We start from the raw sequence: 576716 nt of genomic DNA, 5'->3' as shown, positions 1-576716 counted from the left end.
AAATTCAAAATTATATAAAATCAAGGATGTTAGTATTAGAAGTTATAATATAAAGATAGTGATAGCCCAATATTCTTAGAATATTTAGTTATTTGTTTGCGAGCTCTTCTAGTTCTAAATATTTCTAAATATATTTCTATCTTTATTCCAAAAGGTCTGTTATTTTTAACTTTCCAATAGTAGCAGTCATGTAAATATATTTCTCTTTATTAGTATTCAACATTTGAAAGTAATGTTAAAACTACTGTGCGTGACATAAACAGAAAAGAGGAAATCACATTCATTTTAAATCATAAAATAAATCCTTTGGTTCAAATCGATGCACTTTTGTCACTAAAAATCAAGATGAAAATCTTGTGGTTTTATTTCGGTAAGGCATGTCTTTCTTTAAAAAAAAAATAAAAAAGGAAATCACTTGGGCGGACTCTTTGTCTAGAACCTCCAGTTTCTATTAGAATTAAGTCCTAATGTTCACATGCAATGAATTCACTTGTGTTCTATGCATTTAGAATGGTACTAGCTATGTACCACCCATGGAAGAATTAAAAATAATCACTCCAATAATATTTCTGATGTATTTAATCGTCTCAAAGTACACCAGTTGAAAAAGACTATTAGTTTTCCCCCTAATAAAATCATGCTTTTCAAAAACCATGTTGCCAGTAAATAAAATAAAGAGATGAATGCAGCAAAAGTGGATGTCAAGTAATATAGAGGAAATAAACTGAGGAAATAAAATCCAAAACATTTACTGTCTCATTAGAAGCCCTCTTTTCCACAAAGGGCACTGACCCTAGGAAAAACAAATGAAATTAAAAGACAGCTTAGAAAGCGACTCCAGTGGCTTTTAGAAGAAAAAAATACAAGAATAGTGCTGGATGTTTCTTCCCTTTCTTAAAGCAATTCTCAATAGTAGTAACACTAAGTAATATATAAAAAGCAACTGTGAACAAGGTAGCAATTAAATACCACTTTCAGCATCTAGCTAACCAAAGATAAAGGAAGAACACAGAAAAATCTCAACAAATTCCTACATATCTAAGCTCTGATTCCCACCCCTTCTCCAATCTGTTGGGCAAAATTATCACCCACCTAAGCACCTAGTTCATAAAAGATACCCTAAGTCTATATTAAGTGTAATATTCTATTCACACTTCCCTTACCTGGAATTATTCCTCAGATACCTCATCCTGATAACCTGCTACATTTGACTCAGAATAAGAAGACCCATGTTCAGGTCCCAGCTACATCATTATTAGAGAAAAGACATCAGCAATTTACTGAAAAGAAACAAAATTGGAAACAGGGCATTCTAGTCAATGGTAGCTCTATGGACAAAGGCACAACCTTTAAAAAATGTATGAAAGTGTAGTCCAGTAGAAATAAATACAGAGGAAGTTGGGTGGGAGGAGGATAAAGAGCCAGATGCTTGTTGAATGGATGGAGAGGAGATGTGAAAGCACAGAAACAGTAAGAGAAACCTAAGCATTATTCACATAAATATTGATTGGCCAACACTACATAATTTTATCATCATATTTTTAAATTCTATTTTTATCAAAACATGTAACTGTAGATCTAGTTCATTATTAAAAAATGATCATCTTATAAATGAATTTGCAAAACCAATCCTAATGGTCAGGTCAACTAAACAATTCAGAACTACTTGTTCTAGAAATATCTCACTTCCTTTTCCTATAGAGTGGATGATTTAGTATGATTCCTTAAAACATCCACCTGTCTACTGATTCTGTTACCTATGTTATTTTGTTTCTAATTGTTTTCCTCATATGGGCCTTAACTTCCTATTTCTTTGCATGTCTATTAATTTTTATGGGATTCCATATATTTGGAATATTGTGTCATTGAGTATTAGATTTTATTTTGTTTGGCATTTTTTAATTTTTTCTCCCGCTGGGGAAAAACTAAGCTATTGGAAACAGTTTGATTTTTCGCAAGACTTGCTTTTAAGTTTTGTTAGGTGACCCCAAACAGTCTTTACTCTAGGGCTAATTTGGCCCCACTACTGAGGCAAAATACTCTTCTGATGACTATTCAACACCGTGTGTGTTAGGAGGCTCTATTTATGTGCCCCCTACATGTCCTGTAGCCTAAAACTCAATCTAAGTAATAAGATAGGCAATTCTATGGTTCAACTCATTTGATTCCTATTCTAAAGAGTAACTATCCTGCACTGACTGTTGTCCAATATACAAAAAACATTGTTTCACACATATTAGTTTTTTTAAAAGGGGGGGGGGCGGTCTGCTTCCTTGTATTCTATCATGGCAAGACATGAAATATTACTTCCCCACTCGAATGTTTCTCAATTCAGAAAATCTAAAATTCAGCCAAAACACTCTGCTTCTAACCACACATCTCATTCTTAGAAAAAATGTATGAGACGGGAAATCATAGCACATATACTTCCCAGGATTTCAAAATTTCTCATTTTTGGACATCCTGATGCTTTTATTCTTGATAATGGTGTGCCATATAAACATTTTGGGTGTTTAAATAGTATTCTGTGTCATTCAGGGTTGAAAGCGCTCTCCTGACTTGCTTAACCGGATTGAATTAAGTGCCCCTCCTCTGGCCTTGCAAAATATTATCTGTTTGTCTCCATCAGCACTTATCAGCTTGTCATTTTCACTACATTATTTTATTGTTGATTACACAGACTATAATTATTAATCTGTTATATCCAATATATAACAAAAAATATAGTTTTGTGTCATAAATAAATGACTAAATGAGACAACTATAGTTAACCAGGAAAGACTTTATAGGAACTTGAAGAACAGTGTTGTAAAAGACATGTGCACAGCAGAGATGTAAAATATACGTTAGACATGATTTGGTGATAGTTAGGGAGGTATGGAAGAGGCAGAATGCAGAAACTTAAATGCTTTCTAATATTTTAGATCATGGATAGGGATAATATTGTTAGAGCTAGTAAATACACGAGAAAGGATGGATTTGAACCTGGAGAATAGCAGAGTACATTGGCTATATATTTTCATGTAAAAAAACACACAACCCAACCAACCAACCAACCAACCAAAACAAACAAACAAACAAACAATGGCTTAAAATAATAGTAGACAAACTTTTCCTGTAAAGGACCAAAGATCAACTATTTTAAACTCTGTGGATGATACCATATATGACACAACTATTCAACTGGTGTTGCAGCACAAAAGCAACAAAGAAAAATGTGTTGTTTTAGCCCATGGGCTGTGGTTTGCCATCCCATGTAGCTCTCGTCATTCTAACAGATAAATTGGAGTGGACAGTACGAATGACTGCAGTTGGTTCTGGCTCTTGTTTGCAGCACCTAGCATCCCCCTATAGGTCTTCTCATTCACCAATAGCCCTGACTGGTTTTTCTTACAAAGTAATATTTCAACAGAATACAAACGTTAACTGCTAGGCCCCTTAAGGTCTAGTGTCATAGTGGCCCAACGTAATTTTCACCACTTTTTTTTAAAATATATTTTTTATTGATTCTCTACAGAGAGGAAGGGAGAGGGAGAGTTACAAACATTGATCAGCTGCCTCCTGCACATCCCCAACTGGGGATATGCCCGCAACCAAGGCACATACCCTTGACCGGAATCGAACCTGGGACCCTGGAGTCCACAGGCCGATGCTCTATCCACTGAGCCAAACAGGCCAGGGCTTCACCACTTTTTTTTTTGTTAACCTTACCCATCGATTATTGCCTCCTGCACACATCCAAACAGGGCTTGGGATTAAACCTGCAACCCAGGTACGTGCCCTTGACTGGGAATTGAACCCAAGACCCTTTGGTATGCTTGCCAATGCTCTACCACTGAATCACACTGGCCAGGGCTCCACCACATTTTATTGGCCAACATGAGTCTCACGGTCAACTCAGATTCAAGGAAGAGGGGAAATACATTCAGCCTCTTGATGGGAGGAGCTGAAAAATATCATGATTATTATGTTACTAGAGAATTAAACTTCCCTGTCACTCATGGGAGCGAGGTTCTTGCAATAAATTTTCTAAGATTCACACGAGAAAATCAGATGTGGAAATGGCTTTATAGGTTCCAGGGTCCCCTGCCCCTTAAGCCAATCCTGGAAAAGGTGCACGTGGGGTTTCAGCAAAAGCAAGGCCAGTGTCCAGAGCTTCCGTTCCATGTTGTAGCTGGGTGTAGTTCAGCATCCAATCTAAGTCAAGTCCATTAGTCTATGTGCTGAGCCACATGGACGCAGCAGACAGTAGCCCCCTGCAACAGGAGAGCCAAGTGGGCCTGGGGTGTGTGTGTGTGTGTGTGTGTGTGTGTGTGTGTGTGTGTGTGTGTAAGAGAGATGGAGAGAAGAGAGAGAGAGAGAGAGAGAGAGAGAGAGAGAGAGAGAGAGAGAGAAATTCCTTTGTTTGGAAGTTTAAATACAGTGGGGCCTTGACTTACGAGTCTCCCGACTAACGAGTTTTTGATATACCAGCTGTCTCTCCGCCGATTTTTTGCATTGGGTTGATAGAGTAATTTGAGTTAACGAGCTCCTTAACGAGCTCTGTCTCAGAACGAGTTAAACTCGTAACTCAAGGCCCCACTGTATTCAGGTTTCCCACGCTTGCAAGTAACCACACTTATTCTGGCCACTCACTTCCAGGTGTGACTGATGGGCAAGCCCCTTCCCACATCACTCAGACCTTACAGGGCATGCGTCTATCTGGTTTTCCCTTTCTACCTTTCCTGTTAAATAATAACCAGATTATTACAACAGCATCAATTATTTCCAATCTATTTGGGGAGGCATACGGATTTTTACTTTAGGAGAAAAATGAAGTTAAAATACATTTTGTAGTTATTAGTACAAATGTTTGAACTGAAATTATGAGAATGAATGAGATTTCTTGAAAGAACTAAATATATATATATATATATATAACCATATAATGATCCACTCTTTAAATATCAACATGGACAGATTATGAAAATATAATATTGACTGAAAAACAAAGTTTCAAAATTTTATGCAAGTATGAGAGCATTTACAAAAACGTAAAATAAGTTAAATCTACATATTGCTATTGCATGATTATAATGACTAACAAATATTGCTTTTATATGCCAGATCTCTTCTAAGCACATTTATATACTAACTATATCATTACCAGAAACTTTTGAGTTCAGTACACTAGTACAATAAATGATAAACTTGATCCAAAGAGAAATCAAGTAACTTGCCAAAGGTCACATAGTTGAGTGGCAAAGCTGGGATTTAAACCCAATTATAAAACATGGGCCTGATACAGATCTTCTGGATAGCTGTTGCCTTAAAGTAGGGGAGTGATGTGAATAGGGCCAGTCCAAAACATAGGGCATTGTAAATTTATCAGTGTTTAGATAGAAACACAGATGAATCATCTAGCTTTTCTAAGGAAAAGGTCCAGAAACCGTTACCGAATGACCTGCTTAGCTGTGATAAATGTCCCTAGTCTCCCCATTGTGACCTCAAAGGCCATGTCCATAAAAATACACAGGGCCTAACAAAACGGGTGACTTCCAATTCCAGGTTTGTGTTGGGAAGTTTATAAGATGAACACGAGATAACTTGATATACCTGATAGCAAGGATAGAAGCAAAGACTGTCAAATAACAACAAAAAAGTGCAAATCCTTCTGGCCACAGGCAGGGAAAGTTGAACTTCAATGAGGATAATCACTGCAATAGACTGAATGACACCGAACGCACTTGGTCCCTGAGTTCACAATGATAGGGACAACTTATTGTGCATCTTTACAGAATGCTAGAGAACGAGGCATTTTCTTGAAAACGAGTAATAACAGGAAATAATGAGGTATTTGTGCTGCCTTTCCTGTACCACCTGCATCTTGTGGTGACCAAATAGCTGACGAGGAGGGGTTTCTTTGTAGAGAAGTGAATCAAATGACAAATGCAAAAGGCAACCGAATACCATCATTTTACAGCCCCAAGTCAATTAATGAGTCTATATAATTATCAATGGCTGCTAATATCACAAAAAAAGAGAGCCATCCAAATGCTATACAGCTCCCTAGAGAACTCCATATTTGTCATTTGTAAGCAATCTTGCCAAAAATATAAAACTGAATGAGATCCTCTACCTGTCATTACCAATTTGCAGAGTACAGAGAAAGACGTTACATGGCACTATAAGGACAGACTCAGCAAAATCCCACAGAATTCACATACATAACCAGAGCCTCCATACAGCAGACTGGGTGAGAAAAAGGAGACGACTAGTTTGGCTCTGGTGTGCCAGAAACAGGAAGTCACTGCAGCATCCTGACAAAGGTAAAAAGCTGAACAAACTGGAAGAACACGACTCTTCTTAGCTTCCTAAAAAAAGTGAGGCCACAGGGCAAACCATGGTCTTCAACATTGTAGAGACCAACAAAGGGATATAGACAATCACCACTTACCAGAGCAGACACCAAGGAGCACAAACCTCTGCAGGAACCAGTTCCAGGAAGAGAAATCAACCTGCAATCGACAAACTGCTGGAGGCTCAGGGTGGACCAGGCTGAGAGGGAAAACAACAGAGAGGCACAGTCGTAGGGGAAACGCCACACTTTGTGAAAGTTATTTCTATAGTTCAACCAGGTTCTCACAGTGGATACTGGAGAAAAAATCACCTCGTGATTCTGGCAAGGGAAGGGAAAATGAACCATTCTGAAAATGCCAGAGCACGGTTCCTGGCAGGGTCTGTCCACAGGTGAAACTGTGTAAGTGGAGCCTGACTGCTGAGGTTTTATCAGAACCTAATTGACTTGGGGGAAGGGAACCAACTCCTGCTGCCTCTATCCTCTCCCAATTAAGGGGGAGAGGTTGGGAAGTGAGAAGCCAGCAGAAAGTTTTCCCCAAATTAATGTCAGACACCAAATCATAGATCCAAGTAAGCTCAGAGAACAAACACCAAGCAAAACAAATGAAAACAAACAAACAAACAAACAAGCAAAAAAAACCTAACCTAGGCATGTCATTTTCAAACTACAGAAAATTGAAGATAAATGAAAAATACTGAAAGAATCCAGAGGAAAAAAAACACCTTATTATATAGAAGACTTCTCAGAAAACATGAAAGCAAGAAGAAAGTGAACTATTTAAAGTCTTGAGAAAAAAACCACCAACCTAAAATTCTGTACTATGTAAAACTATCCTTTAAAAGCAAAGAAGTAAACTTTCTCAAACAAACAAAAATTGAGGGAATTTGTTGTCAGATCTTCCTTTCAAGACATGTTAAAATAAATTCTCACACCTGCCAGAATGGCTATCATCAACAAATCAACAAACGACAAGTGCTGGCGAGGATGCGGAGAAAAAGGAACCCTCCTTCACTGCTGGAGGGAATGCAGACTGGTGCAGCCACTGTGGAAAACAGTATGGCGTTTCCTCAAAAAATTAAAAATGCAACTGCCATTTGACCCAGTAATCCCACTTCTAGGAATATATCCCAAGAAAACAGAAATACCAGTCACAAAGGATATATGCACCCCTATGTTCATAGCAGCACAATTCACCATAGCTAAGATTTAGAAACAGCCTAAATGCCCATCAGCAGATGACTGGATTAGAAAACTGTGGTACAGCTACACAATGGAATACTATGCTGCTATGAAAAAGAAGGAATTCTTACTATTTGCAACAGCATGGATGGACCTGGAGAGCATTATGCTAAGTGAAATAATCCAGTCAGTGAAAGATAAATACCACTTGATCTCACGCATTTGTGGAATATAAAGAACATTACTAACTGATGAGCAAAAATAGATACAGAGGCAAAGAAGCATCAGACTGTTAAACTACAATGGGAAGGCAAGGGAGGGTTGGGGGGTAAGAGACCAACTGGAGGACTTATATGCATGAATATAAGCATAACCAATGGACGAAAAATACTGGGTGGGGGGTGAGGACATGTGCCAGAGGGTAGGCGAGGCTGGGGGGAGGTCAATGAGGAAGAAAAGGAGATATATGTACTACTATTTGTAATACTTCAAACAATAAAATAAAATTTAAAATAAATAAATAAATAAAATAAATTCTTTAGACAGATGGAAAACACTATAAGACAGACTTGGAACCACATAAAAAAAGAAGAGCATCAGAGAAGGAATAAGTGAAGGTAAAATAAAATAAAAGCTTTTATTTTTCTTATTTTAAATTGATCTAATAGATAATTGTTTATTCAAAATAATAATGGCAACAATGTATTCAATTATGCATCTATGTATGTGTATGTATAATGTACCTATTTGCTTATGTATAAGTGAAATGAATGAGAGCAATGATACAGGGACAGGAGGAAGGAATTAGGATTAACTTGTTATTATAAGGAACACTATCTGTGAGCATTTCAATGATACGTTTTTTAGTGGTTGCCCTAGGTGTAATATACATTACAACTAATCCAATCTATTTTCACATAACGCTATACCACTTCACAGGTGATCTAGTTCCTTCATATTTACCCAAAGGATTATGGCAGCTTTGTTCAGAATAGCAGGAACTTAGAAGCAACCAAGATGTCTTTCAATAGGTAAATGGATAAACTGTGGAAAATATAGATAATGGAATTTTATTCAGCGATAAAGAGAAATGACCTATTAAACCAGAAAAAGACATGGAGGAAACTTAAATGCATATTACTAGGTGAAAGAAACCAATCTGAAAAGACTATATACCAATTTCAACTATATAATAATATGAAAAAGGAAAAACCAGAGCTCCAGTAAATATATCACTGGTTGCCCTGGGTTGGGGAAGGGAGGGATGAATATGTTGAGCTCAGAGGACTTTTAGGGCAGTAAAACTATTCTCTATGTTACCATAATGACGGGGATATGCCATTATATATTTTCCCAATTAATAGACTGTGAAACTCCCAGTGTGAACTCTGAGGTAAACTAGGATCAGATGATTGGGATGCGTCCATGTATGTACATCAATTGTAACAAATGTACTTCTCTGGTGGGGGCTGTTGAAAATGGGGCAGAATGCATATGTGGGGGCAGGAAATATATGAGAAATTTTTGTGCCTTCTCAATATTGCTGTAAATCAAAAACAGCTCAAAAATAGTTATTTTTTTAAAAAAAGGAAAATATGAAATAGAACCTACTGATTAAATTTGGTAACTCATGCCCTAACCGGTTTGGCTCAGTGGATAGAGTGTCGGCCTGTGGACTGAAGGGTCCCAGGTTTGATTCCAGTCAAGGGCACATACCTTGGCTGCGGGCACATCCCCAGTAGGGGGTGTGCAGAAGGCAGCTGATCGATGTTTCTGACTCTCTATCCTTCTCCCTTCCTCTCTGTAAAAAATCAATAAAATAATTTAAAAATAAATAAATAAATAAATGTAGTAACTCCTTATTGGATCTTGAGTAATATATATATCTATATCTATACTAATAAAAGAGTAATATGCTAATTAGACCGGGAGACCTTTCGGACATCCTTCCTGACAAAGCCATGATGGTGGGGCCAAAGCAGAGACAGTTAGCGGTGATCAGGCTGGCAAGGGGGGGGGGGGGGCAGTTGGGGGCAACCATGCTGGCAGGGGGGGCAGTTTGGGGCAAGCAGGCCAGTGGGGGGGCATTTGGGGGTGAGCAGGCCAGCAGGGGGGGACAATTGGAGGAGAGCTGGCTGGCAGGGGGGGCAGTTGGAAGTGATCAGGCCAGCGGGGGGGGGGGCAGTTAGGGGCGAGCAGGCAGGTGGGAGGGCAGTTAGGGGCAAGCTGGCTGGTGGGGGGGGGGCAGTTGGGGACAAGCTGGCTGGTGGGGGGAAGTTGGGGGTGAACTAGCTGGCAAGGGGGGCAGTTGGGGGCAATCAGGATGGTGGGGGGGCAGTTAGGGTCAAGCAGGCCAGCAGGGGGGGAAGTTGGGGGTGAGCAGAATGGCTGGGGGGGGTTGCTAGGGGGAGCAGGCTGGCGGGAGGGACGGTGGGGGCGAGAAGGCCGGCAGGGGGGAAGTGGGGGAGATAAGGCCGGCAGGGAGGCAGTTGGGGATGAGCAGGCTGGAGGGGGGCAGTTGGGGGCAAGCAGGATGGTGGTGGGGGCTATTGGGGGCTATCAGGGTGGCGGGGAGGGCAGTTGGTGGTGATCAGGCTGGCAGGGGGGCAGTAGGCAGCGATCAGGCCAGCAGGCAGAGTGGTTAGGGGCAATCAGGCAGGCAGGTGAGCGGTTAGGAGCCAACTGTCCCAAATTGCGAGAGCGATGTCCAACTGCCACAGTCTGACATCCCCCGAGGGGTCCCAGATTGGAGAGGGTGCAGGCCTGGCTAAGGGACACCCTCCCTCCCGTGCATGAATTTCGTGCACTGGGCCACTAGTGTGTATATATATACACTTTTTAAATAATGAAATAACAAAGGAAATTTAAACACTGTATTGAATAATTCTGATGAATTATGCTTAATTTTTTAAAGTAAGATAATGGAATTGTGGTTATTTTTTAATACATTTTTTAGACATACAACCAAAAATTAAACATATGGCATCATATAGTGTCTAAGATTTGCCACCAAAATTTTCAAGGGAATAGATTAAATAAAATTGTCTATAAATTAATTTTTATTGCTGTAGGTAAGGTGAAAGGAACATGAGGTATATTGCACTAGTCTCTCTATCTTTGTATATAATTAAAATTTTCTTCAGTAAAAAGTAAAACAATTCAACAATGTCACACATACACACACATATACACACCAAACACATATTCATAGTGTGAATTATAATAAAATTAACTCATGACTCTATGACCCAGTTTAAGTTATAATATCAATACTGTCACATTTAGCTGGTGTTTCTCTTTGATCTCTTCCCCTTTGGCTCCATCCTAAGTGATAACCATTAACCTGACTTTTTATTAATCCCTAAAGCTTTCATCATCATGATCATGATGATCATCATCATCATTTATTATTGTGTTTCAGAGGTATCCCTAAATAGTTGGTTTTGCTTGCTTTTGAGAATTATAAAAATAGTGTCATAGTTTAAATAATCTTCTGATATTCGCTTTTTCACTCAATATTATGATAATAAACTTCATTCACATGGTTCATTTCCACTCAGTTCATAAAATACACTTTTTAGGCAACTAATTAGAATAGCGGTAGGAAAGCAGAGGTTAAAGCAGTGGTTTCCACCCTATGGGTCGTGACCCCTTTGGAGGTCGAACAACCCTTTCACAGGGGTCACCTAAGACCATCGGAAAACACATATATTATTACATATTGTTTTTGTGATTAATCATTATGCTTTAATTATGTTCAATTTGTAACAATGAAAATACATCCTGCATATCAGATATTTACATTACGATTCATAACAGTAGCAAAATTACAGTTATGAAGTAGCAATGAAAATAATTTTATGGTTGGGGGTCACCACAACATGATGAACTGTATTAAAGGGTGGCGGCATGAGGAAGGTTGAGAACCACTGGGTTAGAGATTCCTGTACTAGATGACATCAAGCATGGACTCTTTAATTCTTTGACTCAAGGTCCACTTCTAAATTATATTATGTAGCATTAAAATGCATATTTTCTCAAAGAATAATCACATTTCTTATGTTTTAATGACAAAAATTTTAAATTCTGCTTTTGACATTCAGTGCAAAAAATAAAGAAACTTATTTCAAGAACTGAATAGTAATAACTATTTTATTTAATTGAACACTGATGGATGTCTGGCACTAAAGTTAATTGATGCCCTGAAGTCAAAGCTGATGCAGGAAAGATTTGTCTTAAAAAATGAGAATGTGACTGAAGTTCAAATATTTCTCTATTTCATTTAGGAAGGATTTTACACTTGGGATAGAGGCCAGTGATTTATTAGGCTAAGTTTCCTTTCAACAGCACCCTGGTAACTCTCAGTATTCAAACACAACAGTTTCATTGTACGAACCCAACCATCATACTTTATTTTCATCACGTTCAGGGGAGTGTGATAGTATTGAATTTAGAAAGGAAGACTAATGTCCTTGTGGACATCATTGTTGACCAAAGCACTTCTTTGCAAGAAGCATGAGTCTTTGCCAACAATGGCTATTGCTACTTTAGATAAAGCCTCATCAAATGTTCAGAAGGGAACTGATGAGCTACAACTTTAATCCAGCAACTGGAAGCATTGCTTAGTATTACTAACAGCTTGAAAATCTCAGTAAATTTTGATTAACCTGAACATAAAACTAGATAAATTTATCTGTTTAATACTGGTAGTCCCAGTCTCCTTTCCAGGTGCTGTTATTCACTGATGCCATACTGTCTGGTTATCCCGCTTATGTTGGAAAGAGAAACTTTCTGCTTTCAATGAATTTAAAAAAAAATCTAAATTTAGAATTTTTTTATTAAATCTATTTTTCATCAGATGTAATCAAGGAGTAAAAAATATGCATGAGTCCCAGAAATTGTAGATCTTGGCCCTTTGATAAAATATGTTTTCTGCCCTTGATAATTAGTAGTATACTAGAGGCCCGGTGCACAAAAGTTTGTGCACTCAGGGGGGGAGAGGGGGGTCCCTCAGCCCGGCCTGTGCCCTCTCGCAGTCTGGGACCCCTCGGGAGATAACGACCTGCTGGCTTAGGCCTGCTCCCGGGTGGCAGAGGGCAGGCCTAATCCCTAGGTGCAGCCCCTGGTCGGGCTCAGAGCAGGGCCGATTGGGGAGTTGGGGCGCCGCCCCCTGTCATGCACAGAGCAGGGCGGATTGGGAGGTTGCGATGCCACCCTCAGTCACGCTCAGGGTAGGGCCGATTGTGGGGTTGGGGCACCGCCCCCGGTACACTCAAGGCAGGGTCGATGGGGAGGTTGCGGCGCCACCCCCTGTCATGCACAAAGCAGGGCCAATCAGGGGGTTGAGGCACTGCCCCCTGTCACGCACAGAGCAGGGCTCATCAGGGGGTTGGGGCGCCGCCCTCTATCACCCACAAGGCAGGGCTGATCAGGGTGTTGGGGCACCACCACTTTCACACTCAGGGCAGGGCCAATGGGAAGGTTAGGGGTTTGGGGAGCTCCCCCCTATCGGGCACAGAGCAGGGCCGATCTGGGGGTTGGGGCGCCTTCCCCTGTCAGGAACAAAGCAGGGCCGATAGGGAGGTTGTGGCCCTGCCCCCTGTCACACACAGAGCTGCAGGGCGATCAGGGGGTTTGGGCGCTGCCCCCTGTCACGCTGATCCCGGTGCTGGGAGGCCTTGCAGCTCCGCTGATCCCGGTGCTGGGAGGCATATTACCCTTTTACTATATAGAATAGAGGCCTGGTACATGGGTGGGGGGCTGGCTGGTTTGCCCTGAAGGGTGTCCTGGATCAGGGTGGGGGTCCCCACTGGGGTGCCTGGCCAACCTGGATGAGGGGATGATGGCTGTTTGCAGCTGGTCACACACTCTTCAGGGTGGGGGTCCCCACTGGGGTGCCTGGCCAGCCTGGATGAGGGGATGATGGCTGTTTGCAGCTGGTCACACACCCTTCAGGGTGGGGGTCCCCACTGGGGTGCCTGGCCAGTCTGGGTGAGGGGCTGAGGGCTGTTTTCAGGCTGGGACTGAAGTTCCCAACTGCTCCTTTTTGTCTTTTTTTTTTTTTTATTCTGGGCCAGCTTTAGCCTGGCTCCAGCTCTGAGGCCTCAGCTGCTGAAAGCAGGTATCTGGTTTGTTTAGGTTATATAATCAAAACTCTGTATCAACTCCAGCTCTGAGATCCCAGCTCGCTGAAAGCAGGTTTCTGGGGTTTTGTTTAGCTTCTATATTTGTTACAATGTTTCAAACTGCAAGCTCAGAAGCCGGCAAGGCAGGCGGGGAACGTTGTAGTCCTCCATCACTGAAGCAAGCAAGCCTCATGTTCAGTTTAAGCTGCCTGGCTGCCGGCTGCCATCTTGGCTGGCAGTTAATTTGCATATTGCCCTGATTAGCCAATGGGAAGGGTAGGGGTCATACGCTAATTACCATGTTTCTCTTTTATTAGATAGAATGGCTACTATTCTTCTATGGTACTTAAAGTTGGAGCCTCATGCATGCCACAGTTTGATAAAAATTGTGTTATAGGTTAGACTTTGCTGCTGTTTATTACCATCCAATATGATAAGAAATGAGAAGGACATGTTAAATGGAGTTAGGATAAGGCTGATGGTCATTGAAATAATCACATGAAATATTGTGGCTTAATGTGGAGTTTCTCAATAAGTCAGAATTATATTAATATTGATACTTATACCCCTTGGAGGATTTTAAAGAGCCAAGGATAGTCAGTGCTCCTAGACCTGTCAGACGCCCTCATTAGTCACACTGATATGATTATATTCTCTGTCTGCCATAATATAAAAATGATTGTAAAGCAACAGCCTAATGCATTAAAAATTAATCTAAGAAATTCTTCCTCAATAATTACATTCTCAAGTTTTCATATGCTCCCATTGGTATTTATTAAATATTATAACTAACATTTTTAAATTCAATGTACTGTCAGTATATAACAATTCTAACAATATTTATAACTCAATAAATATTGATATTAAAATATAAAAAGAATTTATATCAGCTTAAAGAAAGGTATTATATTTCACTATTCTTAGTTACTCTTAGAAGATTAGAGATCTCTTATTTATCTAATTATTTTCTTACATTCTAAATAAAATATGGATCCACAAAAATGAATAAAGAGTACTAGGCATGGCAAATACATGGACAAATAAAAAATAATTTTCATATGGAAATTTCTTTTAAAAAGAACAACTGTTTAAAACAAAATAATAGCAGTGCAGTGTGGGGTTTCTAGCAAATGTAGATTAAGACATGAGACAACAGTAACACAAAGGCACAGAAAAGTGAAATGGAAAAATACTATAACAGCCATTTTCAAATGGTGTGCCACAACACACTGGTGTGCTGCAGGAATTTTTAAAATATGCAATACCTTACTGTTTAATCAGGGGCACTGACCTCTTTTTCTTTAGGTTGTCAAATTAAAAAAAATGATAATAGCCAATATAACAATAGCCAACTGGTGTGAATGAATCAAAATTACACCTATTTTTTTGTCAGATTGGCAAAAAACGTAATATATTTTTGGTGTGTCACAGAATTTTAGTAATTAGTTTATGTGAGCTGTGAGATGTAAAAGGTTAAAAATTGTTGTACTGTAAGATTCTTATACTACTTTAAAGAAGACTACTATGGTCACTCTAAACCTTACAGCAGTCATTAAATAACAAAATAAAGAGTTACAGATAACAAGGCAACAAAAAATTAAATAGAATCAATTAATACTAAATTAATCCAAAAGAAAGAAGAAAAATGAAAAAGGGAGAAAATAACATATGGAATAAATAGAAAACAAATAGCAAGATTACAGATTTAAACTAAACCATATCAATAATTACACTGTAAATGATCAAATCATCTCAACTGAAAAGTATGGCTTATCCAATTGGATTTTTAAAAAAGCAAGACCCATATTATGAATTCAATTATGTCTCCTCAAAAAAAAAAAAAAATTACTTTGAAGTCCTAACGCTCAGCTCCTGAGAGCATGACCTTATTTGGAAAAAGGATCTTTACAGAAGTAATCAAGTTAAAATGAGGTCATCATAAGGGTGGGCTGTAATCCTATATGATTGGTACCCTTCATTATAGAGAAAAATTTAGAGAGAAAGACAAGGGACACACACACACAGGGAAGACAATGTGAAGATACAGAGAGAACACCATGTAAAGACAGAGGATTGGAGTGGCGCATCTATAAGCCAAAGAATGCCTGAGGCTACAGGAATCTAGGCGAGAGGATGGAGCCGTTCCCTCTCTACCACCTTAAGAGGGAGCATGGCTCTGCTGACACCCTTATTTAAGACTTCTGGCTCCAGAACTTTGAAACAATAACTTTCTGTAATTTTAACACTCCCCTCTCAGTAATAGATTAAACAAGTAGAGAGAAAACTATCAAAGACGTAGAAGACTTGAAAATAACATCAAACAACATTACCAAATTGATATTTGTAGACTATTTTAGCCAAAAAGAGCACAATAATTGCTTTTTAAACTGTCCATTGACGATAGATCTTATTTTGAGCCACAAAAACAGTCTCAATAAATTTAAAATGAGTCATGTCATATAATCTATGTTCTCTGACCACAATGAAATTAAATTTGAAATCAGTTAGACAAAGATATCTGAAAAATCTCCAAATATTTGGAAACAAAACAACACAGTCTAAATAAGCCATGAGTTAAAGAAAAAACTCAAATGAGAAATTATCTTGAACTAAATGAAAATGAAAACCCAATCTGTCAAAATTTGGAGCATACACTTAAAACTGTGCTTAGAAATTTAGAGTAGTAACAGCCTATATTAGAGAAGAAAACAGATCTTAAATGAAACACTTATTGAAAAATTGGCATCACTATGTTAGAATTAATTAAAATATATGGTCATTTCAATAGATATAGAAAAAAGATCAAATAAAACCATAATGAGAAGAAAAAAAATAAACATTGGTACATATATCAATGACTCAATGAAATAAAAATAGAAAAACAATATAAAAAAATCAATTAAACCAAACCAAAAACTACTTTTTTGAGAATATCAATAATATTGATAAATATTACTAGGAGGCGGGTGAGGAAAATACAGATTACCAATATTAAGACTGAGGGATATAATAGGGCTAAAAACTCCATAATGTGGAAAGGATGATAAGAAAAATATATGAACAGTTTTTTGTCAATTTGATACACTGGATAAAATAGACAAGTTCTTTGAAACACAATCTACCAAAGCTCACTTTAGAAGTAACAGGTAATCTTCATAACAACATATCTACTAAAGAAAGTAAACTTGTAGTTTACAAACTTCCCACATTAAAAAAAACTCTAATCCCAGATAGTTTCACTAGTAAATTCTACCAATCATTTAGGAATAAATAATACTGACTCTGCACAAACGCATCCAGAATGTAGAATACGAGGAAATCTGATATTACAAACAAATACATTAGCAGGTAAGAAAACAAGAAACTTGTGAAATATGCCCTTGGTATTTTAATGGGGATTACATTGAATCTTTAAATTGCTTTGGGTAGTATGGACATTTTAATGATGTTGATTCTACCAATCCATGAACACGGTATATTCTTCCATTTGTTTATGTCTTCCTCTATCTCTTTTTCCAATGTCCTATAGTTTTCCAAGTACAGCTCTTTTACCTCCTTAGTTAAGTTTATTCCTAGGTATCTTAATTTTTTTGGTGCAATAGTAAATGGGATTGTTTTCTTTCATTTCTCTTTCTGTGAATTCATTATCTATACTAAAAAAAGCCTAGGTGGTGAAAAGCCTAGGTGGTGTCTCGCCCTCGCGTCATCACAAGATGGCTGCCCCCATGTCATCACAAGATGTCCACTCCCATGTTGTCACAAGATGGCCACCACAAATTGGCTGCCACAAGATGGCTGGCAGGGGAGGGCAGTTGTGGACAATCAGGCCAGCAGGGGAGGGCAGTTGGGAGCGATTGGGTCTGCAGGGGAGGGCAGTTAGAGGCTACCAAGCTAGCAGAGGAGGGCAGTTGGGGGCCATCAGGCCGTCAGGGGAGGGAAGTTTGGGGGGACCAGGCCTGCAGGGGATGGCAGTTGGGGGTGACCAGGCCAGCAGGGTAGGGAAGTTGGGGACGATAGGGCTGGCTGGGGAGCAGTTAGGCATCAATCAGGACAGCAGGGGAGCGGTTAGGAGCCAGCAGTCCCGGATTGTGAGAGGGATCCCTGGGGGGTCGGGCCTAAACCAGCCTTCAGATATCCCCCAAGGGGTCCCAGATTGGAAAGGGTATAGGCTGGGCTGAGGGACACCACCCTCCAGTGCACGAATTTCATGCACCGGGCTTTTAGTTGGTGTTTTAAAAAGCCATAGATTTCTAGATGTTAATTTTGTATCCTGCTACTTTGCCAAATTCATTTATTAAGTCTAGTAGTTTTTTGATGGAATTGTTAGGATTTTCTATGTACAATATCATGTCATCTGCAAATAATGACAATTTTACTTCTTTTCCAATTTGAATACCTTTTCTTTCTTCTTATTATTAAAATGCCAATGGCATATTTCACAGACTGAGAACAAACTCTCTAAAAATTCATATGGAATAAAAAAAGACCCTAAATAGCCACAGCAATCCTAAGAAAGAAGAACAATCTGTGTCACTCTGGTTTTCCCCTCTCAGACTGGTCCACCCTAAGCCTCCAGCAATTTGTTGATTACAGTTTGATTTCCCTTCCTGGAACTGGTTCCTGCAGAGTTTTGTGCTCCTTGGTGTCTGCTCTAGTAAGTGGTGATTCTCTATATTCCTTTGTTGGTCTCTACAATTTTGGAGACCATTGTTTACCCTGTGGCCTCACTTCTTTTATGAAGAACAAAGTTGGTGAGATCACAATACCACATATCAAGCTACTGCCTGGTACTGGCACAAGGACAAACATATAGAGCAATGGAACAGAACAGAGAACCCAGAAATCGACCCAAGCCATTTTGCTCAATTAATATTTCACAAAGGAGGCAAGAGCATACAATGGAGTCAACACAGTCTCTTCAATAAATGGTGTTGGGAAAATTGGTCAGATACATGCAAAAAAATGAACCTAGACCACCAATTTACACCATACATAACAATAAACTTAAAATGGAAAAAAGACTTAAATGTTAGGCTGGAAACCATAAAAATCTTAGAAGAATCCACAGGCAGTAAAATATCAGACACATGTAGTAGCAATAACTTTATTGATACAGCTCCTAGGGCAATGGAAACTAAGAAGAAAATAAAAAAATGGGACTACATCAAAATAAAAAGCTTTGCACAGCAAAAGAAACCGTCAGCAAAACAAGAAGAAAGCCCACTGCATGGCAGAACATATTTCCGAATGTTATCTCTGATAAGGGTTTAATCTCCAAAATTTACAGGAAACTCATACAACCTAACAAAAGGAAGATAAACAATCCAATCAAAAAATGGGCAAAGGACCTAAATAGACACTTTTCAAAAGAAGACATACAGAAGACCAGGAGACATATGAAAACATGCTCAAAGTCACTAATCATCCGAGAGATGCAAATCAAAACAACAATGAGGTATCATCTCACACCTGTCAGAATGGCTATCATCAACAAATCAACAAACGACAAGTGCTGGAGAGGATGTGGAGAAAAAGGAACACTTGTGCACTGCTGGTGGGAATGCAGACTGGTGCAGCCACTGTGGAGAACAGTATGGCGTTTCCTCAAAAATTAAAAATGGAACTGCCATTTGACCCAGTAATCCCACTTCTAGGAATATATCCCAAGAAACCAGAAACACCAATCAGAAAAGATATATGCACCCCTATATTCATAGCAGCACAATTTACAATAGCTAAGATTTGGAGACAGCCTACGTGTCCATCAGCAGATGAGTGGATTAAAAGACTGTGGTACATCTACACATGGAATACTACACTGCGGTAAAAAAGAAGAAACTCTTGCCATTTGCAGCAGCATGGATGGACCTGGAGAGCATTATGCTAAGTGAAATAAGCAAGTCGGAGAAAGATAAATATTGCATGATCTCACTCATTTGTGGAATGTAATGAGCAACATAAACTGATGAACAAAAATAGATCCAGAGACAGAGAAGACCATCAAACCTCAGAGGGAAGGTGGGGAGGAGTGGGTGGGAGGCTGGGGAGTGAGGTAAGAGTTCAATCAAAGGACTTGTATGCATACATATAAGCATAACCAATGGACACGGACACTGGGGCAGTGGGGGCATGTCCTGGGGGCGTAGCAAAGGTATGGTCAATTACCATGTTTGTCTATTATTAGATAGGATTTCAATTACAATTGATATTAAATATTATTTTATAATAATTTCAGGTGTACAGCATAGTGGTTAGACATTTACATCATCTACAAAGTAATACCCCTGATAAGTGTAGTACTCACCTGGCACAATACATAGGTATCAAAATATTCTTTTTTTAGCCCTGGCCAGTTTGGCTCAGTGGATAGAGCATCAGCCTGCAGACTCAGGGGCCCCAGGTTCGATTCCGGTCAAGGGCATGTACCTTGGTTGTGGGCACATCCCCAGTGGGGAGTCTGCAGGAGGCAGCTGATCTATGTTTCTCTCTTATCGATGTTTCTAACTCTCTATCCCTCTCCCTTCCTCTCTGTGAAAAATCAATAAAATATATATTTTAAAAAATATATTCTTTTTTTATATATATTGTCATTGATTTCAGAAAGGGAGAGGGAGAGATAGAAACATCAATGATGAGAGAGAATCATCGATTGGCTGCCTCCTGCATGCCCCTCCAGTGGTGATCAGCCCACAACCTGGGCATGTGCCCTGACCAGGAATTGAACGGTGACCTCCTGATTCATAGGTCGATGCTCAGTGGTTGGGCAAAACATTTTAGTTTAATGCAGTCCCATTTGTTTATTTTTTCCTTCTTTCCCCCTTGCCCAAGGAGATATATCAGAAAATATCATACCTAAGAGCAATGTCAGAGGGTTTACTGCCTATGCTTTCTTCCAGAAATTTTATAGTTTAGGGTCTTACATTTAAATCTTTAATCCACTTCAGTTTATGCCTGTATATGGTGTCAGAAGGTGGTCTAATTTCATTTTTTGCATGTATCTGTCCAGTTTTCCCAGCACCATACTGTTTACCCATGATATTCTTGCCTCCTTTGTCATACATTAATTGTCCATATGGGTGTGGGTTACTTCTGGGCTATCTATTCTTTTGCACTGACCTATGTTTATATCAGTGGTTCTCAACTTTGGCTGCACATTAGAATCACCTGGGAATCTTTTTAAAATCCTGATTTCTGGGCCTCATCCTCCGGAAATTCTGTTTCTTTGTTACTAATGTTGTGGCCCCACCCCATAACAAAGAAACAGAATTTCTGGAGGATGGGGCACAGAAATCAGGATTTTAAAAAGATTCCCAGGTGATTCTAAGTGTGCAGCCAAGGTTGAGAACCCCTGGTTTATATGATTACCATGCTGTTTTGATTACTATGGCCTTGTAGCAATCAGGTAGCATGATACCTCCAACTTTGTTCTTTATTTCTTAAGATTGCTGTGGCTATTTAGAGTCTCTTGGGGTTCCATATAAATTTTAGGATTGTTTTAGTTACATAAAAAAATGCCATTGGCATTTTAATAGTGATTGTGTTGAACATATAGATTGCTTTTGATAGTATAGACATTTTAACAATGTTAATTCTTCCTATCCATGAACACAATATATGCTTCCACTTATTTGTATCTTCAGTTTCTCTCTTCAATGTCTTATAGTTTCCAAAGTACAGATCTTTTACCTTCTTGGTTAAATTTATTTCTAGGAATTTTATTTTATTTTTTGATACAATTGTAAATGTGAATAGTTCTTTAGTTTCTTTTTTTGAGAGTTTGTTTTTGGTGTATAAAAATGCAACCAGTTCTGAATATTAATTTTATTTCCTGCTTCCTTACTGAATTCACTTATCAGTTCTAGTAATTTTTTTGTGGAGCTTTTAGGGTTCTTTATATATAGTATCTAAAGGCTAAATCAAAATTAATTCTTGATGTGAATGCAGATGGGAGCAGCCACTGTGGGAAACAGAATGGAGTTTCCTCAAAAAATTAAAAATGGAACTGCCCTTTGAACCAGTGACCCCACTTCTGGAAATATATCCTAAGAATCCCCAAACACCAATAAGAAAGAATATATGCACTCCTTGTTCATAGCAACCTTATTTACAATAGCCAAGATCTGGAAATAGCCCAAGTGCCCATCAATGAATGAGTGGATAAAAAGCTATGGCACATTTACACCATGGAATATACTACACAGCTGTAAAAAAGAAGGAACTCTTACCTTTTGCAACAGCATGGATTGACCTGGAGATTATGATGCTATGCAAAATAAGCCAGTCAGAGAAAGACCAGTATCACATGATCTCACTTATATGTGGAATATAATGAACAAAATAAACTGACAAACAAAATAGATCCAGAGACATGGAAGCATGCAACAGACTGACAACTCTGGATGAAAGCAGGTGAAGAGATTAGCCAAAGGTATGTGCATAACCCATAGACAGAGACTACAGTATGGTGAGGGCCAGAGGGAGGAGAACGTATGGTCTGGTTGGAGGTGAGCAAAGGGAAAGGGGGAGAAACACAGTATATCTGTTGACAGTATAAAATAAAAAAGTAATTTTTTTAAAAAAAGTTTTTCCAAATTCCAGGGATGGGCTTAAAAACATGAAAATGTGTGGAGAGCAGCTACAGAGTTTGGACAGATTCAAGCCTTGGACTGATGAGAGGGCACAGTCCTCTCATGGCCACGTACAAGTCCCAGCTTGGAGGGCAGAGCCCTCTCAGCACAATGATAGCCAACAGCTGTAGTTGTAAGCTTGAACCTATGGTCCGAACACGTGGCCCCACGTGTCTGAGTGATGTAGGCTTGATAGAGTTCAGGTGCATGTAGTTGAGTAGGCTCAAAACCCATGAGAATGTTGTAAACATCTTGATCATGCCCTTACTTTGCCTCCTGGAATCTGGCTATAAAATAAAGACACGGCTTGTAGTCCATGGCGCTGTCTCTCTCCATCCGTGAGGGCAGCGTCTCACTGAGACCCAGCTTTCTTCTCTTGTCTGTCTTTTCTAATCCTTCACCGTCCCCTCTCAGGGTCACTGAACCTGGCTGAGCTGGTGCGGCACATAAGGCAATCTGGGGCTAAGTATGCCATGGCCGTGCCAGCCCGCCACAAAAATGTTTTGTGGACATGTGTGTTTTTCCTGAGAAGTGACACTATAGATATGATGAAAGTATTCAGAGGCTTCATAAGCCAAAATAATTAATGACTACTCAGTGATCTTTATCAAGAAAATATTTATGGCAACATCTAATAAAAAACATTTCAACCCATTTGGTCTTATTAAGATAGTTTTGGTTTTATTAAGATAGTTTTATGACCAACTGGCTGTTTTTTATAAGCTTTACAGCATATTATGTGACAATGTGTCTCTTTCACAATGAAAAATAGGTCCTTGCCAGGGGATGTGGGAGGGTTAGAGAGCAACCAAAGGACTTGTATGCATGCATATTAGCATAACCAATGGACACAGACACTGGGGAAGTGGGGGCTTGCCCAGGGTGGGAATGGCTGGGGCGGGCGGTCAATTGGGGAAAAAGGAGACTTATGTAAAACTTTAGACAATAAAAAAATTATTAAAAAAATAGGTCCTTGCCAAATGCTATCCAAGAGTTTACCATTAAATTCTTATCTTGCTGAACAAAAGAAAACTGAACCAAATCGATCTAATGAGTTCTTTTCTCATCACATATATAGAGTTGTTGCATTTAGTGTAGACCAGTGGTCAGCAAACTCATTAGTTAACAGAGCCAAATATCAACAGTACAATTGAAATTTCTTTTGAGAGCCACATTTTTTAAACTTAAACTATATAGGTAGGTACATTGTTATTAACTTAATTAGGGTACTCCTAAGGCTTAGGAAGTGCCACACTCAAGGGGCCAAAGAGCCACATGTGGCTCACGAGCTGCAGTTTGCCAACCATGGGTGTAGACAATCAATAGTGTAAACTGCAATGTCAACATTTTTATTACAAACTAGAGGCCCAGTGCACAAATTAGTGTATGGGTGGGGTCTCTTGGCCTGGCCAGTGATTGGGGCCGATCAGGGTAGTCTCACCCAGTCCCAATGGGGGCTGATGGGGGCCAATCGGCCAGGGAGAGAACACAGGAGGTTGGCTGGCTGGCCAGGGAGGGACTGCAGGAGGGCTTCAAGGCATGTCTGGCCCATCTCACCCAATCCTGATCTGCCAGACCCCAGCAGCAAGCTAACCTAGGTTGGAGCATATGCCCCCTGGTGGTCAGTGCACATCATAGCAATTGGTCAAGCAGTTGACCAAACAGTTGACCCATCGGTCAGACCCTTAGCATATTAGGCTTTTATATAGAGATTCCCTGTTGGGATCACATTCAGTAAATTAATGGAAGCCAGGCAATTTTATTAAAAGTAGTCAAACAATTTACCTAACTGAACCACCTGCATATGTTTTCATATGTCCTTACAACATTTAACATTTGGCAAAACATTCTTAATTGTAAAAGGCAGATATACTCATGCTATGTGTTAGGAGATACATATCTGAGTAAACTTCATTTCTGTTTCCTCATTTGTCCTCTTTTACATTGTCTTTCTCAATTATTACAGTAATCTGTAGCTTTCATGATCTTGTTTTTCTGACAAAACTTTGTAATGCATTGGTTACTTAAATAATTTATCAAGAAAACAAAATATGTAAAATTAAAACTGTTCTGGAAACTTCAAGTTCCCTCAAATCACTCTTCTTCCATCAATTATGTCTGTAAATATCCAGATGCTAAGAACGTACTCCTTTGTGCGGTGCTACTATTTGCATGTAGATTTCCAGTTATCTCTTCTATCCCAAAATGTTCTAAGTAAACCCTGTCTTCTAAATGAGCTGAAAACCGATTAGAACCCAATTGTATTAGATCTACTTTCAAATATTTATAATCAGTATATTCCTCTCAATATTCCTTGAATTATCCTCTACTCTTACTCTACTAGGTCACTCTTTCTGCAATCCTTTTTCTCACCCAATGGTAACAACATTTTTATATTTTTAAATATTTTTAAGTCAACATCTTGACAACCAGAGTCCTCTGCCACTCTCTCAGCTGTAGTTCGCTCTCAACTATGCTCTTATGCACCTTTGTTTAATACAAGAAACATGTTTGTCTCATTTGTTGTGTTCAACTGCAACCTCCCTACCCTGTCTATTCCACCTTGTGAACCAAGGAATGAGGTTCCACCAGCTGCCGTCTCGTTTGGTGTGACATTAACATGTATTTCTTTTCTATTCTTTATTTGGTTCAAAAATATAACAGCACTGAGGCAATAATTTGTCAAATTATCTCAAAAGAGGGTAAATGTGAAAATTGTAGCAAAAAAGATAACATGTGTGTGTTGCACATAGAGGCACTAACTTAAATTATATTAGTATTAGATGTTGCTTATTATTCTGGTTACTGTTCTATTAGCAGCCTGAGTGTAGCCTGATTTCAATTCCTGTCCTGAAGTCACAGGTGCTTGTTTGTTTATTCATGTTCTGTATTCTGAACAAAGAGAGGATGTTTAATTTATGGTTATTACTCAAAACTTACTCCAGCATGTTTCTAAATGTTTCTCTCTTTTTTATTGATTTTTCCCAGAATGTGATAAGCCTTTTGGACGCACATGTAGATCCTTTTATAGCTCATAAAATTGTTGTTTTTTTATGAAGTAAGCAGAAATTTTATTTCCAAACTCTTCAAAGGTTATTAGAAACACAAATAAAGTATCCTTTTTAAAGTGTCTCAAATTAAATCAAAGACACATGAAAGTAAAACACGTGAATTAAGAATCATTTTAGCTTGTAAGATTTTTCACATTACTTTGTTTTTAATAATTTGCAAAGTTTTGTAAGTCACATTTTGAACATTTTTGAAAGATATGAAATAATGTAATATTTTTTAAAGTATAACCACAACTATAAAGTAGGGGAATTTAAAGATCAGATCTGCTGCCAAGCAGAATGGGGAGATCTAATACATGTCGCATTAGTCTTTCCAAACAAGTTTGCTAAATTGCTTTTTATTAATGTTTCTCACTATTACTTATTCTATTTGGGTTTATCCTGCAAATCTATTATCAATATACTAATTCTTTATTCTTTTAAAAATTTTATTTTATTTTATGTATTTCATCAGTAACATATCCCCTCTTCTTATTTTCTATTGTAATTTCCTTATCTTTGCTCTTTCCCTTACATTCTGGAAAAAGTTTTGGAAGTTTGTTTATGCCATTAACTTAATTCTATGAAATGTCATTTCTGCCTCTTTTCCTTTGCAATGAATTTTGACCATGTTATCATTTTCTTAGTTTCTTGATATTCTTATTTAGCCATCTCCCTTTTTACTTCTTTGTGCTATCCTTTTAACTGATCTACTTGTCAGTTTCTGATCCTGTTTCAAAGAGCCCATGACTTCTTACCTTCTTTTGAGAGTGTCTATTTCATTTTCTAAACCTTAGAATGGATTCCATTTTAGGTTATTTTCAGAAATATTCTCTTCCTATGAGTTTTCAGTTGCTGCTTCTTTTCTCTTGGTTTGCAGTATTTTTCCATTGCTCTCTCTTGCTTCTTTTTCTTTAGCTATCATTGAATGTGGCCAAATCTTTTCAGATTTTATATTTGTCAATAGACAGATTGTGTGGATTGCCCTTGGTCCAATTCATTCTTGGATAATGGTTAAATCTCTCTTTCAAAGCTACAGCTGACGAAAAGGTGGATGGAAATAGCTCCTGAATCAATTCTCATTTTCTTGCAAGGATATGCTTAGTTCAGCTATGTACCATGGACCGTTATATATCCTACAGAAAACTCCCTGTTCTCTTCCCAGTAATAAGCTATGTAAATTACTGCAATTCCCAGGACATAATTCTTTCTAGGAATTTCTGATTGCCTCCAATTTCTACAGTGTTCTATTTGTGGAAACTATACCTCTTAGGTAATAATACTTTATTACTAGACCTTCATTACCCAGCTGACTTTCTGGAATTTTCATACTTTGACTAGATAAACAAAGAATAAGAGTAAGGAGGGAAAAAAAGATAGTATCATAACACCATTCTGGTTGTCCAAAAACATAACAATGCATAATAGAAGGATAGCAGCTTAGTATTATGCTTGCTACTGGTGTCAAGTATCCAATCATTGAACATATGGTGGGACAGGTGCAAAGTATCATCTGTATAAGGTGAAATCTGGGTGAACTGTGAAGTGAACTGTAGTCAGCATTCTCTTACCTAACCACATCAACTCTTATATGCTAAGCTAAGCCTTCTTCCAAAATCAGAATTTAGATTGTGCATGGACTTTAGTGTTCAGTGTTGTTTGTGTAATATTTTCATAGATATTTCAGTTATAAGTAAGGGAAATGGCACTGAGAACAGCAAAATGCCCTTGAAATGAAAAGTCCAGGTGGGAATATTTTGGTTTCACTCATTAATTAATTTTTTTCTTTCTTATTAAGAGATATTTAGAATCAGTTCATTTTTTATTCATTTCATATAGACATCTTCTATAATTTTTTTGATCTTGAAGTTCCCCAGTTTCTTTGGTATCATTCGTATGTTCTTACCATATGTTAATGACAAGAGTTATATTGCAGAAGTAACAAAGAAGAAAAAAATAGAAGTTTAATAGCATATGATCAGCTTGCTTTTGTATAGTTTTCTAATTGAATGAATAATTGTTTATTTTTTTAAAAGATTAGAAAAATAACTAATGCATATTGGACACCTTCTCTGACCAGCACTGTGTTAAGTGCCTTGATGTATCTTTTTCTACTTAAACTTTTGAAAGAGAAGACATCTAACAACCATTAATACTGAAGAGACAAAATGAACCTCAGAGAAGTTAAGTGAGCTGTTCAATGTCATACAACTTGTAAGTGGCCATAAAATAGTAGACTCTAGCTCCCAGCAGGGTTCTCTACTGACCATAAATGCCTGCTGAGAAGGAACTGGGTCAAGTTTGCTGGAGTAGAATTAGTATGAGTATGTGGGAAAACATGGATTAAAGCTACAGCCCTAATGATAAAGAGGAGGCAACAGTGAGGAACAGACCCGATAGATACTCTGTTAGATAAAGTCTATTTATGAGCCAGGTAGAGAGAGCTTATGGGAGACAAAGTGAGTTGCAGAACTGAATCATGCCAAGAATTCTACTTGAAAATGAGACACAGGAGAACAAGGATGGGGTCCAGATCCAGAGAAATAAACATAGGACAGTGTAAATAGACAAAGATTCAAGCCAGCTGGCTAAGCAGACAGTCATGTCTTCCCACCACCAAGTTGGAAAAGCAAAGTAACCCTGGATAGTAAGGTAGCCTGGCACAAGGGAAACTATGTCATCTGCCTCTTCTTACCCCCACCATCACCATCACCATCACTAGCATGCACACATGTACACTGGCAAGCATATTTTGCAAGAATGTGCTTGTCCTTTCACAATTTTAGGGGATGGGTGAAGGAGACACAAACTCATGCACCAGTGGGGGCTCTCGGCCTGGCTTGCAGGATCAGGCCAAAACTGGCTCTCTATAATCCCCCAAGGGGTCCTGGATTGTGAGAAGGCACAAGCCAGGCTGAGGGACCCCACCGGTGCACAATTGGGGCCAGGGAGGGACGCAGAAGGTTGGCCTGCCAGGGAGGGTTTCAGGACGTGTCTGGCCCGTCGCATTCAGGCCCCAGCAGCAAACTAACTTACCAGTCAGTGTGTCTTCCCCCTAGTGATCAGTGCACGTCATAGCAAGTGGTTGAGTGGCCTTAGCATTCATTAGCATATTATGCTTTGATTGGTTGACCAGATGACTGGACAACCGGACCCTTAGCATATTAGGCTTTTATTATATAGGAAGCCAGGTTTCTTACTGCAGTTTGAAAATCTCCCTTGAATCTTTTTATTTGAGTATGTCTCCAAAGCAATAAATAGCTGAAAGAAGATCTTTGCCTTTAGGTTTAACAAAGAGGCAGAGTTTAATGAGTTAAACTGGACAGTGTTGTTCATGGTTGAGCATCGACCTATGAACCAGAAGGTTATAGTTCGATTCTGGTCAGGGCACATACCCAGGTTGTGGGCTTGATCCCTAGTGTGGGGCCTGCAGGAGGCAGCCAATCAAAGATTATCTCTCATCATTGATGTTTATATATCTCCCTCTCCCTCTCTCTTTCTCTCTGAAATCAATAGAAATATATTTTTTAAAAAACAAAAAATATTGTGGTCAGTTTCTTTTACTAGAGGTGATATATAAATCACACCTATTTCTGTCTCAAAGTTAAACATAAGTGTTCAAATTTAAGGCATAAGAACAGCATTCATCAATAGTTCATTTCTTGCTTTAGCTGTGTACTTTTTGCTACAATAGAGATCCTTGCAGATAGAAGATTTCACTAGGTCACTTTCTTCTGAGTCAATTCCTAGAAAATGTCTGCAACAAAATAACATTTTCATGCTTCCCTGGAAGGCTGTTTAAGGACATTTCTTACTATTGATGGAAAGAGAACAAAGGTCAAAATCTATAGAAAAGACTCTCTCTTCTTCGTCCCTAAAACACTTTATAATTACTTAATTTGATTAAGGATTGAGTATATGCTTGATAATTAGTTTTCCAAATCAATCTTGTGATTTTACTGTTTAATAGTTTCATGCACTCTGAATTAACTGTAGGAATTAGGTGATATGGAAATGTATCAACATTTTCCCTTAGAAGTTATTTTACAGAACCACAGGAACGCTGGCTGAGTGGAAGTCCTACAACTAAGAGGAAAGAGAAACGCATACGGACACTCAGAGGAGGCGCAGTGCTGAAGTCAAATTATGAGGTGCGGAGTGCGTGGAGCGGGCTGGCGGCAGAGGGCGAGGTTGGCGTTTTCAATCAGGAGGGAGTCGCAGACTCTGAGCTCCAGATACATGCGAGTCTTTAAGGACCCAGACTCAAACGGGAGAAGCGGGACTGTCTGGCTTCGGTCAGAGCGAGTGCAGCTTTCTCTCCCAGCTTTGCAGCGGGTGCTGGGACTCAGAGAGGCAGAGCCCCTGGGGACAGGACTGAGAGCCGCCATAACTGCTCTCTCCGGCCCACCCTGTTGATCCTGTGCTACCTGCCCCGCCCAAGCCCTGCACAGAGGCATTTGCTGGATAGCCTCAGGCAAAGGCTAGATTAGCACCTCCCTAGAGGACAGAAGTTCTCTCACTGCTGACACAGCTGATTCTCATAGCCACTTGGCCTGGAGGTCAAACCCTCCCTGGGATTAGCTACAACAATCAAGATTTAACTATAAGACTGCGAACAAAGACCACTAGGGGGTGCACTAAGGAAGCATAACAAAATGCGGAGACAAAGAAACAGGACAAAATTGTCAATGGAAGATATAGAGTTCAGAACCACACTTTTAAGGTCTCTCAAGAACTGTTTAGAAGCCGCCGATAAACTTTATGAGATCTACAAGAAAACTAATGAGACCCTCGATGTTATATTGGGGAACCAACTAGAAATTAAGCATACACGGACTGAAATAATGAATATTATACAGACTCATGACAGCAGACCAGAGGAGCGCGAGAATCAAGTCAATGATTTGAAATGCGAGGAAGCAAAAAACACACAACCGGAAAAGCAAAATGAAAAAAGAATCCAAAAATGCTAGGACAGTGTAAGGAGCCTCTGGGACAGCTTCAAGCGTACCAACATCAGAATTATAGGGGTGCCAGAAGATGAGAGAGAGCAAGATATTGAAAACCTATTTGAAGAAATAATGACAGAAAACTTCCCCCACCTGGTGAAAGAAATGGACTTACAGGTCCAAGAAGCGCGGAGAACCCCAAACAAAAGGAATTCAAAGAGGACCACACCAAGACACATCATAATTAAAATGCCAAGAGCAAAAGATAAAGAGAGAATCTTAAAAGCAGCAAGAGAAAGAAACTCAGTTACCTACAAGGGAATACCCATACGACTGTCAGCTGATTTCTCAACAGAAACTTTGCAGGCCAGAAGGGAGTGGCAAGAAATATTCAAAGTGATGAATACCAAGAACCTACAACCAAGATTACTTTATCCAGCAAAGCTATCATTCAGAACTGAAGGTCAGATAAAGAGCTTCACAGATAAGGAAAAGCTAAAGGAGTTTATCACCACCAAACCAGGATTATATGAAATGCTGAAAGGTATCCTTTAAGAAGAGGAAGAGGAAGAAAAAGGTAAAGATACAAATTATGAACAACAAATATGCATCTATCAACAAGTGAATCTAAGAATCAAGTGAATAAATAATCTGATGAACAGAATGAACTGGTGATTATAATAGAATCAGGGACATAGAAAGGGAATGGACTGACTATTCTTGGGGAAAGGGGTGTGGGAGATGCAGGAAGAGACTGGACAAAAATCGTGCACCTATGGATGAGGACAGTGGGTGAGGAGTGAGGGCAGAGGGTGGGGCGGGAACTGGGAGGAGGGGAGTTATGGGGGGGAAAAAAGAGGAACAAATGTAATAATCTGAACAATAAAGATTTAATTTTAAAAAATTAAAAAAAGAAGTTATTTTACAATAGCTATCAAAATTTAATTATACATTTTGAGTTCTATGAATATGTCCTTATATATATATGTACAAGTCCTTAAATGTATACAAACAAGCACATTTGTTTCAGCATAATTGGTATATTAAAGAGAGTTTAAATGCCCATCCATATATACAAAGCCCTAATATACAAATAGACCAAACAGCAGAACAACCGAACCACTGCACAACCAAACAACTGGTCGCTATGACGTGTGCTGACCAGCAGGGGGTGCACGCGGAACATGGCAGGTATCGGCTGCAGCAGGATGGTGGAGCAGGTGAGTGGGAGTGGCAGACCAAGGCAGGGCACTGGTCACTGTCATCAGGGCGAGCTTCTGGTGGTTACTGAAAATTCTTTGCTCCCACACTCAGAGGTTGTGCCAGGCACTCGTACCTGCTGCCAGCACCAGCCCCATTCGCACCCACTGCTGGTGCTGGAGCCACTGCTCGCACCCACTGCCAGTGCCCAGCACTAGCCCCGATCACTCGGCGCTGTCAGTGGGTGCAAGTAGCAACTGCAAGCCCCGATCACCCCTCAGTGCTTCTCCACCTCCCCCTGCTCCTAAGGGGCAATCGGAGCAGCAGTTGCTGCTCCCACCCATTGACAATGCCAGCCCCGGTCGCACCCACTGCTGGCACCAGCCCCAATCACTCTGCGCCATCAGCGGGTGTGAGCGGGGCTGGTGCCATTAGCGCGTGGGAACGGCAGTGGCATGGGGGCTGCCAGAAGACAGGGGACTGAGGGCCATGGTGGGAGGGGCCAGGTGGGGGTGCAGAGGATGGACTGAGACCTGCCCCTGTGCCCACTGCAGCCTTGCAGCCCAAAGTTCCTTTTAAGGTGCACAAATTCGTGCACTGGGCCACTAGTAAATAGATATTTGGTATATTAAGCATTCTTGCAATAGAACACCATGCAATTTTTTAAAAATGAGAGAGATTCCATGAATCACTATAAATGGATACCCAAATCATATTAAAGAAAAAAAGACATAGTTTATTGTGTATATGACAATCACATTTGTGTTTAGACATGTATGCCTTTAAAAATGTGTATCCTATGTAATAAAGAGGTAATATGCAAATTGACCATCATGCCCTTGCACAAGATGGCCGCCCCCATGTGGTCACAAGATGGCCACCACAAGATGGCCTGCAGGGGAGGGCAGTTAAGGGGCGACCAGGCCAGCAGGAGAGGGAAGTTGGGGGCGATTGGGCTAGCAGGGGAGGGCAGTTAGGGGTGAACTGGCCTGCAGGGGAGGGCAGTTAGGGGTGACCAGGCCAGCAGGGCAGGGCAGTTGGGAGTGATTGGGCCTGCAGGGGTGCAGTTAGGCATTGATCAGGCCAGCAGGGGAGCGATTAGGGGGTGATCAAGCAGGCAGGCAGGCGAGCGGTTGGGAACCAGCAGTCCCACAGGGATTGGGCCTAAACCGGCAGTCAGACATCCCCTGAGGGGTCCCAGATTGGAGAGGGTGCAGGCTGGGCTGAGGGACACCCCCTAGTGCACAAATTTTGTGCACCGGGCTTCTAATATGTACATAAAACATTTCTAGGATGACATGAAAGTTATTATTTACAGCAGTGGTTCTCAACCTTCCTAATGCTGCAACCCTTTAATACAGTTCCTCATGTTGCGGTGACCCCCAATTTCATTGTTTCAAACTGAACATAATTAAAGCATAGTGATTAATCACAAAAACAATATGTACTTATATATGTGTTTTCTGATGGTCTTAGGTGACCCCTGTGAAAGGGTCGTTCGACCCGCAAAGGAGTCGCAACCCACAGGTTGAGAACTGCTGGTTTACAGCCTCTCTCTGGAGAATATAGCAGAGAAAAGAGGAGGAAAGGGTGCTTGTCAGGACAATTGACTGCAGAGAAAATCATATATTACTTTTATAATAAGAAGTTCAGTACATATTTCCCACCCTACTGACCAGAGTTTGATAAAAGTAAGCACTCCTAATGCCAAGACCCTAACAAGGGAAAACCGGTCTTTTTAATGGATGTAATAGTCTAAGAAGGAAATACTGATATCATTGCAATTAGCTAATTATTAACAACTAGAGGCCTGGTGCATGAAATTTGTACCTTCTTTTGTGGGTGTGGTCCTTCAGCCTGGCTTGCACCCTATCACAGTCCAGAAGTCCCGCGATCAATCGCCCAACAGAGGGAGGCCCTGCCCACCCAGCCAGGGCTCCACAATGAAGTGCCCCACAAAGGGAGGCCCTGCCCACCCAGTGCAGCACCACCACTGGGTAGCCTGGGCCTCCCTCTTTGGGGCAATCATGGAGCCCCCTGATTGATTGCCCTGCTGGCCAGTGGCCTGGGCCTCCTTCTGCAGGGCAATAATGGGGTGATGTCTGGGCCCCCAACCAATCACATCGCCCCTGCCTTGGCTGACCTGGCACCAGTGGGTGGCATAGCGTGGTCGTCTGGATGGCTGTTCCAATGTCCGGCTGTTCAGTTGATTTGCATATTATGCCTTTATTATTATAGATTAGAGGCCCGGTGCACAAATTCATGCACTGGTGGGGTCCAGCCAACCCACCCCACCATTGGGGGTGGCCCAGCTGGGGCGAGGGGCTGTAGGTGGTTTGCCGGCAGGCCCTGCCCCCCACCCCCCTTTATTATATAGGATAGGAAAGGAGCAAAGGGAAGGACAGACATTATAGGCATGCTCCCTGCAAAACATTGAGGGAAGGGGACTGAACAAAGGGAAGAAAGACACATGTCAAGTGAAGTTGGGTGACAGGGAAGGTGCTTACTGTCAGTCACACCTGGGAGCAGATGGCATTGGCCAGAATGGGCGTGGCCACTGCAAGCCCGGAAAGTTTGGGATACATAACCCCTAAAAAGGAGTTTGCTCTCATGTTCTTGGCTCTCTTGGGACTCTTGCGACTCTGGGCTTGCTAGGCTCTTTTGCTCCTGCTTCCCTGCATTTGCCCACATGGCCTATGGCCATGTGAACCCCACACCCAATCAATTAAAGGACTACAACTAGCCTGATGCTGTACTGAACCAAACTCCAACGTGGAAAAGAAACTCTGGACACTAGCTTTGCTTTTAGCTCTACTGAAACTCCAGCTATACTTCTTCTATGACTGGACTAAAGGAGACAGGACTGTGGAAACACAGGGATGTAATTCCATGGAAATAAAGCTTTCTACCACATCTCCTCCACCTGTGGGGGCCTCCAGAAATGCTTATTCCAGCAGTAGTCCAAGAACCCCACTTCCACCGATAACAATACCAATTTTCCACCCCACTATTCTCTCAATCTTGTTTTGTTGTTGTTTAAAGTATTACAAAGGGTAGTACATATGTCTCCTTTTCCCCCATTGACCTCCTCCTGGCCTCCCCCAACCCCATGTAGGATCCTCTCTTGGTTTAGGCTGTGATTAAAACTGAAGACCATGTCAATATATTTTGAACTTAACTTGTGTCTTCCGTGTCCTAGGGTGCTATAACACATTACTACAAACTGGTGGCTTAAAAAAACAGACATAAATTCTCTCAGCGTTCTGGACATTAGAATTTAAAATGAAGGTGCTGGAAAGGCCATGCTATCTGTGGACGCTTTCGGGAAGATCTTTCTTTGCCTCTTTTTAGCTGCTGGCGATTGTGGGCAATCCTTAGCATTCCTTGGCTGCAGCTGCACCGTTCCAGCCTCTGCCTTGGTCCCTACGTGGTCTTCTCTGTATCTGTCACAGAGTCTCTTCTCTTTTCACAACACTCAGCTAGGATTAGGGCCCATCCGAATCCAGGATGACCTCATCTTAACTTGATTACAACTGTAAAAGCCCTTCATCCAAATGAGGTCACATTCATAGGTATTGGTGGGTTGGGCCTTAACATGTTTCTTTGTGGAACACACTTTAACCCACAGGAACTTGGTGGTGGTTGTTTTTTATATCCTCCATTTTTAATTTCTTATTTCATGGTATAAATCCTAAGGGACTATATAAGGATTGGTGTACCAGATGAGTTAGCGGTGTTGATCCAACAGCAGTCTGAATTTCCGGTTGTGCCTCTCTCCATCTTCCTCAGAAACAAGTCTCGAAATGTAGTTATATCAGAATAAAAAGGCTTATCTTCCCCTGAGCTTGACACCTCCCAAACCCAATATGAAGAGTAAAAGACTTAATTAACCTTGGCTCAACTACTTTATATAATTTAGAATGATAATAGTCAGGAATTAAACATTTTTAGGGCTAAAACTTGCTACACACAACAAATGATCTCTGACGTAGTGTTTATTTCAATATCTGAAACTAAACAGAGTAGAACTCTGTTCTATTAACAAGGGAGAAGAGCATAACACCATACATCAGAAATTTCATGATATATAAAAACCAAATTCTGACTTTTAAGAAGGGATGATTTCAAAGGGCCAGTTGCACATATCTTCAGTAAGCCCTGTGTGAGTTTGCAGTGTGAAAATACTTCTGCTATTTGACTTTTGAGAAATTCCTTTGGCCATTTACTCCTGTGAGTATACTGCAGTGGTTCTCAACCTTGGCTGCACATTAGAATCATCTGGGAATCTTTTTAAAATCCTGATTTCTGGGCCTCATCCTCCAGAAATTCTGTTTCTTTGTTATGGGTTGGGGCCACAACATTGGTAACAAAGAAATAGAATTTCCGGAGGATGAGGCCCAGAAATCAGGATTTTAAAAAGATTCCCAGGTGATTCTAATGTGCAGCCAAGGTTGAGAACCACTGGTATACTGGGCCTCCAGAAATAAGGACACCGACTAATGGGAGCACCCCTTCTGCTGGAAATGCATGATAATGCTGGATAGTACTTTTTCTTTAAGTTTTAAATTTAGAGATACTGTGGGTTCAGTTCTAATCCACTGCAATAAAACAAGTATTATGAAAAAGTGAGGTATAATCATTTTGCTAATGGAGGGTTCTGTCTTCAGTTTGTTAAAAAAATGCAACATCTATGAAGCACAGTAAAGCGAAGTGCAAAAAAACAAGGTATGTCAAACAGCTGAGCTCAAAAGAAAAAAAAAATCTCAAGTGTCAGAAATCAAGAGAGCGTTTAAAGCTAGAGTGATTGCCAAAACCGGTTTGGCTCAGTGGATAGATCGTCGGCCTGCAGACTGAAAGGTCCCAGGTTCGATTCCGGTCAAGGGCATGTATCTGGGTTGCGGGCACATCCCCAGTGGGGGATGTGCAGGAGGCAGCTGATCGATGTTTCTCTCTCATTGATGTTTCTGACCCTCTATCTCTCTCCCTTCCTCTCTGTAAAAAATCAATAAAATATATAAAAAAAAAATAAAAAAAAAAATAAAGCTAGAGTGATAAACACGTGAGTGGCCCAAAGAAATATTTGACTCTAGAGAGGATTTAACTACCCTAGGGGCTAGTGACTTGTTGTTTTATTATATTTTTAATTTTTATTTTTTGATGGGTAATGCATCCACATGGTTCAAAAAAATAACTATAATAAATTTTGCTTTTATCCTGTCCTCCTTCATCAGTTCCCCTTCTTCCTATAAGAAACATGAGTTCATTACAATCCTTCCAGTGCTGTCTAGGCAATAATACACTCATGTCAACACACAATTTATTTTTCCTTTATGCACAAAAGGTAGCCTTTTTCTGCATTCAACCTTGTGAGATCTGATTGTTTTTTCAGGTAACAGTGTATCTTAGAAATATTTCTACATCAGACATTGCAGTCTTCCTTGGTCTTTTAAAGCACTGCATAGTATTCCTTTATGTGAAAATCAATTGTTCATTGATGGACACAGGTTGCTACAGTTTATAAACTTGATCACCATGTATATTTGTAAATATATCTACAGTATTAATTCCTAGAAGTGGAATCCTTGAATCATAGAGTAAATTAATTTTATTTTTGGAGCTATTGCCCTCCATAGACATTGCCCCATATGACAGTCTGACCAGCACTATAAGCAATGCCTCTTCCTCTGCAGATTGACCCACAAAGCACATGTTGAATTTATGGATTTTTTCCAATCTTCAGATGTGAAATGGCACCTTGCATCTCACATCTCACATTTGCAATTATCTATACTAATAAAATGGTAATATGCTAATTAGACCAGACGTCTTCTGGATGTCCTTCCTGACAAAGCCAGAGGCGTGGCCATCCTGCAAACTGCCAGCCCCATCCCAGCAGGGACCCCCAATCTGATTGGGGGCAGGGCCTGCCTTCAAACCTCTGGTGGCCCCTCGCCCAAGCCGGCCCCACCCTCCAGCAAGGACCCCCGCTCCTATCCAGGGCCCCCTTCAGGGAGGGCCAGCCAGCCCCCACCCATGGCACCAGGCCTCTATCCTATATAATAAAAGGATAATATGCAAATTGACCCTAATGGCAGAACAACTGCTGGACCAGACACTATGAGGTGCACTGACCACCTCTTGGTCCCTTTCCCTGGGCATCAGACACTAATCACCCAATGACAAACAGGGAACCAGGGGTGGGTGGTGGCAGGGGGCGGGGCCAGCTGCAAGCAGCTGGGGAAGATGGCCCTGATCACAGGCCAGGCCTAGGGACTGTACCTACGCACGAATTTCACGTACCGGACCTCTAGTTTTATTATGTAAGGCGACAAGTATCTTTTCATACATTTAAGGGCATTTTATATTTCTGTTTCTCTGAACTGTTGATGTCTTTTGCCCATTTTTCTACTGGGCTTTTGATGTTTTTGTTATTAATGTCTTGAAACATGTTATCTAGGGGTTGGTAAATGGGATGATAAACAGTAAATGGAATTGGTGTGTAAAAAGTCATTGATTTTTAGGTGTTGATTTTATATCCTGCTACATTTCCAAATGCATTTATTAAATCTACTAGTTTATGGTAGAGTCTCTAGGGTTTTCTATGTACAATACCATGTTATCTGTGAATAATGAGAGTTTGACTTCCTCCTTTCCAATTTGGATGCCTTTCATTGAGTCTTCTGGTCTCTGATCACTGTGGCTAGGAGTTCCAGTATTATGTTGAATAAGAGTGGGAAAAGCTGGGGCACCAACTTATCCTATCTAATAAAAGAGAAACATGGTAATTAGCATATGACTGCTACCCTTCCCATTGGCTAATCAGGGCAATATGCAAATTTATTGCCAGCCAAGATGGCGGCCGGCAGCCAGGCAGCTTAAAGTGAACATGAGGCTTGCTTGCTTCAGTGACGGAGGACTCAAACGTTCCCCACCTGCCACTGCAGGCCTCTGAGCTGCAACTCTAAGCAACTATGTTACAAATATAGAAGCTAAACAAAACCCCAGAAACCTGCTTTAGTCCCTCGGGCTTCAGCCACAGCAGGATCTCAACATTGTTTCAAATACAGAAGGTAAACAAAGGCCAGAAACCTGCTTTCAGCAGCAGAGGCCTAAGAGCTGGAGTCAAGCCTCAAAGCTAAAGCTGGCCCAGAATAAAAAAAAAGAAAAAAAGGAGCGATTGGGAGCTTCACTCACTCGCCAGCCTGAAAACAGCCCTCAGCCCCTCACCCAGACTGGCCAGGCACCCCAGTGGGGACCCCCACCCTGAAGGATGTGTGACCAGCTGCAAACAGCCATCATCCCCTCATCCAGGCTGGCCAGGCATGCCAGTGGGGACCCCCACCCTGATCCAGGACACCCTTCAGGGCAAACCAGCCGGCCCCAACCCGTGCACCAGGCATCTATCCTATATAGTAAAAGGGTAATATGCCTCCCGGCACCAGGATCAGTGTGACACAGAGCAGCGCCCAAACCCCCTGATCGCCCTGTGGCTCTGTGTGTGACAGGGGGCGGGGCCACAACCTCCCTAACCGCCCTGCTCTGTTCGTGACAGGGGAAGGCACCCCAACCCCCTGATCAGCCCTGCTCTGTGCCTGATAGGGGGAGCTTTCCAACCCCATGATCGCCCTGTGGCTCTGTGTGCGACAGGGGGCAGCACCCCAACCCCTTGATTGGCCCTGCTCTGTGTGTGATGGGGTAGAGCCATAACCTCCCCATCGGCCCTGCCCTGAGTATGAGAGTGGCGGCGCCCCAACCCCCTGATCGACCCTGCTCTGTGGGTGATAGAGGGCGGTGCCCCAACCCCCTGATCGACCCTGCTCTGTGTGTGACAGGGGGCGGTGCCCCAACCCCCCAATCGGCCCTACCCTGAGCGTGACTGAGGATGGCATCACAACCTCCCATCGCCCTGCTCTGTGCATGACAGGGGGCGGCGCCCCAACTCCCCAATCGGCCCTGCTCTGAGCCCGACCAGGGGCTGCGGGGCAGGCACCTAGGGATTGGGCCTGCCCTCTACCACCCGGGAGCAGGCCTAAGCCAGCAGGTCGTTATCTCCCGAGGGGTCCCAGACTGCAAGAGGGCACAGGCCGGGCTGAGGGACCCCTCCTCCCCCGTGAGTGCACAAATTTTTGTGCACCGGGCCTCTAGTCTATATGTATAAAAGCCTAAGTGACCGTTATGATCAAAAGACCAGAACAACCAGTCGACCCGTTGCTATGACGTGCACCGACAAGCAGAGGGCAGATGCTCAATGCAGGAACTGCACCCTGGTGGTCAGTTCACTCCCACAGCTAACCTCCTGTGGCCCCTCCGCTGAGCCAACCCCGCGCTGTGGCCCATCCCCCAGCCATCCAGCGCCCCCAATAGGCCTCGATCACCAGCCAGGCTGAAGGACCCCACCCATGCACGAATTTGTGCACCGGGCCTCTAGTTTCTCTATAAATTGATAATTAATGAAAATTGTTAAGGCTTTTTCCTGCCGTTCTATATGAACTGTATGATAGGCAAAGCAAATAACCCTGGCAGATGAAGGAAATGTTCCTCCATTGAAAAAATTCCAGCAAATATAAGCAGGGAGATGATGCAATAAGAAAATTACCTTTTTGCAATCCTTTAAGAAGTAAATGACTCAGGCAAGGGTTATCATAGCTAAAACAAAAAATAAATAAAAAGTTGATGGGGAAATCTGCAATGAAAGGATCAAGCTTGCACCATTTGAACTGAGTAAACAATCTGAGTGAACAAGCCAGAAGGTAAGTGCTTCCTGCGGTGTGAGGTGATCTGATCAGCATAGATGGACCTTTGAAATGTCCTCATTTTAAAAATAAAGAAGAAAAATCTAAACAGTTTTACTTGATCAGAATTACCCTACTTGCAATATTTCCAGCATGGAAAATAACAAAATATTTGTTGCGAACCACTTCCTAATATTTGGAAAAATTTAGTGATGATAATTTTGGTAATTTCTCTTTAGTCTTGCTCAAGTCAATGTGCCCACAATGCTGAAAAAAAAATGAGGCAGAAAACTCTAGAGAATGAGAATCTAGTATGTGCTGGACTTACAATTTTTAGCATTTTTTCAAATTTAGGAGGATGTGTTTTATTCGCGCTCAGGCATTATGCCTTTATCATAAACATAGGTCATTTCTGGAGGGATAGATTTTAGCTAACTCTGTTTAATGTCCTAAAGAACTAATTGTTTCTAGTAAAAGTATTTGATTTATTGAAGTAATGTGTTTAATGCATTCAGAAAGTTTTTAAATAGTTTTAAGTTTTTAATATACAAATATTTCAACTCATCACTAGTAAATTATATCAAAGTGTTAAGGAACAGAGAGGTTTGATACTATTTAAAATATCTCGTATCAAAGAAAAAGAAAGAAAAATTTTAAAGTCTACATAATGAGTACAAAAAAAGAAAAACTATAGTTCAAATACAATATCTTTCCAAATCTTTTAACTAACATATTAATAGAATTCACCTGCCTACTAGAGGAATAATACAATATAGTACAGAATAATTAATTTCAGAAATAAGGAAAATATTTAATTTTAGGATACCTGTTAATATCGTTTTTGTAATAATAGGTTAAGAATAAAGAAAAAACTTTACTCATCTTCATAGTTGTCGAAAGGCATTTGATATATCTGCCAACCATTACTATTTTTTAAACCTTATTATATTAAGTCTAATATAAAATATCTTTGACTTTATATGTACATATATATCTAATTAAAAAGCCACCATAACACTAAAATTTCAGAAAAGTTGATCATCGTAGTATCTAGAAAAACACAAAGACCCCAAATTTTTCCTCCTTCCTTGTCTGGTTATGGGAAGACCTGAGGGAGACACATTGTACGATATGGGCGACATGAAGGTCTTGGCTATCTGATTGCTCAGAGCTGACCATTTCCGTAGTTTAATGGATCGCTGCTGTGCCTGCTCAACCTTATGAGTATGTGGATCAGATCAGAAGAAGGTACATCATGACTTGGTATCCTATGGTCCCCAGTAGCATGCCAATAGTTACTTTTCAAATGTTGAATAGGCTCTGATTTCTATGCTCTAAAAGGTATTGCCTTGCTCTAAAATTGTAAGGTTTCTATATTCTGTCAGGACATGCCAGAGATTCCTTATCTATCATACTCTTACCTTTCAGAACATGGTACTTATATATTGAAATCTAGAGAAAAATGTTTGAAGAAAAAAAACTTAACAAAATTGACCAGCTGGGAAACATTAATAGGTTAATAGAACATTAATAGAAAACATTAAGAGATAAATCATTAAAAATGGGAGAAGTAGTCAAAAGTTATGTTCAAAAATGCAAATTTTATTCTTTCAAAGAGACTTAGAAATTTCACATTGATTGATTAGATCATGAAGTAAGTTCTAACACTTTTCAAAGTCAAGATATTCTATAGCACCCAATTCTCTGACCATAATTCAATTAAGTTGGAAGTTGAAATTATAAATGAAAAATTTTTTGAACATTTTAAAATATAATTTCAGATAACTCAGGGTTAAAAGGAAAAATCAATCTATAAATTAGAAAAAAATTTGAACTGAATGATTACAAGTTTATTACATATTCAAAATTGTGGAATGTGGAGGGAAATGGTGCTTTAAATGGAATTTATATCTTTCAGTGTTTCTATTAGAAAAAAGGAAAGCCTGAAATGAGCTGAGAATTTAGTTTAGAAATATTTTAAAAGGAACACAAAGAAGGAAAGAGCAAGGCAAGAGATACGAATACTCTGTATGAGGATCAAGAAACAAGTAGATAAGCCTCTGATAGGATTAGTCAAGGAAACAACTAGAAGATACAAATAAATATGTAACTTAAAAACACCAATTAATGCAAAGTTAAGCATGAGAATATTATTTTATCAGCAACTTTAGCCTAATACATGTGAAAACTTGGATGAAATTGACAATTCCCTATAGCAATATATCTTAGAAAAATGAGGTTATGAAAAATCTGAAACAATCACTAAGTTGAGGCCTTTGACAACAAAAATCCCCCATATTAAACTTGCGGAATACAGGGACATGGTGCTGTGTGAGAAGCCTTCTGTAAGGCAGGTGCCTCATTGCACATCACTGGCCTCCTCCAGATTTGTCCCATCTGCTCTCCTGGGGGCGAATCTCAGCACAACCAACTGGGAAATGTTGGGCCTTCTAAATAAAGAATGAATTATACTGTTTCACAGTTTACTTTCTGTGGAAATTCTTCCGAGGAGTTAAAATGCATTTTGGAGGACAACTTCCATCAAATTAATGTTTTAAGTGAAATAAGGTTGACAACATATGCAAGATATAAATAATTCACCACATTTCTTTCCTCAACTGCTGTCCGTGCAGCAGGGATCCCTCTAAGTCAGAGCCCAGTGTGTCTAAGGGACCGGTGACACTTCACAGCTGAGGTTGAGCGGTAAGCCCTGCAGTTAAAATGGAGATTCGCTGGTAACCCCAGATATCTGAAGCAGGTTATTTACAGTGGCACAAGGACTTGTCTGTTGCTGTTTTTTATCACAATGCTTCTATATAATTCTTATTATAGAAGATTGTGTTTTAACTATTGAAGCATATGTTCTTGGCTAAAAAAAGAATAAAGTAAATCAAGGTAAATTAAGTTGATTTCTGCTTGTTTGGGTAGGGAACATAGGATGTTAGAAGTATGAGAAGGGCCCTAACCAGTTTGGCTCAGTGGATAGAGCATTGGCCTGTGGACTGAAGGGTCCCAGGTTCGAGTCCAGTCAAGGGCATGTACCTTGGTTGCAGGCACATCCCCAGTAGGAGATGTGCAGGAGGTGGCTGATGGATGTTTCTCTCTCATCGATGTTTCTAACTCTCTATCCCTCTCCATTCCTCTCTGTAAAAAAAATCAATAAAATATATTTTTAAAAACAAAGAAGTATGAGAAGGAAAAAGATTGAATTTCAATGAATTTAAAAATTACTTGCACAGGAAGATGAGTTGAGTAACTAACTAAATAATTCTGTAAACCAAAACAGAACAAAACTCCACTATCCTATAAAGCAATTATATTGTGAGGATTAAGCATTTATCTTAACTTTGACTAGACATTCAAATTCACTTGTAATTAAAATTATTAAATAGACTAAGTTTGCTTTCAAAGTCTTTCTATTTCTTTTTTTGAGACTCCTGTCTTTGTGTCGTTCTCTTTTTTAGGAGTTGCTCCTAATACTTCCTCTTTGCTCTCTTCTCTGACATTGGACTCATCCAGGCATTGTCCCATGTTCCAAAATAACTTCCATGCTTTCTTCTCAACATTGAAGAATTTCCGCCTGTGACTTACAGCATTGTCATCTGTGACACATCTAACAGTTTTAGTTCACATCTGCAGTGCACTCCCATGGGTATCCCAACTTTGAGAGCTTCAACTCTTGCTTCTTCTCTCAAGAAACAATTACCGGATGCAGAGAACTGAAAGGCATAGTGATCTAAGAGAACAAACAAACAAAAAAGAATCTTTTTTAACATTTTTAAAGTGTATCAGTAGTATTAGTATTAGTATTAGTATTAGTATTAGTATTAGTATTAGTATTAGTATTAGTATTAGTGATATCATCACAAGTAAAAGAGTTGTGATACTTTTTAACTGACCACTACCTCAGTGTGTGAAGACAGCATAGTTAAGCATGGTGACTCAGAGGAAGTAGTTCTGATTAGGGTGACTCACCCTAACGCAAACATTACTGACACTCTCCCTTAAGAAACCTAAAATTCTTTCCAACCATTTTTTCCCCGAATATCAAGTTGCAAACTGAGAAATTCCATGGAAAATGAATGCACATTTTTGTCTCTTTATATTTGTTTATCTTGTTTTTTAAAAAATTCTCACCCAAGGATATTTGCCATTGATGGCTTTTTTTATAGAGAGAGTGGAAGGGAGGTAGGAGAGGGAAAGCGGGGGAGCATCAATTTGAGAGACATCAATTGGTTGTCTCCCTCACATAACCCACATGTAACCGAAGTACCTGCCCTTGATTATGAATCAAACCCATGACCCTTTGGTCTTCAAGCCAATGCTCTAACCACTGAGCCCTGTTGGCCAGGGCTATGTATCTCCCAGAGCCTTGCTTTTTTTTTTTTTTTTTAATATATTTTATTGATTTTTTACAGAGAGGAAGGGAGAGAGATAGAGAGTCAGAAACATCGATGAGAGAGGAACATCGATCAGCCGCCTCCTGCACATCTCCCACTGGGGATGTGCCCGCAACCCAGGTACATGCCCTTGACCGGAATCAAACCTGGGACCTTTCAGTCCGCAGGCCGACGCTCTATCCACTGAGCCAAACCGGTTTTGGCCCAGAGCCTTGCTTTTATCTCCCAGTTTTAGACTCTATTTAATCATAAATAGAGGGAGTCAGCTTTCTTATTGGGACAGGATATTCTAACTTGTCTATAGCACTTGTGGGAAGAAAATCAATTTACCTAGATGATATTTTATTTCCATCAGTGGAACTGAAAAAAAAAAAAAAAAAGCACAGGATTAGATAAAGACCAAAGTAGTGAAAGTTAATTAATCAGATGTTCTAAGGATAAATATATAGTAATTAAAAGTTTTGCTAATTAGAAGAAAAGGAGGAAGAAGAGAGAAGAAAAAAATGGAGAGAGAGAAGGAGGGAGGAAGGCAAGCAGGCAAAGAGGAAAGAAGAGGAGGAGGAGAGAGAAGAGAGGAGAGGAGAGGAGAGGGGAGGGGAGGGGAGGGGAGGGGAGGGGAGGGGAGGGGAGAGGAGGGGAGAGGAGGGGAGGGGAGGGGAGGGGAGGGGAAAGAAAAACGAGAGGAAAGGAGGAAGGGAGGAGAAAGGGGGGGAAATAGCAAGACATTGTGTCTTCAGCTTCCACCGGCTCCTGGAGGAGGTCAGGGACTAAATCTTGCATAGCGTTGCTTTTGAATCATCTACAGCAGTGGGTACATGATAAGCATTCAATAAATCCATGTTGGTTGTTAGAAATAATTAGCCTGCAAATTAGATATATGAGAGATACTTTGTTTTCTTTTAGAAAAATCAAGGGAAACAAAAAGGAAGGAGAAAGTCAACTTCCCAAGCTTTGAAAAAAGAAATGATGAATGTGTTTTTCATAGAATTGCCCAAGCCACAGAAGGGGTCATATTTTTCCTATTTGACGGTTCCATTTGATGCTGCACTGTCAGCATCAGCCCACTGGTACCTGGTCAAGTTCAGGCCCCTCATAGGTCAGACTATTGAGAGGAAGACCTCCAGGAACTAAAACAATTGATGAAAGGAGTGATGTTACTGAGTCAGGGCATTCTTTTCTCCTTTTTCATTGATATGTTTAACCTTTTCTGGGAAAAACAATTGCATTGCCAGGCACTACTTTACTTTCAAGATTAAGTAAGCAGAGAATTTGTTGTGTCTAATGACTCACAAAGTGAATGGAGGGGAGGTGTTTATAATTCTAAGCTAGTGGTTGAGTAAATTAGTGACACCTAAATGACTTTAAAATCAAGAGATTGTCCTTGAGAAAAGACTTAGAAAAATTAATATGTATAAATAATGTAGAGTTGACCAAGTCTAATCAATGAGTTTTTTCATGTCCTTAGCTCCTAAATAACTATCATTATTTCTCTGAAAACTAGCTCAAAGAAATCTATTTAGAATATACCATAGGAAATGAATTAGTTTAATGAGCAAATATGAAGGTACTTTAGTGGCAGGCTGGGGTGGGGAGTGATGACTCCTTCTCTCTCTAGTGACAAATGGAGAGAAGTGACTGGATTCTTTATTCCACAACATATCTGAACATTTATTATGTGCTAAACATACGATCGTTTCTAGAATTAAGCAAATGAAGAAGACAGGTACAGACCCATCCTAAAGAAATTCAGCATCTAGTGGGGACTCAGAGTATAAGAAGTGATTAACTATAGTTGAAGAGACATTAAGAAAGTTTAAAATGTATGCCATAAAAAATAACTGATCATTGAAACAGATCATTTGTAATTCCAAGTTAAGTACAACAATAGAGGTATGAGCCTGTGATGAGGGAGCATCAAGGACTTCAAAACACTGAAGAAGTCAGCAGAAAGCTTCTGGGAGAAAGCGACACTTGAACTGGAGTGGAAAAACTGAGTAGGCTATGAAAGGTGGAACTTTTCAGGTGGGGGTGACAGAGGGAACAACCTATCAGAAGCCATAAATATATCAACAGGCCTGGCTTTAAGAATGATTGTGAGAAGAGCAGTAGGTTACATATTAAGGAGTGATATAAATGACACCAGAACGGGAGATTAGCTACAGAATGTGACGGGTGACTTGGAGTAAGCCAAAAAAGTTTTGCTCCCCCTCCCACATCACCCAGATCTTGCTGGGCATGCACCTGCTGTCCAATCCCTTCCCCCAGGATCTGTGGGGAACAAACCTAGAGACTGTTCAACTGCAGCTTCCTGGCAAAGCTGTACAAATGCCAGGCCTGTATTATTTGGCCTTCCCTTTACTCCTTTCCTGTTAATTAATTAACTACTGGGTTACTACAATGGTATCGCCTCTTCCATTGTTATGTAGAACATAAGCTGGATTGAAAAAAGATACTGATGGGCTCTGGTTTGGTGGCTCAGTTGACTGGCGAATCATCCCATACACCAAAAGGTTGCAGGCTCGATTCCTGGTCAGGGCTTATACCTAGGTTGCAGTTTTGATGCCTGGTTGGGGCATGTAAGAGGCAACCAATTGATGTTTCTCTTTCACATCAATGTTTCTCTCTTATCAATCTCGTTCTCACTCTTTCTCTTTCTCTCTCTCTCCTTCCTTCCTCTCTCTCTAAAAAAAAAAAATCTATAAAAATATATTCTTGGCTGATGATTTAAAAAAAAAAAAAAAGACACTGATAGGAGAAAACTCAGTTAGGAGACAGTTCCTAAAGTTGAAATGAGCAATTATAAACACGTGAGAAAAACAGTGACTAGAAATGAGGAGAAGACAAAATTGAAAAGCATTTCTGAGGTAGAATTCATAGGGTTTGGTTGTTACATGAATGAGTTCGTTTGGAAGGTAAGATAAGAGGGGACAAAAAATAAGATGTAAGACTCTGAAAGACTAAGATTTCCATCATTGACTTAGAAAAGTGATTCAGGGGACAAGTAATATTAGGAGCAAGAAAGTTTTAGAGAAGAAAAAGAGGCCTATTTTGCCAATTAAAATTCCAGGTATCTAGAGATATTAGAGAAGTGAAAGAGAACATTTCAGATGGTTGATTTTTCCAGTGCATGATCCAGTGCACAGGAAGAAACTGATATACACAGAAGCCTAGGGCTGGAGAGTGAGGAGGTTGAGGGAGTTTTCCATTGAACTCTCCTTCCTCTAATAAGAAGAGGCATTGCTACCCACTGAGTTCAGAGTGAGGGCAGGCTGAGCTTAAGGAAAGGGGTTGGAAAGACCATTTGAAATTCGGGAATAACTCATTGTGGTTTTAATTTGCATTTTCCTGATGAGTAGTGACATTGAGCATCCTTTCATATGTCTGTTGGCCACCTCTATGTCCTCTTTGGAGAAATGCCTATTCAGGTCCTTTGCCCACTTCTTCTTTTTTTTTTTTTTTTAATATATTTTATTGATTTTCTACAGAGAGGAAGGGAGAGAGATAGTCAGAAACATCGATGAGAGAGAAACATCGATCAGCTGCCTCCTGCACATCTCCTACTGGGGATGTGCCCGAAACCCAAGTACATGCCCTTGACCGGAATTGAACCTGAGACCTTTCAGTCCGCAGGCAACGCTCTATCCACTGAGCCAAACTGGTTTCGGCATTTGCCCACTTCTTAATTGGATTGTTAGGTAGTGAGTTTTATAAGGTCCTTATAAATTTTGGATATTAAGACCTTATCAGATGTATCCATGAATATGTTCTCACATTCAGTAGGTTGTCTTTCCATTTTGTTGATGGTTTCCTTTGCTGTGCAAAAACTTTTTTATTTTATTTTAAATTTATTTATTTTTCTTTACTGTTGAAAGTATTACAGATGTGCCGTTTGTTTGTTTGTTTGTTTGTTTGTTTGTTTGTTTGTTTGTTTTTCCCATTGGCCCCTTCCATCTCATACCTGCTCCTCCCAGGCCTTCACCACTCTGTTGTCTGTGATGCATATAAGTTCCCTGATTAATCATTCCCCACCCACCCCTGTATTTCCTCTGAAATCCATCAGTCTGTTCCATACTTCTATGTCTCTGGATCTATTTTGTTCATTAGATTCCACATATGAGTGAGATCATGTAATACTTATCTTTCTCTGACTGGCTTATTTCACTTAGCAAAATATTTTTTAGTTTAATATAGTCCCATTTGTTTATTTTCTCTTTTGTTTCCCTTGCCCAAGACCATATATCAGAACAAAATGGAGACAGACTAATGGATACAGAGAATAGACTGACAGTTGTCAGAGGGGAGAGGGTTGGGGGCCGGGTGAAAAGGATGAAGAGATTAAGCAAAGAAATAAAAACAAAAACTCATGGATACAGATAACTGTCTGGTGGTTACTAGAGGTAAGGGGTGGAGGTAGAGGTAGAAGAGGGTAAAATGGAGATAAATAGTAATGAGAAGATCTTGACTTGGGTTGGTAAACACACAATAGAATATAAAGATGATGTATTGTAGAATTAATTGTATACCTGAAAATTCTATAATTGTATTAACCAACGTCACCCCAATAAATCCAATAAAAGAAATTGGGGAATAAGAAGGAAAACTTACCAAATACAAGTGAAACATTTTCCATGGAACCAAAGTCAAGATGAAATTAAAAACCCTAAATTTATACTTTCATAATGGTCTATAGCAGTGGTTCTCAACCTTCTAGCACTTTAAATACAGTTCCTCATATTGTGACCCAACCATAAAATTATTTTCATTGCTACTTCATAACTGTAATGTTGCTACTGTTATGAATCATAATGTAAATATCTGATATGCAGGATGGTCTTAGGCGACCCCTGTGAAAGGGTCATTCGACCGCCAAAGGGGTCGCGACCCACAGGTTGAGAACCACAAAAGAAGAGACAGTAAATGGTTGGGTTAATCTAAAGGGTAGACTCCAGTTCCTTCATGGAAAACCACAATTGGAAAGTTTGTAAAGCTTTGGCACAAGCTAATAATACTGTGCTAACATCCCTGGAACTTGGAAATACATTAGATTTGGTTAAATACCTCATGTGAGAGAAAAGTGCATTTTTGGCTAGAAGGAATGAGAGACTTAAATGAGCTCTACTGGTCATTAAAATACCATTACTGAAAGTTAGCAAACTGCTATCCTAAATAATCTTGCATTTTTTATCATGCTTAGAAAGGTACAATTCATCATAAAATGTATCTCTTTTTTTGTGTAATTTAATAAAAAACCATTACATTTTATTTATTTACTAGCGGCCTGGTGCACAAAAATTTGTGCACTTGAGGGAGTCCCTCAGCCCGGTCTGTGCCCTCTCGCAGTCTGGTACCCCTTGGGGGATGACCACCTGCTGGCTTAGGCCCGCTTCCCGGGGGATTGGACCTAAGCTGGTAGTCAGACATCCCTCTGCAGCCCAGGAGCCCTCGGGGGATGTCCACTTGCCAGTGGGGAGCAGGCCTAAGCTGCAGTCAGGCATCCTTAGTGCTGCTGAGAGGTTGGAGAGGCTCCCACCACCACCACAACTGTACTGGCAGCCATCATCCTGGCTTGTGGCTGAGCAGAGCTCCCCCTGTGGGAGTGCACTAACCACAAGGGGACAGCTCCTGCATTGAGCATCTGGCCCCTGGTGGTCAGTGTGTGTCATAGTAACCAGTCATTCCCAGTCATTCTGCTGTTAGGGTCAATTTGCATATTACCCTTTTATTATATAGGATAGAGGCCTGGTGCATGGGTGGGGACCAGCTGGTTTGCCCTGAAGGGTGTCCTGGATCAGGGTGGGGGTCCCGCTTGGGTGCCTGGCCAGCCTGGGTGAGGGGCTGATGGGTGTTTGCAGGCTGGTCACACCCGCTTCAGGGTGAGGGTCCCCACCGGGGTGCTTGGCCAGCCTGGGTGAGGGGCTGATGGCTGTTTGCAGTTGGTCACACCCCCTTCAGGGTGGGGGTTCCCACTGGGGTGCCTGGCTAGCCTGGGAGAGGGGCTGATGGCTGTTTGCAGGCTGGTCACACCCCCTTCACACCCTGGAGCCCTCCTGAGGTCCCTCCCTGGCTGGCCAACCTCCTGCATCCATCCCCTGCCCCAAATGTGCACCGGTGGGGTCCCTCAGCCTGTCCTGAACCCTCTCACAATCCAGACCCCTTGGGGGATGTCAGAGAGTCAGTTTCAACCCAATCCTGCAGGCCAGGCCAAGGGACCCCACTGGTGCATAAATTCATGCACTGGGCATCTAGTTAAATAATATGATCCATACTGACTGGTTGTTGTTTTCTTTTATTGTCTAAAGTTTTACATATGTCTCCTTTTTTCCCAATCGACCCCACCCTCCAGCCATTCCCACCCCAGGCAAGCCCCCACCACCCCAGTGTCTGTGTCCATTGGTTATGCTAATATGCATGCATACAAGTCCTTTGGTTGCTCTCTAACCTCCACCCTCACCCCTGAATTTGTCTCTGGATCTATTCTTGTTCATCAAATTATGTTGATCATTATATACCACATATGAGTGAGATCAAGTGATATTTATCTTTCTCTGACTGGCTTATTTTGCTTAGCATAATGCTCTCCAGTTCCATCCATACTGTTGCAAATGGTACATGTTCCTTCTTTTTTATAGCAGCATAGTATTCCATCGTGTAGATGTTCCACTGTTTTTTAATCCACTCATCTGCTGATGGGCACTTAGTCTGTTTCCACATCTTAGCTATTGTAAATTGTGCTGCTATGAACATAGAGGTTCATATATCCTTTCTGATTGGTGTTTCTGGTTTCTTGGGATATATTCCTAGAAGTGGGATCACTGAGTCAAATGGGAGTTCCATTTTTAACTTTTTAGGGATACTCCATACTGTCTTCCACAGTGGCTGCACCAGTCTGCATTCCCACCAGCAGTGCACAAGGGTTCGTTTTTCTCCACATCCTCACCAGCAGTTGTTGTTTGTTGATGATAGCCATTCTGACAGGTGTGAGATGGTATCTCATTGTTGTTTTGATTTGCATCTCTCGATCCTACAAGACTTCATAGGCAGCAAAATAGCAGATATTCGTAGTAGCAATATCTTTACCAATACAGGTCCTAGGGCAATGGAGACTAAGGAGAAAATAAACAAGTGGGACTACATCAAAATAAAAAACTTCTGAAAAAACTTCTGCACAGCAAAAGAAACCATCAACAAAACAACAAGAAAGCCCACTGCATGGGAGGACATATTTGCCAATGATATTTCAGATAAGGGTTTAATCTCCAAAATCTACAGAGAACTCATAAAACTTGACAAAAGGAAGAAAAGCAAGCCAATCAAAAAATGGGCAAAGGACGTAAACAGACACTTTTCTAAAGAGGACACACAGAAAGCCGAGAAACATATGAAAACATTCTCAAAGTCACTAGTCATCTGACTGGTTATTGACCTCTTTGTTGACCTGGGTTCAGTGAATATTAAATACAGATGGAGAATCTGAAATGAATTGAGAAACACACAGGCAGCTATTTTTTTCCTTTGCCCCATGATTCTCCAAGCTGAGAGAACTGCCAACAGCAACACAGCAGAGCACAGGCATCACTGCTTGCTTTGCACGTGTTAATCTTGTTGGCTCTGTGTGACATTTTTCTGGGCACAACATGAATTGCTTGAGATACTAAGGCAAAATATCATGCTCCAGTTTGAATCTTCATGCACAGGAATCTCCTTTTATCAGGAAATATTAGATTTACTGTTGGTTTGAAAAAGGATTGGCTCCTTTAAAGGATAAAAGAATCTTCTGTCAAAGAGACAAGTCCAGGATATCATGCTCAAACTTGGAGGCCTGAGGTAGAGGGGCATAATACAGATATCAGATTGACCTACATGACTTCAGCTTTGACGTTATCTAGTTTCCAGAGCTGCTCCCCTTCCTGATTGCAAGCTCAGAATTGCCAGAAAGTTTATATGTATACCCCTCCGGGATCTGTAATGCCACATACACATGTTTACTACTCTTTTCTTGCTTATTCTAGAGATGACAACATGTATTCTGGACTCACCTAATACAAAACATTGACTTTTATATTTCCCCAACAGTTCTGAACTTTAGAACACTTGAATTCCATTTCTTTTACTGGGAAATTGGACTATTTGCCCCAATTCTTCACTCCTTCTCTGTGATAGAAATATATACCCATAATCTTTGCATCTAATGTTGGAGTGCCCCACTAGCTCAAGCAAGATATATTTCCTTGATTTATTGATATTCAGCCTAGCCAAGCAACTTGCTTAGGCCAGTGGCATGTTAGTGGACATAACATGAACATAAGAGGGGTTTTTTAAACATATGTTTTAAATGTGCTTGTATAATTTGACATGTATACTTGCACTTCTGCCATTTCCATGAGAAGAGAATGTCCCCAAGAAGCCCATAGTCCAAAAATAAGACATATAAAGTACACCTGAAGTATACCTGATATCACACTGCAGCCTGCAGCCAAGCCCAACTGAATTAAGGCAAGGTTCAACTGACCCTGAGATCAATGAGTGACCAATATATGTTTATGTATTATGTATGGTTATAAGCCACTAAGATTTGGGGAGTATTTATTATAAAACATTATTATAGCAAGAGCTGAGTAGTAAAACCCCTGCTTCATTTCTTAGTATTTTATTAGAGGATCATTGAAGAAAAATAGAAATACTATAAATTGACTAGTGTTAGCTTTGGCAACCTTTAAAAATATTCACAATACCATAATTGTTTATTGTTCTTTATATCTTCCCAATTGCTTCATTGTAATGTTAACTAAGTACTACTGTTTAAAATATCACTATTTTATAAGTATATCCTTGAATAGTTATTCCATTTTCAAACATTTAAGTTTTTCACAAATTTTCTATGATACCAATAAACATTGTTCATGTAAGTTTCTAGATGTTTTTAATGCTGTAGTCTACAAATTTCCCTCTTATTTTTCCTATCAACTTTGAATTTGCTCTTACTATTGAATGATACTGTCTGAAGTTCACTTAAAATAAAATATATTTTGTAGAAAAGACTTTTTATAGCACACATTTCTCTCAAATCAGATAATTTGTATAGTGTAGAATACAGACTTCACAATTACTTACCTACATCTTGATCCAAAGGGAGGGGATTATTAAATTGCATTAATTCATCCTAATGTAAAGAAACTTAAGAGTCTGAACTGGAGGTAATGTCAGAAATGTTATGAAGAATACAAGCTAAATAGCTAAACATGTTAAAGGAATGTTTGGAAACCAAGCATTCAAGTTTGGAAAAGGATCTATCAATATAGCTTAGATTTAGGTCAGCGGTTCTCAACCTGTGGGTCGCAACCCCTTTGGGGGTCCAAAGACCCTTTCACAGGGGTTGCCTAAGACCATCGGAAAACACATATATAATTACATATTGTTTTTGTGATTAATCACTATGCTTTAATTATGTTCAATTTGTAACAATGAAATTGGGGGTCACCACAACATGAGGAACTGTATTAAAGGGTTGCGGCATTAGGAAGGTTGAGAACCACTGGTTTAGGTGGCTATAAAACTATAATATTTCTCTCTTTTCCGCCTCCAGCACGGCTAGAGAGCGGTCCGGTTCCTGAGTAGGGGTGGCTGGGGATTGAGAAAATGAAAGAAAGAGACAGACACAGAGATAGAAGAAAAAAGCTGGGGCCTGGTGGGACAGCTGTCCTCTGATGGAGAGACAATTACCCAGAGCTGATACACCGAGTTTATTTTATAGTCTGATTATAACAAGATTAACATGTTTACAAATGTTCTTGTTTTGGCAATACTTGCTGCACCTCCCACAGCCCATTAGCTACTTAAGGAGGAATTAGGGAGGGCTACAAGGTCAGGCTTAATTATGCTAGGAGAGCTTTGCCCTCCAGGCTGAAACTTGTTTGTGGCCCTGCCACATGTCAGTCCGAGGTTTAATCCTATAGCCACTTCCTACATAAAACTACTAAAGAAAATTCTACTTCTCTCCATTAAAAAAAAAAGGAAAGCAAATAACAAAGTAGGGATGAAAGGCTAATGGTGGGACTTGACACGGAATGAAGTTAATTCATAGGAACTAAGATCAAGCGACAAAGGATGGAGGTCCTCTGGGGCTGAAAGTGAAACCCTCTTCAATGGAAGAGAGTGTCATGGGTAATCAAGGAGAAATTGGAGAAGTGGTCACAACATGGAATCCCAGCTCCAAAGGAAGAGAAAGCTCTGCTTCAGGAAGTATCCAAGTAAGACTGATCTCACTGGGCCACCGGGCACCTGGCACCTGTACCCTATAGCAAGGTGTGGTGGGAGTCACGGAAACATTGACATCAGTGGGATAAAACAGCAGCTGAGGGGGATCTGCAACCATGTGCAATGGATTGGCAGTAGCAGAACTACCAGCTACAAGTTTTGAAAGACAAGGAGGATCAGGGTCTAGTAGAGACTCTAGAACAGTGGTTCTCAACCTTGGCTGCACATTAGAATCACCTGGAATCTTTTATAAATCCTGATTTCTGGGCCTCATCCTCTGGAAATTCTGTTTCTTTGTTATGGGGTGGGGCCACAACATTAGTAACAAAGAAAGAGAATTTCTGGAGGATGAGGCACAGAAATCAGGATTTTAAAAAGATTCCCAGGTGCGGGGAGGAGAAAATGGCGGAGGTATAAACGGACGTGTCCTGTGCCTTGTCCTGGAGCAGATAAGGGTGAGCAGCTGAAACGGGTAACATACAGCCCGAATAGGCAGAGGATTTTCAGCTGAGAGACTGTCTGAAGCTGGGAAAGACCAAGAACCCCCAGAAAAAAAAGGACGGTTGGAGACTGCGGCTGAAACCTCTCTCGGTGCACCAGCGCAGCAGCGGAGACCGCGCCATCTTGGGTAGCTGTTGCTGGCGTCCAGAGATCAGCTTTTAACCTGGAAACAGGGGATCTCAAGCAGCGTGACTGCGTGAACTCAGGTGAGCACTGCTTCTTCTCACAGAAAGGTTAGACTTCCCTTAAAGGTGCAGTTTGCAGTTCGGGTTGGAGAGAGGACCAGCTCGCCCTCACGCGGGGGGCAGAATCTGCGCCCCACAGAGTCCGCAGCCGATGGGACCAGCGCGACCCGCGAGTGGGGAAGGGGCCCTACAGGGCTGCTGGCAAAAGGGAACACTGGAAATAGGCCCATAGCTGGACTGGATGTAAAAAAGCAGCTTTGGACTTTGCCGGTGTGCAGGCTGCTTGGTGCCAGGGGCGAGTGGGCGCGCGGAGACTGTGCGCAGACCTGGAAGGTGGAGGCTTGCGAATTCACACAACGTAGCAGGCTCTTGTTACAGTTCCCCTTAGATCTGTGCATTTGATTATTAAACCCAGTGCATGGAATTCCCCAGTTGGGGTCATTCGCAGAGCCTGTGGGGGAGGGTTCTTTTTGGGGAGCCTGGGAAACAGAACGGGCAGTGACGATTGAAGAACCAACTCTGGGCAGTGGACTTTCCCAAATCAGTTTCAAGTACCATAGAGAAAAAAAAAAAAAAAACCCTACTGATAGAGAGAACTTTTAGCCTCGGAGGTCAATCCAGACACACTGCCACCCAGAGGCAGAGCCACGAACTGTCTCTTCTGCGATCACAAATAAAGGTAGTCTGGTAAACAAATACAACCTGCCTTAAAATCAGGACTGTGGTTTATGGCACGGAGGGACAGTGTATCGCAGGGAAATTCAACACTCTCCTGAATGCCTGGCAGGACTAAGGCGTGCCAAAAAGAAGAGTAGAAGATCTGAAGCACCTTCACTACTGCATATTTTTATATATTTTTTAAATTCTTTTTTCAACATTTCATTAAGAACCTATTTTATTATTTTTTTTCATCACTTGATTTTACCTTTTTAATTACTACATTTTTTAACCAGTATTATTGCTATCATTTTACCATTTTTTCAAGTGTCATTTTATTTTTTATTTTTTTTATTTTTCTTTATTTTATTTTGGGATTAGTGTTCTACACTCTATTTTCATCATTCCTTTAGCATCATTTCTCTCTATCTCACATTTACCCTTAAGCAAAAACTCTCTTCCTCAGTTTACCCCTTTTGTTGTCCTGTTTCTCTTACCCTATTCCTGCTTTAGATTTTCCCTATTCCTTCTTTTTACCCACTGTCTAAATTTCACCCTACTTATATATCTAATTCCCAATCCCTTGCTCTAAATCCATATACACCTCTCTCTTATCTTTCTTCACTATCCAATTTTTTTTTCTCTCTCTCTCTGTCGTTTTGCTAGTGTTTGCTTGATATTGGGGTTTTTTATGCTTGTTTGGGAGATTGTTTTTGTTTTTCATTTTCATTTTTCTGTTTTGCTTATTTTTTCTTTCTCTGGTTATTTTTGTGCTTCTGTTTTCCCTTGCCTTGCTTGATATTAGTGGTTGTTTGTAGTTTGCATTAATCTCCAGGGATCTGCTGCTGGAATTCATTGAGATTAATTGTGGTTCTCTTAGAGTTTTCTCCCCATACAAATAGCCTCTTCCCCACCTCTATTTCATTCTCTCTCTAACTTTTTTTTTTTTGTCTGTCTGTTTTTTTTCTTCTCTCCCTTTTCCCAATCACAATTCGGCACTCCCTGTTGTTTTTTCTTTTTCTCTTTAATCTTTTCCTCTTTTTTCTTCTTTATCCCCTAATTCTCTTTGCTCGGGTGGTCACCTTTATTGGGTTATTAATATCGTGAATACATTTTGTTCAGTGCCTTGTACACTGTGCCTTGTTGTGTTGTATTTTGTGCCTTTAAATCAACGCAGCAGAGAGAGAACTACATAACCAAATACCTGGAGGAGAGAGATCATGGTGAAACAAAGAACCAACCCACATATGAAAGAAAAACAGGCATCATCAGAAAAGGAAGTAAACGAAATGGAGGCAATGGAGGCAAGCAACCTGTCAGAGAAAGAATTCAGAGAAATGGCCATAAGGTAGATGAAAAGAATGGAAGACAAATTCAACAATATATGTAGGAACAAAGAGGAAATGAAGAGAAACCAAGAAGAAATGAAAAATGACATCACTGATATAAAGAACTCAATAGAAAGCATCAACAGTAGACTAGAAGAAGCAGAGGACCGCATCAGTGAGCTAGAAGACAAGGTAGGAAAAAATACCCAAACAGAACAGCTTCTAGAAAAAAAAATTAAAAAGCAGGAGGAGAGCCTAAGAGAACTCTGGGACAATGCTAAACGAAACAACATCCGAATAATAGGAGTGCCAGAAGGAGAGGAAACTGAGCAAGGAATAGAAAACCTGTTTGAAAAAATAGTGACAGAAAATTTCCCTGATATAGGGAAGAAAAAACTCACACAAATCCAAGAAGCTCACAGAGCCCCAAACAAAATGAACCCGAAAAGACTGACACCAAGGCACATAATAATTAAATTGGCAAACACCAATGACAAAGCAAGAATCTTAAAAGCAGCCAGAGAGAGACAGAAAGTTACCTCCAAAGGATCCCCCATCAGACTAGCGACCGATTTCTCAACAGAAACACATTGGGCAAGAAGGGAATGGAATGAAATATACAAAGTCATGCAGAGGAAGGGTCTGAATCCAAGAATACTGTACCCAGCGAGGCTATCAATCAAAATTGAGGGTCAAATCAGGAGCTTCACAGACAAAAACGGTCTACGGGAGTTTATTACAACCAAGCCAGCAATGCAAGAAATGCTAAAGGGTCTGCTGTAAATAGAAAAAATAGGAAACAAAGAAGGAACGCAGCGGTAAAGAACAAAAATGGAGACTAACAAGTTTCTATCAATAATAACTTTAAATGTAAATGGATTAAATTCCCCAGTCAAAAGGCATAGGGTAAATGAGTGGATAAGAAAACATGACCCATATATCTGCTGTCTACAGGAAACCCACCTCAGAAAAAAAGGCTCACACAGACTGATGGTGAAGGGATGGAAAAAGGTTTTTCAGGCCAATGGAAGTGAAAAAAAAGCCAGGGTAGCAATACTTATATCTGACAAATTAGATCTCAAAGTGAAGGACATAAAAACAGATAAAGAAGGCCACTTCATAATACTAAAGGGAGCAGTCCAACAAGAAGAAATAACTCTGGTAAATATATATGCACCCAATATAGGAGCACCCAAATACGTAAGAAATCTTCTGGAGGAGATCAAGGGAGAGATTGACAGCAATACAATCATAGTAGGGGACCTTAACACCCCATTATCACCACTGGACAAATCCTCTAAATAGAAACTCAGCAAAGAAACATCAATCCTAAATGACTCACTAGATCAGATGGAATTAATTGACATCTTCAGAACATTTCACCCCAAAGCCACAGAATATACATTCTCCTCAAGTGCACATTGGTCATCTTCAAAGATAGACCATATAATGGGTCACAGACAAAGTCTCTTCAAATTCAAGAAAATTGAAATCATATCAAGCATCTTCTCAGACCACAAAGGCATAAAACTGGAAATCAACTACATCAAAAACAATCCAGAAAAATCAAACACATGGAGACTAAATAGCATGCTATTAAACAACGACTGGGTCACCAGTGAGATCAAAGAAGAAATAAAAAACATCATGGCAACAAATGACAATGAAAACACAACAATCCAAAACCTCTGGGACACAGCAAAAGCAGTCTTGAGAGGGAAGTTCATAGCTCTACAAGCCTACTGCAAGAAACAAGAAACAATGAGAATAAATGACCTAACTCTACAACTCGAAGAGTTAGAAAGAGAGCAACAAAAAAAAGACCACTGTTAGCAGAAGGAAGGAAATAACAAAGATCAGAGCAGAGATAAACGACATAGAGACCAAACAAACAATACAAAAGATCAACAAAACCAAGAGCTAGTTCTTTGAAAGGATAAACAAGATTGGTACACCTCTAGCCAGGCTCACCAAGAAACAAAGAGAGAGGACCCAAATAAAAAAAATCAGAAATGAAAGAGGAGAAATAACAACAGAACCCATAGAAATACAAAGGATTGTTAGAAAATACTATGACCAACTCTACTCCAACACACTAGACAACCTGGAGGAAATGGACAAATTCCTAGAAAAATACAACCTTCCAAAACTTAACCAGGAAGAATCTAAAAATCTCAATAGGCCAATAACTATGGAGGAAATCGAAGCAGTAATCAAAAAGCTTCCAACAAACAAAAGCCCGGGGCCAGATGGCTTCACAGGGGAGTTTTACCAAATATTCAAGGAAGACCTAAAACCTATCCTCCTCAGACTATGTAAAAAGATCCAAGAGGAAGGAACACTTCGCAGCTCAATCTATGAAGCCAACGTCACCCTAATCCCAAAACCAGATAAAGACAATACAATGAAAGAGAATTATAGGCCAATATCCCTCATGAACATAGATGCCAAAATCCTCAACAAAATCCTAGCAAATCGGATCCAGCAGTACATCAAAAAGATCATACACCATGACCAAGTAGGATTTATCCCAGGGATGCAGGATGGTACAATATCCGCAAATCAATAAATGTGATACATCACATAAACAAATTGAGAGAAAAAAAACCACATGGTCATATCAATTGATGCGGAAAAAGAATTTGACAAAATCCAACACCCTTTCTTGATAAAAACTCTCAGCAAGATAGGAATTGAGGGATCATATTGCAACATAATAAAAGCCATATATGACAGGCCCCCAGCCAACATCATACTCAATGGGCAAAAACTAAAACCATTCCCCCTAAAAACAGGAACAAGACAGGGATGCCCCCTCACACCACTCCTGTTCAACATAGTACTGGAAGTACTAGCAGTTGCAATCAGACAAGAAGAAGAAATAAAAGGCATCCAGATTGGAAAAGAAGAAGTAAAACTGTCCTTATTTGCAGATGACATGATACTGTACATACAGAACCCTAAAGACTCCATTAAAAAATTATTAGACTTAATAAATGAATTCGGCAATGTAGCAGGATACAAAATTAATGCTAAGAAATCCATGGCATTTCTTTACACCAATAGTGAACTTACAGAAAGTGAAACTACAGAAGCAATCCCATTTACCATTGCACCAAAAAAATTAAAATACCTAGGAATAAATTTAACTAAGGAGGTAAAAGACTTATATGCCAAAAACTACAGGACATTGAAAACACAGATAGAGGAAGACATAAACAGATGGAAGAACATACCGTGTTCATGGATTGGTAGAATCAACATCATCAAAATGTCCATACTACCCAAAGCAATTTATAGATTCAATGCAATCCCCATTAAATTACCAACGGCATATTTCACAAATCTAGAACGAACATTCCAAAAATTCATCTGGAATAAAAAAAGACCCTGAATAGCTGCAGCAATCCTGAGAAAGAACAAAGTAGGTGGGATCTCAATACCAGATATCAAACTGTATTACAAAGGCACTGTTCTTAAAACAGCTTGGTACTGGAAAAAGAACAGACATATAGATCAATGGAATAGAATAGAGACCCCAGAAATCGACCCAAACCACTATGCCCAATTAATATTCGACAAAGGAGGCAAGAGCATACAATGGAGTCAAGACAGTCTCTTCAATAAATGGTGTTGGGAAAATTGGACAGATACAACTCACACCATACACAAAAATAAACTCAAAATGGATAAAAGACTTAAACGTAAGACGGGAAACCATAAAAATACTAGAGGAATCCACAGGCAGCGAAATCGCAAACATATGCCGAAGGAATTTCTTCTCTGATAATGCTCCTAGAGCAATGGAAACTAAAGAGAAAATAAACAAAGTGGGACTACATCAAAATAAAAAGCTTTTGCACAGCAAAGGAAACCATCAACAAAACAACAAGAAGACCCACTACATGGGAGAACATATTTGCCAATGATATCACCGATAAGGGTTTAATTTCCAACATTTACAGGGATCTCATGAAACTTAACAAAAGGAAGATAAACAATCCAATAAAAAAAATGGGCAACGGACCTAGATAGACACTTTTCGAAAGAGGACATACAGAAGGCCGAAAGACATATGAAAACATGCTCAAAGTCACTAATTATATGAGAGATGCAAATCAAAATGATAATGCGTTATCATCTCACACCTGTCAGAATGGCTATCATCAACAAATCAACAAACAACAAGTGTTGGAGAGGATGTGGAGAAAAAGGAACCCTTCTGCACTGCTGGTGAGAATGCAGACTGGTGCAGCCACTGTGGAGAACAGTATGGAGCTACCTCAAAAAACTAAAAATGGAACCCCCATTTGACCCAGTGATCCCACTACTAGGACTATATCCCAAGAAACCAGAAACGCCAATCAGAAAGGATATATGCACCCCTATGTTCATAGCAGCACAATTCACCATAGCTAAGATTTGGAAACAGCCTAAGTGCCCATCAGCAGATGAATGGATTAGAAAACTGTGGTACATCTACACGATGGAATACTATGCTACTGTAAAAAAAAAAAGGAACTCGCCTTTTGCAACAGCATGGATGGAACTGGAGAGCATTATGCTAAGTGAAATAAGCCTGTCAGAGAAAGATAAATACCACATGATCTCACTCATTTGTGGATTATAGAGAACAACATAGACTGATGAAAAGGGACAGACCCACAGACTGAGAAACAGCAATCAGGCTACCAATCCCCAGAAGGAAAGTAGGGGAGGGTGGGGGTAAGGGGAAGAGATCAACCGAAGGACTTGTATACATGTATATAAGCCAAACCAATGGACATGGACAACAGGGAGATAGGAGCATGAGTGTGCGGGGCGGGGGGGGGGGGGGGAGAGGAGGTTGGGGGTTATTGGGGGGGATGAGGACACATTTGTAATACCTTAACTAATAACAATAATAATAATAATAATAATAATAATAAAAAGATTCCCAGGTGCTTCTAATGTGCAGCCAAGGTTGAGAACCACAGAAGGATGTTCTTGGGCCTCATAGTGCCTGGTGGTACTAACAACATAACTGGAGGTCAGAGAGCCAGAACAGTGTCTCTGGGGATTAAAAATAATCAATTTATTTTATGTCTGATTCTAAGATTAATATTAATCCAAGGTAAGTAGATAAATCCTGTCAAAAATGTAGATACCTGAGCTTCCAAGCATGTATTTCACTAAATTGGCTCAATAAAGCTAAAAAGGAGGCATAGCAAACTGAATGAGAGGGAGGGCTCTAACATCAGGCTCCCTGGGTTTGAATCCTATCCTGCCATTCACTATCTGTTTGGCTTTAGTGGCTAAATTTCTCTGTGCCTCAATTTCCTAATTTATAAACTGCAAATAATAATGATAATGTCTTCATGGTATTATGAATAAATTAGTTAACACATATAAAAGACTTGACGAACCTATGACACGCGAACTCATTTTTTTTGGTTGATTTTTCTTTGTTAAATGGCATTTAAATATATAAAATAAATATCAAAAATATACATCTTTGTTTTACTATGGTTGCAAATATCAAAAAATTTCTATATGTGACACGGCACCAGAGTTAAGTTGGGGTTTTTCAAAATGCTGACACGCCGAGCTCAAAAGGTTCGCCATCACTGACTTAGACCAATACCTGGCTTGAAATAAAACTTAAATGCATTCTAGTTATTATTACCCCCTGCTTTACCAAGGAAAGGTTATAAGCCCTCCCTGGTTTTCCTCCCCTTCCTCCCTAACCTAAGGACATAATAAAAGTACCAAGGGGTGGGAGACAGAACTAGATGTGACTCAGTGATAAATTTTCAATACTTTGCCTTTGTTTGTGCTTGTTTGAATGTGTGTGGGGAGTCAGGGAGATCCCTCTCTTCTTCCCTTCTCCTGGCTGCAGCCTGGGAAACGAGCAGACGAGAATACCACCACGTCTTCTATTGTGGAAGAAAGAGGCAGATGACGGAATCACCGTGGTAATGCCCTGGCTCCTGGGTGGGTGGTATGCTTGCCTTCCCCTTTATTCTGACTTCGGGAGGTGGCTGCTCTCATGAGACCGTTCAGATTTAATACATTCATTTTGAAATGATCATTACTAAATTTGGAAGGGGAGCAGTTTGAAACTAATAGAAAGTGGTCAGAGAAAAATGCAAAATCCAAATTATCAATGTTTGTTGCATAGGGAAAAGAAAAAGTATAAAATCAATAGTACTTCATAATGCAATCCTGAAGTGTAATTATGCCTACTCAACTACTCATGGGCTGGGTGAGCTCCTATTAAGTATTAAAAGAGCACCAAAAAAAAAAATTGTAACAGAGATCAAGTCTTAAAAAGAACTACAGGGTACCTGCATGAGATTTCCCAAGAATAAAAGATTCAAGGAAATCTAAGCTTCAGGGTAGTGTGAATAACTTATGGCATAAAATGCAGCCATCAAACAATGCTATAGATCTACATGTTTTGAAATCTAAAAGTGTTCATAATTTATGTTCTGTGATAACAGCTGATTATAGCCCTGGCCAGCTGGCTCAGTTAGTTGGAGCATAGTCTGGGTTGCAGTTGGATTTCCAGTCAAGGCACATACCTGGATTGTGGGGCGTGTGCCAGGGGGCAGCCGATCCATGTTTCTCTCTCTTACATCACTGTGTTGTTGTTGTTTTTTCTCTCTCCCTTAAAACCAATAAATGTTCCCTTGGATGAGGATTTTAAAAAACTGGTTATGAAATGGTTTTGTAGGTTTAAATAATTTTAATTATTTAAATTAAAAGGAAGGAGCAAGATTTTTTATGTCCCTGTATATGTATGTGTATATCTACTAAACATTTTGGAAAGATGTACATCCTATATAATAAAAGCCTAATATGCTAAGTGTCCAACCATTCGTTTGACCGTTTGACCAGTCGCTATGATGCGCACTGACCAGCAGGCAGACACTCTGACTGGTTCGCTTGCTACTGGGGTCCAGCCGATTGGCACTGAGTGAGGCAGGCCAGACACACCCTGGAGCCCTCCCATGCTCCCTCTCTGGCCAGCCAACCTCCTGCCTCCCTCCCGGTCCTGATCATGCACTGGTGTGAGGGACCTCACCAGTGCATGAATCTGTGCACCTGGCCTCTAGTTAAAATATAATACTGGTCATCTTTGGATGAAGGATTAACAATGATATATATATATATTAATCCACACCCGAGGATAGTTTTCCACTAATTTTTAAAGAGAGTGGAAGAAAGAGGGAAAGACAGAGTTATACCCATGTGAGATAAACACATCGATTGCAAACTCCAACCAGGGCCCTGAGCCTGCAACCAAAGTACCCTTGACTAGAATTGAAACCAGGACCCTTAGGTCCGCAGGCTGACACTCCAGCCACTGAACCAAACCAGCCAGGGCTCATGTAAATCATTTTTGAAGAGTAGTTGAATTAGTAATTAAAATAGATGGAAAAGACTTGGGGAATGAGTTTGTCATTCACTTTTTTAATGTGTAGATTTGAATCAAGATAGACTTCCGAGAAAGATGATGGAATGAGTACACATTTGCACAACACACTAACCAAAAAACAAGCACAACAGGAAACAATAAAGGAACCTTTCTTTATAAAGAAATTCAGAAATTGCCAAAAATCCCTCTCTGCAGAATTTATGATCTAAGTAAAAAGAAGATGCTCAGCTTTGACACATACATTCCATAATCAAGAGTGGAATGCTGTTTGTGGGAAGGAAGGAAGGAAGCAGTATCCCTAAGAATCCTATGCTTGGAGATTGGACCCCTTGGAGTTTGAGTGGGTTTTGGAAGTGTGAGTCAGCATGTTAGATCCCCTAAACCACAGCTCTGTGAAGTCAGGAACTGCAGTGTTTTTTTTGTTAACAACCTTATCCTCAGTTTCTGGCATATAGTAAGGGCTGAATAAATATTTGTTGAATAAATGCCTGAAGTTGTTTTACCCTCCCGCATAACGGCAGCAGTGGAAGGAGAAACAAAATGGCAATGTCGTTTTAATTTTACCCAACCCACTTTCATAACCAGAAGGAAACAGCTGCTCGGCCACAGAGCTAAGTTAACCAAACAGACATAAATAAACATTCATCTGTCAAGTAAAAATCCTGTGAGCCTTAGAGTGTTACACTGATGTGGAAATCTGCCAAAATGACCTGAATAGGACGACTCTCTAAAACAAAGGAACAATTAAAATCCAAGACGCTAAGATTCGAAATAATTTGAAATCTCATACTGTTGTATTTTTCTAAGGAGGACACAAGAAATAGTTCCAATAGCTAAATTATACTAATAGACTTATAAGATAACACTAGGCTACAATACGATCTTGCTTTTCTAGGTGACCCTAAATAGAGTCCAAAGAGAACTCCTCTAATGCAGCTTTAATGAAAGACTTGGTGATTGAGACTACCTCCTGGGAGACCACACACAAGCTACATGAGACTCTTAGGAAGTCAGTGTGCACCTTACCAAGATCTGGCCTCAAGCCATATCCTATGAATCAAGAGGTCACAGAATTCCACTGGTTTTAGAATGGACTCAAGATTGTATGGTCTTGCCTTCTAAGAATTTAAGATGAGCTAAACACAGAATTACACAAGTCAATGCAAAATCAGCTCTCATTGCTTATGAATCAATCTTGAGAAAGATGAAGCAAAGAAAACATGGCCACTGTTTCTATCAATAGAAGCTGGAGGAAGAGGAAAGAGGGAAGACTCTAATATTTAATATAAGTCATAAGTGAGGGCTATATGATTTAGCATACTACATTCTGCTTATACGAATCAATTTAAGAAATTGTTCCACATCTTAAATTCTACATTTGTTGTTAAGGTACAAGCTCACCAAAAGTCATAGCAGCATTTAACTTTGGTTAGACATTTGTCAATATCACTTTGACTATAGCTTTTAAAAAAATTGTGGTGAAGAAATAACATGAGATCTACTCTTTCAACAAGCTTTTAAGTGTACAATGCAGTATTGCCAACTTTAGAGACTACAAACAGATCTCAAGGAATTTTTCATCTTGTATGACTGAAATTTTATACCTACTGAACAGCAACTCCCCATTTCTCCCTCCCCAGTCCCTAGTAACCACCATTCTACTTTCTGCTTCTATGAGTTTGACTACTTTAGATACTTCATATAAGCAAAATCATGAAATGTACGTATACAGAGTGTCCTAAAAAATGTATACATACTTAACAGCTGATAGTTCAATTGATGTTTTTTTCTTTTCAGATTTAACCCATTGTAATTAATAATTATTCAAAATGTGTATGCATTTTTGGGACACCCTGTATATTACTCCATTATCTATAATTATGTGTGTATATAAAATTACATCAGGAGTAAAATAAAAATAAATAAGAAAAATAGGTGAAAAAATTGTTAATTGGGACTGTAGAAAAAAATAACCACAAGATACCAAATAGAAATGCCTTCATTATTTATCTGTATAGCCCATATATCCTCATTCTCATCAATCTATGACTATCATAAATTTCTACTTATTTACTTAGTCAAAAAAAATTCATACCTGATTTAGTTATAAAAAATAGTTCATCTTTTTTTTTAACTCATCTATATGGGAAGACTAAATTAGAGACTTGAAACAGCCAAGATCTTAAAGCAGAAGTTTATTTAATACGGATGCAGTGAATAAATAAGAGAGGTCAAGGCATAACTGTTAAATAACTGGAAAGTACCCAAGCAAGGAAGTTAAACTTATGATATTACTAAGATAGCACATAGAACCAAAAAACATATTGAACCATCATACTGCCTTGACAAAGTTCAGAGCAAAAGGTTGCTCTGGGTCTTCAGCATGATAAACTGTTGAATCTTTTCTCAAATATTGATTATAGCTATCCCAGTGCTAATAACCTTCATTCTCTAGGTGCCTCTGTTCAAGTTTCATATTTCCAAGAAATAGAATTAGATTTGCCAAACTTGGATGAGATACCTCTTTCCTTGAAAAATCAGCCAGGCAAGTGTTTTGGGCAGACGGTGGTGACATTGACACAATCGCAGGGTAAAAACTGAAAATTGAACGATTGCCCCAATTTGTATCACTGCAGTGGATAATCCTTGTGATCAGAGCATGTTCTTTTTGGGTAGAAGTGGACGGTGATGTGTAAGAGCCCTTTCAGAAGGTGGCTTGACCATAGTTGGGTTGCTCTAGGACTAAACCAAGAAGTAGAATTATATTTCTTAAATTTATTTGTATAAGCAGAATGTAGTATGCTAAATCCTATAGCCCTCACTTATGACTTATCTATATATATAATAGCCTAAGCGACCATTATGACCAGATGACTGAATGACTGGCTGGTCGCTATGATGCACACTGACCACCAGGGGCAGACTCTCAATGCATGAGCTGCCCCCTGGTGGTCAGTGCGCTCCCACAGGCAACCTCCCATGGCTGGCCAACTTCCCGCTGTCCCCCCTGCCCCCGGCCGGCCGGCCCTGATTGGGACTGGGTGAGATGGCCCCAATTGCCGGCCAGGCCAAGGGACCCCACCCATGCACAAATTTGTGCACCAGGCCTCTAGTATTTAATATTAGAGTCTTCCTTCTTTCCTCTTCCTCCAGCTTCTATTGATAGAAACAGTGGCCATGTTTTCTTTGCTTCATCTTTCTCAAGATTGATTCATAAGCAATGAGAGCTGACTTTGCATTGACTTGTGCAATTCTGTGTTTACCTCATCAGATGTGGGAGGACTATATCCTGTTGCTCAGGGCTTGCACTAGGAATTGGAAAATATTGCAGTAATCATTTGCTAGGAAATGCAAGATTACATCTATTTCTTTTTTTAAAATATATTTTTATTGATTTCAGAGAGGGAGAGAATCATTGACTGGCTGCCTGCTGCACTCTCCAAACTGGGGATCAAGACCACCTCACAACCCAGGCATATGCCCTGACCGGGAATCGAATCATGACCTCCTGGTTCACAGGTCAATGTTCTATCACTGGGCCCACGGTTGGGCCACCTACTTCTTTTAATCTAAGTGGTATATTCTGAACTTAAATATTATTTAACATTTATAATTCTCAAATTATCCCCCTTTTAAAGGTAAAATAACTATAAAAATGTACTAGTATACTCATAAAATTTCACTTATAGAAGAATATGAGAAAAGATATATTGACCAGGTGTTTTAGTTACCTTTTGCCTCATAACATATTATTCCAAAACTTAGAAGCTTAAAAAACAAACATTTATTATCCTCCTGTCTCTGTGGTTCAGAAATCCAAGTGCAGCTTAAGGCAATGCCTGTCTCAAGATTTTTCAATGAGGTTATAGTTAGGATGCTGGCTAAGACTGCAATCTCTCTTGAAGTTCAACTGGTAGAGGATTCACTTCCAAGTGCCCACAACGTGGTTGTTGACAAGGTTTAGTTCCTCATGGGCTGTTGAACCGCTGTCCTCAGTTCTGTACTGACTGACGGCTAGAGTCCGCCCTCTGTCCCTTGCCACATCAGCTTCTCCATAGGGTAGCCCAACACGTGCCATCTGGCAAGCAAGTGAGAAAGTTATGGAGACTGGCAAGCAGAAGCCATAGTCTTTTCGCAACCTAATCTTATTTGAAATATCCCATAATCTCTGCTACATTCTATTTAACAGAGGTGAGAGTTAGGGTGTCCCACCCACACTTACACAAGGGTGCAAATCTCAGGAAGCAAGAATCATTGGGCGCTCTTTTAGAGTTGCTTATGACACCCAGGAAAACTGGATCTGCAGCCCCTTTCATATTAGAACTGCACGTATATTCTCACTTTTAGAAAATAGAAGAAAGTCATACAGTAAAGCACAATAAAGTATTATTAAAACTGAGGAGAGACTTTGGCTAAAAATGAATGGCATTTACTATTATTGTTCTATAAACCCAGAGGGAAAGTGCTTCATTTGCTAAGGCAGATTTTCACTGGCAGGCTTAAAGACTTTTATACCAAACAGTGACCAGGCCACAGATTTCTGTACAAGTTTTAAGACTGTGCTGAGTTACCCTCTATATAATAAGGTGACTTTTGGTTATCAATACAAATTAAGTAAAAATATTGATAATGTAGAAATGCCTTGTAAAAGAAAACCTTGTCGAGACAAGAAAAAGTTGAAAAAGTATCAAATAACTTTAACAAATAAGTTTATTTAGAAAGATTCATAGATCCCTACCTGGATTTGTTCAGAGGTTAGAGCGTCAGCCCACAGACTGAAGGGTCTTGGGTTCAATTCCGGTCAAGGGTTGCAGGTTTGGTCCCCAGCCCCAACTAAGGGGAGGCAACCAACTGATGTGTCTCTTTTACATCAATGTTTCTCTCTCTGTCTCTCCCCCTTCCTTCCACTCTCCCTAAAAATCGATGGAAAAAATATCCTCCCATAAGGATTAAAAACAAAAAGAAGAAGAAAGATTTATAGAAAGAAAAAATGCAACAATTTAAACAATTTGCATTAATACGAAAGCAAACTATTTTGAGGCAAAGGACTTCAAGGGCTTTGGGCATCTTTCAGCTCCTTAGGAAACTGGCCAATTACACTTCCTCACATGAAAAACAAGGAGGATAACCAAATTTCTTAACAACAAAATAAGAATAATTATATTTAGATATATATTACTCTTCTTAATGAACTATCTGATACAGATACCAAGCATGGATGCTGTATGGGATGGGTGGAGTAGCTAAGGAACAAACACAGAAAAAGAAAATTAAGATATTGGAAGAAAAACTTAAAACATCCAATTTAGTTCTGTTAAAACCAAAAAGCATGCTTTTATTAAGAATTGGCAGTTGATCTATCCTACTCCTCACCCTTAAGATTCTTCTCTCAGATAACAGGAGGCTATCTTGTATGTTTTATTTCAAGAAGAATGGATAGGTAAAGCTAATAGTGATGCACTGGTGCCCTGTTTGAAAATACAGAAAAAAAATAATTTATTTTTGTTGTTGACGGTATTACAGATGTCCCCTTTTCCCCCCTCCACCTGGCTCCTGCCCTACCCCTGGCCTTCACTGCACTATTGTCTGTGTCCATGGGCTCTGCATATATGCATATAAGTTCTTTGGTTAATAAAGTAAATATTTTCAGATCAACTCACAAGAGAATTTATAGAAATAGAATGATCAAAAACTTTAAAAAGATGTCAACAAATCAGTGGCCCCAATATTCCTAGCAATTTACCAAAATGTATTGAATATCAGCTATGTGAAGAGCACTGGGCACCAGAGGGAGGAAGCCAATGGACCACAGTTTACATAATTATATTTTTATATTAATATTTTTTCTAATACTTATTATTTGGGAAAAATTGAAAAGTATAAAGAAGAGAATATGAAATCATCCATAATAAGCATAGTTATTATTTAGATATTAAAATTATGTTTTACATATAGATATATTCGTGTAAATTTTAAATATTTCTATATAATTTTATAAACTATTTTGCAACTTTCTTTTTTCCTACCTATGATGTCAGGGCTTGTTATTTTTTCTTAAATCACTGAATATTATTTTTAAAAAATATGACTTTTAGAATATATCTAATATCCCATTTAGAGTTATAACAGAATTCATTAAATCTACTCATATAATGAAGATTGGGTTATTTCCAACCTAGGTGTTTTGTTTATTTTTTATATTCTTGCAGTGATAAGCATCCTAAATCAAAAAATATTCTTGTCATTTATAATGCAGTATACAATCTCTGCTGGGAAATAAAGTTTCTACTCTGGTGGGAAATAAAGAGGTATAAAGAATGACATTGACATATGATAAATTCTAGAAGGCAAATATCATTTGCAATGCAAATAGAGATGATGGAGAACTAAATAAACCAGCGAAGGTCTCACAGAGATCTCACTTGCCTGAACCTTGAAGGAGAAATATCAGCTTGTTAGCTAGACCATGAGCTTAAAGAATTCCAGCAGAGAATACATGTGCAAGGTGGCATTTGAACTGTACTTAACTCTTTTCTCCTTAAAACACTCTCTTTTCTTCATTTCCATGTCTACAAATCTCCCCGTTTTCTTTTTTTATTGGTTTTGTTGTTGTTGTTGTTTTGTTAATCCTCACCCGAGGATATTTTTCCATTGACTTTTAGGGAGAGTGGAAGAGAGGGGGAAAGGCAGAGAGAAACATCAATGTGAGAGAAGCACATCAATTGGTTGCCTCCTGAATGAGCCCTAACCAGGGCCCAGGCAGGGGAGGAGCCTGTAATTGAGGTAGGTGCTCTTGACTGGAATCGAACCCAGGGCCCTTTGGTCCGCAGGCCAAAGTTCTATCCACTGAGCTAAACAGGCTAGGGCTCCTCTTGTAAGAGGAGTACATGTATTTTTCATTTCTCCTCTTTCCAGAGGGTGGATTTTCTTAACTTTAATTCCATGTTCTTGCCTTATTCATCAACCACTTCTCCTGGAGAGAGGATGGCAGGTTCCATTATGATTGAAAGTCATTGGTTCATATTTTATATCAATCATCTGCTATCACTGAGGATTTGAATGTCTTTTCTTCCTTCTCTACCAGATCCATGGGGGGCAGCAATTCAGGCAATATTATAATCTCCAGTTTCTGACACCCTATTTCTCAGTTGGTTCTGCAATGGGGAAAGAAAGGGGTTTCAAATACTCAACCCTGTGACACTTCCTACTCTACCACTCTGACCACTTAAAATCCCAGTAATTTGCAATCTACTTGTAATGTTTGTGTGTGTGCTATAAGAAGTATTGGAGGTTGGTTGGAGGTGAGGGAGAGAGACACTAAAACAACCCCCAGATGCAAGAAGAAAACCTTTAAGCAGCAATGGCAGAATTGGGTACATACAGTGATTCTGTTTTTTTAGCTTAAGGTATCTTTGAGGCACCCTGATGGACAAGTCAAGTAATAAGTTTCCTAAAGTTCATTTCTGAGTGTAGAATTCATCATAAATCAATAAGAAAAGAAGGTTGATTTGCATATTATTAGAGGCAACACGACATAATCATAAATAGCAACAGTATCATAAAAAGACTATCACAGCTCAGAAGGAAACTTTAAGGAATCAGAAATATTGAAATCATTTCCTTAATTTTAAAATCTGAGTAATATGAGAAAAAACATCTATGGCAATTTGCTGATATCTCTATTTCTTTAAAATGCAAGGATGACAGCATATTCCATTTCTCTCTTCTGTCCTAATCACAACAAAAATACTGTTCTATGAGTAACTGGGAAATGTCAATGGCTTAGAAGCCTACATTAAATCTTACCAGGCAAGGTAAAAGAAGTGTTCTAGATTATAATTTAATGTGTAAACTCTGACAGTGGGACGTATTCCAGTTTTTCAAGAATAATTTATGGCTCAAAAGCAAGCAGGGAAGTACCGTGCAGGTATCTGACAGTAGTAGCTACTAAAATAAAATATAGCTTCCAAGTGGGAGAGAACCTTCCTTATCATGTTTCTCTTAATAAATATGTATGTATTGAAAGGCGCGCCGCCCGCCTCTCCGGGCGATCGATGCGGGAGGAGGAGTCTGGCCGCTGGGCTCTGAAATCCCTCCGCGCCCGCCGTAGGGCCTGGCCTCCCTGGAGTGGGTCCGAGTGTCCAGACCGGCCGCATGGCCAGCGCGGGCCGAGGGGTGGGGCCAGGCGGCGACCGACCACGGGGGAGGTCGTGGGAGCAGAAGGCCTCACCGCCTGGCTCTTTCCTCCCTTCCCCCGTGGTTGGCTCCCCGCTTGCCCGCGCTGGGGCCGGGGGTTGTGCGGCCCTCGGGGCCCGGTCAGGGAGGCCTGCGTGGGCCGGCTGCCAGGCCCCATGAGGCATCGGCTCCCCGGCCCACAGCGGGAGCCCAGCGCAGGCTGCCACCCGCCCACTGCCCCCCGGACCGGGCGTGGGGGAGCCGGGCCGCTCCACCCGCTGCACCCTGTGTGCTGGGCCTGTGCCGCCCAGAGCCGCTGCGGGAGTCCCGGTCCGCCTGCAGGCCGGCTGCAGGTGCTGTGCGGGAGGGCCATCCTGCCTTGCGGCGTGTTCCAGCGGCAGCAGCGGGAGCCGGGCGAGGACTGCACCCTCCATCTTGCCTTGGGTCCTCCATTTTGGGACAGAGCCATGTGCTTCTTCGCCAGGGGAAGCCGCTGCTAGCCACACCCAGGATTTCTCTGGACTAACCAATAATAATCAAGGGAAGTGCACGCCATCACTATGACCACATCCTGTACTGACTCGCGCCTGGCCAATTGGCGGGGCACACAGTCCCCTCTCCTGCCCTCACTCCACCCCCCTTTAAAACGTCCTGTCCCATCAGGCCTCACTCTCTCAGCCACTGGACTTTCCGCTGTGTCGCTGGGTCTGGTGAACGGGAGCGCAAGCCGGCTTGCATTAAAAAGGACTCTTTGCTTTTGCATCGGACTGACTGGCTCCCTGGGGGTCTTGGGAACTTTGAAATCTGGGCACAACAGTATGTTGGTAGCACTTTGTCAGTAAACTAGTTCACTGAAAGTTACACACCATGTGTCACATGAAGCAGCATAATATATGTCAACCCAGGCTTCTGTAAGTGTCCCAACCTGAAGGGCCAGTTTGCTATGTCACTGTGCAGACAAACTTGTGTTCTTTACAAATAGCATTAATAAAGTCTCCAGGACTTGAAAGGAGGGAGACAACACATTCCATTGGGGGCACTGCAGATGGTTTCAGAGAGGAGATTAAATGTGAGCCATCAAAAATTTTGACAGATGAGGATGTGAAAAAGAAAAATACTAAAAATGTGGATGTTTTGCAAATCACATTAAACTTTGTAAAATGAGCCCTATCTGGTTTGGCTAAGTGGATAGAGTGTCAGCCTGCAGACTCAAGGGTCCCAGGTTCGATTCTGGTCAAGGGTATGTACCTTGGTTGCGGGCACATCCCCAGTTGGGTATGTGCAGGAGGTAGCTGATCAGTGTTTCTGACTCTCTATCCCTCTCCCTTCCTCTCTGTAAAAAAAATCAATAAAATATGTATTTAAAAAAATTTTTTTAAAAACATCGTAAAATGAAATTGGATATTTTGAATTCAGGATTTTTGTTTTGTTTTCAAATTTCTCCTTGCTACATAAACATTTAAGTCAGTCTAACCTCCTGAGAACCAGTAACCAAATGGAAATTAGCTACAGGCCCTTTTTGAGAATTCATGGCAATCATCAAGGGCCTCAAAAATTTCTTCGTAACTTGCTCCTATTATCAACATTTTTTTTCTTTCTTATTTGGCTTTGCCTCTTGGCTCTCTGGCTCTTACTTGAAGTTACATGTTTTACCTTTTGGATTTGGGTGTTTACATTCAGTCTCCCTGATTTTTGGTTATTAATTGTCCTTAATAATTTTTTTGACAAATAACCTGAGACACTTCCTACTCTGGTATGTCTTTGGTAGGATGGCTTTCCTGTTTTGGGCCTTTGGGCCATGCAGCCAGTGCCAGAACTTGTTGTACCTATGGCTGCCTAACCAGGATCCACATGAGGAAGGATTTGAACAATGTCAACCATGGAAGTTGCTTCTATTTTATTGCTATTTCTTTCTGGCAATAAAACAAACACATGTTCATTGGAGGAAAGTATAAAAGAGAAAAATCACCTCTAGTTCTACTACTGAAGATAAACAATATTAGCCTGTTGACATTTTTATTTCTAGTCTTTTTTCTATGTTATATTTTTTAATCCTCACCCAAGGACATTTTTTTCATTGATTTTTAGGGAGAGTAGAAGAGAGAGGCAAAGACAGAAAGAAACATCGATGTGAGAGAAACACATAGATAGGTTGCCTCCTGCACATGCTCCAACCAGGGCCAGGCTGGGGAGGAGCCTACAACCTAGGTACATGCCCTTGACCAGAATTGACCCCGGGACCCTTTGGTCCACAATCTGATGCTCTATCCACTAAGCCAAACCAGCTATTTTTACATATTTGTTAAAATAAAATTGTGTTTATAGTACATACACAGTTTGTAACTTGCTTTAACATACTTATTTTATCATAATCATTTTCCAGTATCATTAAAGAGCTTTGACAAAAAATGCTTTTAATGGCTATGTATTTAAACATATAAATATAACATGATGAAACTCTCTTATTAGGCATTTGTTATTTTTCACTAGTGTACAAGAAACCCTAATATCAAGTGATCTATAATGTGTAAGTCACAACCAAGGAACTATAGCTACAAAACTAAATATAACTAAAAATAACACAAATTTTATACTTGTATCTTGGAAAAAATTCTTAAGGATCCACTCACAGGCCACAGAAAATTTCTGTAGCATCCCCTAATCACTTGAGTCTATGCAAATACCCTGTTTCTCCTTAAAGTTTTGCCCACTAAGTATATCATTCATTAGTGGGTCTTGTCTACAGCAAGTATTGCTGTGACGTTCTAATGGTGATTTTCTATTTCCATCATTTCTTCTACATCTATTATGTGGAATTCTTCTGTAAGGAAGGTTTATGTCTTTCCTCCATTTATTTGTTTTTATCAGTCACTCACTTATACTAGTATAGACTCTAGTCTTACAGGGGGTTGTTATAATCCAATAATATTGTTATTTATTTTTTTCAAGCTGTTCTAGCATTGGCCACTGGAACTCTTTCAGGTAGATTCCTTTGTCATTTTGATATAATTTTATCACTGCACTAGAGGCCCGATGCATGAATTTGTGCACAGGTGGGGTCCCTCGGCCTGGCCTGTGGAATCGGGCCGAAACTGGCTCTCTGACATCCCCCAAGGGGTCCTGGATTGCAAGAGGGCACAGGCCAGGCCAAGGGACCCTACTGGTACACAATAGGGGCTGAGGAGGGACACAGGAGGTTAGCGAGCTGGGGAGGGACTGCAGGAGGGCTCCAGGGCGTGTCCAGCCCATCTCACTGAGTCCTGATCAACCAGACCCCAGCAGCAAGCTAACCTACCAGTCAGAGCATCTGCCCCCTTGTGGTCAGTGCATGTCATAGCAAGTGGTTGAGCAACCTTAGCATATTATTAGCATACTAGAAGCCAGGAGCATGAAATTCGTGCACAGGTGGGGTCCCTCTGTCTGGCCAGCAATCAGGGCCAATTGGGGCCGGTGGCCAGGGAGGAACCTCGGGAGGGATTGTGGGAGGGCTCCAGGAGTGTCCGGCCCCATCTCACCCAGTCTCAATCAGCCAGACTCCGGCAGCAAGCTAACCTACCGATCGGAGCATCTACCCCCTGGTGGTCAGTGCACGTCATAGTGACTGGTCAGTCAACTGCTTGGTTGGACACTTAGCATATTAGGCTTTTATTATATAGGATACTTTTCTATCTATCATCTATCTGCATTTCCTTGCTTTCTAGAATTACAAAATGCTTTAGTCTTATTTTCCATTTCCCTGACCAGTCCTAACATAAACCATTCCTCTAAAAAGCCCAGGTCCCTTTAATTAGGGAATTGTATTTAGAAACCAAAGTCTCAACATTAGGTATATTTATTGCTGTTAGGATGTCACTGTTTATGGGCCTTCTCAGCAGACAGAAATAGGAAATATGTATTTTTATACTAATTATTCACACACACATATATATTTATTTCTGTATTTATCTTTATGTACATCTATTAAAATAAACACAAGTTTATGTTATAATTTCCAATTCCAATCCAGCACCACAAGGTTCATTCTAGTCTTCCCCCCACTTGCTTATTTGTAAGTTCTTTTTTTGACTGTGAAAACCTTATCGACAACAACAGTACCATATAGAACAGTTCCATCATCCTAAAAATTCCATTGTGTGGCTCCTGCATAGCCATTTCCTCCCTTCTTTTCTAAGTAATTACATAGTTGTAGCCTTTTGGGGGTCTAGTTTCTCTCACTTAGCAATAAGAAGGCAGAGTTTTAAAAGTAATTTCTGCTAAGTCCTAGAGCAGTGATTTTCAACCACTGTGCTGCAAGTATTTTTAAAACATGCAATAGGTGAGTATCTAACCAGGGACACTGACCTCTTTCCCCTTAGGTTGTCAAATAAATAAAGGACAACAGCCAATACAAAAATAGCCATCTGATGTGAATGAATCAAAATTATACCTATTTTTTTGTCAGTTCACCAATAATAATAATATTTTTTTGGTGTGCTGGAGAATTTTAGTAATAGTTTATGTGTGCCATGAGATGAAAAAGGTATAAAATCACTGCCCTCGAGGATACAGAGCTATCACAGAAGTCCCAAAAGGAGATGAGAGGGGAAATGGCGCTTGGAGTCATCTTCTACTCCTGCTTGATCAGAATAAATGTCCTTTTATCTGTTATATACGGGCTTCTATATGCCATTTTTGTTTTCAAAAAATTTCTACTTGTTTGAAAGTATTTTATAAACTTTGTTCATTCTGAATTAAGGCAGTATTAGTAGTATTGGAGAGTTCAAAACACTTGGGAAAGACATTAAAGAGGGAGAATTTTTTAAAACATGAAAACTACAGTTGTCCCTCCATGTCTGCAGGGGGTGGCAGGGATTGGTTCCAGGACCCCCGCAGATCAAAGCAAAACAAAACATAATGCTCCAGGTCCTTATATAAAATGGCATAGTGCTTGCATATAACCCATATGTGTGTACAGGCTACAGGAGGGTAATGACTACACATCACTTCATTAGCATGGATTCAGCATAGTGCCTAGCATGTGGCCAACCCAAGTTTTGCTTTTGGGAACTTCCTGGAATTTTTTTTTTCTGAATATATTTTATCCGTTGTTGGTTGAATCCATGAATGTAAAACCTGCAGATACAGAGGCTCACTGTAGTTTGAATGTATTGAATAAGTGTATTAAGACACTTTCCAGGTATTTAGGTTAACGAGGAGATACATTGGGGATAGTATTCATCAAGATAGATCTAGGAGAATATTTGGAAGAGCTAAATTCTGGTTTGAACATTTCTAAGTGGAGAGATCTACTACTCATTTGGAGCTCAGGAATTAGGTTTGGGTTAAAGATACAGATCTGGTAGTAATTAGCTCATGCATATTTATAAAATATGTGGATGTGAATTACCACACGGAGAGTGTAAAAAAATAATAAAAACAGGATGTTATCATGTGAAATACTGATATTTATTAAGTGAAATATGGAAGACCTCAAAGGAGATAAGAAAGATATGTAGAAGAAATTCCAGCAAAGTATGATATCACAGACTTCAAGAGAATGGATTCAAGAATTAGGGTGGCCAACATTGTCAAAGATGAAAAAAAGAAAAAGTAAAATACACCAACAGAAATGCACCCTTCAGAGTCAACTATTAAAGGTTACTGGTGAGGACAAAAATCTCAGTGTGTCAGAAGTTAAAGGTAGGTAGCTATTGGTTAGTAGTGAAAGAAAATAAAGGTATATTAGAGGGAGTGGGTATAGCCTATTCCCTCTAAAAGTTTGAATTAGAAGAGAAAAAGAATCAGCAGCAATTGAAATGTGATCTGGGGAATTTATAGGATTTGTAGGAGCTTTTTGTACCAGTAAAGCTCTAATTTAAAACATTTAGAACATGGAATAGATATTCAGGTGCTTTAAAAATAATACTATCACTTATTTCTCAAAATTGCTGTTTGGTAAGTGTTCCTCAATGTGCTTTAGTTAAATTTGTACTTGTTATATAAGAGATAATAAAATTACATAAAATTATATCCAGTTAGTAGCAAATCTCTACAATTTCTGGAGTCAGATTATATAAAAGAAAATGATCTTTAGAGGTGTCAAAATTTAGAACTGGCACACTAGTTCTCCTCAAGGTTCTGAATATAAAAACAACAATTTTAAGTATCTTGGATAACAGTTTGTTGCATAAGACTATTTTCATCTCAAAATAAATAACTAAAGTAATCAAACACAAAAAATTAAATTCTGAGCCCTGAACTTTTGGATTCAGGAAGAAAACAAAGCAAAATAAGCAATGTTAAAACTAAGTATGCTTGACATGTAAGTTTAACCATGTCCATTGAAAAACAGAAATATATATAATTCAGAAGTTAAGGGGAGAAAAAAATTGCTTATAAAATATTTGCATTACAGCTCTGATATGAAACACATCAAGGCATTAGGTACCATTAGCTTTGCCCCTTAGGAACTAGGAACTGGAAACTTAATTTCCTGAAGCTTAAATGTCTCCTCTACAAGATTGGAATAATGACCTAGATATGGAATGCTTATGAAGATTAAATGAGTTAATAAAAATGATGCTGTGAGATCTAGGTCTGCACAAAGCAAGTCCTCATCAGAAGGTGATCATGAGCCCTGGACAGTGTTGTTAAGTGGTTAGAGCCTTGGCCCATGCACTAGAGGGTCTTGGGTTCGATTCCTGGTCAAGGGCACATACCTACTCTGGTCAGGGTATGTGTGGGAGGCAGCCAATCCATCTTTCTCTCTCACATCAATGGTTCTCTCTCTCTTCCTCTCTCTCTCTCCTTCCCTCCATCCCTCCCTTCTGCTCTCTCTGAAAAAATCAATTAAAAAAATATCCTCAGGTGAGGATTAACAAAACAACAACAACAAAAAAGATGATCGTGATAATGGTTTCATTTCCTCAGTCCAGTTTCCTAATTCACCCAATATAATACAGCTCCTTTTCAAGTTTACAATGTTTTCTACTAGGATCAGTGAAGTCACTTGAACTGAATTTTCTCATATCTTCAGTACATCTTTAGCCCCCAGATAATCAGATATGTCCGGAAAGTAAAAAAGATGCCAAGTGACAATAATCTTTCTTGCATACATAAAGACATAGTTTAAAAACAAAATCTCTGTAAACTATTAAGAAAAAAAGAAAATCAGAAAACACCATGTTTTAATTATTTTAACTTTATTTGGCATACTTAGCTTGATTCACAGATTTGAATAGTTGACACATATGGTCAAAGCTAAAATTTGTTTTGACATTTTGTTGGCTAAGCTACTGTTTGAGAAGTTTTACAATAATTTTTCATAAAATCTAAAGCAATTGTTTTGGCGAACTGCCTCTTGAAAGCTTAATATTTTTTTCCTCATGAAAGTGCTATCATTCACTGATTAGGTTTTACTGAATTACTTGAACAGGTACACTTACTTTCAGAAACACCTGAAAATATTTATTCTAATTATGTATTAAGAAAAAAATAATTGGAAAAATGACTTGGAAAAAAACAATAAAATATAGAGAATTGTCTCAAAGAAACCTACAGTAAAAATTTTTAAAAATCTAAACTAAATATAGATTTGAAGCTAATAGACAACACCAGTTTTTGGCTTGAGGTATTTATTTTTATTTTTAAAATTACTTTAATCCTCACTCAAGGATATTTTTTCCTTTGATTTTTTAGAGTGTGGAGGGGAGGGAAGGGAGAGAGAGAGAGATCGATTGGTTGCCTCCTGCAGGTGTCTTGACCAGGGCCAGGGATCAAGTCTGTGACTCTTGGTCAGCGGGCCGGCGCTCTAACCACTGAGAAAAACTGCCAGGGTGGCTTGAGGTTTTTAGATGTACACTAAATTAGGATATAGAATAAGGTGGGTGGGCAAATGGCCATGTAATTTCCTGGAAAATCTTCAAAGAAACATGCAATTCTTATGGTAGCTCCTCTTCCACTTTGAAGTACGTTCATAAGACAACAGTTTAGGAATATTATTCCTATTTGAAAAAATTTTAAGTATTATACTGCTACCATTATTTTTAAGTAAAAAGTAAAATAAGAAGAAATATAGAAAAATATAAAGTAATCATTTTTGTCATAAAACACTTTTCTTTTGTATCATTTATAAAATTATGTTACATCTTTAAATATTATTTAATGGAGTTGGGTGGATTTTTCCCAGTGGCAACATTTTTATTTGTCTAATTTTTATTCAATGAGGATGTAGTAATTTATAATAAAACTAGAGGCCCGATGCACAAAATTCATGCAAGAGTAGGCCTTCCTTCCCTCGGCTGCCGGCACCAGCTTCCCTCTGGCCCCTGGGACCTGGGCTTCCCTTGCAGCCCCAGCTTCGTTCAGAAGGACATCCAGAAGATGCCCAGGCTAATTAGCATATTACACTTTTATTATTATAGATTTATTTGTAAATAATTAGGGAATAACAAATATTTTATTAAGTGAGATATAGGTCAATTAGTAAATATAAAAAATTAATTCACTTCACTTAAACATTTTGCTGCCTTACACAGATGATTTTCGCTGTTGAGAGAGGATTGAACCCAGAATAAGTTACAGAGGTTGTCTAGAGACTATAAAGCTTTGAAATATTTATATGTCAATAAGTGGTGATATGATTTTATATATCCTTCACTTAGCTTGTACTATAGACAAGCAAACAAATATTTATTTTTTTAGGTATGTATTTATTTATATCAAGGTATAATTTCTTTATGTTGATGTACTCATTTATTTATTATATGTTTCTCACTTCAGTCAGGCTTTTGCTCAAATATAACCAAAAAGTTTTCCTTGATTATTCTATCTAAAAGAGTCCCTTAAAAAAAAAGTTGTCACATTACCTTACCTTACTTTTGTTTATAGCACTTATCACTATTTAATATTAATATATATATATTAATTTGTATGCTTATCTTGTTTTCTTTTCTTTAATATAAGCTCCATGAGAGTAAGGACTTTGTTTCATTTACTAGTGTATCCCAGAACTTATTAAAATGACTGAAATACAATCACTTCTCGGCCTTTTGGCTAAGATCAAGTGTAGTATCTGTTCTTATCAGTTTAATAAAATGACTGAAATACAAACATGCTCAGTAAAATATATTTAACTAAATTAATTATTGTTTGTCTTACCTAGTGGAGGTTGTTGTGGGAGGCAGTATATGCTCACTCTCCAGAAAACTATTGTTCCTTATGCATGGTTGGCTGATAATCAACACTAATAAAAGAGAAAAATGGTAATTGGCGTACGAGCTACGCTTTTCATTGGCTAATCAGGGCTATATGCAAATTAACTGCCAACTAAGATTGGCAGTTAACTGCCAACAAGATGGTGGTTAATTTGCATATGTAGGCACAATGCAGGGAGGCGAAAGGGAAAGCAGGAAGAAGCCCCCTGCCACTGACAGTGATCAGAAACCCAGGGGGGAGCTAAGAGCTGGGGGGCAGGGCAAAGGCAGCCCTGCCCCCCAGCCATGATGGGAGAATCAGGTGCCTTTTCCGCCCTGGCCAGTGATAGCAGGAAGTAGGGGTGGAGCCAGCAATGGGAGCGGGGCACGGTCGAAGCTGGCAGTCCCAGGAGCTAGGGGTCCCTTGCCTGGGCCTAAAGCGAAGCCCACGATCGTGGGGCCGCTGCAGCTGCGGGTCCCCGCTGCCCGGGCCGGATGCCTCAGCCAGAGGCGTCAGGCCGGGGCAAGGGGCCGATCCTGCGATTGGAGGGTGATGGGGGTCAATGCCTGAGGGCTCCCAGTATGTGAGAGGGGGCAGGCTGGGCTGAGGGACACTCCCCCCCCCTCACACACCCAGTGCACGAATTTCGTGCACCGGGCCCCTAGTAAACTAATAAATTTTATTTAACTGCTAGAAAAATCACTGGAGTGTTCAAGAATAATGCATCATGTAGAAAATATTTAGAGTTCTCGCTCCCTAAAATGTCCCCCATCTAATTTGGGCATGCTATATAACATAACATAATATACCATAACATAACATAATATAACATAACATAACATAACATAACATAACATAACATAACATAACATAACAAACATAACATAACATACTATAATGTTCAAACATGTCCCCCAAGCTTAGATATGCTGGTTTTCCAAAGGATTACCTGCCATAAACAAAACTGTATATATTGTATATATTTCAGTACCTCTGACTGTAACTCCTCCTTAGTGGGATTATCTGCATCTGGTCCCTACTCACTCCCCAACACTACCATCCCCAGAGCCAATTTGGATTATCAGTTTAATCTCTCTGCTAACCTCTTTCCAGTTTTCATTTTGTATTAGGGATCTGATCTATCTGATTCCATATGATACATCTCTTAGAAATGGTAGTTAATATACTAGGACAATACATTTTTAAAAACTTCTATTTAAAACATGTTTCTCAAAATCATTTTAACTTTAAAACAGAAGTCATTTGATTACATATTAAAAGGCAAAAATGATACTCTACTAAAGGCCAGTGTTTATTGACTTACTCACAATTTCTAAATTAAAAAACTACTTGGTTATTACAGCAAAGTTAAATTAGAATTGATGTTACTTTACAACTCGGCTGACTCTTCTAAAAATTTGTATTTGTCTAAATTATATTATAGCATCTTATGATCTAGTATTCTGATTTTCTCTTCCAAACTGAGGTCTATTGATTGCAATAGATACTGCTTTTTATCATACTACCAAATTTATTTTGTCTGTTGTTAAGGCAGAAAGTGTTTTCTCTTACAACTAGTATTACCTGCCAATTGTAAAAAGCAACACTTATTGTGTTTCCTTTTAGTCATCCTATCTAATAATAGACAAACATGGTAATTAACCGTACCTCCGACATGCTTCCCATTGGCTAATCAGGGCTATATGCAAATTAACTGCCAACCAAGATGGCGGCCGGCAGCCAGGTAGCTGAAGCAAACAGGAGGCTTGTTTTCTCCAGTGATGGAGGAAGCCAAGGTTCCCCGCCTGCCGCTGCTGGGCTCTGAGCTTGCCCTCTAAGAAACAATTTTGCAATTATAGAAGCTAAACAAACTCCAGAAACCTGCTTTCAGCCAGCCAGGCCTCAGAGCTGGAGCTGCAACAGTGTTTCAATTATAGAAGCCAAACAAACCCAGATACCTGCTTTCAGCAGCCGCGGTCTCAGAGCTGGAGCCGAGCCTCAGAGCTAAAGCCAGCTCTCAGCTCCAGTGACAGCCATAAAAGGTAAATAAATCTCAGAATAAAAAAAAAAAAAAAAGGAGAGGTTGGAAGCTTCAGTCACCTGCCAGCCTGAAAACAGCCCTAAGCCCCTCACCCAGACTGTCCAGGCACCCCAGTGGGGACCTCCACACTGAAGGATGTGTGACCAGCTGCAAACAGCCATCAGCCCCTCACCCAGACTGGCCAGGCATCCAAGCGGGACCCCCGCCCTGATCCGGGACACCCTTCAGGGCAAACCAGCTGGCCCCCACCTGTGCACCAGGCCTCTATCCTATATAGTAAAAGGGTAATATGAAAACTGACCCTAACAGCAGAAAGACTGGGAATGACTGGTCACTATGACACACACTGACCACCAGGGGGCAGACGCTCAATGCAGGAGCTGCCCTCTGGTGGTCAGGGCGCTCTCACATGGGAGGAGCTCTGCTCAGCCACAAGCCAGGCTGATGGCTGCCAGTACAGTGGTGGTGGTGGGAGCCTCTCCCACCTCCTCAGCAGCACTAAGGATGGCCGGCTGCAGTTTAGGCCTGCTCCCCGCTGGCAAGTGGACATCCCTCAAGGGCTGCCAGGCTGCCAGAGGGATGTCTGATTGCCATCTTAGGCCCAATCCCCTGGGGAACGGGCCTAAGCCAGATGGTGGTCATCCTCTGAAGGGTCCCAGAATGCGATAGGGCACAGGCTGGGCTGAGGGACCCCCCTCTCCCACCCGAGTGCACAAATTTTTGTGCACCGGGCCTCTAGTCCTATCTAATAAAAGAGAAACATGGCAGTTAGCCATACCTCCGCTACCCTTCCCATTGGCTAATCAGGGCGATATTCAAATTAACTGCCAACCAAGATGGTGGCCAGCAGCCAGGCAGCTTGAAGTTAACATGAGGCTTGCTTGCTTCAGTGACGGACGAAGCCAAAGTTCCCTGCCTGCCACTGCCGGCCTCAGAGCTATCAGTTTGAAACATAGTTACAAATATAGAAGCTAAACAAAACCCCAGAAACCTGCTTTCAGCCAGCCGGGATCTCAGAGCTGGAGTTGATACAGTGTTTCAATTATAGAACCCAAACAAACCAGATACCTGCTTTCAGCAGCAGAGGCCTCAGAGCTGGAGCCAGAGCTAAAGCTGGCCCAGAATTAAAACAAAGAAAAAAAGGAGCAGTTGGGAGCTTCAGTCACCCACCAGCCTGAAAACAGTCATCATCCCCTCACTCAGGCTGGCCAGGCACCCCAGTGGGAACCCCCACCCTGATCCAGGACACCCTTCAGGGCAAACCAGCTGGCCCCCACCCATGCACCAGGCCTCTATCCTATATAGTAAAAGGGTAATATGCCTCCCATCACCGGGATTAGCAGAGCCATGAGGCCTCCCGGCACTGGGATCAGCGTGACAAGGGGCAGCGCCCAAACCACCGATCACACTGCAGATCTGTGTGTGACAGGAGGCAGAGCCACAACCTTCCTATCTGCCCTGCTCTGTTCAGGACAGGGGAAGGCGCCCCAACCCCCTTATCAGCCCTGCTCTGTGCCTGATAGGGTGGAGCTCCCCAAGCTCCTGATCGCCCTGCGGCTCTGTGTGTGACAGGGTGCGGCGCCCCAACCCCCTGATCAGCCCTGCTCTGTGCCTGATAGGGTGTGGCGCCCCAACACCCCCCCCCCAAGGGCCCTGCTGTGTGTGTGACGGGGTAGAGCCATAACCTCCCCATTGGCCCTGCCCTGGGTGTGACAGTGGTGGCGCCTCAACCCCCTGATCGGCCCTGCTCTGTGGATGATAGAGGGCAGAGCCCCAAACCCCCCCCCACACACACAGTCCCTGCTCTGCGTGTGACGGGGTAGAGCCATAACCTCCCCATCGGCCCTGCCCTGAGTGTGACAGGGGGCAGCGCCCCCACCCCTTGATTGGCCCTGCTCTGTGGGTGACAGAGGGTGGTGCCGCAACCTCCCTATCGGCCCTGCCCTGAGTGTGACAGGGTGCGGCACCCCAACCCCCTGATCAGCCCTGCTCTGTGTGTGATTTAGTGAAATCAAAGCAACTAATTGTTGAGGATAAGATCATTTTTGAAGCAAACTAACTGAATGAGTTGATAGGTTATTTGAATTTGTCTAACTTTCTAAATGTCACCTACAAACTTAAAAATAAGTGATTGGTGATGTATAGAAATGAGATATATATCATATTCCAAGTGGCAGGGGATTGGATTACTGTTATTATTTCCTTAGAATTGGTGTTTTAAAGATAACTTTTAGATAAATAAGCCTTTATTTGGGTTTAAGTAGACTCTGACCCAGAACCATTCGTAGATTTCCTTATGGAGAACAAAATGAAGCCATGCACCGAAAACATTCCTCTTGCTCTACCAGCAGCGTTGGCGGAAGGACGTCTCACAGGAAGTTTTCCGCTCCCAGGCATAGGTCCCTGGGCTTCTTGCCTCGGAAGTGCAGCAGCCAGCACCACGGAAGATGATGAGTTTCCCCGAGGGTGACTCCCCCAAGCCTGTCCTCCTCACAGCCTTCCTAGGTGGGCTACAAGGCTGGCATGACCCACATCGTGTGGGAGGCCGTAGGCCAGGATCCAAGGTGAACAAGAAGGAATTTGTGGAGGCTGTGACCATTGTGGAGACACCGCCCATGGTGGTTGTGGGCATTGTGGGCTACGTGGAAACTCCCGGAGGCCTCTGTACCTTCAGGAAAACAAAATCAGAAATGAAATAGGTGAAGTAACAACTGATGCCACAGAAATACAAAGCATTATCAAAAAATACTATGAAAAACTCTATTCCAACAAAATGGACAACCTAGATGAAATGGACATATTCTTAGAAAAATACAAGCTCCCAAAACTCAATCAGGAAGAATCAAAAAACCTGAATAGGCTGATAACTACTGAAGAAATTGAAACAGCGATCAAAAATCTTCCAGCAAACAAAAGTCCTGGTCTGGACGGCTTTACAGGGGAGTTCTATCAAGCATTCAAAGAAGAACTAAAACCTATCCTCCTCAGACTATTCCAAAAAATTCAAGGGGAAGGCACACTTCCAAGCTCTTTCTATGAAGCCAGCATTACCGTAATTCCAAAACCAGATAAAGACACCACAAAGAAAGAGAATTACAGGCCAATATCCCTGATGAACATAGATGCTAAAATCCTCAACAAAATTCTAGCAAATCAGATCCAGCAATACTTTAGAAAGATCATACACCATGAACAAGTGGGATTTAGTCCGGTAATGCAGGATGGTACAATATCTGCAAATCAATAAATGTGATACATCACATAAACAAATGAGAGGCAAAAATCACATAATCAAATCAACTGATGCAGAAAAAGCATTTGACAAAACCCAACAGCCTTTCTTGATAAAAACTCTCAGCAAAGTGGGAATAGAGGCATCATATCTCAACATAATAAAAGCCTTATATGACAAACCTACAGCCAACATCATACTCAATGGTCAAAAACTAAACTCATTTCCCCTGAGAACTGGAATGAGACAGGATGCCCACTTTTACCACTTCTATTCGATATAGTACTGGAAGTGCTAGCCATAGCGATCAGACAAGAAGAAATAAAAGGCATCCAAATTGGAAAAGAAGAAGTAATACTGTCCTTATTTGCAGATGACATGATACTATACATAGAAAACCCCAAAGACTCCATCAAAAAAACTACTAAATCTAATAAATGAATTTAGCAATGTAGCAGGATAGAAAATTAACACCCAGAAATCTATGGTCTTTTTATACACCAATAATGAATTCACAGAAAGAGAAATGAAAGAAAACAATCCCATTTACCATTGCAACAAAAAAATTAAGATACCTAGGAATAAACTTAACTACTGAGGTAAAAGAGCTGTACTTGGAAAATTACAGGACATTGAAAAAAGAGATAGAGGAAGGCATTAACAAATGGAAGAACATACCATGTTCATGGATTGGTAGAATCAATATCATTAAAATGTCCATACTACCCAAAGCAATCTACAGATTCAATGCAATCCCCATTAAAATACCAACAGCATACTTCAAAGATTTAGAATAAACTCTCCAAAAATTCATCTGAAATAAAATAAGACCCCGAATAGCTGCAGCAATCCTGAGAAAGAAGAACAAAGTTGGAGGCATCACAATACCAGATATCAAACTATATTACCAAGCAACGGTTCTCAAAACTGCCTGATACTGGCACAAGAACAGACATATAGACCAATGGAACAGAGCATAGAACCCAGAAATTGACCCAAGCCATTATGCTCAATTAATAATTGACAAAGGAGGCAAGAGCATACAATGGAGTCAAAGATAGTCTCTTCAATAAATGATGTTGGGAAATTTGGTCAGATACATGCAAAAAAATGGAACTAGATCACCAACCTACACCAGACACAAAAACGAACTTAAAATGGCTAAAGGACTTAAATATAAGATGGGAAACCATAAAAATACTACAAGACTCCATAGGCAGCAAAATAGCAGACATATGTCATAGCAATATCTTTACTGATATAGCTCCTAGGGCTATATGGAGACTAAGGAGAAAATAGACAAATGGGACTACATCAAAATAAAAAACTTCTGCACAGCAAAAGAAATCATCAACAAAACAACAAGAAAGCCCACTGCATGGGAGAACATATTTGCCAATGATATTTCAGATAAGGGTTTAATCTCCAAAATTTACAGAGAACTCATACAACTTAACAAAAGGAAGATAAACGATCCAATAACAAAATGGGCAAAGGACCTAAATAGACACTTTTCAAAAGAGAAGGCCAAGAGACATATGAAAACATGCTAAAAGTCACTAATCATCCCGGAGATGCAAATCAAAACAACAGTGAAGTACCATCTCACACCTGTCAGAATGGCTATCATCAACAAATCAAATGACTAGTTCTGGCACAAGGATGTGGAAAAAAGGAACCCTCTTGCATTGCTGGTGGGAATGCAGACTGCTGCAGCCACTGAGGAAGACAGTATGGAATATCCCTAAAAAGTTGAAAATGGAATTCCCATTTGACCCAGTGATCCCACTTCTAGAAATACATCCCAAGAAACCAGAAAAACCAATCAGAAAGGATATATGCACCCCTATGTTCATAGCAGCACAATTTACAATAGCTAAGATTTTTTAACAACCTAAGCCCCATCAGCATAAGTAGATTAAAAAACTGTGGTACATGCCCTCGCTTGTTTGGCTCAGTGGATAGAGCATCAGCCTGTGGACTGAAGGGTCCCAGGTTCGATTCCGGTCAAGGGCACATGCCCAGGTTGTGGGCTTGATCCCCAGTGGGGGGTGTGCAGGAGGCAGCCAATCAATGATTCTCTCTCATCATTGATATTTCTATCTATCTCTTCCTCTCTGAAATAAATAAAAAGATATATTAAAAAAAAAAAAAAAAGACTACCAGGACTCTCAACCTACCATCATAATGGTCTCCTGTGCTGTACTGATCAATAAAATCTTTAAAAAAAAACACAAAAAAAACTGTGGTACATCTACACAATGGAATGCTAGCCTATCTAATAAAAGAATAATATACAAATTAACTGTCACTCTGTCACTCCATCACAAAGATGGCCACACCCATAGCCACAAGATGGCGGCGCCCAGTCCTCTCAGCCCTGCCGCTGAAGTGTCCAGGCCTGTTGGCCAGGCAGGTGGTGGGGGAGGCAGGGGGTGTGCCGAGGGGCAGAGTCAGAAATCAGAGGGGGCAGGGGCGGAGTCGGCGATCAGAGGGGGCTGGGGGTCCCCTGCCCAGGCCTCAGGCCTCAGCCAAAGGCCTGAGGCCTGGACAGAGGCAGAGCCATCTCCAAGGGGAGCAGGGAGCTGGCCTAAGCTGTCAGTTGGACATCCCCTGAAGGCTCCCAGTATGTGAGAGGGGGCAGGCTGGGCTGAGGGACCCCCACCCAGTGCACGAATTTCATGCACCGGGCCCCTAGTCCTAATAAAAGAGAAACATGGTAATTGGCGTACAACCGCTACCCTTCCCATTGGCTAATCAGGGCAATATGCAAATTAACTGCCAGCCAAGATGGCGGCCGGCAGCCAGGCAGCTTGAAACTAACATGAGGCTTGCTTGCTTCAGTGACGGAGGACTCCAACGTTCCCCGCCTGCCGCTGCAGGCCTCTGAGCTGCAACTCTAAGCAACTATGTAACAAATATAGAAGCTAAACAAAACCCCAGAAACCTGCTTTAGTCCGCCGAGCTTCAGCCAGCAGGATCGCAACATTGTAAGCAAAGGCCAGAAACCTACTTTCAGCAGTGGAGGCCTAAGAGCTGGAGCCAAGCCTCAAAGCTAAAGCTGGCCCAGAATAAAAAAAAAAAAAAAAAAAAAAAGAAAGAAAGGAGCGGTTGGGAGCTTCAGTCACCTGACAGCCTGAAAACAGCCCTCAGCCCCTCACCCAGACTGGCCAGGCACCCCAGTGGGGACCCCCACCCTGAAGGATGTGTGACCAGCTGCAAACAGCCATCATCCCCTCACCCAGGCTGGCCAGGCACCCCAGTGGGGACCCCCACCCTGATCCAGGACACCCTTAAGGGCAAACCAGCCAGCACCCACCCATGCACCAGGCCTCTACCCTATATAGTAAAAGGGTAATATGCCTCCCAGCACCGGGATCAGCGGAGCCGCGAGGCCTCCCGGCACCAGGATCAGCGTGACAGGGGGCAGCGTCCAAACCCCCTGATCGCCCTGTGGCTCTGTGTGTGACAGGGGGCAGGGCCACAACCTCCCTATCCACCCTGCTCTGTTCGTGACAGGGGAAGGTGCCCCCACCCCCTGATTGGCCCTGCTCTGTGTGTGACAGGGTGCGGCGCCCCAACCCCCCCACCTCCCACGGACCCTGCTCTGTGTGTGAGAGGGTAGAGCCATAACTTCCCCATCGGCCCTGCCCTGAGTGAGAGTGGCGGTGCCCCAACCCCCTGATGGGCCCTGCTCTGTGAGTGACAGGGGTTGGCGCTGCAACCTCCCCATTACCCTGCCTTGAGTGTGACAGGGGATGGTGCCCCAACCCCCCAATCGGCCCTACCCTGAGCGTGACTGAGGGTGGCATCGCAACCTCCCAGTCCTCCCTGCTCTGTGCATGACAGGGGGCGGCACCCCAACTCCCTAATCGGCCCTGCTCTGAGCCCGACCAGGGGCTGCACCTAGGGATTGGGCCTGCCCTCTGCCACCCGGGAGCAGGCCTAAGCCAGCAGGTCGTTATCTCCTGAGGGGTCCCAGACTACAAGAGGGCACAGGCCGGGCTGAGGGACCCCCTCCCCCCCGAGTGCACAAATTTTTGTGCACCGGGCCTCTAGTCCTATATAATAAAAGAGAAACATGCAAATTAGCTTTCCTCCGCTATGCTCAAGCCACACCCAAGCCACACCCAAGCCATGCCCACCAGCCAATGAGAAGTGGGTATGCAAATTAACCCAACAAAGATGGCAGGTAATTTGTATACACAGAGCAGAGTCGGGGAGCTGGCAGCTTGGAGGGATGTGGCTCCCTCGGTTGCTCCCTTGGTCACTCCTTTGGGGGGACATGGATCCCTTGGTTGGAAAAAACCCAGAGTGTGGGGAGCACCAGGAATTCCAGGAATAGTAGTTTTGGTGGCAGATGGCTCTCCTAGACACTAAAGCAAAGTGAGCCTGGAGCACTGTTGCGGTTGGGGATGGAGGGAAAGCAAAAGTGAGAGACATAAGTAAAATCAGAGTGTCTAGAGAAAATTAAAGGGAAGATATCCTAAAACTTCCAGGAAATCTCCACCAATGAAGCAAATAAAAAAAAATGCCTCTATTATTCTGTGAGCAACAAACCAAACTGGGTTGGGGGGGTCTCAGACAAATTCGCTCATATGATTGCAAAGACAAACAGAAACTCCCGGATTGGAGAGGGCTCCCCTGAGGGTTCCCAGATTGAAGAGGGTGCAGGTCGGGCTGAGGGACCACCCCGCCCCCGGCCCAAGTGCACAAATCTTTGTGCACCAGGCCCCTAGTGTCGCTATTAAAAAGCAAGAACTTTTACCATTTGCAACAGCATGCATGGAACTGGAGAGCGTTATGCTAAGTAAAATAAGCCGGTCAGAGAAAGATAAATATCACATGATCTCACTCATATGTAGGATCATTATATATGATCGACATAATTTGATGAAGAATAGATCCAGAGACAAATGGCAGGGGAGGGTGGGGGGTTAGGGAGCAACCAAAGGACTTGTATGCATGCATATTAGCATAACCAATGGACACAGACACTGGGGCGGTGGGGGCTTGCTCAGGGTGGGAATGGCTGGGGGCAAAGGTGGGAGTGAAACGGGGAAGTATTAGGCATGCAGGAAAGTAGAAAAATTGTTTGAAAGCCTGTTTAAGAAGCAATCAGGCATCCTGATTCCATCCTTATCTTTTGCTAGTGTCTATCTTCCTGCATCCTAGTAGTATGAAAGAAATTTGTTCTCTGGAGAGACTGAATCAAACTGGCACTAGACTTAGAGACATTTACTGAAGACTTGATGATTAAGGGAAAGTTAATCCCATTAACATACAGAGTGAACTATGAGACTCCCTCCAATCCTCTTCCCCTATTCAGCTTCCAGAATATAAATAACCAAACCTATTCCATTCATCAAACACATTCCTTAGAAAGAGATTGGAACAGTACTTTCCAGGGGGAATAGACTGGTCCAAGAGGAAAATCCTACAGATTCTAAAATTTTGGGGTCCTAAAATAACTGTGTCCCCTTCCAATCACTACACAGTCATAACACCCCAATCAATACATCCCACCCCTTCACATAGAGTGCCCAGTCAGTATTTTAGTGCCTCTTTCTTAAATATGAATGAATAGCCAAGAAGGAAGATGAGGCAAGGTTTTCTATGAGGCTAAGGCCCCCTTCTCTCCAATCATAGCTTTTACTTTACCAAATTCTCAAAGAAAACAACATTGCATTAAACATACCTAATTCAGATATTGAATGCCTGCCTGGAAGTTGATTATATATCTCATTCTCCACTGTTTTTCAAAGAATTGCTTTTTTTAAAATATATTTTATTGATTTTTTTACAGAGAAGAAGGGAGAGGGATAGAGAGTTAGAAACATCGATGAGAGAGATCGATCAGCTGCCTCCTGCACGCCCCCGACTGGGGATGTGCCCGCAACCAGGGTACATGCCCTTGACCGGAATCGAACCCTGGACCCTTGAGTCCGCAGGCCGACGCTCTATCCACTGAGCCAAACCGGTTCGGCCAAAGAATTGCTTTCTTATCCCTTCCTGCACCAACCAACACCCACTGTCAAGTCTATTCTTCTTCCATTAGTGAATACAATAAATTTTCATTATATTACACTTTATATGCAAATAATACTTATTTTTAGATTGTTATAACTTAGTTATATAAATATTTTCATTGCTCAATCAATAACCTTTTTCATCTGTGGAAAGCATTTATATAGTTTAGATCAGGAAAAAATGCATTATAGTTTTCCCATTAAAACTAAAGGAACTATTTTTTCATTTAACAACTTTTTACTTAGCAACAGAGATCTCAGAAATAAACTAAAACAGTTAATTGATGGATAAGTGTATAATAAAGACATTTTTAGGAGTCCAAGGTCTTAAAAACTTTCCTCCTAAACAACCCTTCTCAGGAAACTACTATGCTTCAGAAAATAGTGAGGATAAAAACAAAGAAATATGGGATTCAAGCAACAGGTGTTCTAACCCAGGGAAGTGGAAGGAATTCCCAAGGTGATGTTGGAAGGGAAGTCCTAGAATAGCTGTGGAGCAGGCCTGACTAGCATCGGTGCCACGGAGAGCAGTGTTCAATGTGCCTGTAGGTAATGTTACTACAAACCAGTGCCTCTTGTCTAGGCCAGATTTTGATGGCATTCCCACAGCTGATTTTATTTTCTGTTGACTGCTGCCCCCAAAAGGCTCTTCCATGTCCAATGACACAGCTTCTGCCAGGGGTCATTGTGACCCTTCCCGAAGGTCCCACTGTAAGCCTCTACTCTCAATGCGCATTCATGTCTTTTAAGTCTGGAAAGCAGCTTGGGAAAGTTAAGGCTAAGGCCCCCATCTCTCCTATCCCATAGAACATCAAGGGAGTGTGGCGAGACCCATGTTGGGGTAAGAGCTTACACAAGGTAATCTCTTTCTACATCTTAAATAGAAATTGGGGGACAGCTAAGATGTTAATAGCTAAGATAGAGTTATCCCGAATGTTACCTTCACTTTTCTAAATCACCCTTTCCTTTCTCTGGAACTAAGCTGGGGGCTAAGAGGTGGGGAAAAGGTTTTCATACATTCATTTCACACTTCCTTTTCCCACTGTTTCTTCCTCTTCTTTTTTGGGATCAGAAAAAGAGGTTTTTGTTCTTATTTTTTTTATCTCCCTTCTGCCTTGGAGCTTGGCTGGTTTTCTGTCATGGGTTAAGAAGTATCTCTTTACTTCAGGAGAGCCCTGTGAGATGGGTCCTTCAAGCCTTTGGTATTTTAATTTAGGTAATGAAGTAACCTGGACGTCTTCTCTCCTACATAGTCTCGCCTCTTGTCTACTTGCTGCATAATTCCATTTTGCATATTAGTAGCTGCATCTGACCCTTCTTATATTTCTCCAGAAAAGGTTATTATTTCTTTCCTGTTAAATGGATACCTTAAGATGTTTTTGAGAGAAAAACTTTGGAAACTACTATGCTTCAGAAAATAGTCAAATGGGGGTGGGGTGGGCTATGAGGGGTCAATGAGGGGGAAGGGGGAACATATGTAGTACTTTCAACAATAAAGATTTTTTTTTAAATATATTTTATTGATTTTTTACAGAGAGGAAGGGAGAGGGATAGAGAGTTAGAAACATCGATGAGCGAGAAACATCGATCAGCTGCCTCCTGCACACTCCCCACTGGGGATGTGCCCGCAACCAAGGTACATGCCCTTGACCGGAATCGAACCTGGGACCTTTCAGTCCGCAGGCCGACGCTCTATCCACTGAGCCAAACCGGTTTCGGCAATAAAGATTTTTTAAAAACTCTGAGCAAAATGGGAATAGAGGGAACATACCTCAACATAATAAAGGCCATGCTAGTATATGATTCCCAGTCGGGGTGCATGCCCTGGTTACAGACTTGATCCCCAGCAGGGGGTGTGCAAGAGGCAGCTGATTAATGTTTCTCTCTCATTGATGTTTCCATCTCTCCCTCTCCCTTCCTCTCTCTCTCTCAAATCAATAAACATTATTTTTAAAGACTTCAAGAAAAAGGGTCGGGCTTGAATTTTCTATCTTCTTAATGCCTGAAATAGATTGAAAGCAGGGTTTTTTTTGTACATTAAGTTATACTTATAAAATGTTCACGTGTATAAATAAGCTTGTGTCATGTAGATTTGGGGGGCTCAATTTAATCACACGAGTTCTTCAGAATGGAAATCCTTTCCTGGCTGTGATAAGAGAGAGGTGCCTCAGACAGAAGGACCCATGAGATGAAGCATGAGAAGGACTTGACCCATGTTGCTGACCTTGGAGATGGAGGAAGGGGAGCACAAGCCAAGGAATGCGGGTGGCCTCTAAAAGCTGGAAAGGACAGAGAAATGAACTCAAACTCAGGAACTCCAGGAAGGCGCACAGCCCTGCCAAACCTTGGTTTTGGCCCAGAGAGACATGGATCTGGCTTCTGACCCACAGAACTTTAAGAGAATAAGTTTCTGTTGTTTTGTCATTAAGTTGGTGTCCTTTTGTTATTGCAGCAATAGAAAACTAACACATAATCATTAATAAATTGTATAGTCTATATATTTCTTTATTGTTCCAACTGTGTTAAAACAGAAATTTATCTTGATGAAAATATTTTCCATAATAGGAAGGGTAATTAAAATTTTGTAGTATTTCATATGGCAATCTAGTAGTCAATAATTTTGTATACACAGTCTTTACTCACAAGAAGGCAAACAGCTGTCTTCATGAAAAGTAAGTTCTAAAATTCAAAAAATACTTCTAGTTATAAGATAAATAAGTTCTGGGGCTATAATGGAGACTATAGTTAATACTGTGTTGTATATTTGAAAGTTGCTAAAAGAGATCTTTAAAGTTCTTATCACAAGAGAAAATGGCATCTATGTGAAGTGATGGGTGCTAACTAAACTTATTGTGGGAATTATTTTGAAATATATACACACATATAAAATCATTATGATGTACACCTTAAACTAATACAATGTTATGTCAATTATATGTCAATGAAACTGGAAAAAATTCCAAATAAAGTGCTTTCATAATACAAAGGAGTTAAACTTATATAATTTTGAAAGTAATACTCAATATCTTTTGTCACAAACCACCTAACTAATTTCTTTTTTAAAATATATATATTTTTTCATTGATTTCAGAGAGAGAGGGAGAGAGAGATAGAAACATCAATTATGAGAGAGAATCATTGATTGGCTGCCTCCTGCACATCCCCTATTGGGGATTGAGCCAGCAACCCAGGCATGTGCCCTCGACTGGAATTGAACCTGGGACCTTTCAGTCATCAGGCTGATGATCTCTCCACTGAGCCAAACCAGCTAGGGTACCACCTAATTAACTGCTTCTTCTAGCTCTCAATGTCTATATTAGTCATAGCTAAGTCTCAAGTGATGAAATAGTCTTATCAAGGCTTTAGGAAGTGATTTAGCCTAGCCTGTGTGGCTCAATGGTTGAGTGTTGACCTATGAACCAGGAAGTCATAGTTTGATTCCTGGTAAGGGCAAATGCCCGTGTTGTGGGCTCCATCCCTAGTAGGGGGTGTGCAGGAAGCAGCTGATCAATGATTCTCTCTCATCATTGATGTTTCCATCTCTCTCTCCCTCTCCCTTTCTCTCTGAAATCAATACAAAATATAGGTATTTTTAAAAAGTGATTTAATTAGAGCTGTTTGCAACATGTACTAAACATATTTCAATTCCAGGACTTTGTATGTGAAGAAAACCAAATATCATGATTCATGAACAGATGTGGAAGAAAACACATCAACATCTGGAAATTTACTTCATGGGAAGAGGCAGTGCACTGTAAACAAAGGAATAAAAGTTAATCTTCTGGGAACGTTTGCTTCCTGGAAACTAAAGGCAACTTTCCTAAAGTAAACCCAGTAGAACAAACAAACAGCCCAACATGCTTAAAATGAAGCCCTGATAACATAGAATAAACTGAATATTTTCTATAATATCATCATTGTTAACATATTTTATTACATCAGAATTAGGGACCAAACTTTTTAATTAATTAATTGATTAATTGATTGATTGATTAATTAACTTATTTATATGTGTTTTTATTGTTGAACATATTACATTGACCCCATCCACCCTAATCCTGCCCCCTCCCCAGGCCTTCACTGCACTATTGTCTGTGTCCATGTGTAATGCATGTAAGTTCTTTAGTTAATCACTTCCTGCCCAACCCCTTTCCTCTGAGATTCATCAGTATGTTGTATGCTTCCATGTCTCTGGATCTATTTTGTTTGTCAGTTTATCTTGTTCATTAGATTCTACTTATAAGTGAGAGTATGTGATGCTTGTCTTTTCTCACTGGCTTATTTTGCTTAGCATAATACTCTGCAGGTCCCTCCATGCTGTCTCAAAGCATAAGAGATCCTTCTTTTTACTACTGCATAGTATTCCATTGTGTAAACATACCACAGCTTTTTTATCCACTCATTTACTGATGGGCACTTAGATCTCCACCTTGTAGAGCAGCGGTTCTCAACCTGTGGGTCGAGACCATTGGCAAACACATATAGCATATCAGATATTTACATTATGATTCATTACAGTAGCAAAATTATTGTTATGAAGTAGCAACGAAAATAATTTTATGGTTGGGTGTCACCACAACATGAGGAACTGTATTAAAGGGTCGCGGCATTAGGAAGGTTGAGAACCACTGGTATAGAGCATTCTGTTTCTGGATCCTAACGGCAGAGGAGAACCAAGATGGCGGCATAGGTTAACGCCGGAGTTTGCTGCTTTGAACAACTACTTCAAAAGTGAAACTAAAAGACTGAACAGACATCACCCAGAACCACAGGAACGCTGGCTGAGTGGAAGTCCTACAACTAGGAGGAAAGAGAAACGCATACTGACACTCAGAGGAGGCGCAGTGCTGAAGTCAAATTCTGAGGTGCGGAGTGCGCGGAGCGGGCTGGCGGCGGAGGGCACGGTTGTTGTTTTCAATCGGGAGGGAGTCGCAGACTCTGAGCTCCAGATATAGGCGAGTCTTTAGGGACCCAGACTCAAACGGGACTGTCTGGCTTCGGTCAGAGTGAGTGCAGCTTTCTCTCCGAGCTTTGCAGCGGGTCCTGGGACTCAGAGAGGCAGAGCCCCTGGGGACAGGACTGAGAGCTGCCGGGGTCCAACCCCAGCAGGTCCAGGGGTTCCCAAAGGCGTAGACGGAGTCGGCGAAGAAGGAATGATACGGAGACAACGTTCAGTTAATCAGCAGCCTAGCCAGGATCTCCAGCCAAGTTCTGGTCTCGATCTCCAGAGAGGTTCTGCTTAGGATCTCCAGCCAGGTTCTGTACAGATTCTCCAGCCAGGTTCAGTCACCAGGTTCTAGTCAGGTTCTCTTGCCAATTTCTGTAGTCAGGTTCAGTCCAGGATCTTTTGCCATGTTCTCTTCAGCGAAGTCCTTCTGTCTCTAGAGAACGTTCTGTGTAGGTTCTGTGCCTAGGTTCTGTCTCTCTTGGTCCTGTCTTCTAAGTCCTGTCTCCTAAGTTCTGTGTTCTTCTGTCTTGTTACATCTGTATATATACCAGTTGATTCAATCCTATCAATCTCTATTACAAAGGTTAGGGCGTTTCTTATCTCCATTCCAGGGAGTAAAGATTATGTAGCTTAAGCATGATTGTTCATAGTTAAAGTGATTAATTACCCGCCTGGCACTTAGTTGAGGGGTTTTATTCCCTCCCTAACTTCAGGGGAAAATCCCTACCTGGGGATTCAACCTTTCTCGGAGAGGTGACCTTGGTTAAAACACAGCGCCAAGAAGGTGAGCAAACATATTAAGAACCGTATGCCATATATGCCAGGTCCCTTGAAACAGCAAGGATGGACCGGCTCCCGGCAGAGAGCCGCCATAACTGCTCTCTCCGGCCCACCCTGTTGATCCTATGCGACCCGCCCTACCCAAGCCCTGCACAGAGGCTAGATTAGCACCTCCCTAGAGGACAGAAGTTCTCTCACTGCTGACACAGCTGCTTCTCATAGCCACTTGGCCTGGAGGTCAAACCCTCCCTGATATTAGCTACAACAATCAAGGTTTAACTATAAGACTGCGAACAAAGACCACTAGGAGGTGCACCAAAGAAGCATAACAAAATGCGGAGACAAAGAAACAGGACAAAATTGTCAATGGAAGATATAGAGTTCAGAACCACACTTTTAAGGTCTCTCAAGAACTGTTTAGAAGCCGCTGATAAACTTAATGAGATCTACAAGAAAACTAATGAGACCCTCGATGTTATATTGGGGAACCAACTAGAAATTAAGCATACACGGACTGAAATAACGAATATTATACAGACTCCCGACAGCAGACCAGAGGAGCGCAAGAATCAAGTCAATGATTTGAAATGCGAGGAAGCAAAAAACACCCAACCGGAAAGGCAAAATGAAAAAAGAATCCAAAAATGTGAGGATAGTGTAAGGAGCCTCTGGGACAGCTTCAAGCGTACCAACATCAGAATTATAGGGGTGCCAGAAGATGAGAGAGAGCAAGATATTGAAAACCTATTTGAAGAAATAATGACAGAAAACTTCCCCCACCTGGTGAAAGAAATAGACTTACAGGTCCAGGAAGTGCAGTGAACCCCAAACAAAAGGAATCCAAAGAGGACCACACCAAGACACATCATAATTAAAATGCCAAGAGCAAAAGATAAAGAGAGAATCTTAAAAACAGCAAGAGAAAGAAACCCAGTTACCTACAAGGGAATACCCATACGACTGTCAGCTGATTTCTCAACAGAAACTTTGCAGGCCAGAAGGGAATGGCAAGAAATATTCAAAGTGATGAATACCAAGAACCTACAACCAAGATTACTTTATCCAGCAAAGCTATCATTCAGAATTGAAGGTCAGATAAAAAGCTTCACAGATAAGGAAAAGCTCAAGGAGTTCATCACCACCAAACCAGGATTATATGAAATGCTGAAAGGTATCCTTTAAGAAGAGGAAGAGGAAGAAAAAGGTAAAGATACAAATTATGAACAACAAATATGCATCTATCAAAAAGTGAATCTAAGAATCAAGTGAATAAATAATCTGATGAACAGAATGAACTGGTGATTATAATAGAATCAGGGACATAGAAAGGGAATGGACTGACTATTCTTGGGGGGGAAAGGGGTGTGGGAGATGTGGGAAGAGACTGGACAAAAATCGTGCACCTATGGATGAGGACAGTGGGTGGGGAGTGAGGGCGGAGGGTGGGGCGGGAACTGGGAGGAGGGGAGTTATGGGGGGGGGAAAAAAGAGGAACAAATGTAATAATCTGAACAATAAAGATTTAATTAAAAAAAAATCTAGTTTCTGACATTCAGAAGTTTATTCTCTTAAGAGTCAAGATAAACACCAGTGGAATGACATAGAATTACCACATGACATTTATCAAGAAGTACACAATAGCCTAGCCAGTGGGGCTCAGTGGTTGAGCACCGACCCACAGACATGATGGTACGATTCCCAGTCAGAGCATTTGCCTGGGTTTTGCACAGGAACCCCAGTAGGGAGTGTGCATGAGGCAGCCTATCAGTGGTTCTCTCTCATCGCTGATGTTTCTATCTCTCCCGCTCCCTTCCTATCTGTGAAATCAGTAAATCTATATTTTAAAAAAGAAGTACATAATATTTAAATGACATAGGAGACTGATAGGATTAAATGTGATTAGTCAGAAAAGACAAGCCATACCTAGAAGTAAATTGGGTTGACAGACGCATCATGCAAATGAAGATGTGCTGAGAAAGCCACTTTCAGAGAAAAAATATATCCCCTAAAAGCCCTCCATGATTATTTAAATTTTCACCATGAATCTAACCTATTAACTATTCATTTAACCAGAATATATTTTCTGAATACCACACACCAAGTTGTATGGGTACCAGTGTAAGTTTTATACTTTCTTCCTCCTTTATTTCAGTTTTGGACCATTTCAAATATGATTATTCTCTGGACAAGGTAACGTCGAAAGTCACAATCAGATGTTAACATGTAATTATGACCCACACCTTCCTTTTCTCCCTCATTCCTAAGTTTACTGAAGACTTAAAATGGCCTTTTGGGTATATTCCAACTATCCATTGTCTGCATTGATCTACCAGAGAAATTTTTAAACATAAATTTCATCATCTTCTCATATTCATTCCTCACCAATCAAAATTTATCTGTGCAGTGGCCTAATTCTTTAGGTCTTGCAAAGAATAGATGAACTTAAAGTTAAACTAAGAAAAGTTATGCAGAGATGGGAGAGATTAGAAAATGACTAGGGCTTAACCACCTATAGTATGAATTCTATAGGTCCTGATAAAAGACCCAAATGAGAGATAATAGGTACTGATACAATCAAGAATGAGTGGATTGGTATATTCTTAGAAGGTATCATTTTCTGGAAAGAAAGGTAAGAGTTTGCTATTTTTATGAGCATGATTGATCTACAATTATCGAAAGTTTGGGACTTAAGGTAAACATTTGGCAATCAATCCATACAAAGTTGGCAAATCATACCATGAGAATGGAGGAGTTTCTGAAAAAGATAAATATCAAGGGAAAGAAACAAACAACAAGGGATTAAACCCTGGAAGTTCCTAAAATGTGGTAGAAAAAGAAAAATTAGAGAAAGAGTGTTAAAGGATATGAATAAGACCAGAGGTGAGGGTGCTTAGAGGACTAGGTGAAAAAGGTAAAGGGATTAAAAAGCACAAATTGTTAGTGACAAAATAGTCATGGGGATGTCAACTACAGCATTGGGATATAGTCAATAATTCTATATAATAAAGAGGTAATATGCAAATTGACCATCATGCCCTCGCACAAGATGGCCACCCCCATGTGGTCCAAAATGGCCACCACAAAATGGCCGTCAGGGGAGGGCAGTTGGGGGCGATCGGACCGGCATAGGAGGTTAGTGGGGGTGATAGGGCCGGCAGGGGAGCAGTTAGGCATTGATCAGGCTGCCAGGGGAGTGGTTAGGGGGTGATTAGGCTGGCAGGCAGGTGAGCGGTTGGGAGCTAGCAGTCCCGGATTGTGAGAGGGATGTCTGACTGCCAGTTTAGGCCCAACCCTACAGGGATCGGGCCTAAACTAGCATTTGGATGTCCCCCGAGGGGTCCCAGATTGGAGAGGGTGCAGGTTGGGCTGAGGGACACCCCCCTCCATGCACAAATTTCATGCACCGGGCCTCTAGTATTCTAATAACTATGTATGATGCCGGGTGGGTACTGGAAATATCAGGAGGATCACTTTGTAAAAAAGTATGTGATTGTCTAACTGCTATGCTGTACACCTGAAACTAATACAAAATAATATTGAATGCAAACTAATTGAAAAATAAAATTTTAAAATGGAGAAACAATAGAATAAATGAATATTATAAAATTTACATTAGGGCTTTTTAAAAAATTCTATTTTATGTGCAGTCATAGAGTTTGTGTATCGAGTGATGTAACTAAAATAAAGAGTTCTGTGAAATTCCTCCTGATTTGCCTTTGGGTCAGGTAGCTTTTGATATTAAGCAGGCTAAATGGTTCCAATTCTTCTTTTCTGGGAATTAAATAAGCCAGAGCTGCCTTTTTGACTGTTTATACAAGAAGAAAATGAGCTGCCAAGACACAGTTAATAATATTGTATAACTTTGAATTTGTTACGGAGGAACTTTTAACAAGCCCTAGCATGACACCTTGTTTTTTTTGCATACCCCAGCCAAATAACTCCTCAAATTTCTTATTCTTCAAATGGCTCATTAGTACAAGCTGGTAGCCAAACCATCAAGAAACATTGCATATTCAGCCACTAGAGCAAACTGAGTTGCTTTAAGTGATTTTACCTACAGACTCATTAAAATGTACCATGTTAATCCTATGTCTTTATTTATGTTGAAGGTTCTAAAGACTAAAGGTATTTTAATTTATCAATGTGAGTTTATATAGAACTTGACTATGAAGAAAAACATCGTTTGGGATACTATCCAAGAACATAGACCCTGTGAGAAGAGATGGGAATCAAGGAATGAGAAAGCAAGAGAAGAAAGTTTATACAGCCCCACAGCTCTTAAATTCCCATTATCGAGGTGTTCTGAAGGTTGACATGCCCAGGGATGGCACATGCTGACACTTACTTCCTTATCCCATGCCTGTTGCCATTGATCATACTCCTTTCTGCTGAATAGGAATGAACCAGCATAGGACTGCAGGTAGCCACTACCAACTGATCGAAGCTAGCATGCTATTTGAAAACAGATTGCCATGCCCAACACATTTAAAAGTTACCCAGGAAAAGAATTTGAAAGAGATTATTTCTTTTAAAGAGATTATTTTCATGTTCATTTAGAACAGTATATGACCATAGTTCCATTAATGCATAATCAAGGAAAACGGCACACTATTATCTATTCACCAGAGGCCTGGTGCACAAAATTCATGTGTGTGTGGAGGGGTCCCCCTCAGCCCAGCCTGCACCCTTGCCAATCCAGGACCCCTTGGGATATGTCCAACTGCCAGTTTAGGCCCGATCCCAGGGACGGCCCTAAACCGGCAGTTGGACATCCCTCTCACAATCCTGGATCGCTAGCTCCTAATTGCTCACCTTCCCGCCTGTCTGCCTGGTTGCTCCTAACTGCCCCCCACCCCCCGCCAGCCTGGTCACCCCCAACTGCCCCACCATGCTAGCCTAGTCACCCCTCACTGCCCTCCCTGCCAGCCTAATTACCCCAAATTACTCCCCCCCTGCCGGCCTGGTTGCCCCACACAGCCTGCTGTTCAGTCATTTGGTTGTCCCTCACTAGCCCCCCTCACTGCCTCTGCGTGTCAGCCTGATCGCCCCTAACTGCCCCCCGCTGTTTGCAGGTTGCTCCTAACTGCCCCTCCCTGCTGGACTTGTCACCCCTAAATGCCCCCCCCCCACCAGCCTGGTCACCCTTAACTACCCCCTCTGCTAGCCTAGTTGCCCCCAACTGCCCCCATCTGCTGGCCTGGTTGCCCCCAACTGCAACCCCTCCACCAACCTGGCCACCCCCAATGTCCCCCCGTCCCGCTGGCCTGTTGGCCTCTTACTGCCACCCTGCCAGCCTGGTCACCCCCAACTGCCACCCCTGCCATCCTGGTCTCCCCTCACAGCCCCCCCCACCAGCCTGGTCACCCCACGCAGCCTGTCATTCAGTTGTTTGGTCGTCCCTCACTAACCCCCCTGCCGACCTAGTTGCCCCACGCAGCCTGCTTGTTCAGTTGCTTGGTCATCCTTCACTCACCCTCCTGCCGGCCTGGTCGTAGGCAGCCATCTTATGAGGGCATGAGGGTTGATTTGCATATTACCTCTTTATAATATAGAGGTCCATCTATTCATCTGTCTGTCCATCTATCCATCTGCTTTTTATGTTTATGTTAAATTTCCCCTTAGCACAGGCTTCTGTGAGCTATTATTTTAGGAGAACTTAAAACAGCCATTCTGAATTTCACTCAAATTATTAATTACTAGAGGCCTGGTGCATGACATTCATGCACGGGGGTGGGGGGAGGATCCCTCAGACCAGCCTGCACTTTCTCACAGTCTGGGACTCCTCGGGGGATGTCCACCTAAGCCAACAGGCAGGCATCCCCCGAGGGGTCCTTAGCACTGCCGTGGAGGTGGGAGAGGCTCCCACCATCACTGCTGCATTCGCCAGCTGTGAGCCCAGCTTCTGGCTGAGAGATGCTCCCGCTGTGGGAGCACACTGACCACCAGGGGGCAGCTCCTTCATTGAGCATCTGTCCCCTGGTGGTCAGTGCATGTCATAGCGACTGGTCGTTCTGCTGTTTGGTCAATTTGCATATTAGGGTTTTATTATATAGGATATCGTATAAACTCTAATTACATGTGAAGGATTTTACATGTGTGATGATCTTCTATTGGTTTTATTGGTTTATTGTGCTGTTTATTTTTTTTGTTTTTCTTTACAAATTTCTGCTTTATTCCATCTAGTTGGTGACAGTATCCATTGCCAACTCTTTGCACTCCTAAAAGACAGGAAGAGCATAGCTGCATGTATGTTACTTGTATTTACCTAGAGTGTTGCAAGCATGAGATTTGCAATGGCAGAAGGTAGGAAGAAAATAGGCAAATCATTTAAAAATATGCTATGAGAGCTAGCTGAGAAACCACTAACTCTTAGGGAGATGGGAAAGCCTGCACAGAAGAGGTAATGTTTTTCAGAGATGTAGGGTTAGAAGTTCTTCAGCAGAGGACCAAAAGGGCTTGGTATTTTCCAAAAGTATTCAGAGGACCCAGGAGATGCAAAGGATAATGAAGTTAATATTGTAAGTAAGACCAGATGTGAACTGACTTTAGATGTAAACACGACCTGCTTTGTGGGGAACTGATATAGGATTAAGCCTGGACTGACCTGTTGACAAAGTCACAAACAAGTCCCAGCTTAGAGGGCACAGTTCTCTTAGCATAATTAGGATTGACCTTATAATGCTCCCTAGATCTTATCTGGGTAGCTAATGGGCAGTGGGAGGTGCAGCAAATGCTGCCAAAACAAGTGAAACTCACAAGAACAGTGTAACTTTGGTAACCACTACCTTGTTTACCTCTGGCTATAAAATACAGTAAAGGCTCAGTTTGCCTCGGGATCTTTCTCTGTGGCCTCAGCCAGGCACAGGAAGATCCACGGAGACTAAAGAGAGCTAGAGAGTTCTGAACACTGTCTCTGTGTAAAACATTCTTTGCCAACTCCATCCACACCTTTGGGAACTCCTGGCCCGCCAGGGCTGGACCCCGGCAATGCTTGGATTTTTATGCAGCAGAGTCAGTCAAAGTTTTTCAAGATGGGCAGCAAAATATAATCAGATTTGAAATGGAGGGGTGATTGTAACCTCATTCTTTTATCAATTTTAATTTTTCTTACTTTTTTATTTTTATCAGAAAAATGTCTATGTTTGACATTATAAAATACTAGGGGCCCGGTGCACGAAATTCGTGCACTGGGGGGGGGGTCCCTCAGCCCAGCCTGCCCCTTCTCACATACTGGGAGCCCTCAGGGGATGTCCTATTGATGGCTTAGGCCCACTCCCAGCTCCCCTTGGGGAGCGGGCCTAAGCCGCAGTCTGGCCTCCCTTTGTGGGAGGTGACCGGGCTGATCAGGGGAAGGCACCAGCCCCATCACCCCGCTGCTGTAGCCACTGCCAGTCACCGCAGCCACAAGGTTTTTTCATCAACACGGAGTCCAGTCCCATCACCATGAAAAAATGACAACTTTTTTTAGGCATTTTCAAGATCTGTCTTTCATATAATAATAATTTCTTTATTATTTTTTTATCCTCACCTGAGGATATGTTTCCATTGATTTTTAGAGAATGTGAAAGAGAAAGGGAAAGAAGAGAGAAACATCAAAATGAGAGGAACACTTTGATTGGTTGCCACCTGCATGAGCCCTGACCTGGGCCCCGGCCAGGAAGGAGCCTGCAACCTAGGTACATGCCCTTAGTCAGAATTGAACCCAGACCCTGCCATCGGCAGGCCAAGGCATTATCCACTGAGCCAAAGTGGCTAGGGCAGGATATGACATTTCTTAGCCCTCCAGCAGCGGACCTTCGTTTTTTTCACCAGGAGTGTGGTGAAAAATCCTAGATCACTGTTTTGGATTCTTATTACCCAAGTTACTAAGAATATTACCAGTGGCATACAGGGAGCTTAACCAATGAGCGGTCAGAAAAGGTGCTTCCTCTGTAGTTCACACCAATCTGTGACTTGGCACCCCACCCACCCCCACCCCAGGCTTGACGCCTCTGGCCCAGGCTTCAGGCCTGGGCAGGGGAACCCCATCTCCCCCAACCACAGGCTCCACCCTTGCCCAGGTCTGACCCCTAGGCCAGAGGCGTTGACCCCCATCACCCTCCAATTGCCAGATTGGCCCCTTGCCCAGGCCTGATGCCTCCGCCAGAGGTGTAAGGCCTGGGCAGGGGACCCCCATCTCCCTCCCATAGCTGGCTCTGCCCCCCGCCCAGGCCTGATGCCTCTGACCCAGGTATCAGGCCTGGGAAGGGGACCCCCAGCTCCCCACGGTTGCAGGCTCCACCCCTGCCCAGCCCTAATGCCTCTGGCCAAGGCATTAGGCCTGGGCAGGGGACCCCCAGCTGCCCAGGATCTCTGACTCCGCCCCACGATGGCTGGTTCTGCCCCTGCCCAGGCCTAACGCCTCTGGCCGAGGCATTAGGCCTGGGCAGGGGACCCCCACCTCCCTGCGATTGCAGGCTCTGCCCCTGCCCAGGCCTAACACCTCTGGCCAAGGCATTAGGCCTGGACAGGGGACCCCCAGCTCCCCACGGTTGCAGGCTCTGCCTCTGCCCAGGCCTAATGCCTCTGACCAAGGCATTAGGCCTGGACAGGGGACCCCCAGCTCCCCGCGATCTCCCGCCCTGCCCCTGCCTAGACCTAATGCCTCTGACCAAGGCCTTAGGCCTGGGCAGGGGACCCCCCGCTGCCCAGGATCGCTGACTCCGCCTTGTGATGGCTGGTTCTGCCCCTGCCCAGGCCTAATGCCTCTGGCCTAGGCGTTAGGCCTTGGCAGGGGACCCCCCAGCTCCCCGCGGTTGCAGGCTCTGCCCCTGCCCCGGCCTAATGCCTCTGGCCGAGGCATTAGGACTGGGCTGGGGACCCCCAGCTGCTCACGATTGCTGACTCTGCCCCTGCCCAGGCCTAATGTCTTTGGCCAAGGTTTTAGGCCTGGGCAAGGGACCCCTAGCTCCCCGGACTGCCGGCTCCGCCCCTGCCCAGCTCCCATCCCGGGCTCCACCCCTGCTTCCTGTGATCACTGGTCGGGGGTGGCAAAGGCGCCTGGTTCTCTGATCACGGCTGGGGGCAGGGCAAAGGCAGCCCCCAGGGCCGCCTTTGCCCTGCCCCTGGCTCTTAGCTCCCCCCTGGGTTTCAGATCACCATCAGTGGCAGGGGGCTTCTTCTGTCCTTTCCCTTTCACCTCCCAGCATTGCGCCTACATATGCAAATTAACCACCATCTTTGTTGGCAGTTAACTGCCATCTTAGTTGGCAGTTAATTTGCATATCTCCCTAATTAGCCAATGGGAAGGGTAGCGGTCGTATGCCAATTACCATGTTTCTCTATTATTAGATAGGATAGATTAGTAAAATCATGAAAAATAAGAATCATTTACAATCTCATTCATTCAGAAATACATCACTGTTAACACTTTGTCAGCTCATATAAAGTACTTTCCCCCATGAACTGGAATAAATGGAAATATGCACATGATGTGGAGAATATTTATTTAGAAGCAATTATACTTACTAAACATAGCTTTTGGTAATTTGCTTTTTAGACCTAATAATATACTGTAAAAATCTTTCCTGTAAATTCACCTCATTTTCAGTATTATAAAAAATGCTGAGATACTGTTTTCTGTATTTTTATTTTTACATATCTATAACTATTTTTTTAAGACAAATTCACAGAAATGTAATTGGTGCATCAAACAGTATGCATATTTTAAACCTTATAAACCCATTTCCTAATTATTCTCTCTAAAAGGCTATCTCGGGAGAAAAAAATGGCGGAGGTATAGACGGACATGTCCCGTGCCTTGTCCCGGAGCTGTTAGGGTGAGCAGCTGAAGGGGGTAACATACAGCCCAAATAAGCAGAGGATATTCAGCTGAGAGACAGTTTGCAGCCGGCGGAGGAATCCTGGAGAAAGCGGATTGAAAGTTGGAGACTGCGGCTGAAATCTCTCCTGGATCGCCAGCTCAGCTGCGGAGACCGGGCCATCTTGAGTGGCTGTTTTTTGGAAACGTATACTGTACATCCAAAGACCCAGCATCCAGAGATTGGCTGCCAACCAGAGACACCGGATCTGGGACAGCACGACTACGTGGAGTCCTGTTTCTCACCGAAAGGTCAGGTCTCACCTGAAGGTGCGGTTGGCAATTCAGGTTGGGGAGAGGAGTGTGTGCGGGAAGGTCTGTGCCCCACAAAGACCGCAGCCTTTGGAGCCAGCATGATCTGCAAGTGTGGAAGAGCTCCCACAGGGCTGCTGGCAGAAGGGAACGCTTAAAATTAGCCCATAGCTGGGCTGGATGCAAAAAGGCAACCTCAGATTTTGCCTGTGTGCAGGCTACTCAATGTAAGGAGAGAGAACGCGTGCAGAAGAGACTGTGTGGGCTGAAAGGTGCAGGGTTGCGAATTCGTGCAACTCCGCAGGCTCTTGTTTTTTTTTCTGTTTTTCTTCTTTCTCTTCTCCTTAAATCTTTGCGTTTGATTATTAAACCCAGTGCATGGGATTTCCCAGTTGGGGACACTGGCAGAGACTGCAGGGGAAAGTTGTTTTTGTGGAATCAGGGAAACAGAGCGGGGTAACTATTAAAGAACCAGCTCTAGGCAGTGGACTTCCTCAAACCAGTTTTAAGTGCAATAGAGAAAATAAACCCCATCTATTGGATAGAGAGGCCATATAGCCTCAGAGATCAATCTAGAAACACTGACACCGAGTGGCTGAGCCACAAACTGACACTTATGTAAACACAAACTAAGGCAGTCTGAGAAACAAATACGGCCTGCTTTAAAATCAGGACTGTGGTTTACAACATGGAGGAACAGTGTATCACAGGGAAATTCAACACTCTCCTGAATACCTGGCAGGACTAAGGCGTGCCAGACTGAAGAGTAGAAGAACCGAAGGACCCTCACTACTGCAAATTTTTATTTATTTTTTTTAATTCTTTTTTCACCTTTTAACTTAGAAACCAATTTTTTTTCTTTTTTCATCACCTGATTTTACCCTTTTAATTACTACATTTTCATTTTTAACCAGTATTATTAAGCGACCATTTTAGCATTTTTTAAAGCATCATTTTATTTTCTCTTTATTTTATTTTGGGATTAGTGTTCTACATTCTATTTTCATTGTTCCTTTAACATCATTTTTCTCTACCTCAATTTTACCTCTATGCTAAAACCCTCTTCCTCACTTTTCCCCTTTTGTTGTCCTGTTTCTCTTACCCTATTCCTGCTTTAGATTTTCCCTATTCCTTCTTTTTACCCCCTGTCAAAATTTCACCCTACTTATATATCCTATTTCCAATCCGCTGCACTAAATCCTTATACACCTCTCCCTTATCTTTCTCCACTATCCAAATTTCTCTCTCTCTCTCTCTCTCTCTCTCTCTCTCTCTCTCTCTCTCTCTATTGTTTTGCTGTTGTTTGCTTGATTGTTGAGTATATTGGGGTTTTTTAGGATTGTTTGTGAGGTTGTTTTGCTTTTTCATTTTATTTTTCTGTTGGTTTTACCCCCTTCCACTCTTGGTTATTTTTGTGCTTCTGCTTTTCCTTGCCTCGCTTGATATTATTGGTTGTTTGTGGTTTGCATTCATCACCAGGGATCTGTTGCTGGAATTTGTTTGGATTAGTGACGGTTCTATTGGAGTTTTCTCCTCATATAAATAGTCTCTTCCCCTCTTCTACTTCATTCTCTCTTTTCTCTCTTAGTTTTTTTTCCCTCCCTTTAACCAATTTCATTTTTTCACTCTGTTTTTTTTTCTTTTTCTTTTTTCTCTTTTCTCTTTTTCTCTTCTTTCTTCCTTATCCCCTAATTATATTATCTCGGGTAGTCACCTTTATTTGGGGTTATTAATATCATGAATACATTTGTGTTCAGTGCCTGGTACGTTGTGCCTTGTTGTGTTGTATTTTGTGCCTTTAAATCAATGCAGCAGATCAAGCAACAGCAGCCTCCTGATCACCACACCCTCTGAGGATCAGCAGTTGTGTGTTAAGCGTCCCCTCACCAGTCAGAAGAGCCACCACAGCTTTGAACAGCACCCACCAGAGGAGCTGCTGCCAACTGAGGAGCAGCTGCTACTGCAACTGCCCGAGGAGCAACCACAGCTCCAGGAGCCACTGCCACCCAGGGAGCAGCCACTAAATGACTCAACATCTAGATATGTTGGTGAGATCAAACATGGGTAGACAAAGAAACCCCCAAAGGAAAGAAAAGGAGAACTCACCAGATGCCGGGAGCCGGTCCATCCTTGCTGTTTCAAGGGACCTGGCATATATGGCATATGGTTCTTAATATGTTTACTCACCTTCTTGGTGCTGTGTTTTAACCAAGGTCACCTCTCCGAGAAAGGTTGAATCCCCAGGTAGGGATTTTCCCCTGAAGTTAGGGAGGGAATAAAACCCCTCAACTAAGTGCCAGGCGGGTAATTAATCACTTTAACTATGAACAATCATGCTTAAGCTACATAATCTTTACTCCCTGGAATGGAGATAAGAAACGCCCTAACCTTTGTAATAGAGATTGATAGGATTGAATCAACTGGTATATATACAGATGTAACAAGACAGAAGAACACAGAACTTAGGAGACAGGACTTAGAAGACAGGACCAAGAGAGACAGAACCTAGGCACAGAACCTACACAGAACGTTCTCTAGAGACAGAAGGACTTCGCTGAAGAGAACATGGCAAAAGATCCTGGACTGAACCTGACTACAGAAATTGCCAAGAGAACCTACCTAGAACCTGGTGACTGAACCTGGCTGGAGCTCCTAGACAGAACTTGGCTGGAGAACCTGAACAGAACCTGGCTGGAGAACCTAGCGAGGGAACATGGCTACAGAACCTCGCTGGAGATCCGAAGCAGAACCTCTCTGGAGATCAAGACCAGAACTTGACTGGAGATCCTGGCTAGGCTGCTGATCAACTGAACGCTGTCTCCCTGTCATTCCTTCTTCGCCGACTCCGTCTACGCCTTTGGGAACCCCTGGACCCGCTGGGGCTGGACCCCGGCAACCAGAAAAGCAACTAAGTGATACAGAGGCACACAACATGACAGAGAAAGAATTCAGATTAAGGGTCCTAGAGTGCATAAACCGGTTGGAGGAAAAAAATCAACAACTTATGCAAGAATCAAGAAGAAACAGATGAAAAAACTTAATACCTTATGTAAGAATCAAAAAGAAATGGATGAAAAAATCAATAACATAGGTACGACCCAAGAAGAAATGAAGAGCGATATAGCTGCAATAAAAAACATCATTGAAAGTTTCAACAGTAGACTAGGAGAAGCGGAGGATTGAATTAGTGAATTAGAAGACACGGAAGCAAAACACACCCAAACTGAACTGCAATTGGAGAAAAAAATTAAAAGACAGGAGGAGAGCCTAAGGGAGCTTTGGGACAACATGAAACAAAGCAACATACAAATAATAGGGGTGCGAGAATAACAGAAAGAGGAACAAGGATTAGAAAACCTATTGGAAGAAATAATATCAGAAAACTTCCCTGAGGTGGGGAAGAAAAAAGTCACACAAGCACAAAGAGTCCCAAACTAGGTGAACCCGAAAAGACCCACACCAAGACACATCATAATTACCATGGCAAATGTTCAGGACAAAGAGAGACTCTTAAAGGCTGCAAGAGAGAGAAGGAAAGTTACATACAAGGGATCTCCCATTAGATTATCAAATGACTTTTCAACAGAAACACATCAGGCCAGAAAGAATGGACGGAAATTTACAAAGTGATGCAAAGCAAAGGTCTGAATCCAAGAATACTCTATCCAGCAAGGCTATCATTCAAAATTGAAGGGGAAATAAGAAGCTTCACAGACAAAAAAAAAGGCTACGGGAGTTTATCACCACCAAGCCAGCAATGCAAGAAATGCTAAAAGGACTGGTGTAAAAAGAAGAAATAAAAAGATCAGAAAGAAAACAGCCACACAAAAAAAAGAAATGGCTACAAACAAGTACCTTTCAATAATAACTTTAGAGACAGAACCAAGATGGCGGCATAGGTTAACGCCGGAGTTTGCTGCTTTGAACAACTACTTCAAAAGTGAAACCAAAAAACGGAAGGGACATCACCCAGAACCACAGGAACGCTGGCTGAGTGGAAGTCCTACAACTAGGAGGAAAGAGAAACGCATACTGACACTCAGAGGAGGCGCAGTGCTGAAGTCAAATTCTGAGGTGCGGAGTGCGCGGAGCGGGCTGGCAGCGGAGGGCACGGTTGTTGTTTTCAATCGGGAGGGAGTCGCAGACTCTGAGCTCCAGATCCGGGCGAGTCTTTAGGGACCCAGACTCAAATGGGAGAAGCAGGACTGTCTGGCTTCGGTCAGAGCGAGTGCAGCTTTCTCTCCGAGCTTTGCAGTGGATGCTGGGACTCAGAGAGGCAGAGCCCCTTGGGACAGGACTGAGAGCCGCCATAACTGCTCTCTCCGGCCCACCCTGTTGATCCTGTGCGACCCGCCCTGCCCAAGCCCTGCACAGAGGCATTTGCCAGATAGCCTCAGGCAAAGGCTAGATTAGCACCTCCCTAGAGGACAGAAGTTCTCTCACTGCTGACACAGCTGATTCTCATAGCCACTTGGCCTGGAGGTCAAACCCTCCCTGGAATTAGCTACAACAATCAAGATTTATCTATAAGACTGCGAACAAAGACCACTAGGGGGTGCACCAAGGAAGCATAACAAAATGCGGAGACAAAGAAACAGGACAAAATTGTCAAAGGAAGATATAGAGTTCAGAACCACACTTTTAAGGTCTCTCAAGAACTGTTTAGAAGCCGCTGATAAACTTAATGAGATCTACAAGAAAACTAATGAGACCCTCGATGTTATATTGGGGAACCAACTAGAAATTAATCATACACGGACTGAAATAACGAATATTATACAGACTCCCGACAGCAGACCAGAGGAGCGCAAGAATCAAGTCAATGATTTGAAATGCGAGGAAGCAAAAAACACCCAACCGGAAAGGCAAAATGAAAAAAGAATCCAAAAATGTGAGGATAGTGTAAGGAGCCTCTGGGACAGCTTCAAGCGTACCAACATCAGAATTATAGGGGTGCCAGAAGATGAGAGAGAGCAAGATATTGAAAACCTATTTGAAGAAATAATGACAGAAAACTTCCCCCACCTGGTGAAAGAAATGGACTTACAGGTCCAAGAAGCGCGGAGAACCCCAAACAAAAGGAATCCAAAGAGGACCACACCAAGACACATCATAATTAAAATGCCAAGAGCAAAAGATAAAGAGAGAATCTTAAAAACAGCAAGAGAAAGAAACTCAGTTACCTACAAGGGAATACCCATACGACTGTCAGCTGATTTCTCAACAGAAACTTTGCAGGCCAGAAGGGAGTGGCAAGAAATATTCAAAGTGATGAATGCCAAGAACCTACAACCAAGATTACTTTATCCAGCAAAGCTATCATTCAGAATTGAAGGTCAGATAAAGAGCTTCACAGATAAGGAAAAGCTAAAGGAGTTTATCACCACCAAACCAGGATTATATGAAATGCTGAAAGGTATCCTTTAAGAAGAGGAAGAGGAAGAAAAAGGTAAAGATACAAATTATGAACAACAATCATGCATCTATCAACAAGTGAATCTAAGAATCAAGTGAATAAATAATCTGATGAACGGAATGAACTGGTGATTATAATAGAATCAGGGACATAGAAAGGGAATGGACTGACTATTCTTGGGGGGGAAAGGGGTGTGGGAGATGTGGGAAGAGACTGGACAAAAATCGTGCACCTATGGATGAGGACAGTGGGTGGAGAGTGAGGGCGGAGGGTGGGGTGGGAACTGGGAGGAGGGGAGTTATGGGGGGGAAAAAAAGGAACAAATGTAATAATCTGAACAATAAAGATTTAATTAAAAAAAACAAAAAAACAACAACAACAAAAAAATAATAATAACTTTAAACGTAAACAGACTAAATGCTCCAACCAAAAGACATCGAGTGGCTGAATGGATAAAAAAACATGACCCATACATTTGCTGTCTGCAAGAGACCCACCTCAGAAGAAGGGACTCACATGGACTGAAAGTGAAGGGATGGAAAAATATCTTTCAGGCAAATGGAAGTGAAAAGAAAGCTGGGATAGCAATACGTATATCGGACAAAATAGACCTCAAAGTGAAGGCCATAATAAGCGATACGGAAGGCCACTTCATAATACTAAAGGGATCAATACAAGAAGAAGATATAACCCTGATAAACATATATGCACCCAATTCAGGAGCACCCAAATACATAAAAAAACTCCTGGAAGGTATCAAATGAGAGATCGACAACAATACAATCATAGTAGGGGTCTTTAATACACCACTGACATCACTGGATAAATCCTCTAGAAAAACAATCAGCAAAGAAACAGCAATCCTAAATGACTCACTAGATCAGATGGACTAAATTGACATCTTCAGAACACTTCACCCCAAAGCCACGGAATATACATTCTTCTCAAGTGCTCATGGGACACATTCAAAAATAGACCACATATTGGGTCACAAACAAAGTCTTCCCAAATTCAAGAAGATTGAAATCATACCAAGCATCTTCTCAGACCACGATGGCATAATATTAGAAATAAACTACAATAAAAACAACCCAAAATACTCAAACACTTGGAAGCTGAATAGCATGTTATTAAATATTCTTTGGGTTAACAATGAGATCAAAGAAGAAATTTAAAACATCCTGGAAACTAATGACGATGAAAACACAACAATCCAAAACCTATGGGACACAATGAAAGCAGTCCTGAGAGGGAAGTTTATAGCTCTGCAGGCCTATCTCAAAAAACAAGAAAAAATGGTAGTAAATCATCTAACTCTACAACTCAAAGAATTAGAAAGAGAGCAACAAGAAAACCCCAGAGTGAGCAGAAGGAAGGAGATAATAAAGATTAGAGCAGAAATAAATGACATCGAGACCAAAAAAACAATACAGAAAATCAATGAAACCAAGAGCTGGTTCTTTGAAAGGATAAACAAGATTGACAAACCTCTAGCCAGGCTCACCAAGAAGCAAAGAGAGAGGACCCAAATAAACAAAATCAGAAATGATAGAGGCGAAATAACAACAGACCCCACAGAAATACAAATGATCGTTAAAAAATACTATGGACAACTCTACTCCAACAAACTGGACAATCTGGAGGAAATGGACAAATTCCTAGAAAAATACAACATTCCAAAACTCAATCAGGAAGAATCTAAAAATCTCAATAGGCCAATAAGTATGGAAGAAATTGAAGCAGTCATCAAAAAGCTTCCAGCAAACAAAAGCCCAGGACCAGACGGCTTCACAGGGGAGTTTTACCAAACATTCAAGGAAGAACTAAAACCTATCCACCTAAGGCTACTACAAAAAATTCAAGAGGAAGGAACACTTCCAAGCTCATTCTATGAAGCCAGCATCACCCCAATACCAAAACCAGGTAAAGACAACACAATGAAAGAGAATTACAGGCCAATATCCCTCATGAACATAGATGCCAAAATCCTCAACAAAATCTTAGCAAATCGGATCCAGCAGTACATCAGAAAGATCATACACCATGACCAAGTAGGATTTATCCCAGGGATGCAAGGATGGTACAATATCTGCAAATCAATAAACATGATACATCACATAAACAAATTGAAAGAAAAATAAACCACATAGTCATATCAATTGATGCAGAAAAAGCATTTGACAAAATCCAACACCCATTTTTGATAAAAACTCTCAGCAAGTTGGGAATAGAAGGATCATACCTCAACATAATAAAAGCCATATATGACAGGCCCACAGCCAACATTATACTCAATGCACAAAAACTAACACCATTTCCCCTAAGAACAGGAACAAGACAGGGATGCCCACTCTCACCACTCTTGTTCAACATAGTACTGGGAGTATTAGCCATTGCAATTAGGCAAGAAGAAGAAATAAAAGGCATTCAAATTGGAAAAGAGAAAGTAAAACTGTCCTTATTTGCAGACAAAATGATATTATACATACAAACCCCTAAAGACTCCATCAAAAAACTACTAGACTTAATACATGAATTTGGCAATGTAGCAGGATACAAAATTAACCCCAAGAAATCTAAGGCATTTCTATACACCAATAGTGAACTTTCAGAAAGAGAGACTAAAAAAACAATCCCATTTACCATCGCACCAAAAAAATTAAGCTACCTAGGAATAAACTTAACTAAAGAGGTAAAAGACCTCTACTCAGAAAACTACAGGACGTTGAAAAAAGATATAGAGGAAGACATAAACAGATGGAAGAACATACCGTGTTCATGGATTGGTAGAATCAACATCATTAAAATGTCCATACTACTCAAAGCAATCTATAAATTCAACGCACTTCCCATTAAAATACCAACGGCATACTTCAGAGATCTAGAACGAACTCTCCAAAAATTCATCTGGAATAAAAAAAGACTTCGAATAGCTGCAGCGATCCTAAGAAAGAACAAAGTAGGTGGGATCTCAATACCATATATCAAGCTGTATTACAAAGCCACTGTTCTCAAAACTGCCTGGTACTGGCACAAGAACAGACATATAGATCAATGGAATAGAATAGAGAGCCCAGAAATCGGCCCGAACCAATATGCTCAATTAATATTTGACAATATGCTCAAATAATATTTGGCAAGAACATACAATGGAGTCAAGATAGTCTCTTCAATAAATGGTGTTGGGAAAATTGGACAGATACATGCAAGAAAATGAAACTAGACCAACAACATACACCATACACAAAAATAAACTCAAAATGGATAAAGGACTTAAATGTACGACAGGAAACCATAAAAATTCTAGAAGAATCCAAAGGCAACAAAATTTCAGACATATGCCAAAGCAATTTCTTCACTGATACAGTGCCGGGAGCCGGTCCATCCTTGCTGTTTCAAGGGACCTGGCATATATGGCATACGGTTCTTAATATGTTTGCTCACCTTCTTGGCGCTGTGTTTTAACCAAGGTCACCTCTCTGAGAAAGGTTGAATCCCCAGGTAGGGATTTTCCCCTGAAGTTAGGGAGGGAATAAAACCCCTCAACTAAGTGCCAGGCGGGTAATTAATCCCTTTAACTAGGAACAATCATGCTTAAGCTACATAATCTTTTCTCCCTGGAATGGAGATAAGAAACGCCCTAACCTTTGTAATAGAGATTGATAGGATTGAATCAACTGGTATAAATACAGTTGTAACAAGACAGAAACTCTCAGAACTCAGAACAAGACAGCAAGAGACAGAACTCAGACAGGGCTTGGAAGACAGGACCAAGAGAGACAGAGCCTAGGCACAGAACCTACTCAGAACCTAGGGACAGAACTTAGAACAGAGAACTTAGAAGAGAGCCAAGAAGACAGAACCTACACAGAACGGTCTCTAGGGACAGAAGAACTTCGCTGGCGAGAGCATGCTGGAGGATCCTGGACAGGGACTGGCCTCGGAGCCTAGAGACAGAGCCTAGCAGGAGAGCATGGCAGGGGATCCTGGACTGAACCTGACTGCGGAGATTGGCAGGAGAGCCTGACTAGAACCTGGTGACTGAACCTGACTGGAGAACCTGAGCAGAACCTCTCTGGAGATCCAGACCAGAATTTGGCTGGAGATCCTGGCTGGAGATCCTGGCTAGGCTGCTGATCAACTGAACGCTGCCTCTGTTTCATTCCTTCTTCGCCGACTCCGTCCACACCTTTGGGGACCCCTGGACCCGCTGGGGTTGGACCCCGGCAATACAGCTCCTAGGGCACTTGAAACTAAAGAGAAATTGAACAAAAGGGACTACATAAAAATAAAAAGCTTCTGCACAGCAAAAGAAACCATCAGCAAAACAACAAGAAAGCCCACTGCGTGGGAAAACATATTTGCCAATGTCATATCTGATAAGGGCCTGATCTCCAAAATTTATAGGGAACTCATACAACTTAACAAAAGGAAGATGAACAATCCAATCAAAAAATGGGCAAAGGATCTAAATAGACACCTTTCAAAAGAGGACATTCAGAAAGCCAAGAGACATATGAAAACATGCTCAAAGTCACTAATCATCCGAGAGATGCAAATCAAAACAGCAATGGGGTACCATCTCACACCTGTCAGACTGGCTATCATCAACAAATCAACAAACGACAAGTGCTGGAGAGGATGTGAAGAAAAAGGAACACTCGTGCACTGCTGGTGGGAATGCAGACTGGTGCGGCCACTATGGAAGACAGTATGGAGTTTCCTCAAAAAACTAAAAATGGAACTCCCATTTGACCCTGTGATCTCACTTCTAGGAATATATCCCAAGAAACCAGAAACACCAATCAGAAAGGATATGTGCACCCATATGTTCATAGAAGCACAATTCACCATAGCTAAGATCTGGAAACAGCCTAAGTGCCCATCAGTAGATGAGTGGATTAGAAAACTGTGGTACATCTACACGATGGAATACTATGCTGCTGTAAAAAAGAAAGAACTCTTACCATTTGCAATGGCATGGATGGAACTGGAGAGCATTATGCTAAGTGAAATAAGCCAGTCAATGAAGGAAAAATACCATATGATCTCACTCATTCATGGATAATAAAGACCATTATAAACTTATGAACAAAAATAGATATAGAGGCAGAGCAGCCTCAAACAGACTGTCAAACTGCAGTGGAAAGGCCGGGGAGGGTCGGGGGACAGAAGGGGGGTGGGTTAAGAGATCAACCGAAGGACTTGTATGCATGCATATAAGCATAACCAATGGACATAAGACACTGGGGGGTAGGGGAGGCCAGGGGATTGTCAAGGGCAGGGGAAAAAAGGAGACATATGTAATACCCTTTGTAATACTTTAAGTAATAAAAAAACAAATAAATAAAAATAAAAGGCTATCTCTATTTATATTCCTGTTAGTTTCCTTGGAAGTGCATGTTCCTGTCATGTGTACAATATTTGGTATTACCGTTTCTTAAATCCTTGCCTATTCAACTGGGAAGAAGACAACCTAATTGCAAAGTTTTTGTACCTGTTGATTACTCATGAAGTTAAACAATTTTTATGTATTTATAGATCATTTTTTTTGCATCTGTGGGGGAACTTTATTTATCTATTACTTCATTTTCTGCTGGAGGAATTATTCTTTTCTTTCTATTTGTGAGTGTACTTTATTTTTTTTTATTAAATCTTTATTGTTCAGATTATTACATTTGTTCCTCTTTTTTCCCCCCATAACTCCCCTCCTCCCAGTTCCCGCCCCACCCTCCGCCCTCACTCCCCACCCACTGTCCTCATCCATAGGTGCACGATTTTTGTCCAGTCTCTTCCCGAATCTCCCACACCCCTTTCCCCCCCAAGAATAGTCAGTCCATTCCCTTTCTATGTCCCTGATTCTATTATGATCACCAGATTATTTATTCACTTGATTCTTAGATTCACTTGTTGATAGATGCATGATTGTTGTTCATAATTTGTATCTTTACCTTTTTCTTCTTCTTCCTCTTCTTAAAGGATACCTTTCAGCATTTCATATAATCCTGGTTTGGTGGTGATGAACTCCTTTAGCTTTTCCTTATCTGTGAAGCTCTTTATCTGACCTTCAATTCTGAATGATAGCTTTGCTGGATAAAGTAATCTCGGTTGTAGGTTCTTGGTGTTCATCACTTTGAATATTTCTTGCCACTCCCTTCTGGCCTGCAAAGTTTCTGTTGAGAAATCAGCTGACAGTCGTAGGGGTATTCCCTTGTAGGTAACTGAGTTTCTTTCTCTTGCTGCTTTTAAGATTCTCTCTTTGTCTTTTGCTCTTGGCATTTTAATTATGATGTGTCTTGGTGTGGTCCTCTTTGGATTCCTTTTGTTTGGGGTTCTCTGCACTTCCTGGACCTGTAAGTCTATTTCTTTCACCAGGTGGGGGAAGTTTTCTGTCATTATTTCTTCAAATAGGTTTTCAATATCTTGCTCTCTCTCATCTTCTGGCACCCCTATAATTCTGATGTTGGTACGCTTGAAGCTGTCCCAGAGGCTCCTTACACTATCTTCGTATTTTCGGATTCTTTTTTCATTTTGCTTTTCCAGTTGGGTGTTTTTTGCTTCTTCGTATTTCAAATCTTTGACTTGATTCTTGCGCTCCTCTGGTCTGCTGTTGGGTGTCTGTATAATATTCTTTATTTCAGTCAGTGTATGCTTAATTTCTAGTTGGTTCTTTATCACAACATTGAGGGTCTCATTAGATTTCTTGAGGATCTCAGTACATTTATCAGCGGCTTCTAGACAGTTCTTAAGAGACCTTAAAAGTGTGGTTCTGAACTCTATATCCTCCATGGACAATTTTGTCCTGTTACTTTGTCTCCGCATTTTTTATGCTTTCTTGGTGCACCTCCTAGTGGTCTTTGTGTGCAGTCTTGTTGTAGTTAAGCCTTGATTGTTGTTGGCAATAGTGGGGGTGATTTGACCTCCAGGCTAACTGGCTATGAGAGTCAGCTGTGTCTGCAGTGGGAGAGCTTCTGTGCTGGATCTCTAGGGTGGTGCTAATCTAGCCTTTGCATGAGGCTATCCTGCAAATGGCTCTGCGCAGGGCCTGGGCGGGGTGGGTCCCCGGGGATCTACAGGGCGGGCCGGAGTGAGCAGTTATGGCTGCTCTCAGTTCCGTCCCTAGGGGCTCTGCCTCACAGAGTCCCAGCAACCGCTGCAAACCTCGAAGAGAAAGCTGCCTTCGAGTTCCGACCGAAGCCAGACAGTCCCGCTTCTCCCGTTTGAGTCTGGGTCCCTAGAGACTCGCCCGGATCTGGAGCTCAGAGTCTGAAACTCCCTCCCAATTGAAAACAACAACCGCGCCCTCCGCCGTCAGCCTGCTCTGCGTGCATTCCGAACCTCAGTATTTCACTTCAGCACTGCGCCTCCTCTGAGTCTGGGTATGATATTCTCTTTCCTCCTAGTTGTAGAATTTCCACTCAGCCAGCCTTCCTGTGGTTCTGGATGATGTCCCTTCCGTCTTTAGTTGTTTTTTTGAAGTGGTTGTTTGAGGCAGCAATTTCCGGCGTTAACCTATGCCGCCATCTTGGTTTTTTTGTGTGTGTGAGTGTACTTTAAATATTAGGAGACTAAACTTCAAATTTATATAATATATCACATATAATATGCAAGGATATTGTATAATATATATTTCAATATTATTCCAAGTTTTATTTTTATTTATGATGCTCTTAAAGTACAAAACTTTAACTTTTTTTAAAAAAATATATTTTATTGATTTTTTACAGAGAGGAAGGGAGAGAGATAGTTAGAAACATTGATGAGAGAGAAACATCGATCAGCTGCCTCCTGCACATCCCCCACTAGGGAAGTGCCTGCAACCCAGGTACATGCCCTTGACCGGAATCGAACCTGGGACCCTTCAGTCCACAGGCCGACGCTCTATCCACTGAGCCAAACCGGCGTTGGCCAAAACTTTAACTTTTGATAACAAAATGCATCAAGCTTTTTTAACTTAGTGATGCTATTACGTCTGAAATAAAATTTAATAAATGACATGACAAAGCCTTTAAACAGTCATCCCACTATATTTAAAATTAATTTTTCTTTATGAAACTAAAAGCCACATTTATCCCTTTTTAAATTATTAAATTTAGCACCACAGAGCAGGTAAACACATAGGACTTGGCATCACAGAAGACCTGTTTTTAGCACTTTGACATCTTTAAGTCTTAGCTTCCTTAAAAGTGAAAAATAAAATAGCAATAGATATTGTATTGAATAAAATAATGCATTTAAAGCATTTATCCCAGAGCTTGGTCTGCAATAAGCATCAGTAGATGATAGTGTTGTTATTTTCATGTTCATAACTTTTTTCTCCTCATTAATTAGTGTATCAATTTTTGCCCCAATGTCATACATAATATTGAATATTTTGTAATTGTAAGAATTTGTACACATCTAATAGAGAAATTTTATTTAATATTTGTTGAGTGCCTTCTACATGCCTCAAACAGCTAGGATCTGAAGCTATATGCGTAAGCAAATCAGCACAGGTTCTGATAATTAAGCCGACAATCATATCCTTCTGCGGATTTGACCAGTTTATCAAGATCAAAGTTTTTAAATTATCTTTACTTTTCATTTGATCCTGAAGACACCTTTGTCTAATAGTAGCATACTTTTAGAAACATATTAAATCTAGTTTATATCTACTGGTGGCTAATTTCATTCACTTTAATGTTGACTTTATCAATTTCAGTCTCAAAAGATAAAGTACTCATATTTTTATGAAAATACTCCTGAGCACATCTTACAAGATCGGAATCCTGTTCTATTCTTGGGCAAATCATGTTGGATATACATACCCACCTGAAGAATATTATACTAACTTGACATAAAATAAATACCTTTGCTGATAGATATTATTTAACTTTATTTTTATTATTGACACTATTCCGGATGTCCGCATTTTCCTGGCCTTTGTTCACTTCTACTCAGCCCCACCCCCCGGCTGATAGATTTTTTAAAAGAGGGATTGAATATTTGGATATGTGAATGTTTACACAGCACTGCCCAAGAGAGACAGATAATACAAGTGGGGGGAAAGCATCATCTTTGGAAAGGAATGGACTCTTAGAAATAAACAGATCTGAATTTTGAACTCCATTCTCAGAAAGAATAGAATAAAATCACTACAAGTTTTCTATTGCTGCTGCAACAAATTACCACAAATTTAGTGGTTTAAACAAATTATTCTCTCACAGTACTGGAGGTCAAAAGTCTAAAATCAAGGTGTTCCTAAGGCTATATTCCTTCTGGAGGCTCTGTGGAAAATCTTAGTCTTTTCTAGCTTTTGGAGGCTGCCCAGTTTCTTGACTCCTGATCCCTTCCTCCATTTGAAAGCATACAGCAGCAAACTCTGCTTCCATTGTTTGTTTATTTATTAACAAATTTTATTTTATTTTATTTTTTTATATATTTTGTTGATTTTACAGAGAGGAAGGGAGAGAGATAGAGTTAGAAACATCGATGAGAGAGAAACATCGATCAGCTGCCTCCTGCACACCTCCTACTGGGGATGTGCCCACAACCAAGGTACATGGCCTTGACCAGAATTGAACCTGGGACCTTCCAGTCTGCAGGCTGACGCTCTATCCACTGAGCCAAACCGGTCAGGACTTATTAACTAATTTTAATGTTGACATTATTGCAGGTGTCCCCCTTCCTCCCACCCCTTTAACCACCTACCCCCTCATCCCCCCAACCCTTCCCCCTCTCTTAGCTTTTACCAAACTAATGTCCATGTCCATTGGATATATATATATATATATTCTTTAGCTAATTCCTTCACCTTCTTTATCCAATCACCCCTACCCCTCCCTTTGGCCACCAGCCAGTCTGTTCTGTCTGCTTCCATTGTTAGTCTCCATTTTGCTTCTGACTCTCCTGTTTCCCTCTTATAAGGATCCCTGTGATCACATTGGATCTACCAAAGTAATCTAGGATAATCTCCCATCTACAGATGCTTAAATCAATCTATAATGATAAAAGCATAATACGAAAATTGACCAAACGGCCATGCGGACATCCTTCCGGACAACCTTCTGGACAAAGCCAGGGCTGCAGCCATGGGATTGAGGCAGCTGCTGTGGCTGCGAAGGAGGGATCCAGGCAGCTGCCACACTGCAAAGGCCTACTCTTGCACAAATTTTGTGCATCGTGCCTCTAGTTACATCTATAAAAGTCCTTTTGCCATATAAGGTAACACATTTACAGATTCCAGGGATTAGGACATGGATATCGTTTGGGGGGCCTTTATTCAGCCTACCACAGTCACTATACTCAGGAACTCATAATTAACTGGAGAAGACACTCAGCTGATTCATAAACTTACTTACTCATATATAACCTGCCACTTTTATAAAAATAGTTCATTGTTTGGACGCATATTTGGTCAAGCACCAGTTCTCTCAACTGTGTGTCCTTCATCTGCAAAATGGATCTAATACCTATTCACATAACCTAAGGAGTAAATGCCATCATGTATAATGGCAGTTTCTACTCTGTCACACAAATTTTGGGCATCATGCTAAAAAATGATTCCTCAATGCAAAAGGGATAAATTCAACATTTTTGTTGCAGTAAATTAGAATTCCATTCTAGTCACCTTGAAATTAGTTGAATGAAATTGCATGCTTCTGATACCATTGTAATTAGCTAGTCATTAATAATAGAAAAGGAGCAAAGGAGAGGCCAGACATTATAAGCATGTCATTTGGGCAGCTTCACCAGGAAGCTGCAATTTCACACTCCCCAGGGAACCACTGGTCCATGTCCCACAGATTACTGGGGGAAGGGGTCCAAAGGGGATTTAGACACATGCACCGTAAAGTTGGGGCAACATAGGGAAGATACTTGCTTATCAATCTAGCCTGGGGAACCATGAGCTGCCCAGAATGGGCAGGGTCACTGCAAGCCCACAAAAATTTTAGAATATGTAATCCTGGAAATAAAGGAGTTCACTCTCTTGGGGTTCTTGGCTTTCTTGCATTCATCCATATGGCCATGGCCATGGCCATGAGGACCCCACACACAATGGACTAATGGACTGCAGGCGGGAACACAAATTAAGCCAACCTAATGCTGAATTGGACTGTCCCAACATGGAACGGGAATTTTGGACACTGGCTCTGATACTATATCTGCTGAAGCCATAGCTAGAGTTCTATGGTGGAACAAAGGGAAATGGGACCTTGGAAACTCAGGGGTTTAATTCCACGAAAGAAAGCTTTCTACTATACCTCCTCCTCCAGAGTGAGTCTCAGAAAATTCCTTTTCTTGGGATATTACACAATGCCCACTCCCACGAGCAACAGGTGGGGATGTGGACCTCTCCCTACCAGTAACACCTCAGGAGAGAAAGAGAAACTAATGTAAATAATATATGTCGCTCTACCTCGCATTCCACCCAATGGGCACATGAGAGAGTGACTATGCGATGGATTATTTGAATCTGCTCTTTCTTAGTCAGACTCAGTTTCTTTTTTTTTTTTTAAATATATTTTTTATTGATTTTTTACAGAGAGGAAGGGAGAGAGATAGACACTCAGAAACATCGATGAGAGAGAAACATCGATCAGCTGCCTCCTGCACATCTCCCACTGGGGATGTGCCCGAAACCCAGGTACATGCCTTGACCGGAATTGAACCTGGGACCCTTCAGTCCGCAGGCCGACGCTCTATCCACTGAGCCAAACCGGTTTTGGCAGACTCAGTTTCTTAATGCATTTCATAGCATGAGCCTCTTGGAATCAACTGCTTAAATATATATATAATTTTTCAGATATTATTGCAATTTTTCGTTTACATGTCTGTTTTTACACCATGAAGTTAATCTGACAAGCTAAACTCAGTGCTCAATATATGACAGCTATTATTATGCAAATAAATATTTGTTTAAAATGAGTGCTCACCAATAAACTGGCAACATGTTATGAGGGAGAATAGTCTAGTGCAGCAGTTCTCAACCTGTGGGTCGCGACCCCTTTGGGGGTCGAACTACCCTTTCACAGGGGTCGCCTAAGACCATCGGAAAACACATATATAATTACATATTGTTTTTGTGATTAATCACTCTGCTTTAATTGTGTTCTATTTGTAACAATGAAATTGGGGGCCACCACAACATGAGGAACTGTATTAAAGGGTCGTGGCATTAGGAAGATTGAGAACCACTAGTCTAGTGGAATAAACAAATTTCATAGTCAGATACATCTGAGCTCAAATTCTGAATTTTTCATTAGCTGCTTCTTCGGATATTTTACTTAACCTCTCTAACTTTAATTTTATCATTTTTAAAATGTAAATTATAACTCGATCCTTTTGATATGGGGATCAATTGAGATTCCTAGTATAGTTTCTGTCATTGAATGATAACTATTATTACTTAAATAAATATTTTCTTCATTTAAATATATTTGGCATGCAATGTTCTGAATATTAAGCATGGATATTAGAGATTAAAAAAACGGAACTAATTAAATTTCATCTAATGACTTAGGTTTCTGAAGTCTATATATTTAAAGGACCTATGACCCATTACAATTGCTTATTACTAAGTAGATTTTCAGTAGTACTAGTATTAGTCAGGCTATTTATAAGGCTCTCATACATGCTCACATGCACAAACACTAATGTACCTTCAGTAATATGGTTTACAAAAATACAAAGAAATACTAGTATCACAGTTAATGTTAGCAGCAGCACAGTCATCCCATGGTTCAGATCTTCTGAGAGCTGAAAAAGTAATAGGCTTTACAGATAAGTGACTTAGTGTCCCCTATTCAACAGCTGTGGCTTGATTGACTCAATTGCTCTATTATCACCAAACATTTAATTTGGTAAACTTGTCAAACCACCACACTAGTACCTGGATTCCCTCTTGCTGAGTCATTTTAAAGTTATATCTGGCTCCTGTTCATCCTTGATTCAATCCACACTAGCCAGGAGTAATCATGATTGACTACAAAGAAGAAAAAAAATCTAACATCAAAATGTGTGTGCGTACTTTAAGGTTTTAAGGACTATGACTCCTGCCTAAACTATGTGTGAGTCTCAAGGGCTTCTTTTTCTTTTTCTAGTTAAAGACACAAGCAGGGACTTCCTGCTCTTCCCCACTTGCTTCTGGATGGACTCTCGTACTACATTTCTATGTCTCACCGTTCTAGCTTTGCTTTAAAGCAGCAATTTTAAACTTTTTTCATCATATATAAACTAATTATTAAAATTCTGTGACGCACCAAAAAATGATTTTTTTTTTTTTTTGGTGATCTGACAAAAGAAAAATGTATCATTTTGATTCATTTACACCAGACCGCTATTGTGTTAGCTGTTGTCATTCTCTTATTTGACAATCGAAGGGAGAAGAGGTCAGTGTCCCTGACTTAAATAGTCAGGTATTGCATGTTTTAAAATTTTTTGTGGTACACAGACTGAAAATCTCTGCTTTAAAAGAATTTAAATGTTAAAAAAAGAAAGAAAAGAATCACTGCTTTAAAGTAATAAAAAAATGTTTACCTCACAGGCACTGTCCTCTGAGCTACATCTCAGTCAAATTGGCTATTTAAGATTTTCAAAGACCTTCTCAAGAGTGTTCCTAGATGTGATCCTATATATAGCCATCCTGGAAGGAAGATAATTAAGAACAGAGTAATAATGATCAAAGAACAGACACCAGAAAGAAGAGAGCACCATGCAGAGAAAAGAATTATGAAAAGAACCTTTTACTCTCTGAAATCTCCACAACCTGCCATAGTTACCCTAGTACAGGGGTGGGCAAACTTTTTGACTCGAGGGCCACAGTGGGTTCTTAAACTGGACCGGAGGGCCGGAACAAAAGCATGGATGGAGTGTTTGTGTGAACTAATATAAATTCAAAGTAAACATCATTACATAAAAGGGTACAGTCTTTTTTTTTTTTAGTTTTATTCATTTCAAATGGGTCGGATCTGGCCCGCGGGCCGTAGTTTGCCCACGGCTGCTAGTATGTGCCAACACTAGGTACATCTATTCTAAGAAGTCAGTGCCCTAAGGCAGTGGACTTGAAGACATGGCCTCCATGGAAATACATTTATTTTCTTTTTAATTTTTATTTATTTAACTAGAGTCCCGGTGCACGAATTCATGCACCAGTGGTGTCCCTCGTCCTGGTCTGCGGGATTGGGCTGAAACTGGCTCTCCAACATCCCTCGAGGGGTCCTGGATTGTGAGATGGTGCAGGCCAGACCAAGGGACCCCACCAGTGCATGGCCAGCGCTGGGGAGGGACCGTGGGAGGGCTCCAGGGAGTGTCCGGCCCATCTCACTCAGTCATGATTGGCTGGACCCCAGCAGCAAGCTAACCTACTGGTTGGAGCGCCTGCCCCTTGGTGATCAGTGCATGCCATAGCGAGTGGTTGAGCAGCCTTAGCATATCATTAGCATATTATGCTTTGATTGGTTGAATGGGTGACTGGATGACCAGATAATTAGCATATTAGGCTTTTATTATATAGGATTGTATTTTTATTTGGTTTAATTATTATCATTTTTTAATCCTCACCTGGGGATATTTTTTCCATTGATTTCCTTAGAGAAAGTGAAGAAGGAGGAAGGGGGGGGAGAGAGAGAGAGAGAGAGAGAGAGAGAGAGAGAGAGAGAGAGAGAGAAATGTGAGAGAGATACATCCATTATCCATTGGTTGCCTTCCACATGAGCTCTGAACTGGGCTGGGGTTGGAGCCTGAAACCCTTGACCAGAAATTGAACTTGTGAAACTTCGGTTCACAGACTGACACTCTAACCACTGAGCGAGCTGGCCAGAGGTCTTTTCATTTTTTAACAATTCTCTTTTAAGAGCTAGTTTTTCATTTATTACTATGTTCTGGCCCATAATCAATTGTTACCTCTTTCACAGCTCTTTACCCTTACATTTTCTTTCTTTCTTTTACTGCATCTAATGTTCAAAGTTGTTTGAGAAGAAATGTAAATGAGTTTAGGAACCCAGGTGGATACCTGCCTGTAGGAAGAGTATTCTAGAGAGAGGGGCAGAGAGAATGGGAAGTGCAAAGCCCCCGAGGTGAAAACTCAGCAAGGAGGCTGGTTTAGCTGGAGTGAAATGGGTGAGGAGGAGAAAGGCGATAAGTGAGAGAAGGATGATGTAGGACCTTGAAAAGCACATTAATCAGGCATTTTATTTTTTCCAGATTTTTGAAAGAGGAACAAACCCCAGAAAATGTGAAAAAAAAAGTCCTGATATTTCCTCCTGTTGTCAAATTTTATCAGTTCCAAACTGTCTTTGATTAATGTCAGACTAGCGCCAAAAAAAACAACATGTTGCTTTGAAAAAAGTTTTTCTTGGATTACAAAGCACTGAAAATGTATTTAAATGTTTAAAACATGTCAGTTTCATTTAATTTCATGTAACAGAAAACACAATCCAAGAGGGTTTAAGAACAAAAAGAATGTAATTCCTTCTGGTATATAAACAATCAAGTTTTTGGCTTCTGCTGCATCTTGCCTGGGGACCAAACAATGTCATTGTGACCCAGATACTTTCTGTTGTTTCTGATCATTCATCATGCTCCTCTCCTGTCAGGTTCCATGTCTTCTCCGCTTTGAAGATGGCTGCTCTAACTCTAGACTCTGATCGTCTTTCAATCAAATATAGTAGAAAAGATCGATAGCTTCTGGTAAATTCCAGCATCTTACTAATTCTAGTCATGTCACATGCAAATTCCTGAACTAGGCTGTAAATGACTACAGCCATGGCAATGGAATATACTTATTTCTATCGGTGTGGATCATGTTTTCCTCCAGTGTAGGTAGCATCGCTAAATAGATCTCCAAAGGTCACTAGAAATAGAGTGAATTAATGTTGGACAGCAATAGACAACATAGAAAATGAACATTTATTTATCTATCCCATCTTACCATCTAATCACCTTCAAAAATACCTCTATCTACATAACAAACTTATGCAATGTCCCAAAGAAAACACACCCAAATGAATACACTCAAAATATCATTCATTTACAGCATGGAGATCAAAGTCCAAAATATTCATTCAGTACACAGTCTCTCATCAGACCCATCTCTAATTCCAGTTGGCCTAGAGAAGAATGCTAGTCTGAAGTAATGCTAAACTAAATAGTTTAATGAATCCCCAAACATCCAATACATATTTTTCTCTAGACTACCATTCAGGAAGGTGAAAAACCATAAAGAGATTTCTGGTACATAACCCATATTATATCATATTATATCATAAAAATTAAATGTAGATGCTTGGTAAAGCATTCTGGCTGTCCTAGCTCTGCTCTCTAGAAGGCTCTTTCTGCCATTGTTGAGAAAAAAATGGTTAATGGCAAGTTAATAAACCACTTTTTTCCTAGTGGGGACAATGGGGAAAGAATGACTTCCACCAGATCTTGCATACAGGGATTCCTTATTTACAAAATGTTATAATAGAATATTTCTAATACACCTATTTTTCTTGCAGGAAAAATAGAAAATTTATTAATTTTAGCTATACTTGGTGTTGGCATGTATTCTTTAAATTATTAGTGAAGTTTGATGTAAGGTAAGATCTATGATTTGTGTGGGTTTGCTTTGACAATTGGGTTAATCTAATTGTTTTCCATAACTATATCTGCGATGTCTCCTGTAATTTTTTTTCATTGTTGTTATGGTTGGTAATCATCACCCAAGGTTATTTTTCCATTGATTTTTAGGGAGAGTAGAAGAGAGAGGGAAAGACAGAAACATCGATGTGAGAGAAACACATAGGTTGATTGCCTCTTGCATGATCCCCGACCAGGTCCTGGACCAGGGAGGAGGCTGCAACCAAGGTATATGCCCTTGACTGGAATTGAACCCTGGACCCCTCAGTCTGCAAGCCAACACTCTATCCATTGAGCCAAACCAGCTAGGGCACTCTTGTAATTTTTTTCAAAAATTTATGAGAGAGAGAGAGAGAGAGAGAGAGAGAGAGACATCAATGTGAGAAAGAAACATTTATTGGTTGCCTCCTACATGTGCCCCAACTTTGGGTTGAACCTGCAGTCTGACTATGTGCCCTGACTGGGAATCAAATCCGAGACCTTTGGGAATGGGACAAAGCTCCAACCAATTGAGCCACACCAGCCAGGGCTCTTGTGATATTTTTCAATTAAAATTTTTGGGCGACATTAGTTAATAAAATTATATAGATTTCAAGTGTACAAATCTATGATACATCATCTGTATGTTGCACTGTGTGTTTACCACCCAAAATGAAATCTTCCATCACCATATATTTGACTCCCTTTACCTCCCCCCCCCCCAGCCCCCCGCCCCCTGGAACTTTCTTCCCATCCACCATTCTGTTGTCTATGTCTATGAGTTTTTTATTTCTTTGTTTTTCTTGTTTGTTCAGTTGTTGCTTTCAGTTTTATATACCACATATGAATGAAATCATATGGTTCTTGACTTTTTCTGTCTGGCTTATTTTGCTTAACCTGATATTCTCATGATCCACCATGCATGTTGTTACAAATGGCAGTATTTCATGTTTTCTTATGGCTGAGTAGTATTCCATTGTACCACATCTTCTTTATTAAATCATCTATTGATCAGTATGCTTTGTTTAAGTCCAGGTTATGGAACCTGGGGATTATTTTAAGGTTTGACCACCTGAGGCTCTTGTTTGTAAGGCTTGGGATTTCTCTAGTGGTAAAATTTATTTAAACTTTCAATGTGCTTTCAATCTATTTCCATTCACTCTATATCAGAGGGAAGTAAACAGACACAGATATCATGAAGAATCAATCCTTAAATCCAGAAATCAACCTTTGATATCCTGTCCTCTAGAAATTGACCATGGCCACTGTTAGGGCTTGAATTTTGTCGCCTTAGATTTATGTGGAAATCCTAACTCTTGTACTTTAGAATGTGACTGTCTATGCAAATGGGGTCATTGCAGACATAATTAGTTAAAATGAGGCTAAACTAGAGTACAGTGGGCCCTTAACCTAATAATTAAGAAGAGAAGAGGAGACATAGACACACACAGATAATGCCCTGTGAATGCAAGCAGAGATTAAAGTGATACATCTGCAAGCCAAAGAACAGGCAAGGACAGCTGACAACTGCCAGAGCTAGGAGGAAGTTAAGGAACAGAGTCTCCCCCAGGGCTTCCAAAAGGAATCAGCCCTGATAAGACCTTGATTTCAGACTTCCAATTTCCAGAACTGTGAGAGAATAGATTTCTGTCTCCCTACCCAACCCCGAATGGGATCAGTGTCCTTACAAGAAGAGGAAGAGATATCAGAGTTCTCCCTTTCCACCAGATGAGGACTCAACAAAAGGTGCTGTCTGCATGCCAAGAAGAGAGTTTTCACCACGGATCAATCCTGGTGACATGGATCTTGGACTTGTTCTCTCACAGTTCTGGAAACTAGAAGCCTGAAATCAAGGTGTTATCAGGGTTGATTCCTTTTGGAAGCCCTGAGGGAGAATCTTTTAAGCCATCCAGGTTTGTGGTACTTGGTTACAGCAGCCTCAGGAAACTAATACAGACAGAATACACTGCCAATTTCTTTAGCCCTGAGCCGAAGGACCCTTTTCTCAGTGTTTTCTTAGTGCTCCCGGATCGCATCTTCCCAATGGGAGTAATCCATCCCCTTCTCAGGCAATGACTGCTTAAATGGAAGAATGTGGTAGGGGCTTGAGATACCAAAATATGATTTTCTCAACTTCCATTCTTGCTAAGTCTCTCACATCTGATTTTGCTTGGGCAGAGGATTGGCTTGCTAACCCTTGCCAACCCTGACACTTTAGTTGCAGCTGTCTCAGACTTATGACAGCGGGTAGATAGCACCCTTATAAACAAAAAAGTCCCTGATCTCTTTGTTTTCAGATCTAGATCAGCGTAATACTTTCCATTCTTGTTTGACCTTACTAAAATTGGATAATTTTTTTCAAAACAAGTTCTTCAGTCCTGTTGCCTTGTTCAGCACAAGACACACAGTAGACATTTTAACCCATTGTTATACCTACACTTAATCAAAATGCCAACTTCCAAGACTGGAATTGAGTTGTCCACACTTTGGCTTTTCAGATGAAGTTTTACCAGGTCTCTAATGATATCACTGTGACCTAATTTCTTGCCTCTATGATCTGTCTACTTTGTATTGTTTCCATTCTTATATAGGATCTCTCTTTATGGTGGAAAGATGGTTCCCCTGTTGTTAAACTTATATTTTCTCTCACTTTAAGTCAGTGAAATGTTAGCAAAATCATGGGTCATTTCATTGGCTTTGATTTGGGCAAGTTCCCATTTCTAAGAGAATGACAGCAGTTGGGTCAATACCAAATGCTGAGTGACTGAATGACTGTGGTCTGAGTCATATGACCTAGCCTCTGTCTATGCCTTCAGAAACACATGGACTGATCTCATGAGGGAGGACTAAATTCTCAAATGGCCATTTGTAGAAGTGGAGTAAATTTTAGGTACACAATCAGAAATGTATGCTACAAACAATAGAATTACAACCATTTTATTGATTAGTATTTAAAAAATATGTAATGAGAAAATAAAAATTACTGCACTGTAGACAAAAAAAAATTGGCATTTGTGTGTTCATCAACAGATGAATGAAGAAAGACTGGCTCTCATAGCCAGTTGGCCTGGAGGTCAAATCACCCCTGGTATTGCCGACAACAATCAAGGCTTAACTACAACAAAACTGTGCACAAAGACCACTAGGGGGGTGCACCAAAAAAGCATAAAAAATGCGGAGACAAAGAAACAGGACAAAACTGTCAATGGAGGATATTGAGTTCAGAACCACACTTTTAAGGTCTCTTAAGAACTGTCTAGAAGCCGCCGATAAACTTAATGAGATCCTCAAGAAATCTAATGAGACCCTCGATGTTATGATAAAGAACCAACTAGAAATTAAGCATACACTGACTGAAATAACGAATACTATACAGACTCCCAACAGCAGACCAGAGGAGCGCAAGGATCAAGGCAAAGATTTGAAATGCGAAGAAGCAAAAACCACCCAACCAGAAAAGCAAAATGAAAAAAGAATCCAAAAATATGAAGATAGTGTAAGGAGCCTCTGGGACAGCTTCAAGCGTACCAACATCAGAATTATAGGGGTGCCAGAAGATGAGAGAGAGCAAGATATTGAAAACCTATTTGAAGAAATAATGACAGAAAACTTCCCCCACCTGGTGAAAGAAATAGACTTACAGGTCCAGGAAGTGCAGAGAACCCCAAACAAAAGGAATCCAAAGAGGACCACACCAAGACACATCATAATTAAAATGCCAAGAGCAAAAGACAAAGAGAGAATCTTAAAAGCAGTAAGAGAAAGAAACTCAGTTACCTACAAGGGAATACCCATACGACTATCAGCTGATTTCTCAACAGAAACTTTGCAGGCCAGAAGGGAATGGCAAGAAATATTCAAAGTGATGAATACCAAGAACCTACAACCAAGATTACTTTATCCAGCAAAGCTATCATTCAGAACGGAAGGTCAGATAAAGAGCTTCACAGATAAGGAAAAGCTAAAGGAGTTCATCACCACCAAACCAGGATTATATGAAATGCTGAAAGGTATCCTTTAAGAAGAGGAAGAGGAAGAAAAAGGTAAAGATACAAATTATGAACAACAAACATGCATCTATCAACAAGTGAATCTAAGAATCAAGTGAACAAATAATCTGGTGATCATAATAGAATCAGGGACATAGAAAGGGAATGGACTGACTATTCTTGGGGGGGAAAGGGGTGTGGGAGATGTGGGAAGAGACTGGACAAAAATCGTGCACCTATGGATGAGGACAGTGGGTGGGGAGTGAGGGCGGAGGGTGGGGCGGGAACTGGGAGGAGGGGAGTTATGGGGGGAAAAAGAGGAACAAATGTAATAATCTGAACAATAAAGATTTAATTTAAGAAAGACTGGTATAAGCATACAATGGAAAGTTACTTCATAATAGGAACTCATACAACTTAACAAAAGAAAGATAAACAATCCAATCAAAAAATAGGCAAAGGACCTAAATAGACACTTTTCAAAATAGGACATACAGAAGGCTAAGAGACATATGAAAACATGCTCAAAGTCACTAATCATCCGAGAGATGCAAATCAAAACAACAATGAGGTACCATCTCACACCTGTCAGAATAGCTATCATCAACAAATTGACAAACAACAAGTGCTGGCGAGGATGTGGAGAAAACAAAACCCTCATGCACTGCTGGTGGGAATGCAGACTGGTGCAGCCACTGTAGAAGACAGTATGGAGTTTCCTCAAAAAATTAAAATGGAACTGCCATTTGACCCAGTAATACCACTTCTAGATATATATCACAAGAAAACAGAAACACTAAGCAGAAAGGATCTATGCACCCCTATGCTCATAGCAGTACAATTTACCATAGCTACTGTAAGATTTGGAAACAGCCTAAATGCCCATCAGAAGATGAGTGGATTAGAAAACTGTGGTACAACTATACAATGGAATACTACATTGCTATAAAAAAGAAGGAATTCTTACCATTTGCAGCAGCATGGATGAAACTGGAGAGCATTTTACTAACCAAAATAATCCAGTCAGAGAAAGATAAATATCACATGATCTCACTCATTTGTGGAATATAATGAACATCATAAACTGACGAACAAAAATAGATACAGGGGCTGAGCAGCGTTGAACAGACTGTCAAACAACAGCAGGAAGGTTGGGGAGGTTGTGGGTGTGGGGTAAGAGATCAACCAAAGGACTTGTATGCATGCATATAAGCATAACCAATGGACACAAGACACTGGGAGGTAGGGGAGGCCAGGGGAAGGTCAAGGGGGAAAATAAAAAGGAGACATATGTACTACTCTTAGTAATATATTTTTTTAAAATATATTTTATTGATTTTTTACAGAGAGGAAGGGAGAGAGATAGAGAGTTAGAAACATTGATGAGAGAGAAACATCCATCAGCCACCTCCTGCACATCTCCTACTGGGGATGTGCCCGCAACCAAGGTCCATGCCCCCAACCAGAATCGAACCTGGGACCTTTCGGTCCGCAGGCCGACGCTCTATCCACTGAGCCAAACTGGTTTCGGCTACGCTTAGTAATATTTTAAGCAATAAAACAAAATTTAATAAATAAATAAATAAATAAATTATCACTAAATATAAAAAAAATAGATACAGAGACAAAGAAGCATTGAATAGACTGTCAAAGTACAGTGGGAAGGCAGGGGAGGTTTGATGGGGGGGTAAGAGATCAACTGAAGGACTTATATGCATGCATATAAGGATAACCAATGGACACAGACACTGGTGGGTGGGGCGACTTGTGCTGGGAGAGGGTTAGGGGAAGCCAGGGGGAGGTCAATGGGAGAAAAAGGAAACATATGTTCTACTATTTGTAATACTTTAAACAAGCGAGCGGTTCTCAATCTGTGGGTCACAACCCCTTTGGGGGTTGAACAACCCTTACACAGTGTTTGCCTAAGACCATCAGAAAACACATATATAATTACATATTGTTTTTGTGATTAATCACTATGCTTTAATTATGTTCAATTTGTAACAATGAAAATACACCTGCATATCAGATATTTACATTATGATTCATAACAGTAGCAAAATTACAGTTATGAAGTAGCAATGAAAATAATTTTATGGCTTGTGGTCACCACAACATGAGGAGCTGTATTAAAGGGTCACGGCATTAGGAAGGTTGAGAACCGCTGCTTTAAACAATAAAAGAAATGAATTATTGATATATATAGCATCAGAGATAAATTTCTAATTATTCTGAGTGTTTCTAAGTCAGCTTGGGCTGCTATAACAGTGCAAAGATTGGGTGGCTTAAACAACAGATGTTTATTTTTGACAGTTCTGGAGGCTAAGACCAAGATTCGTGTCAGCAGGATTGATCCTTGGTGAAAACTCTCTTCCTGGCATGCAGACAGCACCTTTGGTTGCCTCCTCATATAGTAGGAAGAGAGGACTCTGATCTCTCTTCCTCTTCTTGTAAGGACACTGATCCCATTAGGGGTTGGGTGGGGAGACATCACCATGACCTCATCTAAACCTAATCACCTCCCCAAAGCTCCACCTCCAAATACTGACTCATTAAAGGTAGGTCTTCAATATATACATTGTGGAAAGACAAACATTCAGTCTATTGCAGAGTGGAAGAAGCCAGACCCCCTAATCCTCAAAAAAACATCATTCATTATATAAAACTGTAGAAAAGGTAAGCTAACCTAGAGGCAGAAAGCAGATCTGTGATTTAGGGATGGGGCAGGAAGAGAGGAGTGAGACTGGGGGGATTACAGAGGGCAAGGGGAAGTTTTGAGAGGTGATGAATATATTCACTATCAGGACTGTGATGGTTTCATGGGTGTATATGTGTCACAACTGAACAAACTGTACACTTTAAATATAAGCAGTTCACTGTACGTCAATTATATCTGTGAGCCAGTAGCTATCTGCGGGGCTGGCTGCTCTGCGCTCACTGCCTAGAGGCTCTCCGTGGCCCAGAGGCCCATCTGTGGCTAGGCACAGAATGCCTGCGTCATCACCAGGTGACTGTGCAAGTGTCCCAGGCCCCGGCCTGGCCAGAGGCCCATCCATGCCTGGGAAATGCAAACAACTTCCCTCCCTGTTCTCAGGAACTCCAATAAAGGGCTTCCTTCCTCTTTCTCGGCCAGCTTTCACCCTTGTGCCTCCGCCACCAGCCCCTCCTGTCTGTCACACTATCCTCCACCCCATCCACCCTCTGGGTTCCCTGACTTGACCTTGCCTGGGAGTCGGGGGCCACTCAACTCTGCTCAGCTTGCCAGTTCCTTCTCTTCTTACACAAGCATTCCATGCCCCGGCCTGGCCAGAGGCCCATCTGTGGACATGGCAATGAAGCAAGCATTCTGCCAGGCTGCTCACATTGCCTGCTCTCAGTGGCTGCTCCCCCCTGCCCCAGGACTAGCAGGGCTGAGAGGACTGGGCACCGCCATCTTGTGGCTATGGACGTGCCATCTTTGTGACAGAGTGATGGTTAATTTGCATATTACCCTTTTATTAGATAGGTTAAAGCTGTCTTAAAATTTATATTCTATTATACATTCTTCCAGTCATTGCCAATCTTATTTGATATATACTTATTACTAAACTGAGATGGTAGGATTTTTTGGTATATGTTGCACCAAAATTTTTTTCCCATTTCCTTAAATACATCTTTTAATATTATTGAACTTTTTAAAAATGTATTATACATCCACAGAAAAGGCATATTCTGAATGGATTGTCAAGAATTGAACCTGTGTATGCAAACATACCCAGATCAAGAAACAGAACAATACCAGAACATCAATGCTCAGCACCCTCCCAATAAAACTTGTGATGCTCTGGTTCATATTTACAGGTAGATATTTTTTGTTATACTTTTGCTTAACATTTTTTTTAATTAAATCTTTATTGTTCAGATTATTACATTTGTTCCTTTTTTTTCCCCCCCATAACTCTCCTCCTCCCAGTTCCCACCCCACCCTCCGCCCTCACTCCCCACCCACTGTCCTCATCCATAGGTGCACGATTTTTGTCCAGTCTCTTCCCGAATCTCCCACACCCCTTTCCCCCCCAAGAATAGTCAGTCCATTCCCTTTCTATGTCCCTGATTCTATTATAATCAACAGTTCATTCTGTTCATCAGATTATTTATTCACTTGATTCTTAGATTCACTTGTTGATAGATGCATATTTGTTGTTCATAATTTGTATCTTTACCTTTTTCTTCCTCTTCCTCTTCTTAAAGGATACCTTTCAGCATTTCATATAATCCTGGTTTGGTGGTGATGAACTCCTTTAGCTTTTCCTTATCTGTGAAGCTCTTTATCTGACCTTCAATTCTGAATGATAGCTTTGCTGGATAAAGTAATCTTGGTTGTAGGTTCTTGGTATTCATCACTTTGAATATTTCTTGCCACTCCCTTCTGGCCTGCAAAGTTTCTGTTGAGAAATCAGCTGACAGTCATATGGGTATTCCCTTGTAGGTAACTGAGTTTCTTTCTCTTGCTGTTTTTAAGATTCTCTCTTTATCTTTTGCTCTTGGCATTTTAATTATGATGTGTCTTGGTGTGGTCCTCTTTGGATTCCTTTTGTTTGGGGTTCTCCGAGCTTCTTGGACCTGTAAGTCCATTTCTTTCACCAGGTGGGGGAAGTTTTCTGTCATTATTTCTTCAAATAGGTTTTCAATATCTTGCTCTCTCTCATCTTCTGGCACCCCTATAATTCTGATGTTGGTACGCTTGAAGCTGTCCCAGAGGCTCCTTACACTATCCTCGCATTTTTGGATTCTTTTTTCATTTTGCTTTTCCGGTTGGATGTTTTTTGCTTCCTCGCATTTCAAATCATTGACTTGATTCTTGCGCTCCTCTGGTCTGCTGTCGGGCGTCTGTATAATATTCGTTATTTCAGTCTGTGTGTGCTTAATTTCTAGTTGGTTCCCCAATATAAGATCGAGGGTCTTATTAGTTTTCGTGTAGATCTCATTAAGTTTATCGGCAGCTTCTAAACAGTTCTTGAGAGACCTTAAAAGTGTGGTTCTGAACTCTATTTCTTCCATTGACAATTTTGTCCTGTTTCTTTGTCTCCGCATTTTGTTATGCTTCCTTGGTGCACCCCCTAGTCTTTTGCTTAACATTTATATATTTTCAAGTGTATTTTGTAAACAAAATATTGTTGAACCTTGGATTTATAATTCAATATAGTTCAGCGGTTCTCAACCTGTGGGTTGTGAACAATGAAAATACATCCTGCATATCAGATATTTAAATTATGATTCATAACAGTAGCAAAATTACAGTTATGAAGTAGCAACGAAAATAATTTTATGGTTGGGGGTCACCACAACATGAGGAGCTGTATTAAAGGGTCGTGGCATTAGGAAGTTTGAGAACCACTGAATAGTTCAATATATTATATAAAATTTAATTGAAAATAATTCAAATGTGAAAAAAAACTAAAGTTTGTTTTTCATTAGGTTTAACACATTTACATTCATTTTAATTACTGCTGTATTAGTCCGTTAGTCTAACATCTTTTGTTATTGCACTACATTTTTGCCTTGTTTTCCATAACTATATTCCATCAGATAGAATTTTCTTCTGATGGATAAAAAGGAATAAATTCTTTGCATGTATTTGTAGTATTCGTTTTTAACTTAAGCCCCATAATTATGTTTATTTTCCCTATTGATGTCTGTTTTTTTTCTTTATTGATTAAGTTATTACATATGTGTCCTTATCCCCCCATTGCCCCTCCACTCATGCCCTCATTCCCCCTCACCCCCCGTGTCCATTGGTTAGGCTTCTATGCATGCATACAAGTCCTTTGGTTGATCTCTCCCCCTTTCCCCCACCCTTCCCTACCTTCCCTCTGAGGTTTGATGGTCTGATCGATGCGTCTCTGGATCTGTTCATATTCATCAGTTTATGTTGTTCATTATATTCCACAAATGAGTGTGATCATGTGATATTTATCTTTATCTGACTGGCTTATTTCGCTTAGCATAATGCTCTCCAGTTCCATCCATGCTGCTGCAAATGTAAGAATTCCTTCTTTTTTACAGCAGCACAGTATTCCATTGTGTAGATGTACCACAGTTTTTTAATCCACTCATCTGCTGGTGGGCTTTTAAGCTGTTTCCAAAACTTAGCTATTGTAAATTGTGCTGCTATGAACAATCTGGGCTGAAGATTTGGAATCAAATGTAGTTGAAATAATTGTTCCAAGAAGAGGGGTGCATATATCCTTTCTGATTGGTGTTTCTAGTTTCTTGGGATATATTCCTAGAAGTGGGATCACTGGGTCAAATGGGAATTCCATTTTTAGTTTTTTGAGGAAACTCCATACTGTTCTCATAGTGGCTGTACCAGTCTGCATTCTCACCAGCAGTGCACAAGGGTTCCTTTTTCTCCACATCCTCACCAGAATTTGTTGTTTGTTGATGATAGCCAGTCTGACAGGTGTGAGATGGTACCTCATTGTTGTTTTGATTTGCATCTCTCGGATGATTAGTGACTTTGAGCATGTTTTCATATGTCTTTGGCCTTCTGTATGTCCTCTTTTGAAAAGTGTCTATTTAGGTCCTTTACCCATTTTTTGATTAGGTTGTTTATCTTCCTTTTCTTAAGTTGTATGAGTTCTCTAAATGTTGGAGATTAAACCCTTATTGGAGATAACGTTGGCAAATATGTTCTCCCATGCAGTGGGCTTTCTTGTTGTTTTGTTGATGGTTTCTTTTGCTGTGCAAAAGCTTTTTATTTTGATGTAGTCCCATTTATTTATTTTCTCTTTAGCTTCCAGTGCCCCATGCCTCTCAGTAAGAGGCCCCAGGTCTGGCACAAGCACCACCCTGCCTTGCTTCATAGCTTGGCCTTGCCTGGTAGCAGCCCAACACAGGTAGCAGCCATCTATAGATTGCTCTGTAGCAACTGACAGGTGGTTGCAGGCAGGGCACAGGCAGTAGCTGACTTTATACCTCTGGGGCAGTGGTTCTCAACCTGTGGGTCGCGACCCCTTTGGCGGTCAAACGACCCTTTCACAGGGGTTGCCTAAGACCATCCTGCACATCAGATATTTACATTATGATTCATAATAGTAGCAACATTACAGTTATGAAGTAGCAACGAAAATAATTTTATGGTTGGGTCGCAACATGAGGAACTGTATTTAAAAGGCCAGAAGGTTGAGAACCACTGCTCTTGGGAGACCCAAGAGCCATGCATCTGGTGGTTATATTAAGATCATGCCAGATTACAACTCTACCATATCCATGAGTGATACACTCAAGGGGCAGATTCAGTGAGCACCAAAGCCCCACTGAAACAAGTCCTGCTCCATAGGGCTGTCTCATGCACAGAAACTCTGCTGTAGTCACAGCTGGTCCTCACAGCCAACTGGCCTGGTCAATTCCTCCCAGTGACGCCGACAGCAATCAAGGCTCAACTACAAGATAGTGCACACAAACCTCACATGTGTGCACCTGGAGTGCCCAGCTCAGGTGACTGGGGAGGCTGAGCCCCTGGGCTCTATAGGACACCTACAACACAAGGACACTCTATCAATTCCAGAAGAAATAGAAGGTCTACCCAATACATAAAAACAAATACAGGGAAACAGTCAAAATGTGAGACAAAGAAACATGTCACAAATGAAAGAACAGAGGAAATCTCCAGAAAAAGTTTTGGAAGAAAGCAAACTACCGGCTATAGAGTTCAAAACAATGGTTACAAGAATGCTTAAGGAACTGAATGAGAGCTTCAAGGAACTTAGTGACAACTTTAAGGAGCTTAGTGAGAACATCAATGACATAAAAAGGACCAGTCAGAAATAAAGCATACATGATGAAATGAAGAACAGTTTACAGGGAATCAATAGTAGAGGACACTGAGAATCAAATCAGTGATTTGGAATATGAGGAAGCAAAAACACCCAATCAGACGAGCAAAAAGAAAAAATAATCCAAAAATATGAAGATAGTGTAAGGAGTCTCTGGGACAACTTCAAATGTATCAAAATTCACATTATAGGGGTGCCAGAAGAGAAGGAGCAAGAAATTGAAAACCTATTTGAAAAAATGACAGAAAATTTCCCTTCAGGAAGCACAGAGAGTCCTAAACAAGAGGAACCCAAAGAGGCCCACACCAAGACACATCATAATTAAAATGCTAAAGGTTAAAGACAAAGAGAGACTCGTAAAAGCAGCAAGTGAAAAGCAGTTAGTTATCTACAAGGGAATGTCCATACAACTGTTAGTGATTTAACAGAAAATTTGCCAGAAGGGAGTGGCAAGAAATATTCAGTGACGAAAAGGAAGGATCTATACCAGCCGCGGCCCATTTGAAATGAATAAAACTAAAAAAAAAAAGACCGTACCCTTTTATGTAATGATGTTTACTTTGAATTTATATTAGTTCACACAAACACTCCATCCATGCTTTTGTTCCGGCCCTCTGGTCCAGTTTAAGAACCCATTGTGGCCCTCGAGTCAAAAAGTTTGCCCACCCCTGAACTATACCAAGATTACTCTACCCAGCAAATCTATCATTTAGAATTGAAGGTCAGATAAAGAACTTCACAGACAAGAAAAAGCTAAAGTGTCTAAGTCCTTTGCCCATTTTTTGATTTATTTTCCTTTTGTTAAGATGTATGAGTCCCCTGTAAATTTTGGAGATTAGACCCTTATAAGATATAACCTTGGCAAATATGTTCTCCCATGCAGGGCCTTTCTTGTTTTGTTGATGGTTTCTTTTGCTGTGCAGAAGCTTTTTATTTTGATGTAATCCCATTTATTTATTTTCTCCTTAGTTTCCATTGCCCTAGGAGCTATATCCGTAAAGAAATTGCTATGACATATGTCTGATATTTTGCTGCCTATAGAGTCTTCTAAGATTTTTATGGTTTGCTGTCTTATGTTTAAGTCCTTTATCCATTTTGAGTTTATTTTTGTGTATGGTGTAAGTTGGTGGTCTAGTTTCATTTTTTGCATGTATCTGTCCAATTTTCCCAACACCATTTATTGACTCCATTTTATGTTCTTGCCTCCTTTGTCAAATATTATTTGAGCATAATGGCTTGGGTCGATTTCTGGGTTTTCTGTTTTGTTCCATTGGTCTATATGCCTGTTCTTGTGCCAGCACCAGGCAGTTTTGAGGATGTGGCTTTGTAATACAGTTTGATATCTGGTATTGTAATCCCTCCAACTTTGTTCTTCTTTCTCAAGATTGCTGCAGCTATTCGGAGTCTATTTTTATTCCATATGAATTTTTGGAGAGTTTGTTCTAGGTCTTTGAAGTATGCTGTTGGTATTTTAATGGGGAATGCATTAGATAGGTTAAAGCTGTCTTAAAATTTATATTTTATCATTCTTCCAGTCATTGCCAATCTTTGATATATACTTATTACTAAACTAAGATGGTAGGATTGATTGCTTTGGGTAGTATGGACATTTTAATGATGTTGATTCTACCAGTCCATGAACACGGTATATTCTTTTTTCAATGTCCTGCAGTTTTCCAAGTACACGTCTTTTACCTCCTTAGTTAAGTTTATTCCTAGGTACCTTAATTTTTTTGGTGCAATGATAAATGGGATTTTTTTGTTGTTGTTTCTCTTTCTGTGAGTTCATTATTGGTGTATAAAAATGCCATAGATTTCTGGGCGTTAATTTTGTATCTTGCTACATTGCCAAATTCATTTATTAAATCTAGTAGTTTTTGGATAGAGTGTTTATGGTTTTCTATGTACAATATCATGTCATCTTCTTTTTTTTTACTTCTTCTTTTCCAATTTGGATGTCTTTTTCTTCTTCTTGTTAGATCACTATGGCTAGCACTTCCAGTACTATGATGAACAGGAGTGGTGAGAATGGGCATCCCTCTCTTGTTCCTGCTCTTAGGGGAAATGTTTTTAGTTTTTGCCCACTGAGTATGATGTTGGCTGTAGGTTTTCATATTAAGGCTTTTATTATGTTGAGGTATGATCCCTCTATTCCCACTTTGCTGAGAGTTTTTATCAAGAAAGGGTTTTGGTTTTGTCAAATGCCTTTTCTGCATCAATATGATTATGTGATTTTTGTCGCTCAACTTGTTTATGTGATGTATCACGTTTATTGATTTGTGGATATTGTACCATCCTTGCATACAACAAATAAAGCATTACCACCAAACCAGTATTGCATGAAATATTAAAGAGTCTTCTTCAAGGAGAAGACTTAAATTATGAACAATAAAATGGCAAAATGTATATCTATCAACAACTGAATCTGCCCTAGTTGTTTTGCTCAGTGTTTAGAGTGTCAGCTCAAGGACTGAAGTGTCATGGATTTGATTCTGGTCAAGGGCATATACCTTGTTTGCAGTCTCAATTCTCAGTACAGGTCGGGGTGTGTATGGGAGTCAACCAATCGATGTATCTCTCTCACATCTTTGTTTCTCTCTGACTCTAACCCTCTTTTCCACTTTCTAAAAATCAATGGAAAATATATCCGCCAGTGAGGATTAAAAAACAAAGAAACAAACAAATACAAAAAAACAATTGGATCTAAAAATCAAAACAAACGGAGAACCTAATGAACAACAAAAAACTTGATAAAAAAGTAGAACTGGGGCATGGAAACATAAAACAAACTGAAGAATCTCAGAGGGAAGGGGGAATGGGAGCAGGAATGATTAACCAAAGAACTTATATGTATACTAGAGGCATGGTGCACAAAATTCGTGCACAGGGGTAGGAGGGTCCCCCCAGCTCAGCCTGCACCCTCTTCAATCTGGGACCCCTTAGGGGATGTCCGACTGTCAGTTTAGGCCCGATTGGGCTCCTAAATGCTCACCTGCCTGCCTGCCTGGTCACCCCTAACTGGCCCCCCTGCCGGCCTGGTTGCCCCTAACTGCCCCCCAATGCCGGCCAGGTCACCCTCAACTGCCCCCTCCCTGCCAGCCTGGTCGCTCCTGCCACTCCTCCCTGCTGGCCTGGTCATCCCTTACTGCCCGCTCTGCTGGCCTGGTCGCCCCTAACTGCCCTTTCCCGCAGGCCGTTGCCCCTCATTGCCCCCCACTGCCAGCTTAATTGCCCCCAACTGCCCCCATGCCGGCCTGGTCACCCCCAACTTCCCCCCCTGCTGGCCTGGTCGCCCACAACTGCCCCCTCCATGTCGGCCTGGTCACTCCTAACTGCCCCCCCTGCCAGCCTGGTTGCCCCCAGCTGCCCCCTCTGCCAGCCTGGTCACCCCCAACTACCCCTCCTGCCAGCCTAGTCACCAACTGCCCGCCCTGTCGGCCTGGTTGCCCCTCACGGGCCCCCTGCTGTCCTGGTCACCCCACACAGCCTGCTGTTCAGTCGTTTGGTCATCCCTCACTAACCCCCCTGCTGACCTGGTCATAGGCAGCCATCTTGTGAGGGTTAATTTGCATATTACCTCTTTATTATATAGGATATGAATAACCCATGGACACAGACAATAGGGTGGTGAAGGCCGGGGTGGGGTGGGATCTGGGTGGAGGGGGGCAATGAAAGGAAAAAAGAGGGGGACATCTGTAATACTTTCAACAATAAAGATTTTTTAAAACTGTATCACTGTTTGGAGCTAATTTAACACATGCCTTTCTTAGATGACTGCTAATAAAACTATCTGCCAGACTGTCCTTTTCATTTTAACACTAAAAGGCAGTTCAGGTTAAGGTTTTAAAAAGTATCAATTTAATACTGCATATTTAGAAATATGGTACACACAGACACCATAGTCATATAAAATGCATACAATTTTGAATTACTTTCTTATGAACTGTTAACATGGATGGCTGAGTTTCTAATAGATAAAATTTTGGACAAAGTTACCAGACATTTTAAAGGGGTTCATTTTAAATACCATTTAGTCATGCAGACAAATAGAGGTTTTTATAAAAATAAATATGACAAATATGTGGATTTCTAAGTATAAATTGACATACAAATCTATATCTTTTCATAATGCTTTTCATTGAAATATCTTTAAAGCATTCTGTAACATGAAGTTGAAACCTCAACTTAGATGTAATGAAAGCCATGGTTTTATTAAAATTGTGCAAGTCACATACCAAATATTTACATAAAAGTAAACACAAAATTGCAAACATATTTTTGTCCTACAAGCCATCAACCTCATAAAATTACTTACTGAAATAACTGTAAGATAAAGTTCCCAATTTTGAATGTTCATAAGCAAACACATATAGGAACAATATATGAAAAACTTTATTTTTCCTTCTGAGAAGCAGTGACGGATTAACAAACCACCCCTTGGGGATTGTCAAAGCTTTCCTAGAACTCAAGGGGAGTCGATTCTTTTGTAAAACAGAACTAAAATTACATCCTTCACCAGCACACAAACCTTTTATAAATTTTCTTTTCCAAACTCATATATGCTCACAACTCTGAATCACAGGTTAGTGAACTGGGCTAAAATGTCCCTACCCTTTCAAAGGGCAGCTCCAAAGGGGAAAAAACACATTCCCCTTTTCTGACCTAAACAGCTTGAATAAATTTGTATTATGAATAAAAAGACAAGAAATAATCACCTTACACATTAGTGAACTTGATGGAACTTAGATGGAATAAATACAGCCAAGTACTCAAGAAGCACTTTGTTCAACACCATTTTGATGTTATGTTGATGAGGAAAAAAAAAAAATCAATTCCCAGCTTGGGCCATGTCTGCGTAGAATTTGTATGTTCTCCCATGTCTGCCTGGGTTTTCTCCAGATACTCAATATCCTCCCACTTCCCAGTTTTGCACATGAGGTTAATTGGAGTGTCTATATAGTCCCAGTCTGATTGAGTGTGGGTGTGTAGTGTTTCCCGTGATGGGAGGGCATTCTGTCCAGGATGGGTGCCTGCCTTGTTCTCTGAGCTGCTGGGAACAGCTCCAGCCTTTCTTGACATTGAACTGGTATAAATGGGTTGGAAACTAATTCTCTTACTTATTTTTATTAATCTTTCCTAAATGTATGTATAACTCATTTATTTCAATGGTTATTATCAGGAGTTTTGGGTCTTTATTTAGAAGTTTGGTGAGGTTTTCATGACCGGAAATATGCTGTAGAAAAGTAACTGTTATTTATATCAATTAGCCTGTGGCAAAACTGGTTTCATCATATGTTGTTTCACTGAAAGTAGCAGTTTCCAAGAAGCTACTGATGACATCATGTGAAGACATATTGTACTAGTTATCAGAAGAGCGCATTTCTTAATGGAACTTAAAACATCAAAACTTAACTGGAGAACATGGCCAGCATGTCTCAGTGGTTGAGCCTCGACCTATAAACCAGAGGTTGTGGTTCAATTCCTGGTCAAGGCACATGCCTGGGTTGTGGACTTGATTCCCAGTGGGGGGTGGGTAGTAGGCAGCTGATCAATGTTTCTCTCTCCCCCTTTTCTGAAATCAATAAAAATATATATTTTTTAAAAACTTAATTGGGTTATATTACTTATTTAAAAAGTTAATACAGAAGAGATAATAGGATTTTAAAAATTAAGTTAGATCAGTGGTCTTTAACGCTGACCACAACTTAGAATAACTCGGGGAACTTTTAGAAAAACTTAATAGCTCCGACCCTAAAAAATTCAGATTTAACTGTTGTGGGTAGATTCATATTAAGAGCCCTGTAGATGATTGTAATATAAAGTGAGGGTTGCAAAACACTGATTTGGAAAAATTACTAATTTCAGGTTGAATCTGATTTAAATAAATTATTTAAAATTCAAATATATGAGCACTTCGTACATGGTAGGCACTGTTCTAAGAGTTAGTAAAGAGGAAATTCTTTTTTCTACAAAAATCATTGGATAACAATATATCTTTTATCTTTTGAATGTTATATAACTTTACTAAAATATTGCTCAAAGCTTTTATTATGGTCTGCTGTCATGAAACATTTCCTTCTACTTTTCTAAACTATACTCACTTGCTACTGTACCCAAAGAGATCAAACCCAGAAGCTTTCTTTTTAAAGATATGTGGAAAGAAGATAAGAATAACACAGATTTCCTTTTTTCAAGTCATAGCATATGAGGTATTCTCACTATATATCTGGAGTCACAAAGCCATAATTTAAGAACTGAAATTAGGTATTTAATGAATAACAGAATCTCCTGTATCAAGAATGAACTACCATTAGTGTCAGTGCTTGCTTTACATTGCCTAAAAAGTAATCCAGGAGAGAGCCTCAGGGAACCTAGTACAAGTGTGTCCTTAATACAAACCATATTTCTTGTGACCTATTTATAAAACATTTCTTTTAAAAAGTTACAGGGATATGGTTTTTGAAACAATAGGCAATTAGAAATGTTATCTCAAAAAAAGGAAGACAAAAACAATATATAGTTTCTCAAATACTTCATAATTAGAATTTGCTACTATCCCAGGATGTTAGCATTAACATTTTAAGTCAACACCAACTTTATTAAGTATTACGAAATTCATCTGAAATGCATTTAAGTCAAGAAAAATATTAGATTTAAATTAATAAATTTGCTTTGTATTTACTCTAACAGTTTTCAGGTTCAAATATGCTAAAACCAAATGATCAATTTATTAATTCAATTATTGGCTAATTATCTTTTAGAGCTGGACAGTAGGCCAAATGATGAAATTTTGGTTAAAGTGTAATACACGCACACATAGGAAAATGCAATAGCAATTTGTTTTCCATACTTAATAGAATTAAAACAGCTTTAAAAATTTTATGAAAGCTCAGTAGTCAAAATAAATATTTAATAAAAATACACACCATAACACGATATTAAGAACTTAGTGTTTAAAAATAAACATCACATTGTTTGCCTTCAGTTAAACAGAACTCAATTTAGTTGCTTAAGAAATCTAAGAATAACTGAGTTTTTAGAAACAAAATTAAAATTTAAATAACACTAGAGAGATAATACATCTTAAGATGAAAGAGAAACTTACCATGTTTTAAATCAAAAGTTTAAATAAAGTTATAGTTTTTGAGACTTCTTAGTATGACTATGACCCTAAGAAATATGAATGGTTTGGGGAATATAAGTCAAAGATAATCATGATTATGTGGTTCATGCTGTGAAACTCTCAGTATGTTAAGAAAATAAAAATACAGTATATATGAGCACCATTAGAAATGTATTGTATGTACATACATATATTTAAAACTTTACCTGACTGAAATTTGCATTTTAGAGTGAAGGACAGCACACAATTATAAAAATACATTCTTAATCTCACATGTCATGACCTATTTTAAAATGTTTCATCTAGCATTCCTTCTAAAAATCAACAAAAGAATACACATAAAGCCAGTATTCTTTTATAGGCAAAGTCCCTTGATTAAACAGAAAGTCACTATAGAAAAAATAAGTGTTCAATAAGTGTTTTCAATTCATTAGCAAATTTCAACAGGTGAAGGAAAAATAAATTCAGTAATAAATGGGAATTCACAGAATGAAAAAGCAAATATTGGATTTGCCCCCAAAGGATTATCATTCAGGCCTCAGACTATTTTTAATTGATAGTAGTCATGATTATTCTGCTAGAAGAATCATCCTTCTATAATAAAAGGTACAGATTAGCCACATGTAATTTAATATTTCAGCTATATTCACCAAAACTCAGAAAACTATGTGGTATCTTAGAATACATAATCTGGTGTAAGGTAGGTGTTTAAAAATCTTATTTTGATCCTACATAGAGGCAGCTCATGATACTGTTATGAATCCTTGCTATTTTTCAAAGTTGCCATAAGCAATCAATTGATATAGTCTGAAGTTGTTTGAAACCAGTCACATAATAAAGAGTAATGCTATTCACCATTTAAAATACGTTCAATCTCTTCTAGTCTTTTTAAAGCAGCAACTCTTTTCTTCTCAATTTCTTTTATTTCTTTTGTTGTTTTGTGAGGGGTCTCACTGTCTGTATCTTTTCCTAACTGCTTGTTGGCTTTAGATGAACTTTTATTATCACTTGTTTTGATTACCTGTGTGGGTTGGGGTTCACTTCTTATTTCTTTTGGATTTTCAGGTGGAATTTTGTTTCCTGAAGTCTTACTAACTGGGAATATTGGTTGTTCTATTAAACTAGATGCGGAAATTTTATCCCTGACTATATTCAAATGGCGCTGGATATATTCTTCATGTGGTGCTAATGCCAATGTTTCAAGCAGGCATCTTTCAGCTTTTAATAAGTCTTTCTCTTCAAAATAAACAACACAAAGATTGTGCTTTCCTTGCACATTCCTTGGATCCATCTCCAAAATCTTTTCGAAACATTTTTTTGCTCCAAGTATATCTTTCTTTTGATTCATCAGAATGTCTCCCTTTAAAATGAGACCCTTGATATGATCAGGATAGTATTTGAGTAACTCTTCTAAAACTGGCAAAGCCAGTAATTCCTTTGCAGTCTGAGAATACAGCAGAGCCAGATTAAACAAAGCACTTCTGAAGTCAGGTTGTAATTTTATGGCTTTCTTCATCCACATCTCTGCTTCAGAGTCCTTTTTGTCATCCATGGCAAGCATTCCCAGATTGAAATAACCATTAGCATCTAGTGGCTCTTCATTTATATAACTTAAAAGTCGTTTTCTAGCTTCAGGTCTGAGCTTAACCTCACCTATGAGTAATTTAAAAAAAAAACAACAACACAAAAACATTATATTGTTAGCAAATAAATTTAATCTTGAGGAAAAAAGCCACTTTCATATTTTATCTAGTTAGATTACAAAAAGAGAGCATCAAAACAGCTAATTGCTGTACCTAAATCAAAAGCAGAGAGGGAAATCTTAGTCTTCATTGGAAAGAGAGAGTGTGTTTGACACTGAAATGCTCGCAAAATATCTCCTTACAGTTTAGAAGCTAACTGGGAGTAGCAGAGAAAGAATAGAGAATTAAAAGAAAGAGGCGTGCGATTTGCCAACAGACATGCAATCAATCTTGATTCCGTTAACATTGTGACTTTATACATTGAACAAGATATAGGACTTCTCTGGGTTCACTTATGAATTTTCTTGGAACTACATGAGATGGATGTAAAAATGCTTAGTAAACATTAACTATTATTGGGTAACAAAATGTTTCTGTCTTATTAAGATTTTTGTATGTTATTTCAAATTTTTTAGGATGTTTCAAAGGTAAAAATATACCATTAAGTATAGTTTATAAATATATATTTGGATTTAATAAATATTTATTGAGATAACTTTATTGTAAGTAAATACAAATGAATTCAAGGTCTACAACTATAAAACTTAAGGTACAAACTTGTGTTGGATAATGGGCCCTTTCATGATTACTAAAGTTAGCTAACTTCCCCTTAACCGGTTTGGCTCAGTGGATAGAGCTTCAGCCTGTGGACTGAAGGGTCCCAGGTTGGATTCCGGTTAAGGGCATGTACCTTGGTTGCGAGCACATCCCCAGTAGGGGGTGTACAGGAGGCAGCTAATCGATGTTTCTCTCTCATCGATGTTTCCAACTTTCTATCCCTCTCCCTTCCTCTCTGTAAAAAATCCATAAAATAATAAATAAATAAATAAATAAATAAATAAATAAATAAATAAATAAAAAAGTTAGCTGACTTCACAAAAATATTAGCTCTTCTCTAAATTTATACTTTTTTGAATACCAGGCTAAAGCTCTCTTCTATTCTTTTATTTGACAATATGGTAAATAAAGAAAACTTGAAAATAAATCAGTAGGCTTAAGTTCCTATCTTGGACTAATTACTACAGGCAATATAAAGTTATTATATATATTTGGTCCTCACTTTCTAATCCACTTTATAGAAGATTGGTAAAAGTAAACTTGCAAGTCTTGCTCTAAAATAATATGATTTTATGATTCATTCATTTTTTTGTAAAAGTTTTTTTTTTGTTTTTTTTTAAAATATATTTTATTGATTTTTTACAGAGAGGAAGGGAGAGAGATAGAGAGTTAGAAACATCGATGAGAGAGAAACATCGATCAGCTGCCTCCTGCACATCTCCCACTGGGGATATGCCTGCAACCCAGGTACATGCCCCTGACCGGAACCGAACCCGGGACCCCTCAGTCCACAGGCCAACGCTCTATCCACCGAGCCAAACCGGTTTAGGCTTTTGTAAAAGTTTTTTAAAAAATTGACTTAATATGTAACTCTATTTTCCAAATATAGAAGATTATAAATCATACAGTTTTCTTAGTACTAAAATCCCCATATATAAAAAAATCCTGATTTATTATAATTCATAATTTAGTTTTGCTAAATCATAGAAATTATAGGAAATTACAATATTTCAAAAATAGTAAAACTGGATATAAAATAATAACAAAAGTATTTGGTCTTATGAATCAAGAGAAGATAGAATATTGTTTCCTAAAACATACAATGCTATTAGCTTCCTAGAAATAATTATGTAAAAATTTTTACAAATTCAGATTATTTGAGCAATATATATATGAGATTATATTTTCGTGCATAAAGTGACAGGATTAATAAGACATTGCTTAAGAGATTGCTTTAAAACTCAGTCTTAACATATATATACCCGAACAATTAGACTTGTCATATATGTAAGTGTATATTCCTTGAGAAGTTTAAGTATGTTAAAAATTCTACTTATAAATCATTTATACAATTTTGATACAAACTATCCATTCACAAAATGTTTGCTACAGGCAATATATTTTAAATTAAGATTTTATTATATTTCTAATTACAATGTGTTTAAATGTAGAACTATTTTGAGAAAACATACCTGATTCTTGCATTAATATACCAGAATTGAATAATGCTAGCTTATGTTTTGGATTTAGTTCTAAAGCACGATTAAAGTTTTTAAGAGCTTCATTTGGTTCTTTAAGTTCAATTTGAACAATCGCCAAGTTGTACCAAAGATCTGCATTATTTCTGTCCAACTCTAGTGCTTTAAGATATGCTTCTTTTGCTTTGAAAGGTTTATTCATTTTTAAAAGCAATTCTCCTCTGTGGAAAAATCAAGCACAAGCTTTAGTTACAATATTACCATGTCAGTTGGTAGATACTATTTTTCACACATTTTAAGCTTTTCCATATATTCACAGCTTTCTTTTTTCCTTTTAACTGAGGTTCTTAAAGTTTTCTTCCAAAATCATCGACTAGCCAAAGTAATACTGAGAAAAAGAACAAAGCCAGAGGTATCACACTCTCTGATTTAAAACTATACTACAAAACCACAGTAGTCAAAAACATTACACAGAGCTGGCAGAAACGGAATTGACAGTCCAGAAATAAACCATACATATATGGATAACTAATTTTCAACAAAGGAACCAAGAATATACAATGGAGAAAGGAAAGTCTCTTCAATAAATGGTATTGGGAGAATTGAAGAGCCACATGCAAAAGAATGAAATTAGATTACTATCTTACATCATAAACAAAAATTGACTCAAAATGGATTAAAGACTTGAATGTAAGCCCTGAAACAACAAAATACATAGAAGAAAATATAGGTGCTAAACTTATGGACCTTGGTGTCAGAAGGTTTGTGAACTAGACCCTAAACTTAAGGAAAGTAAAAGCAAAAATAAAGGAATGAATCTATAACAAACTAAAAAGCTTCTGCACAGCAAAAGAAAACAAACCCAAAATAAATATCAACAAAACAAAAAGGCAACCAACTGAATGGGAGACGGTATTTGCAAACAACATCTCCAAAAGAGGCTAATATCCAATATATATAAAGAACTTACACAACTTGCCCTAACCGGTTTGGCTCAGTGGATAGAGCGTCGGCCTGCGGACTCAAGGGTCCCAGGTTCGATTCCGGTCAAGGGCATGTATCTTGGTTGCGGGCACATCCCCAGTAGGGAGTGTGCAGGAGGCAGCTGATCGATGTTTCTCTCTCATCGATGTTTCTAACTCTCTATCCCTCTCCCTTTCTCTCTTTAAAAAATCAATAAAATATATATTAAAAAAAAAAGAACTTACACAACTTAACAAAAAACGATCCTATTAATAAATGAACTAGCTATACAGATGGCCAACAGATGTATGAAAAGCTATTCAACATCACTAGTTATTAGGGAAAGGCAAATCAAAACATCACTGAGATACCACCTCAACACCTGTTAGAATGGCTATTATAAAAAGACAAGAAATAACAAGCATTGGAGAGGTGGGAAGAAAAGGGAAACCTTATAGACTGTTTGTGGGAATGTAAATTAGTGCAGCCATATGGAAACCAGTATGGCGGTTTTTCAAAAAATTAAGACTAGAACTACTATATAATCCAGGAATTCCTCTTCTGGATATTTACCCGAAAAATATGAAAAACTTACCATAAAGATATCTATATCTCTATTTACAATAGCCAAGACATGAAAACAATCTCTCTCTCTCTCTCTCTCTCTATATATATATATTACTCATCCATAAAAAGTAACAAATATTGCATTTGTGATGACATGGATGAATCTTGAAAGTATTATGCCAAATAAAATAAGTCAGATGTATGATTTCACTCATACATAGAATTAAAACAAAAAGCAATAAACAAATAACAATACAGAAAAAACTCACAGATACAGACAACAGGATGGTGGTTGCTAGAGGGGGAAGTGGTTGTTGGGGGGAAGGGCAAAGTGGGGAAAGGGGGTTAAATATATAGGGATGGAAGGAAACTAAACTTTGGGTGGGAAACCACACAATGGAGTATATAGATGTCAAATTATAATCTTGTATACCTGAAAATTATATAATGTTATTAACCAATGTTATCCCAATAAGTTTAATAATAATAATAATAATGACAACAGTAAAAAAAAACAAACAACTTTTGGAAACTGTCCTCAAACATGAGTCATAGCTTTGGCAAATATGGCTTGGTATGTTTTCAAATATGATTTAAAAACAAAAGCGTGCCTGACTTTAGAGAGTACAATGTGGGGAGGTATTCACAGAAAAATATATTCTTTGACTATAACTTGAAAGGAAGCAGACTAGATTACTTCAGAAAAATAACAGCTACCAGAGTGAGAGATAATTTGTCAGAAAACCAGGTGATAGTATTTTAAGAAAGAAAAGAAAAACATAGTGATAGGGCATTTTAATATATAAGTCTTACTATCCAAAAAGTAGAACATTAGAAAAATTTTAACCCTTATCTTCTATGCATCCTTTAGACATTTTTTATTTTATTGATTTTTTTTTAGAGAGGAAAGGGGAGGGAGGAAGGAAGGGAGAGGGAGGGAGAGAAACATGGATGTGAAAGAGAAACATGGATCAGCTGACTCCCGCATGGGCCTGACCAAGGCATCGAATGTGCCACCTTTTGGTGTAGGGCAGTGGTTCTCAACCTTCCAGTGCCGTGACCCTTTAATACAGTTCTTCATGTTGTGGTGACCCCAACCATAAAATTATTTTCGTTGCTACTTCATAACTGTAATTTTGCCACTGTTATGAATCGTAATGTAAATATCTGATATGCAGGATGTATTTTCATTGTTATAAATTGAACATAATTAAAGCATAGTGATTAATCACAAAAACAATATGTAATTATTTATGTGTTTTCCAATGGTCTTAGGCAACCTGTGAAAGGGTCATTCAACCCCCATAGGGGGTCGCGACCCACAGGTTGATTACTGCTGGTGTAGGGGATGACACTCCTACCAAGTGAGCCACACAGGCCTGGGTCAGTGTATTCTTATAAAATGACCATTCATTGGGGGTTGGGGGATGGGAGGTAAAGGGAGCTGGGGGAGAATTAAAAAAGCTGATCTGGAAGGGGCATTGGTGCCACCTGCAGATACCTCTGAGAAATATTGCTGAAACTGAGGATCAGAATTTGAAAACTATTTTATAAATCTTTCTAATATGGTTCTATTTCCTGTTAGAGAGTTTAAAACATCATTTTTATTAAGTACATATATGAAAATCAATTTAAGTATGGATGTATTATAATATTCTTTCCTAAAGTATCAGCATAGGAATGAAATCAAATGAATGACTATTAGTATTCTTTTTTTGTTGTTGTTAGAACTCAGCAAAATAATATTCCCATTTATTTTTGGACAACATTGTTTCACACATACATCAAATAGGCAAAAAAATAAAAATAAACAGCAACTTCATAAACAAAAAAAATGGAAAAAAAGAAACCTTTTTATCTTTGGCCTTTTTAATCATTTCATACAAACAGACTACTTATACTATAGTAAGTACATACACAAAAAGTTACTGGAATGCTTGGAATAAGATTGTTTTTTTGTTGTCATTCTTGATTTTTACGAGGTTTTTTTCCTATTAATAATCTTTATTAGGGAAATTTTAAATGAGTGTTTTTCTAAAATGTTATCTTTTTAAGTTGAGAGTGTTAAATAATTCTTTATGTATTAACACAAGAAAGGTTTTATTTATAGATGCAACCCCACTAAACTTAGAGAATTTCAAAAAGCACTGAATAAGGCTGAACAATGATGGCTCCCTAATAATTTCAAGATCAAAAACTTATTAAATTCTGAATGCATTTTCCACATAGAAACAATGTCATAAATTATGCATAGGTTAACATGTGTGATACCAAAAACTTATTTTTAATGACAACTAAATAGTTTCTTTGTGGTAAAGGCATTAATAACCTGTCAACTCTCAGCATTTATTTAAGAAAGCTCTGAGAGTTAGATATTAAAAGTACTAATTATAAAATGTAAGTTTTAGGTGTTTTACATAAAATAAATTTGGTGATAAGAAGCAAATGAAACTAAGGAGCTTCTTTCACATAAAACCTAAAGCTTGCTATTATAAGTTATGGACTCCCCTGTCAATTTCAAATCAAATCAATTTAATTTTGATTGCTAGTCCAAAATGGGCTATGTTTCTATGTTAGTTGCAACTAAGATTGTGGAGGGGGAAAAAGCTAATTTAGTCAAAATAGTCAAAATGTAACATGCAGATAGATGCAGCATCAATTTTCTATAACAATAGCTTAACATGAACTATAATACCTGCTAATGTAAGCCTGTTTGAAGTCGGGCCTCATGCTTATCGCTTGTCGATACAGCTGATCAGCTTCTTCTAGCCGGGACTCATCTGCTCGGATCAGGTTGGCCAGATTAATATAAACGTTTAGGTGGTTAGGGGCAATTCTGGCTGCATATTTTTTACCAGGAATAATCTGTTCAAAAGAAAAGGCATTTCCTTAAGTTGATATTTCATTACCAAATAAAAATCAAAAGTAAGTAAGCCTAGTAGCTTATTTAAAATATACACAGAATGTAAAAAGATAACGCTATTAGTTTTACTGCTACTATATTAAAATAAGTCATAAAAATGTGAAAGCATCTATAGTCAGAGCATGTAAAATAATATCTTCTTGCACTAAAGAATATATTTTTTTCATTTATGCCAGCTTAAGAGAATGAAGTCATATAAATCAGAACTTTTACAGGTTAAGGTATCAGTATATTTATGTCAGACCAGAAATAGAACTTAAGACTCTTTTCTCTGTCTAGTGTATTTGTTAAATCATGTCAACTTTCATGTTGTTAGCAAAATATTTATTTACTGGTTGTGACAATAAGGTAGTTAATTACATTTCATAGTTATACTAAAACCTCGCTTGTCTGGTGGAGTTAAATTATCTTATTAATTGATTATTCATGTTAAATAAACATTATCATAAATAATATATGGACTCAAATTTTCAATGAGCAGAATGAATTATATCTGATAAAAATCCACACTGAACACAATTTAACTTTAGAATCTTAGGAATGAATTCTTAAGGTATTATGTGGTCCAATTTTGTTTTTTAAAACATTTATCAAACTAACCATTCATTTTAATATTACTAATATAATATTACTACTAATATAATATTAATACATACTAAAATCAAGAAAACTGTAGCCAGGGTAAACCATCTTATCCCGATGATGCATAGTTAGGTCAAGGGCAGGATCAGATTTTCCAAAATATCAAGACAATCTTGTATCATTGTAACAACTAATGGACACAATATAGCAACAGAGATGTATCCATTTGTTTTATTCATTTATTTTTTTTTTGGTAGGACTAATGCTAAATTTAGTGCTTAATGTACATACATACAATTCTCTTCATCTAAAGTAATTTAACTCACTGATAATTTGTAATAAAAAATATCAAAAATTCATTAACTATGAATTTAGTTTTTATAGACTATATGAAAATTTTTTTAACTTGAGCTAGAAAAGTAAGTTTATTCCTTTATTATACTTATACTAAATAGATGGTTCATTGGACACCTTACTTTTATATCAATAAATTGAAGGAAAGATAAGGATTTTCCATCTAGATAATTTTATTCAATATGGATATTTAATAGACATGACACAACAGGAATAAATGATAACTTACTTGAGGCATCAGTGACTTGGCCGTCATATAAGATTCTTCAGCTTCTTTGGTTCTATTTAAATTTTTATAAGTTCTTCCTACATTCATGTGGGCACCAATATCATCTAAAATTTTAAAGAAATTATTTGTTGACAAATATGCGAAATAGAATTCAATGTAAACTACTAAGAGGACATGTTTCTTGCAACAAAAACAATAACAAAAAATGCAAAAGCAGGCATTCCTCCTCAAAGTTCTAATACAACTTGTTATGATTTATGATCAATGTAGCAAACTATTAAATAAAGTACTGTAAAGACAGAAAATACACATATAACATGAAAAAACAATCTGAATGTACCGCTGATGGATTAAGACATGAGAAGAAAGAAAAAGAGGCAATGAAGAAATGTGCATCATTTTTCTTCACTGTATTTTAATATACTATACTAAGGCTTGCTTCCATTTCCTAAGCTCAGAGCTTTGGCATTTACTCAAAAAGTGTGGCTCAACTAACTCTAAAAGTAAAAAAGGATATACAAGTAAAAAGGATCATCATAATCTCTAGAATTATTTTCAGTGTTATAACTAACAAATATGCCATAGTGGGACAGGGGCAAAGAGATATGAAAACACTTTGTGACTTTGTTTTATAAAATGTTTGTGAAATGTGAATGCAAGTATAATGGAATGTTAGTATTATATAATACTACTTAATATGCAGCAGCCCATCTCTCTTAAATAATAAATTCCTATATAATTTATTTAAAACTTTTTGAAAGTTTTAAATATCAGAAAATTTTGTCTCATTTTCTGATGCAGAAAATTGAATCCTCAGCAAATTTATTCAGGCGTAGAAAAACGTGCAAATATAATAAAAAAGATATGAAAGTTTAAGATACATTTCCCAGTAAATATTTCAAAGGTCTGGAATAAAGACAGAAAGAAGGGAGATCTTAAATCAGACAAATTTTAGCCAACATGAATCTCTAACAGACACGACAAGGTTTCAAATTGTGATTACTACTTGCCTGTGACACCGATGATTTTGCAATTGTGGAATAGGTCTCTGCCTGCAACTCCCAGGACACATAGGGGCCAAGCATATATATCTTAGGCATTCCCCTAGGAGGAGAGTAACAGTCCTAAGATCTTATTACATTATGTTTCAGGCTGGCAATTGTGTGCACCGCACCAAAATGGTCAGGTGCAGTACAGGTTTGATTAGAGAACTAGGGGACAAGATTGGGAAGGAGGTTGATTTTAGTTTTTAGACGTATTACTGAATCTTATGGGATCTCAGGAGGCGGGGGTAAAAAAAAATGCTTAGGCCAACCATTCCCAATCCTGCTTTTAAAAATTTTATCTTAGCCCCACACAGCTCTATCCAAATAGAATCTTCAGGAATAGAATCTGCAGAAATGTTTTTAAAACGTTTAAAAGGCAATTTTGATGTAGAGCCAAGGTTGAAATTCACTGCATTACCAAGTGCACATAAAATAGGTAGTCTTTGCTTCTAGGTAGCTCAAGTTTTTTAAACATTAGATAAACTTACGCCATTTACTATAGAGATCAGAAATGTAGTCAGGCAAAACTAAGAATATGTAAAACCTGAAAAAAATTAGTGTAAATAAAAATGTAATTGTCAGCTAAGTATTTAAAATGTTACTGAAACCAGTTCTAACCAGTCTTAAAAAAAGCTTATCTATTTGGATGAAAAACTAGGAAAATGGCTACCCACTAGAATCAGATCTCAGAATTATGGAGAGCAGATATTGTCATCAATGACACTAGACACTAGAGTAAGCAGACCCACTTTCTCAAAGAACAAATGATAGCAATTAGATAGCCTTTAGCATCAAAAGGATTACCCAATACAGCTAATAAAATGACAGACATAAGTTACAAAGTTTTAGGATTGCAGAGGAAGAAATAGCATTACTGGTAAGACACATTTAAATTTGGGGGGGGGGGTAAGAAAAGCAAGCAAGATGTAAAATTTGGTGACATTTAAATGACTAAAAAGCTATAAAATTTCAAAGAACAATCTTGTTATTATGAGTGCACTATCCAGGCCAACACCAGCAGTCTGTCTTTAATTCAATGTAAAGGAGGAATGGCAAGTGTCAGGCAGCTCAGTGCCTAATGATTCCTCAGCCAACAATGAAGGTGAGTATTCCCCCATTGAGGGTGAGGCATCTGTGTTGCTTCCCAGTATTTCCTATTCGAAACTTGTCTGTCAATGCATTTATAAAGGTAAATTATAAACATATGGAAACTCCTAAAAACTCTTTAAAAGTCATTTATTTCCATCTTGATGGCATTCAAGTTGAATAACAGGTCCATGATTCTTTTCTAATATAAACAATTTTAAAGATTTGGACTTGGATAAAAACGAAATTATTGATTTTACGGTAAAAACAAACCTTGAAGAATTCTGGTGGTTCTTGAGAAATATCTATCCTTGTCATGTAATGGTGTTTATGGAAACTGTAATTCCAACTGCAAAACTTTTATCCTTGCAATACTTTTATCTTTTTTAAACACTTGTAACCAGCAAAACAAAACAAAAAATGCAAACAGTTGTTCATTTAACATGATATGCATATCTCATGGTCCAAGTCTATTGTATAGTTTATATTCTCATTCTGGCTAAGAAAGAAAAGCCTTTGGACCAGCGGTTCTCAACCTGTGGGTCGCCTAAGACCATCCTGCATATCAGATATTTACATTACGATTCATTACAGTAGCAACGAAAATAATTTTATGGTTGGGTCACAACATGAGGAACTGTATTTAAAGGGCCAGAAGGTTGAGAACCACTTCTTTAGACTGATTTTTTTTTTTAAGTTAACTTTACAATGTTACAGATTCCTACTCCATGCAATGCTATACTGTTCTAGGGCTTAAATAGCATCTTTGTGTTTGCTACTCCAAAGGTTTATATCTAGCCTTGACCATTCCCCCTTATCTCCAGTATTGTAAATCTCTATCAGTATATCTAACAGGGACAAAAAAGGACTTCTGACTCTCCTCCCTATGTGTCATTTCATTTGTCAAATCTATCTAAGAAGAGCATAGCTAGAAAACAAAGACTAATTTGAAAAGCCCCTGAATGACAAATTCAATGTTTCTAAGTATGTGTACTTTTTCATAATAAATTGCAATATACTGGTTTACCTGTTTTCTTAGTCCATGGCTTATTAGAAACAACAATTTTGAGAGTATGGTCGGGAAATCATACTAAAGGAAAGAGGTTTAGCAAGTACCTCAAAATCAGCAAAATAACAACTGACAATGAAAGGAAGTTATTTTAAAACTGAGTGCCTATACCTGGCAACATCCTATAATATGCACTCTACTCACTAAATAGAATTAAACATGCACATAAACATCCACTTACACCATTTAATTTAGTCTTTACAACAATGCAATGAGAAAGAATAACTGTTCTGATTCAGAAATGAGAAAGATAAAGCTGAAGGGGCTTAAATAACATCTTCTAAGTCTCAATGTCCCCTGTTTATCTAACATCAAAGATAACTCTGCTTCTCAAAAAACTCTAAAAGACTTTATGAAGTAATAAATTAAAACTATTACAATTAGTGACCACTGATTGTGGATAAGACCATGCTAGATGATGCAGAGGGTATGAAGATGAGTAAGATGTTCATGCTGACCCAGGGGAGTTCCTCAGTTTAAAATAGATAAATATTTTTCATAAATAAACAGAAATAAATATGATATAGTACTAAATAGGAAATTACAAATATCACAGGAAAGACAGAAGTTGTAAAAAGTTTTAAAGATGAGCAATATTTGCTTCTAACAAAATACAGGGTTTTGTTTTTTGTGTTTTTTTAGAAAAGAAGCCAGGTAAAAAGGGTTGTAAAAGATGGGTAGGATGTGATACAAGGTGGACTGAAAAGAAGGGAGAAGCGAAGAATTTATACTCAAAGAAGCAGAGGTGAGGAAACCTGAGATATGTACCCTATGTTTCAAGAAAAACAAAACTATATAGAGAGCCAGGGGAGATACAACTGGGTAGCTAGACCATCAGTTATATTTTTACAAATTTCTCTTCACCATTCTCTGACTGACATTTGGCTTTGCCTTGGGGACTTGACACTGTGGCTCTTCCAAGCGGTGCCTGTGTTCTATCCTGTGCAGCTCTGGGCCAGGAGGAACGGTAGGTGTCCTCTTTGAGCCTTACCACCCCAGACCATTCCTATTCCTTTTTAAAAATCAATCATCTCTAAATTTCAGGTCACTAAATTGTATTGTCTACTATCCTCCTTGTTGCAGTCACCGATCTTTGGGTCAGGGATCCTGGCTCCTTGTCATTCTCTCCATCATCAAGGTTGTAAAAATTCTTGGTGATTTCAAAATTTACGTTGACAAAATATTCTACTACGTGGCCTTGATGCCTTTTCTCCCGATGATTTTCACCTCCTGCCACTCCCTATGCCTCCAAGAGCATTTAGAAATGTGTGTATGGGGGTACTTTTTGGTCACCATTCTGAATGGGAATTATGGTATTTTGTGTGTGTGGGTCAGGTTTGATACATATCCTGAAAAACAGTTCTGCACACTCGAACAGTATTCCTACTGAAAAATATTTATACTCTAGCTGGATTCTACTCAGACACTAAAACTTTCCAGGCCTATAAACCTATCACCCTCCATTACTTCACCCTCCCTCACATCCTTTCTTAACTATCTTAGATTCTGTGTCCCATTAATATAATCATCATCTTGTGCCTTTCTTGTTTAATAATACATAGGACAAAATCCTAACCCTAGCTAACCAAATTCTCCATGCCTGTACCACTACAGCGGCAAAGTAGTAGGAAACAAACATACAACCACATCAACTGGTTTAATTTTAATTTCAGTATTCCTAACCCAAGTAGGGTATTAGAGCTGCTTGGCAATTGAACCACATTTTCCTAGTCTATACACTTTCTTAGACCTTTGTTTCTCAAAGTGTGATCCACAGGCTAAGCATCACCTGTGAATTTAATAGAAATGCGGAACTTCAGGTTCTACTCTAAACCTTCATTTATCAGAACAAGCACCATAAACAACAATATCTCCAAGTGATTCTTAGGCCCATTAAAATTTGTAAAGTACTACCTAGAAAACTGCTTCACACCTTTTCCTATTCTTAGATGGCCAACACTTCCCCCTCCTTCCTCACTCTCTACTGGTGGTTTATTTCACTGAAAAAACAGCAGCAAAGGGCACCTTCTAGAAACTTCCTGCATGTCATCTATTCACCTGCCCATATCCATGTCCATATACTCAGTCTTCCCTGTTACCAAAGGTTAACTATTGGTTCCACAACTGAATCAAGTCCCCAATCTGTACACCAGATCCTATTTATCTCTTTTCATGTACTCAAGAACATTGACCCTGTAATTCATTCCCTCACCTTGAATTATTACTTTTCCCAGCTTCAATAGATTTAGCTGCACACATGCTCTGCCTCTCCCACCTTGAAAGGAGAAACAAAAACAAACAAACATCCTACCATGGTCTCTTGACCCCATGCCCAGCACCACTGTTTCCGAGTTATCATCATTACCAACTATTTCCAATTATTTCCCCACCATTCTCCTAAACCAGTGATGGCAAACCTTTTGAGCTCGGCGTGTCAGCATTTTGAAAAACCCTAACTTAACTCTGGTGCTGTGTCACATATAGAATTTTTTTTGATATTTGCAACCATAGTAAGAAAAAGATTTATATTTTTGATATTTATTTTATATATTTAAATGCCATTTAACAAAAAAAATCAACCAAAAAAATGAGTTCGCGTGTCACCTCTGACACACGTCATAGGTTCACCATCACTGTCCTAAACTCACTTCTATCAGGCTTTTGTATCTACTACTCTACCAACAACTCCACTGTCTTTAAAAAATTCCATTTTTTGGTGTCTTCTTCAATGTTTTTAAATGTCTTCCAGTTATCAGTGTATAGGTCCTCCACACCCTTTGCTAGGTTAGTTCTGAGATATTTCATTCTTTTTGTTGGAATTGCAAAATAAATTGTATTTTTTTTTCTTTTCTGAAATTTCATAGGTAGTATATAGGAATGCAATGGATTTTTGTGCATTAATTTTGTATCCTGCAGCCTTACTGTATTTGTTTATTGTTTCTAATAGTTTTTTAGTGGAGTCTTTAGGGTTTTCTATATAAAGAATCATGTATGCAAAAAGCGACAATTTTATTTCTTCATTCCAATTTGGATGCCGTTTCTTTCTCTTGCCTGATTGCTCTGCTTGGATTTATGGTACTATGCTGAATAACAGTGATAAGAATGAATTTCCTTGTCTTGTTCCTAATCTTGCAGGAAAAGCTTTTGTTTCTCACCACTGAGTATGATAATGGTTTAGGGTTTGTCATATATGGCCTTTATTATGTGGTACTTTCCTTCTATACCTATGTTGGAGAGGTTGTGGGGGAAAAGGAACCCTCATTCACTAGGAATGTAAATTGGTACAGACACTATAAAAACAGGATGGAGGTGTCTCAAGAAATTAAGACTATAACTACTATATGACCCAATAACCCCTTTTTTGGGTATCTTCTGAAAAATGTGAAAACATTTATTTGTAAAGTTATATACACCCCTATGTTCACTGCAACATTATTCATGATGGCCAAGACATGGAAATAATCAAAGTGTCCCTCAGTAAATGACTGGATAAAGATATGGTACATACACACAGTGGAATACTACTCAATCATTTGCCATTCGCGACAACATCAATGGATCTTGAGTGTATCATACTAAGCAAAATAAGTCAGACAGAAAAAGCCAGAGTCATATGAATTCACTTATATGTGAGATATAAAACTGAGAGCAATAAACCATCTTTTTCTTAGGGTTGTCTTACTGTCCAATGTGTAAAAGAAAATCAAAACTGAAAGCAACACATGAACATGACAAACAAACAAACACTCATAAACAGAGACAACAGTATAGTGGTTGCAAGAGGGAAGGGAGGGGAGGTAATAATGATTAAAAGATGTCAAATATTCGGTGATGGAAGGAGATTTGGCTTTGGGTAGTAAATACACAATGCAACATACAGATGATATAGAAATATACACTTGAAACCTATATAATTTTATTAACCAATGTCATCCTAATAAATTTAATAATAAAAATTTCTTAAATATCTTACCTATTTCTAACAATTAATCAAATTCAAAATAAGCCAGTATTAAACACTGGTAGTATTCAAATCACAGGAAATAAAGATTGAAAATAAACTCGACTCTATTTTCCTCAAACATAACTGAGCTTTTAAACACAAAATAAACTATTCAAATCGTTTTATTAATAATGCTTACCTGGCTGAACATGGGTAGCCTGTAGAAAGTATTTCAAAGCTCTCTCAAAGTTCTTTTCATTTTCCAGAGCATGACCCACATTATTCCATAATTTGGCATTATTTTTATTTACCTTAAACATACAAATACAGTTAGAAATTAATTACAATTAAACTATGACTCCAATTAACACAGCTATTTGTTTGATATACTATTAGAAATGGAGCGGTCCATAGAGATGTCCAGAAATGGGTGAAGGTGGTCCAAAGGTACATACTTCCAATTATAAGGTAAGTTAGTTTGGGGGATGTAATGTGCAACATGGAGACTATAGCCAACAACACTGTAATGTATATTTGGAAATTGGTAAGAGAGAAGATCTTAAAGGTTTTCATCAAGAGGAAAAAAAATGTGTAAATGTGTAAGATGATATATATTAACTAAACTTTTAATTATTTCATAATATATACATGTTATATATCTTAAAAAGTTTATGTCAATTATATCTCAAACAGGAAAAAAAATCATTTTGATTTTCTCCCAGAAATAAAAATAATGACTTCAATTAACGAAGATATTCATTTAGTATACTATTGGAATACAGTGTTCCACTGAGATGCCCTGGAGATGAGGAAGAAGCCAATGAACACTTCTTCACTCAATTTACCCTCTCTCTCCTTTCAACATCAACATACTAAAACCACAGCAGTTTAAGTTCATCTATTTTATATATTAGAATTTTACTAAAAATTTTATTTAATCAAAGCATAGTGCTATTTGAAAACTCTACTTGTATTCTTTTGGAAGAAGAGGTCTTTGATTATGAGAATACATTTAAACATTGCACTAATTACTTACTTTTAGGCTGGACTTACTTATGTAGTTTATTATTGAAAGGGAACCTCAAGACTAAAGTTCTAAGTGATCTGTACTTTCAGAGTTAACAGATGGGCATGGTGTTATGCAGGTAGAGGAGGGTATCTAGCTAGCCAAGGTATTAGCTACAGTGATTGAGGCTGTCGTTTTGAGCATTGTCCTGTGAGTAAAGACAAGCAAAGTTCCTGAAAACCATGGGGCTCCACTGGTAATCTGAAAGGGGAATTAATAATAATGGAAATGAGGTCTCATCTGTCTGCAGATTTCTGAGCTAGGGGAGACAGCAGAGTTACTAAGCAGTAAAGAGGACAGTCATTTGACCTTAAATAGATGTCAAATCAAGAAATGAGGCAGTGATCCAATAAAGTTAGGCAATGGAGAGTACTAAAATAGCCAAAAGAAAGTTAAGAATTTACTGATCTGAAGAGAGGCATTGGCAAGGGAGCACCTGAAAAAAAAAATTTTTGCTTGTAACTTTTATAGAAAACAAATTTTATGATTTTTTAAAAGACCTTATCCGAAAGAAGGCAAAAGCTGCTAAGGTAATAAAAGCATAAGAGGGGGGAAAAAATAACAACAACAACCCCCCCTCCCCCCACAAAAGGCCTTATCCTATTTATATTGTTCATCCATAGGAATGCTCTATCAATCCTTTCTGCCAGTTCCTATCCTTCCTATAGGATTTAAAAAAAATTATCTTTATTGTTAGAAGTATTACAGATGTTTTAACCATTGGTTGGTTATCTTCCACATAGTAGGATGCCATTTTTTTGGTCATGTATGTAATTTCATTGAATGTAACACGGCATCAATTTTATAAGAAACAAGGTAACAAATTAATTGTAAGATACCTTTCACTGTAAGATTTATTCTAATTTCAGGTATTAAAAGGTTAAAAAATGTGTACCTTAAGAACCAATGAACACAGCATTCTTATTTAAACATGTCTCATTTGAGTTTCTAATGACTGTATAGAGTTTAAGGAATTATTCATATGTGTTGTGGACATACAGGTCAGTACTATTAAATGCACTGGTTAAGGTATCCTATAAAAGAGAAACATGGTAATTAGCTGTACCTCTGCTACCCTTCCCATTGGCTAATCAGGGTGATATGCAAATTAACTGCCGGCCAAGATGGCGGCCGGCAGCCAGGCAGCTTGAAGCGAACATGAGGCTTGCTTGCTTCAGTGACGGAGGAAGCCAAAGTTCCCCGCCTGCCGCTGCCGGACTCTGAGCTTGCAGTTTGAAACATTGTTACAAATATAGAAGCTAAACAAACTCCAGAAACCTGCTTTCAGCCAGCCGGGATCTCAGAGCTGAAGTTGAAACAGTGTTTCTATTATAGAACCCAAACAAACCAGATACCTGCTTTCAGCAGCTGAGGCCTCAGAGCTGGAGCCAAGCCTCAGAGCTAAAGCTGGCCCAGAATAAAAAAGAAAAAGAAAAAAAGGAGCGGTTGGGAGCTTCAGTCACCCGCCAGCCTGAAACAGCCCTCAGCCCCTCACCCAGACTGGCCAGGCACCCCAGTGGGGACCCCCACCCTGAAGGGTGTGTGACCAGCTGCAAACAGCCATCAGCCCCTCACCCAGGCTGGCCAGGCACCCAAGCGGGACCCCGACCCTGATCCAGGACACCCTTCAGGGCAAACCAGCCGGCCCCCACCTGTGCACCAGGCCTCTATCCTATATAGTAAAAGGGTAATATGCCTCCCAGCACCGGGATCAGCGTGACAGGTGGCAGCGCCCAAACCCCCTGATCGCCCTGCGGCTCTGTGTGTGATGGGGTGGGGCCACAACCTCCCTATCTGCCCTGCTCTGTTCGTGACAGGGGAAGGCGCCTCAATACCTTGATCAGCCCTGCTCTGTGCCTGATAGTGGGGAGCTCCCCAACCCCCTGATCGCCCTGCGGCTCTGTGTGTGACAGGGTGCGGCACCCCAACCCCCTGATCGGCCCTGCTCTGTGTGTGACAGGGTGTGGCATGCTACCCCCCCCCACCCCCCCACCGGCCCTGCTCTGTGTGTGACGGGGTAGAGCCATAACCTCCCCATCGGCCCTGCCCTGAGTGTGACAGGGTGCGGCGCCCCAACCCCCTGATCCGCCCTGCTTTGTGTGTGACAGGGGGCGGTGCCCCAATTCTCCTATCGGCCCTACTCTGTGACAGGGGTAAGCTCCTCAACCCCCTGATGGGCCCTGCTCTGTGTGTGACGGGGGGAGCTCCCCAACCTCCTGATGGGCCCTGCTCTGTGCGTGACAGGGTATGGAGCCCCAACCCCCAATGGGCCCTGCTCTGTGAGTGACAGGGGGCAGCACCCCAACCCCCTGATTGGCCCTGCTCTGTGCGTGACAGGAGACGGCGCCCCAACCCCCCAATCGGCCCTACCCTGAACGTGACTGAGGGTGGTATCGCAACCTCCCAATCCGCCCTGCTCTGTGCATGACGGGGCGGCACCCCAACTCCCTAATCAGCTCTGCTCTGAGCCCAACCAGGGGCTGTACCTAGGGATTGGGCCTGCTCTCTGCCACCTGGGAGCGGGCCTAAGCCAGCAGGTCGTTATCTCCCGAGGGGTCCCAGACTGCGAGAGGGCACAGGCCGGGCTGAGGGACCCCCCCAACCCCCCCCCACCGAGTGCACAAATTTTTGTGCACCTGGCCTTGAGTATTATATAAAGAACAAACTATATTTTTTTAGTGAAGTAATTAATATTGATAGTTAAATGTCTAATTAAAAGCAAAGGTACAGCATCTTAGACATGGCTATAAAAAGTAATTGATGACACACTTTCCTGTCATTCTTGGATAATACTTTACCTTCAAGGCTGACATAAACAACGTATATTCAGACTCCCAATCCCAATTTCTGTGGATTGTTTTTAAGGCATGAGTGAATACCACCAAAGACAGACAAACCCAGGATAACTTTTTAAATGCACTGTTTAAGAGAATAAAAGAAAAAAACATGAAAAATTCTTATCAGCCAAAGCAGTTTATCTTTTAGAACAGAAGAAATATGTAAAATATCCCCAATGTCATGTCTGAATTTATTCTAAGAATAGAGATTGTTCTAATAATCATCCTACTTCAGAGGGACCAACGTCAAAAACTTAAATAGCTGAATACTACCTTCCACTTCACTCTTCAATTACATTAAATACTCCAATATTTACCTCTATTTCTAAAGCATTGTTTAGGTTTAATAAAAAGTTGATGAAACCAGCTTTTAATTATGAATTTTTATATTTAGAGTCCTTTGTACCATTACCTACAACATGAATATTCTTACTTGCATTTAAAAAGGGTGAATCTTGCCAGAACTGATTTGGCTCAGTGGATAGAGCGTCAGCCTGCGGACTCAAGGGTCCCGGGTTTGATTCCAGTCAAGGGTATGTACCTTGGCTGCGGGCACATCCCCAGTGGGGGGCGTGCAGGAGGCAGCTGATCAGTGTTTCTCTCTCATTGATGTTTCTGGCTCTCTATCTCTCTCCCTTCCTCTCTGTAAAAAATCAATAAAAAAAAAATAAATAAATAAAAAGGGTGAATCTTATCACTGGCTACATTTAAAAACATTTCTGCTTACAATTAATATACCATAGGTTATCATGACATTCTTGGAATAATTTTACATTTTAAAACTAGAACTGTTTATTAAAAGTCATAGTAAACTTAACTCTTTATAAAATAGATGCACATTACTTATATACTCTAGGCTAATTATTTGGGACTCAATTCCTCTATAAAAAAGATGATTATACTTCAATAATCCCTATGATCTCATTTAGTACTAATGTTCTTTAACTCTGTGTTTTTGCCCTGGTAACACAGTTCAATTTATTTCATTTTGATAGACACACTTAACCAGAATATGAGTGCATGCATCAGAAAGAACATGGACTAGGAAATAGATGTACATTTGAAGACTCTGCTATTTACTAGCTGTGTGATCCTTCATAATACAGGTAACCTGTATGATCTTTAATTTTAAATATGTACAAAACAGAATTAAGGAGTATCAAGAATGAAATGAGAAAATAAATCCAAACAGTCTATCAGGGCATCTGATACATGGTAGGCACTAAAAAATTGATATTGATTATAATAGAATATTTGGGTCAAAGCTAAGGGAAAAGGTTTGGCAGATAGTAATGAAAATTGTAGACACAGAAGAGATCATACAGGGAAAATATGCAGTGTGAAAAAAAATGGCTACGGTAAAACCCCGAGAAATAATAAATATTTAAAGAGCAGGCAGAGGAAGAAGAAATCAGAGAAAAGAGAGAGCAGAAATAAAAAGATATAAAAGAGAATCAAGAGAGAAAGACTTTTTATAGATGCCTGGGAAATAAATTTTAAATACAAGCACTGACCAAATTTAGCTACCAGGAGGCAATTTATTATCTGTGTTAGTAGATGACACAGAGAGAAGTCAGAATTCTATGTGCTGAATGGTGACTGGAAGTGAGAAAGAAGAGACAGTGCTCATTTCTTGTATACATACAGCTAACTATTCTGTCCCTTAACTGTTAGTTTAAGGCAATTACGACATGGTGGTTATGAAGATAGTAATGACAGCATGAAATTATAGTACTCACAGTTGTGAGTACACAAAACAGAGTTTATTCCAGTATTATTTATTGTTATATTATTTTCCATGTGAATAATTGTAAACCTACTTTTTATATATAACTGTACATTTTATATATGACTCACTTAAGAAGATTATATTTTAGTTCATTGCATATAAAGTGGCAAGGGTCATTTTTAACTTTAGTTTCAATAATATCCTTGTTTTCATTTGGGTCTGACTCAAAGTTTATGTCTCAGCCTGCAAAATAAAATTATATCAATATGGAGAACATAAGATGCAGTAGGTGCTATGGAGCTTTCCTAACTTGAATTACACAAAAATGACACTATCAAGATGAAAAATAGAAATGTATAAAAGTATGACTTATAAAACTGAATTAAAATAAACTTATTTAAATGCATCACATTTGATTTTATAGTTAGTCGCATGAAATAAATTAATATTTAAATTCACCTTTTGTTTGATATTTTGTGCCATCCATGGGCTACCAAAATACAGAATCCCATGCTAGGGACATATAATACTCGTTCAGCAACAACAAATCCAACTGGAAAAAAAAGGTTCGATGCAGGAATAAATGGTAATGCCATTAAACAAAGCGCCTACAAAGAAAAAGAAGATATTTTATTAAATTAAACATATATGAACACTCAAGAGTCAAATCCAAATATTTTGTCATTTAATCTGGAAATGTACTGGTGGTCAAAAAAGAAGAACTATTTTTAAAAGCCAGTTTTTATGTTACTACTAGAGGCCAGGTGCACAAAATTTGTGCGGGAGGGGTGGAGGGTGGAGTTCCCCCTCAGCCCAGCCTGCTCCCTCTCCAATCCAGGAACCCTCGGGTGATGTCCAACTGCCGGTTTATGTTCTCAGGACCGGCAGTTGGACATCCCTCTCACAATGCGGGGCCACTGGCTCCTAACTGCTCACCTGCCTGCCTGATCGCCCCTAACTGCCCCCTCCCACTGCCAGCCTAGTCGCCCCCAACTGCACTCCTGCTGGCCTGGCCACCCCATGCAGCCTGCTGCTCAGTTGTTTGGTCGGCCCTCACTAACCCCCCTGCCGTGTCCTGGTTGCCCCACGCAGCCTGCTTGTTCAGTCATTTCGTTGTCCCCCACTAACCCCCCTGCCGGCCTAGCTGCCCCACACAGCCTGTTCGGTCGTTCATTCGGTTGGAATGGTTGCTTAGGCTTTTATTATTTTAGATTATAAGTAACCACATCATCTTGGAAATTAATAAGGTGTGTTTCAGACAAGCAGACTATTACTTTAATACCTCAGCATTACTTTGCATTATATTCTGATGAGTCACATACATGTAACATAAGCTTAGTGTATGTTTAAGAATAAAACTGCCTTCCTTTAAAACAATAGTCTTTTAGTCTTTTTTTCTAAGACTTTGTAGAAATACTATGCTTGAAGCCACTGCCTGAATGGCAGTCTTTTCTTACTTAGGCAGGCAATAATTCCAAGCTTGTTTTATCCTCTGAAATATTCGGTTAAATTAAATGACCCCAACAGATTATCTACACTAGCAATCTTCACTTCCTCATCTCCTAATCAAATCACTCCACAGAAATAAATTTCACTAAAGTAACTAACACACCTAAAAGAGGTCAACTCCAACTTTTCTACCTGACAGCACTGTTAGTGTTTGGCATTCTGTCTTTCTTGAAACCTTCCTACTCTTCTGTCCATTTATTTGGTCTAGCTACTATTTAGGTTTATTGTCCTCTGCAATTCTAAATGATGGAAATTTTTCAGAACCTAGTAGTAGGCTTCTTCTCTTTCACTTTATTCAGGCCCTTCAGCTATTTTCTGAGAGAGAATTGTGACCAAATACTCTAAGGCAGTGGTTCTCAACCTTCTGGCCCTTTAAATACAGTTCCTCATGTTGTGACCCAACCATAAAATTATTTTCGTTGCTACTTCATAACTGTAATGTTGCTACTGTTATGAATCATAATGTAAATATCTGATATGTAGTTTTAGGCCACCCCTGTGAAAGGGTCGTTCAAACACCAAAGGAGTTGTGACCCACAGGTTGAGAACCGCTGCTCTAAGGCATCAACACTAATAAAAGAGAAAAATGGTAATTGGCGTATGAGCTACCCTTTTCATTGGCTAATCAGGGCTATATGCAAATTAACTGCCAACTAAGATTGGCAGTTAACTGCCAACAAGATGGCGGTTAATTTGCATATGTAGGCACAATGCAGGGAGGCGAAAGGGAAAGCAGGAAGAAGCCCCCTGCCACTGAGAGTGATCGGAAACCCAGGGGCGAGCTAAGAGCTGGGGGGCAGGGCAAAGGCGGCCCCAGGGCCGCCTTTGCCCTGCCCCCCAGCCATGATCGGAGAATCAGGCGCCTTTGCCGCCCTGGCCAGTGATAGCAGGAAGTAGGGGTGGAGCCAGCGATGGGAGCTGGGCACGGTTGAAGCTGGCAGTCCCAGGAGCTAGGGGTCCCTTGCCTGGGCCTAAAGCGGAGCCCACGATCGCGGGGCCGCTGCAGCTGCGGTGCTGGGAGCCGGTCCATGCTTGCTGTTTCAAGGGACCTGGCGTATATGGCATACTGTTCTTTATATGTTTGCTCACCTTCTTGGCGCTGTGTTTTAACCAAGGTCACCTCTCCTAGAAAGGTTGTTTCCCCAGGTAGGAATTTTTCCCTGAAGTCAGGGAGGGGATGAAACTCCTTAACTAAGTGCCAGGCGGGTAGTTAATCACTACAAACAATCATGCTTAAGCTACATAATCTTTACTCCCTGGAATGGAGATAAGAAACGCCCTAACCTTTGTAATAGAGATTGATAGGATTGAATCAACTGGTATAAATACAGATGTAACAAGACAGAAAGAGACAGAACTTAGGAGACAGGGCTTGGAAGACAGGACCAAGAGAGACAGAGCCTAGGCACAGAACCTACACAGAACGTTCTCTAGAGACAGAAGAACTTCGCTGGAGAGAGCATGCCGGAGGATCCTGGAGAGTGACTGGCCTGGGAGCCTGGAGGCGGAGCCTGGAGGCGGAGCCTGGCGAGAGAGCATGGCAGGGGATCCTGGACTGAACCTGACTGCGGAGATTGACAGGAGAGCCTGACTGGAACCTGGTGACTGAGCCTGGCTGGAGAGCCTGGACGGAACCTGTCTGGAGATCTGAAGCAGAACCTCTCTGGAGATAGAATCCAGAACTTGGCTGGAGATCCTGGCTAGGCTGCTGATCAACTGAACGCTGTCTCTGTGTCATTCCTTCTTCGCCGACTCTGTCCACGCCTTTGGGGACCCCTGGACCTGCTGGGGTTGGACGCCGGCACTGCGGGTCCCCGCTGCCCGGGCCGGACGCATAGGCCAGAGGCGTCAGGCCTGGGCAAGGGGCCGATCCTGCGATTGGAGGGTGATGGGGGTCAACGCCTGAGGGCTCCCAGTATGTGAGAGGGGGCAGGCTGGGCTGAGGGACACTCCAACCCCCCCACACACACACCCAGTGCACGAATTTCGTGCACCGGGCCCCTAGTTCATTATAAGTATGAATGAACCATTCTATGAATCTAGAATCTACTAGCTAGTTACCATCTTTTAGAAATGTGAAAAAACCCCAGTTGAGAAAGGCTGCTCAAAAATCTCTCTACAGGCCTTTTTATCCACATTCTGGTTTCAATTTCTATCTCTATGCCAACTGATCAAATTTTTATCAGTAGCTTAGGTTTCTCTGAGCTCTAGGTACAAAGTGATATTCAAAATCTTCACTACACTCGGATGTTTCAAGGGTACCTAAACTCAGTAGGTCTGAAGATAATAGTAAATATAATCTTTCCCCTAAACCCTATATTCAATCAGTCTTCTCTTTATCTCAGAAATAGGCTTTAAATTTTTCTAGAATAAAATTTCCCTGGAAATGAAGACTCGGAATTTATTTTTATTATCATATCATTAGTGTCCAAATGCTGCCTGGTATATAGGTTGCAATAAAAAATTTTAATTTATTCAATAAATCTAGTGGCTGCAGATTGAAAAGATATAGTTGCAAATCATTAAAAACACTTTTGAGTAAATGCTCATGAAAGAATTAAAGACTATTAACATCTTCAATAATTTGAAAGAAGGGAATTATAACTATTATGAGTAAGAAGTGAGGGCAGAATAGCCCTAGCTGGCTAGGCTCACTGGATAGAGCGTTGGCCTGGGGACTGAAAGTCCCAGGTTCAATTCCAGTGAAGGCAGATGCCTGCGTTGCAGGCTTGATCCCCAGTAGGTGATGTGCAGAAGGCAGCCAATCAACGATTCTCTCTCATCACTGATGTTTCTCTCTCTCTCCCTTCCTCCCTAAAATCAATTTTATTTATATATATATATATATATATATATATATATATATACACACACACACACACACACACACACACACACACACACACACACACTAGAGGCATGGAGCACAAAAATTTGTGCACTCGGGTGGGAGAGGGGGGTCCCTCAGCCCAGCCTGTGCCCTATCGCATTCTGGGACCCTTCAGAGGATGACCACCATCTGGCTTAGGCCCGCTCCCCAGGGGATTGGGCCTAAGATGGCAATCAGATATCCCTCTGGCAGCCCGGCAGCCCTTGGGGGATGTCCATTTGCCAGCGGGGAGCAGACCTAAGCTGCAGTCAGACATCCTTAGCACTGCTGAGGTGGCAGGAAAGGCTCCCACCACCACTGCTGTACTGGCAGCCATCAGCCAGGCTTGTGGCTGAGCAGAGCTCCCCACTGTGAGAGCGCACTGACCACCAGAGGGCAGCTCCTGCATTGAGCGTCTGCCCCCTGGTGGTCAGTGTGTGTCATAGTGACCAGTCATTCCCAGTCTTTCTGCTGTTAGGGTCAGTTTTCATATTACCCTTTTACTATATAGGATAGAGGCCTGGTGCACGGGTGGTGCCGGCTGGTTTGTCCTGAAGGGTGTCCCGGATCAGGGAGGGGGTCCCGCTTGGGTGCCTGGCCAGCCTGGGTGAGGGGCTGATGGCTGTTTGCAGCTGGTCACACCCCCTTCAGGGTGGGGGTCCCCACTGGGGTGCCTGGCCAGTCTGGGTGAGGGGCTGAGGGCCGTTTTTAGGCTGGTGGGCGACTGAACCTCCCAGCCTCTTTTTTTTTTCCTTTTCTTTTTTTTCTGGGATTTATTTACCTTCTATGGCTGTCATTGGAGCTGAGAGCCGGCTCCAGCTCTGAGGCCCAGCTCCAGCTCTGAGGCCGTGGCTGGCTGAAAGCAGGTATCTGGGTTTGTTTAGCTTCTATAATTGAAACTCTGTTGCCATCACTGGCGCTCTAAGTTCTGAGGCTCCGGCTGGCTGAAAGCAGGTATCTGGGGTTTGTTTAGCTTCTATAATTGAAACATTGTTGCTTTCAGGCTCAGAGCTGGGTTGCGGCAGGCGGGGAAACTTGGCTTCCTCCATCACTGGAGCAAGCAAACCTCCTGCTCGCTTCAGCTGCGTGGCTGCCGGCTGCCATCTTTGTTGGCAGTTAATTTGCATATCCTGCTGATTAGCCAATGGGAAGCATAGCAGAGGTATGGTCAATTACCATGCTTGTCTATTATTAGATAGGGGAGATATATATATATATAAATATATATATGAAGTGAGGGCAGAATAAGAAATTTACAAAGAACTGGACTTCAGAAAAACAACAAAAAGACTTCCAGAGTTCTCTGAACAGACTAAGAAATACCTTAGGGAGTAATGATAATCTTGCTAATGAGAATTAAAGTGCTATATGTTTCTAGCTGCACATCTTAGATGACACTCTTCTCTGTGCCAAAAAAACAAAGAAACATACAATATGATCTATTTCTTCAAAAAGTATATAATCTAGTTATGTAAAAAGGTAAAAAATTTAAGAAAATGATGCCAAAAGAGATGCCTCATGATTTCAGAGTTCCTACCAAATTAGGAAAATTTATATATTTTTTAACATTCTAAATACATTTCAAATTATATCTGCATATCAAATTCTGATATATAATTTTAGGATAACCCAAAATGAGTTCACAAATTAAAAAAATGAAGAATGTTCCTTACCATTAAAACAGTTTTGGAGGAATCACTGGGATATCTGAGACTGAATACTCCCAAAGCTCCCAAAAAACAAAAGAAAGTAAATGTGGCAACATTTCGAATATCTAGAAATGACTCTATAAGTGGTATTGTTCCCATGGTCCAGTCACAGCAGAGCTCTGAAGGATTTAATAGAAGCCAAGCATTGACAGGAAGGAGGTAGTTGAAAGTTAGCTGCCTCGTAGGAGTTGGGCTTACAGCAGCTGGGTTATCAAACCTGTTTAAAGAACAACAACAACAAAAAAATTATTCAAACTAAACCACTTTCTAAACATAAAATTAATATATAACTAAAGCACTAAATAATAATAAAAGCAATAAAACAGAAGACATAAGTATTTTTTATGAATACCTAAGATTTCTGCCAGAAGTTAAAGTGTTTAATCTTTATGGAATGTGATTAAAGGGCAAGAAGGTTATCTATTTCTAGTTTTTTTTATTAGAATAATTCATTCAGAAATGCATACTACAATATTATGATACTATAGAAGCACTATTATTAAATTATGACCTTCTGATTAAAAATAGTAAGAAAAGTTGGGTCAGATTCATTATTGCATGTGATGTATGAATGCTCCTGGAAAGTTTCTTTCAGCACTAAATGCTAAAAAATTACACTCCTAGAAAAAATTACTATGTTTTTCTCTTGTCATAGGCAGAGACCCTATATCACTTATGAGCTTTTCGTGTATGTTTAGACTTCTATAATGCTAAAAACCAAATTTCCAGCAGAGTACTAACTATATAGGACTATGTAACATTTTATTTGTGTTCTACTTTTTCTCCTAGTATCTATAATAATAAAAGCATAATATTCTAATTATACCAGACGTCCTTCTGGATGACGTTCCGGATGAAGTTGGGGCTGCCAGGAAAGCCCGGGTCCCGGGTACCAGAGGGAAGCTGGGTGCTGGCAGCTGGGGGAAGGCCTACTCTTGCATGAATATCATGCATTAGGCCTCTAGTATATTAATATAAGCTTATGTCCTAGTTTATATTTCCCCAGGCCATGATATATGTACATTTTATTAAGATAGTCTACTTCTTGAAAACCAAGTCAAATCATTTTTTAAAAGTACATTTCAAAAGAATGACTTCCTTTTATTTATGCTATGTTCTAAATTTTATTGACTATATTAATATACATAGTCCTGTTAAAAAATAATTTCTCATTTTAAAATGAGTAAGTTAATGAAAAATCAACCTCTACCATTTGTTTGACTTGGTCTTCTTAAAAATATCTAATGATTGAGAAAAGTAGATAATATTTAAACAAATATTTTTTTAAAAAATTTAAATTTATCATTTAAATTTTTTTAAAAAATATTTTAATATCGATATATATGAAAAGTAATAAATCTTGAGAATTAGGGCTTGAATTCTTAAATAACCAACAGAACTGAATACAAAACTGTGTTTTTTTTCCTGTAATCCACTATTCAGAGTTCATTTATTATAACGAATAACTTATTTAGGATAGCTGATTTAATAATTGAACTGTAGAGAAAGAGAGCATGTCAAAGCAAATTAAATCATATTATAATCAACTTCATAGGGGAAGATAGAAGAATAACATTTACATATACACACACAAATATATACTTATATTTAACATACCCCATACACTCAGCCACACATATATACACACACAAAATAAATACATTCAGACATTTTTATGCTGTAGAGTTAGAAACAAGATATCCAATTTTCTAAAAGAAATGATAAACGGAATAAAAGCATTGAAACTAAGGGGTGAAGAAGAAAACATAATCTATCTATCTACAATTCAATCTATTTCCCATACTTTAATACTTAAATGAGTTGTTCACTTTTGCATGGCTAGACCTGAAGGTAAATATTCAAGAAGTTAAAAAATAATTATCCTTTAATGAAAAAGATAGTGTTGGACATAAGAGAATTATCTGAGTAAAATTTATTCTGAAAAGAAATGCACTTTATCATGGATAGCAACAAGAACACTATTTTGGCCTTTTGTTAAAATAAATAAATAAATAAAAAAGTTCTTGCTTATAATGTCAGCCATGTAAATAAAATTCATTTAAATTTTAGCCAAGTAAGGTGAAATGGAAAAAAAATGTTAAATGTTACAACAGTAAAAAATGACATGTAGATTATTAAAATTCAGTGCAAATTTTGCTTGTAGCCTTCAACAACTGAAAAACTGGACTTAACATATAAAGCTTTTTTTTTTTTTTAAATCCTCACCCGAGGATATTTTTCCATTGACTTTTAGGGAGAGTGGAAGAGAGAGGGAAAGACAGAGAGAAACATGGATGTGAGAGAAACACATTGATTGGTTGCCTCCTGCATAAGCCCTGAGCAAGGGCCTTGGCTGGGGAGAGCCTGCAACCAAGTATGTGCCCTTGACCAGAATCCAAGCGGGATCCTTTGTTCCATCGGCCAATGCTCTATCCACTGAGCCGAACTTGCTAGGGCTATAAAGCTTTTTTTTTTTTTTAAATGCACTGAATATCAAGTAAAGGACAGTAATATCTGGGAGAAAAAATACAGCCCTACCGGGAGAGGTTAGTACCTGGATAGAGTTTTTTTAGTCTGTGGAGCTGTGAGGGAGAACCCAGGCAGAGTCCAGGGATCTAGAGTTAGTGAGCAGAATATCATCAAGAATAAATGTGCTGAGAAAGACGACTCAGGAGATCTATAGTCTCTCTCCAGTTTTCAATACTGATGAGAACTTGAAGAAATACTCAAGGTTAGTGTCGTGGGTTGAATCGTGTCTCTCACAAATTCATGACTACCCAGCACCCCAGAATGTGACTTAATTTGGAAATAGGGTTTTTAGTTAATATGAGGTAATACTAGGTTAGGCTGGACGATGAATCCAGTGACTGCTATTGTTATACAAGAAGCAGAGAATACAGAGAAACACACAGGTAAAGAAGATTGAAGTGATGCAGCAACATGCCAAGGAATGCCAAAGATTGTCAACAACCACCAGAAGCTTGCAAAGAGGCATGGAACAGATTCTTCCTCAGAGATCTCAGAAGGAAATCACTCTGGCCCGACACCCTGATTTTGGACTTCTGACCTCCAGCATGGCGAGAATAATTTCTGATGCTTTAAACCACCCAATTTCTGGTAATTTGTTATAGCAGCTCTAGGAAAACTAATACAAATAGGACAGTACTTCCTGAAAGGATGACAGAAAAATCCCCAAATATCATACAGAGTTGGGAACAGTTTCTCAGCAGCAGCCAGAGTGGAAATCCTTACAATTCACAGTTCATATGGTAGTCAGAGGGTCATGTGTCAGAAGTGGAGCAATATTAGCCCTAAGGAAACGCTACTGTTATCTCACGAAACAAAACTTAAAAAAGCAAGGTTAGCCCTGGCTGGTCTGGCTCACTGGACAGAGCATTGGCCTATGGACGAAAGGGGCCTGGGTTTGATTCTGGTCAAGAACACATGCCCGGGTTGCGGGCTTGATCCCCAGTGTGGGGCATGCAGGAGGCAGTTGATCAATGTTTCTCTCTCATCCTGGATGTTTCTATCTCTCTCTCCCTTTCCCTTCTTTTCTGAAATCAAAAATATATTTTAAAAAACGTCTGAGTCTATTCCTTTAAAAGAATAAATAAATAAAGAGCAGCCCTAGGCGGTTTGTCTCAGTGGATAGAGCATCAGCCTACGGACTGGGACTTGGCTTGATCCAGGTTGTGGGCTTGATCCCCAGTTTGGGGTGTGGGCTTAATCCCCTGTGTGGGGTGTGCAGGAGGCAGCCAATCAATGATTCTCTCTCATCATTGATGTTTCTATCTCCTTCTACCTTCCTCTCTAAAATCAATTTTAAAAAAAAGCAAGGCTAGAAGATGAAACTTTATATATATATAAAACAAGGTATATGCTATTTATAGAAAAACATTAAGGTAAATTTCACATATGGTATCTATTAAAAAATTACCAGGCACGTGAAGAAGTTGAAAAATATAATCTATGAGGAGAAAATTCATTTAATCTAAATTGAATAAGAAATGACACATGATAAAATTAGTGGACAGGAACATTAAACATGTAGAGACATGGAACACACAAAAAAGGCTCAAGTAGAAGTTCTACTTGAACAAGATGGTAGATTTACATCAAATTATATCAATAATCATATTAAAGGTAAGTAACTGAAAAACTTCATTTAAAAGACAGATAATCTGACCAAACAAAAAAGAAAGACCCAACTCTATGCAGACTACAAGAAATCCACTTTAAATATAAAAATATAGATGGATTAAAAAGTAACAGGATGGAAAAAGTTAAACTATGTGACACTAAAAGAAGCTCATTTAATAATTATAAAGGGATCAATTCACTAAAAGAAAATTACAACCCAAAATATTTATGCACATTAATAGAGCTTTTAAACACACACACACACACAAAAAGATTAAACTGAAAGGGAAAACAGACAAACCTACAATCATAGTCTGAGATTTTTAACATCCTTCTCTCAATAATTAATAGAACAAGTAGACAAAAATCATTAAGAATACAGAAGACTTCATACTTTACCAATTTGAGGGTCATTGTATCTTGACTGTGCTGGTTTCATTAGTGTATACGTATCTCAAAATTTATTAATTTCTACATTTTAAATATATGCAGGTTTAAAAAATTAATGACAACTTAAGAAAGCTGTTAAAAACCTCAATGTAAACTGAAGACTTGGGTGGTGAAGGCCTGGGGTGGAGGGCGAGGGCAGGCTGGAGGGGGCCAATAGGGGAAAAAGGGGACATATGTAATACTTTCAACAATAAAGGTTTATAAAATTAAAAAACAAAAGATTTATAAAACAAAAAAGGTGCAATGAGAAAAAAAAAACACCTTGAAGACTTTCTGGAATATTTGCAATCACTTAAAATCCAAAGTTAATTTTAAAAGGATAGAAAAACAACAACAACGACACAGAAATTCATACCTGGTGAACACTGGAAGTTGAGACTGAATAATCTGGACTCTAATCACAACCAGTAATAATGTACTGAACATCAAAACAATGAGTTTTACTAATGTCTGCAGCATAGAAAATGGAATACTACTCTTGCCACGGACAAACTGTCCAGCAGTAGTACATAATAATGGTAAAGTATACTGGAAAAGAAAAAAAATGTTTTAAATAAATAACCATGTACAACAATGTTTTCAACAATGTAGTACTTTCTAAATGCAAGATTAAATAGAAACTGACTGTAATTATAAAATCGATACGGAAAAATTTGTGGAACTGTAAAGTATTATTGTAAAGTATTCCAAATTGCTTACAATTCCATTATTTAAACTTTAAAAGCAGCCTTTAAAAAGCTGAAGGTGTTAAAATGTTAATAATTTTCAGTGGTGTGAGGGAAAGCATGCTTGTTTCTTGAAAAAATTTGGTATTATTATTATTATTATTGGTCAACAGATTTATTTGCATAATGATACATTTAGAAAGTAAGTTTATTATAATCAGATCCAAATGGGATAAAAGAGAGCATCAAGAAAATTTATATTTCTCCTTACCCCCTGAGCAATAAATACTTCATACACACAGCAAATTCCCACAACTGTTATTCCTTGTTCTTTACACAGTGTTGCAACAGCCACTAAAAACACTGTCAATGCAATTGGAGTCCATACTGCAATTTAAGAACAGAAAAATATAAATCGACACAAAAAATTTTATAATATCACAAAAGGGTATTTAAAGTTACAACTATTAGACATTATTCAAAAACTTTACTTGTGATTCTATATTCACATTTGTGCTATTTCCCAATGACTTACACTTTATATTTTAAAATGTACCAGTATAAGTAATTTATGTTTTGAACATTAAAAATAAAACATCAAGTTATATAATTTAAACTAAAATGTTTTTGTGGAGATAAAGATTATCTAACCAAATACTAACTTTTAAAAACAAATGTAGGGTGGCCAATTTGGAGAAGAGAAACTTACAAGCTTGAATGTCATGATTAATGATCAATTTGAAATAAAGACAAATACCTAAAGTTAACACACAGATATAAACATACTTCATTTACTAAAAACCTGAAACTAAAAACTACTAGGAAAGGGAGAATACCATTCTTACTAAAAAGACTAGAAAAACTGAAACAGGTTAATAGTAAGAATATAAATCAATACTGTCCTTTTAAAAATTCACAATAAAATATTCACAAGTTCTATTTAAATGAAAAATCGACATCAAGTTTAAGTAAATGTTTACTACTCAGTAATTTAATTAAAGAACAATGACTTGTGAGATTAATTCTGGATCTACTAATAACTTGCTTTGTGACACTGGGCAACTGTTCTGAGCTTCAGTTTTCTTACTGGAAATATGACTTTCATTTTATCCAGTTAAAAAAAAGTGGTAGTATGATATGTGACCTCATTTTTTACTCATTAAAAATACTAATCAAAGCAAAAACTCAAATAAATGACTTATAACCAGGAGGAAATAAGAACACAACTTATGTATCTATTTTCTTTAGACTTAGGCTTAATATAGAAATTCATCTATTTTTGAAATTGTTTTTAATATTAATGTATATTCTATAGATTAAAATTACTGAAAGTAAAAACAACTTAAAAAAAAAACACTGTTGGGGATACTAAGTATAACAGTATTTGTTCCTTGAAAAAATTGTCTGAATACTTTACAATACAGGCCAAGACCATCAATATTGGTAAACGTTCCTAGCTGGTTTGGTTCAGTGGATAGAGCGTTGGGTCCCGGCTTCAATTCCGGTCAAGGGCACATTGCCTGGGTTGCGGGCCCGGCCCCCAGTAGGGGGGTGTGCAAGAGACAGCCAATCAATGATTCTCTCATCATTGATGTTTCTATCTCTCTTTTCCTCTCCCTTCCTTTCTGAAATCAATAAAAATATTTAAAAAAATATTGGTAAACAAATTATACCAAGGACTGAAATATCATGCTAAATTCAACAAGAAATTCATAAAGGAAAAAATCAGTAGATAATTATTTACAAAACAAGCTGAACCTAAATTTGGACTGTGAAGAATATATAAGACATGGGAAAATTGGGACATGGGTATGTATGAATAAAGGAGTAAGGAAAGAATGGAATAAAGAATAGTATGACCGGATGCATATACATATAAAAAATTACTGGAAAATTATGGCCTTGAAAACAGATATTTTAAAAACATATTAAGCAGTTTATAAGACCAGTTTAGCATATATTATTTCACTGGGTCTCAAAAATCACCCTATGGCATAAGAAGGCAGATGTAATTGTACCCATTTTTAAGCTGAGGAAGAATTTTGGAGTTTTTAAAAGGTAATGCACAACAAGGAGCCAATGACTTTAACTTGCTTCTTTTAACATTAAATTCAGAACTTTTTACTAATTTGTATTTTCACTCCAAGGAAGAGAAAGCAAACAGTTGTCTTCCACAATGTTGGATTCAGTCTCAGCAACTAATAGCTCTAAAAGAGGCAAAAGCTTTACTAAAACCAGTTACTTCAGTTCTTTAAACTTCGGTGACTAAATTGCTGTATGAACAGATACATTTTGAATTTTATAGTCAGGTATCTGTAGCCAAAATTACCATGTATGATTCTGTCCAAAACAAGTACCTCTACTAAGTAAGTTAACAACACATTAAAAGAAAGAATTGTAAGTATCAAATATGAAGAGATATACACTTTCAGCTGTCATGTATTCAACTAGTTATTTTAAGTATCTAGTCATTTTGTGAGGGAGCATGATAACAATCAAATAAACAAGTAAAGATATATTTTATCAAATGCTGACCGGTGACCAGAGTGTTATAGAGAAAAATAGAAGGTGAAGGGAAATAAAAAGGAGTGGGGAAGATGAGTAGTAAAGTAATGGAAAAGCAAGTGCAAAGGCCTTGGGATGGATCATGCTTATAAAAAGGGTGTGGGGTGCAAATAACTTAGAAATGAAAATCTTTGCATAGGAAAACAAACATTAGATAGAATGGAGGACACAAAGGGTGATGACACAACTCTGTAGTCTCACATGTAAAATTATGTAACGTAGAGTGAGAAGTACCACAGGGTTTAAAAGGACAGAGTGAGGTCCACACAGGTTTTAGCATCTTATCCATTAGATTTTAAAATACAATATATTTAGGCCAGCCAGTGTGACTCAAAGATTGAGCATCGACCCAGGCACCAAGGCACTGGTTCAATTCTGGTCAGGGCACAGGCTCGGGCTGTGGGCTCAATCCCCAGCAAGGGGCGCGCAGGAGGCAGCGGATCAATGTTGATGTTTCTATCATCATTGATGTTTCTTCCTCTCTCTCTAAAATCAATGAAAAACATATTAAAACTATACAATACACTTATTCACTTGACTATTTCCTCAGTAAATACCTGTATATACTGAATACCTACTGTGTACCAGGAACCACTCTAGGAAACGGAGATAGAAAAGGAGATAAAGATATCTACCTTAATAAATGCTACATTTTACTGTGAGAGAACAAGCAATGAAGAAGTAAAAGAAAAACGCAAAATATGTATTTTCAGGTTAGAAATGACCCTTATGAGTAGTGCGGGATAAAGGGATAAAAAGCAACATAATTTCATTTTTGTTTTGGTCAAGTGATAAACTAGCATAACCTGTTGACCTGTTGGCCTCTTCTGCAAAAACCCTAGAAAAAAATTAAGTGAGAGGAGCTAAGGCTTCTAAGCTATTTAAAAGCAAAAACAAAACAAACAACCCTAAAAAAACTAACTCCTGGGGACTGAAGGTTCTCCCTAACATGTCTGTGGGGTGCTAGGAGGGACTGAATCTAAAGCACAAGAGGAAAAAAACACCTTTAATAACTTCTGCTGTAGCCAATCCTGACTGTTTTGGGCAGATCCTTCTGTGCTCCTTTACTGTAGAAATCTGCAGGTTGTGGGCATCCCCAGGATTAAATCAGAGCATTTCAGAAGTCTTGCTGGATTAAAGGGTAGATTTTATTTTAAAAGGTATAAGTTTGGGAGATGGAAGGAGAGGGAGGCTGGGTGGAGGATAAAAATGAAGAAGAGGTGGAAGAAGGGAGGAAGAGGAAGGAGGTCAAGTCTATAAGATAGTTTGATATTTTCTCAGACCAAAAGGAAATTTCCAGAAAATACTCCAGAACCTTATTGGACTGTTCCCTGGTTGTCAGCTGTTCTCTGATTATCTGGCAGGATCTCAAAGTGTCTTTGTGGTACTGGGAGGGTCTTAGCATTCTGAAATTTGTCAAACAGTTTGATAAACCAAATGTGCAACAGCAACACATCTGAAGGGAACATTAGCTGGAATAAGGGGAATATTATCAGTAACTATTAAACTCACAACTGGAGGGGACCCTCACACACTTTGGCCCCAAGAAATCAGATTCTGCCCTCGTGGCTGAAAAAGATGAAAGTTAATGGGGCAGATTAAATTTCCCATTCCTCTCTTGGAATAAATGCTTAAACTCAAGATCAATTTGACTTATCAAAATTATCAGAAAGAACTATTTCTTGCTAAAATTCACAGCAGTTTCATTAACTGCTTCCATTCTAAGTACTGAGTCATAGAAGTGGAAAAAAGTAGAATTGGAGATATACTGGCATAAAATGACTCAATTTTTAATACATATTGAGCTAATTTGCTTCAACCTCTGCTGTGACTGCAGTGAAGAATGGAATTAAAGATTGCTAACTGAACCATGTCTGTAAGTCATGACTAAATGGTTTCAGTAAAGATATAGGAAGTGTTGTAAAATAATAGTAAGGAGATATGGGTGTACAGTGGGGCCTTGACTTACAAGTATCCTGACTAATGAGTTTTTTGAGATACCAGCTGTCTCTCGCCGATTTTTTGCATTGAGTTGATAGAGTAATTTGAGTTAACTAGCTCCTTAACAAGCTCGGTCTCCGAATGAATTAAACTCGTAAGTCAAGGCCCCACTGTATTTTATCTTGTCCTTTATGTTTTTATTTATTTATTTTATAATATTAAATGAAAAGTAGGGGAAGTACGGCTGTAAAAAAAAAAAGGTATAAGTTGACCAACCACCCCTAGGCAGTCACTTCCACACATCTCCCATCTAAATGCAGAAGAAGGGTAGACTGGCCTCTTCTCAGTGCTGATTCTTTTTAAGAGACCATTTGGTAGAATGGTAACAACAATAGAGAGCAACAAAGGCCCTGGGGAACCTGAAGCTCTCCACCCTGGGTTTTCATGAATTGACAGGATGGAAAGAGTGACCCTTTCTCCTTAACAGACACAGTGATCAGTAACTTTAGGACATCATGTGGCTTGAGCTCGCAAGCCAAAGTAAGTAGATATCTGGAGGATACAACAGTCGTAAAAGAGAGATAGCAAACATAGTAACATATACTACTACAGCAGAATTACTTGAAAAGATAGACCAAGAATTTAAAGTAAGTAATTCTAAAGGAAACAAGGGAAGATACAGGAGTTATGAAGGATAGGAAATCATTAAAAAGAACCAAGTAAAATTATGAGGAATACAAAATATAATACAGTGGAACCTTCATTCTCAAACTTAATTCTGGAAGGCTGTTCAAAAAACAAAGCATATTTTCCCATTAGAAACCATGTAAATTGAATTAATCTGATCCAGACCCCCAAATGATTCCATTTTAACCTTTCTTATATACCATAGATGTCTAATTTACTGTTTAATCTACAAGTAAACACTTAAAAAACAAAAAGAATATAATTTAACAAAAAGGAAGTGAAATGTACAGTAAAAAATGCAACTTTTATAATAAGTAGCAACAAAAGCAAAAAAAAAAAAAAAAAGAGAGAGAGAAAATATTCACAGCACAATATCCTGAGATGTTAATAGTGGTAAACTGACTGTACTCTCGCATTCTCTCCTTTGTTGCCTGAGGGACTCGTGACTGATCACTCAGGGATCAGCATGCAAGATTTGCCGGTTGAGATCTAACTGTTCAAAGATGGGAGATGTTTGAGAAACAAAGGAGGTTTGACTGAAAGTGAAAGTTTATTTTAGTTAGACTAGGAAAGGTTTCCTTAAGAGGGAAACAGCTGAGCTGAGGCCTGATGATATAAAGAAAAAAAAATAATTAAGACAATTATGTGAAGATCTAAGGGACGAAAATTCAAAAAAGAGAGAATAATAGCAAGTATAAAAAGGTGCTTCACCTATGTGAGGAAGAGAAAGGTCTCTTTGGTTATAGTGAAGGTAGGCAGGGCAATATGGCAGGGAAATAGGGTTAAAGAGGCAGGCAGGAGCCTGATCATGGTCTTGTAGGTCACAGTATTTTCTAAGTTTATTGTTCATGCTTTACTTAGGAAATTCTATATTAGTTACTGTACTACCTCTGACTGCATGAAGGCCAATAGGGAAAATAGGTACACTGCTTACTATGAGCCATGTACTAAATGCCTTACACGTTTAACTCATCCTGAGGCAGGAAAAGTGAGAACAAGTAACAGAGGCCTAAAGCTCTGCCCCTCCCCTTTTCCATCTTGGCTGGAATATCATAGATGTAATCTTCACTGACCACCTGTTACCCTGCTTCCCTCTCCTCAATATCCTGTAATTAAGACAAACAAAATGGTCTTACCGAAATTTGGCAGCCTATTGACCTAAAAGTGACCAATAGGGCCATTGTAATATTTTTATCATAAATCTGCATTATGGTTTTGGGGCCCTCTCTCCTTACCCCTCGAATTGCCATGACAGTATTAGGAGGACCAAAAAAAGAAATTGCTACCTGGAGAAGAGGGATGAAGATGAGCCATTTCGGCAGGCACCCCATCAGTGCCAGAAATCAAGCCACCCTATGCCCATCTTGCCCTCATTTAATAAAACCCTTCCAGACCCCCACTGGGGCATCTTGTTCTCTGAGGTTGCCCAACTCTCACTTGAGTGGGTACTATCACTTTAAGAAATCTAATGTGCTTTGCTAAATCTTCCTATCACACTCTCAAATCCCTTTATTGGGCCGTGATAAGATCCTGGACCTTGGTATTAGATTGAGGCCTCCCTTGGCCTCCTCAGATGCTGTCTGGCATCAATCTAACCCTCACAACAGGTAAGAAAGGTTATTATTTACACTTTCTAGACAAAGAAACTAAAGCACAGAGAGGTTAAGTAATTTACTCAAAGAAGTAAATGGAGGTAGGAAATGGTGGATCTGGAATGTGAAACTAGACTCTGGAGTCCATGCTCTTAATCTCCATGCTATGTTGCCACCCAAACTGTTTTAAGAAGGTATTGTGCATAGCAGTGGAGGCAAACTCATTTATACAAATCTGAGAAGACATTAAAGCTGTTCTACTAAGTCACTTATTTCCTGAGCCTTAGTTTTAGTTTCTATACACAGAATATTAGGCTTCTTATCACAGGTACTTTGGTCTATAGTCAGAAAATTCTCTAAGAATGCGGGGGAAAAAAACTCAGCGCTAAATTTTAAGAACAATCAAATACAGATTGAGGACATTATGCACCCCGACCACCTGTTACCCTGCTTCCTTCTCCTCAATATCCTGTAATTAAGGCCCCTTTCACGCCACTGTGTTCACACTCATAAAAAGTCACTTTTATTGCTTGGAACTTGTTTTCTGACAATGCCAGGCATTATCAGCACTAATGAGCTACTGCATACAAAGCATTTTCCAGGGGTAGGCCACATGGTAAGGACTCAATAAACAGCTGAATTATGATCAACACATAATAAAAGTTACACTCTAATAGGCTTTTAACTTTGCCTAATAATATAATTTACAGTCTTCAGAGGTGTTTATTTATTTACAGAAAGACAACTGAAATATTGGTACACACATATCATTTATAGGAAAAAACAGACAGAACTAAAAATAATCCTAAAACTCCTATATTCTAGAATAAATTTTTAAAAATTAGATCATACAGAATCTGTTAGTCATGAGAAAATATAAACTACATGCAAGAAACTTTATTATTAACAATGTTGCATACTTTCATATATCCATAATGCTAAAGTAGAATAATATATAATGATAAGCCCCTTTAGTGCTGCTTATATGTTTTATAAGCAGCACTAAAGTAGATAAAAATTACCTGATCAAGTTTTATAGCTACAGAAAAAAACTGAATGTTAAGACATTTACCTATGGAATTGTTCGGTCCTTTAGATTTGGTATATGACAAAAATGCAGCTAGAAAAAAGATAGACGACAAAAGTTCTGCTCTTCCTACAACACCTGTTACCTATAAAGGGAAGGGGGGGGGGTCATATTAATGAAGAGCATCTTGAAAACTTAAAGGTACATAACAGCAACAGCACTCTAACGAGAAACTAAATTGCCACAACTTTTCAAGTGAAAATTTCATTTAGGCATTCTTTGAGTGCCCTCATGTGGTGAATTTGTATATCTTCCATAAAAATAAATTTATCAGTGACTCCAAAGTCCTTTTATCATTAACTAGTGACCCAGTGCATGGATTCGTGCACATTGACAGGAAATTAGTTAGAAGGTGGCCGGCAGGGCGGGACTGGGTGAGACAGGCTGGACACATCCTGGAGCCAACCTCCTGCGGTCTCTCCCCAGCCAGCAGCACCTGGGGTGACACTGTGGCTTGAAGGGCATTTGCGAAGTGAATGGGGTCCCTCTGGCAAGTGGAGTCCCTCGGCCTGGCCTGTGGGGATCAGGCCAAAACTGGCTCTCCGACATCTCCCGAGGGATCCCAGAGTGTGAAAGGGCACTCTGCAAAGTTTTTGTTATACAGGGTGTGGAACACAAACCCAAGTGTGCAGTAAACCAGATTCGGGGTTGACAGTGCCCCAGCAACAACATAACCCATGGCTGACAGTAGAATTGTGCGGTCCCGCAAGGAATTGGCTCCCTCCTTTCTGATTTCAGGGTGCATCACCCAAGAACTGCCACTGCCAACTCACTGCAGCTCCTGCATTGAGCATCCGCCTCCTCGTGGTCAGTGTGCATCATAGATAGCTACCAGTTGGAGGACACGTAGCATATTAGCCTTTTATTATGTAGGATAATATTTTGAAGTAATTATAAACACACAGAAAGTTACAAAAATAGTAGGTAGAGGTCCCATGTACCCTTTACCCAGCTTCCCTCAATGGTAACATTTAAGGAATTCTTATTTTCTTAAAATATAAGTGTTCTAAAAAAAAGTATCGTAACTTCAACGAGTTATATCTCACAATAAGCCAGCAAATTAAAGTTTAAAAAGACAATCAACTTTAAAGTCCTTTTAAATTCTAAAAATTTAAATATAAAACACAAGCCTCTCTCCCTTTAAAATATTCTGAACTCACTCTAAAATTTAAAACAACCTATCATTTTTGTAAATGTATGGAAAACTGCTAGACTCCAAAAAGTTCAAGATAGTGGGAGACACAAGTCCCCTGCAACACATACACAGAATTTAAACATGATTTTTTGCTTAGAATCAAAACAAAGCAATTGAACAGAGTCCTCTTTACTCTGCTGAGAGGCAATTTTGGAGTTTTAAGGTTAACAACAAAAAAATTTATCATTTGAAGTATGTCTTGGTAGGTAGGGGCTGATGGACATATTGGCAATAGCAAGAACAGCCCACAGTTTTGAAATACATGGCAACAGACAACTTGAAACTACTGAGTATCATCCCTTGTTAGGATGTCTGTTCATGTTTGCATATATTTTAATATATTTTCATCCCTTATTTAAATTTGCCTTATTATTTTCTGTCCTTTGAAAAGAAAACAATACCAAATTTAAAAAATATTTTACATTTATATTTATAAAACATTTAGCAAAGAATAAAATTGTATTCATTTACATATTATATTACTAAGACTGAACGATTAGATCTTGTTTTTGAATAATAAATGTTTATGTTTCAAAAACTGCTTTAAATTTTAAAATTTTATGTAGTACAAAGTTAGATTCTGTGCAGTGGGGAATTAGGACTTATTGCAGTAATTTAAGATTCTACAATAAAGTCATGGTTAAATATTATTCTTAAAAATATATACCATATAATCACAGTGTAGACTTTATAAAAAATAATGAAATAAATATTAATTTACAGTGTACTTACTGCTTCTGTGTGTATTGGGTGTACTGCAAAGAGTAAAGAAGCAATCACACTACTTCTGCTGTCCAGAAAAAGTTTGCAGACTTTAAGAAATATTATAGTGACCACAGCATGTAAAATCATATTTAGGAGATGATATGACATCGGTTTCAGTTCACTAAACAGATAATTTAGGCGAAATGTCAAGACTGTTAAGGGACGGTAAGACTTGTGACTTCTCTCCTAAAAGGAAAAAACAATCACTGATTACTAAGTACCCTGGTTCTTTGGGGTATATGAACTAAGCATTTAATTTACTTAAAAAAAAATCTTTATTGTTCAAAGCATTACAGATGTTCCTTTTTCTTCCCCCATTGTCCATAATGTATAAACCTCAATTATATTACACTGAAAATCTCCAAATACTACACAGAGAGTAATGTAAGAGCAAAACCTTCTTAGAATAAGACAATAGACACCTTTGCTATGGCAGTCTCCAACAGCAATACATCCAATTTTATATGAAGTACTAAATTTCTTTATAAATGACAAGTCACATTTAACCAGAAATATTTTTGCTCTAAGACAAAATCAAGTCAGATTTAAGAATAAAACACACAGATGAAAACTATATAAAATATTATCTTAGTTATTTCTTGTAATTTTATATAAGGGAATGCACACTCAGCATCTTTGCTCTCCTGCCCCTTACATAGTTTGGTGTGAGGGACAGACTTCAGCCTGTTCATACCTACTGGAGAACATATGGAAGCACAAGAAACAAACACTGCCCATTTTGAACCAGGAACATGTTAATCTCTCTGTCTGTATTGACTACACACACCATGCATGATGTCTACCTAGAATGTTCTATCCTGCTAGGCTAATAATTATACATCCTTTTTATTTCAGCTCAGGCATACAACTTTTATTTTAAGGCACTATATCAAACTGACATGATTTGTACCAGAAAGCAGAAAAAGGTTCTAGAAACACTGTGCGTGCCTGAAATGTTACTGTGGCTCCACTGGAACATATTTGCCAGTTGAAAGGATGAAGCAAGAAAGGGGCAGGGAATAGGTATTTTAAATTGCAGTATACATAACTGCTTTGTTACGTTTATTAGATGTATATATGCCATAGGTAATAACAACTAAAAACAGATTAATTGTTAATATAACTAATTATTCACAGAAATCATTAACATTCTATTTAATAAGACTCCACTGTTGTAGATAATCATCAGTTCATATATCAAATTTACTCTGAAAATCTAGTAAAACAGCTAGTTTCATTATAAACAAGACAATTCTGATCATTATTATATTCAACTATATTAAAGAAAAAATTACTCATGAAGTAGTTGGCAATAGAAACATAAGCACAAATATAATGAAAAAATAAGCAGTTAATGTAAATCTACATATATGGATGGCAAAACAAAGTAAGAAAGGATACCTGCAGAAGTTACCTTAACACAGGTGGCTTTACAGCTCAGTGGTTCTCAACCATGGCTGCACCTAACTTACACAGTCCCTTCTTGCCCCCACCCCAACCCCACAAAAACAAGAAAGCAAACACACAAACGAAACAGGACAAAAAATACTGATGCCAGCATCCTACTCTGAGATAACTGTAATTAATACTTTTGGGTAGATCCTTGGTAATATATATTTTTAAAGTGACCCAGGCAGATTTTATGTGCAGCCAGGGTTGCAATATAAGAAAACATCAATAAACAGAGTGTTACATATTAAAAAAAAAAGGGCTTACTAAAGAGATTCATCTAAACAACGAGAGCACCAGAGGAGTCTAATGATTCCCTAATGTGGTAGTATTCATGTAGCTCAGGAGAATGTGTCTCTAAGATCTACACTGGTACAAATATCATTATAAAGATTGTGCATGTGCAAGCTTCCAGGTTACCATTACTTGATAACATCAATCATTAAGTCTTTGAAAGTGCTAATTCCAGGCTTGTCAAAAAACCTTATGACAACTAAATACTAGTTAGAATAATTTTTCCATAGTAGCACAGTTCCCTACAGGGAGAGAACATGTTTATCAGAAAATAAGAGGAAGCAACACTCTTCACTATAAATTGTTATTCTAATTTGTTTATACATTTTGGGTTTATTGTTTCTTAGGATAGTCTCTTACAGGTGCTCCGCACAAAATCAAATTTTCATCTGCAAAGCTGAGAAAATCATAAAATATAGCATTAATACCACGGTATAACTTTTATGAGCCCTTTAATCTGATCATCTAACTTTTCAGGTTAAAAATCTCAATGTCATGATTAAATCACAAAAGACACTACCATAAGATAGGCAAATGGACACTTACTTATAAGGGTCTCTGTGGATTAAATGATAGAGGTCAAGGGGAAATAAACTTTTCCCTTCTTAACAAAAAACTTACTTTTTAAAGGCTATAATTGGGTAAGAATAGCAAGGTTGCAAGAAAATAGAGACTGCTTATTTTATTTATTACTAGAGGCCTGGTGCACGAGATTTGTGCACTTGGGAAAGGGTTGAGAGGGGGGGTTGGTCCCTCAGCCCGGCCTGCGCCCTCTCGCAGTCTGGGAGCCCTCAGGCCTAAGCCATCAGTCGGACATCCTTAGCGCTGCCTTGTTGTTGAATCATTAGACTCAACAACTGTGCTTGCCAGCAGTGAGCCCGGCTTCTGGCTGAGCGGTGCTGTGGGAGCGCACTGACTACCAGGGGGCAGCTCCTGCATTGAGCGTTTGCCCCTTGGTGGTCAATGCATGTCATAGCGACTGGTCGGTCTGCCATTCAGTTGATTTGTATATTAGCTTTTTATTATATAGGACTGTCTTTTAGTCCTCACCCGGGAATATATTTTTATCGATTTTTAGAGGGAGAGGGAGACACAGAGAGAAACATCGATGTAAGAGAGAAACATTTATGGGTTGCCTCCTATACACACCCTGACCGGGGATTGAACCCGAAACCTAGGCATGTGCCCTGATGGGGAATTGAACTCATAGCCTTTTTAGTGTGTGAGATGACACTCCAACCAACTGAGCCACTCATTCAGGGCTAGTGTCTGCCTATCTGTATTAATAAAAGCCTAGGTGGCCCTCATGCGCGACGTCATCACAAGATGGCTACGTGCACAGTGGAAGCGGGGCCCAGTGGCTGCTTCACACAGTGAGGCCGGGAGATCCTGTGGCTCTGCGTGGCATGGAGGAGTCCGGTCACGGCGACTCCACTGCCTCGCGCAGAGGAGGCAGGTCGCGGCAGGGGTGGGCAGTTGTGGGCGATCAGGTCGGCAGGGGAGGGAAGTTGTGGGCAATCAGACTGGCAGGGGAGGGCAACTGGGGGCGATTGGGACAGCAGGGGAGGGCAGTTGGGGCAATCGGGCTGGGAGAGGAGGGCAGTTGTGGGCAATTGGGCTGGTGGGGGAGGGCAGGTGTGGGCGATTGGGCTGGCAGGGGAGGGCAGTTGAGGGAGATCAGGCTGGCAGGGGAGGGCAGGTGTGGGCAATTGGGCAGGCAGGCAGGCACGCGGTTAGTAGTTAGTCATCCCGGATTGTGAGAGGGATGTCCAACTGCCAGTTTAGGCCCAATCCTGCAGCAGTCGGACATCCCCCGAGGGGTCCCAGATTGGAGAGGGTGCAGGCCGGGTTGAGGGACATCCCCCACCCCATGCACAAATTTCGTGCACTGAGCCTCTAGTTTCATAAGAAAAAAATACTTATTATGTGCTAGTGATGAGAGAAAGGAAAGAGTCCATCCATCCCCTATGCTTGTGAAACTTCCAAATGTAGAACTGTGGGATAGGACATGAATAATGACTGACAAACTATAACTGTAACAAAATGTTATATATTATATTTCAACAACTATGTGCCAGGTAATGTAGATATATCAATTCATTTATTTATCCTCAAGATATAGAGTAGTAGGAAACTGACTTACCATCTAAAAGCTGCTTTCCCACCTATTTCACACAGCTATTACATCCTATCTAATAAAAGAGAAACATGGTAATTGGGATACGACCGCTACCCTTCCCATTGGCTAATCAGGGTGATATGCAAATTAACTGCCAGCCAAGATGGCGGCCAGCAGCCAGGCAGCTTCAAACTAACATGAGGCTTGCTTGCTTCAGTGACGGAGGACTCCAACGTTCCCCGCCTGCCGCTGCAGGCCTCTGAGCTGGCAGTTTGAAACATAGTTACAAAAATAGAAGCTAAACAAAACCCCAGAAACCAGCTTTCAGCTAGCCGGGATCTCAGACCTGGAGTTGATACAGAGTTTCGATTGTAGAACCTAAACAAACCAGATACCTGCTTTCAGGAGCGGAGGCCTAAGAGCTGGAGCCTCAGAGCTAAAGCTGGCTCAGAATAAAAAAAAAAAAGAAAAAAAGGAGCAGTTGGGAGCTTCAGTCCCAGCCTGAAAACAGCCCTCAGCCCCTCACCCAGACTGGCCAGGCACCCCAGTGGGGACCCCCACCCGGAAGGGTGTGTGAACAGCTGCAAACAGCCATCATTCCCTCATCCAGGCTGGCCAGACACCCCCAGTGGGGACCCCCACCGTGATCCAGGACACCCTTCAGGGCAAACCAGCCAGCCCCCACCCATGCACCAGGCCTCTATTCTATATAGTAAAAGGGTAATATGCCTCCCAGCACCGGGATCAGCGGAGCAGCAAGGTCTCCCGGCACCGGGATCAGCATGACAGGGGGTAGCCCCCAAACCCCCTGATCGCCCTGTGGTTCTGTGTGTGACAGGGGGCGGGGCCACAACCTCCCTATTGGACCTGCTCTGTTCCTGACAGGGGAAGGCGCCCCAACCCCCTGATTAGCCCTGCTCTGTGCCTGATAGGGGGGAGCTCCCCAACCTCCTGATCGCCCTGCGGCTGTGTGTGTGACAGGGTGCAGCGCCCCAACCCCCCCACCGCATGGGCCCTGCTCTGTGTGTGACAGGGTGCAGCGCCCCAACCCCCCGACCCCACGGGCCCTGCTCTGTGTGTGACGGGGTAGAGCCATAACCTCCCCATCGGCCCTGCCCTGAGTGTGAGAGTGGCGGCCCCCCAACCCCGATTGGCCCTGCTCTGTGGGTGATGAGGTAGAGCCATAACCTCCCCATCGGCCCTGCCCTGAGTGTGACAGTGGCGGCACCCCAATTCCCCAATCGGCCCTGCTCTGAGCCGGACCAGGGGCTGCACCTAGGGATTAGACCTGCCCTCTGCCACCCAGGAGCAGGCCTAAGCCAGCAGGTCGTTATCTCCCGAGGGGTCCCAGACTGTGAGAGGGCACAGGCCGGGCTGAAGGACCCCCCCTCCCCCCCAAGTGCACAAATTTTTGTGCACCGGACCTCTAGTAATATAATAAAAGGCTAATATGCAAATCGACCAAACAGCAGAAGGACCAGTTGCTATGATGCGCACTGACCACCAAGGGGCTGACACTCACCGCAGGAACTACCCCCTAGTGGTCAGTGCACTCCCACAGGGGGAGCTCCGCTCAGCCAGAAGCCGGGCTCACGGCTGGCGAGCACAGCAGCAATGACCAGCCTTTCCCGCCTCTGCGGGAGTGCTAAGCCGTCACCCGGACATCCCCTGAGGGCTCCTGAACTGTGAAAGGGCACAGGCCAGGCTGAGGGATCCCTTCTCAAGTGCACAAATCTTGTGCACCAGGCCTCTAGTTACATAATAATACTAAAATTAGAATCAAATCTATATAATCCCAAACTGACAAGGGTTTAATCCAGCCGTGGGCAAACTACGGCCCGCGGGCCGGATCTGGCCCGTTTGAAATGAATAAAACTAAAAAAAAAAAAAGACCGTACCCTTTTATGTAATGACTAGGGGCCCGGTGCATGAAATTCGTGCACTGGGTGGTGGGGGGGGGAGTGTCCCTCAGCCCAGCCTGCCCCCTCTCACATACTGGGAGCCCTCAGGCGTTGACCCCCATCACCCTCCAATCGCAGGATCGGCCCCTTGCCCAGGCCTGATGCCTCTGGCCTAGGCGTCCGGCCCGGGCAGCAGGGACCTGCAGTGGCAGCGGGGGGGTGCCACGATCGGCGGGCTCCGCCCCTGCCCCTGCAGGACGCCTCTGGCCTAGGCGTCCGGCCCGGGCAGCGGGGACCCGCAGCTGCAGCAGCCCCACGATCGTGGGCTTCGCTTTAGGCCCAGGCAAGGGACCCCTAGCTCCTGGGACTGCCAGCTTCGACCATGCCCAGCTCCCAATGCTGGCTCCACCCCTACTTCCTGATATCACTGGCCAGGGCAGAAAAGGCACCTGATTCTCCGATCATGGCTGCCCCCCGGCTCTTAGCTACCCCCTGGGTTTCTGATCACTGTCAGTGGCAGGGGGCTTCTTCCTGCTTTCCCTTTCGACTTCCTGCATTGTGCCTACATATGCAAATTAACCGCCATCTTGTTGGCAGTTAACTGCCAATCTTAGTTGGCAGTTAATTTGCATATAGCCCTGATTAGCCAATGAAAAGGGTAGCTCGTACGCCAATTACCATTTTTCTCTTTTATTAGTGTTGATGTTTACTTTGAATTTATATTAGTTCACACAAACACTCCATCCATGCTTTTGTTCCGGCCCTCCGGTCCAGTTTAAGAACCCATTGTGGCCCTTGAGTCAAAAAGTTTGCCCACCCCTGGTTTAATCCCAACTTAACATTGACCTTCAAAATAAAATTTCTGGCAAAGTAAAATTACCCTCATAAGAATGAAATGAGCTTTTGGGTTCTCAAATAATAATAAAAAAAACCCTATTAGATAAGAGAGATGATATTTAATGTTTTTAATAAATCACTTTTTTTTCTGCAGAAAAATTGGCAATATATATGTGTACTTACTATTTTTTCACTTAAGGTCTAAATTATATTAAAGTTGCATGCATTTTTAAATAAATATATCACAAGTAGTCATCTCTTTTGCCTCATTCAGAAGAGAGGGAAAAAAAAGAAAGCCAGTGAGCAAGAAACAGACTGGCATTACATTTACTGTTTTGCTAACACATTTGCTTTTCATACACATACATTATTTTTTAAAAGACTAAGCTAAGGTACACAACCAAGAAAGGAAACAAGTAATGCTTTAAAAAGATAAACACATCTTTAATTTCCTACCCATTTTTTTATAAACATGCTATGCCTAAAATTTGGGGGTAAAAAAATCTACTAATTGCTATGATGACAATGCTTGTAAAGAAAGAAATAGGGCCTGGCTAGTGTGCTCAGTGGTTGATCTGTGACCTATGAACCAAGAGGTCACAGTTCAATTCCCAGTCAGGGAACATGCCTGGGTTGCAGGCTCAATCACTGGAAGGGGTGTGCAGGAGGCAGCCAATTGATGATTCTCTCATTATTATTGCTTCTAGCTCTCCCTCTCCCTTCCTCTCTGAAATCAATAAAAAAGAAATAGGAGTAATAAACTACCAAAATATTTTAAAATCTGAGATTCTTATAATATGTAATTACTTACCTCAGACATAGGGGTTCCCCAGAAGTCATTCTGAAATAAAGTTTTTAAAGGTGTAGATGGATGCAGGTCTTTATTATCCAGTATTGCTGACACATCATCAAAAACAAAACCACAAAAGAGGCTGTTCCAATAGCAGGCAGTAACCACACCTACTATTAAGGTTATTTCCTTGAGGTTAATATCAGCCATCTTTTCCAAAGCACTTGTACACAAAATCTGGGGGGTGGGGGGAGAGAGATTATAAAGATAAAATGAAATAAGCAACGTGTGTTTATTTTTCAAATAAGTATAACTTTAATAGATGGAGAGTAAGCAAATGAAGACTGAATGCTAATTATCTCAGAGAATTCATTCTTCAAAGCTCAGCTTAAATGTCATCCATCTCTAAAAAAAAAGAAAAGCATTAGCTGATTACCTCTCTATATTCCTAATATAAGACAGAATTGCTCCTTTATATGTGTTTTCAATCCTCTATTAGAGTCCTTTATTACACCACTTAATCTTTAGACTTATCTTTCTAGCAAGCTAGATAGTGAACTCCTTATCAATTGTCACAGGTCAGGTTACCTGGGAAATAAATAAATAAATAGATATGATAACTTTTAAAAACTAGTAGGAAGTTCTACTATTTTATTATTTTACTAGAGGCCCGGTGCACAAACATTTGTGCACTTGGGGGGGGGGGGTTCCCTCAGCCCAGCCTGTGCCCTCTCGCAGTCTGGGACCCCTTGGGGGATGTCCACCTGCTGGCTTAGGCCCGCTCCCTGGGGGGAGCGGGTCTAAGCTGGCAGTCAGACATCCCCCTGGCAGTGCAGGAGCCCTTGGGGGATGTCCACTTGCCAGCGGGGAGCAGGCCTAAGCTGCAGTCAGACATCCTTAGCGCTGCTGAGGAGGCGGGAGAGGCTCCTACCACCATTGCTGTGCTGGCAGCCATGAGCCTGGATTGTGGCTGAGCAGAGCTCCCCCTGTGGGAGCTCACTGACCACCAGGGAGCAGCTCCTGCATTGAGCATCTGCCCCCTAGTGGTCAGTGTGTGTCACAGTGACCAGTCATTCCCAGTGGTTCTGCTGTTAGGGTCATTTTGCATATTACCCTTTTATTATATAGGATAGAGGCCTGGTGCATGGGTGGGGGCAAGCTGGTTTGCCCTGAAAGGTGTCCTGGATCAGGGTGGGGTCCCACTGGGGTAACTGGCCAGCCTGGATGAGGGCCGTTTTCAGGCTGGCCACACCCCCTTCAGGATGGGGGTCCCCACTGGGGTGCCTGGGCAGCCTGGGTGAGGAGCTGATAGCTGTTTGCAGGCTGGTCAAGCCCCCCAGTGGGGACCCTCACCCCATGGGGGTTTGGCCAGCCTGGGTGAGGGGCTGAGGGCCGTTTTCAGGCTGGCCACGGCCGTGGGCTGGAAGCAAATATCTGGGATTTATTTATCTTCTATAATTGAAACTGTGTAGCCTTGAGTGGAGCCCAAGTCCTGGAAGCCGGGGTTGCCCCTTGGCAACCCAGGCTCCCAGCCACTCCTTGAGCGGAGGCCATGGCAGCTGGAAGCAGGTATCAGGGATTTATTTGACTTCTATAATAGAAACTTTGTAGCCTTGAGCAGAGCTCAAGGCCCGCAGGGCAGGCAAGCTTGGCTTCCTCTATTGCCGGGGGCAACCCAAGCCTCCTGCTTGCTCCAGCTCTGTGGCTGCTGTCATCTTAGTTGGGTTAATTTGCATATTCGTCCCTGATTGGCTTGTGGACGTGGCTTGTGTGTGTAGCAGAGGCATGGTCAATTTGCATATTTCTCTTTTATTAGATTAGATGGATTTAAAGATCAACTATTACCTAAATCAGGGGTCCAAACTTGTAGCCTGAAGCCCTGTTTAGTTTGATCAAAAGGTTTTAAAAAATGTGTCTTGAATGCTATTATGCTGTTAACAACAGTTCCATTCTCTTTACTCAGACTGATTTGATTGATTTATGCTATCTACCTGACCCCTGGGGCATATGAGTTTATAACCTAGGTCTAAATCATGGCTTTTCTTTTTCCCATTACAACACTTTTAATCTAGAGAACGAACTTTATATGTGATAATATATAATTAAATCATTGCGTAGGAAGGATTCATTGAGAGAATGGTTTAGAATAGAAAGGACTACATGAACTGGAAGATACTGAAGAATCCACCCTATAATAAAAATAAGGTTGAGAGGTATTCTTACAAGCTGATGATATACTTTTCCAGTCAGAGTAGTGTCATTAATATCATTTTAGTGTTATCACTTGTGGATGGCTCCCCAAATTGTCCATATCCAAATCGCATTATCCTGTGAATATGTTACCTTACATGGCAAATGAGACTTTGCAGGTGTGTTTAAATTGAGGATTCTGAGATTAAGGAGATTATCCTGGATTATCTGGGTAAACCAATTCAATGGGAAGAGACCTTACAAGTGAAGAGTTAAAAGGAGTCTAAAAGCAGAGGTCAGACTGATATGATGGCTGGCTGGAGGCCACAAGCTAAGAAGTCAGGGCAGACTCTAGTAGCTGGAAAAGACAAAGAAACACATTTGTCATTAGAGCTTCAAAAAGAACCACAACCCCATTGACATCTCAATTTTATTCCAGGGAGACCTATTCTGAACTTGATTTATAGAACTGGAAAATAATAAATTTGTGTTATTTTAAGCTACTACATTTGTGGTCATTTGTTAGAGCAGCAATAGGAAACTAATAATCACTCACAGAGCCAGATGATCTGAGATCTGAGGTATACATGTATAAGAGTTCTGGTTAGATCAGAGAGAAAGAATAGGGTAGAAAGGGTAGGCAAAGATTTAAAATCATAAGTAAGATTTGGGGGATGAAAAAGGGAGTATGTACAAGCTCAGTGATCAAAAGTAATCTCACAGGGTGATCTGACATAAATTCCTAACTAGGAAAGTCATGATAGGTATTAACCTCCAGGCCTAAAACGTTTATCTTACCCTTATTGTTTCTGTGCATCTAGGTCAACACACCTTTGAAGTGCCTCTTTTTCAGATCCCTCAGAGGCATAAACACCCTCAAGTGAGCACATAATATAGTTTACTATCATGTACCTTGCTTTCTTTCACTTTGATGTCAATCTTCTTCCTTACATTCCCTCCTTAATTACAAATGTAGAAAAGAAACTGAAAAACAGTCATCCTTTGGGGTATTTGAGATCTTGATTCCCAGCAATGTCATCAGTGTGGCTCAAATAAACTTATAAAAAAATTCTCTACAGGTTTGGATGTTTCTTACATTGATAATTTACATAGAGATATACAAAAGCCTATGGGAAAACATTAACTTATCTTTAGAACCAGAAAGAAAACCTTAGAAAGAAATGAAACCTTTTCATTAAAACATTTTTCATTTCTTTAAAAACGTTTTAATTTTTATTTATTTTTTAAAAATGTTTTTAAAGAAATGAAAAACCCAATCCAACAAATCAGGAGTGGAAATTAGCTGTATCTTTTGAAGAAATATAGCTTTCAATGAAAAGAAAGGGCTTTTTCCATTATGTAAGGGTTCCTTCCTTCCTTCCCTTCTTCCTTCCCCCCTTCCTTCCTTCCTTCCTTCCTTCCTTATAAGAGAAAGTTTATTTAGAAAGGTATAAAGGTAGTAGGAGTGAGCCAGCTGGGCTACTTAGGCTCAGGAAACAAGTTAGAGGCAAAAGAGGGCTCTGGGAGCTCAGGAGTGAGAAGGGCAAAGGTAATATGCCTTGGGGGAAGGAGTAGGGGAAGGGCAAGGTGTAGGCATCAGGCATGCTCCCAGAGAGAGCTCTGTAGGGCTTCTATTGAATCCCAAAGTGATTTACCATCTCTAAATGGTACAGACTTGTACTTACACACCTTTTATCACACAAAAAAGTTAATGGTGCTTGTTTAAAGACTGAACAGGTATTTGTTTGCCTCAGCTCCTTCCCAAACATGCTAACATGACACTAAAGGTGTTAATTAAAAAAGAAAGAAAAAAAAAGGATATAAATTCACAAGAATGAAGACAATTGTGTAAATGAAAGAGGAGTTCCATGGAAAGTAATCTCACAGGGTTACTGATCATAAATTCCTAATTGGGAGGGTCATACTGGGTAGTTATGCCCCAGGTATATAGCATTTTACTAAAAGAATTATCTTTGCTATAAGCAGGCTGTGTCCATTGTTCCTGTGCATCTAAGTTAACGTATCTTTGAAATAAACTGTAATTATCCTCAAGAAAGCACACACAGTGGAACCTTGGCTTTCCAACTTAATTCACTCTGGAAGGCAATTTGAGAAGTGATTTGTTTGAAAACGGAATCATTTTTCCCCATTAGAAATGATATAATGAATTAATTCATTCCAGACCCACCAATGATTCCGTTTTTACCTTTCTTACTATATACAGTAAATGTTTAATCTATAAATAAACATCTCTTGCTTATATTTATCAAACCACCCCCTTCTAGCCTAAACAAGTTGATATTGTTGTAATAACCTGGTTATTAATTAAGAGGAAAGGAGTAGCTGAAACCGGTTTGGCTCAGTGGATAGAGCGTCGGCCTGCGGACTGAAGGGTCCTAGGTTCGATTCCGGTCAAGGGCATGTACCTGGGTTGCGGGCACATCCCCAGTGGGAGATGTGCAGGAGGCGGCTGATCGATGTATCTCTCTCATTGATGTTTCTGGCTCTCTATCGCTCTCCTTTCCTCTCTGTAAAAAATCAATAAAATATATTTAAAAAAAAAAAAAAGAGGAAAGGAGTAAAGAGAAGGCCAGATAATATAGGCATGGCATTTATGCCAGGAAGCTGCAATTTAACATTCTGGTCTGTTCCCCACATGGGGGAAGGGACTGGATAATAGATGCATGTCCACTAAGGTCTGGATGACCTGGGAAAGCGCTTGTCTGTCAATCACACCTGGGAGGGAATCACTATCTAGAATGGGCATGGCCACCGCAAAGGTACAAAATCTGAGATACATAGGCACCTGAACAAAGGGAGTGCCCTCTCTTGCACACTGGGTTCTTGGTTCACTTGTTGCTCACATGGACTAAAGTCAGCCTGATGCTGTGGTGGACTCAACTCCACCATGACAGAAACTTTGGACACTGGCTTTGCTTCTAGCTCTGCTGAAGCCCCCAGCTGCACCTTTTCCAGGACTTGTTTAAGGGAAATAGGACTTTGGAAACCGAGCGATATAATTACACACAAATAAAAATCACTCATTCTTCCTGAGATTCTTAGAAAATTCTTTTTCTCAAGATATCATAAGAACTCCACTCCTACTAGCAACAGTAATTCCACCCAAGCAATTCTCCAATAACAGAATCACTTTCAGCCCTGGTTCCAGGGGTAACTTTCAGGAAGTCCACATGTAGCATCTTCGCTTTTTCACATATCACTGCTTCAGAAATGCTGTCACTAGCTAACTGCTTTCCTTTATCCAAATCAACAATTTTGCTACCTCTTTAATTGCCTGTGATTACTGTTTTGTGTGCACTTTCACATCCTTAACATTAGCATTCTTGATGGCCTCTTTATGTTTTAAAATTGTACAAATAATCAATTTTGCCAGCAACAAAAGCATTCTCGCCTTTCTTTGTGCTGGAGAGATGCTTTTCGTCATGCTGAGGTATCAGCATGAAAGGGCCGCCAGGTCCAAAACTGAGTTTTTTTCTATAAACAACTTGGGCAAAAACCGAAGTGTTCGAGATGGGATACCCTGGTCATGGATCAAATCTGCAACCTTGACATATAAGGACAATGCTCTAACCAACTGGGCCACCTGGCCAGGGACCCAATGTTCATTTTTAAATCAGAACCTATTCCCTTTCAACTAGGGAATGTTACAGGGCAACATATATTTTTGCTAGTCAAATCTGACCCAATTCCCAGTTGGAGAATTCCCTCTGAGTTATGCAGTAACTGAGGGACTCCTTTCATTGGGCAAATAATGCAATCGATTATAACATTTTGCCTATTCTACAGCATTTTCATTGTGCTTATCACACCCCCAGTCCTCTGGAATGGTGGGTCTTACAAATGGTACAATTAAAACTCAACAAGTTAAATTTTCAGAAGCTTTTAGTCTCCCTTGACCAAAAGGTCTCCCTATAGTGCTTCTCAACCTGAGAGCTACTCCTTGAAAATACCACCTTTCTCCTTATGAAATAGTCACTGGTTGCTCTATGCGTCTGGAAGAAAGGGCATGTGAACCAATTTTACTCAGAGGAGACTTTATGCATTATTATCAAGGACTTATTAATTGGCTAAAATAAATTGATAAATTAGCGACTGATCCATTTTTTAGTGTGCTGAAAGGAGATACAAAGACTTCAAAGACTAGCTTACAACCAGGAGATTTCGTCTGCTGCAGCAATTTTCAACCTTTTTCATTTCATGGCACACATAAACTAATTACTAAAATTCTGCAGCACACCAAAAAATATTACTATATTTTTGGCCTATCTGACAAAAAATATATATATAATTTTGATTCATTCACACTGGTTGGTTATTGTATTAGCTGTTGTCATTTTTTCTTATGACAATTGAAGGGACAAGAGGTCAGTGCCCTGACTGAATAGTCAGGTATTTCATGTTTTAAAAATTCTTGTGGCTCACCAATGAAAATTGCTGGCTTACATAATACTAGAAAAATGACACAGAAGGCAATAGTTCATAGGATAGAAATAATCCAGACTGTTTTTTTTGTTTGTTTGTTTTTTTCATAATATATATAATGCTTGATGGCCTTCCCTTTACCTGCCCTTCCCATTTTGGGAAAATTCAGCCTCAATTCAAATCTCATGGGTTACAGTATTGCCCCATCCCCAAAAAATCAATAAGACAATGAGGATACTGAGAATTCCTAGAAATGAGCCTGCTGGGAGCTGTGAGACCACACTATCTATCTACCAAAAGGCTGGACATCAGTGCATCCTTTGGATTGATTTATGACCAAAAGGGGGACCTGTGGACAAAAAGTGTGCTTCTATGGAAAGTAACCTCACAAGGTGATCTGATCATAAATTCCTAACTGGGTAGGTCATGGTGGATAGTAATGCCCCAGGCATGTAACTTTTTAGTAAAAGTTTACCTTTGCCTTAAGCAAGCCCCCTCCATTGTTTCTGTGCATCCAGGTTAACACATTTTTTAAACTCTCAAGAAAGACATAATTTTATTATCTATCCTGTAATCCCATCCCGCCTTACTTTCTCTCACCTCCAAGTAATTTTCCTTCCATTCCCTCCTCCCTCTTTAATTTCAAATGTATGAAAATCTGCAAAATTGTTGTTCTCCAGAACATTTGAGATCTTATTTCCTCTCCAGCACATATTGTTTAAAAAAATAAAAGTAAAAGGACTTAGCCAAGTTTACATTTAGTATTGGAATTTTTATAGAATTTGAGTTGCTTTAGTGTTAAATGTAATCTACAAGCATTATTGTTTTGTTTTGTTGTTCTTTTTTGTCTGTTGTTTTTATTTCATTTCAATATATTAGCTTTATAAAAGTTTTTTAAGTATTGAGAACATTTGGCTTGTTAAGTCTAGCATCTAAAGTCCTTGAATACAAATAAACGTATTAAAATTACAAATGCAGTTTTAAATTAAGTCAACTTAACCAAGTTCTAAATGTAAATGATTAAGGTAATTTAGTTCTTTCAATTGGAGTTATCTGTTATTTTAAAAAATGATACTTTACAAACAATAATATTTTTAGGCTGAATTTAAAGGCTTAAAAACCACAAAGTTATAAAAATGTTACTTTAAGAAACTTGAATACCATGATTTCTAAATACAGTTAGGTAATTAAAAGTTATGTAGTCACTTTAAGTTGTAAAACAGTTTCATTCAGTAATTGAAATGCTCAGTGCCAACATAATAATCAAAAGTCTAAACTTCATTTAACTTTTGGGCTTATCCTCTATCCCAGGCTTGGGCTCATTGTAAATGAGAAGCCTGTTGTAATGAAATAGGGATTGTGGTTCCTTTTTCTTTCTTTTTTTTTTTTTCAACCTACATTCTTAAGATAAACCTTACATTCTTGTTAAACATAGTTTTTGAACACTATAAAGTTAAAGCAGAATGGAGAGGGAAAAAAAAGAAAGAAAAGCAAAAGGGCTTACTTGACCACTTGATTAACCAACAATGAGACTATCAGGTGGTTAAGGGTTCTTTGGGACAAAACCCCACATCATTGGTGACTATCACCTAAAGTTCCCTTTATATCAATTTCTTCTTCCTTCACTAGAAGGAAGCTCTCTGCTCCCTCCTTAGAAACTGGTGATATCCAGCTTTTCTTTGTTGAGGTTCCACCCCTACCTCCAACCACTCCTTCCACAGGTGGCTTTTTTGGGCAGAACCTCAGGTAAGTCCACAACTGGGCTCACAAGCATGCACTAGAACTACCTCTCTTTTTCACCTTATTAAGCAACCTTGGGTAATCTTTAAAAATTCCATTATCAGCCCTGGAAAGTGTGGCTCAGTTGGCTGGAGCATCGTCCCATGCACTGAAGCTTGATTCCTGGTCAGAACACATATCTAGGTGTGGTTTGGTCCCAATTGGGGTACGTTCAAGAGGCAGCTGATCATTATTTCTCTGGAACATCAATGTTTCTCTCTCTCTCTCTCTCCCTCTCCCTTCCTCACTCTTAAACTTGGTATAGATAGGGGTTTAACGATGAGGTGATAATGTTTACTGAGTGGATAGCATTAAAAAATGTTTATTAGTTGGATATGTGAACTTGGCTAGGCAACAGTAGTAACACTAGTATTCTAAAACTAACCTAGGAGTTGCTATGAAGGTATTTTGTAAATGTGGTTAACGTCTACAACCAGGTGACTTTAAGTAGCCCTGGCTGGGTAACTCTGTTGCTTGGAGTGTTATCCAGATACATCAAGGTTGTGGGTTTGATCCCATCAGGGCACACAGAAGAATCAACCAATGAATGCATAAATAAGTGGACAGCAAATAGATGTTTTTCTCTCTAAAATCAATAAATGTTTAAAAAATTTTTTTAAAGATGAATTTAAGTAAAGGAGATTACACTCCATAATGTGGCTAGACCTCATCTAATCAGCTGAATCACCTTAAAAGCAAAACTGAAGTTACCTACCCTAAGAAAAAAATTCCACCTCAAGACTATAGCATTAGGTCCTCCTGGAGAGTTTCTAGCCTGCCAGCCTACTCTACAATTTCAAACTAAGAGACCCATAATATTGTAACTCCATTGTCTTTATTTGATGCATACATATGTACATATGTACAAATGTGTGTGTGTGTGTGTGTGTGTGTATATCCACCCACACATTTCTTCTGCTGGTTGTGCCTGGGGACACTCCTGCCTATGGTTATCCTGCTTGATTAAGACTAGATATCTAGCCTGGCTGGCATGGCTCAGTGGCTGACCATTGATCGGTTCGATTCCCGGTCAGGGCACATGCCTGGGTTGTGGGCTCGATCCCCCAGTGTGGGGGGTGCAGGAGGCAGCTGATCAATGATTCTCTCTCATCATTGATGTTTCTAGCTCACTCTCCCTTCCTTTCTGAATTCAGTAAAAATATATTAAAAAAAAAAAAAAAGACCGGATATCTAAAAGGTAGGGGGGGAGGTGGGTCTCAGCTTAAAAAGCTAGTCTAGTACTTGTGGCCATATCATCTAGTAGGTTAGCCTGAACGTCTTAAATGGTGACTTTAGGAGAGCAGGAAGGCAAGTCCCAGTGTGCAAGCTCTTTTCAAGTCTCTGCTTACTGCATTTATACTTTTAAACATCAACAAGCAATGTAAACCCAGAATAAATGTGAGAGAGGTTATAAATGGGCCAAAATTATAGATTTTTTGAAGGTTCTTCAAGGGAGGGAGAGAGAGCTAGTTCTCATGCAGGTCATAAGCTCAGTTGTGGAGTCATCTTAGATTTTGTCCAAAAGAGCTATCTTCAAGGGTAGAGGTTAGGGCAGCCGTGGGCAAACTACGGCCTACGGGCCGGAATCCGGCCCGTTTGAAATGAATAAAACTAAAAAAAAAAAAAAAAGACCGTACCCTTTTATGTAATGATGTTTACTTTGAATTTATATTAGTTCACACAAACACTCCATCCAAGCTTTTGTTCTGGCCCTCCGGTCCAGTTTAAGAACCCATTGTGGCCCTCGAGTCAAAAAGTTTGCCCACCCCTGGGTTAGGGGAAAGAGGGTAGAGGTTAGGGGAAAGGGCATAGACAGGGGGAGACATAATTCACTGGAGGCCATTACCATAACAATGTAACACATTACTGTTACATGTTAGCTGTGGGAATGCTACAAACTAGATGCTGATGTCCCCCCCCCCCCCCAATCAAGTTAAATCCTAAGGCAACGCCCAATATGATGGCATTTGGAGGTGGGGCCTGTAGGATGTGATTACATTGTGGGGGTGGGGCCCTCATAAATGTGATTAGTGTCCTTATAAAAGAGATCCCTTGCCCCTTCTGCCATGAGAGGGTACAGAAAAGACCCCCTCAATGAATCAGGAAGTGGGTCTGCACCAGACACTGACTGAATCTGCTGATGCTTTGATCTTGGACTTAACCGGACTCCAGAACCGGGAGAAATAAATCCCTGTTGTTTATAAATCACCGAATCTCCAGTACCGTGTTAAAAGCAGCATGAACAGACTAAGGCAGGCACACAAGCATATTCACACAGATGCATATGATCTGAGTGGATGGGATGACTGATTTATGCTTGCTTGCAAAAACAGAATGTCACGACATATGTGCAAAAAGTTCAACTGCAAATGAAGACCACTCATGAGCTACATTACAGACATACAAAACAATATAATTCCTTCAACAAAATTGTACTGATTGTTCACTTTTTCTAATAATACAACATTTTAACTGTAGAAAAAAACTTAACCTGCAGGAAAATTTTATATAGATCTGGGAAAATTTAGCTTGAAAAGGAAAGTCTTCTCAGTTCAATAATTTCATGATTATACCTTTTTCAATAGGAATAATCGACTATATTTTATCAATATTTTATAGCTCATAAAACTTGGCCTGTTAAGTTTGCAAAGTCTGCATTCACTATGACTCCCACTAATCTTTCCAGTCTCCTCAAGTTGAGAGAAGACAAGTACCTGCTTGGTGCATAGATTCCTCTCCATGACAACAAGGCAAAACAAAACATTTATTATAGACAAGTGGATATTAAATTGCTCATGGCCTTGCCTTATTTCAGAAGCTGGAAAAGCTACAACTCATTTTCTTGATAAGGCAGCAAAACGGCAATGGGAGTAACATCTAAGGAATGAACATAGGTTGATTGATAAAGAGAACAGAGGTAGCAATTACTAAAAGCAAGTCTTTCTTGTGAAATGAATTTGGTCAGATAAAACTACTCATAAAACCACAGAGAAGAAAGAAGGCAAGTCCAGGCAAGTGTTCCTGTAGTAAAGCCATTTATAAAATTGTCACATAAACCTTTTCTCTTGAAAAGGTGAAAACTGACTAATGAAGAAAATATGCTAAAAAAATAATGGTGAGTTTTAGCAATTTTCCTCAAAATTATAGAAAGTGACAGAACTAGAACTTGAGTTAAATTTCTTGATTCTGAGTTAGTTACAAACATACTATAGTGCATTATGACCTAGATCAGTGGTCGGCAAACTGCGGCTCTTTGGCCCCTTGAGTGTGGCCACGAAGTTTCAATCGCACTGTACCACTGTATGTGCGCTCCCGCACGTGGTATTTTGTGGAAGAGCCACACTTAAGGGGCCGCAGTTTGCCGACCACTGACCTAGACCATAGATAACGCATTTTAGCTCAAAATTATTTTTAGAATGAGTAAAATAATAAAATTTAAGCAAGATTTTGCATTTAGCCAGGACTGTAATTGAGATCTAGGTTGCAATCTTAGCTTCCTTAAGTATTAGGGAATTATTTAGTTTCTCTGAACCTGTTTTCACTATTAAAAAATGAGAATAAAACATATTATTAAAAAGAAAACAAACGAACAACAAAAATTTACCATTAGACCAGATACCTTGAGTTGTTGGGAATATAAATACGAACAACAGGGTGAGGGAAATAAAGGGTAGAAAAAAACAATACAGACAAAATAAAACTAGTAAAAGAATAAAAAGGGCCCTGGCTCATGTGTCTCAGTGGTTGAGTGTCGTCCCTTGCAGGTTTACTGAAAGGTTGCATGTTTGCTTGTCAGTCAGGGCACATACCCAGGTTTCAGGGTTGATCCCCAGTTGGGGGGTGCAGGAGGCAGCCGTTTGATATTTTGCTCTCACATCAATGTTTCTCCCTCTTCCTTCCTCTCTAAAAATCAATACAAAAAATAAAAACAAATAGGAACTAATAGCTACAATGAATGAAAAAAACAAGAAAAGTAAGGTTCTAATATGTGCTTAAGAAATACTATTCCATTTCATACCTATCTTCCCTTGCTAAATTATGACTTAAAAACACTGAACATGAACAGTATTTAATTTGCCCTGGCCAAATGGCTCAGTTGGTTGGAGCATTGTCCTGCAGACCAAAGGGTTGCTGGTTGAATTCTGGATTGAGGGTTCAATCACTGATCTGAGCACAAATGGGAGGCAACTTAAGGAATATTTCTTTCTCCCTTCCTTTCTAAAAGTCAATAAAAATAATATCCTCAGGTGAGGATAAAAAAAAAAAAGGCTTATTACTGGGAAAAGAAGATTATTTAATTCACCTTCTTGAGTAAACAAAGTTATATAATTAGAATATGAAATATTTACTATAAATTGCAAGATTGAAGTACAAGCACTTTATGAATATTAGTTAACAGCATGCCTGAGGAGGCAGTATAGCAGATTCAAGCAGGTACTCCAGCCAGAAAGACTGTGTTCAATCACATAATTTAAGATTGATTGAGCAGAATACTTAACCCCGCCAAGTCTAGTTGGAAAATGAGAACAATATAAGCACCCATTTCACTGGATTGCTATGAAGATTTAATGACAAAGTTGTAATACTCAGATCAGTACGGTATTGGTATAAAAACAAGCACATAGATCAACAAACAGAATAGAGAGCCCAGAAATAAAGAAACCAGGAGTATACACTGAGGAAAGGATAACCTCTTCAATAAATGGTGCTGGGAAAACTGGAGAGCCACCAGAGGCAGAAAAATGAAAGTGGACCGCTACCTTACACTGCTCACAAAAATCAACTCAAAATGAATTAAAGATTTGAACATAAGTCCGGAAATAATAAAAATCCTAGAAGACAACAGGGGGTAACCCCTTGACATTGCTCTCTTGGCAATGGATTTTTTGGATTTAAAACCAAAAGCAAAGGCAACCAAAGTCAAAATAAACAAGTGGGACTAGATCAAACTAAAAAGCTTCTGAACAGCAAAGGTAATCATCAACAAAATGAAAACAAAACCTATGGAACAGGAGAAAATATTTGCAAATATATATCTGTATAAAGCATTCATATAACTCAATAGCAAAAAAACAAACAAACCCCTCCCCCCCCCCCCCCAAATAATCAGATTAAAAATGGGCCGAGGAACTTTTCCCAAAGACACAAATGGCCAACAGGTAAATGAAAAGCTGCTCATCACCAATCATCAGAGAAATGCAAATGAAAACCACAATGAGATATCACCTTACACCTGTCAGAATGGCTGTCATCAAAAAACAAGAGATAAGTTTTGTCAAGGATGTGGAGACAAGAACCCTGTGCACTGCTGGTGGGAATGTAAACTGGTGCAGCCACTGTGGAAAACTGTATGGAGGTTCCTCAAAATTTAAACATAAAACTACCATATTATCCCTAATTCTACCCCGAATATCAGAAGGAAACAAAACCATTCTCGAAGAAATATCTGCACCCCCATATTTATTGCAGACTGTTTACAACAGCCAAGTCATGGAAACAAAGTGTCCATGGAGAGATGAATGGATACAAAAAATGTGGTGTATATACACGATGAAATATTAATCAGCCATAAAAACGAAGAAAATCCTGTCATTTGCATGAATGGACCTTGAGGGTATTAAGTGAAATAAAGTCAGATAGAGAAAGAGAAATATCGTACTCTCACATTTGGAATCTTAAAAAAAAAAAAAAAATGAACACATAGAAAAGACTGATCAAAAGTTACAAATTTCCAGTTATAAGTTCTGCAGATATAATGTAGAACATAGCTTTTAGGTGTTTTTTTTAAAATAATGAATAGTATTTGACATATTTCAGTAAAGGATTAGGAAAAATGATAAATCTGATGTCTTTAAACAGCTCTCTCAAAAGTTATTTGTTTTTATTTTTTACTAAGCTATTTCTACTGAACCATGTGTTTTGTAAAGAAACCTATCCTTTACTTTAATAGAAAAATTTATTATCAATTATAGTAAGGAAAAAAAAGTGCTTTTAAAAAAAAGATCGATGAAAGACACGAGTCCAAACAGTTGAAAATGCCTTTTAGAGTTCAAATCTATTTTTTTCAACTTTAAAATTATTTTTATCTTTATTGTTTAAAGTATTACAGTTGTAAAAATGAGGTCAGCATTTTTATTTTTCCAAAACATGCTGCTATATAATATTAGAGCCCCGACAACAGAGATGGGAGGAAATAGAGTTAAGACATATTTAGATGTTAAAATCTACTCCAGTTGTTAATGACTTGAACATGACCGCTAAGAGTTGAAAGATAAGGGGAAGGAAGGCATCATGGATGGCATTCAGGTGTCGGAGGAGTTTTTGTAATAATCCAGAGGAAATTTGAAATGAGTAGGTATTGGGGACCCTATGAAAACTATGGCTTCTTGAGAACGTATCATACTCCAGAATGGCCGAGAGAAGAGGGAAGAGCCAGACTTGCACCAACAAGAGTTGTAAACACCACAGGTGCTTTCTGAGAAGGGCACCTGCGTGCCCAGGTGAATGACGGGAACCGTGAGAGCCGGGCCCCTTGCCCCTGCCCCCCCGCAGTGGCCGCACCAGTTCCAGCCTCCCCTCCGGAGCCTGCACTCCCCGCTGACTCCTCCGGCGCAAAGGTCCCGGCGCGCAGGTGAGGCGGCGGGTGCGCGGGGGCGGGGTCCTCGCCGATCCTTCACTCGCGCCCAGAGGAGGATCGCGACCGCGCGCCCCTCGCTCCACTGCACACAGATTCTGAAACCAAAAAAAGGCTAAAACTTTTTTCTCCCTAGTCTTCCTACAGAGAGCGGCACCCGGGCCGCAGCTAGCAAACGCCTGAGGAGAAGGCGGGGTCTCCCCACCTCTTCAGACTCGCACCGGGCCCTTCCTCCCCAATGGAAAGAGCTCCCCTAAGCCGGGACAGCTCCCCTAAACTCCTCCCCGGCCGCTGACCGCCCGCCCGCCCATACCTGCGAGCGGTTCCACCAGGGGGGTGGCTTAGGGAAACCTCAGGAAAAGCGGGCCAGCGAGCAACGCCACCAAAGAGACAGTCATGGTCTACCTCGTCCAGGTCAGTAGCGCAGACGCGCCCCGGCCGCGGCTGCGCCTCCCGCCTCCGGGTGGATCCCCACCGCCCCAGTTCGCTCGCAGCCTCGCACTGCACGCCGGGAAAGGCCTCCCTCCACTGTTCCGATACTTCAGTTCCCAGGATGCACAAGTTTCCAAGAAGAACTGCACCCTGGGATTTGGAGTCCTAATCCTACGCCTTGTCCTTGTCCTTAACGCAGAGTCCTGGGAACCTGCTGGGGGATCTAAACGTAAAGCATCACCCACGGTCGTGAAATGTAGGCTCTTTTTGCATCCGGGACCTTGTCCCAGTCTTGGCTGGGTGGAGAATGGTGTCGCCTAGCAGCCGCCGCCGCTATTGCTTGCTGTGCTTGCTGGGAACCAGTTGGCGGGATTCAGTGTCCGCTTGGAACCGCGCTGGGGAGCGGTCGGGCGTAGCTGTGGGCCCGGCTTGGTGGATGCGGTAGATAAGAAACCTCCGCTGGTTGCCAGGCGTGCTGGGTGGATCCTGGTGAGCAGGAGCTGCGAACCTCTTCCCACGCAGGTTCTTTAAGCCTCAGGGCCCGTGTGCAATAGCCCAGCTTCTCCGCCCCTTAGTCTTTGCTTCGAAATCCGTCTGCCTTCTTGCTTCAGCCCTGTTTACTCCGACCCCGATGCACTCCTTTCAGTCGTTTATTTCTGCACTCCACCTCACGCCCGCCCCCTCTCCCCCCCCCCAGCTCCTCCGAATCAGGGGTCAGCCTTCCAAGCACCCCCGCGCTTGGCACCCTTAGATGTTCGCGCGCCTTTGGTGGTAAAGGGCTTGGAGAAGGTTACTCGAAACCTTAGTTCTGACCTAAATTAGTTTTAGCAAGAGAGTTGTCATAGTTTATTTAGCCGGTACAATAATTGATGGTTTGTACCAACTGCTCTAATTTTGAGGAAGTCTGTTTTACTCACATATTTGTTACACAATTAAGGAGCCATAGCATAGCTCTTTGCTAACACCAGAGTTATAATAACGTTACCTATAAAAAGTGTAAATTACTGTAAAAACAGTAATGCTGTTTACCTTGAAAATGCTAATATCCACCTGTTTTGTTTCAGACGTTAAAGCATTGCTAAAGAATTCAAGATGCCACCTAATATAAACTGGAAAGAAATAATAAAAGTTGACCCAGATGACCTGCCTCGTCAAGAAAAATTGGCAGATAATTTATTGGTTTCTTTATCCAAGGTGCTTAATTGACAAATAATGCGTAGATATAAACATATAACTATGCTGAACCTAAGTTGTCCGTGAAGTCATGAGTGGTTTAACTGGAAGAATTTTTATATTTTGCTTGAGGGTTATAAAATATAAAATAGTTGCTTTTCTGTTTACTTAGGTGGAAGTAAATGAGCTAAAAAATGAAAGTCAAGAAAACGTGATACACCTTTTCAGAATTACTCAGTCACTAATGAAGGTTTGTATGTAGTAGGTTTTAAAAACAGCTTTGACTATTAGAAAAATTTAATGATCTGTTCTTAAATAAGTTAATCTTTGTGAAAGTACCTAAATCACCACTAAAAAATGAGATATCATCACATGTGATTGAGAATTTTAGTGTGTAAAACATTGCTAGTTTTTGCTCTAAAGTTCCCAAAAGAATATGTAGGGGAAACAGAATGGGTATGCTTAAAAATAACATAGGGAGGTCCTCTGTTAATTATAATAACATAATCCTGAGGTAGAAATGAAAAATGCAGATGACTGCTATAGGGATTTGTTAGAAGGGGAAGAGAGTTAAGTGTGAGAAGACCTCATAAAGGTCAAAGACTGATGTTGTTTTAGATAAGTGGAAGGCAGTGGGAAAATGTTAAGGAGCTTTTAGGGCTGGAGGCTACCATAAATAAAAACTGGGAATTGAGAATGTGTATATTCTTTACAGTTGAGGAGACACGTGCAAAAAGTTTATAGCAGCTTACAGAGGAAACATGGTGGGTATTTGTATAGTTTGACAGCCTTGTTATTTTATGTTGTCAGCAGTGAGGACTCATTAAAGGGTTTTGAGCCACAATTGATAGATACAAAACTATGCATTAGGAAGGCTAACGTGGATATGTTAATAGGACAAATTGAAGGATATAACATAAAGAAGGAGACTAAACATAAAATTATGGACTTAGAGTAATGACAGAATTGAAAAAAGAAATAGAAAAGAGAAAAAAAGATATTGGAAAATATTACAAAAGGAAACATTAGCGATACTTGATATATAAGACTTGAGAGAAAAAGAGGAAACAAAGATGTTTTAAACTGTTAAGAATCTAGAAATTATAGCCTTAAGAAGGAAATCATGTAGTATTCATGTAACAAATATTTATTGAATGTCACTGTGTGACAAGCACTGCAGACACTAAGTATTGGGAGAGCAAATAAAATTCTCATTTTCAGTTCTTACATTCTAGTTTAAAGGCATATTAATGTTACCTTTTTTTTTTTTTTAAATACTTAGATGAAAGCTCAAGAAGCAGAGCTAGCTTTGGAAGAAATTGATAAAGCTGGAGAAGAACAAGCAAAAGTTGGTAAATACCTTGAGAAAAGTTTATGGTATTAAGAGATTAGCTAAAGAACATATGTGCAAATTCCATGGACACAGACAACAATGTGGTGAAGACCAGAGGGAGGTGGGGTTGGGTGCAGCGTGGAGGTGGGCAACGGGAGGGAAAAGAGGAGACATCTCTAATAGCATCAACGATAATTTTTAGAAAATTTATGCTGTTAGATAGTGGAATCCATTTATTCACTAAACAATAGAGAATTAGCTTTAATATAGTCTATAAAATTTGTATATTCTATTTTGAAAGATCACTCCAACTTTATGGGTCTGGTATAAAATAGTTTTTCCTCTTACATAACAACCATATAAAATCATAATATAATCTTTAAAAAGAATTAATTTTATTGAAATTTATTTAAAAGCTTGATAAATCTGACCATTTGAAACACTTATTTATTTATTTATTTTAAACAGAAAATAAATTCCAAACTGAATTAATGAGACTGGAAAGTGAACTGGAGGTATGTCCTTTTGTATTCTCTAAGGTATAATTGTTGTTACTTTTATTATTTGGAATTGTTGTTTTTATATTTTTATTTTTATTGGTTGGAAAAATTGCAAGAATGATATTATATTCATACTTATTTGTTCAATATTTATTTCACATGCCTATTATGTTCCTTAAATTCTATTAAGAATTGAGCATTCAATTGTGAACAAAATAAAAACATTCAATAATCCTATAGAGGCTATGGTTTAGAGAGGTATACAAAGGATTACTAATAACTGGTAGAGTGAGGCATGTGGAAATTTGAGGAATAGTGACAGAAGGTATAATAGAAGCATCTTTTGAGAAAGCCAAGCAAGAGTAAAAATAAAGTTATTGTTAAGGAGCTGAATATATTGAGATTCCTGAGAATATGGAATGGGATGTGATACAAATGGGTTAGATTTTAAAAGGAGGAAGGGAGCATGAATGGATGTGTACAGAAGCCTTTAGTTTGTAGGTTTTGTGCCTGGAAATTGAGAGAATGCAGAGAATCTGCTAAAATTAAGAGTAGGAGATGTGTAGTCCAGTTTTAAGGAAGTCAGATAAAGCAGGACATATAGAGATTACTAGATCTGGAGTAAGACTATGTGAGTTCAAGTCCTGATTCTTTTATATGTTAACTCAGTGAATTTTGTTTTTTATTTCCTATTGTATATTCTGCTTCTAGGATAATACCAACTATTCTCAGTACTTACTAAGTAAATTAAAAAGTTTGATCCATTCTGTGTTAGTGTATGGCCTGAGAGTTGCTGTTAGAATAGAAGAATAGAGCTATTGGAGATGTTGGTAAGAAAGTGGTTGAAGTGATGATTATGAAATCCTAGCTGAATAGGCAAGTAAATCAAGATTAGAGTGGTATGAGAAGTTAGGGAGAAGAGGAGTCAAGGGATTAAAGGGTCTCATGAGGTCAAAGGCAGATATCTACACTAATAAAAGAGAAACATGCAAATTGGTGTCACTCCACTACACCTGCCAGCCAATCAGGGCGAGTATGCAAATTAACCCAATAAAGTTTGCGGCCGGCTACGGAGCTGGAGGCTTGGGTTGCCCCCGGTGATGGAGGAAGCGAAGCTTCCCGCAGCTCTGGCCACTGCTCAAGGAGTGGCTGGGGGCCTGGCTCACCAAGGGCGACCTGCCCTGGCCGCCGCTCAAGGGAGAGAATAACACACAGGCGCTGCCAGGAGCCTGAGAGATCAATACAGAGGGGCGCCTGTTCCAAGACTCCACGGTGCAGCTGGGGCAAGCCCCCAGCAGACACACACACACACACACGGGGCGCCTGCTCCGAGCCTCTTCTGCCAGACTGTATGACATCTACTGAGGGCTCCTGGACTATGAGAGGGGGCAGGCTGGGCTGAGGGACCCCCACCCCCAGTGCACAAATTTCGTGCACCAGGCCTCCAGTCCTGGAAATAAAGCAGAGAAAGCTCCTTCCTGAACAAGGTCCTGGTGTGGGTGTGGGAGTGGGAATTAATAATGAATTCTAGAAGCAAGTTAAAAAAAAAAGGCCAAGAATGAAAGTTATCTAATCTAATAAAAGACAAACATGCAAATTGACCATACCTTCACTACACCTTAAGCCACGCCCACCAGTCAGTCAGAGCAACTATATGCAAATTAACCCAACCAAGATGGCAGCTGGCAGCCACGGAGCTGGAGCAAGCAGGAGGCTTGGTTGCTCCAGTGATGGAGGAAGCCAAGCTTCCTGCCTGCCGTGGCCGGTTCTTAGCTCCACTGAAGGCAACAAAGTTTTAATTATAGAAGATAAATAAACCCCAGATACCTGCTTTCAGCCAGCCATGGAGCTGGAGTGAGCAGGAGCTGGCTCTGAGCTCCACTGAAGGCAACAAAGTTTCAATTATAGAAGGTAAATAAATCCCAGAATAATAAAAGAAACGAGGCTGGGAGATTCCGTCGCTGGGGGGGCTTGGCCAGCCTGAAAACGGCCCACAGCCTCTCACCCAGGCGGGCCAGGCAACCCAGTGGGGAACCCCCACCCTAAAGGGGGTGTGGCCAGCCTGAAAACAGCCATCAGCCCCTCACCCAGGCTGGCCAACCTCCATGGGGTGAGGGTCCCCACTTGGGGGGGCTTGACCAGCCTGCAAACAGCCATCAGCCCCTCACCCAGGCTGGCCAGGCACCCCAGTGGACCCCCACCCTGATTCAGGACACCCTTCAGGGCAAACCAGCTGGCCCCCACCTATGCACCAGGCCTCTATCCTATATAATAAAAGGGTAAAATGCAAACTGACCCTAACAGCAGAACAACTAGGAATGACTGGTCACTATGGCACACTCTGACCAGCAGGGGGCAGACACAAAATGCAGGAGCTGTCCCCTGGTGGTCGTGCACTCCCACAGGGGGAGCTCTGCTTAGCCACAAGCAAGGCTGACGGCTGCCAGCACAGTGATGGTGGTGGGAACCTCTCCCTCCTCAGCAGCACGAAGGATGTCCGACTGCAGCTTAGGCCTGGTCCCTGCTGGCAAGTGGACATCCCCCGAGGGCTCCCGGGCTGCCAGAAGGATGTCTGATTGCCAGCTTAGGCCCAATCCCCTGGGGAGCTGGCCTAAGCCAGCAGGTGGTCATCCCCCGAGGGTTCAAGACTGCAAGAGGGCATAGGCCATGCTGAGGGACTCCCCCCCTAGTGCACAAATTTTTGTGCACCGGGCCTCTAGTCCTATTAATAAAAGCCCAGCAACCGAACAGCAGAATGACCAGAATGATCGATCAACCAGTTGCTATGATGCACACTGACCTCCAGAGGGCAGATGCTCAATGCAGGATAAGCAGCACTTCTACAGCAGGCAGATCCCCACAGGCCACGCCTTCCACCAGTGCACGAATCCCATACACCAGGCCTCTAGTATAGATATAAATATTGCTTAGAGCAGTGGTTCTCAAACTGTGGATCGCGACCCCTTTGGGGGTTGAACGACCCTTTCACAGGGGTCACCTAAGACCATCAGAGAACACATATATAATTACATATATTGTTTTTGTGATTAATCACTATGCTTTATGTTCAATTTGTAACAATGAAAATACATCCTGCATATCAGATATTTACATTACTATTCATAACAGTAGCAAAATTACAGTTATGACGTAGCAACGAAAATAATTTTATGGTTGAGGGTCACCACAACATGAGGAACTGTGTTAAAGGGTCGCGGCATTAGGAAGGTTGAGAACTACTGGCTTAGAGAGTCTTTTGATGGAAGACTATGACCATGTGCCAAAAATTCTCAATGAATTTTTTGAGTGATTGGGAAGTTGGTAGTTTGCTTCTGTCCTGAGTAGGTAGAGATCTGTAGCTGGGTGTATTGAGGTTTTGCAGAATAGTGCAGGGATGATAGCTTGGAAGTTGCATAAGTAAATCATCACCTCTTGACCCTGAAATATGTGGATGTAAATGAGCATTTTCCGATTGACAGAGTTTCAAAGCAACTTAGTATACTAAAGGAGCCAATTGCAACTACGGCAAGGATTTGGAAAGGATCTTTCGGTAAAAAAGATTGAGGATGTAAAATATTACCTTATCTTGAAGAGGATTTTCAATAGCATGAAGGAAAATTTTTGAAGCATGGGGAAAAGGAGGAAAATTTAGTTAAGGTAGGGTAACAGAATCTGGTGAAGTGATGAATGTAAGACAGATTAGATGACCAAAGGATTCGAAGTTTTGGATCATGACCCAAAATAACAGGAATGTGAAGTGAAATGGATTTAGTCTGCTGCAATATTTTAAAGATAATCAGATGAATAACTAAATTCATTGTAATTAAAATTAAGCATTCAGTTCTTTAGTTGCACTAGCCACATTTCAAGTGCTCGTTAGGTACATGTGGATAGTGGCTCCTATGCTGAACAGTGCAGAGAACATTCTATTCTAGAAAGTCCTATTGGATAACACTGGTCTAAATAGTTTGTGATATAATAGTAAGGGCAGGTTCAGTCAGAAAAAGACAAGTATCACATTTTCTCACTTATATGTGGAATCTGATGAACAAAATAAACTGATGAACAAAATAGATCCAGAGGCCTTAAAGCATGAAACAAACTGATGAATTTCAGAGGGAAGGGGATAGGGGGGATGGATAGAGATTAACCAAAGAATTTATATGCATATACACATAACCCATGGACAGACAATAGTTTGATGAAGGGCTGGGGAGGGGGCAGGAGCAGGGTGGAGGGGGGTCAATGGGGAAAAAAGGTGACATTTGTAACACTTCCAACAATAAAATAAAATTTAAAAAAAAGAGTAAGGGCAGGTTAACACCAGGGTTCAGTGGCTGGGATGAAGGTTCTGGTAGTTTCAGAGCTCTGTTATTCAGGGGAAACCTAGATAGTTCATCTGTTTTCTGTGCGTTGGCAGTTTAGTTTGGCTCAGAAGCTATAACAGAGCCTGAGTAATTCACCGTCTGTTCTTCATAGGTCTGGGTGGCTCAGGAAGAGCTTAGAGGGTTGTCATCCTATGAACTAAATCTTAAATAAGCTAAATTTTAAAATATGTTTCTTTAAGGTAATGTGACTTTAAATATTATAATATACATTTAAAGTCAAGATAGTTGTTTGTTGTTGATTTATTTTAATCTCTGAATATGGGATTAATTTATATTTCTGGTTTATTTAAGATGGCACAACAGTCTACGGGTGGACGTGACACTCGGTTTTTACGTGATGAAATTCACCAGCTTGAAAAACAATTGGAACAAAAAGATAGAGAATTGGAGGACACGGAAAAGGAGTTGGAGAAAGAGAAGAAAGTTAATGAACAAGTAAGGCACAGTTTTTCAGTGAATCTTAACTGTTTAAGTTATCTAAAATACACCTGTTTATGCTTTTTATAGTTATTCATAACTATCAGTTTTTATGGTTGTATTTTTATGTGAAAATTGATGTAAACTTATCTCTAAGGTTTTATATTATAACTAGAGGCCCGATGCACGAAAATTCGTGCAAGAGTAGGCCTTCCTTCCTCCAGCTGCCAGTACCAGCTTCCCTCCTGCACCCGGGTCCCAGTTTTCCCTCCTCCAGCCTCCGGCAGGCACCTGGGACCTGGGCTGGCTTCCCCCGGGCTGTCCGCGGGCACCCAGGACCCGGACTGGCTTCCCTCTGGCCTCGGCTTCATCAGGTAGGAAGTCTGGAATGAGGCCCGGGAGACGTTGGTCTAATTAGCATATTACCTTTTTATTATTATAGATTTGTGTGGTCATCACATCTTCATAATGGATCGGGTACTTCTAGTGAATATGACTTGGAGATTAATTCTTTATATTTGGAGGTACATTTTTCTCAGGATTACAATAGTTTTACATAAAATTTATTAATTGGTCTGGAAAATTGGTATTGAGAAATTAATAGACATTTGAAATATTGTTTTTTATATCTGCCATAGTTTATTTTGGGAAAAAAGGTATTTTTTATAATCCATTTATATTAGTAATAGACTTAGAAATTAATCCTTTAATGATTTATTCATAATGATTAATAAGATTTCTTGTTTTGAGGTGTACTTCACATTAGGTAATATATAGGTTCTTAAAAAGTTGTGCTAATGCCAGCATTTTGTAAATCAATGCATACTTTATTTATTTATTTATTTATTTTTCCAATGCATACTTTAAATCATGACATTTCATCTTTTATATGAGCATAATTTCCTATTACCTCTTACTTTAGTCCTTATAAAATAATTTATGCTGTGTTCACTTAAGTTTTGTTTGAGGAAAACATTTTTTTGTAGATAAGTTCGTATTTCCTGTCAGAAAATAACATGTTTTTTTTTTAATTGCTTAAAGTATTACAAAGGGTATTACATATGTGTCCATTTTTTCCCCCCTGCCCTAGACAGTCCCCTAGCCTCCCCTATCCCCCAGTGTCCTATGTCCATTGGTTATGCTTATATGCATGCATACATGTCCTTTGGTTGATCTCTTACCCCCCTACCTCCTGCCCCCCAACCTCCCCGGCCTTCCCGCTGCAGTTTGACAATCTGTTTGAGGCAGCTCTGCCTCTGTATCTATTATTGTTCAAAAGTTTATAATGGTCTCTATTATCCATGAATGAGTGAGATCATGTGGTATTTTTCCTTTATTGACTGGCTTATTTCACTTAGCATAATGCTCTCCAGTTCCATCCATGACGTTGCAAATGGTAAGAGTTCCTTCCTTTTTAGAGCAGCATAGTATTCCATCGTGTAGATGTACCACAGTTTTCTAATCCATTCATCTACTGATGGGCACTTAGGCTGTTTCCAGATCTTAGCTATGGTGAATTGTGCTGCTATGAACATAGGGGTGCATATATCCTTTCTGATTGGTGTTTCTGGTTTCTTGGGATATATTCCTAGAAGTGGGATCACAGGGTCAAATGGGAGTTCCATTTTCAGTTTTTTGAGGAAACTCCGTACTGTCTTCCATAGTGGCTGCACTATTCTGCATTCCCACCAGCAGTGCACGAGTGTTCCTTTTTCTCCACATCCTCTCCAGCACTTGTTGTTTGTGGATTTGTTGATGATAGCCATTCTGACAGGTGTGAGATGGTACCTCATTGTTGTTTTGATTTGCATCTCTTCGATGATTAGTGACTTTGAGCATGTTTTCATATGTCTCTTGGCTTTCTGAATGTCCTCTTTTGAAAGGTGTCTATTTAGGTCCTTTGCCCATTTTTTGATTAGATTGTTTATCTTCCTTTTGTTAAGTTGTATGAGTTCCCTATAAATTTTGGAGATTAGGCCCTTATCAGATATGACATTGGCAAATATGTCTTCCCACACAGTGGGTTTTCTTGTTGTTTTGTTGATGGTTTCTTTTGCTGTGCAGAAGCTTTTTATTTTGTTGTAGTCCCATTTGTTCAATTTCTCTTTAGTTTCAAGTGCCCTAGGAGCTGTATCAGTGAAGAAATTGCTTTGGCATATGTCTGAGATTTTGTTGCCTTTGGATTCTTCTAGAATTTTTATGGTTTCCTGTCGTACATTTAAGTCCCTTATCCATTTTGAGTTTATTTTTGTGTATGGTGTAAGTTGGTGGTCTAGTTTCATTTTCTTGCATATATCTGTCCAATTTTCCCAACACCATTTATTGAAGAGACTATCTTGGCTCCATTGTATGTTCTTGCCTCCTTTGTCAAATATTAATTGAGCATATTGGTTCGGGCCGATTTCTGGGCTCTCTATTCTATTCCATTGATCTATATGCCTATTCTTGTGCCAGTACCAGGCAGTTTTGAGAACAGTGGCTTTGTAATACATCTTGATATCTGGTATTGAGATCCCACCTACTTTGTTCTTTTTCAGGATTGCTGCAGCTATTCGGGGTCTTTTTTTATTCCAGATGAATTTTTGGAGAGTTCGTTCTAGATCTCTGAAGTATGCCGTTGGTATTTTAATGGGAAGTGCGTTGAATTTATAGTTTGCTTTGGGTAGTATGGACTTTTTAATGATGTTGATTCTACCAATCCATGAACATGGTATGTTCTCCCATCTGTTTATGTCTTCCTCTATCTCTTTTTTCAATGTCCTGTAGTTTTCTGAGTAGAGGTCTTTTACCTCTTTAGTTAAGTTTATTCCTAGGTAGCTTAATATTTTTGGTGCGATGGTAAACGGGATTGTTTTTATAATCTCTCTTTCTGAAAGTTCACTATTGGTATATAGAAATGCCTCAGATTTCTTGGGGTTAATTTTGTATCCTGCTACATTGCCAAATTCATGTATTAAGTCTAGTAGCTTTTTGATGGAGTCTCTAGGGTTTTGTATGTATAATATCATGTCGTCTGCAAAGAAGGACAGTTTTACTTCCTCTTTTCCAATTTGGATGCTTTTTATTTCTTCTTCTTGCCTAATTGCAATGGCTAACACTTCCAGTATATGTTGAACAGGAATGGTGAGAGGGGGCATCCCTGTCTTGTTCCTGTTCTTAGGGGAAATGGTGTTAGTTTTTGTCCATTGAGTATGATGTTGGCTGTGGGCCTGTCATATATGGCTTTTATTATGTTGAGGTATGATCCTTCTACTCCCGCCTTACTGAGAGTTTTTATCAAAAATGGGTGTTGAATTTTGTCAAATGCTTTTTCTGCATCAATTGATATGACCATGTGGTTTTTTTCTTTCAATTTGTTTATGTGATGTATCACGTTTATTGATTTGCAGATGTTGTACCATCCTTGCATCCCTGGGATAAATCCTACTTGGTCATGGTGTATGATCTTTCTGATGTACTGCTGGATCCGATTTGCTAAGATTTTGTTGAGGATTTTGGCATCTATGTTCATGAGGGATATTGGCCTGTAATTCTCTTTCATTGCGTTTTCTTTACCTGGTTTTGGTATTAGGGTGATGCTGGCTTCATAGAATGAGCTTGGAAGTGTTCCTTCCTCTTGAATTTTTTGTAGTAGTCTGAGGAGGATAGGTTTTAGTTCTTCCTTGAATGTTTGGTAAAACTCCCCTGTGAAGCCGTCTGGTCCTGGCTTTTGTTTGATGGAAGCTTTTTGATGACTGCTTCAATTTCTTCCATAGTTATTGGCCTGTTGAGATTTTTAGATTCTTCCTGATTGAGTTTTGGAATGTTGTATTTTTCTAGGAATTTGTCCATTTCCTCCAGGTTGTCTAGTTTGTTGGAGTAAAGCTGTCCATAGTATTTTTTAACAATCATTTGTATTTCTATGGGGTCTGTTGTTATTTCGCCTCTATCGTTTCTGATTTTGTTTATTTGGGTCCTCTCTCTTTGCTTCTTGGTGAGTCTGGCTAGAGGTTTGTCAATCTTGTTTATCCTTTCAAAGAACCAGCTCTTGGTTTCATTGATTTTCTGTATTGTTTTTTTGGTCTCTATGTCATTTAAGAAAATAACATGTTTTAATTTTGGCTCAGCTGTCAGTAAAATTAGTACAGAATTGGATGCCTACCTGTGGTAACTGTTCCATACCTGATGCCCAGAAGCTTTTCCTACATTTGTGTCCTTTAGAAGGTCAATGTTGTATTACACCTTGATAATCTTCTTCCATCCATTGGTTATACATTTTAAGTAAACAACAGAGATTTTTAGGTGATTTGCTATTTAAAGAGAATCCATCATAAATTAATTTGTAAGAAAAAGTATCCCCATTCTTGATATGTCTATTTTACTATGTAATTTTGAAAAATCATGCAGTGTAAAAAGTATGGATTGATGCCATCTAAAGGTTAGGATTAAACTCTTAGAGCATTATCTGTTTTGTTGACTGAGTAAAACATAACAGACCTGTGGATTTCTTAATAATCATAACGGATCCAACATATGCTATACAGTAATACAGTTGCTTAGGGGGATGTCTGGTTGTGTGGTTTTCTGTCTGGCCCATATATTAGTCAGCTTCTTACTACTCATATCACACACCCTTAGCTAATCATAGCTACCTGTTCATTCAGATCTTAGACTACTATCTTTATTCATAGGCACACACACAGAAAACGTGAATCAGGCCTTCGTACTTTGCAGCTGTTAGGTTCCTTAATATGCCTATGTGTTGCTCTGACAATTTCTTTTTTGTTCATAACCAGTCATTCGGTTTTACTGAGTATTTACAGCATGCCAGATAATATGCTAAGTACTAGGGATATAGTGGGCAACTAATTGTATTCTGTTTCTCTATGATATTCGCTGTCAATAATAATTGTAACATGGAGATAATATAATACTTTGGGGGTACATATGTATATAAGAATATTTTGGGATACTCTGGGGAGTAATACCTAAATCAGTTTTGATATTCAGGAAGTGATCTGTAAACTGAGACCTGAAGTAGGAGGTAGCCTGGCAAAGACAATGGGATGTACATGGTGGTTAAGAAAAGCGCATCTGAGTAGAAGATAAAGCACTTGCTAAGACCTAGAATATTTATTTTGGCTTGAATGTAGATAAAAATAGCTAGTGTAGAGTTCTTACTATGTGCCAGACACTACATATACATTAGTTGATTATTCCTTATTTGATACTTATATGAAATAGGTGACATTTCTTTCATGCTACAGATGAAGAAACAGACACAGAAAGGGTAATTGCCTATAGTTACACAACTAAGAAGTTATAAAGCCATGATTTGAATCCAAACTTACTCAAGAATTTGTGCTCTTAATCAATGCACTATATCCTGCCTTCCTGTTTTGTTTTTTAATTAAAAAAAAAATGATTTTGGAGAGGAAGAAAGAGAGAGAGAGAGAGACAGAGATATCGATCATCAATGTGAGAGAGATACATTGATTGGGTGCCTCCTTACGAGCCCTGGCAGGGGGTTGAACCTCCAGCCTTCTGGTGCACAGGATGACACTCCAACCGAGTCACATGGTCCAGGGTCTGCCCTTCACTTTTAACATTCATAATCCTCTGGAGAGATAAGCAAAGGCCTGTTCCTGAGAAATTTGGTCTTTTTTTGAAAGGAGCCAATGAAGAATTTTGAACACATGGATATCATGATCAATTCTATGCTTTTAAAGTTTACTTTGTAGAGAGTGGATTGACAGGGATAAAGACTAATTAAGAGACATTTCAGGCAAGTGTTGAAGTAATGACTGAGTGGGGGGGGTTAGGGACATAAATACATTTGAGTGATGTAGATGTAATTGGACATGATGAAGGATTGCTTGTTGGTGAGGAGGGAGGAATGGGGAGTCCACCTAATTTTCTGGGTTGGGCCACTGGATAGATGGAGTACACGAGAAACACTGGATAGATGATAAGGATTTGTAGGTTATCAGTCTAGATATTGAAGCCATAGAAATTCTTGTTAGGCAGATCTCTGAGACATAGAAATGTCTAATGAAGTAGGAAGAGATGCTTCAAGGAACAGCTCAAGGAAGGACAACTAACAAGAGTGTGATGCTTCAAAAACCAAGGGGAAAAAAGGGCGTAGGTGGTGGTAAATGCTTTAGCCTTAAGTTCTTGACATCTCTCTACTTGTTAACACGTTTCAATTCAAAACAGCAAGACTGTTTCTTAGCTCCCATATAATAATAACTAGAGGCCCGATGCACGAAATTTGTGTGTGTGGGGGGAGTGGGGAGGGGGGTCCCTCAGCCCGGCCTGTGCCCTCTTGCAATCTGGGACCCCTCACTCCTAACCTCCCGCCTGCTAGCTTCTTACCACTTGTCTTGCTACTCATTAGCACTGCCACGGAGCCGGGAGAGGCTCCTGTCTCCGCTGCTGCGCTCATCAGCCATGAGCCTGATTTCTGGCTAAGTAGCGCTCCAGCTGTGGGAGTGAACTGACCACTAGTGGGCAGCTCCTGCATTGAGTGTCTGCTCCCTGGTGGTCAGTGCACCTCATAGTGACTGGTTGTTCCAGTCATTCCGCCATAATGGTCGCTGGGCTTTTATTATATAGACTAGAGGCCTGATGCACGAAAATCGTGCAAGAGTAGGCCTTCTTTCCCCTGGCTGCCGGCACCAGCCTCCCTCCGGCACCCAGCACCAGGGCTTCCCTCTAGCCATTGGCAGGCACCCGGGACCCGGGCTTCCCTAGCAACCCTGGCTTCGTCCAGAAGGTTGTCGGAAGGACATCCAGGAAGACATCTGGTCTAATTAGCATATTATACTTCTATTATTATAGATAATAATAAGAAGAAGTAATTTTTAAGATTTATATAGCACATTGCATTTTATTATGAATTTTCTTTAAATTTTAAAAACCTGCATATCGTCATAACGATTGCAAGAAAAATAATACTCTTATACTGTTCATATAGGCTCAGAAGTTAACATTGTGCCACATTCTGTGTGTCTTTATACACAGAAACTTATTTCTCTCTCATTGCTGAGCCATTGATAATTGATTTCAGATCTTATGATACTTCATATTAAATATGCAGATATCATGATACTTCATACTTAAATATTCAGTATGTTTCACTTGACAAATGAGGTATTTTCTAACATAACTGCTCTATAATTAGCATAGTAGGGAAATATAATATATTTTATCTATTGACTCAATAATGCCCATCATAGTCTCCCTGCCCACTATCCAAGGTTCAATCAGGGATCTCATATTGTGATTAGTTATGTATTACAGACTTTTAAATATATTATAGTTGGCACACATTGTGATTCTGTCTTCTTCTTGAGATAAGGAGGAAAAGCAGAAAAGTGAAAGGTCATAAGAGAGATTGGATTTGACCATAGGTGAAAAAAATCCACAATAGTGGTAATACTATGTGCCTGTTTAGAGAAACTAAAGAAAAGAGTCACAAATGAAATCATATACATGTGGAGAAGAGAACAACACTTCAAAATTTTTTGATATTCCATGCATTGAATATTGTGCTAAGGACTTTATATGCATCATACTTAATTCTATGTCAACATATGAGATGAGAAAACTGAATTTCAGAGATGTTAACTGACTTGTTCACACTTAATTAGAAAGTGTTGAACAAGGTATATAAACCTAGGCCAGTCTGATTTCAAATTTCTTCTTTTTAACCATTATGTTTTACTACCTTATATTTATAAATAATTTAATGTTCACTGGGAGCAAAGAGTATTCTAGCCCTGACATAGTACAACTGTGAAATGATAAAGAGCTTGGACAGAACACTATTCATTATTAGGATATATGGGTAGAGGAAGGAATAATGTTTTTTGCTTTCTGTATCCTTGGTTAGAATTTTTTGCCTTTTTATTTTTATAATTTTTGAACTCAACCTGTTTTACTTCCTAATTTTTAGTTTTCAAAAATTTTGTCTTATTATTTATGTCTTGGGTTGATATGAAGTCCTTAGTAATTAAATATACTTTCCTTTATTGGAGAGGATTTAAAATTTAAATTTATTAGATGCAAATCTGGCATATTAAATTACTGCTGAATTTTATTTATTCATTTGCTCTTTCAGTTGGCTCTTCGAAATGAGGAAGCAGAAAATGAAAACAGCAAATTAAGAAGAGAGGTTGGTAAAAAAAATTTTAGTATCTGTGGATACTTTTAAAAAAATTTTAGATACTTTTAAAAAAATTTTTTAAAAATTTATGCTGTAACCAGAACTGGAATCATCTAAGTAAGTGATGTTTTCAAACTGGCTGATTTTATGACATGACTTTGTGTCAGGGAAGTAGAAAATGAATCTAGAAGTGAGTCCATTAAGTACTACATTCATCTCTTATGCCTATTTGGATAAATCTTGCTTCCTGTTGTATAAACTATTCTTTGTTAGTTTCCTAACTGAATATATGACTGGATTTCTGTCTTATTTTCTTATATTTATCCAGCATCCTTTTAAGATTTTTGTTGATGAAATCTTGTCAGTTCTAATTATTATTTGGTTTTTCTGAGCCAAATAATGTTTGTACATTGTTTATCTTGATAAGAATTTTTGTCTTTTTAACACAATCAAGATGTTTTTTTGTTGATAATTAATATTCTTGCTTTCTTTGCTTATCCAAAATAATATCTCATCCTTTTAGAATTTCCCTTTATTTTTTTTTAATTTCTGATTATTATTTTTAATTATATTGCCTTTCTCATTTCTAATTACTCTTTCCTGTCCTTTTCTGGAGAACAAACGTCTAAAGAAAAAGGTGAGGCTTTAGGGGTGGTGAAATCTGGGAATTTTAAAGATATGTTTTGAGATCACTTTTTAGAGGATAACATTTTCTTTTTCTGGATAGTTTCTTAATAGAATTTTGTATTTGGTCTACCATCAGAATGAACAGCTTCGTCAAGATGTTATTGACTATCAGAAACAAATAGATTCACAAAAAGAAACACTGTTATCAAGAAGAGGAGAAGACAGTGACTATCGATCACAATTGTCCAAAAAAAACTATGAACTTGTTCAATATCTGGATGAAATTCAGGTAAAATAGATACAAGTCAGTTCAAGGCAGTGCTTCTTATAAAACTTTAATTTCATTATAGTATTAAACTATTTAGCCCTACATTTAAATTCTTTTGTATAAATCTATAACTGTGTATTTGTAAAACATGAAATAAATTGTATCTTGGAAGGTGCAAATCTTGCAAATCATTCTTTTTATATGCCTATCTTGGGCATTGTTTAAGAAGAAGTAAGATCCTTAGGTAAAGTGTTCTTGATATTAATTTGATTTAATTGGTCAACAACAGTTGATACTAAAGATCTATGAAGAATTCTCTTTTCTCCAGCAGATACTTATGATGCCATTTAATTTTAATTTAGCTTAAATTTCAGTTTCTTAAATTGTTTTTAATCAGAATATCTTTAACTTTCTTAGACTTTAACAGAAGCTAATGAGAAAATTGAAGTTCAGAATCAAGAAATGAGAAAAAATCTAGAAGAGTCTGTACAGGAAATGGAGAAGATGACTGATGAATATAATAGAATGAAAGCTATTGTGCATCAGACAGATAATATAATGGACCAATTAAAAAAAGAAAATGAGCATTATCGGCTTCAAGTAAGAATTTCTGTTGAACTAACTTATTTTTACAGACCTCATAATGCCTTGTTACTAATTATTTGAAACTAGATAGTACTTTAACGTTCTAGGATATGAATTTTTGTTTTATGCTGCAGTATGTCATTTTATACTGTAATACGTTGCCTTGCTGATATATCTTCTTTATATATAAAAGGCTAATGTGCTAAGTGTCCCCTTGGGACTGGGAGTTCAATTGCTTGCTATGACATGCACTGACCACCAGGAGGTGGCACGAAATGAAGGGATGCCCTAGTCAGCAGCCTGCAGCTGGGGAAGGGAGGCCCCAGCTGGCAGCTGGAAGGAAGGCCCTGGCCGGCAGCCGGAAGGGCACGATCAGCCCTGATCGCCGGCCAGGCTTAGGGACCCTACCCATACAGAATTTCATGCACCAGGCCTCTAGTTTATCCATATCTAGTTCTCTAATTTTCTTACATGTACCTCATAATTCTTGCCATGTAGGACGTATAGGTGATACGTAACGAATGTGTAGATCAGTGGTTCTCAACCTGTGGATCGCTACCCCTTTGGCAGTCGAACGACCCTTTCACAGGGGTTGCCTAAGACCATCCTGCATATCAGATATTTACATTACGATTCATAACAGTAGCAACGTTATAGCTATGAAGTAGCAATGAAAATAATTTTATGGTTGGGTCACAACATGACGAACTGTATTTAAAGGGCCAGAAGGTTGAGAACCACTGGTGTAGATAGTAGTCCTACAAAGCTAATAATTATGGGAATTTTCTACAAAGACTCTTAGGAGTACTGTGAAACATAAAGTTTAATTTTACATCATAAATATACAATAAAAGTCAAACCAATATGTTGTTCACACATGGGTTTAAACTTTATGTAAGAAAATATATTAATACTTAAAAATATAATTTTCTAGTAATGAAAAATAATTATACAACTCTAAAGATGCAGTAACCATTAAATGTCAACTCTAACTAGATAACTGCTCCAATACTCTATACTAATAAAAGGGTAATATGCTAATTAGACAGGGAGACCTTCCAGGAGACCTTCTGGATGTCCTTCTGGACAAAGCCATGGTGGCAGGGCCGAGGCAGAGGCGGTTAGGGGCGATCAGGCTGGCACAGGGGGGTATTTGGGGTAGTCAGGCGAGCAGGGGAGGGCAGTTGGGGGCATGCAGGCTGGCAGTGGGGGCAGTTGGGGGCTATCAGGCCGGCAGGGAGGCAGTTGGAGGCAATCAGGCCGGTGGGGGGGGCATCTGGGGGCGATCAAGCTGGCGGGGGGGGACAGTTGGGGGTGATCAGGCCGGCAGGGGGGGCATTTAGGGGTGATCAGGCCGGAAGGGGGGACAGTTGGAGGCGATCAGGCCGGCAGGCAGAGTGGTTAGGGGCGATCAGGAAGTAAGGCAGGTGAGCGGTTAGGAGCCAGTGATCCCACATTGTGAGAGGGATGTCCGACTGCTGAGGGGTCCCAGATTGGAGAGTGTGCAGGCCGTGCTGAGGGACCCCCCTCACCCCATGTACGAATTTCATGCACTGAGCCACTAGTGAATATACATTAATAATGTACATGTGTATATGTGTATGTAAATGCAGATTGTGTGTGTAATATACTTATAAGTATTCATGTATAATAAATGTATTTATATTACACTAATTTGCAGTAATTCTAGAGATGATTGTTGCCTTCTAGGTGCAGGAGCTTACAGATCTTCTAAAAGCAAAAAATGAAGAAGATGATCCAATCATGGTAGCTGTTAATGCAAAAGTAGAAGAATGGAAGGTGCCTTTTTCAATTGACATAATGGTTTTTTCATTTGCAGTTTAGATTTCAATTTTTAGTCCTGTTTTCTTTAAAGGCCTTATAACAGTTAATGACATATTTATTAGGCATTTAAAAAAGTGTATTAAATGCCCTAGCTAGAAAAACTCCTTTGTCCTGCATAGTCCTCTAGCTTATTTGTTGTTGAATGAGCTCTTCCACATTCAGTGAGTTCAACTTGTAACGAAAATTTTTGATAGAAATCTAAGTCCAAACTATAATGTATTTGTCATCTAAAATAGACAGTTCTAAATAGACTTAATTACTTTAACATAAATCATAGTTACCTTAAATACGTTAGATATGTAGTTCCAGGTTACATTTTAGTGTAGCCAGTTTTTCTGCCTCTCCTTCCATGTCAGAGTAATTAAGCTTTTGGCATTCAGTGGGAATGGGAGTAAGGAAAGGGATCTTTCAGAATCATCTGTGATGTCTTTTCAAAAATGTCTTCCTCCTCACTGCTCTCCAACCACAGCATATCCCCATCCTTACCATATCAGAAGTAGGATCCTAACAGTTACATATTTTCAAAAAGTCTGAAATGATTCTGAATAAATTATATTTATATTTATAAAAGCCTAAGCAACCCTTATGACCAAATGACCGGAATGACCAGCCAACCAATTGCTATGACCTGCACTGACCACCAGGGGTCAGACGCTCAACACAGGAGCTACCCCCTGGTGATCAGTGCACTCCCACAGCCAATCTCTTGCAGCCCCTCCCCCTGGCCAGCCCCCTGATGGCCCCGATCAGGGGGCGCCATCCGGCCAACCTCCCACAGTCCTGCTCCGCCCCGCGCCCCCTCTCCCCCCCCCCCCCCCCCAACCAGCCAACCTCCTGCAGTCCTTCAGTCCGGCCAACCTCCCGGGGTCCCTTCCCCCAGCCAGCCGGCCTCCCACAATAGGCCTCAGTTGCGGGCCCACCCGTGCATGAATTTGTGCACCGGGCTTCTAGGCTATATATATAAAAGCCTAAGTGACTGACCATTCAACCAGTAGCTATGATGCACACTGACCACCAGGTGGCAGACACTCAATGCACAGGCATGGAAACATGGAACAGACTGATGAATCGCAGAGGGGTGGGGGAAGGGGGAAGGGTGGGAAGAGATTAACCAAAGTTCTTATATGCATACTAGAGGCCTGGTGCATGGATTCGTGCACCAGTGGGGTCCCTCGGCCTGGCCTGCAGGGATTGGGCCAAATCTGTGCACTGGGCCCCCAACATCCCCCGAGGGGTCCCGGATTGTGAGAGAGCTCAGGCCAGGCCTAGAGGCCCACCAGTGCACAAATCTGTGTACTGGGCCTCTGGTTTTAATTATAAAAGCCATCACTTTAGTCAGTGTTTCTAACAGGGTTCACATAAATCTTACTGGTTATTTGGAATTGGTTATCACTTGGGAAGCTCAGATAATCTATAGTTTAAACAAAGGCAAATGAGTCCTATAGAATCAATTTGAGGACAATAAACCTGTAAAAGACCAGGGAATAAATATTTTAGACCATTTGGTCTTTGGTATCATTACTCAACTCTTCTATTATAGCGTGAAAGCAATTGTAGACAATACATAAATGAATGAGCAAAGTACTAACACATCTTTACAAAAATAGGTAGCAGGCCAGATTTGACTTGTGAGGCATAATTTACCAATCCCTAGGGAAAAAAAGTTGTTTTTACCATATTTAATTTTGGGAGGAGAGATGGTAGCATATGTATTCTTTTGTACTTTGTTTTTCCTTAGTATCTTTTTTTTGTTCAAATATTTCTTTTTTAAAATCTTTATTGTTAAAAGTATTACATACATCCGCTTTTTCCCCATTGACTCTTTCTAGCCCACCCTCTTAGTATCTATCTTTTTGCTTAGTATTTTTAAAAATTTTTATAAATAGGTTTTTTAATGTTTTTTTTTTAATTGATTTCAGAAAGAGGAAGGAAGAGGGAGAGAGAAAGAAAAACATTAATGATGAGAGAGAATCATTGATTGGCTGCACGCCCCCCAGCAAGGATCAAGCCCACAACCCAGGCATGTGCCCTGACTGGGAATTGAACTGTGACCTCCTGGTTCATGGGTCTACTCAACCACTGAGCAACACAGGCCAGGCTGCTTTTTAAGAAACATTATATCAGTGCATATAATATTGCATTGTTCTTTTTAATGGCTGTGTAATTTTTCTTAGTGTAATATTTAGGAGGTTTCCAATTTTTACTGGAAACTATTTTAATGAAATATCTTTGTATATTCATTATTTTGAAAATCTATATCTATAGAATAAATTGATACAAGTATAATTGTGATACACTTTGCAACTATATTCTTTCAGTTTGTCATTTGTGTTTTGGCTTATGGTATTTTTTTTTTTTTGGCATCCCTGGGTGGGCTTATGGTATTTTTTTGCTATGAAATATTTTTTATGCATTATATAGTTGTATATTTTATGGCTTTTGGCCATTATATCATAATTAGAAAGGATTCTGAATATAAAATTATTTCCTCGTATTCTAGTATCTTTTACTTCCATTTTTTACATTTAGATCTTTTTTTTGTTTGTTTGTTTGTTTTTAATTAAATCTTTATTGTTCAGATTATTACATTTGTTCCTCTTTTTTCCCCCCCATAACTCCCCTCTTCCCAGCTCCCGCCCCACCCTCCGCCCTCACTCCCCACCCACTGTCCTCATCCATAGGTGCACGATTTTTGTCCAGTCTCTTCCTGCATCTCCCACACCCCTCCCCCCCCCCAAGAATAGTCAGTCCATTCCCTTTCTATGTCCCTGATTCTATTATGATCACCAGATTGATTATTCACTTGATTCTTAGATTCACTTGTTGATAGATGCATATTTGTTGTTCATACTTTGTATTTTTACCTTTTTCTTCTTCTTCCTCTTCTTAAAGGATACCTTTCAGCATTTCATATAATACTGGTTTGGTGGTGATGAACTCCTTTAGCTTTTCCTTATCTGTGAAGCTCTTTATCTGACCTTCCGTTCTGAATGATAGCTTTGCTGGATAAAGTAATCTTGGTTGTAGGTTCTTGGTATTCATCACTTTGAATATTTCTTGCCGTTCCCTTCTGGCCTGCAAAGTTTCTGTTGAGAAATCAGCTGACAGTCATATGGGTATTCCCTTGTAGGTAACTGGGTTTCTTTCTCTTGCGGCTTTTAAGATTCTCTCTTTGTCTTTTGCTCTTGGCATTTTAATTATGATGTGTCTTGGTGTGGTCCTCTTCGGATTATTTTTGTTTGGGGTTCTCTGCGCTTCCTGGACCTGTAAGTCTATTTCTTTCACCAGGTGGGGGAAGTTTTCTGTCATTATTTCTTCAAGTAGGTTTTCAATATCTTTCTCTCTCTCATCTTCTGGCACCCCTATAATTCTGATGTTGGTGCGCTTGAAGCTGTCCCAGAGGCTCCTTACACTATCTTCATATTTTCGGATTCTTTTTTCATTTTGCTTTTCCGTTGGGTGTTTTTTGCTTCTTCGCATTTCGAATCTTTGACTTGATTCTTGCGCTCCTCTGGTCTGCTGTTGGGTGTCTGTATAATATTCTTTATTTCAGTCAGTGTATGCTTAATTTCTAGTTGGTTCTTTATCACAACATCGAGGGTCTCATTAGATTTCTTGAGGATCTCACTACATTTATCGGCGGTCTCACCAGTCTTTTCGAGGGCCTTACTAAGTTTATCGGCAGCTTCTAGACAGTTCTTAAGAGACCTTAAAAGTGTGGTTCTGAACTCAATATCCTCCATTGACAGTTTTGTCCTGTTTCTTTGTCTCCGCATTTTTTATGCTTTCTTGGCACACTCCCTAGTGGTCTTTGTGCGCAGTCTTGTTGCCTTTAAGCCTTGATTGATGTCGGCAATACCGGGGGTGATTTGACCTCCAGGCTAACTGGCTATGAGAGCACATTTAGATCTTTGAAGTATATGTAATTCATTTTGGTATAAAAAATGAGATATGTATGCACTTAGAGCTAGTGTTGTCCAAACATAATTTATTGAATATTTTATCATTCTCCTACTAAAATATGGTCCCATTTTTATTACAACAAACTCCTGTTCAATTTGAATTTATATTAGTACTTCCTTTTTTTATATCGATTGATCTATTTTTAACCATGTACACTTGTTTTAATTATTGTTATGTGTAAATATTTGGAAAAAGCTGTTCTCATTTTTCTATTTTTAGACTCTTCCCTATAAATGTGTTTTTTAATACAAATTTTATATATATGTGTGTATATACATATATTTTTTTTGGTTAATCCTCACCCAAGAATATTTTTCCATTGATTTTTAGAGATAGTGGAAAGGAGGGGGAGAGACACAGAGAGAGAAACATTGATGTGAGAGAGACACATTGATTAGTTGCTTCCTGCACACGCCCCAACCAGGGCCAGGGATCGAGCCTGCAACCGGGCGATGTGCCCTTGACCAGAATCAAATTCAGATCCTTCAGTCTATGGGCCGATGCTCTATTCACTGAGCCAAACTGGCTAGGCTAGAAATAGTTTTAAAAAATATTTGTTATTTTATTGTGTATGTATTCAATTTATAAATGAATTTATAGATTGCTGTTGATATTTGGTCCTACTAGCAAAGAACACAAGATTCTTTTTTTTAAATTGAGGTGTAATTGACATAACATAACATTATTTCAAGTGCACAGTGTAATGATTTCATATTTGTATATATAGGAAAATGATCATCACTGCAATAAATTCAGTTAACATCCATCACTATATAGTTACAGTTTTTTTGTATGATGAAAACTTTCAAGATCCACTCTCCTAACTATTTTCAAATACGCAATACAATATTAAAAAACAAAGGTTAGCTGCTGTGAAGTAGGTGGCAATGCCTTAATCCTATGCATGTTGTCATGCCCGAGCATCTTTTCCATCCTTGTCATGGGGAGGGCTAACCTCTCCTTTCATACAACACTATAAGATACCTTTCATTCATTCAAGGTATTTTATGCTTCTCAGTGGTACTTTAATGTTTCCTTCATAAAGATTAGTTATACTGCCTGGCTGGTGTGGCAGTGGTTAAGTGTCGACCTATGAACCAGGAGATCACTGTCAATTCCCTGTCAGGGCCCATGCCCGGGTTGCAGGCTCAATCCCCAGTGTGGGGCATGCAGAAGGCAGCCAATTAGTGATTCTCTCTCGTCATTAATGCTTCTATCTCCCTCTCCTTCTCCCTTCCTCTCTGAAATCAATAAAATATATATGTAAAAAAAAAGATTAGTTGTACAAAACTTTTTGTAATACATGGAAGTATTTGTAACTTCTTGTTTTAGGAATGGGTTTTGAAAGTTTGAGATTGTTTAGAGAATCAATTTCTAGAATAGCAAAAACCACAGTATGTATTTTTGAATCATTTCCTATTTGAAATTCAAGTTGTACACACAAAAGGAACAATGATTACTCAACAGTTGTTACTTTTTCACTTCAAAGAATTGTATTTCCTGTATTTTTTTTAAATCTCCTGATGGTATATATTAGAGTATTTATCACAATTGAGGAATGGTTTGTTCGTTTTTCTCTTACGTAACAGGTCCTTTTTCATTTATTTCCAGTTAATTTTGTCTTCTAAAGATGATGAAATTATTGAATATCAGCAAATGTTACATAACCTAAGGGAGAAACTGAAAAATGCCCAGCTTGATGCTGATAAAAGTAATGTTATGGCTCTACAACAGGTAAAATTTGGTTTATCAATCTGTTTTATTAAAGTTGGCTATGAAACCTTGCACTGTCATTATATCACCAGTGCCAATTATAGTGGCTTGCACTATTGGATATATAATAAAGTCTCTTGAAGTTTCTTATACCATCCAGTCCCACAAAAAAATTAGAATTAAGTTTTGAGTTGGGAATATAATTATTTTGTGTACTTTTCTGCATTGATATAGATAATATATTCATTGTTTTGATTTTGGAATTATTTAATATGAAACTATTAAAAACTTTTAGAAGTTTAAAACATCTTAATACTCTGTTATTAAAGTTTATTATATTGTATTTTAGTGCTGAAATATCCTGTACAATGTGAAATAGGCTAAAAGTGTGGTTATAAGACTGTACTACATAAGCATTTCTAGTTTTAGTACAAATGTATTTGTAGAGAAAGAATTCACACTTTCATTTTCAGTGCTCTATAGTCATAATTCAAAAGAGAAGGAAATTTTGGAAGTATTTGGTGAATAACAATTTCAGGGGACAATGATTTTGAGTTCTGCAGGGTTAAAAGCTAAGTTAAGTAAGTGAGGATGCACAGGGCTAAACACAAACATACAAAATGGTAAAAAAGATGGAATTGGGTGGATGATGGGAAAAAGTAACATAAAAGGAACCCTAAGAAGCTACAAATATTAGAGTTCTAGAATTCCTGTTTGCTGGAGTGTTAGTCATTAAATCGTCTTTAAGTTATTAGAATGACAGCATTGTACTTAATGTTGTATAGTGCAATTGAGATATATAAGATAGTAAAAGGCATGTTTTGACCCATAAAAAATACATTCTAGTCTTAATAAAAAAACAAGACCTACCTTTTTATTTTAAGGATTTCTTTTTAAAAATATGTTTTATTGACTTTTAGAGAAAGAGGAAGGGAGAGGGAGAGAAATAGAAACATGGTTAAGCTGCCTATTGCACACATGCCCCTACTGGGGATCAAGCGCTCAACCCGGGCATGTGCCGTGACCTGGAATCAATCTGGTGACTTCTTGGTTCATGGGTCAATACTCAACCACCGAGCCCATTGGCTGGCAAGACCTACTTTTTTTCTTACTTTAAAAATGTGTGTTAATATTGATGAAAAGATAATATGTAATATTAAAAAATATTTTATAGGGTATACAAGAACGAGACAGCCATATTAAGATGCTCACTGAGCAAGTAGAACAATATACAAAGGAAATGGAAAAAAATACGTTTATTATTGAAGATTTGAAAAATGAGCTCCAAAGAAACAAAGGTAATTTAATATTTTATAAGTATATCATTATTTTATATACCATCACATTTTAAAATATTTTTAAAAAATAAAATCATGTCATGTCAATAGATATATTATTGCTTTTTCTCTATATGAATTTTATTATATTTTCAAAAAATTGTATGGGATATCATTAAGTACTTTACATATCCTCCTAGTGTTTCAATTCGTAAATCATGCAGATGTTTTCTATAATTTTTCTCCAATGAAAATCACATTAACCTTTATTACTAGGTTGGCTGAATGAAAGAAATGAAAATGATGATATAATTGATTTTTTTTTATTTAAAACCCCTTTTAATAATTAATATAAAATGGAAAACAATAAAGTTTTGATCAATGTAGCAGCATTGCACCTAGTTTTCAGGGTAATTTGACTTGTCAACATTTGAATTAATCTTACCCAACTTAATGTCTTATCATATTCTTCCTATCCTGGGTCATACTACCTTGTTTAACACATTAAGACCTCTGAACATAAGCCTGTAAAACATCAGTGGTCTTCTACTTCCACAGTACTGCATACCATAGATATATCAGAGCACAGTAATGCAAACTATTCACAGTAAGTTTATGATATATTTATCTATATAAAAGCCTAAGTGACCGGTATGACCAGTCGAACGAATGACTGGTCACTATGATGATGCACTGACCACCACCAGCGGGCAGATGCTCAATGCAGGAGCTGCCCCCTGGAGATCAGTGTGCTTCCACAGCCAAACTCCCACGGCCCGGCCAACCTCCCACAGTCCCTCCCCCCTGGCTGGCCGGCCCCGATCAGCCCCGATTGGCCCGATCAGCAGCCAGGCCGAGGGATCCCACCAGTGCACGAATTCGTGCACTGGGCCTCTAGTTTATTATAATCCTGAAGATAAAAGAAATAGGCACAAAGGAGAGCTAATGGGTGAGCCTATGTGTGTGTATGTAACTGTCAGTGATAGCATGGTGATTGTGGTTGGTGGTGTGGTTGGTGTGATATCTGAACAAAAACTTAAAGGGAGTGAGGAAGTGAGCTATGTAAATGTCACCTAAGTAGTGGATATAAGTGCAAAGGTGCTGAAGCAGGAGTGTACCAGGTATGTTTGAGGAACAACAAGCTTTTGTGACTGGAGCAGAGTGCCAAGTGGGCAGTGGTTGGTGAAGAGATCAGAAATCAATAGTCAGGAGTCATATCATATGGAGCCTTAAAGTTCATTGTAAAGACTTTGGCTTTTTTTTAAGTGAGAAGGGACACTAAAGAAAGTTTCTGAAGACAGAAGTGATATAATTTGACTTAGGCTGTGTCTGCCATAGAGTATAGGAGGGGTAAGGACAGAATCAGGGAGACCTGTTATAAAACTATTGCAATAATCCTATATAATAAAAGGCTAATATGCAAATTGTCCCCTTGCCTGGGAGTTCCACCAGGTGGTGGGGCCGGCCAGCCTACTGCCCCGCCTGTGGCCCCTCCCCCTGGCCCGCACCACCCCTGATTGGCCTTGATGGTGATGAAAAGGGTCAACTAGCTTAAGACAAGAAGGGGGGCAGGGTCCAAGAAGGATGGAGGCATTTCTGGCCTGAACAACTAAAACAGCCATAAGTTAGATCTAAAACAGCCCTGACCTAAGGGGTAATAAAACATCTCTGGCTAGGACAACTAAAAGGAAGCCATAGGGTGGTCTAAAATAACTCCAACCGGAACAAATAAAATAACCAAAAAAACAACAACATGAAAATGGGTATCGTGAAAACTTATTACAAGACTAAGGTTCCATGGTGGAAGAGACACAATAAGGAAAAGAATGGTCTTCAGAATACATAATAAATACCTCAGACAAAAAACTACAGCCTATAGGAACTCAGAGACAAAAAGACTCAACAAATTACAAATTACAGATTCAAATTTTGGATTTTTTCCCATGAAAGAGGAAGAAAGCAAGCCTTTCCCATTTGGAGTTTGTATCTGCTTCCAATAAACTTCTACGTTTTTTATTAAAGAAGCGTTTTTGTACACAAATTTATTCAAACTTTGTAGGGCAGAAACTGACAGAAGAAGTCTGCACCCCGAACTCCACGTTTCAGTGAGAACTTGCAGAATTTCTCTGATTGCTTCTGTTTTCTCAGTAAACAGGAAGCAAGGTTTTCAGCTGAAAGTGGGGATAGGGGAATATGTTTTAGAAGTTTGAGGAGAGAATAGAAAAGAGGAAATATGAAGTGGTCATGTGGAAGAATGAACAGACTAGGAAAATGTAGTGTGATTGTTGAGCAACATCAAGACCCACTTGTATACATATTTCTATATGTGTGTGTATTATGTATGTATTAGAATTATACTTTGACGGTAGTTTAAAGTGTTTTAAAAGGATGACTGATATTATGGGTGTTACATACTCCAGCCAACAGGAGAAAGTGGCAATTAATCTCTGCTGTTGAATAAGGAAGAGATCTTATCTAATGACACCTCAGTCAGTCACAGCATTTGACCTCTAAAGCCCACAGATGTGTGTATTGGAGTATACTCTATATCTTGATCAACTTGTAAATATGACAGCTAATGGTCTTTCCCCTTTCATTGGTTAGGATTAGGTTTAGCTGTCAGAAACAGATCAGAAAAAATAGTAACAAAATCAAGATAGAAATGTATTCCTCATTTGTGCATTGGAATTAGGAAATACCTAAATCAAGACCATTGCACAGGGGCGTTGCCCTCATCTGACTTATTTGAAATGGAGCTTTAGTGTCACATCCACGTTTCAGGCAGCAAGATGAAGGAAGAAGGGGAAAGAGGCAAAGAGCACATACTGAAGTATAGGCAGGTAAATGTTATGGAGGGCCATGTGGAAGAAAGGGAGAATGGATATTGGGGACCACTCAGCCTCTGTCACATTCTCCATCTAAGGCTAGGCTATTCACTCCAGAGAACAGGGCTCCTTTTTTTTTTTTTTTTAATCTATTTTATTGATTTTTTAACAGAGAGGAAGGAAGAGAGATAGAGAGTTAGAAACATTGATGAGAGAGAAACATTGATCAGCTGCCTCCTGCACACACACTACTGGGAATGTGCCCGCACCAAGGTACATGCCCTTGACCGGAATCGAACCTGGGACCCTTCAATCCGCAGGCCGACGCTCTATCCACTGAGCCAAACTGGTTAGGGTAGGGCTCATTTCTTATACAAAAGTGATCTCCCACACTAGTCCAATACCAATACGTAAGTATATACCCAATAAATCAGTAGATGTTTATTATGGATGAGTATAAGAATTATTTGTGTCAATAAATTTTACAATGATAGGAATACTATATTTTGGTCTAGTTTGTTAAGATAATAAAGTAGTGATTTTTTTTAGCTATTAGTTAGGTTTAAGTTTAGCTGCAGGTGACAGAAATATCAAATGTAACAATGGTTTAAGCAGGATAGAAATCTCTGTTTTCATGATATAAACAAAATTGAGACAACTAGTTGAGGGTTAGTGTGATAACTGCACAAATCAGATATCAGATAGTCTATATACTCTGCCTATCTTGAAATCTGGTTTCCATCTCCTGTCCTAAGAAGACCATGGGAGTTCCAGCCTCAATGCATATATTCCAGCTGCCAGGAGGGAGGAAAGAGAAAAGAAAGATTCACTTCTTTCCTTTAAAAGCATTTCTTGGCCAGCATCCAGGAACAGAATGAATGGAGACCAGAAGTTGGATGTTTATGACCAAAAAAAGCAGAATTTCATCCAGCACTTATCCCAGATTGTCAGGGTATTAACTGAGGGTGACATGGGGCACCCAGATACAAGGATGCTATTGTCTGGCTCAAGGAGGTCCTGGAGTACAATGTAATTGAGGGTAAGTACCAGCGGGATGTGAAGGTACTCATAACACTCCAGGACCTGGTGGAACCCAGAAAGCAGGATGCTCATGGTCTCCAGGAGGCATAATTGTGGGCTGGTGTGTGGAACTGCTCCAGGCTTTCTTTCTGGTGTCAGACAACATTGTGGATTCATCCCTCACCTGACAGGGGCTAGATCTGCTGGTATCAGAAGCCAGGCATAGGTTTGGATGTCATCCGTCATGCTATGCTTATGGAAGCATGTATCTACCAACTGCTGAAGTTCTGCTGGGAGCAGCCTATTAGTCGAACCTAATCAAGCTCTTTCTGCAGAGTTCCTATCAAGCTGAGATTGGACAGAGCCTGGACTTCATCACAGCACTGCAGGGCAACATGGGTATTGGCATATTCACTGAAAGGAGCTACAAATCTGTTGTTAAGTATAAGTTAGCTTTCTACTCTGCCTTCTTGTAGTGGCTGCCATGTATATGGTGGGCATTGAGAAGAGAAGGAACATGCCAATGCCAAGAAGTTCCTGCTGGAGATGGGAGAGCTCTTTCACATTAAGGATGACTACCTTGACCTCTTTGGGGACTCTAGTGTGACACACAAGATTGGCATTGACATCCAGGACAACAGATGCAGCTGGCTGCGGTTCAGTGTCTGCGACGGGCCTCTTTGGAACAGCGCCAGATCCTGCAGCGGAATTATGGGCAGAAAGAGGCTGAGAAGGTGGCCCAGATGAAGGCACTCTATGAGGAGCTGCAATCTGCAGGCTCTGTTCATGCAGTTACAGCCACTTTGTGGGTCTCATCAAGCAGTGCTCTGCAACCCTGCCCCCAGCCGTCTTTCTGAGGCTAAAACACAGGATCTATAAGAGGAAAGAGTGGTCTAGAGACTGCAAAGGCGGGGAGGGGATGCTCTCAATAAAAGACAGTAAATCCTAAAAAACCCACCCATTTCTTGAAATGTGCACATGGCTTTTCTGTCTGTATCGCATTAGTTATGTGGTCATATGTCCAGCTAAAATTCCATACAGTGGACAAAGGTTAAATATTAGAAAAATGTTAGCAGTCTTTGCATAGTGATCATTCTTTGTATAGCAGTGTTTTGCAATCTTTTACAATCCATAACCCTTCAGCTGAGATTTTGTTGAACTTTATTTTTTTAGTTTGTTTTATTAATACAACCAAATTAAAGCTTTATTTTGTAAATAAGAAATTGTGATATTAAAAGGGCTTTTTTAGTAATATATCACTTTTTCTGCACCTGTATTGGAATCAGTGATTTAAAGGAATGAGTAATCAATTCAACTCATTTATGATTTTCACTTGTACCTTGTAGGTGCTTCAACACTTTCTCAACAGACTCATTATATGAAAATGCAATCTAAGGTTCAAATTTTAGAAGAGAAGACTAAAGAGGCTGAGAGAACAGCTGAACTGGCTGAGGCTGATGCTAAGGAAAAGGATAAGGAACTAGTTGAGACTCTGAAGCGATTAAAAGATTATGAATCTGTACGTATTCTTATCTTGTCAATCAAGTTTAGAATTTTTCTTGACACAGTTAAACTGTCCTATGCCAATTACTGCATACCATCTAAAAGCATTTCAGAAATATAATAAAGATTATCCTGCCCTGACAGGTTTGGCTCAGTGGATAGAGCATCGGCCTGTGGACTCAGGGGTCCCGGGTTCGATTCTGGTCAAGGGCATGTACCTTGGTTGCAGGCACATCCCCAGTGGGGAGTGTGCAGGAGGCAGCTGATCGATGTTTCTCATCTATGTTTCTGGCTCTCTATCCTTCTCCCTTCCTCTCTGTAGAAAATCAATAAAATATATATTTTTTAAAAAAGATTATCCTAATCAATTTATATTAAAGTATTCAAACTTTTGAGTAGCATTTACTTTTTGGCAGGAGAATTATTTTCAAACCATCTGCCAGATAATCAGCTTTGGTGAGGCAGCAAGGTTAGGTTCTTTGTAATCTGTGTCAGTATGCCACTATGTAGATGTGACACCTGGTTAGTTTGATAAAAGTTATAACAAGGACTGTTTTATTGCCTACCATGGCAACACAGCCTGACTTTGTACTTTTTTTTAATATTTTAAAATCTGATTACCACTAAGTAAGGCAAGAAATGATTTACATATTGTAATGGTATTGCTGATTGACCCTTAGTATTTATTTTTTATGTTTTGTGAATCCTTTTAATGTAATATTCTGAGTCACTTTGCCATTAGGGTGCTGTTTTGAGAAGTTTCAAATCTTCCATTTTCTGTCATCATTATTGGACTTTTTTTAAAAAGCACAATAAAAAACACAGTTTAATGATGCAAACCTTAGGTATATGTGCACTTTCCCACAGACTTAATAAGAAAATAAATTCATGAGTTTAATAATTTATTCCAAATAAATCATGTTATATTTAAATTAGATGGATATTTTTTAGGGAGTATATGGTTTAGAAGATGCTGTTATTGAAATAAAGAATTGTAAAAACCAAATTAAAATAAGAGATCGAGAGATTGAAGGATTGACAAAGGAAATCAATAAACTTGAGATGAAGATCAATGATTTCCTCGATGAAAATGAGGCACTTAGAGAGCGTGTGGGTGAGTCATCTTTTAAGATATGTATTTTGCTCAATCCTAATTGTCAAGTCATTTTCAGTTTTCCTTTTTGATTGTTTATTATTTTTAAATAGTTGTCTTAAAAAAAATACATTCTTTTATAAAAATGTTTAAAACAAATAAAAGTGGAGTTACTCTGATTGACGTGGGATTGGGGATTTGGTAGGGTTGGGATGGCGGGGGGCAGGCCTGGAGCACTGCTCTGTGCAGGCCAGGATCTCCTCAGTAGTAACTGCTGGTCTAAAAATGAAAGTCTGCTAAGTTAATACCACATATTAAAAGTGAACCCTTTAATTTTTTTCAATCAGAGTAATGTCTATGTGACCCATGTCAGTTTGTAAGATGCCTTTGTTTCATAAGAATTCTTGAGGACATTTAGAAATACTATATAAACCTTTTTAAGACTTTTAAGTACTTAACTTTTATAATTTAGACTGCTTAAGTTTTTCTTCGGTTGAGTATTTTAAGGTTACTATTGATTCTAAGAAGAAATATAGCTTGAGAAGTTATATATTGATTTCAATAAATACCTTATTAGTGAATATTACCAGTTTTAATGTTTTGCCATTCCAATCTAAATTGCTACTTTAAACTGAAAATAAAGATCTAAATAATGATTTTATTTTACTTGGTAAATACCAGTTAATGCTTTCTTAGAATTAATGTGATCATCTGTAAAAAACTGTTATCTAGAGGAAAGAAAAGTAAATATTTTATACAGACGATTTATCTGTAAAAATGTGTCTGACTAGGACCCAGAGTTGTGCTAGGACCTCAAGTTACACTTCTGATAGATGACTTATCACTTGATAGCCAGCTTCGATCTGGAAGTTCCTAAAGTTGACTGAGCCATCCAGATAGCTGTCAAAACAGCAGATTTTCTGTACTGTAAAGGCTGCAAAACTTGGTTATAATTATTTGAGACAGTCTTAATGTCTAGTTTTCAGAACATAGCTGCTTAAGTAATAGAAAGTTATGAGACATGCACACTGGAAGCACCAGATTAGTCATGATAATATACGAAAGAGAGTGTATTAGTGAAGCACTGAGACAGAGAGTGGCTACTCCACAAGCAGAGCAGCCAATATTCTTGATATTAATATTAAATAATGACTACTATGTGCCAGGCACTGCACTAACTCTTTATTCGGGTTGATTTTAATATATCCCTGACAACAAGCCAAAATATATATAGTTATAGGGTTTTATCCCTATGACTTAATTATGTTAATTACTACATTTATAGTACCTCACTGACAGGCAAACATAGACAAGATAGATCCTAAATATTTTTTGTCAGGATTTTCATCAATAATTGTGACAAAATTTAAACTTGGAGGGTTATAGTTCAAACATCAGGAAAGTTCTTCCACAAAATATACCCTCTTCTGTAGTGATGCTGACTTAATAAATTATAATGAGTTGCTTTATGATAACTAGCTGCTATATGAATCTTTTGTAGTTCATTTGAATGTTGATAAGGTTTTAATCACATTACTTTCTATTTTAGGCCTTGAACCGAAGACAATGATTGATTTAACTGAATTTAGAAATAGCAAAAGTTTAAAACAGCATCAGTACCGAGCCGAAAACCAGATTCTTTTGAAAGAGGCAAGTGCAGTAGTCAATTGGTTATTTTTCTTGTTGAGCTAAAGAAAAATACTAATCATTTTTACTTTATAGATTGAAAGTTTAGAGGAAGAACGACTTGACCTGAAAAAAAAAATCCGCCAAATGGCTCAAGAAAAAGGAAAAAGAACTGCAACTTCAGGTATACTCAGTTATTTCAAACCTTTAAAAAAATCATTGGAAAATGAATCGTCTGTATCTGAAATTTTCTGTATGTTAAAAATGTCATCTCTATATTACTGTGGTTCTGCTACAAGTTTAGTAAATGAAAATAATGGCCTGATGAAGATTATATAAATGAGTGTCATTGGGTTCAGTCCTAAGTATGGAACTGGTAAACAAATAAACAAAACAAAAACCAACAAAACAAGTGAATAAAAAACAAACTTACAGCATCGTGAACTTCTGAAAGTTTACAGTGAAGTTTGTATTAATTTGTAGACAATGCCAGTAAGTTGTGATTAGTAATGATAAAACAGTAATTTTTATGTTAATATGTTACTGATAATATTTTTTCTTTTCTTGAGAGTTATGTATTGAAAACTTTTTAGACATTATTTACTGTATAATGTTTTGTTGAATAAAAATTAGCATTTTTTGTTTGTTTATCTTACATGATATAAAGAGAACAGTTGGTTAAGTGTCTTATAGCTGTTCTTGACCACAGAAAAGAAATTTGTTTTTAACTAAGTTCATAAATACCTATGAGTAATACATTTTTTTGTTTTGTATTTTTTTTTTTAGCATTTTAGTTCCTATAGTACATCAAAAAATTTCTAGAAGGGCAAAACTTCATAATTTATTAGTATATTAACCAGTTTTCTCATTATTCAAGATTTTTGTCTACTTTCTTTTTTTTTAAATTTTGTTTTATTGCTTAAAGTATTACAAAGAATTATATGTGTTTTTAACTATATATAGAACGGATAGGAATGATAGAGAGGATACAGTATATATTAGTTTCTCATACTAATATCTTGTTAAAAGTGAATTAAATGAGAAGGTTGTATAGGCTACATGTTTATCAGGGATTTTAGAAATAATTATTCTATCATTTTTGAGTTAAAACTTGATTCTAGTTTTAAAGAGTGAAAGTATTAAAATAATAGGAGAGTTACTTCTATGTCTAATTTGTTATCTTTTTTATATGTAGGCTTAATAGTTGAGGACATGAACCTAACAGAAAACTTTTCTCAAGAAAATAGAATGGGAGAAAGAAAATTTGATTTCATGAGCCTTGATAATATGAATGCAGCACATTCAAAGGTAAACAGTATTTGCTATGACAGAGAAAATAAAGAAAATTGTCAGTTCTTTAATTTTTGCTCTATTATCTCATTTTAGACATTGCTATTTTTTTATAGTTGTTAAATTAAAAAATGTTTTCTTAAATAATCTGTTGATTCAAAGGTTGATTAATGAGACATTATTTATTCTGAATACAGATTAGGAGTTCAGATAAAGTAGAGCTGCTGCATAGGAGAGCATCAATCAATATTCCAGAATCTTACCAGAAAGAGTCAGAAGAGAACATGACTGTAGGATCCTTACCAAGAATGTTATCAGAAGTTCATCATAGTGTAGCGAGTGAAGTGGATCCTTTTGTCTCTTTAACTAGACATTCTTCATCTACACAAGTAAATGATAATACACCTCCAGAGTCTATTACAATAAGGGAGATTTTTAAAGCACCATGTCTACAATCGTTAGTCAGTGCCTTTAGTAGAGAGAGTCATGAAGAAATAAACAACTTCTTATACTCTTCTTCTGATGACTCTCTGAAGAAAGTGTCAGAAAGCCATCAAGCACCTGAGAAGACAAGTTTCACACAAGAAAGCAATTTGTCTTTACAAGCCTTATCAACAGCTTCTGACTTAATGTGGAAGTTATCACTTAGGCAAAAATCTGCAATATTTTGTCCACAAATTCATGATAATAAAGCTGACATGGATAATTCACGAGTAGCAACACCAGAAGATGAGTGGGTTCATTCCCAAATAAAATGTGCTGATAGTTTGAAAGAAGATAAAAGAAAAAGTGAAGTACCCTTACAGGCAGAGATTTTGAAAAGTAAACTTGAAGTTAATCTTCCAGATCCTGTGCGTATTACTGCACAATCAGAATTATCTCAGGTAGATCCAGTTGAAAATGTTACAGAACAGCTATGGAGAGAACTAATATTTCTTAGATCTGAGGTGAGCTTTCCTCCAAATTGCATTCCTGGATTGCTTTTTTATTAACTCTTTTTTTTTTAAATTTCTTTTCTAACAAAGTTCTATAAGTAGTAATTACAATAAGATTTTTTTAATGTTGGAACATTAGCATTAATTTATGCACGTTCTATTTTTTTAAAATCTAAAAATACAGTACATTTGATATGAACTTATCAACTTGCCTAATTTATTAAATATTTCTTTAGAATGAAGTCATAGCACAGGATTTATTGATCAAGGAAGCACAGAGTAGAAATGCAGAAATAGAGCTTGAACGTCATAGAAGCCAGGCAAAACAGGTAGTGTGAATATTAAAACAGTTGATTGTGGTACTAAAGACAAAAACCTTCATTATATCTGTTTGCTTTTTGCCATGGGTATGGGTGGGGAGGGCAGGGAAGGGAGAAGATGGGAAGAGGATCACCATCTGTTTTATCATTTAGATTTTACTATTATGACTGCTATTATGTCTCTATAACTTGTATTTGGTGTGTTAAACCTCAACCAAACTTTGTTAAAAGTTCAGAACTAAACTATTGTGATATTTTGTAAAAAAAAATAATTTTATTTATGTTTTGTTCAGTGTGAATTTCTTTCAAGAGAACTAATTGAAAAAGAAAGAGATTTAGAAAGAAGTAAAACAATAATAGCCAAATTTCAGAGTAAATGTAAGTTACTATTATCTCTTATTTTTCTTTACCTATTTATCTTATACTGAAAATCATGGATCTGAAAGGACTTTAATACATTCTGTTTTCTAATCTGTTTTAGTCTTAATTACCTCTATAAGGTATAGACCAGCCGTGGGCAAACTACGGCCCGTGGGCCGGAATCCGGCCCGTTTGAAATGAATAAAACTAAAAAAAAAAAGAAGACCGTACCCTTTTATGTAATGATGTTTACTTTGAATTTATATTAGTTCACACAAACACTCCATCCATGGTTTTGTTCCGGCCCTCCAGTCCAGTTTAAGAACCCATTGTGGCCCTCGAGTCAAAAAGTTTGCCCATCCCTGGTATAGACGTTAGTTTCTCTCTTTCATCCATTTGGTTTGCTCTGCTATATTCATAGTCTGAGAATGTTCTTAGTCTGAATATTTTTGTGATTATAAATAACTAATTTTTCTGTTTTATTCTTTAATGAAAGTAAACAAATTTTTAAAAAATTTAATAAAGTGAAGGCAAATATGCTTATGATTTATTTCTTTGAGCTATGAGATATGTATATGTATATAATTTCAATATGTATATCATTTAGCTCAACTATTCACACATTGGATTTATAGTTGAACTTTTTTTGTATATTTATTTGCATTTTACAAATTAGTTATTTTCCTATACGTGAACTACTTGTCATCGATATAGAATAGTGCAAATGGTGTAAAATTTATTCATTCAATGAGAAACATATGTCATTATAGTAAAAGAATTAGTTGAAGAAAATAAACAACTTGAAGGAGGTATGAGAGAAATATTGCAAGCTATTAAGGAAATGCAGAAAGATCCTGATGTTAATGGAGGAGAAACATCTCTAATAATTCCGAGTCTTGAAAGACTAGTTAATGTAAGTTATGTTTTTATATTAATGGTTTCATTTTGTTGTTTCATCAACTTTAATGATATTGTTCACTGTCTACTAGTCTAGACAGTTTCTGATAACATTTGCTGTCAGCTGAGTCATTGTTGCCTGTATGTAATGTGTATTTTTTTTCTCAGGCTGCTTTCAAAACTTTCTCTTTATATTTGTTTTTTACCAGTTTGACTATAATGTGCCTGTGTGTATGCACACACATTTGTATATATGTATATGTATCTTGTTCGGTGTTCTTCTTGAATCTGTTTTCTTAATGTTATTCACCACAATTAGGAAGTTTTCTACCACTAATTTCTTTAATTACTTTTTTCTGTATGATTCTCTCTGGAATTCCAGTGAAACACTTTATATTTTACATAAGAGAGAGTATGTTCTTTAATTTAAAAAAAAATTATTTTAGAGAGGAAAGGAGAAAGAAACAAAGAAACATCGATTGGCTACCTCCTGAATGTGCCTGGACCAGGGATCGAACCCTCACCTCAGCTTGGGTATATGCCCTGACTAGAAATAGAACCCGTCACTTTTTGGTGTCTGGGACGACATTCCCACCAACTGAGCCACACCATCCAGAGCCCCAGTGAAACATTTTAGACCTTTTGATGTCCAGAGGTCCCTGAAGCTGGTTCATTTTTTTCCTAATTTGCTATTTTTTTCTTCTCCCAGTTGTGTAGTTGCTATTGCTTTTTCTTTAGGTTCACTGATACTTGCCTCTGTCAACTCCATTCTTTTGCCTCAACAGTCAACCTTAGACCTGGCATAGTTTTTACACAGAATTTGAAAATCCCTTTTGCTAGCTTTTTTCTTTCGTGTGGCTTTAGGCTGGCTCTGACCTCTGGTTTTCTAGGCCAGAAAGTAACTGCAGGCTGCCCTCAGAGGAAAGCTTTAAAAATGGCAAATCACTCCTGGCTATTGCCATTTTTAAAGTAACAAGTCCTCTCCAAAATCTGTTTGCTTTTGTTTATTTTCTAGAACCTTTAAGTAATCGTTTTTGTATTTACTTGTTAAATGTGGGAGGGTAGGTCTGTTAGGATCTTATGCCACAAAACTTGAAGTGTAATAGATTGTAGTAAGAATATTTTAAATATATAAAGAATTAAGCATTGCTACAGGAAATATTTTAGCCATCAAGTAATATTCTATTTATATTTACCATATAAGGACTTAAAAAGTTTCACAGTATTAATGATATTAGATAAACTTTAATAAAATATGCATTTTATATTTAGATTTTTACTATGTTGTTTATGTAATCTGACCACATTTATGTTGTTTCCCAAATTTGTGGTTGATTTAAATATTAAAAACATCTCATTATTCATTGAATTGTTTTTTTAATAATGACCAGTCAATAGTTGAATACTTTTTTTAATGACATTATATTATTAGCAGAGAGAGATAGATGATGAAAACTACCTGAGGCAAGAAAACCATTTGACATAAGTTATGAGGACAATTTGATTCCTTCTATGTGTTACTCATTCTGACTTTTCTTTTGCCTCTGCTATTTTGAATGTCTAAAATGATTCTATCTTTTGTCTATTATGCTGCCCACTACTAGTATTATATCTCAGATCAAACTTTATTCTCCAAGGGAAACTATTTAGTAAATGAATAGACTAGCAAATTTTTACTTCTATCTCAATTCATAGTCCCTGGCCTTCCTACAGCCACTGCTTCCCTAGGTTTTTATCTGCATTTATTCTGAGTTGTCATTCTTTTTTTCTGAAATATATCCCTGTCTAAAACTCACAAATAACCTAATAATACCTCCTTGTAAGAAATCTTCAGAATCTTGAGATCAGATAATTCTGGTTTATGCACTTCAGTTCATTTTCTATTGTGACAGGCTTTTGTTTTGTTTTTTTTCAGTGCCCTGAGTCACTATCTAATTTAGTATTATTTTACCAAAAGACCATGTAGACGGCATGGTGCTATTTCTTAGCAACAGAACTAACTAGACTTACTTTGTTGTCTGTCAGAAATCCCCTTCTGCCTATTTCTGTCTTCCTGGTATCCCTTTGAATTAGTATATCTTGTTACTTTACATGTCCTTCTCTGAGCTCTTAGTGTAAAGGCTTCCTTTTATAAATCTGCTGCCCAGAGTTCAACACTAGTTCACCTTCCTGAGTATAAGATTACATTTGGTTTTACTCATCCTACCACTTTGTTTTCAGCCTTCACTTTTGAAGCTTTACTTTGCATTTAACAGGTTTCTTCCATATAGTTCTTTTAAAGTCATAATGTTTGTGTGTGTGTGTGTGCGTGCATGTGTGTGTGTGTGTGTGTGTGTATGTTTAGATTTATGATAGTTGGAGAATTAGGACAGTGAAGGCGCTTTGATATTCTAATATTTTGACATATTACTTTTGCTTACCTAGCACTCTTGGATAATACTATGTTATCATACTTTGCCTTTGTTACCATGTGTACTTCAACTGTGGAGAGAAAGCAATGGATAATTCACTTAATTGGATGTAGTAACTTTCATTTCTTTGCTCATGCTTTAAATTCAGGTGCTCCATAGTTTCAAAGTATTTTCATGTATATCTCATTATGACTGCCAATATTGTGAAGTTGACAGAGCTAATATTATTTACTCTTCTTTAGAGATAAGGAAACTAAAGTATAAAGAATTTAAGTCACTTGCCAAGCTAGTAAGAGATTGGTTAAGATATGAACCCTTGTCATCCTGTTCCTATTCAGTTGATTTACTAGGCTACCAATCTCCTAAAGTTAGCTAGATGTTTGCTAATTTTTATAATAAAGTAGTTACTAAACTTGGTAATACCGTTGTAAGTTAAAATAGTTTTATAAACTTAAATTCATTAATAAGAAATAGATTTGGCTTATTTTGTTATACATGGCAGTGGGAATAGTAAAATGCTTAAATGTGAATTTTATTTAAAAGTATATTTTTAAACTATGATTTTAATTTTTTTTTCACATTTCTGAAATATAATCTAAATCTATTAGGCAATGGAATCAAAGAATGCAGAAGGAATCTTTGATGCCAATCTCCATTTGAAAACCCAAGTTGACCAATTTACTGGGAGAAATGAAGAATTAAGACAGGAGCTCAGGGAAGCTCGGAAGGAGGCTATAAATTATTCTCAGCAGTTGGCAAAAGCAAATTTAAAGGTGAGAATTTTATCAAATAAAAGATAATGTTAAGCACTGAACATAGGTCTAATATGAAACTTTTAATTTTTAAAAAAATGACTACTTTATTAGAAAATGCCCCTTGAATTAATTATTTCATCATTAAGAAAACACCTGTTTGGGTTTTTCTTATAAAATTAAGTGGAAAAATAAGTGTCTTATAATATAACAAGGTATTCATATATCTACTTTAAAAAAATATTCAGTTACTGCTTTTAAATTTGTCTTCCTTTTGGTATAAGAGATGTGATTCTCATTCCTGAACTCTTGGTTTCCAGATTGATCATCTTGAAAAAGAAACCAGTCTTTTACGGAAATCAGAAGGATCAAATGTTGTTTTTAAAGGAGTAGACTTACCTGATGGAATAGCACCATCTAGTGCCAATATTATTAATTCTCTGAATGAATATTTAATACATATTTTACAGGTACTGAAATTTTTATATCTGAATAACAATTGATAGTATGTTTTTCAATTTAGTCTTCACATATTTTTTGAGTTCTTAACATATTAATAGAGATATATTTTAATGGATTTTGATGTTAGATGGAATGTTATGGATAAAATTAATTTATTCCATTTATCTGCATGAGAAGCATACTGACACACCTTGTTCACTGGATATTATTTATATAAAATATATGATTGACAGTTGGAATAATATACAGCTGCTCTAACCTAGTAATGTATAAATGAAGTGAGCACTTTTATTTATGTATTTATTTTATTTTATTTTTATCCTCACCTAAGGATATGTTTTTTAAAAGAGAGGAAGGAAGAGAGAGAGACAGAGAGACAGAGAGACACAGAGAGAGACATCAATTGGTTGCCTCCTGTATACACCCCAACCTGGGATCAAACACTCAACATAGATATGTGCCCTGACTGGAAAACGAACCCACAATCTTTTGATATATGGGATAATGCTCCAACCAAAAGAGCCATCTGGCCAGGGCTAACATGGGCACTTTTGTTTATTGCTGGTTAGAAAAGCAATTGAAGTGAATAAAGTCTGACACTGCTTTTTAGTATTATGGTTAAAATTACTCCTTTTTTTTTTTAACTGCAAGAAGAAGAAAAATAAATTCTCTTTTATTTATTTTTTTTCATTTACTCTGTAAAGTGTTAGTTAATCCATCAGCAAATTAGATTGTGGACTGCTTGCCCTCTGTTTCTCAGTTTTGCCATCTATATTGTGGTCATTATGAATGGCCTCACGAAGGATGCTTTTCATTATTTCATTTGAAGTGTGATGACCCATAACATTACATACATTACAGTATAATTACAAAAATGAGTTCAAAATAAGTGAAAATATATTTTTTTATTATAAGCACTTCTGTTTTCCTTTCCTAGATAATCCATTTCTGAATATACTTGAGTTAAGATTATCAAATTCTTATTTTTATATTTGGAAGTTACATTAATGAATCTTTTTCTGGATATTGGAATTTATATGTTACCTTAGGGAGCAACAACCTCAACTACTTTGAACATCACTGTATATTTAGTATTATACATTACTTTTAATGTAGGCCCCGGCCAGCAGCCAGCAGCCGGAGAAGGAAGGCCCCGATCGGCCATGATCACTGGCCAGGCCTAGGGTTCCTACCTGTGCATGAATTTCGTTCACTGAGCCTCTAGTGTTTATATAAAAAAACATGAGAAGCACTGTGGTAGCATAGAGAGAGACCTCTGATTGGGAATCTGAAAACCTTTTCAGAGTGGTAAAACAGGTAATTGGACTTAAATCCTAAAACAGCATAGAGTGAGGGAAGTAGCAAGGCCTTTGGAGTCAGACAGACATGACCTACAGTGTTGCATGTACATATATTTAAGGTACCTGGCACCAAACTCAGCATTAATGCTTAGGAAATGGTTGCTAAAGGTACTGATGATGAGTTTTAATGTTGAGTAAGTTACTTAATCTTCTCAGTCTCAGTTTCTTCATCTTTGAAAAGAATTAGTTAGGATAATTCAAGTGGAGAAACATATATGTACATACATATATATATATATATATATATACACACACACACACACACACACACACACACTAGAGGAGGCCCAGTGCACAACATTTGTGCACTAAGGGGTTGGGGGGTCCTTCCCAGCCTGTGCCCTCTCGCAGTCTGGGACCCCTAGGGGGATGTCCACCTGCCAGTTTACGCCCGCTCACCTGGCTTCTGGCTGAGCGGCACTCTCCCGTGGGAGAGCACTGACTACCAGGGGACAGATCCTGTGTTGAGTGTCTGCCTCCTGATGGTCAATGTGTGTCATAGCATCTGGTCGTTCCGCCGTTCAGTTGATTTGCATATTAGGGTTTTGTTATATAGAATACTAGAGGCCCGGTGCATGAAATTGTGCACGGGAAGGGTTTCTAGGCCTGGCCAGCGATCTGGGCCAATCGGGCCCCTCTGGCTGTTGGCTGGGACCTTTATTCTGCGCTGTCCACTGGTGGTCAGCCCATGTCATAGCGAGCAGTCAAACTCCCAAGGGGACAATTTGCATATTAGCCTTTTATTATATAGGATGTTCATGAAAGGGTATGTGGGACTGAGTGACTAAAGGTAAGTATACAACTACTGCATCTGATAATTTGTGTGGTTACTGTAACTATCATATATGATAAAATTAATTTTACCTGTTTTATAGTACTTCTCTTTTACATATATTATCTCATTCCATATGCCTTAAACAAAGATATTCAAAATAATCATAGAAATGATCTGTGTTACTTAAGGTGATTTTTCTCCTTTATATAGTTCTCTGTACTCTTGCCAGAATATAAATTTCTATCTTCAGATTTAAAATGTATTCTGATGTTTTTCACATTCTTATTTCTAAACCCATTTTTAGGAACTAGAATATAAAGAAAATAAGTTAAAGGATTTAGAAGATTCTCTTGAAGAGTATAACAGAAAATTTGCAGTAATTCGTCATCAACAAAGCTTATTATATAAAGAATATCTAAGGTATAAGTGTTGGCAACATTTTATAAATGTAATTGCAGCATATTCATGTTAATAATGAACAGAATATAAGAAATTTACATATTTTGTTTACCCTTCCCTCCTGCCTCTCGCACTCCACTTTATCTGTGTCAGTTTAGTATCTGTAAAATTCTGTGATAATAATACCTTTTTCATGGAGTGTTCTGAAACAGGTGAGTTATATGAAAATGGTCAGATATGAGATTTTTGTAAATGTCATGGCACATATGAACATTTTGTGTCAGCTGTTGGCATCATTTTTTATCATCACCATCATCATTCATATTTTCATAGGGGACTAATGTGTTTCTTCTTATCTCTGCAAACCCATTTATATCAATAGAAAAAAAAATTTTAGTAGTAATTAGAATACTTGATGAAAGGTGATTTAAACTCTAAGGGTGATTATTATCTGGTCTAATAAGAAACCCATAGCTAATTATAGATAGGTCATATTCTCTCCTACTGACGTTATAAAATAGATACAGGAGTACAAGGAAGATAGAACTGTTTCGCCCATTGAAGAAGAGGGGCATTTTTTCCACACAACTTTTTATTTTTTGATAAAATTTTTTTTCCAGAGACTCTTGCAGACTGTGATTTAGATCTCATTAGCCAGAATTGGGCTAATGAGCTAAGTCTTAAACATGTCAGTGTCAGACAGAATGACAGCATAATTAGTTTATGCCAAGCTGATTGCAGGTGACTTTGGAATATCTCTTGGTTATGCAACAGTGTCTAACACATCTTTTTTATTTTTTAAAATTTATCTTTATTGTTGAAAGTATTGCAGATGTCCCCTTTTCTCCACCCATTAACTGCCTCCACCCTACACCCACCCCCTCCCCAGGCCTTCCCTGTACTATTATCTGTCCATGAGCTATGCATATATGCATATAAGTTCTTTGGTTAATCTCTTCCCAACCCTCACCCCCTTCCCTCTGAAATTGGTCAGTCTGTTGCAGGCGTTAATGTCTCTGGGTCTATTTTGTTCAGAAGATTCCACATATAAGTGAGATCACATGGTACTTGTTTTTCTCTGGCTGGCTTATTTTGCTTAGCATAATACTTTCCAGGTTCTTCCATGCTGTCTCAAAGGGAAAGAGAGCCTTCTTTTTTACAGATGCATATTGTTCCATGGTGTAAATGTACCACAGCATTTTTATCCTTTCATCTACTGATGGGCACTTGGGCTGTTTCCAGAGCTATCTATCTATCTAACAGGAGAAGGCTGTGCACGCAGCATCGGGGGTGGGGTGGCAGGGGCCTGCACTGGAGGAGGGTCTGGTCAGCAGCCGCTGAGGCTGCTTCAAGGGCTGGAGAGAGAGGCGGGGTTGGACCCGCAGTGGCTGCGGCTGCTGCAGGGCCCGGGGAGCCAGGCAGGGCCCGGGGAGCCAGGCAGGGCCAGACTGGCAACTCCAGGGTGGGTGGCGCAGCCGACCTGCCCCGAGGCGGGTCTGGCCGTGCAGCTTGACAGACAGTAGGGCCTGCTTGGCTGTAGCCGCAGTGACCCGTGAGCAGGCAAGCATGGCCCAGAGGCAGCATTCAGCAGGGCCTGCTTGGCTGTTGCCATGGCGACGTGCGCGCAGGCAAGCATGGCATGCAGGCAGCACCCAGCAGGGCCTGCTTGCCTATCACTGTGGTGTGGAGCAGGCAAGCCCTGCAGAGAGCAGAGAACCATGGGGAGCGGGCCTAAGCCATCAGTAGGACATCCCCTGAGGGCTCCCAGATTGGAGAGGGTGCGGGTTGAGCTGAGGGACCACCCCCCTGCCTGCATGAATTTCGTGCAGTGGGCCTCTAGTTGTAAATAATACTGCTATGAACATAGGGGTGCATGCATTCTTTCTGATTGGTGTTTCTGGCTTCTTAAGGATAGATTCCTAGACGTGGAATTATTGGGTCAAATGGCAGTTCCATTTTTAATTTTTTGAGGAAACTCCATACTGTTTTCAATAGTGGTTGTACCAGTTTGCATTCCCACTAGCAGTGTACTAGGGTTCCTTTTTTTCCACATCCTCGCCAGCACTTGTGTTAATGTGTTGATGATAGTCGTTATGGCAGGTGTAAGATGGTACCTCATTGTCATTTTAATGTGCATCTCTCTACTAATTAGTGACGTTGGACATTTTTCATATGTCTCTTTGCCATTTATATGTCCTCTTTAGAGAAGTGTTTATTCTCAGGTCCTCTGCTTATTTTTTAATTGGGTTGTTTATCTTCCTTTTTTGAGTTGTATGAGTGCTTTATAAATTTTGGAAATTAACCCCTTATCAGATACATCATTGGAAAATATGTTCTCCCATACAGTGGTTTCCGTTTTTATTTTGATGCTTGTTTCTTTTGCTGTGCAGAAGCTTTTTAGTTTGATGTAGTCCCATTTGTTTATTTTTTCCTTTGTTTCTTTTGCCCTACTCATTGTATCAGTGAAAATTCTGCTATTTGAGATGTTTGTTATTTTGCTGCTTATATTTTCTTCTAGAATTTTTATGGTTTCATGATTTACATTTAAGTATTTTATCCAATTTGAATTTATTATTGTGTATGGTGTAAGTTGGTGGTCTAGTTTAATTTTTTTTGCAGGTATCTGTCCAGTTTTTCCAACACCATTTATTGAAAGAGACTGTCTTTACTCCATTTTATGCTCTTGCCTCCTTTGTCAAATATTAACTGAGCATAATGGCTTGGGTCAATTTCTGGGATCTCTGTTCTGTTCCATTGATCTATATGCCTTTTCTTACTCCAGTTCCAGGCTGTTTTGATTACAGTGGCTTTTTAGTATAATGTGATATCTGGTATTGTGATCCCTTCAACGTTGTTCCTCTTTCTCAAGATTGCTGTGGCTATTTTTTGTTTCCATATAAATATTTGGAGTATTTGTTCTAGATCTGTGAAATATGTCATTGGTATTTTGATAGGAATTTCATTGGATCTATAGATTGCTTTGGGAAGTATGGACATTTTAATGATACTAATTCTACCAGTCTCTGAACACAGTATATTCTTCCACTTGTTTATGTCTTCTTCCATTTTTTTTAAACAATCTATAGTTTTCTTACTAGAGGTGTTTTACCTCCTAGTTAAGTTTATTACTAAGTATCTTAATTTTTTTTTTTACAATGGTAAATGGGATTTTTTTTAGTTTCTGTTTCTGAAAGTTCATTATTGGTGTATAAAAATGCCATCGATTTCTGGATGTTAAATTTGTATCTGCTACATTACCGAATTCATTTATTAAATCTAGTAATTTTTGATGGAGTTTCTAAGGTTTTCTATGTATAATATCATGTCATCTATGAATAATGACAGTTTTACACCACCTTTCTAGTTTGGATGTCTTTTCTTTTTTTTCTTTTCTTTTCTGATTAGTGTGTGTAGGACTTTCGGTACGATGTCAAATAAAAGTGGTAAAAGTGGACATCTCTGTCTTGTTCCTGTTCTTAGGGGAAATGGTTTTAGTTTTTGTCCATTGAGTATGACGTTGGCTGTAGGTTTGTCATATATGACCTTTATTATGTTGAGGTATGATCCCTCTATTCTTACTTTGCTGAGAGTTTTTATCAACAACTAGAGGCCCAGTTCACAAAATTCATGCACTGGTGTGGTCCCTAGGCCTGGCTGGCAATTGAAGTGGGAGCGTGTGGTGTGGAAGGGCAGGTCCCAGCTGACCTTTGGGTCCTGGGCAGCACTTGGGCCCTACCCCCCCCCCCTCGCCACCACCACTGGTCGCTGTCTGCAGGGCTATTGGCAGGGCGCTCGGTCACCTGCTCCACCATCCCACCATGGTCCTGGTCTCATTGGGGCCCATTGGGGCCAGCAGAGTATCCACTGCCACCTGCTGCCAGCTCCACAGCTCCACATTGCCGATGCCCGCCATGTTCCATGCCGCTCCCTGGTGGTCAGCACATGTCATAGCGAGCAAACTCCCAGTTGAGGGGACAGTTTGCATATTAGGCTTTCATTATATTGAATGGGTGTTGGATTTTGTCAAATGCATTTTCTGGGTCTATTGATGTGATGATGTGATTTTTGTCTTTTAATTTGTTTATGTAATGTATCACATTTATTCATTTGAGAATATTGTACCAGCCTTACATCCCTGAAATAAATTCCACTTGATCATGGTGTATGATCTTTTTAATATATTGCTGAATCTGATTTGGTAATATTTTTTTGAGGATTTTAGTGTCTATGTTCATCAGGGATATTGGCCTGTAATTCTTTTTCTTTGTAGTGTCTTTAGTTTTAGATTTAGGATAATGCTTGCCTCATGGAAAGTGCTTGAAAGTATTCCTTCCTCTCGGATTTTTGGACTAGTTTGAGGAGCATATGTATTATTTCTTCTTTAATTATTTGGTAGAACTTCCTGTTGAAGCTATCTGTACCAGGGCTTTTGTTTGCTGGGAGTTTTTTTTTTTTTTTTCCTCATTATTGCTTCAATTTCATGGTTGTTATCACTCTATTCAAATTTCCTGATGCTTGATTAAACTTTGGAAGATTATAGTTTTCGAGGAATCTTTTCATTTTGTCCAAGTTTCTAACTTATTGGCAAACAGATGTTTAGTATTTTCTTACAATCCTTTGTATTTCTGTGGTGTCAGTTGTTACATCACCTCTTTCATTTCTGATTCTATTTATTTGGGTCCTCTCTCATTGTTTCTTGATGATTCTGGCTAAAGGTTCATCAATCTTGTTTATTTTTTAAAGAACCAGCTCTTGGTTTCATTGATCTTTAGTATTGTTTTTTAGTCTTTGTCATTTATTTCCCTTCTGATCTTTATTATTTTCTTCCTTCTACTTACTCTGGGCTTTTCTTGTTGTTCTTTTTCTAATTCTTTAAGTTGTGGGATTAGATTGTTTATTGGAAATTTTTCTTATTTCTTGAGATAGGCCTGTAGTGCTATGAACTTTGCTATCTGTACTGCTTTTGCTGTGGCCCATAGATTTTGGATTGTTGGGTGTTCATTTTCATTTGTTTCCAGGAAGTTTTTTATTTCTTCTTTGATCTCATTGGTAACCCATTCATTCTTTAATAACATACCATTTAACCTCCGTGTGTTTGACTTTTTTTGGATGCTTTTATTGCAGGTGATTTTTAGTGTAGGCCATTGTGATCTGAGAAGATGCTTGATATGATTCAATCTTCTTGAACTTGTAGAGACTTAGTATGGTCCTAACATGTGGTCTGTCTTTGAGAATGCCCCATGTGCACTTGAGAAGAATGTATGCTTTCTAACTTTGGGTGAAAATGTTCTGTAAATGCCAATTGAATTCATTTAATCTAGTATGTTGTTTAGGGTCACTGTTTCCTTGTTGGTTTTTTGTCTAGAAGATATATCCAATGATCTAGTGGTTTATTAAAGTCCCTTACTATAATTGTATTCTTGTCAATCTCTCACCTAAAATCCTCCAGAACTTTTTTTTATATATTTGGGTGCTCCTGTATTGGGTGCATATATGTTTATCAGGGTTATGTCATCTTTTTGGATCCATCTCTTTAGTATTATGAAGTAGCCTTCATTGTCTCTTACTATGGCATTTTTTGAAGTCTATTTTGTCAGATCTGAATATTGTTACCCCTGCTTTTTTCATTTCCATTTGCATGGACAATTTTTTTTCTATTTTTTCACTTTCATCCTGTGTGAGTCTTTTGTTCCAAAGTTGGTCTATATAGACAGCATATAAATGGGTCATGTTTTCTTATCCATTCAGCTACCCTATGTCTTTTTAAAAATAATTTTATTGATTTCAGAGAGGAAGAGAAAGGGAGAGAGAGATAGAAACATCAATGATGAGAGAGAATCATTGATCAGGTGCCTTCTGCACGCCCCCTCCTGGGATTGAGCCCACAACCTGGATATTGCCCTTAACTGTAATTGAACCAGGGCGCCTTCAATCTGCAGGCCAGCACTCTGTCCACTGAGCCAAACTGGCTAGGGCTACTCTATGTTTTTTGATTGGAGCATTTAAGTCATTTACATTTAAGGTTATTATTGATAGGTACCTATTTGTTGCCATTTTTATTCTTTATGTCTGTGACACATCTTTTTTTCTATTGTTTAACATTGTACATATGTCTCCTTTTTCCCGATTGACTCCCCAGCCACTCCCACCCCCGAGGGTAAGCCCCAACTACCCCAGTGTCTGTGTCCATTGGTTATGCAAATATGCATGCATACAAGTCCTTTGGTTGATCTCTAACCTCCCCCCCCTCCCCCCCCCCCCCCCGCCATTTGTCTCTGGCTCTATTTTTGTTCATCAGTTTATGTTGATCATTATATCCCATATATGAGTGAGATTATGTGATATTTATCTTTATCTGACTGGCTCATTTTGCTTAGCATAATGCTCTCCAATTCCATCCATGCTGTTGCAAATGGTAAAAGTTCCTTCTTTTCTATAGTGGCATACTATTCCATTGTGTAGATATACCAAAAGTTTCTTAATTTACTCATCTGCTGATGGGCACTTAGGTTGTTTCTAAATCTTAGCTATTGTAAAATGTGCTGCTATGAACATAGGAGTGCATATATTCTTTCTGATTGGTGTTTCTGGTTTCTTGGGATATAGTCCTAGATATGAGATTACTGGGTCAAATGGGAGTTTCATTTTTAATTTTTTGAGGAAACTCCATACTGTCTTCTTTTACGTCCTATGATTTCTAATTTGATTTATATTCTAAATATTTTGCAAATATTTAACACTCAAGTTTAAGAGTAGGGTCAGAATATTGAGACTTGATTTCCAGAATTAGTTTGAGGGATTGTCTATTTTCCTAATGATTTTCTATTTTTAATAAAATGTTTCTAAGATTCAGCAGCAATTGTTATATTGGTACACTTGTAGGGTGATGATTCATGGTATAATGAAAATTATTGATAAAATAATTTTTTTTACCTTTCATTTACTACATAAAAATGTCACTTTCAGGCTAAATCTTTTTTTGAAGAGAATTTTGATACTCTTATCTTATTAGGTACTGAGTAGCTACAGTGACTCTTTAAAAATACGTTTTAATTGATTTCAGAGAGAGGAAGGGAGAGAAAAATAGAAACACTAATTATGAGAGTGAATCATTGATTGGATGCCTCCTGGACGTCCCCTACTAGGGATCGAGCCTGCAACCCACGCGCGTGCCCTGATGGAATCGAACTGTGACATGGTTTATAGGCGACGCTCAACCACTGAGACTAGGGACTCTTGTTTTATGAGACATTTTTTCTTCCTGCGGTAAACATTTTATTAGGTTTAGCATATTGTCACTTTTATTTTTATTTTTTTAGTGAAAAGGAGACCTGGAAAACAGAATCTGAAACAATGAAAGAAGAAAAGAAAAAACTTGATAGTCAAATTCAACAAGATGCTATAAAAGTAAAAGAATATAATGTAAGTAAAACATTTTTGAAGTCAATGGTATGATATTGCAGCCTGGCCTGAGTTGCTCAGTGGTTGAGCGTCTACCCATGAACCCGGAGGTCACATTTCAATTCCAGGTCAGTGCACATGCGGGCTCGATCCTCTGTAGGTGGTGTCCAGAAGGCAGCAGATCAATGATTCTTTCACATGAGGAAATATATATGATAGTGTGTAAACTAAGATAGCTAAAATTAACAAGTAATGTAAACGTGTCTTTGTGCAGAACTTGCTCAGTACTCTTCAGATGGATTCAGATGAAATGAAAAGAACACTTTCCGATTATAGTAGAAAAATCACTGTCTTGCAAGTCAATGAAAAGTCACTCATAAGACAATATACTACTTTAATAGAAATGGAGCACCAACTTAGAAAAGAAAATGACAAACAGAAGAATGAATTGATATCAATGGAAGCTGAAGTTGGTGAAAAAATTGGACGTTTACAACGATTTAAGGTATATCTGAATATTTATCTTTGAAAATTTTCAAACATGAAGAAGAAAGGATAGTATAATGAACACCTAATATCTGGATTAATAGCTAACATTTATTACCACTGTGCCATAATTGCTTCTATTTTTTGTAGGAGTATTTAAATTACAGACATTGCTCTCCTAAGTATTTTAGCACGCATCTCTAAAATCAAAACTTTTTTGACATAACCACTATAACTTTATTACACCTATTAAAATTGATAAGAATTTCTTATATCATCTAATGTCCAGACAATATTTGTATTTACTTAGTTGTCCTAGGATTCAGTTAAGGACCTTGCATTTTTTTTTTAATGTTACATGTCTTTTTAATATAGAATCCCATAGTTTTTTTCTCTCTGAAAAATGTTGATGATTTATTCTATCTAATAAAGAGAGAACATGCTATTGAACCTCACACCATTGCAAAGATGGTGGCGCCCACAGCCAATAAGGAGTAAATATGCTAATTGACTGTCCCACCCTCAAAGAGGGCGGCGCCCACAGCCAATAAGGAGGGAATATGCTCATTGACTGCCATGCCCTCAAAGATGGTGGCGCCCAGTCCCCTCAGCCCTGCTGGGGTGGCAGGCGCGCACCAAGGCTAGGCCTACCCCCAGGCGGGCCTGGCTGCTCCGCTGCCTGCCTCCAAAGTCCCCCAGTCCCCTCAGCCCCCCAGCCACCCAGGGCTGGCCTGAGGCACAGGTAACCAGGGCCGGCCGAGACTTGCACTGCCGGCAGGGGCAGCAGCAGAGGTGTGATGGGGCATCACCTTCCCCTGATCCCCAGGTCTCTTCCCGCCCCTGAGGGCTCCCAGACTGTGAGAGGGGGCAGGCCGGGCTGAGGGACCTCCCCCCCCCCTTCCAGTGCATGACTTTTCATGCACCAGGCCTCTAGTATGATAATAATTATTTTCTGTTTTTGCATAATTCTACTTGTTTCTCTATCCATTGCATTTGCTAAAGTTACCCTGAAAGCCTTGGTTATATGCAGGTTAAATATTTTTGACAAAAATACTTTATAAGTAATGTTTTTTGCTTTATAAGTGACTAGAGGCCTGGTGCACAAAAATTTGAGCACCCGGGGGTGGGGGGGCGGTTCCCTCAGCCCGGCCTGTGCCCTCTCACAGTCTGGGACCCCTCGGGGGATGTCCAACTGCTGGCTTAGGCCCGCTCCCCGGGGGATCGGGCCTAAGCCGGCAGTCAGACATCCCTCTGGCAGCCTGGGAGCCCTTGGGGGATGTCCACTTGCCAGTGGGGAGCAGACCTAAGCTGGAGAGGGTACAGAATTTTGTGCATTGGGCCTCTAGTTTAATATATATTGAAGCTCATTTGTTTTTAATTTCAGGGATTGCTTTTTTCCTTTTTTTTTTAGTTGAATTTGAATATAGATGTATTTGCATATTCAAAAAAAGTCAGAGAAATCTTCTTACCCTGTACCTTTTACCCCCTATATGTAACTGATTATCCTTCTAATGTTTCAGTTTGCTAATGTTAACAAAGACACAAAATGTTACCTGCTTATATGTACTCCTCTGCACCTTGTTTTAAATCTGATCTTATTATATAGCTTCTTTAAAAAATATATTTTTATTGATTTCAGAGAGGAAGAGAAAGGGAGAGAGAGATAGAAACATCAGTGATGAGAGAGAATCATTGATCGGCTGCCTCCTGCATGTCCCCCATTGGGGATCGAGCCCACAACCTGGGTGTGTGCCCTTCACTGAAATCGAACCTGGGACCCTTCAGTCCACAGGCCGATGTTCTATCCACTGAGCCAAACCAGCTAGGGCAATATAGCTTATTTTAAGCATGTGTATGCTCAGTTGACATGTCTAAATTTACATAGCATCATATAAACAGAAGAATTCAAAGTAAAATTAAAATGAATTTGAGCCCTAACCGGTTTGGCTCAGTGGCTAGAGCGTCGGCCTGCGGACTGAAGGGTCCCAAGTTCGATTCCGGTCAAGGGCATGTACCTTGGTTGCGGGCACATCCCCAGTGGGAGGTGTGCAAGAGGCAGCTGATCGATGTTTCTCTCCCATTGGTGTTTCTAACTCTCTATCCCTCTCCCTTCCTCTCTGTAAAAAATCAATAAAATATATTTAAAATAAATAAATAAATAAAATGAATTTGAGTTCCTTATCATCCCCTTTTAAATATAGTAATGGGTGAAATTACTATGCTAAGAACCCTATTTTCAAAGTAATCTTAAAGCTGAATCATGATGCAACAAAAAACCTGTTGAAAATAAAAGCTATTTTTACTTGGGCATATTATAAGAAAATATTAGCACTTAAATATTCTTGTTTTTATTTGCGCATTAGATTTTGTAGAATATACTTTTCTTGAGGTATTACAAATACAGCTGGTGTATAAGATAGAAGGGAAAAAAGAACTAGAATTTTATTCCTCTTCAACCTGATTGTTCAACCTGGATTTTTTTTTTCAACAATTAAAAAAAACAAAATAAAACAAAACAAAAAAGGGACTTTAAAAGGGATCAGAAGCATAACTTCCCTCACCCTCCACAAAGAAAAAGTGAAAACAAATCTCAAGGGTATTGTATTATTTACATGGAAAAGAAAGGTTGTCAAAATAAGATCTGAAGCACCGTTACAAATATTTGATTTCCTTACTACTCTACTTCAGAATGAATTATAACTATAAATTCTTTATCTTTTTCACTTCATAAAATTGGTTGTTCTTTGCCCTACTTCTTTATCAACTTACTTTGAAGAAAGCTGAAAGTTTAGATATTTTTTTTTTTGGTGTTAAACTATGTATTTGAATAGTGACTTTTTTAGCTATGTAATGAGTAGAACATGAGCCAAGTAACTTAAAAATTTTAATATTATTTATTATAGATAGATATGATAAAGATAACTCTTTTCTCTTAATTAATGTTTCCTTTCTGTGAACAAAAAAATATTTTATTACAGTTAGTCTTTGTAACTATGATAACCGGAAATAGCTAAGCTGTAAAGGTTATTTGTGGCAATGCTAATTTTGCCATCCAGTTATCAAAAGAGAAGTTATTTTTTTAATTTTATGAAATTTAGAGAAGCCAGCGAAAGATAGTCTAAATTATGTATTTTCCTGCTGCTTTTATTTTGCTCAAATTAACTGAATTTTATTTTATTATGATAAGAGTTATAAAAGGATTCACTTTATTTTTATTATGATTAAAAATTCCAAATAAGATGATTTGTTATATGAAAAAAATTAATTATTATTGCAATATTTTTCTTATATGAGAAATCTATTCTTTTTCTTTTTTGAGAAATCTTATTTTTCAAATTATTCTCAAAGCCTCTTTTGTTTTTGATTGTATTATCTTATCTTTCTCAAAAGTGGCTAGTGCCTCACCAGAAGAAACAGTACAGTAATTTAACTGATTATATCCTTATTTACATAGGAAATGGCCATTTACAAGATTGCTGCTCTCCAAAAAGTTATGGATAATAGTGTTTCTCTGTCTGAACTAGAATTGGCCAATAAACAATACAATGAATTGACTGCTAAGTACAGGGACATCTTGCAAAAAGATAATGTGCTTGTTCAAAGAACAAACAACTTGGAACACCTAGAGGTAAGTTTGTGTGATCTGAGAACCCTGTGGTATCAGCCGTTTTTCTTTGGTCATATGTATCTGTAAGTGCAGAATGCCTTCTGGTCATCCAGGTCATCCTCCGTGGCCAACTTGCATGATATTGCTGAATCAAACCTCTTTCCATCAGGAAATTAAGAAAGAAATAGGAACATGGAACAGATAGAATATTATAATCAAAAGAAGAAGCAGCATTAAGTACCCATCCCTTTTTCTTACCTTTGTTCCTGGAACAAATTATTCCTCATGGCCCCTGGCTTTTCTATTCCTTGTGGTGGTTGTAACTGAGAGTGGGTGAGATATTAATGGCTCTTCCCCAGCCATGGATGAGCTTGGCAAATTCCCATTCTTTCTTATGGTAGAGATACAGAAGAGCAGGATGAAGTAGCATAAGTTTAAATCTGTTAGTGAATATGGCACAGAGCCTTTGTGTGGCCACTTAACTCTTCTAGCCACTTAACCTCTATACCGTTTATGGTAGGCAAATTAAGCTTCTGATTTGTTCATCTACCTTATCAGAAACTAGAGGCCCATTGCATGAAATTTTGTGCACTGCGGGGGAGAGGGGATTCCCTCAGCCCAGCCTGCATCCTCTCGCAGTCCAGGACCCCTTGCTCCTTACTGCCTGCCTGCAGCAGAGGCGGGAGAGGCTCCCACCACCGCCGCTGTGCTCATCAGTCATGAGCCCAGCTTTTGCCTAGACAGTGCTCCCCCTGTGGGAGTGCACTGACTACCAGGAGGCAGCTCCTACGTTGAGCCCCTGCCCCCTGGTGGTCAGTGCGTGTCATAGCGACCAGTTGTTCCACCATTCGGTCACTTTGCCTATGAGGGTTTTATTATATAGGATACGATTATATGTCTTTTGGCTTACTATTTATTCTGTTTTATGATCCTCTAATGGGGTGGAATGCCAGAGAATTCTATTGGCTCAAAAGCCTTTACTTGCTTAGGGGAACCCAGTCAATAGCTTTCAATGACTCCTACAAAATTAACATGATTTATTAATACTAACTAGAAATAATGTTAGTTTAATTTTGTTTTTTTGCCAAGGAGAGATAATTATGTTACTTTTTATGAAAATTGTGATTATTTAGATGTAAAAGTAATTCATTTATTTTTATTAACCTTCACTTGGATGTTTTTTTCATTAATTTTGAGAGAGAGAGAGAGAGAAACATTGATGTGAGAGACACATCGATTGGGTGCCTCCCACATGTGCCTACAAGGCCAGGGATCAAACCTGCAACCCAGGTATGTGCCCTTGACCAGGAATCCAACCAAGATCCCCTTGATGCATAGGCCCATACTCTAACCATTGAGCAACTGGCCACGGCTTTTTTTTTTTTTTTCATGTCCTCTGTCCTCTTTGTCATTAGAAAATTAGGTAAGCAGTCTTCTGTAGATAACATATCAATGAGAAATTTTAACTTTATTTTATCTGTTTTTTTAAAAATATATTTTCATTGATTTTAGGGAGGGAGAGAAACATTAATGATGAAATCATTGATCAGCTGCCTCCTGCATGCCCTCTATTAGGGATTGAGCCCACAACTTGGCATGTGCCCTTGACTGGAATCGAACCTGGGAACCTTCAATGTGCAAATCCACTGAACCTTTCTCAAAATTTAAAATAAAATTTTATTTGTATTATATCCCTTTCCTCATATCTCAGTTATAATTCTGAACATATATTTATCCTTATTGGTGATGTCTTTTTTTCTTTATTATCTTTATTGTGGTAGTCATTACTCATATCCCTGTCTCCAGTGTTACATCCTTCCTTCTGTCACTAGAATGATAATTCTCAACATGAATCTATGTCACTCCCTTGCTTAAAACCTTTCAAAAGCTGCCACTCACATAAAGAATAAAAGTCAACCTCCTTTTGTGATTAGCCTTCATTTAATTCTCTTCATCTCTTATAACACTCTAAGGCAGCGGTTCTCAACCTGTGGGTCGTGACCCCTTTAGCGGTTGAACGACCCTTTCACAGGGGTCGCCTAAGACCATCCTGCATATCAGATATTTACATTACGATTCATAACAGTAGCAACATTACAGTTATGAAGTAGCAACGAAAATAATTTTATGGTTGGGTCGCAACATGAATTGTATTTAAAGGGCCAGAAGGTTGAAAACCACTGCTCTAAGGAATTTCATTATGTATGCTTTAGAAACTGAACTACCAGTTTTTTGTAACACGGTGTTTTTCTTACATATATTCTTTTGTATATGCTCTTACCTTTATCTAGAAACCCCTTCCCCTCTCCCAGTTCATCTGCTCAGTGTATTTCTATTCATGTTTCAAAACTTTTTTCAGACTCCTTTTCTCTGAAGTATTCTTCATAGAACAAATTCCTTCCCCCTGTCTATATTAGTTCTATATCTTGTACCTAGTTCTGCTGTTTATCACTCATATTATATGTATTTCTATGCCTGCCTCCCTCTTGGAATAGTAGCCTCTTAATATCAGAATCTCTGCTTAATTCATGTGTGTATTTAGTATTTCGTATTTGGCACAGAGTTAGAGCTAGTAAATGTTGACCTCAGACGGTAATTAATAGTATAGAGCCATGGTGCAAAGATCATCATATATGGTGACTAGGAAATCACCTTTGCCTTTTAAGGGTAAAGATACATGAAAGTAAAGGTAATTAAAATTGAATTTCCAAATTTTAAACAAAAGGGTAGGTGATTAGAAAGTACAAAAACTGAATTACGCAATAGAAGAATTGGAAGTCTGATAATAGAAGAGAAATAAATATGTATTGAATTAGAATCAAGAGGAGGATTTGTTTTATCAATTTTTTTTTTAGTGAGACCAGTGAAGTTTGAAGGGAGAGGGAAAGAAACTTTAGAGCCAATAAGGAGAGAATGATTAATGACCAGATTAGAGATTGGAATGGTAATAAGTGAAGTTGCAATACCAGGGAGGGGTGAAAATGGGCTCTGGAGCAAGACCAGAGTTTTACTTTGAAAGAGTATGGAAATAAAAGGGTAGAATTTAGCCAAAGCCGGTTTGGCTCAGTGGATGGAGCGTTGGCCTGCGGACTGAAGGGTCCCAGGTTCGATTCCGGTCAAGGACATGTACCTTGGTTGCGGGCATATCCCCAGTGGGAGGTGTGCAGGAGGCAGCTGATCGATGTTTCTCTCTCATCGATGTTTCTGACTATCTATCTCTCTCCCTTCCTCTCTGTGGGAAGTCGATGAAATATATTTTTTTTTAAAAAAGGGTAGAATTTAAAATACCCTAAGCCCTTGTTTGTTTTTCTCCTATGTATTTACAGTATCTAGAATAGGGTTTTAATTGTGCATGTTACCCAAAGGCAAGTTTATTCTTTTATCTTGCTTTTCTTTTTATCATAACATCCCCTTTTTTAAAAAATCTCATTATTCTACTTTAATGTTCTTCATAAATCTTTTGACCTGACATCTATAATAACTAAAGTATAATATCCTAATTAGACTGGACAGGCAAATGACCTTCCAGACGTCCTTCTGGACAAAGCTGGGGCTGCGAGGGCGAGCCCCTTGCACGAATTTCGTGCATCGGGCCTCTAGTAGTGTTATATGTTAGCTTATTGTCCAACTGCTTCACTGAAATGCAAATTCTAGGATGGGATTTGTTTACCATTGATGTCTAGTGTGTAAAATACCTGGCATATAGTAGGCATTTTATCTGTTAAAAGAAAGAATAAATGAGCTTAAAATAGACTATGAGCCAACTTCTACTTTTATGTCTCCAGCCTGACTTCAAAGCTGTCTTCTACTGTGTGAAATTACCACTTTACAACTAATATTTCAAGGGGGTCTCACATTTAGTATATCCAAAATGAACTCCTGATGTCTATTTTTCTCATAGTCATTCCTGTTTCAATATGTAGATGCCATATTAGGAGCTCAGTTAGTTAAAGGCAGATACCTTACAGTTGTTCTCTAGTCACTGTTTTTGCTATCATTTTTATTTCCCAAATGTAATTAATTCATGTATGTCCTCTTTTCTCCTTTTTTACTGCTATTACCCTAGTCTAAACCAGCATCATCACTCATCTGGACTTTATAGTATCTTCCTGACTAATTTCTGATTTTTCTGTTTACCCCTTAATTCTCTACATTGCATCCGGAATTGTTTAAAACTTCCTCCTTAACATTTTAAATGATTCCCTTTTATTTATTAAGTTAAATTCCAGTTCGTCATCTTGACATATCATGTTGTTGTTCTTTTCTTTTATTTGTTTTATTTTGATTGTTTTAAAGTATATTTTTATTGATTTTAGAGAGAGAGGAAGAGAGAGGGATAGAGAGAGAGAAACTTCGATGACAGAGAAACGTAAGTCATCTGCCTCATGTGCTCCCCCTACTGGGGATTGAGACCACATGTGCCCTGACCAGGAATTAATCCAGTGACTGATTCATGGGTTGATGCTCAACCACTGAGCCACAAGGGCTGGGCTATTTATTTTTATTTTTTCTCTTTATTTTTTGTGTGTATATCCCCCTGTTATTTTTCCAACTTAATCTTATTCCACTCTTCACTCTTATTTTTTTCTCACTATGCTCAAGTCCTCTGGCACTTCAACATCTTTCTTTCCTGCTTTAGAGCACTTGGGTTCACCAGTATATCATTTCATTCTATGGCTGCTTTCTTGTCAAGACTGGCCCCTTCTCATGTCTTCGGTTTCAACTTAAAAACCACCTCTTCCGTGGTTAATACCTTCTTTATCCACTCTGTCTAGACATGCCTCCTTTTATTATTCCCTGGGTCCATACTTTGTTTCTTTCTAGATTTTGACATTTTAAATGATTTGTTGTTAGTTTGCTTACCTGTTTACTGTCTGCCATCTTACACATCCTTCCCAATTCCTGCCATACATACATATCCACAGACACCAAAGGTCAGGCCTTTGAAGGACAAAATGTTTTTTGTTTCTGTTCACCATTAACATATAGTACCTGTCACTGATAACATGCTAGGGATGTTCGGTGACTATTTGTGTGAATGAGGGAAGAAAGCTCTAGTGTGTGAAGGTTTTGAAGCTGTGAGTATTGTAGCTTAACCAAAGGTACATGGCAGCCTCTAGGGCCACATATTTGATATACAAGATTTTGATTATTTTAAAATAATGTTTTATATTATACTAGAGGCCCGGTGCACAAAATTTCATGCACTGGGGGGGTCCCTCAGCCATCCTGCACCCTCTCGCAGTTCAGGACCCCTCGCTCCTTACCGCTCCCCTGCAGCAGAATCACCACTGCTGTGCTTGCCAACTGTGAGCCCGGCTTCGAGCTGAGTGGTGCTCCCCCTGTGGGAGCGCACTGACCACCAGCGGGCAGCTCCTGCATTAAGCATCTGCCCCTGGTGGTCAGTGCACATCATAGCGACTGGTTGTTCCGCCCTTTGGTCCTTTTGCATATTAGGGTTTTATTATGTAGAATATGTATAAACCTAATGTGTGAGAACTTCTAATTTTATTAAAAAAAAAAAACTGGATTGTAAGTTTTAGGAGATATTATATAAAGTTGAGATAATGTCATTTTTGTGGTAGTAGTCTGAATTATAATGTATTTTCTCAATGATGTTTCTGTTTTATTCAGTGTGAAAATGCATCTCTAAAAGAGCAAATAGAGTCTATAAATAAAGAACTAGAGATTACTAAGGAAAAACTTCACACTATTGAACAAGCCTGGGAAAAAGAAACTAAATTAGGTAAGTGCTATGACTCTAATAATATAAAATGATTTAAGATCTAATAGAGAATATTTTGCACTTAAAGCTCTTTTTCTATACCACATGGAAAGGAAGTATTTTGATAAAAGTGAATTCTCTATGTTACAGTTTAATTTAGCAGGCAGTTGAATAATATCTTGGACTAAACTCTACCAAAGTTTGGTTTTTAGTTATAAAATTAGATTTGTTCCAAATAAAATCGTATGTTAAAAAACAGCATTTTCTGTTTTGAACCATTTAACAGTGAATACTGGTGATAATTTTGAAATACCTGTATTTTAATGAGAGTAATATGAGTTCTTTCACTATGTATAAAATTTTATTAGGAATAGATCATTTGATATTTTTAAGATAAAAGTTTACTATTTAGCATCAAAAAATTAAATTTATATTACCCATAGTTCCACTACTATATTGTAATTTTTTGTATAACCTTGTGTACACTTAAATATTGCACATTAAATTATAATTATAATAAACATACACTATATTTATTTAGTAGATGTCAAACTATTGCTATGTTTTATTCATTATACTTATAAATGTTTATGTAGTACCTTTCTGTGTTCGAGTGATTACATCACTAGCTTTTCTCATTTCTGTTATTGCTTGTAGTGCTACAGTGAACATTCATGTATATCTAGCAGATATTATTGTCTCAGAGGGTATTAAAATATTTGTTGCTCCTGCTAGGGTTTCCATATTAGTTTTCAATAGGTTATCTTAGATTATAGCATTTAAATCATTTTATCTCACTAACATTATGATTTATAATTTTCAAATAAATTTGCTGCTTTGGTTAAGGTCTTTTCATGTTTTTGTTTTCTAGACCTTAGAGCTCTAAGCTGTTCAAACTTTCTGTTACTAAATACTAGAAGAGCTGTGTTATTATATTGGTAACTGAGATATATAGTTTACAGAGACCTAACAATGGGAAGTCTAAAATAAGCTACTTTTAGAAATGTAAATTTTAGTTCATTAAGAGATTTAAAGCGAATTGATTTCCATGTAGCTTCTACATGACAGAAGATACCATTTAAGATATAAAAAGTGTATTACATAAAATATTAGTAAATTTTCTGTTTATTTTACCCTATCTCTTTTTAATAAGGTCTGAATATCTTTAGAAATTTCTTAATTTTCAAATACCTTCATCTTTCCCATACATGGCTTTATGTCATGGAAGTTTAAAAGCTTTTCTTAATTTCTGTTGTTATATCTTTGTTCAAAAGTGTCACTTTATTAGGTTTTATTATCCAGGAGTTTGTTGATGATGGGTTGTTATGGACTACCCCCTCTCTCTAAGACAACTCCAAACACAAGAATGTACACATGGCTAATCTGCTGCAGCCCCGGTGATCTGCCTCTCTTCATTAGCATAGTTTAGCACAGAAATGAATGATGAAGGGGTTTTATTTTCTTTGTATACTTATATTTAGAGCATTTTTTTCTTTCATTCATGGTGTTAAGGGTTGCCTGGACTGATTTACTAACACTTTTAGCTTCTTCAGTAACTGTTACTTTTAGTTATTTGATAACTGCGTACAGTAGCTATTCTAAATTCATTTGTTTAAAGATACATACAGAACAAAATGAAGTACTTTTTAAAAACTGAGGCAGACATCAAAACTGTTTTTTTTTTAATAATATATGTCCTGCCGAAACCGGTTTGGCTCAGTGGATAGAGCGTCGGCCTGCGGACTGAAAGGTCCCAGGTTCGATTCCGGTCAGGGGCATGTACCTGGGTTGCGGGCACATCCCCAGTGGGAGATGTGCAGGAGGCAGCTGATCGATGTTTCTCTCTCATCGATGTTTCTAACTCTCTATCTCTCTCCCTTCCTCTCTGTAAAAAATCAATAAAATATATTTTTAAAAAAAATAATATATGTCTTTGTGCAAATTCATTTCTAAAACTCAAGCTTATTATTAGTGTTATGAATTACTACTTAGTTTCTTAAAATAATTGATTTCCCTGAATATATTATTAATTGATTCTCCAAAAATATAAAACACTGTACCAAATTTGTTTTTTTTTCTCCTGGAGTATGTGGGTTATGCAAATCAAAAGTATTAGTTTTCTCCTTTTCAGAAAACAACTAAGTAACTAATGGTAATCCTGTGTGATGACTTCTCATGGTAAATTTTTTTTTATTTTGTTCTCATTTGATTTAACCACAGACTTTTATGTCCAAAGACAAGCCATATCATATATGTATTATATAATCTTAGATATACAAATATGCATATATGTATCTATAATATTGATGAGATTAATAACCAGTACAATAATTTAAAATATTTGATATTCAATGTTTACAAAGGCCAAGTAATACTCATAGTTAAAGAAGATATTTGGTGAGATCCCTAAATTATATGGCTTCATATTTTACTTTCAGTTTGACTCCATGAGACTTTAATATAAAGTCACTGCATTTATATTCACAAAATAGTGTTGTTTTATTGAGTTGCTTCTTGTACAGTTTTTCTCCTTTTAGTTACAAAATACACATATTTTCCCTTTTTTGATTCTCTGCCTGTGACACCATCTACAGTATACCTTTTACATTTCAATAATTCCATGAGGAATTTTTTCTCTTATTAATGCTCACTTGAGAATATTTTTCTATTGATTTTAGAGAGTATGAGAGAGGGAGAGAGACAGAGAAAGAAACATTGATGGCAGAGACACATCAATTGGTTGCCTCCCACAAGCACCCCAGCCAGGGCTAAGGATTGAACCTGCAACTAATGTATGTGCCCTTCTTTGGAATCTAACCTGGGACCTTTCAGTCCTTGGTTGAAACTCTATCACCTGAGCCAAACCGGTTAGGGCGAGGAATAGTTTTTGTTATCATTTGAATGATGAAGAACCTAAATTCCAGAGAGATTAAATGGGATAGGCAGCAGGTAGAGAGAAAATAATAGAGCTATGACTGGAATTTGGATCGGTCATAATTTAAAAGCCTCGTGTTATCCCTTGAACATAATGTCAAAAATATTTAGAATATAATTTTGATAAGAACAGCATAAGAGTAACTTAAATATTGTTGTATACAGGAAATGAATCTAACATGGATAAGACAAAGAAATCAATAACCAACAGTGAGATTGCTTCTATTTCAAAAAAAATCACTATGCTAGAGATGAAGGAATTAAATGAAAGGCAGCGGGCTGAACATTCTCAGAAAATGTATGAACACATAAAGACTTCATTAAAACAAATGGAAGAACGTAATTTTGAATTGGAAACCAAATTTGCTGAGGTTCGATGTTATCATTTTTATCATGTAATTGGAAAATAAGGAATTAGTCATGGTAGACATTGTATTATGTAAGAGGTTTGTTTGTATCTCTGAAGTAGCATATTCATATAGTGCTTGTGTTTTATGTAATGGATAAAAATAAAAGATGTTTTTAAATGTTTATAAAGAAAGCAAATATTTTTGTGAATGAGTTTTTATTTCTCACTAGCATTACATGATTAGATTTAATATGCAGAAAAGTTTATTTGCTTAATAATGAAATGCCTTTCCACCCATTCATTTAACAAATATTTATTGAGTGCCTATTTCATTCCAGACACTGCATAAGGAGTTATAGCAGGAAACAAAATACCGCAAACAGCAATCCATGCTCTCAGAGACTTTATATTCTAATACAAGGTTTTAGACTTTTTTGACATGTTCAGAATAATTAAAGTGGATGGCAATAAATAGAGTTTACAAAAATTCAGCAATTTATGATGAAGTAGCATTCATGGAACATTTGTTTTACCTTGAGAATTAGTATAATTTTTAAAGCATGGTGTTGTTTATTTTACTGTCACTAAATATATATTAAGACTTTAACTCATTTAGATTATTTATAGGTTATATAATTAAAGTAAAATATAATAAGTGTACTGCATTCCTAGCAAATTAAGAATATCAGAAATTCTGATATCATTGGGTTGTGAGCTGCCTAACATAAATGACTTTATGTGGGTTGGTATATAATCAGAGTTTGCATAATTTGTTTCTGACTCTTTCCCTCTTTACCCTTTTCAATCTATTCTTAATACCTCACACTCAGTTTAGTATCTGGATTAATGCAAAGCAAAGAGGACTGCAGTATGCTAAAGCTAAATTAAAAGGAAAACCTTTTTGGGGTCAGGGTGGGTGCACGATGGAGGAGGTCAATGGGGAAAAAGAGGCATCTGTAATACTTTTAACAATAAAGATAAATTTAAAAAATAACAATAAAGGGAGATCTCTTCAAAAGCTGATATATCTGAATATTTTTTTTTGTTATTTTTTTCTTAGCTTACCAAAATAAACTTGGAAGCCCAGAAGGTGGAACAGATGTTAAGAGATGAACTAGCTGGTAGTGTGAGCAAGACAGTAAGTGATGCTGATAGACAACGGATTCTAGAATTAGAGAAGAATGAAATGGAACTAAAAGTGGAAGTGTCAAAGTGAGTGCATGTAACTTTTTGTTCATTTGATTAGATGTGTCTATTCTAATTTGTCTTTAAGAAACCTAATTACAGTGATACAAGAGTAATATTCTTAGTGGCAATTAATACTGGTTTCCTTTTAAAAGAATATGGTTAAATAATATTAAGTAGTTCTTCTGCATATTAAATAATTTGGGGGGAGGACCATTAATTTATTTAAACTTAAGTTTTTTCACTTTATTAAGGAAGAAATAATATGTCTTTTATCTGTATAGAAGGTTACTGTGGAAATATAATAAAACATTTCAGATTTTGGTTCCATTTTGGGTATCTACTATATATACTGTGCTAGGTATTGAACAGATGTTAACTCATACAATTACACTTACTAACCCTGAAGTAACATTGTTATTTTCATTTTACGTGTGGAAACAGTTTATTTGCTTAGAACACAAAATATATGTAAGGTGTAAATACTATGTGCCAGTAAATACTATGTAATCACTCTCCTTTATAATCATGCGTTACTTCAGTGGAAAAGTGTGAGGATCCCAGTTGGGGTGGTGAACACACAATACAACATACAGATGATGTCTTGCATAATTGTGCACCTGAAACCTATATAATCTTGTTAACCAGTGTCATCCCAACAAATTAAATTAATAAGTAAGTAAATAAATAAATAAATAAATAAATAAATAAATAAATAGAAAAGTGTAAGGATCTCTGAGTTGATCTGTCAAGTACAAATAATTAGTGAAAAAGGTTTTATGGCCTTTTGTAGTTATAGCCATTTTTTGGAGCTTTGATATCCTTTTGGGAATATCAGTCATTTCTAACCATTTTCACTGTGAAGAATACTTCTTTTTAATTCTTCCTTTCATCTCATGCACCTTACCTTTTGAAATAAACTTATATTATTCATTTTAATTAATTATATTGTAATTCATTATTATATTTTAATTAATCAAAACTTATAGAATTGTTATTGAGAACTTCTAATCAATATGAGGAAACCTAAGTTATCTGTCACACGGAACTAAATTATTTCAGCCTACATTAAAATGTATTTTACTTTATCTATGTAGTCTTCTCATAGTAGTCATAGGAAATCTAATAAATTACCATAAAGCCCCCCCTTTTATTGGCCACATACATTTGGAAAATGCTATATATGTGTAGTTTCAGGTAATTTTCACTTTAAAACTTCTCAGAATATTTAATACGATACTGTGTATTATGAATTTTCAAGGGAGGACGGGTGTTGAAAATGGAGTTTTTCCATGAAACATATGTTAACCTCTCAGGGCATTATGTTTCATGAAACAACTTAGGAAACTTTGCTTTAGCATTTCATATGAAGAAGAGATGATGGAATCTAATGGCTTTTCCAAGGCTCTAAAAATTTGAAATCCTGGTATTTATTTCCTTAAAAAATGTACCTAATTGTTTCTGAAATATTACTTCCTAGACTGAGAGAGATTTCTGACATTGCCAAAAGGCAAGTTGAAATTTTGAATGTACAACAACAGTCCAGGGAAAAGGAAGTAGAGTCCATCAGAATGCAACTGTTAGACTATCAGGTATGCACAGCGTTGGCTCTTCTATATAGATTTTTTCTTTTTTCTAAATTCACATTAGATATTGGGATGATTTTATAGTTTTAACTAAAGAATATATCAAGGAGGCTCATATTCTTGTTAATTATAGTCTGATTAGGTTACAACTTAATGTGAAAAACCATAATACAGAAAAGCATTTAAATGCCTATAAATGCATTGTGCTGACTGCTGATCAGAGTTAAGACAGTGAAGAGAAATAGTAAGCCTTTCATAACAATATTTTCTCTTATAGCTTTTCACATATTCTCACATTATTTTTTTAAGAATTAATAAAAAAGAAAAAGAAATGTGTGAGGATCCCTGAGTTGATCTGTCAAGTACTAATAATTAGTGAAAAACACTGTACACATCAGTATTATAGTTTACATATGGAAGTTTAAAAAAAGCCACCGTAATATCCCAACTGTTACTTAGCCAGTTGACAGATTTGGATTTTACACATATTTGATTCTGTTTTTCTGCTGTTTTTGCTTTTTAATTTTTTGGTAATTTGTATTAAAGCAAGGTTAGATTTTTATAGGATCTCATGTAGCACACTTTTAAATGTTTAGTAAATTTTGATATTAAATTCATGATAAATTTCACAGGAAAAACTTGAAACTTGGAACAAATATATGCATTTTTTATATTAGGCACAGTCGGACGAAAAGGCACTAATTGCCAAGTTGCACCAACACCTTGTCTCTCTTCAAATTAGTGAGGTTACTGCTCTTGGTAAGTTGGAGTCAGTCACATCAAAACTGCAGAAGATGGAGGCCTATAATTTGCGTTTAGAACAAAAACTGGATGAAAAAGAACAGGCTCTCTATTATGCCCGTTTGGAGGGTAGAAACAGAGCAAAACATCTGCGCCAAACAATTCAGTCCCTGCGACGCCAGTTCAGCGGAGCTTTGCCCTTGGCACAGCAGGAGAAGTTCTCTAAGACAATGATTCAGTTACAAAATGACAAACTGAAGATAATGCAAGAAATGAAAAATTCTCTACAAGAACATAGAAATATGGAGAACAAAACAATGGAGATGGAATTAAAGTTAAAGGGGTTAGAAGAGTTAGTAAGCACTTTAAAGGATGCCCGGGGAGCCCAAAAGGTAAAACAGTGATTTTTAACTTAAGTATTTCCAGAAGAGTTACATAATTTTAAGTTCTTAATATGTACCTATATGAGAAACATTTAACGTATATTTTAATTTATTTAGAATTTATAAATTAGGGTTTTGCCTATTTGAATGTCTGTTTGTGAAAATTAAATGAGATTCATCTAAGCAATGGTTTTAGTAGAAGTACTTAGGTTTTAAAATAACAGAATTTTAAATACTCTTAAGAAGTTTATATATTAATAAAATACTAATTATAATTTTAAACATTATAGTGCTTATCAATTCAATTCTACTCTTTGTAATCATTATTTGTTTAAAATTTACAAGTAGTAGGCCTGCATGTATTTTTAATATAATTTTGTTTTAACCTTTTTTTGAAGCAATTAAGTGAAAAATAATTATCTTGCAACTAAACTTTATTCTCTAGGCTAGAAATATAGGGTGCCCCAAAAAATGTATACACAATCTTTGAATCATTATAAAGACATTGTTTATTAAAATACATTTCATTTTCAAAATTGAGCTATCAGCTGTTAAAGTGTATATACATTTGTTGGGGGACACCAAAATAATTTTATATTTTATTTTATTATAGTGTCTATTAATTTGAATTAAAATCATTAGGATATGGAGAAATATTTATTTATATAGCATTGACATTTGTATGTATAATTTATAAATCTTTAGGTAATCAGTTGGCATATGAAAATAGAAGAACTCCGTCTTCAAGAGCTTAAATTAAATCGAGAATTAGTCAAGGATAAAGAAGAAATAAAATATTTGAATAATATAATTTCTGAATATGAGCATACAATCAGCAGTCTAGAGGAAGAAATTGTACAGCAGAACAAGGTTTCATTTTATATTTATTTTGATGTTTTGCTGCTAAGATTTTCTTTTTAAAAAATTTTTTTATTGATTTCAGAGAGGGAGGGAGAGATAGAAACATCAATGATGAGCGAGAATTGGCTGCCTCCAACAACCCTGGGCGTGTGCTCTGACTGGGAATCAAACCATGGCCTGCTAATTCATAGGTCAGCAGGAGGCAGCTGATCGATGTTTCTCTCTCATCGATGTTTCTTAACTCTCTATCCCTCTCCCTTCCTCTCTGTAAAGAAATCAATAATATATATATGTATATAAAAAAAAAAGAACATTGTATAAGTGACTACATCATTCTCTTACTTGAATTTAGCTTCCATTATTATGGTATAAAATATTCCAATTTCTGTTTTCTAAACCATTATACAAATGAATATTTATTTATGTTGAAACTATGAAACTAGAAGCCTAGTACATTAATTCATGCATGGGCGGGGGGAGGGGGGGTGGGGGGTTGGTTTCAGCTGGCCTGGTCCCAGTTGGGGTTGATCAGGGCCAGGCCTGCTGGGGGGAGGGGCTGTGGATGGTTGGCTGGTGGGCCCCACCCCAATTGGGGTGGGGGGCCAATCAAAGGTCAGCGGCCAGGGTAGGGGCCATGGAAGGTTGGCCAACTAGCCCTACCCTTGATAGGTGTGGGGGGGCTGGTTGGGGGTGGAGCTGGCTGGAGGGAGGGGCTGTGGGCCAATTGGGGTGTTGGGGGCTGATGGGGGCTGGGGGAGGCCATGGGGAGGGACAGTGGGCCGGCCAACCCTGCCCTTCAATGGGTGTGGGGGGCCGATTGGGGGCCAGTGGCCTGGGGGAGGGGCCATGGGTGGTTGGCCAGCCGGCCCTGACCCTGATCAGAGTCAGGGGCCAATCTGGGGTGTGACCGGGTGGGGGAGAGGGGCTGCAGGAAGTTGGCAGGCCAGCCCCGCCCACCCCATTGTGGGGTGGGCGGGGCTGGCCAGGGGAAGGGGCTGCAGGCTGATCGGAAGTGGGGCTGGTTGGGGGGAGGGGCCATGGGGGGTTGGCCAGCGCCCCGCCCTCCATGGGGGTGGGAGAGGCCGATCAGGGGCGGGGCCAGCTGGGGTGAGGGGCTGCGGGACTTGGCTTTGTTTACTGTTATGCTTGCATCGCCTAGAATAGTGAATGTCATATAGTACATGCCATTAAATATATTTTGGATAGATAGGTGGATAGATGGATGAATAGATGAATGCATGGATGGATTAAAATCCTTACTCCATATCTGCCTATCTCTTTGATGGAAAGATACTTTACCTCTCTTGAGTTTACTTCCTTTCCCCATAAAATAATAGTAGTGACCTCAAAGGGTTGTTGTGAGAATTAAATAAGAAAATGTATGTAAAAATTTCTGTTGTTTGCTTGGTGAGTGTTTCTATGTATGTCTGATGCAAAATATCTTTTTTCAGTTTCATGAAGAAAGGGAAATGGCCTGGGATCAAAGAGAAGTTGAGCTGGAACGTCAACTAGACATTTTTGACCGTCAGCAAAATGAAATACTAAATGCAGCACAAAAGGTCTGAGTGATTAATTCTATTTGATGCTCTGTAGCATGGCCTATAATGTTAGCCATAGTAATGTTTTCTAATGTCAGAGATGGAATTTTAACTTTCTTTTTATATTTCAAATATAAGTGGGCTTTAACCATGTCTTGTCATATAGTTGTAAAATTTAATGTTCTTTCCTTCAATGCTACAACTGTTTTTTTTAATGCTATTTTTAATAGTTTGAAGATGTTATAGGATCAATGCCAGACCCGAGCTTGCCCCTTCCAAATCAACTTGAGATTGCTCTAAGAAAAATTAAGGAGAATGTTCGAATAATTCTAGAAACACGGGCAACTTGTAAATCACTAGAGGAGGTAATTAGAAAAATTTGCATTTTGATTAGTATATTATTGGGTATGTAGAATTTTTTAAATGCGTAATATATTTTAATGAGGACGATGTATAGAATGATGAATCTGTTGCTAGTTTTACCCTCCTTTTCTACTCTTCCCATAATGCTTGTAATAGGCAATAAAGAAAAAGAGATATGGCTAATTAGAATTAATTATTCATTTAATTACTACTTGTTACTTTGGGGCACTAATAGTTGTATTGAAACAAAAAGAACATTTGATTGTAGTTTTATGAGCAATATATTACCTTCTTTTGTATGATCAAGAATTGTTTTCAGCCTTGTTTATTTGAAGTGTATGTTGTATACTCTGAATCAGCTTCAGTTAATTCCTTTTGTGGGTGGTTAAAGGGTTTGAAGGAGAGCTAGAAATTAGTACTTGTTTCTTTAATCTAGGCCAGTGGCTCTCAACCTGTGGGCCACGACCCCTTTGGGAGTCGAACGAACCTTTCACAGGGGTCGCCTAAGACCATTGGAAAACACGTATATAATTACATATTGTTTTTGTGATTAATCACTATGCTTTAATTATGTTCAATTTGTAACAATGAAAATACATCCTGCATATCAGATATTTACATTACAATTCATAATAGTAGCAAAATTACAGTTATGAAGTAGAAACGAAAATAATTTTATGGTTGGGAGTCAACACAGCATGAGGAACTGTATTAAAGGGTCGTGGCATTAGGAAGGTTGAGAACCACTCATCTAGGCCTACAACTTGATTAAGAAGATCAAATATCGCCTTTATTTAATTATATGGAAAGTAATTTAAACTGAATATGATTTTCATCTTAGTTTACATCTAAATCTATTGTAAATACATTTAAAAATAATTTTGCTAGTAAAATTGTATATTTTTAGTCGATTGAGGACACTTAGATTTTCTTCAGTAATTGTAAGATTTATCATTTATGTGAATTTTCATTGAGTTACTGCATTTAAAATATCTGCCTTAATCCTATTGAATAGGCAACAATTTTTTTTCTATTTTGTTTTCATAATCCACAGATTTTATAATAGTGATTTATTGACTTGAGCCAGTAAAGTTCCAATTTTTATACCCAGCTGATTTATGAATTACTCTTCTAGTGCTTTGATAGTCAATGGGCTGAAGTAAGAGGAACAATTTATTACAGTTTTTTTCCAAATTTAGCACCACCTCACATTTCTAGTTCTAAAACTATAACATCTAAATAAAGTACCTTAAATTTCATTTTCATAATAATTGTTTCTTAACACATGCAATAGTCTTACAAATAAAATATGCATCCAGATAACTTAGCTGTCACATAAAAATATCAGTTTAACTTTATTAATATCTTTTGGCTATTTTAAGTATGTTGTGAAAAATAAAGGGAAACTCCTCTCTAAACTTGTAACTAATTTAAAATTCAGATGAAACATTTTAAAAGAAAAAATATACTTTAATAATATGATTTGATCATTGCAGAAGCTAAAAGAAAAAGAATCTGCTTTACGGTTAGCAGAGCAAAATATTTTGTCAAGAGACAAAGTAATCAATGAACTCAGGCTTCGTTTACCTGCCACCGCAGAACGAGAAAAGCTTATAGCTGAACTAGGCAGAAAGGAGGTAGAACCACAGTTCTATCACACATTGAAAATTGCTCAGCAGACTATTGCAAACATGCAAGCAAGGCTGAATCAGAAGGAAGACATGTTAAAGAAGTATCAGCGTCTTCTGGAAAAAGCCAGAGAGGTAATTTATTTGTTTGTTTGTTTGTTTAATCTATCTATCTATCTACCTACCTACCTACCTATTTAATGCAAATATTATTCTGCCCTGAAGTGGTAGTGCATTTCTTGCCTTTCAAATGATTCTGTTTAGGAATTATCACTTTCATGTGATTAGATTACAGATCTGTCAGAAAAGCTGGCAGTGTATATATGTGAATCTTTCCCGTATGGATTGACTAAATCAGGAATAGCTGTCACAGAGAAACCATGATAATGAAAAATACCAGCTGAGTTTATGATATTGAAAAATACCAGTTGAGTTTATAGCTCAGAAAGTTAGAAATCTGTCTCACTAGTAGTAGTAAGTGAAATCAGATTTGCTAGAACTTTGGTGGTGGTGGACAGGGGAAATCTGCATTTAAAATTTTTTTTTAGAAACAAGTTAAAAGATGATAGGTACATATTATTCTAATATTAAGATTAAATTATGGTCTAAGGCTGGACTTGTCAACTTGAAGTGTGTACTAGTGAAAATGCATACTGGTGTAAATATATGCATGCAGATATTGTTCTTTCCCTGTCTCAGGGATTTTGGAAGATTAAAGATAACAGATATTTAAGATTCTAATGTGAATTTATTTAAATCACTATTTAAGATATAGTTTTGATTTTCTATAAAACAGGAGCAAAGAGAAATTGTTAAGAAACATGAAGAAGATCTTCATATTCTTCATCATAAATTAGAACTACAAGCTGATAGTTCACTCAATAAATTCAAACAAACAGCTTGGGTAAGAGTCTAAGAACTTTGTTCTATTCTTTACAGATTTTTGAGATCGTATACTTGAAAATTTAGCTCTCTTTTTTTGGGGGGTGAGGGAATAGAAGCCACCCTATTTTTTATTTTTTGCCAGAATAATCTTATGAAAACACAACTCTGATCATTCTTCTCCCTAGACTGATGCTTATAAAATCTTGTTTATCTGTAGCCATGTACTAAAAGCCTTCCATGATCTGACCTCAGTTTTTGTTTTTGTTTTCAAATTTTGCTCATTATAACTGATTTTCATGTTCTGAATTCAGCTTATACTTGGTGCTGATCTTGTCTTCTGTATGTGTGAAATGACCTTTCATCTCCTAATATGCAAACCTTATCATCCTTGAGCCTTAACTCATTAATTCAAAACACATTTCTTGATACATCACTACATGTAGGGACTTCGCTAGATACTGAGAATACAAAGAACCCGATCTCTATTAACTGTTTTCTTTAAGCTTTCATTGCTTATTAAATTTTAGATTAGATATTATTTTTGATTATTTGAGTAATGCATTAAAATTATGGAATAAGCATTGCATTGAATTATACATGTTTATAGCTAATTTATTCATATTTCATAGGATTTACTAAAACAGTCTCCTACTCCAGTTCCTACCAACAAGCATTTTATTCGTTTGGCTGAGATGGAACAGACAGTAGCAGAACAAGATGACTCTCTTGCTTCACTTTTGATAAAACTAAAAAAAGTGTCTCAAGAATTGGAGAGACAAAAAGAAATCACTGAGTTAAAAATCAAAGATTTTGAAAATACCAAATTACGGTAAGCCTTAGAAATGTATTATAACAATAGGCAAATAGTAATAATGATATAATGAGGATAAACCTGTTTTCTATGTGCACTGTTCTGAAAACTTTATGTATATTATCTTGTTTTATCCTCAGGACACTTATGACATAGATCATATTCTCCCCATTCTTCACATAGGAAACTAGGCTACAGGGAGGCTCAGTTACAGGCCTGGGAGCAGGTGAAAAAGTCAAAATTTGAAACTAGTCAGTCTAGTTTCAAGCACCAACCCAGAATCTTGTCCAGAATCTTGTTTTTAACCTCTATGCTTCTGTTTCATCATCTGTAATATGGAAATGACAATATTTAACCTGGCTCCTTCAGGATGATTATTTGAAGGCCAGATGCTCTTGTATAAGAAAGTAACTTCAAAATTGTAAATTAACAAATAAATATAAAATTTTTGTTATGTGTCTATAACAGTTCCTGGCACACAGTAGAGGTTCAGTAAATATTTGTTGTATGAAAAATTAACTATTTTTTTTATTATAGTGACAGTAGAGGGTTCACGGCATTCATTCTCTGCATTAGAGATTTTAAACATTGCTCAATTAATTTATCAGAATATAGATTTTTAAACCTAAAATAGATTTATAGTTATGTATTTTATAATCATTGTAGAACTAACTCTCTGCACCTTGATTTCTTATCTGAATAAATGAGAGAGCTGAACAACTTATAGTTGCATTCCAGCTCTGAAACTCTTACTAGAACCTTTTTGACTCACTTATCCAAGATGCGTCTAACAAAATAAACATTATTTTTGCTTTAGTAAGAAGCTACCACTTTAAAGAGATTATTCTCTAAAAGAGAATTAGCAATAGCATATGGTGTCCTTTAAATCAAATTTTCCCCATTCTATTAAATTTTATAACTGAGATGTTATTTTGATAAAGTAAGTCTCTGTCATGTTTTAGAGTATAAAGTTGCTTCTGCTTTTCAACCCAATCCCTGGGTACAGAAAATAATGATCTTTTGAAATTACCTTGTATATATAATTTCTTTTGCCAGTTGAAATACTTGAGTTAGTTTTTTTAGTCATGTCATTTTAGTGTAAAATTATACTTTTATCCTCTGTGTGCAAATTGGTATTATTGACAGAGAACATTAAATCTGTAGAAAAATTTTATAAGAGTTGATTAGAGTTTAATTTGAACCGAACATATGCCTGGAAGCAAGATCTCTATAGACAGAACAATGCTTCCCAGGACAGTTTGCGGTTTCTTTTTTGCATTTGGAATGAAGGAAAGAACGGCAAGGAAGATTACATGAAGGTGGGAGAAAGCAAGGCAGGGATTACGGAATAATAACAAGATTGTGTGCTCTCTTCCAGGGGTCTAAAAAATAGGCATTTCAAAGGTGCCTGAACTTAGATGTACAAAAACAATGGGCAGAGCTCGCTTGGAGCAAAGATAAACCTTTTACTAAAGAAGTTAAAGTCTCTGGAGCATGGCTACCTACCATGACCTGCTCAGTTAAGAATTTATAATCAGAGCATCCTGAGGTTATTTTCCATTAGATTTATTACAGTATCCCTTTTTTATCCACAGTATGCATATTTTAATGTCTTAGAAGTGTATAGAAAATTATAGATTCTTGTGTTTTCTTATGTAAAATCTTATAGTTTCACAATTTGATGATTAAAGTGACAAGTTTTTCTGCTGAAAACAACAAGCCTCAGAGTGTTTAACACTTGTTCATAATTTAATACAATCTTCTCTTTGGTCAAAGTTTAATTTATTTGTATCTCCATATTGCTGACACTATTAATGCAGTGTTTAAATGCAAAGTGAACTGGATATAATTTAGTATGACTTATTAAAGATGAATGAACTATAGGATTAATCACATTAACTAAGTCTGCTGATAGTATCTATTTTCATGTCTATAGATATAGGTATTATAGATGTAATACTAGTGACTTTGTAACCATAAACAATAATACATGTAATTTCTGTGAAAGTGTACATTTTGTCTTTGAAAAATGACAATATAGAGCAGTGATTCTCAGCTGAGGTAATTATTGCTGTCCTCCTTCCTCCGGGGACATTTGGTAATGTCTGGAGACATTTTCCATTGTCACAACTAGGAGGTACTATTAGCACCTACTGTGTAGAAGCAAAGGATACTATTAAACACCTTGCCATCAATGCAGAGGACAGTTCATAAAGAATTTCAGTCAAGCAGTCAATAGTGCCATGATCGATAAACCCTGATAAGAGGAAAGTCACATCTTGCCTGGCACATGGTATTTAAAGTGCTGTATGTTCATTTTCTGTATTATTTGTCTAGAGCAGCGGTTCTCAACCTGTGGGTTGCAACCCCTTTGGGGGTCGAACGACCCTTTCACAGGGGTCGCCTAAGACCATCAGAAAACATATATAATTACATATTGTTTTTGTGATTAATCACTATCCTTTAATTACGTTCAATTTGTAACAATGAAATTGGGGGTCACCACAACATGAAGAACTGTATTAAAGGGTCACGGAATTAAAAAGGTTGAGAACCACTGGGCTAGAGTCACAAAATTGCTTGATGCAATCATTACCAAAAATAGTAGACAGAAACTAGAAAGAAAAAGTATGTTAAGTTTAAGAGTGGTCAAGTGGAATAAAGATTTGTATTTATTTGGCCCCAGTCAGTGTTGTTCAATAGCTGAGTGCCAACCAGGAGGTCACAGTTCGATTTTTGGTCAGGGCACATGCCCACGTTGTGGGCTCGATCTCCTGATCCCCAGGGATGGATGTACAGGGGGCAGCCGATCAGTGATTCTCTCTCATCATTGATGTTTCTATCTCTCCCTTTCCTTCCTCTCTGAAATCAATAAAAATATATATTTTTTAAAAAAGATTAGGTTGTGCCCTGACCAGTTTGGCTCAGTGGATAGAGCATCAGCCTACAGACTCAAGGGTCCCAGGTTCGATTCCGGTCAGGGGCGTGTGCCTTGGTTGCAGGCACATCCCCAGTGGGGAGTATGCGGGTGGTGGCTGATGGATGTTTCGGTCAATGTTTCTAACTCTCTGTCCCTCTCCCTTCCTCTTGGTGAAAAATCAATAAAATATATTTTTTAAAAAAAGATTAGGTTGTAAGAATATTTAGGACAAACGTTTGCTTTTATATAAAATTTTTGTCAATCAAAGTGTTAATTGCAGCAACCACTTTACTGAATACATATGTTTGCTGATATTAGGCTCCAAGAAAATCATGCAGCTGAAGTGAAAAAAGTGAAAGCACAAGTAGAGGATTTAAGGTGCCTTCTGGCCCAGTCCCAAAATGACTTACAGAGTTTAAAATCTGAACTTCAGGCTCAAAAAGAAGCAAATTCAAGAGCTCCAACAAGGACAATGAAAAATCTAGTGGAAAGATTAAAGAGCCAATTATCCCTTAAAGAGAAACAGCAAAAAGTAAGTAACAACATTGTCAACATTCAGGAAATACATGTGGTAGATTGCTTTTAGAGTAGAGTTGTAAGAGATGATGTTATCTCTCTCTCTGTTGTAGGAAAGAGTTTGAGCCTCATTTTATGCTATGAAGTAGGGTTTGTTAAGATAATTGTTTTAAACAGCCTGATTTGTGGGTTATTTGTAGAAAATAAGAGGAGATATTATTTTATTATTTCCTTTCCTTTTCTACTGGGATTTTATGCTACTGTGAGGCTATTTTGAACAATTTAAATAACTGAACAATTTTGAAAAATTTGGGGATTAGTTGGGGGATATGACAGTGAATAAGAAAGGCTACAGAAGAAGGTTACAGAGATACTTTTATGAAAAGAAGTTGGTCACTGGGTTATCTGATTTATTAGTTTTTTAATTTATCAGATTTGATATATTCAAATGTCTTAGAAGTTACTGTTGTTTTTCTGTGCTAGCTCAAGTAATTTATTGGCAAATTCTAAGCCCTTTTTTAATCTTGTGACTTTCCTAATGTACTTAAATTCAATTAATTTCATATGGAAGTTTGACTTGAGTAATTTGGATAAATACCTAAATTTGGATATTTGGAACCAAAACATACCTGGTTTTTATAATAAAAGTTTCCTGATTTAATGCTCTGTTCCCAAACTTATTAATGTCAAGATTTTGAACTCTCATACTCAATTTTAAAATAATTGAATTCAGTTACTAAAGGAAATTTATTTGAAAAAGTTGGGTTATTAGTTTGTGATTATGTTTGCTTAAACATATGGCATTTTAGGAAAATAGTTGAAAGTAATAAAGCCTACTTATATTTAGTATTATATATTGCTCATATAAAATATCAGATTTTCCAAAAAAAAAAGTGGTATATCTGTTATAATTTTTAGGCACTTAGTCGAGCACTTTTGGAACTCAGAGCGGAAATGACAGCAGCGGCTGAAGAACGTATTATTTCTGCAACCTCTCAGAAAGAGGCGAATCTCAATGTTCAACAGATTGTTGATCGACATACCAAAGAGCTAAAGGTGAACATCAACACATTTATTAATATTAAAAAATCCTGATAATTCCATTAGAAGAGAATCCACCTTTTTTGTTAATAATAAGTATCTTTATTATACTTATGTACTGATTATCACCTTGGAATTAGCAAAATATAGGCTATTATATGCTACTCTTCCTAATAGAATTAAATTTAAGAAACATTTACATATGATTTTTAGTGTGTATATTTTTTTTTTCTTTCTTTTGCTATATCAGAATTTTCTATCTGGTTTTTGCTAGTTTATGAGTTAATTAGCTTTCCTTTTTTATCCCCTGAAATAGTTTATGAGAATCATGTAGTTCTTGACTTTTAATCTGTAGAGCTACTTGGCTCTGAAAACTATTTTTGAAATTATTATTTTGGGGCAATGTATTTTATTATTTTATTACCTGACTGTTAGGTTTGGTAGTTTAAACTTTTTTCCCCCCAAAATATATATATTTCATAATGATTTTTAAATTTCTTTACGCAAGTTTCATATACTATATTCTAAGTAAAATGAAAAATCTTTTTATATGTTGTTTTTGTTTATAATTTTGACTTGCTCTTTGTTTATATGTATATGCACTTCATTACCATTAAACTGTATAATGATTAGATTTTACTCAGACTTTTTAAAATAAATTTTTAATATATTATTGACTAGGGGCCCAGTGCACGAATTTGTGCACCTCGAAAGGAACTGTGGGCTGCGAGGCTGCGGTGGGCACAGGGCGGGTCTCGGCCCATCCTCTGCGCCCCCGCCAGCCCCTCCCAACGTGACCCCTGGTCTCCTATCTGCTGGCAGCCCTGCTCCCACCGCTGCTGCTCCCACATGCTGACAGCACCAGCCTCACTCGCACCTTCTGATGATGTGGAACAATTGGGGCCGGTACCAGCAACATGTGCAAGCGGGACCAGTGCCATCAGCAGGTGCGAGCGGCGGCTGCCAGCCCCGATTGCTCCTCAGGAGCAGGGGGAGGTGGAGAAGTCCTCAGGAGCAATCAGGGCCTACAGCCGCTGTTTGCACTTGCTGACGGCGCTGAGTGATTGGGGCCGGCGCCAGGTGCCGGCAGCAGGTATGAGCGGCGGCTCCGGCAGCCAGTGCAAGTGGAGCCAGCACCAACAGCAGGTGTGAGTGTCCAATGGGACTGTGGCATGTGGGAGCAAAGAATTTTCCGTAACGACCAGAGGCTCGCCCCAATGACAGCCACCGGCGCCCCGCCTTGGTCTGGCGCCCCTGCTCACCTGCTACACCATCCACTGCGGCCGACGCCCGCCATGTTCCGCGTGTGCCCCCGGTGGTCAGCGCACATCATAGCGACTGGTTGTTCGGTTGTTCCGCTGTTTGGTCTATTTGCATATTAGCCTTTTATTATGTAGGATTTCAGAGAGGAAGGGAGAAGGAGAGAGAAATAGAAACATCAATGATGAGAGAGAATCATTGACTGCGTCCTGCATGCCCCCCACTGAAGATCAAGCCCACAACCCAGGCATGTGCTCTGACAGGGAATTGAACGGTGACCTCTTGGTTTATAGGTCAATGCTCAAGCACTAAGCAACACCGGCTGGGCTTACTCAGATTTTTTCAATCTTCCATTGCACCTATCAAGATTATGAGCATAGTCAACAGTAAAAATCCATTATTTAATAATTATAAATAAGTAATAACCCTGTGTTAATGTCTTCTTTAATACCTTTCTCTTTTCCTGTAATGGCTTCTCAGAATTCTTCATCTTCTTCAACTCCTTTTCCTCAAAGCCTTGTCTAATTTCTCCAGGAAAATTTATGTTTTTCTCCTAGCAGCATTATATACTACTCATTTCTATGATTATTAGTACTAGCAATACTTTTTGCCTGCATTAATTTACTCAAAACATTTTTTAAAATATTTTTTTATTGATTTCAGAGATGAAGGGAGAGGGAGAGAGAGATAGAAATATCAATGATGAGAGAGAATCATTGATTGGCTGCCTCCTGCATGTCCCCCACTGGGGATGGAGCCCGCAACCTGGGCATGTGCCCTGACTGGGAATAGAATTATGACCTCCTGGCTCATGGGTCAATGCTCAACCACTGAACCATGCTGGCCAGGCTCAACAAAATATATTTTAAGTACCAGTATTTCCATCACTGTTAATGTATAGGACAGCAAAGACCTCCTTCCTATGTGTACTTTCTTAAGCATATTGTCTAGTATTGTCAGTTACCCTTTTATATCTTGTCTTTACAAAGTAAATTAGAAATTAATTCAAGTCAGAGATTTCATTTATACTATTCTGAAGTTTCATAGTGTTTAAAACACTGCTGTATACATTCTACATTGTACTTGTTTCTTTAATAAATTTGTTCAGCCACAGTGAAACATTTACTTATCCATATTTGATAAAATTTTGGCCCGAGGTATTTGTTGAAGATGAATTGCTTTAGATTGTTTCTTCATGTTTTGTTTTATATTTTTTTCTCAAAGTAGACTTGATTAATTGTAATGAAGATGGAAGAATATATATAGTTTGTGGTTGATTTTTTTCCATTATATTTAAACATTTAGATTAAAACTTTTTTCTTAAGTCTTAATGGTGTAATTTCATATTATATTGCTTTTATCATTAACATTTGGTGAAGATTCATGAATTAAATTTTTCTTTATTTTATATATTAGTCACAAATTGAAGATTTAAGTGAAAATCTTTTAACATTGAAAGAAGCTCTTAAAACAAGTAAAAACAGAGAAAATTCACTAACTGATAATTTGAATGACTTAACTAATGAACTACAAAAAAACCAAAAAGCCTATAATAAAGTGCTTAGAGAGAAAGATGAAATTGAACAAGAGAATGATGAACTGAAAAGGCAAATAAAAAGACTAACCAGTGGATTACAGGTAATTTTATATTGTGATAATATCTTTGATTTATATGTAGATAGCAGTTCATTCCCACTTTTTAATTTCACATATATTTGCTGGAACTAGCTTGCATGTCCCCTTGATTAATTTAGCTAATTCCTTCAGTGATCTCCACTGTATTTATAATTTTAAAGAAGTATATCTTATTGAAATGCAGAAACAATTACCATGTTATATATCAGTAGTGTCATTTAGAATGTTTGGTAAACTATAGTCTCAGAAAATTTCTGTAGTTGGAATATTTGGTGTGTATTTTGTTTGATACTTTTTTACTTATAAAATGTTAAAATGCATATTATTTTTCAGGGCAAAACTCTGATAGATAATAAACAAAGTTTAATTGAAGAACTCCAAAAGAGAATTAAAAAGCTAGAAAGCCAACTAGAAAGAAAAGTGGATGAGGTAGAAATAAAGCCTATGAAAGAAAAGGTATGTGGAGAAACATACTGATCTACTTAAGGTGGTGCAAGACTGAGTTAAATAAGTAATTGATGAATAGCTAATATACTATATTAATTTGAGGACCTAACATATTTTAAGTGATACTGAATAATGTAAAGAAGTCTAAGACAAGTGTACTTGAGGAGACCCCTATAATGTCACTCTTACTTGAAAATTACTACATCATGTCCATGTCATCTTCCTGACATCCAAAAATCTCTGCACATTTTGCTTATTTATTTATCACTTCTCCCAATGTAGTTGTTGACATTTGGTGATTTGACCTTTGGGGGAAAAGCTGGGCATTTTTCTCCTCTACCTTGACCCAAATGTGTCCTTTTATCCTTCAGTAGGCAGCACTGTTCTTTCAGGGTAAACAATGTGACTTGGAATATAGTCAGTATTTACAGCAATATTAAAGTAACCAACCCACTCTTAAATTGATTCTATAATGTAAGAAAAATTGCTTAAAATTTTCATACAATTTAAGTAAACTATCCTATCTAATAATAGACAAAATGGTAATAGACTGCACCTTTACTACACCTCCCATTAGCTAATCAGCGCGATATGCAAAATAACTGACAACAAAGATGACAGCTAATTTGCATACTGCAGGCAGGGCGGGACAGTGCGAGCCGCCATCTGGGCCCCATGTGCAGACCTGGGCAGCGGGGCTTAGGGGAGCAGGCCTAAGCCACAGTCAGACATCCCCCCAAGAGCTCCCCATCTGCCAGAGGGATATCTGACTGCCAGCTTAGTCCCGATCCTCTGGGGAGCAGGCCTAAGTTGACAGGTGGACATCACCTGAGGGGTCCTGGACTGTGAGAGTGCACAGGCTGGGCTGAGGGACCTCCCCCCCCCCCCCCGAGTGTACGAATTTTCGTGCACCAGGCCTCTAGTTTTATAATAAAAATTACTGATAGAGCCCTGGCCAGATGGCTCAGTTGGTTGGAGCATCATCCTGGTCAGGCACATGCTAAGGTTGCAGATTGATCCCTGATCAGGGAGCAACCAATCAATGTTTCTCTCTCACAGCGATACCTCTCTCTGTGTCTCACTCTTTCTTCCTTCCCCTCTCCAAAATCAGTAAACATGCCCTCGGCTGAGGATTAAAAATAGAATTAATCAATCCAAAGAAAAACTAACATTAGCTAAAATATATGTAATTAATTTTGGATAAATGATAAACTGAAGACTTTTATCTTGTTGGTAGCATTGAAAATATCAAAAGTGCCCTGGGAAATATTGATGCTAGTAGTAATGTTTGCCCCTGAAGAAAATCACAGTGGAGGAACTATGGTTAGGAAAAATTTATCCAGAAAATATTCGGTACTTATAAAATAAATTTTCATAACATGAAAACTACATATTTTAATGACTCTGTATAGAAAATAGGTAATGGGACTAAATGTTTTAACAGAGTATATTACAAAAAGTGTCAAAATTGACCAATGTCAGTATAATTTTGATGAAAATGCTTGCATTTATATACATGGAACCACAACATACTTGCTGTCAGAAGCTTTATTGGTGAAAACTGGAAGATCAAAATGTCTTTACCCTTCTAGATTGCTCTCTTTGCTCTCTCCTTCCTGGGGAAAAGGTCTAAATAATCCTTGGATACCAGTTCCTCATCTGATTGCCATCAGAATACCTCAATAGCCTTGTGGCTTCCCCTGGACTCCTAATCTGTTTCAGTTTATTACTCCTTAAATTAGATAATACTATTTCTATTAGCAATTTCTCAAGATTATTTTGACAGTGAAATAATTTGTGAAAGTTTTTTGTAAGCCATCAAGTTCATCCCAGTGTACGACGTTATTACTAACTAGAAATAGAAAGAGAACACAGAAAGTTACACTAATAGTAAAATTTATACCTAGGAGTCTAGTGAGAATGTTCTTTCAGATTACACAGTGCTGGGCATTCCTAATTCATGAATGTTGTTATACTCAAGGAATCCTTTCATTGAGTATAAAAACAAATTTCAACACCTTTTCCTCTGTAAACAGTGTTTATAGCCTGTCTGTATTTAAAAAACCCACCCCGATGCCTTGCAGTCCTATTTTTCTTATGATACTTTACTTTTCTCCATAGGACTTATTACTGTCTGACAGACTAGAGATTTCCTTAGCTATGTGTTCATCTTTTGGTCTGAAAGCTTTGATGGCAAGAAATGGCCTGTTTGGTTTATTGTTGTCTCCTTAGCACCTAGAAGAGTCCCTGACACATAGTAGATGCTCAGTATTTGATGAATGAATGGAAAAATTTAAATGCAATAACATTATTCTGAAATCTACATGTAAGAAGCTGTTGGAACAGAAAATATGAAAGGATTACTTCTCTCTCCGTCCTCTCTTCTTGCCTTCTCTTCCCCAGTCTAGAACAGACCCTTGGTGACATTTGCCTTTGTTGTTTTTATTGTTGTTATTGTTCATTTTTAAATTTTTTTCTTTCCTAAATCTTACTTAAGAGGGTAATGTCAGATGGGATAGAATTACTCAATCCCTACAAAGCAATATATGATGCAGAAAAATTTACCTACATACGTTATGCCCCCAACTAATATTTATATTTCTGGAGGTACATAAAATTCCTGGTTATATTTCAGGGGAAAAAAAATAAGAAGTTAATGATTATCAAACACTTAGTGAAGTTTTTACATTTTTTTAAAGGATAATTTTTAGCTGAACTAAATAAAAGAGATTAAAAACTTAGCCAGTATGAGAAAGGTTAGTTTTGAGAGGGCAACGTTTTAAAAATGTTTTTTATTAATTTTTAAAGAGAAAGGAAGGGAGAGATAAAAACATTGATGAGGGAGAAACATCATTGATTGGCTGCCTTTGCATGCCCCCCTACTGGGATCCAGCCCACAACCAGGGCGTGTACCCTGACCGGGAATCGAACCACCAACCTCTTGATTCATGGATTGACACTCAATCATTGAGCCACACCAGCTGGGCAACTTATGTTAGTTGGGCATTTGACTTTCAGCTGGGTGTTTGACTTAAAGTTATGGTTGTTAACCCTTTCAACCCCAACATTCTTTTTTTATAGTAAATACAATGTTTCATAATGTCTTCTTTACTATTCCAAATGAAATTCCTTGTTAATATAAACTAGTACCTACATGCTTAATTTCAAATTTATCATCATAAATGTCTTAAATAAAAGATAAAGGAAAAGCATAAAAGAAAAATTTATGAAAATAGTATATTTATATATTTTTCATATTTCAGCACATGTAAATGCTCTGGCATGACTGCCCTAAAAGTCATAATGGGGTAGTCTTGTCCTTGCATCTCTAGGTGGTGTTAATGTGAATTCAGAGCTATGAATGCAGACTAATACTAGTACAGTATATTCTATTGGCAGCTCATATGTCACAGTGGCATTTCCATTTATAATCTCATTTCTAAAATGATACACAATTGTTGGTACAGTTTTTAGCAAAATTATATGTACAGATTTTCCTTTTATAAGTCTGTTGGCATTCCTAGAAAGTTTATTACATAGTAAAATAATTAAAAATTGCTTGGTAGAATGAAGATATAAGTTCTTAGCTCAGATAGTTGTGAACAGAATTTTTAACTATATGAGTGCCCAGTAGGACATCTGAAACTTGTGCAATACATGGATTGTTTTGCTCTTTTCTTGGACACTTTATCTTAATTATCACAAAGCATGACACCTATCCCTAAAAGCCCTAATTCCTTCCCTGTCCCCCAGCCATTTTAGCACTTATCACACTAACATAACTACAATTTTTCTTTTCTTGTTTTTTGTTTGTTTTTTTTCTATATTTTGCTCCATTTCCCTAATCCATACACTAAACCAACATAAACTGGACTCTAATATTCATGAAGCTAGGTTTTTTTTGTTAGATTTATTCATTGCTTCTATTCTTAGGTAGTACTTGGTACATATCTAGCACTAAATAAATAATTTGTTGAATCAGAAAAGTAACGTTCATTGAAGATTTGAAGGGGCCATGATGCTAGGATATTGCTATGGGGTGACAGAATTGGGTTGATCATTTACACGTATAGATTCTTTGATACAAGCTTACTGTAGTCATGATTGTCCATATTAAAAATCTTCATGTAAAGACTCTGTAAGGGTGTTATTATTAATTCAAACTGTTCTCCAGAATTGTAATTGTCAAGTTATAAAATACAGGCTACTTAAACTGAAGGTCATTTTTGCTAATAGCTTGGCATGTCTAACAATTGTAGAAGTTAGAACCTATTTACTTTTTTTCTAAGAATTATTTTACCATTGTTCTAGTAAGTTGTAACTGATAACTCTTAAAATTGAAAACAATACTGGTAATTTTCTTCCTCCTTTATTATTGTTTATAGAGTGCTAGAGAAGAATTAATTAAGTGGGAAGAAGGTAAAAAATGGCAAAGCAAAATAGAGGGAATGCGAAACAAGTTAAAAGAGAAAGAAAGGGAAATCTATATTCTAACAAAGCAGTTGAATACTGTGAAGGATCTTTTTGCCAAGTGAGTGTAAAGTAAACCTAATTAATTATGTGTAAAGTCTTTAATTGACCTGGAAGTTATATAGTTTTATTGTTCTTGATACTATAAGAAATCCTCTAATTTTAATTATGAATTATTATCTATTATTTTTTATTTTCTTTCTTTAAAATGTGTTTTGAATATATTTTAACAACTTATAAATGGGGTTTCCTATAATTTAAAAATAAGTTAGCTCCTAGGAAATGCAGAACAATCTGATTTTTGTATATTGGTCTTGTAATGAGTAAGCTGCAGTTCAATAAATTGAACAAGCCACACAGTGGATGGTATGTTTTCATGTTTCTTATTTAATCCCACAGAGTTGATAAAGAGAAACTAACTTTGCAGAGGAAACTAAAAACAACTGGCATGACTGTTAATCAAGTTATGGGAGTGCAAGCTTTGGAGTCAGAAAAAGAGTTGGAAGAATTAAAAAAGAGAAATCTTGACTTAGAAAATGAGATATCATATATGAGGTACACTATTACTTGGAAATGTGCTATCTATACTAATAAAAGGGTAATATGCTAATTAGTCCAGATAGACTGTATGTTTTCCAGACATCATTCCAGACATCCCTCCTGACAAAACTGGGGGCATGGCAGGCCTGAAAACTGCCCGTGGCCCCTTGCCCAGGCTGGCCCCGCCCCAGCAGGGACTGCCACCCCAATCAGGGGCATGGCCAACCTGCAAACCGCTAGCAGCCCCTCACCCAGGCCGGCCCTGTCCCTAGCATGGACTTCCACCCCAATCCGGGGCCCCCTTAAGGGCAGGCCAGCTGGCCCCATCCGTGCACCAGGTCTCTATCCTGTGTAATTTGCAAATTGACCCTAATGACAGAACAACCGCTGGACCAGTCACTATGAGGTACACTGACCACCTCTTGGTTCCTTTCCCCGGCCGGCAGGCTCCAATCGCCTGATGGTGAACAGCGAACCAGGGGTGGGTGGTGGCAGGGGGCAGGGCCAGCTTCGGGCAGCTTGGGAAGATGGCCCTGATCACAGGCCAGGCCTAGGGACCATACCGGCGCATGAATTTTGTGCACCGGGCCTCTAGTTCATTATAATGAAGGAAACTGGTTGACTCATAGAAACTGATAAAATACTAGTAAACATGTTATGTATTTTAAAGTTGGGTTCTGTTGATGGCTTTTCTGAATTGAGATATTCCTTTTTTATATGCCATGTAATTTTGAATTGTATTCTTGAAATTTTGAATAATACAGGACGCTGGATTTTGGTTAAATGCTCGGAAAATTCTATTATAATAAAAATAGCTACATAGCAGGTAGTTGGTCTGGATAGGTTCAGGCCCAAAATTCCCACCTGTTTTCTGTGGGCTGTGATTCCATTATCAGTGCTATTGGCATCTGTCCTGCCTGTGTACCTCCCAGTTGACAGTCTGGTACGTGTCTTCTCTCTGTTAGTTCAGTCCTCAGAGTCTTCAGTGTTCACAATAGGATCAGATCCATGCATGTACAGCTCAAGGGTGAGCCCAGAAGTCATAAACAACTTTATAATTGTTGAAGCTCCTCCCTTTCTGTTTCCCTACAGCCCCTTTAGGTACTTTCAACCAAATAGGCACTTTAGTTACCCTGTTATCCTGTGTACTTCAGCAGTTGTGTACATTTGCAGCCAGGCAAACAACAGAAGGGCAGGAAGTAGGTGAGGGTAGGTGGGGGAACTACTTTCTTCCTACCACCTTACCAATCACAGCTAATTGGAGGAAATGATTTCCCTCCATAAAATTTTGCCACCTCTGGATTCCCATTGCTGTCTCTGCCACCACTGCCTATGGTATTGCTTGAGGGTTGAGGCATGAAAGACCAGACAGAAGAAAGAAAGAATGAGGGATTCTTGTACTCTTCGCACTAGAACTTGAAGGCTTCCCCAGAACACTCTCCCTCAATGTTAATACTCACTTTAATGTTTCAAGTAATGTGTTTGAGCTAGTAAATATCAGAGGAAAAGAAAACGTAAATTCATCACCTGTTTGCTAATACTTCAAAGTCTGGAATTTTGTCCCAATCTGTAAACTATTTAACTTTTCAAGTTCTTAAGTAGATGCTCCATGCATTTGGGAGACAGGATTGGGTGTGTTTACTCCACTTTACCTAGAACCAGAACCCTGAACGCCACTTTTTAGTAAATACTTTGAGATTTTCCTGGTTTGCTGTCTCTTTCCAAGCTTTGTCTTGGTAGTACAAAGAAAAATAAAATCATATCCTAACAACAGCAGTTAAAACCGTTTATAGATTTCTGTTTCACTCTTTTCTTCCAAGATGAAGATAGATTCGCTTTACCTAATTCATTTCTTCCTCTTCAAGGTGTTTATAAATGATCTGGAATCATGTTAAATGATCATTGTAAAGTTGGGTACCTACCTATAATATTTGGATATGAGGATACATAACATTCTTCAATTTATTCTACTTCGTTTTTCTTTCTATTAATCTTCAAAAATCACCATTAGTGTTTCTTCATTAACATGTCCTGTTGTGTCAGTATTAATGTAGTGTGAGCATGTGAAGTTGAACTCCTTTATAGGAATACTCATGAGCTTCTAACTTACATACCATCTGCTTTTCTTCTAAGTCAGCGGTTCTCAACCTGTGGGTCGTGAACAATGAAAATACATCCTGCATATTAGATATTTACATTACGATTCATAACAGTAGCAAAATTACAATTACGAAATAGCAACAAAAATAATTTTATGGTTGGGGGTCACCACAACATGAGGAACTGTATTAAAGGGTTAGGCATTAGGAAGGTTGAGAACCACTGTTAAGTCATTGTTTCCTTAATCCTTCAGAATTTCACTTGATGGAGAAGGAAAATGTGGTTGAAGAATTCTTCTTTCCTTTGACACCTATTTATAGTTACTATATGGTCTTGGCAGTGGCATCTTCCCTCTTATTTTTTTTTCTTAGTCAACCTATATATTCAGAGGAAAACTAAATCCTTTTATTCTCCTTTTCGGTTTTTACAGGAATCAAAATATTTTAGATTGAAAACTTCAAATACTTTAGAGGTTTAATTGCTCTTTTTTTCCTTAATGATGTGAATCTGTGTGGGCTGAAGTATTTGGAAAAGATTTTTTGTGGTCTATCCTTTGTCCTAACATGTGGTCTATCTTTGTGAATGATCCATGTGCACTTGAGAAGAATGTATATTCTGTTGCGTTGGGGTGAAATGTTCTATAAATGTCTATTAAATCCATCTGTCCCTCACAGTTTTGGTCTGGAAGATCTGTCCAGTGAAGTCAGAAGGGTGTTAAAGTCCCCTACTGTGACTGTATTGTTATCAATCTCTTCACTAAAGCCCTCTAGAAGTTTTTTTATATATTTAAGTGCACCTATATTGGGTACATATATGTTTACCAGGGTTATATTCTCTTGTTGGATCTATCCCTTTAGGATTATGTAGTGACTTTTGTTGTCTCGTGATGGCCTTAATTTTAAAGTCTATTATGTTAGATATGAGTATTGCTACTCCAGCTTTTTTTCTTTTCCATTTGCAAGGAAAAATTTTTTCTAGCCCTTCACTTCCATCCAGTGTGTGTCCTTTGTTTTGAGGTGGGTCTCTTGTAGACAGCATATAGTTGGATCATGTTTTTGTATCCATTCAGTTACCCAACGCCTTTTGATTGGAGCATTTAATCCATTTACATTTAGGGTTATTATTGAGAGGAACTTATTTATAGTCATTTTAATTCTGTATGGCTAGGTTTTCTCTCTCTGTTTCTTCTTCTCAGGAATCCCTTACAGCAATACCTTTAGCATGTCTTGTAATGCTGGCTTGGTGGTGATGAATTCCTTTAGCCTTTTTTTGTCTGGGAAGCTCTTTATTTGACCATCTATCTTTGAATGATAGCCTTGCTGGATATAGTAATATTGGTCTCAGGTCCTTGCTTTCCATTACCTTGAGTACTTCATGTCATTCCCTTCTGGCCTGTAGAGTTTCTGATGAGAAACCAGGTGTCAGCCTTATGGGAACTCCTTTGTGGGTAACAGTTTTCTTTTCTCTTGCTGCCTTTGAGATTCTCTCTTTGTCTTTAATTTTTGGCATTTTAATTATGATGTGTCTTGGCTGGGATCTGTTTGGGTTCTTCTTGTTTAGGGTTCTCTGTGCCTCCTGAACTTTTATGACTTTTTCCTTTACCAGGTTAGGAAAGTTTTCTACCTTATTTCTTCAAACACCTTCTCTATTCCTTTCTCCCTTTCTGTCCCCCCGGCACACCTGCTATTCTAATATTGGTATGTTTCACGTTGTCCTACAGCTCCCTTAAGCTGTCCTCCTGTTTTTTTAATTGCTTTTTCATTTTAGTTCTCTGATTAAGTCATATTTTCAATTCTGTCTTCTAATTCACTGGTTTGATCCTCAGCTTCCCCCATTCTGCTGTGTATTCCTTCCAATGTGTTCTTTAGTTGTGTTATGTCATTCTTTATCTCAGACTGTTCTTTTTTCATAGTTACTATATCTTTTTTCACACTGTTTAACATTTTTACCATCATTACTCTGCTGCCATATTTAATCTGAGGATCATTTTATAATGTAAATAGTCATGTCCTAATTTAATTTTATAAAGTTTATAAGTTTTTTAGAATTTAAAATAAGTACAGTGTAAATAAATATGTTATATATTTTCATTCTCTCCTGTATAGTTTAATATAAAAAACACTGTGAGAAGTTGAAGTTTGATAGTAAAGAGACTGTGGTGGTTGTTTTTAGGACCCATCAGGCTCTTCCTCGAGATTCTGTTATAGAAGATTTACGTTTACAAAACAGATACCTCCAAGAAAAACTTCATGCTTTGGAGAAACAGTCTTCAAAGGATGCCTCTTCTAGGCCTTCTGTAAGTGCTTTTCTTTTCATATTTTTAATGGTCAACTTTGGAAGTAAAATCAATTTTTACCTTTATCTGGGCAAAACCAGTATATCTCTGTGCTTAATATGTATTAATACAATAAATTCAACTTTTATTTTTAGTAGTTACTGATATATATTAACTTCTTTAATCCTTCTTATATAATAACTGTAAAATTAAGATTCTTATGATGCTTGTATAACTTCATTACAAATGATTTCTAGAGACTTTAAATGTAGTTGTTATGAGTTTGCTGTGGCAAGACTATGCAATTAAGTAAAGTAAGAAAATATGTTATTGCATTATTATCCATCAAGCATGTGACAGTGTTTTTAGTGTTCTTTATAAAGACTCATTAATGAAAAATTGTTAGACTCTTACTTTAAATCACTCAGTGTGTACCCTTTTATTATTGTTTTTCTTTTCTTTTCATGTTTTTTCTCTTTCTTCCTGAAGCAGAATCTGTTACATAACACAAGTACTCTTTCTATCCTTTCTAACAGTGTTAATAAATACAGGCACAATATTTTTCACAAAAAGAACACTTTATACAGGAATAACAACAACAACAACAAAACCCTAAGAGTGCTCAGAATTAAAAATGGGAAGGGAGCCCTGACTGGTTTTGCTCAGTGGATAGAGCGTTGGCCTGCGGACCGAAGGGTCCCGGGTTCAATTCCGGTCAAGGGCATGTACCTTGGTTGTGGGCACATCCCCAGTGTGGGGTGTGCAGGAGGCAGCTTATTGATGTTCCTCTCTCATCAATGTTTCTAACTCTTTATCCCTCTCCCTTCCTCGCTGTAAAAAATCAATAAAATATATTTAATAAAAATAAAAATGGGAAGGGAATAGTTACCAATGACAACTTATATCATCAGGAATTGAGAAATACGCTACAGCAGTGGTTCTCAACCTGTGGGTCGCGACCCCTTTGGGGGTCGAATGACCCTTTCACAGGGGTCACCTAAGACCATCGGAAAACACATATATAATTACATATTGTTTTTGTGATTATACACTATGCTTTAATTATGTTCAATTTGTAACAATGAAATTGGGGTCACCACAACATGAGGAACTGTATTAAAGGGTCGTGGCATTAGAAAAGTTGAGAACCACTGCTCTACAGTATCATAGTAAGAAGAGAAAACACAAAGCAGACTATGTTGTAGATCCTACTGAGTTAAATATATCTGAGGCAAGGCCAAACAATAAATCAGGTCTACTTAGGCTAAATGATGATACCTTGGCAGATTTTAACTCCAGTTTAGAAAATGATCCAGATCCTGAAATTGAGAAAATTAATCAAGACTGTTGTGAAAATAATAAGCAGGAATATAAAGTCAAAGAAGAGAATGAACTAGTGAAGAATGGGAAAGGAAAGGAACACATAGCTGAAGACCTCAGTCACAGCAGCTGCACAGACCCAGAAGAATCTCCCGGGGAGGACCAGGCTCCTGCCGCAGTTGCTGCTGCAGTGGATCAGTGTGCTGAGGAGGCTAACTCTGAGACTGACGTACCAGTCCAGCCAGGAAATGGCGGGCCCCAGGTTTGAGTACATGGCAGTCCTTTATTTCTTTGGTAGCTGAATTTTCTTATAGCAAGTAGTATGCATATGTAGTACAAATGAGAAAGTTGTGTAGGATTTGTAAAAAATATTAATTATTAGTAAACGTCTCCTTAAACTAACATTTGACTAGTTCTTACAAAATTAATGATTATGCATTTCCTAAATCATTTTAGTACTCCCTGTTTTACCATTGGTGCTCACTTGAAATGATTAGATTAGGTAACAGAGTAACAAAAGTAAGGCACTTTAGAGGTGTTTGTTTTGCCTTAGAAATTTCTAATTCAGCATGCTATAAAATCTCAATACAAGTAAAATTTCATACAGTGAAAATATCAATAAAAATTTGTTGTGAGGCTGTGTGACATTCTAACATACATAGCAAGTTCCTTCAGTGGTTTTTTTTTCCAGGTATTATAAAGATACTTTTTTATAATGAAAAAAGGGAACTTACATGTATTGCTATCTATGTTGTGTTAGACTCTCTATCTGCGTTTAATATCCACAATACTTTGCAGATTATTATTGGTGATTTACATGGGAAGCTTAGAGAATAACATCTCTAGTGATTGATGCAGAACACTTCCTCTCTCTGTAACCAATCAAAATATGTTTAAAACAAAAGAATTACTTATAAAAAAAGAATTACTTATAAAAAAAAAGATGCAGAACAGAATTTCATTGCAGGTCTAACAGCCTAACTCTACAGTTTATGAACTTTTTGTGTACACATACTTTTGGGCAGTTTACACAATATGGAATAAGACAAGTTTTTTCCCAATTGAAGTCAAATAGCATTTCTTTTTTTTTTCTTTATCCTTTCCACCTTAGATATTTCAGTCACCTAAGTTCTCAAAACACTTAATAAATCACACCTTTAAATGTTCAGAGAAAATGGATGAAAGTTAATTCTCATTTCTTTTGTCAGGTTCATAATGGTTCCCTTTCCCCCCCCCTACATAAGTAACTGAGAATTTGAGACTTTCCACTTTATAGAAAAAAGTAATCGAGCACAGATTTCTCTTTCAAATAACCTGTGGTTTAGAATGAGATTAAAAATGAACATAAGTAAAACCCAAGGAGGATTTATGCCAAGAGAAATGCAAATACAGTATTCCTGATGAGGGAGTGATTGCTTCATCTCAAGGAATGAGGAAAGCTTTCAAAAGGAGGAAGGAATTGACGCACTTATTTTTGTAGGCTTGTGTGTATTGGTTTGCTATGGCTACCATAACAAAGTACCACAGATATAATGGCTGAAATAACACGAATGCATTCTCACAGTTCTGGAAGCCAGAGATCCAAAATTAAGGTATTAGCAGGGTTAATTCCTTCTTCAGGCTGTGAGGGAGTATCTGTCCAGCCCTCTCTCATTATCTGTTACATGGCAGTCTTCTCCCTGTGTCTTCACATGTCATTCTTTGTTATATGTCTGAGTGCAAATTTCCTTTTTGTATAAGAACACTAGTCATTGGAGTAGGGCCCAACCTAATGACCTTATTTTAACTTGATTTTCTCTGCAAAGGCCCTATCTCCAAATAAGGTCCTGAGGTACTGAGAGTTAGGATTTCAGCATATGAATTTGGGAGTGGGGTGCAGGTAGAGTATAATACAGTCATACTTTATTATTGGACTGAAAATAAAAACATTAAAGTTTAGTTGTTATGAGAGTATTTATGGAAGCATTCATTATATGTGTAGACGCTGTTAAGTGATACTTGACTTTTCTTTCAATATTAATTAAAATATATGACCTTTTCTCCTGCAAATTTTATATTCTTACTTATTTTTGGTTGTTTTCGCCAGAGCTCTCCATATTCTTTTGAGGAAAATGTTCCATTTTAGCATTGTGTTTTCTGATTCAGTATGTCTTATGCAGGTTTTATTTATTAAACCTTAAAAGTATTTCTAACTGTGTTTTCCTGAAGACTTCAGAAATAGAGTCAGATGATCATTGGCAAAGAGAACAGGAGCTTCAGAGGGAAAACTTGAAGTTGTCATCTGAAAATATTGAACTAAAATTTCAGCTTGAACAAGCAAATAAAGATTTGCCAAGATTGAAGGTAAATTTAGTATTCTTTATTACAGTTAGGAAATCTAATGCCTGAAAACCTTTTTCTTCCTATTTAATTGTTATGCTTACCATATTCATTTATGAAGAAGTAAAAAACTCATATTCATAAAAATGTTATACTTTCTACATTTATTCTATTAACAATTATTTGTTGAGGGCCTACTTTGTTGGTTTTTTTTTTTTTTTTTAATATATATATTTTACTGATTTTTTACAGAGAGGAAAGGAGAGGGATAGAGAGTTAGAAACATTGATGAGAGAGAAACATGATCAGCTGCCTCCTGCACACCCCCTACTGGGGATATGCCCGCAACCAAGGTACATGCCCTTGACTGGAATCAAACCTGGGACCCCTCAGTCTGCAGGCCAACGCTCTATCCACTGAGCAAAACCAGTCAGGGGAGGGCCTACTTTGTGTCAAGCACTCTTCTAGATGCTGAGAAACAGCAATGAAAAAAATTCTTGCACTCAAGGAATGTACATTCTAGTGGGGAAGGCTGATAAACAAGTAAACAGGTCAATATCTATAATAATAAAAGTGTAATATGCAAATCAACCAAATGGCCGAGCAGTGGAAGGACTGTCCAGACGACCTTCTGGACAAAGCCTGGGCTGCGAGGGCAGCCCTGCTCTTCGCCCTGCGAGGGCAAAGGCCTACTCTTGCATGAATTTTGTGCACTGGGCCTCTGGTAGGATGATAAGAGGATAATATGCAAATCCACTGAACAGTGGAAGGACCGGTTGCTATGACGCACACTGACCACCAGGGGTCAAACGCTTAATACAGGAGCTGCCCCTTGGTGGCACAGTGGGAGCGCTGCTCCTCCAGAAGCCCTGACCCGGGCTCATAGCTGGCGAGCGCAGTGGTGGTGGCGGGAGCCTCTCCCACCTCCGTGGCAGCACTAAGGATATCAGACTGACGGCTTAGGGCAGTAGGCCTAAGCCATCAGTCAGACATCACCCAAGGACTCCGGGATTGCGAGAGGGAGCAGGTTGGGCTGAGAGATGCCTCCAAGTGCACGAATTTCATGCACCAGGCCTCTAGTCCTATATAATAAAAGGCTAATATGCAAATAGACCAAATAGCAGAACAACTGGTCACTATGACATGCGCTGACCACGAGGGAGCATGCGCAGAACATGGCAGGCGTCGGCCATGGTGGGATGGTGGAGCAGGTGAGCGGGGGTGCCAGACCAAGGCGGGGCACTGTTCACTGTAATCGGGGTGAGCCTCTGGTGGTTACTGAAAATTGTTTGCTCTCGTGTGCCGTGGACCCACCGGCGCTCACACCTGCTGCCGACACTGGCCCTGCTCACACCCGCTGTCGGCACCAGAGCTGCCACTTGCACCCACTACTGGCGCTGGAGCCACAGGTCATACACACTGCTGGTGATGGCCCTGCTCGCACCCACTGCCAGCACCGGAGCCGCCGCTTACACCCACTGACAGCACCTGGCACTGATCCCGATCGCTTGGTGCCATCAGCGGGTGGGAGTGGTGGCTGCCAGCCCCAAATGCCCCTGAGGGCTTCTCCACCTCCCACTACTCCTGAAGGGCAATCGGGGCAGCAGCCACCACTTGCACCCACTGTTGGTTCCAGCCCTGCTCCCACCGTTGTTGTCGCCAGCCCCAATCGCTCCATGCCGTTAGCATGTAGGAATGGTGGCAGTGGGAGTGGGGCTGCTGGCAGACAGGGGAACAAGGGCCGCAGTGGGAGGGGCCGGGCAGGGGCATGGAGGATGGGCCGAGACCCGCTGTTGTGCCCACTGTAGCCTCATAGCCCACAGTTCCTTTTGAGGTGCACAAATTCATGCACTGGGCCCCTAGTCTATCCTATCTAATAAAAGAGAAACATGGTAATTAGCATACGTCCGCTACCCTTCCGATTGGCTAATCAGTGAGATATGCAAATTAACTGCCAGCCAAGATGGCGGCCGGAGGCCAGGCAGCTTGAAGCTAACATGAGGCTTGCTTGCTTCAGTTACAGAGGACTCCAACGTTCCCGCCTGCCTTGCCGGTCTCTGAGCTTGCAGTTTAAAATATTGTTACAAATATAGAAGCTAAACAAAACCCCAGAAACCTGCTTTCAGCCCCCCGGGAACTCAGAGCTGGAGTTGATGCAGTGTTTTGATTATAGAACCCAAACAAACCAGATACCAGCTTTCAGCAGCAGAGGCCTCAGAGCTGGAGCCAGAGCTAAAGCTGGCCCAGAATAAAAAAAGAAAAAGAAAAAAAGGAGCGGTTGGGAGCTTCAGTCACCCGCCAGCCTGAAAACAGCCCTCAGCCCCTCACCCAGACTGGCCAAGCACCCCAGTGGGGACCCCCACCCTGAAGGGTGTGTGACCAGCTGCAAACAGCCATCATCCCCTCACCCAGGCTGGCCAGGCACCCCAGTGGGGACCCCCACCCTGATCCAGGACACCCTTCAGGGCAAACCAGCCGGCCCCCACCTGTGCACCAGGCCTCTATCCTATATAGTAAAAGGGTAATATGCCTCCCAGCACCGGGATCAGTGTGACAGGGGTCAGCGCCCAAACCCCCTGATCGCCCTGTGGCTCTGTGTGTGACGGGGGTGGGGCCACAACCTTTCTATCTGCCCTGCTCTGTTCATGACAGGGGAAGGCGCCCCAACCCCCTGATCAGCTCTGCTCTGTGCCTGATAGGGGGGAGCTCCCCAACCCCCTGATCTCCCTGCGACTCTGTGTGTGACAGGGTGCGACGCCCCAACCCCCTGATAGGCCCTGCTCTGTGCGTGACAGGGTACGGAGCCCCAACCCCCCTCATGGGCCCTGCTCTGTGCGTGACAGGGGGCAGTTCCCCAACCCCCTGATTGGCCCTGCTCTGTGCGTGACAAGGTACGGAGCCCCAACCCCCCTGATGGGCCCTGCTCTGTGCGTGACAGGGGGCAGCGCCGCAACCTCACCATTGACCCTGCCTTGAGTGTGACAGGGGGCGGTGCCCCAACCCCCCAGTCGGCCCTACCCTGAGCGTGACTGAGGGTGGCATCACAACCTCCCGATCCGCCCTGCTCTGTGCATGACAGGGGGTGGCGCCCCAACTCCCCAATCGGCCCTGCTCTGAGCCCGACCAGGGGCTGCACCTAGGGATTGGGCCTGCCCTCTGCCTCCCGGGAGCAGGCCTAAGCCAGCAGGTCGTTATCTCCCGAAGGGTTCCAGTCTACGAGAGGGCACAGGCCGGGCTGAGGGACACCCCCCCCCGAGTGCACAAATTTTCGTGCACCGGGCCTCTAGTATATATATAAAAGCCAAGCAACTGGAACGACCGGTCGCTATGACAGGCAGTGTGGCCAGCCAACTGGCCCAATGGGGGTGGTCCCGGCCGGCCAACCTCCCACAGCCCCTCCCCTGGCCAGCCGGCCCTGATCTGCCTGATCAGGGTGGGCTGGCCAGACCCCATCCGTGCACGATTTCATGCACATGCCTCTAGTATAGTATGTCAGCTTATGTTAAGTGCTAAGGAGAAACAGCATGGTTGATGTGAATGTGGTGTGTGAGGGGGAGGTGGGGGGTTGAGGAATTGCTATTTAAAATATCGTATTTCCCTGGCCGGTGTGACTCAGTTGGTTGAGCATCGTCCCATGCACTAAAATGATTCCTGATCATGGTACATGGCTGGGATGTGGGCTTGATTCCAAGTAGGTGGCATATAGCGGGTAGCCAATTGACATTTTGCTCTCACATCGATGTTTCTCTTTCCCTCTCCCTCTCTCTCTAAAACAAACATGTCAAACTCAAAGGCTAACATGAACCAAATAAAGTTTAAGTTTATGTGGGCCACAAAAAAACAAAAGCTTCAATTTTCATAGAAACGTAGGTTTATTTCGATAGAGACATGCTGAATACAAAGGGCTAAAATAAATGAGACATAGTTAACATAAAATAATAGAATATTTTGCCGAAACCGGTTTGGCTCAGTGGATAGAGCGTCAGCCTGTGGACTGAAAGGTCCCAGGTTCGATTCCGGTCAAGGGCATGTACCTGGGTTGCGGGCACATCCCCAGTAGGAGATGTGCAGGCGGCAACTGACCAATGTTTCTCTCTCATCGATGTTTCTAGCTCTCTATCTCTCTCCCTTCCTCTCTGTAAAAAATCAATAAAATATATTTTAAAAAAAATAATAGAATATTTTAATAAAATTAATATTTTTTCTTGTACATTAACTTACCAGACACTGAATAACTGCACAAATTAATAAATGTAGCTCAAATAAACCTATTTTTCTTGTTCTCTGAAAGCACAATATTTCCCATTGCGCACATCAAACAAGTCAGTCTAAGACTAATGACGTGGCAGTCGGCTGCTAAAATATTCGCTGCTAGTATTAGTGGAGAGAAATGGTACACCTGTATGTAAGGCGCATAAGGAAATGAATGCAACATGATTATAGTAATAAGTCATTAGCAAACGTTATAATTCGTTATTAATAACTAGAGGCCCGGTGCATAGATTCATGCACTGTTGGGGGGTCCCTTGGCATGGCTTGCGGGGATCAGGCCAAAACAAGCAGTCCAACACCGCCTGCCACTCCTGCCTGCTGCTCTTGCTCATCCTGGCCCCACTGTGCCTGCCACCACCGCCACTCAGTAGGCTTGCCGCTACTCCGCTGTGGTGTCCACGCGCCCATCCTAGTATGATACTGGCGTGCCCATGACCAGGAAGCAGCCGTGGGTTCGCACCCAGCCGGTCGAATCCTGGTCCTGGTCCTGGTCCAAATGGGGGAGGGGTGCGCAGGGGGAGTTTCCACAAGAGAGGCTCATGCCACCGCAAATGCACTCACCAGCCGTGAGCCCAGTGTCTGGTGCCTATCAATCAGCTGAGCAGCGCTCCTGCTGTGGGAGCGCATTGACTACCGGGGGCAGCTCCTGCATTGAGAGTCTGCCTTCTGGTGGTCAGTGCACATCATAGTGACCAGTCGACCAGTTGCTTATGATTTTGTATACATAGATTATGTATAACAGGATATTTTAGAAATTAAGTTACAAAATTTTTATTAAAATATTTCTTACAGACCGTTCCATTGGTTGGGCTGCAGAATACTCGTTGTGGGCCACATGTGGACCATGGGCCACAAGTTTGACATGCTTGCTCTAAAAATAATAATATAATAATAATAATAATAAATAAAAATTTTTAAAATACCCTAGTAAGGAAGCTCTGCCCAGTAGCTCAGTTGGTTAGAGCATTGTGCCAATACACCAAGGTTGCAGGTTCGATCCCTGTTCAGGGCACATACAAGAATCAACCAAAAAATGCATACATAGTGGAACAACAAAGCAATGTTTTCTCTTTCTCTCTCAAATCAATCAATTTAAAAAATATATGGTAGTTAGCAAAATATGATATTTTAGCAGAGAGCTAGGGACAAATAAAGAAGTGGGTCATGCAAATAATTGAAAAAGAGTTCCAGACAACAAATAGCAAGTTCAAATGCCCAGCACTAAGAGGATTCCTGGTGTACTTCATTAACAGTTTCACACTTTAAGATATTAGGATATCTCTAAAAAAATTAAATCTTTAAATTAAAAATATATTAGGTTAATTGTCTCTCTTAGAAATGTTATTTATTTTGATGTTTGTATAAAGTTTATCTTTGGTTTTTCAAATCTTATGCTATTTATGGGAATCTTCTTTTTCTCTTGGCTGGTTAATTGTTTCAGTTCTGTTTCTAAACCTAAAATATTAGCAATCTGTTAGTTCCACTGGTAATCATATACTTTATCTATTTCTTGCTTCACAGTGTGATTTTTACACTGTTAGAGCCAGTGTTAGAAGTTCAGTTGTCTGTTTCTCTATACCAGGGGTTCTCAACCTTCCTAATGCTGCGACCCTTTAATACAGTTTCTCATGTTGTAGTGACCCCCAACCATAAAATTATTTTCGTTGCTACTTCATAACTGTAATTTTGCCACTGTAATGAATCATAATGTAAATATCTGATATGTAGGATGTATGTTCATTGTTACAAATTGAACATAATTAAAGCATAGTGATTAATCACAAAAACAATATGTAATTATATATGTGTATTCCAATGGTCTTAGGCGACCCCTGTGAAAGGGTTGTTCGACCTCCAAAGAGGTTGCGACCCACAGGTTGAGAACCGCTGCTCTATACCAAATGGGTTTACATATGTAATTTATGGGACATTTAAAATCTGGGTCCTAAACTCAAATTTATATTGCACATTAAGGCAAAAATAGTTCTTGAAATTTATATACATAATACGCTGTATTTATACACTTTAATTCAACATGTGTATTAGTTCAAAATCCTTTTTATTGCTAGAGATCCACTAGTTGAGTTTGGCTATTCATTTATAGCGATTGCTAGTTCAGATGCATGGTTTATCTTTTCTTTCCTATTGCGGTAGCTGTGTTCAATTGTTATATGTTTGCTTTTAATCTTACAGAATCAAGTAAGAGATTTGAAGGAAATGTGTGAATTTCTTAAAAAAGAAAAAGCAGAAGTTGAGCGGAAACTTGGCCATGTTAGAGGGGTAAGTTTGGGAGAATATGCCATATATTTGTTTTGGTTTCAGAAGTGGAAATGAAAAAGTAAGTATGGGTATGTCCTAACAGCAGTGATATGCCTTTACTGTTTACAGTTTCAGTTTTTATTCTGCTGCATCTACAATATAAAACATTATTAAGCTTTTCTGTGTTTCAAGTTAATGTTTTATCATCTGTCACACCTACATGCATTTTATTTCACTTGTACTCCACTTCATCTCTTTTTTTGTTGCATATCTTTCCACACCTAGAAAACATTTAACTTTCAGGAATCATCCTTTTGTTCATTAAGGTAACTACTAAGTGCTCCTTGGTCCAATTCTAACATTTTGTAATTATTTTATGATGTCCACGGCAACTTCTTAGTATAATGCTCTGTAAACATGTTTCCCAATTTTTTTTTATTATTGCTTTTTTCTTTCCATGTATTTTGTATTCACCTTTTACAATAAATAAATGTTGCCTACGAGGTCAAGACCAAATATTTAACCCCCTGTTGATATATTGTTAACTGGTACAAGTGGAAGCAATCATAATGGACAAAAGCTTTGTCAAGTAATAATATTAAATATATGATAGATTTGATAAAAATATTTAATGTCATTACAAAAGTATTCAGACAAATATCTGTTGGCAGTCAGCAACATTCATTTCATCAATAAAAATCTATTTGTTAATTTAACCTTTTCTAAGGTAATTATGAAAGTATTATTGAAATTATGTAAAAGTTTATATTTTAGGGTTATTTATTACAGTGTGAATACTGCATAAAATGCCAAACAAGTAAGCAGATTATTTTACTTGACTATTAAAAAACTTTTTACTTTAAATTATAAGCAGTTAAACTTATTAAGTGCTCACCCAGCTCTTTTGATAACTTTACACCAGGTTTTTAATTTCAGCTATCTCTTCTATTAGTCAGAAACTGAATTTCTAGTCAATGGTTATTCTTAAAGAAAATCATCTTTGTTATGCTGCAATTCAAATTTGATAACTTATGAGCTCTTTAAAGACAATGTGTGTGGGGGTTTAGGGGGTTATCAAATATAAAGAAAACTGGTATATTGTAATGAACATTAGCTAAATAGAATATTTAGGTTCTTATGTTTATTTATTTGGAACAGACATCAAGGATAGAGTATTTAAGCTGTTACTTAACAGCTGCATGACTTTAGGAATATCAAATCTTTGACTCTTAATTTTCTTATATGTAAAATGAGAATTATAATTCTCAGAGGGTTATTATAATGATAAATTGAAATAATATAAGCTCTGGCTTCAAATGTTAGAAATCAATAATATGAGTATAATAATGAGTTTGGTATGTTATTATTACTTTATATTATATTCTCTAAAATATTTAACTTAATTGAAAGTTAATATATTCTTTTGTAGTCCGGCAGAAGTGGAAAGACAATCCCAGAACTAGAAAAAACCATTGGTTTAATGAAAAAAGTAGTTGAAAAAGTCCAAAGAGAAAATGAACAGTTGAAAAAAGCATCAGGAATACTGACCAGTGAAAAAATGGCTAATATTGAGCTGGAAAATGAAAAGTTGAAGGTAATATTTTAAATATGATTATTTGTATGGAATATTTTACTATTATAATTTTTATTAATTTTTAAAGGAAAATTTTAAATATCCATCTACATAAATGGCTTTAATGACTGCAGGAGATACTTTGCACATACAGAAAAGCTTACTGGAAACAAGACTAGGGGTAGTTAGAATAACTATTTGATCTTTTTATTATTTCAAGACCAATGGTTCTTATTCTGGCAGCATAAAATTAATTACTTGTATCTATTTTCAAAAATATAGATGCTTAAGTCCCCATTCTGGGATTGATTAGATTCCTCTGGGGTGGGTGCTATCATAGGTATTGTGATTTAAAATTTTTCAAGTCATCAGTTCATTCTAGTGTGTATAAGCAGGGTTGGGAACCTATGCTGTAGATGACTAGTATTAGATAGAAGACTTTAATTATAATTACGTCAAATATTATCTTTGCAACTACTTTGAATTAAGTTTGATAAGTTTATAAGATCATCTTTTACTGTATTTCATTGTTTTAATAATGTACAGTTAATTTTTTATTGCTAGGCTGAATTAGAAAAACTTAAAGCTCATCTCGGACGACAGTTGAGCATGCACTATGAATCCAAGACCAAAGGCACAGAGAAAATTGTTGCTGAAAATGAACGTCTTCGTAAAGAACTTAAAAAAGTATGACTTTCATTAGGGATTATAATTTTATGTTAATTAACTAATACATCTTGGAAAAACTGAATGAAAAAAGTTGATGGCACGTTTATTCAAAGTAGTTACTAAGGCTTCTGTGAATTATGTTTTTATTTTTGCCATCCTTTCACCATGAGGAATGTTGAAAATAAAAACTTAATAAATTAAGAGGCAGTATAATGTAGAAGCTGGGATTTAAATCTTAGCTCTGTCATTTATTAGCCATGGTAACTAGGTGAAACTACTAACCTATATCCCTAGTTTCCTCATCTGTAAAGTTGGGAATAATAAGTATATCTGTTTTACAGAGCTGCTGTAGGGTTTAAGTGAGTGACTTTTTGTACACATGACTTAGAACAATGCCTACTATGCAGTAAGATGTATATGAAACTGTTTTGTTAAATGAGCAGTAAGATTCCTTTCGAAGTAGCAAAATATATTCTTTGCCCAAACAAGTAGGTATTATTATTTATATGGATGATCTAGTGAATAAATTGAAATTAGTATTTTTTTTTAAATATATTTTATTGATTTTTCACAGAGAGGAAAGGAGAGAGATAGAGAGTCAGAAACATCGATGAGAGAGATACATCGATCAGCTGCCTCCTGCACATCCCCCACTGGGGATGTGCCCGCAACCCAGGTACATGCCCCTGACCGGAATCGAACCCGGGACCCCCTCAGTCCGCAGGCCGATGCTCTATCCACTGAGCCAAACCGGATTCGGCTGAAATTAGTATTTTTAATGTTTCCCTTTTTTATTAAATTTATTGGGGTGATATTGGTTAACATGATCATATAAGTTTCAGGTGTGGGTTTCTATGTTACTAAGATCTGTATATTGCACTGTGTATCTACCACCCAAAGTCGAATCTTCAGAGTGATGTTGTTCTTTGAACATGGGTGTTTAATAGTGGAAATAATCTGTGGTACTTATACATAATATAGGCGTATGGGTAGGTCTCTCAATTAGAGTTAAAACAAAACATATTTTTAATGTGTAAAGGCATAAACTACCCATTATTCTGTAAGTATTATAGACAACGATGACAAACTTAAAGTAACCAAACAAAATGACAAATTTAGAGTAACCACTAGAATTAAATACTTGTAAATATATTTTTCTAACCCCATTTAAGTGATCTGTTGTTCTAATTATTCTGATTATATTGCTGTTTTAGAGTAAAGAAACATGGGATTTTTATTGGAATTTTAATCAGCATTTAGAACTCCAGATTATTTTTATTTTCTAATTTATAGTGATCATTTTGAATATATTGCATCTGTGACAACAGTGTGACATTTTGTCATAATATACTAATTAGCTCTTAATGACAGGAAACTGAAGCTGCAGAGAAATTGCGGATAGCCAAGAATAACTTAGAGATATTGAATGAGAAGATGACAGTTCAGCTAGAAGAGATGGGAAAGAGGTTACAGTTGGCGGAAAGTAGAGGTCCACAGCTCGAGGGTGCTGACAGCAAGAGCTGGAAATCAATTGTTGTTACAAGGTACGAATAAGTAGTCTAAAACTAACACAATTGAATTAGTTCTAATTCTGCCATTTTAAAAGAATATGACACTCTTCTGATTCACTTAGTTCTTTCCTGATGAACTGCTCGGTGGTTTGTTTTAACATGATACTTATTCTTTTTTGATCCTAGCATTGCCAGAGTCTTTTTCTTCCTTCAACTAATTTGGGTGACAGGGCCTGGGACAGAGCAGAGCTAAGCTGGGCTGAGCTCCTGGAGCTGGATGGGCATCTGGAAGCTGCTGTCAGCCAGGTGCCTAGACTGCTGTGCCATCTCCTCCTGGGCACTGCTTTTGTCCAGCTTACTCAAGTATAAGCCAGGCATAATTGAGCCGTTTTGTCACAACCTGTGGCACACTGGTTCTGGCCCGGGCTGTCATTTTGGCATTGTATTCTGTGCAACTTGTTCTTCAAATAACCCCAACAGATGAATTCAGCAACCACTGTAGTGTCTCACTGGCCTCTGCTTCCCTTCACTTGCTTTTCTCCTACTCCGTGAACCTTTTCTACAAGTATGTGTGGTGCCTGACTGTCAAATAAACCTTGTGGCTATGAAAGAGGTGGTGGGAATTCACAAGGAAACATTCCTGTGTGCATTGCCACTGTCACCTCAGTCGTTCATCATGACTGATGAGTCAATAAAAGGCTTTGATGTCAATCTCATTTCCAACCATAAGCAGCTGCTTATCCTATATAATAAAAGCACAGTATGCAAATTGTCCCCTCAACTGGGAGTTTGTCCGGGAGTTCAACGAGGTGGCGGGGCCAGCCAGGCGAAGGGAGGGAGTACCTGGCCAGCAGCCGGCAGCCACTAGGGACCCTACCAGTGTACAAATTTCGTGCACTGGGCCTTTAGTAATAGTACAAAAGCCTATTTAGTAATAGTACAAAAGAATGGGCAATGAAATCTTGCCCATTCTTTTCCCATTAAAGCCATGCTGTATTATTTGTGTTCTTTATTTCTGCTGGCCCCATTTCAAAGGCAAACACATCTTTATCTTCCCATATTCATAGGGTTCTTTATGTCCATGCATCCCTGCCCCAACCCGCGGGACAACACCGGGGGAACGAAGAGACACCCTAGGAGAATGAGACAAACAAGGGACACGAAAGAATGGAGGCAAGACAGTGCTCTGATCAAGCCTCCAAATTTTATTCTCACAGCGGCAGGATATATACTGTTTTAGGGACGGGTGGGTAAAGGGGTCTATGGGCAGTAACCTATTACTAGAGATTTATTAGGCTCTGGATGGCTGTGCTTATCAGCGGAGATGTGTGATTTAGCAGGCTCCGGATGGCTGTGCTTATCAGTGGAGATGTGTGATTTAGCGGCTGTGTGAGGGTAGTTTATCTTTAACTGCTGGCCAATTTGCAAGACACAGGTGGTTTCTGATAATTAGGAGTTTCTGGAGGAACCAGAAACTTACAGTTCTTAAGATGGCTTTGTCTAAGCCAATATCTCTAATGGCTCCCAACACATCCCTAGTTTCACTTTCATTGTTTACCTGCTATTTAGGATGGACTTGATGAAGTATGGGATGGCAATCACCACTCCTACAACTAGGATGGAAGCCTTAGCATTGTGAGGCTACAAGTCCCTTAGTGGACCTGAGGGACTAGACTAGACTTCCTTGTCAGCCAAGTCTAAGGAAAAAAGAAGGTTATGCAGGTAATTAGAGGGCAGCCCAGGTGGCCAGGCGGTCCTGGTGAGGGGTCCTTGGTTCCTGTCCTAATATACTGAGAAATCAAAGCCACTGTTCCCCATTCTAGCCTTCTCTTACTCCCGTCAGAGGGCAAGTGTAGGAGCTAAGTGAAATAACGTGTAACAGGATAAAGGGGAGAAGGTGTTTCTTCTTTTGTCTGCTTGGACCCCAGCAGAGGCTCTCAATCAGCAACAGTGTCAGTTGATTTTTTTGGTCCTTTATTTTATTCTGTAATAATGTATGGGCTCAAGGGATTTTGAGTTGCTTTAAGATGTATTTATTCAGCACCTGCTGCATGCCAGACTGTGTGCTTTTTGTTTTCCTAACAGGCCTACTTTGCTTAGCTTCCTTCAGAGAGCCAGGTAGCTTCATGGAGAAACACCTAATTTCACTGTGACCTTAACTACATTACATCTCTTCTCTGTGAGATCAAGTTTTGTATCTATGAAAATGATAACCCCTGTCCTTCCTTTTCTAAAAAGGGCTCTGTGAGCCTTAAGAGAAGATTATTAATGTGAAAAGGGTTTCTGAAGTTCATAAATATTTGAGAGGGGTGGTAATATTTAACTGAAGATGACTTTGACTTTTAGACTGCGTGTTTAATCTGAGAACAGTACAGGTAACTGAGCATACTCTAGGCCAGTGGTCGACAAACTCATTAGTCAACAGAGCCAAATATCAACAGTACAACGATTGAAATTTCTTTTGAGAGCCAAATCTTTTAAACTTAAACTATATAGGTAGGTACATTGTTACTAACTTAATTAGAGTACTCCTAAGCTGGCCTTTGCTAAAAATGTCCTCAATCTGATTGAGGTATGTTCGCTGAGGTCGACCCCTTCCAACTCTCCCATCCACACTCATCTTGTGTACTTATTTCGTCTGTCTCCTTTTGTTCATCCTCTCAATATGTCCAAACCATCTCAACATACAGGGCACCTAAAAAAATGTTTCATTTTATAATAATAAAGCCACCAACACAAAATAATTACAATTCTTAAATTGATGACAAAAATACCTGTAGGATTTGCAGCTGGTTGGAAAAATACAGGTAACTTTATGCTTCGAGTAGGTACTTTTGTCACCCATGCACGATTTGCAGACGCGACTAGCACTAACCACTGCACAATGAGGCTGCTGACTGACTGGCTTACTCAACTCGTGTATGAATCGCGGGCGCCTCCCCCGTGCTGCATATCCTGCAGCCTGCCTGCACCGCATCTCCGGTTGCCTGACCCACCGACCGACACCCCCCACTTCTTCTAACGCCACTTCTTCAAAATAGACTCGCCCAGGCCAAAAACCAACTTCTGCTCATGGGCCACGAAGTTTCAATCGCACTGTACGTGCGCGCCCGCACATGGTACTTTGTGGAAGAGCCACACTCAAGGGGTCATAGAGCTGCGTGTGGCTCGCGAGCCACGGTTTGCCGACCATTGCACTAGTCATTCAGTAAACCCTCTTGAAAACTACATAGTAGAATCCACTTGACAGAAAACTCATTTTGATCCTTGGCCTCCAGCCCCTCTAAATACACCAAAGAAATTGCTACAGTCTGTAGCTGGGATCCATGTCAGGCCTTATACTGACTGCTGAGACAGGCTGGGTGATGCAGTCCTAGGCGATCAGAGAAGGCCCCTCTGATTGGGTGGCATTTCAGCCAGAAAATTGAATGAAATGAAGAAGTGAGCTTCTAAAATTTTACCACTTTGGTTGATAGTCTTTGTTAAGGTAAGAACATTGCCTTCTAATCTGAGTTTCTAAGATTTATCGAAAGCTTTTGGAATGTATTGAGATAGTAATTTTTCTTGCTTGTACTGGCCTTACCTGATTTTGTTACCATAAAATTCCTTCTTTTCTCTGGAAAAGTTATAATATTATAAGCATTGTCTTCCTTTAAGGTGTTATGATGTGCTTGTAAAACCATTTTGGCTCAATGTTTTAAAATTTTTTATTGGCATTTGAGTTTGTTATGTGTTTTTTTCTAAACTATTTATCATTTCTCTAAAGGTTATGTATCTATTCAGATTTTTATAAGCTTCCTCCCTCCCCATCATAGGCCATTTCACTCATCCATGCTTTTGCACATTCTCTCTCTTCTCCCAGCAGTGTACTGTGTCCTTTTGATTTTGTTCTCCCTGGATACCTTTTTGGTGTCTGTGTGTGTGTGTGTGTGTGTGTGTGTGTGTGTGTGTATGAAATGCTTTAACTGGTGATCTTTAACTATATTCATAATATTATCCAACAGCCCAGCCTGTACAGCTCAGTGGATTGAGTGTAGTCCCATGCACCCAGAGGTTGCTGGTTCGATTCCCGATCAAGGCATATGCCTGGGCTGCAGGCTGAATCCCTAGTAGGGAGTGTTAAGGAGGCAGCTAATCTATGTTTCTCTTTCATCAATGTGTCTGTCTTTCTCGCACTTTCCCTTTCTTTCTCTGAAATCAATAAAAACATATTTTTTAAAAAAGAATATCCAAGAATATAGAATTTGATATTCTAATGAATTTTACTTTTAATTTTTTGTTTTGCGACTGAAAAATACATTTAATATTTTACATTGATCAAATTCAGGCTCCACCCTTATTTATAACCTTGGGAAACACCTAACTTCTCTTTTTTAATTGGCCTGTCTGTTAGTTATGAGTACTTACTGTCAGCTAATGCTAAATAAATAGGTAGCAAAAGGTTTGACTTAAAGAAACAGTATAATAAGATATTCTTTGTTATTTTTAGTGCAATAATTTGAACTGTCTTAAATCAATGAAATTATTTTCCATGTTTACACTTATTATTTTCCTTGTGAAGCTTCTTATTTCCCCTTCAAGTTTGAATGATAGCCTTGCTGGATAGAGTATTCTTGGATTCAGTCCTTTGCTTTGCATCACTTTGTAAATTTCTGTCCATTCTTTTCTGGCCTGATGTGTTTCTGTTGAGAAATCATTTGACAATCTAATGGGAGATCCCTTGTATGTAACTTTCCGTCTCTCTCTTGCAGCCTGTAAGATTCTCTCTTTGTCCTGAACATTTGCCATGGTAATTATGATGTGTCTTGGTGTGGGTCTTTTCGGGTTCACCTTGTTTGGGACTCTCTGGGCTTGTGTGACTTTTTTCTTCCCCACCTGAGGGAAGTTTTCTGATATTATTTCTTCGAATAGGTTTTCTAATCCTTGTTCATCTTTCTGTTGTTCTGGTACCCCTATTATTCGTATGTTGTTTCGTTTCATGTTGTCCCAAAGCTCCCTTAGGCTCTCCTCCTGTCTTTTAATTTTTTTCTCTAATTGCAGTACATTTTGGGTGTGTTTTGCTTCCTTGTCTTCTAATTCACTAATTCGGCCCTCCGCTTCTCCTAGTCTACTGTTGATACTTTCAATGGTGTTTTTCATTGCAGCTATATCACTCTTTGTTTCTTCTTGGGTCTTACTTAAGTTGTTGATTTTTTCATCTGTTTCTTCTAGCTTCTTCCATATGTTATTGATTTTTTTCATCTGTTTCTTCTTGCTTCTTGCAGAGGTTGTCGATTTTTTTCCTCCATCCGGTTTATGCACTCTAGGACCCTTATTCTGAATTCTTTTTCTGTCATGTTGCATGCCTCTGTATTACTTAGCTGCTTTTCTGGAGCGTCCTCCTTCTCTTTCCTTTGGGGGTTTCTTTGTCTACCCATGTTTGATCTCACTGACATATCTAGACATTGACTCATTCAGTGGTTGCTCCCTTGGTGGCAGTGACTCCTTGGTCTGTGGTTGCTCTTCGGGCGGTTGCGGTAGCAGCTGCTCTTCAGTTGGCAGCAGCTCCTCTGGTGGGTGCTGTTCACAGCTGTGGTGGCTCTTCTGGCTGGTGGGGCGAGGTTTCATGTACAGCTGCTGTTCCTCAGCAGAGGGTGTGGTGCTCAGGAGGTTGCTGTTGCTTGGATCTGCTGCATTGATGTAAAGGCACAAAATACAACACAACAAGGCACCAGGTACCAGGCACTATACACAAATATATTCACGATATTAATAACCCCAAATAAAGGTGACCACCCGAATTAAGAGAATTAGGGGATAAGGAAGAAGGAAGAGAAAAAGATAAAAGAGAAAAAAGAAAAGAAAAGTAGGGACCAAAAAAAGGAGTGCAAAAATGAAATTGGGAAAAAGGAGGGGGGAAAATAAAAGCGAGAAAAGAAAAGAAAAGAAAAAAAAAAAGAGCGAAAAGAGAGAATGAAGTGGAAGAGGGGAAGAGACTTTTTATATGAGGAGAATACTCCTATAGAACCACCACTAATCCCAACAAATTCCAGCAACAGCTCCCTGGAGATGAATGCAAACTAGAAACAACCAATAATATAACGATGAAAATAGAATGGAGAACACTAATCCCAAAATAAAATAAAGAGAAAATAAAATGGCACTTTAAAAAATGGTAAAATGGTAGCAGTAATAATACTGGTTAAAAATAAGAAGGTAGTAATTAAAAGGGTAAAATCAGGTGATGGAAAAAGAAGAAAAAAAAGAAAAAAAGAAGAAAAAAAAAAGAAAAAAAAATTGGTTTCTTAGTTAAAGGGTGAAAAAAGAAAACAAAAAATTGCAGTAGTAAAGGTCCTTCGGTTCTTCTATTCTTCAGTGTGGCTCGCCTTAGACCTGCCAGGTATTCAGGAGAGTGTTGAGTTTCCCTGCGATACACTGTTCCTCTGTGTTGTAAACCACAGTCCTTATTTTAAAGCAGGCCGTATTTGTTTCCCAGACTGCCTTATTTTGTGTTTAGCAAAGAGTCAGTTTGTGGGTCAGCCTCTGGGTGGCAGTGTTCTGGGGTTGGCCTCTGAGGCTATAGGGCCTCTCTGTCCAGTGGAAGTTCACTGCCCAGAGCTGGCTGCGTAATAGTTAGTTACCGGCCGCTGTGTTGTTGCTGGGATTGAAAATCCCTCTATAGGCCAGACCCTGTTAACTCCCAGGGACTGATCAGGTTATTTTAATCCTTGATCTCCTTCAGGGTGGAATCTGGGTGTGGCTGTGCTCCTTGCCTGGGGGCTGGGGGGAGGAGTCTCACTCTCTGGAGAGAATGGCTGCCCCAGTCCTGGGCTCAGGGGTGTCTCAGCACTCAATTCACTGCCACCTCTCCCGGCCGCCCTTCTCTCCTCAGTCTCTCCCCAGATTCCACTCCTCCGCACACTCTCCCTCTCTTCAGCACAGGTGAGTGTCTGTATCCAAAATGTCCCATGAACAGGATTCAGTGAAAACAAACAGACAAATGCTGGCCGCGGAAACGGGGAATGCTTGGTTTCTGTAAGCTTCTTCTCTTATCGGGACTGCATGGTCTGGTCAGCTCTTCTGGCTGTCCCCTTTAGGCTCAGTCCTCCGTGATCACAGAACCCAGCTCTCAATTTCCCTGGCGGCGCCAGGAATCCTGCGGTTCTCCTTTCCCCCATCAGGGGCTGTGCCTGTCCCAGGGGACGCGGCTGTCTGCCACGCGGTCTCCTTCCAACTCTCTGGGCTCAGAGGTCTGGCAAACTTTCCTGCCCAAATCCCTGTTTTTTTTTACCTTTCCAGGGGAGTTCTTCTCTTCCCGGCTGCAAACCGTCTCACCAGCTGAGCAATTTCGCCAATTCGGGGTGGGTGTTATTACTTTCAGCTGCTCACTCCATTTGCTCCAGGACACGACCTGGGACGCGTCTGCCTATATCGCCGCCATCTTCCGTCTGACACCTATTATTTTCCTTAATACTTTTAGAATGTATGAAACCAAATTGAAAGAATTGGAAACTGATATTGCCAAAAAAGCACAAAGTCTTACTGATCTTAAACAGCTTGTAAGACAAGCAACAAAGAGGGAACAAAAAGTTAAGAAATACACCGAAGACCTTGAGCAACAGGCAAGTAATGTAATTTTTATTTACATGATAAAATAATGTATTATATCTCAAGCCCCATCCTTGGTATTGTCTAATATAGCTAAAAATGAACTCCTGACTAATTTCTACCCTGGAAGGCCCATCTAAGAGAATGACACCATCATTCACCCATTTGTTTAAGCCCCAAACCTTAGATCATCAGCTCCTTTTTTTCCCACACACCTCATATCTTTTTCATAAATCATGTTAGCTCAGTTTTCAAAGTCTACCCCAAATCTGACAATGTCTCAACACCTCTAACACTGCCAGGCTAGTCCAAGCTGTTCTATCACACTTGAACTATTCTCATTATCTCCTAACTCAGTGATGGCAAACCTATGACACGCATGTCAGAGGTGACAAGCGAACTCATTTTTTTGGTTGATTTTTCTTTGTTAAATGGCATTTAAATATATAATATAAATATCAAAAATATGTCTTTGTTTTACTATGGTTGCAAATATCAAAAAATTTCTATATGTGACACGGCACCAGAGTTAAGTTAGGGTTTTTCAAAATGCTGACATGCCGAGCTCAAAAAGTTCGCCATCACTGTCCTAACTGGTCTCCCTGCTTCTACTCTTGCCTTGTTTCGCCTTCTCCCTTCCCTGGTCTGTTTTTTCCACATAGTTTCCCAGTAATCCTTTTGAAGCATAAAGCAAATATAGCGGTCCCATCCGTAGAATCTTCCAATGGTTCCATTATCCTAGAGTAAAACTAAAGTTCTTCTCATACCTGTAAGGACCCACATGGTCTGGCATCTGCTTTCCTCTTTAGCCTCCTCTTTACCTTCCCTTCATCCACAGTGTTCTAGCCACATTGACCTTTCAGTCCTTTGAACAAACCAAATTCATTCAAGCTTCAGGGCCTAGCTCTTGTTTCAAGTAAGATTTACCCAAATATTCCTATAGCTCACTTCCTCACTTTACATCTCTGTTAAAATGGAGGCTTAGATCTTCCCTAACCCTATAGTACCTTCCATCACTCTTTATTCTCTTACCCTGGGTTATTTTCCATCTGGTACTGTTATCACCTCACAGTACACACTCATTGTCTTTCCTCACTAAAAATATAAGGACCATGGGACCAGGGAGCAAGGGACTGTGCCTGCTTTTTTCACTCTGTGTCCTCTATGCCTTGGACAGTGCTTGGCATGTACTAGTTAATAAGTAATTGTTGAATGAACACTGAGTAGAACATGATGGATGCATGCTCATCTGTGCCTTTAAAAACCCAACTTTTAATAGTATGCTTTATTGAAAATATATCTTTATAAACTCTCATTTTCATGTCTAACTTTGTTTTCTAATTTTTCATTATGCCCAAAGATTGAGATTCTCAAACATATTCCTGAAGGTGCTGAAACAAAGCAAGGCCTTCAAAGGGAGCTTCAAGTTCTTAGGTACGTTTTCTCTTCATATGACAACTCTTTTCTTTTTTTACCTTTTTCTTTAACCAGGTTTACTATATCTAGAGAGTTAAGATTTTTCAACCTTGCTATCTAAGAGGCTTATCAGCCTTATTTTATCCTCCTAATTCCAACCATTCTATCTTTTATATAATAGATGCTGGGAGAAAAATCACGGTAAACCAGGTCCTAATATAAGTATCGTTTGTAATGTAGTTTAAACTTTCTTAGTAGCACAGACCTTAATTTTTCAGAGGCAAATACGAACGAAAGGGGGGTGGGGGGGAGCCTTTACTTCCCGGGTTCTGAGTAGCCTGCTCTCAGGAGCTCTTCCAGTAGGAAAACATCTCTTGAAAATAACATCAGGTCAGATGTTAAGAAAAACATGAAGGCTTTTAATTCCATGATCTTTCTTTAAGAATGGTAATATTGCAGCAGGGAAAGTAAATGAATACCTTTATAAATATCAGTGAGTTCTAAGCACTGTACATTATAGTTCATAGGAAATGCCATATATTTTGTGGAACAGTGGTTTTGGTTTGTTTAATAACATTACCATTGTGCTCTAGATTAGCGAATAGTAAGCTGGAAAAAGAAAAAGAAGAATTAATCCATCAGACAGAAGTACACAAAGACCAAGGTGGAGCTGAGAGCACCTTAAAGCATGGTAATGTATTTTATAGCATACTTATAGCATGTTAGGCAGCTGACGTTTTGAATTAGGGTTTGCATTTTTTGTTTGTTCACAGGTTTCTGATAACTTTCTTCCTATAAAGTCAAATCCCAGTGTAAGTTTTGTGGAGCTATCTCTTCCTCCGTGTAATATTATTCCCAACAAGCCCTTATCAAGTACTTAAATGTTTTTTTCATTATGTTCCATTTGGTGTTACAGATTTAATCAGGATACAGTGCTGAGTGATGATTGTTGATTCCAGTTTTTAAATATAGGTCGTTTTAAACCCTCTGACATGTTTTTCTAAATGTTATTGTAATCTTGTTAATTTAAAAACTACATAAACTGCATGTATAAGTAAAAATATTTTTTCCTTTAACAAAGTAATGTCTATCCTTCTACCCCCTTCTTTTCTCATTCAAAAGTGACTACTAGTCATTCCCCTATTCTTTTGTGCTTATGTATATATGCACATACACACACAGTGAATAGTTGATACTTATTTGCAGATTCTGTATTTGAGTTCACTTACTCACTAAAATGTATTTGTAACCCCAAAATCAGTACTCAAGGTATGTTGTGAAAATAGAGTAGTAAAAAATGTCAGACCCACACTTTCCCAGATGAGATCCAACAAGGTGATGCTCTGCATTCTTATTCAGCTTTCATACAGAGATGACCAGAGAATGGAGACAGTAGGGGGCAGTGCAATTTAGGGCCAGAAGCTAAGGTTCTGGGGCCAGCTGGACTAGGTTTGAATCCCAACTCTCACACTGGCTAGTGGGGCAGCCTCAGGAAAGCCACTTGGCACTCCTAAACCTTTTCTCTTTTGCAAAAAGAATCTACCAGAATGTTCCCAGGATTTAAGATTATAATCTGAGATATATGTATATGTTTAGATATAGGTGTAGATTATATATCTACTATATATATATAAAATTTTCCCTTAAGAGCAATGGTTCAATATTCACTAATTCATTGTGTTGACTTTATAGACCATAACTACTGTAAATAATGAGAATCCATTATTTGAGCTGTATGTTTGATGCTTGATGGAAATGGCAAATTCTGTGCCAAAGAATTATACCAATTAATATCTGAACCACATGATTACTTCATATAGCTTATTCACATAGTCTTCTTGTTACTTTGTATTAAAGCTATCATGTGGTATGAGTTGTACCAGACACTATGCTAAATCCTTTATGACCATTTTATAATTTATAATCCTGTATGGTGGGTACTATTGTCTCCCTTTTCCTGTGATAAAACAAATTTGAAGAGGTTAAGTTACCTGTCCCCAGGGTCACAACAGGTAGAAAGTGGCAGGGGCAGGATGAAACCTGAATCCAGGAAACTCCAAAGCTCCTCTTTATTTCCTGCCATTGACCAGTATGCTGCATTGCCACTCGGTGACTAAAAGTACATATAGCCTCTCTCTCAATGGTCTCTCTCAAAGCAGCTAGCTTGGTGTAGTGGACTAGACACAGTAGACCAAAGACCTGGGAATGCTGTTAACAGGCAAGTTCTAAACCTGTTTCCTGAAAGGGAATTTCTGAACCCCCATATTGTATTTCAAAGATTAAGGCTCAAAATCAACCCTTAACTGTTATGGAAATTATATTTTAATATAAGTGGTCATTAAACTAACTTTTGAAAAGTGCTACACATTACCAATCAATGGAATATATAGCAGCACACTGATTAAGACAATCTTCTCAATACAGCATCCCAGTGATTAAGAATCAATTCTGTAAAAAATCATTAGCACTTTCTGCAAAGGTGAGGGAAGCTTTGAAAAGTACGATTTTGCTCTGCCTTCCAAAGGAAGATGGGTTCTGCTATTTCCATGAAAAGGGTGAGGAAAATATTTCCTGTCTCCAACTTACAATTAGAGGACCCTTTCATAGGCACCTTATTAGAATATACTTCTTATCCCATTCATAAAAATGTGTTTACTACCCATTATTTTCCTAAACTTTATTGCTTTTTTAATTATACCCTTCAATGGTTGCAAAATGACCACATGACACCATATAGGAAGTGTTTAAAGAAAATGTTTTCAGAAGACAGCAATTACATCAAAAATACCATTTGCCCATTGATTCTCATTATAAAATTAGACATTAATTCTGGGGAGGAAATCCATAAATTAAAACCCTTATGCTGTTTTTGTACTTACCTTTTCCACCTAAGTATCAGGACTTATTCATGTTTGTGTTACCCATCCTGCCTAGCACGTTTTCTTATGGCGATTACACAGTAATTGAGTAATGACCTACATGGACAAGCCAATGCTGCTACGTAACAGGGGCAATTTGAGCGGCTTATGGTTGTAGCTCTTTACCCAACGGTCTACTTATTCTTCTGTTGTACTTTTAGTACTTAACTTTTCTTGGCTTTAGAATTTTTTTTTGGAAAATAAGTTTCTTCCATGTAAAAAGTTAACCTCACTCTTTACATCGAATATATAGCAAATGTATTTTCTCTTTGCCATAAAATTATATTACCTAATAGAGGTAAAATATAGTATTCACAGCTTAAAGTGTTTAATCCATAAAATGCAACATTTCCGGGCTCTACTTTCATAAGTTTTCTCCTTATTCTCTAAAACAAATCCCTTTATCTTAAAGGGATTAATCCCTTTATCTTAGAGTAGAAAAAAGCTGGGTCTAGTTAATTTTTATATATATATATATATATATATATGTTATGTATAAATTAGAGGCCCAGTGCATGAAATTCGTGCATGGATAGGGTCTCTAGGCCTGGCTGGCGATCAGGGCCTATTGGGGCCTTCTGACTGCTGGCCAGGGCCTCCCTTCATTCCGCGCCACCTCCTGGTGGGCAGAACACATCATAGTGAGTGATCAAACACCCAAGGGGACACTTTGCATATTAGCCTTTTATATATATAGATTTTTTTTGGCAGATCATGATCAACTAAAGGAAAAGATAAAGGATCTAGAGAGACAGCTGAAGACTTCAGATCTAGAAAAGCAGCATTTGAAGGTAATATATCTAATTATAGTATTACTAGGGGCCCGGTGCACGAAATTCGTGCACTGGGTGTGTGTGTGTGTTGGGGGGGGGGGGGAGTGTCTCTCAGCCCAGCCTGCCCCCTCTCACATACTGGGAGCCCTCAGGCGTTGACTCCCATCACCCTCCAATCGCAGGATCGGCCCCTTGCCCAGGCCTGACGCCTCTGGCCCAGGCATCAGGCCTGGGCAGGGGACCCCCAGACCCTCCGATTGCTGGCTCTGCCCCTTGCCCAGGCCTGATGCCTCGGCCAGAGGCGTAGACCCCCATCACCCTCTGATCGCTTGATCGGCCCCTTGCCCAGGCCTGACGCCTCCGCCAGAGGTGTCAGGCTTGGACAGGGGACCCCCATCTCCCCCCGATCACTGGCTCTGGCCCCCGCCCAGGCCTGAGGCCTCTGGCCCAGGAATCATGCCTGGGCAGGGGACCCCCATCTCCCTCTGATCGCTTGCTCCACACCCCGCCCAAGCCTGACGCCTCTGACCCAGGCTTCAGGCCTAGGCAAGGGGACCATCATATCCCCCCAATCCCCGGCTCCGCCCCCCGCCCAGGCCTGATGCCTCGGCCAGAGGAGTTGACCCTCATCACCCTCCGATCACCAATCACCAGATCGGCCCCTTGACCAGGCCTGAGGCCTCCGGCAGAGGTGTCAGGCCTGGGCAGGGGACCCCCAGCTCCCCGCGGTTGCAGGCTCCGCCCCTGCCCAGGCCTAACGCCTCTGGCTGAGGCGTCCGGCCCGGGCAGCGGGGACCCGCAGCTGCAGCGGCCCTGCGATCGTGGGCTCCGCTTTAGGCCCAGGCAAGGGACCCCTAGCTTCCGGGACTGCCAGCTTCGACCGTGCCCAGCTCCCATCGCTGGCTCCACCCCTACTTCCTGCTGTCACTGGCCAGGGCGGCAAAGGCGCCTGATTCTCCAATCATGGCTGGGCCGCCTTTGCCCTGCCCCCCAGCTCTTAGCTCCCCCCTGGGTTTCCGATCACTGTCAGTGGCAGGGGGCTTCTTCCTGCTTTCCCTTTCGCCTCCCTGCATTGTGCCTACATATGCAAATTAACTGCCATCTTATTGGCAGTTAACTGCCAATCTTAGTTGGCAGTTAATTTGCATATAGCCCTGATTAGCCAATGAAAAGGGTATTGTCGTACGCCAATTACCATTTTTCTCTTTTATTAGTGTAGACTAGAGGCCCGGTGCATGAATTCGTGCACCAGTGTCCCTCAGCCTGGCCTGCGGGATTCGGCCCAAACTGACTCTCCGACATCCCCCAAGGGGTCCTAGATTGCAGGAGGGTGCAGGCCAGGCCAAGGGACCCCACCGATGCACAATCAGAGCCGGGGAGGGACATAGGAGGTTGGCCAGCCAGGGAGGGACCATGGGAGGGCTCCAGGGCATGTCCGGCCCACCTCGGGTCAGTCCTGATGGGCCAGACCCCAGTAGCAATCTAACCAACCGGTTGGAGCATCTGCCCCCTGGTCGTCAGTGCACATCATAGCGACTAGTCGACTGTCTGCCCCCTGGTGGTAAGTGCACATCATAGTGAGTGGTTGAATGGCAATAACATCATTAGCATATTACGCTTTAATTGGTTGAACGGATGACTGGACGACCTGACACTTAGCATGTTAGGCTTGCATTATATAGGGTTTTAGGAAAACAGCTGCTGAAAAGTTTTATGGTCACCATGTTTGAATTTTAAGTATGTATCATAAAAATTCCTGGGACTACATTTTATATTTGACCTTGACATTGCAAAGTCCAGTATATTCAACTGTTAAAAAATATATAAGAGCTACCAAAAAAACTGAGATAAAACAAATAGGATTAAAGAATAAATTTATTTTTTAATTGTCACAAATATAGAGCTCATTTTAATATTTTCGGTCACATTGCGAACAGTGTCTTTTATTTCCTTTTGAAAATCTTTTCAGGAATAGTTCCCCTCCCTTAAAAAAGATATTTGCTATGCTTTATGTCTTTCAAGAATCTGTAACTAGAATAAAAAGAACATGATATGAAAGTTCACTAGTGATTATTGGCTATTCTAAAGCTCAAATTGCCTCTTCACCAGATGCATAGCTCTTAGCCAGGCAAGAAGCCCTAGAATTTCCCTGATCATAAATATATTTATAAGAAATTGACCATTATTCATTACAAATTACATATTTGTAAAGAAAATATAAATGAAGCCTAAGCTAAAGAATATTAACCAAAACAACCTTAATGCTGTGAATAGCCATGTCTTTTTGCTTGCCTCACTGCGTATCTGAGAGTATGCTTTTGGAGAAAGATGAAATCCCCCTCTAATTTAAGAGCTAATAAATTTTAGACAAAGACCAGGACATAACTTACATAACAGGCCATTTGATTTGGCATTTAACAAGTTAGTTACTTATACTGCACAATAAAATCTTATTAACAAAATCTTAATACTTCAGTCTTTATATTTGCTATTCAGGTTACTTTGGTGCTCATGTTTATAATTAAATCTCTTTAAGTATATTATATACTTATTGATGTCTTTTAAAGACAATATATTTCTATTAGGAGGAAATAAAAAAGCTGAAGAAAGAACTGGAAAATGTTGATCCGTCGTTTTTTGAAGAAATCGAAGATCTGAAGTATAACTACAAAGAAGAAGTGAAAAAAAATATTCTTTTAGAAGAGAAGTTAAAAAAACTTTCTGAACAATTTGGAGTTGAATTAACTAGTCCTGTTGCTGCTTCTGAACAGTTTGAAGACGAAGAGGGAAGTCCTGTCAATTTCCCTACTTATTAAGGGCCAGCTATAATTACAGTTTTTATTTAACTATTTACAAGTCTCTGTACTACATGATATCCTTTCCAATACCCTGTACCTTTACCTGAATTTGAAATTTTAGTAAATAAAGTTGTATGAAATTTTTAACACATTAGAAAAGTATATATTTGAAGATTTTTTAAAGTTATGACTATCAAGTAGGCAATGAGCTATAGTGAACTTCTGTACATTCATAATGTTTTAAGTTTTTAAATATGAGAGTAACAATTTTAACTTTTAAAATTGGGGTTTTATATTCTTACCTATTTATATATGTGTCATGGTTCTTAAATTTTATATGTATTTATAACTTGTATATATATATATATAGTAGGTCTGAGCCATATGTCTTGTTAAATGTCAAGCAAGGTTAAATTAAACTCAGCTTAAAGTATTTCATTTTGAAAGTAAATGATCCAAAATTGTTGGTTTCCATGTTGTCTTTAAATTACTACTCAGTTACAGTGGACAGAATCCAACCCTTTGTACAAGCTGGGGAGCTTACTATTACTTACATTTTTAAATCCAGAGGTTAAAATTCATTTGCTGATTCTAAATAAGACTTTGACTAGATATTTCCAACTGGAAAATTCATTTCTTCAAATGCTAGAAGACTTATTTCTCCATTAGTCACTGAACAATAAATAGGAACCTTGAGATATTTTCACCTTTTACACATGGCAGAATATTCAAGATTCAAGATAACACAATAAAGCTAGTTTTTAATTACATTTCCAGTCTACTCATCAAGTATTATATCTTTGAGCCTACGAAATTTCTGATGATCTATTTTTGAAAAATGATTAAATAGACACTTAGTATCAAAAGCATAGTCACGTTTGTTCAAGTTCATGTTAATAATAACAGGTTTTGAATTCATATAAGTATCTGGAATTGGCCAGCATAAACCAAGATGATGGCGATGGACCTAGAAAGAGAAAGGAAGGTATTAGCTTTAACCTGCACTTTCTTCATTACTTAAAAATATTTATTTTGTGTGCCTACCATCTTCCAGGCACTATTTAAGGCTCCACTTTATCTTACCCTTTATGTTTTTCATAGCTGCTTCTCCCCCTGACATATTACATATCTGTTTATTATCTATCTGCCTGATTAAAATGTGAGCTTCATGAAAGCAGACATTGTTCAGCTGGAATTCGTATTTCTAGTACCTGGAAACATGCCAGGAACATAAATGAGGGGCTCCAAAAAACTTAATAATAGAGTCTGTTAATAAGTTCAGAAGCTGACCAACTGTGGGTAGGGAGACAGTCTAACCAAAGGGACTATCATGTGACAAATTGTGTATATTTTCTCTGTAATTATTTAAGTATGGTTAGAACAGATACAATGTGGATATGTTTGGGATATGGGGGTGAAGGCAGTTCCAGAAAGTTGAGTAGGGGCCAGATCATGAAAAATCTTAATGTCATTAAACAGTTTTATGCAGGAAGTAACATTCTCATTAATTTATAAAGAATGAACAGGACAGGAATAACACTGAAAGTTAATGTTTAAGAGGGTGATATAACAACTCAAGTTATGAATCTTGGCTTAAATCCAAATTAACAACTAATTGGTTGGAGAGAAAGATACAGATTCAATAGATCAGAGTCTTTAAGAACTGATAATTGTATGTATGAAGTAATGGAGAGTGGGGTTAAAAATGTATCTTAAGTTTTTGGCTTCAGTGAATTGTTGGAGTCAGGGGGTTGATATTACTAGGTCCAGTTTTGAACATGAATTTTAAGAACCTGTGAGAAATCAAATAATCAAGTCCAGGAGACAGACCCAAAGGGCACAAAGTATAAGATAATTCATTCTGTATATATTAACTGACCCGTGGCACTTTCTAACCAACAAACTCTATAACCAAGTAAGTTTGGGAAATGCTGGATTAAACAGGATTAAATGCTGTCATTAAAGAATGTCTCATGCGTTGGTGGTATAGTGGTGAGCATAGCTGCCTTCCAAGAATGTCAGAGCACTAAAATGCAACATGAATTTCCAAGAAGGGAATATGTTGTATGCAGGGTTTTCCAGACATTTCTATCACTTTAGTTCTGAAGCACATCTAGAACAACCGATGCCCCACAGAACAAGTACACTGGAAAACACTATCATATAAGAATGGTGGCATGTGAGATGAACAAATTAAATTTCTTGAGTGCACCATCAGAATTACTGCAATTGGTAGAAAGCATTTTAGTGCCACTTTTACTTTGAGGAATATAAGAGGACATAATTCCACAAGCTGTTTTCTGCCATTACCTTGATTAAACAGCCATCATTGCAATGCCATACTATTCCTTCAATTTTACCCTCTCTGCAACCTTCAAACCAGGACAACAGATCACTGTGCTTCAAGGTAGGTAGATTTCTTATTTGAAATGCTCCATGTGGTATAAGAAGATGTAATGGATGCTTCTTGCTTCCTAACCCTAAATGATAAAATCGTGCCATTAGCTATACAAAGGTTTCAAGAAGAATGAGAACATTTACCTTTCCAAATAAAAAAGCCTTTTAAAATATCTAAGAATAGATTTACCAACAAGTTTAGTTGGTTTCCTTGCAGAGATATATGCTAAAAGCACTTTCACTCAAAAGTGGCACTATATCCCATTAAATTTAAATTCTACCTTTGTGTACTCTATATCAGGAGTCCACAGACTATGACCTGTGGGCAAAATCTAGCCAGATGCCTGTTTTTTTTTATAAATAATGTTAATGGAACACAACCATACCTATTCATTTAAGTACTATCTATGGCCTGTTTCAGAGGTATGGCCCATAAAACCTAAATCTTTCCTATCTGGCCTTTTATAAAAAAGTCCACCAACCCCTGCTCTAGGCTCTACATCATTTGCCACATTCAACTATTATTCAGTACTTGCCAAACAGCCATGCCAAATGACTTTCTTAGCTTCTTTCTGCCAATCAGTCTGCTTCTGATCTTTATATAGGATTTTGCCATTCAAGTTGCACTGTTCTTGGGTCTGTCTTCATCCATCCCCCTGTCAACAATGTACTCCATAGTGCCCTTGGGACTTTTACTCAACTCATCATTCACTGCCAATTCTTTATTCACTTTATACTCAGCTATTAATTAATGCTACACTAATTACCTAGTCATGAAAAGCATACCATGATTTTCATTCAGCTCAGTTCACCTAAATTTTAAAAGTAATGAAAAGTTACACTTGAGGAATTACCTTTCATACATAGTTTTATAATGTTAATATAGGAAAGAACAAGAGGCTAAACATCAACATTTTGTACTAATAAAACTATTAGGTAAATTTCTCCATGGACATAAAATTAAAATAAATAGCCATTATCCCTAGGCCAGCGGTCGGCAAACTTGTTAGTCAACAGAGCCAAGTATCAACAGTACAACGATTGAAGTTTCTTTTGAGAGCCAAATTTTTTAAACTTAATATAGGTAGGTACATTGTTATTAACTTAATTAGGGTACTCCTAAGGCTTAGGAAGAGCCACACTCAAAGGGCCAAAGAGCCGCATGTGGCTCGCGAGCTGCAGTTTGCCAACCACGGGTCTGGGCTACTTAACTCAAGTTTATTAGTAATGTCTCTCTGTGTGTAAGTTGAACCTCGGTTCTCCTTATAAATGAATTACTATAACTACAACTGAACAGAAAAAGGCTTTACTCACCATATGGGTTTCCATTAATATTCGTTCCTATGAGCTCCAGCGTCTGTTCTAAGAGGTCTGATAGTGGCACCGCAGTTATTTCCAAAAGACCAAAATCATCAGGGTGATGCTTCAGTACCAGGGCTATTTCAAATTCATAATTAACTACAGAGGAATGCCAGCAATACTGCTTGTTGTTTTTCTCCACTGGTACCCACCCTATCATTTAAAGAAAAAAAGTGGGGGTTTTTGGCATTGTCTTTCTCTGCATTGAGACAAGGTAATTTTTTTTGTTGTTGTAAATTTTCCGTATTTTCTGGATATTGTATTACAGAGTCACTTTTAAATTCAGTAGAAATAACAGTTTTACTACTTTTTAAATCAATAATTTTTTAAATTATAAAGTTTCATTTTGATTCTGTTGAGAAATTAACTTGATTATTCACTATAGAGCACTCAGCATTTTTACTAGAAAACTTTTTAATAAGAATTGAGCACCATTTTAAGACACAGAATTAAAATCCTTTTTTTAAAATTAAGTTTTCTCTCTACCTTCTCTCATTTCAGGGAGAACAGACATATGCACTTAACTGTTGTACAATTTATTGTACTGTCTCCATATTTACTGAAAAATGTTTGGTTCACACTTATTGACTGTTACTACTTTTCCCATCCTAACTTCAGTTGCTAGAATAGACTTCCTCATTATACCTGCTATGACATACACCATTGTGGCCATCATATCTGTGGCTGTCGTTACCCAAGGTTACTATAATAACCTATTTCTTGGTATACTAGTCTCCAGGAAACCAACCACCCTCCATTTTTATCTTAGTTCCATTAAAAAAAAAATAAATAAATTTATAATCTTCATGACAAACTTCAAATTCCTTTAGAAGGAATACAAACCTTTTAAGATCTGAGCCCATTCCACATCTCCAGCCTCAAATTTTAAAACTGCCTCAAATGTCATACACTCAAACATTCCAGCCAAAATAAAGTGTTAAATAAAATTTCCAAAAGACTCCAGGGGAGTTTGCCTAAGTAGACCCTCCCCCTTCCTTTCAGCTAACGTTCTGGTTCTTAAGCTTCAGTACAGATGTCACTCCCCTTACTAGTAAACCTCCTCTAGCCACCACACATTGGAATATGAATTCTTCCTCTTTCTCCAACTGTAACCTGTATACCTTTTCCTTTTGATTCTTAAATCATACTGTTATTGATGGATTTCCCCTCATGTCTACAAGATCTTTGAGGATCAGGGTTCTGATCCTCATTTTGTATTACCAGAACCTAAGAGTACTTTGCACCTTACAGATACTCGAGATATGCCTGTTAACCTGAACCTTAATCTGGGGTATCTTTCTACTCAGCACACTTCTGCAAAAATTTTCCCTCCTATAGTAAAACTATTTGTGGGATATTTATTTTCATCTCCCTTAATTAAAATAGTCTTCTAGGACCTTTGCAAAAAATATAGACATTATTATCCCCAATTAAAAAAATAAAGGCTTAATATCTCATTTCAGAAAAGATCAATTATATCATCTATCCTGACAACGTCAGGGCTATTTCCACTCAACACTTCATTTTCACAGACTACAGGTAGTAAACTGTCCATCTTAGGATTCTAATCCTGAGAGGACATTCTCTATATGAAACATCTTTGGTATAACTTACTTAACATAAATTAGACTCAAATTTTGTGCTGAACAGATAAATACTATGAAAAAACAGATTAAAGTTAGATTCCATAATTTCTGATCAAATGGATCTTTTGTTCTTTATACTAGTAAACACAAAACTGCATTTTAGAAGAGATTTCATGATACCAGGAATGTGTCCATTTTCATCAGGCATCGGATTTCCATTTAATTGTTCAATTTCCTTCGCTGGTATCCAGCACTCTGGAACAGGTTTGAAGTCCTCCTCGACATTCCAAAAAAATTCTAAAAGAATCAGATAATCTTATATGTGGCAGTACTTTTAAAAATATAAAATGCCGCAAAATTTGAAGTGGGGATAGCTAATAAACCCCATAATATCAGGTATCATATAATTATTCTCCATTCATTATCATCACAATCTGACTATACTTCTCAGGGTTAGGGTACTAACACTTCTGCTGTACAATTTTGGATACACCACCATTTGCAGATACAGGATAACAGTCTAACTCAGTGGTTCTCAACCTTCCTAATGCCGCGACCCTTTAATACAGTTCCTCATGTTGTGGTGACCCCCAATTTCATTGTTACAAATTGAACATAATTAAAGCAGAGTGATTAATCACAAAAACAATATGTAATTATATATGTGTTTTCTGATGGTCTTAGGCGACCCCTGTGAAAGGGTCGTTCGACCCCCAAAGGGGTCGCAACCCACAGGTTGAGAACCGCTGCTCTAACTAAAGTAACCAATGTTCCTGTATGTGTAGATTTATGATGAATTTTTAATGCACTATGAGTACATATATAGGTAGGTTATAGATATGAGTGAGTAGATATGCAGTGATGGGTACCTATCAACTTATATATTTAGAGGCATTTTAATTTAATAATTAAAAATATTAATAATCCTTTGAGATGTTTTCCTGATTTATAAAATTACATGGTTGTCTCTTAGGCAGACAAAATCAAAATGTATTTCTCATTATAATATATATAGTAATTTGTATGTTTTAATAAAATGGACTTATGATAATGAAGAGTCACAGAAATGTTAGAAAGACATTTAAAAATACTTTTCCAGGAAATTCTTTTACATAGAACAATATTTAATTCTAATTTTCTTTTTCCCCCCAAAGTACTTAAATTGTATATAAGGCTACAATGTATAGAAACAATACAGCAAAAAATAACTCACACATTTCAGCTAATTAAATCATGAAAGGCTGAAGAAAAAAAAGACCTACTAACCTTTTGAGTTCTGTTTTGAATGTAGAAAATTTTTAAACCTTTTTTCAGCTAGTTTGTTAGGTTTTCTATCTAATCGAGCCCACAGATATGGCTGACCTAAATAAATAATAAAAGGAAAAGAAAAATATTAGGAGGAAAACTTACCTTAAAAGAAATTTCAGAATAAAATTTTCAATAAATAGTAGGGTCACCCTCTCCAAGAGAAGCAACCCTAGAAGACAAACTGAAATAAGCAGACCAGACAGACACATCCTACCTAGCGATACCTGATATTGTAAGAAGACTCAAGTTTTGGTTAAAGAATGATGGGAAAGCCCAGCAAGCATGGCTCCATGGTTGGACGGTGACCTATGAACCAGGAGGTCACGGTGGATTCCCAGTCAGGACACATGCCCTGGTAGTGGGCTAGATCCCCAGGGTGTGGCGTGCAAGAAGCGGCTGATCAGTGATTCTCTCTCATCATTGATGTTCCCATCTCTCTCTCCCTCTCCCTTCCTCTCTGAAATCAATAAGAATATATTTAAAAAAAAATGATGGGGATGAGATAAAAAGTAAGTATGTGACCCTTTTATAAGGCCATATTTTATTTTATTATAACTAGCATTTGTGAGAAACTGAAGCTACCTCTATACTAAATAGAGATATGACAGGGAGACTAATGAGTTGCACCGGGTCTCAGTGAGACTCCTAGAGGACTCTGCTACTGAGGCTGCTCAGTTAGCAGGATGATGCTTTTGTGACCAGCAAAACACAGAAATCCCCAGCTGGGACTCTATTTTGGATTCCCTGTTTTAAAGTTGTTCCCTGTACACATCAGGGATTCCTGATTTGAGAGTGTGTCCTGATGGAGCCTGGGGTAGGTGGGTGGGGGTGGGACAACAGTTTTCACCTGACCTCTCCTGACCCTTTGCTGTAAGAAGGTTGGGTTGTGAGGCACATCCTTACTTTTAATTTTTAATACCCTTGCTATATTATGGACCCTCCACCTGTAATAAACTGTGAGCTGTAAGCACTGTCATTACTAAGTTTTCTTTAGCAAACCTTATTCAACTGCTACCATTATACATAATCCCACATAATGATGCACAGTGAAGTTTCTTAATATTAATAGAGAACTTGATTAAAATTATATTGTCATTTCTGGTTGAATGGACCTTTGTTCTTTTTACTAGTAAACACACAAAAAAATTGTTCTTTAAGATCATTACTATAAAAACAAACAAACAGAAAATAACAAGTATTGGTGAGGATGTGGAAAAATCGGAAATGTGCATTGGTAGGAATACAATTGGTGCAATTTCTATGGAAAACAGTATGAAAGTTCCTCAAAAAAATTAAAAATAGAATTATATGATTTAACAATTCCACTTCTGGATATATACACAACAGAACTGGACGCAGGGTCTGAAAGAGGTATTTTTTACACCATGTTCAGAACAGCACTGTTCGTAAGAGCCAAAAGGTGGAAGCTGCCCAAGTGTACATTGATGGATGAGTGGATGGATGTGGTATATACATATAATGGGATACTATCCAGTCTTCAAAAAGGAAATTCTGACATATACTATACAACACAGGTGAACTTCAAGGTGTTATGCTAAGTGAAATAAGTCAGTCACAAAAAAGACAAAAAACTGTACGATTCCAGTATTTGTACTGGAGGTACCCACAGTAGTCAAAATCATACAAAATAGAATGTTGGTTGGCAAGGACTAGAGCGAGAGGAAATGGTGAGATGTTTAATGGGTACAAATTTTCAGTTCTGGAAGATGATAAGAGTTCTGGTGAAAATAGTATCACAAGGCAAACTGTATACTACTGAAGTGTATACTTGAAAATGGTTAAGGTGGTAAAATTTTATGTTATGTGTATTTTACCATAATTAAAAATGAAAAAAAAAATTTCAGAAGGGATTTCCTGATACCAGAAATATAATCAATTTTCATTTAACTGTTCTATCTCTCTTGCTTGAATTGAGAGGTAATTTTACCATCCAAAAGAAATTAAAAAAATTATTTCTCTTTCAATTTGAATTTCTACTTTTTTCCAAGTACATTAAAATAAAATAAATCATAGACATTGTCAATATTAGTGAAAACAATGAATCAGCACTGGGATCAGCTTTAAGGTCAGACAAACCTAGGTTATATTAGCAGTTCATCCATTCATTAATTATATGGTACTAGAGGCCCGATGCATGAAATTCATGCGGGGCAGCGGGAATCCCTCAAACTGGCCTGCACCCTCTCGCAATCCGGGACCCTTTGGGGGATGTCCAACTGCTGGTTTAGGCCCGATCAGTTCTAAACTGGCAGTCAGACATCCCTCTCGCAATCTGGGACCGCTTGCTCCTAACTGCCCGCCTGCTTGCTCCTTACCACTTGGTTCGCAGCTCCTTAGCGCTGCTATGGAGGCAGGAGAGATTCCTGCCACTGCTGCTGCACTTGCCAGCCGTGAGCGGCGCTCCCGCTGTGGGAATGCACTGACCACCGGGGACAGTTCCTGCATTGAGCATCTGCCCCCTGGTGGTCAGTGCGCATCATAGTGACTGGTCATTCTGGCCATTCCACCATAATGGTCGCTGGGCTTTTATATATATACTAGGGGCCCGGTGCACGAAATTCGTGCACTGGGTGTGTGTGGGGGGTGGAGTGTCCCTCAGCCCAGCCTGCCCCCTCTCACATACTGGGAGCCCTCAGGCGTTGACCCCCATCGCCCTCCAATCGCAGGATCGGCCCCTTGCCCAGGCCTGACGCCTCTGACAGAGGCGTCAGGCCTGGGCAGGGGACCCTCATTTCCCCCCATCACTGGTTCTGCCCCCAGCCCCTCCGATTGCTGGCTCTGCCCCTTGCCCAGGCCTGATGCCTTGGCCAGAGGCATAGACCCCCATCACCCTCCGATCGCCTGATCGGCCCCTTGCCCAGGCCTGACGCCTCCGCCAGAGGTGTCAGGCTTGGACAGGGAACCCCCATCTCCCCCCAATTACTGGCTCTGGCCCCCGCCCAGGCCTGAGGCCTCTGGCCCAGGAATCATGCCTGGGCAGGGGACCCCCATCTCTCTCTGATCGCTCGCTCCACCCCCCACCCAAGCCTGACGCCTCTGACCCAGGCTTCAGGACTGGGCAAGGGGACCATCATATCCCCCCAATCCCCGGCTCCACCCCCCGCCCAGGCCTGATGCCTTGGCCAGAGGAGTTGACCCTCATCACCCTCCGATCACCAATCACCAGATCGGCCCCTTGACCAGGCCTGAGGCCTCCGGCAGAGGTGTCAGGCCTGGGCAGGGGACCCCCAGCTCCCCGTGGTTGCAGGCTCTGCCCCTGCCCAGGCCTAACGCCTCTGGCCTAGGTGTCCGGCCCGGGCAGCGGGGACCTGCAGGGGCAGCGGGGGGCGCCGCGATCGCGCAGGCTCCGCCCCTGCCCCTGCAGGACCCCTCTGGCTGAGGCGTCCGGCCCGGGCAGCGGGGACCCACAGCTGCAGCGGCCCCGCGATCATGGGCTTCGCTTTAGGCCCAGGCAAGGGCCCCTTAGCTCCTGGGACTGCCAGCTTCGACCGTGCCCAGCTCCCGTCGCTGGCTCCACCCCTACTTCCTGCTATCACTGGCCAGGGCAGCAAAGGCGCCTGATTCTCCGATCATGGCTGGGGGCCAGGGCAAAGGCGGCCCCAGGGCCGCCTTTGCCCTGGCCCCCAGCTCTTAGCTCCCCCGTGGGTTTCCGATCACTGTCAGTGGCAGGGGGCTTCTTCCTGCTTTCCCTTTCGCCTCCCTGCATTGTGCCTACATATGCAAATTAACCGCCATCTTGTTGGCAGTTAACTGCCAATCTTAGTTGGCAGTTAACTGCCAATCTTAGTTGGCAGTTAATTTGTATATAGCCCTGATTAGCCAATGAAAAGGGTATCGTCGTACGCCAATTACCATTTTTCTCTTTTATTAGTGTAGATAGATTGGATAAATTACTTAAGTTCTCTGAGCCTCAGTTTTCATACCTGTGAAATGGAGAGCTTATTGTATAAATTAGAGATAATATGTATAAAGCAATTATCAAACTGGATGGCCCTTAGTGAGTATTAAGTAATAAATATTTGTAGAAGTTTTATTTTACCTTTGTAAGTAGTAACATAACAACATGTTCCATCCACTTTTTCTGTTGGAATTGCACTGTATATATCTGCATCTAATGCCTTGTGACTTACAGTTTCAGTTGCCAAAACTTTAAATGTCTTAAAAAAGAGAGAGAGAAAACTGGTTTAACAGACAGCATCTACACCCTCATACATACTCTCACCTGGAATGTCCTTATAATTTCACTAGTTCTAAGGAGCAGTCTGTTTATCCTTAAGACAATTTAAAAATATTTTGTCCATGAGGTTCTTAGGAATCATTCCCTCCTTTCTGATATCACAGCAATACCTGTTTTTCTTTTTTTGGTTAATAAAACCAAAGGTTATTTTTTCCAGTGCTTTTTAGAGCAAGTGAAAGGGAGGGAGGAAGGGAAGGGGAGAAAGAGAGAAGCATCAATCCGTTGTCTCCCATACCCATCTGACCCCGGCTGAGATGGAATCTGCAAACCAGGTAAGTGCCCTTGACTGGGAATCGAACCAAAGACCCTTTGGTGTGCAGGCCAACCCTCTAACCAAGGAGTCACGCCAGTCTGGGCAATACCTGGCCTCCCACACAGATTATTAATTGTTCACGTTTCTTTATCCACCATAATGAGCTAGACACCAGGAACTATGTCCTATGCAGGGCTGCATTCTTAGCAAAGGTGTTCAGTATGTTTAATCACTTGACAATTACAGTGGGGCCTTGACTTACAAGTGTCCCGACTAATGAGTTTTTCGAGATACGAGCCATCTCTAGGCCAATTTTTTGCTTTGAGTTGCGAGCTAAAATTCGGGTTACGAGCCAGCTTCAGACACCCCACCGCTAGTTGGCGCAGCAAACATCACAGTGAACGCCACATCAGCCCAGCATCACGTCTCACTCGTTCACAACTGATTTGACATACAAATAATTTGAGTTACGAGCTCCATCACGGAACAAATTAAACTCGTAAGTCAAGGCCCCACTGTATTTGCTAAATACCTCCTGAGGGCTAAGTATTGTTTTTGGCCCTGGGAAATATAGAGGTGAACAAAAAAGTACCTGTCTTTGGTAGAACTTCATTTTAAGGAGGGAGACAACAGTAATAAAATGCAAAACACAATGCTAGGTCTGATTAAGTGCTAAAGAGAAAAACAAACAGGGGACCTTTCAGCATTATTAGGAGTAAACTGCACATTTATGACTTTTCTACTATCAGGAAGACTAGCCAAGAGCATCAAGAATGGAGGAAAAAAACTGTTTCTAGGGTTCCTACCAACTCTTCATGTGTCATTTTTCATTTCTGAGAAAGGTTTATGCCACTGTTTCAGTCTAAATTATTTGATGTAACTTCCATCTTACATAATGTGAAAAAACACTGCACAATGTAAACACTGCATTCATGTGTGACAGACATCAATTTGTTGTTCCACCCATCTATGCTTTCATTGGTTGGTTCTTGTATGTGCATATGTGCTCTGACGGGGGAATCAAACCTGCATCTCTGGTGTAAGACACTCTAACCAACTAAGAAGCTACCTGGCCAGGGCCTGATTCAGTTCTCCTAAGATAAAAGTAAAAGGGGAGTTTATTACTAATTTATGACATAAGTATCAGAGGATGTCGATCTAACCTGTGGTGGCAGAACCGAGGTCTGGCCCAGTCATGTGCATTTATGTCTACATTTATCAAAGATCCTACAGAAGAGATCACTGTGCCGGTGGAGCTCGATTACAAACATCCCTTCCATAATACAGTACCTGCCACCGTAGACATCTCCGAAGGACCAATAGGAGAAAAAGGGGTACACAAAACTCTCCTTCTTTACTGCCATTAAAGACTGTAAGCTAACTAGAAAAACAAGGCATGTGTGGATAAGAACTAAGTCAGTAGAGTGATCCTCTACAATTCTGGGGTAGGGTTAATGTCACAGAGAAGATCTCATTCAAAAAATTAAAAATTCTGGAGGTTATCTCGGTAGAGTACACAGCAAAACTAGAGACAGAATTGTGCCTGGAGTGCTCGCAGGATAAAATATAGACTTTGCTAGAACAGAGACTTCACTTTAGGTGATGAGAGAGTAGACTGACAGGGCCGGATGAACAGGAAGCCTTGAATTATAGTTAAGGATTTGTATACTATGCTGTAATTAATACTGTAAGCAATGCTATAAACTACTCTTAATTGCAGACGGAAGAAGGGGCTCATTTTTCTTGGTGGAGGAAACTCTCACAAACTACACTCCCCGCCCCACCTACCAAGTTGAGAATCACAGCTAGAATGAACCATTATTCAGGATGACAATGTTTCGCATAGATTGGGTTTGTTAGGAGTTAAAGAATAAAAGCTTGACAACCCCTGCTACAGACATTTAGTAGTAACGGTGAGATCTGAACTAGAAAAAAAGCGTAATGATGATCATTCCTGGGGCAAGAACAATTAGGTAGTTCATAATACATAAACAAGTGATGACAGTGGAAAGCAGACTAGAAAGAGAGGTTATACGTAAAAAGCATCAAGGTGAATGGAAAACTGGCACAAAATGACTCCAGGGTTCATTCTTCAATTCAACAGATGTTTATCCAGTGCCCACCATGGGACCGGAAATAACAAGGCAGTGTCGGCCTCAAAGGTCCTTTAGTCTGGAACACAGGAAGGCTGTGAGAATACTGTCAGGGGGCTGGCGGGCGGTCCATGAGCAGGCAGCGCCCAACTGATACCTGGGGGTTCTGCTACCAAGGCTCTGCTATACACGAAGGATGATCCTCATACAGATGAAGCATGGCAGCAACCATCACGGGTAAAAACTGCTGTTTGATATTTTAACCCTGGTGTTCTGGCTTCTGTAATTATTCGCTTGCTAAAATAGTAGAAAAGTTATTTTGATTTTCTGAACTCATATAAGTTATCCCATTTGATTGAATACTCCATTGATTGTGGTTTGAATACCCCAATGATTGTAGTCTTACTGGTCTTTCAAAACACATTCCTCTGCACCTGGAGACCAGGACAGCACAATTACTCTAAATGGCCTCAGTGGCTCCAGATAATGCGTTTTCCTAACTCGGTGGTCCCAAGACCTGAAACTATAATTAATCTTTGTGGATAACTAACTTGCTCAATCCAAGCTTCTGTAACAAACTGCTTTTTGCAAACCAGGTTCCTCATTCCAAACCTAGAGATGTAATCGATACCTTTGTGACATTTGCCTACATAAGTCCGATGTTGCGGCCAAGGGGGCACTGCGAGATTTGGAGCTGCTTCTCCCTCGCAGTCGCCGACTTTATTGATTGATCAACGACGCATTGATTTGATACTGCACCTGGGCGTCACTGGTGGGGGCATTACCGCACAGGTTACTCACCGGATACATTTACTGAAAACGCTCTAGGTGTCAAACTCGGTGCTGAGACAATAGCAAACCTTGATATGGGAACCCCAAAACTGGAATTAAGTAGGTAATTGCTGGGACAAGAGTCTGATCTTTAGTGACCAAACTAGACTGGTTAGACCCGGTAAAATAAAGCAAGTCTTCTAAAAACGCCACGCGGTCACCATCCTCTTGAAAAGAGGTAAGGCTTGCACCGCGGTGATTCTGTAAAACACTGAAGGAGTTTTCCCGAAAGTAGTAACCTGCGAAGGAAGGAGTATGATTAAGATGTGGGGTTCCCACTCACACGCGAGGGCAAGTGTGAATCGCCTGACCAGAAAAACTCCCTTGCAGGGTCCCCCCTTGCAACACACAGAAGGTCCAAAGACCTGGAGCTCGGACCCGACTCCTCCCCAGGGAAACGTGCAGGAAGACGCCAGCCCACAGGGCGGCTCCACTGCGTCCGAGCGCCTCCCGCTCCCGGGCAGAAACGCAGCCGCGCCGCGGGGAGAAGCGCGCCGCCGCCCCCGCTACCTGATGCTCCCTTTTGGTGGAGGGCTCCTCTTTCACCTCCGTCACAAACACGCACGGCATTTTCCGCTGCACGGAGCCCAGGCGCCTCATGGCGGGCACGACGCGCAATGCGAGTGGAAAGCGTGCCTCGGAACAGCGACGGGTCCCCGCGGGGAGAGGCGGCAGCAATCGCGCTCACGCCACACACTCCTCACGCCCAGGCGCAGCGGCGGCGGCCGTGACCACCTACTGAGCGTGGGGCGGGGACGTGCGCCGGAAGCGTACCTGGCCGCGTTGCCTTCTGGGAGTTGTAGTGCTGGAGCCGAGACACCGCCCCCTGCTCTCCCACGTGTTTCTCCCCGGGTTCTTGAAAAAACAAAGATCCGTTTGTGGGATGTGTGTACTTAACTACACAAAGTAACCGACGATATTTATGATAATTAAATAATATCAAGTTTATAAGTAATGAATCGTTTCAATGGCGATTTAACACCGTTCTGATGAAACCTACTTGCCTGTTCTCTTTAATAAGTTCCTGGGGGAAGCACTGTAGAAGACTAGAAATATCCAGAGACATCCCAAAGCCGAACGAAAACTGATTTCCCAGTAAGAACGTTAAAAAAAATGCTATAATTTAAATACCTGGGGCAAAATAAATAATTACCATTTGGATTACCCCTCGATTTGAACCGTAATGTGGTCAGAATTGGTTCTGATGTTCTTTACAGAGTGCAAACCCAAACCACAGGATTACCTGCAAGCAGATTTCAATCTCAATTTTTTGTTATGGGAATTTCGTTTATCTTAATATGAGCTCCAACGGAGTCCAAATGGCTTGAGTCGTTGTAGCCAGTCAACTGCAGAACTAAAAACAGCTTGGACGATTTCTCAAAAGAACAGTGAGGATTGGGGTGGGGGCGTCACCTGATGCCGGCTGCAAGAACTTGGGACCAGAGCCTTCTTAGCATTTTATAGTCAAGAATTAGTGACATTTTTGTTCCTCCAAAGGAATCCTGGAAAACAGCTTCCTTCATAAGTCTCAAGGGGACAACAAATAACCCTCACAACCATCAACTGCCATTTCCCAAACTGCCACAGAATCTTCTAGGTCCGACATTCTATCATTTTTTGAGAAAGGATTATCTTAAAACACATTCCACTTGCTTTTTTAATAATACCAATAAAGCTAACCCATTCCTCAAGAAAGCACTCTTTATTTCCAGTGCTTTTGTTTTGTTAGTGCCTGAGGCAAAGCCTGTTACAGAAAGGGGTGTCAAGTCAGGAAACTACCATAGGACCAATCCAGGCTTGGAAACTGGACTCCTAGTTTGATGGGTGGTAGCTAGCAGTTTTGCCTGATCCTCAGGAGCCTGAAAAGCCATCAGGGATTACTACCTGCCCCCATACTTAAAGTGGTATTACTGGATTACAAACTGAAAAAAAGACTTTCTTCTGTGACTGATGTGCTAGTGTTCTAACATGCACCTATCATGAAAGACACAATTTGAGTCTACCTTGACCAACACAAAATATTCACAGAATTTTGGGGCCTACCCCCAGCTGCAGAGGCAAATTTCTCATCACTTCATTACTAGGAGTAAAAATCCTCATTGATATGGTCATAGCTTTCCCTTGAAGATGAGAATGAATTTAATAATAGGAAAAAAATGAATAAGGAAAAGAAAAAAAAAGAAAGAGAAAAGAAATGTTAAAAAGATAGAGATTAGAGTTCCAGGCATTTTAAAGACTACCAAAATGTACGGATCTATTTGCTGTTCTTTGCAATGACAATTTTTTTTTTTAATTCCACATTTTGGCTTTTGCTGTGTTTAATGGAATATAGTTGTTCACAACAAACTTCAAGAGGTAAAAACATTATTTTAGCCTTTCCCAGGTGTAAAACATATTTTTCACAATGGCTTTAATCAGGGTGTTACATGTAATCATGCAATAATGGTGTTTGGTAACAGTAATTGCAAATAGTCCAATGCAGCTAAAACTTGTTAAGTGGAGAAGGAGTTTATCTGGAGGTAAAGACCACTTAAATATATTTATTAGGGGTGTTTTCCCCAGTAACTTATTTGCCTAAAATGGATACTTTTTTGTAGAGTTAGTAGGGCGAAGTAAAAGGCAAGATATTAGGTTTTTCCATAAATCTTTGCTAATATATTTAAGGGTTCAGCCAAATATTTATTCTCTACTTCATAACTTACTTTGAATACTGCCCAGTTCTTTTTATTATACTCTCTCACTTAAAGTTATAGGCAACCAATTCTCTCCTAAATATTAGTTTCTTGTTTTATTTCCTAGATTTTTAGTCCAAAGTATTTTATTCAACAAGTTCATACTAAGTAGATCTGTTTTACTTAGACAATGGGAATCCATATGTCGATCTATTACATTTCCAAATATGTGCATTTCAATTTAAAACTACATTTTAATCTAGTGTAATCTGTCATTTCTATGGCATCTTCTAAGTCACCTACTCTGAATATTTATGTTCATTTCTGCTAGGTTCTAGCACTTTTAGTAAAGATAATAAGATGAGGAAACACTCAACTGCGGATTGAAATGTCTCATTCTACAATCAAAGAATATCACATGGCTTTCAACACAGTCTCAAAATTTGCAAGTGCTCTGGACCCTTCCTACCTTAGGAAGAAGCGCTTTCTCCTTTTATGATGGCTGAGTAATGAATGGAATATAGCTACAAGATGAATAAGTAATCCCATTTATTTTCAGGTACCTATTAAAATATTGCAATCGGAATGATTTTTTTTCTTCAAAATCAGTGGATAGTAGTGAGTATATATTTTAATAATTCATTATCTTAAAATATAGATAAGATATTTACCTATCTAAAACTTCAGTTTTGTTTTCAAACCATATGTAGAGATAAGGTTTAGGAAAATAGCCATTTACTTTGAAATACTTAATACTTTTGAGTTATACAATTATGAGCTAGTTTATGTTCATATTCAATCAGAACATTGAAAGAAAATATACTATTTTATTTTTACTAGCTGTTTTGGTTAATATACAAGAATTGAGTAAGAGAAATACTGCATGGTATTCAGTAAGGCAAATTAACCTACAGTTATAAGTGAGGTCATTTATGATGACCAAACAATGGATTTGATAACAGTGAGGAAAATTCTGGAAGTTTGAGTTTGTGTGCTTACTAGCAACCACTTTCAACATTTCTGCAAAGCTAGAGAAGGTATCTTCTAATTTAAATTTCTTTAAGAAGTATCTATTGTGTAATATACTGTCAACAGGAGGTCAGTTTTAAAGGACTAATACTGATAGCCTGAAAGACTGTGGAAAAGAAATTATTTTTCCCCTTACACACTGATAGTTCTTATATTTGTATTTCTGCAATTTTTATATTAAAAAACATTGGATTAGCAGCAAGAAAGTTGCAAATGGCAGAAGTTGGGAATGACTGCTATTTCTTTTTTAATTCCACATGCATAAAGGTAAATATACAATTTATAGTACTTCACATGTTAAAGATTTCTAGAATGAAGGCAGATGTGGCAATAATTTGTATTGCTGAATCAAAATTTACTATTTTTATGTAAAATATTTTATGTATTTAAAAGCTGAAGTAAAAAATTATCATGTATTATTGATATATTGAATTTCTCTGAGGAAATCTGTGATAATTTAAAATATTAGTTTAAACTGCCCTTATATACGCCAGTTACATGCCAATGGCTCTTTTCATCTTGATGTGGCACTTTGCCTATATTATGGTTCTTTGAAATATCAAATTTCTAATATGGAAACATAATATGACACATCATAATGTTTTGGTGAATGTGGTTTCAGTCATATAAAAATTCAAATAAATTCAGGTCATTATCAAACTTAGTTTAATAAATCAAATTGATTCCTTATTTGAAATTCATTAACCCAAGTAATGAATTTTCCCCTGTCAAAAATCTAAGTAACAACAAACATTTTATATCATGGAAAAAGGAAAAGAAGTAATATAAACAAATTAGCCAGATATTAATTAGGTTTATAAAGTTAATTGGGGGAAAATATTTAAGAGATTAGGATTAATGGATCACAGTGAAACCAAATAAATGTAGAAACTCAATGTTTGGAGCTTTATGTTCATGCCAGAATGAACCCAATGAAAGGCATGATGTATCTAGTTTAAGGTGTTTTATCTCTGCTAGGAAACCTGAATATAATCAACCTCTTTGACTGTTAGAATTGATTCACTTCTAGTGCCTGTTACATTATGGTTAAAAATCTATAATAATAAAAGGGTAATATGCTAATTAGACCAGACATCTTCCAGATGTCCTTCCTAACGAAGCCAGGGCTGGAGGGAAGCCAGCCTGGGTTCTGGGTGCCTGTGGGTGGCCCAAGGGAAGGCAGCCCAGGTCTTGGGTGCCTGAGGGAAGCCAGTGCCGGCAGCCAGGGGAAGGAAGGCCTACTCTTGCATGAGTTTTCATGCATCGGGCCTCTAGTAATAATATAATTTATGTTCTATATGGGCAGAGAGTTTTGTCTGTTTCACAGTATGTCTCCAAGTACTTAGCACAGTGATTGATGTGATAGTAAGTTCTCAATCAATCAATAAAATGATAGCAACCACAATACAGTATCTCACATAACCTTTAAAACAATCTGTGAGGAAGTCATATTATCCTTTTCACATATGAGGAAACTGAAGCACAAAGAAGATGAATAATGCATTGACCATGATTATCAACAAGTAATGGAGCCAACAGTTCAAATACTGACTTATCTAGCCTCTCTGCACAGTATTGTACTATGAGATCCACAGATCCACTTTTAAAAGGGTGGGAGCCCAGCCCTGATTCCAACACTGTGGCTCAGTGGTTGAGCATCCACCTATGAACCAGGAGGTCACAGTTCAATTTCCTGCCAGGACACATGTCTGGGTTGTGAACTTGATCCCCAGTAGTGGTTGTGCAGGAGGCAGGCAATAAATGATTCCTCTCATCATTGATATTTCTATCTCTCTCTCCCTCTCCTTTTCTCTCTGAAATAAAAAATATATCTATAGTTTTTCTTAAAAAAGGGAGTAGAGAGTGAAGACCAGAGTAAAAGGGTGGTCAAAGATAAGAAACAGTCATGAAATATGTGTCAAAATAGAGAAGAACTTAATGGAATACTTTTATTGTAAGTTATCTATCTCTCTGCCTAAAATAAATTCCTTACAGTTTTTTTTTCACTATGGATCTATGTATAAAAGACAAAGAATAAAAAAATGTATAATAGTCCATTAAAATAATCCACATCTGCTTTTATTAGTATAAAAAAGTATTGGTATGTACATGTATCGGCACAATTGTTTGATCTGTGTAAAACGAGGGCATACAGCATATTTAATGTACCATAATGTAATAATTACTTAAAATTCCATAACAATTTAAAATGTAAGCTCCATTCACTTTCCTTATATAAACACACTTAACAGTATCTTCATAGACTGAGAAAACATTATATGATAAGAAGGTTGAGTAATAGAGGGCATCTCCGTAAGTAGAATATGGCTGGAGAGAATATAAAAACACACACTGGCTTTCTTCATTATGCTGTGATCAAAAGTATCACTGGTCTCATATTTATTCTGAGTGAGCCATACGGATTCAATGATAATAAAAGAATAGTGTTTAATCACCGACTTGTGACATGATGTGTTATTGAATTAGGTTATATTGTCAATCTCTCACTAAAAAATAGACTAATTTGTCAAATTTTAAATTGATGGCCTTATATTTGTAGTATTTTTTAAATTATAATTTGATCTCATATTTTCTTTAATTAATTAGCAGCCTGCTGTTGTTGAACACTAACGCTAATATATTGAATTTTCTACACTGTTTACTTTTTTTTCTTTCAGGGTTCCCAGTGCCGATTCCGACACTGTGAAAAGGCCCTTGGCAGTGACACTGTGTGCTCATTATGGAGAGAGGGAAAATGTCTAAATCCACTTTGCAGATTTAGACACATGGAAATGCAGGTAGAATTACTCAGCATCATTGTTTGTTAAAAAGATTTCCCTTCAATAATATTTATACTCTTATAAAACAATAGAAAATACATATTTTTTCCACTACTTAATTTTAGGCATTTTGCATTTCGCTCAATTTAAAATCATAGAAAAATGGGGTAGTATGTTTTAGGAATATTCATTGCATCTTTTATTTTTTAAATATATTTTTATTGCTCTCAGAGAGGAAGGGAGAGGGAGAGAGATAGAGCATCAATGATGAGAGAGAATCATTAATCGGCTGTGACCAAGAATTGAATCATGACCTCCTGGTTCATAGGTCCACGCTCAACCACTGAGCCATGCCAGTTGGGCCCCATTGCATCTTTTAAAGAGCAGAGCTTAAAAACAATGAAAGCCAGGAAACACACACAGTATCCTATATCAGTAATTGCAATAGTTTTTCTCATATTGTATTGTAGCTTATGGTATTTTTTATGACATCTGATCATTACATTTCTCCACCTCTTTTTGTTTAGCAAAACTGCAGTATTTCATGCTTCTGGGAAACTCAGCCTCTTGGCTGTGTGAAGATCAGTTGTATCTTTTATCACAGCAAACCTCGAAATATCAATGGATTATTTTTGCCACCTAGTAGCAGTGAGTATATGTTTTGAATAACATAAACATATCATACTATCATCTGGTTTTAGAGTAGCAGCAGAGAATAACACATTAAGTAAAGTATGACAATTTGAGTAATGTGGTTTAATAGCCAATGGATGATTTGGGAGGATTCTATCAAGAATCATGAGATGAAGTTAGAATGAGTCATCAAGTAGCTAACACGATAAAGGAAGTGAACAAAGCAAGTTAAACTTTCTGTGACTGTGTATCTAAAGTGGATTTTATTCATCTGAAAAGTGAGATGACTACTGACCCCACTAGGCAGAAGGAAACGGTGTCTCTGCAAGCATCACACAACTGGAGTCAAGCTCCGAGGTCATAGCCTCACCGCTGTCCCTTCGAATGTGTAGGAACCTCTGATAGGTAGGGAGAGCAAGGGCATGCTCTGTTTTGCACACTTCCGCTTCCAGAAGAGCAGCTATACTTGTGGTTCTTCCTAAGACTTCAGTGGTAGAGGAAATGCTGCAAAACCTGTAGCACAATTTAATCCAACCAAATGATACTGAGGTTCTATTATGTGGTGAACCTTGCTCTACTTTCAGGGGATGGGGAAGATTCAGAAGACGCCAGGCCCTAAAACAGTGAATGGCAAGAACCTTGCTAAAGACATTGGGGGTGGCAGGTTTCCCTGATGTTGCTCTCTTGCTGTGACCATGACATTCTCCTGATGGAATAGTTCTAGAAATAAGCCTACAGGGTATCAGTCCTTGTGATGTGAAAATTTGGCTTCAGATAACCCTTGGCAAATGGATAACAAGAAATTAAGTCTCCCTGTTATAGTCTTCTGGAAAATTCTCATAATTTTCATCATACATGTAATAGCTTGACCAGTGTTTCTCTTACTAAACTGTAAACATTACAAGGATGGGGATCATAACTAGTTCCCTTACCAATGCTTTGCACATTATCTTGAGCACAGATGCTCAGTAAAACTGGATATATAGATAGATAGACGGATGGGGGATGAATGGATCACTGCTGAAAGGTAATCTACTGGGATGGTAGTTTTGCATCTACAAAGTGATTGGCCCCATTTTTGTCAGTTTGTCTAGGGGGAAAAAAGCACGTCTGTGTTTTTCCTTCACTCTTACCCTACTGGCATACTCACAACACTTCTAACACCAGACGGGTGTTTGCCCCCGCTACACCAAACAATTCTCTGTGACATCAGCTGAGTATCCTACAATTCAATTTTATTTTGACCATAATCAGAATTAGCAAAGACCCCAAACACAGGTCTTAATGAGCTAACTTTATTTTAACTTTGTTTTTTTTTAAATATATTTTTATTGATTTCAGAGAAGAAGGAAGAGGAAGAGAGAGATAGAAACATCATTGATGAGAGAAAATCATTGATTCGCTGCCTCTTGCATGTCCCCTACTGGGGATCCAGCCAGCAACTGGGGCATGTGCCCTGACCTGGAATCGAACTGTGACCTCCTGGTTCATAGGGCGATGTTCAACCACTGACCCACACTGGCCCAGAGAGTACCCCCAACTTTAGATATCAAATGCAAGTAGTAGACCCCTAGGTTACCTGCAACTAACTTGGCTACAACTTGGAGGCTCCCATGATCTCACTCCTTGAATTGAGTCACTTGCTAGAATAGCTCACAGAACTCAGAAACTCCTACTTACATTACCAGTTTATTATATAATGAGAGGCCCAGTGCACAAAATTCGTGCATGGGAGGGGGGTTTTCTCAGCCCGGCCTGCACCCTCTTGCAATCCGGGACCACTGGCTTCTAACTACTCGCCTGCCTGCCTGCCTGATTGCCCCTAACCACCTCTACCTCAGCCCCACACCCGAGCGAGTGGCTTCAGCTTCGCTTCTCCTGGGCCGCAGCCACAGGCACTGGCACCAGGGACCGCGGGCGGGCGGCTTCTCCCAGGCCTGGCTTTGTCAGGAAGGACGTCTGGAAGACGTCTGGTCTAATTAGCATATTACCCTTTTATTAGTATAGATAGAGGATATTATAAAGGATACAGATAAACAGCTAGGTGGAGAGATACATAAGGCAAGGTCTGAAAAGGTGGGAGCACAGGAACTTCTGTTCCTGTGGGGTGGGGGTATGCCACTTTCCTGGTACGTGGACATGTTCACCAACCTTAAAGCTCTCTGAATTCTGTACTTTGGGAATTTCTTAAGGAGGCTTAAATGACTCTACTTGATCTAGTGCTCTGTTACCTCTTTGAATTTATCTCCCACAACTCTTCTACTTGCTCACTCTGCTCCAACCACCCTAGCTTCCTTGCTTTTTTCTAGAGCATGTTAGCATGCTCCTGCTTTAGGGTCTTTGCATGAAATCCTCTTCTATCAATATCTTTATGGTTAATTCCTTTACCTCTTCAAAGCCTTAGTCAAATATAACCTTTTAATAGGTGTATTCTGGACACTCTTTTTGAAATGTAATCAGCCTTCCTACTTCTTCCCTATACATTTCCAATCTTCCTGGCCTTGCTGCACTTTATTTTTGCCATATTCCTTATAATTTTTTTCAGATACAATATAATATACCTGTATTCTATGTCTAATGTTTGTTGTCTGACTCCTCCCTTTAGAATGAATGTTCCTTAACAGCCAACGTCTTCCTTTGGTTCACTGATGAATCCCAGCACCTACTATAGGAACTTCAAATTACCTATCACAGAGTGGCCGATTCTTCCCTAGAAAGTTCTGAACAGTATGTACAGAGGTGGGCAAAAGTAGGTTTACAGTTGTGGGTTTGCAAAACATAGAGTTTATTCTTGTATTATTATTTACTCATTTTTCTATCATGTATTTGTATTACAACTGTAAAACTACTGTTGCCCATCTCTGTATTTGTGTTAGGCAGCCAGCTATTTTCCCTCTGTCGCAACACATTCCTGCGCTCTAGGAAAGCAGGTTCAATTCCTAGACTGGAGGAAAACTACCTAGCTGATAGAATTATGTATTGAATGACCATATCATCAGTTCATTTTGGAAATATTTTAATACCTCAAAAATTATAGTTTGATCTTTTGTAGACCTAATATTTCCCATAGTATTTCCAGGGGCACCTATTCACCAAGGTCCATGTTAATCAAAACTGAGACCATATATCTTCTGACCTCAAAGATTACTTTATAAAACTGTACATTTGTTGAAATCTACCTTTTTATGTTTTAGTAAATGCATGTGATTGATAAACTTAGGGTAGGATTATGACAACAATAATAAAGTATCGATTCACATTGCATAGCTCAATTTATGTGTAATTTTGTCAGGTTAAAATAGGATAAAATTTAGACATTTAAATGTGTAACTTGTGATAATTTCTAAGGCCTCTGGCCAATGAATTAAGACTCATCACGTGGTCCATACTAAGTGGGTGAGTTGGAGCCCCAGCAATGCTATCTAAGCCACCAGCTGTGCTCGTGCAGAAGGAGGTGTTTGCCAAAAGCAATTTTTCATTCGTTGATTTGCTGTTGTATGCTGTCTTTAAACACCAACTGCAATTATCAAGAGTTCTGCATTTTTTGTTTAAAAGTATAAAACTGCCTGTCAGTCTTTTTGCAATTTAAACTTTAACCTGCTAGCAAATTAAAAAAAGTTTGCGATGCTTTTGAAAGAGACTTCATTTAAATGTTGCTAAACCAGACATTTAAAAAAGAAGCCTAATCCCTCTGGTTATCATCTACAAGTTTAAAAGAAAATAGCAGCTAAACCAAATGATAGTGCTAAGAAAACATAAATCAGCTGATATTTGCTATAATTATGAAAAGTAGGTAGGTATTTCTGAGTACATTTTATATTTTCTTTGCAAGTATGGTAGGTACTTTTTATCTCTGCCATGACATATGTTAGAGGTTAGTGTACTCAGAATAACTGTTCCTCTTAATGAACTTTCCAAATTTTGCTAGGGGATAGTTTGTTCAAAACACAGTAGCTGACACATTAGAGCAATTATTCATCTCCTTGGTTAATTGCCATGTTATTCTATCATGAACAACTGAATGGGCTATTTGATTCTCATTTATTCTAAGTCAGTGTCTTAGAGAGATGCCTTGGCCAACTATATGGCTACTTTATTTTATTTTTTTATATTTTTATTGATTTTAGAGAGGAAGGAAGAGGGGGAGAAAAATAGTAAGTGAAATAAGCCAGTCAGAGGAAGACAGATATCACATGATCTCAATTATATGTGGAATCTAATGAATATGATGAATGGAAAAGCAAAATAGCTCCAGAAACAAAAGATGTATGGAACAGGCTGACAGATCTCAGAGGGAAGAGGGATATGAGGGACTGGAAGAGATTAACCAAAGAACATATATGCATACATGCACAGCCCAGGACATAGTCAATAGTATGATGAAGGCCTGGGGTGGAACAAGGGTTGGGTAGAGGAGGCAAATGGGGGAAGTTGGGGGGCATCTGTAATACTTTCAGTAATCTACACTAATAAAAGAGAAACATGCAAATTGATGTCACTCTGCTATGCCCACCAGCCAATCAGGATGAGTATGCAAATTAACCCAACAAAATGGTGGTTAATTTGCATATGCAGGCGTGGAGCAAAGACTGAAGATGACTGAAGACTGAAGACTACTGAAGACTGAAGAGGCTTGGCTTCTCCACTGCAGCTGGAGTGGAGAAGCCAAGCCGTGCTGCTGCAGCTGGACCAAAGACCTGGGTTCCAGGTGCCTGAGGAAAATTGGTGCCAGCCACCAGGGGAAGGAAGGCCTATTGCATGAATCTTTGTGCAACGGGCCTCTAGTAATAATAATTGACACTAAGAAAAGACAAACATGCAAATTGACTGTACTTTTGCTATGCCTTAAGCCACGCCCACCAGCCAATCAGAGTGACTATATGCAAATTAACCCAACCAAAATGGCGGCCGGCAGCCACAGAGCTGGAGCAAGCAGGAGGCTTGGTTGCCCAGTGATGGAGGAAGCCAAGCTTCCCGCCTGCCACAGCAGGCTCTGAGCTTCACTCAAGGCAACAAAGTTTCAATTATAGAAGGTAAATAAATCCCAGAATTTAAAAAAAAGAAAAAAAGGAGAAGCTGGGAGCTTCCATCGCCAGGGAGCTTGGCCAGCCTGAAAACGACCCTCAGCCCCTCACCCAGACTGGCCAGGCACCCCAGTGGGGACCCCCCACCCTAAAGGAGGTGTGGCCAGCCTGAACATGGCCATCAGCCCCTCACTCAGGCTGGCCAAGCCTCCATGGGGTGAGGGTCCCCACTGGGGGGGGCTTCACCAGCCTGAAAACAGCCATTAGCCCCTCACCCAGGCTGGCCAGGCATCCCAGTGGGGACCCCCACCCTGAAGGGGGTGTGGCCAGCCTGCAAACACCCATTAGCCCCTCATCCAGGCTAGCCAGGCACCCCAGCGGGACCCTACCCTGATCCGGGAAACCTTTCAGGGCAAACCAGCCAGCCCCCACCCGTGCACCAGGCCTCTATCCTATATAATAAAAGGGTAATATGCAAACTGACCCTAACAGCAGAACGACTGGGAATGACTGGTCACTATGGTACACACTGACTACTAGGGGGCAGATGCTCAATGCAGAAGCTGTCCCCTGGTGGTCAGTGCGCTCCCACAGGGGGAGCTCTGCTCAGCCACAAGCCAGGCTGATGGCTGCCAGCACAGCGGTGGTGGTGGGAGCCTCTCCCGCCTCTTCAGCAGCACTAAGGATGTCTGACTGCAGCGTAGGTCTGCTCCCTGCTGGTAAGTGGACATCCCCTGAGGGCTGCCAGGCTGTCAGAGGGATGTCTGACTGCCAGCTTGGGCCTGATCCCCCAGGGAGCGGGCCTAAGCCAGCAGGTGGGCAATCCTCGAGGGGTCCCAGACTGCAAGAGGGCATAGGCTGGGCTGAGGGATGCCCTCCCCCCACCCGAGTGCACAAATTTTTGTGCACTGGGCCTCCAGTAATAGTAATAAAGGCAGGTACTCAAATATTAGTTCTCTAGTCCTACCATTTGTTAATTGCATCTGTGGCCTCCACAGACTTGCTTTTTGGAACAATCTTGATTAAAATTTTAATTATGATTTAAAAAAAAAAAGTAGCATTATCAGAAATGGGAAAACCTCATATTTAGTGTTTTCAAATAATATCCTGTATTAAGCATTTTCTATGTGGCAGCACTATTGTGGACACTTTGCATGCCTAATTTTATTACTCATTACAAAACCCTGCAAAATAGTTAGTGTTCCCATTATAAATGGGTAAACTGAGACTAAAGAAGCTAAATATCTCATGCAAAATAACATATCTCATAACTGGCAGTTCCTCAATTAAAATACATTACTGTCTGACTCTAAAACTGTCTCACAAAACAAAACAAACAAATGATGCAAAGATCATTGGTATTTAAGGTCTTATGGAAAAGTTACCACAAATCAACAAAGGTATAAAAATATGTATCAAAACTGTTAGCACATCACTGTTTTAACCATTATGGAGAGGTAAAACTTAACTGCTGTGTGAGGAAAATTTTTTTTGCATTATTTGATTACCAAGTAATTCACCTGAATTAATCTATTTCATATTTCTAACTGGATAGTTTCTGGTCATAAATGTGTTGTCTTTTTCATCCTATAACATTCTCCTTCTGACAAATATTTTAATACACTGAATGGAAAGGTGTAATCATCAGTGGTCTTTATATTTTTTATTTTTTTAAATATATCTTATTGAGTTTTCACAGAGAGGAAGGGAGAGAGTTAGAGAGTTAGAAACATTGATGAGAGAGGAACATTGATCAGCTGCCTCCTGCATACCTTCTATTGGGGATGTGCCTGCAACCAAGGTTCATGCCCTTGGCCAGAATCGAACCTGGGACCCTTCAGTCCACAGGCCGACGATGCTCTATCCACTGAGCCAAATCGGTTAGGGCAGTGATCTTTATTTTTGATGATCTATCTTCTAAAACATTTTTGATTAAACCATTTCATCATAAATTTGAATAGTTGCAAAGGATGTACTTCCCAACATTTTATCAATCCTAAAATTTAAAAATAAAATTTTTATTACTTTTTAAAATACATCCAATAACCTGTGAATTACCATAATGATTTGATGCCCATCATCTATTTAAAAAATATAAGAACAACAATCTCAAATTCAAACAGGTTCTAAAATTTATCTGGAAATTCAAAAAGCCAAGAATAGTCAAGACTTGCTGGAAGAAACCAAAATTATAGGACTTGTTCAACCAGATACCAAGGCCTCTAAAGTGATAAAGATTATGACAGTGTAGTGCTGGCTGAGTCAAACAAACTGACAAATGGAACAGAATGAAAATCTGGAACCATCCTTGCAGAGACGGACACTTGATTTGTAACAGTTAGCCTGACTGAGCAAGGGGGAAAGGATGGTCTTTTCAGTTAAGGAGGGAAAAATGAAATTCTCTCACACCATACATAAAAATCAATTCTAGGTACATCATAGACCAAAAGGTAAAAGGTCAACCTTTAAAGGTTTCAGAAGGCAATCAGACACAAAAAATATTGTCTATTCAAGAAAGGATGCATGAATTGGATCCATTAATATAAAAATTTGTTTTCGTTAAAAGGGTGTAAAGATAAGCCACAGAATGGGAGAAGATATTGTAGTACATGCCGTTTATATGACCCCCCAAAAGACTTGGACTCAATATTTGATGAAAAATCAAAAGGAAAGGCACTATTGACATTTTGTGCTGGATAATACTTTGTTGTGGGGGTGTCTAGCCTATGCATCGTAGGATGTTTAGCAGCATCTTTGGCATCTACCCCTAGATACCAACTCTTTGCAGTTGTGACAACCAAAAATACATCCAACCATTCCCAATTTTCCTTAGGGGAAGCAGATTAAAATTATCTCTGGTTGAGAACCACTGTGATAGAACAATGAGCAGAAAGCAGACAGAAGGTTGAAAATTAGGAGATCCAATGTCAGTCAACAAATGAAAATGTGATCATTTATTAGTAATTACAGAAATTAAAATTGAAAACCACTGATATATATCATTATGCACCCATTACTAGCAAAAACAATTAAATCTGCCAGCTGTTGGTAAAGACAAAGAACATTGGGAATTCTTGTGCACTGTAGTTAGTTATATAGGTTGAAACAAGCAGTTTGGAAAACAATCTAAAATTATTTCATCAAGATAAAGTTATCCATAACTTAGGGCTAGGATGCAGCTCAGAGTTATAATGTTGACTACATGAAGACAAAGAAGAAGATACTGTTTGTTTCCATTTTTAGAAAAATGTTCAAAACGAAGCAAAATTAAACTTTAATTTTTTATAGATGCATACCTACTAATAAAACTAGAAGAAAAATCACAAAGTGATTACCTATAATAGGTATGGAGAAGGAAAGTGGTATAAACTGGCCCTACCTGGTTTGGCTCAGTGGATGGAGTGTCGGCCTGCAGACTGAAGGGTCCTGGGTTTGATTTCAGTCAAGGGCACATGCCCAGGTTTTGGGCTCAATCCCCAGTAGGGGGCGTGCAGGAGGCAGCCAAACAATGATTCTCTTTCATCATTGATGTTTCTATTTCTCTCTCCCTCTCCCTTCCTCTCTGAAATCAATAAAAATATTTTTTTAAAAAAGTAAATGGTATAAACTGGAGAGGACACAGGCTATTTCTTGACTTAGGTGTTAGCTTTGTGATGTTTGTTACATTATACCTTTTATGATTTGTGTACTGTCCTGTATATGTGCTATATTTCACAATTTAAAAAGGATAATAAATATTTTAATAAACAATTTTAAAAATTAATATTTTTCCTTCTCCTAAAACTATTTCCACTTCCTTCCTTCACATATTTTTTTATTGATTTTTAGAGAGAGTGGAAAGGAGGCAGGGGGGAGAGAGAGAAACATGGATGTGTGAGAGACATTAATTGGTTGTCTCTCCACATGAGCCTGATCTGGGCCCCGGGATTGAACCCACAGCCCAAGTATGAGACCTTGACCAGAAATCAAACCCGCAACCCTTTGGTGCATGGGCTAATGCTCCTAATCACTGAGCCACACTGGCCAGGGCAATCCATAACTTTTAAATTGTATGCTGTTCTGAGTAACGTGATCAAATCTCACATGGTCCTGCTCAGTCCTGCCCTGCACATGAATCATTCCTTCTAGTATATTCAAGGTGTATATATTACCCACCTATTAATCACTTAGTAGCCCTCTCAGTTATCAGATTGTTATGGTATAGTAGTGCTTGTGCTCAAACAACCCTTGTTTTACTCAATAAAATTGTAGCAAACTCTATTAAAGAACATTAAAAAAGGATTGTAGTACATAACCAAGTAGGACTTATCCCAGACATACAGATTGGTCTAACTTCAAAAAGTCAATGTAATATACCAAATCAATAAAATAAAGGGCAAAAAACACATGTTAATGATAATAGATGAAGAAAAAGCATTTGACAAAGCCATTGTCTCATGATAATAAAAACACTAAACAAGTTCTGAATAGGAAGGAACTTGCTCAACCTGATAGCTGTGGATTTTTTGTATATATCCTGTAGTATACTTAATACTGAAGACTGAAAGCTTTTTCCCTAAGATCAGCAAGATGAGGATGATCATGCTTGCCAGTTATATTCAATCCAGAAGACTTGGACAATTGACAATTAAACCAATTAAAGGCATTCATATTGAAAAGGAAGAAGTAAAACTATCTTTATGGCATGATCTTTTATTTAGAAAATTATAAAGATTGCAGGCTACAAGATTAATATACAATAATTATATTTCTATATACAATCAATAAATAAACTAAGTGAAAAAGTTCACTTACAATAAAAGAAAATATTTATAAATTATTTTAACAAAGAAATGCAAAAATTATAAAACATTTTGAAAGAAATTAATGAAACTTAAAAAAATTAAATGCTTACCATTGTTTATTAATTGGCTTTATTGTTAATATGAAAATACTGACTTGACCTATAGACCTATAGATTAACTTGACCTATAGATTCAATGCCACCCTTATTAAAATCCCAACTTATTTACAGAAATTGATAAGCTGATTCTGAAATATATATGGAAGTTCATGGGACACAGAATAGTAAAAGCAATATAGAAAATAAAGAATAACATTGAAAAACTCACACTTGATTTAAAAATCTAGAAATTACTACAAAGCTACAGTAATCATGATCATTTAATTCTGGCATAAAAATAGATATGTAAGCCTTCTCATGACCCAGGACCCCAGTTAGAAGATCATTGATTTGGAGCAGTGGTTTCCAAACTTGGCTGCCTTTATAATTTCCATGAGATATTGAAACAACAGTATCAGATTTCCCAGCTTAATCCAGACCTCCTGAACCAGAAGTTTAGAAAGCAGAGATCCAAAAGATGCTTTGAAAATTTTCTTTAGTTGACTCTGATAATTAGCCAGATTAGATAAATATTGGTGTAGAAAACAAAGAAAGTTGATTTAGTAATTATAAAAAGTACATGTATTCACTAGCCACTTCCATTAATTGCTGGTTAGTTATGAAGGTCAGAGAACATTTAAATATGACCTAGAGCTTTGGCTAGTCTAACTCCTGTGTAGCCAATAGAGAAATCTGAAGGCATCGTTTTTTCTTACTTCCAAATAAGACACACAAACTCTGCCAGCATAAGTTATGCCTTAAGTGAGCTTGACTTTGTTAATTTGTCATAATGTGATTAATTAAGTTATAGCCTTATCCTGCAGATCTAATGTAAGAATATGGTAATGCTTGTGATCACTTTTGACTTATACCAAAAGTGTGTGATATACCAATTTTTGGTTAAATTACTATCTAATATGTATGAATTAATATACTTTCCACACAATCTAGGCTGTTGATTTTTTATGTTAGTTTAATAACCTTTTCATAAATATACAGTTAATCAGGAGAACAATGGTTGATCATTATATATTTTGATAAGACTGAAATGTTGCATTTTCTCTGTAGATATTACACTACAAAAAGATACTCAGGAAGGAACTCCACCCCCGACCCAGAGTCAGGAGCCCCTGAAACCTCAGGAGAATATATCACGACCCATTCAACATCCTTTAGTTTTAAAAACCAACTTTGAGGAAGAAGAGGAGGAAGGAAATGAGCAGAATGGTTAGTAAACTTTTTCTCAGATTTACAATGCACATTCAAAAACCTCATAATATTTTCCACATATTTTTTTACTTCTGGAGTTTTATAATGTAATATATAAGGCATATTTTGATGAGGAAATAGCTTTAAATTTAATAAGTATGCTGAATTCATTATGTTCTAATTTGCTCTATGCCTATACATGCTTATTATTTGGATTAGAAGGTTTTTGTTGTATGAGGGGTGGGAGACAGTTTTCCTGTTTAAATATGTAAAGTTGCTTGTAGGGATATTAATCTCTTATTTTTAAAAGAGTTTTCACTGCTCATTTGCTTAATAAACTCTTTTTATTTATCTTTTATATATTTTTATTGATTTCAGAGAGGAAGGGAGAGGGAGAGAGAGATAGAAATATAAGTGATAAGAGAGAATCACTGATTGGCTGCTTCCTGCATGCCCTGCACTGGGGATCAAGCCCACAACCTGGGCATATGTCCTGACCAGAAATCAAACCATGACTTCCTGGTTCATGAGTCAATGCTCAACCACTGAGCCATGCAGGCCAGGCTCACTTATTTTGCTTATATGTAATTTAGCATTGATATGCCTGTGTCCATCTATTTATTGCATTACATCTATCGGTCTCACATTTAATCCTTAACATTATAGAGATCCATAGAACAGTTTAATCTAATAAAAGAGAAACATGCAAATTGACCGTAACTTCGCTATGCCCCAAAGCCACGCCCACTGGCCAATCAGAGCAACTATATGCAAATTAAACCAACCAAGATGGTGGCCGGCAGCCATGGAGCTGGAGCAAGCAGGAGACTGGTTGCCCCAGTGATGGAGGAAGCCAAGCTTCCCGCCTGCCCTGGCTAGCTGTGGCCTCTGCTAAAGGCAACAAATTTTCAATTATAGAAGATAATAAATCCCAGATACCTGCTTCCAGCCAGCCTCCACTGGGAACTTGGGTAGCTGGGAGTTGTGGCCAGCCTGAAAACAGCCATCAGCCCCTCGCCCAGGCTGGCCACACCCTCAAGGGGTGGGAGTCCCTGCTGGGGGGCTTGGCCAGCCTGCAAACAGCCCTCAGCCTCTCACCCAGGCTGGCCAGACACCCCAGCAGTGACCCCCACCCTGAAGGGGCTGTGGCCAGCCTGCAAACAGCCATTAGCCACTCCCCAGGCTGGCCAGGTATCCCAGCAGAAGAACCCCCCTCCCTGAAGGGGGTGTGGCCAACCTGCAAACGGCCCTCAGCCCCTAACCCATCCTTGCCAGGCACCCCAGAGGGACCCCCACCCTGATCCGAGACACACTTCAGGGCAAACCAGCCAGCCCCCACCCGTGCACCAGGCCTCTATCCTATATAATAAAAGGGTAATATGCAAATTGACCCTAACAGCAGAACGACTGGGAATGACTGGTCACTATGACACACACTGACTACCAGGGGGCAGACGCTCAATGCAGAAGTTTCCCCCTGGTGGTCAGTGCGCTCCCACAGTGGGAGCTCTGCTCAGCTACAAGATAGGCTGCTAGCTGCCAGCACAGCAGTGATGGCAGGAGCCTCTCCCACCTCCTCAGCAGCACTAAGGATGTCCAACTGCAGCTTAGGCCTGGTCCCCGCTGGCAAGTGGATATCCCCCGAGGGCTCCTGGGCTGCCAGAGGGATATCCGACTGCCAGCTTAGGCTCAGTCCCCCGGGGAGCAGGCCTAAGCCAACAGGTGGACATCCCCCAAGTGTTCCCAGACTGTGAGAGGGCACAGGCCGGGCTGAGGGACCTCCCCAAGGGCACAAATTTTTGTGCACTGGGCCTCTAGTAATTTATAAAGCCCTATCTTTTGCATTATCCCAAGTAATCCTTGCAAAGGTATAAACAAGGTTAGAACTCAGTTCCTTTTCATCCTAGTCTATCCTGCTCCTTCCATATTATCACAACACTGTGCTGCCAATATATACGCACAAACAAGATAAATATGCTGAAAAATAAACTCCCACTGTCTTTGCTTGGACTGTGTCTTTCTGTGAGCTACAGGCCACCCCAGTGAATATTCTGTTTTTGTCCGCTGTAGCTCCATGTTTCCCTTACCCACATCTTCCTCTAAACCAGTGGTTCTCAACCTTCCTAATGCCGCGACCCTTTAATACAGTTCCTCATGTTGTGGTGACCCCCAACCATAAAATTATTTTCATTGCTACTTCATAACTGTAATTTTGCTACTGTTATGAATCGTAATGTAAATATTTGATCTGCAGGATGTATTTTCATTGTTACAAATTGAACATAATTAAAGCATAGTGATTAATCACAAAAAAATATGTAATTATGTATGTGTTTTCTGATGGTCTTAGGCGACTCCTGTGAAAGGGTCGTTCGACCCCCAAAGGGGTCTCGAACCACAGGTTGAGAACCACTGCTCTAAACAAACAAAAATGATCTCAGCATGTGAATCTGTAGCTCCAGCTTAAGACACATAATGTATAATTAGTCATTTCTTTTCTCTTGACTGATTCTAATATGTGAAATATAGAAATTAGAAATATTTTCCAGTCTACAAATTATTGATTTAAAAAATTAAAATAGCAAAATAGTAATCTATCCATGAGAACAATGGGATTTTTCATTTTGGTTAATACATTTTTAGATTATTTGGCGTTGGGACGATTTAATTTTAAAATTATATATCTTATAGATGCTTCAAGTTTATGGACAAAGACTCCTGAAGAAATTGAAGAAAAAAGAGCTATAAAGGAGATGTGTTATAAATCTGGTAAGAAATCAAACATTTGTGAATTTTCTAGTACTTGATGTGACAAATATACTAACCATTACTTTTCTTGTGGGAGATTAGGTGAATATTACAGGGTACATACACCTCCAGATATTTCATCATCGAAAAGCACAGCCTCTACACCAGAAAAAGAGGTAGAAAAGCCTTTGGAAAATGGCAGTGAATTACAAGAAGGTAAGAAATTAAATGGCAGCATTTCAAGGTAATGCTTTGGAGATACTTGGTATGATAGGCTGTGAATTAGTTAGTAAGATATACTATAGAGTTAAGTGATAAATGGTACATCAAGATTGAGAGTGATAAGGAAGTTTTTTTATTGTGTGACCTAAATTTGATATAAAAAGCTGCTATTAATATAATTAAGCTTTCCCAGAAGAGCACAAAATGAAGACTTCATGAATACATGGTGACACTATATAAACACTTTACAGTATTTCTGTAAATAGTTTGCTTTTATCATTTTATTTCTCTATAAAAATAAATCTCCATGTGAACAAGGAAATTTGTGAATAGAAAAGGCAACCTTGCCCTAAAGGAGATCCATATAATGACATTAGTGACAGACAAGGGTACATTTGTTCACTGGATGAGTGCCTCTGTGTATCAGACAATTACAGGGGTGATTTAGGAAGATAATTCCAGGGCTGTGACTTTCATGGATCTTTGGTGAATCTGATTTTGGAGACTCTGATTTTGGTGAGTCTGATTTTGCTGTTGGTGAACATGTTTCTTTTGGCAAGATAAGAACATTGTTTTCTGGCTATAAAACCAAGAACTCAGAGAAAATCTATAGATGCCATACGTTTATATAAATTTTTTTGCCACTAGGATGAGCTAAAAAAACAGTTTTGCAGCAGTAGGAGAGATCTGAATCTCTTCCTACCTAAAAAAATAAAATGAAATTTTTAAAAAGTTGGGAGTCTCCCAGGATCAAGATGAGTATAGAATAAAGATTAAAGTGCCTATCCTGGCCCTAGCCGGTTTTGCTCAGTGGATAGAGCCCTGGCCTGCGGACCGAAGTATCCCAGGTTCCTTTTTGGTCAGGGGCACTATCTCTTGGCAGGGGCTCTGGTCAGGGGCGTGCAGGAGGCAACCAATCGATGTGTTTCTCTCAATCGATATTTCTCTCTGTCTTTCCCTATCTCTTCCACTCTCTCTAAAAATTAGTGGAAAAATATCTCCCGGTGAGGATTAAAAAATAATGAATGAATGAATGAATGAATGAATGAATGAATGAATGAGTAAATAAATAAAAATAAAGTGTCTTGCAAACCATTTAAATACATGGCGCTAGGTGGCAGCAGCACACCATCAGATGGTAGAACAATTAGCAAGAACTAGTTGAGGTAGAAATCATGTAGGAAACAACAGGATTGCTCACATTACAGATTACCCAGACAAAAAGAATCCCTAAAAACCCCCAAACAATAAAAAAACAAAAACAAAGAAACCAAGCTAGCAATGCATATTAAAAATGGTAGATAATAAAGACAATTATATGCACTTTGGCTTTATATTATGTTTTAAGAAGCTTTTCTTGCTCTTCCCTGGTAGCTCAATTTGCAGGTTGCAGACATGCCAAGATTGCAGGTTCCATGTCCTGTCAGGACACATTCAAGAAGCAACCAGTGATGCACAAAATAAGTGGAACAACAAAGCAATGTTTCTTTCTCTCTCTCTCTCTCTTAAATCAATCAATAAAAAAAGAAACAAAAAGCTTTTTACCTTAAAATAATTTCAGTTAATTCATGAACACTCTTTACCCAGATTTCCCCAAATGTTAACATTTCAAACATGTGATTTTCACTTTCTCTGTAAATATACACATTGTTATTATTATTTTTGAATTGTTAGTAAGTTTCATACATGATGCTCATACATATATCTTACATAACTGGAGTATAAATAGCAAATTCAGGAAAAATTTCCTGAACTGTTCCATTGATATCTTTTATAGCAAAATGAAGATTTTTTTTCCTGGTTTAGATTCCAATCACGTGTTTTATTAGATTGTCATATTTCTTTTATTCTGCTTTTAATGGTTTATTTGAGAAGAAAATTGGACATGTATAAGGGAAATGGTGAGAATTGTTTATCACAGTATAATTAGCATTTTTGTCAATAGTGAGTAATACTTTTTACTCAATTTGTTCATAATGAATAGATATAAACAAATATAACAAAATTCATTATATAAGAAAAATTAAATAATCTAAATACATTATGTACACATGATAATGTTAGATTGCTTAATTTTTTTAAATTGTCATTATTAATTATCCACATAGGAAAATAAATTTGCTTGACACTTTCCTGATAATTATAAAATGTGCTTAAAATTCATGTAATTTATTGTTCATCATGTCATTATATAAACAATTCTTTCATTAATTTTTAGGTTTTTTGCTATCATTATGAATTCTATCATAAACTTATGTAAGCACTCAATGGTTCCTGGGGTAATTATATTTTTTTAATTTCAAGGGGATGGTCTTACAGTTCCAACAAAATTTAGCCTAATTGAAAGGCACGGTGAGGTCAAAGCATCATTGGATAGGAAACCAAGGACTGACATTGTTGCTTTTGAAAATGGAGGTGAGTTATTTTATTACTGGTTGATCCTCAATATATCTTTATATAATAAATGAGTCTGAATTTTCTCTTATAACTAATTTTGTCTCATCAAAATCATTTGCCATGTTTATTGTTGGCTTTTGGTAAGCTCTTTAAGGCCAGGAACTGCACATAATCAGTTGCCCCAGATGAATCCCTGTAGTAGAATATCTGGCAATTGCTGTGTTCTCTGTAAATATTTGTAAAATAATTGCCTTTATTATGTTTAGACAATTAAATGAGTGGGTGAATGGAGACGTGTTTATAAAATTTACATGTGACTGGAAGTTAATATATTGGAACAATGAGCCAAGTTTAACAAGGTAAACTCAAACTAGGATCAGCAAGGTCTTGCATTTTAACTCAAAATGGATTAAAGACCTAAAGCAATACATTACATAGAAGAAAACATCGATAGTAAGCTTAAGGACCTCAGTCTTAAAGAATATTTTATGAATTTGACCACAAAGGCAAGGGAAGTAAAGGCAAAAAATAAATGAATGGGACTATATCAAACTAAAAAGCTTCTGCACAGCAAAGGAAGCAGCCAACAAAACAAAAAGGCAGCCGACCAAATGGAAGAAGACATTTGCAAACAACAGGTCCAGCAAGGAGTTAATATCCAAAATATATAAAGAACTTATACTACTCAACACCAAACAAACATTCAATCCAATTAAAAAATGAGCAGAGGACCTGAACAGACACTTCTCCCAAGAAGAGATGCATACCCATGTCCGAGAGAGATATGGAAAGATGCTTAACTTCACTAGCTATTCAAATGTAAATCAAACTACAATGAGATACCACCTCATACCTCTTAGAATGGCTATTATCAAGAAGACAAGTAATAGCAAGTGTTAGAGAGGTTGTGGAAGAAAAGGAAACCTCATTCCCACATTCACTGCTGCCAGAAAAGTATACTGGTACATCCACTATGGAAAACAGTATGGTGGTTCCTCAAAATATTAAGAGTAGAGCTACCATATGACCCAGCAACCCATCTTCTGATTCCAAAACATTTATTCAGAGAGATATACGTGCCCCTATGTTCATTGCAATATTATTCGCAGTGGCCAAGACATGGAAACAACCAAAGTGTCCACTAGATGATTGGATAAAGAAAATGTGATACATATATATACAATGGAATACTACTCAGCCATAAGAAAAAGATTAAGTACTTCCATTTGCAATAACATGGATGGATATTGAGAATATCATGCTAAGCAAAATAAGCCAGACAGAAAAAATTAAGAAGAATCGTATGATTCCACTTATATCTGGGATGTAAAAAAAGCAACAAATGAAAAAAACAAGAAAAACACACAAAAACTCATAGACACAGAGAATGGTAGGGTGGTTACCAGAGGGAAGAAGGGGCGGGTGTGTAATGGGTAAAAGGGGTCAAATAAATGGTGAGAGAAGAAGATTTGACTTCGAGAGGTGGGCGCACAATGCAATATACAGATGATGTATCAGAATTGTACACTTGATATCTGAATAATCTTATTAATCAATGTCACCCCAGGGAATTTAATTCTAAAAATGCCTTATTAAAGATAAGGAAAAAAAGATCAAGACATTAATAGTAGGTTTTCTTCAATTTGGAAAAGACCTGACATGGTACAGATTGTAAGGGAATAATAAATGTTTGTTGCCCACAAGATTTCAAAATGATTCAGTAACATGTGTCATCTAGCAAATAGCTAAGGAAAAACTCACATTGAATTATTAGGAGGAGTATAGGAAGATAAGTATATGTGATAAGTCATTTAAAGTACTCAGACAAGTGTCTGACATATAAAAGAAGGCTCCATAAATGTCAAATATTATTATACTAGTTTCACTGATTTCTGTACAGGGCAGCTCACATTTGGGTGTCACCTTTAAAAAAGGTCATTTAAAACACTTATTGTATGTTGAGAAAGGGTGACTTGTGTGGTGAAGCACCTGAACATTAAGTACATAAGCAATATTTAATGCAACTGTGGATATTTATCCTGAAAAATAGAAGACCTTTAAGGAAAAAAACCCTGAATTCATATATCTGATGATATATGGAAGATAAATTATATTTACTCTATTTCTAAATGGCGAAAGATTATTTTACGTTAAAGGCAAATTAATTGTGTTGACTATGTAAATTTTCTTGCAATCAGTATGTAAGTGTTCATACTATGTATTCATATACACATATATTTATATATATTAATCTAAATATATATGATATATATTGAGGTGGGGTTGGTATCATTAAGAACTGTGTAAAAAGAAGTGGACAAAAGAGATGTTATAGAAGTGATAATCCTGTATTGAAAGGTAGTTTTGTAAAGCTTTCTGCCATCATTGCCACTAACAGTAAGGTACTGTCATAGGAGGTGATTGCTACATTCCACAGAGGATCATATTTCTCGGAGTAGATGAAAAGAAAGAGAAAGAAATCACCATGTCGAAATGTTCAAATACTAAAGGTAATAAACCATTTATTATTTTAATCAATTTTAATTCAAATAGATGCGTTAAACATAAAGCTTAATTTTTGTGGAAATACATAATTGGCAAAGTAATAAATATAGCTTTTGGCTAAATACACTAAATAGGAGTCAAGAGACCTAAGGTTCCAGTCCTGGCTCTGTCCCTACTTGTTTGAACATGGCGCTTTATCTGATTAGCCTGAAAAATTAGCCTGTAGGGCTACATAATTTCTAGGAGTCTTGCTAGCTCTAAAGTTATTGGTTCTCTTAAATGGTAGTACTAAGTCATTTTTAGTTTCTTTTCCAACTTCAAGCACTCAGTATGATTGCATTTTCCTAGAAAGCTTTGTTTCTGACCACTGTGAAGAGTTTTAATCTCATGATGACTTCCTCATTTAATAATTATTACTAACTATAGTCTGTAAATAATCAAGATATAAGATAATAAAATACTCCCTCAATGTTTTATGATGCCCTTACCATGCTTAAAATCTCCCAACTGGCACCTCTCTGTGGGGCAGCTCTCCCAGTCACATTACATATTCTCCATCTAAATATTAAACAACCTCATCTACTGTTTTCTTCCACTAATAAATGTTCTCAAGAATAGGAAAAGGCACTTGTAATCAAATTCAAGGATTGTTAATGAAAAATTTATGTAAATCTCTCTTCCTTTCTCTCTCAGAGATAAAAAAAATTTTGCCTAATCCACACACAAAAAAACAAAACACCCTACTCAAAAAATACACTAATTACAGTAGCTATTACTCATTTAAATTGGCATATTTTATGTCAAATTGATAATGGCTGTTTAAGTTAATTAAAATGAGCCCTGGCTGGTGGTGCCCAGTAGTTGGAGAGTGGGCCCCGAGCACTGAAGGGTCCTGGATTTGATATCAGGTCCAGGGCGTATACCTGTGTTGCAGGTTCCATCCCTGGCCAGGGCACGTGCAGGAGGCAACCGGATCAATGTGTCTGATTTCTCTCTCTCTCTCTCTCTCTCTCTCTCTCTCTCTCTCTCTCTCTCTCCTATTCCCTCCCTTCCTTCCACTCTATCTAAAAATAAATGGAAAAATATCCTTGGGCAAGGATTAACAACAACAACAAAATCTAATAAAACAAAAAAACCCAGCTCTTCAGTTGCACTAGCCATAGTCCAAGTATTCATTATCCACAAGAGACTAGTTAGTGGTTTAGACTATTTTCGTCACTGAAGAGAGCTCTGTTGGGTAGTCCTGCTCCAAAGCATAGAACAAGTGAAAGTTGCTACATTAGAAATATTTTTGGCTGCCCTGACTGGTTTGGCTCAGTGGATAGAGCGTCGGCCTGTGGACTGAAAGGTCCCAGGTTCGATTCTGGTCAAGGGCATGTACCTTGGTTGTGGGCACATCCCCAGGAGGAGGTATGCAGGAGGCAGCTGATTGATGTTTCTTTCTCATAGATATTTCTAACTCTCTATCCCTCTCCCTTCCTCTCTGTAAAAAATCAATAAAGTATATATTTTTTAAAAAAAGAAATATTTTGGGGATCTCAATTTAAATTGGCACATTTTATGTCAAATTGATAACCTTTTAATTCTTTATGGAGTTATTAAAAATAAAGTTATTAAAAATACTGCCACAAATATGTAATTTACATATTGAAATTAATGGCTGTATTACTGGATTTTTAACGTTTTGTTAATGACAAATTTGGGGGACTCTAGGCAGTGATTAGGAAATTTCAATAATGCATTCTAAAAATTAGCATACATATGTATATTTTTAAAAGTAGTATGCCCATCATATAATGTTTGAAAAGTGAAATACCAACCGAGACACATCTTTTACTAATACTGACGTTTTATTTTTTTAATTTGCTTTAAAAGACAACAAAGACAGTCCTCATCCAAAGCGTTCCCTAGCTACCCGACTAGCACCTACAGCGCATGTATTAAATGCTACTGAGAATATCAGTTTGAAGTGCAGAGAGGACCCCTCTTCAAGTGAGAGCTCTCTTTTTGGCCTTAGATATATTTGTCTTACCATGGATTTGTTTTGCTTACTTGAAATTGAATCTTAAAAAAGAAATTTAAAAAGGATGGTTTAAAAATTATTCAAGATTAAGAATTAAAGACAACATTATTTTACTAGCTTTGGCAATGAATTGTGATGTAGGTCCTAGTAAATAATATACTTTCCCACTATTTTAATTTAAGTATTAAAATTAATAGTATACAACCCCTTCTCAGAAGATTCATTAGTGTTTCCCTTTTAATGTAACCCATACTAGAATACAATGATAGGTTTTTATTATGTTTTGGATTATTTTTCTTGATTTGGCTTCTCCTTGCCATTCAGTACTCTAAGCTACTTTTTGAGAGACAATTAAGACCCATGACTCTTCCTCTCTGTTTTCTTCCATCCTTTCTCCTTTCCCTTATTTCATTTATTGAACCCATATATCATCCTTGGATCCCAGATAAGCGCTAAGGGAACTATGATGCTTTACCCTCAAGAAGCTCAGTTTAGTGGCATTTGTTAAAAATATGGTTTCCAAAACCTAGGAGCAGGAGCTTGAGAATAAGGGTGGAGCATGATATTTGCACAGGAGGCGGAGAATCTGTCTCATTGAAGGCCTAATGGTTAAGCTGAGGTTGAGAGCAAAAGCAAAGACATTTATCGGTCCACTATAGAGAGCCAATGCAATCCACACAGTGCATTTCTTACGTGCGAATAGTCAGGACCCCTCTGCAGTGGTTCTCAACCTTCTGGCCCTTTAAATACAGTTCCTCATGTTGTGGCCCAACCATAAAATTATTTTCGTTGCTACTTCATAACTGTAATGTTGCTACTGTTTTATGAATTGTAATGTAAATATCCGATATGCAGGATGGTCTTAGGCGACCCCTGTGAAAGGGTCGTTCGACTACCAAAGGGGTGGCGACCCACAGGTTGAGAACCGCTGCTCTACCGAGAAGTAACAAAGAATGCTCCTCTCTACTAAATTATTTTAAGAGTGTCTGGAGAAATATACCTTAAAAATTTCTGGAAAATTTAGCATGCATATAAACTTTTGATGAAAAACTATGCAAGTAAGAAGTGAATAATCTAGTAATATTAACACATAAATTCTGATTACTTGGTCTTGTTTTACTAAACTATCTATACTCAAAACCTCTTAAGATCTTAAAAGGAAAAGGTAAAATTCTCTAAAAGTGTTTTACATTAATCCAACTTCCTCAGAAGTCATAGTTTTGACTAAAAATGTATAAAAAGTTTTATGTTCAAAATAACAATTCCAAAACTACTTGTAATAACATTGTAATGAGACACGCATAATTATGTCTGGAATGCAATTTTATGTTCTTTAAAAGGAATCCACACAGTCCTTTGAAGACAAGCATTTTTTTCTGAGGAATGCTAATTATTGAACGTTTTCTCATGTATTTTCAAGATAGATTTTTTGGGGTGTATTTAAAAATAAGTCACCCTTTGTTCTGGAAAGTATTAGGATGGTGAATTATTTTTTTCCTCTTGAGTGGCATGTGAATGCACAGATATGTAATTATCACCTACACTAATTTTCAGACGAAAGCATCTTTTAAAAAACTGTAAAAATTTGTATTTCCTCTAAGTGAATGATGTCCAGCCAGTGAGGAAGCCTCATTTTAAAGGCGTGAAAAAAAGAAAATGGGTTTATGATGAACCAAAGAACTTTCCTGGCCAAGGAGTGCGGAGAGGTAGAGTGTCTCTATATTTGATATTTCTAAATTGTAATTTGAAAATATATTAACTATCAAACAATATTTTATACCTGAAAATCAAATTGTGCAATGTGTTATTTTAGGTGTCAACCCAACTCCAATAAACTTAGTTCTTTTAGCTTGCATTGTCTTCCAATGTTATTAATTGGTATGAAACCAGCTCTTTCTTTTCTCCTCACTCCCCCTCCTCCTTTTTTATTACAGCACTACAGACCCCAAATCCAAAAAATAAAACCAGTTACCATCGCAGTAATAAAGACAGAAATGCTGAGAATGCATCCTATATCCACGTTCAGAGGGATGCTGCTGTCAGGACTGTCTCATTAAATGCACCTCCCTGCAGCAGGCCCACACCTGGCTTCTACAATAAAGTCAACGCTAACAAGGAACCCAAACTCAATCTCTGTCCAGGTGGGGCTCTTTATTTACTGGTCTGTGGTTTGCTTTCCCGTGGAATTTCCTGGTGGCTCAATGAATCTTCGCTGCTACCTACTCCCCTTTTCCTTTTCCAGGCCATCACCACCAGCTGAGAAAGCCAGTGGAAGGGATTCTTCCATATGCCGGAGTGCACGTGACTCAAGGGCTGTGGAAAAAAATATGTTGGTGCAGATGACTTGGCACTGAAGCTTCCTAGCACTGTGTCTCAGAGCACTGCACTTTGCTCCCCATGGATAGCTTTATTTCCCTCGTGAGGGCTGTTGGCAGATGCTTGACATTTCCTTGTTGCACTAACTGCATTGTTCAAGGATCATTTCAGGCCCACGCCTTGCCTTTTCTCTAGACCTTCATGATTACTTTCTGAAAGGGTTAGTTTGAGGGTTAACTGCAATATTTTTGACAAGCCCTTGTCTCTGCCACCATGCCCAGATTGCTTCTAAATCATTTCATCACGTAATAGGCAAAATCATGGTATATGTCAGGAAGTACAAGGCCACAAGGGAGGAGGGAAGAAATCGCTTTTTCTTCCTGTCTCAGACGAATTTTGCTTTTTCAAAGTTGGGTTTAACTTTTCTCAACTAAGAAAAGGCCACTCAATTCCCTGTAACTGCATGCTTATATTTTCCTCTGTTCACAGCCTGATCAGTGGCGTTCTGAATGTTGTGTACTTTGTGAAACATGAGTGAAAACTCTATGTCTCACTTAGGATCTTTGTTTTACAATTTAAATTGAATTTCATTTAAATTGTTTTTCTTCTGTTTTCAAACAGAATGATGTAAAAATAAGGATACTCTTAGGTTAATAAAAAGGCTTTTAATTTTATTTCTTACTGTCATCACATTATTACTAATTTTGTTATATTTCCCTGTTCGTAAGTGGCTGTGAAGAATACAGTGACTTCCAGAATAGTTTTGTGCCATTGTCTATATTTGTGTTAAGGTGGCCACTGTTATACTCACTATTCCCTTTGCATCATTAGTGCAAATGTCAACAAGAGAAAGAGCAAATCCATTTTTAGTATTTTAGACCAGGCATTGAGAATCACAGTTGCATGGTCATACTTGGAAATGCAAATGCAACATTGCTAGATGAGAGTTAAATATAGAGCTCTCAATAGATATTTTAAGACCAAGTTAGTATATACATGCTTTGGTTTCCTGGAACAATAAGTTCTCTATGGTAGAGCAATCTGCTATCATGGGAGTCACTTCATGGAGGGAAAAGGGAGTAGAGCTGTATCTCCTACTTCATTCTTCCTTCCTTCCTACCTTTGGGCGCCACCTCCCCTGCTGGCCTGGTCCTTCCTTCCTTTCTCCCTCCCTGCCACCCTCCCTCTCTTCCTTCCTTCCTTCCTTCCTTCCTTCCTTCCTTCCTTCCTTCCTTCCTTCCTTCCTTCCTTCCTTCCTTCTATAAATATTAGCAGAATTGCATGAAAAATCATAGTTAAACAAGGCAAAGAAATATTTTTTATCTCATTCAGATACTATTTTCTCCTCTAGCTTAGTCTCAAGGCAGACAGTCTTATTTGAGGACCTGGACAGCCAATTAAGAGAATGTGTACCTATGTTCATTGATAACTTAAATAGTCTTAATAAGCTCATTTTTGTCACTGATCCCTTAGCTTTAAATGGTAACATGAATTAGAGAATTACATCTCTGAGATGTTTATAAATTTGAAAAACTCCTAGAATATGATTTTAAAGTTATACAATATTTAACTCAGTCTTCTTTTTTTTCTTCTTCTCTCAGATAAATATATGTCAACACCATATAATGGTTCAGCTTGGCGAAAAAGAATTCCTTTTTCAAAAGCATATTCAAAAACTCAAAAGATATATACAGGTAAACTTTTACTAATATTTAATACATTATACAATCCTAAAAATGAGTGACAACTTTTTAAGCTAAAGGAACATAATTTAGGAAATTTGAACAATTTCATGATATATATGAACATAATTACTTGGAGTTTCATAGATCTTTTTCTACTAGCAATTTAATTTTGCTTTGTTTTACTGTGTTCTACTTTGCCTACTTTTATGTGTTACCAAAAATCCTTTGACATATTTCTCTCCTTAGCTACAAGCATAGCAGCTGCAGGATTATATAACATGTTAAGATGCATTCTTTGTTGAACCACAAAGCAAATATATAAAACCACATTTTTGAAACAAAGTATTAAAGCCCTACTCTGTTCACCACCGGCAAACACTGGCTGGTGGAGACTTATAGGCCCCCTAAGATACAGTTTTCAGGTCAGGAGGTTCATAATGACTGTGGTTTCCCTTTGTTGTGTTCTTTCTCTGGGAAGGGGGTGGGACCCTTGGAATCTCCCAGGGTAGAGGCTTATAGACCCAACCTCAGAGGGTCTTTTTGCTAAAAATCTTGATGTCTTCTCCTGGCTTATTCTGGGGCTGGCTGAGTAGGTTTGGAAAACCACACAAGGTAAAATGGTTTCAGTTTACTTCTCAGAAAATTGAACGTTTCAGGAAAAGTTATAGAGAGGGAATTCCTAGATCAGTAGCCTAGAATTTTCAGAATCATCTGAAATTCATACGCTTTTATACAAGAGCTTTCCAGAATGAACTAGAACATATCCAGACTAGAAACTGTCCCCTTCCCAAAGTAAATAGCTAGGATTTTCTAAAGCAGTATTTCTCTAAACTCCTTTGAGTGCAGCAATGACATAGTACGCAGACTTGCTTGTATATTTATGTACTGGAGTCAATTGTTTTTTCCTTTTACCCATTTCTTCCCCAAACATATTGCATGGCAAGAAAATTCTGTTGCAGCACAATTTAATTGACTATATTTTCTCTTAATTTTGTATCGGTTTTTACATATGATGGCACTTAATTTTAGGGGGAAGGAAGTGAAAAGTCAGTGGAAATCCCGGATAAAACCACAGATTGTTGAGTCACACATTTATCTCCCATGGCTTCCTTGTGGGTGGGAGTTATTTGGAGCACTAAGGGATGTACTTTTCACCCATGCACCGTCCCAGTAACTGCTCTTTTATTCCAGCAGCCTTCTCCCTCCCATCCCAGATAGTTAAACACGAATTACAGAAGGATTTTGGAGGGGGGGGAGGATGACTTTAAGTTTAGACCATGAAACATGCACCACCCATGCACAGCAGAGGAAAGGGGATGTGATGGGATGCGAACTGACAAACCACTCTTTTTCTTTCAACCCTGGAGAGTGATAAGGAGGGTCTGGAGAAGCAGCAGGAGACTAGATACAATGTGAAGCCACTCGCTTGTCCCTTTCTTCTTTTCTCTCACCACCTCAGCTATGCCAAGACCCAAGTGTAGAAAGACCAATGATAGAATTTCCCTTGAAGTTTATAAGACCCTGAGCATAAAGCGGATCTGCAGTGCACTTCCCAGAGGCAACCTAGCCGGGTGCGGTGGGGAGGGGCGGGGGTGGGGGAAGCTTTGAGGAGAATTTCTCAATGCCATCTGGTGGTGGGTTGGGTGCAGGGCCAGCCATGTCTAAGATGAAAGGGTTGGAGACTACTTGAAATTTCCCAACTCCAGGTCTGCTTAGGAGAGCATCACCTATGCCTGTGAGTTTCAATGAGAGTGAGTTTCTTGGAGAGAGGACAAGTGGGTCTACACAAAGCCTCCTGGCTGGGACTGATAGCAGCAGGAAGATACCTTTTTGGTTAGGTCCTATTGGAGGGGAGAGCTCAGCTGGAACCTCAACAGATTGCTCTGCTGTTATTCACCAATCAAACCCTTGTTCCTTGAAGTATGACTTGAGGACCTCCAGCAATGACATCACCTAGAACAGTGATGGCGAATCTTTTGAGCTCGGAGTGTGAGCATTTTGAAAAACCCTAATTTAACTCTGGTGCCATGTCACGTATAGAAATTGTTTGATATTTGCAACCATAGTAAAACAAAGATTTGTATTTTTGATATTTATTTTATATATTTAAATGCCATTTAACAAAGAAAAATCAACCAAAAAATGAGTTTGCGTGTCACCTCTGACACGCGTGTCATAGGTTCGCCATCACTGGCCTAGAAACTTGTTAGAAATGTGGAATCTCCATCTCACACCTGCTGAATCAGAATCTGCATTTAACAAAATCCCCAGGATGCACATTCAAGATTGAGAAACCTTCGTCTGTGTATTTGGGCCACCATTCACCAGCACATGGTCCAAATCTTATTGAGACACGAGAGTTTTGAAATAGTGTTTCTCTTCCCAGTTGTCACAGAACAGCAAACATTATTCCCTGTCCCAACCCTAGGAATTAGGATAAGCAGCAGGGAGATGTGGGAGGGAGAAAAACCCTGAGAAAGAATTTCAAATATGAATGTGATTGAAATATAAATATGAATCAACTAAGAAATCACTGAATTTGATAAAGTTTTTATGCCAAGTACCAATAAGTTTTACATCAGACAAAATGGGGACTTACAGTCAAAAAATCAGAACCCAAGCTTTTGACTGGGGAATTTGTGATCCTTAAACTCTTATCCATTCCAGTTGTTTTCATCACCAGAGTAAGAGAGAAAGGGAATTTGTGATCCTTAAACTCTTATCCATTCCAGTTGTTTTCATCACCAGAGTAAGAGAGAAAGATTAGCTGGTATTTCCTCCCCTGCACCTCCTACTAGGGCACAGAGGAGCGATTTCAGCATTTCCCAGTGGGCAGATGGACTGCTAGAAACAGGCAGCAGAACACACCAGCTGCCACTAGTCTATTCTTCTAAAAAAAATCTGCGAGCCAAGGCCACAGAAATATAAATGGGCAAGAGGAGCCTTTTGGGAAAAATGTCATTGGCTGCTATGAAGATAATGCAATAGGAGAGGAAAATGTGTGTTAGGAATTGAGGAAAGTTGCTGAAGGCAATCAGAGATGTCTTTCTCATTGCCAACCTTCCTTGAGGCCACATGTCCTTTCTGATAGAGACATAGCTGGTGTGGGTAGCGGTACTGACTCCATAGGATAGAACATTCATTCTGCTCATTCTGGCTGCTCCATGGTGTGTAGCCTTATATATAGTATTTTTCCATTCCTTCCCAGTCCTCCATCCAAATCCAAAACGCAGTAAACTTCAGAAAGAAGGTGGAATTAGTTTGAATGGTCTTCAGACAATTTATGAATTAAAACAATAGTTTCATTTTTGTTTTGCATTTAGATTTATGATAATTAGCAAAAGACATGCAACATGTCAGTACTTTAAAGATTGCTGAAAAAAAAAAATTGAAATATTTTTTGTGTTTTACTAGAGCCAAGAAGAAATGGGAGCAAGTAAACCTGCAGGTTGAGAGAAGAGAAAAATGAAAAAGAAAAGTCCCAGACATCATTTGATTTATAATCAAAAATGAAAATTCAAAGAATGAGATATTCAAGTACTCCCTACTGTATACTGGGTAGCCAAAGATGATAAATGCAAATTCTGAAAATAAGATGCAGGAAGTACATTGTACTCTTTCACAACTGATAAAAATGCAAATTGCAAACAGCTGCCTGCGTATTTATATAGGTCTGGAATTCATTTGATGCATTGCCACAACATTTAATAAAATTTAAAAGTTTGACAATTAAAATCATTCTTTAACTGTAAACTAAGTTAGATTGAACAGATTGAGGAGCAAAATTGTGCCTTTGATGTCTGTTTTGCAATATTCTTTACAGGAGAAACCTCACATTTTCTTTCTCTACCTAGATTTTAAGCTTGGCCTTCAGCTATAATAACAGATATAAAGTGTAAACAAATTCAGTGGAGTCCCAGGGTAACAATTTGGTGATGAGTATGTTAGAGGAATTCTAATAGAAATACACTTTGATGTGCTATAGAAAGAGAAGGATTGTTTATCATGCAGGGCAGTTGCTGAACAATGTCTTTTAATTGGCAACTACAAAATCTATCTGCTATGTGCTACATTTAGTGCTGAAAAATAAACATTTTTCTTACTATGAAAACAAAAATTATATGATCTTATTGGAGAAAAGGACTTGATAAAGGGGGAAAAAAGTGAATTAATAACTTGGTGTCCCAAAAGTTTTTGTGAGGTATTTGAGGCTTTTATAACTCCAGGAATACAAATGTTTACAAATGTAAGAGAGATACCATTTGAAACGTATTTCCATTTCTTTTGTACTTGTTTAGAATTGTGTATCTGGAATAATAATTATGTAATTTAAAAAATTAAATTACACTCTGCAGCGTGACTGAAATGAAAAATTTGTTCTTCACAAAATAAACTGATAAATAAAATAGATCCAGAGACATAGAAGCATGGAACAGACTGTAGAATCTCAGAGGAAAGGCAGGGGTGGGTGAGTGGGTGGGAAGAGATGAACCAAAGAACTTGTATGCATGTATGCATAACCCATGTACACAGACAATAGGGTGATGAAGGCCTTGGGGTGGGGGAAGGGACTAGAAGGGGTCAATAGGAGGGAAAAAGGGGATATATATAATGCTTTCAATAATAAAGATTAAACAAATAAAAATTTGTTCTGCAAACTTAAAAACAAATATGAAAGCAATATAAGTAATTAATTTTTCAAATGATGTTTTTATAAGTTTGTAACTTTTATGCTTCTGAGTTCATTAAAGCTCAGAACTTCACTAAAACTTGGGAGCCTGTATTTTTATTTACATGCATTTTATGGTTTTTGGTAGCCTTTTGTTCAATATCTATTCGGAAGTGGAGATCAGTGTTCTTAGAAATATTTTGTAAAACATTTTATAAGATGTGATTCCAGCTTGTGGATTAATACATCTTAGTTTCTGACTTCTAATGGTGCTCTGTTACCCACTTTCAAACACATGAGGATATAATCATTTTGTTTTCACAAATAGAGTAGATATAAATTAACACTCTGCCAGCAGAATATCTTGGTTTGACAGGCCTGAGAAGGATATAAGAGCTGGGCTGAAAAGCTGTCTAGAAGGCGGCTCAGAGGAAACATCCTATAATTGCACTTAAGCAGATTGTGTCCTTCCAAAGCTTCAACTAATGATGAAGAACGAAGGGTTCTAAGAAGGCAATTCAAGATGTCTTTCTTGAAGTACAGATTCTCAGTGTGTATCTTTATTACATTCGAAATGCTGAAGAATTAGTAAGAAATGAGAAGAATGTGAAGGAGGACTTGAATGTCATTCTTTCCAATGTGTGCATGTATTATTCCTGAATAGGTGGAAATTTTTATTATGAAAAACTTTGTCTAAAGAACCAAGTATATGTTGGAATTAACCAACCCTCTTTTTATTGTGATTTTTGGAAAATAAAATTAGTTTAAGTGGGGTAAACTTGAAACCAAACAGAAAAAAGATAGCAAACCCTATCTAAAATAAGAGATTATAGAAGATGACAGAGGTAAGTGGACAACCAAAAAATTTAGGAAGCCCGCAGGAAGCTCTCCTTGCTTATTCCTGAATATAAAAGTAGTGCATCTATGATATCAGTGGTGGGCAGCTGCTTTTCTAGCACCTACAAAAGCTTTCAATGCATTTGACAGGTATTCAATGATTCTATTCTTTTCAAAATGCAGCAGTACTAAAAATAGCATTTTTTGGATGCTTGGTATATTAGTTTTCTAGAGTTACTGTAACAAAGCCCCACAAAATGAGTGGCGCAAACAACAGAAATTCATTGTCTGGCAGTTGTGAGTCTGAAATCAAGGTGTCGGCAGAGCTGGTACTTTCTGAGGACTATGAGGGAGAATCTGTGTCAGGCCTGTCTCCTTAGTTTGTAGATCACCATCTTCTCCTTGTGTCTCTTCACATCATATTTTCTCTCTGTGTGTGCTATGTCCAAATTTCCTCTTTTCTAAAGACCTGAGTCATATCAGATTAGGACCCACCCTAATCATTTTAGCTTGATTATCTCTGTAAGAATCCAATCTCCATGTAAGGTCACTGGGAGTTAGAACTTCAACATATAAATTTTAGGGCGGGGGCAGGGGGGACACAAATGTGATTTAGGGCTTGAATGTCATTCCTGGATCCTCTGAAGGTAGGTGAGTAGGTCTTAAATGAAATGACAAATTCACTCTAACATTTCAATCTCCCTAAACCTTTGAATTCTTTCCTCTACAGTAATCCAATGCAGATCTGGCACTTCTAGCTAATTCACTGGCCACCTTCTCACCCTTATTTAATCCAACCAACCAAACTGTTAAAGCCTTTCTAATTCCCTGAGAATTGCAACTGTAAATGCAGAATATCTTCTTAGTGGGTTCATATCAACAAATTTGGCCTGATATAACTTTATGTTCCTTTCACCATTTTCCTAAATTTTTAGTATCCCTGCACGTATTCCCAGGAATTCTGTCTGTATAAATTGGAAAACTAAAGTAGTTCTTTTGGAGTGTAGTGTATGTCCTCATGGGTCATGCTTTGTACTGCACCTTTAGTGGCCTTGAGTCTGGTTATAAATGTAGTAGCAAAGAGTGGTAGTGGGGGGGAATCAACATTGTCATGCATGGAGACTACCTCAGGGTTAATCTCAGAGGAGATCTGATAGAACTACCCTCTTGGCTTCCAGCAAACACAACTCCAGGTTCTGGATGCCCCAACTGCTTGATTCCTAGTGACTTTGCTCTACTAAGGGACACACTGAATTGTGTAGCTCTGGGGAACCACACCCATCACCTTCCCTGAAGCCTGACCAGCATTTCCCTCTATGGGAGAGCTCCATCAGCCGAATTCTCACTACTTTGACAGAGGCTGTTTCAGTTACTGAGCCTAACAGGCAGAGGCTGTTTCTGTTACTGAGCCTAACAGGCAGAGGCTGTTTCAGTTACCGAGCCTAACAGGCAGCCAGCGGGCAGAGATAGGTGGAGGTGGATCTCAGGGTCACTTGGGACATTTGTTGACCTGCCCCTGGACCCAGTGCAGGAAAAACCATGTGCACTCAAGCCCTGCAGAGGCAGCCACAACTGTGAATAGCTTGTAGTTCCAAACAGGCAGCTGAGTGCCAGACACAGACTTTGTCTGACATTGACCTGTACCAGAGTCCTTCCCAAAAGGCCCAGAACCAACACACACAGTGGCCAGCTTCAGCCAATATCAGAACAGGAGCCAATAAGCTTTACAAAGAGCATATACAAAAAGAGGTCTTGGCAGGCACCAAACCCTGCTGAAGTGAAATCTGTTTCATGTGGTCAGCACCCACTTAACAGCTCCCAAGCCATGGGTTCAGCCTCATAGTTAGCCAGTCAGAGGGTTGATCTCAGGCACTAATGGGCCAATAGCAATCAAGACTCAATTACAATAGGACAGCTCACATAACACACACAAGGGACATTCCTAGAGCATAAAGCTCATGTGATCAAGAAGATTGCACCACTAGATCCCACAGAACACTTACAACATAAGGCCACCCCACTGAGCACTAAGACTGGGAATCATATCTATCATATACATAGAAACACAAAGAGTTGATCAAAATGAGGAGACAAAGAAACAGACTCCAAATAAAAGAACAAGAAATCTTCAGTGAAAGAGCTAAAGGAGATGGAGTTAAATATTTTATCAGATAGAGCTCAAAGTAATGATTATGAGGATTCTCAAGAACTCAGTGATAATTACACCACCAACTGAGTATTATAAGAAATGTTAAAGGGCCTGCTTGAACAAGAAGAAAAAGGAAGAAGAAGAAGAAGGAGAAGAAGAAGAAGAAGGAGAAGAAGAAGAAGAAGGAGAAGAAGAAGAAGAAGGAGAAGAAGAAGAAGAAGGAGAAGAAGAAGAAGAAGAAGAAGAAGAAGAAGAAGAAGAAGAAGAAGAAGAAGAAGAGGAACCATCACTACCATTACTACCACCACCAGAGGAACATAGTTAAAAAATTAAGATGGCAATAAATACATATATCAGTAATCACTTTAAATGTAAATGCTTCAATCAAAAGATATAAAGTAGTTGAATGGATAAGAAAGCAAACCCACATAGATGCTATCTACAAAAGACCCATGTCAGAAAGAAAGATACACACAGACTAAAAGTAAAGGGATGGCAAAAGATATGTGATACAAATAGAAATGAAAAAAAAAAAAAGCTGGTGTAGCAATACCTATATCTGACAAAATAGACATGAAAACAAAGGTTTTAGCCCTAGCTGGTGTGGATCAGTTGATTGGGCATTGTCCTGTGCACCCAAAGGATGCTGGTTCAATTCTTGGTCAGGCCACATGCCCGGGTTGCATGCTTGATCCCCAGTAGGGGGCATGCAAGAGGCAGCAATTGATGTTTCTCTCTCACATTAATGATTCTCACTCCCTCTCCTTTCCTTTCTCTCTCTAAAGAATCAATAAAAAATATTTAAAAAATAAAACAAAGGCTATAGTAAAAGACAAAGAAGGACACTACATATTGATATAGGGAAAAATCCAACAAGAGGATATAACCCTTGATAAACATTTATGCACCCAACATAGGAGCACAGAAATATGTAAAGCTAATCTGGATGGACATAAAGGGAGAAATGAACAGTAATACAGTCATAGTAGAAGATTTAACACCCCATTGACAGCAATGGATAGATCTTTCAGACAGAAAATCAACAAGGGGAGAGTGGCCTTAAATGACACACTAGATTAAATGTATTTAATTGATACCTTTAGAGCATTTCACTTCAAAGCAGCAGAATATACATTCTTTCAAGTGTACATGGAACATTTTTTAGGATAGACCACATGTTAGGACACATAACAAGTCTCAGTAAATTTAAGAATATTGAAATCATATCAAGCATCTTCTCAGATCATAATGGTATGAAACTAGAAATCAAGCACAAGAAAAAACTGAAAAACACACAAAGACATTGAGGATAAATAACTTATTACTAAACAATGAATGAGTTAATAATGGGATTAAGGAAGAAATCAAAAGATATCTTGAAACTAATGAAAATGAGAACACAGCAATTCAAAATCTCTGGGACACAGTGAAAGCAGACCTAAGAGGGAAATTCACAGGCCTACCTCAAGAAACAAGAAATCGAACTTTATACTAAAAGGAACTGGAAAAAGAACAACAAACGAAGCCTAAAGTGAGTAGAAGACAGGAAATAATAATTAGAGATGAAATAAAGTAAAAAAAAACCCCACAATATAAAAGATCAACCAAACTAAGAGCTGATTTTTTTTTTTTGAAAAGATAAACAAGATTGACAATCCTATAATCAGACTCATCAGGCAAAAAGGAGAGAAGGACCCAAAGAAATAAAATCAGAAATAAAAGAAGAGAAGTAACAACTGACACCAAAGAAATAAAAGAATTGTAGGAAAATATTAAAGGCAACTGTATGTCAACAAATTGGACAATTTGGAAGAAATAAATAAATCCATAGAAACATCCAATCTTCTGAAACTTTATCAGAAAGAATAAGAGATTTTGAATAGACAGGTTACAACTAGTGAAAATGAAACAGTAAAAAACAAAACAAAACAAAAACAAACAAACAAAAAAACTCCCAACAAACAAAAGTCCTGGACCATATGGCTTCACTGATGAATTTTACCAAACATTCAAATAAGAACCAACACCTATTCTTCTCAAATTATTCCAAAAAATTCAGAGGAGGGAAGACTCCCAAGCTCATTTTATGAGTCCAACATTATCCTAATTTCAAAACCAGATAGAGACACTACAAGGAAAGAAAATCATAGGCCAATATCCCTGATGCACATAAATGCTAAAATCCACAACAAATATTAGCTGGATACAACAATACAATAAAAAGATCATACACCATAATCAAGTGGAATTTATTCTGGAGATGCAAGGTTGGTACAATGTCCAAAAATCAATAAATGTGACATACCAAATAAGCCAAATAAAGGATTAAAACTACATGATCACATCAATAAATGCAGAAAAAGCATTTAATAAAATCCAGCAACCATTTATGATAAAAACTCTTAGCAAGATGGGTAGAGGTATCATACCTCAATGTAATGAAGGCCACATATGAAGAACCTGCAGCCAACATCCTTGCCATAGCAATCAGACAAGAAGATAGAAAAGGCATTGAGATTGGAAAGGAAGAAGGAAAACTGTCATTATTTGCTGATGACATGATACTGTATATAGAATACCCTCAATATTCCACCAAAACCCCACTGGAACTGATAAATGAATTTAGTAAAGTAGCAGGATACATAGTAAATATCCAGAAATCAGCTGCATTTTTACACCCTAATAATTAACTATTAGAAAAGTAAACTAAGAAAACAATCCCATTTACAACTGCTTAAAAACACACACACACACCTAGGAATACATTTAATCAAGGATGTCAAAGACATATTCTCAGAAAGTTATAAGACACTGAAGACAGATATCAAAGAATATTCAAATAAGTGGAAGCATATACCATGTTCATGGATAGGAAGCATTAACATTATTAAAATATTCATACCACCCAAAGCAATTTATATATTCAATGCAAATCGTAGCAAGATACTAATGGTGTATTTCACAGAATGAGAATAGATATCCCCAAAATTTATATGAAACCACAAAAGACTCCAAATAGTCATAGCAATCTTTAGGAAGAAGAAAAGTTGGAATAATCACACTACCTGATATCAAACTACAAGGCACTAAGTAGTTAAAACAGCATGGTACTGACATAAAAACAGACATATAGATCAATGGAACAGGAAGGTTTGTGTTTTTTAAAAATATTTTTTTATTGACTTTAGAGAAAGGAAGAGAGAGGGAGAGAAAGACAGAAACATCAATGAAAGAGAAACATCAACCAGCTGCCTTCTGCACGCCCCCTACTGGAGCATGTGCCCTGACCAGAATCCAACAGGCAACCTCCTGGTGCATGGGACAATGCTCAACCTACTGAGCAACACTGGCCAGGTGAGAGAGAAAGATTTAAAAGAATTGACTCATGATTGTTGAGGCGTGGCAAGTCCAAATCTGATGAGGAAGGCCAGAAGGCTGGAGACTTGAAAAAGTGTTACTGTTTGATTTCAAAGACAGTCATTTGGAAAACCAGGAAGAGCTGATATTAAAGATGGAGTGAAGGCAGTCTGATGGAGTGGACAAGGTCAGTCTGATGGAGTGACCTTGGACAAGGTCAGCCTTTGATTCTATTCAGGCCTTCACTGACTGGCGAGGCCCACTTACATTATGGAGGGCAATCTGCTTTACTCAAAGTCCACCTGTTAAAATGTGAATCTTATACAAAAACACCCTTAAGAAACAGCCAGAATAACATTTGACTAAATATTTGGGCAATATGGCTCAGCCAAGGTGGCACATAAAATGAATCTACCTAGATAATCTAGGATTGTCTCACTGTTTTAAGGTCAGGCAAGTAGCAACCTTAATTCCTTTTTGTCATATAATCTAACATATTCACAGGTATAGAAGGAATCTCTTTAAACTGATGAAGGATATGCCCTAGCTGGTTTGGCTTAGTGGATAGAGTGTTGGTCTGTGGACCACAGGGTCCCCAGTTAGATTCTGGTCAAGGGCATGTACCTGGGTTGCAGGCTCCCCACTGGCCTGGGCCCTGGTTAGGGCTCGTGAAGGAGGCAACCAATTGATGTGTTTCTCTCACATCGACGTTTCTTTCTATCTTTCCCTCTCTCTTCCATTCTCCCTAAAAATCAATGAAAAAATATCCTTGGGTGAGGATTAAAAATAATAATAATAATAATAAAAATATAAACTGATGAAGGATATCTATAAGATCCTACAATGTACATTTAATTGTGAATGCTAAATAATTTCTTTAAATTAGAAGAACAAAACAAGTGTGCCTACGACCACTGCTTCAGTTTGCCATTTTCTCAGAGGTCTTAGTAAGCATAGTGAAGATGAAAAAAGGGAAATAAACCCTATAACAATTGGAATTAAAGGAAGAAGTCATTATTCCTATATGATATTTTATTTATACAGAAATTGCCAAATTATTAGAATTATCGAGAGAGATTAGCTAATTTGGAATATAAGATTGTTATACAAAGTCAATTATACTTTATATACTAACTGAGATATCCTATCTAATAAAGAGGGAATATGCTAATTGACCCTCACACCATTGCAAAGATGGCAGTGCCCACAGCCAATAAGGAGGGAACATGCTAATTGGCTGCCCCACCCTTAAAGATGGTGGCGCTCACAGCCACAAGATGGTGGTGCCCAGTCCCCTCAGCCCCCCAGCCGCCCAGGGCTGGCCCGAGGCTCAGGTAACCAGGGCCGGCTGAGGCTTGCACTGTTGGCAGTGGCAGCAGCAAAGGTGCAATGAGGGCATTGCCTTCTCCTGATCACCAGGTTGCCTCCCACCCCTGAGGGCTCCCGGACTGTGAGAGGGGGCAGGCTGGGTTGAGGGAGCCCCCCTCCAGTGCATTAATTTTCATGCACCGGTCCTCTATTTAGAGTAATATATGTGAGTGAGAAGAGATATATTTATAAAAACAGCAAAACTATAAGATGTGTAGCAGTAAAACAAACAAATAGGCAAGACTTTTGTGCAGAAATTTGTAAAACGTGCATGAAAGTTATTAACAAAACCTAAATATATGAAATGGCATACCACCATACCATGTTCATAGACACGATATATATTAAAAATATCACCCTAGCTGGTTTGGCTCAGTGGATAGAGTGTTGGACTGCGGACCAAAGGGTCCTAGGCTCTATTCAGGTCAAGGGCACATACCTGGATTGCAGGCTGATCACCTCTCTGTCTTTCCCTCCCCCTTCTACCCTCTCTCTGAATAAAACAAAAAACAAATATAAAATCAATTGTCTTCAAATAGACCTCTTCAATATTATGTCATTCAAAATTTTAGCAGGTTATTTTCATGAAACTTGACAAACTTATGCTAAAATTGATATAAAATTTGAAAGCCTCAAGAATAGCCAAGACACTACTAACAGAGAAGAGTAAAGTGTAGAGAGTTTTCCCTGTCAGATATCGACTTATTCTTTTTGTGTGTGTGTGTGTCCTTATCCCCACATTACCCCCTATCCCTCACTCATGCCCTCACTGCCCTGTTGTCTGTGTCCATTGGTTAGGCCTATATGCTTGCATATAAGTCCTTTGGATGATCTCTCCCCCTCACTCCCACCCTCCCCTACCTTCCCTCTGAGGTTTGACGGTCTGATCAATGCTTCTCTGTCTCTGGATCTGTTTTTGTTCATCGGTTTATGTTGTTCATTATATTCCATAAATGAGTGAGATCATGTGATATTTGTCTTTCTCTGACTGACTTATTTCACTTAGCATAATGCTCTCCAGTGCAATCCATGCTGTTGCAAATAGAAAGAACTCCTTTTTCACTACAGAGTAGTATTCCATTGTGTAGATGTACTACAGTTTTCTAATTCACTCATCTACTGATGGGCACTTAGGCTCTTTCCAAATCTTAGCTATGGTGAATTGTGCTGCTATGAACATAGGGGTGCATATATCATTTCTAATTGGTGTTTTTAGTTTCTTGGGATATATTCCTAGAAGTGGGATCACTGGGCCAAATGGGAATTCCATTTTCAGTTTTTTGAAGAAACTCCACACTGTCTTCCATAGTGGCTGCACCAGTCTGCATTCCCACCAGCAGTGCACGAGGGTTCCTTTTTTTCCACATCCTCGCCAGCACTTGTCATTTGTTGATTTGTTGATGATAGTCGACTTATTCTAAAGTCATTTAATATTATAGTTATGTTTTATATTTGTTACAACATAGTGTTGACATTGTTATATTTGAGATAGAAATAAAAGAGAACAGAGAGCTCACCAGACTTTATCTATGTAAATCTTATATATGGCAAGTGGTACTGCGGATCATTGGAGAAAGATGCTATTAAATAAGTGTTTTGGGAGGTTGAGTATCCCCAAAAAGGCAATGGATCCTTAATCTCATGCACAAAATACATTTCAGATGAATCAAACACCGGACTGTTACAGTGAATACTTTAAAATTCACAGAACTATATGTTGTGTGTCTATGTAATTCATAGCATACTTAGAAATGTACCACTAAATGAAAAGTTTGATAAGCCTCAAATGACTGCTCTGCTTGCCAATATTTGGGTAAAAGAAAGAAGGCAAGAAGAGAGATAAGCAAGCATTTCTACTTCTACAGTCTCATAGAACCCCTGAAATATACTTTCCAAATGAAGAAGGGCACATTTATAAGAAATTAGGCACTAGTTCTCTGACATTTATCATTTCTGGGGCTGTGTGTTTCATGGCATTTCTCTAATCTAATTCATTATTCTTGGATGTACATAAATTCTTACCTCACAATAAAACTATTATACATTTTGACCTAAATTTTCTTTTTCTAGATTCACTTGTAAGACACCCCCCACTTTTCCAACCCAAAATTAAGAAATCAATATTTTAAACATTTTGCTGGTTTTCCTCTTAAGGCCTTCATCTTTTTTGGCATCTTAAGGAGTTGTTCTTCCTGTTTTCTCCACTGTCTGATCATACACTCAGTGGGAGGAGGTCCAAATTGTCTCTCTGCAGGTCTATTTCCATGCTCTTTTGCAGAGCTGATTACATTCAGTTTGAATTTTGCAGAGTAAGACAAATGCTTACCAGTATGTATCTTTTTTGTGTGTGACATCTTTATGGGCTCAGAACGCTCCAGTTCTTGGTTGCATCTGTTCACTCTCCACCTCCAATTAGGGCATCAGCTGACATCAGTAACAATAAGGCTCATGACTGGAGGAAGCCTGTTTAACAAGTTATGGGCAGCTATACACCTTCCTGACTCCCTCTTTGGCTAACTTCCGTGTATAAGATGCCCCTTGATTTTCATTCTAAGGATTTTAGAAAAAAATAGCATGTTATACATGAAAAAATACAGTAGTTTGTCTTCAATGCTAATCTTAGGATATGTCTTTGCTATCTTTTTAAAAATTAATTAGTTAATATTTTTACAATATACAACATAAATCTATTACCAGATTGTAGATAAAAAATAATTAGCCATTTACATGCAATAAACATTAATATTTCAAGATGTCTTTGCTATCTTTAAGAAAATTTTACTATAGATAACCTTCCCTTTGAAAATGATTGTTGATTCCTTTTACCAGAGGCTGCCATATTATCTGGAAATAAAAGATTTTGCTAGGCAGTTTCTTTTTACTTACAACGTTTTTGTCAAAAATTGAAGTCTAAACTTCCTAGTAAAAATAAGAGCCACAACTTCTACTTTGCTCCTGGCATAAACTCAAAAGGACAATTTGTACCGCTTGTAAGCTAATTAAAACATAGCATCAAAAATAAAGCTGGGGGAAAACTTTTGGTTTCAATTCAATCTGCTTTGACTTGGCTTTGGATGGTAGTGTTAGTGGAGATAATTGCCCCTATTGCCAAGTTGACGCTTATGTTCTTTCCCCCAAGGAAAAGAACGCCATAGAACAAATTAAGGGTGATTAGCAGTAAAAGTAAGTAATTGCCAATGATTTCAATAAATTTACATGGGCTTTTGAGAAAAGGGGCTTTTTTTTTGGGGGGGGGGCAGGTCCTGGTTTTGCCACTTGCTAGTTGTTGGACCTAGGAGGGCACCGTTTCTCTGCACATAAATTTCTTCATTTGTAATACTTTACTGATAAGGTTGTTATGGGCATTAGAGATAATATATGAAGTGCCAACCATTGTGTCCAGGATAGGGGTGGTTTTGGATAACTGATACCCATTTATTATTATTAAAAAATATTTGACAGGCGATGGCCACTTGCCGATCATTATAATTGAAATAATGTAACCATTCTCTTAGGACTTAATCTGACATTTAATTTGCATGATATTAAACTGCGACTAAGTATAATAAGATTGAATGTTCTGGCAGGGGCATAGGCTAGAAATAGTGTGAAGTTGTTTTTGAGAACAGATTGATAATTCTCAGGCTCACTTTGCTTCTTATTTATGAGCTCTCCTGGTAACTAAGAATGCACAAATGTTGCCCTTTCTTACATTTTAAATTCAGAAACAAATCTGTATCTAATACTTTAATAAGAATATATATCTGAAACATAAGAACAAAATAAATTTGATACATTATACCACTAAAAATTAAACAATAAGTCACATGTTGTAGCAGAATTTGAAATGCTTTTCAGTTTTCTTTTTTAAATTATGATTTAATAATTTATGATCCCTAGGTATGTAGCCCTGGGAAATTTCTACCCAGGGCCTTTTAGCTCTGCATAAAGTTAACTAAATGATTTTTTTTTTAAAATTTTTTTTTAATATATTTTATTGATTTTTCACAGAGAGGAAGGGAGAGAGATAGAGAGAGTTAGAAACATCGATGAGAGAGAAACATCGATCAGCTGCCTCTTGCACATCCCTCACCGGGGATGTGCCCGCAACCCAGGTACATGCCCTTCACCGGAATCGAACCCGGGACCTCTCAGTCCGCAGGCCGACGCTCTATCCACTGAGCCAAACCGGTTTCGGCAACTAAATGATTTTCATGAAATTTTCCACAGGGAAATAACTTCAAATTTGCTTCCTCCTGACACTCAGAAGCTTCTCCTTTTCTTCCATAGCTAGTGAGTTATTATGTTTAAAACATATAAAATTACATAACATTACATAAATTATTTCATCAAAATAGTACATTTAAAATTAAATAGAAAACATGTAGTAATTGGTTGATTTTGTGGGTTATCAACATCATGCTTCTTCCATGGGCCTGAATAATGAAGCAATAGTAACTCAGTATTGGGAGAAAAAAATTATATATATAAGGTTCAGACTAACACTGCATTACATAATTTGTAAGTGTGACTCTAAAATATATTGATGTGCTATTATATACACTAAGGGTTTTTTTTATTATCAGAAGTGCACAAAATTCAGATTTCATACTTTGTCAGCATTTATCCAGTGGAGTGCTGATAAATGTTTAACCACTGGTTCTCAGGAAAAATAGCTGCTGTTTGTAGCATTGATGTTTTCTGTTGTGTAAAAACTCTTACCATTGCTGACTTAAAGTTATTAAAGTGAATTTGCAGAATTGAACACCAGATTAGGAAGACATGCAGAGAACTGGCTTTCCTGAGCTAGAAAGAATGCACTCAAGCACATCTCTACAGATTTTCCATTTTATATCGACATAATTAAAAACAATGAAATTAAATCAAATTTATATGAATTGAGTGCCTATTATAAACCAGATCTATTTAAGATAATTGATGATATCCCTCTAACTATACAGTATATGTGCTATATGTTCATTTGTTTGTTTATTACCAGTCTTTATCTTTTTTTAATAAAAGGCCTCATGAAATTAAGGACTTTTTCTTTTTGGTTTATTTTGATTTATTTGGGCCTAGAATGATAGCTGACACATTGCAGGTGATGGATGAATAAAGATTCATTGACTTAAATGAAGGAGTCTATCAGAAAAGGAAACAAAATGTTATTTAAGATAAAAACAAATTAGAGTATATTATAATCATAAGCTTTAGTATTTGTCTAAAGTTGGAAATTACATTGTAATAAATTCCATAGTAATATAATTTATATCTCTAACAAAATTTGTATTTTATTGAAGTATTATATGTTGACTGTGACGATAGGGTGCTTGTTTCATGGTAGTCATATGCTGTGAATTACATGTGTTCCTGCATTTATTTATCTTTATATTATTTTAAAAATGTACTGATTTTACCTTTCCACTTTATAAATGAGAAAACTGCAGTCCCAAATAATTCAGTAAGTTGCTGAAGTCAACAACCAATACCTGTCAGCCTCCGTTTTGAACCCAAGCTTCTCTGATTATGCAATCTATGCTCTTAATCTCTAGTCATCCTTTTAAACACACGTTTTCCTCTTTGTTGTTTGAAAATAGTCTTGGAGAGGCCACATTTTCATTGTGATGTTTCTCACTGTGCCGATGCAAGATCACTAATTAGGATTGTTTTTAAAAGTTAATGATGCTCTACTATTGGCGACAGGGTCTCTACAAAGTGCTGCAAATTGGCCACAGGATTTCAATGCATGCACTGCAAGTTGTGAAAGGAGGAAGTCATTAACAATCTTTTCTTGAGGTTGGGGATCCCACTGGCAAGCTGTGTAGACATTAATGATGCAGTTCCCTTTAGGTGTTTTAGGACCTGCGGTAGAAAATAGGGTAATTATACATTTCTTATGCCAACTACTGCTTATTCTCTTGTCTAGTACCTACACAATTTTCATACGATAATTTATCCAACGTCTTCACCTGATTTTCATAGCCTTCCTGATTCTGCTGCTCACTGGTGTATCACTTTTGGCAAGTAAATGGTGATATTAAGAATACAGCCTCATAGAGTTGAGAGAAGTATATAAGATGATCCATGTAAAGTATTTTAAATAATATCGGGAACATGGTAAATGCTTTTATATATTAGTTTTTATTGTTATTTTGAAGAGTATTGGAGAGACCTAAGTTAAAGAAGAACAACTATTTAACATTTCATAAGTTAGGTGACAGATTGCTATTTTTTTTGTTCTGAAGTATAATGTTATTTTAGGGCTTGGGGTACAACAATGAATGAGATGTAGACCAGGGTACAGTAAAACTTCTTCCCCCTCTAATATCTTCTCCCAAGTATAACAATTAACCAGCAGTTCACAAGTTGCTCTTTTAAAATATACCCCTACTTTCCTTCAGATGTTTAATTACTATCATACATTAGCTCTCTTCCTAATTTTCATTCCAAACTGTTTTATTTCTTAGTAGAACATTATCTTTTGCAATAGCACATAAACAAAATGAAGGATAAAAATCATATTATCATGTCTTCTAAAATATTATTTAATAGATTCTTCTAAAGTTGCTGAATCAGAAATTCAAAGGAAGCAAAGGGAAGCGGTAGACCTATGAAGTATGTTTTTTTTGATGGAACCTAGTTTTTAACTATTACCTTTCCTTATTTTACTTCATATCTGTCTAGGCCCTAGGTAAACTCCCATTGGCAATGCATTTACATATTTTATAGAGTATATTAATGAAGGTGCTCAACTCTTAAAGTCAGGCATTACTAAGTTTTGGATAACTAAATTTCAAATAGGTTTTGCTTTAGAGACACAAAAAGGCACTCTATAGCCATTGATTTCTAAATTCATTTTTATTCTTTCATACAGCGAATATTTAGTTGAGTAGTTCCTCAATACCTTTATCAAAATACCAGGGTTTTAGCTGTAAACAAACCAGAAAAAAAGTCTTGCCTCCACCCTCCATGGAGTTTATATTGTATTGGGAAGAGACAGACAACAAATATATAATTAATTTAGATAGTGATAAATTCATTGAATAATAACGAAGCAAGTTAAGATAGATTGATGGTGTAGAATTTGCTGTTTTATATAAAGCAGGAAAGCTCATGGATAGACTGGCATCTATAATAATAAAAGTGTAATATGCAAATTGATCAAATGACCGAACAGCAGAACGACCGTCCGGATGACCTTCCGGACGACCACGCTATGACACCCACTGGTGCCAGGCTGGCCAAGATGGGTGCGATGCGATTGGTTGGGGGCCCGGCCATCGCCCCATGATCACCCTGCAGAGGCAGGCCCAGGCCACTGGCTGGTGGGGCGATTGATCAACTGGGGGCTCCACGATTGCCCCAAAGAGGGAGGCTCAGGCTACCCCATGGTGGCACTGTGTTGGGTGGGCGGGACCTCTCTCTATGGGGGTGATCCATCGCGGAGCCCCGGCCAGGTGGGTGGGGCCTACCTCTTTGGGGCAATGGATCGCAGGGCTCCTGGACTGTGAGAGGGCACAGGCCAGGCTGAGGGACCCTGCCCCAGGGAACGAATTTTGTGCAAATGGCTTCTAGTTTTGAATAAAAATCTAAAGGCAATGAGGAGCAAGTCATACCTACATTTCAGACTTTAAGGAACTAGTGTGCTTGATGCTGTCAAAGAATAATTGCACCTGAAAAAGTTAAACAAAGAATATATATCTTATTTAAGACTACTGTAATAGGTGAGACACACTGGACTCAGGTCTACAAACAAAGGGCTAGATATTTTTAAGAGCTGTTTTTGGTGGAGGAATCAAAGGCCACCTGTGTCTATTAATTGGTATTACTCAGAGGAAAAGCAAACTTCATAGCTTCACAGACAGGAACTGGTGTTACCATGTAGTATAGGGCAGTTAGACTCTAACTAGTCCATAAATACTGGGAGATAGGGGTACTATGTTTCTTAATGGTTACATTTTAAAGCATTTTATCTCAGGTCCTTGAGAAAGACATTTCTAAATTTTAAATTTGTGTCCAAAAGGGGCAGAGAAAGAATACACAGTTAAAAGTTTATAAAGTAAATGCTCTAATAAAAGGAAAGTCAGGGACCTAGAGGCAGGATGAACCCTTTATTAAAAGAATTAATACCTATCGTTTATAATTGAGCAATTACAAAAAATTTAAGAGGTGAGCAGGCTCCCAAACTCATTTTATGAGGTCAAGATTACCCTGATACCTAAACCAGACAAAGGAGCTACATAAAAAGAAAATTATAAGCCAATGTTCCCAGAGAACATAGAAGCAAAAATCTTCAACAAAATTAGCAAACCAAATATGCAATACATTAAAAATTCATACACCATGATCAAGTGGGGCTTATTCCAGAGGTACAAAGCTGTTTCAATATCTGCAAATCAATTAACATGATACACCACATAAATAAAATGAAGGATAAAAATCATATCATCATATCAATAGATGCAGAAAAAGCGTTTGGCAAAATCCCACATCCATTTATGATAACACTCAATAAAGTGGGATTAGAGGAAATTTACCTCAACATAATAAAGGGCATATATGAAAAACACACAACTAACATGATATTCAATGAAGAAAAGCCAAAATCTTTTTCTTCAAGATAAAAATAAGACAAGGATATCATCACCAACTTTATTCAACATAGTATTGGAAGTCCTAGCCATAACAATTCAACAAGAAATAATAAATAAAAGTTCTTCAATTTGAAAACTAAAAAGTAAAACTGTCATTTTCAGATGACATGATACTATGTATAGAGAGAATCCTAAAGAATTCATTAAAAACCTAATATAAGTGATAAATGAATTCAATAAAGTAGCAGGATGCAAAATTAAAATTTAGAAATAGTTTGAATTTTCATATTTCAATTAAAAATTATCAGAAGTGAAATTAGAAAAATAGTCTCGTTTTCAATTGCATCAAAAAGAATAACATACCAAGGAATACATTTAACCAATAAGGTAAAAACCTTTACTCAGAAAACTATAAGACATTGAATAAAGATATTGAAGATATAAATATATAGAAGAATACACCATACTCACAGATAGGAAGAATTAATCTCATTAAAGTGTCCATGCTACCAAAACAATCTACAGATTCATGCAATGCCTATATAAATACTAATGGCATCTTTCAAAGAACTAACACAAATAATTCTAAAATTTATATTGAACCATTAAAGATTTCAAATAGCAAACTGAATCCTGAGGAAGAACAAAGTTGGAGGCATCATGCTACCTGATATCAAACTACACGGCTATAGTAATCAAAACAGCATTTTACTGGTATAAAAACAGACACATAGACCAATGGAACAGAATAGAACCCAGAAATAAACCTATGCATATTTGGTCAATTAATCTATGACAAAAGAAGCAAGAATATATAATGCAGCAAAGATGGTTTCTTCAATAAATGGTGTTAGGGAAACTGGATTGACACACAAAAAAAGAAAATTTCTTACACCATATTTAAGAATAAACTCAAAATGGATTAAAGATTTAAATGTAAGATCTGAAACCGTAAAACTTTTAGAAGAAAATATACTGTAAAGTCTTCAACATCGCTCTTAGTAATATGTCTTTAGTTATGTCTCCTGTAGCAAGGGAAAAAAAGAAGAAAAAATAAACAAATGGAATTACATCAAACTAAAGATTTTTTTGCACAGTGAAGCAAATTATTTTAAAAATTACTATAAAGACAACTTACTGAATGGGAGAAGATATTAGCTAACAGCACATCTGATAAGAGGTTAATATCCAAAATATATAAGGAACTCATATCACTTAACACTAAAACTACAAATAACCTGATTAAAAAATGGGCAGAGGACCTGAATCAACACTTCTCTAAAGAGAACAGACAGATGGCCAGTAGACGTATGAAAAGATGCTCAACATCAGTAATTATCAGTGAAATGCAAATTAAACTACAGTGAGATATTACCTCTCATCTGTGAGAATGGTTATTATAAATAAATCAACAAACAAGTACTCTGCGGATGTGGGGAAAAGGTAACCCTCATGCACTGTTAGTGGAATTATAAATTGGTGCAGCCACTATGGAAAAGAATATGTAGTTTCCTCAAAAAATAAAATATAAAATATTGAACTATCATATGACCCAGCAATTATACTTCTGAGTACTTATCTAAAGAAACCAAAAACACTAATTCAAAAAGATACATGTGCCTCCTGTATTCATTGAAGCATTATTTATGATAGCCATAATATGGAAGCAATTTAAGTGTCCCTCAATCTATGAATGGATAAAGAAGTGGTACATATATACAATGGAATATTACTCAATGATTGAAATCTTGCCATTTGAAACAACATGAATAGACCTTGAGCATATTATGCTGAGTGAAATAAGTCATACAGAGAACGACAAATACCATTGATTTCACTTATATGTGCAATCTAAGCAAACAAACAACAAACTCATAGATACAGAGACCAAATTGATTTTTATCAAACAGTGTTGGGGGGAAGGGTGCAAAAGTAGGGGTAATTAAGACATACAAACCATCCTTTATAAAAATAGTCATGGGGATGTAAAGTGCAACAGGGAATATAGTCAATGATATTATAATAACCATCTATAGATGTCAGATGTGTACTAGATTTTTTAAAACATATTTTTATTGATTTCAGAGAGGAAGGGAGAGGGAGAGAGAAACATTAATGATGAGAGAGAATCATTGATCGGCTGCCTCCTGCACACCCCCTACTGGGGATTGAGCCCACAACCTGGGCATGTGCCCTTGGTCAGAATCAAACTCGGGACCCTTCCGTCCACAGGCCAATGCTCTATCCACTGAGCCAAACCAGCAAAGGCAGATGTGTACTAGGTTCAGTGGGGTGATGACAAGTTATATAAATGTCTAATCACTGTTGTACATCTGAGACTAATATAATATTGAATGGCAACAGTAATTGAAAATTAAAAACAAGCTCTACCTGGTTTGGTTCGGTGGATAGAGTGTCGGCCTGCGAACTGAAGGGTCCCAGGTTCGATTCCGGTCAAGGGCATGTACCTTGGTTGCGGGCACATTCCCAGAAGGGAGTGTGCAGGAAGCAGCTGATCGATGTTTCTCTTTCATCGATGTTTCTCTCTATCCCTCTCCCTTCCTCTCTGTAAAAAAATCAATAAAATATATTTAAAAAAAGAAAATTAAAAACAAAAATGGTCTCATTAGTATTTTTATATTGATTGCATGTTTAAGTAAAATATATCTAGAATATATTGGGTTTAATAAAACATATTACTAAAATTAAAAAGGAGAGAAATAGCCCAGAGGTTTGTGTGGCAGGATCAGAGACGCACACTCAGAGAGGAGTGCTTGAAAGATGATGTTAGGGATGTGAGGTGTGGAGGCAGGTCAGCTGGGGATCTGTTGGCATCGCCAGTCCTTTCTCTGAGAGCCATGGAAGCCATCTGAAGATTTTGAGAAGAGGAGTGCCGCAATCTGCTTTCCATTTCTAAAGGGCCTTGGTGACAGTAAAGCTAGTGGACTCTGTAGCCTTAGGGAGACCAGTCAGAAGGTCATCACCTAATCCCAAGGGGAGAGCATGTGGCTTGGGACAGAGTCGTGGTGGCAAGAGTGTGAAAAGTGGCTGGATTCTGATGTGCGCAGCAGTAGAACCCACTGCATTTCTCACGGATTTGTAGGGTGAGAGAAGTTTTTAGTGTCAACAAAGGGAAAGCTGGATACCATAAGAGAACTACGGAATTTTGTATTGGACTATGTTAAGTTTGAGATGCCTCAAAGGGAGTGCTATGATGAATTAAAAATGTTTATATCTCTTTCCATCACCACTGATTCCCGCTTTGCCCTCGTCTATGTCCCCCACCTCCCTATCCCTCTTGTAATCACCATAATGTTATCTCTGACTATGAGGTTTTTTCTTTGCTTAATCCCTTCTCTATTTTTTCACCCAGCCCCCCACCCCCTCTACTCTGACAACTGTCAGTCTGTTTTTGTACCTATGAGTCTGTTTTTATTTTGTTTGTGATCTAATATATTATGTTCATTAGGTTCCTCAGGGAGTAAAGGGGGGGATAAATGGTGATGGAAGAAGACCTGACTTGTGGTCGTGAACACAAAGTACAACATATGGATGATGTGTCATAGAAGCATACATCTGAAACCTAAGTAATTTTATTAACCAATTTCACCACAATAAATTCAATACTATTAAAAAATTAAAATGTTTATATCTTTTCTAAACATTCATATTTTAAGTCCCTAAACCTTAATTATCAGTGTCAGTTCTTATATTTAAAGGCAATTGTTTATTATTGAACTTAGAATTTTTAAAAAAATCAGATTCCATTAATAGAAGAGACAAACCCACGAACCTTGAAAATAACAAGAATCAGTGAAGTTACAGAAAGTATTGGTGTTTGGAACGCTAGAGGGCAGCAGTACCACAGAAATACAAAATGAATCTAGGAAGCATTCTCAGTAAGACATTTTGTTTGGGTGTATTTGTCTCCAACTCACTGATGCTGGCAATAAGAGTCTCCAGAAATAAAAATAAACAAGGCATAACCTTTTCATTGAAGACACTTTCTATAAAAATAATTTATTTCAGTTTATGAAGATATAGAGAAGATATAATGTGGCTTAGGGGTTTCTCTAGTATTTGAAAATAAAAGTATAAAGACAGATGTATCAGGGATCAACTCTGGGGCATATTTTTCTCTGGATGCCTTTGCGGAAATCATGCTGGCAACGATGAATTGCATCAGGATAGAGAGGAGAGAAGCCCAGGTCACCCAGTTCAAATTTGATATTCCTCCCAAGTGCCAGCTGCAGCTTTGGTATATGTGCCTCCTAAGAAAGGTGACATTGCTGCTTGAGGCCCTACTTAAATCAGTCGTAGCAGTGGGGCCTGTAAGGTCATGAGTGATTGAGTCTGGAATGGCAATCTTCCTTTCATCAGGGAATAGAGCAGGATGCAAGAAGTAAAACAAGCAATAAATAGTGCATAAAGGAAGAAAGTGCAGAGTTGAAGTAAAACTAATAATGCTTTAGAGTCTGCCAAAAGGGATAAGAAAAAAGAACAATTTACTTATTTTAATACTAGTGAAAGAGGCACACTAACTGATATAAAATAGGCAGTATATCTATTTTTGTTAGAAAAAGGAATAGGTGGTGATATGGATAAGTGAACTGTCAGGAGCTAACATACTAGATTTAGGTTTCGGGGGAGGGTGGTTATCTCTTGGAGAAATTCATTACCTATTACCACAAAAGGTGATGTGATAAATTAAAAAGTGTATGTGTATGAGAGAGGGACAGACACACACACACACACACACACACACACACACAGAGAGAGAGAGAGAGAGAGAGAGAGAGAGAGAGAGAGAGAGAGAGAATATCTATTTCAGGTACTTTTTTATCCTCTGTTAAAATGCTGTTTATAGCTAAAAATACAGTCAATCAGGGTATGTTTCTTGACAATGGTATTTAAAAATATGATGCGCATAGAATAACATTATTATGTGTCAAAATTGCTGCCTCATTTTCTCTGTGGAATAGAGAAGGATATAAATGTTTATATCTTTTTATAGAGATACAAGGCAAATGCATTATAATTTATTTCTTCAAAACTCTGAATGACAATGGGTTAAATCAGTGGTTCTCAACCTTGGCTGCACATTAGAATCACCTGGGAATCTTTTTAAAATCCTGATTTCTGGGCCTCACTCTGAAATCAGGATTTTAAAAAGATTCCCAGGTGATTCTAATGTGCAGCCAAAGTTGAGAACCACTGGGTTAAATGGACTAAAAAACTATTAAGGTCAATTAGGCACATGCTTACAAAGTACTATAAATACAACTCATTGTTGGCACCTACATCAAGTTCTTCTTTCATCATTACTTCATTCACCTGTGAGGTCAGTCTTTGTTTGCTCCTTTCAGCCACAGTCTCCTATCTCTTGTAGATAAAGGACTTTGTAACGTCAGTTATTGATGCATTTGGTTCCACTCTTTTTTTCTTGGATCACTGAAGACATCCTTTCATCTTTACTTCCACCCTTTATTTAATTCCTCCTTCCCTCCTTCTGTCTTTTCCCTCTTACCTCATTCCCTCCTTCCTTCCTTTTTTCTTTCCTTACACTCTCCCTCCCTTCCTCTTGTCTTCTTGGATTCAGTGAGTATGTGTTAAGCTCAGTCTATGGCAGGCACTATCCTAGATGGTAACATTAGAGAGCTGAAGAAGACACATAGGACCTACCACCAAGAAACTCAGGTTCAGTGAGATAAATATGAGAACAAATAAAGTGCTATTCAATAAATGTTGTATCTAAGGAATTTGTTTTTTTTTTCAATTTTAAAGCTCATAACTCACAAAAGTAGAATATCTAATACCATTTTCACTTTACATATATGATAAAAGGATTAGAAGAGTGAAATGATACACATGAAAATTCATAATTATTAAATAAATAGTGAATAGGTTGCATGAAGTATTTATGTTGCTGTATCCAAAATTGCCATGCTACCACTTTATTCCCACTCTTCATTATATCTTTTTCATGTCCTTATAGAACACTTACATTAGATCTTTCCTTATGAATCTTATTTCACTTCTAGTTCCTTTGTGTCACCTTCATTACTAGATCTCTTTCTCAACTAATATAGCTTTTTTTTTAGTGAATAATTGAGTGATTGTTCTCCCCTTTCTATTTTCCTACTAGTCAATACAATATAGAATGCTTTCAGTGTTACTACTTAGCTACAATAGGAGGTTATAATATATAGAATTTCTTAAAATAATTTAAGCACCAATTTTTCTTTTTTTTTTTTTTTTTTTTCTTTTTTTTTTTTTTTTTTTTTATTTTATTGCTTAAAGTATTACAAAGGGTATTACATATGTATCCATTTTATCCCCCCGCCCTAGACAGTCCCCTAGCCTCCCCTATCACCCAGTGTCTTATGTCCATTGGTTATGCTTATATGCATGCATACAAGTCCTTTAGTTGATCTCTTACCCCCCTACCTCCTGCCCCCCAACCCTCCCCGGCCTTCCCGCTGCAGCTCGACAATCTGTTTGAGGCAGCTCTGCCTCTGTATCTATTATTGTTCAAAAGTTTATAATGGTCTCTATTGTCCACGAATGAGTGAGATCATGTGGTATTTTTCCTTTATTGACTGGCTTATTTCACTTAGCATAATGCTCTCCAGTTCCATCCATGACGTTGCAAATGGTAAGAGTTCCTTCCTTTTTAGAGCAGCATAGTATTCCATCGTGTAGATGTACCACAGTTTTCTAATCCATTCATCTACTGATGGGCACTTAGGCTGTTTCCAGATCTTAGCTATGGTTAATTGTGCTGCTATGAACATAGGGGTGCATATATCCTTTCTGATTGGTGTTTCTGGTTTCTTGGGATATATTCCTAGAAGTGGGATCACAGGGTCAAATGGGAGTTCCATTTTCAGTTTTTTAAGGAAACTCCATACTGTCTTCCATAGTGGCTGCACCAGTCTGCATTCCCACCAGCAGTGCACAAGTGTTCCTTTTTCTCCACATCCTCTCCAGCACTTGTCGTTTGTTGATTTGTTGATGATAGCCAGTCTGACAGGTGTGAGATGGTACCTCATTGCTGTTTTGATTTGCATCTCTCGGATGATTAGTGACTTTGAGCATGTTTTCATATGTCTCTTGGCTTTCTGGATGTCCTCTTTTGAAAGGTGTCTATTTAGGTCCTTTGCCCATTTTTTGATTGGATTGTTTTTCTTTCTTTTGTTAAGTTGTATGAGTTCCCTATAAATTTTGGAGATTAGGCCCTTATCAGATATGTCATTGGCAAATATGTTTTCCCACACAGTGGGTTTTCTCGTTGTTTTGTTGATGGTTTCTTTTGCTGTGCAGAAGCTTTTTATTTTGATGTAGTCCCATTTGTTCATTTTTTCTTTAGTTTCAAGTGCCCTAGGAGCTGTATCAGTGAAGAAATTGCTTCGGCATATGTCTGAGATTTTCTTGCCTTTGGATTCTTCTAGAATTTTTATGGTATCCTGTCGTACATTTAAGTCCTTTATCCATTTTGAGTTTATTTTTGTGTATGGTGTAAGTTGGTGGTCTAGTTTCATTTTCTTGCATATATCTGTCCAATTTTCCCAACACCATTTATTGAAGAGACTATCTTGGCTCCATTGTATGTTCTTGCCTCCTTTGTCAAATATTAATTGAGCATATTGGTTCGGGCCGATTTCTGGGGTCTCTATTCTATTCCATTGATCTATATGCCTATTCTTGTGCCAGTACCAGGCAGTTTTGAGAACAGTGGCTTTGTAATACAACTTGATATCTGGTATTGAGATCCCACCTACTTTGTTCTTTTTCAGGATTGCTGCAGCTATTCGGGGTCTTTTTTTATTCCAGATGAATTTTTGGAAAGTTCGTTCTAGATCTCTGAAGTATGCTGTTGGTACTTTAATGGGAAGTGCGTTGAATTTATAGATTGTTTTGGGTAGTATGGACATTTTGATGATGTTGATTCTACCAATCCATGAACACGGTATGTTCTTCCATCTGTTTATGTCTTCCTCTACGTCTTTTTTCAACGTCCTGTAGTTTTCTGAGTAGAGGTCTTTTACCTCTTTAGTTAAGTTTATTCCTAGGTAGCTTAGTTTTTTCGGTGCAATGGTAAACGGGATTGTTTTTATAATCTCTCTTTCTGAAAGTTCACTATTGGTGTATAGAAATGCCTCAGATTTCTTGGGGTTAATTTTGTATCCTGCTACATTGCCAAATTCATGTATTAAGTCTAGTAGCTTTTTGATGGAATCTCTAGGGTTTTGTATGTATAATATCATGTCGTCTGCAAATAAGGACAGTTTTACTTCCTCTTTTCCAATTTGGATGCCTTTTATTTCTTCTTCTTGCCGAATTGCAATGGCTAACACTTCCAGTACTATGTTGAACAGGAGTGGTGAGAGGGGGCATCCCTGTCTTGTTCCTGTTCTTAGGGGAAATGGTGTTAGTTTTTGTCCGTTGAGTATGATGTTGGCTGTGGGCCTGTCATATATGGCTTTTATTATGTTGAGGTATGATCCTTCTACTCCCACCTTGCTGAGAGTTTTTATCAAAAATGGGTGTTGAATTTTGTCAAATGCTTTTTCTGCATCAATTGATATGACCATGTGGTTTTTTTCTTTCAATTTGTTTATGTGATGTATCACGTTTATTGATTTGCGGATATTGTACCATCCTTGCATCCCTGGGATAAATCCTACTTGGTCATGGTGTATGATCTTTCTGATGTACTGCTGGATCCGATTTGCTAAGATTTTGTTGAGGATTTTGGCATCTATGTTCATGAGGGATATTGGCCTGTAATTCTCTTTCATTGTGTTGTCTTTACCTGGTTTTGGTATTAGGGTGATGCTGGCTTCATAGAATGAGCTTGGAAGTGTTCCTTCCTCTTGAATTTTTTGTAGTAGTCTGAGGAGGATAGGTTTTAGTTCTTCCTTGAATGTTTGGTAAAACTCCCCTGTGAAGCCGTCTGGTCCTGGGCTTTTGTTTGATGGAAGCTTTTTGATGACTGCTTCAATTTCTTCCATAGTTATTGGCCTGTTGAGATTTTTAGATTCTTCCTGATTGAGTTTTGGAATGCTGTATTTTTCTAGGAATTTGTCCATTTCCTCCAGGTTGTCTAGTTTGTTGGAGTAAAGCTGTCCATAGTATTTTTTAACAATCATTTGTATTTCTGTGGGGTCTGTTGTTATTTCGCCTCTATCGTTTCTGATTTTATTTATTTGGGTCCTCTCTCTCTGCTTCTTGGTGAGTCTGGCTAGAGGTTTATCAATCTTGTTTATCCTTTCAAAGAACCAGCTCTTGGTTTCATTGATTTTCTGTATTGTTTTTTTGGTCTCTATGTCATTTATTTCTGCTCTAATCTTTATTATCTCCTTCCTTCTGCTCACTCTGGGGTTTTCTTGTTGCTCTCTTTCTAATTCTTTGAGTTGTAGAGTTAGATGATTTACTACCATTTTTTCTTGTTTTTTGAGATAGGCCTGTAGAGCTATAAACTTCCCTCTCAGGACTGCTTTCAATGTGTCCCATAGGTTTTGGATTGTTGTGTTTTCATTGTCATTAGTTTCCAGGATGTTTTTAATTTCTTCTTTGATCTCATTGGTAACCCAATCAATATTTAATAGCATGCTATTCAGCTTCCAGGTGTTTGAGTATTTTGGGTTGTTTTTATTGTAGTTTATTTCTAATATTATGCCATCGTGGTCTGCGAAGACGCTTTTTATGATTTCAATCTTCTTGAATTTGGGGATACTTTGCTTGTGACCCAATATGTGGTCTATTTTTGAATATGTCCCATGAGCACCTGAGAAGAACGTATATTCTCTGGCTTTGGGGTGAAGTGTTCTGAAGATGTCTATTAAGTCCATCTGATCTAGTGAGTCATTTAGGATTGCTGTATCTTTGCTGATTGTTTGTCTATAGGACTTATCCAGTGCTGTCAATGGTGTATTAAAGTCCCCTACTATGATTGTATTGTTGTCGATCTCTCCTTTGATATTTTCCAGGAGTTTTTTTATGAATTTGGGTGCTCCTACATTGGGTGCATATATGTTTACCAGGGTTATATCTTCTTGTTGTATTGATCCCTTTAGTATTATGAAGTGGCCTTCCTTATCTCTTGTTAAGGCCTTCACTTTGAGGTCTATTTTGTCCGATATAAGTATTGCTACCCCAGCTTTCTTTTCCTTTCCATTTGCCTGAAAGATATTTTTCCATCCTTTCACTTTCAGTCTGTGTGAGTCCCTTCTAATGAGGTGGGTTTCTTGTAGACAGCAGATGTATGGGTCATGTTTTTTTATCCATTCAGCCACTCGATGTCTTTTGGTTGGAGCATTTAGTCCGTTTACGTTTAAAGTTATTATTGAAAGGTACTTGTTTGTAGCCATTTCTTTTTGTGTGTGTGTGTGGCTGTTTTCTTTCTGAGCTTTTTATTTCTTCTTTTTATACCAGTCCCTTTAGCATTCCTTGCATTGCTGGCTTGGTGGTGACAAACTCCCTTAGTCTTTTTTTGTCTGTGAAGCTTCTTATTTCCCCTTCAAGTTTGAATGATAGCCTTGCTGGATAGAGTATTCTTGGATTCAGTCCTTTGCTTTGCATCACTTTGTAAATTTCAGTCCATTCTTTTCTGGCCTGATGTGTTTCTGTTGAGAAGTCATTTGACAATCTAATGGGAGATCCCTTGTATGTAACTTTCCGTCTCTCTCTTGCAGCCTGTAAGATTCTCTCTTTGTCCTGAACATTTGCCATGGTGATTATGATGTGTCTTGGTGTGGGTCTTTTCGGGTTCACCTTGTTTGGGACTCTCTGGGCTTGTGTGACTTTTTTCTTCCCCACCTCAGGAAAGTTTTCTGATATTATTTCTTCGAGTAGGTTTTCTAATCCTTGTTCATCTTTCTGTTGTTCTGGTACTCCTATTATTCGTATGTTGTTTCGTTTCATGTTGTCCCAAAGCTCCCTTAGGCTCTCCTCCTGTCTTTTAATTTTTTTCTCCAATTGCAGTACATTTTGGGTGTGTTTTGCTTCCTTGTCTTCTAATTCACTTATTCGGTCCTCCGCTTCTCCTAGTCTACTGTTGATACTTTCAATGGAGTTTTTCATTGCAGCTATATCACTCTTCATTTCTTCTTGGGTCTTACTTAGGTTGTTGATTTTTTCATCTGTTTCTTCTAGCTTCTTCCATATGTTATCGATTTTTTCATCTGTTTCTTCTAGCTTCTTCCATATGTTATCGATTTTTTCATCTGTTTCTTCTTGCTTCTTGAAGAGGTTGTCGATTTTTTCCTCCATCCGGTTTATGCACTCTAGGATCCTTATTCTGAATTCTTTATCTGTCATGTTGCATGCCTCTGTATTACTTAGCTGCTTTTCTGGAGAGTCCCCCTTCTCTTTCCTTTGGGGGTTTCTTTGTCTACCCATGTTTGATCTCACTGACATATCTAGACGTTGAGTTGTTCAGTGGTTGCTCCCTTGGTGGCAGTGACTCCTTGGTCTGTGGTTGCTCTTCGGGCGGTTGCGGTAGCAGCTGCTCTTCAGTTGGCAGCAGCTCCTCTGGTGGGTGCTGTTCACAGCTGTGGTGGCTCTTCCGGCTGGTGGGGCGAGGTTTCACGTACAGCTGCTGTTCCTCAGCAGAGGATGAGGTGCTCAGGAGGTTGCTGTTGCTTGGATCAGGGGAGTTCTGCTCTTCCCGGCTGTAAACCCTCTCACCAGCTGAGCAATTTCGCCAATACGGTGTGAGTGTTACTAGCTTCAGCTGCTCGTTCCATTTGCTCCGGGACACGACCTGGGACACGTCTGCCTATATCGCCGCCATCTTGGTTCCCCCACCAATTTTTCAATATAATATTTTTTAGACCTTTGTTCCATTTTGGGAATATATTTTCAATATTTAAAATAATAATAATTTACTCACTCTCTGATGGGAAAACTGGACCATTATAACTAAGAATGTGAATCCAGTATAAAATATCTTCTTAATGTTACCTATCCCACTACAATTAACATTGTGTTCCATCATTATTAAAATTAGTATAAAATATCTTCAAGTTTCCAGTCTGGCATGTAAAGAGCTTATTAATTGCCACTTCATCCTAACAACAAGAAATGTTGAAAAAATGGAAAATATCAACAACCTCCTTAAATTCATCAGAGAAGTGAAGTCACAAGGCAAACTGCTGCCCCCAGATTGGAAAGACAGGCAGGCAGATACAGAAAATCACAACTTACCAGAATAGAAACTCACTAGCAGAATTGTTGTTATTGCTATTGATACCGTAGATCTGAAATATTTCTGCACTCACACACGATTAACAGGAATCAGAGATCTTGCCTGATGTCAATGTTCCCTACACAATAATGAGGATGACGGCCACGAGAAGGCTTGGATGAGGTAGAGAGGGGGCTGAGACATCAAGCATCGTTCACACGGCTCTTCCTTCCCACGTCAGATACGCCCCTCTGGCCCAGGAAGGTGAAGTCTCTAAGTGTGCGCTTCAAGCTCTTCATACTGGTGGGAGTACCACGATTGTGAAATATCTTCATTTTATAGCCCAGAGAATTGCATAGTTCACACGACATCCTTCGGGGAGTTATGTCTCCTAGATCCCAAGTCTTATTCACTACAGGTAATCCTTAGTCAGGGATATCAGGGAAATCTATAAAGTGTAAGGACATTTCAGAGATTAAGTATTTTCTTTCTAGTACATATTAATAGTCTATTTACCCAGATGCCCAACTGACAAGGAGTTTAAATTTATTGGTTCTCCTGCTTCTTTTCTTTTCCCCAATAGTATGTCCTCCATGAAGGAGGCAAAAGGATCCCAGTTTACTCGGTTTTTTTTTATTTTTTTTTATTTTTTATTTTTTTATTTATTTTTTGTTTTTTTAATTAAATCTTTATTGTTCAGATTATTACATTTGTTCCTCTTTTTTCCCCCCATAACTCCCCTCCTCCCAGTTCCCGCCCCACCCTCCACCCTCACTCCCCACCCACTGTCCTCATCCATAGGTGCACGATTTTTGTCCAGTCTCTTCCTGCATCTCCCACACCCCTTCCCCCTCCCAAGAATAGTCAGTCCATTCCCTTTCTATGTCCCTGATTCTATTATGATCACCAGATTATTTATTCACTTGATTCTTAGATTCACTTGTTGATAGATGCATATTTGTTGTTCATAATATGTATCTTTACCTTTTTCTTCTTCTTCCTCTTCTTAAAGGATACCTTTCAGCATTTCATATAATACTGGTTTGGTGGTGATGAACTCTTTTAGCTTTTCCTTATCTGTGAAGCTCTTTATCTGACCTTCAATTCTGAATGATAGCTTTGCTGGATAAAGTAATCTTGGTTGTAGGTTCTTGGTATTCATCACTTTGAATATTTCTTGCCACTCCCTCCTGGCCTGCAAAGTTTCTGTTGAGAAATCAGCTGACAGTCATATGGGTATTCCCTTGTAGGTAACTGGGTTTCTTTCTCTTGCTGCTTTTAAGATTCTCTCTTTGTCTTTTGCTCTTGGCACTTTAATTATGATGTGTCTTGGTGTGGTCCTCTTTGGATTCCTTTTGTTTGGGGTTCTCTGTGCTTCCTGGACCTGTAAGTCTATTTCTTTCACCAGGTTGGGGAAGTTTTCTGTCATTATTTCTTCAAATAGGTTTTCAATATCTTGCTCTCTCTTATCTTCTGGCACCCCTATAATTCTGATGTTGGCACGCTTAAAGTTGTCCCAGAGGCTCCTTACACTATCTTCGTATTTTCGGATTCTTTTTTCATTTTGCTTTTCCAGTTGGGTGTTTTTTGCTTCTTCGCATTTCAAATCTTTGACTTGATTCTTGCGCTCCTCTGGTCTGCTGTTGGGTGTCTGTATAATATTCTTTATTTCAGTCAGTGTATGCTTAATTTCTAGTTGGTTCTTTATCACAACATTGAGGGTCTCATTAGATTTCTTGAGGATCTCACTACATTTATCGGCGGTCTCACCAGTCTTTTTGAGGGACTTACTAAGTTTATTGGCAGCTTCTAGACAGTTCTTGAGAGACCTTAAAAGTGTGGTTTTGAGCTCTATATCTTCCATTTCTGACATTTGCGTCCTGTTTCTTTGTCTCCGCATTTTTTTATCTTTTCTTGGTGCACCCCCTAGTGGTCTTTGTGGGCAGTCTTGTTGTAGTTAAGCCTTGATTGTCGGCAATACCAGGGGTGATTTGACCTCCAGGCTAACTGGCTATGAGAGTCAGCTGTGTCTGCAGTGGGAGAGCTTCTGTGCTCTACTCTGGTTTTTTAAACATGTTTTATTGATTTCAGAAAGAAAAAGAGAGAAGGGGAGAGAGCTATAAACATCAATGATGAGAGAGAACATTGATCGGCTACCTCCTGCACACCCTCTACTGGAGACTGAGCCCGCTACCCAGGCATCTGCCCTGACTGGGAATCGAACAATGACCTCTTGGTTCACTGGTCGATGCTCAACTACTGAGCCACACCAGCCAGGTTTAGTTTACTCTTTTAACTTCTGCACAATTTTATAGCTACATTGTAAGAGAAACACATAGACCAATGTATCTTATGTGCATTACTAAAGATTGCTTTGGATAAGGCTGAATGAGAGTAGTAGCTCATTTGTGCTTCACAGCAGCCATGTGCTCATTAAGCTGTCTTCTTTACACTAAGGAAACTGAGGCTTGGAGAAAATTTAGAGACTAATGAATTTATACAGCTCATGAGCAGCCAAGGAGCCACTGGGCTAGGACCTAAGTCTTGTGTCTCTGTGTCCAAAGTTATTTTGTTTTTCTAGCTCGAGCTACCTCACCAGTCAGTGAAGTGTGGTTCTTTCCTGAGATCCATTTGCTTCTGCTGATTGTGTGTTTGTGACAAAAGGTGATGTGATGGCTGGTAAAACAATCACAGAAATTTTTTTTTTTTAAATTCCTCTTCAAATTCCCAGTCTTACATTTCACTATGGCAATCTCAATTGGCTTTGGGGAGAATAAGGTGAAGATTAAAGAAATGAGAATTCTTTGAAGAGTTTATAAAATTAGAGTAGAAGAAATTCATTTTATTTGACTCATTGTTATGAACTCCTTCCCAAACTTACCATCTTATTAAACAAACTGGTATCCATATGGATTGAAAACTGAACAATAAATAAAAGGAACAGCCACTGTTTCCTGATATGACTGCCAAGTTTGACATTCAAAAACAATAGGGATGAGTGTACGTATGAACAACATCAAAGTGTTAAGGGTTATCCTCTCTGTAAAAAAATCAATAAAATATATTTTTAAAAAAAGTGTTAAGGGTTAACTAACTAGCTTAATTAGATAGACAGGAATGGGGGCGGGGTCCAGGAAGGATGGAGGCATTTCTGGCCTGAGTACTTAAAATAGCCTTAAACCAAGGACATAGGTATCTCTGACCTGAGCAGCTGGGAGAGCCATAAGGGGGAATAAAGCATCTCTGGCCAGGACTACTGGGAGAGGGCCCATGGGAGAGGAAGGCATAGATGGGGGCTTGGAGATGCCAAAACGCTTATCTTACTGGTACAGAGGATAGAGAAATGCCACAGGATAAGGGGGGAGGAAGACATACATTCACAGAGGATAAAGAAAAGTCACAGGACATTGGGAAGAAAGAAGCATATTTTCATAGAGGATAGATGAATGTTGCAAGATAAGGAGAGAGAAAGAGGGAGATCTAGTGGGCTTTGAGCACTGAAACTAATACTATGTAGCAGAGTGACCAATGAGGAAAGCACGAAGCTCCCAAATTAAGGAAAGGGACCAATTAGAAAAGGTACTGCCCAGTCAAAGAGCAGCCTTTATAAACTGGAGACAAAGAGACTCAGTAGATTTAGATTTTTTTCCCATTAGGGAGAGCGAGAGCAGGCTTTTCTCTTTTGGGGGCCCCTACCCAGGGGGGTCCCCTTTGGGGACATTTCTGCCCAGGTGGAGTTTGCATATGCTTTCATAAATGTCTACTTTTTTTATTAAAGAAATCTGTTAGTCCATGAATTTATTCTTCAACTTCATCAGACAAGTACCCACAAGAAATAAAGTCTGCACCCTGAACCCCACATTTAAAAAGTCAATCTTTAAAATTTGGGAAAAGCAATAGGAATTGCAACAATCAAGTCATATTCTACAAGGATTAAAAAGATACACAATCCTAGATTAAGGGAGGATAAAAATGCATGGAATTGTCTCCAAATTTTCTACACTGTAATTTTTTTTTTTTTAGGATAATGTTCCATCTTACTCATTTTTATGTTCCTAATACCTGTATAATGTCTGGCCTATGGCAGACTGTCAATCAGATTTTGTAGTACTGGAATCTTCTTAGCAGTTGTGTATTCATCTGGGTTTTCTCTCATAGGAGCAGGCACAAGCCAGCCAACAGCCTTCTGCGATTATTTTTTTTTTAATTAAATCTTTATTGTTCAGATTATTACATTTGTTCCTCTTTTTTTTTTTCCCCCATAACTCCCCTCCTCCCAGTTCCCACCCCACCCTCCACCCTCACTCCCCACCCACTGTCCTCATCCATAGGTGCACGATTTTTGTCCAGTCTCTTCCCACATCTCCCACACCCCTTTCCCCCCCAAGAATAGTCAGTCCATTCCCTTTCTATGTCCCTGATTCTATTATAATCAACAGTTCATTCTGTTCATCAGATTATTTATTCACTTGATTCTTAGATTCACTTGTTGATAGATGCATATTTGTTGTTCATAATTTGTATCTTTACCTTTTTCTTCCTCTTCCTCTTCTTAAAGGATACCTTTCAGCATTTCATATAATCCTGGTTTGGTGGTGATGAACTCCTTTAGCTTTTCCTTATCTGTGAAGCTCTTTATCTGACCTTCAATTCTGAATGATAGCTTTGCTGGATAAAGTAATCTTGGTTGTAGGTTCTTGGTATTCATCACTTTGAATATTTCTTGCCACTCCCTTCTGGCCTGCAAAGTTTCTGTTGAGAAATCAGCTGACAGTCGTATGGGTATTCCCTTGTAGGTAACTGAGTTTCTTTCTCTTGCTGTTTTTAAGATTCTCTCTTTATCTTTTGCTCTTGGCATTTTAATTATGATGTGTCTTGGTGTGGTCCTCTTTGGATTCCTTTTGTTTGGGGTTCTCCGCGCTTCTTGGACCTGTAAGTCCATTTCTTTCACCAGGTGGGGGAAGTTTTCTGTCATTATTTCTTCAAATAGGTTTTCAATATCTTGCTCTCTCTTATCTTCTGGCACCCCTATAATTCTGATGTTGGTACGCTTGAAGCTGTCCCAGAGGCTCCTTACACTATCCTCGCATTTTTGGATTCTTTTTTCATTTTGCTTTTCCGGTTGGATGTTTTTTGCTTCCTCGCATTTCAAATCATTGACTTGATTCTTGCACTCCTCTGTTCTGCTGTCAGGCGTCTGTATAATATTCATTATTTCAGTCCGTGTATGCTTAATTTCTAGTTGGTTCCCCAATATAAGATCGAGGGTCTTATTAGTTTTCGTGTAGATCTCATTAAGTTTATCGGCAGCTTCTAAACAGTTCTTGAGAGACCTTAAAAGTGTGGTTCTGAACTCTATATCTTCCTTTGACAATTTTGTCCTGTTTCTTTGTCTCCGCATTTTGTTATGCTTCCTTGGTGCACCCCCTAGTGGTCTTTGTTCGCAGTCTTATAGTTAAATCTTGATTGTTGTAGCTAATTCCAGGGAGGGTTTGACCTCCAGGCCAAGTGGCTATGAGAATCAGCTGTGTCAGCAGTGAGAGAACTTCTGTCCTCTAGGGAGGTGCTAATCTAGCCTTTGCCTGAGGCTATCTGGCAAATGCCTCTGTGCAGGGCTTGGGCAGGGCAGGTCGCACAGGATCAACAGGGTGGGCCGGAGAGAGCAGTTATGGCGGCTCTCAGTCCTGTCCCCAGGGGCTCTGCCTCTCTGAGTCCCAGCACCCGCTGCAAAGCTGGGAGAGAAAGCTGCACTCGCTCTGACCGAAGCCAGACAGTCCCGCTTCTCCAGTTTGAGTCTGGGTCCCTAAAGACTTGCCCGGATCTGGTGCTCAGAGTCTGCAACTCCCTCCCGATTGAAAACAGCAACCGCGCCCTCCGCCGCCAGCCCGCTCTGCGCACTCCGCACCTCAGAATTTGACTTCAGCACTGCGCCTCCTCTGAGTGTCCGTGTGCATTTCTCTTTCCTCCTAGTTGTAGGACTTCCACTCAGCCAGCGTTCCTGTGGTTCTGGGTGATCCTTCTGTGATTATTCACAAAGAAAGTGAAGGTACAATGGTTTAATAAGCATTTAAATCACCTTCCTAGCTGCAAGTTTTGTTCACTTTCCCCTTAATGTCCTAAGTACAAATGAACACCTTGCGTTTCCAAAAATATTACCTTATATACCTTTTAAACCTAATAAAACAATCAATGAAATTTCTTACATTTGTATAGTACATTACATTATAAATGGTTTCCTTTAATTTCTACAAGCAACTGAGGTAGAGATAGTATTCCTTTTTTCGATACCAGGAAACCAAGGTTTTGATATGCTAGTTGACTTGCCTCATACTATGGAGTTCTAGCACTCAAATACAGGTTTTATACATTATTATAAGTAAGATACTGAAGGCAGTTTTATTGTTAAAATTAAAAGTTATACTTGCTTATTGTATTGGAAATTATACAAAAATATAAAGATAATTAAAGTTATTTATAATCTCACAGTTTGAGATGACTGCTAACATCTTTATATACTCCTTCCAGCATGTTTCCTATGCGTATGTATAAAATTTTACAGTTAAAGATCATACAATATGTTCTGTGCTTAGCCTCTTTATGTCTGTATCAGTTCAGTTTGGAACCTTTGACTAAACCTCTGTAGGCAATTTTTTATTACTATGGGGCCTAGAATAACAAAGCCTTGATTATTATACAAAAGAGATGAGCCGGAAGGCTTTGCATTTCAGAGCTAAATGCCATCACTATATAGTGTAACTTTCTATGTGCCAGGCATTATTCCGGGTGCTTTACATGCATAATTAATTTAACCCTTACATCAACACTATAAGGTAGGCACTGTTGTTATTACCATTTTGCACAGGCAAAAACAGGCACAGATTGGTTAAGTAGCTCCCACCAGTCACATAGCTAGTAAGTAAAAGAGTTGGAAGTTGAATCTGAGCTAAATGCCAAGTCCCATGTTGCCTCTCAGAGTCTTGACTCTCTCTTCTCCGATAATCCTCTGAGGAAGTGAGTAACTGTGTGGAGGACTAACAGCTTTGTGGGTTTTCAATGAGGGTCGCCTGTGGCCTAGTCTAAACTAGAGAGAGTGGAATATCTGGCAGAGTGGTCCTCCTTCAAAAAATTGTGGCTAGGGAGCTCAGCAAGAGAGAGTTGGATAGGCCTGTGGCATGAGCCAGCAGGGTTGAGGTAACACATTTTGCACAGTGTATCCGTGATGTTGGGAGGACAGGCGTCAGTGATGACAACTGCAGACAGGTAGGCACCTGATCTCTTTCCAGCCTGGGAAAGAAAGCCTGGCCCACTTCTCTTTCGTTGGGATAAGCCCTTATGGCTTTTGGATGATGGGTGAGGTGCATGGGGTGGTGGGAAGAGGAGGAATCCCAAGAGTATGATAATAAACCTTTTGCCAATTAGAGGGTGGCGCAAGTCAATTCTAATATGATTTGAGTTATAAATAAATACAATGGTCACCAAAATATGTATCACACTTCTGTAACCATTGCCCTATCACGAATATTTAGTATTGACATAAATAATTCTGTAATAAACATGTTTGAAACTTCACTTTTTAGAGCAAGAATCTTATAGAGTGATAAATAATTCCTTAGTCATAATGTTGAGACACAGAAACATCACACAACAAACTATAAACTGCCAACTCTATTTATATGACATTTAAGAATAAGAATTATCAATTTATATTGATAAAGTAAAAATAGGGGTTACTTATGTGGATAATTGCTTGGAAGGGAGGTAAGAGAGTCTTTTAAGGATGTTGAAATATTCTATATCATGACCTGGGTTGTGTTGATGGGGGTATATTCATATATTAAAACATATCAAGTTACACACTTGGGATATACACTTGTAATTTTTGGAATATAATACATAAAAAAGATGATTAATCAAATAGAGGCTGGGTATTCAGAGTCTCTCTCTCCCCTCTCACCGACCAGCTTAAAGGAGTTTCTTCTTTCTGTCTTGCTTTTCCATCTCATGGTCCAATCATTTAGATAAAGTTAAGAGTCGTAAACTTTGACCCGTGGGCCAAACGCGGCCCACTGTCAGTATAAGTAAATAAAATGTTATTGGAACACAGCCATACTTATACGTCCATGTATTGCAGACACTGCTTTCATGCCACAAAGGCAGAGTTGAACAGTAAGAAAGAGAGTATGTGGTTCACGTGGCCTAAAATACTCAGCATCTGGCCATTTACAGAAAGAATTTGCTGATTCCTGGTCTAGATGACCTTTTGGTTCCCTTCTAACACTGAGATTCTGATGTACGATTCTTGAGTCCAAGATATAGTCCTCTGAACTTCGCCAGTCCTAATGCCAGTATCTCTTAAGATTTATTATTTGTAAAGAGTAAGTAAACAATAGGACCATAGCCCTTCTTTTTTGTCTTGATCTCTACCTTATACTTTTATTACAAAAAAGAAAGAAGTGTTTTGCACATAAACACTTCCAGGATACTTACATGGGTGGTTTGAACCACAACTTAAGCTATGACTCCTATGAAAAGTGTCCCTTTTGTACAGGAAATAAGATAATGAAATCCACAACAACAGAGGGACATGGAACTGAAATTTTATTCCTAGCAATTTTTAGAATATGAAGGTAAAAAAATAGGGGAGGGGGAATTGAGAGAGAAGCCACCCTGAGAAATCTCCCAGCTCCACCTCTGCAATGTTTCACGTCTGACCATTGGCTAATGCTTAATATTTCTTTGAGGCTGTAGATACCTGCTGTTTGATTTAAGGCATTGGAAAGGCGATCAGCTTGCTCTGGCCAAAACCGCTGCAGAATAGGCAGCCTCATAAGGCTAGCACGTCTGTGCTTTTATTGTATTATTCAACCCCTCAGTTTCTCTCCACTCTCTGTAGCTTCACAGGATTTCAGAGTATCTAGTCCTAGCCTATATTAGTTTGCCAATAGGCAACCCCAGAGACTGCTGTTTTAAGAAAGCATTACTGGAGCAATCGTAATATAACTCTTCTGAGTTTCTTGGGGTTTCATTTTTAGTTTTGTTTTGCTTATTTATTTATTTTTTTTGGTTTGGCTCTTTTCCCCTTTGCTCTGTAGAAGCTGTAATTTGCCATTTCTTGCTGCCACTTACATTTTCTCCCCTGCTGACACTTTGAATTAAGGTTTTATAAAGTTACCATTCTATTTGAGGGGGGGGGGCAACCCTATCTCTACAGACCATGTAGCTAGAGACTTTCTGGCAACCTGCTGTTCACAACACACGAATCAAGAGCTACAACAAAGGCCATACAATTCCTTTGTTGTTGTCATTTCAGACATAATGAGCACTGCCAATGTATTGAGCATACAGAACAGACTTCTCACTCTCTATAAGCTTTCACATTGGCCTTCAAAAATATATAAACTCTTAGGGAAAACAAAGCAATTAAAATTAGTGAAAGCAGTGATAGTAACAAGCTCAAAAAACAGAGCCCACGAATGCCCATGTACTAGTAAGAGCATCTGAGAAATTGATTCTCCCACTCTAAAGCCATGACCTGTAACTCCCGTTTGCTCGAGGACACCTCTCAAAAGCTTGCGTTCTTCACATTTTCCACAGAGACAGCCTGATAATTTGTCCTTCAGTCATGTTTCTCTTGGTCCTTGGCAAGACAGAATCTAGCATGCCACACTCTCAGAAGGGGGGCTGCTGCTCAGCTGTGCTGCCATCTCTGAGGTCAGAGGAGGGGTCCCATGGGGCTGTCGCCCAGGCTTTGAGAGGGCCAGTCCGAGTAGATGATATCAGTGAAGCTGGTTGTGCAAGTGCTGGGAAAACTGAGCACCGGATTCCGTTGCTGCTGTGGGAATACTTCTGCCAGGGTGGAGCTGTATTGTTGAGTTGATGCTCCCGGCATCTCAGAGGAAGCGCATAAGGAATGCATGGGAAGGAGCATGTCTCCTTTTTGGTCTCTAGTTTCTCAGTCTTCCTCTATCTTCCTGTGGAAAGGAAGTCCAGGGTAAAGGAGCCTTGCTGATTTGATGCTCATAAAACCACTGCAGTTGGGAAGTCTACCAGCAGCCACCAGAGAACAGGAAAGAGCAAGCCCCTGCCTCTTCCTCTAACCTAGCACTCTCCTTCCAGCTCCCGTCATGATCTAAGCCAGGGATGGCGAACCTGTGACACGCGTGTCAGAGGTGACACGTGAACTCATTTTTTTGGTTGATGTTTCTTTGTTAAATGGCATTTAAATATATAAAATAAATATCAAAAATATAAGTCTTTGTTTTACTATGGTTGCAAATATCAAAAAATTTCTGCATGTGACACGGCACCAAAGTTAAGTTAGGCTTTTTCAAAATGCTGACACGCCGAGCTCAAAAGGTTCGCCATCACTGGAGGCAGCCGTCTGTGTACAAGAAAAGTGGGTTGCATTGTCCCATCACAAAGAGCAAGAGAAGGTAGGTGCAGAGCTAAGAGATGGTAACTTAATAAATGGCATAATTATTCTTCCCACACTTTCATTGATTGTATTGAAGTCATGGTGGGTATTAAGAAGTACAGAGTGAAATAGAAAAGGGGGAAAGAAGAAGAACGGCTTTGAGGAGGGAGCTGTGGATAATGTGGTAGGTGTTGACTTCACTTTCCATTTGAGACACTATTGCAGAGAAGTTGTCCCCACCTCCCAAACATCGTATAGTTTCTCTATACTATTCATCCTGCTCCTCAAACCCTCTGCAATGCTCTGGGCTGGGACATGATACACAGAATACCTAGAGCAAGCTACGTACTACTGATTAAGAAAGGCAAGGTGAGCATATGCTTGCAATTCTCCCCCATGCATGGAAGCCTCAATGTGGTTTCTGTTGGTTTTGCTGGCTAAGTGCTAAGCAGCTGGCTGTCATCTGGTATGCCAGTTGGTATAGCACACAAATGGCTCTACTTCCTCATTTCCCACAGGCAGTATTTGTAATGGCATGATTATGTGTCCAGAATTCAAGCTGAGGGAAAAAGAAAAGAAATCCATGAGCTGAGTGGTACTTTATTGAGATGAGGAGATAATGGTTTCACTGGCAACACTTGTGTGCTATTCTGCAGGTGAAAATAAAGAGGAGTAAGGTTCAATTAAATCAATGGACCAAACATTTTTAAACCCTGGGAAATACGCAATCTCAAACACTGAAAGGAAATAAAGCACCTTAGGAAAATAAAAAGAATTAAATAAGCGAATTAAAGTCATAGAATGCCAGATCCATTTGTCAGCATTAAGAAATGGGTGATTGCACTCTTGTGTTAATGATAACTTCTAGAAAAGTCAGTACCATGTTTTGTAATAGCATAATATACTTTGAGACATGGTCAGTAATAACTGATCCTTAAAATATATTTTTCTTCAAAAATTTTTCTCTTTTATTTTAACTTGTAACAATTTATGGATATTGTTGTTTTATTTTCACATCCTTGGATAAAGTTGGCTATATTGTATATCTTTAAGCACTTCAAAGAAAATACAACTGAGTGTGAATCTTGTCTCAGACACTTAATGAGTGAGATACCTTGCTTAAAACATATGAGTAGGTCCAAAGTTCTTTTTCCTTTTTTTATTCGGGGATAAGAATAAGCTTAGGCTGATTAACTAATTTAACACCCTGACTTGCCCATATGTACCACCAAAATATTAGTTTTATTCTTGTTAGCTTGTATAATGTAATAAGTATATTATTATTATTATTATTATTATTATATTTCTCACTATTAGTATTATCCTATATAATAAAATCCTAATATGCTAAGTGTCCGACCGTTTGTTCAACTGTCTGGCCAGTCACTATATGTGCACTGACCACCAGGGGGCAGACGCTCTGACTGGTAGGTTAGCTTGCTACTGGGGTCCAGCTGATCAGGACTGGGTGAGATGGGCCCTACATGCCCTGGAGCCCTCCTGCGGTTCCTCCCCAGCCCTGATCATGCATTGATGGGGTCCCCCTGCCTGGCCTGCACCCGCTCACTCGCAATTTTTGGCCCAAACCCCATAGGCCAGGCCGAAGGATCCCACCGGTGCACAGATCCGTGAACCGGGCCTCTGGTAATTTATATATATAAAAGACTAATATGCTAAGTGTCCCTCCCTTCATCCAACCGGTAGCTATGATGCGCACTGACCACCAGGGGGAAGACGCTCAATGCAGGAGCTGCCGAGCTGCAGTGACTTGGCAGTGGCTGTTCTCAGGTGATGCACCCCAAAATCAGAGAGGAAGGAGCCCGATTCCTCGCGGGGCCAAGCGATTCCACCTATTGCCGTGGGTTATGTTGTTGCTGGGGCATTGTGGGCCCCGAATCTGGTTTACTGCACACTTGCATTTATGTTCCACACCCTGTATGACAGCAACTTTGCAGAGTGCCCTCTCACACTCCAGCACCCCTTGAGGAATGTCGGAGAGCCGTTTTCGGCCCCACCCCCCCATGCCAGGCTGAGGGACCCCACCTGTTGGAGGGACCCCACTCACTCCGCAGATACCTTTTGAGCCATGGCACCACCCCAGGTGTGGCCAGCCGGGAGGGACTGCAGGAGGTTGGCTCCAGGGCGTGTCCGGCCCATCTCATCTAGTTTCACCCCGCTGGCCACCTTCTAATTAATTTCCTTTCAATGTGCAAGAATCTGTGCACTGGGTCACTAGTAAATAATATAAAGCATTGTTATGGTTATTTTGTTACCTATGTTTATTATTTCTTAAAATCTAATTTATACTTGTAGACTAAAAGCATGGCTTGCTTTTCTTACCCATGTGTCTTGCCTGAAGGAGCAGCAAGCCAGAGAAAACAAAACTCTTTTTTTAAATTTCTTTATTGATTAAGGTGTTACATATGTGTCCTTATTCTCCCATTGTCCCCCACCCCCCTTGATAAGGGAAACGAGCATGAGGCTATTCCACAGATGCTCCGTAGGATATTCCACAGATGCTCCGTAAAATGCCAACACACCAGCGGGCGACATTCTGTCTCCAGTTTGAACTTACCTGCTGAGGTGGTGCTCACTGTGAGCAAATTCAGTTTGCATGTCTGATTTAATACCTTGGTGATCAAAAAGGCATTTAAAATTCAAATTGACATCATCTAGCAGTACCAATACTAATGAAACAAATTTGCATTCCTATAAACTAACAATGACATGGGAAATGATATAAAAATTATACTTGATTGGTATGACTGTGGAGGGACTCTGTAGTCTATTGTTAGACCAACACTCAAGAATTTGAACTTTTAGCACTGAAGATAAATGAAAGATTCCTAATTTAGTCCTATTAACTGCCCAGAATACTACTACAGCTAATGGGATTTCCGTGAACGATTTGAACAGGCTTTTGATCTCTCTGAATAATAACACACTTGGGACTATATAGGAGAAGTAGAATTTGAAGACACATACTGTAAGGTTACAAGGTGAAAATAATTTGGAAAAATGTCCTAAGGTTTTGGTGAAACTGAACTAATCTCTTTCCTGAAATGTCAAATAACTGTGACATGTTGAAATGATGTGCTTCATTTTAACTACTTGCAAGTGAAGCTCCGGACTCCAGCATCTGCTCATGTGCCCAACCTGTGACGAATGCCTGCTGTTAGTGTTGCTGGGAAAGAATGTCATTCTTTGGGCGTCTTTTCTTGGTGATAAAAGAATGTCTTTGAATTTACTGTCCATAGGTAGTAATTTCCTTTCCAAGTCTATTTCTCTACATAGATCAAATACCTTATTTATAATAAATGCATGGTAGTGAAGAAAGTTATTTTCTAACCCCAATATTCACATCTAAAAGCAAATTATCCCTCCTGAAGGATAGGTTCAAATGTTTAACAAATTGTAACAGTAATTGATGTAAACAATGGAATCTTTGAAAGATGATCTAATATAGCTGTACCTTATCTATTTCTTTCTATCCCTAGTGACTTTTTATTAACTCAGGTGGGGTGGACAGATTCCTGCACCACCCAAGCCATGTTGGGGGACTCCACATGGCAAAGAACTGCTGGTAGCTTCTGGGAGCTGAGGGTAGACTCTGGCCAAGTGTCAGCAAAACCTGATGTTGTTAGTTCTACAGACACAAGGAACTGAGTGTTGTCAGAATCCATCAAAGTGGGGAAATAGATGATTTCTTAGTCTCCAAATGAGAACACAGCCCTGGCCAACACGTTCCAACAATATAAGATCTTAAGCCAGATTGAATTCCCATTCCACAGGAACAAAAATGTGTTGTCTGAAGCCACTAAGTTTGTGATATTATTATGTAGCAATTATTGTAACCTAGTAGTGATAAGAGTACATAAGTTGCTTAGGTTCTCTACTGTGGTTTGAGACATTGCTAATATTACTGTGGCTTTTTGTCTACATTAATAATTATAGAAAATTACAAGTCTCAGAATTTAATAATAATAAAAATATAAGCATTTCCCCACCTTAGTCCATGAACCTCCTTGTATTCATGGACCTCTTGGAATTTCACTGACCTCCAGATTAAGAATAATCTGTCCTATCTCCCTCCAAACTAATCTTAGGCATGGCAGTTCTTTAATAAACTGTGTTAATGGGTATACAAAGAAAATGCATCAACCTAGTTGTCACTTTCACCTGGAATCTTCTTGGCACCCCAAAGCACAGGTTAGGGTTCCTTGATCACAAGCAATAGCCACTAATTTTGGCTAATGTAAGCACAACGTAATTTATGGCTTGACTATTAGGGCTCTCAGAACTGATCATTAGGGAGAGAGTGTTGAAGGCCATGGAGGCAGGAAGCACAGTAAATATCTTGTAGCAGGAATAATTTACTTTGGCTCCTTCAATGGGGATGAATAATGAATTTCAGACATTTCTTCTGTATTTGTGATACTAACTTGAGATGTATGTTCTGGCAGAGTAGCTGGTTAGTTGAGCTAAGCTAATACCCTCATGCCCTGAATTACCTGGGCTGTGAAAAGAAAGAACTTGAATGGTTTTAATTTTGTACTATGAGTCAGGGATCTGAATTTACCATGCCGCCAATACTCAGTGGGAAGGTAATTCTCCAAAAGAAAATCCAGGAGCTTCAGTAAGGGAAAATAAAGTGAGAGTCTCCCCAAAATACCAATGTCCACTATGTTATGGCTTCTAATTGTTCCCGTGGTATTCTGTGCTTCCCTTGTGATCTTGCTTATTCTGTAGATACTTCACTGGGTTCTAAATTCTTGGAGGACAAAGACTGTTTATTTTGTTTATCAGATCATGAATCTTCTGGAACATAGATTGGATGTAATAAATTAATGCTAAATAAATAATAAGAAATTTTTGATAGATTTGATTAAAGTCATTATATTATCTCATTATACTTCTGTGGCAATAGCAGAAAACCTACCTCAAATACACTTAGTCAATAATGAAAATGTATTAAGTCATCCACTTAAAAGATCAGAGACAGAGCAGGTTTCAGGATCAGTTTCTCTCAGCCCAGCCTTATGCATGGTCAACATTTCCTCTGGAATATGGTTTTTGTTTTTGCTTTTTAAATGTTCACCTGACAAGAGACAGGTTTGTATCCAGAATTCCTGGAACAGGGCTGAGGAGAGTCATTCCTGGACTAAATCCTTTGCCCAGTAGGAGGAAATGAGCTTATTTTTTTGACTGACACCAGGCTTGGAGTTTATTTCATTAGGAAATGGTAGGAAGGGAAGGTTTCTGGTGGGAAGGTTTTTGGTGAGGCTACTAACAAATATCCATATCACCAGTCAGGCTTTCTGACCCACCTACAGACTGTGCTGTCATTCTGCTTAGTCTGATGTTCTTCTCTTTCGGGATCCTAGAAGAGCTTATTAACAAAACGCTTCTGTATGATCAAGAAGGCTTTTATTCTGGAAAAGCAGATCTTTTCTGTAAGTTTGCTGTTTGCCCCTTCCATTCTTTCTTCTTTGCCATGTCTGGCTGATGGAGATGACAAGCCAATGTCTACTCCTATCAGAGGTTGTCCAGAGACAGAAAAGTCTCTCTGTCTTAGTGCTTTGTAAAGCCCTGTACTCCCATTCTTTAATTCCCACAACTGCAATTTGTTTTGCTGACACAATTATGGACAGTGATGTACTAAGCCTGGGAAAAGAAAAAGACAGCTGAAATAGCTTTTTTCCTAATCCCCAGAAGCCTTTATATATTTCTCTTCAAGTAGGAAAAAATCCAGAGGGAGGCTTTCTGGAAGATGTTCCAACAGCAACATTTATCAAAGTACAATATAATGTATTGGTCTTTCAAGGATGTTAATGGAGAGCAGTATTCAACCAATTCACCATCCTCATTTTCACTTTTTAGCATCTGATCTATTAACAACACTGTGTTATTATTAAGCGTCTGTTTATTTAAATGTTGCTGGTTTTTTAAAAATGTATTTTATTGATTTTTTATAGAGAGGAAGGGAGAGGGATAGAGAATTAGAAACATCGATAAGAGAGAAACATTGATCAGCTGCCTCCTGCACATTCCCCTACTGTGGATGTGCCCGTAACCAAGGTACATGCCCTTGACTGGAATCAACCTGGGGCCCTTCAGTCGGCAGGCCGACACTCTATCCACTGAGCCAAATCAGTTAGGGCGCGTCTGTTTATTTTTAAAACACTAAGCTAGGCACTGGCCACATTGGTAAAGAACCTGCTCCTTGCTGTTCTCTGAGAACATCTAGGATGCAATTTCTTATCAATAGGATATCATGTGTGAGAGATATGCGATCTTAGTATTACCCTAATTAAATACAAAATACTTGAAAGCCAAGTCATGACTAAAGTAAGGTATCATAAAAACTTTTAGTACTTGATATGAGTGAATGCCACCTCCCACAAGCCCACTAGTTTTCAAATCTTCCCGTTGCGAAGGATGAACTGTACTTCCTTTCTTTTTGACTCAGTGTAACATCCTGCCACAGCCTTTAATCTGTTTTTAACTAATGAACTGTTGTTAATTGACGTTCAAAGGTGTTTTGCCCTAGAACTGATATTTTACCAGATCGAAATTTACTTACAAAGGTTAAGGAGTGACTTTTAACCTGCCATTTATCCAGACATCTACTTTAACACTTAAATAAGAAAAGTTAAAAACCATGTCATAACTTTAAAATAGTCAATAAATTTCAGAATGTAGCTCATGGCAAGTAAAAGGCTGGATTTTGGTCTGTGAGAAAATAAGAATTTATTGAAAAACCATGTGACATTTTAGCCTCAAGAGGTTGATTTTCTGAGGATAAACAAGCATTTTCTACCTGCTAACAATGTTCAACATCTGTTTCCAGGCTTTAATTTTCTTTAGCCTTCCTGTTTTCTTTTTCTTTTTTTTTCCACCTAAAAATCAATGATCCCTAAGAATTTGTTAATGGATTTCTCTCTTCCTTTAGGCCAAAAGGAGCCTTTAATCAGATTTGCTTTTGTCCTTGTTTACTCTATCTTTCATAGAGACAGCCAGATTTCTGCAACAATTGTCAGCTAGCAGGGATAGAGTGTGGTCATAAGCAGAGTCTGTGAACATTCTCAGAAAGCAGAGTGTTCTAAGTCAAAAAATAATTATATCTTGGAGATGAAAGGGAAATACTTCTTAAGGCAGTAAAATGTCTTGCAATGTGTCCATTCCATTATATATTTAAAAAAGATATGTTTCATGAACTCTGATGGCATCTGAGTGCAAATATCCTGTGAATTCTGAGGGATGTCTTCTGCCTTTATAATGGTTCACTAGGAACATTTCGAAGTATCAACACTAATAAAAGAGAAAAATGGTAATTGGCGTACGACGATACCCTTTTCATTGGCTAATCAGGGCTATATGCAAATTAACTGCCAACTAAGATGGCAGTTAACTGCCAACAAGGTGGTGGTTAATTTGCATATGTAGGCACAATGCAGGGAGGCAAAAGGGAAAGCAGGAAGAAGCCCCCTGCCACTGACAGTGATCGGAAACCCAGGGGGGAGCTAAGAGCTGGGGGGCAGGGCAAAGGCGGCCCTGGGGCCGCCTTTGCCCTGCCCCCCAGCCATGATCAGAGAATCAGGTGCCTTTTCCGCCCTGGCCAGTGATAGCAGGAAGTAGGGGTGGAGCCAGCGATGGGAGCTGGGCACGGTCGAAGCTGGCAGTCCCAGGAGCTAGGGGTCCCTTGCCTGGCCCTAAAGCGAAGCCCACGATCGTGGGGCCGCTGCAGCTGCGGGTCCCGCTGCCCGGGCCGGACGCCTCGGCCAGAGGCGTTAGGCCTGGGCAGGGGCGGAGCCTGCAACTGTGGGGAGCTGGGGGTCTCCTGCCCAGGCCTGACACCTCTGCCGGAGGCCTCAGGCCTGGTCAAGGGGCCGATCCGGTGATTGGTGATCGGAGGGTGATGAGGGTCAACTCCTCTGGCCGAGGCATCAGGCCTGGGCGGGGGGCGGAGCCGGGGATTGGGGGGATATGATGGTCCCCTTGCCCAGGCCTGAAGCCTGGGTCAGAGGCATCAGGCTTGGGCGGGGGGTGGAGCAAGTGATCAGAGGGAGATGGGGGTCCCCTGCCCAGGCATGATTCCTGGGCCAGAGGCCTCAGGCCTGGGCGGGGGTCAGAGCCAGTGATCGGGGGGAGATGGGGGTCCCCTGTCCAAGCCTGACACCTCTGGCGGAGGCGTCTGGCCTGGGCAAGGGGCCGATCAGGCGATCGGAGGGTGATGGGGGTCTACGCCTCTGGCCGAGGCATCAGGCTTGGGCAAGGGGCAGAGCCAGCAATCGGAGGGGTTTGGGGGTCCCCTGCCCAGGCCTGATGCCTGGGCCAGAGGCATCAGGCCTGGGATGGGGGCAGAACCAGTGATGGGGGGAAATGAGGGTCCCCTGCCCAGGCCTGACACCTCTGTCAGAGGCGTCAGGCCTGGGCAAGGGGCAGATCCTGCGATTGGAGGGTGATGGGGGTCAATGCCTGAGGGCTCCCAATATGTGAGAGGGGGCAGGCTGGGCTGAGGGACACTCCCCCCGCCCCCCACACACACACCCAGTGCACGAATTTCGTGCACCGGGCCCCTAGTTTATTTATAACCATACTAATAAGTGAGATGCAGCTTTAAAAGATATTCTTGATATCTGGCTGGTGTTTCTCAGTGGTTGAGCATTCACCTATGAACCAGAAGGTCAGGGATTGATCCCCTGTTAGGACACATGCCCAAGTTTCAGGCTCCATCCCCAGGGTGGGGTGTGCAGGAGGCAGCTGATCAATGATTCTCTCTCATCATTGATGTTTCTTTCTCCCTCTCCCTTCCTCTCTGAAATCAATAAAATATATTTAAAAAATAAATAAAATATATCCTTGATAAATGATGAGATGGACCATTATATTCAACTTTCTGCAAAAAAGCATTTTTTTTAATGTCTGTGTAACTTCCCGTTCTTTCCAGATATATGTCTTACAGGGCTTTTTATTTACCTTTATTGTAATATTGCTGTTTGTGGTTGCTCACAAAACATGAGCACAGGATTGATCCCCCCACCCAAAATTGTGTTTGTTTATTTGTTTGCTTTTAAATGCGGAGACTGAAGGTGCCACACATGTACCAAGAGAGTATGAAAAAGTTTATTACTCACATAATGAGGCTTTCTGAGGAGAACAGGGCAGGCACCCAAGCCAATCTGGGTTGGATGTTGACCGGTTTTTATTGTGTTTAGGGTAGAGCCAAGGTGAGTTCTGTGCATGGCTCTGAGTTTGTGTGCCTTGAACTTCCCTAATGACACCACAGGAAGGAGTGCCTGGGCCTCCTTATTGGCTTTCCCAGATGGAAGGAGAGAAAGGAAGGTGCAGGGAGGGGCCTGAAAGATTTCAGTGTTCAATCATAAAAAATGGAGGGAGACTCTTTATTGGTCTAAATGAAAATCTATTTTCATAGATTTTTAAAGAAGGAATTACAAACATTGAAGAGGTTAAAAACCAAATGTATTATGGGGAACTTGCTTAGGTTTTTAAAACGTTTGTAACATTTAAAAACTTAATTTCAGACTTACAGAAAGGCTGACTACCAGGAAGCCCAGGCTTTATCTCACATCATTCTCCCCAGTTCTGTTTCCTATAAGAGTCCTTAGATAAAGGTGTGTTTGAGAGTCAGAGCTGGCACTTTTTGCTCTGTTGTTCCTCTTTCTAGTTCTACCTCTCTACCTCTTCTTCTGCTCCATGACATCTGCTGTTCTCTCTCTTATGGTGTCAGCCTGTACTGCGGCTGTGGGGTGAAGGGAACGGAACCAAATGGGGTGTGGGTCAGATCATAGTTAGGTAGCACCTCATATTGGATGTGGAATCAATCCCTCTTTTGCATTATATTCCTTGATACCCAATGTCACCTGTTTTGCCAGACTTTTTCACTCTTGTACCCTTTTTCTTTACTGAGCTCTTATCTTTGCTTTCCTTCCAAATAAGCTTCCATTGGGATTCCCAGTCCATTTGGCAGGTATTTACCTACCTACATTTCATTTATGAGCTGTGTTTAATGTTCTTATCCATAGGGCTCCTGGGCCCCAAACAAGTCAAGGATTTGACTGCAAAATTTATTTTCATGTCCCTAACATTCTGTGACATAAAAAGGAGAAACTGTTAAAATAGACTGAGATGGGAAAATAACCAAGAGGGTGGTATTGTAGAAGTTAAGTGAAAATGTGTTTAAAAGGGACTGATAAACTATGTCATATGTACTGATGGATCAAATAAAACGAGGCCTGAGCATTGAGAAAGGCAAAGTAAAGGTCATTGATAACCTTGAATGTCAGCATTTTATGTGTGTTTTGAGAATAAATCCTTATGGAAAGTATTCCAGTGAGAACAGGAAGACAGAGAGTGGAGACTATTGAATGTGAACAATAATTTTAAGAATTTGTGCTGTGTGAGGAGGAGGGAGAGAGATCAGTGCAATGCAAGGGCAATGGCTGTGAGTAGTAAAAAGGGAATATGATTGATGAGATTGAGGACATAGGCGAAGGGGGTTGGCCTTAGAGAGGAGCATGAATTATTTATCCATTGTAACCAGAGGGAAAGCAGAGAAAACAGAGAAATAGGAACAGATGTTGGCAGTTTGGTCGTAAACACTAAAAGGATTCTCTACTGATTACTTCCATTTCACAGTGAAATAAAAAGCAAGTGACTAGCACATACTTATGCTTAGGTTGAAAGTATATGGTTGATGACATCATTTGAGTTAAAATCTTCAAAATTTTTCCCTTTTAAAGGAAATTTCCCCTCAGAACTTTTAGTATAAAAGACTACTTTTTATTGGGGGGGGGGGTGGCGAGCAATTCCACCAGGATTTATTTAAACATTCTTCTATTAAGATTCTTACATTTTTTTGTTACTATAAATAATGTCATGATTAGTGTTTTTATACATATCCTTATATATAAATCTTTTCACCTCTGTTTTTTTTAAGACTAATTTCTAGAAGTAGAGGTGCTGGGTCAAAGGGTCTGGAAGTTCTTATTTAATTTAAGTATAGTTGGTATACAATATTATACTAGTTATATTATTTTCAGGTGTACAATAATATGAGGGGCATACATTTGAATAAGGTGGGCTCAGATCAGAAAGATTGCAAATTGGTGATGAAGCACCTAAAGTACTCCTGTAGATGGCTTTTTATTTTCAGTTTTCACACAGTTTAAACATTTCAAAATTGTTTTATTTAAATACCAGAGGATTTTATGTTTAAACCAAATTTCACACTTATCAAATGAAATGGATTGCCTAGTAGCCCTGGGACTATATTTCCTGCATGGAAATATCAGGATGGAGTTGAATATTACTAAGCCTTTAGACAGGGCACCCAAGTTTTCTCTAATCTCCAACACTCAGAGTTGGTTTGATTCATTCCTTCAGATTACCTTTCTGGCCCTGCAAAAGGTTTGAAATTGAGGGTGCAATTCCAGGGGCACCATTCATATTGCAGGGTCTATGAATGATACCCCTGGAGCTGTGAGGATCCCTAGACAAATAAATATCTGCAGTTCCTCTCTTTTATTAATATTATGAATATACTACAATTTATTGATATATTTACTACTGAGGAGTATTTGGCATTTTCTTTTTTTTTAAATTTCTTTATTGATTAAGTTATTACATATGTGTCCTTATCCCCACATTACCCCTATCCCCCCACTCATGCCCTTAGCCCCCTGTTGTCTGTGTCCATTGATTAGGCCTATATGCATGCATATAAGTCCTTTGGTTGATCTCTCCCCGATACCCCCACCCTCCCCTACCTTCCCTCTGAGGTTTGATGGTCTGATCAATGCTTTTCTGTCTCTGGATCTGTTTTTGTTCATCAGTTTATGTTGCTCATTATATTCCATAAATGAGTGAGATCATGTGATATTTATCTTTCTCTGACTGGCTTATTTCACTTAGCATAATGCTCTCCAGGTCCATCCATGCTGTTACAAATGGTAAGAATTCCTTCTTTTTTAATGCAGCATAGTATTCCATTGTGTAGATGTACCACAGTTTTTTTTAATCCACTCATCTGCTGATGGGCACTTAGGCCGTTTCCAAATCTTAGCTATGGTAAATTGTGCTGCTATGAACATAGGTGTGCATATATCCTTTCTAATTGGTGTTTCTAGTTTCTTGGGATATATTCCTAGAAGTGGGATCACTGGGTCAAATGGCAGTTCCATTTTTAGTTTTTTTAGGAAACTCCATACTGTTCTCCACAGTGGCTGCACCAGTCTGCATTCCCACCAGCAGTGCACGAGGGTTCCTTTTCCTCCGCATCCTCTCCAGCACTTGTCCTTTGTTGATTTGTTGATGATAGTCATTCTGACAGGTGTGAGATGGTACCTCATTTTTTTTTTGATTTGCATCTCTCAGATGATTAGTGACTTTGAGCATGTTTTCATATGCCTTTTGGCCTTTCTTCTGTCTTCTTTTGAAAAGTATCTATTTAGGTCCATTGCCCATTTTTTGATTGGGTTGTTTATCTTCCTTTTGTTAAGTTGTATGAGTTCCCTGTAAATGTTGGAGATTAAACCCTTATCGGTGATAACATTTGCAAAGATGTCCATATTGAATTATGCAGCTGAAGAGCAGTCCTGACAGACTGGTTCTCAAACTTAAGTCTATTTCTATTGGTTATGTCATATTTTTAAAAGAAAAAGCTCTGCCATGTTATTTTCCTTCAGTGAGTGTAATAAGTTGAATTGCATTCTTCCAAAAGGTATGTGTGTTCAAGTCCTAATCCTCAGTATCTGTGAATGTGTCTCATTTAGAAATAGGATCTTAGAGAGGAAGGGAGTGGGGAAGACCGGAAGTGGTTAACCAAAGAATATGTATGCATATATGCATAGCCCATGGACCCAGACAATAATGTGGTAAAAGTCTGGGGTGGGGCAGGGGCTGGGTGAATGGGGGAGGGGGGATGGCAAAGAGTAGAAAATGGGGGACATCTGTAATACTGTAAGATGAAAGTCTCCCATTCAAATTAATGACTCCATTGCAACATTTAATAATCTGTATCTCATTGAAATAAATTCCACTGTTTAAAATAATCTAATTATTCTAGTGGTTACGAAATTAGTTTTTTCTATGATTTTCTTAAATATATACATTAAATTAAGTGCTATATTTGTAAGTGTAGAAATGTCTAACCATAATGGAGAAATGATTTCCAGAATCCGGAGTCAGTTGTCTTAGCAAAGGTGATCAAATTATGGGTATATTATGATTGGTAATAACAAGTATAGTTACTTTATAGAGATATGTTAATATTCAGTCTAAGGTAATAGTATTAGTATAGTACAAAACTAAATCCTTTTATATTTAAAAAACTGTTAATTTTTTTTACTATAATAGGGAGACTTTTTTAAAAGTCTCACATAGACTCTATTTGCTGCTGACTTTCCATGGAGGAAGCAGCAACTGAAGAGCTGGAGAAATATTTTCCTGCATATAGTCTTATTGCTGTTATCAACAACCCTAACAATACCACACTGTCTAGATGTGAATGCACAGATAATCATAATACACAATAACTAATCTGTCTCCATGGTATCACTGTATGGCTCAGAACCAGTCTAATTTCATTTGATCAATTCAGTTATGATATATTAGAACTTTAATATGCCATGCCATGAACACAAAGGCAATATTTAATGGGAAATTATTTATTTTTTATTTACCAAATATTAACTAAAGGCCTATTTCCTAATATCAGGGATATATATAACTGTAAAAACAGACCTAGAGCTTTATGAAGCTTATCATCTATGCAAAAATAAATATTTCTGTAAATAGGATTTTGTTTTCTAAGTTTTTATTGTACACATTAAGTGAGTGGCATAGACTGACTATGTCCCCTTGTCCCCTCACAAGTGCATATGTTGCAACTTAGTCCCCAATGTGCTGGCATTTGGATGTGAGATCTTGGGGATGATTAGGTCACAGGCCTCCTGAGTGAGATTAGGGCCTTAGTAAAAGGGACTCCAGATTGTCCCCGAGTCTCTTTGCCAAGTGAGGACACAGCAGAAGACAACCATCTGTGAACTAGGAGTTAGGAAGTCACCAGACACCAAATCTTCAGTTGCCTGGCTCTTGGACTTCCCAGCCTCCAGAATTGTGAGAAAGAAATGTCTGTTGTTTGTAAACCAACAAGTCTATGATATTCTGCAACAGCAAACTGAATGGACTAAGACAGTGGGGCACATGTAAATGCCTGGTCAAGTCAAGACACTTTGTGTTCTTTGCTTCTATTGGATTTAACAGGTTAATAATTTTGCCCTTGTATCAAATATTTTCTTCACAAAACCACACTAGTATTTTTACAAAACCTTACTCCCCCCAATCCCAGGTGATGACAACAGTACAGTTGGTTTCTGCATACCTTTTACCTAGTTTCCCCTGATGCTACCATTTACATAAACATATTTGTCAAAACTAAGAAGTTGACCTTTATATGTATTTAACTATTAATTAAATTTCTAACTTTAATATGATTTCATCAGTTTTTCAATTCATGTCTTTTTTCTGTTCCAGGATCTGGTCCAGAATACCACATTGCATTTAGAGGGGCATCGATTTTGGGATTTTCTTCATTTTAAATCATATGTGTTGACTAGAGATAAGGCAAATTTGCTACTTCCCCCTCTTCATACTCCCTGCTCTTATTCATTTTAATTATTGTATTTTTAGAAATATTCTTTATGTTTGTTGAACCATTCCCTAAATTTACAACTCTGCTGTGTTTTAGGAGGTAGGTTTAAATGCAGTCTCAGAAAACTTTTTAGGAAGGAAGAATACAATAAACTCTTCTAAAGTTCAAAAGACAATTGAACATCATAAGACCCAGTAGAAGAAATGATTTTTCCTCTCAAATTACAGAAAAATGTTTTGTACTTCAGAGTTAGAAATAAATTGATCTGATTGCTGCCTGACCTACAAATTTACAGTCTTCACAGAGATTGAATTCCTGTTTGTACAAAATCAAACTGAAATAACTTAAGAACTATAAGATTGGAGTTAGAGAGAGGTCACAGTAAAAATGTCAGCAAGAGCACTCAGAAATTTTTTATAGGATTCCTTGTATTACTTCAATCTCCTGACAACTGTGAACACCATAATGATTAGGAAGTTGTTGAGAGGCACTCTCTGTTTTATTTTTCCAATCTTCCTTGGGCATCACTAGTAGCTCATTGACAAGTAAGTGTCTTTTTATTTACTTTAACTATGAAAATTTATTTATGATCTATAAAGAATGTCTAATAAAAGGAGTAGTTCAGATTAATTTCACTATCCCTAGGATGAACAATTTTTGTTTTATTTTAAACTTAAACACAATAATTTTCCTTCATTCATTTGTCATCACTGTGTTTAAAAATCATAAAATTATGGATATGGTAAAAAGAATTACATTTTATAATGGAGCTTATTAGAATAATAACAGGTACCTTCCCCTCTTTGTAAGCCTTTACCCTAGAGCTGGGGGGCGGGGGAGGGGTGACATTATTTGGTCTGGCCCTGACAAGGCAATTAGTGGGTGAGTTAATTAAATGTTTGACCAAGTATAGAAGGATAATTTTTAAGTTGATAATTTTGTATGGCCTGAGAATGATGTTATAAATATAAATATCCAAATGGCCCTTAGCAGAAAAAAGGTTCTCTACCCCTGCCTTAGAGGGAAACTCTTTTATCCATTTCTTTTTTGGTTCTTATGGTGGTGACATTTGAAAATTAAATAATATGTTTATACTACTTTTTAAAATATATTTTTATTGATTTCAGAGAGGAAGGAAGAGGAAGAGATAGAAACATCAATGATGAAAGAGAATCATTGATCTGCTGTCTCCCGCATACCCCCTACAGGGGATTGAGCCCCCAACCTGGGTACGTGCCCTGACCTCCTGGTTCATAGTCCACACTCAATCACTGAGCCACACCAGCCAGGCTGTTTATTCTACTTTATTAGCAACTTTTCAACTTCTTTGTGCAAAATATGGAAATTTACTATGTATTCAGGCATCTTCTTTTTCTATTCTAACTTGGCCTTCACTATCCTCCAAGGTTTAGATGGTTATTATTTTCCACAAGTCACTCTTCCCACAAATCACTTGTATAATTTAATACTATATTTCACTTCTTGTTTCACTGGTTTTAGACAGTGCTTTTGCTTTTCTTTCTCCATAATGCATAATAAGGTTATTGTTAATTCTTTTTCTAATATCTAATAGGAGTCTTCTATTTTTATATTGCTGAGGTTAATAACATTTGCATGTCATTTCATAATTGTTTTGTACAATGTATCTATAGAATAACTAAAAACATGAAAATGAGGACATAACATTCACATTATATTTACAAAGTAAATCTTACTCCCTGTCGGTCCCCATAGTGGATGCAAAGATGGCAATTCCATCTTCATAGTCCAAAGAAATGATCCCTGTTGCACTCAAAGGTAAATCTTCTTAGAATTGACATTTTGCTACTTATGCCCCATCATTTCATTCATTGATTTAGTTAACATATATTTTTGAGTGCCCACGATGTAATAGGTAGAGTTGAAGGCACCAAGGAAACAGTAGTGAATACAGTAAATAGAAACCCATCTCTGTGAAGTAGAGAGGGATGTAAGAGGGTGGTGGTGATTGTGTTCGGAGTTTCAAGTAGAGTAGTTAATAAAAACAACACCCTTAACTGGGAGGTATTTAAGCAAGTGATGAAGGAGGAGCAGGGATGAATGGTGAGTTTGTGGACAAAATATGTCGAGAACTGTTTCTGTTTTCCTGATGGATACTTGGACTTGTTTCTTTAAGTGTTCCTTTCTTGCAACGTTAATCCAGTCAGGAGGAAAGGCAGGCAAATGCTCTCAATCTGTTGTCTTGAAGTGGAAACCATTTCCGTATCTTTCTTTATCCATGTTTTGCTCAGTTGTTTGAGTTTTTATTCAATATACTTTCCCAAGTAAAATTATGACATACTGAAAGGAATAAAAAGAGAATTTTTTACATTTTTAAAAGAACCTTAATCAGGTGCCTCACGGTAGTTCTGATAGCAGCCCTCCTGGTAGGGCACTTTCTTCCCCTGTAATAGACAAGGTTTTTGTCAGCGTAGTTGGCCACAGACCCCAGGTATTCAGTCAAACACTAATCTAGATGTTGCTATGAAGGCCTTTTGTAGATGTAATAACAGTCCCTTGTCAGTTGACTTTATTATTTTTTGGGGGGAGGGGTGGTTTGCTTTGTTAATCCTCACCCAAGGGTATTTTTTCATTGATTTTTAGGGAGAGTAGAAGGGAGAGGGAAAGGCAGAGAGAAACATTGATATAGAGAAACACATCAATTGGTTGCCTCCTGCACGAGCCCCAACCAGGTCTGGGGCAAGAAGGAGCCTGCAAACAAGGTACGTGCCTTTGACCGGAATCGAATTGGAACTGTTTGGTCTGCAGGCCAATGCCCTATCCACTGAGCCAAACCAGCTAGGGCAGTTGACTTTAAGTAAAGGAGTCTATCCTCAGTAATCTGGATGGGCTTGAAACCGTGAATCAAAAGACCTTACAAGAAGAAATGGGTCTTCCTGAAGGAGAAATTGCACCTGTGGACTGCAGCTTCGGTTCCTGCCTGAGATTTCTTCCAGCATGCCTTTCCTGGTGGACTGTTCCTCCAGACTGTGGTTTTACCTAGCCTGTCTCCCACACCCCACCATTGTGTAAGCCAACTCCTTCCAATAAATCTAGGTATGGATGTGATGACACGTGGTAGGTGGTGTCAGGAGCAGCACCAGGTGTTAGACCAGTGGGGTCAGACCAGACCTGGGTTCAGAAACCTGGATACTTGAGTTCTGGCTAGGAAAGAACTCAGAGCCAAGATTCAAACTATAAGAGAATATTTATTTGGAAAAATCACAGAGTTAGGATAAGTAATCTGTAGAAGAAATGGGCTTAGGAAACAAATCTAGAGGTAAAGAAAGGGCCCTTGGAGCTTGGGAGTGAGAAAACTAATGGTAACACGCTGGGCAGAGGCAGAGGGGGAGGGAGAAGGTAGAGGGAAAGGGGCTGGTGTGCTCCCAGGAGGGACATTGCACTGGGACCTGTCATAAAAGTTTTAAGGGTGGAGATTTTAGGAGAAGTCCCAGGGGAAGATCTTAATAGAATCCTTAGCAGCTATCCATGTGTGTCCTTTCAGGATTGTGGTCTCCACTGATTGATTGGTGGATGCCAGGGCAGGGGGTCATTATTCAATGCTGCTGGTCTTGAGGTCAGCCATGGAGTTGTTTGCCTGGTTTTGCTGCTTTGTGGGCCTGGAGCTGAAATACAACGGAGGCCTATATGTTATCTCTATGGAGGAAAGGTCAGGGGGTCCAAACCACATGTCCAGAAATATGCTAGGAGAGGAAAGGTTATGGGGGAGGGGGGAGGTCCCATCCTACAGGTGTCCTTTGCTAGGCACCCAGGACTTTCCACCTGGGTGACCTCCTGTACCTGGCCCATCGTCCTTGCTCTGCTCATGTCTGTCTAATGCTTACCACATATATATGTATACATCTAGCTATCTAGGTTTTCTCTCCCTAATGGTACCTTGCTTATTTCAACCTCCAAGCCCCAAATGTGTAAAGTCGTTATCTCATATCCCAAACATACAAGGGGATTTTTGTAAAGTTTTGTATTTTTCCCATTTGTTCTATAGATTTTTCATGGTTTTATTCTTATTCTTAAATCTTTTCTCTTTAATCAGGGGTAGAGTATGAGGTAAAGATCCAACTTAAACTGTCTCAATGTCACTACTCAATCTATAACAATGAAAGCATAATATGCTAATTAGACTGGACAGCCGAATGACCTTTTGGACATCATTCTGGACGTCCTTCCATACAAAGCCACGGCAGTGGGGGCTGAGGTAGAGGTGGTTAAGGGCAACCAGGCAAACAGGCAAGCAGTTAGGGGTGATCAAGCAAGGCAAGCGAGCAGTTAGGGGCAATCAGGTAGGCAGGTGAGTGGTTAGGGGTGATCAGGCAGGCAGGCAAGCAGCTAGGGGTGATGAGGCAGGCAGTTGAGTGGTTAGGGGTGATGAGGCAGGCAGTTGAGTGGCTTGGGGTGATCAGGCAGGCAGTTGAGTGGTTAGGGGTGATCAGGCAGGCAGGCAGGCCAGCGGTTAGGAACCAGCAGTCCTGGATTGCGAGAGGAATGTCTGACTTCCAGTTTAGTGTGGGATCGGGCCTAAACTGGCAGTCAGTCATTTCCTGAGAGGTCCCGGATTGCAAGAGGGTGCAGGCTGGGCTGAGGGACAGGTCCCCTCCCCCCACCCTCCGTGTACAAATTTTGTGTACCGGGCCTCTAGTTGTCTAATAACACTCATTAATATCTTAAATTCCTGGTATATTTCTGGACTTTTTAAAAATATATTTTATTGATTTTTTACAGAGAGGAAGGGAGAGAGATAGTTAGAAACATCGATGAGAGAGAAACATTGATCAGCTGCCTCCGGCACACTCCCTACTGGGGATGTGCCCACAACCAAGGTACATGCCCTTGACTGGAATCGAACTTGGGACCCTTGAGTCCGCAGGCCGATGCTCTATCCACTGAGCCAAACCAGTTAGGGCTATTTCTGGACTTTTTAAAAATCACACTTTTTAAAAATTTGAGGCTTTATAATATGCTAATATCCAATAGAGCTGTGCCTGCCTACCTTGTTCCTCTCCTATTTTAGATTTGCTAATTTTGCTTTGTAGTTTTTTCTATGTAACCTTTAGGTTGTACAGTCACATTAAAATGTAATTGTCCTTTTATTGGGGTCACATTAAATTTATAAATGTTGAAATGTCATTATGAAGTTCAGTTTTCCTAATTAAAAATATGGAAAATCTCACCATTTATTTAAATCTATGTTTGTTTCCCTTTAGTTTTTCTCATATAGGTTTTGTGTATTTCTTATTAGATTTATCCCTAGGTATTTTATCATTTGCTGCTATTATAACTCTAATCTTCACTTCCTTTACAATTTTGCTTCTTAATGGTTATTCTTCTTATATAGTAGAAGCAATTGCTTTCTAAGTACCCAGGTACTACACTAAATTTTCTTGTTTTTATAGAATTTTTATAATGGATTCTTTTCTGTTTCCAGATACATAATAATTTTAGCTGCCAGTAGTTATAGTTTAATCTTTTCTATTTTTTTATATCTTTAATTTTCTTCTTTTATTTCAATGCATTGGCTAATACCTTTAATAGACTGTTACATTAGATTATATCAGAGAACCTATTTACCATATTAGTTTCTTCAGTTTTAAAAGCCTGCAGTGTATCTCCATTCAGTATAATGCTGGGTTACTGTTGTAAGGAAGTATCTATCAGTTCTTATTTTAATGAAGCTTTTTGAAAATAAAAATCTTTTAGCTTTTCTTTCAAATGTGTTTTTAGTGTCTATGAACTTGATGATATTTTCTTCTAAATGCATTAATAAGATTAATTTTATTAATAGTTTCCTACTGTTAAATTATCTTTAAATACCTGAAATAAATCCCACTTGTTTACAGAGTAATAAACTTTAAATAGTCTTTCTAGTTATATTACATCAATATTCATAAGTGAGAAATAACTGTATATTTTTATTTCTTTTTAAATCAGGTTTGTTATTAGGGTTTCAATTAACTAATTCATGTGATAGATTTTGTTGTTGTTGTACCAATCATTTACTACCCATCCTAGTGAAGGATTATAATTTCTCATTCCATTAATATCAGTTTTGGCTTCATTACTTGCTTTGGCCATGTGGACAGTTGCGACATGTGCTACTCATTGACAGAAAGTTTAATAACCATCAGTCTTTCCTTTGCCATGAAGCCAACATGTTCTTGATAACTGATGCTCCTTCAACTTGAGTGCCAAAATGAAAGTATGGAAAATATAAGCAAGCAGCTCTCCAAGGACATGGAATAAAGAATAAACCTTTGTTCTTGCCTTGGCCGGTTGGCTCAGTTGGTTGAGCATATAACTGGAGTTTGTCAAATAGACAGCCATTTGCATTGTGAAGTTGGTGAGATCTATAAACAATGTCATGAGAAGTACTGGGAGCATCTACAATTTTGATTGTGAAGAATAAACTACTGAAGGAAATTTCTCCTCTAGGAAGCCTTCCATGAATCTCTGTGCTTGTCCAAGTGCCCGTCTTCTGTGCCTCTTTCACATATGGTACATTCATTCGCTCCTTCCACTAAGAATTGTATGGAATGACTGCTATATGCCAAGAGCTGTTCTACACTCTGGGACACATAGTGGTGAAGAAAGATTCCTGCTCTCATAGAACTACTCTGTCGGAGTCATAGACATTAATCAAGCACTTAGTGAGAAGTGTCATGAGAAAGGAAAACAGGGCCCTGTAATAAAGAATAATTAGAGAAGGGGTGCTTTTTATATCTTGGTTATGGAAGGCTTCTCTGAGGAGGTGACATTTGACATGAAATGAATTAGAGTAAGAAATCAGCCAAGATCTAGCATTGGCATCTTTCTTGCAGAGGGATTAGTGAGGGCAAAGGTCTTCTGTTGTTGGAATGAGCTTGGCTTGTAGCAGGAGCAAGGGATAAAATTGTAAGAGATGAAATTAGGAACATAGCAGGGCCATTTCTTGTAGAAAGTTCAGACTGTGATAAAGAGTTTAAATTTTCTTCACAGTGCATGATAAACTGGGAAATTCTATCATCAGATTTGTAAGCTATGAGGTGTATCAATTGAAGGAGGAAGTATGGAAGAAAAGGAAACACTTAAGAAGCACTTTATTTTAGCACTTTCCATATTTTGTAGACATTATTTGCTTATCCATATTTATTTTCCTCTAAAGTGCAGCTTCCTCAAGAGCAATAATTATATCTTATTTTTGTGTCTCTCACACCCAGAAAAGTACCTGGAACTCAATAAGTACTCAGTAAATTTCTTGAAGATTCCAATTTTATTCTGTCTGATCTCTTAACTGGAAGAAATAACCTCTGGAAGCTGTTGATTATTTCTGCCACGAGGAAAGGAAGCAAAGAAAGCTGGTTTGCAACAACAGCAGGATGAAGCAGACATGTAGAGAGAAGTAAAGAATGAGACATTTCTTTGTCACCTATAGTAGTCCAGCATCTTTTTTCAGATTAATCCTGATTATATTCTGACTTTGAGTGTCAGAATAGACAATACCTAGATCCTGATAATAAACTAGTTTTCATATTTTTGTGTTTTATTAACTAGTGTTGATTTCTATTACTCTCAAGGAAAATAGTCCTAGAATTCTCAATTTTTACTTGCTGAATGATTTTGGGTAAGTTACTTAAGAGGTTTGATAGAATTTGGTGGTAATACAAATTCAGATAATGCAATTAGCATTGGGGTCTTCTCCGTTGAGCTTCTATGAATCATATTACACATGGAGGGTAGCCATAATGAGACTTGGATGGGAACAAAAGGCCAGGAGACTGAATGTCAGGCTAGTCCATTTTGGGAAGAGGAAAGGTGGGTGAGTCCCCAAGTCCTCGTATTTTTTCAGCCCAATCACTGCACATCTGATTGACAAAATGGGCATTAAAAAATTCCTGGAACCGCTGCTTATGACCTAGAAGTCTTAATCACCATTGTCAAGACACATGGGATATGTAAGCCAGAACTGACAACTATTATTGGGGCCATCTTGAAAGTTAGTTAACATAGCACCCAAATCTTTAAAGTGCTCATCTTTGTGTGGTAGGACTGTGAGTGACTTTTTAAAAAATATATGTTATATTGATTTTTTTACATAGAGGAAAGGAGAGGGATAGGTAGAAACACCAATAAGAGAGACACATTGATCAGCTGCCTCCTGCACACCCCCTACTGGGACCCTTCAGTCTGCAGGGTGACACTCTAACCACTGAGCCAAACCAGTTAGGGCTGTGAGTGACTTTCTATCCTTTTTATGCTTGTTAGTATTTTCTGGAATAAGAATTTACATTTATATCATGGTATATACACATTAACTTTTATGTAATGCAAAAAAAAAACCCACACAAAACAAAACCACAATGTATCAAATCAACCCCCCCCCCCAAAAAAAAAAAGAACTGACACCTGTCACTAGATGACACCATGCTACAGTTGGGATCAGGAGGCTACATCTTTGCATCTCCATAAGCCCTGTCCCCCTAAATCTTGTGCAGATTCAACCTAATCATTTAATTATACTTATAATTACATTATTTCATATATTATGCACTTGATAGTTTTATACATCACTTATTACATTATGGTGGGGTTTTGCCATAACAAAATCTACTAATAAGTTGATAAAAGATTTAAATGAGATTGTATATGTAAAGTTCTTGATATAGGGCATTGTGTACCCAATAAATGTGAAGCCACTATTAATCATTATGATTATTAATATAACCCTAAAAGCTGTGGCTATTACAGTTGGACGACAAGCATATACAGAAATTGAAACTCAATGTGGTTAATTATAACATTTCATAAATTTAGAGAATAGGGCTAATACAAATGGCTGCAGTGATAATCTGTGAATTTAATCTGGATATTTTATTTCTTCCTCCTCTATCCAGACTAATTCTGAGATGGATAGGTATTTAATATTTTCAAAAGAGGAACTGGCAGTGAGTTTGCTATGTGGGCATTTTTGCTCATACATATGCTCTATCTATGCTTAGAAATTGTATTATTTTTATTTTCCTTTCGTCCCACTGATCTCTTTTATAAAAAGCAAACATTTCAAAATATGAACATTTGAGATTTAGCTTATTCATTTTAAAACACCCATCTTTTAAACATAGATCCATTTCCATTGATATATTAAGCCTGTAGATTCTATGCTACATAGGATTTATAAAGCAATATTATAAAATATATGAAGCTTTCAGAGTGATTAATTATTGATTACACAAATGAATCAACCTATCAAGCCATAATAAATATTTAATATTTTCTTGGAGTGAAGTGATGCATTTCATGACGTTTTAAAAACTATATTATTCTCCTGTATGTTTAAATTTCTAGTGTTCTGTATTGCAATTAAAGCTAATCTACTTTTAGTAAATACATTTTTGGTCTTATATTTATTATGTTGTTTAAATGAACTAAGCATATAATATAGTTAATAACTACATGTTTCAAATGTAGATAACTTTAAATTTATTTTTCTTTGGAACTTGTGGGGTCTGGTATTCTTTATTTTTATTAATTTAAATTCTTTATTGTTTAAAATATTACATAAGCCTCCTTTCCCCCCTATTGACCACTTCCTAGTCGCCCTTACCTCCCAGCACATGCCCTCAACCCACACTCCCCCCTCCCCCGTTTGTGTCCATTGGTTATGCTCATATGCATGCAAACAAGTCCTTTGGTTGATCTCTACACCTCCCCTGCCTTCTCCCTGAGGTTGGATGGTGTGCTCAGTGCCACCTTGTCTCTGGATCCATTTTTATTCATCAGTTTATGTTGATCATTATATTCCACATATGAGTGAGATCATGTGATATTTATCTTTCTCCAACTGGCTTATTTCACTTAGCACAATGCTCTCCAGGTCCATCCATACTGTCATAAATGGTAAGAATTCCTTCTTTTTTACAACAGCGTAGTATTCCATTGTGTAGATGTACCACAGTTTTCTAATCCACTTATCTGCTGATGGGCTCTTAGGTTGTTTCCAAATCTTAGCTATTGTATATTGTGTTGCTATGAACTTAAGGGTGCATATGTCCTTTCTGATTGGTGTTTATGGTTTCTTGGGATATAGTCCTAGAAGTGGGATTACTGGGTCAAATGGCAGTTCCATTTTTAATATTTTGAGGAAACTCCATACTATTTTCCACAGTGGCTGCACTAGACTGCAATCCCACCAGCAATGCAAGAAGGTTCCTTTTTCTCTGCATCCTCTCCAGCACTTGTCATTTGTTGATTTGTTGATGATAGCCATTCTAACAGGGGTGAGATGGTACTTTGCTGTTGTTTTCATTTACATCTCTCAGATGATTAGTGACTTTGAGCTTGTTTTCATATGTCGCTCAGCCTTCTGTATGTCCTCTTTTGAAAAGTGTCTATTTAGGTTCTTTGCCCATTTTTTTGTTTGGATTGTTTACCTTCCTTTTGTTAAGTTGTACGTGTTCCCTATAAATTTTGGAGATTAAACCCTTATCAGAGTTAACATTGGCAAATATGTTCTCCCATGCAGTGGGCTTTCTTGTTGTTTTGTTGATGGTTTCCTTTGCTGTGCAGAAGCTTTTTATTTTTATGTAGTCCCATTTGTTTATTTTCTCCTTAGTTTCCATTGCCCTAGGAGCTGTATAGGTAAAGATACTGCTATGACAAATGTCTTCTCTTTTGCTGCTTATGGCTTCTTATAGAATTTTTATGGTTTCCCATCTTACTTTTAAGTCCTTTAACCATTTTGAGTTTGTTTTGTGTATTGTATAAGTTGGTGGTCTAGTTTCATTTTTTTGCATGTATCTGTCCAATTTTCCCAACACCACTTATTGAAGAGACTGTCTTGACTCCATTGTATGCTCTTGCCTCCTTCGTCAAATATTAATTGAGCATAGTGGTTTGGGTCTATTTCTGGGTTCTCTGTTCTGTTCCATTGGTCTATATGTATATTCTTGTGCCAGTACCAGGCAGTTTTGAGAACTGTGGCTTTGTAGTATAGCTTGATATCTGGTATTGCGATCCCTCCAACTTTGTTCTTTCTCAAGATTGCTGCAGCTATTTGGGGTATTTTTTAAAATTCCATATGAATTTTTGGAGAGTTTGTTCTAGGTCTTTGAAGTATGCCATTGTTATTTTAATGGGGATTGCATTGAATCTATAGATTGCTTTGGGTAGTATGGACATTTTAATGATGTTGATTCTTCTAATACATGAACTTAGTATATTCTTCCATTTATTTATGTCTTCCTCTATCTCTTTTTTCAACGTCCTGTAATTTTCTGAGTATAGGTCCTTTACCTCCTTGCTTAAATTTATTCCTAGGTATATTAATTTTTTTGTTGTAATGGTAAATAGCATTGTTTTTTTAGTTTCTCTTTCTGTGAGTTCATTATGGTATATAAAAAAGCCATAGATTTCTGGGTGTTAATTTTGTATCCTGCTACATTGCCAAATTCATTTAATAAGTCTAGAATTTTTTGTTTGTTTTGTTTTATTTAAATATATTTTATTGATTTTTTACAGAGAGGAAGGGAGAGGGATAGATAGAAACATCGATGAGAGAGAAACATCGATCAGCTGCCTCCTGCATACCTGCTACTGGGGATGTGCCCACAACCAAGGTACATGCCCTTGACCAGAACCAAACCTGGGACCTTTCAGTCCACAGGCTGATGCTCTATCCACTGAGCCAAACCCGTTGGGGCTAAGTCTAGTAGTTTTTTGATGGCTTCTTTAGGGTGTTCCATGTACAATATCATGTCATCTGTGAATAATGACAATTTTACTTCTTTTCTAATTTGGAAGCCTTTTATTTCTTCTTTTTGTCTGATCACTATGGCGAGCACTTCCAGTACTATGTCGAACACGAGTGGTGAAGGTGGGCATCCCTGTCTTGTTCCTGTTCTTAGGGGAAATGGTTTTAGTTTTTGCCCATTGAGTATGATGTTGGCTGTAGGTTTGTCATACGTTGAGGTATTATCCCTCTATCCCCACTTTGCTGAGAGTTTTTAACATGAAAGGGTGTTGGATTTTGTCAAATGCCCTTTCTGCATCAATTTATATGATTATGTGATTTTTATCTCTCAATTTGTTTATGTGATGTATCACATTTATTGATTGGCAGAGATTGTACCAGCCTTTCATCCCTGGAATAAATTCAACTTGGTCATGGTGTATGATCTTTCTAATGTAATGCTGGATCCAATCTGCTAGAATTTTGTTGAGGATTTTAGCATCTATGTTCATCAGGGATATTGGACTGTAATTCTCTTTCTTTGTGGTGTCTTTATCTGGTTTTGGGATTAGGGTAATGTTGGCTTAATAGAAAGAGCTTGGAAGTGTGCTTTCCTCTTGAATTTTTTGGAATAGTCTGAGAAGAGTAGGTTTTATTTCTTCTTTGAATGTTTGGTATAACTCCCCTGTGAAGACTTCTGGCCCTGGACATTTGTTTGCTGAAAGTTTTCTGATGACTGCTTAAATTTCCTACTTAGTTATTGGCCTGTTGAGATTTTTTGATTCTTCTTGATTGAGTTTTGGAAGGTCGAATTTTCCAAGAATATGTCTATTTCCTCTAGGTTGTTAAGTTTGTTGGAGTGGAGTTGTTCATAGTATTTTTTATTTTTTTACAATCTTTTGTATGTCTGTGAGGTCTATTGTTATTTTGCCTCTTTCATTTCTGACTAGAGGCTCGCTGCACAAAATTCGTGCATGGGGAGGGGTCTCTCAGCCCGGTCTGCACCCTCTCCAATCCGGGACCCCTCAGGGGATGTCCGACTGCCTCTTGCAATCCGGGACTACTGGCTCCTAACAGCTCGCCTGCCTGCCTGCATGATCACCCCTAATCTCTCTGCCTGCCTGCCTAATCACCCCTAACTGCTCCCCAACTAGCCTGATTGCCCCTAATTGCTCCCCTGCTGGCCTCATTGCCCTTAACTGCCTCTGCCTTGCCCTGCACCAGAGACTCAGGATTCCCTCCTCTGGCCAGCTGCAGGCACCTGGGACCCAGGTCAGCTTTGCCTGGGCCGTCTGCAGCTGCAGGGGACCATGGGCAGGCGGCTTTTCCTGGGCCGCAGCTGCAGGCACCCGGGACCTGTGGGGTGGGCAGCTTGTCCCTCTCCTGGGCCACAGGTTCAGGTGTTGGTGCCTGGGACTCTGTGGGGCGGGCAGCTTGACCCTCTCCTGGGCCCCAGCCCAGCCCCAGCCCCAGCCGCTGGTACCTGGGACCGTGGGGCGGGCAGCTTTTCCCTCTCCCGGGCCACAGGCTCAGGTGCAGGCATAGGCGCAAGCACAGCTGCTAGGGCCCGGGATCCCAGGGTGGGCAGCTTGTCCCTCTCCCAGGCTGCAGCCTTGCTGGTCCCCATTCTTCTCTTGTGAGCTCATTTGTGCCTGGCTGGTCCCTGTTCCTCTCTCGCGAGCTCATTTGTGCCTGGTTGGTTCCCATTCCTCTCTCCCCGGTGTTGAGTGTCTGAGCCATTACAGTGTGACAGAGTGAGGGCATGATGACCATTTGCATATTAGCTCTTTATTATATAGGATTATGTTTATTTGGGTCCTCTCTCTTTGCTTCTTGCTGAGCCTGGCTAGAGGTTTGTCAATCTTGTTTATCCGTTCAAAGAACCAGCTCTTGGTTTCATTGATTTTCTGTATTGTTTTTTTGGTCTCTATGTCATTTATTTCTGCTCTGATCTTTATTGTCTCCTTCCTTCTGCTCACTCTGGGGTTTTCTTGTTGCTCTCTTCCTAATTCGTTGAGTTGTAGAGTTAGATAGTTTATTACCATTTTTTCTTGTTTTTTGAGGTAGGCCTGTAATTCTATGAATTTCCCTCTCAGGACTGCTTGGTATTCTTTATTAACAAGGAAAACATTTCTTTCTTTTCTCTTTTTAAATAAAAACAGTTTTGGATGTTTTTACTGTTCTGATGTCAATCAGTACAAAGTCACTTCACAAAAATTGATCGGTTCAGATTAATATGTGTAAAGAATTTTTTATACTCAACTATTAAGTGCTACTTATTATCTGTCTCCATGTAATCAATGGTCTCCATAAAACAAAATTCTATTCAATCAAGAAAAATACTGACCTACTCAAAAATGAAAGCTTTATAACAGCAACTGCTTTCAAACAATGATATATTTATGATATACTCTATGTAAATATGTTCAAGAGTCTTAAAGTATATAGTCATGTTAACAGCATTACCCAGTTATTCATTTATTCATTGAACAATTAAACATTGTAGCAATACTCTGTTCACTATAGTAGATTCTACCTCTCTGAGCTTGTAGAGTGAGAGATAAATGCAAGGACAATTACATTAAAGTGCTATCATAATCACAACAGTCAGAACTAAGGTAGCACATCCTATCTAATAATAAACAAACATGGGAAATTAACCGTACCTTCGCTATGCATCCCATTGGATAATCAGCACAATATGCAAATTAACCCAACCAAGATGGCGGCTGGCAGCCACGCAGCTGAAGCGAGGAGGAGGCTTGCTTGCTCCAGTGATGGAGGAAACCAAGGTTCCCGCCTGCTGCGGCCCAGCTCTGAGCTCTGAAAGCAACAAAGTTTCAATTATAGAACCTAAACAAACCCCAGATACCTGCTTTCAGCAGGCTGTGGCCTCAGAGCTAGAGCGAGTAGGAACTGGCTCTCAGCTCCAGTGATGGCAACAAAGTTTCAATTATAGAAGGTAAATAAATCCCAGAATAAAAAAAAGTAAAAAAGGAGAGGTTGGGAGCTTCAGTCACAGGCCAGTCTGAAAACGGCCTTCAGCCCCTCACCCAGACTGGCCATGTACCCCAGTGGGGATCCCCACTCTGAAGGGGGTGTCACCAATGCAAACAGCCATCAGCCCCTCACCCAGGCTGGCCAGGCACCCAAGCGGGACCCCCACCCTGATCCAGGACACCCTTCAGGGCAAACCAGCCAGCCCCCACCCGTGCACCAGGCCTCTATCCTATATAGTAAAAGGGTAATATGCAAACTGACCCTAACAGCAGAAAGACTGGGAATGACTGGTCACTATGACACACACTGACCACCAGGAGGCAGACACTCAATGCAGGAGCTGCCCTCTGGTGGTCAGTGAGCTCTCACAGGGGGAGCTCTGCTCAGCCACAAGCCAGGCTGATGGCTGCCAATACAGCGGTGGTGGTGGGAGCCTCTCCTGCCTCCTCAGCAGCGCTAAGGATGTCCAACTGCAGCTTAGGTCTGCTTCCCGTTGGCAAGTGGACATCCCCCGAGGGCTGCCGGGCTGCCAGAGGGATGTCTGATTGCCAGCTTAGGCCCAATCCCCTGGGGAGCAGTCCTCTGCCAGCAGGTGGTCATCCCCCGAGGGGTCCCAGACTGTGAGAGGGCAAGGCCGGGCTGAGAGACCGCCCCCCCCCCCGAGTGCACAAATTTTTGTGCACCGGGCCTCTAGTCCTATATAATAAAAGAGAAACATGCAAATTAGCATTCCTCCGCTACGCTCAAGCCATGCCCAAGCAACACCCACTAGCCAATGAGGAGTGGGTATGCAAATTAACCCAACAAAGATGGCATGTTATTTGCATACACAGAGCAGAGTGGGAGAACCAGCAGCTTGGGAGGACGTGGCTCCCTCAGTCGCTCCCTTGGTTGCTTCTTTTGGGGGATGTGGCTCCTTCAGTCACCAGACGGAGAGCAGAGCAGGAGAGCCGGAGGCTTGGGGGGATGTGGGTCCCTCAGTTAGAAAAACCCAGAGCGTGAGGAACACCAGGAATTTTGGGAATAGTAGTTTTGGTGGCAGCCCCAAGACTGGAAGCGGAAGCCCAGAGTGCAGGGAGCACCAGGAATGCTGGGAATCGTAGTTATGGTGGCAGACGGCTCTCGTAGACACTAAAGCAAAGTGAGCCTGGAGCACTGTTGTGGTTGGTGATTTAGGGAAAGCAAAGATGAGAGACATAGTAAAATCAGAGTGTCTAGGAAAAATTTAAGGGAAGATATCCTAAAACTTCCAGGAAATCTCCACCAATGGAGCAAAGGGAAAAAAAATGCCTCTTTTATTCTGTGAGCAACAAACCAAACTAGGTTGGGGGTCTCAGACAATTCGCTCATATGATTGCAAAGACAGACAGAAACTTCCAGATTGGAGAGGGCTCCCCTGAGGGCTCCCAGATTGGAGAGGGCTCCCCTGAGGGCTCCCAGATTGGAGAGGGTACAGGTAGGGCTGAGGGACCCCCCTCCACCCCACACTCCCCCAGTGCATGAATCTTCATGCACCGGGTCCCTAGTAGTGAATATACCTCATCCTGTGTGTGTGTGTACATGTGGGGGCAGAGTATAAGTAGGGATTTACAGAATGAAGAAGTTGGGGGGAAATAATTAAAACAAATGGAAGGGTCAATGAAAATGATCAGGGTGTTTTAAAAAGGCAATTAGTAACAAAGTAAAGAATGAAGAGGAATGAGAAATATGTTAAAAGAAACTTAGTCCTGGCCAGGTGGTTCAGTTGGTTGGAGCATCCTCCTATCAAAAAGGTTGCGGTTTCAATTCCCAGTCAGGGCACATACCTAAGGTGCAGGTTCAATCTCCGTAGCTGGGTAAATGGATACACCCGATCAATGTTTCTCTCTCCCTTCCTCTCTCTCTAAAATTCAATAAAATAATATCTTTGGATGAATACTAAAAAACGAAAAGAAAATCAACAGTCTAGGTATTTAAAATAAGCATTAATGAATATATAAATAAGTGAAATAGTTAAAGATGTGAGAGCAAGTGGAAGAATAAAGAACATGGGAAATAATGGAAAAAATGCAAAAATTAAAAAGAATGGGAGGAAATTTCAGAAAAATATAACATTGAAAATTAGAACATTTACAAATTTAATGTTTAAAAGGTGTGATGATTAAAGGTAGGGGTTGGACAATGTGTTTCTGTGCATTCTGTTGAATATTACTTTAAATTTTCATTGAAAGATAAATTTAGGAAAAAATGGACAGATTTATTTACCACAGGACTTCTCAGAGCCTTTAATATTCTAATGCACCTTTGCAGATTTTTGCTGAAAATAATACTGTGTAGTTTTCCCCATATTTCTTGACCGTAATTTTTTTTTCTTACTAGTAATTCCAGAACTTAAGCTTCTGAGAAACAAAATGGGAAATATTATGTTAACAGAAATGTACCAAAAGTGGAGGAGAAATGGGGAGGGGTGGAGAAATCTTACTTATTTTTCTGAATTTGACATTGATCCTCCTTGCTCAAACGCTTTCTTTTCTCAGTCATATCTCTTCCTAACCAGTATTCAGTCCGCCAAAATTTATTTTATTTTTTGAGCATAAATTCCATGATGCCCTATATGTATGTTGTAGGTATGTATGTATACATATATGTATATACTAGGGGCCCGGTGCACGAAATTCATGCACTGGGGAGTGTCCCTCAGCCCAGCCTGCCCCCTCTCACATACTGTGAGCCCTCAGGCATTGACTCCCATCACCCTCCAATCGCAGGATCGGCTCCTTGCCCAGGCCTGACGCCTCTGGCCTAGGCATTCGGCCCGGGCAGCGGGGACCCACAGCTGCAGCGGCCCCGCGATTGTGGGCTTCGCTTTAGGCCCAGGCAAGGGGCCCCTAGCTCCTGGGACTGCCAGCTTCGACCTTGCCCAGCTCCCATCGCTGGCTCCACCCCTACTTCCTGCTATCACTGGCCAGGGTGGCAAAGGCGCCTGATTCTCCGATCATGGCTTGGGGGCAGGGCAAAGGCAGCCCCAGGGCCGCCTTTGCCCTGCCCCCCAGCTCTTAGCTCCCCCCCTGGGTTTCCGATCACTGTCAGTGGCAGGGGCCTTCTTCCTGCTTTCCCTTTTGCCTCCCTGCATGGTGCCTACATATGCAAATTAACCACCATCTTGTTGGCAGTTAACTGCCAATCTTATTTGGCAGTTAATTTGCATATAGCCCTGATTAGCCAATGAAAAGGGTATCGTCGTACGCCAATTACTATTTTTCTCTTTTATTAGTGTAGATATGCACACATTCATACCATATCTGTCTCTCTCTCCCTAATCTTTATATAGTATCTATCTATCTATCTATCTATCTATCTATCTATCTATCTATCTATCTATCTATCATCATCTATCTATCATCTACCTACCTACCTAGCTTTGGTTTTCCTTATATCAGTTTGCTAGGTTCAAAGGTAAATAGCACAAACTAACCAAAAAAATATTCAACATTTTGATAGAGTATTATATGACATAAAAAGTAATAATGCAAACCTCTGATGATTTAAAGTAAAAATTAAAAAATTATAATAATAGGAAAAAAATTCCATGATGTGAGAAACATTTCCCCAGTCTTCAAACTTATTATAGTACAAAAACTCTTAAGGGATCAATAACTGTAATGTTTATACATGCCATATGGAAATATTTCTTCCGCAGTGCGCCTGCATTGCTATTTAAATGGAAAATAAATGTTATGTTAGCAATATTTTTATATAGCCTGGCATTTTTATTTTTAATTTTTTTCTCCACTGTATCTGGATGGTAAATAAAATATAAAATTCGGCTAGAGAAGTAGTTATTTTTATAATCTTACACAGTAATAAGATTTAAAATGAAACTTTTACAATTTTATTTTGAAAGAAATAAGGTTTACCTTTTATAAAAATAATAAGTTCAATTATTAAATAAAGGATGCTATGGACTGTTATTCTATAACTTTAAGCCAACACTGGATATGGCAATGAACGTTATGCACTAAATTTTCCTTATTTTCAAATAGGAAAATTTAGTGACTTTGAAATTTCTAAAGCTATTGTTTCTAGATGTCTATTCAAAGACTTTGATAATGCACCAATTACTTTTCATTATTTTTATTACTAAATAAAAGTATAGATGAAAATCATATTAACATTGTTAACTTCATATGTAAATCACTTCATATTATAAAGCATACTTCTTAATCATAAGAAAATTGGAAAACAGAACACTATAGAAATAATATTAGAAGTGTACATATCCAATCATCAGTGTGAACAACCACTCTTACCATTTACCATATTTTTGTACATATGGAACCTATATGCTCTTCTCTATTTATGTTGCATAATAGATACATAGTTTTACTTTTCAACATAGCATCACACACTATGTATATTTCAAGCCATACATCATTATCATTTCCCCCCAACTGCACTGTAGGGAGATTCTCATGTTTATTCAGATGCCAAGTTCTATAGTTTACTATGTGGTATCTACAACTTGTTTCCTTTTCTGAGCTGTAGAAGCTTTTTTTGAATTATCTGTTACTATAATTTCTCATAGATTTTATTGCATATTGCACTGTAGTCTCACAACAAACTCTCTTCCCTCCTCCACAGGGCCCTGAGTAGAGCTGATTTCTCTGTTACTCCTGAAGCATGAACATCTCTCTATAATTTGGACAGAAAGGAAGGGAAGAACTTTCTCCAAGCCCCTAAAATTACGTTTTCCTCAGTGGACTAACGCTGTGAATTTTGGGCTCTAATATTATGCAGCTTTTTTTTAGACAAAACCTTTTTTATTGTTTACTTATTGTTACCACTTCTCTCCATGAGATGGGAGGTAGGGCAAGAGCTACATCTAATTGACAATTGTCATTGTGTATTGAGAATGACTTCTCACACCACTAAAGCTTTGTGACTTGCCCAAACTGATGATACTCTGGTGTATGTCAGGTCTGTACCTCCAGGGCTGACTTTATCATATTTGGCACCTGTTAAACCCTTAAAATGTGTTTTGCTTATATGTGTGTGTGTGTGTGTGTGTGTGTGTGTGTGTGTGTGAAGAGGAGGAGGAGCATTTGTGTATATGTATGTATTGTGTATTGTTTTATTATTGCTGATGATTGGTGGTTGTTTTCGCCTGAATAAATGTAGGTTATATTGGAAAAATGCAAAGAGAAATATATATCTTATTTTAGTATGAAGAAGCATTCACTGTTGCTAGATGTAACCCTGCATTTTTCCCCAGGAAATTCCCATATATATTAAGATGCTAAGACACTCATATCATGGAGAAAAACCAGCCATTGTTTATCTGAAACACAGAGCTATACTATAGTGCAGGTGCAAAGCAATACCTTGATAAGAAACATCTATACTAATAAAAGGGTAATATGCTAATTAGGGTGGACATCTTCCCGATATACTTCCAGACAAAGCCACAGTGGCTGCCTGAGGCTCAGGCAGGCTGCAGATGGCAGCTGCCACTGCGAGGGCTGGCCCTAGGCTCAGGAAGGCTGTGATGGCTGCAAGGGCCGAGGCTTAGGCAGCTGCGGCAGCTGGTAGCGGCAGCAGCAGAGGCATGATGGGGGCATCGCCTTCCCCTCATAAGCCGGTTGCCTCCTGCAGAGGGAGGCCAGACTGCGGCTTAGGACATCCCCTGAGGGCTCCCGGACTGTGAGAGGGGGCAGGCCGGGCTGAGGGACCCCCTCTAGTGCACAAATTTTTGTGCACCTGGCCTCTACTCTATCCTATCTAATAATAGACAAACATGGTAATTAACCATACCTCCGCTATGCTTCCCATAGGCTAATCAGGGTGATATGCAAATTAACTGCCAACCAAGATGGCGACTGGCAGCCAGGCAGCTGAAGCGAACAGGAGGCTTGCTTGCTCCAGTGATGGAGGAAGCCAAGGTTCCCCACCTGCCGCAGCCCGGCTCTGAGCTGCACTCTAAGAAACAATGTTGCAATTATAGAAGCTAAACAAACCCCAGATACCTGCTTTCAGCCAGCCAGCCTCGGAGCTGGAGCTGCAACAGTGTTTCATTATAGAAGCCAAACAAACCCAGATACCTGCTTTCAGCAGCCGAGGCCTCAAGCTGGAGCCAGCCTCAGAGCTAAAGCCAGCTCTCAGCTCCAGTGACAGCCATAGAAGGAAAATAAATAAATAAATCCCAGAATAAAAAAAGAAAAAGAGAAAAAGGAGAGGTTGGGAGCTTCAGTTGCCCACCAGCCTGAAAACTGCCCACAGCCCCTCACCCAGACTGGCCAGGTACCCCAGTGAGGACCCCCACTCTGAAGGGGGTATGACCAGCTGTAAACAGCCATCATCCCCTCATCCAGGCTGGCCAGGCACCCAAGCGGGATCTCCACCCTGATCTGGGACACCCTTCAGAGCAAACCAGCCGGCCCTCACCCATGCACCAGGACTCTATCCTATATAATAAAAGGGTAATATGCAAACTGACCCTAACAGCAGAAGGACTGGGAATGACTGGTCACTATGACACACACTGACCACCAGGGAGCAGACACTCAATGCAGGAGCTGCCCTCTGGTGGTCAGGGCGCTCTCACATGGGAGGAGCTCTGCTCAGCCACAAGCCAGGCTGATGGCTGCCAGTACAGTGGTGGTGGTGGGAGCCTCTCCTGCCTCCTCAGCAGCACTAAGGATGTCCAACTGCAGCTTAGGCCTGCTCCCCGCTGGCAAGTGGACATCCTCCGAGGGCTTCCGGGCTGCCAGAGGGATGTCTGATTGCCATCTTAGGCCCAATCCCCTGGGGAGCAGTCCTCTGCCAGCAGGTGGTCATCCCCTGAGGGGTCCCAGACTGTGAGAGGGCACAGGCCGGGCTGAGGGACCCTCTTCCCCCCGAGTGCACAAATTTTTTTGCACCGGGCCTCTAGTATATATATAAAAGCCTAAGCAATCATTACAACTGAACAACTGGAATGACCAGACGATTAGTCACTATGATGTGCACTGACCATCAGGGGCAGACGCTCAATGCAGGAGCTTACCCCTGGTGGTCAGTGTGCTCCCACAGCCAACAGCCTGTAGTCCCTCTCCCTGGCAAGCCAACCTCCTGCAGTCCCTCCCCACAGCTGGCCAGCCCCCATCGGCCCCTGGTGCTAAACCATTTGGAGACTACCTGCTTCTGGGTTGGGGTTTTATACGTAGCAGAGCAGCTCCCTCACTGTATTCTATTGAAAGTCAGCTCTCAACACAAGGGTTTGTCTCACTCCCATCCTCTCCCTTCCCTGGGGGCTGCCTGCCTACTGTGGTGGCAACAGACAGTAGGACCCAAAGTGCAAATGGAGTTTGACCAACATTTCTGTCCTCCCCTGTTGGCCATCTTGTGGCTGTGGGTGCCACAAATTTGAGGGCGTGGCAATCAATTAGCATATATCCTCCTTATTGAGTGTGGGTGCCTCCATCTTTGAGCAGTCAATTAACATATTCTCTCCTTATTGGCTGTGGGCTCTGCTATCTTTGCAGCTTGCTGCTTGGTTGTTTGGTCACCACTCACTAACACCCCTGCCAGCCTGGTTGCCCCACGCAGCCTGCTTGGTCTTTCGTTCAGTTGCGATGGTTGCTTAGGCTTTTATATAGATAGATTGATCTATTTTGTGTTTCTCAAATTTTCCCCCCTTTCATTAGAGAAGATATACTCTCAGCCAAAATTATTGGAAAGAGCATTTTCTCTGTTAATTAAAAAAAAAACTGGTTAGAGTGGAAAATTTTAAAAAAATAATAGCCTAAATATTTTAATTAAAATCATATCAATGCACATTTATCTGGTATTCTTTTGAATTAGGGCTCAGAATTTTTTTTTTTACTATGTTTCTGTTAATTTTTGTGTTATCAAGTTAGCATTAATGATACTTATATATTTTTTTAAGTGGAGCAAGGTCTTAAAGAAATATATTTATGAGTAATCGGTGTATTCTTCTAGCTTTGTATGTTTTTTTCTTAATTTGCTACAGTTTTCTCATCCACAGTAGTTCAAAGGATTTCTTTCAGCAATTTACTTGTATTATATTTTTCTAAAACATTTAACTTAGTTTTAATGAAACAACCTTCTTTTTGAACACTCATTTCATGGGTTTATGAATTTTCAATTAAATTAGGTAAATATTTGGAATCAGCAGGCATGAACAGTTCTGAGTTTTTAGTTTTATCTGAGAAAGAACACAATAGACTCAACCATGGGAACAAGTTTGTGCAAATGCAAAAGTTTAGTCCATTTGTTGTGTAGGCAGAGGGCATTGGATGTTTCACCATTATTCATAGTAAAGATAGAGTTAAATTGATAGCTTTGTAAAGGAAAGGATAATTGTACTTGTGTTACAATCATCTGGGAATCTTGTTATAAAAAATGAGTATTTCCACACTCCAACCCTGACCTAGAAAAATCAGAATTTTTAATGTTTGACCCACAGTAAAATTTCAGAGTTATTATCATCCTAGGTGACTCTTCTGCATTATTGGAGGGCCATGGGTGTATTACATTGCTTCTACCATGCTACTCTAATTTATGTAACTCTATTATATATATATACTAGAGTCCCATTGCAGGAAGATTCCTGCAAGAATAGGGCTTCCTTGGGCCTATTCCTACAAGAATAGGGCTTCCTACGGCCGGAGCAAAGCAGAGAAGGGAGGGAAGCCTGCCTTGGTGGGCTTCGCTCCCTTCTGCACTGCCTGGCTCCGCTCCTGTGTCCGCTGCCTAGGCTCCATTTGCGTCTCTGCAGCCTCGGCTCCCTCCCTTCTCCGCCACTTCGCTCCCTTCTGCAGTGCTTAGCTTCCTTCTAACTGTCTTCAGTCTTTGATCCACGCCTGCATATGCAAATTAACCACCATCTTTGTTGGGTTGATTTGCATAATCACTCTGATTGGCTGGTGGGTGTGGCCGAGTGACACCAATTTGCATGTTTCTCTTTTATTAGTGTACTAGAGGCCCGGTGCACAAAATTTTTTTTTTGTATTTTTTTTGTTTATTGCTTAAAGTATTACAAAGGGTATTACATATGTGTCCATTTTTTCCCCCAGCCCTAGACAGTCCCCTAGCTTCCCCTATCCCCCAGTGTCTTATGTCCATTGGTTATGCTTATATGCATGCATACAAGTCCTTTGGTTGATCTCTTACCCCCCTACCTCCTGCCCCCCAACCCTCCCCGGCCTTCCCGCTGCAGTTTGACAATCTGTTTGAGGCAGCTCTGCCTCTGTATCTATTATTGTTCAAAAGTTTATAATGATCTCTATTATCCATGAATGAGTGAGATCATGTGGTATTTTTCCTTCATTGACTGGCTTATTTCACTTACCATAATGCTCTCCAGTTCCATCCATGCCGTTGCAAATGGTAAGAGTTCCTTCCTTTTTACAGCAGCATAGTATTCCATCGTGTAGATGTACCACAGTTTTCTAATCCATTCATCTACTGATGGGCACTTAGGCTGTTTCCAGATCTTAGCTATGGTGAATTGTGCTGCTATGAACATAGGGGTGCATATATCCTTTCTGATTGGTGTTTCTGGTTTCTTGGGATATATTCCTAGAAGTGGGATCACAGGGTCAAATGGGAGTTCCAATTTCAGTTTTTTGAGGAAACTGCATACTGTCTTCCATAGTGGCTGCACCAGTCTGCATTCCCACCAGCAGTGCACAAGTGTTCTGCCGGGGTCCTGCCCCAGCAGGTCTAGGGGTCCCCAAAGGTGTGGACGGAGTCGGCGAAGAAGGAATGACACGGAGACAGAGTTCAGTTGATCAGCAGCCTAGCCAGGTTCTGTAGCCACAGTCTCCAGCCAGGTTCTGTCCAGGATCTCCAGCGAGGTTCAGTCACCATGTTCCCTCGCTAGGTTCTCCAGCCAGGTTCTGTCTGAAATCTCCAGCCAGGTTCAGTCACCAGGTTCTAGTCAGGCTCTCCTGCCAATCTCCGCAGTCAGGTTCAGTCCAGGATCCCCTGCCATGCTCTCTCGCCAGGCTCTGCCTCCAGGCTCCGAGGCCAGTCCCGGTCCAGGATCCTCCGGCATGCTCTCGCCAGCGAAGTTCTTCTGTCTCTAGAGAATGTTCTGTGTAGGTTCTGTGCCTAGGCTCTGTCTCTCTTGGTCCTGTCTTCCAAGCCCTGTGTCTGAAGTTCTGTCTTATAAGTTCTGTGTTCTAAGTTCTGTGTTCTTCTGTCTTCTTAATTCTGTCTTGTTACAACTGTATTTATACCAGTTGATTCAATCCTATCAATCTCTATTACAAAGGTTAGGGCGTTTCTTATCTCCATTCCAGGGAGTAAAGATTATGTAGCTTAAGCATGCTTGTTCATAGTTAAAGTGATTAATTACCCGCCTGGCACTTAGTTGAGGGATTTTATTCCCTCCCTAACTTCAGGGGAAAATCCCTACCTGGGGATTCAACCTTTCTCGGAGAGGTGACCTTGGTTAAAACACAGCGCCAAGAAGGTGAGCAAACATATTAAGAACCGTATGCCATATATGCCAGGTCCCTTGAAACAGCAAGGATGGACCGGCTCCCGGCAGTGTTCCTTTTTCTCCACATCCTCTCCAGCACTTGTCGTTTGTTGATTTGTTGATGATAGCCAGTCTGACAGGTGTGAGATGGTACCTCATTGTTGTTTTGATTTGCATCTCTCGGATGATTAGTGACTTTGAGCATGTTTTCATATGTCTCTTGGCTTTCTGAATGTCCTCTTTTGAAAGTTGTCTATTTAGGTCCTTTGCCCATTTTTTGATTGGATTGTTTATCTTCCTTTTGTTAAGTTGTATGAGTTCCCTGTAGATTTTGGAGATTAGGCCCTTATCAGATATTACATTGGCAAATATGTTTTCCCACACAGTGGGCTTTCTCATTGTTTTGTTGATGATTTCTTTTGCTGTGCAGAAGCTTTTTATTTTGATGTAGTCCCATTTGTTCATTTTTTCTTTAGTTTCAAGTGCCCTAGGAGCTGTATCAGTGAAGAAATTGCTTTGGCATATGTCTGAGATTTTGTTGCCTTTGGATTCTTCTAGAATTTTTATGGTTTCCTGTCATACATTTAAGTCCTTTATCCATTTTGAGTTTATTTTTGTGTATGGTGTAAGTTGGTGGTCTAGTTTCATTTTCTTGCATATATCTGTCCAATTTTCCCAACACCATTTATTGAAGAGACTATCTTGGCTCCATTGTATGTTCTTGCCTCCTTTGTCAAATATTAATTGAGCATATTGGTTCGGGCCGATTTCTGGGCTCTCTATTCTATTCCATTGATCTATATGCCTATTCTTGTGCCAGTACCAGGTAGTTTTGAGGACAGTTTGCATGTTTCTCTTTTATTAGTGTACTAGAGGCCCGGTGCACAAAAATTTGTGCACTGTGGGGGAGGGGGGGTCCCTCAGCCCGGCCTGTGCCCTCTCTCAGTCTGGGACCCCTCAGGAGATGATGACCTGCTGGCTTAGGCCTGCTCCCGGGTGGCAGAGGGCAGGCCCAATCCCTAGGTGCAGCCTCAGAACAGAGCGAATCGGGAGGTTGCAATGCCACCCTCAGTCACGCTCAGGGTACTGCCTATTGGGGGGTTGGGGTACCGCCCCCTGTCACACTCAAGGCAGAGTAGATGGGGAGGTTGTGGCACCACCCCCTGTCACTCACAGAGCAGGGCCAATCAGGGGGTTGGGGCGCTGCCCCCTGTCAAGCACAGAGCAGGGCCCATCAGGTGGTTGAGGAGCTCCCCCCTGTCACCCACAGAGTAGGGCTGATAGGGGAGTTGGGGCACCACACCCCATCACACACAGAGCAGGGCGGATCAGGGGGTTTGGGCGCTTCCCCCTGTCACACTGATCCCAGTGCTGGGAGGCCTCTCAGCTCTGCTGATCCCAGTGCTGGGAAGCATATTACCCTTTTACTATATAGGATAGAGGCCTGGTGCATGGGTGGGTGCCGGCTGGTTTGCCCTGAAGGGTGTCCTGGATCAGGGTGGGGGTCCCCACTGGGGTGCCTTGCCAACCAGGGTGAGGGGATGATGGCTGTTTGCAGCTGGTCACACACTCTTCAGGGTGGGGGTCCCCACTGGAGTACCTGGCCAGTCTGGGTGAGGGGCTGAGGGCTGTTTTCAGGCTGGGGGTGACTTAAGCTCCCAACTGCTCCTCTTTTTCTTTCTTTTTTTTTTTTTATTCTGAGTCAGCTTTAGCTTTGAGGCTTGGCTCCGGCTCTTAGGCCTCCATTGCTGAAAGTAGGTTTCTGGCCTTTGCTTACAATGTTGCAATCCTGCTGGCTGAAGCCCGGCGGACTAAAGCAGGTTTCTGGGGTTTTGTTTAGCTTCTATATTTGTAACATAGTTGCTTAGAGTTGCAGCTCAGAGGCCTGAAGTGGCAGGCGGGGAACGTTGGAGTCCTCCGTCACTGAAGCAAGCAAGCCTCATGTTAGTTTGAAGCTGCCTGGCTGTTGGCCGCCATCTTGGCTGGCAGTTAATTTGCATATTGCCCTGATTAGCCAATGGGAAGGGTAGCGGTCATACACTAATTACCATGTTTCTCTTTTATTAGATAGGGTATATATATATATATATATATTAGTATATTTTTAAAAATATATTCTTTTATTGATTTCAGAGAGGAAGGGAGAGGGAGAAAGATATAGAAATGATGAGAGAGAATCACTGATGGGCTGCCTTCTGCATGCCCCAACTGGGGATCAAGCCTGCAACCCGAGTATGTGCCTTTGAATGGAATCAAACCTGGGACCCTTCAGTCCACAGGCCAACGCTCTACCCACTGAGCCAAACCAGCTAGGTCAACTCTATAATATTTTAACATTTTGAGCTCCTTCATCAATTATTTTCTTAATTTTCTTGACTAGTTTTACATGTTTATTTTAACATATCAAAATTATTTTTTTCTGTTAAACTATTTTGTTTCAGTTTCTTATTGATTCAGAGTGAATCAATTTAGAGTGAATTAACATCTTTACATTGTAAAATTTTGGTTTCCACAAATAAGCCATGTGTTTCCATTTATTCAAGGCTTTTTAACATGCCTCAATAGGGTTTTAAAGTTTTCTTTGTATAAGCCTTACACCATCCTTGTTAAGTTTCTTCCTAAATGTTTTGTCTTATTTTGTTAGATCTATTTTTTAATTAAATTTTCTAACTCACTTTGGTTTATATATTGAAAAGCTGTTGCTTTTTTATTTTGATTTTGTAATCAGTCTTCTGATTCACTATTTTTCATTGTTTCTAATAGTTTTTTAGTTCATTTCTTTTTGTGTTTTCTAAATATGTCTTATCTACTGCAAATAGTAATTATTTTGTCTTTTTCTTGTCATTGTATTTCTTGCTCTCTTTTCAAGTGCACTGACTTTTAGAATGGCACTCTTCTGTTCTGCAGTATGGAATTTGGTCCCCATGGGAACCTATTTATTCTTCCTGTCCCTGGCTCATGTACACACTCTTACCAGTCTAAGAAAATGATGCCAGGACCTAATAGAGCTACACCATTTACTTCTTAAATATTCTTCTTTGAAGTGTGGGAAGTTGTATCCTCCTCCCTTCTCTCCAAAGTACACACTGTTTGGAAAATATTTTTCTTCATGTTTTAAACTTGTAGCTGTTTTTCTAATTTATTTGAAGATGCTGGAATTTTTATTAGTTTTTGTTGTATTTCACATAAAGTATAATATTTATGTTTATCTAGCTAGCTATCATCAGACACCGTCTCCACCAGCTTTTCAAAAATCTGCTAAAAATATGTCATTTTGATTTTAATTTCTTTTTTATTTTGTTCATAAATTTACATAATAAAATCTGTAGACAATTTCCTATATAGTTTGGTCCATCAGTGTCACAGACAGTTGCAGAACTTAGTTAATTGTGGAATTTGGATAATGGGAACACAGGAATTCATCGTGCTATTCTCACTAATTTTTGTATGTTTATGAATTTTTAAAATAAAAAAATTGAGGACATTTACTATAAAAAGGTATTTTTCTGCCTTGAGACCTGACATTTACCAAATAATTTCTCTTTTTATGATTTTTATTTGCTTTGATTGATTTAGAATTATGATTTTTGTATATTATTAGGTGAGTATATGATATTTACTTCCACAAAGAAGTAACCTATTGTTTCAGCATTATTTATTAAATAAACATTCCTTTCTTTCTGTCCTCCTCCCCCCCACCACTATTTTTATTGTTGTCTAACATCAGTGCAAAAGTCTATTTCTAGAACATTTATTTCATTCCATTTATCTGTTTGTCATAGCTAATCTCCCTCATTTCTTTTTTTTCTTAAAGGTTTTCTTGGGTCTTTTAATGCATTCACTCTCCTTGATAAACGGAAATCATTCCCTCAATTTCCAGAAAACAATCACTTTGGGATGTGACTTGGATAACATTAAACTTAAATCATAATTGGAGAAGCTCTTAACGTCTTTCCATCTGAGCTGGCTGCACAGGGTGGTTTTTCAATTATTACAGTACTAGGGGCCCGGTGCACGAAATTCGTGCACTGGGTGTGTGTGGGGGGGGAGTATCCCTCAGCCCAGCCTGCCCCCTCTCACATACTGGGAGCCCTCAGGCATTGACCCCCATCACCCTCCAATCGCAGGATCGGCCCCTTGCCCAGGCCTGATGCCTCTGGCTGAGGAGTCCAGCCCGGGCAGCGGGGACCCGCAGCTGCAGCGGCCCCGCGATCGTGGGCTCTGCTTTAGGCCCAGGCAAGGGAGCCCTAGCTCCTGGGACTGCCAGCTTCGCCCGTGCCCAGCTCCCATTGCTGGCTCCACCCCTACTTCCTGCTATCACTGGCCAGGGCGGAAAAGGCACCTGATTCTCCGAACATGGCTGGGGGGCAGGGCAAAGGTGGCCCCAGGGCCGCCTTTGCCCTGCCCCCCAGCTCTTAGCTCCCCCCTGGGTTTCCGATCACTGTCAGTGGCAGGGGGCTTCTTCCTGCTTTCCCTTTCACCTCCCTGCATTGTGCCTACATATGCAAATTAACCGCCATCTTGTTGGCAGTTAACTGCCAATCTTAGTTGGCAGTTAATTTGCATATAGCCCTGATTAGCCAATGAAAAGGGTATCGTCGTACGCCAATTACCATTTTTCTCTTTTATTAGTGTAGATTGCTTTAAAATTCTCAATGAAATTTTATAGATTTTTTTATATATGTTCAGCATATTTCTTCTTAAGATTACTATTATGTATTTTATACTTCTTGTTAGCAATATTGAATTGTTATATTCTAATTAAAATGTCTATTTAGTTTGTTATTCCTAGGTTTTATAGTACTAATGAGTTTTTATGCTTATTTAGTATATACATTTTTATTAACTCATATTAATTTTACAAATTTTCTAGAAGATTTTTTTGCATTTGTTGATATAATAACCATTATTAAAAAATAATTGAACTGGATTTTCATTTCTTATATTATTCATTGGGCTAAAGTCCCAAAATGTCACATTATAGTGGTGATACTGGGTAAACTTTCTCTTCTTCTGATTTTAGTGGGCTTTTATCTAATGTTTTACTGTTAATTATGAGGTTGTAGGTTTTTTGAATGATTCTCTTTTTAACATTTTGTGTTGAGCACATTAATACCTGCTTTCATTTCTTTTCATTTAACCATGGAAATACTTCCTATTATTAAAATTTTTAGCATAATTCTGGCCATCAACCATATACCTTGGTAGTTAATCTACCAGCTACTATTTATTTAGCCAAGAATTAAAAAACAAACAAACCTGGCAAATAATATTTTATTTAAAGAAATCTCTATTTTTAACTCTTTATTATTTGTTTTTTTCTCCCTGAATGTTATTATCACTTAATAATGATAATGTTGAGTAAAGATCAAAACAAAACAAAATAATAATGGTAACATTATCATTAACATACACCAGATATTGAGTTTTTTGCCCACCTACATAGAGAAAATACCTTCTACTCCTTTGCACCCATAGTTAGAAAAAGTATTGCTCTGAAATACTGCACATTGATCAAGTGTAAATTCTTATGATTTTCAATATAGAGATTTATTTCTCACCCAGGACTTAGAAAGTCACCCAGAGCAGTTTTGCTATAGGTTCTATGTCAAGATCAGATCTCTGGTCATAATGGCATAGTGTCACTGCTCAAATTCCACTGATCAAAGCAGGTCCTATGACTAAGCCCATATGGGGTTGAAAAGTATACTCTGTCAACAGGGAAATTATGGCAAGGATAAGAAAGGGAGGAAGAATTTTGAAACACTTATATAATTGAACCTAAACATGATAATGGAACAAATGCTTTACTTAGATTTTTCTTTCCGGATTTTTTTTGTAATTGCAAAGGTATGAGACCAATTTATTTTTATAAGTTAAATTATCTTAATTTCTGAGTCCCTAGGCCACTTTGAGATTTACATCAGAATCACATTCCAGGTTTTCCCCACTCCCTCACTGAAGATTATAAACAATCTGGGAGGGTCTGGGATTACCAGGCCATCAAAATTGCTCTAGCTATCCTTTTCTTTCACAAGCACAGAAAAGAGTCAGGAAGGATATACAACCTAATGCAATGTAAATGCTATGTAAATAGTTGTTATGCTGTATTGTTTAGGGATCAGCTTCCTGGAATGTCTTTCACTGGAATATTTTTGACCTGCAGTTGGTTGAATCCACAGTTGTAGAGTCCATGGATACAGAGGGTTGACAGTAGTTACAATTATAGAGGAGGTGCACAGGAGGACGGTGGGATTGGAGGCGGTAGTGCCATTGTAATAACCTGGTTATCATTTAACAGGAGAGGAGGAAAGAGAAAATGAAATATAGGCATGCCATTTACAGAGCTTTGCCAAAAGCTGCATTTAACATTCTGCAAGTCTGTTTCCTGCTGATCGATGTGGGAAGGGACTGGACAAAGACAGCTTAGATGCATGCCCTGTAAGGGCTGAGTGCCATGGAAAGGTGTCTATCTGTCTGCCAGTCATATCTGGGAACAAATGGGTGGCCAGGATGGGCATGGCCACTGCAAATGTGTGAAGCCTAAATATTTAAACTTCTTTTTTTTTAAATTAAATCTTTATTGTTCAGATTATTACATTTGTTCCTCTTTTTTTTTCCCCCCCATAACTCCCCTCCTCCCAGTTCCCGCCCCACCCTCCGCCCTCACTCCCCACCCACTGTCCTCATCCATAGGTGCACGATTTTTGTCCAGTCTCTTCCCACATCTCCCACACCCCTTTCCCCCCCAAGAATAGTCAGTCCATTCCCTTTCTATGTCCCTGATTCTATTATAATCAACAGTTCATTCTGTTCATCAGATTATTTATTCACTTGATTCTTAGATTCACTTGTTGATAGATGCATATTTGTTGTTCATAATTTGTATCTTTACCTTTTTCTTCCTCTTCCTCTTCTTAAAGGATACCTTTCAGCATTTCATATAATCCTGGTTTGGTGGTGATGAACTCCTTCAGCTTTTCCTTATCTGTGAAGCTCTTTATCTGACCTTCAATTCTGAATGATAGCTTTGCTGGATAAAGTAATCTTGGTTGTAGGTTCTTGGTATTCATCACTTTGAATATTTCTTGCCACTCCCTTCTGGCCTGCAAAGTTTCTGTTGAGAAATCAGCTGACAGTCGTATGGGTATTCCCTTGTAGGTAACTGAGTTTCTTTCTCTTGCTGTTTTTAAGATTCTCTCTTTATCTTTTGCTCTTGGCATTTTAATGATGATGTGTCTTGGTGTGGTCCTCTTTGGATTCCTTTTGTTTGGGGTTCTCCGCGCTTCTTGGACCTGTAAGTCCATTTCTTTCACCAGGTGGGGGAAGTTTTCTGTCATTATTTCTTCAAATAGGTTTTCAATATCTTGCTCTCTCTCATCTTCTGGCACCCCTATAATTCTGATGTTGGTACGCTTGAAGCTGTCCCAGAGGCTCCTTACACTATCCTCGCATTTTTGGATTCTTTTTTCATTTTGCTTTTCCGGTTGGATGTTTTTTGCTTCCTCGCATTTCAAATCATTGACTTGGTTCTTGCGCTCCTCTGGTCTGCTGTCGGGCGTCTGTATAATATTCGTTATTTCAGTCCGTGTATGCTTAATTTCTAGTTGGTTCCCCAATATAAGATTGAGGGTCTTATTAGTTTTCGTGTAGATCTCATTAAGTTTATCGGCAGTTTCTAAACAGTTCTTGAGAGACCTTAAAAGTGTGGTTCTGAACTCTATATCTTCCTTTGACAATTTTGTCCTGTTTCTTTGTCTCCGCATTTTATTATGCTTCCTTGGTGCACCCCCTAGTGGTTTTTGTTTGCAGTCTTATAGTTAAATCTTGATTGTTGTAGCTAATTCCAGGGAGGGTTTGACCTCCATGCCTAGTGGCTATGAGAATCAGCTGTGTCAGCAGTGAGAGAACTTCTGTCCTCTAGGGAGGTGCTAATCTAGCCTTTGCCTGAGGCTATCTGGCAAATGCCTCTGTGCACGGCTTGGGTAGGGCAGGGCGGGTCGCACAGGATCAACAGGGTGGGCCGGAGAGAGCAGTTATGGCGGCTCTCAGTCCTGTCCCCAGGGGCTCTGCCTCTCTGAGTCCCAGCACCCGCTGCAAAGCTGGGAGAGAAAGCTGCACTCGCTCTGACCGAAGCCAGACAGTCCCGCTTCTCCCGTTTGAGTCTGGGTCCCTAAAGACTCGCCCAGATCTGGTGCTCAGAGTCTGCGACTCCGTCCCGATTGAAAACAACAACCGCGCCCTCCGCCGCCAGCCCGCTCCGCACACTCCGCACCTCAGAATTTGACTTCAGCACTGCGCCTCCTCTGAGTGTCCGTATGCGTTTCTCTTTCCTCCTAGTTGTAGGACTTCCACTCAGCCAGCGTTCCTGTGGTTCTGGGTGATGTCCCTTCCGTTTTTTGGTTTCACTTTTGAAGTAGTTGTTCAAAGCAGCAAACTCCGGCATTAACCTATGCCACCATCTTGGTTCTCCTCCAGATCTTTTCTTGAGAGTAGGTGTTGGGGTCCGGCCCCAGCAGGTCCAGGGGTTCCCAAAGGTGTGGACGGAGTCAGGGAAGAAGGAAGGACACGGAGGCAGCGTTTAGTTGATCAGCATAGCGAGCTTCTCCTAAGTTGTTTTTTTCTATTTAAACTTCTAAACAAAGGAAGTTCCTGCCTTCTCTTCTCTTCCCTTCTCTTCCCTTCTCTCTTCCCTTCTCTTCCCTTCTCTTCCCTTCTCTTCCCTTCTCCTCTCCTCTCCTCTCCTCTCCTCTCCTCTCCTCTCCTCTCCTCTCCTCCCCTCCCCTCCCCTCCCCTCCCCTCCCCTCCCCTCCCCTCTCCTCCCCTCCCCTCCCCTCCCCTCCCTTCCCCTCCCCTCTCCTCCCCTCTCCTCCCCTCTCCTCCCCTCTCCTCCCCTCTCCTCCCCTCTCCTCTCCTCTCCTCTCCTCTCCTCTCCTCTCCTCTCTCGCGGTTCCTGGCTCTCCTTGTCAGGGAATGTGCTCCCCAGTGCCCACATGGTGCATGGCCACGTTGGACTCCACACATGGACTAATAGACTGTAATTAGTTTGGCTGCTGAGCCACACCGGCTGCAACATGGGACGGAAGCTCTGGACAGTGACCCTGCTTTGACTCTGCTGAACTCCCAATGCCCTTCTTTTAGGACTGGCTTAAGGGGCTGGGGACTTCGGATCTTCATGTAAATAAAGCTTTCTACCACATCCCATCCTCCCAATACAAATTTTAGAAAATTCATTTTCTGAATCTATTGCAAGAACCCCAAAGGGAGGGGACATCTTTTCTTTTTCTACATTTGTATGTATAAGTGGTGGATTTATGGTTCATTTTATTACCATTTTTGTGCTTTTGATATTTTTCAGGTAAAAAAAAAAACAAAGAAAAAAATAGCACTAATTACATAAGGTTGTTATAAAGGTTTTAGTACAGTGTCTGCCTTATCATAAACTTAACCTAATATGTGAGGTTATTCTATTGTTAACATGGTTATACTAGAAACTATTTCCTACACTGTCTTCGCTTGTGTTCTATCAGATCAGAGTTGGGTAAGAGTGAAATTTCATGATATTTGAGAGGCAAAAGTGAAGCTGCCTCTATGCCAGTGATGTTGAACCTATGACACACGTGTCAGAGGTGACACACGTGTCAGAGGTGACACACAAACTCATTTTTTTGGTTGATTTTTCTTTGTTAAATGGCATTTAAATATGTAAAATAAATATCAAAAATATAAATCTTTGTTTTACTATGGTTGCAAATATCAAAAAATTTCTATATGTGACACGGCACCAGAGTTAAGTTAGGGTTTTTCAAAATGCTGACACGCCGAGCTCAAAAGGTTCGCCATCACTGCTCTATGCTCTGGAGGTCATTGTCGGTTAGAGATTATATTGACTCGATTGTGTGGATTCATTTGCCCTTGCTCTTGCCCACACCATATGTAGAATCTCTCCAATGGTCCCCCTTCCTTGCCTGCAACAGCTAGGCCCATCACAATAGGATTGCTTATGAACTCACAAAGGTGGTAATCACTGAAAGTCAAGGTCTTTTGAAAGGCTTGTACTAGCTTCCCTTTTTGGTACTTTTCCAGGAGCCAGATGTCTCAGGCTCCCATATTTCTCTCTAAGCTCTAACTCATTTAATTGTGTCAGGACTTGTTAGTGAACATACCTTGATTATTCATCTTTTCAGACTTTAATTTCCATAGCCTCTCTCACAGTTATGTAAACTGTAATTTTTATAAAAATTTTCTAATTCCATAATGTTCATTGTGGACCCCTGTATCTGATTAAACCATAACTGATATAGTTATTGGTATCAGAAATGGTTTTATGGTTGTAAAACTTTAAGATTGAGAGTCTGGAATTGTTCTCTGGAATAATCAGATTAAAAGCATTAATGAACCCTTTACCAATGGTAAAAGATCATTGGTGTTCCATGGCATATGGTAACAAAGTAGTTACTTAAATTATCATCTGTGAGCACCCATAACCTGCTGACTATAGAAGTTTTGTCTTCGTGTGGCCAAGTAGTTGACACAATAGGAGTTTTTAGTGTAAATAAGGAATATAGTTGGGTTAGTTGATTTCTTCTAAGTATGCTGAAGAACTTGTAAAAAAAATAAAAGGTGCCCTCAGAGCTGTAAATTTCCAGATCAAGAGAATATAGAACCAGACAATTTCTATGGTTCCCCTAAAAGAATCCCTTATCTCCTATAGCTGTGGTGATGGTATTTTTAAAAAGAAAACCCAAATCTAATTATGTGTGTGGTTGAATTATACAAATTCAATGTACAGTCTCATGGAGTATCTTTTATTATATTTATAGAAGTAGTTGAGAAAGAGTGGAACACTGAAAATTAAGTTAGGGATTTATGTCAGAGTCCAGTGAAATAGGTTACTTTGAACCCATAAAGTATGTTGAACTTTCTTCTTTAATAAAAGTACCTCTTCCTCCCTGGTCTGTGGAGTTTAATCTCTCTCTCCTTTAAAAACTAAGAGTCTGCTTGGTTATAGTTGCCTTGTAGGAGATTGTTGATCCTTTCAAGGATCTACCCCTACCACCTCTCATTGCTTCTCGACCTCTGACCAAGCTCAAGTTCTGGCAGGCTCCTTGGGTCAGACACAAACTGTCAACTATGAGAAGGTATCATGAACGCCTAAAGACTTGCAAGTTTTTGCCAATTTACATGAACAAATGCCTGAGGAATATGTATGGGAATGGATCCCAAGGGAATGTGAGAATGGAAGGAATGTACTATTAAATTTGGCATAATAAGTTGATATGGGTATTCTCAGCAGAGATTCTGGATTCACTGTGTTAGCTTGAGCATATAGGAATAGCTTTAAGAGTTTGTCTTGTTGAGTGTCTGATATCTGGACCCAAAATTGGACTATATTGAAATAAACTTAAAATACCAGCATTTCCTTAGAATAATGTGGAGAAAATTATCAAGAGGCTCAGAGAGATCAGAGAACTACATGGATTTATATAAAACCTGCTCAACAACTTCTTAACTATAACCTTTGGGAAGGTCATGTAGACCTCTGTTCTCCTAGACTTTGAGAAATATATAGATGAAAGGAGCACTGACATCTTTTATGAGCTCAGTAGTGGTGTTCTCTGTATGCATGGAATGACCGTATGCTGCCCTTGAACTGAGCTCTATGAATTAAATGGAGAAGATGGTATCTTACTAGGTCAAGGACAAGGCAGTGGCACTTATTGGCCAAAAATGATAGAGAGAGGTAAGGTTACCATAATGGGTCGAAGCGGCCTGTTTTTCCCTACTGAGGTCTTTGGCATTGGCTAAAAGACACACTAGGCAACTGGTACACTCCCCAAATTGGTTCCCTGCTCTGTAGAATATGAATGTTCTTAATGGTGCAGTAAAATGAGGTATGCCTGTAATAGTAGCACTTAATTGCCCATTTCCTAAAATCATTGCAATTTTGCTTACAGCTTCATAGCACAAAGCAAAAGATTCTTCCTGTTTTGAAAAGAAATCAAAGCATTCACATCAGGCATTCAAAACTCGAGAAGTTGCAGTGAGAGAATCACATCAACTGTAATAAGAAAATATCCTCTGACAAGTAAGATTTCACCCACATAATTGAAAGACTATGACAAGCTGTGATCAGTAATACCAAATTTACCGAACACTGTTTCTTATCTATTGTTATCTTTCTGAAAAATGATTTATAATTCAGAATTTACTGACTTCAAAAGCCCATTTGACAGACTTGAAAAAGCAAGAGATGGATTTACTAATGTTTTCGGGGAATTAAGGCTTAAATATAATCCTTACAGAATTTGATATTAGTGTGGACATCAATATGTACTTAGCAGACACTGGATATATAATTAATGTGGCTATTCTATTATTATTCATTTAATGCATACTGCAAATTTAGAGTGAGAAAATCAAAGAAAAACTATTCATAGTATTTGAAACACACTAGCTCTGTAAGCTATGTATCTTCAGTGCTAACATTAAAAAATGCCATTGGCATAAGAAAAACTTATACCACCACTTGAAAAAAAATTAAACGACACCAATATAAATTATTTGTAATAGTTCTATAAGTAAATGCAGGGAAATACAGTCATTAAATATATAATATTACAATAAAATATATTAAGGCATATGAAGATTTCAGTCACTAAAGTATTAGTTTCACATGGAGTCATAATTAATTCACATTCTGTCTCTTCTGTGCACAGAGAAAAGTACACAAACAAGAGTCGTTTTCATTCACAACTCCTCTTCTGCCAAATTCCAAATGAAATGAAACCAAAGCAAGCACACTACAAAATTTGATTCAAAAGAAACTTCAGACACTGAAGCCATTAAGCACACATTTCCTGGATAAAAAATTGAGTTGTCTGCAAGCTGTCTTGACACAGTCTGCAAAGTCTCACTGCATAAAACAGCAGTTCAGCAGATTGTCAGAGAGCTCCTGAGATAAACAAAAACCAAGTCAAACTTTCCCCTTCCTGTCTTTCCATTTTAGCTTCATCTTGACAGAAGGAAACTGCTTCCCTGCTCCAGGAGAGATGCCTAAATATGGCCAGGGCCTTGTGATTTGGAGTAGGTTTTTAAAAACTGGCAAGTAGTGCAGTGACTGTCTGCAGTAGATGCATGATTAATCATTCACTTAGGAATTTAAAAATCAATTACTTTGATTAGATAGATCAACTCCTGGAAATTTTGAAACTTAAATTTCAGAAAACATTTTAAAACAATTACGGTAGTTAAGAGCAAAGAATAAGGAATCAAACAATTGGGTTTGAATTCTATTTATGCATACACTATCTTCAACTTTGAATGATAGACTTGAACTGTCTGGGCCTCAGTTTCCTTATTTTTAATGGGAATAATAGAAGTACTTACCTCATAAAGCTGTATTATTAAGAGTCAAATTATATAATATATATTTTAGACCAGCAGTTCATGCCATGTAGCAAATTTTATGTGCTAGCTCTAACATAGTAGTTATTATTATAGTTTTGCTTACTTTCCAATTCCCAAGTATTTTCTGTAACTCCTGCTACTATACATTTTGTATAAATCTCTTTCTGGATTTCTGGACCTCTGATATGCAACTGTGTATCTCCAGAGAGATGGGATGGGATAGAGAGTGAGTAACAGTGGGCTCCCCTAGCTTTTAGAAAGCATTAAAAAAGAAAAAACAATGTTCTCTTTTTGGTTCTTAAGACTGCTCATACACAAAACTGTGATAATAGCTGATTGTTTTGGATTTTCTTTCTTTTAATTAAAAATATATTTTTATTGATTTCAGAGAGAAAGGCCGAGGGAGAGAGAGATAGAAACATCAATGTTGAGAGAGAATCATTGTTCAGCTGCCTTCTGCACGCCCCACACTGGGGATTAAGCATGCAACCTGGGCATGTGCCCTGACTGGGAATGGAACTATGACCTGCTGGTTCATAGGTCAACATTCAACCACTGAGCCGCACTGGCTAGACTGTTTTAGATTTTCTTATGTTGGTTGCTGCTCCTTGCCATACCCTTGCAGACAGGGTTTGAGAAGTACTCCAGCCTTCACAGAGCCTGTTATGATGGGTTCAACATCTTGATGAAATGGTCCATGCTCTGCACCTTTCCATTATTCTTTAATTTATTTCCTACCATTCCAATCCTAATGAAAAAAGCCCAAGTTCCCAATATCTCATAATCTTGCTGTCTATCAGGTAATGCCGGGTTATAGTGTGCTCATCAAAAAATGGCAAATGGAACATTAACTAATGTGCTACTCTTTTTAAAAACTGCCTCAGTCTCTCCCCTTTTGCATTGGTTCTCTTACACATAAGAATCATTTATTAGTAATTTTTAATATTCATTTCACATTAATTTTAAGGCCCAGTATGATTCACATGTAAAAGGTAACACTTCATCATGTATTTTTTGAATAAATGCCTGAGTTTGGCTTAGATGTTGTTTGGAGTATTTTATTAATTCTTGAACCTGAAGGTTTAATGTCTGTGGCAGGAATGAAAGAGAGGCCTGACACATTCTCATATATTTTAAGGTAAAGTTTTTTTAAATTAGATCCACATTTCTTAGTACCTGATTGGTGGTCATTGATAAAAAGAGGATACCTTTGCCAAGTTAAGTTGAGGAACATTACTTACTCCACAGTACTCTTAGAGATTAATATATAATATCATATTAAAAGCTATGAACATTTTTATTGCCGGGAGCCGGTCCATCCTTGCTGTTTCAAAGGACCTGGCATATATGGCATACTGTTCTTAATATGTTTACTCACCTTCTTGGCACCATGTGTTTTAACCAAGGTCTCCTCTCTGAGAAAGGTTGTTTCCCCAGGTAGGGATTTTCCCCTGAAGTTAGGGAGGGAATAAAACCCTTTAACTAAGTGCCAGGCGGGTAATTAATCACTTTAACTACGAACAATCATGCTTAAGCTACATAATCTTTACTCCCTGGAATGGAGATAAGAAACGCCCTAACCTTTGTAATAGAGATTGATAGGATTGAATCAACTGGTATAAATACAGATGTAACAAGACAGCAAGACACAGAACTTAGAACACAGAACTTAGACACAGAACCTACACATAGAACCTACACAGAACCTACACAGAACCTAGAGACAGAAGAATTTCGCTGGAGAGAACATGGCAAAAGATCCTGGACAGAAACTGGCCACAGAACCTAGAGACAGAACCTAGCGAGAGAACATGGCAAAAGATCCTGGACTGAACCTGACTATAGAACATGGCAAGAGAACCTGACTAGAACCTAGTGACTGAACCTGGCTGGAGAACCTGGTCAGAACCTGGCTGGAGAACCTGGAGAGCCTGGCTGGAGAACCTAGCAAGAGAACATGGACACCAGAACTTCCTGGAGATCCTGAACAGAACTTGTCTGGAGATCCAGACCAGAACTTGGCGGGAGATCCTGGCTAGAGGTCCTGGCTAGGCTGCTGATCAACTGAACGCTGCCTCTGTGTCATTCCTTCTTCGCCGACTCCGTCCACACCTTTGGGGGCCCCTGGACCCGCTGGGGCTGGACCCCGGCATTTTATGAAGGAGAGGCATATTTTTTTACTTAATATATAATTTCCTTTGTGCTTTGCATTAATATCCATTAACATATATGGAAAAAGTGTTTCTTGGAATAACCTTTGGAAAAGACTCTTTTAGATGGGAAATATTGGAACATACATGATTTAAGTGATTATTCTTACAGAAGAACTTGACATAAATAAACAAACAGACATGAAGCTAGAGTTATACTTACCCCATCAATTGTTTAAAAATATTTGCACTTAGGTTTTATCAAACTTTTCACCTTCTAATTAGAACATGTGACATTATAAGCAGGCAGACCCTGATATTTTAAAACTGATAAAATTAGCAGCCTGACAGAGGTCAGGGGAGAGGGGGAGAGATGAAAGAAGGTGAAGAGATTAGCCAAAGAACATGTATGTTGCCCTGCCAGATGGCAGAGTTGGTTGGAATGTAGTCCCGTACACCAAAAGGGTTTCTGGTTTGATTCCTGTTCAGGGCATATATCTAGGTTGGGGTTCAATCCCTGGTCAGGGATGTGTATGGAAGGAAACTGATCGATGTTTCTCTGTCTTCCTCTCTCTCTAAAAATCAATAAAAAGCCCATAACCTCAGGGGAGGATTAAAAAACATACAACAAGAACAAAGAACATATATGCATAGCCCATGGACACAGACAACAGAGTGGTGATGGCCAGAGAGAGGAGGTCATGGGCTGAGTGGAGGTGCATAAAGCGGGGAGAAATGGAGGACATCTGTAATAGTGTCAGCAATTTTAAAAAATCCTTTTAAATTAAGATCTACACAGTAAGAGAATGGCAAATGGCACAGCCTCTGTGTAGCTAACTGCATGAAGTGAGAAAATTAGGTTGTCTTATTTCATTGACTGTACAGTAGCTCACACTGTGCTGGGAATTGGCCTAAATTAAATGTAGATCACAGAAAGCTTTTGTGCTATTAGCAAAACTGTAGTTATCAATCCTCTCTCTAATGAGAAGTCTGAATAATTGAAACTGAACTGGACTAATGTATCTCCAACTCTTAGTGCAATTGGTGAACATAGAAGCAGAAAGTCTACAATGACTATTATTTTTATAGTTTGGCGACTATGTCAAATGTGCATTATCTTGGGGAAAATTGAATCCTTAGCTCCCCTTTAGAGGCTGGAAGAATGTTAAATTATCTTTTTATTAATGCAGGACCATAATTACTCAGCATGAATCAAGTAGAAATGAACTTTCCCCACATACCAATACCTACTGGGAAAATCCTCATACTTCCTTTCATTCCTCTCCGAGAACACTTAAGGGCATCTCATGTTTAAATTGAGTGATGTAATTACAGTGACCAAGCATGCTTTTACATTTCCCCAAGTAATCATTTGTCAGTTTTACATGTCTTCTAATCTCAGAGTGCCAGGTGGAATTGTGCCTCTACTGTCTTCCCAACTTGTTAGCCTTGGTGCTCTCATCTCTCTCACTCTTAGTCTAAGTGACTAAAATCTAGCAAATTACTCTGGTGTTGATATTCATCCCAGACCCCCCAAGACTTGAAACCATATTTTTCTTTCTTCCTCTTGAATATATTCTCATGGCATAGGAGATATTAGAGAATAGAAGTTTATTGATCAAGGAGCTTTCTATTCATCCTTACTAATATTCTTTTATCTTTCTACTATAGTTGTTAAAATGAGCATTGAAATATGGAAAGCTTGAAGAAATTTATGATGAGAATAAAAAGAGAACCTAACAGATGTGAGTAGTGTGTAGCAACAGGGAAGACAAGGATGAGTAGGAATTTCCTCAGTTATAAATGTGCTTTCAGGAACTTTTTCAGCATATGAAACATTTCTGATTAAACTTGGCCATTTTAAAAAAACAGTGATATAGGAAAAACTGAGAAGAAAATCCTTGTCTCTAAATTGTGAAAAAACACTCAGATATTAAAATAGACATAGATGGCTTGGCTGGTGTGGCTCAGTGGTTGTGCTTGGACATATGAACCAGGAGGTCACAGTTCCATTCCCAGTCAGGACATATGCCCAGGTTGCAGGCTTGATCCCCAGTGTGCGGTGTGCAGGAGGCAGCTGATCAATATTCTATCTCATCATTGATGTTTCTATCTCTCCCGCTCCCTTCCTCTCAGAATTCAATAATAATAAAAAATAAACACAAATGGATGCAAGAATAAAGTGAGTGCATATAAGAATGGAGTAGATGGAGTAATAATGAGTACCAATAGGGAAGGTTGAAAATATACTCACTTTTTTTCCAACATAAAATTGAGCAGAGGTATTTCAAGTTGATGGTCTTAGAGTTTGAGGAACTATGTTTCAGCTGAAGTTTAAAAATACTTGAGATGAAGATGTCCATGTGTAAGACATGAGAGTGAAAAAATAAGTAACCAGGACTACAAATTCATATAAACTTGCTATATAACCTTGAAATAACTGAGACCTAAATAAATTCCTTCTATGATAAAATAGGGTTAATAATAGAATATGATTCTATTCTCTTTACAAAGCACTTTTACTTTAAAAGTCCTTATGTAATATAATTTATTTTTTAAGCTTTCAAACAATACAGAGGAATATGAAGTGTTAAGGAAGTGTGTAGACTTTCTCAAGTATTTGAGGGATAAACTGAAGGGCAGAGCTTCAAGAACAAGTGAAACAAGTCAAAACAAATTAGGATCATGATGGAAAGATATGCTCAGGGAAAAATGCTAATGGAACACTTAGAATTAAAGGGCTGAGGAAATCAGTAAGAGCCAAGAAAATCAGTAACAGATGAGCTTTGGGCCAATGCATACCAGATGGGAACCATAAGCCATGTTATAGTTACAAATATTTTATTGAAGAAGGACCAATCTCTAGACTTCTGAATCAGTTATTTTCCTTAATATTATATCTGTCCTATCTAGTAATTACAAGGAATAAGAAATGATGACTATGAATTCCAGCTACCTATAGGTATAGGCAGTAGTCTAAATAAAAATTTCTAAATATCTCCCCAAAAGCCATCCAAGTCAATAAGAAGAGAAAATAAAATTAGCTATAATTGATACCTATGGCATAATTAGAACACCAAGAGTACTACAGATTCCAAATTATGTATAGGTAGTTAAATAAACATACAGATTAAACACATTCATTCTCAGAATGTATGGCTGTGTAGGGAGTCAGTCAGAGACTCAGCAGAAAACAGGAAAAGTGATAGGAACCAAATAGTGATAAACACTAATAAAATAACACACAGTAAGAGTCAACATGCTTAATGAAGAAATACTGAGAGCCTGTCAGAGACTTTGCTGGTCAGAGCCCTGGTTACTGGAAGATAGAAGGGAAAAGGTATGAAGGTACATAGAACCAGTGGTGAAAGTTCAGGGAAAGCATCTCTTTTGAGGTAGTGTGGGGAGACTTGGAGTCAGGACCTTCCCTTGGAGTTCTGTTGGTGAAAGAAGAAGGAAACAGGCAGTGAAATTAAATATTCTACAGAAATAAAGAAGAAATTAAAATAGCAGAACAATTCTAACCATTCTGTGAGTCAACCAAACTTTGGAAAGAAATAGAGGAAAGAGGCAAATGTCTCTATATATGAAAGCCTAAGCTACTGGAACAACCTGAACGACTGGAATGACCAGAACGACTGGAACAACTGGTCACTATGACGTTCACTGACCACCAAGGGGCAGATGCACAATGCAGGAACTTCCCCCTGGTGGTCAGTGTGCTCCCACAGCCAACCTCCCCTGGCCGGCCAACCTCCCGTGGTCCTGCCCCCTGGCCGGCAGGCCCCTGGGCTGGGAGGGAGAACCGGGCATGGGTGGTGGTGGATGTGGCCCCTTTCCTAGGGGGGCCAGTGGCCAACCTCCCATGCCCCGTCCCTCCCCTCAGCCAGCAGGCCCCAATTGGTCTGCCACCTGCCCGCTGTGGTGGAGGTGTGGTGGCAAGGGAATGAGGAGGGGGGAGGTGAGGAACTGCACAGTGGCAGAGCACCAGCGATAGCAGCATTAGCATCCAGCATCTGTTCCTTTCGCGCCTGGACTGGCGACCATCGCCTCTCTCTGGCCCGCCCCCGATCAGCCTGGCCCTGATCGGCCCTGATTGCCGGCCAGGCCTAGGGACCCCACCCATGCATGAATTTTGTGCACCAGGACTCTAGTTTTAGAAATAAAAATAAAAGAATCAATTCATCTCAGAATAATTTGTGAAAAGCTCCAGGAAAATTGAACACTAAAGGTGTTGATTTGACTGAAATAGGTGTTATTTAAGAAACTTGAAAATATTTCTCACCCTTGTGATAAAAAAAAAAAAATGCAAGCAAAACAAAACAAAAAACTCCAAACAAACCCTGTACTTCACCTCATAGGTTTGTTGTTGTTGATAATAATATTGGTTTAATAGTTCTGGAATTATTTTGTGTGTCCTGAAGGATAAAACAAATGAATAAATCTATTGATGCTTTTGGGAATCAGGGTTCTTGTGTGGGTAGGTGAAATCTGCAAGTAAAGAAAATCCTTGTGGATTATAAATATATGTTTATTTCCTAGCTCTGTCCATGGAACTGGGCCAGAATCAATGATAAGTCATTGGCAATGAGAATATTTGGTGCCTATATATGAGTTTCTAAGTAATATTTAACATGAAAAGAAACCAGGGTTTTATGGAGGAATGGGTGATTCTAGTTTTGTGGTAGGAAAATATTTGTAACTAGAGCATTTTGCTGCATTAATGTACTTTTAAAGATTGATTTATTGATTAAAATGGGAAAATATTTAAAAATCTTTTACAGATAAATTGTGCAAACCACATACTAACCAGAGTTGAACAATAATCTCACTTCCTTTAAAATGAAAATTTTGGAAAACTCAATGAGCAAATTAGTTCAATCACTTAATAATTATCAAAATTATAACAATGAAACCTATATATTATTAACCAATTTAACCACAATAAATTCAATAAAATAAAAGCTAACAATGGGTACTTAGAATGCACTTTTAGCACTGTTCTAAGCACTTTTACATGTTTTATCTGATTTATATTTTTCTAATTCCCCTGAGAGGTTAGCTTTGTTTTATAGATGGCAAACCTGATTTGGAGAATTTAAGAAACTATCCCAGAGTCACATGAAAGAGCCAGGGTTTTAGCACAGGCCAATGTATCTCTAAAGTTTACATCACTGTTCTTTGACTTGCCATTTGTCTAAGTTAATTAGTTTTAAAGGACCATTCAAGTCACCAACCCATTTGGTCATCCTAACATTCTGTGAGCTAATTAAGTGTGAACTATTTCTTACCTCTTTTTTTTTTTTTAATAAACATAGAAATTGAGGTTTACAAGTGTTAAATATCTTGACCAAATTAGTGGGATAGCCAGGAGTTGGATTTAAGCTTTTTGAATCCTACTCAATACTTTTTCACAATAGCATGGTGCCAATAAACTACAACCTTGGAAAAGTTTTGAAAAATGAAGTGAAATCGGGTCCTGATGAATAAAGGTTGCATTTATATGAGTTTTCAAGATGAAATTTTGGAAGAACTTTTAGAGACTGTAGTAGGCAGAATAATGGCCTTAGGGGATGATCAAATTTGAATTCCTAGAACTTATGAGTATGTTAAGTTGCATGGCAGAGGGCATTTAAAATTCAAGATGGGTTTAAGATCAACTGACATTAAAATAAGGATTATCCTGGATTTTCCCCTGTGGGTGCTATGAAATCATAGGATTTTTAAATATGGAAGAGAGAGATATGAGAGAGTTAGATACAGGATGATGGAAACAAGATCAGAGTGATGCCAGCTGAGAAAGACTTGCTGGCTTTAAAAATGTTTTAAGGTGGCCATGAGTCAAGAAATACACGTCTCTAGAATCTAGTTAAAGCAAGGAAATGGATTGTCCTATAGAGCTTTCAAAAGGACTCCTTCCAAAAACTTGATTTGAGCCAGGGAGATCTTGCATTAGGTTTCAAACCTCTAGAATTGGAAGATAATAAATTGGTGTTGTTTGTAGCCACTACATTTGTAATAATTTGTTGCAGTAGCAACAGAAAACTAACACAGACAAAAAAATTTGAACAGGAAGAAGGGAAGTAGATAAATAGTAGTAGGTGTTTTTTGAATCAGTCCTCTTGAGATGAAAATTAATGAATATACTGATATCATCAATTCTGAGAAGGCTAGAAAGTTATAGCATGTTTGAGGTTAGGTGTTAGGATATCTGACTGGGGAATTATAAAATATATCCAGGCTAGAAAGGATCATAACTCTTCCTCAGTTTCAATAACTTTTTCATTTGCTCTCTCATCTTTGGAGAAGAATCAAAGCCTTTGTAAAGAAATGTTACTGTGTTGAGAAGAAAAACATGGGAGCGAAATTCTGTTTAAATTAAAATTAACTGAGAGAAATTGTAAAAAGGTACATAGAAGAGCAAGGGGCTTAGTCTCATCTCATGTTTCTTTTCAGCCCTCTGACCTGCTGTGCCTACTGGGTCATAGAAGGCTACTTAGCATTCTCTTTTGTGAATCGGTTTGAAAGCGAGTAAGAATAAATGAATGCTGTGCCCCCAGTTTAGCTAAATCTTTTAGAAAAACTTCAGAGGCATATACACAAGAGAAATGGATAAATTTTAAGATTTAAAATAAATCCATTCATTTTCAGACTGCCAGGTAAGATTACATTAGGCTGACCTGCATGGTTCCAGTATGACTAAAGAGAGTTACTTGAAAATGAGTAGGCGATTGATTCAAAAGTCTCATTTCATTTTCATATCATAATATATATATATATATATATATATATATATATATATATATATATATATATATATCTGTTAAGGGGCCATAGTTCTACAGAAAATTGACATTGAAGCCTTAGTGACTATCAATCTCAGGTGATTTTAGTTAACTTACATTTACTCTATATTCTTAAATCATAGCTTCATTACAAGGTTGATTTCTCCATCATTATTCAACAGTCATCATTTTTAATATTAATATGGTGGTTATAATGTATTTCCATTTTCAAATACTTGTGAAAATATATATCAAGTGTTTGTTTCTCTAAAGTTGGAAGAATTATAGTATTTTACTCATGCTTACATCTAGATAATATTTTCTTTAGGACTGCTTTTAGACTTCTAAACCCTAATTATTGCTATGAATAAATCTATAATGATTCAGTATTGCCATAATGTGGATCCATCAGAGACATTAAGGCAACTTAAACATTGAGCTCATCATTTTTATGGAAAAAGAACAACTGCCCCAAACTCAGCAGGATGATCCAGGAAATAATTTGATCTGCCAAGTAGACAAGACAACAATAGATTGTCTTGAGTTTTAATTTATGTAAATCAAGCTGTGTTGTGGTTGATCCTGATGTTAGAATGAGAAATTTTATCTTAACTGTATAATAGTAGTGAACCATCTAGTATATGCATTTTTATTTGGAGGGGCCTGGATGATATACCAAACCCATCAGAGGTTCAGTTTATGGCATTTCCAGAGCCTAGCCCCGTCTTTAGAATCATGCCACTGTCATCAACTTTTTCTAACTAGTTCATATGAAACTGCAACTCAGGTAATATACTTTGTGGTTTCACTTGGCCCCAGTACATCAACCAGAACAAAAATAAATTTTAACTTCATGAGAAGGGTATGTATGTGTAAAAAAAGACTCCCAGGCAAGGCTGGGAAATGGATCATTTTGTGCTGTAGCAGTCTTGACTTACAGACTCTTTGGATTTATACAAACATGTTTTCTCCAGTCCTTTACATGAGGGCACAGCACAGCAGCAAAGGACTGCTGGGTATAATTCATCAGAAACACAAAAACATGAGCTATGCTTGGGGCCTCCCAGGAAACCGAATACTAGTTTCTTGGTATAACTGAAAATGTTGGGGCTTTTATTTTTTAATTGCCAAATTCTATTTAAGGCTACAATGAAGCCTTAGTAATTAGCTAGCTCAGGTGAGGTTAGTTAACTTACATTTACTATCATATTCTTAAATCATAGCTTCGTTATATATAGAGCTGGGTTCACTGGAGGCATCCTTCCTCTCATCCAAGGTGGATTTCTCCATCATTGTTCTACATCACATCCCTCTCACAGTTTGACTTTGCTTCAATAATTATGCTCTTGCTTCTAGTTAGCATACAGATAGTCTCAAGCTCATATCATCTTTAAAAAGAACAGTAAAGTCAAAACTTTCACTGGACCAAGTCATTTGATATAAATAGTTTTTTTTTCTTCCTTCTAGAACTCGATGTTATAACTGGGTCTCACACTCAGATGTCTGCAGAGACCACTGGCTGTTGATGGAAATGAGAAGCGAAGCCTAGGGCAGACAATGGAAAATTGCAGAGCCCTGGAGGGGTTGATCCCTGCCATGCACACATGCAGAGGTCAGAATGTCTGATTTTTAAAGAAAACCCGGAAATCTGGAGTTTATCTAAAATGTCTTCAATGTGAAATGCTACTGACTAACTAATAAAACCAAACCAAACCAAAGCAAAAACTGTGAAGGTCGGTTAAGAGATTTCTATGGGCTGAATTCAGCTTGTCACTTGCTGGTTTGGGCTAGTTTTCACTCTTTGAAATATTCTTATTGGCTTCACTTCCTCTCTTCTTACTAAGTCTTCAAACCATTATAAAACAGAGCTACATAAATTAAACTGTAAATAAGTTTCCACAAAAATAAAAATGCTCCTACTACACTCACTTATGATCTTCTAAATGTCAAAATCATTGGCTACCTCTCTGCAGCCGTTGATTTTCTGGTCCACATGATATTCTGGACCACTCCTTTTCCCAGGTATTATCACTTGCACCGACATCTCTGTCAGTCTTCTCAGTGTCTTCATCATTGAAATGCCTTCTTATTCTCCTTTGCAGATGCCTTTTCTTATATATTTCCTTAAATATTGATATTCATTAACATTTCCTCCTCCTCTCCCCTTCCTTCTTCTCCTCTTTATTCTTATTGTTATTTTATGCAATTTATTCTGACTTGTGTCACCTAATTTTTTAAAAAAATGATTGATTTTTAGAGAAAGAAAGGAAGGGATGGAGGGAGGGGGGAGAGAGAGAGAGAGAAAGAGAGAGAGAGAGAGAGAGAGAGAGAGAGAGAGAGAGAGAGAGAGAGAGAGAGACATTGATTTGTTATTCCACTTACCTATACATTCATTGGTTGATTCTTACATGTGCTCTGACTGGGAATTGAATCCTCAACCTTGGCATATTGGGTCAGTGCTCTAACCAACTGAGCTACTCAGCCAGGGCTGGTGTCACCTAGTTTTATTACTTAAATTTCTACCTTTATAGTAGTGACTTCTAAATGTGTATTTCCAGTTCATATCTCTTTTCTTGGTTTCTAAATTTATAATTGCCTATTTAATATCTATAGTTAGACTTTCTCCAAACTGCTCTTGCTCAACTAAATACATTTTTCTCTTCAAATTTTGGGTTATCCCTGGTTTTTCCCTGGGCTGAGGGATTTCTCAGAATGGAGTACTTTCAGTGCTAATACTGGTACAGCCCCAGGCAAAATAAATTGGGCACTCTACCTCTTTTCTACCTTTTCCCTTTTCCTCTACTTTTAATCTTGGTTCATGTAACTACCCCAAAACTCAGTTTTACCCAAGCCAGATCAATCAGAATGATTCTAGACCTGCATTCTTAAGATATGGTCCTCAGCCCTAGTTAGTTTGGCTCAGTGGCTAGAGCATCCACCTGAGGACTGAAGGGTCCCAGATTCGATTCCAGTCAAGGGCACATGCCTGGGTTGTGGGCTCAATTCCCAGCAGGGGGAGTGCAGGAGGCAGCCAATCAATGATTCTCTCTCATCATTGATGTTTCTATCTCTTTCTCCTTCTCCCTCCTTTCTCTGAAACTAATAAAAACATATTTTAAAAAATGAAAGTTTCAAATAAATTCCCATCCTATACCAGATTTAAACAAAATATCTGAGGATGGGTAATTTGGACTTGTATTTTAATAAGTCTCCCAAGAAACGGTTAAACTCACTTAGGTTTTAAAATCCCTTTTCTTGATCTTTTTCTCTCTTGTTCTTCCCTACACATTCAGTTAGTAGGCAGTGCCATTGCTCTGACTATAATTCTCTTTTTTCCTCATTCTTACACATGCCTCCTAGATAAGGTTCTCAATCCTTTTAATTTTATAGTAGTGGAATTATCTAATATAACCTAGCTCATTGTCCTGATTCTAGTGTAATTCTTTGGAAATATCCTTCACAATGCTATTGCAATAATTATTCTAAAATGGCAATTTGAAACCTGTTCAAAATTTCTCAATGGTTTCTTATCTTCTACAGCTAAAGTAAAAAACTATTTTTCATGGCATATACACTTGTTTTGGAGCTAGTTTCTCATCTACATCCATCACATGTATAGCTGGGTACACTATCAATCTAAATGCTTTGGGTAGAATTAGATGGAATTAAATGGCTCTACCTTTTGAGTCCTAGGCATGGCAAATCAAATAATAACTTGCTCAAAGCAACATGATTGGAAAGACATGTCACATGATCCAAGTCAGTCTGGCCTAACCAATACCAATCACAGAATACTGCATGAAAGAAACCAATACGGAGGAGAGAAAAGTCAAAGGATGGCTCATGATGACATCCTCTAAGTTCCTGGTTCAATTCTTGACAGCTGTGCTGGTGATTCACCTGATGTCTCTTAGCTCTAAAATCAGACTTCTAAGTTTAGGAGACTGGGTCTCTGGAAACTAACTGCACAGTCTGTTGATACCAGCTCCCTCCTAGGTTCTGCCACTGGGAGGTGTTACAGTGAAAAAGGAAGGAGGGAGGAGGACAGAGGGACACATTCCTGCTCCTGGCTCCTGACAGCATGGCTCCAGCAACTGAAGACAATTCCAGCTCTAGCCTCTAACTTATTTATTTGTTTTTATAACAGACTTTTTATTGTGGTAAACTATTCTTACAAACATTACCATTTTAACCATTTTTAATTTTATTGTTCAATAGGTGTTTTAAAACGATAATTTTAGTTTTATAGAAAAATGGAGATGGTAGCACCAAAGAAATTATATGTACTCCTCACCTGTCTCTTCTTTCTTATTTATTGGCTTATTCAGTCATTTATATCAATATGGGCTCATAAATATTTACTTTATACTGTGGACGAAAGGGGCCACATGCTGACCTGACAAGCTCAGGGGAGGCCTGCATGGCAGCCTTGCGGACTCAGAGACCTAAAGTAACCACAAAGGATAGTCTGAAATTAAACTAACTAAAAGCGGTTATGGTGGGCAGTTACGTCCTAGGCCGGTATCTTCACTGACAAGGTCAACCTTTACCTTAACTGAGCCTATCTGTCTTTTTGCATCTATGATAACATACCCTTGAAATGTCTGGGTAACTTGTAACTTCCCTTTTTCTGGAGCCCCTAGGGCACAACCAAATGTGCTGGGCGCCAGGACAGATACCACAAATTCCTTCATTATCATGTTAATTGTTCCTGCACCCACCTAAGTATGTGTCCATCATTTTGATAATTTTTTTTTAATTTTATTGATTTTTTACAGAGAGGAAGGGAGAGGGATAGAGAGTTGGAAACATCGATGAGAGAGAAACATTGATCAGCTGCCTCCTGCACACCTCCCAGTGGGGATGTGCCTGCAACCAAGGTACATGCCCTTGGCCGAATCGAACCTGGGGCCTTTCAGTCCTCAGGCCATATGTGTCCATCATTTTACTTTTTATCCAATCCCAGGGTTCCCCCCGCCCCCCAACGCCGCAACCCGCTTTGCTTTATCTGACCTCCTCAATCTATCACCAATGAATTTCATGTAACCCACCTACGTCCCTCCTTTGATTGTAATGTATAAATACAAATGTAACCCGCCATTCTCAGGAGCATTATCTCAATTCATTGAGGTTCTGCTTCCTGGCATATGTCGACAGTTTGGCTCAAATAAACTCACAAAAATTCTTTACAGGTTTCAATATTTTGGTTTTTTTGTTTGTTTTTGTTTCATGTTAACAATACCATGGATTATAACCTGGTACTACTTTATTCGTTGCTCAACTTGTTCCCTCTTTGTCCATTGGGAGCCCTTTCCGATGACTCATGTACTTTTAACATACTCCTGTCAGTTGGGGTTTTCTGTTGTTGAACACTTCCTTACTTTCTGACACTACAAGGTGCTTCAGGCTCATCTTATATATTTCTGCCCTGGCTCCCTTTATTACAGAATAGTAACAGAAACCACATCTGCATACTTCTAGACCCTCTCAGATAACAGAGCACAGAAATGTATGTGTATATAGTAACTTGTGAATATACACAAATCTAGTTATTCCTATATACAGTTGACCTTTGAATAATATGGGTTTGAACTACATGGGTCAACTTAAATGTGGATTTTTTCAATAAATAATGTGTATGTATTTTTTCTTCATTATGACTTTTTTAATAACATTTTGTTTTCTCTAGCTTACTTTCTTGTAAGAATACAGTATATAATATGTAAAACACAAAATATATGGTCATTGACTGCTTAATGTTGTCAGAAAGGCTTCTAGTCAACAGTAGACTGTAAGTAGTTAAGTTTTGGAGGAGGTAAAAGTTATACATGGATTTTTGACTGCATGGATGTTGGGAGGTGTTGTCTCTAACCCTCTGCATTGTTAAAAAATCAACTGTATAACCATTTGTATCTGCATTAAGGTAATCACGGGTTCTTACTGATGCTGCTAACGCTAATCCATTACTACATTGATCATTCTAGCCTTCTCCTCTTGCTTATATGTGAATTCCCACTCCAATGGTGAGAGGCCTGGCTCCTACCAGTGTACATGTAAAGCATCTCAAAATTGTTTACTTGTATTCCAGTTTGTTTCTAACTCCAGCTGCTCTGTGCCCAATTCAGAGGTCTGAGTAGCAAACCTATTGGAGCCCTTCCTTCAAGATCCTAGGTTTGTTTTTGTTCTATCAACTTTAAGAATGGTAGATTTATACTGAGGTTACTATCTTTGTTAACTCAGCAATCCCTTTTGCATCCAATGTCAGATAATCAATTCCCTATAGTAAATATTTTCAGTTTGAAATGCCTAACATGTTTTCTGTTTTTATGTCTGGATTTTGACTAATCTCTGAGCCAAACATCACTCTGTTTTTATTTTTATTTTTATTTTACTTTTTGGCTTAAACCAATTTGAGTGGTGTTTCTTGCCTCCTGTGGTCAAAAGGGTATTAAATAGTATGCCATACTATTGCTTCTGCTACTCTATCTGTCTAGAATGTTTTTGCTCTCATTACTTATGTGGAAAATAATCAATAATTCTTTGAGATTCAGTTAAGTTTTTTTTTTTTAAAGAACAAAGACAGTTTTATTTTATTACTCTTAGGGACACACAGTAACCTGTTAAGTTGGGGAAGAAGCAGGAACCTGGTCTTGTAAATACTACAGCAAATGGCTTATTCTTTGCTATTGTTTAACATGCAAACACAACTGCTAAAGGCCTTTGTTCTCAAATGGACCAGCATCTTCCTTATTTATGCAATTCTTTTTTTCTTTCTTTATTGATTGAGGTATTAGTATGTGTCCTTATTCTCCCATTGCCGCCCCCCCCCCCCCGCCCCCCAGTATGATGTTTATTTGAATCCCTCTAGTTATGCCTATCCCCTGGCCTCACACCAATGCCTCTGCACCCTTTCAGCCTTAATCATCTTCTTAGGAAGTCTTCTGAATGTTGAATTTTCTTATTGTATGGAAGTGCATCAGACATCAGAGGAATTTTATAATAACTTACAGAATCCTATTTCTATATGCAGTCCCTTAATGGCTCTAATGATTGTAATTGTAAAAGGACCTGAGGCACTGAGACATTTATGTATTTCATTTGGTAGAGGTATTGTTCTCATAAACATATTTTGTTAAGCATATTCCACTCATTGCTGAGTTGAAAAAAAATGTTTCTAGTGCATCTTTTTCAGTCAGAGAAAGCTGCAGTGTCCTAATCATTGATACCGAAAATTTTTCATGCTTTGGAGGTATTTATCATATCATAGTTTAGAATTCTGCCTTGTGGTATATTGCAGCTTATTTCCTTGTCCCCAGGACTTCTGCTAATCTAATCATGAGAACACGATTTAACTCGCTTTGACTTAACCTATATGGATTTTTGTATGCCATTTTAATTTACATTTCATTTCAAAGAACCCCTCAAATATTTCTAGATTTTCTGTTTATAATTCCCTCTGGGGGAAAAATTTCTGTTGAAAGTACATACTATATTCATATGAGCTCTCAACTACTCTGATAACTTTATGTTTGCTTTAAAGTTGTCAAAAATAATAACATGAATTTTATCCTGCATTGTGGATATATTTAGTGCCAGTTTATTAAAATCTTGATTACACATGTTGAAAGTATTTCAGATGCCTCTTTTCCCCTCCCAGTGACCCCTCCAAACTATTGTTTGTCCAAGGGCTATGCATATATGCATATACTTTCCTTGGTTAATCTCTCCCCACCTCCCATTCCCTCTGAAATACATCAGCCTGTTGCATGCTTCAGTTCTTTACATCATCAAGGAAACCTACTGAAGGATCTATTGTTAAAGGTATGTCAAATGAGATATTTCTTTTCTTTTTTTAAAAAAAAGACGTTTTTATTGATTTTAGAAAGAAAGAGAGAGAGAGATGGAAACATCTACTAGTATGGGAGAGAAACATTGATTGGCTGCCTCCTGCACGCCCCCTCCTGGGGATGGAGCTTGTAATCCAGGCATGTGCCTTGAGTGGGAATGAAACCTATGACCTCTTAGTGCATGGGACAATGCTCAACCAACTGAGCCACATGGGCTGGGCATAAGATATTTCTTTATTCTTCCTTTTTATTGCAAGATTATATAATTATAAAACCAGTGGCATCATGCATCAATAAAAGATCACTTGAATTTTATAAATGTAGACGAAATTTTAAAAATGGGTGTTCAAATCTTGATAGTGTTTCAGGGGCTCTGCAGTTCTGCTGAAATGTCTGGGGGGACTATCCAGGAGTGCATCACTAGACCTCATCTCTCCATAGAGAGAAGCCACTAAAATTGCTCCGAATGTACCTGTACTAGAGACCCCATTAATTAGATAATTCTTTCATTCATCCGTTCACTTTCTGAATGCCAGGTACCTTGCAGGCACTGTTAGTACAGACAATAAAAAGTGAATTGCATTGTAGGATGCAAGTGCAATGAGAATGATAGAGGCATTGTTTCAGGGCAAGCCGGCCTTGTTTTGGGGGGAGATGGGAAGACAGCATTCATATGAATGTGGTAATACAAGGCTACTAAATCTCAAATTCTTTCAACATTACATTGCCCAGCTAGATAATTCAAGGATGTAGCCAAAAATGAATGAGAAAGGAGGATTTCAGATTATAAAAAAATAAATTGATGCCATAACTGATTTGGCTCAGTGGATAGAGTGTCAGCTTGTGGACTGAAGGGTCCCAGGTTTGATTTCAGTCGAGGGCACATGCCCGGGTTGTGGCCTCGATCCCCAATAGGGGGTGTGACAGCAAATCAGTGATTCTATTTCATCTTTGATGTTTCTATCTCTCTCTCTCCCTCTTTGTTCCTCTCTGAAATCAATAAAAATATATTAAAAAATAAAAAATAAATTGACATGTAGAAAAAAATCTAGAAAACCAGAGCAGTACAATGTTAGTGTCCTACTAACCCTAATGTCATCAGTGTGATTACTCTGAAGACCCTGGCTCTTCACTGCAGAGAGTCATGTGAACACTGCTGTCCCATGCTAGCTGTGCTTCCACGGGCACTGCCAGGCAGGGGCCTGGTAAGAGGCAACCACAGTCACCGGAGTCTCTTCTATCCTATGTATATGTAGCTTGCTACTAGGGAATAATTTGACACTGCCAAACTTCACAGTTGTGCTGAAACTGCCACCATTGTAATCCATTAAAAACTTTAAAATGTCTTTTTTGGAGCTTTTAGTCTCTATATGATAAGAATAGAGATTACCCACATCATCCTATTGCATTCCCTGGAGCCCGCTTTATTTGGAAGTCTCATGTTCTTTCAGTGCAATCTCATTTTTTTTATTACTAGTGAGAGTAATAAAGTAGCACGCTATAGCGTATATTTCTACACTTCCACATTTCATAGTCCAGTAAAATTTTAAAAAATGGAGACATATAGCCTTGACAACATTTAATTTTATATAAAACATGAGAAATATCTACCTTCTCCTCTCACTACTGCTTTAAAATAAAAAGAATAAATATTTTATCCTTAAAAAGGGCATATCCTCTGAAATTAAAAATATGAATATATCCTGCTATTGAAAAGCTCCCTAATTATACCAATTTTCCTAAATGTTCTACTGTTTACAGAGATTTTTGTACCACTGAGCACTGATGTGTAGGCATGGGTTTGGAAACCATTGATCTAGGAGGTTGGGAATAGTTTTAAAATCAGACAGATATGGGTTTATACCTCACTTATGTCATTTGTAGTTGTGTGAACATGGTTAATTTATTTAACTTCCCTGAACTTGTTTATTTACCCATCAAAAAGGAATAGTTATCTGCTTTGCCCCAGCACAAGATTATTGGAAACATTAAAAGAGCTAATGCAGCCATGGCCTGTTTGGCTCAGTGGTTAAAGTGTTAGCCCGCAGACTGAAGGGTCTCTGATTTGATTCAGGTCAAGGGCACATACCTTGGTTGCAGGCTCAGTCCGGGTGCATGCAGGAGGCAATCAATCAATGTATCTCTCACATCGATCTCTCTCTCTCTCTCTCTCTCTCTCTCTCTTTCTCTCTCTTTATCCCTCTCACTCTCTTCCATTCTATTAAGAAAATCAATGGAAAAAATATCCTCAGGTGAGGATAAATAAATAAATAAAAGAGATAATGCATGTGAAAAATTAACTAATAAATCTTAGAATATATAATTTTAAAAATTCTATTGAGGGACCTGAGGTATCCTATATAATAAAAGGGTAATATGCAAATTGTCCCCTCTACTCGGAGTTTGACCAGGGGGTGGAGCTGGCCCGCTAACCACTTGGGGCCCCTCCCCCAGCTGGCACCACCCCTGATCAGCCCTCCCCACCCCAATAGGGGGCAGGGCTGGCCAGCCAACCTCCTATGTCTCCTCCCCCAAGCAGGCCCAGCCCAATCAGCCCCGATGGGGGAGGGCAGGCCAGACCCCACATGTGTATGAATTCATGCACCAGGCCTCTAGTTACAAATATTCCCCTCCTCCCATTATGAAGAGAGAGGAAGAAAGGAAGGGAGCCAATAGTTATTGAGTACTTTTTTTGAGTTCCATTTCTCTTACTCATCACAACAAAGCCAAAAATTGCATATCTTAATCAACATTTTACAGCTGGAAAAAAATCATTAAGCTCAGGGAGTTAAACAATTTGCCCCAATAACACAACTGATGAAAGGTGAAATTAGGAATTCAGTACAAAACATGTTCAACTTTCACTATTTCATGCTCCTCTCCAAGATAAAAATCAGCATACTCTATGCTGTCAAAAAACAATCACTCTTTTTAGCTATTGAAAGTGTGAAATGTTAATTTTGGGGTTAGCATACAGCATTGAGGTCATTAATCAAGAACAAATTCTGTTAGTGTAGTTCATTCTTTAGTCATTAAAGCCCTGGATTACATTCAGAAAACCCTCTCGTTTATTATAATTAACTGTCAATTTAACTTTCATGATGAATAATTTAATACAATTATTCACATGCACTTTAGGAAGGCTCTTTTTTAAAAAATTAGACAATGCCATGACATTTAAAATAAAGTTTCCACAACTTATTTTGGGGTCTAAAACAAAGTGATAACACTAATAATATAATTTTAAATTTTGAAACCATTTTTTAAAATGGCACTGTATTATCAAGCATAAGAATGGCATATAAAGCTAATTATTGAATTGTTTAAGTGCATTCATATATTGTTATTTCATATTTTTAATTATAGAGATAATATATTTAAGGTCAATTTCAAAAAGTCTTGTGATATTTCCAAATGATTTCCATCCTTGCAATATATAAAAAATTTTAATTTATAAGAAAATATGATTTGCTTCTATATACCTGGTGTTCCCCCAAATGTATACACACTTTAACAGCTGGTAGGTAAATTTTGAAAATGAAATGTATTTCAATAAACACTGCCTTTATAATTATTCAAAGTGTGTGTGTATATTTTGGGGGCACCCTGTATTTAAGAAATACAACTTAATTTTATCCAGTTTTAATACATTTTGTAAAACTTATAAATCAGTTGTGTTAGTGTCAGGTGAGCCTTCAAACTATGGATACATTCGGTGGGGCTCAGATTTTCAACACACTGTTCATATTTATGCTATGCTGAAACTTAACATAAAATGAAAAGTAGATGAAAATTGAGAGGTGAAACCAAATACCTGGACTCACTGTGAAAATATTGTGCATTGTGCCCCTTGTGTACTTCTGGTAAATATCACAGTTAGAGAAATTTCCTCAATTCTTTCACATCCATTTCCTAGTAACTGGTGTACAGTGTAGTACAGAGTGAACACTAGGTAACTAGCCTCATCTGGAAGTATCTTGGTAGTATTTGGCACAGTAGAAAAATACTTTTCTATGATTAACTGAAGTTTCTATTTTGTGAAAGTTCAGCTTTTACAGAAATCAGCTATATGGAGTTGAAAAGAAAAGAAAGGTTTTGTAAGTGAAAAGGTGAATTGCCAGTGGTTTAGGCTTTACAGGAGAATGCTCAGATACACATTAGATATTCAACTTATGAGGTATATGCTGTGGCCTCAGGAGCACCACTGGCAATATTAGGCTGAGACACCCCCTTGTGTAAACTACTGGGATGCACCTTTACTTTGTAAAAATTGCAGATGTCCATGTGCTCCTTTTCTTACCTGTCTTACCTTTCCTGTGTTGACTCTAAAAATCATTACTAAGTTAATACTTCAACCCTTGAACATTCTGGTTAATTTTGATATATGAATGAATATACGCAAGTGTTATTGACTAAGCACTCCTCTCTCCTCTATTTTTTTCAGTTTAAATAAAATTTTCTCTGTGCATGAGTGCTATATTAAAGCAGCATTGCTTCAATTTCTTCATTTGTTTCTGCAAATAATTTATTTATGGTTAGCCAAACAAGTCAGAACACTTAATTAGGTGAACTTGGCTTATATTTTATCACGTGAGATCCTTGATGATAAGAAGCATGTGCTCATCATTAGTAATGTCCACAGACTTTGCATTATATTTTGTCCTTTTTAGGTACTTGTAAAATATCAGGAAGATAATTGTTTGGTTTTTACTTCTCTGTATTTACATGCATTCCGAATAACATCCTCTATTCCATGCAATAATATTTACATATCTTATTATGAATAAATAAGAGATAATAGTTTCTGATCATATGCTTTACATGAAACACTGTTTATGTGCACATGCAACACCTGGGGATTGGGATTTGTTAAAATGCCAATTATTTTTTATTGAACTTATTGGGGTTAGATTGGTCAATAAAATTGTATAGGTTTCAGGTGTACAATTCTGCAATACATCATCTTCTGCATATTGCATTGTGTGTTCACCATCTAAAATCTAGTTTCCTTCAGCCACCATTTATCCCGTTTACCCTCTTTCACCAGCCCCCACCAGCCTTTCCCTCTGGTAATCACCATACTGTTGTCTGTGTCCATGAGATTTATTTATTTATTTATTTAATCTTAATCCTTTCACTTATTTCACCTAGCACCTCAGACTCCCTCCCCTCTGACAGCTGTCTGTCTGCTTTCTGTATCAATGAGTCTATTTTGTTTATTTATTTTGTTCATTAAATTCCACATATAGCCCTAACTGGTTTGGCTCAGTGGATAGAGCATCGGCCTGTGGATTGAAGGGTCCCAGGTTCGATTCCGGTCAAGGGCATGTGCCTTGGTTGCAGGCACATCCCCAGTAGGGGGTGTGCAGGAGGCAGCTGATCGATGTTTCTTTCTCATCGATGTTTCTAGCTCTCTATCCTTTTCCCTTCCTCTCTGTGAAAAATCAATAAAATATATATAAAAAAATTCCACATATAAGTGAAATCATATGGTATTTGTCTTTCTCTGACTGGCTTATTTCACTTAGTATAACTTCTAGATCCATCCATGCTGTTGCAAAAGCTAAGATTTCCTTCTTTTTAACAGCTGCATAGTATTTCATTGTGTAAATGTACCATAGCTGCTTTATCCATTCATCTGATGGGCACTTGTGCTGCTTCCAAATCTTGGCTATTCTAAATAGTGCTGCAATGAACATAGGGGTGCATATAGTCTTGAATCAGTGTTTCAGGATTCTTTGGATATATTCCCAGAAGTGGCTTTGTTGCATCAAACAGCAGTTTCTTTTTTAATTTTTTGAGGAAACAGCATACTGTTTTCCACAGTGGCTGGACCAATCTGTATTCCCACCAACAGTACACGAGGATTCCCTTTTTGCCAACACTTATTGTTGTGATTTATTGACAATAGTCATTCTGATAGGCTTGAAGTGATATCTCATGTGGTTGAAATTACATCTCTCTGATGATTAGTGATGTTGGGCTCATGTGTATATTGGCCATCTCTATGTTCTCTGTGGAAAAGTGTCTATTCAGGTCCTTTGCCCAATTTTAAATTGGATTGTTCTTTTAAATGTGTATTAAGTTGAGTTTTTTATAAATTTTGGATATTAACCCCTTATTAGATGTATCATTGGTGAGTATATTCTCCCATTCAGTGGGTTGTTTTTCATTTTGTTGATGGTTTCCTTTGCTCTGTAAAAGCTCTTTAGTTTGATGTAGTCCCATTTATTTATTTTTTATTTTGTTCCTCTTGCCCACAAAATATATCAGAAAAAATATTGCTATAAGAAATGTTCAAGATTTTATTGCCTAAGTTTCCTTCTAGGATCTTTATGGTTTTGAGTTTTACTTTTTTAAATATAATGCCCTTGACCAGAATTAAACCTAGGATCCTTCAGTCCACAGGCCGATGCTCTATCCACTGAGCCAAACTGGTTAGGGCTTGAGTTTTACTTTTAAGTTTTTAATTCATTTTGAGTTTATTCTTGTGTATGGTGTAAGGAAGTGATCTAATTTTATTTTATTTTTTGCATGTATCTGTCCAACTTTCCCAACACCATTTATTTGAATAGACTGTCCTTACTCCCATTGTATGTTTTTGCCTCCTTTGTCAAATATTAATTGACCATAAAGGTGTTGGTTTATTTCTCAGCTACTAGTATATTCTGTTCCATTGATCTATATGTCTGTTTTCATGTCAGTATCATGTTGGTTTGATTTCTATAGACTTGTAAGTATAGTCTGATATCAGGTAGTGTGATTCATCCAACTTGGTTCTTCTTCCTCAAGATTACTGTGGGTATTCAGGGTCTTTTGTAGTTCCATATAAATGTTTGGACTATCTGTGAAATATGCCATTGGTATTTTGATAGAAGTTGTGTTAAATCTATAGATTTCTTTGGATAGTATGAATATTTTTATACACCAATAATGAACTATCAGAAAGAGAAACTAGAAATACAATACCACCCAGCCAGTGTGGCTCAGCAGTTGAACATCAACCCAGGAACCAAGAGGTCACAGGTATGATTCCTGATCAGGGCACATGCCTGGGTTTCGAGCTGGATCCCCAGTAGGGGGTGTGCAGGAGGCAGCCCATCAATGATATTTCTCTCTCATTTCATCTATGTTTCTATCTTTTTATCCCTCTCCATTCCTCTCTCTGTAAAAATCAATAAAAACATATTTAAAAATAAAATAAAAAGAAAACAATCCCATCTACAATTGCATAAAAAAATAAGGTACCTAGGAATAAATTTAACCAAGGAGATAAAAAAAACCTTTATTTGGAAAATGATAAGATCCTTAAGGCGATATTGAGGAAGATAGAAATACGTGGAAGCATATACCTTGTTCATATACTATGTTCATGAATAGGGGGAATTAAAATGCCAATTCTGATCCAGTAGGTATGAGAAAATCCTGAGAATCTGCATTTATAACAAACACCTGAATGACCTTGATGTTTCTGGCTAAGGACCACACAACACTATCAAGTAGCTACTCATTACATATGAGGAAATCGAAACCTAGAGAGATGAAGTAACTTACCCAACATCATACAGTTAGAATTTAGCAGAGCTGGGACTCAAAGACACCTTCTATTTGTTGCCAAAGCTCATCCTAACCAGTGCTTCTAAAACTTACCTGGTGGGAAATACCATTTTTCTTTCTCCAAACTATTGCCAACCAAAGATTTTAAAAAGTACAATATAAATGTATTTCTAGAGAAATGAAATGCAAGCTCATATATTTTTATTTTTAGATTCAACAGATATAAAATTATACTGTTACCATAAAAATGTCTAACACTCACTCCCAATTTTCATGTCATTGTATTGCAGATCATTAACAAAAAATTCAAAGACCAGTGGTGGTCCACAGACTACACCTTGAGTAGCATTGCTCTGAAACACTATGACATTCAGGAATCCAGGATTTTTTAATGCACCTGTCAACTCAATGAGAAATGACAATGGTAAATTTTTAAATTAAAAAATTACATTGATTCCCAGACAGTGTGGCTTAGTGGATTCAGCATCATCCCATGCACCAAGAGGTCGCTGGTTCAATTCCCGGTAGGGGCATATTCCTGGGTTGTGGGCTTGAACCCCACTAGCGGGTGTGCAGGAGGCAGCCAATTGATGTGTCTCTCTCAATGATGTTTCTATCTATCTAGCTCTCTCCCTTCCTCTCTCTATAAGTCAATAAAAACATTAAAACAATTTTAAAAATATATAACATTGTTTGCATTTAATAATAGATTTGGTAAAAATAAATGCCAATAATAGAAACTAAAACTTGTTTTTGCCTCATGGATTTTTAAGTAAAATCTTACAGTTGAGTCTTAGGATGTTTGAAGATTTTGCTTTAATATGCAAAATAAATTGATTTTTTCATCTTGTCTCCAATTATTTAGAGATACTGTGAGTTTCTTTTTTTTTTCCTAAAAGAATTTCTATTTAGTTCTGAGTTTAATTGAATTTTTATACCTTTTAGTTTCTGTGTTACTATGTAGTGGTATTAGATACCTCATTCCTAATTCAGAATGCAGAATCAGGTAGAGGTTATATCATTACTAGAGGCCCGATGCATGAAATTCGTGCAAGAGAAGGCCTTTGCAGCCCCAGCTGCCTTGGCCCTGGCAGCCCCAGCTTTGTCCAGAAGGTCATCCCACCAGTATTTCTGCTATTTGGCCATTTGGTCAATTTGCATATTATGCTTTTATTATTATAGATTTTTTTATTATTACATAAGAAAAATAACACTGCTATTGATCAATGTTAAATATTCCTCCCTTTTTCAGTAACTCAAGAATCCTATCTAATAAAAGAGAAAAATGGTAATTGGCGTATGACGATACCCTTTTCATTGGCTAATCAGGGCTATATGCAAATTAACTGCCAACTAAGATTGGCAGTTAACTGCCAACTAAGATTGGCAGTTAACTGCCAACAAGATGGCGGTTAATTTGCATATGTAGGCACAATGCAGGGAGGCGAAAGGGAAAGCAGGAAGAAGCCCCCTGCCACTGACAGTGATCGGAAACCCAGGGGGGAGCTAAGAGCTGGGGGGCAGGGCAAAGGCGGCCCTGGGGCTGCCTTTGCCCTGCCCCCCAGCCATGATCGGAGAATCAGGTGCCTTTTCCGCCCTGGCCAGTGATAGCAGGAAGTAGGGGTGGAGCCAGCGATGGGAGCTGGGCATGGTCGAAGCTGGCAGTCCCGGGAGCTAGGGGTCCCTTGCCTGGGCCTAAAGCGGAGCCCACAATCGCGGGGCTGCTGCAGCTGTGGGTCCCCGCTGCCCGGGCCGGATGCCTAGGCCAGAGGCATTAGGCCTGGGCAGGGGCGGAGCCTGCAACCGCGGGGAGCTGGGGGTCCCCTGCCCAGGCCTGACACCTCTGCCAGAGGCCTCAGGCCTGGTCAAGGGGCCGATCCGGTGATTGGTGATCGGAGGGTGATGAGGGTCAACTCCTCTGGCTGAGGCATCAGGCCTGGGTGGCGGGCGGAGCCGGGGATTGGGGGGATATGATGGTCCCCTTACCCAGGCCTGAAGTCTGGGTCAGAGGCGTCAGGCTTGGGCGGGGGGTGGAGCAAGCGATCAGAGGGAGATGGGGGTCCCCTGCCCAGGCATGATTCCTGGGCCAGAGGCCTCAGGCCTGGGCGGGGGCCAGAGCCAGTGATCAGGGGGAGATGGGGGTCCCCTGTCCAAGCCTGACACCTCTGGCGGAGGCGTCAGGCCTGGGCAAGGGGCCGATCAGGCAATCGGAGGGTGATGGGGGTCTACACCTCTGGCCGAGGCATCAGGCCTGGGCTGGGGGCAGAACCAGTGATGGGGGGAAATGAGGGTCCCCTGCCCAGGCCTGACGCCGCTGTCAGAGGCATCAGGCCTGGGCAAGGGGCTGATCCTGTGATTGGAGGGTGATGGGGGTCAACGCCTGAGGGCTCCCAGTATGTGAGAGGGGGCAGGCTGGGCTGAGGGACACTCAACCCCCCCCCCCCCCCCCCCCACACACACACACCCAGTGCACGAATTTCGTGCACCGGGCCCCTAGTATATAAAATAAAGCAGCACTACTTGTGTTCACATTATCTTCCTCATAGATCAGTACGAGGAATGTCTGGTCTTTCTCCTTTTATATCATTATTCTGGATTGTTTACATATCTTTTTTTAGAAGAGAATCTGCCACAATGTTCTTACTCCAGAATCATTTAAAATCAATCTCTTTTAGAAAGAATGATTAGCTTCATTTCCTATATTTAGGCTTCTATTGAAGTGCTCAGTTGTTTTGTGTTGACTATTGATGTAGTACCTAAAATCTAATATTTTATGTTTGATATACTATTAATATCTCTGCCTACCTGCTGAATATAATCTAATTCCAATATTAAGCAACTTAAAACTTTGTTTTTTTGTTAAGAATGTTTTTTTCATACTATGTACATATTTCAGTACACTTGCTCTGTATCTCCAGAAAGGGCACAGGAATTATAAATCCCTAAAAGTTTGCAACAATATTGTTTAGGAAAAGAAAATATAATAAGTTGGCTAATTTATGATGTTGCACCATGATATTCCAAGGGAATCTATATATCAGAGTCCCAAAAAAGGAGTTCTTTAATTTTCCTAAAATCTTTCTTTTGGGGAGTTAATTTCAGATAACAAATCCAGTAAAATCGGTTACATTTTGGTCCTGTTATTGGAAGCTCCCTGACCTTAAATAAGTTGCTTAACTTCTTTAACTTTATTTTTGTATTCTCAACTATAAAATAGGACTAATAAAATTTCCACCTCATAGTTGTTTCAGAATTACATGAGATAGCATATGGAAAGAAGGTAGCGTGTTTAAAATATTCAATAGTATTGATTTCCTTCCTTTAAACTTTACTCTTGAGGGGGCACATGTGTGGAGAAGTCATTTTGATAGTTTTGTATTCATGAACAGTACCTGTGAAATAAAAATTTTATACAAAACTATTCATTGTTTTTTTGTGTGGGATATGTTATATCTATCTCTCTATCTCTATCTCTAATCTCTATATCTATATATATATATATCAACTCTATTTTTTTACTTTATACATTTATTGATCAGCTATACCTATATGTTGGATATATTTATCTGCCTGTATCAATCTAGTTACCTATCATCATCTATAAATCCATCTATATTTTGATTACTTTTCTATCAGTAGTGAGGTGGTAACAATTACATTACTAGCCAAATGTGCAAAAAGAACATTTTTTTTTTTTTGCCTCTATAACAGAGCTAATTCTCTTCTCTCACTTTTGACCCTACAGGGTATGAAATTGGAAGAGGAACTTCAAACATGTCAATTAAGTGTCATCTTTCTTCTGATTGAAATAGTGTCTTGTGGATGACTTGATCTCTTCTAGGCAAATGCTTGGCTTTTCATATTTTCTCCTCCAACAATTGGCTTCTATACAAGATGACATCTGGGTACAGTGGGACCAATATGATTTGCGGTAGTGTTCCCAGAATCCGTGGACTCTGTTGTGGGTTGCCATGAGGAGTCAGTGTACAGTCTGGGCTCTTTTTCCTGATGATTATTTTCTGCCAAAGGTGCATTATTTATATATTATGATGGCTGTAACAATGAGCTGGTGGCTAGACTTTTTCTAGAGGCCTTCATTCTCCCTATATCTGTAATTGGGTAAAAACACCACCCATGTGCAACTTAGTTATGAGAAGTATAAAAAATGAGAACCCTGAAATCTGACTTTTGTCCTCCTTCACTCTCTCTTATTCTTCCATACTACAGGCCTGATGCACGACATTCATGCAAGGGGCTTGGCCCTTGCAGCCCCGGCTTCTTCTGAAAGGTCATCCTAAAGGACGTCCAGAAGGTCGTTCGGCTGTTCGGTCTAATTAACATATGAGCTCTTTATTATATAGGATTTCCACTGAATGAGACAGAGAAAGGAAGCAGCTTTCTATTTACATTATAATCCAACTACCCCCATGTTATATCCCATGTTTCTTTTCTTGGATCCAGGGAAGAGATATCATGATATAAATTTGATATATATTAAATACTAGAGGCCCGATGCACAAAATTCATGCAAGAGTAGGCCCTCCTTCCTCTGGCTGTCAGCACCAGCTTCCCTCTGGCACCTGGGACCCATGCTTTCCTTGCAGCCCCGGCTTTGTACGGAAGGTTGTCCGGAAGGATGTCCGATCTAATCAGCATATTTTGCTTTTTTTTATTATAGACTAGAGGCCTGGTGCATGTGGGGTCCCTCGGCCTGGCCTGTGGTATTGGACAGATACCAGCTTTCTGACATCCCCCAAGGGGTCCCAGATTGCAAGAGGGTGCAGGCCAGGCTGAGAGACCCCACCAGTGCATGATCAGGGTTGGGGAGGAACGAGGGAGGTTGGGGAGGGGCCACAGGAAGGCTCCATGGTGTGTCTGACCCATCTTGCTCAGTCCCGATCAGCCTGACCCCAGCAGCAAACTAACCTACTGGTCGGAATGTCTGGCCCCTGGTGGTCAGTGCACATCACAGCGAGTGGTTGAGCAGCCTTAGCATATCATTAGCATATTATACTTTGATTGGTTGAACAGCTGGCAGGACGACCAAACACTTAGCATATTAGGCTTTTATTATATAAGATTATTCCAAAAATATTGGGATAGATACTCATATGGCCATCACTCTCCTTTAAAAAAGAAAAAATATAACAAAAATTAAAAGTATTTATTTAGCCCCCTTTCTATTACTTCAGAACATTTAATGACGTAGGCATTACTTATAAGTAAATATATCACCACAACGAAGTTTATCTCTAGGTATTACTTTAATTCTCTGGCAAAACAGTAAGGATTATAGCTTTCTCAGTTCGTAAGTGGCCTTCTCATACTTGACTTTGCCAGTATTGTAATGAATGTAACCCTCAAATGCCTGAAACGACTTTCAGCTTAAAAATTAAATCAATGCTATCAATGTATTTTTCTCACAGATTTCTTTTTTTTTAATTTATCTTTATTTTTAAAAGCATTGCAGATGTCCCCTTTTCCTCTCCATTGACCGTCTCCCCACTTCCATCCCCTCCCAAGACTTTACCACACTATTGTCTGTCCAAGGCTTATGCATACATACTGTCTTCCCATGCCTCCCCCGACACACCCTTCCCTCTGAAATTTGTCAGTATATTGCATGCTTCAATGTCTTTGGATCTTTTTTGTTCATCAGTTTTATTTTGTTCATTAAATTCCACATATAAGTGAGATCATGTCCTACTTGTATTTTTAAAAATATATATATATTTTTATTTATTTTAGAGAGGAAGGAATAGGGAGAGATAGAAACATTAATGATGAGAGAGAATCATTGATCAGCTGCCTCCTGCACGCCCCCTACTGGGAATCAAGCCCACAACCCAGGCATGTGCCCTTGACCAGAATCAAACCTGGGACCCTTCAGTCCACAGGCCAATGCTCTATCCACTGAGCAAAACCAGCCAGAACACCTACTTGTCTTTTTTACTCCAACATTCAATAATTGAAACAGATTCATACTTTTTCACAGTGATGAGACTCAGTTAAGACCACTATTTCATCTGGGAGTAGCCATATTGTGTGTATATCATTTAGTGTATTTACTCTTTCCTTCATTATGCATAATTAATATGCATACATATTTTTCCCAAAGACATGAAAATACATAGTCAGAGTTATTTATTTTATTTATTCAATAAAAGATCTATTGAAGGACAAGGCAATGGACTTATTCTGTGGATGCATAGATAAATTTAAAAATCCCCTACCCTTAGCTTGAATATTCATCCACACCAGATAATTAAGTATGTAAATAAATAATTTAGTAGGATTTCTTTCTGTAATATATCTTTAATATGCTTACTAGTTTTGTTTTTAAGCCCCTCTCCAATAATTCCAACAATTGATTTATCTCTGGTTCTGTTTCTATTGGCTATTTCTTTTCTTCACAATGAGTAACATCTTCTTATATCTTGTGATTTTTATTTTAAGCTTGATACTATGGGGTAAAAGAATAGTAGCTGAAATAAATAGTATTACCCCAGAAGAATAAATGCCTCTTCTTTTGTCACGTTGCTAGTATGGGAAGGGGATGAACCAATATAATATGTGTTTAGCTGTATTAAAAATTTGCTTTGCCTTTAGTTAAATTTAGTTCACCACTAGTTTCAAATATTTTGGGGGCAAAATTGAGATTTTTCTTTAATCAGGGGTTGGAATGTGATGACTTGATTTCTTTATTACTACCCAGGCCACTTCTCTTACCATAGTGATGGGGAAAATAAGACATTTTTGGGGGGTGGGGGCTAGCAATCTGAATTTGTGCCAGTAACCTAATGTATATTCTTGATAAGCCACAATGAAGTCACTGCCCCTTTCCCAGAATCTGGTCTTGCAAGACCTGAGGCCATAAATCATGAACAGCACACAGCCCCCGGAGGGGGATTATTAGCGCTGGCACCAGGCCCGGCCCTTAGGTATGGTCTCAAGACCCCCAACACCTGAGGCTTTTTGCAAAGCCCACAAAAGGTCCAGAAGTATCAGCCATATTTGGGGGACAAAGACACAAAAGGGGGATAAAAGAGGGGCTTCCACCATATTGGTTTGCTCAGAATTTGAAAGGCAACCTCCTCTGAGTCCGCCAGCGTAATAAAGCTGTGTAACTCCATTTCTCTAAGTGTTGCTTGGTTTTTCTTCTACAACAATAAGAGTTCCTTCCCTGTTTTGTTGACCATCTCTCAACCTTGGGGATGTGTTTGAAAACTAGCAGGCATTTCTCTCCCAGGCATTTTTTCCCCAGCCTCATGCCCAGCCCTTAGTTTTAAGATGGCTGCTGCGGAGCACTCAACAATGAAGGAGAAGTGATTTGTGAGATTTCTGTGAACTCTCTAGCCTTGCTCTCAGTTTTTAATGAGCAATAATAAACATTTTTATTTTTAAAAGTAGTGATGGGCATAAAAGACCTTGGTGTGACACTTGAATTGATCCTTGAATGATAAACAGGATTTAGCCTGATAGAAATGGAAATGTTATTGGTGGAAGTGGAGTTTTTGGGGTGCCACAGGGAAGGGGTTTCCTGAGGTCCCCAGGGGAGGATGGAATTTCATGGAAAGCTTTATTGATGAAGTAAAATTAAGGGAGTTCCCCTCCAAGGTCCCATCTCTGTCCATCTCACCATGGAAGAACTCCAGCCATGTCTCCAGCAGGGCCAGAATAAAGGCCACTGCCAAGAGTTTTTGCTGCATATTAAAGTCCAGTCCAGTCCCAGCATCTGGCTACCTTAGCTTGTGTTGCCAGCTTCAGTTCTTTGTATGTGGGGTCTACATGGCCCATGCTGCTTTAGACCGCATGGTGGGTGACGTGGGTCACCAGGCAGGAGAGAAAGGGGAAACAAGGAGCTCAAGAGAGAGGGAACTCTGTCTGGGGATTGACCCTTCTAAGATTTTGCACTTGCAATGGCTTTATCCTCCTAGCCAATGATCTTTTTCAGAGGCTATCCTGACAGGCAAATACCTTCCATATGTCACCCCAACTTCACTGCATATGTGCCCATCTTCCCCTTTGCTTGACCCCTTTCCTCAGTGATCTATAGGGAATGAATGGACCAGTGGTTTCCTGGGGATTGTGGAGCTGTAGCTTCCTGGTGAAGCTGCCATGCTTATAATGTCTGGCCTCCCCTTTGCTCTCTTCCTATTATTAATATTAACTAGCTAACAATGGCACAGAAATACAAGGACCACAAATCATGTGCTTTAATCTTTAGAATTATAAGGATAGATCTACTTTACCTTATAACATTCCTAGGAAAACTGATCCTTAGCTTGTGATTTTCTTCTACTTTATTTATATTTTACGGTTAAAATTGCTGGTCGGTGTAAAGCTGGAAGATTATGTATTTACTCTTCACCTGTTGTTGATTTTGATAGGGTGCCATCTGTGTCTACCTGAGTGATTTCTTTATATGATTTTGAACCCTACACATACACTGAAGTCAGAGTTACTTTAAACATGTAAACCAGGGCCCTGGCTGGGTAGCTCAGTTGGTTAGAGTGTCATCTGGATATGCCAAGGTTGTGGTTTAAATCTCCAGTCAGGGCACAGGAAGAATCAACCAACAAATATATAAATAAGTGGGACAAGAAACCAATCTCTCTCTCTCTCTCTCTCTCTCTCTCTCTCTCTCTCTCTCTCTTAAATCAATGAAAAATATTAAACCAGGTCATATTGTTTTCCTGTTTTCAACATTTTAATAGTTTCCCATCATGTTTACCATATTTTCCAAAGTCTTTACCTATAAGGACTTATGTCAGTTGGCCTCTCTGAACTTATTTCTGACCCCTTTCTTCCTGATTCACTCCAGCCAACTGGTCTGCTTGTTGTTACTTAAAAATTATAAGAAAGATTGAACATGAGAACAGTGTAGATTTTTTTCATTGTGGTGGAATGCTCGTCTCCCAGACTATCACATAGTTTGTATCTTGATTTCCTTCTAGTCTCTGCTGAAATATTGTCTCTTCCTTGGGGTCTTTTATGAACACTCATATGAAGTAGCATCTGCTTTATTTTCTGTCTTTTCATACTGCTCCTACAGTGTGGGCCCATCCTTTATTTAGAAGTCTTAGCTCTTTGGAACTTCTACTAACTAGGATACTCCTTCCCCTTTAAAATCAAAGTTCCTTATATATCCAAGGAGTCTGGTTCACTACAGTCATTGCTGGAAGATCAGTGCTTACTGCACATGTTCTCTCTCCCTTATGGTATGAAAGCTGAAGGGAGCACTGCAATACAATGTGCTGGAAATAGAGGAGGCGCTTTCCATATAAGGTTGAGAATGGCTACATATTAACAGGCTGAGGAAAACATAGAAACAGATTTCAAGAAACTCAACCAAAGCTGGGAGACAACACCAGCAGCAGCAGCAACAAAGCAGATATCAAGACAAGAGTACAACGATATAAAAATAAAAACTAGGTAGGTAAGCATGAGAACAGAAAATTGAGCGTTAGGGGAGTAGAGTCTGGGGGAAATGCCTAGAACAGTGATTTTGAGCCTTTTCATCTCATGGCACACATAGACTAATGTAAATTTTATGGCATTAAAACAAAGTATACTTTGGATTCATTCACACCAGATGGCTATTGTTGTGCCGACTGTTGTCTTTTTTGTTGTTGTTGTTTTTTAACTTGACAACCTAAGGGAAAAGAGGTTGGTGGCCCTGACTGAATAGTCAGGTATTGCATATTTTTAAAATTCTTGCGGCACACCAGTGTACTGTGGCATAACGGTTGAAAATCACTGGCTTAGAGATTCATACAGGTTTGCTGATGCATTTATGTATCAGTTATGGTGTCTTGGACCCTAAGACAAAAAGTCTAGAAATATATATTATCAGATGCAGTGTTAGGTCTATAAAACATTTTCCTCATAATGATGTATATTTTATAGACAAAGGAAGTATACCTCAGAAAAGCACACCCAATTCCATCTAATTTCAACGCTTATGGACATAATGTTATGCTTCCTTGGTGAGGTGTGTTATGAGTGGTTTGCGGGGCTTTGAGTGTTGGATAGTAATTGTAGTCAAAAGTGGGTGGTGAGATAGGAAAATATGTACACAGGGGCCCGAAAGAATGTCACCAAAGGCTGCAAGATAGGACTTGAGGGCCATATTAGAGGAATTAAGAGAGACCTTTCATTCTAACTTTTTAATATCAGATTCAACATGTATAAAATTAAACAAAAAAGTCTTGACTGTATTTCTGGGGCGGGGGGGGGGGGGGGCTGTATTCTAGGCCATATATAAAGTTTGATATTAGATATAAAACTTGAATACCCACTTTCGTAGATTACTGAATTATCAAGAGGAAAAAAATCTTAAGGATTTCTGAATCTAATCACCAGTTCAATAAGCACTTAAGTGTAGTTTATTTGGGCAAACACTTATTGAACCCATATGTGACAGATAGTATGTTCAATGATGGGGTTACGACAGAGTCCCCTCAAGGGACTTAGAGTAGTGGGAGAGACAGATCGGTAGGTAGTTAAAATCAACTTTCTACATGAACTGGTAGAAGCATATTATTCCCAATATTGATAGATTCCTTACAGCTGCAATTATTCTTAAAACCCTTAAGGAATTGCCTCTGATTTCTGGGGATGTTTTTGTTGTTGTTTTTTATTTGGTTTGAGCAAGAAAATACACTTTCTTTGTTTACATTATACATAACTTTAGACTTTAAAATAATTTATAGATACTATTAAGGGATATTTTATGAATTGGGCAGTAAATATATTTTAAGTCAGAGAGAAATAAAATTAATCATAATAGAATATGCTGTTGGATATAAATAAGGATGTCTTTAGCTGAATTCATATCTTTTGTCTTACATCTTCATAGTCTAAGTTTTCTCTTCGCATCTCTCAGTTTCACAAGCTTTCTTTCCTATACTGGTATCTCTTAGAAACAACAATTTATTTATTTATTTTTGTGGTTGTCCCTGGTTGATGCCAGGGTGTTTGCCTGCCATTTCATGTGTGTTTGAGTTGGCATAAAAGGAACAATTCGTTCTAGACATAAGTAACTTACAGGTCAGTATTTCCGAGTGGCATCAAAAGCACAAAAATGAACAGTAGTTTGAGCCTATCAAAGAACTTTAATATTTATGAGAAGCCAATATCTTTAGAAGACTCTGAATTGAATGAATTAATATTTTTATGTAAGGTAGGAATATGGTCTCAGGAACAACACTGATGAAAACCAGAAACCATTGTTCTCTAACAATAATTTGAATGTAGCAATAATAAAGATGGGATGCCAAGTCCTTCAGCTGGTTGACAAAGACATATATATTTGAAGTTAATGAGGAATAGGATGTAGGCATAAGCATGGCTAACATTCTGTAGGAGAAACCACAAAATGGAAATCAAAATTTCTATCACTGTTTTATCTTCATATATATATATATATATATATATATATATATATATATATATATATATAAACCATCAGGGAATATGAAGCTCATGCTTTTTCGCAGGGTAATTCATTACTTGCCACATTTACTGAGGTACTTTGCTAAAGTCTTACTTGATGGATTATAAAAATGAGGACGATTTACTCTTAATATTGATCTAATGAAGCAATAATAATTGCAAGCCATATATACAGATAGATCTGTTCTCTTCTGGTGAGCATATCTCAAATTGGCATGAGGGAGAAAAGTTTAGCAATGCAGTTAAGATGGGGGGGGGCACACAATAATTATTGAGTAAGTCTAATGTGTTTGTGCTGTACTAAGTACTGTATACTGGGGGGAAAGAGCTAGGTGAGAATTTAGAAAAGTATCAGAGGGGAGATCAATAGTGCTAAAACTCTAAGAGGAGAAGGCTGAAGGCAAACCACACATCTATGGTGTTTGGTTGTAATTATCAAAAAGCCCATACCCAAAGAAGGTAGACTCACTGTTATGGAGTAGAGAGATTGCTAGGTTTTAAATCAGCTTCTAGAAGCTAATCCTTTTCTGGCATTAATTTGCTCTTTTAATTTAGGCAATTGACTTAAAAATTGAGCTTCTGTAAAGTGGCCTACTTTATCTGTAACAGTTCTTTCAGCTCTAACTAGATGATCCATAAATTCTTTCTCTAGTTCTGCTGTGGAAGGAACAAGAGAAGAAGAATTTAGATGACAACATGTGGGGTTTTAGTGAGAACTAAAGACACATTTCCTGGCAGTCAGAGGGAGATGCAGTATTGGGAAGTGTTTCTAAGAGAAGCCAAGAAGTCACTTTCAGCAAATAAGTGGAAATGTTTAACTTTCTACACTGACCAAATCAAATCACTGCCTGAAGGCAGTGTGGACAGATGATTTCCATGGGCTTCTGTCAGCCTCCGGAATTACCTCCAGGATTGCCAGCTTTGAAGTGTCAACGAGAAACAAAAATGGACTTTGTTAAAGGTGGAAAGAGATTTTATTGAGACAACTGCAGTGGGGAAGAGAGACCTCAATATAAACTGAGCTGAAATCCCCTCAAACGAAAGGTGGGATGTATTTTAAGTGCTGGGAGGCTAAGGGAGAAGAGCGGAAGGATGTTAATGCAGGCGGCTGGTCAGGGTGATGAGGCCACCTGTGTCTGCTATGTAGCGATTATTTAAGTTAGGCTCCTACCCTTGGATCCTAGCCTTCTTGATGCTTACATTTCAAGTGGATGGCTCCCAGGCCCTTGAGAAAGACATTCCTGGCTTGTAGAAGGTACATCACACAAAAACAGAGGATTTACAGTTGTCTGCTTTCTCAAGTAAATGCTCCAAGGAAAAGGAGGTTAGCAGCGATAGTCCGATTTGGAACAAACAATAAATCTTTTGGCAATGCTGAGCTTTCTCAGCCGGGCATTTTAAGGGGCCTGGCATAGTCAAGTTAGGGGCAGGACCTGGAGCCCAGGGAAGCTATGCTAAAGCTTGATCGGGTATCATCCTCTCTATGGGAAGAGAGCGGACGAAGTGGTCTGTGCTGAGAATCTTTGCCCTGAAGGTCTGCAGTTTTCAGAAGTCAAACTGTAAAATTATCCCAAATAGCTTTCAGGATGAATATATTTTTCCAGAAGCTCCCTCATCAGAATTACAATTTTCTCATATTTTAGTCTTATTTCTTATAATTCAGTTACAAGAAAGATAGAAAGGGAACTGCTAAAACGCACCTGGTTTAATATATTTACCACTAGGTGGAACTCTCATCATATAAGAAATAATGTTTTAAAAATCAATAATATTGACTTTATATATGAAAAATTATACTTACTTTCTCTCTTAAAATTGTTTCCCCCTTACCACTCAAATGAAAAGCCTGGCTGGCTCTCAGAACCCTGGGTTTTTTTTACATGTTGTGTTTCAATAATTTATATGGCTTTTTTATACATCATATAACAAGAAGCAAAATTCAATAAATACATGGTTGGTGTAAAATATTAGTTTATGTTTAGTTGGTTCGATTTGTTTCTGGTAAAGCGAATTGCACATTTAAACTCTACAATGTAATGAGGTAATGTAAAAAGTTTTAAAGTGTTTCAAAAATGTAAGGGAGGTATGAAGAAAAATGTTTTTGCTGCGAAGTGAGGTAGAAAAAGAGCACTTTTGCATCTCCATTTTTACGTCTTAATGTATTTGTTACTTATAACTATGGGTATGTTTAGTGGAAATAAAAGGGTTTTAACACACTTTCTGCAAAAATGCCTTTTAAAGATCTTACTGGTGAACAATGACAGTAGCCCCCCTTATCCACTGTTCCACATTCTGCAAGTTCAGTTACCCACAGTTAACTGTGGTCTGAAAATATTAAATGGAAAATGCCAGAAATAAACAATTCTCAAGTTTTAAGTTGTACATTGTTCTCCGTAGCTTGGTGAAATCTCACACCGTCCTGCTCCAGCTCACCCAGGATGTGAACCATCCCTTTATCCAGTGTATCTAGGCTGTATATGCTATGTGCCCATTGGTAGCCATATATTTTTTTTTAAGTTTAGTTTCTAATTACAATTTACATTCAATATTATTTTGTATTAGTTGCAGGTGTACATATAGGGGTTAGAGAATCATATACTTTACAAAGTGTTTCCCCTGGTATTTTCATAGTCAACACAATGCTGCGCCTATATTCCCTGCGCTGCACTCCACATCCCCGTGACCACTCTGAAACCAACCACCTGCACTTCTCACCCCTTCATCTCCCTCACCCAGTCTACCAGCCCCCCTGCCTATGGCAACCGTCAGTCTTTCTCTGTATCTAGGAGCCCATCTGAATCCTGTTTGTTCATTCATTTTGTTCTCTAGATTACACAGATAAGCAAAATCCCATAGTATTTATCTTTCTCTGACTGACTTATTTTACTTAGCATAATACCCTCTAGGTCCATCTATGCTGTCACAAATGGTAAGATTTCATTCTTTTTTGTGGCTAATTAATAATATATATATATATATATATATATATATATATATATATATATATAATTTTTTTATCCAACTGTGTATTGATGGGCACTTGGGTTACATATCTCAGCTATTGTAAATAACACTGCAATGAACATAGGGGTGCATATATTCTTTCAAATTCGTGTTTTGGGTTTCTTTAGATCATTAGCAGCCATTTTAATTATCAGATTGACTATTGCAGTAATGGTATTTTACTTAATAATGGTTCCAAAGTGCAAGAGGTGATGCTGGCAATTCAGATATGCCAAAAAAAAAAAAAAAGCTGTAAAGTGCTTCCTTTATTTTTAAAATATATTTTTATTTATTTCAGAGTGGAAGGGAGAGGAAGAGATAGAAACATCAATGATGAGAGAGAATGATCGCCCCCTACTGGGGATCAAGACCATAACCCAGGCATGTGCCCTTGACCAGAATCAAACCAGGGACCCTTCAGTCCACAGGCCAACGCTCTATCACCGAGCCAAACCAGCTAGTGCTAAAATGTTTGCTTTAAATAAATAGTTGAAAGTTCTTGACAATATGGTAAAAAAAATAATCATATGCTGAGGTTGCTAAGATCTATGGTAAGAAGGAATCTTCTCTCTATGAAATTGTGAGGGCGAAAGAAATTTGTACTAGTTTGATGAGAGAGCGAGAGAACCCCCATTCATATAACTTTCATTATAGTATACTGTTATAATTGGTCTATTTTATTATTAGTTACTGTTGTCAATATCTTACTGTGTCTAATTTATAAATTAAACTTTATCATAGGCATATGTGTATAGGAGAAAGCAGTATACGTAGGGTTTGGTACTATTCATGGTTTCAGGCACCCATTGGGGGTCTTGGAACATATCCCCAGCAGATAAGAGGGGATTACTTTGTTCATTAGTCAATAGCTGGAAGCTTTTAAATTCACAGTGGCATTACCATCCTATATAAGAAAGAGCTAATATGCTAATTAGACCGAACAGCAGAACGACCATCCGGATGACCGGATGACTGTCTGGACAACCTACCGGGTGAAGCCGGGGCTGTGAGGGACGGCTGAGGCTGCAAGGAGCTGCGAGGGCCAAGCCCCTTGCATGAATTTCATGCATCGGGGCTCTAGTCCTTAGAATAACCAAGGAGTCCTGAAACAAAAACCAAATCCACCTGTGGTTTAGCATAGTTGAGGTAGGAGGAAAAAATAAGATGTATAGATAAAAAGACTATGCATTAAAAATGTGATTCCTTTTCCAGGGATAAAACTAAGGACATAGCCAAATAGCAAACAAGCCAATACTTTGGGTTGGTTTTCAGCAGCAACTGCAATCCAAATTAAGAACAGAACAGAATAAAAAGTAAAATAATGTACAACCTGAAAAATATGACTTTCTATACATTGATAAATTCTATAAGGTTTTTTTTTTTTTAGAAAATCAGAATATGAATGCATCCAAAGAAACTTATTTAATTTTAAAATGCAGATAATTTAGAAAAAAGTATATGCTTTGTGAAAGGGTTAATTTTAGTTCTCTTTTTAGTGAATTGTATCAAATCATTAAAAATATGACTGCTTATTAAAATTAAATATATTTACAAGAATACATTCATTGGCACCTATATTTTCTGACCTTTTTTTTTTTTTTATTGCTAAAAGTATTACAAAAGGTATTACATATGTGTCCTTTTTTTTCCCCCCCGCCCTTAACAATCCCCTGGCCTTTTTGGAGTAATTTATTTTCTCCTTCCTTTTTGTTTTGTTAATATTTTAAATTTCTTATTTAAGTTTACAATCATTCTAAGTCCAGTGTTTGCCAGGTAGTGGATATCTGATAAATGTGTAAATAAATTGATGAATAAATACTGTATGAAGAGACATTAGTTTACACAGCTAAGAAAACAAGCAATTAAAATTACATAGTTGAAAGGATAAAAATTTATTTTTCAAGTGACCAAAACAGCCTTAATATTTTCCTCAGCTTGCCTAGAGAGATTTCTTCTTGACTTTAGGTTTCTGCCTTTCTTTTTCTTCGAGCATTTACTTGCATTGTAAATTCTTTCTCTCTGTCTTAGATTTAAGTCTTCCAGCCTCTAGCCAGTTTTACAACACACAAGTGCATTTCTCTTGGACCTGGAAGCCATCCCTTTGAAATGTGATCATCCAAAAAGATAGCACCCCTATCTGCCACTCAGTCCCTATGGGAGGATAGAAACCTAACTTTATTTTTTTAATCCCTACCCAAGGACATGCTTATTGATTTTAGAGAGAGGGAAAGGAACATCAATGTGAGAAACATCTATTGGTTGTCTCCCATACATACCCCACAAAGGTATGGAATCTGCAACCTTTTGGTGTATGGGATGATGCTCCAACCAAATGAGCCACACCGGCTAGGGATAGAAGTCTAACTTTAGATAAGTGCCAATTAGCAGACACTGATGGCCTGATTGCATTCACTAACCTCTTCCCTAAAGTCTTCTCTTCAGTGCTTAAAACTAGCTTACCCCAGTTCTTTAAATCTCTCTTGTTTTTCTTCAGAGTCAATTCAATCTCTCTACCCTATTTCAATAGCTTGAATGTTTAAATTGTCTGGTAAAATTTTCTTTGACACTAATTTCATTTTTAAGACTCAATCAGTAGATATTGAAGCATAAGATATATTCCAGTAGGTCACACTGATGGTCATTTTGGCCAGTGTTAAATCACTAATAGCATCACCAAGGATATTTGTGTGTTTTTTCTTTGGAATATTAACTTCAAATGTTTAGGACAGGTTTCAACAATTTCTGTAATTATTAATGTTTTATCTTCTCTCTAAAGAGAGGTTATCAAAACTATTATAATAATCTAGAGTCCTGATTCATGAAATTCGTGCAAGGGGCTTGGCCCCCGCTGCTGTGGCTTCGTCGGGAAGGTCATCCGGAAGGACGTCTGGTCTAATTAGCATATTACACTTTTATTATTATTATAGATAATATCTGGTGTGTGTGTGTGTGTGTGTGTGTGTGTGTGTGTGTGTGAAATGGGGGCATAGATGGCAGCTGGGAGGTGAACCAGAATTAGAGGAGCATTTCTCCAGAGTTCCCATGTGACAGTATAAGCACATATCCCATTTGCAGTCAATAGGCTTGAAATTAAACGGGACGTGTTGACTGTAGATCTGCAATTGATACATTGGAGACTCAGATTTAGGAATTCCCAGTACTTTATGGACATAGTTTTTTGTAGTATTACTTCATTGTCTTCTAAAAATCTTTCTCTGAATCTTCAAGGGATAACTTTAAAAAGGCGAAAGATTTATGCGATCTGAAGAGAAACCAGAGTATAAGGGGTAATTTTAATTCTCTGTTTCTAGTATTTGTTAAAGGTTGATATATCATGACATAGAGTTTGATCAAATACTCTTTTTAATTTCTTTATTGATTAAGGTATTACATATTGATAAAATACTCTTAAGATTCTGCCTTAATGTAGCTTCACAATTATAAAGGGAAGATCAGATAACTATGTTCATAGAGCAAATGACTATGAACTTTAATTCTGAAAGATAAGAAACTTCTCCATTCCCCTGAACTCAGTAGTCAAGATTATAATGTAGTTTTTTGTTAGTTTTTTTTTAAATTAAATCTTTATTGTTCAGATTATTACATTTGTTCCTTTTTCCCCCCCCCATAACTCCCCTCCTCCCAGTTCCCGCCCCACCCTCCGCCCTCACTCCCCACCCACTGTCCTCATCCATAGGTGCTCGATTTTTGTCCAGTCTCTTCCCGCATCTCCCACACCCCTTTCCCCCCCAAGAATAGTCAGTCCATTCCCTTTCTATGTCCCTGATTCTATTATAATCAACAGTTCATTCTGTTCATCAGATTATTTATTCACTTGATTCTTAGATTCACTTCTTGATAGATGCATATTTGTTGTTCATAATGTGTATCTTTACCTTTTTCTTCCTCTTCCTCTTCTTAAAGGATACCTTTCAGCATTTCATATAATCCTGGTTTGGTGGTGATGAACTCCTTTAGCTTTTCCTTATCTGTGAAGCTCTTTATCTGACCTTCAATTCTGAATGATAGCTTTGCTGGATAAAGTAATCTTGGTTGTAGGTTCTTGGCATTCATCACTTTGAATATTTCTTGCCACTCCCTTCTGGCCTGCAAAGTTTCTGTTGAGAAATCAGCTGACAGTCGTATGGGTATTCCCTTGTAGGTAACTGAATTTCTTTCTCTTGCTGTTTTTAAGATTCTCTCTTTATCTTTTGCTCTTGGCAATTTAATTATGATGTGTCTTGGTGTGGTCCTCTTTGGATTCCTTTTGTTTGGGGTTCTCCGCGCTTCTTGGACCTGTAAGTCCATTTCTTTCACCAGGTGGGGGAAGTTTTCTGTCATTATTTCTTCAAATAGGTTTTCAATATCTTGCTCTCTCTCATCTTCTGGCACCCCTATAATTCTGATGTTGGTACGCTTGAAGCTGTCCCAGAGGCTCCTTACACTATCCTCGCATTTTTGGATTCTTTTTTCATTTTGCTTTTCCGGTTGGATGTTTTTTGCTTCCTCGCATTTCAAATCATTGACTTGATTCTTGCGCTCCTCTGGTCTGCTGTCGGGCGTCTGTATAATATTCGTTATTTCAGTCCGTGTGTGCTTAATTTCTAGTTGGTTCCCCAATATAAGATCGAGGGTCTTATTAGTTTTCGTGTAGATCTCATTAAGTTTATCGGCAGCTTCTAAACAGTTCTTGAGAGACCTTAAAAGTGTGGTTCTGAACTCTATTTCTTCCATTGACAATTTTGTCCTGTTTCTTTGTCTCCGCATTTTGTTATGCTTCCTTGGTGCACCCCCTAGTGGTCTTTGTTCGCAGTCTTATAGATAAATCTTGATTGTTGTAGCTAATTCCAGGGAGGGTTTGACCTCCAGGCCAAGTGGCTATGAGAATCAGCTGTGTCAGCAGTGAGAGAACTTCTGTCCTCTAGGGAGGTGCTAATCTAGCCTTTGCCTGAGGCTATCCGGCAAATGCCTTTGCCTGAGGCTATCCGGCAAATGCCTCTGTGCAGGGCTTGGGCGGGGCGGGTCGCACAGGATCAACAGGGTGGGCTGGAGAGAGCAGTTATGGCGGCTCTCAGTCCTGTCCCAAGGGGCTCTGCCTCTCTGAGTCCCAGCACCCGCTGCAAAGCTCGGAGAGAAAGCTGCACTCGCTCTGACCGAAGCCAGACAGTCCCGCTTCTCCCGTTTGAGTCTGGGTCCCTAAAGACTCGCCCGGATCTGGTGCTCAGAGTTTGCAACTCCCTCCTGATTGAAAACAACAACCGCGCCCTCCGCCGCCAGCCCGCTCCGCACACTCCGCACCTCAGAATTTGACTTCAGCACTGCGCCTCCTCTGAGTGTCCGTATGTGTTTCTCTTTCCTCCTAGTTGTAGGACTTCCACTCAGCCAGCGTTCCTGTGGTTCTGGGTGATGTCCCTTCCGTTTTTTGGTTTCACTTTTGAAGTAGTTGTTCAAAGCAGCAAACTCTGGCGTTAACCTATGCCGCCATCTTGGTTCTCCAGTTTTTTGTTAGTTTTTTAAAAGCTGTATTGACCTAAAAGTGGTCAGTACTCAATTATCTGATTAAGTCCACACCACATCCCAACCACTTCTTTTATTGGTCTCTCATACTCCAAGACCTTTTACACTCCCCATATCCTAGCTGCTCCAGGGCAGGTACTGACAAATGGAGCAGAGTCCATGCCCTGAAATTGAAATTAAGCAAAATAACTAATCCACAAGGAGTCCTGGAAACCTAAATTGCTCTATCATACATAAGCTGCCTCCTACAGCCTCAGCTTGCAGTTATGCTTTCCTGTTGTGTGGCCTGGACAGACAGCCTTCTCTAAGTAACTAAGAGCTCTGTGTTGCATATATCAGTGTATTGTATCCTGCCATAAAAACATCTTCAAATCTTATAAAACAAAGTGAAGTCAATAAATTTCATGCTCTGTTGACACTTCCAGACCATCACTGACCAGTCCCTCTTTCTTTATGGTCCATGCTGAGTGATTATGCCACTTTCCCCTTTTGGAATCTACATTTTATCCTTACCTTATTTCAATAAATTAAACACTCATTGTTACCATGTTACCCCAACCTTGGACATCATTGGAGTGATCAAGAATCCTTAAAAATAATCAAATCTTGTAATACCTTGTTTGTTGAGTTCCTCAGGCTCCCCAAACACACTCATTGTCACAAATCAGTCACTTACTTTCATCACCATCCTTTCATTTTAATCAGTTCGTGGGATGTCTATGCTTTTAAGATCTGACTCCAAAATTTTCTCTCTACCCTCAATCTTATGTTTGTTTAATTAAACTCAGTCAACATTGTGTACATTTTTAAAAATGGAGGGTGAAAAGATAAATAGGAAAATGTTCTCATCTCCAAATACTTTATAATTTGGAAGAAGAGATCAGTGCACAAATAAACTTACCATCAGGCAGATCTTATCCAAGCTGTAATAGAAATAAAAGCCAAGCACTCAAGAGATTAACTGTAGTTATTAGAGAAAGTATACTATCATGCCCTCACTCTTTTTTACCTTCCATATCTTGTCTTTTTTACTTACTTACTCTACCACTTAGCAGTTTATATTTCTCTATTTTTCTAATTCATTTATTTTTCACTTGTCTCCTTAACAAATTGGAACTCATATATTTCAATAACACACTGGCTAACACACTTTATTAATGGGTGGGCTGGGGGGAAATTGCCTGTGATGTCAATCAATAAAGATCATTCATGTGTCATTGGAATGCCACGGTACTATTGGAAATGTAAGGAGATCGAAAGTTATAGTTAATGAAATTCTCTCAGGAAGCATGTTATTTATGGCTGAAGGAATACTTGATAAAGCCCTTTACATTCCTGCGTTTTTGCTTGAGTGAAATAGATGGTGGCCATTCTGACAGGATAATTGGTCCAATGAACTACAGACTTCTTTCCTCTTGGTGGGGAATGCAAGTTTTGGGCCTGAGCTTAAATGATTTCTTGATGCAATAAACAATAGTTTTTCTCTTATTTCTTCCTTGTCTAACTGTGGCAATCAACCTTTCTTCTGAGCACAGATTGAAAATTTTTTTAAAAAAATAATCTGCCTGAAGCCTTCCTGAGGTACCAACATGCTTCATCCTAGCCCAGAGCACCCAAAACTTCCTGTCTCTTTAACCTTCAGTTATGCTTGTGCTATCATTCCTCCAAAGACTGAGCCATAGATACTAAATTATTTAATCAGAGATGAAATGAATCATCCTGACTGGACTGAGCTCTTTTGAAACAAATGAACTTTTGGGAGGATTATAAACATGAAAAAATAGTCTGGTTTTATAAAAATTACATTTTTCATTAAAGTATACACAGAGACTATCTATCATCTATCTATCTATCTATCTATCTATCTATCTATCTATCTATCTAGTTTAATTGAATTTAGATTATATGTCTTCCTAAGCCTCCCTATCCCAAGTTAATGATTGTACACTTAAAGCTTTCTAATTGTCTATGAGTCTTACATAAATCATTTCTGTATAAATTATATGTGCTACCTGACCAGGATTATATTGAATTATCCCTAATATGTATATGTTTCAGCTCTAAGCCTCTTTGTTTAATATGTCATATTTAATTATTTAACATTTCTTTTGTTGGCTGTTCACATTGCCTGTAATGGGAATGTAAAAATATGTGGCTGTATCCATAGAAACAGGTGGTCAGCTTACATGAGTGTTTTATCATACAGTCAGACAGCAATTCCAGTGATTACATTTCCTTTAGCCAACCTGATCATAAGTGTACAAAGGATTATTGAGGGATTTCATGTTTTCTTTTCTTAAAAATGAAAATAGCAAAATATTGAAAGAAAAAGAAAAATACCTACCCGTACTTATGAGATGTTTTTAGGTGTGAGAATTTACAGTAGCTTTCAGGTTTACAACATCAGAAGTTTCCTGCCCTGAGACACTTTTACACATTCTGCTCATAGTGGTTAAAACTTTTTCCTTTAAAATAAAAATTAAACAAATAACATTATAACCTTGGAAAACTTATTCAGTTAAAACTTTTTCCTTTAAGATAAAAATTAAACAAATAACATTATAACCTTGGAAAACTTATTCAGAACACTGATAAAACAGTTAAAATATCAAAAAGAAAGTTTCTGTGGCTCAGCACAATCAAATATTTATCACTCAGATAAATGTCACATGCAGTTGCTTCTGGTTGGTGGGCAGCTTCTGGGAATTCACTGCCACTTTCTTAGAAACTGTGGCCCCAGAAGTACAAGCATCACTGTTGCTCATATTCTGTGGGTGAAACCCACTCATGTGTCTACACCTCAGTTCAAGGAAAGGTGGGTAATATAGTCTATGCTTAGGTTCTGCCTCCTTTGATGGGAGAATCTCCAATTTTTGATGGACAGCTAGCCATCTTTCACACAGCCTGTACTTAAACCAAATGTTTGAAGCAGTGGTTCTACATTCCATGTGACAAGGTGATTCATGATTATGGCATTTTGGCTAGATCTACATGAAAATAAACTACTTTTTTTTCTCTCTCAGAATCTTTTGCATTTGGTGACACACCTGACTTTTGAGAATAATTTCTGAATAATTGATTCTTTCTTGAAAACAGATTTGATAAACTGTGGAGGCAATAAATGGGTGTCTCTATTGAATTAAGAAAAGGAAGCAGAGGGAGCAAGGGCTCCTGACTGGCTTCTCATTGTGGCTGAGACTAAATTATTTGCCCACATTTGTGATAAAACTGCACCTCTCCAAATGAATCCCCCTTATGTTCATTGGATTTCACACAACTCATGTCTGTAGAGAAGATTATAGTCTGTTGCTCTGATAGAGGCATAGTAATTGACAACCTCTTCTGACATGCTAAGATCCCGAACAACATTCACTTTATCTATGTAGAAATACATAGAATGATTCTGACTCGGCACCATATAAGTGGGTTTATTTTTAGAGCTTATTCTTGAAACAGATTGATTTAGCTTTGATTTGACAGAGGAAGCTCTCTCTTCTAAACAAATAAAAGCTTTTCCTCATTTCATTTCTGTTGCATTCCACACACAGCCTCTCACTAGCCCACTCTCATCTACATTATTATCTCTTGTCACTCTCTTTGTCCAGCTCCTTTATGTACTTGGATAGCCATTTATTAAAGTCATATTCCTGAAGGAGAGATCACCACCATATAGTATGAGGAGTGTGGACATGCTCAAATCCTTCTCATCTGAAGATACTCCCTTCCTTGATTTTCCAGGTAAAACTGAGGTACTGCCCACCTGTGCTTGACTATATCCATTTGTTGAATTTTCTTGGCCAATTGACTCTCAAAGCCAGCAGCACAATACATAACACAAACTGAGTGGCACATAATCATATATTCTACTTATAGCTCAGAAAGATAATAATATCAACAGCTATAAAAAGTTACCATGTAAGTTTCAATTTTCTCATCAGTAAAATCTTAACAATAGTGTCTACCAAATATGGTTCTTGATAGAAATAAGGAGAAATGAAAGGGGTAGTTAGCTCAGTGCCTGGCACAAAAATTGTTATTATTGTTACTATAAATGTTACTTTAATTTTAATTTCTTGCATTATTATTTGTCACGTTGACTGTACCTCTTTGCTCTCCCATACATTTTATTCACACCGCTTCAGATCCCATGTATGTGTCCATGGCTTCCAAAGGTGTTCATCAGGCCTGGCAATGCTTGTGAGCTTCTTTCAGGTCTGTCTTTTCATCTGTATTTTCAAACAATGGACTTCTTCAGTGAGATTTTCGGTAGGTATCGCCACACCCCATTTCAACATCCCACACCACATTTATTTTCGCACTGCTTTCTTAATACAATGCTATGTTATATGCTATTATTGTTTCCATTTTTATCAAGGAGGAAATAAAACTTGTTAATTTGAACCCACCAAAACACCCACTCTGCAGGCATTTAGGATTGCTCTTCCTCCTTTATGTCAAGTAATGATTTCTTCTCCATATTCTTTCCATCTTCATACTTTGTGATTTGTGGTCACAAATGCCATCTAGGGTTTTTTTCAAAAATGGATTTGCATTTCTGTCTTAGATCATGGATTTTTGGTGACTTTTTAGAGGAGAAGGAGGATAGTTTTCTATTATTCAATCATGAATCTGGAAGCTTTATAGGTGTACTTTCAAAAGATGGTTACAATTATTGGGGGAACAAGAATGGTAGACTATCTGAACAAGGTAGAAGGGAGAAGTGAGTCAAGATTCAAGAAGAGATATGTCAAAGTAGATTTAATCTGCTCTGTACAAAGACAAGACATGGTAAGGAAGTAGAGAAAGTGTGAACTTTGGTGTCAGACTGACTTAGGTTAAAACCCCAGCTATCACAGTCTTTTGTGATGTGGAGTAAGTTATCTTATCTCAGAGCCTTGGTTCAATAAAGGTTCGTTTCATTTCCTTCTATCCTCATGTACCTACTTAATACCTTGGATGTAGCCATCTGCACCTGCACATAATTAAGGTTCTTGCTGAAAGTTATTTAGCTGGTTATAGAGGTTGCTTAGTAGATTAGTTGTTAAGTGTTCTTCAGGCCACCTGCTAGATTTTATGGGTTGAATGGAGTGGTAATTTAATTTTGATAGATTTATGTGCAATTTGCACACATAACCCATGATTAGTTATATTCATTTAATAGGCACTTAGCAAATGCCCTTGTAAAAGTGAGAAAATGTGGGCAATTGCTTGGTGTATTTCATACTTTGTAAAATATTGGCTATGGTTATGAATAATTAATCAACTAATTGTTGTCCTATTCAGTGTTCTCCTTTTGGAAGTGAGATATGTTCCTTTATACATGGTGATAGACATTTAAAATCCTATTTCAGTTTAGGAGTGTACATGTGAATTGCTTTTATTCTATAGCATAAGGGTAAAAGTTGCTTGTACAGAATTTCCGACCCCTAAAAAACATATATTCTCTTTTACATGAAAACTTTTTGGATTTACATTTACATTCTATACATTTCGTATTGTGCGTGCATCTTGGTTAGTCCAGTTAAATTTACTAATTTTGAATGTACTCATTATTATAGTTATGCTTCATCTTTAACATTCTGATATTTTTATTTTGTCTAAAATACACTCCAGACTGATGAATTTCAGAGGGAAGGCAGGGGTGGGAGTGGGTGGAGGAGGAGAGATTAACCTGGGAATTTACATGCACATATGCATAGCCCAGGACACAAGCAATAGTGTGGGGAAGGCTTGGGAGGGGCGGATGTGGGGTGGAGGGGGACAATGGGAAAAACAAACAAACCCCAAAACAAAGGGGACATCTGTGATACTTTCAACAATAAAGACAAATTTTTAAAAAATACCAAAAGCCCTGAAAAAAATATACATTGAACACACTCACAGGCTTAATCTTTAGTAAGCTTTTCTTTCTGATACATTTTCCAGATTCAAGCATTGGAGTTTTGTTTTTTATTTTCACAAATTGCTTAGGCGTGATCCCCTTTTTGATAAACCTGTACAGGAGATTTGTGTGGGATAACATTTGCAACACACATATGGATCTACCCAAGTGAAACCAATTTAAACTTATTGAACTGCTGCAGCATTCCAGGAGCCCTGATTAAGAGCTTCTCCAGTCCAGGACTTGAATAATTTCAGTGCCACTTCAGGCCATTGGAGGTTTTACATTATCTCTAGTGGTGTGCTTTCAGATTAAACATAATCCCATTAAGCAATGCTGCTGGCTTTTGAGGCTGTATAAACTGGGTTGAGTAATGCTCTGCTGTTATTTGGGACTGTGTTTCTTAATTCCTTATCTGGATGGTTGGCACACTCTGGCAGTATGGATGAATAGAATCTTCACTAGTAGTATTAAACTGTCATAAAATATCTATGTCCCAAATGTCCTCAGACCACATAATACTTAAATCTAAATTTCTTTGGTTCTAATTCCATTGAAAAAAGTACACATTCCCTATTCCTAGCCACTACTAAGTTCTTGAGGAGTCCCAAATTGGTCTCTTACATATACTGACAAATCAATTCTGATTTACATTTTCCACAGTGGTTCGCTCATGATGACTATAAACTCTGCTCTGCCAACTTCTAGTGTTGCTACTGATAAAGTTAGGTGAGAAGGGAATTTTTCCTTATCGTTATTGTCATTTCTGGTAGGCCTTGTCTTCAGTAGAAATAAAGATCTGTTGACACTCTCAGTGACCACTGCTCTCAACTCTGCCAGCATTACCACAATTATAATACGGTGCCAGGCACTGTTCTAGTAGTTTGAGTATATATGAAGAAGCTATGTAATTATTCCTATTTTGCAGCTGGGGAGACTTGAGGTATAGAGTGATTAAGTAGTTTACATAGAATCAGATGGATTCAATTTATATCCAGGTCATACATATATATATACTTGCAAACTCTGTGACTTAGAGATTTCTTTTGTAGTCTTCAAATTGTCCTCATCTTACAGTGCAGTTACTGAGAGTACTTGTTTCCTTCCCGTTGTGAAGCTTAAGTGAGATAAATTATGTCAAGTGCATACCAAATGGCAGCTACACAAATGTTAGCTCCTATTATAATTTGTTTCTATTAAAATGCATTTAACTTGATTGTAGAAGACTGTTTTTTCCAAATTATTATATTTACTAGCTGAACTTTCTGCAGTATTACAAAAGTGAATCAGAAATATCTTTCAAGTCTTTCTAAATTTTTATTATAGTGGCTCAATATTTCTCACTTTGTGAAATGAGGTTAAGGTTAAAAGCTCAGAACACGTTAACAACGTGTTTATAATTCATCTCAATTATGAGTAAAGAACTGCTCAGACAAAGGACAGTTAACTTATTGTACCCAACATGTGCACTGAATGCTTTCTGCAGGTATGTGCCCACATCTGTGGTAAACGCTTACATGTATTATTTCCTTGAATCCTTATGACTTTGTATAAGATAGATGTTATTATTCCTATTTTATAGAAGAGCAAGCCGAGGCCTGTGGAAATTAAGCAATTTGCCCCAAAGTTGCCTAGTTGTTGAATGATGGAGCCAGGATCCTAACCCAGGCAATCTGATTCCAGATGCTGATAGCTTAACCACTACTGTTTTTCACACTCTATATTCCCAAGCATTGCAAAAATGTTCCATAGGCTAGAATTAATTATGTGTCCTCACTTTTGGGACTCCTGAGAGAATGATATAATCACTCTTAAAGTTACTATGACTCCTGGGACTAGTGTGGCTAATGGCTGTGAGCAAGAAAGAAATAATGCATTATTATTGGCCAAAAATCATATGAGGAACTTATTGGTGTCCAAGAGAAAGAAAGTAAAAGAATATTTTCTTGGTTTTAGTTTAACATGTCTGGAGAACCCAATGGCACTATGCATTTACCACATTTAAGGGGGAAAATACCACTTTTCTCAGCTATGAGCATTTGAGGCATTTGTGTGCTTATAACAATGGAAGCCCCAGACATTAGGACTTATTGAGTGGTATATATACTATATTCAAACCCTTTTGTTCACATTGCTTCTTTGAGTTTTGCATTATTGACACCCCAAAGTTCCATCTGATTTCCACATCGGTTGCATGTACAATGGCTGCTATCATTCATTATCTCTTGCTCTGCAATTGCTTGTATATAGAAACATATCTCGTAGGAAAGGCTTTCTCCTCATTCCTCTATCTTATTTTTTAACCTGAAAATCACCATCAGCAGGTTTCTAAGCTGAAGCTGCTGCTGATGTTTTTGAAAACTATACACCAAGCAGACCCAAGTGAGAACTATAAATTTGCCATTTACCCTCAAGATTATTTCTCCTCAACTTTTGAACTTCTAGGCTGTGATAAACATTTCTTTCTCCTATATCTTTGTCCAGTGTGATACAACTAGTATTTCATTTTCTTTGTTTTTCTCCTTTTTGAAAAAGGATCAATTGTATTTCTCTTTTTCTCCTGGCCTCCAAGGTTTTATTTTTCTCTTCATGTATATGTAGCCTTTCTTCTGAGATCTCAACATTTAAGGAAGTATTTTTTTTGTCCATCCCAATTAACTTGTGCTCCATCACTTTTCTTTTATGCTGATTTTGTTCCAATAGTAAGAGAGAAGCATATTTAAAAAACTAATTAGGTTCCTTTAGGACATTTTTGACTGATGAGAACTTTATAATTTTCTTAAGTTCTTATTAAAATTAAGGTAAGATGTACAAATATTGAGATGAACAAATCTTACTTATGCACATAAATGAATTTTAATAAAAGATTAAACCATGAATATAACATTAACATATAGATTTCCAATATCCCCCAAAATTTACTAGTGTTTCCTTTCCAGGCAAGTCCCACAACCATAGATTAGAGAGGTTATGATTTCTGTGTCATTGATTAATTTTGTCTATTCTTGAACTTCATAAATGTAGAATAACATAGTATGCACTCATGTCTAGCTTCTTTTGCTCAATGTAAGTTTTGAGATTAATTTTGTTTCATGTATCAGTAGTTTTTTTTTTTTTATCAATTAGAGAAGTAGGGTAGCTGAGCTATCAGATGGGTATACATTTACTTTATAGAAAATGCTAAATGGTTTCCAAAGTGGTTGTTCCATTTTTTCTTCCCATGAGCAATGTCTGAGAGCTTCCGTTGCTACATATCCTTTCTAGTATTTGTTTTTGAGTTATTTTATATTTAGCTATTTCAGTGAGTGAAGAGCTAGCTTAGGATTTTTAATTTACATCCTCTGATAACTAATAATAAAAAATACTTTTGATCTAGGTAGATTTGGTTTATTTTTTATTAGAGCTGAACTATTTTGGTTTTGAACTTTGTCCTATGTGTGGTCCTTACCCTCAGTCTTGAGCCTTTCTTCTAAAATATAACCTTCCAAAGATCTAGAAAGAATGCCCAAAGTGCTTTGTGAGGATTCTTCATTTTGCATGGCTGGAGCTATATCTCCCAGAGCTATATCTCTGATATCTTTACTCAGTTAACAACCCTGTAAGTAACAGATACTCTCCACTAGACCATGTGGATTATTATTATGTTTCACATCCCCTCACTCCTCTCCCTATGGCAACCATTAGCTTGTTCTTTACATCTATGGGTCAGTTTCTGTTTTGTTTTATTTATACTTTAAATTATATATATATATATATATATATAATTGATTTCAGAGAGGAAGGGAGAGGTAGAGAGATAGAAACATCAATGATGAGAGAGAATCATTGATTGGCTGCCTCCTACATGATTGGGGGTCAAACCTGCAATCTGAGCATGTGCCCTAACCTGGAATTGAACCCTGAACTCCTGGTTCATAGGTTGATGTATACATTTTTTAAAAAATTCCACATATAAGTGAAATCATATGGTATTTGTCTTTCTCTGTCTGACTTATTTCACTTAGCATCATGCCCTATAGGTTTATTTATGTTGTCACAAATGAAAATATTTCATTCTTTCTTATGGCCAAGTAATATTCCATTGTGTATACATAGCATATTTTCTTTATTCTTTCACCTACTGATGGACATCCTTGATAGGTTACTTCCACATCATGGCTATTACTAGTAATGCTACAATAAATATAAGGGTGCATATATATTTTCAAATTAGTGTTTTTAGTAGAATTTCTGCTTGATATGGCAGCCCTATTTTTAATTTTTTGAGGAATCTTCATACTTTTTTTCATAGTGGTTGCACTAACTTACAATCCCACCAACAGTGTATGAGTGTTCCTTTTTCTCCACATCCTCACCAGCACTTTCTATTTGTTGATTTATGATGATAGCCATTCTAACAGGTGTGGCTTTTATTTGCATTTCCATGATGATTAGTGATGTTGAGCATCCTTTCATATGTTTATTGACCATTTGTATCTCCTCTTCAGAGAAATATTTATTCAGATCCTCTGCCCATTTTATGATTAGATTTTTTGGTGTTTAGTTGTATGAGTTCTTTATATATTTTGGACATTAGTCCCTTATCAGATGTACAAATCACTTGTGAATAGCTTCATATATACTGTAGGTTGTCTTTTCATTCTGTTAATGATTTCCTTCATTGTAGAAAAACTTTTTAGTTTGATATAGTCCAACTTGCTTATTTTTGTTTTTGTTGCCTTTGCCCGAGGAGATATATCCAAAAATATATTGCTAAGAATGATGTCAAAGAATTTACAGCCTATGTTTTTTTTATAGGAGTTTTATGGTTTCAGGTCTTACATTGATGTCTTTAATGTATTTTGAGTTTATGTTTGTCTGTGGTATAAGGAAGTGGTCCAATTTTTTTCTTCCTTTCTTTTTCTTTCTTTCTTTTTTTTGCATGCGTCTCTCCAGTATTCCCAGAAGCATTTATTGAGGAGATGATCTTTACCCCATTCTACATTCTTGCCTTTATTATCATAGACTATTTGACCATATAAGCAAGTGTTTATTTATGAGCCCTCTATTTCATTAATCTATATAGTTTTTATGCCAGTACCAGACCATTTTGAGTATCATAGCCTTGGAGTATAGTTTGATATCAGGGAGCATGATACCTCCGACTTTGCTCTTTCTCAAGATTTCTTTGGCTATTCAGGATCTTTTGTGGCTCCACATAGATTTTAGGATTAGTTGCTTTAATTCTGAGAAAAGTGCCATTGATATTTTAATAGGGATTTCACTGAGTTTGTATATTGCTTTAGGTAGTAAGGGCATTTTAACAATATCAGTCCTTCCAATCCATGAGCAAGGTAGATCCTTCCAATTATTTGTATTTTCCTCAATTTCTTTCTTCAGTTAGATGTGGGTTTTTGCCCTGCACTTATTCAGCCAATCTCTGGTTCAATAACCAATAAGGAAACCCCATGTAGGTATTTTTGTTCCCCACTCTGCCACTTTGATATTCTCCAGGACCCTGATCCACAATTTCCCATTCCTGCAGCAGCCCAAACTTCTGTCTTTGTCTTCTTACCTGAGCTAAACTCACATACCCTGCTTGGACTCTCTTTCTACACTATGGTCCAGAAAATGCTCCTGTTAAAATGCTGGGTCAAAACACAGCTCTTCTCCTGCGTTTCTCTACTCTCAGTGGTCACAGTTCTGCAATGGCTTATTTCCAATGCCTAAAAATAGTTGTCTCATATAATTTCTCCACTTGGGAAATCTGGTACTACTTTCTTTACCATGGCTAGAAGCAAGAATTCCTCCTTGTTATTTATCCATTTCCTCCTCTAAGGTAAATACTTAAGTATTTAACACTAATCTCATTTTATAGTTATGTTTTCTATTTTCTCTACACAAATTACTATCATTCTAGATTATAATTATCTATTTATATGTGACAAATATCCTGGGATATCACAATCAGTATGTGGTGTATTGAAAAATTTTTTGTAACCAACAATAAAGTATGGATTTTAGTGAGTAATGTTTTTCTTTTAATGCATTAAAAGGGATTTAAGTTTGTTTGTTTAACAATATCACTCTCAATCACTTGCATTCTTATGTGCTTTCTTGAGTTGATGAGAGAAAGGTAAATTATGACAGTAAATTTTGTATAACCCTGTATATAACTGAGGGGATTATGTCTATCATGTTAATATTGGTTATGCATAGCAGGAAAAAAAGGGGTCGAATCAATAATTAAGAATGGTCTAAAGAGGGTTAGAAAGTGACATGTCATTTTTAGCTTATATTCTATTTCTGCATATTAAAGACAACAAGCTAATTTTAATGTTTAAATCACTTGTAACAATCATTAATCTTAGAAGTGATTTGTTATTGTAATCATGAAAATCCATTGAAAATGTGTAGTTCTGATGGAGATATCAAATTGGATTCAAAGCCTCTGGGAAAGAATGTATTTCAATGAGCTTTTAATACATTTTAAAAAAATATTAGGTACTTTATTTATTTATTTTATTGATTTCAGAGGGAAACAGAAACATCAATGATGAGAGAGAATCATTGATCAGCTGCCTCCTGCCTCCTACTGGGGATTGAGCCCATGACCTGGAAGTGAACCATGACCTCCTGGTTCCTGGGTGGACCCTCAGCCACTAAGCTACACTAGCCAGCAAACTTCTAATAATTTTTAATCCTGAGGTGAAAAGGGAAAAAATAATATGAAAGAAATGGTTATCAAAATAAATTAACCAATTTAGAAAAAATACAACATAGTTTGTTCTTCAGATAAAGAAATGAAAATACTACCTTAGTCTGTAGGACACTTTTTAAATAAATTATATTATCAAGTGTTAATACTTCAAACAATAAAAACAAACAAAAGTTGAGGCAGCAAATTGTAATGGAAACAGCATTGGATTTAAAAGAAAAGATGTGATTCTTAGACCTGGCTTTCTACAGTACGTCTGCTGAGTTATCAGTTCAGTCTGGGTTAGTTTTCCCCACTGTCTGTAAAATGAACAGATATACTAGATAATTTTTATGTTCTTTTTACTCATAATTTTAGGTTTTATTATTGTAAATTGGGAAAAATCTGACTTAAATTAAAGAAAACTATACTCTGTTTTAAGAAACTTTATTTTAATTAGATTTACCATTGGGGGAAAGTTTAAATAAATCTTATTATAGAGAAAATGAGTTATCCACAGTGTTGAGTATCTCCATATATCTATATATGTGATTAGAAATTTTATTTTATATTAGTTGATAACTACTATGAATTTGACAATCTTACTTAACACTATCTTCCATATGAAATATTCAGTCAGTCTAACAGGCATTAGATTCATAAAATAACTTGATGATTATCAGATATGTTTTAATCTTATAAGTAAATTGTCCTGGACAATAAGAGATGTTGATGTTTATAATCTTTCATATCAGTTACTCACACAATTTTACACTTACAAGTGCCAAAGGCTTATGGTCCTGTCTTGCAATCATATCCATAAATATGCTTTGGAATTTGTTTTAGCAGTTTAACTTCTCTTACGTTGTTATTCTGTTTTCTGAGGTTCTCATGGGGTCTTCTTATTACTGGTCTAATAAAATATTTCTACTTGCAAGCAATTTTAATTTTGATAGCTTTATTAAAAAATATATGAAACAATGATGTTAAGTCTGTATGCATTCATCGAGTTTATATTTGCTAATTCAAAGTTTATGTAAGTTTCATTAGAGCAACCAAGAATTACTTTTGTGCTATAAACCAATTAACATCCATCCCACTGGCCTTTTTTTAGTTATACCATTTAAAATATTCCCACATATTCTGTTTCCCTAATAATTTAGAGTTTATTTTGCTGAAGCAGAATGGAATAAAGAGAAATGTTAAAAGGAAGTCTCCAAGATTCTACTATACATAAGTTTGAGGTTCTTTTCATAGGTGAGTTAGTTAAAAAGAAGAGTCATTGAAAATGCAATATTTTGGATTGGCTTTTAAAAAAAAATTATTTTATAAAAAAATCTTTTTATTATTGAAAGTATTACATATGTTCCCTTTACCCCCCATTAGCCTCTTCTAGCCTGCCCCTGCCCCAGACCTTCACCACCCTATTGTCTGTGTCCACAGGTTATGCACATATGCATACAAGTTCTTTGGTTCATCTCTTCTCTTCCATCCACCCTCCCCTGTCTTCCCTCTGGGGTTTGACAGTCTGTTCCATGCTTCTATGTCTCTGAATATATTTTGTTCATCATTTTATTTTGCTCATTAGATTCCACATATGAATGAGATCATGTGGTAGTTATCTTTCTCTTGACTTATTTCACTTAGCATAATACTCTCCAGGTTCATCTACGCTGTTGCAAATGGTAGGAGTTATTTCTTTTTTACAGCAACATAGTATTCCATTGTGTATATGTACCACAGATTTTTTTATCCACTCATCTGCTGATAGGCACTTGGGTGTTTCCCAAATCTGAGCTATTGTAGATTATGCTGCTATGAACATAGGAGTGCATATATTCTTTTTTTTTTTAATATATTTTATTGATTTTTTACAGAGAGGAAGGGAGAGAGATAGAGAGTTAGAAACATCGATGAGAGAGAAACATCGATCAGCTGCCTCCTGCACATCCCCCACTGGGGATATGCCCGCAACCCAGGTACATGCCCTTGACCGGAATCGAACCTGGGACCCCTCAGTCCGCAGGCCGACGCTCTATCCACTGAGCCAAACCGGTTTCGGCCATATATTCTTTTTGATTGGTATTTCTTAGGATATGCTCCTAGAAGTGGGATCGCGGAGTTAAATGGGAGTTTCATTTTTTTTTTTTTTTGAGGAAACTCCATAGTGTTTTCCACAGTGGCTGCATCAGTCTGCATTCCCACCAGCAGTGCACGAGGGTTCCATCTTCTTCACATCCTTGCCACCACTTGTCATTTGTTGATGATAGCCATTCTGATAGGTTTGAGATGGTACCTCATTGTCGTTTTGATTTGTATCTTTCAGAGATGTGAATATATTCTTGTTTTTTTAAAAGGTGGATTAGTGACCTTTGTTAAATGTTGGAGGGTGTCTCTTGTTTACATTTATTTAAAAAAAATTGAATTCACTCAGTGTGAATTGAACTCCCATTATCTTTGTAACCAAGACAGTAAAATTAAGCAAGGAAAGATAAATTAAAGTATGCATGATTAGTGTCCTGGGAAACTTTGGAAGATATGATTTAATGGTTACACATAAATATTTCAGTTATGTTTAGAAGACAAAATTTGATATGGCAACTCATTTTATATCAGCTCTTTAACATATGTACTTTAGTTATAATTAATATATGCTCCTAATAAAGGGGGTGTTTTCTTCAAATTTCTGTTTACCTAGCAAGTGAAGAGATACTGGTAACAAGTGTGAACTGCTAAGATTTTTTAATTGCTGATATTCTAGGATAATGCTCTTGCTTACTATATATGCTTATGATTCCTTGGGTCTTTTCCCTAGGCTCCAACTCCAATTTTCTGACAGGTGTTGAGAGCAACTACATCAATTTATCATTTTCTATGTTCTCACAGAAAGGGGTAGGATTTTTCCAAAGTGTGTGTAATAGGTCTAGCAGCATGAAAGCATATATTCCTGTTAGAGGCCCGATGCACGAAATTCATGCAAGGGGCTCATCCCTTGCAGCCATGGCTTCATCTGGAAGGTCATTCGGTTGTCTGGTCTAATTAGCATCTGGATTAGTTTCCTTGTTGGTGTAGTGTTTCTCTATGTACGTTTTATTAATTGAAGCAGAAAAGTATGGATTATATTTAAAAAGGATATTTAGGGCAAAAACTTTGGTAATTAGAACTCATATATACTTAAAATTTTAAAATTGACATATGCTTATTTTAGAAAATAAGAATTTAATATAATGATCACATAATAAAATTATTTTTATTTATAACTAGAGGCCTGGTGCATGAAAATTCATGCACTGGAGGGGGGATGTCTCTCAGCCCAGCCTGCCCCCTCTCACAGTCAGGGGCGGGAGGCGATCCAGTGATCAGGGGAAGGCAATGCCCCATCACACCTCTGCTGCTGCCACTGCTGGCAGCACAAGCCTCAGCTGGCCCTGGTTACCTGAGCCTCGGCAGGCCCTGGGCAGCTGGGCAGCCACCATCTGAGGCTTGCCTGTGCCTCGGGGTGGCCCTGGGGGACTGGGGGGCTGAAGGGACTGGGGGACTCCGGAGGCAGGCGCAAAGTGGCTGGGCCTGCCCCCAGGTGTGCCTGCCACCCCGGCGGGGCTGAGGGGATGCTGCCATCTTGTAGCTCTGGGCGCTGCCATCTTTGAGGGCGCAGCAGTCAATTAGCATATTCCCTCTTTATTGGGTGTGGGCGCCACCATCTGTGCTACAGTGTGAGGGTCAATTAGCATATTCCCTCTTTATTAGATAGGATGTGATTAGCAATCTTTCCTTTCTATTTTATGTTTCTTACTACAGAGATGGGAAAATAATAATATATTCCTGGATTTCTGTGCTAGAAATATTACCAGTTCCTTTTATGCTCTTTATTCAACACTAAAATTAGATTTCTTATTATCTTTAAAAATATGTTTTAAAAGTCTGATATTTCATGAAATCTCCCAAGCATTCTCAGATGGTATAGGACATATCAGAATTGGATCTGTATAAAAAAAAGCCTCAACATATATGAATATTAAAAGCTATTGCAATAAATCTACTAAATTATTTTGTCTTTGGGGTTTAGCTAACTATTACTCTTTTTGGTAAGAATTCAAGAGATGGTTTATAAATACTGGCCCAAGACACATTACTTCTTCATTTAAAATGTATAAGCATGCGATTTCTCTCTCTTGAGCAAAGCTTTCCCCACCCCCATTTTTCATCAGATTCTCTCTCTCTCTCTCTCTCTCTCTCTCTCTCTCTCTCTCTCTCTCTCTCTCTCTCTCCACTGTCTTGCCTGAGCTTTTCCTCCCCCTTTCTTCCTTCAAGTTTGTACCTTTGCTTTCTTTCTCCTAAACTCCAAGGGCCCTTCTTTTGCCTCTGTAACTTGTTTTCTGAGTCCACACAGCCAGCTGGCTCACTTCTTCCACACTTCACTTCTTCTACCTCTCTGACTTTTAAAACAAATTTGCTTGTGTTTGAAAAAATAAAATGTATGATAACAAGAAAGCAAATTGCCATAATACTAGTCAAATCTCTTTTCATTATAGATTTTACATCACTATTTTATGGTTTTTTATTCTCAAGCTGTAGATTAAGAGTAAGAAAACACTATGAAATATAATGTTTGATGGTTTGGATTTGAATTTTAATGCACTAAAAAAGCTCTTGAAAAGGTTTTGAATTGAAAGTAGCAACATAACAGATTGGGTACGTAGGGTAGTAACATAGCATCACTTAGTATTTAACATGGGTTAATGCTTATATTATTGGTTGTGCCCAGAGCCCTGGGAAAACCAAATCTTGTTCTTAATTTCCTCTTAATTGCATTTGGGAGTTGAAATATAATTTAAATGAAAGGTGCACTACTATAGGTTTCTAAGAGTGTCTTAGAGACTAAAATCAAATAGTATAGATAGATTGGAAGTGAAATATAGAATATACGAATATATATAGTATATAATAATTTTATTTTACTGTCAGATATTAGTTACTTAATTTAAATAGCACTTATATAATAAAAGAGTGTGAAAATAAAATAGACACGATTTCATAAGGAATGGGAAGAAATAAACATTTCATTGTGCTATCTTCAGCTAACCTACAAATAGCATAATTAGGACAGTTTAGAGAGCTATCTCCAAAGAATTAAAAATAATTATATATGTTTTGTTTTTGTTTTTAAATTTCCCCTGTACTATAAATCCTGGGAGTTCAGAGACTATGTGTGCCTTCTTCGTGGTTGTATCTTCAATAAGTGTGTACCGAAGTCACTCAAACATTCATTTACTCCTGTCATATAATGCTTGCTGTAAACTCACCAAACTAGGAGCCAGGTAATTCATATTTTTAACATTATTATCCAAATTACTGTGATAGGGATCATGAGAGTTAAAAAATATAGTCCTATAATATTTTAGTCATTCTTGAATTTAGCGACTATTCTTTTTAGTGGCAACATGAGGCGGACAGATATGCTCAAGTAGACAATATATAAACCCATTATACAAAAATCAGAGATAAAAGCTCACAGTGTAAACAAAAAATATGCATATTTTTTGCATAATGTAGAAATAAAATCTTTTTTAAGGAAACAAACTGCCTTGAAAATATTGATATAGGGCTTATTAAAAAATTAGACTGTATTAAATGCTGAAAAAAGCAGCCAGCATACACTTGAGTGAAATATTAGAAAAAGAGCTGATTTTTATGCAAATTGGAGAAAGCATACATCTCCTAATTATGTTAATTATGTAAAGAAAATGCGAACTGATTCTGGTCTCCAGATTCCAAATCAAATAAGCACTATATTCCAGAGAGAGATTATAGGGCTGCTCCTCTCTCTCTCTCTCTCTCTCTCTCTCTCTCTCTCTCTCTCTCTTCTCTCTCTCTCTCTCTCTCTCTCTCTCTCTCTCTCTCTCTCTCTCTCATTCCTGCTCATTTTAATGCTTTGGTTTCACTTGATAGCAATCATGGCAAATAATAATTTGTTTATTTAAGTCTAGGTATTGTGATATCAAAACCAGCTACACTATTAGGGAAACCATGTGGGCTTGGAGGAAATTTAAGCATGAAAATTCTAGCTTTCATAATATCATGACTAGTTATTATGGATTTCAGAATTACACATGCATCTGTATAGATACACTAAAATGATGTATTTAATTGTAGTTATGAACACAGAGCACATCATCACAAGACATTGTTGGAATGAATTAGACCCATAGAGTTACTACACAAATAGCTGTCATAGCAGTACTTCAGAGATAATGCCTGAGTATACATCAGTCTTGCAGTAGCCCATTTCAGTGATTTTTCTTCCACATAACTAGATATGCCACAAATCTCAGAAGCTAACACTGAAAGAAATGAGTTCAAAATAAGATGCAGCAAAGAGCAATAATCATGCTTCAAAAGTGGTTGCATTTGCAAAGTGAAATTAAATATTAATGTCAATAAATTGATGTAATAAAAATTTCAGTGTTTTGTGGTTCCTTTCTAGTTCATTACAAACATTAAGAGGAAAGTATTCCTAGAAAAGCAAAATATTCTGAAAACATTCTGGAAATGGCATGATTGTATCTATTGCTGGAAGGTTGCAACTTTAATAGAGAATAAATAATTCTTCATAAGAAGACAGGTGGTATCTTACAGAGTTTAAACGTATTTTTAATGGAAGAAATAATTTAAGTACTTCACTTCCATCTTCCCATTGACCTGACTTTTATTACAACCTACTTTTGGCATCCCACTTAGCTATTAGTGAAATTGTTCAATGGTGACTTTGGCACAGAAATTCTTGACATTTTTATAAATGGTTAACTGTAATTCTTACTCCCCAGCTCCCAACTCAATATGCCTAACCATTTGAACACTAGTGAAGAAGTAAAAATACAAGAAAATGTACAGACGATTAATGCTATTCTAATTGTTCTTAGCTTTCCAGGAGACTTCAAATTCTTCATGAATTTCCAGAGTTCCAGAGCAAATACTTTAATAGAATCTATATAACAAAAGCACAATATGCTAATTAGACTGGGCAATCTTCCAGATGACCTTCCGGATGAAGCCGTGGCAGCGGGGGCTGGGCCTCTTGCACGAATTTTGTGCATTGGGCCTCTAGTATTAACACAAGGAGGGAAGACTGATCCTTTGGTTGATCATTAAATGGTGCCCTCTTACGTTTAAGTAATTCAGTGTTATATATTTTAGGACTGTTTCATCAAGAAGAATATCCTAAACTAGAGGCCTGGTGCACGAAAATTTGTGCACTCAGGGGGGTCCCTCAGCCTGGCCTGCACCGTCTCACAGTCTGGGACTCCTCAGGGGATGTCCACATGCTAGTTTAGGCCCGCTCCCCAGGGGACTGGACCTAAGTTGGCAGTCAGACATCCTTCTAGCAGCCCGGAAGCCCTCGGGGGATGTCTGACTACCGAGGAGGCAGGAGAGGCTCCCATCACTGCTGCTGTGCTTGCAGCCATCAGCCCGGCTTGTGGCTGAGCAGAGCTCCCCCTGTGGGAGCGTACTTACCACCAGGGGGCAGCTCCTGCGTTAAGCACTGCCCCCTGGTGGTCAGTGCACATCATAGCGACCAGTCATTCAGCTGTTAAGGTCAATTTGCATATTACCCTTTTATTATATAGGATTATTAAATAGGATTGTTAAAATAAGGCCTAGCTTCTGAGAGGAGTTGGTGTGAAAATGTTTCTGCAGGACCAGAGGAGAAGGGATTGGACTCTCTACTGACCACCTTGCTTTAGGGGTGGTATATTAGTTTTCTAGGGCTAGCATAACAAATTAGCACAAACTACATGGCCTAAAATAACAGAAATTTATTTTATAACAATTCTGGAGGCTAGAAGTCTGAACTGAAGGTGTTGGCAGGACTGGTCCCCTGTAGAAGCTCTGAGGAAGAATCTGTTCCAGGCCTAGTTTCTGGTGACTGCTGGCAACCCATGGCATTCCTTGGCTTGCAAATGCATCACTCCAAGCTACAGTGAGGGGTGGCCTAAGTCAAATCTGTCTTACTTTGATGGGGTTTTGAGGCTGACATTCTTAGTGTTTACCAGTGTCACCAATTCTCTTCACCATTTCGTGCTTACGGAAAGCAACATTTCCTGGTTCCTTTGTAGTGGGTGGGACTATGCCACTAGTCTTTCCCAGTAGCCTGTGACTGGTAGTGATAGGAATTACTTTGCCATCTTATATAATAAAAGGGTAATATGCAAATTGACGCTAACAGAGGAATGACTGGGAATGACCAGTCGCTATGATGCACACTGACCACCAGTGGGCAGACTCTCAACACAGAAGCTGCCCCTTGGTGGTCAGTGCACTCCCGCAGGGGAAGCGCTACTCAGCTACAAGCCAGGCTGATGGCTGAGAGCTCAGCAGTGGTGGTGGGAGCCTCTCCCTCCTCCTCGGCAGTGCTAAGGATGTCTAACTGCCAGCTTAGGCCCAATACTCCAGGATGCAGGCCTAAGCTGGCAGGTGGACATTCCCCAAGGGCTCCCAGACTATGAGAGGGTGCAGGCCAGGCCAAGGGAACCCCCCAAGTGCACATATTTTCGTGCACCAGGACTCTAATTTAACTAAATAAAAGCTGGAGTGGGAATTGTTTTTTCTCACCTCTATCCAGTAAAGCATGAAATCTGGAATTGAGAAGGAAATACAGAACATGCAGGTTGCCTGGACAGTGGACCTTATCTGAGTGAGAAGTAAAGTTTGGTTATATTTATGCCACTGTGATTTTAGTGGCATATGTTATCAAAGCAAATATAGGCAATTTTGACTAATATAAATTTCTTCAACTCCTAAAGCATCTTTGAATATGATTATATAGGTGGCAGATTAATCATAGTCTGAACTTGAAACATATATGGTCTTAACCCAAAGTTTTTATTTCAGACATGTTTCTCCTTCCTTCCTTAAAATCCAAGTCCATAACAAAAATTAGTTGAATACACTTACATTGAGGACTATCTACTCATGTATATTTAGAAAATGTTTGATTTATGTTATCTTTGACACTGCAATATGGGCAAATAAAGCCAAAGACTGGTACTGAACTCTTTAAAAAACCTATTTGTGCTCAGAGAGTTATGACATATATTTTTTGTCATTTAACTATTATAAAATTCCCCGTGGTACCACTTTGGCAGGAAATAAGACTTTGAAAAATAGTGTTTCTATATCAAACACAAATTTGTTGAGCTATGCTTTAAATCCTAGAAGTTAGCTTCAGAGAAAAAGCTTTTATTGTTGAAAATAAAAATGGTAATCTATAGACAATCTTCCATTGGCTGCCAAAAATGCTGTGACATTTCAGACATATGTTCAACTTTCAACTCCATAATGAGTTTATTTTGAGTCTATTTATACACAGTTCAGTTGAAGGGCAAAAATGAGAAGTTATACATAAATGGCAGGGGCCCAAAACCAATGTCAGTTAAGCAATGATTTTGTGTGTAATACAACACCCTGCTGAGATGTCTGCAGCTCTTTCTAGAATGCTACATAAAAACTCAGCACTAGGAGACAATGAAAAAATAAATTTAAAATGGAAAGAATTCATTTATTCCCCAGTAATATTGGATTATAAAATGTTTCAAAGGTTGAAGGGTAGTTTTCATTGACTAGGATATGCTGATCTGTGGACGAGCTGAATCTGACACAGGATAGAAAATAGTCTGGACTGAGCACCCTCTACAAAACCTGCTAGTTAAATGGCTTTGTTACTGTGTCACGAGGCAGAATGTCAAGGGTGCCTGCCTGCTCTCAAAAGTGTTCTTTATCCCAAAGGTCCTTCAGAAAATGCCTCTATGCTTACTGGCATGCGTGACCTGGAAAAGATTAAGGCCTTTTAGTGGCCTGGAAACCATTCTAGTCTCTCGACATCTCTCAAAGTGAAAATGGTCTGGAGCTCAGTAAGATATTGCATTGCCCTTTACACAATCCCAACTACTATAGGTTTGGAGAACTTATTGGAACTTACTTCATAGCATACACAGAGTTCTAAAATTTGGCCCAAATTCTGTTTGTTCAAAAAATGTTTACTGACTATATCCCATGTTTGAGATTTTTGCAGAATTGAGTGTGTGATGATGAATCTCACCAATGTGGTCCCTATGCTCATGGAGCTCACAGTCAGATGGGAAAAGCAGGCATGTGTAAACATTCAAACAGATAAAGTTATAATTATGTTTTATGAAAGCTTAAAAAAGATAAATATAATAAATGACATCCTCCCTCTATCTCCTCAGCTCACATAAAGGACTCATGCTGATGATACCTTGGCATTGGGAAGACCCCATTTTGAACTGCAAATAGATTTTTTTCTTCTATGTATTGACTCTACCTTTTCCTGTGAACATATAGTTCTGACCCTCTGAAATTTAATTGCTACTATTGAGGACGCATGATTTTTTTTATTCAAACCGTTAATCCTGGCAAATGTCTGCTTTTCAAAAAAAAAAAAAGGAATTTAGCAACATCACTATTTATTTCTCTCTCATCTCCAAATATATTTATTCCAAAGTGCTGAGGACATGGATTATATGTCATATATCTTACATCCGTCCCAGCACAGAGCTGAATGCTTGTCAAGAGGAGGTTTAAGAGACGTTGGTTGATGAAGGGGGCATTAAATACCATATTTTATATTAAATGATAGCTTAAGGCAAGAAAAAGTAACAAGTATGTAGAAGATGGGATCTGATTTCATATCTTTGACTGTAACAGAAAAACAGTGGCATTTACATAAATGTTGAAACACTTCAGCACACTTAAAAAGTGTCTATTAAGAACTCACTTCCTGCTAACTTGAGGAATTTCAAGTGCTTGTAGATGGCTTCTGAATTCACATTGACTATCACTGAAAGGAGTTTAATCAGTAAGATTGAGAGATTCAAACTGGAAAATGACTAGACAAATGAAACCTGTTCTACCTTCCTATCACGTAGAATTGGGACTTGCACCATTTTAAAAAATATACTTTCTAGTTCTCTAAATAAAAAATAACCTGATGAATATTATAAATCTCTTTGTACTAGGGCCACTTAGGGATTTCTTGCTGGTCTCTCTGGAATCCCAGTTCCCACTGCTTCAGCATGAACGCTGTCCAGTTTACATCCTGTTTGACCCACTCGTGTATCTTACATCTGATCCGCAGGCAACTCACAGGTTGCATTTAATGTTACAGACAATCATCCAAGATCCCTCATGCTCTGCTGAATTTTGATCACATCTCTACCCCTCCGTTTAAAGTACTGTCATGCCAACAGTCATCCCCATGTGAAGTCACTCTGGAATCTCCATTTTGTTGTGTTCTTGTTGTTGTTGTTTGTTCCTCAAGTCTAGCCTTATTCACCCAGTTAGATGTCAGACTCTCCAGTTACTGTGTGAGGCGAATGTCAGCAGTAGCCTCAGCCATAAGAAAAATGACCATTGCCTCTCAGCGGTCTATTTATCACCAGTTCTTGTGAGAGAGAGAGAGAGAGAAAAAAAAAAGGATTAGAGTATCAATCCTAAATCCTTATTTTATACCCAATGGTTTCTTAAAACTAATTTGCCCTCATGCCTGGTGGCCTTTAGCAGCTTTTGTCTCTCTGCCAGTCTGGACATATCCTACCTGCTTTTAGTGAACAGTCTGTTGTGTCTCCTGCTTCCTGTGGCTCTGACTTTTTGCTGTTGTAGTCCTAGCTCTGGTTTGCAGTGACCTTGGTATCTAAGACATATCTGACTCTTGGCTGTGTAGTCTGATTATCTTATTTCTCTTCTATGGTCCCTCCCTTAACTTTTCAAGGTTTGATGACCTGTTTGTGAATGTTCTACACTGATATTGACAGTGCTGACACAATGAATAATTACCACTGTTAAATTAAGGTGGGTTCTGGGACCTAAAAATTATGGTTGGGTATATCAAATTCTTATCATATTTTCCAAGAACCAAATGTGTTCTTTAAACTATATGGGTTTAAAGGTCTAAAAATTCCTCCTGGTTTACAGCCAAACTCCATTGGTGATGATTAATCATAAGAAGAGACCAAAAGAAACTAGAACATTGCTAAGACTTTAAATTAAAATGAGAAAACAAATCTCTCTGGATTACCATGGGGGAATTGCTTTCCTAAATGCTCTGCAGGTAGTTTAAACTAAACATGTACAATGGGGTAATACTTTGAAAATTATTGATGTGCTTTTTTATTTTGCCTTTTAGACTACAAGACCATTGTCTTAGTTTTCCTGGGGCAACAAGAGGCCTAGGGAAATTAGGATTTGTTACAGAAGAAATACAAAGAGAAAGTCCCCAAAAAATAAAAAAGAGAAAAGAATAAAGGAGTGTGTTTTAAAAAGCGTTTCTTGGGGTTGAAGGGAGAGCTGGCAGTTTCTTCCCATAATAGTAAATCAAAGTCCCCAGCTATTCTAAAGAGAAGAGTTCCATTATTATTACATTCCCTATATTTGCAAATAACTCATCTTAGAGTAGCACTTCAGAATTCTCTTGTAATATACAGAATATAACTGTGCCCTTCATGAAGTCTTAGACCAATGAATTTTGGAAAGAATACAGATAGAAATAAAAAGAGAAAGTAAAATAACCACAATGGGTCCACCTTTTCTCTTCTCTGAGCTTCGGCCCAAAGATACATTAGAAGAGAGAGAATGCTAGCAAACTTTGAGGGAGACCCCTGCTTCCACCTGATACTTCAGGAGGAGGATTCTTGCAGGAGATCTGTAAACAGTTAGTGCACAACAAGAGATTAGAGTTCAGACATTAAGAAGGTTGCCTTATTGCTACAACTTTCCTCATCTTCAGGTATTTCAAGTGAATGACTTATTTGTTCATAGTGCCAACCATTTGCTGTCATAGAACGAAGAAAAGATTTTCTATATTTCTCAATTAGACACTGATCACGTTAAATATTACATTTTTGTGCATGAAGCTTATCCATGCATTTCTGTGCTATCAAAAGAATACAATTTAAGTTACTCAAAGAGATAGAGGTTTAGGTCATCTGATGCACATTGGGTGCATCTAAGGACCAGGTAACTTCCTGAGTTGAAATGAGATGGGAGTTTTATTGGGAGAGGAGAAGAGAGAGGCCTGAGTTTTTATGATTTGGCCCAAGTTATCAGTTTTTATATTGAAATGCTGCAAAATTTGCAATGTAAGTTTGTATTCATTTTCATGCCACCTGCTCAGGATTGTTTGTGCAATTTTACCTTGATAACTGTCAGAATAGTACTTTCTAAGAACTTTTTGTTTTTTAAACCTCACCTGAGGATAATTTTCTATTGATTTTTAGAGAGAGTGGAAGAGAGAGGGAAAGACAGAGAGAAATATCAATGTGAAAGAAACACATCGGTTGGTTGCTTCCTGCACGAACCCTAACCAGGGCCCGGGCTGGGGAGGAGCCTGCAAACAAGGTACGTGCCCTTGATTGGAATCAAATCTGGGACCCTTCAGTCCGCAGGCCGAAGCTCTATCCACTGAGCAAAACCAGCTAGGGTGGAGAACTTCTTCTATAAGGCTTATGGCTGGTCAGTTAGTCAAGGTTCACAAGGTTCACAAGGTTCACAAGGACAAAAGATCAGGAAGAAACTAGGGATCCTCTTTCATGTTTGTTTTAATCCTGTTACAATGCTAGCAGGACTTTCAAGTTGTGTGTGCGATGGACAGTCCCTACCTCTTGATTATAACATATAGGCTCTGTTAAACAACAATAAACAAAATGAGATCCTTCAGTGTAATAAGATGGAAAATTCTTTTAGTCAATGGAATTCTCCTAAGGGTAATTATCATTATTTGTTGAGAAACAAATCCCAAACTTTGATTGGTCAATGGAGGTGAAGTGTGAGACCAAACATACATGCTTAAGAAAAAAAATACCATTGCTAATTTGTTGTGAATAAAATACAGAAGTGAACTTGTAGGTTCCTGAGAAGAGGGGAGAAGAAAAGGAAATGACAGAATGAAAAAAAAGGAAAAGGTGAAATAAAAGGAAAACATCTAGACTAGACTTTGAATGAGGGAAGAGTCAACATAACTCATAATGGCAGTGTGTCCAGGAAGATAACTTCACATATAGGAATATTGACATTAAATTTTAGGTTTGCTGTGGAAGGAGGATCTAAACGCGCTCTTCTGAGGTTTCTATGAAGCTATTAATTCTATAGGACCACTAAAGTCTGTGATGTATTGAATTGTAGCATGCTTCTAACCTGCCTCCTATCCAATCTCCAGCCTTATCTGTGAGCACTTGTTGCCATACATTTTATGATACAGTAACAGCAATTCATTCATAGTCACATGTCCAGTGTATACTGTTTTCCATCTGTCTATAAAGAATGTTCTCTCCTTCCTTTCACTTTACCTAAGTAACTCCGCCTATTTCAAGACTGCACAAATATTGCCCTGGCCAGGTGTCTGATACGCCAAAAGGTTGCAGGTTTGATTCTGTCAGAATACATATGGGAGACAATCAATAGTTATTTTTTTTTCTCTAGTTCTCCCTTTCTTAAATCAATAAAAACATATCCTTGCGTGAGGATTAAAAACAACAACAACAACAACAACACACAAGACTGCACAAATATAACCTTTAGCATTGTTCGTTTAAAGAGGAGGTAATGTTTTTAAACAGGGTAACTTATCAAACTTTATGTACGGTTATGTTAGTAAAAATAAAATATATATGTATTAATTTATGAATGTACATGTAAGTATATGTAAATACTCTAATATATGTATGTGTGTATATGTGTATGTGTGTATTCATTTATCTATTCACAAATATTTGTCTAATTTGTGTCAGACCCCTTACCTAGATATAGGATAGATATATATCATATATGCTAAATATATGATAACAAAAGATATCCAAGATCCCTGACTTCAAAAAATATATATCCTAGAATATATGTAGCAAACAGTAGCTAGATCTCTTTATTGAAAAGGCATATGGAGATATAATACCAGTGACTAAAAAAAAACAACACAGATAAAAACTGACTTTAAAAAATGTATAATAGTTGCTTTCTTCAAATAATTCTGTTTAATCAACCTTATTTTTTTGAATTATAAAATAAAGGTAATTAGTTCAAACTCACTATATTCAGAGTGACTTTTCTTGAAAATTAGTAACTATTGAAAGCAATTATTTTCTATGTTTCTTGAGAATATTGATCCTTCATATATCTAGTTTAACCTTTTTAAAATATATTTTTTTATTGATTTTAGACAGAGGAAAGGAGAGGAATAGAGAGATAGAAACATCTATGAGAGAGAAACATCGATTGGCTGCCTACTGCACATCCCCTAACGGGAAATGAGTCTGAAACCCAGGTACAGGCCCTCACTGGGAATTGGTCTGGTTCATGGGCTGATGCTCAACCAATGAGCCACACTGGGTGGGCTGATTTAACTTTTAAATAATATAAATTAATTGACAATTATTTAGTCTGGGAAACAGACTTACATTATGAAATTTAAAAAAGTGGCAAAGGAAAAAGCATTGGATGAGCAAGGACTATAAAGGTGCCCAGACTCCATCCTCACTGCCCCCAGTTGAGGATGTGATTCTAAACAAGGTATTCAAACCATTGGAATCCAGATTCTCTATCTGGAAAATGACAAAATTGACTTGTGATTTCCATCTCTATCCAAGTTAAATTTCTATATTTTGGTGAAAATAATTGGAAACCTGATTTTACCAAGTTTCAAACTTGTTCTCTATATTAGAAAAATCTTTTAGATACATAACTGAACCTCATTTTTTAGAGATCACTAGTGAGCAAGTGGCTTTAGGATAACCACTTTTATAAGATGGTATGGTCAAAGATCCTTAAAAGTTTTGCCAATAAAAGAAATTAATAATTTAGGGAGGAAATAAGAACATATGTAACAGTGTCAACATAAGAAAATGAAGTAAAAAATAATTTATAAAGTAAAACATAAGAATATATGATTCTTACTAAGGATCATATACACTAAGATCATAGCAACTTCTGAAATGTCATATGACCAATGAAAGAGTTAAAATTTTATAATGTTTTGTCTATCAGATAGATTGTCATAACTGGAATAAAACATGGGAGAAATTTTTAGGCAGTTTAATCTCTCTGTTTTTCATTGTTTGACTGTATCTTAAAGTATCTACCATTTATATAGACTAGAAATAATTAGAGTAGCACCAGCTTTCCTCAGCCAGACTTAGTTCAACATATTAAATAAACTTGTTAAATAAAGCAAATTCATAAAAGAAATAGGATAACTGAAGGGATGTATGAGGTGATAAACATGAATGGCACCTGAATTATTACAGAACAATAGTAAAGAAGGGCATATGTGTGAAAAGTAATTGAGGAAAATAGGGAGGCTTTAAAATTACCTTGCTCACAAGTAATAGCAAATATTCTAGTCACTAGCTTTAAATATGTACAAAAATAAAAAATGCATCTCATAGTATTTTACATTTTAGTCATAAAATTAAAAATAAGTGTCACATATTGGATCTTAATTGAATCTAGGTGAGGGGAAACAATATGAAAAAAACACATACAACAACAACAACAAAACATTGGCCCAAAAAGCAAAACCATCTGGTGAAGTCATGAATGACTGAGTTGAACAGCAGGAGAGCCTACTGTTAAATCATTTTCACAGACAATTGAAAATTCTGTAGAGAATATATTAAAGAGCAATATAAAAAGTGCAGTGACCCAAATAAGTTGCTTACGAAAAAAAGTCAAAATCAGTTAATAGCTACTGTATTCCTAACAAAATAGATATGTTTAATAATTAGTAGAAACATGCTGTAATGGAGGTATTTACTCCAAATTTTAAGGATTTTGCACTTAATTATGCTTTTTATGACATTTCAAGAGAATAGGTAAAATCAATCCTCAGTAATAGATACTAAACTTCTTTGAAATTGAGTACAATAAAACTTTCTTTATAAATTAATATTTTATGTTGCTAAGTGTCCTCAATAATCCCTCTCTCCTTCCTTCTTTCCTCCTTCCTTCCTTCTTCTTTTTTTAAATAATAGAACTCCACTAGTTTAGCTTACAAGGAGTTGGGATGCCTCACTACAGACTTAATTCCTCATCCTTCATAGCAGTTGTGTGTGGCCATGGGATTAACTCTGGGTCAAATAGTATGGATGTAAGCACAGGTAATATGTGCATCTTCAGAGTCATTACTTTGAAGACAAAGTCACTTACCCTGAACTTCCTCTTTTCTCTGCCTCCAATCACATAGAAGCAGACATCATCCTAGGTGACAATGTAACATCAACTGGCTTGCAAGTAGGTACTGAGGCAAACAGATTCCTTAATGGAGATAATTTCTACCTGTGGCATTCCTCCTGCTTTAACAGGTGTATGGGCTCCCATAGCTGGACAAATCAACCTTTTTTTGTGCTCCAAACAGCAGAAGTTGTGTTTGTCCTTCGGAGTCTTTCTTTCAGTTTTTCCAATAATATATTTTTTTTACATATGTCTCCTTTTTATTTCCCCCCTTGACCTTCCCCTGGCCTCCCCTACCCCCCAGTGCCTTGTGTCCATTGGTTAGGCTTATATGCCAATAAGATTTTTAAGTGAAACAGTGAGAGCAGCTCAGGGACAAAAGTCAGATTAACTTCTTATTTGAAATCTGTATTTTTAGAAGACCTTAAACTAGCTAGTATTAAGTTGACAGTAAGAGGGAGGGTTCAAGCACAGATGCAGTAAATAATAAAATACCTCAGAGACTTAAGAACTATTAATAAAAGTAAGCTGAATGTGGTGACTTTCACGTGGCTTTTATTGGGAGCAAAGACTAGAAGCTTATTACGTTTTTGAGGAGCCCGTACTGCCAAAGAAGGCGCAAGAGACTGTTATTAACCCTAAAACAGTGTTTATTGAGTGTTCTCTCAATGCCTATTTAAGTTGTGAAAAAGGAAGAAAAATATCCAATCCTACTCCAGAGAAGAAAATCAGAGAACTTGAAAACAGACCAGGAGTTTCTCAAAGAGCAGGAGAAAAGTCCAGCTGAGCAATTTATTCTAGTATTAGAAAAAGTATCTGAAAATTATTGCATACCATATTTTTGTCATTTCGATAGGGCACTGAGTGCTCCCACTCTAACTATTGTATTAAATAGGAACTTATGGTATTCTATTTCAGCTTCACCATTGTACACTGAGTTTCAGAGACATATGCAACTTTTGTGTTTGTTTATGAGTAACCAATTGCAAAGGGCAAAGTCAAACTTGACAACAGTTTAGCCTCAATTTTTATATGAATGGAATAACTTAATAGAATGTTGGTTGCCTCATTTAGGGAAGGAAAGAATGTGGTCTGAAAGTGGGAAGAAGTGACTCCTGGAAGGTGGCTAAAGGAGCACACTGGGTCAGACAGTTGACCAATATCTGTCCTCTACATTTTTTTTTAATAATCGAATTTTTGGGGTTTTGGCTGGCACATCTTCACCCAGCTTACAGATTTGCACCTAATGTTCTTGGCATTGTGTTTAACTTTGGCCAATAGGGTGGGCAAGGAAGATATTTGAGTAGCATCTGAGTTGTCTCCTTCCAAACAAAGATGTTTGCTTTGAAATTCCTTTTCTCAATCATTCTAGTTAGATTGTGGACAAAGGATGATTCAGCTTTGACAAAGTAGACAAGCACAACTAGGGTACGAGGAAGCAATAGGAGGAGTGGAACTACGTTCCTAAATGACCTAGAAAAGCAGAGCCACCCAACCACCCTGGACTGGTCACTTCTGGACTATTAAATATGAGAGAAATAAACTTATACTAAAAACCGTGTAGGTTAGAGTCGTATAGCAGCTTAGTCTGCATCCAACACAATATATAATTTAACTTCATAAGGCTATTAAGGACATATAAAATTATGAAATGAAATCAAGTCTGTAAAGATATGTCTCAGAAAGAAAAGAGCAAACTTTTATAGAAAAGGCATGGTGAAAGACTATTTCTAGTAGAAGCAAGGAAAGTATAAAATAATTTCTGGGAGATCTGCTGTGATGAATGCCTTCAACACAGATGTTAGACGCAGGCGCTTTTTATTCAATTTCAAAAGGTGCACCATATGTACATCTGTCTCAATAAACAGTCATATTTTATAATTATAAGACTTTAAATCATCTGTCAGACAAATCCAGATGCCAAATAAGTCAAAATCCTCCATGTTTAAACTACTTTTCAAAAATAATTTATACACCTGGGAAATCAAAGTTAATGATTTGGAAAATATTTCTGAATGTGCCATTTATATGTCCCAAATAGTACAAAGTCTTGAGGACATAGAAAAGGATAAGACATTGTACCTACAATCAAGGATATTTCACCCTTGTTGAAAATACAAAGATAACCTACTTTAAACCATTAAAGAAACATTTACTATTAAAAATGAATGCTTCTCTGGTTATAAATGAAAATTATTTGTGTTAATGTGTGACATTCTGTTGAGTTAAAAGTAAATGACTAAGATGTAGATCCTCTCATGAAAATTTATAATGTAGGTAGGGGTGAGTGATTGGTGGTGAGATAAGGAAAGGAGAGATGCAAACATAAGTTCACAGACACACACAAGTAATAAATAATATAAGCGTATGTCAAAAAAAGAATAAGCAAAATATGTCAGATCCATAGATGGACTGGTAAATTATAAACTCCAAGTCTGGTGTCTGGAGAATGACTAGGAATGGAAAGCATTTACTCATTTATCCATTCAACGTGGCTTTAAAGAACTGTGAGAAAATACATTTCTGTTGTTTAAACCACCTAGTCAGTGACACATCGTTATGGCAGCCTTAACAAACACAGCCCCAAAGGACAATGATAGGACATCTAAGTGTCCTGAATCCCAATGTTATCAGAGTACTGGTTCTAAAAAGTATAACAGCCCCCCACTTTTTTAACATTTAATCTATAACAGCTATACAATGTCTCTCACTGTTGTGCTCTAATGATTGGACTACTTTAATGCTCATTCATTTTAGAACCAAGAACTATTTATGGCATTAGTTCAGAGATGCTCACCGTTGGCACTACTGATACTTGGACCAGGACAATTCTTTACTGTGGGGCACTGTCCTGAGCATTGTCAGATGTTAGCAGCTTCCCTGGGGCCTTTGCCCCCTCGATGACAGGGGTGCTCCTCTAATTACAGAACCCCAAACGTTCCCAGAGTTGCCAACTATCACCTGGAAGGCAAAATAACACTCCAAGAGAACTATTTCTGTATTTGAACATCTAGGTAGAGCTTTTTATCAATATTTATTATATGAGTTAGGTCATTGGAAGGTCACCTAAATATGCATCTGCATGAAAGAATCACTTTCCTGTCTATATGCAAACTAGTTTTGCTGACAACAAGGATTCACCTTCTTTTATCTGACACTTTATTATTTGTTGAAAAATAGTCTAATTACAGTCTTCTTCTCTCAGTCATAATTCTAATTATTAGTCACATCGACTTTTTCTGTTGAATAAAGAGAAACAAACGTTACATCATACACCATAAAAGCACTGGCATTAAGTGCTAGTGCAAAGAAGTACATTCATTATGTATTCCCAAATTAGAATGAAGCATCTTTGCAAGGCTTTTATTGGACTGTGTTTGATATTCTCCTGGAAGATATCTTTATTTTGAATGGAGCAGATAGCAGGCTTTCATGACCACAAAGGCCTTTTTATGAAAAAATTAAATCAAACTCTCTTTATTGCTTAATGAAAAGACCTCCGTGGAGTTGGCTTGCAACCTCAAATCCTTTCTGACTTTTTAAATCTGTAGCAGTCAAATTATCCTAGTCATTTTTGTAGAGCGTAGTAGACAAAGTAGACAGTTTTCTGGAAGCACTCATCAAGGCTGAGTTCTGTTGGAGAGCTTGTGAACTGAAGGGCGGAAAGGCAGCCAGAGTCTCCACAGTTGGATATCTGAATATTTCTGATGTGTCATATCTGGCTGCAGTCTTTCCCTAATGAAGGATCTCAGAGGTAAGCTCTGCTCCTTTGCTGACTTTATAGCAAAATAGGATCTGTCTAGTGAAACAGCTATCACCTTTCTTAAAAATCAATTTTCTTTTTTTAATAAGTATTTTTACCTTTTTTAAAAAAATACGTTCTATTGATTTTTTACAGAGAGGAAGGGAGAAGGATAGAGAGTTAGAAACATCGATGAGAGAGAAACATCGATCAGCTGCCTCCTGCACATCCTACTGGGGATGTGCCCGCAACCCAGGTACATGCCCTTGACCGGAATCGAACCCGGGACCTTTCAGTCCACAGGCCGATGCTCTATCCACTGAGCCAAACCGGTTTCAGCTTAAAAATCAATTTTCAAGAAACTCTTTTAGAATCCTTCTATCTCTGAATGAATCTGAGTGATGCTCACCATTCCATAGTGGTAAGGTATTGCGGGGAAGGAAAAATAATTTTTTCCTACCTTTCTAATTACCAGCTAGACAAATAATGAACTTAACATGAGACAGATTAACAAGAGAAAATAACCAAATTTAACACATGTACCTGGGGCGTTCCATAAGAATATAAGGACAGATTGGCAAAGGAGGCTTATATCCCATTCTGGAGATAAGGAGAAAGGAGGGGCTACAGTTTGGGACTGGAAAAGGCAAAAAGGCCATTCCCATAAAGATAGAGAAGCAAATGTTTGGCAAACAATGTTTACCAGGCCATCTTTCACAATGGGACAGAGATGAAGACTGGGTCTTTCTAGGTTCCCTCTTGTCTATCACACTAGTTCATATTAAACTATTAGAGTCATCTGTACTGTCTCCCTTTCTGGAGAAGGTCCTATCTCTAAATCTCTTTTAGGTAGGCAGGGAAATAAAATATTTTTCTTGGGGCTTTTGTTTCTTAGTAAAAACCAGCTTAAATTATATCTCAAAAAGGCATATTTTGGGTGGCAAAGTCTGCTCCCTCTCAGTATTCTTCATTATTTAATGATTTCCATTGTTAAAATACATACATTTTCATTTAGATGTTTTCAAAATGAACTCTTAAGATCTGGATGCAAAATATTGGTGATTGAAAAAACAAAGTCTTATTTAAAAAACAAAAGCTAATTAAGAAATCTAGAGGGAAATTTGATTATCAGACTGCAACAAGATTAAAGACTTGGAATTTAAAGTCTGCAAGGCTTGAGAAGAGTGCTTTAATGAACTAACCAATTAATTAAAATACATTTTATTAATAATCAGTATCCCAGTAGTGAGATAGGTTGAAAGCACACAGAAAACATGATCCCTAATAGAATCATTCTTTATCACAGATTAAATTAATCCAGGCTATTGTTTCCCAGTGTTTCCAAGAACAGGAATGCCTTTTAAAAACATGATAAAGGACACATATATAATACCTTAATCAATAAGGAAATTTAAAAATAAATAAATAATAATTAAACAAATAAAAACATGATAAAAATTTCATTGTGCATTTATTTATGCATTTAGCAATGCATATTTATTAACTGCAAAAAACCAGATAGTTTTGTAGGCTTGGGAACATAGTAGTGTAAACCCCTACCCTCATGGGGTTTACATGTTATTGGAAGATAAAGGGAATAAACATTAAAAAATTGCAAAAATATATTGTGTAATGTGGTGATAGGTGCTATGTTAAAAAAGTAAAGCAAGGTACGGAGTGCCTGGGTGTGTGGTGGTCAGGGAAGTCATCTGTCTTAGGTTGTTTCCCTAGAGGAACAACCTGGGATGTAGATTTTTGTTCAAAGATTTATTGGAGGGAGAGAAGTGAAGTCAGGAGAAGGGAAGAGAGGCAAGGAGAATGGAAATGGGTAAAAAGTTTAGCAAGAATGTGATCTCAGATGGAGACTTTCAGGTAGACCACAGGAAGCTGTGGAGCACAAGTTATACCACCTTAGGCAAGGTCTGGCCTTTGGTAGCATGTTTCAGTTGATTGCTGGCCAAAGTGGTACAACATGGCCTGGGGAAAAGGTACCTCCACTTGGCTGAGGTCACTTATCTGGATAAAGGAGGGACAGTTATGTGTTCTCATCTAGCCAACATTAGCAGCAGCTGGGGATGGATACACAAACCTATAAAAGGGGTCTGAGTGGGTTTCCAACAGTGTTCACTGGCATAATGAGATGATGAGTGCATAAGGGAGAAAGATAGATAAATCATGCCAGGGCGAGAACAGTGACTGTAGAGGCCCTATGGTGGAATTTTGCCAAAGCTTCCGAGACTAGAACTTGCTTGGCTTGAGGAACATCATCATGTCCAGTGTGCTGAACCTTGTGAACGAGGGGGAATGAAAGGTGATGAAGAGCACAAGGGTGAGAGCCCGTCATATTGGAACTTGTAGACCACTGAGTGAGATGAGAAGACAGTGGAGTTTTCTGAGCAGAATGCATGATCTGGATTTAGTTTTTAAAATACTCTCTTTTGCTGCCATGGGAAAAATAGACTGTAAACTGAGACCAAGAGTGTAAACTGCAGAATCAGTGCTTATTTTTATTGAGCACACACAGAGGCTAGTGCGAATTTATTAATGCTTATATGATTTTGCATATGATAACTATAATTGCATTCATATAGATTTTATAAGTATTATGTGTAAGCAGGGAGGTGATATTTAAAATATTCAGTAAACAGTAACACAGAGGTTCCAACCAATCAGATGGAAGTTGCATTGTAGCCCAACATCTAGACAAAATACACTATTTCTTTAGTCTACAGACACTGCTTACTATGCAAATAGATTTGTAGACCCCTTATAGTATAACCTCTTACTTTAAAAATGCTCAAAACTCCAATACAATACATTGTAATTTTTGGTCTTTTCTAAGAAAAAAAAAATGGGAACTCACTTGGGTAAAGTGAGGTGTTATTTTATGATGGGTAATAGAGCTTTGAAAATGCCAGATATAGAATATAGAGGAAGGTCTTAAGTTTAGAAAACAGAATAGTTTATAATTCAGCAGTTAGGAGACTACAATTCAAAACCTGGTAGTTGAGCCTAAGGATATTTCCCTCCTAGGTACCTTTTTTGGACACTGTACTTCCCCTGTAGACCTACATCACTATATGTTAATTACTTTTTCTTCTGTCTATTCTGTAGATTTCATTCTAAGAACAGGGACCAAATCTCTTTTATTTACTGCTGTGTATTCCGAGTTTAGCTTAGTGCCTGGCATTCCTAGTCACATAGTCCAGATACCTAAGGGCTGTGACAATAGGATACCAAATTAGGTGAGGGGATTGGATATGTAAAAGTAGATTTTCTCTGAAAACAGAGATGTTCTATTGGTCAAATCAGGGAAAGACTTTACTTCTTTAAAATAGTAAAAGCTTAGTGTAGGGTTCATGAGTCAAATCAAGTAGCTAGTTAGAAATACCACTAATTCCAAGGGTTAGATGAATAGACTTTTGCTACTAGATTTTTATATGAAAGATAAATAAATTTCTATCTTATTTAAGTAACTATATTTTGGTTCTTTTTGTTATAGCAGCTTAGATTGTATTCCAACAAATATACTAACCCTAAATGGATGCCTTCTAAAACTGTATCTTCAGCCCTATCATTTCCTCTGAACTCCAGACATATATCCAAATGCTTACTCAGCATTTTTACTTGAACATTGGTTAGTCAGGCCTATTGATTAACCCTGTTCTTTGAATCTGCTCTTCCTTCTTTTCCCCATTTCATTAAGTAACATTACTCAGTGTTCATGGAAGAAAAAAAGACCTATAAATTTATCAACAAATCATGTTGAATTAGCCTTCAAAATACATACTATGCTTGACTTTTCTGGCCAAATCGACCTCTAAATTTTAATCCGCCACCCTTAATTTTGCCCAGATCTTCATCTAACTGGTTTTTACCCACATTTGCTCTCCTAGAAGTAGCAAATGTACCAGAGTGATCTTTTCAAAATAAGACTTAGTTTGAATTTAGTTCTTTTCTAAAAGCTCTTCAAAGGCTTCTGTCATCATACATAGAACAAAATGTAATATCTTATGGCTATAGGGTCTTTTATCACCATAGCCTCTCCTGTCCACCCTGCCTGCATTAACACTCACACACATTTCATCGTTCCTCATACTGTTTCCTTGCTTTATGTCTTGTTCATAGTCCTAAAATACTTTGTATTGTGTATTTATGTTTTTAATGTAATTTTATACCCATTGAGAATGGGTATAATTTAAAATTCTAGGAGGAATTTTTAAACTTTTGTCTAAACAAGTTTCATCCGTAGAGTCTAAAATAGTGCCTGATAACTGTTAGGCTTTAAAATATTTCCTGGTGCTATTAGTCTTTTAAAGCTCAAACCTTCACAAATTCTTTCAAAGCTCCATCCTGGGGAAATGATTTGCTCTCAGGGCTGTTTTCATCCTTTAAGACCCTTACTTTTTTTTTTAAACTGTGTATTTGTGTTTATGCATAGATGAGCATGTGTGTTGTTGTTGTTCTTTAAAGCTGTAATTACCCATAGATGAATCTACAGTCAGTTTAGAAATATATATCTCTCCTTACTATTTTCTAAATAATGCAAATTACTTTCAATACTGTAACCCTTGAATATGCAAACCATTAGTAAAAGAAGAGCCATACTCAGTATGCATATTAATAATACAGAGTAGCTATGTCAACTGTTACATTAGTCAGTTGAAAGACAGACAAAGGGAAACTGACAGTTTCAGTGATAGAGCTTACTGGGAACCACATTAAGTACCTTATTTACAGAAATTGCTATGGCTATTTTTCCTAACACTGTTTCATTTACTAACAGTAATTGAGGGTGGACAGGAATGAGGAGAGACTAGAATGGGAGGACAACATATATTGACTCCAAATGACTCGAGTGTTTCAAACAGAATTTGATATTAGTTCAGTCTTTTTATTATGTCTGGAGATATTTGGCATTCTCTTCAGTAAAGAGACTAGAGAGGCAAATATAAATTGTTATACCAACACTTGAAAAAATATACATGATACTTTGTCAAACATTTTTCTTTCTTTCTATTTTTTTATTACTAGAGGGGTACATGATTATTAATAACATATTTCATTATATTTCTTGGGACCAGGTTATATTTGAGTTATTCATATTAATATCCTATTTATAATTTGTAGATTTTTTCCTTTCAGCTAACTTACCATAAAGAGACTAAGATATTGGTTTAAAAAATAATATTGTATGAAAGGTGTCAGAAAAATTGTACAATAAAAAATAATTATAATGCACTTGAACAGAAATATAAAACTATGAAAAATAATTCTTTGGTTTTGGGGGATTATATAAGACTATGCACAAAGAGAGCTTAAGAGTAACCACTTTTGTTGTTTGTGATGGGATCTATTTTTTTTTTATTTTCTTTGCAACAGCTTTATTGATATGTAGTTCACCTATCATACAATTTACCCATTAAAGTGCATAATCTAATGATTTTCAGTAAATCATAGAGTTGTGCACCCATAAACAATTTTAGAATATTTTCATCCCTTTCCAAAGAAACCTAGAAAAACCCTTCAGCAGTAACCCCTCCCCCCATTTCCCCAACCACTCCCATCCTTCCTTACCAACCACTAATCTACTTTTCGTTTCTGTAGCTTTGCCTATTCTGGACGTTTCATATAAAGAAAGTCATGAAATATATAGTCTTTGCTGGACTCTTTAGTGACTCTATTCTTTCAATACAGTTTTCATGGCTTATCTGTATGGTTACATAAATCAGGACTTTGTTCTTTTTCATTAATAGATAATATTCCATGGTATGAATGTATAAAATTGTATTTATCTATTCCACAGATCATTTGTGTTGTTTATACTTCTTAGCTTTCATGGATATTCTGCTATGAACATTCATGTACAAGTTTTTGTGTTTTCTTTGGGCATATATCAAGGAGTAGAATAATTGGGTCCTGTGGTAATTTTGTGTGATGCTGATAATTTTCAACATATTGTCATGTGTGTATTGACCTATTTTCATTTTAATGCTAATTTTTTCTGCCTCATAATGTGCTTTCTGTGTTACTACTTTAATGTTTCTATCTTTTTGTAATCCTGAAAACCACAAATTTTAATTTGTTGGAAGTATGTATAAAGAAAAATGAGTGTGCCTCTATGGGTTTATTACATAAACTTTGTTGGATATATATAACCTGCCTATTTACCATTTTTGTTTAGATTTTAGTTCTTAACTATTTCCAGACATATTTCTGATATTGAGACTTCATGCCATTATTTAAATAGTCTGACTTAATTGTAGATCTGAAAAAACCTTCTAGATAATCTGTTTATGTCAACATAAAACAGCTTTTCCTTAGGTTTTCTCCATTATATGTGCGGTTTTCAAATAACAAAATAAGTCAAAGAGGGAAGTGATTTTAGATTGATAAAATTATTCTAAAATTAGAATAATAAAATTCTTTTTTAAAAGTTGGCTAAATCAATTTAATATTATCTTTGAATTATTTAAACATAATTTTGATAGTGAAATTATATATTGAATAAAACAAATGATTTAAACTAATGGGTTTATGTGAGCAAGAATTAATGCTTTTCTCTATGATATTTAATTATAGTCAATATCTGGAGGTTGGAATATTTTATTTACTTTATTTTTAACTAAGGATACTTCTAATAATTCTATATTGTCATTTTCTAAAGAGAATATGTAAAATAGGCTCTTAGCAATAAATATATTTTCTAATTGGCACATATCTGAGATTTGACTTTTGTCATTTAAATAGATACTTTAATAAAATTATAATAGAGTTAAAATGCCTTCATTAACATTTTTTATTCACATAATTCAACTCTTTTTAAAATATTCTTCTTGGGTACAGTACAAGAACTATATTTCTATGTTAGGTTTTTGTTGATTTAATTAATTAATTAACTAATTAATTCTTTTAGGAATGAGGGCCAATTACAGTGTCTTTCGTTGGTACTATGGGGCATGTAGCCTACACTTCAGAACTCCATCAACATTTTCACTCATTAACTACAATGGAAATATACACAAATAAAATTTTACCTCAGAGACTGAAATTATAATAACATCATTCCCCAGAGTAATTGTAATTGGTAAAATTTGCATCAAGAATTCTTTAGTAATAAGAAATTTTCCTTGATTTCTTTTATGGCTGCCCTAAAGAGGCTACCACTGCTATGAACAACTCTCAGAGACCTGACTGACTGACTGGATTAGCTGCACTCTTGCAGTATAACTCCCCAAACCAAGTAATTGAATACAGTAGCCTTGTACTATAGGCTATATCTAATGTTTTCATACACACACACACACACACACACACACACACACACAGACACACACACACACACACTATGGCGCTGCTCATGGTGGGAATCTAAAAAATACACTTGATTTAGAGTGCAGACTTTACAAACCCAACCCCACCTTGACTGTTAAATTCTGGCTAAGATTAGTTTGTCTCTCAGTCCTTTCAAGTAACAGACAATTCTTGCACACCGTTGTTTTTAATGACTGATTTTTTTTTTTCCTTTGCATTGTTACTTCTCTTTCTGTAGCTTTTCCATCAGAGAATGGTGGAAGCTTAGCTGTGTGAATGAAGCACTCTGATTTTGTGAGGTTGGCCATTGTTGGGTGACAATTTTTCTTGGGTCTCGAGTTTCTGCATGATTTTTGAAAAAGCACTGATGAATTTTGTCTTAGACTATTTTCTTCAAGGAGTTTTATAGGTCAAACAGCCAAGGAAGACAGATTGTGTTTACCTCTGGAATAAAGGGCTGATTTTTTTTCTTACCTATTCAAAATAATATAGATAATGTTTCTCTCTGGGGTGCTGGGGTCCAGCCCCAGCGGTCCAGGGGTTCCCAAAGGTGTGGACGGAGTCGGCGAAGAATGTTTTACACAGAGACAGTGTTCAGAACTCTCTAGCTTTCCTTAGTCTCCGTGCATCTTCCCTGTGCCTGGCTGAGGCCACAGAGAAAGATACCAAGGCAAGCTGAGCCTTTATTTTATAGTGAGAGGTAAATAAGGTAGTGGTTTCCATAGTTACACAGTTCTTGTGAGTTTCACTTGTTTTGACCATGGTTACACTTCCTGCACTTCCTCAGCCCATTAGCTTCCCAGATAAGATCTAGGGAGTGTTATAAGGTCAAGCCTAATTATGCTAAGAGGACTGTGCCCTCTAAGCTGGGAATTGTTTGTGACTTTGCCTACAGGTCAGCCCGAGGCTTAACCTTATATCAGCTCCCCACACTGGGGCAAATATCGGGCAACTTGCTAGGAGCCCTTTCAGAGATTACAGTTTCTGAAACTCAGGGTTCTTTAGCTGTCACACAAAGTTAGCGCGTGTGTAGCATGTACTTGGACTGGTCCTCATACCACTAGTAGGGTTTTGGGGGGCAAAGAACACAGTGCAACCATGGAGCTGTGCTGTGGGTTAAAAAATCCTATGCTTCCGATCCAGAAATTGTCTGTCCTCTACCAGCATCTGTGTATCTGTGACAGACTAATTAGTTAAGAGACAATACGGGAGAATCTCACACCCTTCACAGTCCTTGCAAGCCATGTGAGTTCTCAGGCTTTGTGCATTCCTTCCCCAAAGAGGTTCTGCTAGAAAATTAAATGCTAATTTAATTTATTAGATGCAATGAGCTGTCTTTTCTCCTGTGCATGTGGAATGGTAATATGCAAAATTAGAAAACTGAGAAAATAGCCAAATTATCTTCTTCTGTAGGACTTAATTTTTTCATGAAATCCAGTTGAAGGCAGTCATGGCTTCATATATCTGACTAGCTGGTACTATAAACATGTTTTTTGCCAGGAAAAATATTAGGAATAGTTTTTCAGGTGGTAATAAGAAATATAAAAAATGTTCCCATCTCAAAAGATTGAATATATTTACTGTCAATATCAGTGGTTTGAGGAAAAGTTCTCATGAGATCTCTGCTCTCTAACCCAGGACTTTGGTAAGTGTGATACGGAGAGAAAATGCTTGGAGTTAGTCAAACTCTTAGTTGACCTGGTAGAAGGGAACCTGAGGAAGGGAACTGAGCAAATTGGCTTTTTGTTTGCAGACACAGTGCTAGGGCCTCTCAGGGATAGCCTGTGCCTTTGCCCTTTCCCTCCCGTTAAGGAAGAATCAACACAGCACTATTATCTCTGCAGAAGCCAGGGGAGTTGTGCACAGCTCCAGGAAGTTGACAGAATGACATTTCTAAGCAGAAGAAATCCCATCATAATCCTTTAGTTAGACAGTAATATTTATAAATTGATCTTTCCCACTATACCATAAACCAAACATTAGCTGCCAACGTACAGCTGGTTGTGGATTCAGGAAAAGCTTTTCCAGACAAATGTAGGGAAGAAATAAAGAGCAACTAGGTATATACTTTTTTCATTTGCCTTCACATTGCTTTCACAGTTCATAATGTTCTACCAGCACAAAATAATAAGGTTCTTTTGGACCCTTTTACATAGTTCATAATTCAAGTATTTATATTACAAAGGCCTTGCAAAGAAAGAGAGCATATATGTCTCATAAGGGTGAGAATTGATATATTTTGGCTTCTTAATCTTTACCAGAAAACCCTGGGTTCTTTTCTCTTGAAGATCCTAATAGCTAAAGAAAGAGTGTGCTTCATATCTAAACCTTTGTTTTCTGCCATTGCCCCATTTTAGTTTCTCTGGCTCTTTGTTTGTCTTTTCACTTTTGATTTTTTAAAATCCTTACCTGAGGATATTTTTCCATTGATTCTTAGAGAGAGTGAAAGAGAGAGGGAAAGACAGACAGAAATATTGGTTGCCTCTGCATGTGCCCTGACCAGGGCTTGGGACAGGGAGGAGCCTGCAACCAAGGTACGTGCCCTTCACTAGAATTGAACCCAGGATCCTTTGGTCTGCCGGCCAATGGTCTATCCACTGAGTTCAACTGTCTAGGGCTGATTTTTAATTTAAATGCAGTCAACATTTAGCCAGTTTTTTTCCTTTAGATTGTTTTGACTCTTCTTAGTACTCTGCTTTTCCCTATGCAATTAGGTACAGCATCAACTTTCCTTGTTCCTTGAAAAGTTCTATTGGAATTTTAAATAAGAATGATTTGAATTTACAGATAATACCATAGACTAGAAGAAGACATTCTCAACACCTACAACTGAAAAACTTTTAATATTCATAAAATATTCCCTCAAAGAAAAAATCTTCTAAAAATAAACTAGAAAAAGATGACCAAGTAAAAGAATTGACAGATTTATATAAATAGGTAGTTTACTTAGAAAAAATTCAATTTGTCAATATTTATTTGTGTAAGCTAAATAATGGCCTCTCAAAGATCCTCACATCCTAATCCCTATCACCTATAGCTATGTTGCCTTAAATGATAAAGGAGACTTGTTACATGGGAATAAATTAAGGGTCATGAGATGGAGAGATAATTTTTGAATTATTCAGACAGTCCCAATGTAATCATAAAGCTTTCTTTTTTTTTTTTTTTAAAGAATAGTTTATTGAGTCTGACTGGCGTGGTCCCAGTGCTTGAACTTCAACCTATGACCCAGGAGGTCATGGTTCGATTCCAGGGCAGGACACATGCCTGGTTGTGGGCTTGATCCCCCAGTAGGGTGCAGACAGGAGGCAGCTTATCATTGATTTTTTTTGTCTCCATCTTCCTTCCTCTCTGAAATCAATAAAAATGTATTTTTTTTAAAAAAATAATAATTTATTGATTTTTTAGAGAGAGAGGAAGGGGGAGAGAAAGAAACTTTGATGTGAGAGAACAACATTGATCGGCTGCCTCCTGCACAATGTACCATACTAGGGATTCAGCCTGCAACCTGGGCATGTGCCCTTGATCAGGAATGAGACCGGCAACCTCCTGGTGCATGGGATGATGCCTACCCAACTGAGCCACACTGGCCAGGACCACAAAGCTTCTTTTAAGAACAGGAAGACAGGAGAGTCATATAATGAAAGTAGTAGGAGATGTGATGATCTAAGCAAGAGGTTGAGGGATGTGAAGAAGGGGTTACAAATCAAGGAATAGAGGCTGACTTGGAGCTGAAAAAGACAAGGAAACAAATTATGCCTTGAAATCTCCGGAAGGAATTGTAGCCCTGCCAGCCCTTTGACTCTGACCTCCATAAGTGTGAGAAAACAAATTCGTGTTGTCTCAAGACACTAGGTTGGTGGTGATTGGTTACAATTGCAATACGAAACTAACCCAATACTCTAGTAAAGAGGGAAATTAAAATGAAAAAAACAACAACAAAATATCATTTTACACTTATTTGTTAGATAAGTAATTATAAATTTGACAATAGCATATGTAACATGTGTGGTTGAGGATGTAGGGAAAAGAGAATTCTTATACATTCTCACAGGTATAAGTAAAGTCCACCTGACAGTCATTTTGAGATAAAAAACACCAGTGACTTAGATATTACTCTACTAAGTATGTGCTACAGAGATAGATATGGTACAGAAAGAGGTATGAGAATAATGCTCATTGCAAGGATAGTTGTAAAAAAAAATTCTAAACTTATGGTGCGGCTATAGGGTTAAGCCTTGGACTGACCTGTTGGCAAAGCCACAAACAAGTCCCAGCTTAGAGGGCACAGTCCTCTTAGCATAATTAGGCTTGACCCTATGACAATGCTCCCTAGATCTTATCTGGGTAGCTAAGGGAGATGCAGCAAGTGCTGCCTAAACAAGTGAAATTCACAAGAACATTGTAACTATGGTGACTACTACCTTGTTTACCTCTGGCTATAAAATAAAGGGTCAGTTTGCCTCTGGATCTCCCTCTGTGGCCTCAGTCAGGCACAGGAAGATCCTCCTAAACCAGCTTATTCTGTTTGTCTGTGTTTTCTTCATCCTTCACTGCCCTCACTCAGGCTTGTGGAACCCTAGGCTGAGCTGGCTCAGCACAGTAAACAACCAGAATAGTTATTAATAGTAGAAAAGATACATAGCAATATATTGATAAAATGGGAAAATATACAGCCACTCAAACAAATGAATTTGAAGTGCACTTATCAATAGAGGGAAAACAATAAGTTGCAAAAAACATTTACTATACTGCTATTTATATTACTACTAGAGGCCTGCTGCATGAAGATTTGTGCAAGAATTGGCCTTCCTTCCCCTGGCAGTTGGCACCACCTTCGCTCTGGCCCAGAGTCGCCTTTCTGCCTCCCCATGCTGCCCAGAGGCCCGGAGTGGCTGGGGAGGTGTGGAACGCCTGAGTCGCCATGGCGACAAAGCAAGAATCCTGCCCCGACCCTGGCCGCTTGTGCCTGTGTATGCAAATTAACCCAACAAAGATGGCGGGTTAATTTGCATACTCACTCCTGATTGGCTTGTGGGCATCATGAAAGTATGGTCAATTTGCATCTTTCTCTTTTATTAGTGTAGGTATATATTACTATGAATACTACATATTGCCTTTGGTTATATAAACATTAAGCAAAATATGAATGAGTGATTAATGTCAGGAATATGATAGTGGTTATTCCCAAGAAAAGAGGGAATTGAAAAGTAATACACAGATTATTGATCTCTAGTTAGGTTTTATATCTTAAAAATAAGCTGAAATACACATGGTGAAATTTTAAAATTTTATAAAAGTAGATTTTTAGTAAAAAAAAAAAAAAAAGGTATATAGCCCTAACCAGTTTGGCTCAGTGGATAGAGCATCAGCCTGCAGACTGAAGGGTCCCAGGTTTGATACTGGTCAAGGGCATGTACCTTGGTTGTGGGCACATCTCCAGTAGGGAGTGTGCAGGAGGCAGCTGAATCGATGTTTCTCTCTCATCGATGTTTCCAATTCTTTATCCCTCTCCCTTCCTCTCTGTAAAAAATCAATAAAATATATTTTAAAATAAATAAATAAATAAATAAATAAATAAATAAATAAATAAAAAGGTATATATTATTCTCTACATTTTTATGTATAGCTGAATATTTCACTATTAAAAAACAAAACAAAACTCATCTTCTATTTTAACAAATCCAACCTTAAAGGTTTCTTTTTAAAAATTGATGTTCCTGAGGAACCAAGATGGTGGCATAGGTAAATGCCAGTGCTTGCCACCTCCCACAACCACATCAAAATCACAACTAATATACAGAACAACCATCATTCAGAACTTCCTGATATCTGGCTGAATGCAAGTCCTACAACTAGATATGTAAAGAAGAAAACACATGGAGACTGGTAAGAGGGGCAGAAGCAAAGATAACAAAATACAAACAATAAAATGGCAATAAATACATATCTATCAATAATTAAATCTAGAAATCAATATAAATGAACGAGGAATCTACTGAACACAATAAACTTATGAATAAAATAGGACCAGAGACAAGGAAACATGGAACAGACTGAAGAATCTCAGAGAGAAGGAGGAGGGTAGCATATAGGCAGGAAGAGATTAACCAAAGAACTTGTATGCATATATGTATAACCCATGGACACAGACAATAGGGTGGTGAAGGCCTGGGGTGGGGTGGGAGGAGGGCACTGGAGGATAAAAGGGAGGGACATATGTAATACTCTCAACAATAAAGATCTTTTAAAAAATTGATGTTCCTGAATTTATTTTCCTGCAACATGAAACTTAAAAATAGGAAAGGTGAGGATTTTTTTTATTCCCTCAACAATAGCTTAATGTCCTTGCCAAAATCATAATTAAACTTCTATATACTAAGAGCTTAAGCAAAAACAAAACAAAACAAAATAAAAACAACAATAAAATAAACCTGGAAGAGTAGTGTAAGAGATTGGAATTGATTTTTAAATAACACATAATATGGTTGGAAAATGCCTCCGATAGACTACTGAATGCCAGCACTATGGCTTGGCTTTACCACACCAAGTTGTATGACACCAAGCAAATCTCTGGACAAGTCACTCTAGTGCTAAGATCCAGTGACCTGAGGCTCCTTTCTAAGGTGCAAGGGAGATCAGGGGAAGCATATGATGAACCTATAAGAGAAATAAAAATAACTATTTTTTAAAAAAAATTAGTTTGTAGCTGTTCCACTAAATTTGTCAAGAAATTTATTCCCACTTCACTCTAGTCATAGAAACTAGGGTTTACTTTTTGAGATATCTGGAAATAATCTTGGAGCCTTTCAAGTACTGGAATTTGGGTAAAAATGAAAAATTGGGAAAGGCCTCTTCTTTGGTAGTGAATATTTTGTTATCAGATTAAAAATTTAAATTGAAATGTCCTTATTACTGGAGGAGGAACTGTTCAACTTTAGGTTGGATTAGGTATTTTTCCTTATAATGGAACTATGTCAATTTAGAAATGACATTGCTATTTAAAATGCTATTCCATAGCCCTCTTTAATTAGAGTAGCAATATATTATCAATCTCTCCCCATTAATGAATTAATGAATTAATTTATTAATTTTTAATTGATTTCAAAGAGGAAGGGAGAGGGAGAGAGAGATAGAAACATCAATGATGAGAGAGTCATTGATCGGCTACCTCCTGTAACCCCACACTGGGTATCAAGCATGCAACCTGGGCATGTGCCCTGACTGGGAATCAAACTGTGACCTCTTGGTTCATAGGTCAATGCTCAACCACTGAGCCACGCTGGCCAGGCCCCATTTATTAATTTTTAACCATTGGAATCTAAGCTGTATGATATACAGCTTCATGCTTTTCAAAAGTATATAGCCTCCTCAGAGATTTGAAGAGGGAGCTTAAAATTGGGTGCTTTAGAAGTGATAGCTCACATGATCTCACTCATTTATGGAATATAATGAACAACATAAACTGATTAACAAAAACAGATCCAGAGACAGAGAAGCATTGATCAGACCATCAAACCTCAGAGGGAAGGTAAGGGAGGGTGGGAGTAAGGGGGAGAGATCAACCAAAGGACTTATATGCATGCATATAGGCCTAACCAACAGACACAGACAACAAAGGGGTGAGGGTATGGGTGGGGGGGATAGGGGATAACGTGGGGATAAGGACACATATGTAATAACTTAATAAAGAAATTAAAAAAAATAAAAAAAGAAGTGATAGCTCAGACACAAACTAAGGAAAAAGCCCAAAGAGAGAAAACATGACAGAGAGAGACAGAGAGCAAGGAGGGAGACAGATAAGCAGGAAGGGGAGGATGGGATGGTGGATGCAAATGTCAGAAATTTGTGTTAGTGAAATGATGACGCCAAGTAATTGCGTACTCCTGTCTTGTGTCCTGGTAAGGTGCAGGGAGAGGTATATTGTTCTTAGCACAGAGACCATAAAAATCCATCTTATGTGAGGTGAATGTATTTTCCATATTCAATTCAACCTAATTTCCTGTGGTTTCAGATAATTTTTATTACTATCAATTATGATGCTGTTCACATCAATATGACAGATTTAAATGGTAAGTGACAGACAGAACAAGGTGGAGAAGACTAGAGAGGTTCAAAAGAATCAAGCTATACAAATTGCAAATGAAATGTACAATTTTATAGATGTAAGAATCAGAAAGCCAGTTGAGTGATTTATAGGGACGGGGAGAAGGGCATTATATATTGGCAGGATACAACTGGCAATTCCATGCTCATAAAATACCAAGAAACAAGACAAGTCTAACCTAAAGAGAGCTAGAACCAACCAGAAAAATCCGGGACAAAAGGTCATCTCTCCACATCTTGGGAGTTTCATGGCTTTTCTCATCATTCTTTTCTACTTTCTCTGCAGGCTCGTTTTACTAATGAACCAGTATGCTTGACATGACCTAGTTCAGACCAGAAACTGATAAATCCCCTCTATGTCTTTTTTAAATAGCCCTTGTTCATCCTTTTTGAACCAGATACCATCATTGCATGATCACCGCTAATACTTACTGAGTTCTTACTACATGCTTTGTACTATTCTAAGTCTTTTACATGTATTAACTCATTTAATATGTATGATTCTTAGAGGTAGGTATTCTAGTATTGTTTCTATTTTATAGACATAAAAACTGGAGCACATTTAAGTAACTCAGTGAAGGTCACAGCAACTCTGTACAGAGCCAAATTTGAATCCCAGAGGCAGGCTTTAGAGCTTATGGACTTCCCTCTTACCCTGCTTCATGTAGGTCAGTTGTGCATCCCCAAATCATTCAAGTTATGCATTTCTCTGATTATTCAAGTGGGGAGTAGCCAGGGTTTCCTCAAATGTAAGTGCAAATGAGTCAAGCAATGACCAGATTATCATCTCACAGTACATATAAAGATGTCCAATTTTTATAGCAAAACTAGCTGAATAGCCAGAGGCCTTAGAATAGCATCACCTTGGTGGAGTCAGCGTTCCATATGCCTAAGAGTTAATTAAACTGAAATATAGAAATTGGAACAAGTGAATAGATTTATAATGGGTCTGAAGAATAAAAAGAATTAGTTGTATGGATAAATGACATCATTAGACTCCATCTGATTAACTTTGTGCATCAATCTTTTTATGGAAAAATACCTACCACATCAATTGAACATATAGTTGTCAGGATTACTGACCTACCCCAGAACAGTTTCTAAATCTGACCTGTCACTCTTTCTCTTTGACACTTCTTTTTAAAGTTCTAATTCTGTTTGTTTCTTCTTCAAATTGCTCTGTCTTTAGGTAAATTTAATGACTTGATTTATCAATAGGACAGGTAATAACAAGTGTTGAAGAGGTTGTGGAGAAACAGACACACTCATTCACTGCTGATGTATATATATAAAAGCCTAAGTGACCGAACGACCAAACAACCTGACAACTGAATGACCAGTCGCTATGACACGCACTGACCACCAGGGGTCAGATGCTCAATCAGGAGCTTACCTTGGTGATCAGTGTGCTCTCATAGCAGGAGCGCCACTCAGCTGACTAACAGGCTCCAGACTCCGGGCTCACAGCTAGGGCTCACTACTGGCGAGCGCAGCTGCAGTGGTGCAAGCCTCTCCTGCCTCCACAGCAGCGCTACCTAGCAGCAGGGATGAGCAGGAGGGGCACAGAGCCTGGCCTGGGCTTGGGCTCCTCCCTGGCCACCTGCTACTTGGTGCACTGCTACATCCCTTGGGGGATGCCTGGCCTGTGGGGATCGGGCTGAAACCGGCAGTCCGACATCTCCCGAGGGGTCCTGGATTGCGAGAGGGTGCAGGCCAGGCTGAGGGACCCTTGGTGCACGAATCCATGCACTGGGCCTCTAGTGGGAATATACACTGGTACAGGCACTATGGAAAATAGCATGGAGATTCCTCAAAAAATTAACACTAGACCTACTACATGGCCTAGTAACCCCTCTTCTGGGTATCTACCTGAAAAATTTGGAAACATTTATTTGCAAAGATATATGCACCCCTATGTTCAATGCAACATTATTCATAGTGACCAAGACATAGAAACAATGTCCTTCACTAGAAGATTAGATAAAGAAGATGTGATACATATATATAATGCAATACTACTCAGCCATAAGAAAAGATGAAATAATGCCATTTGCAACAGCAAGGATGGATCTTGAGAATATCATGCTAAGTGAAATAGGTCAGACAGAAAAAGTCAAGAACCATATGATTTCACTGATATGCAGGATATAAAACTGAAATTCATAGGCACAAACAACAGTGTGGTGGTTACCAGAGAGAAGGAGGGTGAGGGCTGGTAAAGGGGGCAAATAGATGGAAGGTGATTTGATTTTAGGCAGTGGGCACACAATGCAGCATACAGATGATGTATCATAGAAATGTACACTTGAAACCTATATAATTGTATTAAACAATGTTACTCCAGTACATTTAACTAAAAAAGAATAAAGATAGTAAAACATGAGCAAATTGAAATCAGAATAGAAAACTCTAGTTAACAAAAAATGGAATGGGTT

General features: G+C 38.8%; 5 protein-coding genes, 1 non-coding gene and 2 pseudogenes across 16 annotated transcripts; 4 read left to right on the top strand and 4 right to left on the bottom strand.

Annotated features, from left to right (window-relative positions):
• Positions 1 to 82135: 82135 nt before the first annotated feature.
• Positions 82136 to 82313, top strand: LOC132229085 (U2 spliceosomal RNA; annotated as a pseudogene).
• A 64759-nt stretch (positions 82314 to 147072) lies between these two features.
• TMTC3 (transmembrane O-mannosyltransferase targeting cadherins 3) lies at positions 147073 to 216653 on the bottom strand. 3 transcript variants are annotated; one of them, XM_059683741.1, is made up of 14 exons: positions 216548 to 216653; positions 201118 to 201333; positions 193674 to 193892; positions 191732 to 191831; positions 184146 to 184261; positions 183565 to 183737; positions 178584 to 178836; positions 172992 to 173140; positions 170765 to 170885; positions 167100 to 167211; positions 159757 to 159860; positions 158364 to 158533; positions 154133 to 154359; positions 147073 to 152013 (listed from the first exon to the last, which is right to left on the bottom strand). In XM_059683741.1, exons 2-14 carry the CDS (start codon positions 201304 to 201306, stop codon positions 151208 to 151210), a joined length of 2739 nt encoding a protein of 912 aa, XP_059539724.1. In that variant the 5' UTR covers positions 201307 to 201333; positions 216548 to 216653; the 3' UTR covers positions 147073 to 151207. The 3 variants fall into 3 exon arrangements, with proteins under 3 accessions (XP_059539724.1, XP_059539723.1, XP_059539725.1); XM_059683740.1 differs by having other exon boundaries at positions 216456 to 216599; XM_059683742.1 differs by lacking the exons at positions 191732 to 191831; positions 201118 to 201333; positions 216548 to 216653 and having other exon boundaries at positions 193674 to 193813.
• On the bottom strand, positions 214616 to 217523 carry LOC132226603 (uncharacterized). The gene is made up of 3 exons (XM_059681171.1): positions 217503 to 217523; positions 216439 to 216739; positions 214616 to 216227 (listed from the first exon to the last, which is right to left on the bottom strand). The coding sequence occupies exons 1-3, from the start codon at positions 217521 to 217523 to the stop codon at positions 215719 to 215721; spliced, it is 831 nt and encodes a 276-aa protein (XP_059537154.1). The 3' UTR covers positions 214616 to 215718.
• On the top strand, positions 216857 to 338091 carry CEP290 (centrosomal protein 290). 8 transcript variants are annotated; one of them, XM_059683739.1, is made up of 53 exons: positions 216857 to 217063; positions 217639 to 217768; positions 217920 to 217997; positions 219030 to 219099; positions 219549 to 219595; positions 224260 to 224403; positions 232487 to 232540; positions 233295 to 233447; positions 233844 to 234026; positions 235722 to 235811; positions 241431 to 241553; positions 242707 to 242830; positions 248001 to 248173; positions 249109 to 249271; positions 250800 to 250900; positions 250973 to 251060; positions 252072 to 252184; positions 253715 to 253799; positions 254552 to 254694; positions 257698 to 257862; positions 258162 to 258311; positions 260744 to 260859; positions 268158 to 268260; positions 268514 to 268744; positions 272180 to 272353; positions 277967 to 278078; positions 281157 to 281362; positions 282401 to 282552; positions 284006 to 284117; positions 284789 to 285244; positions 285941 to 286105; positions 287548 to 287655; positions 287865 to 287999; positions 289494 to 289760; positions 290422 to 290529; positions 291140 to 291339; positions 294560 to 294773; positions 295676 to 295813; positions 298475 to 298696; positions 299027 to 299149; positions 303526 to 303671; positions 304010 to 304165; positions 308423 to 308546; positions 312054 to 312188; positions 318630 to 318716; positions 320125 to 320289; positions 320833 to 320955; positions 322309 to 322481; positions 329908 to 330049; positions 331396 to 331469; positions 332045 to 332142; positions 335081 to 335160; positions 337728 to 338091. In XM_059683739.1, the coding sequence occupies exons 2-53, from the start codon at positions 217667 to 217669 to the stop codon at positions 337956 to 337958; spliced, it is 7425 nt and encodes a 2474-aa protein (XP_059539722.1). In that variant the 5' UTR covers positions 216857 to 217063; positions 217639 to 217666; the 3' UTR covers positions 337959 to 338091. The 8 variants fall into 8 exon arrangements, with proteins under 8 accessions (XP_059539722.1, XP_059539715.1, XP_059539716.1 ...); XM_059683732.1 differs by lacking the exons at positions 335081 to 335160; positions 337728 to 338091 and adding exons at positions 253338 to 253430; positions 309892 to 310107 and having other exon boundaries at positions 332045 to 333044; XM_059683733.1 differs by lacking the exons at positions 335081 to 335160; positions 337728 to 338091 and adding exons at positions 253338 to 253430; positions 309892 to 310107 and having other exon boundaries at positions 216857 to 217096; positions 332045 to 333044.
• On the bottom strand, positions 240671 to 240793 carry LOC132229068 (U6atac minor spliceosomal RNA). Its single transcript, XR_009451635.1, has one exon. It is a non-coding gene; the product is annotated as a U6atac minor spliceosomal RNA (small nuclear RNA).
• On the top strand, positions 246509 to 247603 carry LOC132225795 (farnesyl pyrophosphate synthase-like; annotated as a pseudogene).
• On the bottom strand, positions 337000 to 352773 carry RLIG1 (RNA 5'-phosphate and 3'-OH ligase 1). Its single transcript, XM_059683743.1, has 7 exons — positions 352536 to 352773; positions 348651 to 348768; positions 344549 to 344644; positions 343463 to 343579; positions 341652 to 341849; positions 340251 to 340420; positions 337000 to 338907 (listed from the first exon to the last, which is right to left on the bottom strand). The coding sequence occupies exons 1-7, from the start codon at positions 352623 to 352625 to the stop codon at positions 338719 to 338721; spliced, it is 978 nt and encodes a 325-aa protein (XP_059539726.1). The 5' UTR covers positions 352626 to 352773; the 3' UTR covers positions 337000 to 338718.
• A 5724-nt stretch (positions 352774 to 358497) lies between these two features.
• On the top strand, positions 358498 to 387590 carry C2H12orf50 (chromosome 2 C12orf50 homolog). Of its 2 annotated transcripts, XM_059681037.1 has the most exons (12): positions 358498 to 358524; positions 359034 to 359154; positions 370114 to 370272; positions 372946 to 373023; positions 373105 to 373218; positions 375529 to 375639; positions 378036 to 378131; positions 380002 to 380118; positions 381751 to 381855; positions 382084 to 382290; positions 384067 to 384159; positions 387565 to 387590. In XM_059681037.1, the coding sequence occupies exons 1-12, from the start codon at positions 358513 to 358515 to the stop codon at positions 387588 to 387590; spliced, it is 1239 nt and encodes a 412-aa protein (XP_059537020.1). In that variant the 5' UTR covers positions 358498 to 358512. The 2 variants fall into 2 exon arrangements, with proteins under 2 accessions (XP_059537020.1, XP_059537021.1); XM_059681038.1 differs by lacking the exon at positions 380002 to 380118 and having other exon boundaries at positions 358513 to 358524.
• The last annotated feature ends 189126 nt before the right edge of the window (positions 387591 to 576716 follow it).

The sequence above is a fragment of the Myotis daubentonii genome, chromosome 2, assembly GCF_963259705.1.
Source record: "Myotis daubentonii chromosome 2, mMyoDau2.1, whole genome shotgun sequence".
Lineage (NCBI taxonomy): Eukaryota > Metazoa > Chordata > Mammalia > Chiroptera > Vespertilionidae > Myotis > Myotis daubentonii.
This window is presented reverse-complemented; position numbering and strand designations above follow the sequence as displayed.

What these genes read in the sequence shown, in the direction of transcription:
- TMTC3 (XM_059683741.1), bottom strand. Translation starts at nt 201,306, where the DNA reads ATGGCTGATATTAACCTCAAGGAAATAACCTTAATAGTAGGTGTGGTT. An exon ending in AGGACCGAACAATTCCATAG is followed by an intron (nt 184,262 to 191,731) that starts GTAAATGTCTTA and finishes CTTAAATTGCAG; the next exon opens with TATGGACTCCAATTGCATTG. An exon ending in CAACTTCCAGTGTTCACCAG is followed by an intron (nt 178,837 to 183,564) that starts GTATGAATTTCT and finishes TTCTTTAAACAG; the next exon opens with GTTTGATAACCCAGCTGCTG.
- LOC132226603 (XM_059681171.1), bottom strand. Translation starts at nt 217,523, where the DNA reads ATGCTATGGCTCCTTAATTGT. An exon ending in TGCTATGGCTCCTTAATTGT is followed by an intron (nt 216,740 to 217,502) that starts GTAACAAATATG and finishes GCGTAGGATTAG; the next exon opens with GACTCCAAATCCCAGGGTGC. An exon ending in CAGGTATGGGCGGGCGGGCG is followed by an intron (nt 216,228 to 216,438) that starts GTCAGCGGCCGG and finishes ATCTGTGTGCAG; the next exon opens with TGGAGCGAGGGGCGCGCGGT.
- CEP290 (XM_059683732.1), top strand. Translation starts at nt 217,667, where the DNA reads ATGCCACCTAATATAAACTGGAAAGAAATAATAAAAGTTGACCCAGAT. An exon ending in CAAAAGTAGAAGAATGGAAG is followed by an intron (nt 235,812 to 241,430) that starts GTGCCTTTTTCA and finishes ATTTATTTCCAG; the next exon opens with TTAATTTTGTCTTCTAAAGA. An exon ending in GACATACCAAAGAGCTAAAG is followed by an intron (nt 295,814 to 298,474) that starts GTGAACATCAAC and finishes TTTATATATTAG; the next exon opens with TCACAAATTGAAGATTTAAG.
- RLIG1 (XM_059683743.1), bottom strand. Translation starts at nt 352,625, where the DNA reads ATGAGGCGCCTGGGCTCCGTGCAGCGGAAAATGCCGTGCGTGTTTGTG. An exon ending in CCACCAAAAGGGAGCATCAG is followed by an intron (nt 348,769 to 352,535) that starts GTAGCGGGGGCG and finishes CTCTTTTTTAAG; the next exon opens with ACATTTAAAGTTTTGGCAAC. An exon ending in ATGATGGCTGTTTAATCAAG is followed by an intron (nt 338,908 to 340,250) that starts GTAATGGCAGAA and finishes TTCTCTTTCTAG; the next exon opens with GTCCATCGCCATCATCTTGG.
- C2H12orf50 (XM_059681037.1), top strand. An exon ending in ATTTTTGCCACCTAGTAGCA is followed by an intron (nt 359,155 to 370,113) that starts GTGAGTATATGT and finishes TTTTCTCTGTAG; the next exon opens with ATATTACACTACAAAAAGAT. An exon ending in GGAAGGAAATGAGCAGAATG is followed by an intron (nt 370,273 to 372,945) that starts GTTAGTAAACTT and finishes TATATCTTATAG; the next exon opens with ATGCTTCAAGTTTATGGACA.